We start from the raw sequence: 576,716 nt of genomic DNA, 5'->3' as shown, positions 1-576,716 counted from the left end.
TTAACGCTTCTAAACGCTGATGCAGCAAAATGCGCTAAACGCGACATGTAAATGCGGCAAAACGGACAGTTTAAACGTGGGTTACTATCTGTCAAGTTAAATCGTTCAGGAGAGGTTGTAAAAACATCCTGTGTACATGAAGCCTACTCTTCCAAGGATATAGGGCTATCTAAAAATTCTCTTTCTGCTGGTTCAAATTTAGGTATACAAAGTTCCTCTAAAAATTGTTTAATTTGACTCGTTACTTCCAGCATCTTGGACTCATAGAGCATAGAATAAAAATTAACAAATATACTCTGAATACTGTTTGTGTCATATGCTATCGCCCCCCTTTCATCTTTAACAGCTGCAGTAGTTGCTGGGCCTTCTTGAGCCCGAGCTATTACTGCCAACATATGCCCTACTTGTTCCCCTACTTCGTACTGTTTTTGACTTTAGAAAAAACTACTATTATCCACTTTGGTTAATAATAAGGTACTATATACTGTATTGTCTGAGCCTCTTGCCAAGCTAATTGACTATCTTCAGTGGGGTCCCCAATAAAATCCTGCTCTGCCTGAGTCACCATCTGCATTACTTCCGCCTCCCATTTTTTTGATGAGCTCTTGATTTTAGAGATTTCTTTAATCATCATACCCCATAAATAATCCTTCAAAGCATCCCAAGCCACTAACGGAGAAGCAGTACCCTTTTTTTTTGAAGAATTCTAATAGTAATGATTCCATTAGGTTCCCCCCCCCGGCATTAAAAACAACCACTGAGAGTTAACTTTCCATGGAGGAGGCAATAATTGACCCCCCCCCCAACTCCAAAGTCAATACTAGAGGGGAATGATCCGGAAGGCCTCTAGGGCCATACTGGATTGAATCTAGCCATGGTAAAAAAGTAATCATTTCCCAGGGCCAGATCTATTCTTGATAATGACCCATAAGTGCTTGAGCAGCATGAAAATCTAAGTCTCCATACATCCACTAAACCCATTTCCTGTATTTGTCTAGCAAACCTTGTTTTATTCACTTTCTCTTTAACCTTTGAAGTGTTAAATCTGTCCTCCTCATTTCATATATTATTAAAGTCTCCCATCAAGAAAGTTTTAATAGCTGACCATTGCGTCATATTTTTAAATGCAGTTTTCAACACTTCCTCTCTATAGGAAGAGGGAACATCGACATTCACTAGCAGAAATTTTTTATGATTTAATGTACATAATAACATAATATAACGGCCTTCAGGGTCTCTAAAGTTCGGTTTACATGAGAACCTTACGGAGCGAGCGACCAGAACACTAACTCCCCATGCATATGTGGAGTAAGTGGAATGGAATTGGTAAGGAAATCTAGATGTGTCAACTAGTACTGAATCCTCGTGCTCCAAATGGGTCTCCTGCAAAAATACTATTCCAGGTTTATAAAACTCTAATGTTTCAAAAACCGCTTGTCTTTTCCTCCCATCTTCCAATCCTCTTATGTTCCACGATATCCACATACCTTGATTTTACTACCCAACTCTTTCAACTATCTAATGGCCATAATGAATTCCAAAACAGATATTTCCTCCAGCGCTGATGCAGAGAAATAAATAAAAAAATTAAAATACCAATACCAGAGAGGAAGAAAAAAAAATGGGAACCCCCCAACACCCCCCCGCCCCACCCCATTCCTAACCTGTACATGAGAACACCCAAACTTGTCGGAAACCTCACCCCTGACCTGGAGCGACTCCAACCTTCCATTACCCATGTCCACACGGGACACATACAGGGGAACCGCCTAGTGACTAACTAAACAATTGCGTATATAACACCAGTACCTTATCAAAAATATAACTGCCTTATCTATATTTATAATTAACCAAAAATAATCATCATCTTTTCTTAAAAGGGAAATAAAGGGGGTTAATACATAAAATATTACCTAATATATAAACCTTACCCCTATATGCAACACATTTTTAAAGACTCATTTTCTTTTGTTTTTTTTGTTTTTCTAACCATATATTAAGAGTATATGGGGTTTCAAAAAAATCTAACAGGGTCTCCATCCATAATAAGCAACTTAGCTGGGTACATCATTGAATATGTTATTTGTTGTGACCGTAATCTGCGCTTAACATCTACAAATTTTGCCCGCTGTTTCTGTACTTCAACCGAAAAGTCTGGATAAAATGACACTCTATTGCCATTGTACTCAATGTTACCCCTCTGGCGGGCCTTTGACACAATACGATCTCTATCTCTATTTCAATAATTTTAGGATAACCGTTCTGGGCAAACTTCCCGGTGGAGGTGAGCGACTAGATATGCGTTCAATCGTAAAAAGACTTGAGAACCCTTCCTTCCTCAATATATCTATTAGCCACTTTTGGAAAAAGGCAACAGGAAGTTGACCTTCCTCTTGCTCAGGAAGGCCTAAAATACGAACATTATTGCATCTTTGCCTATTTTCCAAACCTTCCAGCCTCTGTGCTTGATCCTTTATTTAGGTTCTCGTTTGCTGGAGTTCCTTTTTTTTATCAAGGGAAGGGTATCCTCTACCACACTGATTCTCCCCTCCACTGCTGTAGTAGGTTTGCGGATTTTTTGATTCTCCTGCCTCTTAACAGCAATATCCCCTTTTAATTCCAGCATTTGATTTGTTAGAGCTAATAGAGAGTTTTTGCATGCTTGCACAGCGGTAAAAACATCTCCCAGTGTAGGTTCAGGTGGTGATATAAATACTATTTCCGTATTCTGTATATTTGATCTTCCTTGTGATTAATTTCCCCCTACACACTGTCCACCCAACATGGGACCACAGCTCTCCATGCATCCAGCTTGACCTAAAGTTGGAGCTGAAACTCTATCAACTGTACCCATTAGATCTATCTCCCGAGAGTCACTTGGCATCAGTGGTGTATTGAAATTGGAATCCTCGTGAGTGCTCTCATGAGTATCCCTAGCACCCCTGGGATCAGACCTGGGTGTAACCCTGGGTATTTTATCAGATTCTGATCCATGTTTGCCTATGACATCCCTAGAACCCTTCCTGGACTCACACTGGGCCTGTGTTTGAGACACACTGTCTGCATCCTTTTGATGAGAATCCTTATGTTGAAAGCCCCATGCAACACCTTCTCCAGCAATGCCTTCTCCTGCTCCTGCTCCTTCTTTTTTGAACAAGTCATTGTTCCAGACAATATCCCTAATTTTTATGGAGAATCCACTAAATTCAGTGGTATTTTGGTGATGTTACTAGTTCTTCTATTGTTGTCCAGCATTGAAGAAAGGTTAGCCTGTCTTCTGCAGCAGCAATGTAAACCCAGGCCAGCATAATGATGCAATCCAAGGGAGCAAGTCTATACTTGCCTAAACCGAGGTAGGGTTGAATGATGCTGGGTTTCATTCAACTCAGAAAAGGACCTCTGCTTGACCTTGAAGTTTTGAGGCAGCAAATCTGTGGGAGACAGCCCTGGAGAAAAGGTAAGTATTGCAGTGAAATATGCATTTTTAATTTAAGCCAAAGAATATAAAACCAGTTACATCTGTACTGTCTTAGTAGCCTGCAAGTATCGCCATAACATGCACATTTCAATTTGTTGCAGCCTTTCAGTTTTTACTGTGGGTGGTCATACCAGTGGCTTATACTCTGCTTTATGGCAGTCAGGTTTGGAAACAAGGAAGAATTCAGATTCAAATTAATTATCACTTGTAGCATGCTGCTCTACAACAAAGATCCATTCAAATCAAATTAATAATTTTAATTTATAGTGGGGTTAATTAATGTTTTCATTAGTTTTGATTAGACTGGGCAATATCCTTTGTTTTCTTTGTGTTATATCAGGAAAGAAAAGACCCATTTAGTGATGATGGCTATGGTGTTCTAATAGTCTTTTCATAGATACTTCAGATTCTTGCTGGTCAGCTCTAGTTAGCAGCAATACTGGCATGGTTGAATGGTTGTATCCGAGGGCAATAGGGACGTCTTTGTATCTTTACAAAGGCATTTTTCAGTTCATGGATGAATTAAAGAAGTCATTGCAAATACTCTTTCTTCTTTGCTCATTGAGACATTTAAAAGGATGTTTTAGAACATAAACACATCCCCCTGTAACCCCTACGATTGGAGGTCATAACTGAATGACTGAGACATAAACACTCATTTCTGACAATTCACCAAGCGAATGTGATTTTTATATGACTAAATTACAGTCTGCACACAAAGTACACCAGATTCATCCACATCTACTGTTCTATAAAGTGTTTGAAGTATGAAAATAATTTTGCCTTTTACTCAAACATTTGTGAAAAGTAAACTTAGTAATGTGTGCTACAGTTATTATATTTTACAGTTCATCATAAAATTCAGACCTAAACGTTTTTTATTAGTTTTGGGTGGATTGAGAAAATGTTCGATCCCCTGACAGATTTTACTAATGTCTGTGACCCCATTGGGGGAATCTCCCATCTCCTCTACTCTTCTTGTGGAAGTCAGTGATACAGTGTGTTGTCAAACTTCCTAGCTCCTTTCTGAGGAATGCCTTTCCCATATATTCCTAGTGGCCTGGAGTTTCACCAATCCCCTAGTGGTTTCTCCATAAAATTATATCGGCAATGCACTCCAAGGAAAAAGAACATGTCATTTTATTGAGGCTGGGTTCACACTTATTCAATGCCATATTGCATGTGATTTGCACTGCATTGCTGTGCACATCACATGTGATGTCTGTGCGATGCGAATTTAGCCATACAGTTTGTTTGGCTGAAACCGCATTGCATTTGCACCAAAATGGTGCAGGACCCTTTTTTTTGTCCGCACTGGATTCGGATCGCATGGGTGTTCAGACCAATGTGATCTGATTCCATCCAATTTCACACTTAGCACTGCGTTCTGCAAACTGATTTGGGAGTGTCATTAACTTTATATTGCAAACCGCAGGGGTTCACAGAGAGCAGTGTGAAATGTTTGCGATTCAGATGTGATGCAGGAACCCGCACAGGAATTGATGTGGTTCCCGCTTCGCTCCAGTATGAATCTAGCCTCAATGTCAAATATTTAACGTGCTGCTACAGTTGAGATCAGGGCTCCACACTCCACACAATCCCCTAAAAATTGAATAAATATAACATAAATTGATGCGCTCTGATAAAAATCCAATCAATGTGAAACAAAAATTTGTGCTAAAACCAATGTGATCATAAAATTGCTACCAAGTCGCTAAAAAATGTGGAATCGCAAAAAAGTGCAAAAACTGTATCACTCTAGTATCACAAGTCCAACAAAAGTTGTGTTCATGTGCGATATCTCCAGAATGAAATAGGCAACAGATATTAAAATTATGTGTAGAAAATTGTACTTGCAATAAAAAACTTTTAAAAATATTCACTCCAATTAGTGCCAAAAAAATAATATATAACAGTATTCACTCCAAATTAGTGCCAATAAATAAATAAAATATATTCCCTGTGCTAAGTGCTACATACTCCATAAAACTATGGTTAAATAATAAACTGCAATAATATATATAATAAATGAATATAAATAAATAAATAGTGCCGGTAAGGTGCAATTAAATATAGATAATTAAGTTCATGAGATGGAATTAGTAATAGGCAGCAGTTCAATCCTCAGTAGCCTGGGATCTCTGGATTCATGCAGTGCTTATATGTTCACACTATAAGCTATTCTTTCCACAGCCACGATGAGTAGTGATTTTCTCAGAATCAGATGGTTTTATGTAAAATAAACAAAGAGAAAAAACATTGCGCAATATTGTAACAATGAAAGTCCACAGGCAAAACAGCACAGTGATACACTCACGTGTGCCTGACTTGTTTTAGGCATGCAGATAAAGCAGATAGGCAGATGTCAGCTGGCTCGTACGGACGCTGCTGCTGCTTGATACAATGTATTCGGCAGACTACGTCCTAGGCTCCTCCCACGCGTTGCGTAACTGACACATGACTTTCTCAAGGCTAAGCATGAGATGCCAGTGTCTCCGTATTTAAGCATTTCGGTTCCTATGGTGACGGCGCTGTGATCATCGGATTCATCACGCTGCTTACTGCTGATATTTATATGTATATATTTACTTTAAAAACAATATTTATTCATTCCATCAAAAACAAATTGTGATATCCATATCAGCCTGATACAAAATTAGTTCAATTAAGAAGATCACAGAATAAGATTATTAGTATAATATATCCCTATAGCAATGGGCTCCCTCCAGTGGCGTATATCGGTACAGCACACTAATGAATGTATATACATGTCACTTTGTTTAATTATGTATTGGTCTAGGTGTTAAGATCTCATTGAATCACTGATTATGTTCTTGTGACCTAATACTAGGTCTAGATAGTGTATAATATGCATATAAACACTCACATCACATTAAAACATTACAAAAATATAGAGAATAAATAATATAACAAAATACATATAGATACACCAGTCCTGTATAGATGATATTAACAGATTATAGATATTAATCATTATCAATTGATATAAAATTGTTTATGAGCCTGATGCGGTACAGTAATATTTATACCAATAAAAATAAAAATATAAAACTATAAAAAATAAAGAATAAAAATATTATAAAAAATACAGATAAAAAATATTAAAATAATTTTATTTTCATAAAACCGTATTTAATAGTCTGATATAAAACAATTGATATCAAATTTAATATTAAGGCCTTTTGGCGCAAGAGTACCCATCTCATATATCCATTTTGACTCAGCTTGACTTAGTTCTCTGATCTTATTTGAACCTCTCCAGTGAGGTTTATATCTCTGTATTGCTCAAAATTTTAATTCTGTGGGATCTCTATTGTGGTGCGTAGCAAAATGTTTAGAGATACTATGCTTTGGAAAAGCTTTTTTTATGTTTTGAATATGCTCCCTTATTTTTTTCCACATAGGCCTTTTGGTTCTGCCAATATATTGCAATGAGCAAGAACACTGCAGGACATATACTACACCTTCCGTCCTACATGATATAAAGTCCTTAAAGTCAAATTCTTTTTTGGTGCTAGTTGATATGAATTTCTGGCATTTTTGGCCATTTTGTTGGGTGTTTTTACATGCATAACACCTCTTACAGGGGAAGAACCCTTTCCCTTGAAAGAAGGATAATTCTGTAACACGTTTTGGTGGTTCCGGTACATTCTTTGCTATCAGATCTCTTAATGTTGGCCAAAAATGCCAGAAATTCATATCAACTAGCACCAAAAAAGAATTTGACATCAAGGACTTTATATCATGTAGGACGGAAGGTGTAGTATATGTCCTGCAGTGTTCTTGCTCATTGCAATATATACCAAAAGGCCTCACTGGAGAGGTTCAAACACAACTTTTGTTGGACTTGTGATACTAGAGTGATACAGTTTTTGCACTTTTTTGCGATTCCACATTTTTTAGCGACTTGGTAGCAATTTTATGATCACATTGGTGATTCTGAGAAAATCACTACTCATTGTGGCTGTGGAAAGAATAGCTTATAGTGTGAACATATAAGCACTGCATTAATCCAGAGATCCCAGGCTACCGAGGATTGAACTGCTGCCTATTACTAATTCCATCTCATGAACTTAATTATCTATATTTAATTGCACCTTACTGGCACTATTTATTTATTTATATTCATTTATTATATATATTATTGCAGTTTATATTATTTAACCATAGTTTTATGGAGTATGTAGCACTTAGCACAGGGAATATATTTTATTTATTTATTGGCACTAATTTGGAGTGAATACTGTTATATACTATTTTTTTGGCACTAATTGGAGTGAATATTTTTAAAAGTTTTTTATTGCAAGTACAATTTTCTACACATAATTTTAATATCTGTTGCCTATTTCATTCTGGAGATATCGCACATGAACACAACTTTTGTTAGACTTGTGATACTAGAGTGATACAGTTTTTGCACTTTTTTGCGATTCCACATTTTTTAGCGACTTGGTAGCAATTTTATTTTAGCACAAATTTTTGTTTCACATTGATTGGATTTTTATCAGAGCGCATCAATTTATGTTATATTTATTCAATTTTTAGGGGATTCTGATCACTGTATAATTGATAGCAGCTTGATATCTTAAATTTTTCAATCTAACACAGTTTTTATTATTTGCACGTGCGTTCACATATATTTAATTGACACTTAACTGATTTTACATGTTACGATAGAACATTATTGCGCTTGGTGTTTTTTGTTTATTTACTCCACACAATAACATCCTAGGTGCTTGCGCGGTTTGTCTCCAATGAAGCAATTAATTATGCTAGTAACAGTAATGCTGCATACTGACATGCAAAATAATATTCTTCCTTTATTAAAAAGGCCAGCAGGAACAAGTTATATACCAACATGTTTCACACTAGGCGCTGTGTTTTCTCAAAATTAGAGAAGATATGAGAATATTTCTCAAATAATTCTTTAAGAAAGTGATATTTCCAGCAAAAAGCATGTCAAAATAGAATTTGTTACTGCTGGCTATTTTAAACACTTCACCCCCGCAAGAATTTCCCCCTTAATGACCAGGCCATTTTTTGCGATACGGCACTGTGTCATTTTAACTGACAATTGCGCGGTCAGGCAACACTGTACCCAAACAAAATTGACATCCTTTTCTTCCCACAAATAAAGCTTTCTTTTGGTGGTATTTGATCACCTCTGCAGTTTTTATTTTTTGCGCTATAAACAAAAATGAGGAGACATTTTGAAAAAAAAACCCCAATATTTTATACTTTTTGCTATAATAAATATCCAAAAAAAAATTAAAAAAAAAGAAATTTCTTTATTAGTTTAGGCCAATATATATTCTTCAACCTATTTTTGGTAAAAGAAAATTGCAATAACCGTATATTGAATGGTTTGCGAAAAAGTTATAGCGTCTATAAAATAAGGAATAGATTTATGGCATTTTTATTATTATTATTTTTTTTACTAGTAATGGCGTCAATCTGTGATCTTTAGCGGGACTACGACATTGTGGCGGACACTTTTGACACATTTTTGGGACCATTGACATTTATACAATGATCAGTGCTTTAAAAATGCACTGATTACTGTGTAAATGTCACTGGCAGGGAAGGGGTTAACACTGGGGGGCGATCAAGGGGTTAAATGTGTTCCCTTGTGTGTGTTTCTAACGGTGGGGGGATGTGACTGACTAGAGGAAGAGACATATATCTGTCTCTGCCTCTAGACGATCTGTCTCTCCTCTCCTGTCAGAACAGTGATGTGGTGTTTACACCCACATCTCCGTTCCAGCTCTCATGCCGCCGATTGCGTGTGGCTGGCAGTCATCGCCGGCATTGGGTCCCCGGCCATGCAGCGGACGTGCACCTTTTATAGCTGTTTAACCACTTCAATACAGGGCATTTTCACCCCCTTCCTGTCCAGGCCAATTTTCAGCTTTCAGCGCTGTAACCTTTTGAATGACAATTGCGCGGTCATGCAATGCTGTACCCAAATGAAATTTTTATAATTTTTTTCCCCCACAAATAGAGCTTTCTTTTGGTGGTATTTGATCACCACTGCGGTTTTAATTTTTTGCGCTATAAACAAAAAAGGAGTGACAATTTTGAAAAAAACACAATATTTTTTACTTTTTGCTATAATAAATATCCCAATTTAAAAAAAAAAATAAAAATATTTCCTCAATAAATAAATCGCAATAAGCACATATTGATTGGTTTGCGCAAAAGATTTAGCGCCTACAAAATAGGTTATTGATTTATGGCATTGTTATTATTATTTTTTTTTTACTAGTAATGGCTGTAATCTGCCATTTTTACTGTGAATGTGACATTGTGGCAGACAGATCGGACAGTTTTGACACTATTTTGGGTCCATTGACATTTATACAGCGATCGGTGCTAAAAATAGCCATTGATTACAGTATAAATGTCACTGGCAGGGAAGAAGTTAACACAAGGGGTTATATGTGTTACCTAGAGAGTGATTCTAACTGTAGGGGGATGGGACTGACTTGGGAAGGAGACCGATCTGTGTTCCTATATACTAGGAACACATGATCTGTCTCCTCTCCCCTGACAGGACGTGGATCCGTGTGTTTACACACACAGATCCACGTTCCTGCTCTGTCACGAGCGATTGCTGGTGCCTGGTGAACATCGCGGCCCCCGGGCATGCACATCGGCTCCTCAGTGACACGGCGGTGCGCGGGTGCCTCCTATACCGCCAGGAAGCCAAAGGCGTCATATGATGCCCGCCCAGGATGGGAGATCCCATCTGCAGACATCATATGACTATGGGCGTCGGTTATTGAAGTGATTAAAGGGCTGATGTACAGCTACAGAGATTTGCGCAGGGGAGCCAACCTGCCGCAGTATAACGACGGTGGCTGGTTGGCTAGTGGTTAATAATGGTGTATGGCATTCCTCTTGCTAGTACAATTACATGGAATTTTAGTGGATGGCGGAATCTAGGCTGTCTTATCCTAGTATAACAGAGTAAGTGTCATGATAAGCCCAGCAGGTGAATGAACCCTGATTTCAGCCAAAACTTAGGCTATTTGCTTTGGCTAGACTTTAGTCACGTTAAAGGCAAGCGCACAGAATATTTCCCAAAAGTCCATTAATATTAGTATTTACTGTTGTCTATTGCAAAGGTACTCTGAAGACAAACATGAACATTTTACTTTAATGCCGCGTACACACGATCAGATTTTCCGATGGGAAATGTTGGATGTGAGCTTGTTGGCGGTAAGTCCGACCGTGTGTATGCTCCATCGGACATTTGTTGTCGGACTTTCCACCAACAAATGTTGGCTAGCAGGTTCTCAAATTTTCCGCCAACAAATGTTTGTTGTCGGACTTTCCGATCCTGTGTACACAAGTCCGTCGGACAAAAGTCCACGCATGCTCTGAATCAAGTACGAGCCGGAAACGCTCGGTCTTGTAAAACTAGCGTTCGTAATGGAGATATCACATATGTCTAATACGTCACTATGTTCGTAATTGTTGGCCAACATTTATGTGACCGTGTGTATGCAAGACAAGTTGGATCCAACATCCTTCGAACAAAAATCCATGGTTTTGTTGTCGGAAAGTCCGATCGTGTGTACGGGGCATTAGGCTCTGTTCACACTGCACGTAGCATGCAGTTTTGTGTGGGCGATTCTCATGCATTTCTGCGTGTCACGCAACGGGCAGCCTATTAATGAAATCTGTATGTAGTTGCAGCTGCTCTTATTTTCTGAATGGCCCTGAAGCAAAAATGCAGCTATGGTGTACACTAATTAACACATTGCACACTCTGCCAGCCACAAGTTCTTTATAGAACAAAATATCCTTGTGGAAATGATACACCACTATCATAGTGGCTATACAAGTGTGCTTTTCAAATTATCTGTGAAAGTTTAGACACTGGGGCCTACAGAAACGACTGAGGGTCAAATATACCCAATGTTTACCATAGACATCCTAGTTTCAAAATCCCAAATAGGACAATACCTTCATTGGCGTTTGCATGTTATCTGCGTGATTGCGTGAGTTTCCTCCAGGTACTCCGGTTTCCACGTGCTGGTAGATTAGATGGCTCTTGTCTAAATTTACCCTAGCAAATGCATGGGAGGTAGGGATCTTAGATTGTGAACTCCCTGAAGGCATTGTAAAGTGCTGTTTAAATATTCAGTGCTATATATAGTAAATACATGTAATAATTAATGCACTGCCCACCTAAGGATATCAAATGAATAAGCTGGTTTTTGATTGCGCCAAATAAAGCACAAATTTGACATGATTGCTGTGGGTGCAGTTGTACTGTACCATCAGGACCTATAAGCTTGGTTGTAAGGCCCCATTCACACTGAACACACATTCACGCCTGAAGCTACAAAACGCTGGAGGGGAAAAAATCAATTCTTCTCTATGGAGATGGTTCACATCTCCACTCCAAAACACCTGAAGCCAGAAGCTCCAAAACGCCTGAAGCTCAAACAAGTTCTAGAACTTTTTTTTTTAGGCAGATTGGGATGTTTTTCTGCTTTTTACATTGGTGACCTTTTGACCTGTTCTGCCTGAAAACGGTATGCTCAGGTGTGAATGGGGCCTAAGTTGCTGGTAATTTCTGAGGGCTAGCATCATGTGGCTGCTCTCTGTGATAGCAGTGAGTGCCTTACAGAAAATGACATGCCCAATCTGATTGCATGCAGGGCAGTGTCAGTAAAGAGACAGTAAGTGGGTGTTAGCACTAACCCTATAAGTGCCGCTGCCTGGTTTAGTTAACCCTTAAAGTGGTTGCAAACCCTAACACACCACTTTTCCTTACAGGTAAGCCTATAATAAAGCTTACCTGTAGGTACTTGAAATATCTACTAAACCTGCACGGTTTAGGAAATATTTATCATATACGCTTGCGCCAATGTCATTGGCTCATGCATACTGAAGAAAGGGCACGATCGTGCCTTTTCTAAAGGGCCCGTGCTGTAACCGTCAGCACCCGAGCACATGCGCGGGAGTGACGTCACGCGACTCCGGCCGGTCACAGAGCTGGTGTCTACGGCCCTGGAAGGAAGAGGGGTGAAGGTGGACGCGGCCACCAGCGGGGACATCGCGGGCTTCGTTTGCAGGTAAGTGCAACATAATGGGCTAGTATGCGATGCCAGCTGGCTTGAGTACAGAGTGTACTGTTTAAGTGTGTTGTCTATAGTTAAAAACAACAAAAGTGATCAGGCACCTGTTATGGAGACCTACACGGGAGGAAAAGATGAAAAGTGATAGTCCTGTAGATCTTAGCTGCTGGGAATAACTCCTGGGAGGGAGTGTCATAGAAAAGCTGCAACAAAGTTCCATAAAGCACTTAGACCAAGCTATATATCTCAGTGTCGATGTGAGAGAAAACTGACAGTCTCTCAGATTGCGTGATTGATTACAGCCTTTGGAGCTCCATGAATAAAAGATGGTTTATTAAAACATCAATGTGGTAAAACTTACATGGGGTCTGCTAACCCAGTGAGCCAGTCTCTGTCCACGAGTCCCAGTGGCTGTACAAACATGCCTGTCCTCAGATGGAAGGGTCCTGGATGTGTTGCTGTGCCTGCCAATATCAGGCACAGCGACACATCCTCTGATATATACCTGGGTCTAAGCGCTTTATGGAACTATGTTGTCTATAGTTGCATCCTGTGTCTGGATTGGCCAGTGTGCTGGTCAATTTACAAGGGTGTGCAATGGATGGCGATACCTTGAGCATCATCTGACCTCCCTTTACCCTTGGAACCGCAACCTCCTACTGCATGATCAATTTGGTCAAGGCTATTTAGTTGAAGAGAATCACTTTCCAAATACTTTATTAAGCAGCACAATCCCAGACATCATAAAGATATGTAATAAAAATGTGTCTCTTACTCCTTTAGCTGTAGAAATAACTATTACTTAATTGTGGCCATCTCGTTGACTTCTCCTGAAATAAAAGCTGTGTGAATTGAGTTAAATTGTTAAGTATTTTGAATGATAAGAAAAGCCAATTTTTTTGTGTCCTCCCAATAATTTTATGTCATTTTTGTCTTGCACTTTTTATCCTATTGTTTCCCTATTAATAGTTTCTACTTCTTTCCTGTTACTTTACTTAGCTGCATAGAAAGAGAGATTTCCTGACTTCTTTTGATGTTATGTCTACAACAGTTTTCATTTATTCTTATTGGTTGGATTCAGGAAAAGTTTTAGGTTCAATAGATTTTATTGTCTTGTCAACACAAAAAGACAAAAAGGTAACAAAGTGCAAACCAGTAGGCACACTGGCATATTGAGCTTATGTTGCATATTTATCAAAGAGGTATTTTATATAGCATACATGAATATGTAAAGAACAAATCAACGCCATTTAATTTGGGGTAATGAACTTACTGCGTTCTACGTGCGGTGGCCACCAACCCAGACACCCCGATGGGAGCAAACTGTGTCCTATGGGGTGGGAGCACCACATTATGTTCCGTTTATGGTAGAATAAGTTTTGTTATACAATGAGAGGGAAGTACGTAGATACTAATATCCAGAACTTCCAAGTGTAAAAACATTGGTATACAGACATGACAATTTAGAATGGCATTGAGTGGTAATAATGTTCATATACATGAAATACTAGTAGCTCCAAAATAAAATTATATTCAACCGAGGTAAAAGTGTAGATAAAAAAGAGAGAGACAGTAAGAAAAAAGGAAAAACACAAAGAAGAAAAAGAAAATATATGGAAAAGGAGGGGGGGGGGAGAGACAGCGAGCTCTATTCAAGGGGGATTTAAATAGGGAAGGCAAGAGCAAGCACTCTAAATGTTGTTATGGGGGGCTCACAAAGAGTTCGTATCGAAGAGATCCTATGTTTTAATTTCTCGGATGCTGAGTAGTGCCTCCAGATACTCCAGGTAGTAGAGAATTTATCCCATTTATCCAGGACTTTGGCCTGCATCTCCTCCATAAGCATGATATCGTTGATCTCACCCACTCTAATGCCCCGTACACACGATCGGACATTGATCGGACATTCCGACAACAAAATCCATGGATTTTTTCCGACGGATGTTGGCTCTAACTTGTTTTGCATACACACGGTCGCACAAAGTTGTTGGAATTTCCGATCGCCAAGAACGTGGTCACGTACACTACGTACGATGAGACTATAAAAGGGCAGTTCAGAACCAAGCGCGGCACCCTTTGGGCTCCTTTTGCTAATCTCGTGTTAGTAAAAGTTTGGTGAGAGACGATTCGCGCTTTTTCAGACTCGTGGCTTTCAGATCGTTTTCTGCTGTTCAGTTTGTGCTTGTGGGTTTGTATCTGGTCTTCACTGCGTGCAGCAAGTACAATTGACTTGTCATTGTGTTCGTGTTCGTTCGTTACTGATTTACAGGTCGCTCTTCACAGGCCTTGCTGTTCTTCAGTGCGTTCTGTTACTTCGTTCTGAGCAGCCGACCGTTTTCTAGCCATGTTTCGTATACATACTCCTCATAGAGTTCGTGCTGTGCGGGGGGCTTGGTGTTGGGGTCCTTATCTTGACACAAGTCCAGTCCATGAACAGGGTGGGGAGGAGTTCATGGATCAAGAATTGGTTGCTTCAGCGTGACCAGTTCTGTCACATGCCTTTGCTCTTTGAGATCCGTGAGAATAATCCTGATGATTTCAGGAACTTTCTCCGGATGATGGACCCCGTATTTCACCGTTTGTTGGCTTTGCTGACCGCCTATATCAGAAGGCAGGATACCTGCATGAGGCAAGCCATCACTCCAGAGCAGAGGCTAGTTGCCACCCTGCGGGACTTGGCGACGGGGAGAAGCCTGCAAGACCTCTAGTTCTTGACAGGCATCCCCCCCAGGCTCTGGGGATCATTATCCCGGAGACCTGTTCTGCCATCATCCAGGTCCTGCAGAAGGAGTATATTAAGGTAAGATTTTTATCCTTTAATATCACATTTTATTGTATTTAATGTTTGATAATATATTGTATTTCTTTCCTCATTCCCTAATTACCATGATTGTAATATGCTGTGAATTGTCCTCATGCATGCTGGATTTTTAGGTAAATTTTATTTTTGTCCTTCATACATATTTGCCTTCACTAATCTCCCCAGCATGCTCTCCTGGCCCCATATCCACCTCGTCTACTCAATTAACAATGTATTTTGTCAGCTCCATAGTAGTGCTTTACCCTAAATACCCCCTGAAATGTGTAAAATTGTGATTTGTGATTTAAATTCTGGCAGAGTGCCAGAGGTTTTTTTTTTTTGGGGTCACAAAATCATTTGGAACCCTCCCTCCCTCCCTCCCCCCAACTGCTAACTCAGCTGATATCAATCCTCTATCTGCTGACTTTGCCAAACCCATACACACTATACCTACCTCTTTTGTGGTCAGATTTATGGATGAATTCCCCAAAGCATGTAGTGCAAGGGCCTGCCTGAATACTTTTAAATGGTACTGTTTGAAGTTTTTGGATCCTATTATTGTCTTGCTAGGTAATAGCAGAATGTAAAAATGCGCTCAAATGTGTACAGTGTGTATTTATCTCTTTGTATTATGACACTTCTTACCTGTCCAGTGGGCTGCCAATAGTGTAAGTAAGGAGGGGCTGGCCTAAGTAATACACATTATTTAGGCATTCATCTCTCAATGAAGTGTAGAGGGTGACCTGTCCAAAACATCTCCCCCCTCGTAAAAATTCACAAAATGGCCCATGAGAGGGGGGGGAATCTGATAGGTGGACCTTATACCTTTGTCTTTAAATACTCCTTAAAATAAATGTAATACCGATGTTGGCCAAGAATGTTTGTGTCTAATCTGCTTTCCATGTTTATGTGAAAAATTATTCCTTTTTATTTTCTTGTTTGACTCCACAGTTTCCTTCCAACCCACAGGAATGGCAGACTGTGGCCTCCCACTTTGCCCAGCGGTGGGACTTTCCTAACTGCGGAGGGCCAATTGATGGGAAACACATCCACATCATCCCACCACCCAACTCGGGGTCATACTATTACAACTACAAGGGGTTCAATAGTATTGTGATGTTGGCGGTGGTGTCGGCTACTTACGAGTTCCTGTATGTGGACATGGGGAAGAATGGCCGGATGTCAGATGGTGGAGTCATCGCCCAGACGGAGTTCTACAGGCGTCTCCAGAATGGCAGCTTGGACTTGCCACCTCCAGAAGACAATGTGGAAGGACTCCCATTCATCTTCGTTGCGGATGAAGCGTTTGCGCTGGGGGACCATCTTATGCGGCCATTCCCTATGAGGACCCTCACCCCAGACCAGAGGGTTTTTAATTACCGGCTGACCAGAGCCAGAAGAGTGGTGGAGAACACATTTGAAATAATGGCCAGCCGGTTCCGCCTATTTCTTACACCCATACATATGGTGGAGTATAAACTCAATCATATCATCCTGGCGTGCTGTGTTCTCCACAGCTTTTTACGGAGAAATTCTGTAAACTATGCTGGCTCAGTTGGGCCTGAATCCGGAATTCAAGTAAATGAACCAACCCTGACGGCGCTTGAAGCTGGCCGTCCTGGCTTGCCCCCCCGAGTGCCCGCGAGGTCCGTCTAAGATACCTTGAATACTTTGTGGGTAGGGGGGCCATCAATATGCCAGACAATGTCTGAGACATTCTTTAAATAAAAAACAAATTTGAACAACTAAAATATTTGCTGACATTTACTGCTTGTCTTTCTTTTAGCTGACCCTGACATAAATTTGGGGAGTCCTGAAAATACCATGATTGTGTAACATTAGAAAGCATTGCTGGGTGTTATTTACTAAAGGCAAAGACACTTTGCACTACAAGTGCACTTGAGACTGCACTGAAACTGCACTTGTAGTGCAAAGTGGATTTGCCCTTAGGAAATAACCCCCATTGTCACAGAAACCAACAATTTTACCAACTAAAAATTTGGGGAGCATTGAAAGAAGAATCCACACATTCTTGATTATCAATCTTTTTAATACAATCACATGTGCATTTATCAAAGGTTTTTAAAACAAACCAACATGTTTGTTGTATAACAATTTTTGGGGTCACATTAATAAAAGTAGAAATGTCCTTTTAAGGTAAAACAGGCATGTTTAAAATCAACAAGAAATACACAAATCTGGAAGTTCAACTTTGTTAGAAATTGAAGGCAATATCAGACATGAGTATTTATAAACTGTGTTTGATATTGCGTTTAGATGGGGTGAAGTCACCCCTGAAAAAGCCACATTTTGAAGATGCACACAAATCGCCGAATGTCAGCATGTGCTAGCTGCCATCATGGGGGATCAAGGGACGTGTTTTGGGGGTGCAACCCCTTCCTCTTAGCTACTTTATTATTGAGGAAGGGGTTGCACCAAAACGCATACATTGATCTCCCGTGATGGCAGATAGCACATGTTGACACACTGTGTGCATCTTCAAAATTTGGCTTTTCGACAAAAAGGAGCCACAATTTTTTGTGGAAAAGATGCAAACTACATTAGGGATTTCGAGGGGTTTTAAACTCTCCCTAAAACATCAATGATGTTCTTCATTTTGTTTTTAACATCATTGATGTTTTTCTGGATGTTTTCCAAGTCCCTATTACACCCCATGATCTCCCCGATCAGGATCTGGGCACTCTCACTGGTGTCCTTCATCTACAACATCACGATCACCTAAAAATATAGAAAAAAACACACGCCATGTATTATAAATATGCCGCCATCCATCTCTTACCTGAGCCTGTGGTCGCAGACACCTGTTGTGGTGACAATTTCCACCACGTCTCCTTCCTCCTCCTCCTCCTGTTGGCTTTGGGGGATTTCCACTTCCTCATGAGGTGGGGGGTCTGTGGTCTCCTCAGATGAGTGGTGTCCTCCGAGTCTTTTCTCCCCTATGTAAAAAAAAATAGGTATACTTAGCACACAGATATTTGATGGCAGAAATAGGAATATGAAACATTGCTTGGAAGTGGGGTACAATAGTCTGTTTTGGCAGAGTTCCAAGATGAAGAAATATTTTTTTCCTTTGTCAAGCTTGAATAGTTACCTGTTGTGTACAAACTTCACAGATGGAGACACCCCTATAGTATACACTGGAGCATCTGTGTGGGCCCCCTAATAAAAAGGGTGTTCTTGTGTCCCACACTAGTGCTCCAGCGTCCAGATGTGTAAACAGCTGCTGAGTGTCCTTTCCTTACACAGAATCTAGTTTGCATTACATTCTAGTTAACAACCCATCTAGACAACAAAATTATTTGAAGAGAAGTAGGCTAGCAAAAATGTATTCAAATGCATATGTCCAAAACATGGTGTTTTCTATGCCGAACGAACAATGTTTCATACAAAATAATAATGTGCCCATGAACATGAAAGTTGCCATTTTAAACTGTACAACAGTTAAGAAAAGCACATGGAGCAGCACGAACGTTAGAAAAATAAAGAATAGGAACACAGGACAACTACTTACTTTTTTGCAGCACTCTCCTGATCCTTCTGTACTGCTCGTGCTCCCTTATTTTGAGGTCCGACCACCGCTTCCTGAGTTGATCTTTCGATCGTCGTACCCCAAAATTCTTCTGCAGACTCTTCACAACTTTCGCCATGATCTTGGCCTTTCTGACATTGGGGTTTGGGTAAGGTCCATACTTCCCATCATAGTCGGTCCTTTTCAGTATGTCCACCATCTCCAACATCTCCCCAAAGGACATATTTGAGGCCTTAAATCGTCTCCTCCGGGATCGGGACATTTCTGGCTCCGGGCTTTCCTCCTCCTCCTCCTCATTGCTGTAATTAGCACGCACCTGCTGTGTCTCCGCCATGTGCTCTTCCCCCACTGCACCCAACGAGAAGGGGCGGGGAATAGACTAGAAAGAACGTCAGGGATGGGCGGAGTTTCACGCATGCGCAGTGTATATAAAGCGTAACGCGCGTGCGTAGTACTTACGATCTGTGAGCGGAGGAAGGAGTATCGGAGGCGCCGATCGTGATAACGAAGGTAAGATTTAAACTTGGGCCTATACTGCTTCTAGATTGAAGCCTATATTGGGACAAGATTAGGAGAGTTTCGCCTGACATTAGGGTTTGTCTTGTGTATTGCAGATAAAATGGATGGCTTCAATGACCACAACTTCCTCCCCCTGTTCATAGACAAATACAGGGAGCTGCCCTGTCTGTGGCAGGTCAAACACCCCCAATACAATAATAAACAAAAGAGGCAGGCAGCGCTGGAGAAACTGCTGGAGTTGGTGAAGCCGGTGGTCCCCACAGCAACCATCCCCTATTTAAAAGCCAAAATTGGTGGCCTGAGGAGCACTTATCTTAGGGAGCGCAAGAAGGTCACGGATTCCCAGAGATCAGGAGCTGCAGCAGATGACATTTATGTCCCCAGGCTGTACTATAAGAGACTTTGTTTTCTGTCAGACCAGACTGAAGTCAGGGAATCCCTCTCCACTCTTCCATCCACTCTTCCTTCCACCCTATCTTCCACCCCAGCTGAGGCTTCCGATGTCCAACCTGGGCCTTCCAGCCATGAAGAAGTAGAGGAGCCCAGCTGGAGCCAGGTATAGCATTGATCTACAGATTTCTGGTCAATAAATAAATGATGTTTACTAGATGTTATTATTGATCACTAATTGCTGATTTAATAGTGTTTTACATATTAATAGACAGTAGTGGACAAAAATAATTGGGACAAGAATGAAAAATGCTGGGCTCAGAATGATAGTCTTATATTTATTAACATTCAATTTGCTACAGTCATGAGATGAAATTGTGTGTGATTGATGAAGACAAAACTAAAACTATGTCCCTTTTTCATACACAGGAAGACCTCAGCCAGGAGGAGGCTGTGGAATGTGGCACACAGGAGGAGGCTGTGGAATGTGGCAGCCAGGAGGAGGCGGGGGTTAGTGGCAGCCAGGAGGAGGCGGGGGTTAGTGGCAGCCAAGAGGAGGCGGGGCTAAGTGGCAACCAGAAGAAGGCCGGGCCCAGTAGGAGCCTGACAGAATAGCAGGTCCCTCCCCTCCGCCTTCCAAAAAAAAGACCCAGGAAGGGGAATAATGTGCAGGATTCCCACTTGTGTGAGTTGGACCATCCTCCTCCTGCCACAACTCCACCACCACCGACACAGCGTGGAAGGAAGCGTGGAAGGAAGACCAGAGAGTGATGACCTGGGTTCAGTCTGGTCTGAAAAAAGATGCAGGCTCTTGTATGACCAAAGCCTGGGGACATACATGTCATCTACTGATGTTCATGATTCTCTTGGACTTCTGGACCAGATTGAACTCCCTTAGATAAGGACTCCTCAGGCCATCAATTTTGCCTGGAAATAGTTGATGTGTGCCCTGGGGGCCAAAGGCTTCGCCAATTTCTGCTGTTTCTCCAGTGTTGCCTCCCTCTTTCCTTGGTTATGAGCCCTTAATACATTTTTTGTTTGATTTATTATATTCACCTATGTGTGTTTTCCTTCAAAAAGGACAGTTTGTTTGTGAGGAGGCAGATACATTTCAAAAATACAATGTGAAATTAACAAGGGACACCAACACCAAACAATCTCCTTGAGATTAAATAATACAAGATAATAATCGTGTTGTGGTAACTTTATACACACAAAACACATCCAAAAATATTCTGGAGTTAAAAAAAAAAAAAAAAAAAGATCAGGCTTGAAAAAAAAAAAAGCCAAAAAAAAAAAAAATAAAAGTTTGAAATTTTTAAGTCAGATGTGACAAATCAAAATATAGTGATGAAATCACAATAAATAATAAAGAAAGAAGTTTGTGAGAAATCTGTGTGAATATGAGCAGCAAAACAACTTAATTCTTCTAGCATTATAAAGAAGAAGAGAGTGTGCTGCAATAAACAATTTCAAACATTGCACCGTGACGAAAGTGCTATATCCATTGCGAACGCTAATTTTATCAGACCGAGCAGTTCCGTCTCGGAATTTATTCTGAGCATGCGTGGCACTTTGTGCGTCGGAATTGTCCACACACGGTCGGAATTGACGCAATCAGATTTTGTTGTCGGAAAATTTTATAGCCTGCTCTCAAACTTTGTGGGTCGGAAAATCCGATGGAAAAAGTCAGATGGAGCCCACACACGGTCGGAATTTCCGACAACAAGCTCCGATCGCACATTTTCCGTCGGAAAATCCGACCGTGTGTACAGGGCATAAGAGGGTTGGGGGGGTGTTTTTCCAGTATCTAGAGACCAGTTGTCTACCTGCACAGAGAAAGAATTTCAAAAGGCTAGCCTTCTAGGATTTTATTGAGCCTGGGAGTAAGGACAAAAGGGCGATGGAGGGGGAAGGCGTTAGTGGTTCGTCATATATTTAGGTGAATATTTGAAAGATCTGTAACCAGAATGGGTGAATACCTACGCACTCCCACCAAGTATGGAGGTAAGTGCCTCTTTCCGAGTGACATCTCCAGCAGTTGTCCGTGGCAGAGGAAAACATGAGCTTAATATTAGTTGGGACTCGATGCCACCTGGACACCAGCTTGTAGTTTTTTTCCTGAGTATAGCCTGAGATAGATGACTTATGAGTAAATAGAAAGGCTTTGTGCCAGTCCTCTTCTGATATGTCTATCCCCAGCTCCCCAGACCACATCCTGGTAAACTTTGGTAAGGTCCCGTGTGTATGGTCAAGGATCAGTTTATGTATCGCTGATAGAATGTGGCGAGGGACTTCGGCAGTGAGCATAACTGTTCAAATCCCGTCAGGGGTCTATGCAGGAAAAGTTTTATATCAAACACGAATGTATACTAAACAGAACATTCACATACTATGGCTGTAGTATCTTAAAAAAAATAATACAGACTTGACATTTTCTCCAAATTATTTTTTGTATAGTGTATTGATTTAGTATTACTGATATTCTCGAAACCTTCTGATATACAGTGTAATCTAGTTGTTCTGAAACGGTAGCGTTTGACATTATCATTTAGTTCAATAAAAACAAATGAAACAAAAAATAACTGAAACTAATCTAGACACTGCCCTCTACTGAGGACATATTTGGTTTCTTACAAAGAGTGGAAAAAAATTGATGAAAAAGTGTAATTTATTTATAATTATATAAAATGTTTTATGAAAGGATTGGTGGAATAATATTATGTTCCACTGATTCATAATCCTTTTGTATGCAAAAAAATATAGATTTTACTCATTTATTTGTTTGTTCTCTCTGAAATGCATGGTCACTTGTTTTGCAATGAGGCCAGCTATTATGTTTTATAAATTGGTATCTGATCTGATAAAGAGGCGACTGTCTCTTTATAGCCTGCCAAGTGTAGGCAACTGCCATGCCTTTTGTTTTTCTAAACTTTATTTCATGCTGAGAGAAATATGTATATAGCAGTTCCTGATAAAGCTTGTTGCCTGGCTGTTATATGCGTCTTCTAGCTCCAGTGCTTACTGAGTTACTGACCCAGAACAAGTATGCAGGTCAGGAATTCTGACGTTTGTGTGATTTCATCTGAAAATTTGCTTTTACCAGATAAGTGGCTTGGAAAATATTGAAGCCAAAGACAACCCGACAAGTAGTATTTTCAAAAAGTGGTTAACAACGATAGTCTGCATATTTTAGTAAAGGTTAGTAAACTCTCAGCTAAGTATTATTTTTTTTTAAGTTTTTGACAGAGCAAGGGGAAGTGGTAAACCCTGTCAGTTTTTTTTTTAGTTTCTGTGAGCCCACTGAAGAGATTTCTTCCTGTGTGGTGTCCTGAGCTGGAAAAAATTAGAAACATCCCAGAGTCTCAGCAGGGATCAAGAATAGCATTTGTTTTGGAAGCATGTGAAGGGTTAAGGGCCTTACACACGGGCCGAGTATTGGTTCAATAGAAACCAGCCCGTGTGTACGGCAGCTGGTCCAACAGAAGCTGGCTGAACGTCCGGCTTCTGTCGAAGGGGCTTGACCAAAAAAGGTCTGCCGTTCGGCATTTGATCAGTGCTCTCGGCCATTGGCTGACCAATGTGTTCTGTCAGAACACAAGAGCTTAGCGGGGAGATTGCTGTACTAACATCAGATAGTTAGTACACGATCTCCTTCTGAGCTTGTTTTTTTTGTGTTCAGCCCACTGGGTGAACGGAAAAAAAAACCTAAAAGTGTGTACCAGGTGTTAGAGTGATTCTTCTTCTGTCGGGTCAATGAGACAGGAAGTGAAGTACCCAGCAAGGACAGAGCTATATTTTAATTAACTGACTTTCTGTTACAAAAATGTTTTGCTATGGTTAGGCTTTATAATTAGTTTTGTTGCTTTGAAATACACCTTGGAACACACTTTTTAAAGTTTGACTTTTATTATTTTATTAGAATAATTCCAATATGGAATGTGCCACATTGACATTTTGAGAATATTTTCATTGCATTCGGCCTCATCTAAACTATTCACAACTGACCTGGTTGGCATTCAGTAATAATGTCCTTAATAATGTTGCAATCCTTGGGGAAAGTTGACTAATTGCAGATTGCATTATCTCACAAGCTTAAGCTGTCAAATTCGGATTTCAATAATATTGGCAATAGAAATGCACTTCCCTGAAAAATCTGCATCAAGGGGCCCCTAATATTTATTCAATAGACAGAGCTAAACCGTAATAAAAATAGAAAATAATCTTCTGGTCCTACGCACATAACCTTAGCCATTGCATGCACCCCAAATCTGAAGTATGTTTAATTACATTGGGGTTGATTTACTAAAACTGGAGAGTGAATAATCTGGTGCAGCTCTGCATGTAGCCAATCAGCTTCTAACTTCAGCTTGTTCAGTAAGGCCCCTTCCACAACCTCATTGTCTCCTAACAAGACTTTGACAGGCATCCCATCTGCCCCCTAGGGAGTGTATGTTTACCATGCCGTTCATAAGTATATGACTCCCTAAACATTTCTACCATATAATCATAACCATATTAATATAATCATACCATAAGAAAAGTGACAAGCTTCCTTCTGGAATAAAATAAAATAAAATGAATGAAACTATTTGTCATAGATTTCCAAGAGGTGCCAACCACTAGATTAACACTGAACTCTGGGGAAATGAAAAAAAAAAAACTATGCTTGAGTAGAGTCTCCTGCACTGCAGAGGTTAAATGCTAATGTTTGCAAAGAGTAACATTAAAAATTACTTTTACTTACCGAAATAAATATTGGGGTGGTTTTTGGATTCCCCCTATTTATTATAAATATGTATTAACTTGTCTATTCCTATAATTAGCTAGTATATTAAAGCTCTGATAAAGTTAATAGTGATAGTACAATAACAAGGAAGGTTAGCTATAAAAAATAAACACACTGCTTTAACAAAGCAAGGGTCTCATTTATTTCCCAAGAAAGTAGGAATGCTAACATAAAACACTAAAGGAAAATATTACAGCGCATATAACACAAAAGAACATAAATGATACTTTATGTAAGGTCCTCCTCGAGATGCTGTCTCGGCTGAGCTCAATGGAAAGAGAGGAAGTAACTCCAGCCGGTCAGGACTTTTAAAGCCCACTCAGACACCACCCACATAACACCCACTGCCAGCCTATCTTAGCCATCTGTATCCAATAAGAATCTTTAAGAAGTCGTCCTTCCTAATCACCAGGAAGTATATTCTTCTCTTCCCGTCCTCCAGGAAGTATGCTGTAATGTCCACTAGGGTCATCTTTCAGTAACAGCTGGCTTTTGATGTTCAGTAACAGGACATTTGAATTTGCACCTCTCCAGGAGGTCTTATCTGGTGCTTCTCTACCCCGTACCTCACATCAGGAGGCCTGCGAGAACATCCTGTTAGGATATACATTCCCATTTATGACTCCTTGTCTCGAACACCCTGTTGGTTAAACTGTCCGTACTGGCATTTCAAGATGACATTTTTCAACATAGGCCAAATGACTGTATCCACCAGGCATTAAAACTCCAGAAATATGATATTAAACCATTTTGCCTTCCAACAATTACCTAATCACTTGCTACAGCAGGCTCCTCTTTTCCATGTTAATATCACTTTAAGGTTATGTTCAGGATAGTGCTGAGTTAATTTAGCTGTATATTTTTAGGTAAGATGCATTACATTTTAGACTGTGAACATTTTATTTTTTCAGATCTTATTATATAATTTGTAATTAAATAATTTCTAGCAGGCTACGCAAGGCATGCAGTAAGATGTGCTGGTGCTAGCTCCGCTAAAGATCCTGCACAATCCTGCACATAGCACCGTCGTCCTTCTCTGCATGGACCCAGGACATCTTGCATCTGCCGCTGCAGCTGCTCCGCTACACCCGGCTGGGTTCATCATCACACAGCCATGTCCAAATGAGGAGCGGGAGCCAAGATTCTGCCCGACACCCCCAGCCATGATGGCGGCCTCCCGCCCCGTTCGGCAAAGGAGGCAGCGCAATGCATGTTTGGAAGGACGCTGTGAGGTGGATGGGATCATTGGACAGCGTCCCCAGGCTCCTGGATGATAGACAGGCCACATCCCATGTGAGTACTGGGCCTCAGGCCTTTAACCTGGCGGTGCAGTCCCAGCAGGATGGAGCTGACCCCAAGCCTACACTAAGGTACATACTAATGGCTGTAATTACATGCAGCTCCTCTATTGCTGATTTAACAGGGGAGGTGAAGGGCGTGAAAGTTGAAATATCCTTGATCAGGCATGATATGCAGAAATTGCGGGAGCGCACCTCTGCCCTGGAGGGATGCCTTAGTACATTAGAGGATGAATGGCAGCCCCTACAGAGAGATGTCAGACACCTACAGTCAGTGGCCTCTGCTAATGAACCCCGACTGAAGGACATGGAGAATCGTTTACGCCGAAAAAACATCCGTGCGGTGGGTGTCCCTGAAAGTGCAGAGGGTAAAAACCCAGTGGCCTTCATTGAAGCATGGCTCACAGACACCTTTGGCCGTGATGTTTTCTCACCTATGTTTGCAGTGGAAAGGGCGCATCGGGTCCCTGCAAGGCTGCCACCACAGAGGGCCCCACCACGTCCCTTCTTGTTCCGCCTCCTAAATTAAGACCGAGATGCCATACTGAATAAAGCTAGAGCAGCTGGTACCCTTAAAGTTGACACCGCAAAGGTTTACCTGTTTCCGGATTTTTCGGCGGAGGTACAGAGGCAGAGATCCAAATTTATGGACATAAAGAAAAGATTACACACCCTCAACGTCCAATACTTCATACGTCCAATAGTCATTGCCAATGGCAACTCACACTTCTTTGAAAATCCTGCGGCTGCATTTCACTGGCTCGACAGAGAGGAGGGGCATTTGGTGCAGCAACCACCTTAGCATCACTGAGATGTCCTCAGCTCTCTACATTTACCTCAATGGTGCTTTTGATGCTACCAGCGGGGACAGCTCTTGCAGCTTAACTTCCCTACGTTGCACAAAGTTACTGTTTTCTGTTCTACCTGTGTTCTGGATTTACAGCACAAGCTGGTTTCTAGCCCCAAGGCTGCAATTTTGCCCCCACAAGATGTTCCTGAGTGGACCCTTCCCCCTATGTGTTTGGGCATGTTCTTTGGTTTGTCTTAAGGCCCAGTTGGTCACAAAATGTACTAACTCAGACCTCATCAATGTGAAACTTTCTCTCTCCCCTTAGGACCTTTTTCTCTGCAGGTGGGACCTTTGCTGAATCTGACATTGCTGGTCATGCTCCAAGCATCCAATAGGTGGCATAAGAACTCTATCCCTGACTGGTACAGCTGATGTGCTCAGGCACTTTTTGCATATACCGCTACCTAAGGTTTACCGTGTTTTGTGTAGTAATTATGTTGTGTGGAGGAGGGGGGCCTACGGGCTTCTTCTACTTATCTAAACAATACTCAAAATGGCAAATATAGCTGCAAAGGGTTTGTTACTCCTGTCATGGATTGTAAGAGGCTTGGAGGATAAAGTTAAGAGGAACGCAATATTTAAGTATTTTGGCAGACTGCAACCCCATCTGATTTGTCTCCAGGAGACACATCTGCAACCCGACTCCATTTTCGGCGGTCTCCCTTAATAGCCTAGCTCAATTTATGGCAATGTATCCTGACGTACCAGTGCTGGCCTTGGGTGATTTTAATAACACTTTGGACTCACACTTGGACAGGTTGTCCTTGACGCCCAGACCTACTAGGCTTACCACTGGTAGGACTGCTTTTGCCTCTCTGCTTTCTGAATTAGGACTCCATGATGTGTGGTGGGAGAAGCACGCTGCTGATAGATGCTTTTCCTGCTACTCAGTCTCACATGGTTGACTCTCTCGTATTGTTGTAAGAAAGGAAATTTTCCCTGTGGGGTTTTTTATCCCTGTGGGATTCCCAGAGCTCATGTTTTAACTTCTTTTAACTTCTGTGTCCACATTGTCTATTTGCTTTTTTGACAATAAAATAATTTATATATTTTTATAATTTTGTTGACAGTTGCTGCTAAAAAACCCCACGGGGAAATTTTCCTTTCTTACAACATTTTGTCATTCGGGGTGTGCAGCCTCTCAGTCTCTTTACATGTGTCATATTATGCTATAGACTCTCTCGTATTGACCTGGGACTGGGGAATGGGATGCTTATGCAACGGGTACGGGACTCGGCATATGAGCCATGTCTCCTTTCCGATCACTCCCCATTTTGGGTACGGCTGGATGCTACTGCTTCCTCGGGCCAACAATTGTGGAGAGTGAATCCCTTTTGGCTGACAATATTCCTTCTGACGGCATCTTGGGTGCATTGAGGGAGTTCCTAAAATGTATACTCTGCTAGTGCAGCAGTGATATGGGACTTACTCAAGGCATTCCTGAGGGGTTGCCTTATTCGGGAAATTACAGATATCAAGAACCGTTCCAGAGAATGGGAGGATAGAGTGCGAAATGAGATGCAGAGTAGAGAACAGATGCTGGTTACTGACCCCTCCCAGTCTAATCATGAGGCTTGGACTGAGGCTCAATCTCTGTATAACTCTGTTATAATGTCTGCAGCAGAGAAGAGGAGATACTTTCTCCAACAAAGCTATTTCAAGGAGGGGGAAAACACAGGCCATCTTCTGGCCCTGTGGCCAGGGAACAACAGGACTCTTCTATCATTACAGCTATAAGGTCTACAACAGGGGAACTACACACCCTTAATCCTGACATATTAAATGACTTCCATCAGTTTTACAATGATCTATATGCCTCTAAAACTAGATATGCTCCCTCTGAATTAATATTGTTCTTACAAACCTGTCCTGGTTGACAGGGACATGCTGAACTCCCCAACTCACCTTGGTGAGGCCAACGGAAGCATTGTCGGAGGCCCCGCACCATAAATCTCTGGGTTCGGATGGCCTGCCGGCTGAAGTGTACTCGCGCTATGGGGAAGTCCTTCTTCCACCCCTGCTGTGAGCCCTATCTGAGGCTGTAGAGACGGGCTGTCTATCTGACAGTATGCAGGAGGCCATTATAGTGGTGCTCCCCAAGCCGGGTAAGGACAGACTTCTGCCGGATTCATACCGCCCGACTTCTTTGCTGAACTCGGACGTCAAGCTACTGGCTCGAGTCCTGGCCACCAGACTCTCTAGGGTGATGGGTGGACTGGTACATTGAGACCAGTCTGGGTTTATTCCTACCCGATCCACCGCCGATAATATTCTGCGTTTGTTCATAAATCTGCAGGTGCCAGTGGATGATCCTGGAGGGAGGGCCGTTCTGTCGATGGATGCCGCAAAGGCGTTTGACAGCGTGGAGTGGCCCTACCTCCTGGAGATCCTGGCCAAGTTTGGTCCGGTGGATCCATGTTAAACCCAGAGCTAGACTCCGTATCAATAACAATCTTTCCCCTTCTTTTACTCTGCATAGGGGCACTCATCCGGGATGCCTACTGTCCCCATTGCTGTTTGCTCTGGCAGTAGAGCCTCTTGCCATTTTGATGCGCAACACGCCTGAGGTTGTGGGGTTCCGTAGAGGTCCGCTGGAAGACAAGATATCCCTTTATGCGGATGACACACTCATTTTTCTGGGATACACCGCTGCCTCTTTGCGAACAGTGATGGGGATTATAACAGACTTTGGTGGGTTCTCAGGCTTTACCAAATCAATCTTAATGCCCATTGAGCCCTTGAAAGCACCTCTACCCACAGGAGCGAGTAATTTACCATAGCAAATAGCTTCAGATACTTAGGTGTGGTGGTAACCCCAGACCCGGCAGAATATCTTCGGTTGAATCTGGGCCCGCTACTGGACAGACAGAATGTCAAATGTACTAGATGGTGTAGGCTTCCCCTTTCAATGGTGGGAAGAGTGAACCTAATAAAAATGGTATGGGCGCTGCAACTTTTATATGTGTTTCATAATTCACCTATGTGGATTTTGAACAAATGGTTTAAACGCATTGATAATTTAATGCGAGATCTAATATGGAAGAAGAAGAGGGCTAGAATCAGTTTGACCACCCTACAGTATGGGAAGGATCGGGGGGACTGGCCTAAATGTATTTTATAGCCTCACAAATTCAACAACTTGCGGGGTGGGGATGGGACACAGGCGAGGATCCCGTGGCTAAACTGGTGACTATGTCTTACCCCGCATTGAAGGCTGCCTCCCATATGGGGATGGACTTATAGAGCATCCCGCCCTCTGCCCCAATAGGTGACCTCCTTAGGAAGGTATGGAGGGAATTTCAGAAAGCCTTGTCTATCAGGAGCCCACTGCCTTTTACACCTTTGTGGAACAACCGCAGGAGTAACCACTCCATGAATTGCAGCGATTCTTGGAGACAGAGGGGGATTTGGTTCTTCCCGCAGCTCTATGAGGGGACTGTTCTGAAAACATATGAACAGTTATGCACGGAATTCCAGCTCACTTCAAGGGGCTTTTATAAATATCTTCAACTTAGACATGCCCTGCGGGCACAGCAACAAACACACGCCTTAGCTGTATCATCCTCTTCTCTGTTGATGGAAGTCCTCCGGGCAGACGCCTGGAAGGGACTGATATCTAAAATATATGCAGAGTTGTTGTCCTCTGTCAAAGATCACGCCTCTCTCAAATGTAGAACCCGGTGGGTGGAAGACATTGGAGATATAGATGGGGATTAATGGGACATGGCTTTGGAATCAATAAATTAAATAAAGTACAAGAAAAAGAGGCTTGACTCTCACTAACTCTCACTATGAATGCACTTCAACCCCCCAAAAAAGGCTAAACAAAGTATCCCAAACAGAAGGGGACAGAGAAGAGCGGGGCTTACAGAAGGGCAATACACATTAGATTATATCAAAAATAAGAATTTTATTGATGTATACAAAAGATGCAGGTAAAAGGGTAAAAACCCTGTGCTATACTGTTCCTGATACAGATTGCCGACCACCCATGTGGGCTGGTCTGTCGCAACCACAGAAGGGGGAACAAGACAACATAAAACATAAACATGAACAGCGTCCGGACGCAAAGGAAATTGGTATCAGTCTTGACATCCACCGTAGGAAGTATCCAGCACCTTGCTGTGTATGGCCCCAGGGCTGACACCAATACTCCAGGGGGGTGAATTGGAGCTCCAGGAGGGGAGGGAAAGGATGGGAATAGAGCAGAAATGTAACTAGGGGGCTCAAAATGGACAGCGGCTGCTGGGGGTGTCCATCTGACACCTGCAGTCTACATGGACCGGACCACATGAAAGTGTGGGCAAAATAGTAAATAGTTTGATGCTATATGAATGTAGGTCCCAGTCAAACAATGTTGCTGTGATTGACCAGAAGTCCGGATGTCCTGATATGGGTGTATACTCAGCGGGTAGATGGTGGTATGGTTGCTATGACATGCACAGCTGGTATACAAGTGTTCAAAAATAGAGACAGCCACAGTACATTGCCGGAGGGACTCTCCCCTATGACCAAAATGTAAAGTACATCAGGGGGATTTTATACACTTGCTTTGGAGATGCCCAAAACTCCACCGATACTGGGCGGAGGTATCCAAATGTATCTCTAGATTAGTTCAGATACCAGTACCCCTGAAACCCTCTGGTGTGCCTGCTAGGGGCAATTGATGTGGAGATGTACCCAAAGGGAATGTATTACATGATTACCAGACTGCTGTACCTAGCCAGGAAACTTATAGCTCAATACTGGATGGCATCCACAGTTCCCACAGGGAAACAATGGATCACTTATGTTAATTCACTTCTTCTAAGGGAGCGACTAGCCTACAGCCGCAGGAAGGCTGTGAGAAAATTTGACCTCACTTGGCAGTCATGGCTGGATGATCCCAGCCTCGCCCCACCACAGCTGGTGATGAACAGGCTCCTGCAGTAGGGGGCAGCCATTGCTGTCGGGGGGGGGGGGGGGATGTGGGGGAGAAGGAGAGAGAGGGAAAGAGGTAGGATAAACAGGTTAATTCATGTTCAAAGGTAAAGAGGTAAAGCACTAGAATCTGCATAATCCGTTGGCTGAAGAAGTGTCTAATACTGTTATAATACATCGGATCACAAGTGCTAGTTGGTATTTTAGTTTAAAAATCATAATATTTGTATTGCCTTCTGTCATTGCTCATGTTCTATGGATGCCTGATACAACTTGTTCTATATGTGTTTTCTTTTTCTTACCTGCTGCAATCATTGTATGCATCGAAAGAGCAATTTATCAATAAAAAGTTTTAAATAAAAAAAAAAAAAAAAATTCTAGCAAAATTATTATGCATGCAGAAATGCAGTGTGAGTACATACCATTGCTAGAGCATGCCATTTAAAAATGGTACACTGAGTTATGAAACCACAAGGTACAAAATATGGCCTCTGAATTAGACAATGTCTAATTAGCTAGGTCCAGGTTTCTGGAAAAGTCATGTTGGCCGATGCTCCGGGAAACAACATTTAAAATTTCATGACTTTTTGTCAATGTAGAAAACAGCACAGTCAAAATGATGTTGTAAATGATTGTTTAATGTTGTAAAGCACTGCGTAAACTGTTGGTGCTATATAAATCCTGTATAATAATAATAATAATGAATTGAACTGTCACTTTAAAGTGAAACTTCACTCTTTTAATCAACATTGATTATTTGTTTTATTTGTTTTTAAATACTTCAATTTCTTCCTGGTTTCCAGGCTTAGGCAAATTATGTCATATCTCAGGAGTCTTTAGAAGGGGATGAGGGGTTTTCTCAGCTAGGCACAATCTCCTGACTACATACCTGAGCTAAGGGCAGATAGATTCCTGGAAGTAAATTCTACATGAATTGTCTGCACCTAGTCAAGATGGCTACAGCCAAAAATTATAGAGGGGTGTTTTTCAAAGTGATTTCTCAGCAAAATAAAGCATGAAAACATGAGTGGATGAGTGAGTTTGCTTTCTTTCTTTTTTTTTTTTTTAATTTAATATTTTATTATGAATTTTTAAACATACATGATACACAACATAAAATACTACTTAATACTTATTCATTAATATAACAAAAAAAACTCCCTTCCAACCCCTCCCTTCCGTCTTGATCTGTTGTCCTCATGAGCTGTTTCTCTTAGACCGATTCAGTCATTCCCTGTGCATATTTTTCAGATGTTTTAAATGTATTCCAACCTGCCCAGGTTACTCTGTTTTCTGTACTCTTTTTCTTTTCTTCTTGTACTCTTTTTCTTCTCTGTTTACTTTTGTATTCCATATAGCCAATGTGGTGCACTCTCTGTAGCCACTTTTTAATGCTTAGCTTCTTAGTACACAACCAGTTTTTGGGAATAAGCCCTTTTGCTGCGTTGAGCAGGTACGGAACCAGAGTTTTTTTATATTGTTTCCTTATTTTAGTTGTACCATGGAACAGACAGTTCCAGGGATGTTGAGGAATCCTTTCTCCTGTTATCTCCTCCGTATATTCCAATTTACCTTGCCAGTATTCCTTTATCTCTGGACATTCCCACCATATGTGATATGTAATTCCATGTTGATTACAGTTCCGCCAGCAAAGTGGAGACCTGGCTGGCTGAATTTTATTAATTCTACCAGGTGTCAGTTGCCAGCGTACCATGCACTTGTAGTTAGCCTCTATCGAGGTTGTATCCGAAGCATAGTTATGTACTGCGCCTATCATTTGTCTTTCGTCTAGTTTTTTTTTTTTTTTTTTTAAATTCTTTATTTGCAAAGAGGCATGCAAACAGCAATATACAAACATCAATAAAACGGGCACATCAATTTTCCACATTTTACATACAGTTCTACTGGTTAATCCTTACTGACTAGCAATATAACCTGATAACGTGTATACTCCTATACAATTTCACCCTAGTTCACCTGTTCACAATTCAAGGAGGCCTGCTGTGACAGGTTTACTGTTACGTATTACCTCTTGTTGTATTTTCTTTTCTTAATTTTCTATGTTCTCCCTCCTTTTCCCTTATCTGTATACCGTATTATGCGAACAAAGATAAACTAAGAACGGAAAAAGAAGGAGACAAGGAAAGTATAGAGAGCGAGAGGAAGAGGGATGAGAAAGAGAGATGAGAGAGTGAGAGGGAAAGAAAAGAGAAAAAAAAAAAAAAGGGGGGAGAGGGGGAAGTGGGAGAACCCCCCCTCTCCAGCCACACCCGCAGTGTCTCCACATTCAATTTCTCCAACTTACTAGATATCTAGGCCGCTAGCCTTGCATACTCTTCTGAGTAGAAAAATTGGAGCCAATAATACCACTTCTTAGAGAACTGTTCTCTACGTCCCCGGTCAATGGCCACAAGGTCCTCCATTTTGTGAATATCAACTATCTTTTTCAACCATACCGCAATACCTGGGGGCTCCGTCTTTTTCCAGAATAGGGGAATACAGCTTTTCGCTGCCGTAATCAATGAGGGCAGGATTGATTTCCTGTATGCCTTGCTTGGTATTTCATGATGGTGTAATAAAAAGAATTCGGGGGTCCTGGGCAGCTCCCTATCTGTAAACTTCTGTGTGATCCGGTGTACTTCTGACCAGAAAGGTGCAAGAAGCCTACAAGACCAGAATATGTGAAGAAGAGAGCCCTCTTCCTCCCCACACCTCCAGCAAGTATCCGTGCTCTGAGGAAACATCCGATGCACTCTGTCTGGTGTGAAATACCAATGTGATAGGACCTTGAACCCCGCTTCCTGTTGGGCTGCACAGATCGAAGTCTTATAGGTAAAGAGAAATATTCTCTCTGCCTGTCTCTCGTTTAGCTTTATTCCCAAGACACGTTCCCACTTAGCTAGATAAGGAGGTCTAAATCCCTCGGGGGGTGAGATGAGGAGCTGGTAAGTTAATGAAATGGCATGGCGCAACGGCTCCTGCTCCGAACAAAGAAGTTCGAATGCTGTCAATGCTCGCAAGAAAGGTGCCGGTGAGGGCTGTGCTCTAAGAAAATGCGCTAATTGGACCTTTTGCCAGAAAGAAAGACTCGCCAGGAGGGGATCATCCATTAGTTCCTCCCTGGTCATCCATTTCCCATTCCTAATGAGGTGACGGAGCTGCGATCTGTTACACCCCTTAAGAGCTTGGAATCTGGGTTTGTTCACTCCTGGGCTAAAGGCAGGGTTATCCGTTACTGGGGTTAGTGGTGAGGGAGCGGGCACAATCGAGTGTTCTCTAAATATTTTTTGGGCCATTTGCCACGTCTCACCCACTGTAGGATGGTCCGTTATGCGGACTGGTAGATTCTGCTGGCACCACGGCAGTCCCTCTAGCTCCATACCCGTCAAGCACTTCTCTATTTGAATCCATTGTTTTAGTGTCCCATGGCGACACCAGTCAATTATTCTTGTCAAATGGCAAGCTGAATGATAGAGAGCCACATCTGGAAGAGCAATTCCACTGAGCATTTTTGGCAACCGTAGGATTGATTGAGCGAGCCGCGGGGGCTTTCTGGCCCAAATAAACAGGGTCAACTCCCTATTTGCTGCTCTTAGGAAAGCCTTTGGAATCCTAATGGGTAGAGTCTGGAGATAGTATAAGATGCGGGGCATAACATTCATTTTTACTATGCTACATCTACCAAACCAAGAGAACAAACCCGATTGCCACTTCTGCAGGTCTTTTTTAATGTCTCTCAGCAAGGGGGGAAAATTAAAAGTGAATATGTCTTCCACCTTCTTTGGTAGACGGATGCCCAGGTATTTGATACAAGAATCCGCCCACTTAAAGGGAAAGTCTGCTTCCAGCAGTTTAGCCAATGAACTCGGCATGGATATGTTTAGGGCTTCCGATTTTTGGAAGTTAACTTTAAAATTAGATAATTTACCGTATGCCCTGAGCTCTGACATCAAGTTAGGTATGGAGACTAGGGGATTAGATATAAAGAAGAGCAGGTCGTCCGCGAAGGCCGCTATTTTGGGAGACAAGGAGTCCTTCAGGTGTATCCCTGATATGTTGGGATTGTCTCTCACCGTACGGAGAAAGGGCTCCAATGCTAAGATAAATATTAAAGGGGATAAGGGACACCCCTGCCTTGTCCCGTTGGCAATATCAAAAGGGGAGGACAACAGTCCGTTTACTTTCACCTGAGCCGATGGTCTAGAATATATAGCTAACATCCAGTTCATCATCCTCTGTCCCAATCCTATGTGATATAGGGTCTCGGTCAAGAAGGGCCAGTTCACCCTATCGAACGCCTTTTCGGCGTCGGTAGAGAGAAGTAGCATTGGGCTTCCCTTCGTTCGTGCTGCGTGAATAAGGTTGATTGCTTTCGTGGTGTTATCCCTCGCCTCTCTGGAGGGCACAAATCCGACCTGGTCTGAGTGGATAATTGACGGGATCCATTCCGATAATCTCATGGATAGAATTTTGGTAAAGATCTTTAGATCCACATTAAGGAGGGATATAGGCCTATAATTCTGGCAATACAACGGATCTTTCTCCTCCTTTGGAATCACCGAGATGAATGCCCGTAATGAATCCTGAGGGAGATTCGTCCCCTCCCCAGTGTTATTATAGGCCGCAAGAAAGTGTGGTGTCAGGATACTCCCGAATGTCTTATAGTATGTCAGCGAGTATCCGTCTGGGCCCGGGGCTTTACCTTTTTGCATACGGGTGATGGCCAATGCTACCTCCTCCTCCGATATAGGTTCCTCCATAGTTGCTAATGCCTCATCAGGCAGCCGAGGAAGACCCGACTTCTGGATGTATTGTCGTATAGCCTCCCTTTCTCTTATTTTATCACTAACCGACAATTGTTGTGGAAGGCTATATAAAGAGGTATAATATTTGCGGAACTGTTCCACAATGTCCTCTGTAGTATGTACTTTGTGGCCCTGTTCTCCCATGAGCTCAGGTATGAACGTTTGTGCCCTCTGGGCTCTCAAGGCCCTTGCTAGCAATTTACCACATTTGTTGCTGTGCTCGTAGAAAGTGCGTTTGCATTTCGCGATCACTGCCTTAGCTTTGAACATCGCCAGTGATCTCAATTGATTTCTCAGAGTTGTAAGCTGCAAAAAGCGTTTGAGGTGCAAGGGATTGTTTGTGTATGGATTCCAGTACCCTAATTTTATCTAAGAGATCAAGGATTTGCTGAGACCTCGCCCTCTTGAGGCGAGTACCAATTTTTATTAGAATTCCTCTGATGGTGCACTTGTGTGCCCCCCAGATCATCTGAGGTGTACTATCTGGGCCTATATTATCTGAAAAAAAGTTTCTAAGTTCCCTCGCCACCTCCTCCACTACCTCAGGCTCTTGAAGTAATGAGTCATTAAGCTTCCACTGCCATTGTCTAGGCACATGTGGTATGAGGTCTATGTCAACAAAGACTGGAGCGTGGTCTGAGAAAGTGATGGGCCCTATAGTTGCCGATCTTACCCTAGATAGCATGGATTGAGGAAGCATAAAAAGATCGATTCTCGTATAGGAATCATGTGGGTGAGAATAGAAGGTGTAGTCCCTCTGTGTCGGGTTCAGCACCCTCCACACGTCGACCAAGTGAAAGGCATGAAAATTCCTTTTTAAGCGCTTGAGTGCTGCATAAGAGATTTGGGAAGTTTGCCTCGACGCGTCTAGGTATGGGTCCATAGTGAAGTTGAGGTCTCCCCCCAACACCACTGCCCCCTCAGCAAAGTCCTGTAGTTTCGTCAGGATAGACTCAAGGAATCTAATCTGACCAGTGTTGGGGAAGTACAAATTCACTAGAGTTACCAAGGAGCTGCCCAAGGTTCCCTTCACCAGTAATACCCGTCCCTCATTGTCATTCCACTGGTCTTTCAGTGTCCACGGCGTTGCGGCACGTATTAAAATACTAACCCCCTTTGACTTAGATTCGGACGAGCACCCATGGTATGCGGTTGGGAAAAAGCGATCTTGAAGTCTTGGTATTGCATCGGCTCGAAAGTGAGTTTCCTGTAAAAAGCATATATGGGCCTTCGCTTGTTTCAAATTAGCTAAGACCATAGATCTTTTCTCAGGGGTATTAAGTCCCTTGACGTTGATGGACATTAATCGGAGAGTATCCCTGGAGTTCATGATGCGGGCTAGGCTTAGGGAAGGGGTACAAAAAAAAAAAAAAAAAAAGGGGGGGGAAGAGGGGGAGGGGATTGGGAAAGGTAAGTAGAAAAAAGCAAAAAGAGAAGGGAGAAAAGTAGAAAGCGGGTCACTAAAGTATCAGTGCACCCAGAAAAAAAAAAGGTGTGTGGAAGAAGAAACTAAAACGCCTAAAGCGTTTGGGAGACTTAGTCTCAGAACACCCTTAGGACTACTAAACCAAGCCCCAGAGGGGTGTTATCCTAATTGGGGTAGTGGCTGAACACAACCGTGGTCAAGGGCTCCCCAACCAGACCCATATGTAAAAAAGAACAAATATAAGAAAAGTGAACCATCCTGCACTAGCATATATTACTAGAAAAATTGAAACTGGAAGACGAGAAGTTATCATGAACCCGCATATAAGCATCAGTATCTTGAACTTTTATCCTGCTATCTATATGACAAGATACAGATTGAAAATTATGACTTAGGAGGAATGCCTCCGTCACCCGCTACACCCCATTGCTTGCAATCAGTTAATTACATTCCAGTGATGTCACACTGGGAGACCCTTGTATCCGTCTAACTATATGAGTGTACAGCAGGCGAAAGTCAGCACCCCCCAGAGCGCCGATGAGGCATAACAGTGTAATAACCAGCATTACTTAGAGCATATCTGTGCTATCGGGATCATACATTTATAACAGTAACAGTCTCACCCCCCCCCATGCGTCATTCGCTGGTTTCCTTGGTGCAACTGAAATCTGACGTGCAGCCCCGCAACAGCCATCTTTCTGAGCGTGTTCCCTTTCCCGGCGTGACTCTCACCGGGCGGGCGCATCATCTCCGACCATGGCGACACAAGTGACCCCCCATTAACAGAAAGCCCCTGTGCCAATCCGTTATTCACTAAGAGGCGGTGCCACGCTGCACGTCTACAGCAAATGTGCATCCTGTTCCCCACTTCCTGCTATGTTCTAGACCCCTCTCATCCCTCCCCTTCAGTGCCTCCACCTCCAAAACACACAATACCTTCCACATGTTTATTCCTAGCCGTCAAGAGGGGGTTAGAGTCCTCTCAATTTGCTGTGTGAAAAAAAATTTGTTAGTGGTTGTCCTCTTAACCTGTAACGAGCATTTTCAGACTTTTGCAGTAGTTCATGGCCCATGTTGTCCCAGGACAACCAAGCCACCCCATAAGACCGCTACCTCCTCTCCGCTGGAGTCTCCTATCCACTTGGTGATATGGTTGCGTAACGGGTGGAACACTTCGTGGTGTACCCCGGGAGAGGGGGGATGTAATCTTTCATCTAGTTTTATGCCCATGTCCTGCTCCCATTTTCTTATGAAGGGTAGGGTTCCCTGCCCATCTAATTCAGATAGTATATCATAAATTTAAGATGTCCCGTGTCTTAAAGGCTTTTTCATATTACAGAGCTTTTCTATTGGTGTTAACTCATTTTCCTCTCTAATTGGTTGGGGAATAGTGCTTATAAAGTGTTTTAATTGTAAAAACTCCCATTCATTTAGATAAGGCCACCCGTGTGTCAATATTATGTCCTGTTTTGACATAATTTCACCGTGAATTATGATGTCTTTTAGTTGTGCATCACCCATTTGTTTTCCCAACCGTGTCCAATTTCCTGGTGGAAAAAAATTTGTGCCCGTTAGTGGGATTAACGGTGAATTATACTTCCATTTTTCCTTACGATAAAGTGTATCCCAAAATTTAAATACTATTTTAGTTATCTCATGTGTATTTTTACTAAGTGTTCTATATTTCGGTGGAATCCATATAATTTTTTTAAGTTGTGCCCCCGAAAGTGTATCTTCCATCTTGACCCATCTCTTTTTAGTGTTTATGTTCGCCCATTCAACCAATCTTGCTAAAATAATTGCCCTTTGGTACCTACCTACATCCAGGAGTGACATCCCTCCTTTATTTTTTTTTCTTAGTCAACAGATTGTTATTTATCCTAGGCTTTTTATTTTGCCATATATATTTTGAGAATATTGATTTTATTACTTTAAAAAAACCTGATGATATTCCTATCGGGAGCATCTGCAATTTATATGTTATTTTTGGTAAAATCATCATTTTTAACATGTTTATTCTTCCTATCCATGAGACTGATCTTCTTGCCATGTTTTTTTATCTCTGTTTTAAGTTCATTAAGTAAAGGAATAAAATTGGCTTGATATAACTTATCCAACTTGGATGTTATTTTAATTCCTAGGTATGTTATTTCATCTTTTTCCCAAGTAAAGGGTAATTCTTGCTTTAATAGATTTTCCTCATTTTTACGTATTCCTAGATTCAATATTACAGTTTTTATAGGATTTATCTTGAAGTTCGAAAGTGCGCCATATTCTTTTAACGCCTTTATTAAGTTGGGCAAGGACAGCCTTGGTTTAGTCATATATAGGAGTATGTCGTCTGCATACGCTGCAACATTGTGTTCTTCCTCTCCAACTTTTATATCTGTGTAGTTTCGTATTTTTGTTATTAATGGTTCTAAAGCAATTATATATAGGTGTGGCGAGGGCGGGCATCTTTGCCTAGTCCCGTTGAACATCTCAAATGCAGACGACAAACTCCCATTGACCGCCACCATGGCTGAGGGGTATTTGTATAAATTACTAATCCACCTCATAATTCTTGGGCCCAACCCTATATTCCTAAGGGATTCCATCATAAATTCCCAATCGTGGGAGGGCCATGTTCCTTTTCTTTATTCATTAGTAGTAGGGTTCTAATAGTGTTATCTCTACCCTCCCTTCCTGGGACAAAACCGACTTGGTCCGCATTTATAATTTCTGGCAGTAGATCTTTCAATCTCGATGCTTCGTATCAGCATTTAATAGTGGGGCGGTAGTTGGAGCACAAAGTACCATCTTTCCCTATTTTTGGTATAACTGAGATATTTGCCAGAAGGGATTCTTTTCTTATTTCTTCATTCTCCCCAATTTTATTTAAATAATTACAAAGTTCTGGGACTAATTGTTCTTTAAATTTTGTATAATATTTCATTGAAAACCCATCTGGGCCTGGGCTTTTTCCCCCTGGTGTTTCCTTTAATGCGGTATAAATTTCATCCTAAGTGATAGGTTCGTCTAGTAAGCCTGCGCATTCCGCTGTTATTTTTGGTAGATTAACTTCCTTTCTGTATTTTGATTCTTCTAGCCTCTACCTCTCTTTGTGTCTTTTTGCTTCTGATTGCATATAATGCACTGTAATACGTTTTAAAGGCATTGGCTATTTCTGTTGTTTTATGTGTCATCTCTCCTTTCTCATTTTTTATCTTTTCTATGTAGTTTAATGTTTTTTTTCCTTTTGATAGTTTTGCTAAGTGTTTCCCAGGCTTGTTTCCCCACATATACCTTTCTTTCGCCACATTTTTAAATGTCTTTCTGGCTTCCTGTTCCATCAAGTCACTCAGTTGATCCCTCTTTATTGCGATCTTCCGTTGTGTCTCTGTATCTAGTTGTATTTTGTGTTTTTGCTCCAAGTCATATAACTCCTTTATTATGTTTTTCATTTTTATTTCCATTTCTTTTTTTTTCCTGCTCCAAGGGAGATCAATGGCCTTATGTGCCTCCCAAATTGTTGCCTTTGAGACTTCTGATATATTGTTTATACTAAAGTATTATTCTATCTCAGTTTTTATTATTCTTCCTACTTCCTCGTCGTCACTGAGGTCTTCATTCAGTCTCCAGTACCCTTTCCTCTGGTCCATGTTTCTAAACCTCATATTTAAAGTTACCGGAGCATGATCGGAGACAGAGGTAATTTCAATCGCTGCCTCCATAACGTGCTCCAGCATTTCATGATTTACCAAAATATGATCCAGTCTCGCCTATGTGCCGTGCACCGCAGAGTAATATGCATAATCCTTTTTCTGTGGATGTGTTATTCTCCATACGGCCAATAACTGTTGATTATGCATTTTTTTTTTTTAATCCATCTTAATTGTTTATTTTCTCGACACGATGCACGAAACGTAGTGTCTAAGTCATGGTCCATTGAAAAATAAAAGTCTCCTGCTAGTATCAAATGTCCTTGTTTGAAATCTGTTAGAACATTTAAAACCCAGTTTAAATAATTTTTTGGGCATTTGTTGGGGCAATATACATTTGCTAGTGTGTATCTTATTCCCTGAAGGGTCCCTTTGAGAAAAAAAAGCGACCATCAGGGTCAACCTTCCTATCATCCAAGGTGAAACTAATATTCTTTTCTATCCCAATAGCCACTCCTTTTGCCCTCTTATATGGGGAATCTGCATAATATCAAGTTGGAATCGCCCGTGAGTGTATTTTATATTTGAATGAAGCAATATATGCGTCTCCTGTAGGAAGACTATATCTGCAATGTACCGCTCTATCGCAGTCCCCTCCTATCCCCTTCTGGGGGGCCTTCACTTCTCATTTGCAGTCAAGGACATATATATACATATATGTGGTTGGGGGAACTGTCATGAATTTTTACTGTGGATTAATTATGTATTTATTTTCTTAATGCTTTTATCCCTCAACTTTTTTGTCCATTTATGTTGTTTATTTACTGTATCTGTCCAGGTTTGTTTGTGCAAGATTGTAATTTTATCTGATTTTGTATATCATATCCTCTTCTTATGGTGTTTTAAAACTGTGTGATTATTGTTGGGGTGTAATTTCATACACTTTATGAGTTTATTTCACAGTTTAATTCACAGATTAATATATCTGAAAAGAGTTTTTCCTTGTACTCACCACCTCGGTGCTCTTCAGGTGATATGTTTTTTCAGCGCTCTGCGCCTCTCGGTCTTCTGAATTCAGATACACAAAAGAGGAGACAAGGGGGGTGAGGGGTGGAAGAGCCGATGCAAGGGCTCCACTCTCTGCGTGCCAAGACCAAACTCCAGAAAAGTCTCTAGTCGCCTCTACCTATGACGATGCAGTATTACATCCAGAGAGGGATCTACACTTATTCTCCTCCCTCAGTCGCTCAGCAAGTGGTGTCCGGATGGATAGGGGGGATGTCTCGGGGGAGGATGACCCCCCTATAGGCTCCTATCCAACAGGTAACAATTGTGGGTTTCCATAGGAGTGCTGGGAGCGTCTGGAGTTAAAGGCGACGTCCTGTCTCATCCGCTTGGTGTTAGCTGCTAGCCGGCTAGTAATTCAATTCTGTCCTGCTCCGCTCGGACCTAGCTTACTTTCAATGTCCGCGGGATCCAGCGCGGGGGGGAGGGGAGTTGATCGTATCAGGCAGTCGTATCAGGCGGTCATGCTCATTTCATTAGCAAGGCGCAAGGAACAAGACCTGGCTCTCTCCCACAAGTTAGACTCCTCCCTCAGTCTCACCTGTGGAAGGAGTGAGTTTGCTTTTAAGATTAAAAATTAATTAGTGTTTTTTGATTTGTGGTGCTTAGATGCAGTGTAGTTCCACTTTAAGATTTGGGCAAAGCGAAATCTTTTGAGGTCAAATTCTCTAAACTATAAAGCTTGTGTTATTTCCCATAATGATCAATACTGTCAGCCTTTGGATTATTTTTAGCTCCAACTAGTCCTTTTTGTTGAAAATAATGATCGTTTTAGTTTAAGTGACTCGTGCCTTTTGTCTGTAACAAAGTTACTGCATTGTTGTGGTATGCAGGAGCTTGATGGGTCTTTCTCAATCTTATGTACATGCAATTTAATCAGAAGTTTTAGTTTTTTTTTTAGTTTTTTTTTATTAAATGACATGCCATGCTCATTTTCTGCTGACATTTCTTTTGCCTTCCCTTTGGTCGTGCATGTGCCATTTGACTTCTGACATCACTGGCCCTGCAGCAGTTTCTTATGGAGATGACTGATGAATTCCATACATGAAGATTTTTTCTTATGTAAACAGTCAGAGCATTATGTGGCAAATAATTTGTTGATTTATTGCTTATGTGAACGGGAGGGTTTAGTTCTAATTTACCAGGAATCCTGTAGTGGGGGAAAAAGGGAGGTGTGATAGCTGACCTAGAATGCAATTTTTCTGGCTGTCTGTGGTTTCAATAATTTTCAGCTCACTTATCAAGAACAAGCATGGAGATCAGAAAGTACCGTTACTGGGTGGAGTGAGCTGCTGAGGCCCTACAGACCACAGATACCACGTGTGGACCACTAGGAGAGATACCAGGAACCATCCCAGGCTATCTTTACATGCCCATTAGCCCTGCAGGGGTACAGGGAGCTGGTGAGTGGGGACCCATCAGGGGGAGCACAGAAGTCACTCAATTCTCTGAACACAAGAGTCACTTGAGCACTTTGGACTTTTTTTGTTTTTCGCTAGTCATTTTGGAGCTTCACAAATAATTTTTTATATATATTTTATATCTTCATGCTGATTTTTTATTACGGTTTATGACTACACATATGTGTCATTGGATTTTGCTGGTTTTGGGTTTTATACATTTTTGTACATAATGTATATATATTTTTTATCTTTTGGACATTAAGGTTTTTTTGATGGTACATGGATCCCATGAGGTTTATCTCTCAAGGTTATTCTTATGCACACATATATATGTGAGGTTTATTGGGACTCACTTAATATTTATTTTTATCTGTGTATTGCACATTTTTAAATTTTTTTCTTTTTTGCACATTGGTATGGATGCATGGAGCCTGCATTATTGAGGTAACTAACCCTTCCATACATGCATTCACCACTGGCATGCATATTGCCACAATATTCATCCTTATAAGTTAGCCAGTAGGTAGCGCCACCAACCCCACATCTGCACATCCTTACTTTCTTCAGTCCCTTTCCAGGGACTGATTAGGGGAGGCTGCAACCTGCTATAATATTGTTGCTATCCTGAGCGCGGAGTTTCTTTCTATATATTATGGAGATCAGAAAGTCAACATGAATTCTGACCTCCTGAGTTGTATATTTGTTCTGGGCTAGTATCTCAGAAAGTACTGTAGTCATTGGATCACCATTGCAGAGGGATAACACAGATTTCCAGAAAGACAAGTCAGCAATAGGGATGAGCTGAACACCCCCCCCCCCCCCAGTTCGGTTCGCAGCAGAACATGCTAACAGACAAAGAATTTGTGCGAACACCATTAAAAATTATGGGACACGAATGTGAAAAGTCAAAAGTGCTAATTTTAAAGGCTTATATGCAAGTTATTGCCATAAAAAGTGTTTGGGGACCCGGGTTCTGCCCCAGGGGACATGTATCAATTCAAAAAAAGTTTTAAAAACGGCCGTTTTTTCGGGAGAAGTGATTTTTTTAAATGCTTAAAGTGAAACAATAAAAATGAAATATTCCTTTAAATATTGTGCCTGGGGGGTGTCCTTAGTATGCCTGAAAAGTAGCACATCTTTCCCATGTTTATAATAAGGAGGAGGATAAAGGACGTGGATGTCCCCCCCAAAATCCATACCAGGCCCTTCAAGTCTGCTATGGATATTAAGGGTAATCCCGCAACCAAATTAAAAAAAAAATGGCGTGGGGGGTCCCCCAGGCCCTATATTCCCTGAACAACAGTATATATACTATACGGCCTGCCCTATATACTCTGCAGAAATATGGGCCTTAGGTGTTGGTGGTACCAGAACACTGTAAGCCCTCACAGTTACTCTTGTTGGGTGCAGGAATGGGCCCTGCTATGAAATATTATATCAAGAATTGTAATTATATGCCCCTGTTAAACAGGGGCAGAAAAATTGGGCCTTGGGTGGTGGTGGTGCCATAACACTGTAACCCCTCACAGATACTCTTGTTGGGCGCAGGAACAGGCCCTGCTGTGAAACATGACTGCCAGTTTCTTGTCCTTCTGTGGCACCCCCTCTATCTAGGCTCACGTTACTCCTTTCCTCAACCTGGGAACCAACATCGGAGCCTTCAAATCGCTGCGCATCCTCCAGCAGCATATAACCGACACTGTGGTTGAATAATTCCAGGGACTCCTCTGTGCATGATGGTGGGGCTACAGAAGGAGTGACTGTGGACAAGGAGCCGGTGGAACAGGCCGATTTGGCAGCTGCGTTAAAAGGCAAACTACTCTGAGCCTGGGTGAGAGGATGAGAAGGATGAGGACAGCTTCGTTATGCACTCCACCAACTCTTCTGCATGTTGTGGCTTAATAACATGACCAGCAGCAGCAAAAAAGGACAAATGTGCCCCATGGCCACCTGCAGAGGATGCCCTATGTCCACGACCACCACTGTTGACTGTAGACACAGAGGCTGCTTGCCCTCCTTTAGTGGCCTGTGAGTGTCTGCCTCTCCTTGGTGGCCTTCCGGACATGATGTATTTTGTTTTGCAACACCACACTACACTGTATTAGATACTGTGTACACTGCCTGAAGTGTATTAGAAAGTGTACAAAAGTGTACAACAGCTGCACTGTATTGTATACTATGTAAAGAAGAAAGAAATGGTTGCACATCCAGAACTTCCGATTGCCTTTTATTTTGCTTCACAAAGAAACACCCATCAGAGACACCAAACTGTGGTCATGTAGACCACAGTTTGGTGTCTCTGGTGTTATCTTTGTGAAGCAAAATAAAAGGCAATCGGAAGTTCTGGATGTGCAGCCATTTTTCTTATTTCCAAGTTTCCCACGGAGGTGAGCCGGGGCTAGCACTCTGCAAGATACTCCAATCAGCCTTATCTTTATACACCTGGAGCAGCAGTTCTTTTTCTTGTATACTGTGTACACCACCAGAAGTGTATTAGAAACTGTACACACTGTATTAGATAATGTGTACACTGCCTGAAGTGTATTAGCAACTGTACAACGGCTGCACTGTATTATATACTGTGTACACCACCAGAAGTGTAGTAGAAACTGTACACACTGTATTTGATACTGTGTACACTGCCTGCACTGTAATAGCAACTGTACACCACGGAATGCACTGTCGATATAGGCTACACTGAATGCAGAGTGTATATATATATATATATATATATATATATATATATATATATATATATATATATATATATATACACACACAGTGGGGATGGAAAGTATTCAGACCCCTTAAATTTTTTATTCTTTGTTATATTGCAGCCATTTGCTAAAATAATTTAAGTTCTTTTTTTTCCTCAATAATGTACACACAGCACCCCATATTGACAGAAAAACACAGAATTGTTGCCATTTTTGCAGATTTATTAAAAAAGAAAAACTGAATATCACATGGTCCTAAGTATTCAGACCTTTGCTCAGCATTTAGTAGAAGCACCCTTTTGATCTAATACAGCCATGAGTCTTTTTGGGAAAGATGCAAGAAGTTTGTCATACCTGGATTTGGGGATCCTCTGCCATTCCTCCTTGTAGATCCTCTCCAGTTCTGTCAGGTTGGATGGTAAACGTTGGTGGACAGCCATTTTAGGTCTCTCCAGAGATGCTCAATTGGGTTTAAGTCAGGGCTCTGGCTGGGCCATTCAAGAACAGTCAAGGAGTTGTTGTGAAGCCACTCCTTCGTTATTTTAGCTGTGTGCTTAGGGTCATTGTCTTGTTGGAAGGTAAACCTTCGGCCCAGTCTGAGGTCCTGAGCACTGTGGAGAAGGTTTTCGTCCAGGATATCCCTATACTTGGCCGCATTCATCTTTCCATCGATTGCAACCAGTCCTCCTGTCCCTGCAGCTGAAAAACACCCTCACAGCATGATGCTGCCACCACCATGCTTCACTGTTGGGACTGTATTGGACAGGTGATGAGCAGTGCCTGGTTTTCTCCACACATACCGCTTAGAATTAAGGCCAAAAAGTTCTATCCTGGTCTCATCAGACCAAAGAATCTTATTTCTCACCATCTTGGAGTCCGTCAGGTGTTTTTTAGCAAGCTCCATGTGGGCTTTCATGTGTCTTGCACTGAGGAGAGGCTTCCGTCGGGCTACTCTGCCATAAAGCCCCGACTGGTGGAGGTCTGCGTGATGGTTGACTTTCTACAACTTTCTCCCATCTCCCGACTGCATCTCTGGAGCTCAGCCACAGTGATCTTTGGGTTCTTCTTTACCTCTCTCACCAAGGCTCTTCTCCCCCGATAGCTCAGTTTGGCTGGACGGCCAGCTCTAGGAAGGGTTCTGGTCGTCCCAAACGTCTTCCATTTAAGGATTATGGAGGCCACTGTGCTCTTGGGAACCTTAAGTGCAGCAGAAATTTTTTGGTAACCTTGGCCAGATCTGTGCCTTGGGGACGGAAAGTATTCAGACCCCCTTAAATTTTTCACTCTTTGTTATATTGCAGCCATTTGCTAAAATCATTTAAGTTCATTTTTTCCTCATTAATGTACACACAGCACCCCATATTGACAGAAAAACACGCAATTGTTGAAATTTTTGCTGATTTATTAACCTCCCTGGCGGTTTTCCCGAGTGTGGCTCGGGGTTAAAATTCAGTACCATTAGCGGTAACCCCGAGCCACACTCGGGATCGCATTGCAGGATCCTGGGGCGGCGTTACTTACCTTGTCCCCGGGATCCTGCGATGTCCCCCGCAGTGTCCGAGGGCTCCGTCCTCCTCCGAAGCCTCTCCGTGCCAGGCTCCGTTCCCTGCGAGCGGCGCGACGCACGGGGGCGGAGCCTGGCGGCAAATTCAAAAAACTGTCAAAATCATAACACATACAGTACTGTAATCTTACAGATTACAGTACTGTATGAAATGATTTCACATCCCTTTTGTCCCCAGTGCTCTGGCCCATGCCCTGCATGCAGTTTTACATGATATACACTGTTCTTTCTGCCTGGAAACTGGAGATTGTCCATAGCAACCAAAAAGTGTCCCTTTACGTCAAAAGTGGCTTTAGACCAGCTAGAAAACAGCGATAGTAAATTAGAACACTTGCAGAATTGAGCGATAGTGAATTGTGGGGAAATTTATTTTATTACTATTTTTTTAAATTTTTTTTAATTATTTATTTTTATTTATTATATTATAATTTATGTTTTTGTGTTTCAAACTTTATCATACCCGGGATATCTACTAGACTCTGGTTTGGACAGATTTAAGTGTGTTATTGTTAAGATTTACAGACCTACAATATAAAACGCCAAATTTCCATGCAAAATAATTGTACCGCTTTCAGCACCTAAAATCCGAAATAATCATACCGCCAGGGAGGTTAAAAAAGAAAAACTGAAATATCACATGGTCCTAAGTATTCAGACCCTTTGCTCAGTATTTAGTAGAAGCACCCTTTTGATCTAATACAGCCATGAGTCTTTTTGGGAAAGATGCAACACGTTTTTCACACCTGGATTTGGGGATCCTCTGCCATTCCTCTGTCAGGTTGGATGTAAACGTTGGTGGACAGCCATTTTTAGGTCTCTCCAGAGATGCTCAATTGGGTTTAAGTCAGGGCTCTGGCTGGGCCATTCAAGAACAGTCACAGAGTTGTTGTGAAACCACTCCTTCGTTATTTTAGCTGTGTGCTTAGGGTCATTGTCTTGTTGAAAGGTAAACCTTCGGCCCAGTCTGAGGTCCTGAGCACTCTGAAGAAGGTTTTTGTCCAGGATATCCCTGTACTTGGCCACATTTATCTTTCCCTCAATTGCAACCAGTTGTCCTGGTCCAGACAGAAGACATGAATTGCCAGTTCACCCTGTCAAAGGCCTTTTCTGCGTCTGTGCCCAGGAATACGCAGGGAGTACCATTTTTATTGACCACGTGTAAGAGGTTCAGGACTTTGATTGTGTCTCTAGCCTCACGAGTCGGTACAAAGCCAACTCGGTCCAATGTTGTTGGATTCTGATGGCCAGGAGTTTTGTAAAAAATTTTAGGTCAGTGTTGAGCAGCGAAATCGGCCTGTAGCTGCCGCACGAGGTGGGGTCCTTGCCTTCCTTGGGAATCACTGCTATGTGTGCCGAGAGTGTATCACGAGGGAACGCCATATTGAATCCTAGGGAATTAAAGAATTTGTGCATAAATTTACAGAGGGATGGTAGCGAGGTCTTATAGTATGAAAGGGTAAGACCATCCGGACCTGGAGCTTTCCCTAATTTAGTGGTTCCTATCGTGCTTTGAATCTCTTCTAGTGTGATAGGCTCATCCAACAATTTGCTTACCTCAGCGGACAGTTTTGGCATTTGGGAGTTGGCCAAGTAGTCTGTCACTTGGGTCTGTGAGGGAGAGTCTCTCTGAAGGTTATAAAGGGATACATAGAACCCTTGGAATTCCCTATGTGTTTGGGAAGGGAAATTTTCTGGCCTGAAGGTGACATTATATGAGGTATGTAATTTGCATCTGATTTCTCTGGGATTTGGCCAGGAGTTTACCACATTTGTTGCCAGATTCATAGGATATTTTTTGGCAAACCTGTATTGCCACTTTAGCTTTAAAATGCATCAGGTCAGCAATTTTTTTACGTAGTATCAGGAGTTCTGTCAGAGGGTATCGGGGCGTGTTTATGTCGGGCTTCCTTCGTTTCTTTTTACATTTTAGCTTTCCAGAGTCTGCAGTCTGCTTTCAAATGACCTTGTTTATTGCACACAAAATGTTCACGGGTTTTTTGTTGTATGTTACTGTTTTTATTACTACTTTTTGTCTTTAAAGCAGACTCTGCGACAGAAGCACTGTCACTATTAATGCTTTCTATTTTACGCTTATATTCACCCACAAGCTTACCCTTAACATATTCCAATGTCCGTTCACCATCTGGACGTGAATCAAGTCCTGTGACAAGCATTTCCTAACTTTCTGGTAAGCCACTGAGTAATAGTGCTGCTACCTGAAAATCTTTACTTTCTTCTCCTAAGCCTCTCAGGCATTTAACCATTTCCAAGGTGTGCCTTATGTAATCCTGCATATCCTGGCCTTTCGTCAGCCTGGTTTGGTATAGCTTTCTAATCAAATACAGTGTTTTTGCTGAGATTAGCTCTTTCATGCACCTTTTGTAACCCTTCCCACATTTCTTTAGCAGTTTCAAACTTACATATATGTATGAATTGATCATCTTCTATGCTAAGAGAGATTGTGCTCTGAGCTTTTTGGTCACTATCCACTCCTCTGCAGGGTATTCTGTCCTGACTTTATTTATACTGTACATTTCCACATACCTTCTCTTATTAGCAGCATTTTCATCTTGAATTCCAAGATTGGTAGTTCTGGTTTGTCAGATTTGCTGATGGGAGCTTTGTTGCAGCTGTGTTACTGGCCATTTTCTTTTATTCTGTTGCAGTCTCCTTTCTGTTGCTGGATCTTGCACTTATCTGCTGTAGCTGGCTATGACTGGGTTCTCAGCTTTTCTCTACGTGGGTGTCTGGGTCCATAACCTGATAGAAATTCTGTATATAGCCCTACAGAACAGACAGTGCACAGTCCACATGGGCATTGCTGCTTAACTGCAGACAGGAAACTTTTCAGGAAAAAGACCTAGAGTTTAATAATAGATGCAGCTACAAACTTATAAACACACTGCCATCTACTGGCCAAAGAATATACCTTTGGTTCAGGGGTCTCAAAGTACCGGCTCCTGGAGCGGTTACAATTGGCCCGCAGGACTGGTCCACCAGGATACTGATACATACGCAGGTAAAACTTATTTAACGGCCGCCTGCTTACAATGTTTTTTTTTTCTTTCTGGTGGACTCGGAGGAAGTCGGGGCTATCTGACTTCAGCCGCTGTTGCTTCTGGCAGTTGTAGTCCACAGCTTTGCACTCCCCTCACCCAGTGGGTGGAGTCTGGAGAGCAGCGAGCACAGCCAGCCTAGTGAAAGGAAACAAACTACAACTCCCAGTGGGATCTTCTTGGACACCGTCGTGGCTGAGTCTGACTCACCGGCTCGGAGTGCAAGGAGGAGGCCCTGTCCTGCTGAGCCTGAGCTGGCAGCTGCCATCAGCCCATCGCTGAGGTCAGGTTGAGAGATCCTGACACCCCCCCACATGATCATCCCATCTATCCCCCCATACACATCATTTACCCTGCCCCTGTGCCCATCCAGTAACCTCAAAATAGCCCTCAACACTGGTAGCTGCCCATGTGGGATTCTGCTGGCCGCGGATCTGTGGGATCCTGCTGGGCGCTGGCCTTTGCCTGTGGGTCCTGCTGGCCATGGCTAGCAGGACCCACGGGTCAGTGGCCAGCAGGATCCACAAGTCCGCAGCCAGCTCCCAGAAGGATCCACAGGCAGATCCTGCTAGGAGCTGGCTGCGAACATGTGGGTCCTGCTGGCCACTGACCTGTGAGATCCTGCTGACCGCGGACCTGTGCAATCCTGCTGGCCATGGCCTATGGGTCCTGCTGACCTGTGGGTCCTGCTGGCCATGGCCTACAGGACAGCAGGACCCACAGGACAGCAGGACCCACAGGTCAGTGGCCAGCAGGATCCACAAGTCCGCAGCCAGCTTCCAGAAGGATCCACAGGCAGATCCTGCTAGGAGCTGGCTGCGAACATGTGGGTCCTGCTGGCCACTGACCTGTGAGATCCTGCTGGCTATGGCCTGTGGGTCCTACTGGCCATGGCCTACAGGAGAACAGCCAGCAGGACGCACAGGCCATGGCCAGTAGGACCCACAGGCCATGGCTAGCAGGACCCACAGGTCAGTGGCCAGCAGGATCCACAAGTCCGCAGCCAGCTCCCAGTAGGATCCACAGGCAGATCCTGCTAGGAGCTGACTGCGAACCTGTGAGTCCTGCTGGTCGCTGAACTGTTGGGTCCTGCTGGCCATGGCCTACAAGACAGCAGCCAGTAGGACCCACAGGTCAGTGGCCAGCAGGACCAACAGGTCAGTGGCCAGCAGGATCCACAGGCTAATCCTGCTGGAGCTGACTGTGAACCCGTGGGTTCTGCAGGCCGCAGACCTGTGGGGTCCTGCTGGATGCTGGCCGCTGACCTGTGGGGTCCTGCTGGCCACTGATCTGTGGGATCCTGCTGGCTGCTGACTGACCTGTGGGATCCTGCTGGCCCCTACAGGCTAGCAGGACCCATAGCCAGCTTCCAACAGAACCCACAAGCTGTGGGTCCTGCTGGGAGCTGGCTGCGGACCTGTGGGTCTGGATGGCCATTGACCTGTGGGTCCTGGAGGCCGCTGCAGAGCAAACACTGACAAGCATCTGGCAGTAAGCAGGGACTGCTAGCAAGCAGTAACTACCACTGTATATACTAGTTTAATGTTTCTGAAGATTGAAAGTTTGCATGCGGCCCCCCATGGGATATGAAAACTTGTCCTGTGGCCCTCAGGTAATCTGAGTTTGAGACCCCTGCTTTAGTTGTACAAAAATACATAAACAATGTATTCCAACAATGTGTCTTTCTTTAGTGGCAAATCATTGTTACTTAAAGCACATGCACCTGGAAGATTCACCCACAGTGAATGTTTGTCAAACGTCAGATGTTTTATAAATACTGTATGGTCTTTTATGTTTGGAAGGCAACCTGCAATAATCTTACAAAGCACACATTTAATTATTGGGTTGAAATACTAATTTTGGCATTATCATTTTATTTGTTGTTGACAGGTCCCTTAGGATTGAATCAATCAGGACTCATTTATCTATTGCACTGGGGCTGGAAATTCTTCAGACCTGCCATGTATGTACAGCTTCAGTGTATTACAGTGGCTATATTCTCTTCTAGCTAGCTTCAATGGCTTGCTCTATATTAACTCTTCATTCGGTGACCTTTCAAAAATATAATTATCTGCTTGACCCCTTTCATCTATAATTATCTTTATTCTATTCCCATCACCACTATATAAACATTTATTTGACTCATGTTTATTCATGTTGACATGGCAATGTTTAGAAACGAAACCATGGTTATTTCTGCTTGTAAACTGCACTCTTCTAAATATAGGTTTCAAATCTTCTGCAGCACATTACTTTTTTGCTAAACACTTGTTTCATGTATTCATTTATCAAAAGGCATATGGCAAGTAGCTGAAAAAGCATATTATAGTGCAAAGTGTCTTTGGTTTGTGCTCACTCCTCTGATGGTGCTGTGATCCCAGGGAACTGATCTACAGTAAGTAGGTCAGTAAGAGGAGATAAACTATTGAACTCTTTCTTCATGGAACTGAAATTCAGAAGAGGTTAATTTTGACTCTGAAAAAAAAAAAGGACTGAAAATACTATTGTAGACAATTAAACCCTGCATGTTTGCTGTAACTCCCTGTTACTAATTTTACAAATATCAATTTTACATCAACAATCTTAATTAAGGGCAGTGTCCTAAAGTAAATTTAGTTGCCACGCTTTTCATTAGCCTCTATTAACCCTGCACTCCCCTGCTGGACAAAACGCATAAAAACAGAAAGTGCTTATATTGATATATTACATTGATTAATCTCGACTTACCATACTTTTCCTTTCCAATCTAAATGGCATTACACATGGGTTGACTACACCCATATATTCAACCCTCCAAGATGTTGAATATAAATTTGAATTTCACTCTAGCAGAGGAGTTTTATAACTAGTTACTCTTAGAGCCCTTTCACACTGGGGTGGTTTGCAGGCCTTATTGCTCTAAAAATACCGCCTGCAAACCGACCCAAAACAGCCTCTACTGTTTGTTCAGTGTACTGAAGCTGTGCGCTGGCAGAAGAAAAAAACTCCTGCAAGCTGCATCTTTGGTGCGGTGAAGGAGCGGTGTATTCACCGCTCCTAAACCGCTCCTGCCCATTGAAATCAATGGGGCAGCGCGGCTATACCGTTTTTAACCCTTTTTCGTCCGCCAGCGGGGGTTAAAACCGCACCACTAGCGGCTGAATACCGCTGCAAAAACGAAGGTAAAACAGCGCTAAAAATAGCGCTGTTTGAGGGGCGTGGCCTGGACATGGCTGAGTGAAGACGCTTTCTTCCTGAGCTCCCGGCTTTGTCCAGAAAACCTCGGCTTATAACACCATACATAAGGCATGCAATCAGCCAAAAGACATAGAACGAGAGCTTCTACCCGGGGGACACCCACTGGCAAAAGTCCCGGCGAGATACGCCGTTATTTCCTGCATCTACAGGGCTCGTATCCCGGGACCACAGCTACGGCACCACGAGACTCCCCGCGCGGCGAGAAACAGAAGGCCCCAAGACAATCTGAGGCCTGTCCCTCTCAAACACCACAGACCGCACGAGAATACGCCTCGGACACTCCCAAGGGCACTCATCCACCCACGATGGAGTCACCACAACCACCAGACCCGGCCCTGCTGGAACAGGACATCAGGGGCCTGCTCCGGGCTCTCCCCACCAGATCAGACATCGAGGCACTGATCCTCAAACTGGAAGAAACACACCGACGCGACATACAAGAAGTCAGAGGGGAGGTTTCGACTCTTACAGAGCGGATGACCTCGGGAGAGACTTCGGTCACCTTACTAACAGACCGGGTGACGGCTTTGGAACAGACCAGAGACCAACAGAGAGATGCCGTTATTACCCTGCAGCTGCACCTGGAAGACGTGGAAGACCGCAGCCGCCGGAACAACCTGCGGCTGCGAGGGATCCCAGAGACGACCTCTCAGGAGAACCTTGGGGAGACTGTACGAGAGATCTTCCGCACGGTGCTTGGGGAGCCCACACTGGAGATTGAGCTAGACAGGGTTCACAGAGCCCTGGGCCCCAGATCTGAAGACCCGGCCAGGCCGCGGGATGTAGTGTGCAGGCTGCACCGCTACACCCAAAAAGAGAACATCCTCCGACGCGCCTGGGAACACGGCGACGTGGACCAAGATGGCACACGAACGAAGATCTTACCGGACTTATCCAGGGCAACCCTGAAACGAAGAGCCCTCCTTCGCCCGCTTCTGGACTTGGCAAAACAAAAAGGATTCACATACAGATGGGGCTACCCTCTCTCTGTGATGTTCCGCGGTCCGGCAGGATCCTTCTCTCTCCAACGCCCGGATGACCTCCCTACTCTCTTCCGCTTCATGGAAGCGGAACCGATCCAGGTGCCGGACTGGCTTCAGTTCCTCCCTCGCCCGACCGGCAGATCGGGTCTCCTTAGACCACGTGAACCCCTACCTCCGCGACAGCAAAGGAACAGACGCAGGAGCCGGTCGGCCTCGGGGGGAGAGCCACGTGAGTAGGCCTGTGGCCACCTATCCCTTGCCAGACACCATCCCTTGCAGTTTAGGGGGTCACCCCATTCGCTACAGCAGCTAGTCTTTGTTCCCTGAACACTAAGCCCATCATCTTTGATGTCCGTCTGGCGAACAGACGGCCCCCTGGACACGGAGACATCCACCCACCGCAGGTACCAGACATATCTTCTCCGGACCCGTCCAACATCAGTACACCCCCACCTATCCCCCTTGTACGGGACACTCAGGCAGAGGGATCTTTTATTCAGCTCTCTGAGGAAACACACCCAGTTCCGAGTACTCTCACACTACCAACCTGTGACGAGATGGGTAGGGATTTCCCTGCAGAAACTCACCATAAACCCATCTTCCCCCCCCCCCCCGAAGATAGAGCCTCCTCACTCCACAGGATGAGAACAAGGAACGACATCTTAAACATTAACCTCGATCTTTACAAATGACACCTCAATTGGAGAACAATTCCTCTTCATACCACTAGGGGGATATGGGAGCAATTTAGATGCTCAGCCTCACGAGACGGAAGGAGCCTCTCCAACACAATACTGGAAACTGATAAGCCATATTAATCGGAGCTCCTGAGCTACACCCCCCAAGGGACATCTTTTGCACTAGAGACAACTGACCCGCTACCTAGCCTCGGTTGCTTACCACATGTTTTAATATGTTTTAGTTTATTTTAGGTTTAACGCAACCGACCTAGTGGCTCGCCCTTGGTCTACACCCCCGGCGCATACTTCCCTGTGATGTGGCTGGGGATGTGGCCTTGGAAATAGGTGACCCTGGACGAAGATGCGGTGGATGCCCATATCATCGCACTCTTCGACATCACACGGTTAAGCTACCCGTAGCGGTTTCCTACCTATACATGTATTAGTTCACATGTCTGACAACGTTATTTGCTTTTCCAGGTTTTTTCTTAAATGATTGCTAGCCTTATTTACAGTAATTTGTTCATTTTCAATGACAACTTAAGTTTGCTGGGGTTGGAAGGAGAGCCGGAGAGACTCTTCGCCCGGCTCTGTCTATTCCGCACCCCAATTAGGATTGCGCTCCGTACACGGCATTTGACCGAGGAGCGTAACAGCCGTTTGGGCTACATTAGATTTTCTCACTTTAGCGACACTCTCTTGTGTCTGCCTCTAAACCTCTTCAATCCTTTCTGTAATCTACTAGGAACTCGTTCCGTACTTATCCACTAACCTTCCCCCCTCCCCCTTTTTCCTTCTTCTTTTCTCTTTTCCTTTTCTTCTTTCTCTCTCCTCCCCTCACCACTCCCCCCCCCCCTCACCACCTCTTTCCTTCCCCAACCTTTCCTCCCTCCACTCCCTCCAACATCCCACGGAGATGGACACACTGAATATAGTCTCCTTCAATGTCAAGGGCCTAAATACACCAGAGAAAAGACGAATTCTGTTACATGATTTACGCCGTAGAGGCGCTGACATCGTACTCCTCCAAGAAACTCACCTTAGAGAAGGGTCCCTACCGACACTCCAAAATAAATATTACCCGGTTGTTTATCACTCGAAATATAAAGAAGCTAAATCCAGGGGTGTATCGATCTTGATCTCGGCAAAAGTCCCGTGGACACATACAGACGTTAAATTAGACGGAGAGGGGAGATCCCTTTACTTGAAGGGCCATATAGGAGAAGTTAAAATAACTTTGGCCAACCTATATGTCCCCAATACACACCAAGACTCATTTATGAAAAAACAATTAGACCTACTACTACATTTCTCAGAAGGTCAACTGATCATAGGCGGAGACCTGAATATCCCACTCACACCCACTGAAGACACTTCCTCTGGAACGTCTTCGTCCCCACGGGACTTACATAAACGACTTAGCGCGACACTACATTCCCTACAACTAATTGACGTATGGCGTCTTTTTCACACAGGCGAGAGAGACTACACCTTCTTCTCTAAACCACATCAGTCATACTCTAGGATAGACTACTTCCTAATACCTCACAGACAGCTTCAGGCAATTAAAGAGACAACAATAGGCTCAATTACGTGGTCAGACCACGCCCCGATTACCTTACGCTACGCCCTCTCTGATCCCCGGCGGAATCAGAGACCACCATGGAGACTAAATGAAGGTCTACTGAAAGACCCAGATGTCTTAGCGGAAGTCACCAGAGAAATAGGTCATTATTTCACCTCGAATGACACCCCTGATTGTGACACTGGTCTAATTTGGGAGGCCCACAAGGCTGTAGTCAGGGGGATTCTCATTAAACATGGATCACGTATTAAACAGCAGAGGACCTCACAACTGAACGCACTCCTAAAGAAACTGGAAACAATAGAGACACAACACAAACAAACACCCACGAGACAACTAGAAACAGAATTAAACTTAGTTAGAATGCAAGTAACAGATCTCTTACGTTTCAAAGCAAAAGCCACGTTACAGATTTCTCGAAGGAGAATATATGAATCAGGCAACAAATGCGGGAAATTGTTAGCCCAGACCCTCCGAGAACAGAGACTTGCCTCTTACATACCACACATCCAATCTGCCACAGGCCAGAAAATCTCCCTACCCCATCAGATTGCTCAGGAATTTTGCTCCTATTATTCGACCCTGTATAACCTTACGGAGACAAACACCTCCTCAGAAATAACGACAGAATACATTGCGACCTCCCTAATGCCGTCCCTCCCAGAAGAAGCCAAATCACTCTTAGATGATCCCATTACACTACAGGAACTTCAAACTGCATTAAAAAGTTCTAAAACAGGGAAAGCCCCAGGCCCAGACGGCCTCACCACCACTTACTATAAAACTTTCCTACCCTCGTTAGGAAGTCACATGATCAAACTTTATAATGGTCTGGGCAGAGGAAGTGGATTCCACAAAACCACGCTGCAGGCACAGATTTCAGTTATCCCAAAAGAAGGTAAAGACCCGGGCCTTTGCAGCTCCTATCGCCCAATTTCCCTCCTGAACACAGATCTCAAACTATTCACAAAAATCATCGCCATAAGACTCCAACAACATCTCCCCTCGCTTATACATTTAGACCAGGTGGGCTTTGTCCCGACGAGAGAGGCTAGGGACAACACGACCAAAGTCCTTAACTTATTGCATATAGCAAACAGTACTAAAACTCCGTGCGTGTTCCTAGGGACAGACGCTGAAAAGGCATTTGACCGGGTTAGTTGGCAATTCATGTTTTCAACACTGAGACACATAGGACTAGGAGACAGAATGTTAAACTGGATAACTGCAGCCTACTTGAACCCAACAGCAGTAGTCCGGGCAAATGGGGTAATGTCTAAGTCTTTCCCAATTACGAACGGAACACGCCAAGGATGTCCATTGTCGCCCTTACTCTTCGCAATTTCCCTTGAACCCTTCTTATGTCACGTCAGACTTAATCCCGACATCACAGGAGTAGAGACCAGCAAAGAACAGTTTAAAGTTTCCGCATATGCGGATGATTTGATGTTTTCCCTCACAAAACCCATCATTTCACTACCTAGCCTCATGAAAGAATTCCAAATTTATGGGCAACTAGCCAATTTGAAAATTAACTTCAATAAGTCCGAAGCGATGGGTATAGGAATCCCCCAATCTCAAATCCAACACCTCCAATCCAGCTTCCATTTTAAATGGACATCTACAGCCCTTAAGTACCTGGGCACGCAAATACCCCCGAAGCTCTCCCAACTATACAGGCTCAACTACCCACCCCTTTTAGACAAAGTTAAACAACTTCTGGTCAAGTGGGGTAGCGGCTTACATTCTTGGCTCGGGCGATGTAGCATCCTCAAAATGTCGATCCTGCCTAAATTCCTATACATCATGCAGGCCATACCAATACGCATCCCAGCAGACTTTTTTAACCAAGTGAGAACAGCCTTCACTCATTTCCTTTGGGCGGGGAAGAAACCGCGTCTACACCGAAGAGTCCTCACACTGCCTAAGCTCAATGGAGGCCTGGCTATGCCAGACCTTCAAATTTATTACAGAGCGGCCCATCTGAATAGACTCATAGATTGGTGCCGCCACACAAACACCAAATTATGGACAAGAATTGAGCAGGCACAAAGTGAGATACCCTTACACAGGGCTCCGTGGTGTCACGCCTCCCTTCCAACAGAAATCACACGACACCCGCTAATAGGTAACACAACTCGGGTCTGCTCACAATTGATACTCACCACTCCCCACTTCTCACACAACTCACCACTCAGACCCATAATAGGCAATCCCCAGTTCCAACCAGGACTACAAGACAGGGAATTTCTGAAACTGAGAGATGAGGGTTTGCACCAAGCATCACATTTCAGCACCTCAGGGAGATGGAAAACACTATTGGAGCTCACTGACCCAGAAGGACAGTTCCACTTAGATTTTCTTAGAGCTTCACAGTTACACCACTTTCTAAATACCCTTCCACCACCACAGGGGTCCAATCAAAACCTCACAACCATGGAAACGCTTTGCTCAGAGACAGGAGACCTGCCACATGTTCTCTCACTTACATACAAACTACTCATCACACCATTGGGGGATTACAAAGCTCATAGTATCACCAGATGGGAAAAAGAACTAAACTGCACCTTCACGACCAATAAAAGTCAACAAATCTTACTTTTCACTCACAAGTCTTCTATCTGTTCTAAAATACAGGAAACAAACTACAAAATTCTCACACACTGGTACAGAACACCTACAATACTTAAATCAATCTCCCCCTCCACGACAGACGTCTGCTGGAGATGCCAGGAGGAAAGGGGTACGCTCATCCATATTTTCTGGTCCTGCTCTCGGATTCAGATCTTCTGGAGAGAAGTACGCCAAATAATCCAAAAATTCACTGACCGAGTACTACCTGAGGACCCAGCTTACTTCCTCTTACACGCCACTGATATACCCACACGATCCTATAAGAAATCAATTATAAGACACCTACTAGACGCAGCGAAAGCATGTATCCCTTCATTCTGGAAATCCACCCAAACACCACCCATTGCCTTTTGGCTTCAAAAAGTTGAAGAAATAAACCAGATGGAAGACTTAATACTCACCAGCCTAAACAGGCAAGAGAAATACTCCAAAACCTGGCAACTTTGGAATATTTTCAAATACTCGGAAGAAGGTAAAAATCTTTTTGGTGAATGACTCTTTCTAACGTTGTATGGTTAGAGATGGAGATCCATAGATGCCAACCCACCCCCACCTCCGTGGGTTGTCACACCTGAACCCCCCCACCCCCCCCCTCCCCCCCCCCCCCACCCCACCTTCCCTCACCCCACCTTACCCACCCATTTCTACTCTGACTTCTATCAGCTAATATTCCTCTTTTCCTACCTTTCTTTAAAATAAAAAAGACAGAGAATCGTTCACGGAAAGAATACTATCTCTAGAAACATCCTTATTCGTACACAGGGTATACAGCTAGATAGAGAACAAGGATAAACGACCCCCATACCTATGATACCTGAACATAATATATAAGTTATTCATAAGAATATGCTATCTCAGATCATAGGAGATTCACTGTAAGATTGAACAGATGACTTTACCCAACACCTTTGCTTTACGTAACTGTTTGTGAAGAAATGTTATCAATGTTGTTAATGAAGATATGCCATGTTATGCACATCCCGGTGAAACGGTTTTCTGACACAAATAAATAATTTTGAAAAAAAATAGCGCTGTTTTACCGCCTACGCCCCCACCACCCCAGTGTGAAAGGGGCCTTACTATGGGTTGTCTTATGTGATGTCATGTAGATAGGTCAAGAAAGAAAAAGGATTGGCATTGATTTCCAGGTTTTCCTAACATCTCCATGACATCACTTATTTATGATAAATACCTACCACATACATTTTTAACCTTTCTTTGAAGCAACAGATAATATTTTTTTTTTTTCAAAATGCAACAGTGTGTGCAGTCAAATTACCACAATAGTGAGACAGGGATGTGTTGGTGTCCCTGTGGCTGCCTTGCAGATAGCCTCAATGGACACCATTCTTGATATTGACCACATGCAGTCACCCCTTCTGTTGCCAGAAGACAGCACCCTTTTGTAAGTCTGCTGAGTGACCTTGGTTCTTAGGAAAGCCTCCTTGCCCCTGTTCCTCCCTCTAGGAATCACAAACCTTTGTTCTGATTTTTTTTTTCTCTGCAGTAGCCAGGAGATACACTTTTAGGACTCTGTCTATACTGCGTGTATGAACTTGGTCATTTCACTGGTGTGCTGAAAGTCAATAGTTACTGCCATGAGTGACAGCTATCATCAGGGTCACAGGCATGCAAAAAGTACAAACAGGGGTTTCTTTTTTGCCTACTGCCAATAAAATAGATGTCAGAGAAGAAGAAAGTGCACAGCTAACTACATAACCTATGTAATTCTAAAGCATCATTAAAGGAAATGAGTTGGCAGTCCTGGCTGGCACTCTGAATCAGTATCCTTTCGCTCTAGATTGCTTAAGTATCTTGCACACTGGCAATCTGGTAAAAGTATTACTTTTACGGCATTTTAAAATTCAGTATATTCCTGGTGACACCATGTGGCGGTTTTGAAATTATATTATACCTAGTGACTTAAAAGGGTTGTAAACCCTCACCGTTTTTCAACTTAATGCATTCTATGTATTAAGGTGAAAATTTTTTTTTGATGCAGCAGCGCCCCCGAGCCCCCCCTTATACTTACCTGAGCCCCGAAATTTGCATGATGGGAACAAGCACACCAGCTCCGGCTGGTGTCTCGTGTCCTGATTGGATAGATTGATAGCAGTGCAGTCATTGGCTCTCACTGTTGACAATCAAATCCAATGACGCGGGCGCTGGGGGGCGGGGCTGAGTCATACATTCGGTGGCTATGGACGTCGAATGATGGACTCGGGAGCACGCCCGCAAGGTAACCCCCTCGGGAGAGAGCTGTGGGGAGGAGCCGCGAGAGCCGCTGGGGGACCCAAGAAGATGAGGTTCGGGGCCACTCTGTGCAAAACAAGCGTCACAGTGGAGGTAAGTATATGTTTTTTATTAAAAAAAAAAAAAAAACCCTTACAATCACTTTAAATTGCATCTACATGTACATGTCTTTGTAATAACAGTAAACTCTGTTCAACCCACAGCCATGCTTAAGATTTTGGCAAATTATTACACTCCTATAAAGGACAAGAGAACACCTGAGAAAAGAAAATTGCTGCACACCCCAAGTAGGTCAGAGAGAAGGGAATTGTCCCCCAAGAAAAAAGGGGTTTTTCTAGGCAGCAGGCGATATAAAGGGTGACACTCAATTAAAAAAGAATAATTTTAAAAGAATCATTTTATTGGAACATGATGACAATAAAGTAAAAACATGAGCTGTGGTACAGGAGATATTAAAAGCGCAAAGACGCATGTAGAACTACAAACAATTATACAAGTGGTCAAGCGCTTGGATAAGTCTTGATGCGTTTCGACCCCATCGAGTCTTCTTCAGAGGATATGTATGCGCTGTAGAAAAAATTGCATGCATGAAAGGTATATCAATGCAAATGTACATGATTATGTATGATAGATATAAAGATACAGATCAATTTAAAGCATAGTTAGCAATCACATGTGTATAGCCATTTCTCCTGAATCTGAAGTCTTCAAATGATTTCCACCACCTGGTCCCGGCCAAGATCCCCCCAGCCCGCCGACACCCCAAGGGGGGGAAGGCCGAGTGCAACTGCGCAACTTATGATGGATTACAATTGTGGAAAATGCCCTATAGTTGGCAAGGGGCGTGTGGGCCAGCAGCACCTGCAACCTAAACATCAAGCAACAGCACTAATCAGTGCTTGTAAGAATATACAGCTGAGATTTAATTCTAAATATGTGTGCTTTATATTAGGTAAGAAGGTTAATGATAATAATCATGGTTTTAATCAAAATTAGGCTATTTTTGCCTAATTGTCATATCAAGCAACATAAAAATGAATTATGTACTTATAATCAAAAATTATAGCGTATATCCAGGTATAGTGGTAAGACTCGTGAAATAAAAGGGAAAAAAGGGGGAAACAAGAATAGAATAAAAAAGAAGAGGAAAAGAAAGAAAAGAAAGAAAATGAGAAAGAAAGAAAAGTAGGAAGAAAAGAAAAACACACCGACAAGTCAGGAATAAATGGGAAGGACAGAGGAGGGATGGGAAAAAAAAAAAAAAGGAGGGGGGGGGGGGACAGGGAAAGGGAAAAAAGTGAGGGGAAAGGAAAAACAAGAGTGGGAAAAGGGAAGACAAGGGAAGAAAAGAGAAGGAATGAAGAGGAGAGAAGAAAGAAAAAAGAAGAAAGAGAAAAGAAAAAAGAAAAGACTGGACAGAAACAAAAAGAAAAGAAAAAGAAAGAGGATAAAGGAATTGATGTGCAATGTGAGCACTACTGAGAGTGAGAGGTGAGTTCAAAGCAAAAAGGAAGTGCATTGTGAACAAAAACGTGAAGTGAATCAACCAACACTGATAAATGGAGGAAAAATAGGGGCGTGAGTGAAAAAAGGTGAAAAGTGAAATCAACAAAGTGAAGGGTGAAGGCTATGGCAAAAATGAAAGGATAAATAGTGACTAGTGATGACTAAAGTGCAAGGAAAAAAGGAGATGACCAAAAAAAGGTAAATAAAACCCGTAAGTTATTTACCTTGAAAATGCAAAACGTAAGAGCAGTGTACCAATAAGGAAGGAACAATATTTGTGGTTGTTCAGAATGAATTATTGAAAGCAGAAAACTGCCGGATCTAAAATAGAATTATTAAAAGTATTTTTATCACTGTCAATTTTGAAGAAAATATGAACCGTCGGTGCATAAATATGCAGCGTCGGGTCCAGACCTAAGGTGTATAAGAGAATAGCATAGATTACCTGTCACAGAGGTGCTCCTAAATCGATGAACTTCCTGCTGGAGCAGTGGGGATCAAATGAAGGATCCCACAGAATGCTGTCCACATTAAGTATCAACAGTCCCAGCTTCACCGTCATTTCTGCCACAAATGCGTGGCGTCGTGACGTCACGCACGCACCCATGCGCAGGCACGGCGCCCAGAACGCCGCTGGCAGGGGAAGTCACGTCCAAGAAGGTCCAGCCCTCTAGTGGACGCGTGAAAAAGCACAGGGACCTACGCCTGTCTCCCCCCTGCCAGGAAGAAATACAGTGACACGGCCAACCTCCCCAAAAGGGAGGCGGCGAAACAGGGGACCCGGACCTAGGCGGGCGAAGGATGAAAGCCACAGAACAAATATTATAATAACAACAAATATAAGAGGATATACTTAGAATACAATGTGGGAACCAAAGCGTGCTTTTAATTGGCATTTTCTATCCAAAGGACAAAAAATGTCAACACCTACAGCAACCCACACAGTATATTTGTGTAAATAGAAAATTTATTGGAGTTGAGAGCTATTTGGAATGTATCCAGAGAGTCCATAGATTATCTTCACCATGATCTAGTCATAGTACAGGATGAAAAGTATATTAGTGCTGCACATCATCGTAAATAGATACAGTGGAGGGAATGAGTATTTATCCAAAATGGAGACACATTTTTACGAATACATGGGGAAGAAAGACATGATATAGAATACAAACAAATAAATTATAACAGAACAAAAAGCAAATGTATATACCACAAAAAGGACTTGTTCAATGTGTTTTGCCTGAGGAGAAACCTCGCAGAAAAAGGGCAAAAGAAAATGATTGAGTCCAGGGGGTGACGTGGCCTGTAACTGGAAGATCCATTTTTGCTCCCTTTGGAGTAGGACATTGTTCCAGTCGCCTCCCCTGTCTGGTATCTGTGCTTTGTGAAGTGTTGTGAAAGTGACATTGGGCACCCTATAGTTATGTTCGAAAACGACATGTCTCCCGATTGGGAGATATCGATTCCCAATTTCCATGCTGTACACGTGTTTGGATATTCATCGCCAAAACTCTTGCTTGGTTTTGCCGATGTAGTAGGCGCCACATTCGCACTCCATGAAATATACCACCCCACGGGTCTGGCAATTCACGAAGTGCAACGGCTTAAAAAATTCTCCATTTGGGAGACGAAATGTTTTGGCCTTCCTTATAAGTGGGCAAAATGTACAATGACCACAGGGAAATGAGCCAGGGGTATGGCAATGTTTGAATCTTTTTTGTTGGTCTTTGAATTCGCTTTGGACAAGCATATCTTTGAGGGAAGTGGCCCTCCTGAAAGTTATTGATGGTTGTTTTGGAAGGAGAGTTTTTAATTTGGGGTCATCGGTTAGGATGCTCCAATGCTTTTGCAGAATATTTTTGATGGCTACATGTTGACGTGAAAAACGCATAATAATGCAAGTGAGATTCGAAGCAGTGGAGTCGCGAGATTGGGGTTTGTGCAACTGGGTGGACCGAGATTGTATCATTGTTTTATTATATGCCTTCTTTAAACACGATCTACTGTAACCACGTGACAGAAGGCGGCTCTGAAGGAGCCCGGCCTCTTCTTTGAAAAGCGCATCAGTAGAGCAATTGCGATGAAGTCGCAAATATTGCCCGTAGGGAATAGAGTTTTTGAGTGATGAAAGCTCGCAGCATCAAGCACTGTGTTGCCAGCAGTGCTTTCGCGAAACAAGGTGCTAATGAGCTTGTTTTCGGGGGTGGTTTTAACCAAAACATCCAAGAAGGTAACACTAACATGGCTGTGAGTCATGGTAAATTTTAGGCCATAATTGTTTCCATTCATTAAATTAAAAAATTCAATAATTTTGGCCTCTGGTCCCTCCAAGACAACGAAGATGTTGTCGATATACCGTAGCCAATTGGTGATGTGGCTAGTGTACTCGATGAGTCCCTCGTCGTCTAGGAGGGACTTCTCCCACTCCCCCAGGTACAGGTTGGCATAAGAGGGGGCACAGCATGTCCCCATTGCCATGCCCTGCACCTGGAGGTAGTGGGAGTTGTCAAAACTGAAAAAGTTGTGGTACAAAATGTATCGCAAGCCAGTCAGAATAAATCAATTTGTTGCTGGGTCATAATAGAGACCTCGTTGGAAAACTTTTTGCACAGCAGCTAAACCCAGAGTGTGGGGAATGCTGCTATACAGGGCTTCAATGTCAATGGTGACAAGGATGGAATGGTCCGAAATAATGAGATCATCAGGAATCTGCAAGAAGTGTATCGTATCTTTGACATAGGATGGCAACGAGTGGACAAAAGGCTTAGGATGGGCATCAATGACCCGGCTGAGATTTTCGGATATGGCCCCGTTTCCAGAGACAATGGGGCGACCGGGTGGGTCAGCTGGGTTCTTGTGGATTTTGGGTAGGCTATAAGGTAGCTACTTTTGGATGTTTAGTACGGACAAAATTATATATGTCCCTAGTAATCGTGCCGTTGGAAAAAGCTTGATCTACCCATTTGGTAGAAAGCTATGTTGTATTGATTAATGTTCAAGATGGAAATCTGTTTGTACCAATCTTGATTCTTTAGGATATTTAAACACATAGTTATGTAGTTTTGCTTGTCCATAATGACCACGTTGCCATCCTTGCCAGAGGGTTTTATGACGATTGTGGGATTTTTTTTCTCAGCAGTTTGAGGGTCTCATTTTCATTGGGGGAGAAGTTGTGAGGATTGCATTTTGTGCGTGGTATTTTGCATATGTCCCAAATGGCTTGTTGAAGGAAAATTTTAACATTAGGATTCGTATTTGCAGGAGGAAATTTAGTCGAGGCCTTTTTAAACAAAATGAAAGGGTTGCGTAGTGGTGATTCAACATCACGCAGCAGGGTGTCTAAATCGATTTGATCTATGAGATCAACCATATTATTCTCTTGATATAGAAGAGTCAAGTGTTGTAAGGCCTTAAATTCCCACATGCTATACAGTGACCAGTCAGTGGTGTCCTCATGGGGATCGTTTTTCGCATGCAGGTACTTCAAGAGTAATCTGCGTGCAAAAAGCTGTATATCTGTAATGGCTTCAAAGATGACAAAATTCTGTTCCGGACAGAAAGCAAGTCCTCGGGATAGAATTTGTATTTCGGCTGAGGATAGCTTGTAAGAGGATAGCTTGTAAGAGGATAGATTGATCACACTTAGGAGGTTGGTGGTATCTGTACAACAAATGGGTCCATACCCTTGCCTACTCTGTTTATTTGTGGGGAACAGAGTCCCCGTGCAGGGGTGGATCCATATCTGCAGATGGACCAGGACTTGGGGACAGATGTCCACTATACGTTTTTTGTTTTCTTGTTCAGTTGAACCTCTATTGACACAATCTCTTTTTTGTTTACCCCGACCTTGACCACGCTGGGGGGGAAGTTGATTCCACCCAGCATGGAGAGTGGGCTTGGATTTGGAGATTTTGGATCTATTTTGTTGTTCTCTAAGTGGGTAATTTTTCCCCGATGGCGTCGAATGGACATTTCATCGGTAAGCGTGCCCCTCCAGAAATGCCGATTTGTCATGCAAAAATTGTGTTTCCTTAGTTTGTAGGATGCCCTGATTGAACAAGGACAGGGCATTCTTTAACTACTTCCATACTGGGCATTTTCACCCCCTTCCTGCCCAAGCCAATTTTCAGCTTTCAGCGCTTTCGCAATTGAATAACAATTACGCGGTCATACTACACTGTAAGAATATAAATCATGCGTCTCAGTGATTGGACAGCAGTGGCTCCCTGTAGTGTGTGTGTTATGTAGATATAGTGATGATGTTTCATTCTAATATATATTCTGATTTCAGGCTGTTCCTGCTCCCACATAACCTGCAATGAGGGGTCCAGCCATGGTCTGATGGAGTGTTAGAACTACCGATCCCGTATTGTACCTTGGGTTTTGGGAGACCATAATCCCTATGCTGGGCGAGACTGCCATAATAGCAGTCATCGCCGTCTGGTAAGCAGACTCTACTCACACACGTTTTGGTGGACCATATCTAGGCACTTTTTGTCACAAACCTCTCTTGGATGGGTGTTCTTCATTTATTTACTTTATTTGTGGACTTATCAAGAATTTTTGGACTTTTTTCACATACATTTGTGATTTTAGTTTCACTTGTTATTTGTAATATGTTTTTTCACTAATTGTTTTACATGTCACTTGGTGGAACTCAATTTTAATTTTTCACCTATGTTATTAGCGCTGCACTTTGCTGTTTATCATACTACACTGTACCCAAATGAAATTTTTATCATTTTTTCCCCACTAATAGAGCTTTCTTTTGGTGGTATTTGATCACCCCTGCGATGTTTATTTCTTGTGCTATAAACAAAACAAAAGTGATAAGTTTGAAAAAACACAATATTTTTTACTTTTTGGTATAATAAGTATCCAATTTTTTTTTTTTTTAAAACAAATTTTTTCCTCATTTTAGGCCGATATGTATTCTTCTACATATTTTTGGTAAAAAAATATCGCAATAAGCGTATATTTATTGGTTTGCGCAAAAGTTATAGCGTCTACAAAAAAAGGGAATAGATTTATAGTGTTTTTATTATTTTTTTTTTACTAGTAATGGCGGCGATCTGCGATTTTTATCGTGACTGCGATATTGTGGCGGACACATCGGACAATTTTGACACATGCGGCGGGCGCGCCCCCTGGGCTGCCTGGAAGGCTGCACCGTCATATGACGGCGGCCCAGAACAACAGCTGCACCGTCCCGCCATCATGTGACGGCGGGTGGGCAGCAAGTGGTTAAATTGGTCTGTAGTTGCACAAACATAGCATGTTTGGTATATGGAATTAATGTCAATTCCGATCAGCAATAACTTTGTCCAAAATTACAATGTTTGCTGTACTCCCTGGAGAGAATGGCTATCATCTCCATGGAGCAAAGTCTCAAATTGGTTTTTCACTCAGCTTTACATTCACTGCTTACTGAATCTATATTTGGAAATGTCTGAACACGTAGTCCAAAAGGACTAATCTGTGCTTCAGTATATTTTTTGAAGGTTTTAATATGCCAAAAAAAGGGCCGATTTCTTTTCCAGTACCTTGGTAAGTTTCTGAAACAAGGAAGAAACAGATAATTCTATCTGTTACCCTTGTGCGAAAGTTGTTTCATAGTCTTGCATCAAAGCAGCCCATTCATCACCCACAAATTGACTCATTGTGTATATGATGTAATATGCAATTATATGAAAAATGATAGAGACAAAAAAGGGCAACTCTACGGATCAACCAAATTTGGGCTCACAGCTCATGTCTTGACTCAAGGTGGGGGAGGGGGTGTTTAATCACCCAATATACAATAAGGACAAGAGAACACCTGAGAAAAGAAAACTGCTGCACACCCCAAGTAGGTCAAAGAAAAGGGAATTGTCCCCCATGAAAAAATGGGGTTTTCTAGGCAGCAGGCGATATAAAAGGGTGACACTCAATTAAAAAAGAATAATTTTAAACAAATAATTTTATTAGAACATGATGACAATAAAGTAAAAACATGAGCTGTGGAACAGGAGATATTAAAAGCGCAAAAACGCATGTAAAACTACAAACAATTATACAAGTGGTCAAGCGCTTGGATAAGTTCTGACGCATTTCGACCCCATCGGGTCTTCTTCAGAGGATATGTATGTGCTATAGAAAAAAATTGCATGCATGAAAGGTATATCAATGCAAATGTACATGATTATGTATGATAGATATAAAGATACAGAACAATTTAAAGCATAGTTAGCAATCACATGTGTATAGCCATTTCTCCTGAATCTGAAGTCTTCAAATGATTTCCACCACCTTGTCCCGGCCTGGATCCCCCCGGCCCGCTGACACCCCAAGGGGGGGAAGGCCGAGTGCAACTGCGCAACTTACAATGGATTACAATTGTGGAAAATGCCCTATAGTTGGCAAGGGGCGTGTGGGCCAGCAGCACCTGCAACCTAAACATCAAGCAACAGCACTAATCAGTGCTTGTAAGAATAATTCTAAATATGTGTGCTTAAATTGGGTAAGAAGGTTAATGATAATAATCATGGTTTTAATCAAATTTAGGCTATTTTGCCTAATTGTCATATCAAGCAACATAAAAATGAATTATGTACTTATAATCAAAAATTATAGCGTATATCCAGGTATAGTGGTAAGACTCGTGAAATAAAAAGGAAAAAAAAAAAGAACAGAATAAGTAAGAAAGAAGAGGAAAAGAAAAGAAAAAAAAAACCCAAAAAACGATCACCGCTTCCCAGCGAAGCGCCGCCGTTTTTTTTTTAATGCAGAGGCCGGGCCTGACGTCATAACATTGCGCCCGGCCTCTGACGATCATAGAGACCCCGGCGTCTATCTGGTCCGCCAGAAATCTCTATGATCAACATCCGGGGCCGGCGGATCTTCTGTCCGACTCACCGATCATAGCGGTGAGTTGGTAGAAGCACCGGGGACGTCCCCTCTCACCTCCCGTAAGAACGATCAAGCATTGGAAGAGCCGCTATGATCATTCTTATGGTGTAGGGAATCGCCGGCTGAAAACGGCAATATCTGAATGATGTCTGTAGCTACAGGCATCATTTAGATATACCCGCTCAAAGTCCGTCACGTCATATGACGGCGGGTGGGAGTGAGGCGGTTAATCCTCTTAGGCATGGAGTTTACCAGAGCATCACAGGTTGCCACTGGAGTCCTCTTTCACTCCTCCATGACATCACGGAGCTGGTGGATGTTAGAGACCTTGCGCTCCTCCACCTTCCGGTTGAGAATGCCCCACAGATGTTCAATAGGGTTTAGGTCTGGAGACATGCTTGGCCAGTCCATCCCCTTTTACCCTCAGCTTCTTTAGCAAGACAGTGGTTGTGCATCATCTTTAGAAGAAGCTTCCTTATGGGACGAAAGCCAGGGTGCGGCGTATGGTCTGAGCACTGACAGGCTGACCCTCCACCCCTTCATCCTCTGCAGCAATACTGGCAGCACTCATACTTCTATTTCCCAAACACAACCTCTGGATATGACACTGAGCATGTGCACTCAACTTCTTTGGTCAACCATGGCAAGGCCTGTTCTGAGTGGAACCTGTCCTGTTAAACCGCTGTATGGTCTTGGCCACATGGTGCAGCTCAGTTTCAGGGTCTTGGCAATCTTCTTTTAGCCTAGTTCATCTTTATGTAGAGCAACCATTCTTTTTTTCAGATCCTCAGAGTCCTTTGCTATGAGGTGCCATGTTGAACTTCCAGTGACCAGTATGTATGAGAGAGTGAGAGTGATAACATCAAATAGTAACACTAACAAGTCACATGACACCGGGGAGGGAAAATGGCTAATTGGGCCCAATTTGGACATCAGGGTTGTACTCACTTTTGTTGCAGCAGTTTGGACATTATTGACGTGTGTTGAGTTATTTTGAGAGGACAGCAAATTTTCACTGTTATACAAGCTGTACACTCACTACTTTACATTGTAATTTGTTGTCACATGAAAAGATAAGCAATCATCCACAATCATCAGGCACAAGATTGAACCCATCGAGGACTGGTTCTACTTTCAGTGATCCACTCTATGTGGGACTCCCTTTGGAGGGCGATAATTCTCCTCGTTACTGGACTTACATAAAGTATTTGACATTGACAGCTTGACATGGGACTATTTTACAATCTCAAAGTCATGGGATTGGGTTCTGATTTTATTCATTCTTCAGTCCCTCCACTACACTCCAATGGCTCACATTTTTGTTGAGTTATACATTTACCAGCCACTTTATTAGGTATACCTGTTTAATCGCTTGGTAACACAATTGCTAATCAGCCAATCACACGGCAGCAATTCAATGCATTTAGGCATCTAGACGTGGTGAAGATGACTTACTGAAGTTCAAACTGAGCATCAGAATGGGGAAGAAAGGGGATTTAAGTTACTTTGAATGTGACATGGTTGTTGGTGCCAGACGGGCTGATACGACTTTTTCAAAAACTGCCGATCTACTTGGATTTTCATGCACAACCATCTCTCGGGTTTACAGAGAATAGTTAGAAAAAGAGAAAATATCCAATGAGCGGCAATATGTGGAGGAAAATGCCTTGTAGAGGTCAGAGAATGGGCAAACTGGTTCGAGATGATAGAAAGGCAACAGTAACTCGAATAACCACTCATTACAACCAAGGTATGCAGAATACCATCTCTGAACGTACAACACATTGAACCTTGAAGCAGATGGGCTACAACAGCAGAAGACCACTCCTGTCAGCTAAAAACAGGAAACTGAGGCTACAATTCACACAGGCTCACCTAAATAGGACAATAGAGGAGTGGAAAACCATTGCCTAATCTGATGAGTGTCTCTTTCAGCTGTGGCATTCAGATGTGTCAGAATTTAGCATAAACGACATGAAAGCAAGGATCCTGCCTTGTATATCAATGGTTTAGGCTGGTGGTGTTATGGTGCTGGGGATATTTTCTTGGCACACTTTGGGCCCCTTAGTACCAATTGAGCATCGTTTAAATGCTATGGCCTACCTGAGTATTGTTGCTGACCATGTCCATCCCCTTATGACCACAGTGTACCCATTTCTGATGGCTACTTTCAGCAGGAAAATGCACCATGTCACAAATCTCAAATCATCTCACCACTGCTTTCTTGAACATAACAAAGAGTTCGTTCACTGTACTCCAACGGCCTCCACACTCACCAGATCTCAATCCAATAGAGCACCGTTGGGATGTGGTGGAAAGATTCGCATCATGGATGTGCAGCTGACAAATCTGCGGCAACTGTGTGATGTTATGTCAATATGGACCAAAATCTCTGAGGAATGTTTCCAACACCTTGTTGAATCTATGCCACGAAGAATTAAGGCAGTTCTGAAGGCAAAAGGGGGACCAACCCGGTATTAGCAAGGTGTACCTATTAAAGTGGCCGGTGAGTGTATGTCCCTAACAGTAGATATCCAGAGACACCTGACAGGGTTGCCCATTTTCACCCTTGACATTAAGGGCTCATTTACACTTGCTTTGGCTTCAACACACATTAACAGCTAGTTTACACTTGCTTCAAAACAAGGCTTCGGACAGGCTTTGTTAAAGTTCTCTGCAGGCTAGTCAAAGCCTCTGTCACTAAATAAAATGGTTAGCTTACTGTCCTGTTTACATCTTGTTTTTGCTTTGCTTCAAAAATTATACATGTAGCTTTAGTGGTGCTTCAAAGCGTCTTCAAAGCCTCCATAAAAGTCTATGGCAAAACTTAAAGCCCCACAGAAGCCCCACTGAAGCACCAAGCAAAAGCAAGGTATAAACAGGAATGTAAGCTAACCATTTTATTTAGTGACAGAGGCTTTGACTGGCATTCAGAGAGCTTTAACAAAGCGTGTCCGAAGCCATGTTTTGAAGCAAGTGTAAACTAGCCCTAGCTTAGGGTGTCATTTGTGGCCATGAAAAATACAAATGTGTGCTTTTTGTGGATGGCATATAGCCATATACCATTTCTATCCTCCCCATCACAACTATCCCAAATCTTTTTAAATTGCTTCAGTCCTCCTCAGCTATTGCTGGCCTGGGGGTCAAAAAATATATCGCAAGCCTTCAATATGAATCTACCACTGTCCACTGTAACACTACTTTTAACCCTTTTTAATTGAAGCAGTCAATTAAGTCTAAAAAATAAAAAAACTGCGCTTGGAAAAAAGAAAATAGAAATAAAAGCTGCGGTTATAAGTGAGGCACACCAATATAGAAAATAAAAACAAAAAAACGCGCTATAAAGTATTATTATAGGTGTATGGTCCTATACGGAAAAAAGTCCAACAATCATAAATCTTAAATGAGTGACGTGAAATTCCTCAATAGTTCATAAATTGTAGAATGAAAATTCAGATGAACACATCTATAAGGTGAAGTGCTTACCAGAAGTAAGCCAAAAAACGGGCGAGTGGCTTAAAACTCAGCCTGGGCCTTTGGAGAACGATCCCAATGGAGCAGGAAGGTCACACTCATACCGTGTGTTCAGATCCGCCAAGGATTATCCAAAAATATATAGCAAAAACATAGCGTAATACTGATAACATAACAGAATCAAAAAGAAAAAGAAAAAAATTGGTGCAACACTACACAAGACAAAAATCATATGTAATCATAAACAACATCCAGTGTCCTAACACACAACACAGGATTGTTAGGTGAGTGCCATGCAATCATGCAATAAAGTGTAATTTCCCTGGATGGGAAAAATTGTAAACCTTACAAATAATCTGCTTACCAGATATTTAAAGGCAAGTGAGTATATAACTATCACCAAGATGAACAGTATGAAAAGAAATCCCACTGGGTGCAACAAGCCACTTGTAAAACCTGCTTACCAGATGTCAAACTAATGTGAGCAGATTCACACAGCTGAAGTCTAAACACCATAAGGATTGACACAGGGTATGAAGTTCCAGCGAACCTTGTGAAAATCCTGCTTACCAGCTGTCAAATATGAGTGAGCAGATTGGATACGTCCTGGTAATCTTGACCCGAGCTCACAGTGCATACTGTATAAAAAAGTAGCCAATAGTGTGATACTGTATGTAACTGGGGTTTATTAAATTAAAATAACACTTACAATATAAACGAAAGATAAAAACGATGCTGGCCGGCACTAAGACAAGCTCCCGTTCCCAACAGGGCGATGTGGTGACGTCAGCACGTCCTTCCCAGACGCGTTTCGTCATACGTTGACGTTTTCAATGGGGAACGGGCAGCGTGCTGAACCACCACAATTTATGCGCACACCAAGCCTCTCTCTGAGTCCCGCTGTGGGAATCTCAGAGCGCCATCTTGGATGAGGGCACTAACAATATATATCTAAAGGGAAGATAAGGAATGGAGCCAAAATAGTATAAAAAAGTCACCAGACTCGCATCTTTATGATCTATAAAGCCAGGCACAAATATATGAACATCAAGTGACTAGCATATCAAAAAAAATATTATTAAAAATAAACCATTACCATTACATGTTTAACACTGTAATAAGAGGACCTCATTAGATGTCAGTGCACAAATGGTCAGACGCCCCATTGATTATGGGCATAAACACTAACTTATATAATAAATTAGGACCAGAGCAATGTAAGGTACATAAAAACTAAGACTAAAAAATACCACTACAAAATAGGTATAATGTCAGACATATCGAAACAATAAGATACCTCTACACAATATGATACTGGAATAAAAAAATAGGATATAAATTACTCCTTAAGTGCAAGAGTTGTTAGGCCCCATGTAAGCTGTGGGCAAAATCACTGCTCACATACCCCAATTGGACCGGCTTTAACTCATACAAAAAAGGAGAAAAAGGCAGATACAAGATATGAAAGGCAATATAAGGCAAATCCTTTCCATACCACATGCTTGCCCAGAAAGATAACCTCTTGATTAAAAAATAGTGTTTATAAAAGAAATATCCTAAAAAATAGTTTGTATTGTTAAACCTATATCACAAATTAGACTAAGAGGATAACCTCACAAAAAACAAATATCCATAAGAAAATAATATGTGATTGGATTTCAAAATTTGGTATGTTCTATTACACCTTTCTTGGTACACCCAATTAACACCAATATTCAGGAATTGTCAATAAAAGCGTTGACATCCACATCTATGTTTAGTCCATGGGGCGTGTAGCTTTGGCTATGTAGCTATGGATCCAAGACATTTCCAATTTGGAAATCTCTCGCACCATGGAACTCCCTCGCCAGTGAGGTTTGTATCGGTCAATCCCTAAAAAAAAGGGTGTTGGGGGGATCTCTATCATGTGCCAGATGATAGTGTTTGGAAACCGAATGATTCTTAAAGCCTGTGAGAATATTAGTGATGTGCTCATTGAGCCTCACTTGGAGGGGACGTTTGGTCCGCCCCACATATTGCAAACCACAAGGGCATTGCAACATGTAGACTACCCCCAAAGTAGAACAGGTGATGAATGGGGTAATAAGATGAGTTCGGCCAGTCCTAGTAGAAACAAAAGACTGGGTCCTCCTATTTGAGCACGAGTTGAAAGAACAAACCCGACACTTCTTACATTTGTAGAATCCAGTTGGTGGTCCTATTCAGTGGGGGATCCAATATATTAGGGGCCAATCTATTCCTAAATGAAGGAGCCCCTCTAAAAACAATTTGTGGTTTTGACGGTAAAGCTTCCTTCAAAATTCTATCATTGGTAACTATATGCCAATGCTTAGAAACTAATTGCTTTGCTTCCTTATGTTGAAGGGAGTAGGTGGTAATAAAGGGTACTCCTAAATGGTGACCAGAACTCCTTGTCTGTGGTTTATCTCTCAATAGGAGCTCCCTATCCATCTCCTGCACATCCCTTAAAACAGGCAACAAATTCTCACTGGTATATCCTTTTTCAAGGAACCTCTCAGTAAGAATGTTGCTTGTTGCTCTGTAATAAAAATTTATCAGGATCAGAACAATTCCTACATACTTTCATATATTGGCTTTTAGGTATTGAATTTAGCCAAGGTCTATAATGGCAGCTTTCCAATGAGATGTAGGAATTACGATCACTTTCCTTAAAGAAGGTGGATGTGGACAAAATCCCACCCTCTATAGCCAAAGTGAGGTCCAAGAAATGTATCTGGGTTTGACTCATCTCAAAATTAAGTCTATCCCTTATTTGGCAATACAGTTAACCCCTTCCATGCATTCTATATTTTATCAAAACAATCCCACGCTTTTTAAGACAAATTTTGACTCATCTGGAGAAATGGTCAGAGTTTCCCATCTCTCTCTGTTAAAATTAATATGATATCCAGACTCTTACACCTTTTTAGGACTCTCCCAATACTGATTCCTAGAGATTTACTCCACATCTTGATACAATTATTCTATATAATGAAAAAAACAAATGTCCACAAATAATAAACATGGTGTGTAAGAAACTCTTACCAGATATGATGGACTCCCTTGTCAGCGACAGGGAGTCACTCGAGCGGGTTGCCTCTCAGGGCCAGTGAACAGACATCACAGCTCTGCGAACCTTCTGGGTCAAACTCTGCGCGGATCTCCCGGGGTCGCCAGGTGGGTCCTCCCAAAGGATGGCCAAGGTGCGGATCAGAGGGAACAATGTGTCACGTACAAAGGCTGGAGTGAAGGCTGGTTGAATCTCTCAGTAAGTATGTGGAGAAAAAATAAACAAGCTCCACATAGTGTAGATGAGCAAAAATAGGATTTTTATTGCTAAAAACGCCAGATAACAATAAAATGTGATCACAGAGTATAAAATCAAAAATGGGCAACAAGGAGGATGCTGGAAGTCCATCATATCTGGTAAGAGTTTCTTACACACCACCTTTACCAAGTCGCATGTTGTTGAGAGATACAACTTGGGGATGATTGGTTGATTCACCTGCGTTTTTACTTCTGTCTCCCTGCATCCACGCATGGTTTTCAGTGGGACATTCCATGTCATTTGTTTCCCACTCACCGACAGGATTTTATTCACTTATACTGAGAGACTTACAAGTTTTTTCACTGTTATGTTTATTATTTGTGGACATTTGTTTTTTTCAGTTGTTTTTTTTTTTGATTGAAGACTTTTGGCACCATTTATGCGCTACTTTTTATTTCATTTTCACCTTGTAAGTAGCTGCTCCGCACCATATATTTTTTCAATTTAGCGCAGTGTACACTTTTATTATATTCTATATAATGCAACAAAAGACCTTGAATGAATAAATCTACACTGTGCTCCCCCAAGACACTGGGAGGCTTGGGAGTCCCAAACCAGTTTCCCTACTTCAAGTTGCAGAAATATAACTGGCCCAGATTACTTCTAAGGGCCCTCTACCCCAGTGGGTCTACATAGAGTCCCTATCTGGTGTCCCACTGTCCATAGATGCATTAAGGTTTATCCCTAACAAGTTACAACGCCCCATAAGGTGTCTTATATTGTCTGCCTCCTTTGCGATTCAGTACAGAAAGAAGGCAAGTACAACTCTAACTTCATCACATACCCTCCCCAGCACCTACCTTAGGGAATCCAGACCCAGGCTGGATCCACAACTTTTCCAATGGTGGACAAAACAAAAGTCTGAGATGCATAAGAGACTTCCTGACAAGCGAGTGAATACATAACAGATTACTTTTCAAAGGACCTTCATTTACAGAAACCTTTCGAAAATTCCATATAGTTTACCGTTTAAAGGCTAAAAACAGGCAAGGTGGCTTTTGGTTGTGATTATGTTTGAGTCTACCTGCATGGCTAGGGAAGATTTGAAAGGAAGAATTTCCACTATATATATATATATATATATATATATATATATATATATATATATACTCTGCTTATTAAACCTACTTGCAAACTGTGTCACAATGGGAACAGGGTCCTGGGAAAATATTGGATCTTCAGAAATGGCAGGAAATTACATATAATTACAAGTTTCCATTCACACAACTCTAGTAGAATCTAACCAACTACAGTTGTGCTCATAAGTTTACATACCCTGGCAGAATTTATGATTTCTTGGCCATTTTTCAGAGAATATGAATAACACCACAAACTTTCTTTCACTCATGGTTAGTGTTTGGCTGAAGTCGTTTTTTTATCAATCAACTTTGTTTACTCTTTTTAAATCACAATAACAAAAGAAACTACCCAAATGACCCTGAACAAAAATTTACATACCCTGGTGATATTGGCCTGATAACATGCACACAAACTGACACAAAGGGGTTTGAATGGCTATTAACCCCTTCAGATCCGTGCTATAGCCGAATGCCGAACGTCAATAGACGTCCTCCCCTTTGCACGCTCCTTGAGCACTGTGATCACTGAGTCAATGAGACTCGGTGATCTGGTAGGTGACACTGATAGGCAGCACTGCTAGGTGGCACTGATTGGCACCACTGGTGGGCATTGATAGATGGCACTGATGCACTGGTGGGCACTGGGGGAAGGTGTTGGGCTGCAGTGACAGGTGGCCAAAGGGGGAATGAAAAGATTGTCTGTTTACTGGTGAGGGAGAGGAAACTGACAGTGAGTAGGCAGTACAGTTTCTGTATAAGACAAAATAAGACAAAAATAGAAGAAGAAATAATGAAAAAGGAACAAGGGGAAATGGGGAGAAAACAGAGAGGGAAAAAAAAAAAGAAAAGAAAAAAGCACTGAGAAAGAAAAGGAGAGAAGAAAAGGTAATAAAGCACAACAGACAGAAACAGTGGAAAAAAAGAAAGAAAAAAAAAGGAAAAAGGACAAGTGGTAAAGAGGAAAAAAAAGAGGAAAAAAAAGGTGAAAGTGGAAAAAAAGAAGAAAGGAAAAGGAGAAAAGAAAAAAAAAAAAAGAAGGGTGGAGCAGGAAAAAATTGTAATATGAAAAGAAAAACAATTAAGAATAAAACAGGATCACAAGTAACAAAAAAGAATAAATAAAAACAACATAATAAATAAAAATAAAATGGACAAAGGAAAGAGAAACCTAAGTGAACAGCTCCTATGTGAGCCACTCTACACTCGTAACCATGGGGTCAGCTTAAGGCTTCATCCTCACAAGGCGGATCCGCTGCCTCGGAGTCCGCCAACTCAGCGGGAGATCTCTCCATTGATCTCCGCTGAGCCGGCGGATGACAGGCCCCTCTCTGCTCACTGAGCGGGGAGGGGCTGGTCGAGCGCCGCTGCTTACTATTAAGAGATTGGACGAAAACGGACAGCATGTCCGTTTTCATCCAATCTCACCCGATCCGATAGGGACGGATGTGAACGTAGGGGCATCCGTCTGATTTTAGCGTATCGGACAGGGTTGGATGTCGGCGGACATGTCACCACTGACATCCGTCGCTCCATAGACTAGCATGGAGTGCCCGTTCGGGTCCGCCGACAAAACTGATAGGCGGACCTGAGCGGTCTGACAGTGTGAAAGGGGCCCAAGGTTGTAAAAATTCCAAAATAGTTTAATGTGCGAGCCATTGGTAAACAAATTGTCACATTCAGCCCTTAGAATATATTGAAAAAAAAACTTAGGCATTCATGACATGACGGCTACCCTAAGACCCCTTTCACACTGGGGCGGTTTGCAGGCGGTATTGCGCTAAAAATAGCGCCTGCAAACCGCCCCTAAACAGCCTCCGCTGTTTGTTCAGTGTGAAAGCCCGAGTGCTTTCACACTGAAGAGGTGCGCTGGCAGGACGGTGAAAAAAGTCCTGCAAACCGCTTTTTTGGAGCGGTGAAGGAGTGGTGTGTTCACCGCTCCTTCACCGCTCCTGCCCATTGAAATCAATGGGACAGCACGGCTATACCGCGGCAATACCGCGATGGCCAAGGTGCGGATCAGAGGGAACAATGTGTCACGTACAAAGGCTGGAGTGAAGGCTGGTTGAATCTCTCAGTAAGTATGTGGAGAAAAAATAAACAAGCTCCACATAGTGTAGATGAGCAAAAATAGGATTTTTATTGCTAAAAACGCCAGATAACAATAAAATGTGATCACAGAGTATAAAATCAAAAATGGGCAACAAGGAGGATGCTGGAAGTCCATCATATCTGGTAAGAGTTTCTTACACACCACCTTTACCAAGTCGCATGTTGTTGAGAGATACAACTTGGGGATGATTGGTTGATTCACCTGCGTTTTTACTTCTGTCTCCCTGCATCCACGCATGGTTTTCAGTGGGACATTCCATGTCATTTGTTTCCCACTCACCGACAGGATTTTATTCACTTATACTGAGAGACTTACAAGTTTTTTCACTGTTATGTTTATTATTTGTGGACATTTGTTTTTTTCAGTTGTTTTTTTTTTTGATTGAAGACTTTTGGCACCATTTATGCGCTACTTTTTATTTCATTTTCACCTTGTAAGTAGCTGCTCCGCACCATATATTTTTTCAATTTAGCGCAGTGTACACTTTTATTATATTCTATATAATGCAACAAAAGACCTTGAATGAATAAATCTACACTGTGCTCCCCCAAGACACTGGGAGGCTTGGGAGTCCCAAACCAGTTTCCCTACTTCAAGTTGCAGAAATATAACTGGCCCAGATTACTTCTAAGGGCCCTCTACCCCAGTGGGTCTACATAGAGTCCCTATCTGGTGTCCCACTGTCCATAGATGCATTAAGGTTTATCCCTAACAAGTTACAACGCCCCATAAGGTGTCTTATATTGTCTGCCTCCTTTGCGATTCAGTACAGAAAGAAGGCAAGTACAACTCTAACTTCATCACATACCCTCCCCAGCACCTACCTTAGGGAATCCAGACCCAGGCTGGATCCACAACTTTTCCAATGGTGGACAAAACAAAAGTCTGAGATGCATAAGAGACTTCCTGACAAGCGAGTGAATACATAACAGATTACTTTTCAAAGGACCTTCATTTACAGAAACCTTTCGAAAATTCCATATAGTTTACCGTTTAAAGGCTAAAAACAGGCAAGGTGGCTTTTGGTTGTGATTATGTTTGAGTCTACCTGCATGGCTAGGGAAGATTTGAAAGGAAGAATTTCCACTATATATATATATATATATATATATATATATATATATATATATATATATATATATACTCTGCTTATTAAACCTACTTGCAAACTGTGTCACAATGGGAACAGGGTCCTGGGAAAATATTGGATCTTCAGAAATGGCAGGAAATTACATATAATTACAAGTTTCCATTCACACAACTCTAGTAGAATCTAACCAACTACAGTTGTGCTCATAAGTTTACATACCCTGGCAGAATTTATGATTTCTTGGCCATTTTTCAGAGAATATGAATAACACCACAAACTTTCTTTCACTCATGGTTAGTGTTTGGCTGAAGTCGTTTTTTTATCAATCAACTTTGTTTACTCTTTTTAAATCACAATAACAAAAGAAACTACCCAAATGACCCTGAACAAAAATTTACATACCCTGGTGATATTGGCCTGATAACATGCACACAAACTGACACAAAGGGGTTTGAATGGCTATTAACCCCTTCAGATCCGTGCTATAGCCGAATGCCGAACGTCAATAGACGTCCTCCCCTTTGCACGCTCCTTGAGCACTGTGATCACTGAGTCAATGAGACTCGGTGATCTGGTAGGTGACACTGATAGGCAGCACTGCTAGGTGGCACTGATTGGCACCACTGGTGGGCATTGATAGATGGCACTGATGCACTGGTGGGCACTGGGGGAAGGTGTTGGGCTGCAGTGACAGGTGGCCAAAGGGGGAATGAAAAGATTGTCTGTTTACTGGTGAGGGAGAGGAAACTGACAGTGAGTAGGCAGTACAGTTTCTGTATAAGACAAAATAAGACAAAAATAGAAGAAGAAATAATGAAAAAGGAACAAGGGGAAATGGGGAGAAAACAGAGAGGGAAAAAAAAAAAAGAAAAGAAAAAAGCACTGAGAAAGAAAAGGAGAGAAGAAAAGGTAATAAAGCACAACAGACAGAAACAGTGGAAAAAAAGAAAGAAAAAAAAAGGAAAAAGGACAAGTGGTAAAGAGGAAAAAAAAGAGGAAAAAAAAGGCGAAAGTGGAAAAAAAGAAGAAAGGAAAAGGAGAAAAGAAAAAAAAAAAAAGAAGGGTGGAGCAGGAAAAAATTGTAATATGAAAAGAAAAACAATTAAGAATAAAACAGGATCACAAGTAACAAAAAAGAATAAATAAAAACAACATAATAAATAAAAATAAAATGGACAAAGGAAAGAGAAACCTAAGTGAACAGCTCCTATGTGAGCCACTCTACACTCGTAACCATGGGGTCAGCTTAAGGCTTCATCCTCACAAGGCGGATCCGCTGCCTCGGAGTCCGCCAACTCAGCGGGAGATCTCTCCATTGATCTCCGCTGAGCCGGCGGATGACAGGCCCCTCTCTGCTCACTGAGCGGGGAGGGGCTGGTCGAGCGCCGCTGCTTACTATTAAGAGATTGGACGAAAACGGACAGCATGTCCGTTTTCATCCAATCTCACCCGATCCGATAGGGACGGATGTGAACGTAGGGGCATCCATCTGATTTTAGCGTATCGGACAGGGTTGGATGTCGGCGGACATGTCACCACTGACATCCGTCGCTCCATAGACTAGCATGGAGTGCCCGTTCGGGTCCGCCGACAAAACTGATAGGCGGACCTGAGCGGTCTGACAGTGTGAAAGGGGCCCAAGGTTGTAAAAATTCCAAAATAGTTTAATGTGCGAGCCATTGGTAAACAAATTGTCACATTCAGCCCTTAGAATATATTGAAAAAAAAACATAGGCATTCATGACATGACGGCTACCCTAAGACCCCTTTCACACTGGGGCGGTTTGCAGGCGGTATTGCGCTAAAAATAGCGCCTGCAAACCGCCCCTAAACAGCCTCCGCTGTTTGTTCAGTGTGAAAGCCCGAGTGCTTTCACACTGAAGAGGTGCGCTGGCAGGACGGTGAAAAAAGTCCTGCAAACCGCTTTTTTGGAGCGGTGAAGGAGTGGTGTGTTCACCGCTCCTTCACCGCTCCTGCCCATTGAAATCAATGGGACAGCACGGCTATACCGCGGCAATACCGCGGCTATAGCCGCGCTGTATGAGGGATTTTAACCCTTTTTCGGCCGCCAGCCGGGGTTAAAACCGCACCGCTAGCGGCCGAATACCGCTGCAAGAACGACGGTACAGCAGCGCTAAAAATAGCGCTGTTGTACCGCCGACGCCCCCACCGCCCCAGTGTGAAAGGGGCCTAAGTGAATATCACAGGTGAGCATAAGCTGTGAGAAACAGAAGGAAAAGAGTAGTGCTGAAACAACTAATCGATTAATCGACAACTAATCGATTATGAAATTAATCGATTACTATTTTCATAATCGATTAATCGGCCAGTAACATAATGGGGTTAAAAAAAATAATAAAATGAGCTCTTTATAGTACAAAAAGAGCAAATCGCTACTGTAAATATTACTTTCACAGTTCTACGGTAAAAAAATGAACCCCTTACAGTTGTGATTATTTGCTTTTTTTGTACTATAAAGGGCTAATTTTAGTTTTTTTTTAACCCCATTATGTTACTAAACGTCTTAGACCTCGTTCACATCTATGTGTTTTTGGTGCTTTTTGCAGAAACGCACTATGGTTCATTTACATGGTTTCCGATGGGACACGTTCACATCGATGCTTTTTTCAGCCGCTGCATATTTGGAAAGGGTCAAGGACTTTAAAACACAAAACGGTGCTTTTTTGATTCAATATACTTCAATGGAGAAGCTACAGAAAAGCATGTAATGCGTTTTTGCAGCAATTTGTATTTTTTAATCTGCCCGACAACAAATTGGCAAATGTAAAATCACGTGTGCAAAAATCAAAAAGCACTGTAGAAACAGATCAAAAGCAAACTGCATAGATGTGTACCGAGCCTTATGTTGGCCACACGGATCAATTTTCAGACGAGAATATTCATACGAAAAATCTTTGTACATTCGCTGAATGAAAGAATGTTTGAAATTTTCACTTGTTTTTTAACATTCTGTTTTTAAAATGAATGTCATTTCTGAACGAAAACCACATACACCGTCTGAAAATTCCTTTGACCAAGAAGTTTTCTATTATTTTCAAATTTTCCCGTCACGGTGGTTGAAAATTAATGGCAATTTGACCCCACTAACAATTAGAAAATCGATGGAACGTTCTTAAAATGACATTTTTTTTTGAAGGAAGACATTGTTTGTTTTTTAAATAAAACACTTTGATCTCTGAGTCTGATATTTACCAGATTCACCCTTTTAATATACTATTAAAGGATATATACTGTCTTTCCTTTAATAGTATATACACAGTATATCTCTTCTCTAATAGTATGTACAGTATACATCCTCTAATAGTATATACAGTATATCTCTTCTGTCTGTTATTCTCAGAGATTAGATATTTTGCTCCCTAACCATATAGTTGGTTATTTATATTTACCACTGCATAGAGATATTTAAGAATAAATTGCCTTTTTTTTAAACTTAACATATTAACTAAATTATACACCACACTTTTTTTTAACCGATTAATCGAAACAATAATCGGCCAACTAATCGATTATGAAAATAATCGTTAGTTGCAGCCCTAGAAAAGAGTACAAACAGAAAAGAATAAGAGAGATATATTACATGGTATATGCTATACCCAATCAAACACTGCCCAGACTAGACATCAATAATAATTGTACAGGTGTTACATCAGTGGCTGCTTGGCTTTGATCGGGTGCTGATGTGCCCGATCTATTACACATACACGGACACTATAAATGCGGGCTGTATTCCACAACATTAGGAATTTATTGCTTCAGCCTGCTTTAGGTTACTTTGTTGCGTTTTAGTTTTTAACGATTTTTGGCAGTATTCGAACATCATATTGACGTCACAGGGTGGGGGTATCACTATTTTTTTTAATTTTTGCATGTTCTGATTGGTGGCTGATATATTTATATTCTGCTTTGACACTGTTGCACTTTATCACATGCTTGACGAAGGGGCCCTGCGCGGCTCCGAAATGTTTTACTTATCTGTGTGATGTGATCTCAATAAAAGAAACCTTTGGATGGAAGTTGTTCATGGTGTGTTGGCGAATACTTACACTTAGTACACTATGTACATAGATGACCTGTTTACGATATGGCAGGGCACCGAGGCATCTCTGGTGGAATACTCTTAATGGTTAAACAGTAATGCTAATAACATCAAATTAGAATTTAACTGGAGTCAGGAAGAGATACACTATTTGGATGTCACTGTAATGAAAGGAGAGGAGCAGCTGTACACTAAAGCGTTCTTTAAGAGTACAGATCGCAATAGTTATATTCCGGCACAGAGTGGACATCACCCACAATGGTTACATAAAATACCTAAAGGGCAATTCACACATATACGCTGTAATTTCACGTTTGATAGCGATTACGTGACCCAGGCTGAACTAATTAAAAAACGTTTTGTGGAAAAAGGATATAAGGCTCAACCTCTGGAAAGATTGATAGCAGAGGTGGGCTCTGATACACAAGAAGCCTGTTTGGTCCCTAGAACAAAACAGGATTCCAAACAATGAATGGGGCTTTATAAGCAGGTACCATGAACAATATCGTGAAATAGAAACGATTATTAGAAAACATTGGAGTATATTGTGCATGGATCGAGTGCTGAGTAAGCACCTACCAGCTAATCCACCATTCATATATGCTTCTTTTGGCGACCAGGTGGTCAAAAAGGTATTGGACCCTCCGAGCAAAACTATAATGTTCTGGGATCGAGTAGGTTTCTATGCATGTAGAAAATGTAAGTCCTGTCAGCAAGTAACCACACATTTGAGGGGTTTGACTAGTTTCACATCAACAGTTCTACAAAGAATTATTAGTGCATTTATCGTTATCATATCTACCTGATGTATTTAATGCACAGTTACAGGTGATTGTGATTTTTTTAATGTAAATTTTCCAGTATGCTGGAAGATTTATTTTTCTAAATCCTATATGTGGGATTTCATGCTGGCTTTTGAAAAAAGGCACAATATATATCCCTGTAGATAGCGAATCAAGTAGTTACTATAGTCGGATTAAATTATGGGTATTGAAATTTGTGTATTTTGATTGTAACTTTATTACTTAATAGTTACGATTATCTGGGTATTTCAGTAGCATTTGTTGAATCGAGCCTCTTTATATAAGATGGAGTAATGATTGGATGCCATGCTTGATTTTGATTTTAATTTGTTTTGTATCATATTTAACTTCAGCATTAATGATTTTATATAATATATTATGAATTTGATATGCATGGATAAGATTGGCCTAGTAACAGAGTACTAATATAGAGTGAGCTTTTGCGAATGGATGGGACGCTGCACGGCAGTTTATCCTCCGCAAAGGGGCGGGAACGTACCCGATAGTTCCCGTGGTGACGGCGCTAAAGGAGCCTTCCTCCCATGCTATTTAAATGTAGAGTCGTGTTGCGTGGCCACGCCCTCTAAAGATGGAATTAAGAAACGCGTCAAGGCGTGACCACACGACCTACCAGCTAGAGACAGGCAGCGTCATCCCGGTGGACGGGCTGTTCGGAGCTCCGACTAGCGGTGAGCCGACGCTGATTATGTTATGCTGTTTTCTAACTTTTACTGTGTAAGCGCATTTGTATAAGAGGGGTTTTGGGGCTTTTTCTAATAAACGTTTTACACTATGGAGAGCCTCCCCTTCTATTTTCCTACATGTTTTTATCATGACATTGCATGACCCGGAGGACTGAGGTATTCTGGCGGTGGAAGAGCTGATCTAAGGGAGAAAAGATATGAAGGCTTGTCTATTTCTTACCTCTGGTAAGCTTACATCCAAAGGAGGCTGGTCACGCTGTGATGTGGTGAAGGTGTAGTGACCCTTGGATATGTGCACTCCAGAAGGAATAGAATCCCTTTCTTTTAGACTGATGTCCGCTGTTCACAATGAACTGTTCATAAGAAAAAAACGTTTGAGTCTGTGCAGTGATTTAAAGTGATTTTATATGCCACCATTGGTATTTATATGAACCATCGATTTGGGACATTTTTTTGATCTCATATTACTGCACTGATTTCTTTGTTTTTATATATTCTCGTTTTTGCTAACATTCGAGAGTTTAGTGTAATTACATGCTTTGAGTTTGTTTGACTATTTTAGCTTTATATGAGCTAATTTATGTATTCTAATCTATTAAGCACTGTTAATACTAGCTTCTTATAAGAGAGTACATTTTGTTTTTTATTTTGTTTTTCCTTATAACAGCAGCTATAATTTCTTATAAGGTAGATTTATTTCTTTTCTTTCTTTTTTTTTTTTCCATTTTTTGAGCGCTAGGACCAGTTTTGTTTATCAACCCTGGTATTTGTTTTTTCTGAATATGTACACTTGCTTGATGTTTCCAGGGCTGGTAATTGCTGCAGCACCAACCATTTTAAGAGCCATACTTGTCAGGAACGTGTGCGATAGAAATATTGACAAGACATTTATGTAGCAAGTCACCATTGTAGACATGTGTCTCAATACTTGTTGTGTAGATCTAAAGTAGTGGCAACTGCGGTCAAGGGCTGGAGACAGAATGGTGCTGAATATGGTATCCTTCAGGACTCCGGTAGTGCTACTTACAGTAGGTGGATTTCAGTGTAGTGCACGGGTAAAATTGGGGCCCGAGCAGGACAACATCACTGCACACGAGCGTTGTACCACTCCTTTTGTGCTTTTCACTACCATATGTTGCTCCATAGGAAAAAACTTCACAAAACACCCCAGAAACACAAGGAACATTGCCAGGGGAGATTGCTATATGCTCCAATATAACATCAAAAGGCAATCGCCAGTCCAAAGCTGCAGGTTCAATCTTCACCCCTCCTCACAGCCTGTGTACCCCACACTGCCTTTGGGAATTTTATTCCCTTCCAGGGGGATTACCACCCTGGACCTGTATAGCACCCACCCAATGAGGTTACTTAATACACTGTATCCCGAAGATCACGGTCTGCAGGACCCAGCACCAACTGATAGACAATACAGGCTCTGTCTACGCTCTTGTATGTGGGATCTGTGTACACTCCCTCTTGGTCTTTATGCCAAAGTGATCAAGCCCTCCCCTAAGTCATCAGGGGTGCAAGGAAATCAAGACTAAGTACTTACAAGGAAAATCAGAGACATCTGAGGCTTAGCTAAGTTGGAAGGGGTGCCTTTTTTTGGCCAGTGTAAATTCACCTGAATGCGGAAACATAACCCAAGCAGTCATGAATATCAAGCCCACTGTTTCCTTTAATGTATAATTAAGGAATGCTATTTTCAGCACAAAACATGTCACAGGTGACCCCTGCTATTATCTTATAAACAAGAAAAGTTGCTGTAGCCCAAAATGCAGTGATTCACACCCTTTTCTGAAATGGCTGGTAGGTGGAGCCAAAAATGTCATACTCTGGTTGTCCTGTCCGTTGAAGACTATCCACTAACTGACAAAAAAAAAAAGTGGGCATCAATTACTGATGGGCTTATCCAAAATCTGCTCACCAGAAAGCGAGCATAAACGTCTACCTGGTTGTCACATAGAACCACTGGCTTCAATACCTTGGGTTGGAACAAGAACGTAGATCAGCAGATCCTGAGGCTATAGAACAAGGTGACAAACATTTTCAGAAGGAGAGAAGTAATAGCAGTCCCCATCTAATAAATTTTACTCTGAATTCTTCTTATGACAAATGGGGCTAATCATTGGTCTTTTTCTATATACAGTGAGAACATTTTACTACTAGACAGAACATTGAACTGCTCACATCAGGCTGTGCCCCAAAGTCTTGTAGTCTAATACAACTATGCAAGAATAGATTACAGTGAAAGTGAGAACTCATTATGAAACCACAACACAACAATTTTCTCAAAATTGCTGGGATTTTATTTGCCTCAGGCTTATGAATTGCAACCAAAGACATTGTGCAAAGAAAGCAAAGATTAAGTACACTTCAGGGAAAAGCTGATTATCCACATTGGTAACAAAGTTTGAAGAAAAAAGAGAAAGGGAGAAATAAGCATTCCATCATACTATATATAGTTTGCAACAATTAACATGTTAACCAAACTTCTTCATAACAAATAGAAATTGTAATAGAAAAAAAAAAAACATTACTTTAACCATATAGTTTATAAGTTTAGAACTCTGTTTAAAGTGGGGAAAAACAAGAGGCTGGGAGAGGAAACATTAGGAAAAGAACAGCAAATTAACACTTTATGCACTAGCAGAGCCATAGCCAAGCGAGATACTCAAGGCCCTTCTAGCAGCAAAAAGGTTAATCAGTACATGAGAGTTGCATATATGTACCACAATCATAAAAAATGTAAAATTAAAAAAAAAAAAAAAAAAATACTGAACCACAGCAACATAAAACCGATAAAATTGCCTGATGAAAAATAAAATAACCAGTTACTTGTATCAGTTTGCCCCAGTTCAAGTTGCTACAAAAATTGTTTTTCAGCTTTGCACTGATGTAAGCTGCACCATAGCATAGGAAACCAGGTACAGGGGACCCAGCTAAATGTCTACCTACAGAAATGTACTAACAATCCACAGTTTTTTTTTTTAAAAATGTGACACTTGCTTCATATTGCAGGCCCATTTTGGTGACAATGTTACAAAAATCGTTTTTTTTTCATTTTTTTTTGTACACGATGAGATCATGTATGTCTGACACTAGTCTAACATTCCTTCTAGATGATGAGTAGTGATACAACCCCATTGTGTATTTTCTCATTTTTATTAGAAAAAACAAAACAAAACATTGGATGAGTTGAAACTAGAAAATGACAAATTTCATCAAAAAAACAGGTTACTTGTGTATCACTCATCGTCGCTTCCGGTTACATCAGATTGATCCTGTAATAAGAACCATTGAAAACAATTAGAAATCAGAAATCAGCAGGAAAGCAAGAAAAACATTACATGCCAAACAATACAATGCAGAGAGGAGACATGAGAGCAATTTATTGATGACCATTAAAATACTGCATTTCCTGCAAGTCTATCCATGTCAACAATAATATTCAATACAGTTGTGAGAAAAAAAAAATGTAAACATTTGGTGTTATGTGGATTTTGTATGAATGGCTGGAAAAAATGTATTGTGACCATAACTAAAATAAAGAGTTTTTCACTGGTGTATTTAGTGAGCTTTTTTTTTGTTAAAAATGGCTTATACCACTTCTCTTGCAATCCCAACAGTAATTGTGGATATAGGCTGTTGTAAGCCCTGTATTGTCTCTCTCACATCACAGCTCTCTAGCAATCTCACATAGCAGCTGTGAACACTCTGTGCAAAAATCAAACAATTTTTACTTCATTCCTCACTCATTTCCCTATTGGCTGGAATGATTTATTTTTTTCTGGAAAGATTTGATTGATACTGGCCAAAGGAGGGATGATGTCATTGGATTCAAAGAGACTTGGGAACTGGCTTTACCTTTTATAGCGGCTATAAAGGTATTTCTAGACAGTGTGACAGGAGAAGGGAAGCCATTAAAGCCTTCATTTTTTTTATTTTTGTTATTCAGCACAAAGGATAGTACTTAAAGTCAACGAAAAGCGACCCTTGTGCTGCTGGCTGTTCGTCTTATTGAAATCTTAAGTGCACTGCCCCCCAACCCACCTAAACGATAACCTTCCGGTGCTGCAGAGGAAAATGCAGCCGTTGCACCTTTCATATGCATTTGTCAAGACTATGCCTGCTCTCTCCTCTATTCATAGACATTCTCCATCGATGAAAAATTGAGGCGGTGGACCTTTCATTCATCTGTACATCCTCCATTCATAACGTGAAGTGGGGTGAAGTGGGGGCACAGAAAAAGTGGGCATAGTCGGCACTTTTGACGAGTGATTATGACAGGTTACCACTGCAGGGTTAATGTGGGGGGGGGGGGGGAGAGAAGGGGGTGAGGCAGAGGAATGAAGATTTCAACAAGATAAGCTTAACCAGCTCAAGGGACACTTCTCAATGACTATAGTACTGTCCCTTGTGCCAATTGTGACAAAAATGTTAGCTGATATAATTGCTATAATGCTATTTACCCAAGTTTATCATTTTTTTCTGGAATTAAATTATGTCCTTAGAAGAAATAAATATAGCCCCTTGAAAATTTATTTAACTCAGTTAGGACCACTGATTCATTGATGAGTGGTAAGGCCATTGAGCAGTTGTAAAAAGTTCAGCTGTGAGTTATTTTAACCCTTTGATTGAAAAAATGTCTACCCCATATATCACTGACTAGCTAGCAGAAGGCAATTCAGAGTTTTAGGGGATGACAGCATATTACTTGAACCAGAATCTTGAACCTACAGTGGAAGAAGGGGCCATAAGGATGAAAATAGTATAAGGGATCACAGTTGGCTGATGCTCAATTTTTTTATCTTTTTTGGGTGGGGGGGGTGGGGTGGTAACCACTTCCTAGTCAGTAGGTCAGACGCATCGCCCCGAGCCCATCCTTTTTTCAAGCCAATTAGAGCCCTCACGTGCTTCTAAAACAAAAAAAACAACCCAACTGGAATCCATGCATTTGGTGCCCTGCATGTAGATTAGGGGCCGGACGCATGAATTAGGGGGGTGGGGGGGGTTTACACTTACTTATGCAGGACAGCCTTCATGAGTAAATCTAATTTTTATACTTTATCCAACGTTGCTATACAGAATGTACAGTTAAGGCTTATTTGACTGTTACAACTTACATTATCGTCTAGATCTTCATCACTGTCATAATCACTGACAACTGGTTTGGCTTTCCCTCGACTCTGGCGCTTTTTCCCTTTTCCCTTATCTCGATTCTTTTCGTCCTTCTTATTTAACTTGATTTTCACCTTCACAGATTTTGCTATAAAAAAAAAAAGAAAAAAAAAGAAGAAGGAATTAAACTATATGTAAACCCTCTTAAATGCTCTGTTTTGGTTTGTTAAATATACCATCAAAAGCATTTTGTTTTCTCAGTGCAAAAAATATCTGTTGATCTTATCAGATCAACTCCGCATACCTCCTGTGTTATCTTCAGGAACCGTCCTAGTTCTTTGACTACAGAATGATTATCTTTTTTGTTGTAGAGATCTGAGAGCGGGATGGTTTTAGTAGTTTAGCAAAGGGCAATGGGCAGGCTTTCACCACTCAAAACACAAAAAAGCTGCATGTTATCAGCAAAGGATAAAAGAGGAAAGTGCATTTCAGGCAATAAACCGGTATTTTTCCACAGGGATAAAACACAGGGACAATCACTTCAGTCAGAAGGAGCTTTTTGGAAAAAAAGTCACTGATCTTGCAGAAGTACTGGGACCACGGCAATGGCAAGAAGTGTTGACCTACCCCCGTCTCCACAAAGCATCCAATAACTGCACGCCTCTTCCCTCTCCATGGGTAGCAGCAGATAAATCTCCTTCTCTGTGTGCTAGACTGGTAGGTAAAAGTGGCTACAAGGTGGTGCCCAACTACATTGCAGTTTCTAAGCCCCATTGCATCCCCAGGTGACAAAAGGAAACCTCAAGTGGTATGCAAACAGCTGTCTTCAAGAAACTGGCCACCCAGTCCCATGATATTTGTTACACAAAGCAGAAAGGATAGCAAACTATTTTAGACAAGATAGGGGAGTGAAACACTAGATTAGAATAAAAACCAGAAAGGTGGCAATCCTATCAAAAGAACTGCTGCCAGTCAGAAGCTCAGCCACAGTAGTCCCTAGTCCAAACTTGATTCTACACTGTGTCAACCATGTTCTCAGCCCTGACTTCAGCACTAGAATTTGTGTGCATCACACTGCCAGGGTGGACATTCCTGTTTTAACCACTTGCCTACTGGGCACTTAAACCCCCCTCGTGACCAGACCAATTTTCAGCTTTCAGCGCTCTCACACTTTGAATGACAATTACTCAGTCATGTAATACTGTACCCAAATGATTTTTTTGTCCTTTTTTTCATACAAATAGGGCTTTCTTTTGGTGGTATTTGATCACCTCTGGGTTTTTTATTTTTTGCGCTATAAATGAAAAAAAGACCGAAAATTTTGAAAAAAACCCCCACATTTTTCTTCGTTTCTGTGATAAAATTTTGCAAATTATTAATTTTTCTTCATAAATTTTGGCCACAATTTATACTGCTACATATCTTTGGTAAAAACATCCCAAATTAGTGGATATTATTTGGTCTTTGTGAAAGTTAGAGAGTCTACAAGTTATGGTGCAAATCATAAAAAATTGATCACACCTAATGTACTGATGGCCTCATTTCTTGTAACCCGAAGAAGCCAGGAAAGTACAAATACCCACCAAAGGACCCCTTTTTTGAAAGTAGACATTCCAAGGTATTTAGTAAGATGCATGGTGAGGTTTTTGATGTTGTCATTTTTTCCCACAATTCTTTGCAAAATGAAGTCCCCCCCCTCCCACACAAAACTGTCATTGTAATAGGTTATTTCTCTCCCACGGCATGTATATACCACAAATAACACCCCAAAATACATTCTGCTACTTCTCCTGAGTATTACGATACCACGTGTGGGATTTTTTCACAGCACATAGAGAAGCCCAACATGCAGGGAGCACCATCAGGTGTTCTAGGAGCATAAATTACATTAACTTGTTGACTACCTATTACATTTTTGAAGGCCCTGGAGTACCAGAACAATGACACGTGACACTGATGACAGATGGCACTGATGACAGATGGCACTGATACGTGGCACTGATGACAGATGGCACTAATACATGGCACTGGTGACAGATGGCACTAATACATGGCACTGGTGACAGATGGCACTAATACATGGCACTGGTGACAGATGGCACTAATACGTGGCACTGATGACAGATGGCACTAATACGTGGCACTGATGACAGATGGCACTAATACGTGGCACTGACACATGACACCGATGACACTGATACGTGGCACGTGACACTGACAGGTGGCACTGATGACAGATGGCACTAATATGTGGCACTGATGACAGATGGCACTTATACGTGGCACTGGGGACAGATGGCAGTGGGGACACTTTTTTGTATATTTTTTTTGCTTTTTTGACTCACACTGCAGCGGTAAGCTCTCCCTCCTCACACACTGTCTCTGTGTGAGGAGGGAGAGCCGGCGATGAGAGATGATCTCATATGTTTACATATGAGATCATCTCTCATTGGCACCACCGATTGTGCTGTAAACGGCCGCTGTGATTGGCCATTTACAGCGATCTGTGACTGGCTGTGTCCAAGGGACACGGCCAGCAAAGAACTTCCCCGATGTGCGCCTGCGGGAGCGCGCACTGCGGAAGTAAACAGGAGGACGTCCAGGGACGGCCTCCCGGCAAATGGCGTCCGCACTGTAGCCGTCTTTTGAAGGGGTTAAACACTGAGAATTAGGAATAAGAGGTACACAGCTGAGCACAATAGAGACAAAAGAGTCACCAGCGCTAAAATGTGGACAAGTGTGAAAATGAGAAAAGGGGGAGGAGGGAATAATAGTCAGTGGAGAGGGGTCTGAGCCCAGTGCAGCTGGATGATAACCATAGCTGGAGTAGGGCTGGGAAAAAAATCAATTTAAATCTTGAATCGAGTTGAGAGGTCAAATCGATTCAAAATTTAAGCAAATCGATTTTTTTAGATTTTTTTTTTTTCACCGCGCCGGTCCCGAGGCGCTGCGGGCATGAGTTTTTAGGCGAGGCCGCGGCTTTGGCCTAGTCCGCAGCTACGGCTGGACGCCGCAGACTCGCCTAAAAACTTATGCCCGCAGCGCCTCCGGTGTCCGCGCCGGGCCTGAAGAGCTACGGGCAAGGAGTTTTTAGGTGAGGCCGCGGCTTCGGCCTAGTCCGCTAGGCCGGACGCCGCGGACTAGGCCGAAGCCGCTACCTCGCCTAAAAGCTCATGCCCGCAGTGCCTCGGGACCGGCGCGGTTTCCAAAAAAAAAAAAAAAACAAACTCGATTCGAATCGTGAATCGAGTTTTTTTTAAGAGAATCGAAGATTTTTTTTTAAGAAAATCTCCGAGCCCTAAGCTGGAGGATACGGATCTAGACAGTCAAAACACAACAATCCAGCGCTCAATGGGTTGGAGAAGCAGGCAGTCCCACAGCAGATAAAGGATAATAAATAAATGTATTCAATCATTGTAATAATAAAAACCAGTCCTGTGTTAAAACAAGGGAAATGGAAATAAGGAGCTTACGGTGTCACCAAGAATTTGCTGAGCAACGAGGAGCCGATAGTATCCAAATCGGGTCAGTTCTCTTAGAGCAGGGAGAGGGGGGCGGCCGCCAGTACCCCTGCTGTGTTGCAGCCAGAGATGGCGCACGCCCGCTGACGTGTAGATGGTGATCCGACGTGTGGGGAGAGCAGACCGGGGCAGCTGAATCTCCCCGCTGAAGGCTGCCCCCCGTCTCCTCTCCCCACGCGTCGGATCCCCATCTACACTCCAGCGAGCGTGTTCTATCTCTGGCTGCAACACAGAATGGGTACTTCCACTAACTTTGGAAGGACTGTACTGTGTTCTGGAAATTGCTGCTTTTTTTAAACATAAATCTTGTCCTATACTAAATAAAGAACAAAAACACTTCAGCCCTGGAAGATTTTCCCCCTTAATGACCAGGCAATTTTTTGCGATACGGCACTGCGTTGCTTTAACTGACCATTGTGCGGTCATGCACCGCTGTATGTAACAAAATGAACGTCTTTTTTTTCACCACGAATAGAGCTTTCTTTTGGTGGTATTAGATCACCTCTACGGTTTTTATTTTTTGCGCTACAAACAAAAAAAGAGCGACAGTTTTGAAAAAAAAAAAAAAAACAAACAAATATTATATTATTTACTTTTTGCTATAATAAATATCCCAAAAAAAAAATGTCTTCATCAGTTTAGGCATTATTCTATATATTTTTGGTAAAAAAAAAAAAAAAAAAAAAAAAATCGCAATAAGCGTATATTGCTTGGTTTGTGCAATTTATATCGTCTACAAAATGGGGGATATATTTATGGCATTTTTATTATGAATTTTTTTTTTTTTACTAGTAATGGCGGTGATCAGCGATTTTTAGTGGGACTGTGACATTGCGGTGGACAGATCGGACACTTTTGACACTATTTTGGGACCATTGAGATTTAAATAGCGATCAGAGCTAAAAATAGCCACGGATTACTGTATAAATGTCACTGACATGGAAGGGGTTAACACTAGGGGGCGATCAAGGGGTTAAGTATTCCCTAGGGAGGTGTTTCTAACTGTGGGGGGAGTGGACTGACAGGGAGTATAGTGAGATCGCTGTTCTTGATCACAAGGAACAGCAGATCTCTCTCTACTTCCCTGACAGAACGGGGGATCTGTCTGATTACATTGACAGATCCCCGTTCTGGCTCTCTGAGGAGCAATTGCGGGTCGCCGGCTGACATCGCGGTAGCCGGCCACGCGCATCGGCTCCAACGTTGTGTGCGTGCCCACTATAGCCCTTAAAGCGGCCGACATACACCTAAGGAGGTTTGCGCAGGGGAGGCAAACTGCCACAGTATAATGACGGTGGCTGGTCGGCAAGAGCTTAAAGAACTTGTTTTTAAAAGCTCTATTACATTTAACCATTTGCCGACTGCCGAACGGCACTCCTGCGCAAATCGGCGCAGCTGTACGACGGGCGCTTTAAGGAGTATAGGGGGCCGCGTTCCTAAGGAGCTGATGCGCGTCCCAGGCACCTGAGATGTCCGCCGGGCACCCGCGATCGCTCCTGACAGAGCGAGAACGGGGATTTGTCTGTGTAAACAAACAAATCCACGTCCTGCCAGGGGAGAGGAGACAGATCGTGTGTCCCTAGTATATAGGAACAACAATCGGTCTCCACCCCAAGTCAGTCGCCCCCCCCCCCCCGTTAGAACTGAGGGAACACATTTAAGCCCTCGATCTCCCCCTAGTGTAAACCCCTTCCCTACCATTGACATTTATACAGTAATCAGTGCATTTTTATAGCACTGATCGCTGTATAAATGTCAATGGACCCAAAAATGTGTCAAAAGTATCCGATCTGTCTGCCGCAACGTCGCAGTCCCGATAAAAATCACAGATCGCCACCATAACTAGTAAAAAAAAAAAAAAAAAAAAAAAAAAAAAAAAGAAGAATAAAAATGCCATAAATCTATCCCCTATTTTGTAGACGCGATAGCTATCTAAATACGCTTATTGTAATTTTTTTTTTAACCAAAAATATTTAGAAGAATATAAGGAAGAATATATATCTGCCTAAACTGATGAAGAATTTTTAAAATTGTTTTATTTAAATTTGGGATATTTATTATAGCAAAAAGTGAAAAATTTTCATTTTTTCAAAATTGTCACTCTTCTTTTGTTTATAGCGCAAAAAATAAAAACCACATAGGTGATCAAATACCACCAAAAGAAAGCTCTATTTGTGGGAAAAAAAAAGGACATAAATGTTGTTTGGGTACGTCGTTGCACGATCGCGCAATTGTCAGTTAAAGCGACGCAGTGCCGCATTGCAATAAACGGATTGGTCAGGAAGGGGGTAAATCCTTCCGAGGCTGAAGTGGTTAAATACCTTAACAAAAACTGAAATTCTAGTACCACTTTGGTTTGTCCTGGGCATGCATAGCAATGAAAACAAACCCCAGCATTTACTGTAATACTCAAAAGCCAATGTTGTAGTGAGGAAGCATCTCTTACTGCCCAACCCATAATCCCACTTGCAATAATAGTCTGTCATAGTCAATCAGCATTCAACTAAAATCTGCACAGGTACCAGTTTTCGATAAGTGGTGTGACTCTAAGTGGTTTCAATCCTGGCCATTAAGGAGAAAAAAAGTCTCTGATAGTGGCCCTAATAAAAAAAAATACTGGTACCCTTTACACTGTATAGGTATTGAGGCAACAAAAATGTTGCTGCAATTTATATTTCGAGGCAGCAAAAAATGTTGTTGCAAAATTGCTACTGCATTTAAAATAATGGCTTACACTCAGATTCTGATTCATCTTCATCTTCCTCATCGTCATCTTCATTGCTGTCATCTTCACTTTCCTCCTCTTTTGCAATCTTTTGTCTTGCACTCTTGAAGACCGATTGTAGCACAATTGAATCTTCATATATCTAAAAATATGATAAAGCAGATTAGTGTTTTAGTATTGCCGGATTATATAACAGTAATTCCATCACAATTAGTGACCCCTCTTGTTTTACTTTGGTCTGAGATCTTTTCTCACCCCAGTCATATTTAACATTTTTATCTAAACTAACGTGGTCACTGACCAAAATGGGTTTGGCCTATCATAGCAGTGCTAGAGGTTACTGAACAGCTTTAAGGACCTGATAGGTGAATAAATTCAGCCCCAAATCGCTGAAATCAATAAGCTGTGTAAAGCATCAGTGACCCACTAGGGAAGATCTCTCTCATATATCCCAACTTGATTCACAGTCTGTGGTTGCAAGCTCTATTTTTTATTAAGCACAATGATAAACAAACAATAAGCCTGCATTCACACCTGAGCGTTTTCAGCTCGTAAAACGCTCATCTCAAAAGTTCCAAAACGCCCAACAAGCAAAATCCCATTCATTTAAATGGCCCCTGTTCACATATGAGCATTTTGTTGCCTGAAGCTCAAAAAAGTACATGAGCTTTTTTTTTGCCAGACTACAAGTGTTTTTGGCCCCATAGACTTCAATAGAAACGCCTGACTTGAGCAGATAAACGTTTGTAAAACGCAAGTAAAAATGCTCAAATAGCATCTCTCCACCCCTAATTTCCTTTCCCTCTCCTCCCCCTAGTGCTTAAATTGGTTAAACAAAAACACCTAAAGCTGTGAAAACGATTGTAATACAGGCAGTCCCCTAGTTACAAACATCCCACTTACAAATTACTCCTACTTACAAACAAAGGGAAACAACAGGAAGTGAAAGGAAATCTACCCCTAGGAAGGAAAATTCACTCCTGTAAGAGTTATTATGGGAAAAAGGGGTCTCTACTGATGCTTTATCACTAATCCTTGTTTCCAACCCAAAAGTTGCAAAATACAACTGTCATTGGGATAGAAAGTGAGGTAAAATCTTCTGAACAGGGGCACAGACAGCAAAACAAATGTTACAGGGGTGATAACCCTTCCCTATGCTATCCAAAAAGCTTAAAAATATTTTTTTGGGCAGGAACTACACTTAAAAAATGTTCCTGTTCCGACTTACAAACAGATTCCACTTAAGAACAAACCTACAGACCCTAACTTGTTTATAACCTGGGGACTGCCTGTACACTTCAAAAATACTTTGAAAAAGCTTGTATTAAAAGCTTAAAAAAAACACCCGAAAAACGATACGCTCAGGTGTGAATGCAGCGTAACACTTGCTATCAGGCTGAATGATAGCTGATATGAACAGAGTGGGATGGAATAGGAAAACTCTGTTTAGGCTAAATCTCTATTTGGACTAAGGGCCATTTCAAATCAGGAATTGCACAGGAACGTGCTTGGGTTCCTGTGCGACTAGAATGTAAGGCATTTTCAGCCAATTCATTTGAATTTTGCAATGCACCAAAAGTAGTGCATGCTTTTGTGCCATGCGATCCGGTGCAGGCAAACCACTGCGTTCACGACCTGTGTTTGTGGTGTCATTAGCATTGCATTGACATCTGCTGCAGATCACAAAGGCAGCGCATTTTGAACGCGGTGCGGAAAATCCATATTCCATGCATGTTTCCCGCAACATTTTTTTTCTCTAAAACAAACATTTTTTACCTTAATGCATTAAGGTAAAATACAGTATCTCACAAAAGGGAGTACACTCCCCATATTATTGTAAATATTTTATTATATCTTTTCATGTGACAACACTGAAGAAATTATACTTTGCTACAATGTAAAGTAGTGAGTGTACAGCCTGTGTACCAGTGTAAACTTGCTGTCTCCTCAAAATAACTCAAGACACAGCTATAAATGTATAAACCGCTGGCAACAAAAAAGTGAGTACACCCCTAAGTGAAAATGTCCAAATTGGGTCCAATTAGCCATTTTCCCTCCCCGTTGTCATGTGAGTCGTTAGTGTTACAAGGTCTCAGGTGTGAATGGGGAGCAAGTGTGTTAAATTTGGTGTTTTCGCTTTCACTCTCTCATACTGGTCACTGGAAGTTTAACATGGCACCTCATGGCAAAGAACTCTCTGAGGATCTGAAAAAAAAAAGAGTTGTTGCTATACATAAGTATGGCCTAGGCTTTAAGATTGCCAAGACCCCGAAACTGAGCTGCAGCACGGTGGCTAAGACCATACAGCGGATTAACAGGACAGGCTCAGCTCAGAACAGGCCACACCATGGTCGACCAAAGAAGTTGAGTGCATGTGCTTAGCGTCATATCCAGAGGTTGTCTTTGAGAAATAAACATATAAGTGCTGCCAGCATTGCTGCAGAGGTTGAAGGGGTGGGGGGGTCAGCCTGTCAGTGCTCAGACCATACGCTGCACACTGCATCAAATTGGTCTGAATGGCTGCGACCCAGAAGGAAGCCTCTTCTAACTAAGGATGATGCACAAAGCCCGCAAATAGTTTGCTGAAGACAAGCAGACTAAGGACATGGATTACTGGAACCATGTCCTGTGGTCTGATGAGACCAAGAAAAACGTATTTGGTTCAGATGGTGTCAAGCATGTGTGGCGGCAACCAGGTGAGGACTACAAAGACAAGTGTGTCTTGCCTACAGTCAAGCATGGTGGTGGGAGTGTCATGGTCTGGGGCTGCATGAGTGCTGCCGCCACTGGGGAGCTACAGTTCATTGAGGGAATCACGAATGCCAACATGTACTGTGACACATTGAATCCGACCATGATCCCCTCCCTTCAAAGACCGGGCTGCAGGGCAGTATTCCAACATGATAATGACCCCAAACACACCTCCAAGATGACCACTGCCTTGCTAAAGGAGCTGAGGGTAAAGGTGATGGACTGGCGAAGTATGTCTCCAGACCTAAACCCTATTAAGCATCTGTGGGGCATGCTCAAACAGAAGGTGGAGGAGCGCAAGGTCTCTAACATCCACCAGCTCTGTGATATCGTCATGGAGGAGTGGAAGAGGACTCCAGTGGCAACCTGTGAAGCTCTGGTGAACTCCATGCCCAAGAGGGTTAAGGCAGTGCTGGAAAATAATGGTGGCCAAACAAAATATTGACACTTTGGGCTCAATTTGGACATTTTCACTTAGGGGTGTACTCACTTTTGTTGCCAGCAGTTTAGACATTAATGACTGTGTGTTGAGTTATTTTGAGGGGACAGCAAATTTACACTGTTATACAAGCTGTACACTCACTACTTTACATTGTAGCAAACTGTCATTTCTTCAGTCTTGTTACATAGACTTGTCACATGAAAAGATATAATAAAATATTTAACAAAATGTGAGGGGTGTACTCACTTTTGTGAGATTCTGTATGTCTTGCCTGTAGAATCACTTTAGGCCAACCATACACCTAAATGGCCACCCATGGTTTGAATTTCAGCAAAAATGTCATTGAGAGTCAAATCTTGCATGGTCTGCTATAATTTATTACAGAGAATCAGAAGTACTCTTCAGCATCTCAAATACAACAACTTAATAAAGTGAAAAGAAGAAACAATACCAACCTGTGATCCTTCTAGGTTAAATGTCTGTGCATTGTGACAAAGTAACATGATGTCCTTCTCTAAGTCACCTATACTTCTATATTTGTGATTACGAATTCTTTCCTATTTAAAAAACAAAGAAAAATGAGCTGACTGTGCAAATAATTATATTAATAAGAAACTGGGCAACGTTTTAAAAGCAATTCTGTGTTATCAAATAAAACATTATAAAAAAGTTATAGTCATCAATGTCAGCAGCAATAATAACTAGTCCTTTCTTAAATCAGGAAACGTGACTTTTTTTTAACCAATTTAAAATGTACAATAATCTTACTCTATTCCCCCATGCATAGCTAAAAATTAATCTAGATTTTTAAGTCCATAGCAAAGCAAAGTTTGACTAGTATAACTAGTAAACCTTTGTGACAATTAAGGCTTCACTGACATGGGCGTACTACAGCATACACCCCTGCGAAGGTTGAGTTTGCCATTTTTGTTTCATTGTACAATTTCGGTAATGCCAAGGTGAATTAACACCTGCGCATGCACAGGAGTCACAACATCTTGGCCTGGCCAATAAAAGTGGCCGGCGAACGGTACCCAGAAGTTGGCCGCTCGAAGAAGTCAGCAAACGGCTGGGAGCTCTGCAACGCCGCATTGCTGGAGTGAAGAACATGAAGAACATATACAGAACAAACGTAAGTTAAGTTGATGACAAATATAAGGCACGAGTCATACTCATGTAATCTTACTCATTTTCCCTAGAAAAAACAAAAATACAGAAAGACAGGCAGACAAAAGCTTTATTTACTAGTGATTATCAAGACCTTTTTTCCTTCAGTGTATACTACTGTGGAAAACCAAATGTACGCAAAACATAACATTTCTCAAATTACTGTACGCCATACCTTTATTTTTTTGAAGTCAACAGGTTTACGGATTAATTCATAATACTCTGGCAGTTCTTTTCTGGAGGGAAGCTGGATGAAGACTTCACTTAGCTGTCGTCCAGAGCTGTTTATAATTAAAACAGGCAAATATTTCAATTCAAAATTAGACATATAAATTCACTGATAAGAGAGCAAGCAAAAATCCTGCATAACAACTTGGTCACAGCTAGCAGTTAAAGTGATATTAAAGTTTCGTGTTTTTTTTTAGTTAAAAATAACACACATGGTATACTTGCCTGCTCTGTGCAGTGGTTTTGCTCAGAGCAGCCCCAATTCTCGTCTTCTCGGGTCTCTCTGCGGTGCTCTTGGCCCCTCCCTCATGTTGAGTTCTCCCACAGCAAGCAGCTTGCTATGGGGGCACCCAAGCAGAGCCACAGCTCCATTCAGACATGGATCTGCCGCCCAGCCCCGCCCCTTTCTCTTCTCATTGGCTGACTGACTTTGATTGGCAGCAGTGGGAGCCAATGGCGCCGTGCTGCTGTCTTAGCCAAGGAGGGGAGTCCCGGGCAGCTAAGGAACTCCTGCAACATCGCTGGATCTAGATGGGCTCAGGTAAGTATTAGGGGGGCTGCTGCACACAGAAGGCTTTTTATCTTAATGCATAGAATACATTAGGATAAAAAAAAAACTTCTACCATTACAAACCCTTGTATATGTCGTCATTCCTTGATCAAGAAATTAAAAGCGAAAATGTTTAAAAACTGGTTGATCCAGGAGTAAGAAAAAAAAAACACTGGTCCTTTTGGACCCAATATAAAATCCTTCTAATCCTGTAACAAAAATATTTTTACAAACACAAGCAGCCATTAATTTTTGGTTCTTTACCAGCTGTGGACATCACAATAAGGCCATCAATGCTTGGTGGTGAAGCTCCAGGCTGAAGGGAGGGCCCAGATGGCACTTAAGATAGTAGGGATGCCAATGTAAAAAAAAAAAAAACTCATCCAGTGAGCAATGAACATTTAAGCATTTCACTATAGCCAATTCTGGTATGGATGTATGGAAAGCCACAGGTCAATGCCGTGCCTCGCGCCATGCCCCTTGACATGTTTTGCCCGCCCACCAGGGCTTAATCATAGGGGGTCATAGGTATCTATGGACATCAGATACTGCACACCCCCAAAAAATGTAACTGAAGCAGGATATGTGTGGTACATCCTGTCCTCCTGCCCTCTCATATTTGCCATTAAAAAAATAGCCAGGAGTTGCTGCGTAAATACCTGACCCAGAGAAGGTGAGGCTGTCAAAAAATAACCATAGTATAAACACCGTTCCAACTCAAGTCCCTCCCACCTCCTTAACCCCCCCACCTATGGAGGAAAAAGGAGTCCACTGTCCCACTTTTTCAGTCCTCCATATGGAAGGCACTAATGAAGGGAGGGTAATATTTATTCAGGGGTATACTTGGTAATATGACTTACAGGAGCACTAGGGAATAAATAAGTTTAGGCTTCAAAATAGAGATAGTGGGAGGGGAGGTGAGGCCGTAGGCTGGACAATTATCACCATCAATCCCCTAATTTTGTTTTTCAAATATTTACACATTTAATAGGTTTTGGGCTGACACATTTTAAGAGAATATGAGGATGTGGGATGGGAGGAACTTTGGAGTAAGGCTATGGTATCTGTGAAGAAAGGAGTAGAGTAAGAGGGAAAGGAGGGGAATTTCTTATTAAGCGATACATTTCAAGCACAGGGTCATTGGAACCTACTGCCTTTGCCTTTTTTTGGTGCCTTTCCTTATTTTTCATGTTTTTATTGCTGCTCTGATTTCCTTCCATGTATGGGAAGGCTGGCTGTACACAAGCTAATCAATCGACTTGTACAAAACCAGCCTAAGCCATTGTTTAGAAACAGAAGAGTTGGAGGTGGACATTCAGCTTAGACCAGGTTGGTGAGATCAGGAGCAGTTTCTATTCCCATGTTAACCTGTCCTTTAAAACCAATTATTTGCCCATTTACCAATTAAGAATCATGTTTTAAATTCTTATTAAAAGTTTAAAGGTTATGTCTCATGATCTATTTTGGCAAAATGTTGTTATATACAAGTAAATTCACAAGGTATACAAGATGGATTATTGCTCTGTAAATTACTGTTTTGTGGCAGGTATCCACACTAAAGTTCTGTGAGATATCTGTTGGGATAGCAGAATAAGAGCAGTTTCAGATGTTAAACAAATTCATGAGCTAAAATAGAGACTCATGAAAGATAAAGTCCAACAATTCTACACTCAAAAGATACCCTTTCACTATTTTCAACCTACGCCTGCAAAGAAGAGTAAGCATTTACCTCTCATCACCTCCCAGCACTTTCTGGGTCCAGAGCCGTAGCACAGTCCCAGGAGTGTCCCCTAAAGACTCCAGTGAGCAAGGCTGGCTGGGCTGAAACACTGGGAGCTACTTCACTGTGTGCACTGCTGGGAACCTTTTCAACTTGAACTATCCAACCATGGTCAATTTTACGATGGTAAGAATTAAGGTTGAAGGACGAAGCACTGATATTCGCTGGGTAGAGTGTTGCACAAGCTCTGCTCCCATTTTTTCGGCCAGCAGAGCTTTTTTTTTGGCCAGCGATGCATACTAGCCCATTATGCTTTTACTTTGCAGGGAACAAAGAGGAAGTAAAACTCATCAGGCCAGAAATTAGAGAAAACCAAGGGCCAGATGGTCCCCGGCAGTCTCCATGACTCTCAGAGGCCTGGGCGTGATGTTATGACATCAGATCCATGCCGGCTGAAGTAAACAATTCTGGGGACTCGGCTGGAAAGCCTGAGATCTCAGGCTTCCCAGCTTGGAGGAGATATCTTATTGACCCCACATCTCTCCATAAAGAGGACCTGTCATGCACTATTTCTATTACAAGGGATGTTTATATTCCTTGTAACAGGAATAAAAGTGATAAAAAAAAAAATTAAAAAGGGAACGTGTAAAAATATATATTTTTTTTAAATTAAACAATAAAAAAAAAAAAAAAAATCAAAGCGCCCCCATCCCTGCGTGCTCGCATACAGGAGCGAAAGCATACGTAGGTCGCGTCTGCATATGTAAACAACGTTCAAACCACACATGTGAGGTATCACCGCGATCGTTAGAGCAAAAGCAATAATTCTGGCCCAAGACCTCCTCTAACTCGAAACATGTAACCTGTAACATTTTTTAAAGCATCGACCTATGGAGATTTTTGGCGCCATTCCACGAGAAAGCGTGACATGTGAGTATGTATCTACTCGGCGTAAGATCATCTGGCATATAATACAAAAAAATTGGGCTAACTTTACTTTTTTATTATTATTTATGAAAATGTCTGAATAACTGCTGCACAAATACCGTGTGACATAAAAAAGTTGCAAATACCGACATTTTATTCCCTAGGATCTCTGCGGAATGGAAGTGGTTAAAAAAAAGGACTTACTTTTGCCTGCTGTGCTTAAAGTTTAACTGTTTTGTAAGTTTTTCTTTTGCTCAGGAGTTCTACCTCTCTATGATCGTCAGCTCTCCAGCTTACTTGATGTTTTAGCAACCATCACCTGCAGTAATCTACTCTAAGTCTAAGGACTTCCCAGATCTCCTGGACTTCCTCTAGTTCCATCCTAATGGCTACTGCAATTATATACCTGTGGGACATTGCTATCTGCATGCATAGTTTTGCCTTATTCTTTATGGTACCTGCTAATATCTAAACTTTCATGGAATGTTAGGGGCCTATATGAGGTTAATAAGTGAGTGGATATGTTTACTACGTTACAGCATCTATGATAACCCTCTGTGATTTGTCTACAAGAGCAAAACTCCTGAGACTACCCGCCTTTAAAACATACCAAATATCCAACTAAATATCACGTGGTCTATTCCAGCTACTTTAGAGGTGATAGTATCCCGATTTCTGCATATTCAAATGTGTAGACAAATTGGGCAGACGTGTTTCTATTGTGTAAATGGAACATGACATTACGTATTTTTGACCAATGTTTACATGCCCCCACCATTCAAAATCGTGGGTCTGAAAAGCCTGATTCACTTTGTTGCAGACCACCCTTGGATACCCCTGGGTGGGAGATTCTAACACTTATCTTGACCCCACTCTGAAGGCCAACATTTTTAATCCTCACTCTCCCAGAACCATGACTCATTTCCTAGACATAGATCGGAGATGGGGCTCATTAATATATGTAGAGTGGGTCATCCACATGTTGAACAATTATCCTGTTTTTCACGTACTCATCTCTCTCTGTCCCAAATTGACCTGATCTTTGGTTATGATCTATTGCTCCCATTGATGCAGAGGGTTCATTATTTGCCCAGGGGCCTTTGGGATCACTCATCAGTATTACTAACGATTGAACTGCACTCTCCCTCAGGCCCTCTGAAAAATGAAACCCCTTTGGCTTAACCTTTTTAAAAAATACAGATTGAATGGTTACTTAATTGCAAACGTTTTTACGGATTAGCAGGCATTCGGCTACCACCATGGTTGTGTGGGACACACTGAAACCACAACTTAAGAGGCTTTGTTTGAAAGCAATCTCTTATTAAAAGTGATACATGTAGGTGGGAAACATATCACACATGGGGCTTAACAATTATAACTATCTATCCATCAAACCTACTCCTGATACAGGGAGGAAATGTAGTAAAGGTTTTTTAATTATTTATAACTACAGGTAAGCATATAAAAAGGCTTACCTGTAGGTACAGTAAATACCTCCTAAACGTGCACCGCTTAGGAGATATTTATTTTAGCAGCGCCTGTGATGTCACCGGCGCATGCACACTGTGCTCAATAGACAATGTGTCATCGCTCCCGCGGCTCGGCCAGTCAAACTGTAGCAGCCCGTGAACCCAGAAGGAAAACTGGGTGAAGATGGAAGCCCTTGAGGAGTTGTGACAGTGGTCCGCTGGAGGGCTTTGTTTTCAGGCAAGTCTTTCCTAATTTGCTACTATGTGATGCATACTAGAACATTATGCTCTTAACTTACAGGGAGAAGATGTTTTTGATTTATTTTTTGCAGATTACTACCGCTCTGAGCTGGGAAAGGACCTAACACTTTCAGACTCCTATAGGCCCATTTCTCTCTTAATTACAGATATACAAATTGTGGCCAAAGTACTTTCAAATAGATTAACATGCGTGGTGACTAATTTAATACATACCTGCAGATCAATTGGGGTTCATCCCACAAAGGTCCACAGCTGTCAACCTTAAGAGAACTATATTTGAATCTTCAACTCCCACCGCCTAACCCAGGAGATGGAGCTATTCTCTCATTAGATGCCACTATGGCTTCTGATAGTATTGAATGGTCAGATTTGTGGAAAGCATTGGAAACATTTAATTTAGGTGCCGCTTTTATAACCTGGATAAAGCTGCTATATCGAGCACCGACAGCTCGATTACAAGTCAATAATTCTGCGTCAGAGCCATTTTCCTTGTATAGAGGTACTAGGCAAAGATGCCCACTTTCTCCTCTGTTATTTGCCCTGGTCATTGAGCCACTGGCAGCCGCTATATATCTAGGCCCATCCATAGTGGGATTTAGAAGAGGGGACTTAGAAGAGAAAAAAGATCTATATGCAGATGATGTGCTATTTTTAGGGGATACTTGTGCTTCCCTAAAGAGCCTGACAGGACTAGTAGAGAGATTTGTGAAATTTTCAGGTTTTACAATGAATTCTCTTACCTCTCGATCCAATACCCAGGGTGATCCTGAGCTCTGCCTCCCAAATGGGTGGATTTCTTTGTTTACCTTGGTTCAAACTATACACCTGTGTATATTTAAATATATGTCTCTTAATTTCCTCACCCTCATTACCAAATTTCAAAGCAAAATCTGCAAGTTCATGCAAGCTAACGTTGACAGTTGTAGGATGTGTCAATCTTATCAAAATTATATGGGCCACTCAATTATATGTACTACATAATGCCCCCCTTTGGATTCCGTTAAGTGCTTAAAAAATGTATGCAACATTTTTCATGCTCTCATTTAGATAAAACATAGCCCTAGAATCAAAATGGAAATGCTGCAAGACTCCGGAGGATGGAGGTCTAGCGATCCCTAACACATATCCTTACTTTTTAGCTGAACATTGGACCAAACGCAGCCATTTGTCCAGTTGATAGTTTGGAGGCTGGCAGATTTAGAGCTCAAAACTTACCTTGTGTTTAACTGACAACGTGTGGAACAGAGTTGACACCCAGGTTATCTGAGGTTTACTAATTACACCAGGTTTATTCATAATTGTAAATATCCTGAGCTTTTCAAAAGTCTTTGACACCTAGGCTGCACATGGTTTTATTTATATTGCACAACTATATACTGGAAGTGTCCTTAATGATTTTCAATAATTGAAAGAGCTTGGATTGTCCAATAGATGCTTTTTTTCAATATCTGCAGCATGAAGTCTTAGCGTAGTCTAAGTCTAGTGTATGGTCCTTGACGGTTCCATCTCTAATTGACTGCTTCCCTCTCAACAAAGGGTCAGATATTGTCATCGTATAAAGCCTTGTAACAACACACTATGAATCATATGACTCAAGTGTAGGGAACATTGGCAACTCGATATAGGGCCTGTCTTGGAGGAAGAATGGTCGGATAGGTAAATAACGCGCTACAGGTATTGCTATCTACTAAACAGAAACTGACACAATGGTTTATCATTCAATGAAACCTATAACACTCCACAAAAACATTTTAAATGGCATAGGAAAGATTCACCCTTGTGTGAGAGATGTGCATTAGACACAGGTAGGATGACCCACATGCCCTAAAAATGCCCCAAGCTTTTTCGATACTTGACATTTTAAACACCAACAACTCTGCTTTTCCGTTAATTTACAACCCGATCTATTGTTGGGATGATCGGATGAGCAGCAATATACTCCTTGTGTGCATATTGCTGTTACCCGCTTGTTATTAACAGCGCTAAGCTTAGCACGCAAAAAATGGATTTCTCCACCCCCCCAACCCCACCCCACTCGTGACCAGTAGAAACAGCTGGTAAATGCTTCCCTCTTAAGGGAAAAGCTAGCGTATCAACACAGGGGATTGCCTTCCTAAATTCATTAAAATCTTAATCTCGGATCCTGGCTGGAATTCCTGGCCTGTCCCTTACAGAATTGAATAGGCTACTAGGTTGATCCTTATTTCTGTTCAGATGGGATTCGTACAATATAACAATACTGGAACTTTTACTTGTTTTGTTTCATTACACCTAGGAGCATTGAACGTTGAAGTGCTGTGACATTTTAGGAGGTTTTTCTAAGACCTGTCTTATAATCACATGTAACACTTGTTATGATGTTTGATGCTTTACTACCGGCGAGCTAGATGGATGTGTCATAGGAGTGCCACATCTTCTACAAATAATCAAGTCTTATTGTATGTATCAAATGTGATGTGTTTCTCTACTAAACTGTGAGTTTTTTGTCTTTTATATAAGCTTGCTGTTTGGGCTTGTATGTTTGTACTTTTTATATCTTCTAACTAATAAAAAGTATCTGAATTAAAAGAAAAAAAAAAAAAAAAAAGAAGAGACATACAAACTTAGAAATTAGGAAGCAATTATATCTTTAGATCTGACACGATTTCTATATCACGTAATACCATTTTACATGGCTTAAGATTTTTGTTTTAGACTTGTGCAGCATACTGCAAAATAACCACCATTTCTAGAAAAAGTATAGCAGTATAATATTATGTTAGCAGAGTTCTTTGTCTGAAATCAGGGTGCTGAACAAACACATTTGAGCCAATGCAATCTGAGCAATGCCTTTTCTTACATACAATATCATTAGCCATTGCACAATTTTTAAGCGGGTGATGCCATCTTGTGGCAGACAGCGTTCATGAAACTGGACATTCTATAAATTTTAAAACTGGAATCCGTCCAGAAATCCTATTGTTTGAAGCAAACAACGTTACTCAGAAGGGCATGAAGATAGCTAATTAATTGTTACCTAAAAAGCTGAGCTAAGCATAGCTGCACATATGTATGTTTAAGTAATCTCTGGAACTAAAAAAAATGTTTTCTAAATTTCTTTAAGAGGCAAAATGAATTGTGATATAAGCATCACAAGATATGCTAAATAACCTATACAATTTATTGCTAAAGCCAAACACATCTTAGTAGAAGAAACAGTATGGCTGACAATTATTTAAGGCAGAACTAAGCATTTGTGCTTGATGCTTGGACTAACAAAGCATTAAATGGCTGCACATGATAATGTCCATTTTAGCTGGCAAAGAATAAAATCCATGCTGTGCTCCTAGCTTGCCTGAGCAGCGCAGGCGCTTTAGTGTTACTACGGTTTCTAGGCAACAGGGGATGCCTGCTGCAGAGAGAGGAGACTGCAGTAATGGCTTTAGGTGTTTGCGTGGCAGAAGGATGTATAAAGAATACATGTCTGGGCAGGAGGTGCCCACATTTCTTTGTATACAGTATAAAAGACACTTAAATCAAGTATTTTGTGTGTATAGATCAGATTTTGTGGATGTACCTTACAAGGACCTATCACCCATAAAAAGCATTTTAAATACATCTGAAAGGACAGCATACCGCTAGTACATGTAATGCTAGTTCCAGGTTAATGAATGATACTGGATTACTAATTCTTAACTTGGTCCTTAAGCTTATGTTCACACAGAGTGGGATTGAAATTGTGAGAGTTCAGCTGAACGCCACTTCGGGGGCGATTTCAGAGACATCTGTGACATCTCCAACGGCAGAGACGGTCACGGACATCGCTGGACAGAGATGAGGCTCAGGTAAGTGTTAGGGGGGCCTAGGGCAGCTGCTGCACGCAGAAAGCTTTTTAACTTAATGCATAGAATGCAACTCTTGTAATACAAGACTCCTCCATGCAAAATGTATAAACCGAGCTCTGCAAAATAACTTACAAAATTAATTTGTGAAGCATCTGGGCAACAATGGTTGGTCTCTTGGTGGTCTCCCTCACTAGCAGTGTTAATTTAGTCTTGAAATATATTTTAGTCGACTAAAATATGACCAAAACAATTCAGATTACTAAAATACGACTTAAGCTAACATGGCATTTTAGCCAAAATACTAAAACTAAAATCGAAATTTGACGTCAAAATAAACACAAAAGAATAAGGGCATCAAAGCTGCTGAAAGGATTTTTCTTAATATTTAATGTTGGTAATACCGTGTTTTCCTGAAAATAAGACCAGGTCATATATTAATTTTGGCAACAACAGAAAAGTAGGGCTTATTTTTGGGGTAGGTCTTACCATGTAATGTGCGGTCTTCTCTCCCCCTCTCCCTCCCTGTCAGGAATCTCCAGGGTGAACCGAGTAAAAGTGCTAGTAAAATCCTATAATCCACTCTATTACAATAGTATATAATGTACAATGTGTGTGTTTCTGTAATATAATTGTGCTAAATACCTTACAGCACTGCTCAGTGCTTCCGTGACCCGCCAGAGCTCTCTTTCCTGCTCTGAGCACTGCAGAGGGGGAGGGGGCGAGATCCCCCACTGGCAGCTGGAAGAAGAGGAGGAGAGCAGCGTGAGGTCAGCTGAGCGTCGCTGTACCGAAGGTATTTTTCACAATTATATTACAGAAACGCACACACTGTACATTATATAATACTGTAGAGTGGATTATTGGATTTTAAAAGCATTTTAAACTAGGGCTTATTTTCCGGGTAGGGCTTATATTGCAGCCCTCCTGGAAAAGAACAGTAGGTCTTATTTTCAGGATAGGTCTTATTTTCGGGGAACCATGGTATATTCAAGTAATATGGCAATGGCATTACAGCCAAGAGTTTCGTTTTTTTTTTTTTTATATTTTAAAGTTGCACTTCAGTTTGTCAAAAAGCAATATTTTTGTTTATGAAACTTGGTTGGTTTTATTTCTAAAGACGTTATATATCACAGTGACTAAATCTGCGTCTGCAGTGCATGGTCAAACCTTAAAAGGGGTTGTAAACCTTCGTGTTTTTTCACCTTAATGCATCCTATGGAATTTGACCCGACGGGGACACGCTGTCTCTCTGCTCGGGGTTCTCGGCTCTTGATTGGATAGATTGATAGCAGCGGAGCCATTGGCTTCTGCCAATCAAATCCAATTACGCAGGCACCGGGGCCGAGTCATACATTCGGAGGCTATTGCCCGCAAGGTAACTCCCTCAGGAGAGAGCTTCTCCTAGGGGGTTATCTGATGTGGGGAGGAGCCGCAAGAGCCGCCGGGGGACCCCAGAAGACGAGATTCGGGGCCACTCTGTGTAAAACGAGTTGCACAGTGGAGGTGAGTATGATATGTTTGTCATTTAAGTAAAAAAAAAAACGAACCCTTACAATCGCTTTAATACCAGAAATAATAACATAGGCACACTACAGATATCAAACTGCAATATTGTGCAATAAATTGTGAACCAATATTTAAACTACAAAAGGATAATCAAAACCTCCAAAGAGACACTGCAAATATTGTATCAGCAATGTTATACAATAATTATGTGAATGAATATCCCATTAGTGAAAAAATACATAGCAAAATACAAAAATTTAAAGTACCTTCTCAAACTATTTCAACTATTTTACACTTTTTTCAAATTCATCCCATCCACCGTGCTACTTTAGTGAAGTGATAAAACACAGCTCCTGGAAAAAGCGGTGCACCACCACCAGTGATTCTAATAATGCACTCATCAGAGCCCTGAGGTACGGGGTTCGGGCAAGATTCCAGCACATAAAAATCAGGATCCGCCCACATGCCTGGACCGACACCCGGCTAAGCCCTTCCCCACGCTCACTAGAGGGGGTGGTGGCAGAGCAGAGAGTGGTGACTGTCACCAGCTCTCCCCTTACAGAGCTCGGGGAACCGAGCAATCAGAGGTGTTTGAGTTCCTTAGAGCCAGCGAGGGCCGATGCTGTATCCACCTAGGTAGGTACGATTTAAAAAAAAAAAAAAAAAAAAAGCCCAACTTCTCTTTTAAAGCTTTGCCATACTCTTTCCATTTCTTATGATGGATTTAACTGTACTTCTGGACCAAGCCAGCACATGACATGCCATTTCCTTACTTTAGTAATTTGACGGACATAGCTCAATTACAAGTAAAAACAGATGCTCTGTGCTCAACTTGCTGGGGGTAAATTATGAGCAACTAAAAGCCCAATACAGGCCTCTGTTTCCCATATAAGTTCCAATCAACTACTCAATCACGTTCCTAAAACAATGCTAAAAGTATTAAGGAAGAAATATATAGATCATCCAGCAATTATGATAACCATTTAAGATGTCATAAAAATAGGCAATTGAAAGACAATTGATGTTTCAAGCAAAGATTTTCAATGAATCCCAATTACTCATTTTACTAACCCATTTGGTTTCTTTCAAGAGAAGCATAATAAATAAATCATAAAAAAAAAAAAAAAAAGAAATGAAAGAATGTGAAGAAGACAGTAACATAGCAATCTTCAAATCAATCTTATTTACCAATTTCGGCAGTTTAAATATACGGAAAGTATTGTGAATACCACCATATGGGAATGGTTGGTGTGCCAAGTATATTGAAAAAACATTAAAGCAAACTGCTTATTACACACATAATGTTTACTTAAGGTGTAAGCTTAAACTTTTAACCACTTCAATACCAGGCACTTACCCCCCTTCCTGCCCAAGCCATTTATCAGCTTTCTTTGCTGTCGCTGTTTAAATGACAATTGGGCAGTCATGCTACACTGTACCCAAACAGAATTTTTTTCATTTTGTTCCCACAAATAGATTTTTATTTTTGCTATAAATAAAATAAAAAAAAAAAAACCCGAAAATTTGAAAAAAATTAAAGTTTTGTTTCGGTTATAAAATTTTGTAAATAAGTTTTCTCCTTCACTGATGGGCACTGATAAGGCGGCACCAATGAGCGGGCACTGACAGGCACCGATGATGGGCACTGATATGCGGTACTGATGGGCACTGGCAGGCGGCACTGATATGCAGCACTGATGGGCACCCATGGGTGGCACTGGTAGGCTGCAAAGACGAGTACACATGGGTGGCACTGATACGTTGCACTGATACGCTGCACTGATAGGCATCCCTGGTGGCACTGGCAGTGGTAGGCATTGTGAGTGGGCACTGATTGGCAGCTGCCTGGGCACAGATTTGCATTTCCCTGGTGGTCAAGTGTGGATGGCCATCCTGGTGATCCTGGGCGGGATCCGAGGGGGGCTGCACTGATAAACAATCAGCACAGACCCCCCCCCCGTCAGGAGAGCAGCCGATCGCTCTCCTCTACTCGTGTCTGTCAGACGTGAGTGAGGAAAAGCCGATCAACAGCTCTTCCTGATTACATTGTGATCAGCCGTGATTGGACACGGCTGATCACGTGGTAAACAGCCTCCGTCGGAGGCTCTTTACCGAGATCGGTGTAGCGGTGTGTCAGACTGACACACTGCACCACCGGTTGAAACGATGCACGCCCCCACGGACGAGTACGCCCATTTAGGATAACGTAACCGCCGCCCGGCCATCATTTTGCTATAGGCCGGGTGGGAAGTGGTTAATGTCGCCTCTTGGTGGTCATTTAAAGTGGTTTTTAATGAGGCGGGATGGCTTCTGTATCATGTGACGGCAGAATGACTCTCACAGTCGTCACATGATTGAAAGCCTGTCCAGCTCCTGATCAGAAGCTTTCACCAAGAGTTGGGCCAGCATGATGGAAGCACGCAGTGAGCATACTTGGCACAAAACGCCTGAAAAACACCCAAGTGTGAAAGGGGTCTTATGCTTTACGTTGTTGACAACAGGTTGAAGGGACACTGTCACTTTTCACATAGGCACCTTTGCAATTACGGACTTTGCTTACATAGTTACATGTTACATAGCATAGACCTAGGTACAAACAGAGTAAGTGCTCTCATGTGATGGGTGGGGTATAGCTACTCTCCCCACACCCTGGAAGTCTGGAAATTATTTCAAGCTCTCTGACTGCACTACAAGAAAATGATTCTAATAAGGATTCAAACTGGCATATTAGGTTAATTGTTTTTTCTTAGCTGAGCTTCTAGATAAAGGCATTATTCAAATGTATGCCCAAACCTCCCTCTGCCCTTCTGAAGCATGTTCCAGCATTACTGTTTTTAGTTGGACATTGTTCCTGTAGTGGGAAACCGCTTTTATTACTCCCAGTAACATCACCAAGCGTGAAAAAAAATTATTTTAGGGGCAACTGCTGGGAGTTTAAAACCTACTTATAGTAGGCCTGTCCGCCCAAACCAAATTATCTAAGTGCCCTTACATCATATACAGTGCATTGGCAGGCTCTTCTGGGTCAAGACAGCAGCACTGTTGCTCTGGCGGAAAAACAAAAACAAAGTATGCCTGTGGAGTTGGACAGAGAAAACCAGAGAGAAGGGAGGAGTTTTGTAGCTCAGCAAGCAGGGCTGAAAATGCTGGTTGGGAGTTCAGTGCAAGAAGGGCAATGCATTGTCAGCCCCAACAGAAAGGTAGGAGCACATGGGATTTCTGGTACGAGTATTATTCTGTACATGGAAGAAATATACAAAAAAACATGGCTCTCTTCCACCTCTTTCAGGTAATGTGGGTCTCATCTGACTACTGGGCAGCCACTAATGATGTAATACCTGTGCACATACACTTCATACCCAGCTCTATTCTTAGCAGTATAGATAAAACATGAAAAACATGCTGGGACAAATACTGTTAGGAGACGCTGATGTCAATTCCAGCCACCGGTCTGTCTGTTGCCTGCTAGAATGTGTATTGTAAATAAGTCTACTATGGGATCTAAGAGTCATTAGATCCCCATTGTTGTTTGTGTTAATTAACTCTGCTATTGTGTGAAGAAGAGTCTATGTTGGTTGTGTTTTCTCAGCTACAAAGTCATCTAGGCTGTCTAAAGGGATTAGTTAATTAGCCCATGTTAATTAGGTTTCTGGTCACAGGTGTATGTTCAGAGTAATATGAGCTGGAGGTACGCACCTCCACTTTTAGTGTATAAAAGAGCCTGTATTTTTCAATAAAAGAGATTCCTGGTTGAACTTACATACAGCCTGCCTGGTGTTTGTTCTGAGCTACACAACTGGGTTAGAACGGCACATAGCTGTAGTTCTAATCCCGGAGCATCGGATGACCGAACCATCAGATGTTGCGATCTGCAGTCTGATTCTATAGCCGCAGAGGAGTGTCAGGAGAGTGGAATCGAGCGAGTAAGGGGCTCGTTACATGTGTATTCTACAGTTGTATGTGCAGCTTTCCTGTTTAGTAAAGCATTGATACACTACCGAAGTCTAAGCTTCCTTGGTTTTAATCGCAAGAAGTTTAAGAAATAGACGCAAAGTAAAACATTGGGGGCTCGTCCGGGATTTGCGCTAAAAGCTCAACTGAAGCAGACCTGTTTTCTGTGGTGTGTTTTGTTGCTTGTACTGGGGGAAAAACGCTGCATACACTGTTTAGGAAGAGTTATGCCCTGTACACACGGTCGGATTTTCCGACGGAAAATGTGTGATAGGACCTTGTTGTCGGAAATTCAGACCGTGTTTGGGCTCCATCACACATTTTCCATCGGAATTTCCGACACACAAAGTTTGAGAGCTTGCTATAAAATTTTCCGATAACAAAATCCGTTGTCGGAAATTCCGATCGTGTGTACACAAATCCGATGCACAAAGTGCCACGCATGCTCAGAATAAATTAAGAGATGAAAGCTATTGGCTACTGCCCCGTTAATAGTCCTCATGTATGTGTTTTACGTCACCGCGTTTAGAACAATCGGATTTTCCGACAACTTTGTGTGACCGTGTGTATGCAAGACAAGTTTGAGCCAACATCCGTTGGAAAAAATCCATGGATTTTGTTGTCGGAATGTCCGATCAATGTCGGATCGTGTTTACAGGGCATAAGGCTGCAACGGTTTCTGGTGTCCAGGAGGACTTGAAGGCGTCCACCCTAGTCAGTGGATGTCTGTTGTAAAGGTGCTGGCTGGATATGCTTCTTCTTTGAGCAGAGCTTGGGGGGATGGAGTCTTTGATCTTTCCTCGGATTTTAGTCTCTAAAGTTTTGGGTTCAGTAAGGGAGAGATGCGGGCAGTTGCTATGTTTGGTTTGCACTTCCTGCATGCTCTACATATTGAATCTGAAAAGAGGGAAAAGGCCGAATTAGAAAGATTTACTGAAGGAGCAGCCTGCAGTAGCATCCAAGTGTTTGGAAGAAACTGCAAGCAAGGTAAAAGATTTTGAAAGTAGGGTAATTAAAGTTAAACCCGCAGTGGCTTCGAAGTGTGTATAAACCCCTGTAGGCTGAGCTTAAGATTTGAATGAGCGGTGTGCAGCCCTCATGAACAAGTCTAATGATGCCCTAACAGAGGCCCGAAGCCTGTAAGCAGAAGTAGGACATATGCCACTGTTACTTCCCATAAGGGGGAAGCTGAGGATTTGATCAGCTCAAATGGCCGAGTTGAATCAGATACAAGGAAGGCAAGGCCTATGATCTCCAGGAGACACGTGGATTTATTTACTTAAGGTGGGGGTCCCTAGAGAGCAAATAGATGGGATTCCTACACCAGCATTGCTTAAGAAGTGAAAGCAAGTGGTTGGGAATTGTAGATTGTCACATTAAGGGTTTCTGTTGTCATAAAATGGGGCATTTTGCAAAAATGTGCCATGCTGTGAAGACTGGACAACAGCAGGCCTGTGTTCTTCCCAGGAGAGCACGGAGAGACATGCAAGTTTATTCCTTACGTTGGAAGTCAATGCCTTTCTGTGAAAGTGTTTCAAGGCAACAGTGGGCACCCTACAATAGTTTTGCAGTTAGAAAAGGGCAGATAGAGAAATGTGAGCAGTGAGCTTTGTTTTTGGCACAGTTGGAAGGAACATATAATCTGCTTTGTCTCTTACTTTTTTCAGGTACTGAGAATCGAGAGGTGGAGCAGGCAGAGCAGATGACCATGCTAGATGGGAGGAGGCAGACCAGAAGAGAGCCTGAGGAGGATGTGGATAATTTCCTGATGGTGGCTGAATTGGAGTGAACTTTTATCTGAGCATTTCCTTATGACCAATAGGACAAGAGACTTTTATCTGGGACTTTCTTTCCACTAACTGCCAAAGACATTGTTAACCCTGCTCAAAAGTAATGTTGCAGCCTTCCAGGGACAACAAAACAAAAGTCTGACTGCCCAGAAGATACGGGAGTCGAAAGGAATTTTTTTCCTCCCATTTACAATCCGGGGGGGGGGGGGGGGGGTTATTTCGCCCTTTCTTGGACAAAAGGCTTTAAGAGATGTTAAGGTTTCATATATTATGCTATAAAGTCAAGAGGTGGTATGTGTTCTTATAGCCATTTGTATTGTCTTGATAGCAATAATATAGAGTTAGATTTTTAAGAGCATAGGTTTGCAGAGAAGCCAGACTCCCTACCCATTGATATGTAAATAAACCAATTGAATAAGTTTTGGAGCTGAGCAGAGGAAGTTGGTATGCAGGAAGTTGGTAGGAGGGGCTTGGGGTCTTTTGAAAGAAACATATGGTCGGAGAGAGAGTGGTGTTTGGAAGGACAATGAGGAGACATGGCAACCAGAAGCTGGAGAGTTTTGGAGAACTTTTGAGTTGGACTGAGCAAGGAACCATGAAGGACATAACATCTTAAACTCTAAGTTGAGTAATGGTTTAGTTTACTTATTGATTATATATGTAGGTATATTTTTGTAAGCTATGAGTTGTGTTGTATTGTGTATCCTACAGTTGTATGTGCAGCTTTTCTGTTTAGTAAAGCATTGATACACTACAGAGGTCTAAGCTTCCTTGGTTTTACTGCAAGAACCGTAATAGATAAACACAAAGCAAAACATGCAGTCATTGGATTGTGGTGATCTGCTTGACTCATCTTTGAGTTATTTTGCAGAAGACACCTTTGTGAGAAGTTCCAGGATTCATATTTTGTCAGTATCCATTCCATCCACCACTGCCCAACTGGGGATTTATGTTCGGAATGAGGATCATACTTCAAGGTGAGAGAATGCCCAAAAGGGAATAAAAGGTGGTGGCCTTTTCTGAGGACACATATTCCTCCACAAACAGTTTACAGATCGGATTGATTTATGCACTTGCACTGTTTGCTTTAGCATGATTATCTGCGGAGCTTTAGGTTTTGTTATTCACATTTATATTTGGTACTGTACATTTTATTACACTTTTACATTTTGTTATTCGTTCAGTGTTCGTCACATGATTTTTTTCCCGTTTAATTTTTTTTTTTGCATATGGTATTGCATGTTAAGCCATTCATGGGTTGAAATTTAGCCATTAACATTTTCATGCATTCGAATGATCGGAATAAATTAATATTCTGGCCAATAGCAGGCATTAACATGCAAACGCACATAAATGAGTGTGCAATATGCCTTTTTTACTTCATTTTTAAACAGTTTTTTTAGCCAGGAGAAAAGGCGTTTAAAGGAGCTGAGCAAATGTTTAGTGTGCATGAGACCTAAAATGGTGGACAATGTTGCACATTAATTACACAGCTATTTATCAAACTCATATTTTTTAGGAAAAGTGCACCATAATGAATTTTAGTGTAAACACACAATATTGTACCCACTTTTTGGTAAAGTATAAAATATTGATAACTATTTACGTGATAAAACCCAAACAGGTCAAGCCTTAAAGATGTGCACACTCGTGGAATCCCAAAAAACGATGGTATCCTAAATTAGCTTAATTTAACCACTTGTCTATCATGCTGTTTATAAACATACTTTGTTAGACAAGTGGTTAAGGAGAACCTTTAGGAGTGGCTTAAATTTTCTATTCACAGAGTTTTTGAAAGGAACATCTTCAATAGAAACAGTGAGATGTTTGTTTAGGACAGAGATGGCAGGATTAACTACAGGAATAGTCATTTGCAAACCCTTTTCCCACTGGATAGAGTTCAGCAAAGGGTTTTTGGTGTAGTGAAAATTCTCTCAGGAGTGACCCAATCATCATAACCTACACATTCTATCGGTTCATGAACACGAGCACAAAACTGAGGGCTTACAGAGTGGGGTAGGGTTGCCAGTGTCCAATCATCTGAATGCACACACCTCCATGGTGTATGAATACAGTGTCTTATACTGTATGATTAACATATAGTATTTCTGCCATATATTCTTTTCTTGGAGTCCATTGAGAGGCACAAAATCTTTGGGGTTATACTGCCACCTACAGGAGGATGGATACTTGCAAAAAAAAAAAACCTAGACCAGCCCAGGTTATTACCCCTCCTACCACTTGAAAGCCTCAGGTTTGGAGCAAAGCAGTACAGACAGCATGATCATAAACACAGAAGGGTGGGACCCATATTCCTCAATGGACTTGAAGAAATAGATTTTAGGGTGAGTTTAAAATAATTTTTTCTCATCCACTGGAGGGAACAGGAAAATCCTAAACCTTTGAGATGTCTAAGGAGTGGGCAACATGTAAAACCACCACTAACAGGCCAAATGTATACAAAAGGCATTGGGGAAGGGAAATCTGAGGAGTGGGCAACACAGCAAACAATTGTTAACAGGCTCAATGGAAACAGTGGAACTAGGGACTTTCTATAACTCAAAGAGCTACCCGAAAGACCTTTCCCCTGAAAAGTGGAACTAAACCCTCCTTATCCTCTACAGCCAAACTAAGCTGTCATTTTAACCTCAGTTTGATCTATAGTTACCATGGTGCTGCACAACTGATCACATTTGATGACTTGACAGTGACTGAAAATAAAGCAACTGTTGTTGCTTATCATTCCCTTACGGTCTTGGAAGTTACTGTTTTGGGAATCCGTTAAATCAGTTGGTTTAGTTTCACTTGAAGCTGGCATCAGAAGAGGCTGAAACATCGACCTGGTGGAAGCTCCACTTATCTGCTTCCTCCCCCCTCCGGTGCCACATATGGCACCTTTTCAGGGGGAAGAGGGGAGTGGATACCTTTCAAAAACAGGAATCCACTAACGTTTAAGAGCGCCACGACGACATACGTCATTTGTGGCCCCTCCTCCCTCCCGTTGCCTTCTGGGAGACACACACGTCCCAGAAGACAGCGGGACCATCCAGAAAGCGGAGTGCGACTCGCGTATGCGTAGTAGGAAACAGGCTGTGAAGCCTCAAGGCTTCACTTTCCGTTTCCCTTAGTAAGGATGCCAGCGCCTGTACCCAGAGTCGATGGGCGGGTTGGCTTTGGGTGCCGACATCGTGGGTTCCCTGGACAGGTAAGTGTCCTTATATTAAAAGTCAGCAGCTACAGTATTTATAGCTGCTGACTTTTAATTTTTTTTCAACCCCAGGCTGGAACTTCTCTTTAAAGTGGAACAAAACCCACTATTTTGAATGCTTCCCAAAACAGTTACGTTAATTGTATGCCTTGAATAAAAACTGTTACAGTTACTAATGTGCTTATATTCGCTCTCAACTGATCTATCAAGACATCAAATGGCTGGTGCCATAGCTAGGATAGGAGGGTTTGGTTGCACTTTAAAAGTGGATCTTTACCTATAACAACTTGATAAAAAAAATAATGTTCTTTAGCAAGGAACATACATTCCACATTATCAATTATGCTACCAAAATTAGTGTCTGCTGTAAATTGCCTCCAGCTTTGCTCCCGTTTCTTCTTGCTGGAGGCTGCCATTTTGCTGAAGCCCAGAGCCCCTGCAGTTTCAAAAATTGATCTGATTGTTTCCGTAACCAAACTGTCAAATCATCAAATGGCTGGTGTCATAACTGATCACATGTGCAGCCCCATGGCAGTTGGAGTTCAAACAGAAGCAGCTAGGATAGGAGGGTTTTATTCCACTTTAAGGCTGTCAGCAGATCGGCCTCTACAAACTCAGCAGTGCCCAAAATTGCCTAAATATAGAGAGCAACTGAGCATGTGCAGAGAGAGCAGGGTGAGACAGTGTATTACTAGATTTTAAACAGTATAGACACCTATTTTTAATGTTTTACATTGCTATACCTGCAAAAGGGGCTACTGCTAGTGATCTAGCAGGGCTTAATTTTCTGGCTAAAGTTACACTTTAAGACAACATGTCAACAGAAGACCAGATACTAAACATACAGGGGCATGGCCAACAACCGGGATGTGAGGATGTGAGAAGCCTGAGCTCTGTCCGTGCCGCTTCAATCCTGTTACCATCCTGCTAGCCCGGTTGCCAATCCGAAGGCATCTTCAGCCTCAGCAGACCCCTGAGGCTCAGCAGACCCCTCAGACTCCTAAGCGCACCCTGCAATAGTCAAATACGGCCCAGCCATGGATGAAGCCCCGGGATTCGATCTGCCAACGCGTCAGCCGCAGCAAAATGGCGCCGGCCGGCCTCATGCTCTGAAGCACAGCCATCCATCCACCTCCCTGCCAGCCCAGCAACATCATGGGAAGGGTGAATCACAGCGTGCCCCTACCTGCAGCCCTGAAGACCCCCTTCTGTTCTCCCCTCCAGAGGACACTGACCCAGCATCCCATCCCACTGCTGATGTGGCTGTAGGCTCTGCAGAGCCCTCTCTCTCACAAATCATGGGAACGATACAGCACAGCTATGCCTCCCTTACCACTCAGATGGACTCAATTAAAACAGACGAGTACAAAATGCAGAGCAGCGTATAGGGGATTTAGAAGATGAAACACGGCTCGGTCAGGGAGCTGCGCCAGGCCCAAGAGTACATGTCTGACAAGCTCACAGACATGGAAGACGCCTGAGATGCAATAACCTCCGCTTCATAGGCTTTCCGGAAGGTTCAGAGGGCAGGGCCCCAGAAAAGTTTATGGAGCAATGGCTGACATCCACCTTTGACACCACTGCGTTCTCCAATATGTTTGCCATTGAAAGAGCGCACAGAGTCCCACTACCCCCTGGGGCGCTTGCACGGGCTATGCTTATTAAGCTACTACATTTTAGAGATAGGGAGGCCATTATCAGGGCGGCCAGAGAAAAGGGGAACATACTCTTTAATGGTAATGGCATTACCATCTTCCCTGACTTTTCAGTAGCCACGCAAAAGCAACGTGCCACCTTCTTGGCAGTTAAACGGCGCCTACGTGATCTGCAAATACCTTATAGTATGCTATACCCAGCGCGCCTCCGTGTTATCCACCAGGGTAAGGCCCACTTTTTCACCGATCCAAAAGAAGCGGCTCACGGGGCGGAAACACTGGGTCCATTGGAGCAGAGCAACCAGCAAACGGAGATCCCCTCCTCGCTGACCAACACCTTACCCCGACGATCATATGCTAACAGAACTTTCCATTTACTGACGTCCTTGATCTGCTGCCTTATAGCATCGACAGAGAAGATTAGGGGTCAGCACAAAGAATTTGGCATATCCCTATCTGCACTTATTCGACTACAGGAAGGTTGAGAAACTCGATACTGCTTAAATGGAGACAACATTGTCGTTATCTCATATGGCTGACTATCCTTATCGTATTGCTAGCCTAAACTATAAATATCTTCTGGCTACCCGGGAGAACACTTTACTAAGGCAGGGCTACTACTTATTCGGCCCAGGAAGCGATCATGGGTGGTAGCTTATGTTCACAGCCACCCTTGCTATTGTTACCTAGGGTTTGTTGACCACGGGACTGGTTTAGACACCCCCTGCTTTGCAGTTCCAGTTCAGGGATCAAAGCTCTCATGTGTTTGGGCATGGGAGCCGGGGGGGTTAGGGTGGTTCGGGAGGGTTGGGAAATGTTCCATATGTTGCTGCTGTTCTGGTTACATGAGTGTTATTTCCTAATATTTGTTCACAGGTCCATAGGCCCTCCAGGCCGTCGAGATGCTCAGGTATACATGTCTAAAAGCACAATGTTTTTTCGTAGATGTTTATCAGGTTGCGCCCCCACCTCTCGGGAGGCTCGGGATTCCACACTTTGGTGGGCTCTGGGATATCCGGGGAGGTGGTCGCGCAAACTTCTGTCTCACACCCAAGAATGAATACTTTATGTCTGATATCATGGAATGTTGTGGGGCTTAATTCTAAGGTAAAACGCTCAATAATGTTTGATTACTTATCACGACACAAACCACATGTAATCCTTCTCCAGGAAACCCATCTCCAGGGCTCCAGGGTTATGGCCCTTAAAAGAGCCAAAATAGCATATGCTCTACACTCCACTTATTCCTCCTATGCCCGAGGGACGTCTATTCTTATTGCCAAATCGGCACCAATCTCAATTAAACACATCAAACTTGATCCTAATGGCTGTTTTGTGATCCTGGTGATGGAACTTTTGGGCAAACCCTATACTGTGACAAACATTTATGTCCCACCGCCTTTCACCAAAAAATTATTTGAGAAGGTGATGGGAACGATACTCGAAATTGCTGAAGGCCCTTTAATATAGCTGGAGATTACAACACAGTTTTAGACAATTCTATGGATAGATTTCGATGTTCTACATTGCCCCAATGCCTCTAGAATCTTTCCTAGTTCAATTTGATTTGGTGGAGGCCTGGAGATGGAAACATGCAAATGTGCGGGAATACTCGTGTCAGTCTGATTCTCATGATACTTTATCAAGAATTGACCTATGCTTGGTTTCATCCGATATACTTAATTTGGTAACAAGAGTCAAATATCTCCCCAGGGCGATGTCTGACCACTCGCCTTTGATGGTGGACCTCGCTCTGAATACATCTTCCTCATATCGGGTGTGGAGGTTGAGCCCACGGTGGTTAGCGGATCAGGCTGTAATAGATCAGAGTTCGGCAGATATGAAATCTTACTGGGTAATCAACAAACACAGTGCGGATATTCCGATGGTCTGGGATGCCTTTAAGGCCACTGCCCGTGGCTCTTTTGCAGCCTCCATTGGGCGGGCCCGCAAGGCATCGCAGTCCAGACTGATGGACACAGAGGGAGAACTTAGGGTAGCAGAAACTGAGTATTCTTCAAACCCCACTTCCGAAACACACACTGCTTGGAGACACAGGGCTAGAGAATTGGAACTGGTACTTCTAGAACGTACACAGAAAAAACTGCTCTATCAGAATCAACGTATATTTGAATTTGGGGATAAAAATAGCCGCCTATTGGCATATTTGACCAGGCCCGACTATCAACCCTGTAAAATCCCTAGAATAAAAAAATCAAACGGGCATGGTGGTTGAACAGAATGATGACATTATGAGGGCGTTTGTTGCCTTCTACTCCACTCTGTATACCACCAGAGCTCACTATACAATAGTGGAGCTAGATGACCATCTTTCGGAAGTTTCACTTCCAAAACTAACGGAGCGCCAGGCTGCTGGGCTTGACGCTCCGTTAACGACGGAAGAAATAGGGGAGGCGATACAATCTTTTGCCAGACATAAAACCCCAGGCCTTGATGGGTTTCCTATCGAATGGTACATGCAATTTTGGGACTTATTGATCCCACATTTATTGCGGATGTACAATTTTGCCCTTAAAACAGGACAACTATCACCCTCCAAGTCAGAAGCATTGATCGTTTTAATCCCTAAGCCCCATAAGGATCACCTCTTATGTGAATCATATCGGCCAATCTCGCTTATCAACTCAGACGTTAAAATTCTGGCCAATGTACTCGCCAAGCGATTAAATACAGTAATTACAACCATTATAGGGGTGGACCAAACAGGATTTATGCATGGATGATCAACCTCTATTAACTTGCGAAGACTTTATACCAATCTACAAGCATCCCATGACAAAACCGGTTCCTGAGCTGTATTAGCCTTAGATGCCCATAAGGCCTTCGACTCAGTCGAATGGCCATATCTTTTCGAAGTCCTGGCCAAATTTGGATTTGGCACTGTCTTCATAAAGTGGGTACAGCTCTTATACTCCAAACCCATCGCTAGACTAAGGGTTAATATGTCCATATCAGATGCTTTCCAGATAAAGAGGCACAAGACAGGGGTGTCCGTTGTCACCACTCCTGTTTGCGCTGGCAATAGAACCTCTAGCAGCATTGGTGAGATCCAGTGGGTAAATTAGGGGACTGACGACTGGGGGTATAGAAGAAAAAGTATCCCTATATGCGGACAATATGTTGATATATTTGGAGGATCCCCAGTCGTCACTCCCAGCCCTGCTGGAGATTATCCAATGATTTGGCAACTTTTCAGGGTTTCGGGTCAACTGGGATAAATCCCTCTTGTTTCAGATTGACTGAGAGACACAAATAACATTACCCCCAGAATGCCCATTACAAATAGTTAATACCTTTCGATACTTAGGGGTTCTGATAGAACACCCTATCTCCTCATATGCCAGGATTAATCTAGACCCTCTTATTAGTAGATTTAAAACCACCCTGAAAACATGGAATAATCTCCCTCTCACACTATTAGGAAGAATAAATGTTTTGATGCCTGCTAGGCTACATTGATATGAGGGCTTATCCAAAAATGCAGTCTTTTATACGGATAGTGTTGTTTTATGCTAAAAAAAAAAAACAATAACCATGCACTGGAAATCCCACTCTACTCCGACTATAAAGTTCTGGCTCACCATTATCAATCAAGCCATACCACTATATAAGCTGACATATGAAGCTAGAGGATGCCCCAAAAAGTTCTCTAAAATGTGGAACTCATGGGTAAGCTCAGAGAGCACCATACCACCGGCTTAGTAAGCTATAGTAATGTATAGAGATACTACGATATGGCAAATATCTGAAATTGCCCCTGACTACAATAAAGTGTGCTGTAAGACGTTTTATATATACTAATGTGTAAAGTAAACCTATATGCCTGTTCATTGTATTGCACTATGACTAAAGCAACGCTTGTTATGATTGTACACCTGTGTAACCACTATTGATATTTGTATAAAAACAATAAAAAAGTTAACCTTTAGAAAAAAAAGATACTAAACATACAAATCTGGGAAAAATTTGCCTGATGACAAAATGCCTAATGCCCCATACACACGGTCGGATTTTCCGACGGAAAATGTGTGATAGGACCTTGTTGTCGGATATTCCGACCATGTGTGGGCTCCATCACACCTTTTCCATTAGAATTTCCGACACACAAAGTTTGAGAGCAGGATATAAAATTTTCCGACAACAAAATCCGTTGTCGGAAATTCCGATCGTGTGTACACAAATCCGACGCACAAAGTGCCACGCATGCTCAGAATAAATAAAGAGATGAAAGCTATTGGCCACTGCCCCGTTTATAGTCACGACGTACGTGTTTTACGTCACCGCGTTTAGAACGATCGGATTTTCCGACAACTTTGTGTGACCGTGTGTATGCAAGACAAGTTTGAGCCAACATCCGTAGGAAAAAATCCTAGGATTTTGTTGTTGGAATGTCCGAACAAAGTCCGACCGTGTGTACGGGGCATAAGAGGTAATCACAGATCTAGGGATGTAAGCCTTAACAGTAAATGGGGAACATGATCCTTGGGACCATAAGCTTGACTGATGGTCTTTCTAAGCCCCCTAGAGATGATGGCACAAGAAGTTGAGGTGCCCTTCCGAGGCCTATTAGGAATGACAATAAAAAAGGGTATTTCTCTTTCCAAAAGAAGCGATGGCTGAGATATAGACACGCATAGCAATCCAAGCCCAAAAAATGGAGGCAAGTGTCCTTTTAATGAGCCAGAGCTGCACAAAAAGGGACAGAAAACAACGTCCTGGTTAAAATGAAAGCCAAATATACAAAGCATAGTTAGAGCACCATACCAGTAGTGCAGAGAAATACATTATTGGATGATTAGCAATAAAACAAATCACAAATACGTTTCGGGCTCACAAACACCCCCTTCCCCAGAGTCAGATATGACGACCTTTAGTCATGCATGGACTCCAAGACAATTATTTTTAGATCTCTTATGAAGAACCCATGTAAGCACATTGTACAGCTTGAAAACTGAGTGTCAGCACAACGGGCAGCGTGAAGTTTACTCCCCCCCCCCAAAGATTGATGTAAGACAATGTATTGGCGTTGTCTGAATCTGGATCAGCTGGTACAACATTTCAAAGTTTTCAAGATGTTTATTGGTAGATAAGCTTCCCCTGACAACAAGTGCCCCTTCACTGACAAGGTGTTCAAGACTCCCCTCATAGCCCTATAGGCTGTTGTCGGTAGTGAGAAGAAAGGGACTTCTGACTCCAGAGCCAGACTCCTGAGCCACTAATCCAGGGACAGTCTGGTACTTAGTGTCTGCCAGTCCAGAGACCGAGTACATTTGTCCCATGATGACGGAACATTGCATTACATAGGTCTGGAGAGAAATTGGACAAAGGGAATTGCCTCAAAGGTGGCTACCATCAGCCTCAAGACACTCACGCAAAGCCCTACTAGAGGGCATCCATTGTTGGCTGTCCCTCCTCCACACTGAAGCCTGTGCTGGCACACGATTATTTGACCGGACAGGTGCGCTCTACAGTATAGATATCTTTCCTTTCACAGGGTAAATAAAAAAGGCTTAGAATGGGGGTGGGAACAGGTTTAGTTAGTTAATGTTAGGAGTTGACTGGAATGTTACTTTAGGGCTAATATACATATAGAATTTGTGTATGCAAATACACCCCCTGGGAGGGGTAAGAATGTGTGCAGCTTCTCTAGATTTAATGTTCCGCTGTATGTTCTTTGATTGATGTCATGTTTTTTTATAGATAAAAATAATCACTCTCTAGAACTCCTGAAGAAGTTTTTATTTTCTCTGCGAAACATGTCAAGAGAGAAGAATTGGATATATGGTAAGTGTTCGGTTATAAGTACAGCATTGCGCCTTCACTGTACCAAGTAATAGTGATCATTTTGTGTGCCTTATTTTGGCACATTTGCCTGTTTTTATATGTTTTACCCAATCTATTGTAACAAAAATATACTTTTAGAGATAAACCTTTGTGTGATGTCAGTGTACAGTACCATTAAAGTTAATAAATAGCCTCTTATAAATATTTGCACTATAGTAATTTTAGGACGTTGGTAATTTTATGCTTGATATCCTTGGCACACATTGGATACTATGTCCAGAGACCGAGTACATTTGTCCATTGATGACGAAACATTCCATTACATGGGTTTGGAGAGAAAGTGGACAAAGGGAACTGCCTCAAAGGTGGCTACCATCATCCGCAAGACACTCACGCAGAGGCCTACTATAGGGCATCCGTTGTTGGCTGTCCTTTCTCTACACTGAAGCCTGCACTGCCACACGAGTATTTGACTGGAGAGCTCTCAGAATAGGCAAGTATAGACATCTTTCTTTTCACAGGGTAGATAGAAAAGGCTTAGAATGGGGGTGGGAGCAGGTTTAGTTAAAGTTAGGAGTTGTAGATCTCCCTCCGAGCACTCATCCATTTATCCCCTTCATATTTCATTTTACAGGTGGGCTTTTCCACTGGAAGCAATTTTGTTGGTTTTACTATATTTCTTTATTTTTTTCTTCATTTTGGTATAATATGCCATCTCCCACGAGGATTATATATTGTTAACATCTGAATATGGCTACATATATCATTGAATTTGGATATCTATGCTTAAAGCGGGGTTCCACCCAAATTTTGAACAATATCTGTATGTATTCTCTTCCTTGCCTAGATGCTGACATGCCGTTTAAAAAAATTTAAATCGCCGTAATTACCTTTTATTTTTCTATTCTTCTTTGCACTTCCTGGTTCTCCTCCCGTGGGAGTAGGCGTGTTTCTAGCCTCTCCCAGACTCCGCACAGACTCCTGGGAGCTAGTCTCAGGCTTCCCAGGATGCCACTGAGCATGTGCGGGAACGAGCGGTGAATGCTGGGAGCACAGCATTCACCGCATCCAGGAAATAAATGCTAGTGGGCTTCAAATGCCCACAATGAAGATGGAAACCGCCTGCAGTGAATAATATAAGTTATTCTTTCCGACGAAATCTGACACAGGCGGACATATTACACACAATATGTGAGTATGTAATGCTGAGAAGAAAAGTTTGTGAATGAACTAAAAAAAAAAACAAAAAAAAAAAAAACGATAGATAGGTGGACCCCCGCTTTAACTACAATATTCCTGCATATAAGGGAGCAAAAGTCTACCCCCCTTGGGGCATACATTGTACTTTTCTTCTTTTTTTTTTTTGTAAATTGTTAAGTTACAATAAAAAAACATTAAAACAATAAAATAAAGAGTTGACTGGAATGCTCCTTTACGGCTAATATACACATAAAATATACACATGCAATTACCGTATTTATTTAGTCCCTACTAACTACAAAGAATACCAGGGACTTCTAAAATGGCCAGAGACCACTCATCTGTAACCATATTGCTCCTGTAAGGGGCTTAAATTCCCCTTCATCAGCTATTTGTTCTGGCTGAGGATGAAAAAGGCCAGGAAGGCATGATGGTTGGGGATGCAGCAGCTCCCATTTACTAACACAACAAACTAGTCCATTCATCCCCATCTTTGTAGTGGAACAGTCAATTGTTGCAGAAATGGGACTTTCTGTTGTTGCTTTCAATTTAATTTCAACTTTAAACTTCTAAAACTCCCAGGCAACCATTGTTATATTTCAATAGCATTAGAATGCAACACATATATTACAGACTGGTACCTTTTCAACTTTGATATTGTTTAAAAACAAAGTAAATTCACTTTCATAAGTAATTAATGGGGAATTACAAACTTTTCAGGAAGCCCTATACTATAAACCTCTAGTTTTTTTTTTTTTATATATCCCAGCTCCCTCTAATGGATTTGTAGACATCTAAACACAATTTAAATGGAAAGTGATTGCAGAAGGGCTGAACCTGGATCCCATTCCCGCACAGTTGTCCAGTTTGTTAGCATGTCTTTGAAAACAGCACGTCAAAATTGTTAGCATTATGAGCTCCAAAAAGTATTGGGGAGGGGGTTGCCAGTAGTTTACCTATCAATGCTCCCAGCTTGACATTTACATTTCAGCCAACAAAAAGCACTTACCTATCTTTATAGTTTATTACAGTATCAACTATAGCATTCATCTGTTTGGTCAGCTTTGGTGGATTTGGTGACAACTTTTCAGCAGGAGGTCGTCCCCTTCTCTTTTTCTCTTTCTTTTCACCATCTTCTTTCACAACAACAACAACATCTTTATCCACATTTCTTCGCCTCTTGCGCTTTTTTAGCCGGACTTCCTCTTCCATTTCCTCCAAATTCCCGTCCTCGATTGCCTAAAGGATGGAACATTTTGTCTGCATTAATAGCTTGTACCTTATGTATTATGAATGATAATTTGGCAACAACCACTAAAAGTGCAATCTACATTAACATTTATTAATACACACATATGGGAGTGTTCATAAACCTAAGGACTATACCAGAACTGTACAATGATCTCTACCTAATTTTCTTTTGTTTATCTAGTGCACAATCTTGTCACAATTTGCCATAAAAACACTAACAGCTACTGCAGAGTGTGGCGTTAAAGTCTGGCTTCTTTTCTCTCCAGGGGCCCATTTACAAAATGCATGTGTTTCGGTTCCCCCCCCAATAAAAATAGTACCCATTTTCTTCTCTCTGCATAGGAGTGCATTTTGCAAAAAACTGGCAACGGAACAAAAAGCACATACAACATGCATTTTGATGCATTCTGTTTGGTTTCTAACAGCTATTAAAGTGGTTCTAAAGGCAGAAGGTTTTTAGTCATTTTATGCATGAAGGTAAAAATAATATTCTGTGTGCAGCTTCACCCCCCCCACAGACCCCTTATATTTACCTGAACCAAATATCAATTCAGGGCTGTGCAAAAGAGCAACATCACTCTTCTCTCTCTCCTCACTGGTTTAGAAGCAGCAGTGGGAGCCATTGGCTTCTGCTGTGGTCAATCACAGCCAGAGAGGAGGGAGCTGGGGCGGGGCAGAGCCACACTGTGTCAACACGCTGTGTGTGTAAACCTGCATGAATGCCCCCATAGCAAGTGCCATGCTATGGGGGTACTCAGTAAATAAGGGAGCCAGAAGCACCGGCAGGGGTCCTGAGAAGAGGAGGATTGGGGCTACTCTGTGCAAAACCATTGCAGGTAACTATGCCATGTTTGGTATTCAAAAAAAAAAAAAAAGTCGCTTTAACAAGCCTTGACCAATGGATCTAAACTAATCACTCCAAATCCAAAAATGCACTGGAAACACAAGTCAATAATGCAGGTCAAAGCAGAAAGAAACTAGCAATTAATTTGCCTAACACTATAAAAAAAAAATAAATAAAAAAAAAAAGCACCTCTACGCACATGTATAGATCTAAATGGGCCAAAAAAGAATTCAGCAATCCTCAGATTCAAAGCTCTGATTCTGTTTTGAAGTTTCACACTTCATGCTATGCAAACAAGACTTTGACTGTGGTATATGGCGTTTCCCACAATATAAAAATCAGCAGGGAGGGTGGGACTCTCCATACCAATGCAACAGGTGTGCAGACCTGCATGTGCAGTATCTACTAAAACAAAAAATACCAGTTTTGTAGTAACTGACCTCTTCAATTTCTTTACAATGGAGAAGTGATTGATTGCTATGATAAGTGCACTTAACTCAGTTCTCTTTAATTACCATAAGGTGCTAAAAACTTACTAGTACTGCTGAGACTTGGACAGGCCATACATGGTCGGTTTGAATCCCGTCCGGTTCAGCAGGAACTGGCTGAGATTCAAACCGTGTATGGGCAGACTAAATGTACCAAGTTTTGATTGATTAATTAACTTGGGTACAACCAGCATTATGGGTTTTATGTGGCTTCTATAGCCAGCCGCTAGCAATAATCACTGTATTCTCCCGGTGGGGATGGCTCCCCCCGTTTGGAGAAGACAAATGCCCGGCAGGAGGAATTCCTGAATCAACACTGTGTTGATGGGCTAAATCGAGCTAAATTCTTTCCTGCAACCCGTGATTGCAGGAAAGAAAGTTGCTCAGTGTATGGCCGGCCTTACACATCATATCCAAGGCAAAAAGGGAAGTGTAACCCTTGATAACAAACACAGCCAAGGAAAGAGGGTAATCTGTTGTTCAGAGCCTTTTTATATGTGACTATAGTAAAACGAAAGCCTGTTGAGTTACTACGTGATCGTTGCTCTTTTGCACTCTCCTGCTTGATAAGTGAACTTATGTTTCCAATCCCTCAATGTGTGCACATAAACAAGATGGCTGCCACATGACAATCATTTATAATAAGGGAAATGGTTCATTAAGGCTTAATGTACACGGGACATTTTAAAACCTCTTCTGAACGATTTAACTTGACAGATAGTAACCCACGTTTAAAAACGTCTGTTTTGCTAAGTTTGCATGCCGCGTTTGCGTTTAGAAGAGGTTTTTTTTTTCTAATTTTTTTTCAAGAATGTATCTACATTAAAAACCCCTGTGAACGAAACGCGGCTAAAGGTGAGTTTACAAGCTGTTACAGGCATCTGGTGTTTCAAATGCCTCTGAACATCCGTTCTGAAAGCTTTTTTTTGCTTTCCAAAGAATGCTAAACTCAACTCCCTAGAAACGCTGTGTACATGTACTGATAAGATAACAGAGGAGAGTTCAGGGGCAGCTGAAAAAAACACCCAACTGAAGCCTAAATCTGTGTAAAACCATAACAAAAAGTAGGCAAGCAATTGGAAGAGCAATAATACATAATGAATAACCCAAATAACATGCTAAGCACACAATAAAACAGAACCCATGGTTTCTCTCTAGGAATTATAGTTCACTTTGTTACTTTAAAACATAAGAAAGTAAAAAATTATCAAAAAATAAAATGCATTTTTTTCCTGAAAAGAAAAAAAGGTTAAACCAGATGATTGAAAAAAGCATATACAATCACACTGACTGCCATTTTTCCTTCCTATTCCAGATTTTTGAGCTGTCAAAAATTCAACCGTGCAAAAATAAAGGCAAGAAGGAAGCACAAGAACATCTGTTGTAACATTATGTAGATAAACATTAGTTATGCTTTTAAATATTGTAGTCTGCGTACAAATGTTTACCAGTCTTTGACAGCAGCTGAAATGAAGTCTAATCAAATGGCAATTACCTTCACTTTTCCACAGCACCAAACATAACCAATATTTACAATCAGAGAAATAGAACAATCAACAAGGATAAAGGCACTCCATAGCCAAGATATTTTCCTAAATTCCTTTGCAAAAGGAGGAAAGAACAAATCCCAGACATGAAAAAAAATCAAAACACAAAAAGGAGAGGAAATCCTTTAACCTGGCATGTGAGCATGCCAAATAGGACTGGCAGATCGCTTTCCTATGTATCTAAACCCAATGAACAAACAGAAGTAGAAAATCCTGGGGGACAGCTCCAGACTAGGCCTTAATAATCAGAAGTCAATTTCCATCATGCTTGTAGCGTTCAGACACAATCACCAGAAAGGATGGACAAAATCTGCTCATTTATACACACACAAAAAAAAAAAAATAAAAAAATAAAAAAGAGAAAGTGAATCAGATCAAAAAATACTGTGTCATTATTATGTATGTGGCTAAGACAGCATTACCCATCATACTGCTGCTAGCAAACAATTACAGTCCTGAATGTCTAGCGTGCCCTGTCTGACAGCTTTAAATTCCAGTCTAAAACGCAGCACACAAGGCAGTCAACAGTTAAGGGTATTGCTTTCCTTGAGCACTCAGATGAACAGAGAAACACGAAGAACACAAGCTTTTGATGTGCTACACACCTACACATTCCTGTTATATAAGTTCTACCGAATCTTCAAGACGACAAGGAAAAAAAAGGATATTTACCTTACCACTATCAGCAGGCCGGCTATCGGAAATCACTGTTAGTGGGGACAAAATTAACAAGCCAGCAAAGCAGCGAGCTGCTAGTCTCTTCATCAGCTGATCAGGGAAAAAAAAAAAAAAAAAAAAAAAGGGAGCCGGGGAAAGGCTATGTTTTCATATACAAGTAATTTTATTTTTTTCCAGAAAATATAATACTGGGGAGATTGTGATACTCAAATCTGCTGTTTCATTCTCCCTAGAAGAAGGCCTGAAGCCTTCTTCCTATAGTCCTGCTTTAATATTGACAACTGCTTATCATATTTACCCTCATTATTCCAGGCACAAGAATGAGATAATCAAGGGCAATCATTCATCCCAGTCACTAAATTCAGGTGAATATGGAGTGAGAAACTGTACTAAGCTAAGATCATCTGAAAAGAAGATCCAAGGTAAATATACATGTAATGTTAATTATTTATGCAGTAGCCATAATGGCATTGTAATAGGTTTTGCATAATATTCAGCTTTACAGGCAAGAGTCTTCTTGCATACACTCTGATTATACAAAGTAGCATATTTTGCAACATATATTATTTTTTTCCCTAAAATGTACTTGTATTAAGGGAAAATGCAATAACATTCAGAAGTATCGATTATGCATGTATTTTAATACACACACAATTATTAAATCTATTTACGTTTAAAAAAAACTTTTCATATTTGTGAGACAATCTCTGAAACATGACAGCAATTAAAACAGCGTGGAGCATCATAAAATTAAGTTAGCAGGTAAATACTGTATGTGTATTCTGTATACATATCTATAGAAAAAAAAAAGAATGCTCAGAACATTTATATTTATACCTGCATGTTCTGCGGGGAGGGGTCTGGAGGATAAGGGTGGTCACAATTATCTGTCTTGAAGATGACTTGAGTTCAAGAAGCAGATATAGGATTATATTAAATAAAATAAAAAAAAGAAAGATAAATTGAACACAAATGGTGTACATATCCAGCAGTGGCATAGAATTGTTTTTGTTCTATATTGTTATTAGAGGGATGGGCTACAGATGCCTGACAGGAAGAATTCTATTGTGCCTTTAAATTAAAATGCACGCTGCCTCGGCTATGCTTATAAATGACAAAAATGGAAAAAGGCTACCGCCTCGCTACATCCTAGAATGATTTTACAAATAATTTATGCATACAATACAGACGACTGGACTCCAAAAAAAAAAAAATTAAAAAAAAACACATCTTGCTATACAAGACTAGACTTCCAGTGATTAAGGGTGACATGAAACAAAACAGAAATAGAGAACAAAATGACCATCCAAATCTTCAGCACCGTAATTATAAATCACAAAGACAAATCCCACATTTCTGATTGGTGACGCGCCGCAGTGAGACCTTATTCAGTACGGTGACGCCTCTCCTGCTGATCGGCTTCTCAATTTAGTGAGGTGAATGGAAAGGCAGGCACAGGGACTGAGCAGCAAAATGATTAACCCCTGGCAGTCCAGGGGCTGAAGCAAGAGAAGAATTAGGTCTGTTTGTACAATTGTGCAGACTAGTCTGCACAATTAGGCAAGACCACTCATGGATGGTTCAGAAAATATAGGAATACATTTTGAGAACAAGCAATGTATACATTGATTTTCGACAACCACCATTTATTTATGTATGATAATACACTCCCACTTTGTCTTACTAATACGGGCTATACATATGAGGCTCTCAGCATCAGAAACAAAAGATCAGATTTTCACAGATCTCTATATTCCCCTAAAAAAAAAAAAAAAAAAAAAAAACACATCCGTTTTTTTTTTTTAATGGGAATACTAGTTAACTGCCCAGTTGGTGCACATAAGTGGGACTGTTCAGCAATTGCTTCTTTCTTTTCTATGCTGTATCTTCAGAGATAAAAAAAAAAAAAAAGAGAAAATTTTCCAGGTCAAGGAGGTTACCCCAACCCAGAACAATTTTTTCACTGAAGAGAGGTTCAGATTTCTGCATAGCAGCTGTAGACCTCTGACAAGCAGCATACATAGTTTGCAAACATAAATTAATAAAATAAAAGCCACTATTTGCATAAGAAGTCTTCAGCTTATTTGAGCAAGTCTCCTGTGCATACACATAAGTATAAACCAAGTAGCCTTCACATAAGTCTGCTTAACAACTTGACCGCCAGAAGGTGGTTTACCTCCCTTCATGACCAGGCCATTTTTTGCTATACAGCACTGCGTTACTTTAACTTACAATTACACATTCATGTGACGCTGTATCCAAATAAAACTTGTGTCCTTTTTTCCCACAAATAGAGTTTTGGGGATATTTAATCACCATTGCAGTTTTTTTTTTTTGCGCTATAAACATAAAATGACTGCCAATTTTCAAAAAATAAATCCAATAATAAAAAAAATAGAATTTCTTTATCAATTTATGCCAATATGTATTCTGCTACATATATTTGGTAAAAAAAAAAAAATCCCAATAAGCGTATATTGATTGGTTTGCACAAAAGTTCTAGTGCCTACAAACTGTCATTTTTTGTTTTTTTTAACTATAAATGGCAGGACTGCAATATTGCGGCAGACAAATTCGAAACCAACACTTTTTTGGGGACCAGTGACATTATTACACAGATCAGTGCTAAAAATATGCATGGTCACTGTACTAAAGACACTGGCTGGAAAGGGGTGACATCAGGGGCGATCAAAGGGTTAGCTATGTGCCTGACCAGCGTTTTACTGTTGTGCGGGAGGTGCTTTTACTAGAGGAAGGCATAGATCCTTGTCCCTGCTTTGCAGGAACACAGGATCCATGCCATCCTTACTGAAAGAACGGCAATCTGCCTTGTTTACATTTTTTACCTTAAAAGGCTAAGTTCACCTTTGTTCACCTTTTCTTTTTATAAATTCCACCTCCCCTATGTATCAATATAGCATTAATGTACTTCTTTTGCAAAAATAAAACAGCTTTCTATTCATTCTACACCTGCTTACCCAACTCTCTTCGCAGCTGTTTAACCACTTGCCGGCCGTCCACCGTCAAATGACGGAGGGACGGTGCGGCTCTAGTTCTGGGTTGACATCATATGACGGCGCACCCTAACGGCCGCTCCCACACAGCGTTTGCAGCCGCACCGTGTTGCTAGGACACGCCGCGACCCCGATATCTGACGCGGCTTTTTAACCATGTGATTGGCCGTATACAATCACAGCCGGTCACATGTAAATACAGAAAGTGCCGGTAATCTGACAGAGTGCGCGGTAAGGAGAGCCAATCAGCGGCATCTCCTCGCACAGAAGAACAGGGCATTTAATCAGGGCCATGATTAAGGTAAAGCCCCAAGAGTGCCACCAATCAGTGCCCAAAAATGACACAAATCAGTGCCCAATCAGTGACACAAATCAGTACCCATTACTGAGCCAGTGCCTGCTCACCAGTGATGCCCATCAATTCCCATCAGTGCGGCCAATCCGTGCCCACCAGTGCTGTCCATTAGTGCCACATAATAGTGCTACCTAATCAGTGCCCATCAGTGAAGGCGAAAAATTCCTTTTTTTTTTTACAAAATTTACTGACAGAAACTAAGAAAAACTTTTTTTTTTTTTCAACATTTTCAGTCTTTTTTTTAGTAAACCATAAAAAAGCCCAGCAGTGATTAAATACCACCAAAAGAAAGCTCTGTTTGTGTGAAGAAAATAATAAAAAATATTTATTTTCAAAGTCTGCTGCCTAAGTTTTTATGATGGCAATTTACATATACTCCAGAATGTTATGCAGAGTAATCAAATGAATTGCAATTAATTGCCAAGTCCCTCTTTGCCATGAAAATGAACTTAATCCCATAAAGATTTCCACTGCATTTGTGAAGAAGGCTTCAGGGTGTCCAAGAAAGCGCCAGGACCATCTCTTACAGTTGATTCAGCTGCGGGATCGGCACCACCAGTGAGAGCTTGCTCAGGAATGGCAATAGGCAGGTGTGAGTGCATCTGCACACACAGTCAGGCGAAGGAGGATGGACAGACTGATATTCTGCAAAAGGTACAGGGACTGGACTGCTGAGGACTGGGGTAAAGTAATTTTCTCAGATGAATCCCCTTTCTGATTGTTTGGGCATTCAGAAAAAACCTTGTCTGGAGAAGAAAAGTTGAGTGCTAAAGTCAGTCCCCTGTGTCATGTCAACAGTAAAGCATCTTGAGACCATTCATGTGTGGGGTTGCTTCTCAGCTAAGGGAGTGGGCTCACTCACAATTTTACCTAAGAACACAGCCGTGAATAAAGAATGGTACAAAAACATCCTCTGCTAGCAACTTCTCCCAACCATCCAAGAACAGTTTGGTGATGAACACTGCCTTTTCCAGCATGATGGAGCACATTGCCATACAGCAAAAGGTGATAACTAAGTGGCTTGGGGAACAAAACATCGACATTTTGGGTCCATAGCCAGAATACTCATCAGACCTTAATCCCATTGAGAATTTGTGGTCAAATCCTCAAGAGCGGGTGAAAAAAAAAAACACAAATTCTGACAAACTCCAAGCATTGATTATGCAAGAATGGGCCGCCATCAGTCAGGATGTGGCCCAGAAGTTAATTGACAGCATGCCAAGGTGAATTGCAGAGGTCTTGAAAAAGAAGGGTCAACACTGTAAATATTGACTCTTTGCATAAACTTAATGTAATTGTCAATAAATGCCTTTGACACCTATGAAATGCTTGTAATTTTACTTCAGTATACAATAGTAACATCCGACAAAAAGATCTTAAAGCAATGAAGCAGCAGACATTGTAACAATTAATATTTGTGTCGTTCGCAAAACTTTTGGCCACGGCTGAATAGAGATGTTTGTTATTTCTCTTTTTCCTTTACAATCGCTGTAACCTCTTGCAGACCAGCCGCCGCAGTTATACTGTGGCAGGTTGGCTCGGCTGTGCGAATCGCCGTAGGTGTACGTCAGTTCGTGCACGAGGTTCTGTGGGCACGCGCACGCACCAATTGGCCAGCGGGGGAGCCAATCAGTGGGTCCGGTGGACTCGACGTTCCCCGCAAAGACAGAACGGGGATCTCCATTCTGACAGGAGATGACACAGGATCTTGTCTTCCAGCTATACAGGCAGATGGATCTGTGTGTTGTCCCAGGCAGCCCATCCCCACACACAGTCAGAAATACACAAGGGAACACATTTAAACCTTTGATCGCCCCTGTTAACCCCCTTCCCTGTCAGTGTCATTAGTACAAGGTCAGTGCATATTTTTAGCACTGATCACCGTAATAATGTCACTGGTTCACAAAAAAGTGTCAAAAATGTCAGCTAGGTGTCTAATCTGTCAGTCACAATGTTGCAGTCCCACTAAAAATCACTGATCACCGCCATTACTAGTAAAAAAATAAAAATGCCATAAATCTTTCCCCTATTTTGTAGATGCTATAACTTTTGTGCAAACCAATCAATATAAGCTTACTGGGATTTACCAAAAATATGTAGAAGAATACACATTGGTCTAAATTTATGAAGAAATTAGATTTTTTGCATTTTTGTATTGGGTGTGTTTTATAGCAGAAAATAAAAATTTTTTTTTTTTTTTTTTCAAAATTGTCGGCCTTTTTTGTTTATAGCGAAAAAAAATAAAAACCGCAGGAGGTGATCAAATACCACCAAAAGAAAGCTCCATTTGTGGGAAAGAAAGAACATACATTTTATTTGGGTATAGCGTCACATGACCGCACAATTATCAGTTCAAGTAATGCAGTGCCGTATCACAAAAAATGGCCAGGTCAGGAAGGGTTAAATCCTTCGAGGCTGACGTGGTTGAAGTAGTAGTACACCCCAAAGCAAACATTTATTATATCACAGCTTACCAATTCTTAAATGTGATGGCTATATTAGTTTTCTTTTTTTAGTCTCCTTTTCCTTTATTTTCATCTGGTGATCCAGCAAGTAAGTCAGTTTAACAAAAAACGCTCTCCTTAAAATGTAGCAATTTCAGCGTTCATGATCACCTTTTACGTAAAACCTTTATCCCAGAAAAAAAAAAAAAGGTTGCTGTAACTGCATGCGAGCTAGGGTTTGGCTTTAATTTGGTTAGTGTATCTAAATCTGCTAGTGCATCTAACACTACCCTCCTACCAGACTGACAATGCTGCTCTCCAAAGGTGCCCCTGTGCTCCTTCATTTACAGTGGGGGCACTGGGGAGTGGGGTGGGGGAGCCTAAACAAAAGAAAACAAATGTAGCCACCACATCGAATGATTGTTACACGCTGCATTATATTGTATTGTTTGGGGTTCGATACCAACGTAATGAATTATTGCTATATGTCACACTTGTGCTACATTACAGGAAAGAGTAGGACTATAAAAAAAAATAAAATAAATGGTTATATTTGAAATTAGAAACTGGTACTGTATTATGCCTGACTAAGCAGCTGATCATTTTCAAATATATATAATTTTTTTTTTAACCAATTGCTGCCGCACAATACATTTACTGCGTGCAGGTGACAGCTATAGGATAGGCAACGTACCTGTATGTTGCTGACCTGTGCTGTGATTGGACATGCGGTTTGTCAGCAGGTTCAGCCGATTTTGGCTCTATACCCGCTGATCGGCTGTGGACAATCACAGCACAGAGTTTCAAACACACTGAACTCTGTACACAGACAGCAATCTGGCTGTTTCTTCTCCCTGAAATCAACTCTGAGTTCAGGGGAAAAAAGCAGCCAGATCTGTGAGTAAGGCCCCTTTCACACGATCGGTCCGTTCAGGTCCGCCTGCCAGTTTTGACGGCGGACCTGAACAGGCACTCCATGCTAGTCTATGGAGCGACGGATGTCAGCGGTGACATGTCCACTGACATCCGACCCGGTCCGATCCGCTAAAAGCAGACTGATGCCTCTATGTTCAGATCCGTCGCTGGCAGATCGGATCGGGTGAGATCTGATGAAAACGGACATGCTGTCCGTTTTCGTCCGATCTCTCCATAGAAACCAGCAGCGCTCGACAAGCCCCTCCCCGCTCAGTGAGCAGAGAGGGACATGTCATCCGCCGGCTCAGCGGAGATCAATGGAGAGATCTCCTGCTGAGCTGGCAGACCGAGGCGGACTCCGTGGAAGCGGATCCGCCTCGTAAGAATGGGGCCTTAAAGTATCACAAATTACACTTTTTAGGCACACAGTTAACCCCTTCCCCAGGCAGTGTGATTAATACAGGAACCGTATACAGTATTAGCATTGATCGCTGTATTACTGTCACTAGTGGCATCAGTGTCAGGTAGGATTCTGTTAGCATCAGATTGCCAACCACACAATAAGATGCCTGCCACCATTACTAGTGTAGTGACTGTACATCATGATCAGAATTATCCATAATAGTATACATAAACTATGGGAGTAAACATACACTATAAAACAGCGCTAATGTTGAGCAAAGCTATATAAGAAATCATGCGGCCAACTACGCATAAAAAACATCAAACAGAGAAGTAGAGAGTCCGTGAAGTGGTCAGAGGAATGTCCATAAGTGACAATACAGCCGTATCCCAGTGTGCGCCTTCCACCGGTCAGTGAAATTTCACCATGTGTTAACACTCTCCCCCTAGGGGGTCAGACTCACCAGATCTGCAAATCATAAAAGCCTCCAAGAGCAAAAAGATCTCCTCAACACCTCTCTCTCAATACCACTCCGGGGGGTTTTCAGGGGGGTCACAACTCCTCTGCTGTTACTTCCAGTAGTAACAGCAGAGGAGTTGTGACCCCCCCTGAAAACCCCCCGGAGTGGTATTGAGAGAGAGGTGTTGAGGAGATCTTTTTGCTCTTGGAGGCTTTTATGATTTGCAGATCTGGTGAGTCTGACCCCCTAGGGGGAGAGTGTTAACACATGGTGAAATTTCACTGACCGGTGGAAGGCGCACACTGGGATACGGCTGTATTGTCACTTATGGACATTCCTCTGACCACTTCACGGACTCTCTACTTCTCTGTTTGATGTTTTTTATGCGTAGTTGGCCGCATGATTTCTTATATAGCTTTGCTCAACATTAGCGCTGTTTTATAGTGTATGTTTACTCCCATAGTTTATGTATACTATTATGGATATTTTCATTTTATAATTTTAAAACGGCTGCTGTCTTTTTAAGTACTCGGTTTAGATACTGTAAGTCTTTTTATTCTTTATATTTTCCAGTTTGTAGTTCTATCTCTGTTTAAAACATTAACTTATCCATTTGGCGCTGAGTGGTGTGCTGCAGGCCTGAGCAAACCTATCCCATGATCAGAATTATACTAGTGTCCCCAATAGTATAGAGTCCACAAAAGCGCAGTTTGTTTTTTTACCAAAGACATGTAGCAGAATACATTTATGAAAAAATTTGTAAGTAGAACATATTGGGGTTTTTTTTTTTCTAATTTTTTAAATTCTTTTTTCATTTACAGAATAAAAAAATTAAAACCCAATGGTGATCAACTACCACCAAAAAAAAGTTCTATTTGTGTGAAAAAAAAAATATAAAATTAAATTTGTGTATTGCATGACCACGCAATTGCCAGTTGCTCCTTATAAGCATGGCAAAGACAGTCAATGGCAGACCTACACACAGGGTATCTCCCACTGAAGCAGGACACAGACAAAACATTATTTAGGGTGTCTGCTTTACAAAACCTGCTAAATTTCACACTAGTGGTGCTATCCACTTCAGAATTTTGAATAGTTTATGTTGCCATAAAACCAGAGAACACCTGGGATGTACAATGAAAGAAATATACTGTGTTGAAATTAGAGGTCGACCGATATGGGTTTTTCTCTGGCTGATGCCGATATTTAGAAATCGCGGTGGCCGATGGCCGATATGTGATGCCGATTTTTTTGGGCCGATATATTTGGCCGATTTTTTTTTTTTCCTTTCTTTTTTCCCTTCATCTCATAAAATCTAACAGTTAGACCCCTTTCACACTGGGGCGTTTTTCAGGCGCTTTTGGGCTAAAAATAGCGCCTGTAAAGTGCCTGTAAAACGGCTCCCCTGCAGTCTCAGTGTGATATCCCGAGTGCTTTCACACTGAGGCGATGCGCTGGCAGGATGTAAAAAAAAGTCCTGCAAACGGCATCTTTGGAGCAGTGTATACCGCTGCTCCACCACTCCTGCCCACTGAAATGAATGCGCACCGCTGCCGAAGCGCCTGCAAAGCGTTTTGGCAGCGGCGCTTCAGGGGCGCATTTAACCCCTTCCTTGGCCGCTAGCTGGGTTATAAGCGCCCCGCTAGCAGCCGAATAGCGCCTCTAAAATGACGGTAAAGCGCCGCTAAAACTAGCAGCGTTTTACCATCAACGCATGCCCGCTCCAGTGTGAAAGCAGCCTTAAGTAATACAGAAATTTTTTTTCATTTAAACATTAAACAAAACAAACCTTCAATCAGTTCACTTGTATGTATAATTTAGAAAAAAAAAAAAAAAAAATATCTTAAATATTAAATACACAAAAACAGGTAATCAAAACTTTTGGACGAAAAAAATGGGCTAACTTTACTGCTTAGGTTTTTTTTTTTTAATTCATTACTGTATTTTTTTTTTTTAAATTGCGTTTGAAAGACCGCTGCGCAAATACCGTGTGACATAAAATATTGCAACAATCACCATTTTATTCCCTAGGGTCTCTGCTAAAAAAATATATATAATGTTTGGGGGTTCTAAGTGATTTTCTAGCAGAAAATACAGGATTTTTACTTGTAAGCAACAAGTGTCAGAAAAGATTTAGTCTTTAAATGGTTAAACTGAGAGCTTCTACACAGGAGTTCAGTCTATTGATAAAAAGAACCTGAAAGATACAATGTATCTTCTTATCAGACTTGGCAGGCTGCCCAGAGGAGGAGAGAATCCTCTCCACAGATATTAACTTGCATTAACTTCTATTACAGAAGTCATTTGCAAGTCACGGCTGAAGTTATAATCGGCCTTTTTTATCAGCACAATCGGCCGATGCCGATTAAGTAAAAAACGCCAAATATCGGCCGATATATCGGCCGGCCGATATATCGGTCGACCTCTAGTTGAAATCTGTTACCTTTCAATATTTCCAATTAAAGAGGTTTGTAATTGTGCATTTACCTTTGCCAAAAAAAATATACTTAATGAATTAAGTAATGGATTACCTCACAGATCTGATCTATTTAATAGTGGGCTAGTTTCACCTTTGTGCTTGCAGGAATGCACACAAAATCATGCACTTTCCTGCAGCGCACAAAAATGAGCAGCCCTCTTGCAGATGCGCTCCCACGCATCTAGCTAATGTGTGCACGTGTGTGTGCCCCAAAATGCATAGGCATAAACTAGAGTGGACATGGTAAAGGCTTGCACCCCCACCTCCTTTCTCCCCTAAGGAACCTCTGATGATAAAAACCCTGTAACAATAGTAGTCTCAGGTTCCAGATTATGGACATCAATTCCATTTGGGGTAACTGGGTAAATGCCCCCAGAATCACAAAGTTGGGTAGAGGCTATGGTCACCCATGAATGTCATACTGTGTGTGTCTTTGGAAAAGGCATGTTGGACCATGTAGCAGTAAGCAACTGTTCCAATGAGGAGCAAAGTCTCAATAGTCAAAAATACAGGCATCTGGTGCCGATGAGGGTTTTAGGTGGCAAGCAGTGATACTGGACCAGAGATTTATGTGGCAATTCAGAAGCAGGAGCAGCAACGGGAGGATGCTTCCTCCAGGCAGAATGGCGAGAGTGCAAATCCACCCTGCAGGTTGATGTCAGTGTTCGATCCCTTAGTCAAAACCCTTAACTGCAGTTGTGAGCAATTTTATAAAGGCACCTAAGGGTGCAAATAGGAGAGGTAGCTCCTGGTGCTTTAGCCAGGCTAGTCTAACTCAGTAAATGTTCAGAAACAGGGTCACCATTGGGACTGTGCCACTGTTGTGGACCTGGAAAACATTCCACAGCTAAAAGTACATCAAGGCAAAAAAAGCACCACAATGCGGAGCCAAGTGCCTAAAGGTCAAATTTTGGGATAGCTCCATATGTCCAGTCGGGTCTGGGTATGAACTCCAAAACTAGTGCTGAGGAGCTGCCTAGCTGGATAGGTGCTATGTAGAGACCAACTCAAACAGCAGTGTAGCAAAGAATCAGGTACATGTCACCGAGGAAAAAATACCAGTGGTGTAGCAAGATTCTTAATCGAAATCACTAAAATGAAAAATTCCACAAAGAAGGAATTTTTCAGCAGAGCTGAAGAAAAGGCATTCAACCTCCTAGGACACCAGCAAAAAACTGAGGTAATGTTGGATAGAAGAGGGGTTACACAAGGGCTTGGCTTATGATTTTTTTTTTCTGTTTGCCAGTGCGGCAAACTAGTGTAGGTGGCAATATAACCGGTTTCTGAGTTCCTGTGTCCTTTAATGGAGGGTAAAGAAACACAATTTTTTAAACTAACCATCCACTTAACAAATGTGTGACTGCAACTGGCAGGGAGTGTTGAGGTGGATTCAAGCACATCTAGTGATATGGTAGGCAGTACACAATGTGGTGTCAGTTAAACTGATTCTCAAACTTGCTGAAAAAAAGAGAATGGTTATTTCATTGTGGATACACTTAAAGGGGTTGTAAACCCTCGTGGTTTTTCACCTTAATGTATTCTATGCATTAAGGTGAAAAACCATCTATAGTGCAGCACCGCGCCAGACCCCCCCCCCCCCCCCTTTTACTCACCTGAGCCCGGTCTTTCCAGCACCGAGAACGAGCACACCAGCTCCAGCCGGTGTCTCAGATCCTGATTGGATAGATTTATAGCAGCGCAGCCATTGGCTCCTGCTGCTGTCAATCAAATCCAATGACGCAGGAGCCGTGGACGAGTCCTGCTGTCTGTGTCAATAGACACAGCTGCAAGACACGGGAGTGCGCCCGCACGAATGCCCCGAGGGAGAGCGCTTCTCCACCTGAGCACTCGAGAAGAGAAGGAGCCAGGAGCGTGCTGAGGGACCCCAGAAAAGGAGGATCGGGGCCACGCTGTGCAAAACCAACTGCACAGAGGAGGTAGGTAAGACAGGTTTTTTATTTTTATTTAAACAAAGGTTTAGTTATCCTTTAACACACTGCAATGAGTGTACAGTCTGTGTTGCTGTGGGTGTTGGCAAAGAATGAGCAGGATCTAGTCTACCATAGCTTTCTGGTGGAGATTGGCCTTCGTACATGTATTATTTTAAGTGCACGTCCAGCCAAAATTTTGTTTTGCTAGATTTTAACTGCTACTTGAGGCATTGTTAGAGAGAGATGTTCCCCTACTTCTCATCACAGCGACATTGAACTCACCAGATCAGAAGTGAAGGAAAATCTGAAAAAGGAACACAGAAATAAAAAGCTGATAAGGATTCTAGCCTTCCCCCATCTCTACTAAAAAGACTATTTTGTTTCTGTGTGTGTAGTTTGTTACCGCGACAGTAAGCAGGGGGGAAACCTTCTCTAATGGAGCCTTAGATAGCAGTAAAACCCAAATATTTTCCCATTCAATCATAAACTAAAACAAAGTTTTGGATGGAGATAGGGCTGAAACAACTAATCGATTAATCGACAACTAATCGATTATGAAATTAATCGATTACTATTTTCATAATCGATTAATCGGCCAGTAACATAATGGGGTTAAAAAAAGAACTAAAATGAGCTCTTTATAGTACAAATAGAGCAAATAATCTCTACTGTAAATAAATTAAATAAATAAATACATTTAGTTGGTCTACCTGACTGTGGTTTGGTTTCAACAGAACCCCTCATTTTCCACTTCTTGATTAGAGTTTGAACACTGCTGATTGGCATTCTCAATTCCTTGGATATCTTTTTATATCCCTTTCCTGTTTTTTTTACAGTTCAACTACCTTTTCCCGCAGATCCTTTGACAATTCGATTTTGACCCTACTAACAATTAGAAAATCGATCGAACGTTCTTAAAATGACATTTTTTGTCATTTGTCGGGGAAGACATTGTTTGTTTTTTTAAATAAAAAATAGATCTCTGAGTCTGATGATATTTACCAGATTCACCCTTTAATAGTATATACAGTACATCTCTCCTCTAATAGTATATACAGTATATCTCTCCTCTAATAGTATATACAGAATATCTCTTCTGTCTGTTATTCTCAGAGTGGATTAGATATTTTGCTCCCTAACCATATAGTTGGTTACTTATATTCACCACTGCATAGAGATATTTAAGAATAAATTGCCTTTTTTTAAAACTTTACATATTAACTAAATTATGCACCACACTTTTTTTTAAGGTTATTAACCGATTAATCGAAACAATAATCGGCCAACTAATCGATTATGACAATAATCGTTAGTTGCAGCCCTAGATGGAGATACACTTTAAAAATGTATTTTTTAATGATGTCCTAAATCCAGAAACAGCAGGTCAATAGAACTTACTTTGAAATTCTTCTATTTATAATCCTACCCAAATCATGGAAACTACATAAAAATACGATGGGATCAATAAAAATCCATCTTTCAAATAACAGTTATTTTTAAAAAAAAATGCAATTTTTCAAAGTCTTCTCCTTTTCATTCTTATTTGCTGCTAAGTCTACAGCCAATGTTTCTTTCCTATCTACCAGATTTGTCTGGGCTCCTCTCCCATTCTTTGAAAAATTGTCAAACAAGCCGCAAATACCAAATGTGAAATAAACAAACAATATTTGTACACAGCATAATTCATTCAGCAATTTTAGAATAATAACTTTTTTTACTCATAATGTCGATTTCTTCTAGGACATTGAGCGACACAGGAATTCTGAAATATTTAGGTTACATTTTCGCCTACAGGAAGTTGGAAAAGCAAACAGAAAAAGGTTACTCTACCCAACTTGCCTCAGTTTTGGGAGCAAACATCACATAGGGCCACAAAAAAACAAACAAAAAAAAACCCAAAAAGGGTGGGAACTGTAATCCTGTGTCCTTTAATGTACACTGTCAATTGAGGGACACAGGAATTCAGGAACAGCTGGTCAACAGCCACCGACAGAGCTATAAGGAACTAGGAATAGTCCTTAAAGTGGTTGTAAACCCACTTTGGGGAAAAAAAAAAAACACCTGCAAGACAAAGGCATAATGAGCTAGTATGCATAGCATACTAGCTCATTATGTAATACTTACCCTTAGATCGAAGCCCTCATTGCGATGCCTGTACACAGCACCAACCGGCGACATCACTCCCGGGGTTACTTCTGGGTGTCGCGGCCCCGGTACTGGGATTGGCCGGAGCCGTGATGACGTCACTCCTGCGCATGCATGCGAGAGCTGCCGGTAACGGCACACTGACTGCAGCAAGGGCACATATGTGCCCTTGCTTCAGTGCGCATGTGCTGATGACATCGGCGCATGCAGGTTTAGGAGATATCCTGGGTAGCTACAGGTAAGCCTTATTATAGGCTTAACTGTAGCAAAAAGTGGTCTGTAAGGGTTAAGCTCTTTTTTTAAATTAAAACAAAAAACATGTTATACTTTCATGCCCCATGCAATGGTATTGGACAGAACAGCCCTGAACCTCCTCTTCTCGGGTCCTCCACCAACACCGTCCGCTTCTCCTCTTCAAGCACTTGCTATGGGGACAAAAGAGTGGGTTTGCTCCTGTGCCAGGCTCTATAGAACAAAGTGCCCCCACCCCCCCACCTTTCATCCTCACTGGATTTGACTGACAGCAACAAAAGCCAATGGCTCCCACTGTTGCCTCCCATGTCAAGTGTGGACAGAGACAGCAGCAATGCTGCTCTGGGGCACAGCACTGGATCAGGATAATACTTAGGTAAGTATTTGGGGGGAGGGGGCTCTAATTCTGAAAGATTATTTTACCCTAATGCAGAGAATGCGTTAAGGTAAAAAAAACAGGAAGTCTGCCTACAACTATGGGAGGCTACAGATGATTAAACTGCTGCTCATACCTGGACAGAAAAATTCACCAAGGGCAATGGCTCCATCTGAATGGACAATGAGCGCATGCCACATTGATTTCCATTTTGAGAGAAATAAGTATTTGATTCCCCATCAGTCAGCAAGACTTCTGGCTCCCAGGTGTCTTCCATAAAGGTAACAAGCTGAGATTATGAACACTCTTAAAGGGAGTGCTCCTAATCTCAGCTTGTTACCTGTATAAAATACACCTGTCCACAGAAGCAATCAGATTCCAATCTCTCCACCATGGCCAAGACCAAAGAGCTGTCCAAGGATGTCAGGCACAAGATTTTAGACCTACACAAGGCTGGAATAGGCTACAAGACAATTGGGTGACAACAGCTTGTGCGATTATTTGCAAATGAAAGAAACACAAAATAACTGTCAATCTCCCTCGGTCTGGGGCTCCACGCAAGATCTCACCTCGTGGAGTTTCTATGACCAAGAGAACGGTGAGGAATCAGCCCAGAACTACACAGGATAATCTTGTCAATGATCTCAAGGTAGCTGGGACCATAGTCACCAAGAAAACAATTGGTAACACACTACGCCGTGAAGGACTGAAATAATGCAGCGCCCTCAAGGTCCCCTTGCTCAAGAAAGCACATGTACAGGCCCATCTGAAGTTTGCTAATGAACATCTGAAGGATTCAGAGGAGAACTGGGTGAAAGTGTTGTGGTCAGATGAGACCAAAATCGAGCTCTTTGGCATCAACTCAACTTGCAGTGTTTGGAGGAGGAGGAATGCTGCCTATGACCCTGAAAACACCATCCCCACCATCAAACATGGAGGTGGAAACATTATGCTTTGGTGGTGTTTTTCTGCAAAGGGGACAGAACAACTTCACCGCATCAAAAGGACGATGGATGGGGCCACGTACTGTCGAAGCTTGTGTGAGAACCTCCTTCCCTCAGCCAGGACATTGAAAATGGGTCGTGGATGGGAATTCCAGCATGACAATGACCCAAAACACACAGTCAAGGCAACAAAGGAGTGGCTCAAGAAGAAGCACAATAAGGCCCTGGAGTGGCCTAGCCAGTCTGCAGATCTTAATCCCATAGAAAATATGTGGAGGGAGCTGTAGGTTCGAGTTACCAAACGTCAGCCTCGAAACCTTAATGACTTGGGGAGGATCTGCAAAGAGCAGAGGGACAAAATCACTCCTGAGATGTGTGCAAGCCTGGTGGCCAACTACAAGAAACGTCTGACCTCTGATTGCCAACAAGGGTACTTAGTCATGTTTTGCGATGGGGTCAAATACTTATTTCACTCATTAAAATGCAAATTAATTTATAACTTTTTTGAAATGCGTTTTTTTTTTGGATATTTTTGTTGTTATTTTGTCTCTAAGTGTTAAAATAAACTAAAATTATAGACTGATCATTTCTTTGTTAGTGGGCAAACATACAAAATCAGCAGGGCATCAAATACTTTTTTCTCCTCACTGTACACTTTCATTCCTTGGAACCTAGGAGGGATGATACTAGGATAAGAACGAGGTTTCCGGACCAGACTACCCATCTCACACAGGATATCTAGGGAGACAGTTAAACCTCAGAGTGTAATATTATAAAAGATGAACAAAAATACCCTTGAGACTGGAAACAGCCCAGGGGTACCAACCCTAAAGTCAGCCTGACTAAGGGAGGGGGATGCTCGGAGGCACCATTGCTAGGATATGCAAGTGTAAAGGCATACTATGCAAGACTGGTGCACCTTAACACCAGAAGAATATGAAGATGAGCAGGATCCCCATCCACTTAAACAGCCATTAGTGTCTCAGGGGCCCGATAGAAAGCTCTGCATTACTTGCTTAACCTAAAATCGAACATGGTTCTAAGTGTCATTGGACATGCCTCGGGTTCAGTGGTGCATCCACAGCTTTGTAGCAAGAGGCAGAAACCTTAGTCGAACAGCTAAAAACATTTACCTGGGTAGCGTCTGAACCAAGAAAAAGGGGTCAGGAGAAACCTTAAATCATCCATAGCGCATAGACCTAACTTGAGAAGGTTCAGGTCCCAAATAGGCTGAAGGAAAGTACTCTATTCCCAAAAGGAGATACCTACACTGCAGGCAAACACATCCAGTGATGGCATCTTCCTGCAGGAGTGAGGTGCACCTCTCTCTCAATGCAACATATTTAAGGTAGACCATGCAGTTGAGCATTCCTAAAATGGGCCAGGTAGGGTTTATTGAACTGTGCTTTGGTAATCTGTCAGAATTTGTAGAGGGCATGTAGCTGGTTGGAGACATGTCGTCTGGGATGCTTTGTTGGATATATCTCTGTGAACCCGGACACAGGTAACTTATTCACACACTATGGGACATCCCACAGCAATATATGGGTGGGTAACAACTAGGCAACAGAACTGTGCCAACAGGTCTAGCAACTGGGGCAAAAATTACCCAGGCTCAAAGTGCCTCTGCAAGAACTTTGTAGTCGAATGGTGCATCAGCAGAATGTAGAACATACACTTGGCTTGATGCCTAAAAGCCCAGGTTGCTCCAACTTTTGTGGTGGGGTATGCTCATACCAGCTTGTGAGGTGGTGTTTGGTTTTCAGCATAGGCTCTAGTGATTAAAGGAGAAGTCCAGCCTGAGCTTTTTAGGCTGGGCATCTCCTCTGGGTCACGGGAGTGCAATTTGTTTTGCACTCCTGTGAGCCATTTTCAGCGGAGAGCGGTCTGAAGTCAGCTCTTTCCACTGACGTCACTGCCATTAGTGGAGGCAGCGCGTTATCCCAACTTCCCAAGTCTGGAACCGCCAGCTGCCTTGATTGATTGCAGTCTCAGCGAGCCGCTGAGCCACCGAGATGGCTGCTCCCTGCCCCTCCACAGCTCAGAGCTCCAATGAGCGTGGAGAAGCAGAGAGGAGAGACGCTGATCCCCTCTTGAGGATCTGTGAAAACCGAGACATCAGCCACCCCAGTGCAGAGATAGCGGGGGGCAGATACAGCATCGGTCCGATGCTGCATCCACATAGGTAAGTATGAACCAAACAAAAAAAACAAAAACAAAAAACATATTTCTCTTTTAAACACCTTATCCAACTAACAATGGTGGGTTTGCGGTTGGGTGCTCTTTGTCAGGGTGTGAGGAAAGAACAAACAGGGACTATGTTTAAAAGAGGAAATAGATTTTAGGTTCCAGGTCCACATCTAGACCATGTAGAGAGACTTCCTACAGGTGATTAGGAGCAGGGCACAAGAAGAGCAGAACAATGTTGTCAGAGATGGAATGCTAAAACCACCTCCTGAAGGAAGGATGGTTTTGGGTGTACCACAACCTATTAGTTTTTAAATATGAAGAAGGGCTCTCTGCAGGAAAGATCTACCAGATATGAGATGTTCTGGTTACCAGAAAAAGGTTACTATATTGGTAAGGGATTCTAAGGGAATATACCTGATGGGTAAATGGGTGGTTTCTGCCAGGCAGAAAGAACGAAGTTAAAGAAAAATACTTGAATAAATGTTTTTGTGAGAGAAGGCAAAGCTAGAGGCCTTTTAAAGTAATAGATAAGGACAAAACCTACCCTATTAGGGTGATGAGAGCTAGATTCTGGTCAGACTTGTTTGAAGGAGGGCCAGTATGCAAGATTCTTCTGGACTAGTTTGGTACCAAAAAAAAATCCTTGCCTCCTTCCCCCACTATATTTAGTGGTATAGATGAGATATAATGCTCAGTGACAGGAAGACTTAAGTAAGCTTAACTAAGCCCAGGTGATAACTAAAATATCTTATGCCAGATCTAAGGGATTTGTGGGTCTGGAAACAGGGAAGGGTAGCGTAGACTTAGTTTCTGTCCATGATAAAAAATGGGATTTGTGCCATTCAATGTAGCAAAGCTCTGTATGCTCTTCTTGATGGTTGGTATATGCCACTGTGGTAGCAATGTAGAAATGAACCCTATTTGGGAGTCTCTTTAGAAAGGAAGGGTCCAGTGCAGTAGAGATATCCTGACAGCTCAGAGCTCCAAGGTGTTGTTGGGGAGTTTAGCCTCCTCCGTTGACCATGTTCCTTGGACCGTCAAGGACTGAGAGACTACTCCCCAGCCTGACCAACCTGCTGTTGGTTGTGAGAATTTTCCAATTGTGGTGATCTGTCTGGACAAGGAATTTCTTGTAAGTAGATAGGCATGGGTAAATTCAGAGAAAGAATCTGCTTTTAACTTGATATAAGGTTTAGTTTGAAATGTTTTTCGGCCTCGTTCACATCATGGTGCAGAGGTCAGTGTTTCTGCGCGCATTCTGCAAGGGCACAAAAACCCCCCAAAACAACTGTTCTCTATGTGCCCTGTTCAGACCACAACACTGGTATCACGTGCATATTTTTTTCTACGCAGGAATCTGCAACATGTATGCAGTTTTCTGCATGGGAAAAGAATGGACATGACATCAACATTGGTGTGAACAGGGCACATAACTGATGCGCATGAAAACTGATATAAACTCATGTCTCTGCAAGTCAAATCTGTGCAGTTTTCCCATCAGTTTTCATGCACTTGAAGGACACTGTTACTAGGTCCTAGAACTCTCATGGTGAATCTCAATGCAAGATTTCTGTTGAATCACAGTGGAGGAGTACTACTTTTGAAAGAAAGATCTTTTCTTGAGATGTATCTAGAATTAAATCCAGATATATGAGGCAAATGGAAGGCTGTAGAACAGATTTTTGAAGCTGACCGCCCAGTTAAAGGTCTTAGGAAGGTGAATAGTCATTGCACATTTGCTTCAAGATACAAAGGGGGATGCTTCATTCAGGAGAAGGTTGTCTAGACAATTAGTCGCCTGAGCTCTAAGAAGGATCTGGAAGATAGTGCTAGTTTCCTCAACATCCTAGGTAAAGGAATTTGCTGAGGGAGTTGAAGTCCAGGATAGGATGGATACCTTAGTTGGACTTTGATATCATGGACAAGTTTTAGTAGAACCCCTTGAATCTGCACTGTGGTGGTATTGGTGGAACTACCCTGGACCTTTTGCAAATCTGACTGTCTTTAAGTCAGTTATTTAGGCACTTTGACAGAATGAAGCGAGGAGGTCGAGTTCTGGACTAATTTGTAACTCTTTGAAACCACCTATTGAATCCATATGTCTGGGATGTCTGCAATCCACTGAGATGCACACTGCAGCAGGCATCCCCCCACTCTTAAGTGTGCGCCTCTTCAAGTGCCCTTTTTGGGCCAGGCCTTGTGCTGGATTGAGGGGCAAACTTATATTTTTGAACTTGAAGCCTGGGAGGAGTGTAAAGGTACTCCACATTTACAGGAGGTAGAAAAACCTGAAAAGGAGGGTTTTATTACTTTTCTCTGAGGAAGCAAATCTTTTCCACTTGCAAATTCTTTAATGAGAATGTCAAGTGTCTCTCCAAACGGGCATCTTTCTTGAAAAGGCGTGTGCCTGAGGTACCATTTGCAGGCAGGTTCAGCTGTCCAAGCTTTTAGCCTGAGAATCATGTGCACATGAACTGACATAAGAGCCATTATGGATATCTGTCTTATTAGTTGTTCTGCGTACGCAAAAAAGAAGAGCCAATAGAAGAAATTGTAATTACTCTGCAACTGCACGATCCTGAAAAACAGGGTCATGTTGGTTTGTTCATTATCTTGGTCCGAGTCGCTTAAAATACTGAAATAGCAAAATCTGGTTGCAGGACTGGGCCTGCCAGGGTGAAGATAGAATTTAGCATTGTCTCAAATTATCTGTTTGCAGAGTCTTTAAAAGATGAACATTTTCAATGGGTACAGTGAGATGTTTGTTTAGGACAGAGACTGCAAAGTCAACCACAGGAATAGCCCATTTCTTTGTAAACTTTCAACTTAATAGAGTTCAGCAAAGATTTTTGAGAGTAAGGAGTTTCCCAATCATCATAGACAGCCCATTATATCGTGCTGTGAACAGGGAATACTTTTCAAGGCTTAATGGGTTTCTTTGTGCTCAAAGAGGCATGGCGCAACGGAGGAGAGTATACTTCTAAAATGTCAAGACTTTGACAAAGGCTGCAAGCTTTTCAACATTAGCTAGTATATTTTGGGATGTTCCCTCTTAAGTATAGTGATAGTGTAGGTTAGAGAAATCTTCTGCAGCTTCAGCTTCCTCCAGGACTAATTCAATGTCCTTTCTTTTATGCTCAGAGTCTAAATCAGCTAAAGCAAGCATATCAGTTTTAAACAGTATTAGTCAAATATACAGGGTGACCTTGTCTTACCAGTTCATGGAGTAGTTGGACTGTATATAATGTCCACGCTTTGCCCATCACGGAAAGCATACTCCCGAAGGGGTCTTCAGGGACTGGCTTCCATTAGGATGGACCACGGCCCTGGACCCATATAGCACCCTGCTGCTAACTTGACAACCCGTGCAGGATCCATTGCCGAGGTAACATGACAAGACATCCCCACAGCATGGGTTCCGGGTACGGTTCCCAGTATTTTACAGAGGTTGCACCAATCCAGATACACTACTTCGGTATGTTTATAGAGGAAGCGCACGCTGGGGGTTGGGTTGTGTCCTCAAAATCTTGCCAGTGTCCAATCACCTGAATGTATGAGACTAAAACACATAGGGGTTAATTTACTAAAGACAAATAGTCTGTGCACTTTGTAAGTGCAGTTGTACTCTGCAAGTGCAGTTACTCCAGAGCTTAGTAAATGGGATGAAACTCTGCGGACCTCTGTCATCCAATCTTGTGCAAGCAAAAATTATATTTTGTTTTTTTTTTCCCCTTGCAAAGTAAAGGTTTACTTAATTTCCTAAGTTCTGGAGCAGCTGCACTATAAAGTGCAAACACTATTTGCCTTTAGTAAATCAACCAGAATATCAAGGCGATACCACATAATGTATGATCTGCGGTTTGTACCTGTAGTAGGGCCAAGAAACAATTTGTTTTTCTGTCCTACCTAAACACACTGACGCTAACCTCAACAATCGCAATGACCCTAAATATAAAACCTTGTACAGGAAACTAGGCTGAGATTTTATTTAATGATCTTTTTGTTTTTTGGGCTCCCTGAGCCTTGATGTCTTATTTTTAGTTTTCTTTTGTATGGGTAAATTTCAATAAAAATTCCTGTGGCTCTTTCCATGACACGTCACTTTCGGTATTTGGAATGCAGATGGAGTGTAAACCAGCGTTTTTAATTTAATTTCAATGCCTGAGTATTTCTCTTGAAAGTGCAATTTTAACCATTTAATGAATGGAAAATACTACACTATGAGAGGCTGCTTTATCTCCCTCTTCGTGTTACTGAGCTAATTATAGAGTCTCTTCAAGGCGCAGGAGCACCAATGTATGTATGCTGGTATCCATTTATCCATATGTATGGGATTCTCTACTGGATGGAATAAAGAGTTCAAATCAAAGTCTTGGTTGTGAGGGACTGCCAGTTGGGGACCTATAAAGAGTTTTGTGACTTTCTTTGAAAAAAAGGGGTCACAGATCGCTAGTGAGCGTGCTCAATTTCTTTTTGGCTTCACCTTTTAACTACTTTTGGAGTTTCTTTGCACTGAGCACTTTAGTTGGTTTATTTAGGTTTATTTATGCTTTGATGACACTAATTTTTCTGGGGGTTATGAGAGCATGGTTTGTTTTGTTTCTTCTGGTTGACAGATTGAATGATCACTGTGGCCAATCAGAGGCTATCAAAGTGACCATATGATCAGAATACAATTCCACTGGGTTCCAATTGTTAGTAGAGACCTGGAAGCTGTCACTGACAGCCCAGTCTCTGTGCTACGAGAGTGCTCACAGCACAAACACAAGAACACATATACAGTATCTCACAAGAGTGAGTATACCCCCTCACATGTTTGTAAATATTTTATTATACCTTTTCATGTGACAACACTGAAGAAATTACACTTTGCTACAATGCAAAGTAGTGAGTATAGAGCTTTTATAACAGTGTAAATTTGCTGTCCCCTCAAAATAACTCAACACACAGCCATTAATGTCTACACTGCTGGCAACAAAAGTGAGTACACCCCTAAGTGAAAATTTCCAAATTGGGCCCAATTAGCCATATTCTCTCCCTGATGTCATGTGACTCGTTAGTGTTACAAGGTCTCAGGTGTAAATGGGGAGCAGGTGTGATAAATTTGGTGTTATCGCTCTCACTCTCTCATACTGGACACTGAAAGTTCAACCTGCCACCTCGTGGCAAAGAACTAAGGACAAAGGATCTAAAAAAACAAATTGTTGCTCTACATAAAGATGGCCTAGGCTAGAAGAAGTTTGCCAAGATCCTGAAACGGAGCTGCAGCACGGTGGCCAAGATCATAGAGCAGTTTAACGGGACATGTTCCACTCAGAACAGGCCTCGCCATGGTTAGCCCAAAAAATTGAGTACACGCGCTTAGCGTCATATCCAGAAGTTGTCTTTAGGGAAATAGATGTACGAGTGCTGCCAGCATTGCTGCAGAGGTTGAGGGAGTGGGGGGCCAGCCTGTCAGTGCTCAGACCATACGCCGCACACTGCACCAAATTGGTCTGCATGGCTGTCGTCCCAGAAGGAAGCCTCTTCTATAGATGATGCACAAGAAAGCCCGCAAACAGTTTGCTGAAGACAAGCAGACTAAGGACATGGATTAATTTCCTGTGTGTCCTGTGGTCAGATGAAACCAAGATAAACGTATTTGGTTCAGATGGTGTCAAGCGTGTGTGGCGGCCAGACGAGGAGTACAAAGACAAGTGCGTCTTGCCTACAGTCGAGCATGGTGGTGGAAGTGTCATGGTCTGGGGCTGCATGAGTGCTGCCGGCACTGGGGAGCTACTGTTCATTGAGGGAACCATGAATGCCAACATGTACTGTGACATATTGAAGCAGAGCATGATCCCCTCCCTTCGGAGACTGGGCCGCAGGGCAGTATTTTGACATGATAAACGACCCCAAACACACCTCCAAGACGACCACTGCCTTGCTAAAGAAGCTGAGGGTAAAGGTGATGGACTGGCCAAGCATGTCTCCAGACCTAAACCCTATTAAGCATCTGTGGGGCATCCTCAAACGGAGGGTGGAGGAGCGCAAGGTCTCTAACATCCACCAGCTCCGTGATGTCATCATGGAGGAGTGGAAGAGGACTCCAGTGGCAACCTTTGAAGCTCTGGTGAACATCATGCCCAAGAGGGTTAAAGTGGATGTAACCCCCCCCACCCCCAAATTTTTTTTTTTTAAATTAAGACTCATATTTGTTACAGCAGGGGTGCCCAGTCTTGCCACGAAGCATTAATCCAGCTCTGAGCAATCCTCTTATCTTTCTTCAGTAAGAAAAAAAACAGACACAGAGAAGTAGGTGTCTGTTCTTCCCCCTTGCTGTGATTGACAGGCGATTTCCTTATCTCATGCACAAGTGTGAGAGAGGCAGTCTGTGTATTTCACATCTCCCCTCCGTTCTTCTCCAGCTCTCCCAGGATTGGCTGCTCCTCACCTCAGCATGCTGAAGTCATGTGATGACTTTTCTGGGTTTTGACGGAATGTTAGTGATTATGGGGCATAATACACGAGAGCAGCAGAAGTTCCCACCGAGCCCTTTACAACAGACCTGCCCACAGAATCCGGAGTATTGCAGGGCTCCAAACAGCTAAAGGGGAGATATTTGACAGGTAAGGATACATGCAGGAGGCATGTATATCCTTATAGATCAGCACTATGGAAGTAATTTAGAAATGATGAGAGTGGGTTTACATCCACTTAAAGGCAGTGCTGGAAAATAATGGTGGCCACACAAAATATTGACACTCTGGACCCATTTGGACATTTTCACTTAGGGGTGTACTTACTTTTGTTGCCAACGGTTTAGACCTGTGTGTTGAGTTATTTTGAGGGGACAGCAAATTTACACTGTTATACAAGCTGTACACTCACTACTTTACATTGTAGTAAAGTGTAATTTCTTCAGTGTTGTCACATGAAAAGATATAATAAAATATTTTAAAAAAATGTGAGGGGTGTACTCACTTTTGTGAGATACTGTATGTGGCTATTACAAAAATATAACAACAGCACTTAGGGTCGGTTCACACATGGGCAACACGACTTTAGCGCGACTTTGTACCGCGACTTCAACGCGGCTTCAGCGCGACTTTAGCGCGACTTCGGCAAATTACGAGGCGACTTGAAGTCGCCTCCATGACAGGCGACTTTGCCTGTGGCCAATCACCTCTCTGGGAGGGAGGGGGGGAGGGAGGGGTTTTCTCTGCAAAGTCGCTTGACTTTACAGAGAGATCCGACTTGCAGGCGACTTACATTGAGTTGAATGGGTACAAGTCGCCTACAAGTCGGATAGAAGTAGTACAGGAACCTTTTCTGAAGTCGGAGCGACTTCAGTAGTGTCAATTAAGACGCTCCCATTGCCTACCATGTTAATCTAAATACAAAGCGACTTGGGGCGACTTGGGGCGACTTGAGGGCGTACAAGTCGGATCCCAAGTCGCCCCAGTGTGAACCGACCCTTAATGGTTGTATATGAACAACAAGGATGTAGTAACTGGCCAGGAGTCCAGTACAAACAAAATCAAAAAGTTGTTTTTTTTAAATAAAGAACTCCTCCAGCTTTTCCTCCCCAAAACAGATGTATTGTGCATGTAGATTAATCATAACCCCACTGTCAGTTTGTGTGCAACTTACCTCCTTAGGTGTATATAGTAGGTTTCTGATGAAACTCCTCCCTGTGACTAAGCTTCGGGGGGCAGAGCTTAGTCATGGGGAAATGGCACGAATGATAAAACAGCAACGACTGACTGATATACACATGAGGTCTAGACCTGTAGTCGACCCAAATGTGATAACACATTTGGGTCGACTACAGGTCTAGACCTCAAGTGTATATCAATTGTTGGTGTTTATCATTCGTGTCATTTCTTTATTTTTGTATAAATATTTGCACATTTCTGAATATCTTATGTCTTTTTCAATACGTTTTGTACTTTTTTATACTGCTGTATGTCTGGCTTTACCTCCCATGCCCATAGAATCCCTGGGGCTACTTCCATTTGCAAATTTTCACATGTGGGATGTGGCTTGGACTTCCCAGACCCAATTTTCATCAGAAGTTTCTCTTAAACAATTTTCCCTGTTCACATTGGTCAGCATATTTAACTGGGCAGGATTGAATTCTAATTGTGATCCATTCAATCCTGCCCAGCAGCAGCCCAGTTAGCTTTCAGAACAGGCTGTGGATGTGTGTTTATGAAGCGGTTTCCTTCTTAAATAATGCTGTAATCTGTGGGGCGGGGCTTGGGAGGTTTGGACACTTCCTGTAGGTGTGACTGGGAGTGATTGAATGCTAATTAGGATATATCCAATCCCACCCACCATCAGAGCTGTGAAGAAAGTTACATCATTTGCAGAGTCTTGAAAGACTACAAAGGGGAGTGTTATAGACTCTAGCTGCTGCAGGAATTAGCTGTGGAAGGGACAGTGGCAGGTCACCGTGACATGATGCATATGGGTGGCAGGTCACCGTGACATGCTGCATATGGGTGGCAGGTCACCGTGACATGCTGCATATGGGTGGCAGGTCACCGTGACATGCTGCATATGGGTGGCAGGTCACCGTGACATGCTGCATATGGGTGGCAGGTCACCGTGACATGCTGCATATGGGTGGCAGGTCACCGTGACATGCTGCATATGGGTGGCAGGTCACCGTGACATGCTGCATATGGGTGGCAGGTCACCGTGACATGCTGCATATGGGTGGCAGGTCACCGTGACATGCTGCATATGGGTGGCAGGTCACCGTGACATGCTGCATATGGGTGGCAGGTCACCGTGACATGCTGCATATGGGTGGCAGGTCACCGTGACATGCTGCATATGGGTGGCAGGTCACCGTGACATGCTGCATATGGGTGGCAGGTCACCGTGACATGCTGCATATGGGTGGCAGGTCACCGTGACATGCTGCATATGAGTGGCAGGTAACCGTGACATGCTGCAAATGAGTGGCAGGTAACCGTGACATGCTGCAAATGAGTGGCAGGTAACCCTGACATGCTGCATATGGGTGGCAGGTGACCGTGACATGCTGCATATGGGCTAACTTTATTGGTTAGATTTTTTTTTTTTAATTCATTAAAGTAATTTTTTCCAAAAAATTGCATTTGAAAGACCGCTGCGCAAATACAGTGTGACATAAAATATTGCAACAACCACCGTTTTATTCTCTAGGGTGTCTACTAAAAAAATATATATGTTTGGGGGTTGTAAGTAATTTTCTAGCAAAAAAAAATAAAATTATTTAAACTTGAAACCCACAAATGTCAGAAAAAGGTTTAGTGTTTAAGTGGTTAAACTTTTTTCACTTACACACAAAGTCTATTCCATTGACAAATTGTTACAATGTTTATACTTAAGTTCAACTGATAAAGAATGTTTTGTTTCTTGGAAGACCTCCAGGTTTTTCTCTTCCTTTCTTTTGAGGGCTGTGGCTTCAGAAGAGCAGAGAGAATTCTTTGCATAGAGAGAATTGTGAAACACTTTAGTCAAGATCGCAATAACGATTCTTGACGATTAAATGTGCAGCTCTAGTGGCAGGTCACCGTGACATGCTGCATAAGGGTGGCAGGTCACCGTGACATGCTGCATATGGTTGGCAGGTGACCGTGACATGCTGCATATGGGTGGCAGGTGACCGTGACATGCTGCATATATACAAGCTGCATATGGGTGGCAGGTGACCGTGACATGATGCATCTGGGTGGCAGGTGACCGTGACATGATGCATATATACAAGCTGCATATGGGTGGCAGGGGACCGTGACATGATGCATCTGGGTGGCAGGGGACCGTGACATGCTGCATATATACAAGCTGCATATGGGTGGCAGGTCAACGCGACAAGCTGCACATGGGTGGCAGGTCACCGCGACATGCTGCACATGGGTGGCAGGTCACCGTGACATGCTGCACATGGGTGGCAGGTCACCGTGACATGCTGCACATGGGTGGCAGGTCACCGTGACATGCTGCACATGGGTGGCAGGTCACCGTGACATGCTGCACATGGGTGGCAGGTCACCGTGACATGCTGCACATGGGTGGCAGGTCACCGTGACATGCTGCACATGGGTGGCAGGTCACCGTGACATGCTGCACATGGGTGGCAGGTCACCGTGACATGCTGCACATGGGTGGCAGGTCACCGTGACATGCTGCACATGGGTGGCAGGTCACCGTGACATGCTGCACATGGGTGGCAGGTCACCGTGACATGCTGCACATGGGTGGCAGGTCACCGTGACATGCTGCACATGGGTGGCAGGTCACCGTGACATGCTGCACATGGGTGGCAGGTCACCGTGACATGCTGCACATGGGTGGCAGGTCACCGTGACATGCTGCACATGGGTGGCAGGTCACCGTGACATGCTGCACATGGGTGGCAGGTCACCGTGACATGCTGCACATGGGTGGCAGGTCACCGTGACATGATGCACATGGGTGGCAGGTCACCGTGACATGATGCACATGGGTGGCAGGTCACCGTGACATGATGCACATGGGTGGCAGGTCACCGTGACATGATGCACATGGGTGGCAGGTCACCGTGACATGATGCACATGGGTGGCAGGTGATCGTGACAAGCTGCATATGGGTGGCAGGTGACGGTGGCAAGTGACACGCTGCATCTGGTGGCAAGTGACATACTGCATCTGGGTGGCAGGCGACAGTGGTAAGTGACATGCTGCATCTGGATGGCAGGCGACAGTGGCAAGTGAAACGCTGCATCTGGGTGGGAGGTGACAGTGATGTACAGAATATCAGCACCGGATATTGGCGTGAAAGGTGGATGAAAAATCGGTATCGGCCCTGAAAAAACAAGATCAGTCGACCCCTAATCTGCAGACAACAGAGCAACATGGTACACAGGTATGTTCTATGCTGGGATTGATTATTTCATTTAGTTCTATTGAAAAGAAAGTTGGAGTTCAGCTTTAAAAATACTTTGCAACATTGTATCTTCCTCTCTGCACAGCTGAATTTTCTTTGAGAATAGTGAGAGGGGTACAGCTACATCGTCCAGTGAGAGCAAAAATTGCAGAGATACTAGAAGAAAATCCCAGGTTTTGGGGAATTGAACAATTATCCAAAGTAGCAAAACTGTTGTGCTGAATTTGGACAGGATTCCAATAAGCAGTTTTTTGGTCATCAACAAAACCATTTAAAGAACACATTCGGGTAAGATTTCAATAACCACTCCTTAAGTTATCAGCAAAACCATTTATAAAGGAATACAGGTGTATTTTAAAAAATGGAAGGCAAGTGCATTTCCTGACCAAAATCTGATAGAGTAGCTATAAGACAAAAGGTATTCCTTGCAGTTATTATCCATTAGTAGTTAAACCTATACTGAAATAGAACTGGAAATATCCTTGTGCAAGCAGTCCCCTTCGTATCAATTGTGACACAGCGCCTGCACAGACATGGCCGCTGCTCCTAGTATGACTTCTGTGTGTCCTCGAACTCACTCAGGTGCATTCAGGCTGTGCACCCACATAAATGACACATTTGGAGCAGTGGCTGTGTCTGTGCAGCCTCTGTGTCCCAATAGACAGTGTGCATCTCCGTGCCAGGATGGGAATGCGTGTAACACCTGTGCATCACCATGCTGGTAAAACACGGCTCTGCACGGGCACAGTTCAAACATCCCGTGTGAACAAGGCCTAAGGCAAAAACATCTCAAACGAAGACTAAACAGTTGGGACGTCGGAACTCATTTACAAATCTACTGATCTTTAAAGAAAACATGGACAGCAGTAAGAGAATATCTACACCAGCAATATTTTTTATAACAGCATACTTAAACAGTAAGTTTCGTTTAAACGGTCTATTTCCTGTGCGAAAGTTTCAAACATTTGCCAAACAGTTATACGACAAAATTAACTGTAAAGGTTTAAGACAACGAGGAACCTTATCTAGCCATTTACCATCAATTCCACAATAACCAAATTTCAAAGATTAGATAAACTTGTTAATGCAAATTTAGAAACCCTTGAAATGCGGGTGGCTACATTAATTCTTCATGATCCCATTGGATGTAGGAAGGTAGCCATCACTTGCTCGCTCCTAAGATAGATTATGGGGGTTGTAGCACATAAAGAGCACTGCACATGACAGCAACCAACGTGCACTGCTCATGCCTAAAAAAAGGAAGTGAGGTAGAAAAAAAGGGGTTTGTGAGCTCATGGAGGATGTTACAAGGAGGCAGAAAAACACAGTAAAAAACTATTTCAAGAAAAATAGATTACAGGGCCATTTAGCGGATGTGTTTGGATGATTTTTGGAAAATAAGGATATCGTTTAAAACCACACAAACAGAAATTCTTTCAGACAATTAAATCATGATGGGGTCTGTATTTCAGCTCAACATCTGCAAAAACCACTATCAAGGCTCAAGGCATCATAGCTGTGGAAGCATATTCTCTATGTGCAATTGCGGCAGCTTCTATTTAACCAGCAGCTTATCTATTGTTTGTATAAATATGGAACATCCTCCAAATTTTCACCTCTGTTTTAAAGTAAAGTCTAGATTTTTCCCAGAAGGTACCCACTATCAAATTTTTAAAGGAGTTACAAAGCTAACACGCGGGGTAATTCGCTACCACATCAGATCACTAGAAATGAGCAGGCATAACAAAAACACTCAAACTTACTCTGAGCCACTGTTTGTCTGTAAGGGCGTCACTATAATCTACATCCCTCCGTTGGCGTGATCCTCTGCCAAATATTTTCTCCTCCTCTTCTTCACAAGTGAGACGTTCAACTTCAGCATCATCCTTGATGATCCAAGAGGGAAGATCATCTTCTTCCATCAAACGTGGCTTGCGGTTTGGATTTCGGGCATCTTCCCTGCGGCGATCTAGATCCATACGCTGCATGAGAAAGAAAATACAAGTAAGGTTACGCATAAGACGATTTCCAGATTGTTCAAAACTAAAAAGTAATTTAACATACAACACCACCATTGGTAATAAAAAAAACAAACAGACCTAGTGCGGTCAGTGGGTTTTGCTATGCAATGGCAGGTGGATGGCCATAAGAAGAAAAAACAAAAAACAAATAAAGAACAAACAGCTGGCTGGCTGTACCAAAATGATTCACCAGCTTAACTTCAACTAGGTTATTGTTCTATAAAAATCCTTTTATGTAGAAGTTTTTTCATCAAACTGTAGTCTGGTGCTGTGAGAGGAAGGTGTTTACATTTTTCTGGGATTTAAAACTCAGGGGAAAGGCAGTATGTGCACTACTGGATAAAACTAGGATTTTGTACCCCTGGAGTTAAGAAGCAAGGGAGAAAATGTTCTTTCTAAAGCCAATGTCGGCCTAATTAAGCTGATCCTTTATACAGGGTACTGTCTTCACAGTGCCTTGGCTTGGAGAGAAAACCACACTGTGCTGAGAGACTGATGTACAAGTATGTGATGTAACACAAATAAAAAGCTTTTGCTTTGGTGGAGCTTGACACAAGATCCATTTCCCTGTCAGAGGGCTGAAAAGACAATTTTTTGGGGAAGGAGAAATTGCTGAAGTGCAAAAAAAAAAAAATAAAGTCAGCAGCTATAAATACTGCAGCTGCTGACTTTAAATATAAGGATACTAACCTGTCCAGGGATCCAGCGCTGTCCTCACCCAAGCCAATTCTGCAAATGCGCTTTGGGTCCAGGTGCTGGGATCTTAACTAAAAAAAACCTGGCAATGATGCTGGAGAGAGAAGGGGGGAGGCAAACAAGTGGAACTTCCCCTTTTGGGTGAAGGTCCCCTTTAAGAAGCACTCACTGCTCCAGTAGAGTGAACTTTGGCAGGAAAAGGGTGGAATCCAATCCTAAAGGCTATAAGCCACCTAGAGACAGTGAATTGAGAAGCTGGTGTACCATTACGGGGACCATCCGGAATGACAAGAAAAGGAAACCTATGTTTCTGAAGAAAGCAGTGGCTGAGAAATGAATAGCCCAAACCACATTCAGGTAGCAGAGGGGTATTTTTTTTGGTGACCTGGTGCCGGACAATGAGACAGAAGTACATTGTCCTGGTGAGGTAAAAGGCAAAAACTACCTAGGTTAGGAAGGAAGTTCAGGGCCCTCAAGATAACCTTGTCCTTTTGCAAAACCAGATATGGTTGCCAGTTCAGACACTTGCCTTGCAGAAGTGATGGCTATAACAACCCCCACTTTGTCAGAGCAGAGAGGAATTTTTCTAATGGGTTCAAATAGAGGTTTCTTAACAACAAAGAACCAGATTTAGATGCTACAGAGTCATAGTGGAACAAGGGGGGCTACATGGGAGACACCCTGTTTAAAGGTCCTAAACAAAAAATGAGAACCAATTGTTGATCCAGATCCAGATGCGGGATGGAGAGTATTTGTCCCATAGCGAATCTCCTAAGATGGAGGCCCAGAGATCCGCATCGGGTGACATACTGTATGCATTCCACATGTAATGATAGACTTTGGGCTTCAACAACCATACTGTTATAAGCAGTGACTGAAGAAAGATGAAAAGTTGGTCCTGGAGACAGAACATGTGAACAATCTGGAAGAGCACACAATGCATCCTCTAGGAGTTTTACCAGGTCATAATACCACGTACGCCTGGACCAATCTGCAGCAATGAGGAACACCAGAATGCCCTCTATCTCAATCCTGTGAAGCAGACAAATGAGAAATTTCAGAAGAAAAAAGGCAAAGATCAGGGTGTACCGATGGAGCCACCAGAGCATCCACTAGGAAAAACCCTGTACCTGGAGACAAACCTGTTCAGTGTGTTGAACCTGAAGGCCAGGAGGTTCATAGCTGGCATTCTCCACCTTTGACACAGATCCTAGAACAGCTCTGGGTATAGGGACAACTCCCCTAGAGTCAAACACTTGCTGGTTCATGAAGTCTACTTGCCACTTGTCCGAGTCATGGAAGTATATGACAGAAAAAGCTGAAACATGAAGTTCTAGCCAGGACAGGATTCGTTCTACCCCTCTTGCCATAGGCAGTTGAATAATGAATGCCTTTGCTGTGGCACTGTCCAATTGTTTTCAGATCAGGTGAACCCTAAAGCAGTAAGGTCCAATAATGCAGAGACACCTAAATCACCCGAAGCTCCAGGATGTTAATCAGGAGACAAAATTCCTCTGCACAGAACCTTTTCCCAGTCAAACAGGCTAGCACATATGTCATAAGGAACTTCCAAATATGTGTGAAATAAGAACTCACCAAGCCGAGAATGTGAAGCAGGGGTAGTACTTAGGCCAACACCTTTGTGAACAACTGGGCACATATGACAGCTCATATGGCAGGGCCATGAACTATGACAGCCCATATGCAAGGGAAGTAAAGCAAAAAGTGTAGAAAACCCTGGTGCACTGGAAAGATGCAGGTATGAGTCATTTACGTACACAAGAGCCAGGACGTGAAGAAAGGTGATGACAGACGTGGTGGATGCCATGCAGATTTTCTGAAATCAAATGAAAATATTCAGTGATTTAAGATCCAAGATGGGGTGGCTGACCCCTTTGGAATTGGAAACTAAACATTTTGGGGTAAAGCCCCTGAAACCCCTCTGACACAGGAACTGGGACAATGACACCTTGATTCAGAAGCTCCAAAACTGCAACATGGATGTCTACATGAACAGAATGCTCAATTGGGTCCTAAAAGGTACATTCGCCACTAAAACAGTGTTGTGCATGACTGCGAAGAAGGAAGAAAGCAATGAGCCAGCCACACCCAACAGAGCCAGGAAAGACTCCAAAAATGGGATCAATTCAAGGAACAAAGGGACACATGATTCCAGCCTGCAGATGTCAGCCGCATCAATGGGCCCGCTGCAAGCAGCGCCTGAAGCATTAGTAGAGTGTGAGCTACCTCACCAGAGTAAAACCAAGAAAAAACTGCACGCTCCGGTCAAAGCCACTGTACGAAGGATCCAACGCTAGTACAGCTATTTTCCCATGGGGCTATTGTGATCTGACAGGGGGACAGCACGCTTCTGCAGAACCGGCTGTCATACACACGTGCCGAATGCCGGCGGGTTTTTATTGAACCGGCCAATGTCACCCTGTGAATTTTAAGCAACCATTGTCTTTTGATGGTATAAGGCAGCCAGAGACTTAAAAGTCATGCTGAGACCTCACAATGGAAGGATAAAGTTATTGATGCCAAGTCCTAATCCACAGAAGGCTCTAAGACTAAGGCTTCCAGGATTGGTGTATTAGAGTTTGATTCCACAAGGTGATGGGTGAAAGTATACAGAGCCCTATCCACCAAACTACATGAGCTAGGAATACTGCAATATAAATCCCTCCATAGTAGAGTAAAAGTTTTCTGTCATAATGTAATTAGCAATAGCCAACATAGAGAGGCTTGAGAGAGGTCACGGTTTCCACCACAGACAATGGGTAATAGGAGTCACAATGACCGTGTACACTTCAAACCGAGCACAGGCCATTCTCCAGGTTTACTGAAGGTTAAAAGATGACCCGTTTTCATATAGTACCAGACATTACCAAGTGGGAACAGGGGTGTCAGGCCATCATACATGCCACAGGGTACTAACACAACTTTAAATGGGTGTTCGTCTAGCCCCACAATGCAAGAACGTGGGGAGCTTTGACTGTAAATAATCGTCGTTACAGGCTTAAAATTGTGACTCCAACCGATGTGCACATGATACCTGAAGCAGAGTCCTGCTCTTATAAATAAAGTGCATCCAAGTACGGCTCTGCTGAGACATGGCAGTTGCAAGGCTGTCATAGTGAGATTACCAATTTTATGCGAATTAAGAAAATTTGCTCCTAATATCTGACTGCAGAGACTCTCTGGATTTTGCCTGCTTATGAGTAGGTGAAAATAGACAAGATGGATAGAGAAGGAGTTATGGCCCCAAGTTTTTTTTTTTTTTGTGTCTAAGGTCCTCTTCTTCAGGTGGCAGCATGACTTACAGTTCATGAACACTAAACACTGGTTCACTCAATTGGTTACATTTTACACTCACAGTACTTATAACTTACAGTAAATTAGAAAAATCACAGCTAATAAAAAGTAAGTATATGGAAGTTTGTTTCATAAATGATGCCATGATAAAGTGACCCTGTGCAGTCTAAGTCATAAATATGGAAACAATCTCTGTTCTGAAGAAAAGCTGGTGTACTTGGTTCCATGTAGAGTGCAATCTAATGGATCATTCTTGCTTCCCTAATAAATAGACTATATAGACTAAGGTATACAATTAGTAATTCCCCTTTACAAAAGGCTATATTATGCCTGTGTGAAAGTAGCAAATTAAATAAATCAAACGGCTGTCTTTGTGATTGATTCTTTATATCTCATTTCATCAGCAGCACATGGCCACTCCTTCCATAGCGGTCATGGCCAGGGCAGCACAAGCTTGGCATATACTGACTCCCAATGACTGAAATGCAAGGTTGGGTTAAAAAGTCAAGGCAATATTAAGTGTTCTTGCATAGAAACATATTTTATAAAAGGTTATTTACCAAGAGAACTAAACTGCTCTACCATCGAAAAACTGAGACCTCTCCAAAATGGTATGGTAAGAGCAAGAACTACCATATGATAATTGAATTTACTCTTATCTTACCAGTCTAGGCTAAAGCAGACATACCGATAAAATGTAATTTTGACCCATGATGTTGTAAAAAATGTTTTAATCATGAAAGATTTGGCAATAATTACTAATGAATAGCTAGCTGCATAGCAGACAGTAACGTTATCTCATAATTTCATATATTGCAGAGGCCACAATAAATGCAATTTCCAATCTGTTTACCATAAAAAGGTCAAACTCCTCTTCATGCCGTGCAATCATCTGGTTTAGAGTTTCATCATCAGGAACCTCATCTTCCTCCTAAAGAAGCATATATAAACAGTGATGTGAGAAATGTCAGTGCAGAGGCATCTGCACCAAAATGTAAACACATAAAACACCTGTATTGTGGTGAATACAGTAATACAAAAAGAAATGAATAAGTTAGGAAAAAGTCAATTTTATAGCCGGGCCCTCTTTATTGGGTATGCACGTGCGTGTATATATATATATATATATATATATATATATATATATATATATATATATATATATATATATATACACACACACACACACACATACATATATACACACACTAAGATTTTCATGGCTGTCCAAAAATCATGTGAATGTGCTACACAAACCCACAAATAAAAACCATGAAACCAATTAAAAAATACATACATATATAAATTAATCTCTAAAAATAAAAAAGTCAAAAGTTAAAAAAAATTGTGGAATAGTTTATTTATTTATTTTTTTTAATAATCAAGCCAACAACACACAGCTTGAAAAGATCAAAGGATGGAGGGTCTTATATCAACTAAAAAAAAAATATAAAAAAAAACAAAAAAAAAAACCTAGAAAGCTGGGACTTCAAAATTGTGAATTTGGCATGTCCTCAGCACATGCAGAACACAGTAAGGTTATGTGCTGAGATTGTAAACTGGCCAATACAAAGGCACATGGGTAAATATTGATAACAGGTCTACTTTAATGCCAGTGCCCCACTCTTTTGCATTCCCCACTACTTTTCCTTGAAGTTTAGCTCTTAGGCATGACCTGGCGATTACACAGGACCAAAGACTCTCTCCCGAACCCCACATAACAAACAAGGGGTGTCTATAAGGATATTTGCCAAGCACCACTGCCATCATGTGGAAAGGAAAGTGTTGCAACATACTCTCCCATATGTAGAAGTGTCAGATATGTCACTTTATTACTTGGGGAGAACTGCGCAGCTGTGGAGCAAAAAGAAAGTATGTTTAAGTGGCTATAAGGACCAGCATTAAAGTGAACCTGTTGTTTTGTCCTACATGGGTAAGGAACAGGTTCACTTTAGAGCACCCTTTTACATGATTATTGCCATGTCTGATCAGTTTCCTAGAGTCGGGCAATAGGTTCTCCTTTTAAGTATGCATTTAGGAAAAGATAGAGAAATGACCAGCTGCTTTAGCAGTGACCAAATCCCACTGTTGCCCAGAGTTAGGAGGGGGCTATAAAAGCATGCATCTTCACTCCGCTGTTAAAAAAATTGCCTTTTACAATGTGTGCGAATGATATCTTATGTCTATGGACAACTTTTGCTTTTACGTGACAAACTAATGCCAGCGTTAACTAGCTGTATTGTTTGCCGATAAATGACCAAAAACACAAATAAATGGCCACCTTTAGGTCTTAAACGTACACACAAAATGCATTTTAACCAATTCAAGGGACATAACATACTTGCAAATGGGCTGTCATTTTCAAACTGGCACTTATCTTTTGCAGCCAGCTGCCCCACTAGCATATTCTACATGGCCTAAAGTCTAAACGTGTGAACAGTTGGGACAAAATATTTGTCAGGTCTCTAAGCTTACAAAACTAAGCATGAAAGGGAGGTTTTGCAAAATATAGGGGAATGAAGCTATGCCTACAATCACGTGCATAGACTGCTGGATCTCATCTATGTAACCTTAGTACAGATGTAAAAGTAACCAGTAAGAAAAAAAATAAATACCGTATTTATCGGCATATAACACGCACTTTTCCCCTCTGAAAACAGAGGGAAAATCATGTGTGCATGTTATACGCCGATATTTTACCTGGGCTGCCTCGGAGGGTGTGTGTGTGTGCGTTTGTGTGGCCGCCGGATTACAGAGTCGGGATCTCCTGTTTACTCAGCGCTCACAGTCACACATAGACCCACCGCCTGGCCCGGCTCCTAGGACAGATGTCACATGCCTCGGCATTGGACCAGTGTGCTGTCTATCATAGGATCCAGGAGACAGGGCTGTCTGACTGCGAGTGCCGAGGAAAAAGGAGATCCTTCTGTGTAATCCGGCACTGATCAGGCTGCATTGATGGGCACCGACAAGGCTGCATTGATGGGCACCGACAAGGCTGCACTGATGGGCACCAACAAGGCTGCATTGATGGGCACCAACAAGGCTGAATTGATGGGCACCGACAAGGCTGCATTGATGGGCACCGACAAGGCTGCATTGATGGGCACTGACACTTATTTTGCTTGAAAATTTCTTTTTTTAAAAATGTAAGTTTTTTTTTCCTGAAACTTCCTTCTTAAAATGAAGGTGTGTGTGATATATGCCAATAAATACGGTATGTGCTCTACCTAAATATACCCCCTACATATAGAACAGACAGCTGCTGAATCAATACAAGAGATATTAGATGCAGTTGTTCTAGTTTCTTTGGAAGCACAATTTAAGTAGTTTGATTTTAAAGATTTTTAATAAGGAATACGATTTAAGCTATATAATCACTTTCTTTCTGTGCTTTCCATGATTGGGCTTCTTCGAAGTGTATTGTCCGTTGGATGTTGCAATACAACTCTGTTTGTCCTCTTTATATATCAGAGGTCAAATCCAGTGAGAGATTTCTGCTATCGGGGTGTATCTTGGAAACAGTGGAAGCATTAGCACTGGATTTCACTGAGATTGGAGGTTTATTCACTTACTACACAAGTGGGATGTTAAAGGACACTACATAGTGGATGGACCTATAATAATTTTGATCAGTGAATTCTATCATGTTACATTTGCACTATTCACGTACAATTATATATTTATCTCATTTTATAATGGAAGTACAGTATGTATATTGTTTAAGGGAATTGGGGAGTACAGTTCAGAACTTAAGGCCTCGTTCACACCATGGTGCAGAGACGTCAGTTTTTCTGCACACATTCTGCAAGGGCACAACAAAAACAATTGTTCTATATGTGCCCTGTTTACGCCACAACGTGAAGATTTTTTTCTGCACAGGAATCTGCAATGTGTATACAGTTTTCTGCAAGGAAAAAAACTGACATGAAATCAAAATTTTTGTGATTAGGGCACACAAGTTACGCGCATGAGAACTGATGGCAATGTGCATAAAAACTGAGGTAAACTGATGTCTCTGCAAGTGAAATCTGCACGGTTTTCCCCATCAGTTTTCATGCACGTATGACGAAAACGAGCCCTAAAAGCACAACTAAACCCTTCTATAGTTTAGAGCCAAGGAAGCTGCCATCTTGGCCTCTGTTTGATCTTCAGCTGTCATAATGCTGCACTTGAGATCAGTTATGACACCAGCCATTTGATGGTTTGAGTTTGGTTTGAGAGCACAACCAATGTGACAGTTCCGTTCCCGACACGTGCCAGGAATGTAATGGTTTTGTGAAACTGGTAAATCGATGGATTTAGTTCCACTTTAACTTATCTTCCTGAGTAAGGACTAAGGAACACACAGGAGGATTAGAGGGTTCTAGTGGATATCTACTATCTATGAACCAACTCTAATGTATTCAGTCTTTTACTATCATCAAAAAACAGTGCTATAAATTTACTTACCTTGCAGTTATAGTCTAAAATAAGCTATTTTCTATAGCTGTTTATTTTGAAAATAACATTTTCAACATAGACAAAAGGGTTTAGAAACCAAACTTGTCTTTTCAAATTACAAAAGTATCCTGTAACCTAAAAAAAAAAATCTATACTAGCATTCAAGACTATAACAGCTTTAAAAATATTGTTCCATTAATAAATTATGAATTACCATGTTAGCTCCAACCGGAGTTTTATTGTTTTCATACTAAGAAATCAGCTGTACTCCTGTTTATGCAAACAGAATGATTGCATTTCAACAACAAAAAGTAAGCAGACAATTTTAGCAAAAATGATTTTGGAAAAAAAAAATCATGTTATAAATAAAAACTGGTAGAGAAACAGTGTAATGAAAATGTAAAAAAATGGGAAAGAAACGTAAGCTGTTGCTGCTGTTAGAGCCAATTACATCAGCACATTTTGCAATATGACTTGTACATCACCTTGACTGCCCCAGCCAATAACGCAATATGCAAATAAAAGGACAACATATGTATGGATGACAAGTGCTACATGCAAAAGACTGAGCACTGCAGAAGCCATTGAAACCACCAACCTGGCTGGCACCTTCTTGGCAATTATCTCCTGAAAGTTCATCTTTCTTTTGGCTCTAGGTCAATCAGTACAACACTATATTAGACAGGAGCACAGTCTTAGCAATGTAAAAACCTCACTACTAAACATCCATACAGACAGTAGCAGTTACCTTTCAATAATTCAGAAAGTTTATTTTTTTCCCTAAACACCCCAGCTTAATAATTACACTGGTTTCCTAATGATGCTGCATTGAAAGAAAATGCCAGAAAAAAAACAAAAAACAAAAAAAACGAAAACGTTCTTGCCGTGTATCCTGCCACCATACTGCAGGCAGCACTTGTCATACCATCTGACTAGGGTGTCCCTAGTCTCTAGTCATTAAGTGTTCCATGGTGAAGAAAACAGAGCAGTGATGTCAAAACAGGCTGGCTCCTCACAGACTTCACCATTATACTTTACTTTGTGCCTTAACTGAAGATGTATAAGGTCCCTCTCTGCAAACACTGCTTTTTATGTTACGTATAATTAATTTTGAACTATGCAAAAAGCAATTTTGACTTACCTGTATATTTCCTATCTAGGAGTACAGTACAAGACACAGGCAGATTATTCATACACTATGGGTTATAAAACGTGTACCTTCAGGTGATGAGTTACCGGCTTAAGCCCCGTACACACGGGCCGAATGCCGGCCACCATCGGCCAGTTCAATAAAACCGACATTCGGCCCATGTGTATGCCAGCTGGTCTGACAAAAGCCGGCTTCTGTCAGACAAGCATGCTGGAAAACCAGCAGCCGACTGGCTGCCGAACAGCGCTCTCAGCCAATGGTTGAGAGCCCTGATCAGAGTGTTCTGGCGGAAGGGCTGTCCCCCAGTCAGTACACAACAGCTCAGCAGGGGAGATCCCTGTACTAAGACTTAGGCTTTTGAGAACATACCCCCTGGGCACCTCCCCTATAACTCTACCCAGCTCTGCAAAGTAAACCAAGGAATTGAAGGAAGGGAGGTCTCTGTCCTGTACTTTAAGATATGAAATTTACAGGCAATTTAAAACTTCTCTAATCCTAAATCGTACAGTAAAGGACACAGAAACATTGTTTAATACACCAAGGAACCCCAAGCAATGAATAAGAAGGGTGGCAACAATGAGGTAAACATAACTGTGCCAACAGGCCCATACAACAAGGTTGGAAATAACCAGCTCAAAGTGCCATTGCAAGAAACTTGCAGCCATAAGCTGCACCAGGAGAAGGTTGGACATCATACTTTTTCAAAAATTTACCAAGTGGAACAGAAGACCAGGTCTTACACAACTTAAGGCCTTACGCAACTGAGCTACAGAGGCTTGGTGCTGAAATACCCAGGAAAAAAGCAGGAGGAGATTTGAGAATGCAACTTTTTGCAACCAGATTCCATATCCATCGTGTGGTGGTGGACTTTGAAGCAGGGTATCTCTCTTGCAAGGAGAGGACAAAAATAATCCGTCCATCTGATTTAATCAGTAGCGTCAAGGTAGACTCTAATGTAATTTCTCTAATCTAGATAGATTTCCTTTGGAAGCTTAGGAGCAGGGCATAAGCATCGTAGGAGAACATCCTCACTGAGGTGGAATACTGAAACTACCTTCGAAAGAAAAGATGGCCTTGTGTGTAAGACACTTTGTGAAGTATGAGAAAAGAAACCTTTACAGGAAAGGACCACCAGATCAGAAAGATGTCTTACAGACGCGACGGTGAGCAAAAAGGCTACTTTGCAATAGATATCCTCTAGGGGACAATTGCTGATAGGTTCAAAGGTGGTTTCTGCCCTGTTGAGAACCCAAGGAAGCACAGGGTGCTACAAGGGGTGCTTAATATGAAATACACATGGCCAGTAGAATAAAAAGAATATTTGCGCAAATGTTTAATCGAAATAATATTTTTGCTAAAAATACACTAAAATCATTAATAGTGCACATAAAACACAACATAACTTACAAAATGCCTGCTAAATTGCTACTAAAGCATCATTCACATATGGCATACTAAAGTGTATGCCCATGGAGGGCCATGTTTACCCGCACAGGGATGCACAGATTTTACATGCATCCCCGTACAGGCAGTCCCATTTATGTCAATTGAAATGCAACGGCTGCACAGGCATAGGGGAATATTAGGCGAATATTTGCTATTGTCTTCCAGCTTTTCCTCTTGGTCAATCAGGACGGGTAGGGTTGGCTGGGAGGAGAAGCTGAGGAAGCAGTGGAGGGGTCAGTGCGGTGGGGTGGGGACCGTCACCATGGAGGAATCACAGTGCGGGCGGACCTGGGGAGTCTTACGTTTGTGTTTAAAAAAAAAGGTTTTTACTTTTTACACTTTTTTTTTACAGTTATTTTTTACTTTGAGATATCAGAGGTCTAAAGAGGGGGGGTTCAGATGGGGAGCGGCAGGAGGTGGAGTGGCAGGGGACAGGGAAGCAGCGGCATGGGTGGGGGTGCAGTCACATTTAGGGTTAAAAACTCTGGTCAGCGTGTTGTTACCCGCTAATCAGAGTTATAGAATGGTTCAGCAGAGTCTGCTGAACAATTCTGATATAAGCTTATGGTCATTGAAGTGACGCCGTACGGACTTGGCAGTGAAAGGGTTAAGACCTGGGCTTGAATAGCCATGTCATTAAAGTCAGAGAAGCAGGATGGAATAGGAGGGCCTTGAAATAGCAGATCTGCTCTGTTGGGAAGAGGCCAGGGATTGTTTGCTAGAAGTCAGCGTATGTCTGTGTATCAGGTTCATCTGGGGCAGTTTGGTGCAATTAGGATCACCATTTTTCTCTCTTGCTTTATTTTCATCGAGGTAGGCTTCAAACTGGAAGGAAGATGTAAATTAGCCTGAATGGAGACTAGAGGATAATCATGGCATCTGAAGCTGGAGCTAGAGGATCCCTGGTTCCAGCAACAAACACTGGTGGTGGTGTTAAATCTGAAGGCCAGTATGTCCACACCTGGAGTCCCCCATTTTTGACATATCAGGTTGAAGATCTCTGGATGAAGGGCCCATTCCCTTTGATCCAGGTGATGGCAGCAAGGTAATCAGCTTTCAAGTCATCCACTATTGCAGCCAGACTTCGGGTGCCCCCTTGATGGTAGATGTAGGCCACATCTAAGGGATTGTCTGACTGCAGCCTAAATGGGTGTCCATTTAGAAGGTGGGTCCAGTGCTGCAGGGTCAGCAGAACTGCTCTGAGCTCCAAGATGTTGATGTGGAGCTTAATTTCCTCCACTGACCATGTTCCTTGGACTGTCAGGGATTGGAACACCACTCCACAGCCTAAGGCCCCATACACACTATTAGATTTTCTGCAGATTTTTGTCTTCAGATTTACCAAAACCATGTAGTGCAGGGGCCTTTTTTTTTTTTTGGTAAATCTGAAGACAAAAATCTGCAGAAAATCTAATAGTGTGTATGGGGTCTGTAGCATCTGTTTTAATAACCTTCCAGTGATAGGGAAGAAAGCACTTCTCTCCACTGGGACGAGTCTTTTTTGGAGTGATTCACTTATCATTCACTCTAGATTCTATCTTTTAATGAACAGGGAATTTTTTGCAATGTTCAGCAGTCGAAATTAGGATTGCACCGATGCTGGGTTTTTATCAGCGAGTACTGGTTTTCGGTCAAGTACTCACCGATACCAAGTACTGATCATTTGCATCAGCGATTTGCGTCAATACAAAAAAATTGTTGCAAATTGCACTGCAAAGAATTGCATGTGATTTGAACATGAATGTGGTGCAATTCCTGTCGGAATTGCATGAGATTTCCCCCACTGCTCCTGTGTGTGTGCGCGTGTATATAGAAAGGGAAAAGCGCCATCTAGTGGCTGTTTAAAAAATGTTAGCACGCACAGTACATATCTGGCCACATGCAAAATAATCCACATAGGTGTCCGGGTCCGCCGATGATAGCAAATCAGAGCCGCTAGAAGTACTCACAGGGCTAGAGAAGTTCCAGGACCCCGTGGGTATAGGGCGGACCGGGACACCTATGTAGATTATTTTGCATGTGGCCAAATATGTACTGCAAGTTCTAACATTTTTTTTAAACTGCCCACTAGTTGGTGCTATACATATATACACACATACACACACAGGAGCAGTGGGGGATATTGCATGCAATCTGGAGAGGAATCGCACGGCATTCCTGCCTATTAGTTTTACATTGACGCAAATCGCACCACAAAGTATCTGTTTTGGTATCGGGAGCATTTGGGCGAGTACCAATGCTTGGTATCGGTGCATGCCTAATAGAAATCATGCAGCGTGAAGCTCTATCTTCAATATAAAGACAATCTTCCACAGCTTCCGCCAACACAGCCTGAATACCGTCTTCATTACCTCTTCATTACCTTCTGTGTCTGCATCCTTTAGGATCAGCATATCGGGATCCAACTCAGAATCTGAAGTGGGAGTAGAAGGGGTGTGGCGTTTTTGGGCCCTGGATGAAGATGGCTCTATTAAGGTCATAATCTGAGGAAATGTGACAGATGCAGAGAATACAGTTTTAGTCAAATAGGCAACATGCTGCATGGCTGCCATACCAAGGTAATTGAAGAAATTAACCACCATTTAGGATTTACCCCCTTTATGACCAAGCCTTTTTTTTGTGATACGGCACTGTGTTGCTTTAACCGACAATTGTGTAGACCTGCGATGTTGTACCCAAACAAAATGCATGTCTTTTTTTCCCCCACAAATACAGCTTTCTTTTGGTGGTATTTGATCACCTCTGCAGTTTTTATTTTTTGCGCTATAAACAAAACAACGATTTGAAAAAAAAAAAGAAAAAAACAAAAATTTTTTAGTTTTTGCTATAATAAATATCCTAAAATTAAAAAAAAAAATGTCTTCATTTAGGCCGATATATATTATTCTACATATTTTTGGTAAAATCGCAATAAGCGTATTGATTGGTTTGCGCAAAAGTTATAGCGTCTACAAAATAGGGGCTAGATTTATGGCATTTTTATTATTATAATTTTTTTTTTTTTTACTACTAATGGCAGCGATCTATGATTTTTATTGGGACTGCGACATTGCTGCAGACAGTTCGGACACATTTTTGGGACGATTGACATTTATACAGTGATCAGTGCTATAAAAATGCACTGATTACTGTATAAATGTCACTGGCAGGGAAGGGGTTAACACTAGGGGGCGATTAAGGAGTTAAATGCGTTCCCTTACTGTGTTCTAACTGTGGGGGGATGGGACTGACTTGGGGAGGAGACCGATCGCTGTTTCTATATACTAGGAACACACTATCTTTCTCCTCTCCCCTGATAGGACGCGCCCACCGTACAGCTACATCGATTTGCGGAGGAGTGCCATTTTGCCACCATCAATCGACGAAGGGCAGTCGTCAAGTGGTTAAAGAAAAAATAAAGAAAGTAAATACATTTGTGAAGGAGAAAAAGTCCATCACCTTCAGACACTTATGCCTCGTACACATGGTCGGACTTACCAACAACAAAACCGTGGATTTTTGTTTGAAGGTTGTTGGCTCAAACGTGTCTTGCATACACACGGTCACACAAATGTTGGCCAACAATCACGAATGTAGTGACGTACTAGACATACTACGTGGTTTTTCAGCACTTTAGCGCCACCCTTTGGGCTCCTTCTGCTAATTTTGTGTTAGTAGAAGTTTGGCGAGTGTTGATTCGCGCTTTTCTTTTCACGTTTTCATTTCGTGCTTTTCAGTTCGTTTCTGAACGGCCGTTCGTAAACCAGACATGTTGCGGAATCGGAGGAAATAACGTGTTATTTATTATTGGCCCTGGAGTTATTGCTTTGACATAATTTTTTTGGTTGAATTATGATTTGATTTGGTATATTTTCTATATTTTTGGATGCATAAAATGCACTTTTTGTATAAGTTCTATTGGCAGATCGCATGTCTAATTTTTTTTTTTTAATGCACAATAAAAAAAAATGTGTAGAATAATACTTGGCTATGTGTTTTACTTCAAATGACAGTTTGGGAGTAGGCAGTTACATTTTAAAAAATACAATGTAAAATTGACAAGGGACACCAACATAGTTGTATCTTTGATCTTATAAACTATGGGATAATGGTGTTGTGGTAACTTGCACAAATAAAAAAAAAACCCATAATATTAATCTTGATATCGTTAGAAAAAAAAAGCCTTTGAAAATTCGTTTGCAATAACTCCATCAGTATCACCAGCAAAGCAGCTTCATTATTTTCCCATTAAAGAATTAGAGAATTGTGCACTGCATTTGGAGATTTCATAATTTGCCACGTCAAGAATGTTAATTCTCCATTACGAACGCTAATTTACAAGACCGACCACTTCTGCTTCCGAGCATGCATTTTTGTACTTTGGACTTTTGTCCGACGGACACGATCTTGTGACACGATCGGAAAATCCGACAACACACATTTGTTGGCAGAAAATTTGAAGACATGCTAGCCAACATTTGTTGGCGGAAAGTCCGCCAACAAATGTCTGATGGAGCACACATGGTCGGATTTTCCGCCAACAGCCTGACATCCAACATTTCCCGTCGGAAAATCTGATCGTGTGTACGAATGATCGTGTGTACGACGCTTAACACAAAGCTGAGGACTCACGGACTGGAGCAGGTTATATTGGAAGAACCCAGGGTGCGTGACTTCAAACGCTATGCCAGTGCCTAACCACCTAAAAGGTACACCCCTATAACCCATGGTGTATGAATCTACCTGTGTCTTGTAATATACGAAATAGGATCATTTATTTTTCTTTTTTACTTATGATGGAAAGAGGGAGGGAATTTCTCTACCGAATCCGAGAAGGGTCCCTGGCAGTTCTACTGCTAATGCTAACTAGTTAGTTCCCCTTTTATTGTGTCATGTACAGAAAGACAATAGCACAATATGTACACATTCCTTCAAGATTTCCTGGCTGTAACAGAGAAAGCATGGGGAATATTTAAAAATATATGGAGGCCTATGACATTTGCAATTAAAGTGAACCTGTGGGGAGAACAAATAGTTCATACAGACAGTGACAATAAATAACAGGCACCCATGATACAGGAAAAAGGGAGTGCTTTCCTACAAATTATTAACCATCTTTGACCAACTGTCTGCTGTGTGGTGCAGCAGACAGCGGGCAAATATAAGTGAACATAAAAGCTGGTTAATATTTGTGGAGCAGGTTGAGGGTTTTTTTTGGTAGTGTTCTTGGGCGCTCTCTAGGACATAAGGACCAGCTCGCCAACACCTGGAATTGCTCAATATGTAATGTCAAGTAGCAGTTTGAGCCATCTATCCAAATCAATGGTTTTGTAACTACAGCAAAGAAAAAGTGAAATTAGTAGAACAAAATTAGTTCTCCATGAAAATTTCCATAAATAGTTGAACCATGCATGCAGCATGTTATACTTCTATAGACACTAAATGTAATTCTATAATGTTTTTCCAAAGGCTATGTTCATTCACCTGTAGTAACATGTTACACCTGTATTTACACCTTACTATACAAAGCACCTGCCAGTAAGGATAAGCCTCAGGCATGTTCACAACTAGCACGTGCAGAGCCTGCCTGTGATTAGCACTGTGCAGTGCTGACTTCCTGGCGAGCTCTGCACGTGCTAGTTGTGAACACGCCTGAGCTCATCCTTCCCTGCCAGCCATGGGTGGGGGTTGGCGGTCACAATTTAAAAACAGCGCGGCTATGCGAGGCTCTTCCCACATAACCACGTCATTCATTTACAGGAATGTGTGAATGAACTACAAGTCCCATCGCCACTTTGGCAGATGGCCTGTAGTTCTTTATAAACTGCAAGACTGCTGGTGGGCGCTCTCATAGTTAGCTGACACTTTCTACAGAATTCTAACAGAAAGCCCGTATAGAGGGATGGGCAGAAAGTTGTAGGCGGTATCTGCAGGAGCCTGACACTGCACGTGCGATCCACTGATCACAGGTGCAATGCTCTGCAGGCACCTGAGGGAAAAAAAAAATGCAAGTTTTTTTTTAACCTCTTCTTTTTTTTTTTCTTAAAAGGTAAACTTAGGAAGTTTGCAGGAAAGAAATTGTCTGCTCTTGACATGGACAGTGACTACTGCTAGTGACTATATCAGTCACTAGCGATAATCGCAAGTGAATCCTGCAGACTGGTTGTACCCAAGATGATCGATCATCTTGGTATATTCAGCCTGCCCACAAACGGTTCAAATCTCAGTTGATTCCTGCTGATTCAGCCAAGATTTGAACAGTCTATGGCCGGCTTAGGTTTTAAGCAAATACAAAAGTTTCAATATTCCTATATTAACCATTCAGACATATTACTTTTGCATCTTGTTTCCGGTCATAAAGTGTAATCAGAAATCTGCTCAGCTGAGTGATTATGCAAATCTCATTTTATTTGTTCTGCTGGGAGCCAAGCTTGCCTATTTAACAAGTGTAGACAAAGCCATTACTATCGCTTCAGACAGTTGCCAATCACTGTGTGAAGTAGAGCTATACAGCTTCAATGTCAGTGAAATCACTGTACTAGATCTACTATGCGGACAGGAAAGGCAATTTCCTTGAGAGTATTCAGAGACATAGTCCTAAAAGAATACACAAAATAATGCAAGCATAGCTAGCATAACAATCACTTGCCTATTATTTCAGCATTATTTCAAGTTTTTAAAGATGGAAATTGATCTCAGTAATAAGCAAATATTTTTAGATTTTAGCTTTGGTCCTCAGAATTATTAGTTTATAAAAATATGGCTTTGACTGCAAAAAAGTAGCAAAACCCCTATATTTATTTTCTGATTCTTTTAGGTTTATTATGATAAAATGATGATTACTTTTGCAATATCCCTAGAATAAGTGTGGCCAATAAAGGCAAACAATTGATTGCATGGCCATTTGTCTATATTTAAACACAAAGTACAAGCTCATGACAATACTACATGAGTAATTTTAAAAACGTATTCTTAACCCTACTATTCTAATCCTGCAACAGCAGCAATATGCATTTGTTGTTTGTTGCCTGTGAGCACAACAGTGCAGTAGAGTATTTGTGTCTAAATGGCGCCATCTTGAGGAAGCTTATCAGAACTAAAATTTTAGTAATATTAGAGAAAAAAAAAAACAAGAAAAAACACATAAACCATACAAATATTGATCAGCAGCTCTATACCTTTTTTTGTGATGATACCTGCTTGCCCAACACTCTTCACTGAAAGTACTATGGTCCCAGCAGTGAAAAGGCATAGACGGGTCCTTACTTATGATACCCAGGTTGATACCTGCACACCTATGGCCAACTCTTACCCAAGTTCATGTTAACCAGGAAGCAAAGGTGAGCACTTGGCTCATGCCAACAGATACGGAGTGCTCCACACTGGCAACCAATGTATAACAATTTCAACACAACATGTCATACTTAAACTTTTGGTTTGTTGGTAGGCATCAAAGGGTTTTCTATTAACAATGGTAAGACAGCTTTTGTTGGATGTCTGGATTGCCAGGAGTTCATAGTGGATTTATAGGATTTAATTTTTCATGCATTGATGCGAGCATTGGTTTATCCTTACAACTGGTGAAGTGTAGCAGTATATTAAACAGGTCAGGCCGCCAGATGCTCATGATATACAAAAGAAGAATTTGTTTTTTTTTTTTTCCATATGCACTGCATTGGGTAAGCTGGTTTCTCTGGAAGCGCAGCTGCTTACTTAAATCTTACATGTTCCATTCATAAGACATTTCTTCTTTACACGTTGTGAACATATTTTGTTACTTGTGTTTGTAAGTCCCCAGTCACACCGGTGCAACTTGTCATGCAATTTGATAGTTTCATAGTTGATGGCAATGGAAGCGGTCAAATAGGTGCGACTCCGACTTCATCGGAGTCGCACCAATTAATTTTTTTTCTACAAGTTCAGGTGCGACTTGCATAAACATCTGTGCATGAAGTCTCACTGACATGCACTTTGAAATCGTGCAGCCTCAAGTGAAGTCGCACAATTTCAAATTTGGATTCAGTGTGACCGAAGACTAAAACATCCCTGAGGTTTGAACCCGCTTGTGAAAATTTTGAATTTGATAAGGGGGTATACACTGATCAAGTATGGATGAAAGAATTTTCATCCATTTATTTAGTTGCTTATATTTAAAGGTTAAGTTCACCTTTGTGAAAAAAAATTATAAATGCACACATTTGTAATTATAAATGCACATTTTTGCAAGAAAAAATAATATATGTTTATTCTTTTTCACAGGAGCCTGCACCCGCGATGCCAGGCTCTTGCTCACACTGCCTGCACCACGAAGATGCCCATCAGTGCCCTCAGCGTCCACTGAGAACTATAAGCCATCTGTTGCTGCGGCAGCAGGTGGGATTTGAAGTCATTCATTCAAGCAACGTTTTTAAATCTGCAGATTCACACTAATTCAAGACAGCTGGATAATGGTCTGGAGACTAAAAATACTTTTAAACAACTCAAAGTAATGATGAGAAAAGAATTGTGTGTAACTGCTAGTATATTAACCTTATAACTAGGAAACCAGACACTTAGACAATTTTCTATGTAAGGTCCAAGTGCTGTAGAAACATCAATATCCGTGCATCACTTAGAGAATAAATGTAGTATGCAAAATGATGCCACTGCAGGTCAGGTGGCTGCATTGCCCCCCCCCCATTAGCGTGTAGAAAAACAAATTGGCATGCAGACATATGCTCTAGGCAGCAACATATTCTGTTAATTTGCAGTGGAGAATGACAGGATTCAGAGAAAAGCAGAAAGGCTACAGAGCCATGCCTTCTTTAAATATGTGGGCTGTGCATGGCTAAACAAGAAAAGAAAAAATGATTAAAAGTGTTTTTTAAACAAAAACAGGTGGCATTTTACATTATAAAGATGGGGGCAGTAAGCAGCATCATTTTGACTCGAGAGTTTAGTGCGTCTTTAATATATATTTTACAATGTAAACTGCAAAACTGCAGTACTTCACGAGCCAGCGACCAAAAACTAACATGCCGATTAGAAAATTCTGGCTACTCTGCCTGCATGCTTGTTCTGAGTCTGTGACTAATGCAGCGTACACCTGACAGTTTTTTCCGTCGGAATGAACTCTGAAGGTTTTTCTGACGGAGTTCCGCTGAAACTGTCTTGCATACACACGATCACACCAAAGTCCAACCGTCTAGAACGCGGTGACGTACAACACGTACGACGGGACTCGAAAAAGGAAGTTCAATAGCGAGTAGCCAATAGCTGCCATCTCGTACTTACTTCAGAGCATACAGCGTTTTTGGTCCGTCAGAATAGCATACAGACGAGCGGTTTTCCCGATCGGAACCCATTCCGTTGGAAAGATTTGAAACATGTTCTATTTCTAGGTCCATCCGAATTTTCGAAAAAGAGAGTCTGATGAGGCCCACACACGATCGGAATGTCCACTGAAAAGATTCAGTTGGACTTTTCCTGACGGAAAGACCGACCGTGTGTACGCGGGCATTAAAGTTATAAAAAATACTCTGGCACATGTAATCAATTTGTCTCATCTCTTGTTTAACAGTTGGACTTATTAGCTAAAGGATAACATTTTGTTCTTTCTGCACATTTACAGTATCTCACAAAAGTAAATACACCCCTCACATTTTTGAAAATTCTACATGCACAATACATCTGTTGTTTTGGGGAGGAAAAGCTGGAGGAGTCCTTTATTAAAAAAAAAAACAACTTGCTGATTCTGTTTGTACTGGACTCCTGGCCAGTTACTACATCCTTGTTGTTCATATACAAGCATTAAGTGCTGCTGTTATATTTTTGTAATAACCACATACAATATCTCACAAAAGTGAGCACACCTCTCACATTTTTTAAAATATTTTACTATGTCTTTTCATGTGACGACACTGAAGAAATTACACTTTGCTACAATGTAAAGTAGTGAGTGTACAGCTTGTATAACAGTGTAAATTTGCAGTCCCCTCAAAATAACTCACACAACCGCTGGCAAAAAAAGTAAGTACACCCCTAAGTGAAAAATGTCCAAATTGGGCCCAATTAGCCATTTTCCCTCCCTGGTGTCATGTGACTCATTAGTGTTACAAGGTCTCAGGTATGAATGGGGAGCAGGTGTGTTAAATTTGGTGTTATCACTCTCACTCTCTCATACTGGTCACTGGAAGTTGAACATGGCACCTCATGTCAAAGAACTCTGAGAATCTGAAAAAAAGAATTGTTGCTCTACATAAAGATGGCCTAGGCTATACGAAGATTGCCAAGACCCTGAAACTGAGCTGCAGCACGGTGGCCAAGACCATACAGCTGTTTAACAGGACAGATTGTACTCAGAACAGGCCTTGTCATGGTCAACCAAAGAAGTTGAGTGCACATACTCAGCATCATATCCAGAGGTTGTCTTTGTGAAATAGACGTATGAGTGCTGCCAGCATTGCTGCAGAGGTTGAAGGGGTGGGGGGTCAGCCTGTCAGTGCTTAGACCATACGCCGCACACTGCATCAATTTGGTCTGCATGACTGTCATCCCAGAAGGAAGCCTCTTCTAAAGATGATGCACAAGACAGCCCGAAAACAGTTTGCTGAAGACGAGCAGACTAAGGACATGGATTATTGTAACCATGTCCTGTGGTCTGATGAGACCAAGATAAAATTATTTGGTTCAGATGGTATCAAGCATTTGTGGCGGCAACCAGGTGAGGAGTACAAAGACAAGTGTGTCTTGCATAAAGTCAAGCATGGTGGTGGGAGTGTCGTGGTCTGGGGCTGCATGAGTCCTGCCAGCACTGGGGAGCTAAAGTTCACTGAGGGAACCATGAATGCCAACATGTACTGTGACATGCTGAAGCAGAGCATGATCCCCTCCCTTCGGAGACTGGGCCGCAGGGCAGTATTCCAACATGATAAAGACCCCAAGAACACACTTCCAAGATGACCACTGCCTTGCTAAAGAAGCTGAGAGTAAAGGTGATGGACTGGCCAAGCATGTCTCCAGACCTAAACCCTATTGACCATCTGTGGGGCATCCTCAAACGGAAGGTGGAGGAGCGCAAGGTCTCCAACATCCACCAGCTCTGTGATGTCATCATGGAGGAGTGGAAGAGGACTCCAGTGGCAACCTGTGAAGCTCTGGTGAACTCCATGTCCAAGAGGGTTAAGGCAGTGCTGGGAAATAATGGTGCCATTATTATTTTCACTTAGGGGTGTACTTACTTTTGTGGCCAGCGGTTTAGACATTAATGACTGTGTGTTAACTTATTTTGAGGAGATGGCAAATTTACACTGTTATACAAGCTGTACACTCACTACTTTACATTGTAGCAAAGTGTCATTTCTTCAGTGTTGTCACATGAAAAGATATAATAAAATATTTACACAAATGTGACATCTTAATTGGCTTAAATAAGTTTATTCACAAGCTGACTTTCTAAAACCACCATTAGCTTGTTGAATTGCGAGGCCACGTGGAAAGGGAAACCATACCGGTTTTGAATCTGTTTTTGATTTTAGCAAAATCAGGGGCAGCTCTGTTCAAAAACCAATAAGCTTTCAGCATTTATTGTCCAAGCTCAATTGAGCAAACTGAAGTTAGAAGCCGATTGGCTACCATGCCCAGTTGCACCAGATTTTGCATTCTCCAGTTTTAGTAAATCAGCCCCACTGTCTCTGACTGAAACCAATGGCTAAGCCATATATGAAGCCCAGAATAGGGTTGGTGGGAAGACAAATATCAAGAATCAAACAGACTGTTTGAAGTTCTAACTTTTTGTAAACCTCATTGCTGGAATACAATGACCAGGTGCACAACTAACGGTCAGGGAGCACACGATAGAGATGAAGGAGGAACTGCAGTTCTACGATTATTTCTATGATCTATGAAACAGGAAGCAATGAGGATTTTATCACTTCTGGTTTGTTTACAAGCCATTACCAGCTTATAAAGCATTTGGAGGGCAGAGAATAGATTTAGGGCAGCGATGGAGAACCTTGGCACCCCAGATGTTTTGGAACTACATTTCCCATAATGCTCATGCACTCTGCAGTGTAGTTGATCATCATGGGAAATGTAGTTCCAAAACATCTGGGCTGCCAAGGAAGGGTCTAACACCCCAGATCTTGCAGTAAAGAGTACATGTCACTGCCTTAGCTATTACAAGGTTGATGTTCATCGCTTGTGATAGCAGTAAAGCCGATAAAAAAAAAAAAAAAAAAAGTCTGTAAAAGAAAAAAAAAAAAGTTTAAATACAATAAAAAAAAATGTTTTTATAGCAACGCTGCCCCTCCGTGCTCATACGCAAATGCAAACACACAACGGTCGTGCATGCATATGCAAATCGCGATCGCACCACATTGCGCAAATGTCAGAGTGAGCGCAGTAATTCTAGCACCAGACTTCCTGTGTAACTGAAAACTGGTGACCTGTAAAGGCTTTTAAAGAGTCGCCTATGGAGATTTTTAACCGGGCATTTTTTAACTCCTTCCTGTCCAGGCCAATTTTCAGCTTTTAGCGCTGTCACACTTTGAATTACAATTGCACAGTCATGCAGCATTGTACCCATATAAAAAAATTTTATCATTTTTTTCACACAAATAGATCTTTCTTTTGGTGGTATTTAATCATCACTGTTTTTTTTATTATTATTTGAAAAAAAAAAAAAGCACAATTTTCTTTGTTTTGGTTAGAATAATCTTTAATCATAAATTTAGCCCAAAATGTATTCTGCTACATTTCCTTGATGAAAATAAACCCAAATCAGTGTATGTCATTTAGTCTGTAGGAAAGTTAGAGTCCACAAAAATGAAGACATGAAACAAAAAAAAAAAATGTAACTTTTTTTTTTTTTACATACTGTCACAAGTACAGCGTTATCATAAAACAACTGGTGTGGCAGTAATCAGAGATTTTTCTTTTTCACTACTTATTTTTTTTTAACACACTGTGACCAGAGGAATACACTGCTCCCACAGTTTTTTTTTTCAACACATTAGGAATGCTTATACCAATGAATTTCATTGGTATAAGCAACCATTTTTAATTGAATTAAACTGATTCATTCAGTGTCTCTTGTTGTGATTAGATGTGATTGGCCAAAGCTATTCACATGGTACAGATGGGCTGTGATTAGCCGTCTGTACCATATGATCATGGTGACCAATCAGAGCTAGCAACACAATAGTATACAATGGATGGCATGAAAGGAAGGCTTCCATTGTTTACAATTGTCATGAGATCTGCTGTGATTGATCACAGCAATCACACGATACTGGCAGCAGGCCGGTATAGTGATCAGTCATCAGCTGTGTACGATGGACACAGACAGTGACAGATCGCACCGCTGCACGGCCCACGAGCGGCACCTTCTGAGAGGACGGTCTATCTGTTATAGGCCAGACAAAAAGGTGTTAAAAACTGGGGTGTGTCGCCATGCCAGGCGTGCGCATATTTAAAGCGTGACATGTTGAGTATCTATTTACTTGGCGAAACATCTTTTCTATTTTACCAAACAATAGCATATAATATTGTATTTGTGTGCAATAAAATCAATGTTTAACGTTTCCAAAAAATCGGCGCTTAAAAAAAACGCTGCACAAATGTCGTGTAACATAAAAAATTGCAACAAGCAACATTTTTTTCTCTCAGGACATTTGTTTTTAAAAAATCTATAATGTTTGAGGGTGCTAAGTAATTATCTAGTAAAAAAAAAAACCCTTAATTTCATTACTCTTCTGATATGTCAAGTCAGGTAAAAGCAGAAGAATAAGGCAGAAAATACTGTCAGATACTAAATACTGTCTATTTGAACAGATTATTGCTGCAAGAGGCCATGTCCCTTTTTAAAAGGATGCTGGATGACAGCTATTCCTGCTGTTTATTTTCTTAACCTCTTCTAGTTCAGACACTTTCAAACCCTTCCTGCCCAGGCCATTTTTATAGCTCTCTGCACTGTCACACTTTGAATAACAATTAGTCATGCAACATTGTACCCAAATGAAATGATCATCTTTTTTGAGACAGAATTTTCTTTTGGTGGTGTTTAAACCCCACTGTTTTCTTTTTTTTCTGCCATTTAAATAAAAAAAAATACCAAAATTAAAAAAACAAAAAACAAAAAAAACACTAATTATTTCTTAGTTTCCGTTACAAAATTTTGCAAATTCAGCTCTCATGATTGGCTGGCAAACATTCAAGGGTATACCCTATACCGCAAGGATAGAGAGGGTAAAAAAGGGGGAGGGGTATGCCTATATATCAAGAATAATGTACAAGTGAATGTGAGAGATGACATCACTGAGGGAGCTAGGGAGGAGGTGGAATCCTTATGGGTAGAGCTCCAAAGGGATGAAGCTAAGGGGAAAATAATACTGGGAGTATGCTATAGGCCCCCTAACCTGAGGGAGGAAGTGGAGATGGATCTCCTATCACAAATTGGATTAGCAGCAAGGATGGGAAGTATTATCATAATGGGGGATTTTAATTATCCAGACATAGACTGGGCGGAGGGAACCGCGCATTCATTTAAGGCTCGCCAGTTCCTTAATGTCTTGCAGGACAATTTTATGGGTCAGATGGTAGACGCACCAACTAGAAATAAAACATTACTGGATCTACTGATTTCCAACAATACAGACCTGATCACAGATGTGGAAATACGGGCAATTTAGGTAACAGCGATCACAGGTCAATTAGTTTCAGTATAAATCACACAAATAGGAAACATGAAGAGAACACAAAGACACTGAATTTCAAGAGCCAACTTCCCTAAACTACAAACCTTGCTAAAAGGCATAAATTGGGATAAAATATTAGGAACAAAGAATACGGAGGAGAGATTGGTTTGCTTTAAGAGCATATTAAATAAGGGCATTAGCCAATGTATCCCATTGGGTAATAAATTTAAAAGAGCGAACAAAAATCCTGGATGGCTTAACTCCAATGTAAAAATGCATATAAAAGCAAAGGAGAAGGCCTTCAAAAAATACAAGGTTGAGGGATCATCCTCAGCATTCAGACTTTATAAAGAATGCAATAAGAAATGTAAGGGTGCAATTAGGACGGCTAAGATAGAACATGAAAGACACATAGCGGAGGAGAGCAAAAAAAATCCCAAGAAATTCTTTAAGTATGTAAACAGTAAAAAAGGGAGGACAGACCATATTGGCCCCATAAAGAATGAGGAAGGACATCTGGTTACAAAGGATGGGGAGATGGCAAAAGTATTGAATTTATTCTTCTCCTCAGACTTCACGAGTGAATCGGGGGGCTTCAGTAACCAAAACTGCAGTGTTTATCCTCATGACACAACACAGGAAGCACCTACATGGTTAACAGAGGACGGAATTAAAATTAGACTTGAGAAACTTAACATTAATAAATCACCGGGACCAGATGGCTTGCATCCGAGGGTACTTAGGGAACTCAGTCAGGTGATTGCCAGACCGTTGTTCCTAATTTTTACAGACAGTCTATTGACTGGAATGGTACCAGCTAATTGGAGAAAAGCCAATGTAGCACCAATATTTAAAAAGGGCCCAAAAAACATCGCTGGGAATTACAGACCAGATAGCCTAACATCAATAGTATGTAAACTCTTGGAGGGGATGCTAAGGGACTATATACAAGATTTTAGTAATAAGAATGATATCATTAGCAGTAATCAGCATGGATTCATGAAGACTCGTTCTTGCCAAACCAATCTATTAACCTTCTATGAGGAGGTGAGTTGCCATCTAGATAAAGGAAGGCCTGTAGACGTGGTGTATCTGGATTTTGCAAAAGCATTTGACACAGTTCCCCATAATCGTTTACTGTACAAAATAAGGTGCGTTGGCATGGACCACAGGGTGAGTACATGGATTGAAAACTGGCTACAAGGGCGTGTTCAGAGGGTGGTGATAAATGGGGAGTACTCAGAATGGTCAGGGGTGGGTAGTGGGGTTCCCCAGGGTTCTGTGCTGGGACCAATCCTATTTAATTTGTTCATAAACGATCTGGAGGATGGGATAAACAGTTCAATCTCTGTATTTGCAGACGATACTAAGCTAAGCAGGGCAATAACTTCTCCGCAGGATGTGGAAATCTTGCAAAAAGACCTGAACAAATTAATGGGGTGGGCGACTACATGGCAAATGAGGTTCAATGTAGAAAAATGTAAAATAATGCATTTGGGTGGCAAAAATATGAATGCAATTTATACACTGGGGGGAGAACCTCTGGGGGAATCTAGGATGGAAAAGGACCTGGGGGTCCTAGTAGATGATAGGCTCAGCAATGGCATGCAATGCCAAGCTGCTGCTAATAAAGCAAACAGAATATTGGCATGCATTAAAAGGGGGATCAACTCCAGAGATAAAACGATAATTCTCCCGCTCTACAAGACTCTGGTCTGGCCGCACCTGGAGTATGCTGTCCAGTTCTGGGCACCAGTCCTCAGGAGGGATGTACTGGAAATGGAGCGAGTACAAAGAAGGGCAACAAAGCTAATAAAGGGTCTGGAGGATCTTAGTTATGAGGAAAGGTTGCGAGCTCTGAACTTATTCTCTCTGGAGAAGAGACGCTTGAGAGGGGATATGATTTCAATTTACAAATACTGTACTGGTGACCCCATAATAGGGATAAAACTTTTTCGCAGAAGAGAGTTTATTAAGACTCGTGGCCACTCATTACAATTAGAAGAAAAGAGGTTTAACCTTAAACTACGTAGAGGGTTCTTTACTGTAAGAGCGGCAAGGATGTGGAATTCCCTTCCACAGGCGGTGGTCTCAGCGGGGAGCATTGATAGCTTCAAGAAACTATTAGATAATCACCTGAATGACCGCAACATACAGGGATATGTAATGAAATACTGACACATAATCACACACATGGGTTGGACTTGATGGACTTGTGTCTTTTTTCAACCTCACCTACTATGTAACTATGTAAATATACCTTCTTTGTAAATTTATGTCAAAATGTATTCTGCTACATTTTTTTGGTAAAAAAACAAAAAACAAATCAGTGTATATTAATCTGTGTGAAAGTTATAGCATCTACAATGGTATATAATAAATATATATATATTTTTTTGAAAATTGATCAATTATGTACGGATTCTCATTTCTTGAGGCCCTAAAATTCCAGGACAGTACAGATACCCTTCAAGTGACCCCTTTTGGAAAGTAGACAATCCAAGGTATTTAGTTAAGAGGCATGGTAAGTTTTTGAAGTTTATCTTTTATCACGACTTTTTGGAAAATGAAGACCTCAAATAAAATTTGTTCTTTTGGTCACAAAGTTGCTATTTTTACAAGCAGCTTCTCCACACAGTATAAGCATAGATCCCAAGAAGACATTCTGCTACGCCTCCAAGGTATAGGGATACCACATGAGACTTTTTGACCACATGCATATAGGGGCCCAAAATCCAAGGAGCACCTTTCAAGGGTCATAAATGATGCATCTAATTTCCAGACTACCTATCACATGTCAGACCGGCGGCAGCACACATGGGCTGAATGTTGGCCAGTTTCTACTGAATTGGTTGATGTCGCCTGACATTCGACCCATGTGTACGTTTTTACCCAGGTGGGCTCCTAATGTGCATTTTAAAATATCTTGCTTGCTGCAATTTACATGCATTGCCAAGGAATTGCACCTTCCATATCGAACAATACTATTACATATGCTAGAATATGCTAGGGGTTTTGCTGCCGAAATCTGCACAGAAAGTCCCTTTTCATATGAAAATTGCATAGAGAAAATGCATGTTAAAACACACAAAAACACACTGTAAAGCATATAAAAAAGTGCTTTAAAAATGTCTAATTTTTAAGGGCAGAAGTGTGAACAGACCCTTCGATAATCTTCATCTACTATAAGAGAAATGCTCTTTGGAGCATTATCCTTAAAGTGATTGTAAAAGGAAAAAAGGTTCTAAAAAACAAAAAACAAACGTTATACCTGCTCTGTGCAGTGGTTTTGCACAGAGCAGCCCGATCCTCCTTCTCTGGCCCCCCGCCGGTGCTCTAGCCCCCCCTTGCCAAGTGACCCATAGCAAGCTGTGGGGGCACTCTTGCGTACTCGCTCCCGAGCTGGCTCGCTGCATCCATAAGACAAAAAGAGCGCCGCTCAGCCCCGCCTCACTGGCTGTGTTTGACAGCAGCGGGAGCCATTGGCTCCCGCTGCTGTCTCGCTGCTGGGCATCTCAGCCCATTAGGAGGGAGAGCCTTGGGTCTTGTGCACATCGCCGGATCGAGATCGGGCTTAGGTAAGTATTGAGGGGGGAGCTGCACACTGAAGATTTTTTACCTTCATGCATAGAATGCATGAAGGTAAAAACCCTTAGCCTTTACAACCACTTCTGAATAGTGCATTCAAAGCAAAAACAAGACAGAAGTAAAATAACAAGTCCACTTACATACTTAGATTGAGTAACATTGCCTGGGACCCTGTTTTTAAGATGGTTCTAGGCCAAATTTATCTGTACAGAAATAAATGTACCTATGCAAGCTAAGAAATGGAGTATAAAATTGTCCTGGATGGCTCATGCAGGATATTCAAGCAATCACCTACTGTACATCTGCAAAACAGTTCCTGGTTCATGGAAATAAAATAAGTCCACAGAAAAAAAAATGATAAAAGGGACCCAAGGGTGCCAATATAAATGATAAACCTATTATACAGTAAAAATTAACATTCTACGGATGCAATCTAAAGCATGTAGCAGCTTGAGAAATACCTTCGTAAGCATTTGATCATATAGCAAGAAACCTACATGAGAACAGTTGGAAATGTTTTTTGACCAAATATCATTTTAGTATTTGATCCAATATTTGTATGATAATTGCTGTTATGATTGTGTACAACTTCAAAAACAGAACTTGAATCTGTAAGCTGAGCCTTTGATACTTGCTGTATGACCCTTAAACCAGCTAGGTTAACCGATTTGTAAATGGGCTTAAAATGGCAGTGAGCTCTTGCAATGTTTTTATTATGTCTCTGACTATCACTTGCAGCATATCCCCAGTGTCCAACCACACTTGTAGCATATCCATAGTCTCTGTTCAATTGCTGTACGATGTCCACAGTTTCCTACAGTCTAGAAAGGTGAACAAAGGTGAACTTTGCCTTTAAGGATATGACTTAACAAGGGTATTTACTCAAAAGAAAAAATATATAATTCTACCAGATTACAAAGGTCTGGAATGGCCACATCCTGAGTATACTGTCCAGTTCTGGTCAACAAGTCTCAGGAATGAGGTGCGTGAGCTGGAGAGAGTCCAGGACAGGACAACAAAGCCAATATGGAGGCTGAAGGACCTCAGTTATCAGGAATGACTACTGACGTTAAACTCCCTGGAGTAGAAGCACCCAAGAGGTCATATCATCGCAATTTACAAATCCTTAACCGTTTTCACTGCCAGGTCCGTACGTATATCAGACGAGCCAATTTTGGATATCAGATGGAAGCAATCTGGAGTCCCTGCAGCCGCCAGATTGCTTCCAAACCCCACCACCCACCATGTATCCCGAGCTGTGCGTGCCCATCAGCACACCCAGGACCAGAATGGTGGGTGCCACCGGGTAGAGAGGAAGGAGCTAAGTGGCCCCGGGTCCACCCTCCTCACCTTCGTCTCGCTGACCCAGAAGAGACATTTAAAACATCACTTCTGGGTCCCACTTTCACTTTCCCTGGCCAGCCTGGCAGGGAAAGAATGTAATGCAGTGCGATCTGCAATACATTTGGATTCACTGGAGCACAGGGGAGACATCCAGGGTGCAAAAAAAAAAATCATCATAGAAGGGACTTTTTGTCCCCTATGTGATGAGGAGAAAAATACTTTTTTTTTTTATGTAAAAAATACTTACACCCAAGGACATAAAATCCACCCCCCCCCCACACAATTTTTTTTGGAGCCCATTCCCACGTACATGCACGTGTTCGGGGCACCTACGGCTCCATTCACTCCAGTGTGAAAGCCCGAGGGCTTTCTCACTAGAGAGGTGCGCTGGCAGGGCGTCAGAAAAAGTCCTGCCAGCAGCTTCTTTGGAGCGCATTAGGAGCGGTGAACTCACCGCTCCTAAAGCGCCCCTGCCCATTGAAATCAATGGGCAGCGCTTTGCGGGCGGTTTTAACCCTTTTTCGGCCGCTAGCGGGGGTTAAAAGCTTCCCGCTAGCAGCCAAATAGCGCCGCACAAACGATGGTAAAGCACCACTAAAAATAGTGGCGTTATACCGCTGACGCCCGAGCGGCTCAGTGTGAAAGGGCTCTAAATAAAAAAAAAAACACAAAACAAAAAAAACCACCATGTATAAATATATTGAAAAGGATTGTAGGGGGCGTGGCCTGGCAGCCAGAGCTAATGGCTGTGGGAAGAGAGCTCAGAGAGAACCATATCGCTGTGCATCCAGCCTAATCCAGCGATGTGGGCTAGCATCAGAGGCACCCTTCTGGCTCTCTGTACTGAGGGGAGTACATTGGACGCCATGGGGAAAATAAAAGGGAGAAGAAGCTGCGGAAACTCACTCATTTCTACCAAGCGGCGAGCACACCTAGGCCTCCGGTTCGTTGCGCTGCCTGCATCAAGGTAGCAGTGGTGCTCCTAGTGTTGCCACTCATACGGGTTTCTCCCGGACGGTCTGGTTTTTGAATGTGTTCAAGTTTTCATCTGCACCAGACCCGGACACATCATTCAGATCGGACTGCATTGAGAGTGACAAGTCTGCTTGGTGGATACTTGATACTTGATGTGTGTCCCTACTACTGCTGTCTCACTATGAGCTGCGCAGTGTGAGCCAATCCCGCACTAATCCTAAGTGCATGGGGATCCAGACTTCGGCCAGGGACTCAGCCTGGCTACTCAGTACAGTACGCCCACGCTTCCTGCCACTGACTGCATGCAGGAGGGAGCCGTGGGTGGCAGCTGAATTATCTGTGTACAGAGAATGCAACATCACGCTATGCCTCAGTCTCTGTTGATAAAGCCTGCCCAAAAGCAACGAGGAGGATGCGCCCTTATCTATTGCCGGACGTCTTATTTTCTATGGCAGCAGCACACCCCTTTCCATACAGGAGAAACGCACTTTCTCCTGGGCACAGGCTCCTCTCAGGCTGGATCAGGAATGTAACAGAGCGCCTCTACAGGTGGGCGGAGCAAGCGAGACAACCCTACATTGCAGCCCCGATCACTACTTCCTGCCCAGCAGACATCAGGACTCACCCCAGGGCAGAATGAAGATAACAGAGGAAGGATGCCAGACTGCATATTCTCCTCCCATGAGTCCCAACCTGTTCTGCCTTCCAAACTGTATAATTCTGTGCTGTAAATCTGTTCTGCACCTTGCAGTGCAGGTTTACTGAAAGAGAAAGTAAAAATCTTGACTATGCCAGGAATATACTGGGACTTTTCAGGCTCCACATACACACTATATTTTATTAAAAAATATTATTTTTGATAACGTGGAATACTTCTACGTAGAACCTGAAAAGTCCCATCATATTCCTGACATTGTCAAACATTTCAGCATAAACAACAAGGGACATGGTGCCAGAATACAGCCCAACCAGGAAAGTGAAAAAGTCCACCATTGCAGTGCTGGAAGGAAATTACCACTTTCTCCTTCCATGCTCCAGCCAGCTGCACTGCTCTCCTCCTCCACCCAAAGCCTCAACATCATTGCATACCATACAGGAACATTAACCCTGTATGGTACACTGAAGATGCTGGCGTGATACCACAGCCTGTCACAACTTTCACAGAAACTGCAGGGGTCCAGTCACAGAGACTGAGAGAATCAGGTAAAGTTGGGTACACACAGTAAATTGCTTCAAAGAAAGCTGCAGAGAAAGGAACTGGAGAAACTGCCCTCAGTCCCTTTCTCGGTCTCAAAAGTGAGCCATCAGGGGTCTGTTTAGACCCTTGTTATTTGTTATCAAAGCCCACCCAACAAGACTGTAATAAAATGTAAAAATACATTTGAAAAAAAATTAATAAAAACTACTGACACCGTCCACTGCCCTACTGACACCGTCCACTGCCCTACTGACACCGTCCTCTGCTATACTGACACTGTCCACTACCCTACTGGCTAACACGGTCCGCTTTTAAGGTAGGCTAATTCATCATTTTACAGTGACATTTGTTTTATTAACTTAATCATATTTTATGGGTACAAGAATGCTTTTGTTTTATTTAACAATGCCCCTTTCAGCCCCTCCCAATGCATATTGGCAAACACGCACCGTGGCGCACTTAGAGCGCTGCATTACTACTCTCCTTGAGGCACTCAAAAGGTGTCCTAGGTCTTTTACAATCCTATAGCGTATACTCCACAAGAAAAAAAAATCGTGCCACTAAAAGTGTTCGGGTTTGGCTTGAAGAAAAGGTGGAAACCCTAGTCGCTCCTACACCATCCAGATCATCTCGAGGCAGCAGCGGAGGATCTATGCCAGGGGACCCCTCCATTAACAGCCCACAGAAATAGGCCCAGAAAAGGTCCTCTGAGCACAAATATGCAGGTGAGCCTGTGGAACAAGGACAGCACTAGAGAATTTATGGAGCAGATTAATGAATTCCCCACCACAGGGCAACCACTGAGTGATACTGTGATGAGGGACATGTTAATCACCCTCAGGGGATCCCTGCACAGGGACATGATGAACTGTATTACACAACTGAAAGCTGAAGTCTCATACATGGAAGACAGGGTCAGTCATATTGAGAATAAAATGGGGGAGTTTACGGTCGACCACAATGACGCAGAAGGGGACATGCGAGCTGTGAAAGAAAAAAATTGCAGACTTAAAGCGGGGGTCCACCTACAGTACTTCTTCCACGTCAAGGATGAGGTCATGAGTTTTGCTAGGAAAAAAACAATCACTTCCAAGTCCCTACTCTGGCAATTCTGTATTCGCAGACCCGTCTCAACACACCATGATGGCACGTAGCAAACTGGCTACACTTACCAAACTGCTCCAAAACCACAAAATCCCATATTCATGGGGCTTCCCCACAAAAATCCTCATTACAAGAGAAAACCGCACTCTTGTCATAACGACAATCGAGGATAGACTAGCTCTTGCAAGGAGATGGGATTTATTACCGGAAGATACCGACAATCTCCCCTCTAAATCCCCACTGCACAGGTAATCTCCAGAATGGCAATCTGCATAAACCCAATGATAAAACTGCCTTCCAGACGCTTATATACAAACTGCCTCGGTTCTCACTTATATAAGGATGTCTGTTCTTGGTCAATGGGAAAGTTTTCGCACGTTGTGAATATATTCACCTTTTTTATGTTTTCGTTTTTGTTCCTAATTTTGTTCATTTTTCATGTTCAAACTGTACCTGAGGATCACTATGACGATACCATCCTAAACTGGCCATCTATGATTGAGAAATTCACCATCGTAAATCTGAACTTGCTGTCCATATCTGATCCTACAGCACCACCTACAGGTAAAACCATATCATTGCACTTGTTACCAAAGGAACTTCCAGCAATCATTAACATCTCATTAATGCAGTACCCATGACATTGTCAATTGTCTCAATAAATGTTCATGGCTTAAATAGCCTGTTTAAAAGGAGCTCTATGTGGAGAGAAATGGACAAACTAAAAAGGAGATGTGTTCTGCGCTCAAGAGACACATTTCATGACCAACAACCTAAATGCTCCCATAGAGCTTTCCAACATATTTTCACTGCTACTGCTCCAGTTAAAAAAGGGGGTGTGTTAATAGCGATCAAATATTTAATCGCCTTTCAACTGCATGAGGTCTTCTGCGATCCAAATGGAAGATACATAATTCTGACTTGTGACATGAACAACACTACATATACTTTAGTGAACCTCTACGCACCCAACGGACAGGCAGCATTCATGAGATCTATGAGAAAGCGTATATAGACAAAGTCCATAGAGGCTCACTACTCATATGTGGGGACTTTAATATAGTGTGGTCAATAAAAACAGACTGTTCCAGCCCACGTCCCACTCATAGATATGAGCTACAACCTTTCTTGAATGATGCTGACCTATATGACACATGGATGTGTGTATATTTTTCTGAAAGAGACTATACCTACTATTCTTCTCCACATCGGCCTATTTCAAGGATTGACCTTATTTTATCAGATTTCAACTTGTTACAGAGAACATTATCGGTTACAATACACTCGATAACGTGATCAGATCATGCTCCAGTTTCTATAATCTTAAAAGAACAACATTCTGTTACTCCTGCTTACCTTAGGAGGAATAACACTGAACTGCTTTCTAACCCTAAGCACACTACTAAACTAAATCAGCAACTTAATTTTTTGCAATTAATAATACTGTGGATACTACTATAGCTTTTTATGGTGTGCCCATAAGGCATATAGCAGGGGCCTACCTATTTTGGCGGCTGCAAGGGAGAAAAAGCAGAAGGCTAAGCTGTTGAATACATTATTAACAAATCTTAAGGCTTTAGAACTACAACAAAAATAACCCATCCCCTCAAATTGGTTCTGACTTCAATTGCAGACAAAAAAGTTGTACATCTCTTATTTCAGCTCATCAGATATTTGAAACGAACAAAAGCAATGCATTATGTACAGGGTTATAAATCAGGCAAATTACTGGCTAGTTATATAAAGAAGTGACAACGTACAAAACTGAATAGCCTTAGAGACCCCCACAAGAAAATACAGAACACCACCCATCGATAGCTAATGCTTTTATGAAATATTACAGAGACTTATACAATCTTAATTTGATTAACGAAACACCCCAACCATTGGCTCAGAATATGAACGCCTTTCTCAACTCGGTGACCTTGCCTACACTGACTGAAGAAAAAATTACCTCACTTAATGCCCCAATTTCAGACAAATACATTTTAGATACCATCCATGTCCTACCAGCAAACAAGTCTCCAGGCACAGGCGGTTTCTCGTCAGAATACTATAAAAGCCTTTTCCCAAACCTTAGCCCCTCATTTGAGCATACTGTTGCCTCGTCTGCCCTGAAGAAATGTTACAAGTCACTATTATTACCCTGCCCAAGCCAGGGAAGATGTCTGACACTCCACAATATTTTAGACCTCTCTCTCTGTTGAACACACACCTAAAAATACACCCCCAAATTTTGGCCAACAGATTAGCTAAAATAACCCCCTCATTAGTGAAAGTGGACCAAGTGGGATTTGTCAAGGGTAGACAGGCCCCTGATGGAACAAAGAGACTATTCAATCTCCTGAAAATAGTAGAAACAAGAAAAACGCCCACAGTAATTTTGGCATTGGATGCTGAAAAAGATTTTGATAGGGTCCACTGGGGGCATCTTATTGCAACCCTACAAAATTTGGTCTTCAGCAATTTCTGCATTATACACTAAACCCTCAGCCAGAGTTTTTTAGTCCAATGCCATCTCTGAGAAATCTTCTATTATGGCACCCGCCAGGGCTGTCCCTCATCTCCTTTCATATTTACTCTGATGATGGAGCCCCTGGCGGAGGCCATTAGATACGACAGAAGTATATCTGGGATCAATGTCGCAGGTCACAACCATAAGATAGGCCTTTTAGCAGATGATGTGCTTTTTACACTTACCAACCCGGCTTCTTCCCTGACTAGAGTGTACTCATTGATGCAGGAACATGGAGCGGTGTCATACTATAAACTTAACATCACTAAATCTTGTATACTGCCTGTAAATGTTCCTAAAAAACTAATAGCCCAACTAAAACAATTCCCTTTTCAATGGATGTCTCAATCCATCTCATATCTGGGACTTAAATTAGCATTCCCAACATCCTTCACATATGAAGCTAACTTTCCAGCCTTATTAGAAACTATAAAAAGCAACCTAAACCATATCTCTTCCTTAATTTCCTGGTTAGGTAGAATAGCAGCCGTAAAGATGCTTCTCTTGCCTAAACTAATTTATTACTTTAGAACACCCCCCATATGTCTACCGGAGTCCTTTTTTAACTTAACAAATACATTTTTCAGACAGTTTATATGGAAAGGAGGAATGGCTAAAATATCATACTCAATAATCCAGAGACATAGAGATAAAGGAGGAGCTAGCTTCCCAGTCATCCGTAACTATTATCTTGCAGCAATACTAGACCAAATGAAAGCACGATTTGAATCAGAATCAGAGAAACTTTGGGTGCAAATTGAAAAGGCCACATTGAACAACAGGGACTTACCCTCCCTACTAATAGCTAAATTGACGAATAGACAACGACACTGCCCAAATTTTCCTTCTTTAGCAGCAACTTTATCAGCTTGGGAAAAAAATAAACATTCAGAAAAACCCTAAATCTAAAACACGAAGAAGAGGAACTACCTCTTGGGGTTTATGAATATTTGATTCCAAACCTCAGAATTCACCCATGGTTACAAGACAACAAATAGACATACAAAGAATTACTCTCGAAATAACCGGTACCTTCCTCTCATGTCTTGATCCAAATGCAGCATTTTCATGCCACCCACTCAGATTTACATTATGAAATGCATAAAGACTTATGGCAGTATCTGATGACCAACTATGATAAACCTAAAGGGTTATCTTGGCTCTACTCCCTTATTCAAAACAAAAATAATTTCGTCAAAACATCTAATATGACTAACTGGGAAAAAGAACTTGGGTTAGTATACTCCCCTAAAGATTGGCAAGATGGTATTCAATGCTGCTACCGGTATTCCCATTGCACTAATCAATGGGACTTAATGCTAAAAATCCTTCATAGATCATATCTTACCCCAGCAAGATTATCTTTAATCTTCCCTTCGGAAACCATCTCCTGTTGGAGACAACGTGGTGCAAAAGGTAGCATTACACATATATTATGGGAATGTAAAAATATACGCAGCTTTTGGTACGCAGTCTTTAAGCTAATTTCCTCAGCAACGGGCCTTGTTATTAAACCTACCCCTCATTTAGCTCTACTCAACCTCTCTATTAGCAATCTACCAACCCAGTTTAGAAGCATAATAATCCATATACTCATCACTGCTCGCTTAACAATAACTGCGAAATGGAAATCTACTTTAACCCCTAATACTGACGAATACAAAGGGTTAAAACTCAACACGCCTATGAAAAATACTTTGCAACTCAATCTAATAACTTAAAAGCCTTTAATGCACAATGGTCATCATGGAATTCAAGATTACCAGAGAGTGATTAACTCTAGAAATCTTATAAACCTTTACTTAATGTCTTTTCTATTTTTTTTTTACTTTATACTTTTTCACTGTTACTTTCATAGTAGCTTGCTAGGCGATATATATATTTTTTGATAACATTTTACAGCTAACCTGTGCCTATCCTATGCAAGGGTACGTGGCATCCACATTGTGTAGTAGGACGTGCGTGCCCTGCAAACAAAAGAACTACACAAAGAACTACACACAGGTGTTTTATTAGTAAATGATCTATACTACTATTGCTAATATTCCAGGCAATGCTACTGTTGTAATTTACAATGTTAAACTTTAATAAAAAAACAATTGAAAAGAAAAGGATCGTGGCACACATGCACACACACCCGCACGTTGAACTGGATAGAATGCCGTCCTTTAGCCTTGCCAACTAAGTAAAAATTGGATGAAGTAGCTTCTCTGTGTTTATGCATTTTCCTAATTGTGTGCTCAGGTTGAATTCTTTGTGACAGATTAACTTTGATTGTGTTTTCATATTCATTTAACACCCCCACCCCCCAAAAGCCAAAAATAAGACTTTAAAGCAAAAAAAAGATCAATATGTTAATTTACTTGCCTTTGACTTGTGATAGGACATAGAAAAAACATACCTCATTCTGCTCTTCATGTTCTAGAATGGCCTGAAGAAATGCTCTTCTTTCGTGGCTTGAAGATTTCTGATCAAACATCCCGGCCTGAATAACCTTTTGATCAACATTCAGCTTGTACTTGGCAGCTGCAAGAATTTTCTCCTCCACACTATTTACAGTGCACAGACGCAACACGCGCACTTCGTTCTGCTGACCAATCCTATGCGCTCTGTCCTGTGCTTGCAAGTCCTAGGTATATAAAATTAAAAGCAATGTGAACATCATCCACAAATATCACAATCATTCACTATGACTGAGCAATGATAGGTTTACAGTGAATTGTAGATAGTCTTAACGACTTGATTAAACCCTTACCTTTCGGAATAGTCTACTATCCCTAAAATCCCATGAAATCCAGTATATACACCAATTATTTACCCAGAGAATTTTTAAACCTTTCCAGCAAATTCAGGAGTATAGGGCTTCCCTAATTGCATTTCAATCATGCTACTAAAGCCCAGCTTGGCCTAACCAATATCAAATTTCTCCATACTGAGCAGAAAAGGAAAACACCACCAATGGGGTCTCTACGCAGCAATACTTTGTACCAAACACCTCAGACATCCCAATTTCCAGAAAAGGTGACAAAGTAAGATTCCGCACATTGAATCAAATGACTTGCCTGATTTCAAGGACATGTACATTAAATTATATCAGCGATTTTCTCAAAGAACAGGGTATTTCATCTGAAGCGGTTTTATTACACCCCTGTATATAAATTAGGATTATGCCTCTATGCCTTATTTTTTTAAAGACTAAGTCCACCTTTTGAAAAAATGTATTAAACGCATTATTAATATAATAAAAAAAGAGAGCATTTTCTATAAATTTTGCAACAAAAACTACAGAGAAATGCACTCGTGATCATTGCTTTGTGGGTGCTAGGCACAGGCTCTCTCAGTGTTTTCCCCCAGCCTCAGATCCATACAGAGGTACGAACCTAGCTGCAGAAAGTGCACCTGAACTACATAGCCATGAGTGAGGAGGAATCTTCTGTGCACTCTGCACATGTCCCAGCTATCATGGTGGCGGAGGGAAATGTAGTACTGAAATGTTAAAAAAAAAATATGGGTTTAATATGAAACATAGTAAAAGACATGGACTTACAGTGGGGAAAATAGTTATTTGATCCTCTGCAGATATTATCAGTTTGCCCGCTTACATAGAAATGAAGAGTCTAGCATTTTTATCGTGTATTTAAATGATAGAGACAGAATATAAACCAAAAATCCACAAAAAAAACATGATACAATGTTATAAATTGAGTTGCAGTTCAGGGAGTAAAATAAGTATTTGATCCCAAAGCAAAACATGACTTGGTGGAAAAACGCTTGTTGGCAAGCACGGATGTAAAATGTTTCTTGTAGTTTGTTACCAGTTTTACACACATCTCAGGAGGGATTTTGGTCCACTCTTCTTTACTGATCTTCTCTAAAGCCTGAAGGTTTCTTGGCTGTCACATGATAACTCGAAGTTTCAGCTCCCTCACTAATTTCTTGAGATCATTCACAAGCTCCTCCCGTGTAGTTCTGGGCTGATCCCTCACTTTTCTCATTATCATCCTTACCCCATGAGGCAAAATCTTGCATGGAGCTCCAGACCGAGGGCAATTGATGGTTATTTTGTATTTCTTCAATTTACGAATAATCGGATCAACAGTTATCTCCTTCTCACCAAGCTTCTTGTTGATGGTCTTGTTAGCCCATTCCAGCCTTGTGCAGGTCTACAATCTTGTCCCTGATGTCCTCTGACAGCTCTTTTGTCTTGCCCATGATGGTGAGGTTTGAATGAAGGAACGATTCTGTGGATAGGTGTCTTTTATACACATAACGAGTTGTCGTTGGGAGTCTTAAATTGATTGTGTACCACATGAGCACATACTGTAGCCAGTCTGTGGGAGCCAGAATTGTTGATTGGTAGGGGATCAAATACTTATTTTACTCACTGAACTGCAGCTCAATTTATAATATCTGTATCGTGTTTTTTCTGGATTTTTGGTTGATATGTCTCTATCATTTAAAAATACACCTATAATAACAAATATAGACCCTTCCTTTCTTTGTTAAGTGGGCAAACCTACAAAATCTGAAGGGGATAAAATAATTAATTTCGTCACTGTAGCCTGTCAGGGTTGGTGATAAAGCCAACTTTTCCATGCAGTTCTGGATGACCTCCAACTTACTCTACATTAAAAAAAATGGATCCAATTTTCCTTTACACTAGGAATATTATTCTTCTCACATGGAGGGCATGCTTCAAAAAACAGCAACCTACCGCTCTATAAGGTGACATATGACCTATGAGAACATAAAAGCCAGTTTGCCAAAGTCTTGAAAACATGGTCATCCCCTATGAAAACCCTCCCAACTTTGGAAACTGGTGATCCATACCATAAAAGAAAGAAACACACAAACTTATATTCTTTTCAGCGTTCTGTTCTATTCATACAGTAATATGGGCCCACTGAAAAGAGTAGAAAGGGACATGCTGGAAGAAACTTGAAAAGTAAAGAAGTGCAAGACAATGAACATAAAAAAAAATAGATAAAAACCTGATGAGGATTCCAGTCACTGTCAAAAATGACAACTGTATCTGCAGCCTGAAGGTTTAGTCCCAAACCTCCAGCCCTAGTGCTCAGCAAGAAGATGAAGTACTTTGAACCTTCTTCATTAAATTTTTTCAGTAATGCAGCTCTGTCTTCTGACTTGGTAGTACCTTAGGAAACAGAAAAGTACCTATTAGCTAGAAATATATTATCTACTGTACACGAAGGTTAACAAAAAAAATAAAAAACATTTTTAAAAAACAATTGTTTTTTAAAATTCTGTTTGAGAGCAATAACAAAAAATAAAAAAGGCCACAATCAGCACCACAGTAGGCCACGCAGGGCCAGCGTAAAAATAACAAACCCCCCACCCAGCCCTACTACTCCACCGCCTCTCTCCGTAAATTACCACATAATAATTTGGACAAGCGATTATAGGAAGACCATAGAGCGTGTCCTGCAGACCGAGATATTAACCTATTCAACCATAATAGAGTCCATCCTCATAATGTCAAACATCTTAGAATAGTTAGGTATAAACCTTAATAAAGCATCTCAGTTTCAAGAAAAGTAGTATTTGCACAACCTCTTGAGACAGAGATTCAGATGGATTAAACAAACTTGATTAGTACACAATAATGAATAGAGAACTATCCATTAGTATCAGCCATAGATGTCCAACTACCCCAGACCTTTTCAAAAAATGTTTGACAGCCCCAATTCAAATACATAGCCTAATGGTGACGCTGAGTTCAAAAATCCTTTCCAGAACTGAAGCGTTGGGGCATAGTTCTTTTTTTCTATTTATTTTTTTTAAGCTTTTTGGCTACCATGCACAGCTGAACCAAATTTTGAGTGCTCCAGTTTTAGTAAATCTCCCCCACGGAGTCACATGCGATGCCTAGTATTTCTAGCACAGCTAACTTATTTTCACGTTCTAGAAAGTATCAGGCTCAGCACATTCAGTCAGATATTTATTGTGAGCCAAAAAATATTTAGATTGTTGGAAAATATCTCTGCAATTGGGTCCGATACTTCATTCTTCTATTAATGTGGAGCTTCATTCTCTCAATCAACATTGACCATTTTTAATCCTTATGCTGCTAGCATTAGTACACAAATAGGAAATTATATCGTATTTACTTTGTTTAGACTTTTTTTTTTCTTTTACATTTCCAATTACTTCCTGGTTTCTGGGCCTAGGAAAATTATGTCATACATCTCAGGAGTCTTCAGGAGGGGTTTTCTCAGCTAAGCACACTCCCGTCTGCATGCCTGAGCTAGAGGTAGATGGATTCCAGAAAGTAAATGCTACATGAATCATCTGCCCTTACTCAAGATCTAGAGGGTGTTTTTCAAAGTGATTTATCAGCAAAATAAAGCATTGGGACATGGATGAATATGGTAAGTATGCTTTGAACATTAGAAATGAATTAATTAGCGTTTTTGGTGCAGTGTAGTTCCACTTTAAGAGGAGTCAGGGACCATATTGTGCATGGCCTACTGTTAGCATCAGCTAAGGCTCATGGCAGGTCGCAATGCTAAATAGACCCATGCAAGACCAAGGATGTGAAAATCATTAAGTATGTTTAAACATTAAGATGACTTAAAATTGTGTTCAGCAAAAAGGGTAAACAGTTCTATTAAGACCTAAACCACATGTTTTGATATATATATAGAATACCAATATAAATAACATCAGAAAAAAAAGAAGAAAACACAGACATGGTAAAACTTCAAAGACTATAATGGCACAGATCTCAGGTTGAATTTTCGGTGGCACCACCAATTGTGGAAGAGAGTTCTACATCCTTATCGCATGGAGAGTAAAAAACACCCTACGCAGCTTAAGGTTTCTCCTTCAGTGTCATTTTGTGGCCCTGTGTCCTCTTACGCTCCCTGAGACTGAATAGTTTCCTACCTACGCTGGGATAACTATTGAGATATTTGTGTATCTCAATGGTGATCCCACCATTTAGATTAACTACAAATGTATTAAAATGGTCTTATACACTGCAGTATTGTTCTAGGTAAAGAATCAAACAAAATACAAACCATCAAGGCGAAGGTAAAGAAAGCCCCGAAAAGCAAAGTAATCTTCCATTATAGTCATGAGAGATGTCATCTGACAGAAAAGCAGAACACGGTGATTTGTGGCTCTGAGCTTTGGTAAAATTCGATCAAGCAACTCAAACTTTCCTGAGGTTCTGTACAAGTCAGGCCTGTGTGACATAAAAAGAAGATAATGGACAATAATCCAAAAACAAATAATCTGAAGACAGATTATTGACAAAGGAAAATCCACACATGTTTACTGTAAATCTTCCATATCTCATATTAAAAATTTTAACTAAAATTAAAGCAGTCAAAAATTCAAGATTTACATATTTCCTAGAACTACACTCCTTGAATAAAAAACATGAATTAAAAAAAAAAAAAATGAATCAAAAAAGTTAACTTTAGATGAAAAAAAATGGATTTTTGGATTAGCTGGAAAAATCATTTTTTTGAATACATCACAGAACACAGAGGACTTCATAAACATTACTACTTGAATTTTGCGGCCACCTTCAGGTGAATAGACACTTGACCAAAAAAAAAAAAAAAAACAGGAATCCAAACCCTGTCATAACCTCTCCCAGCTTAGCTAAGCCTCAGTTTTATAGCAAGAAATTAATAGGAAAAAAAAAAAAAAAGCAAAAAAGTGGGAAACTCTGGGGTTTATTTACTAAAGGCAAAGCCACTGTGCACTACAAGTGCAGTCGCTGTAGATCTGATCATCCAATCATGTACAAGCAAAAATTCAGTTTATTTTCCTTACATGTCCTCCTCAGATCTACAGTGACTGCACTTCCAAGTGCACTTGCAGTGCACAGTGGATTTGCCTTTAGTAAATAAACCCCTTCGTGTCCTGGGTTGTACTCAAAAAAGGATTTTTAATCTACCTGGAAAATGCCATAACTTAGTGTACAGTACAGGACACAGGCTAACATGCAGGGGTGTATAGATGTAGGAAAAAAAAAAAAAAAAAAGAGCCCCAATGAGCAGCGGAAAAAAAAAAAAAAAAAAACATTCAGTGTGCATGAGGTTGATATATGAAGGGCGGTACAGCAGTGTGTGTGTACGTGCACTGACAATGGCCAGTCTCCTCCAGCAGCTTCTTTGTCCTGGCCAGGGAGAGAAGATACTCCAACTCCTGGGTGTGTCTGGAGAGGTTTGGTCGAAAGCTTGATCTTGGCTCACACAACCATCACACAGGATCCAATGTAAGCCACCAACTGGTGTGATATCACTCATGGAGCATGGGTAGCAACACTTATGGAAATCAATCCCCTTCCTCAGCCTGCTTGAGGATTACCCACGCTGGTTTAAAAAAGCCACATCCCTATAGGCAGACCAGCGGTAAATGGTTTTTAAAAAACGTGGGATCTGATGACATTCTAACCATAACAATAAATGATACTATTGTGCACCTCATATTACCAAGTTTATATAAGTTTTCAAGAGAGAAAATCCTGGGCAATATACTAAGGTACCCAAGACTAAACAGAATGAGATCCTTATTAATGAAACCAAATATATAAGTATAGAGTACTGCGCAAAAGTTTTTCGGCAGGAGTAAAGAAATGCTATAAAGTAAGAATGCATTCAATAATATATATTTTAATGGTTTACTATTATCAATTTACAAAATGCAAAGCGAACGAATTGAAGAAAAATCTAAAAATCAATATTTGTTGTGGATTTCAAACCAGCATAAATTCTTCTAGGCACACAGTTTTTGAAGGAACTCAGCAGGTAGGTTGTTCCAACCATGTTGGAGAAATAACCACAGATTTTCTGTGGATGTAGACTGCCGCAGATTCTCTGAGAGAAACCTTCTGGCTGCAACACTTCTGGTGCCCCTTGATGTTTGATGTATAACACAGCCATGACATTGTCTAACTGCACCCTGTTTGGGTGTCTCTTTCACAGACTGCGTACAGTTTTGAGCTCCAGTACATTGATGTGAAGCTTGCCTTCTACAGGTAACCAGGTTTCCTTAACCGTGAGGGAATGGAACACACTTAAACAGACTGAAAGACTGGCATGTTATAACTTTCCAGTGATAAGGAAGGAAAGGCTTCCCTTTGTTAAGAACTCGAGATCCAGCACGTAAGGGAATTTCTTGTTTGGCTAGACAGGAGCATGGCGAGGTCAAAAGGAGCATCCAAGTTCCAGGTCAAAAAAATGTGTTGGAGAGGTCCTAAATGAAATTGGGCAAATGGTACATAAGAAAGAAAGAAGCTACCATAAGACCCAGAACTCTCATGAAGAATCCTATTGTGGGATGTCTCTTCGGCATTAAATCTCGAGTGAGCTCTTATGCCCCGTACACACGGTTGGACTTTGTTCGGACATTCCAACAACAAAATCCATGGATTTTTTCCGACGGATGTTGGCTCAAACTTGTCTTGCATACACACGGTCACACAAAATTGTCGGAAAATCCAATTGTTCTAAACGCGGTGACGTAAAACACGTACGTCTGGACTATAAACGGGGCAGTGGCCAATAGCTTTTATCTCTTTATTTATTCTGAGCATGCGTGGCACTTTGTGCGTCGGATTTGTGTACACACGATTGGAATTTCCGACAACGGATTTTGTTGTCGGAAAATTTTATATCCTGCTCTCAAACTTTGTGTGTCGGAAATTCCGATGGAAAATGTGTGATGGAGCCCACACACGGGCGGAATTTCTGATAACAAGGTCCTATCACACATTTTCCGTCGGAAAATCCGACCGTGTGTATGGGGCATTAGAGTGAAAGAAGTTTCTGCACTGGAAGGAAAAAATTTGCTTGCGTGTGTCCAGGACCAAACAAAAGTATTCCAGGCAAAAAAGATGGAGAGCAAATTTTTGGAGATTGATCACCCAACTGAAGGTCTGGAGCATCAGAATTTCTTGGACATTGGCAGATAGCTGTAAAAAAGCGAGTTCTTCAGGAGAAGTTAGTCTAGATCGGGGGTTGGCAACCCGTCGACCGCGGGCTACCTGTCAACCGACCCCGTGACAGGTAGATCAGGAACAGGTCTGCGCTGCCAACCCACGCCTCCTACTGCTAGCGGGCGGTTTTTGCAATTAGCCTCCATCGCCGAGCCTTTGGTTCTCCTTCCTCCCTCCCCTCCTGTCTCCCCCGTCGCTGTCAGTGACCAGCAGAGAGCGAGAGGCAGCACAGGGGCAGCGCAACGCACTCCTGAGCCCTGCATTCTGAGCGCAACGCGCTCCTGAGCCCTGCATTCTGAGCGCAACGCGCTCCTGAGCCCTGCATTCTGAGCGCAACGCGCTCCCGATGCCTGCATTCTAAGCGTAACGCACTCCCGATCCCTGCATTCTGAGCGTAACGCACTCTCGATCCCTGCATTCTGAGCGTAACGCACTCTCGATCCCTGCATTCTGAGCGTAACGCACTCCCGATCCCTGCATTCTGAGCGTAACGCACTCCCGAACCCTGCACTTTTTTGTAATACTTTTTTTTATGTCCACTGAGTTTGCAATCTACATTTGGGGTTAACAATGCTTCATCACCTGCAGTAGAGCACAAAGCCAGTGCGTTTTGAACACGGTGCAGAAAACACACATGGAACATGCCTTTCTGGCATCGCAGCCCCAAGAACAGGACACTGTGCCTGGTGAGCTTTGACTTCATCAGGGTTGTTCAAGTAGATCTCCATCTCTCTAAGGTTGCCTACCCCTGGTCTAGATTACCGGTTACCTGCATGCCCTGAGTCATGAGAAAGGCAAAAAGAGGTGCTAGGAACTTTGTAAATACTCTGAGCAGAGGATGTGCTGAAGGGAAGTGCAAACTGGAAATGGCAGTTTGCCACTGCAAAGGACAAAAAGTGTTGATGAGGTGAATACATGGGAATATGTACATAGGCATCTTGGATATTTACAGATGCCAAGTATTCCCCTTGTCTCAGCAAGGCAAATACCGACCTTGCGGATTCCATATGACATTTTGGAATGTGAAGGTATTTGTTGAGGGATTTTAAAGGGGTTGTAAAGGTAATATTTTTTTCACCTTAATGCATTCTATGCATTAAGGTGAAAAAACTTCTGACAGAACCGCCGCCCCCAGCCCCCCCGTTTTACTTACCTGACGCCTCGAAAGTCAGCTTCGCGTTCCCGACATCTGTTCCTCCGCTCACCCTGGCCGCTGATTGGCTGCAGTGGATGGATTGAAAGCAGCGCAGCCATTGGCTCGTGCTGCTGTCAATCACATCCGATGACGCGGCGCGCCGGGGGGCGGGGCCGAGTGATACAGCGAGCGGCTATAGCCGCCGGCTGTATCACGGGAGCGCGCCCGCAAGCACTCACCACCGTGCGAGGGAGCTCGCATTAAGGTGGTGAATGCTTGCGGGGAGGAGCTGAAACAGCCGCCGAGGGACCCCAGAAGACGAGGTTCGGGGCCACTCTGTGCAGAACGAGCTGCACAGTGAAGGTAAGTATGATATGTTTGTTATTTTAAAAAAAAAAAAAAAAACACCTTTACAAACGCTTTAAGTTCAGAATAGGACAAATATCCCTAAATATCATGAATTTTTAAAGGCAAACTGTACTCATAGGAGCACTCTTAGGAGTGGGAAGAAGGCTTTTGGGAAGACTGCATTATTTAAATAAGAATTTAGTGATTATTTCATAAATTTATTTGATAAAAAGAAATGAATAAAAATATAGTCATTCACAGATGAAATTTTGACTGTCATATCAGAGAAAAGAAAAAAAAAATGTACATTTAGTTATTCATGAAGCTTCATGCTTAGAATTACCGTATATACTCGAGTATAAGCCGACCAGAATATAAGCCGAGGCACTTAATTTTACCAAAAAAAACTGGGAAAACTTACTGACTCGAGTATAAGCCTAGGGTGAGAAATGCGCAGCTACTGTAAGTGGAAAAGAGGGTCAACAATGCCCATTTGCATGCCTCACTGTGCCCATTTGCAGCCATAGGTCCCCCGAATTTCAAACTCGGTAGTTAAGGGTTCCCAGATGCCCCCTAGCTGCAGCCAAAATTTGGGGTCTCTGGACTCAAAGGCTCCCGAAATGACATTGCTGCAGATGGACACAGTTGACAGACTTTGGGGCCCCGTATCTCGGGGTCACTTGGTGCTAAGAACCCCAAAAGTGGAACTAGCACTACAATATATCCAAAGCTGGGGGTCCTAGCACCAAGTGGCCCCGAAATACGGGGCCCCAAAGTCGGTTCGGAAAATGTCAAGTACTTTCCTGCAGCAGAGAATGACATTTTCCAAACCGAATTTGGGGCCCCTTATCTAGGACCACTTGGTGCTAGGAACCCCAGCTTTAGATATGTTGTAGTGCTAGTTCCACTGGGTTTGCACACCAAATTTGGGATTCCTAGCACCAAGTTGCCCTTAGATACGGGGCCCCAAAGTCAGTTCAGAAAATGTCATTCATTTCACCAGAAAAGTGCTTGACTCGAGTATAGGCCGAGGGGGGCACTTGCAGCACAAAAAAATGTGCTGAAAAACTTGGCTTATACTCGAGTATATACGGTATGTAGATCTACCAGTAAATGCAAAATATTAAAAATGATTTACCCGTTGATGATACCATTAGCATATCCCAGATGTTCGGCAAAGGATTCCTACAAAAAATAGAATTGGTGTATTCACAAATTGAAACAATTACACGCAAAATAAGAAAGAAACCATTCAACTAGATTTAAAAAAATGGAGAGGGAATTACAATCCAAGATCATAATATAAGATACAAATAATCATAGGAATAAAAAACATAAATCATCCTTTAAAAAAAAAAAAAAAAAGGGCAGAAAACTGACTTCTTTGATTTCTTCTGCTCTAGCAATTTAGTGCTCATTGTATAGCGCTTATTTCATATTTAACCGCTTGCCGACTACCCACCGGCAGAATGGCTCCCCTGCACGAATAGCTGTACAGCGGCTGCTTTAAGGGGAATAGGGGGGTGCGCGCAGGACTGAGGAGCCGATGCACTTGCCCGGCGGTTGCAATGTCCACCGGGCACCCGCAATCGCTCGTGACAGAGCCAGAACGAGGATCTGTGTGTGTAAACACACAAATCCACGTTCGGGCAGAGGAGGAGAGACAGATCGCGTGTTCCTAGTATATAGGCACACCAACCGGTCTCCTCCCCCAGGCAGACCTATACCCCTCACAGTTAGAACACATTTAACCCCTTGATCGCCCGCTGGTGTTAACCTCTTCCCTGCCAGTGACACTTATACAGTAATCAGTGGCTATTTTTAGCTCTGATCGCTGTATAAATGTCAGTGGTCGCAAAAAAGTGTCAAAAGTTTCCAATCTATGCGCCGCAATGTCTCAGTCCCAATAAAAATCACAGATAGCAGCCATTACTATTAAAAAAAAAAAAATAATAATAATAATAATAATAATAATAATAATAATAATAATAAAAAATGCCATAAATCTATCCCCTATTTTGTAGACGCTATAACTTTTGCGCAAACCAATCAATATACGCTTACTGCGATTTTTTTACCAAAAATATGTAGAAGAATATTTATCGGCCTAAACTGAGGAAAATTTTTTTTTTTAAATTTGGGGATATTTATTATAGCAAAAAAGTAAAAAAAAAATATTTAGTTTTTTTCAAAATTGTCACTTTTTTTGTTTACAGGGCTAAAAAAAACAAAAAAAACGCAGAGGTGATCAAATACCACTAAAAGAAAGCTCTATTTCTGGAGAAAAGAGGACATCTATTTTGTTTGGGTACAGTGTCGCACGACCATGCAATTGTCAGTTAAAGCAACGCAGTGCCATGTCTCAAAAAATGGGCCGGTCAGGAAGGGGGTAAATCTTTCTGGTGCCGAAGTGGTTAATCTACGGGTTTATTGATTCACCTAAAAAACGTTATCCTTTTTTACAGTACCAAAATAATATTTATATTCTTGTTTTGGGATGTGTAAGAGGGGTGTAAAGCATTTCCTTCGATCTGAGGTCCTCGCGAGAGATTTTGGATAGTCATTTTATTTGATATACAGTACTGTGCAAACGTTTTGGGCAGCCTTGAAGAAATCCTCTAAAGTAAGAATGCTTTCAAAATATTTTAATTGTTTATTTTCCTCAATTTACAAAACACAAAGTGAGCAGGCAGATGAAAAATCTAAATCAAACCAATATTTGGTGCGACGACCCTTTGGCTTCAAACCAGCACCAATTCTTCTAGGTACACTTGCACGTAGTTTCTGAAGGACCTCGGCAGTTAAGCTGAACCAAACATCTTGGAGAACTAACCACAGATCTTCTGTGGATGTAGGCTGCCTCATATTCTTATATCTCTTCATGTAATCCCAGACACTCAATGATGTGGACATCAGGGCTCTGTGGGGGCCAAACCTTCACTTCCAAGACTCCTTGTTCTTCTTTACGATGAAGATAGTTCTTAAAGACATTTGACTGTATATTTGGGGTCGTTGCTCTGCTGAAGAATACATTTGGGGCCAAACACATGCATCCCTGATGGTATGGCATGATGGATAAGTATCTGCCAGTATTTCTCAGCATTAAGGATACCATTGAAACTGACCAAATCTCCAAATCTATTTACAGAAATGCAGCCCCAAACTTGCAATGAACCTCAACCATGCTTCACTGTTGCCTGCAGACACTCAATGTACCTTTTGCGAACAAACTACCCCCTGCTACAGCCAAATATTTAACATTTTGACTGATTGGTTTCTATGCAGAGTTGCACCAGATTTTGCATTCTCCAGTTTTAGCAAATTAACCCCACTGGGTGGAGTGCAATCGTTACAAAGTGATGTTTTGATTGATTTTGGAGAGGGCACAGGGGATACACTGTTTCTGGAAGTGTATTTTCACAACAGTGGAATATAAGAAAGAAAAGTTACAACTACTAATCACTTATGTTACAGATTTACACTATTTGCGCTTTATGTGTGATTTCTACTATTGTTTTTAAAGCAGAACTTTACCCATGCCAGTTTGATAACAATTAACAAAAGAACATACAGTACATTCCGCATTAATACAGTGCATTCGGAAAGTATTCACAGGACTTCACTTTTTCCACATTTTGTTCTGTTACAGCCTTATTCTAAAATTGATTAAATTCATTATTTTCCTACAAACAATAACCCCATGACAATGTGAAGGAAGTTTGTTTGAAATCTTTGCAAATTTATAAAAATTACATGTACATAAGTATTCACAGCCTTTGCTCAATAATTTGTTGAAGCACCTTTGGCACCAATTACAGTCTCAAGTCTTTTTGAGTATGATGCTACAGTTTGGTACACCTATTTTTGGGCAGTTTCTCCAATTCTTCTTTGCAGGACCTCTTAAGCTCCATTGCTATCTTGGCTGTGTGCTTAGGGTCGTTGCCCTGTTGGAAGATGAACCTTCGCCCCAGTCTGAAGCCCAGAGCACTCTGGAGCAGGTTTTCATCAAGGATGTCTGTACATTGCTGCATTCATCTTTTCCTCGATTCTGACTAGTCTCCCAGTTCCTGCTGCTGAAAAACATCCCCACAGCATGATGCTGCCACCACCATGATTCACTGTAGGGATGGTATTGGCCAGGTGATGAGTGGTGCCTGGTTTCCTCCAGACACGACGATTATCATTCAGGCCAAAGAGTTCAATCTTTGTTTCATCAGACCAGAGAACTTTGTTTTTCATGATCTGAGAATCCTTCAGGTGCCTTTTGGCAAACTCCAGGAAGGCTGTCATGTGCATTTTACTGAAGTGTGGCTTCCGTCCGACACCTCTACCATACAGGCCTGATTGATGGAGTGCTGCAGAGATGCTTGGTCTTCTGAGAGGTTCTCCTCTCTTCATATAAAAACTGGAGCTCTGTCAGAGGGACCATCGGATTCTTGGTCACCTCCCCAAATAAGGCCCTTCTCCCCCAATCGCTCAGTTTGGCTAGGCGGCCCGCTCTAGGAAGAGTCCTAGTGGTTCCAAACTTCTTCCATTTATGGATGATGGAGACCACTGTGCTCATTTGGACCTTTAATGCTGCACATTTTTTTGTACCCTTCCCCAGATCTGTGCCTTGATACAATCCTGTTTCAGATGTCTACAGACAATTTCTTGGACTTCACGGCTTGGTTTTTGCTCGGACATGCACTGTTAACTGTGGGACCTTATATATACAGGTGTGTGCCTTTGCAAATCATGTCCAATCAACTGAATTTAGCACAGGTGGACTCCAATCAAGTTGTAGAAACATCTTAACTGGTTCCCGACCGGCGCACGCCGATGTACGTCGGCAGAATGGCACGGCTGGGCAAATGGACGTACCTGTACGTCCATTTGAATTCCCCGCCATGCCATTGCGTGCGCGCCGCCGGGTCGGGTCGCGGGTCCCGCGGACTCGATCGCAGCGGGGATAGCCGCGATCGCCTCACGGAGCGGACGAATGGGGAGATGCTGATGTAAACAGCATCTCCCCGTTCTGCCTAGTGACAAGTGTCACTCTATCTCTGCTCCCTGTCATTGGGAGCAGAGATCAGTGACGTCACACACCAGCCCATCCCCCTGAAAGTTAGAAATCACTCCCCTAGGACACACTTAACCCCTCCCCGCCCCCTAGTGGTTAACCCCTTCACTGCCAGTGTCATTTACACAGTAATCAATGCATTTTTAATCGCATTGATCGCTATATAAATGACAATGGTCCCAAAAATGTGTCAAAAATGTCCGACATGTCCGCCATAATGTCGCAGTCCCAATAAAAATCGCTGATCGCCGCCATTTCTAGTAAAAAAACATTTTTTAATAAAAATGCTATAAAACTATCCCCTATTTAGTAAACGCTATAACTTTTGCGCAAACCAATCAATCAACGCTTATTGCGATTTTTTTTTTTTTTACCAAAAATATGTAGAAGAATACGATCGGCCTAAACTGAGGAAAAAAAAATGTTTTTTTTATATATTTTTGGGGGATATTTATTATAGCAAAATGTAAAAAATATGCGTTTTTTTTTTCTAAATTGTCGCTCTTATATTGTTTATAGCGCAAAAAATAAAAATCGCAGAGGCGATCAAATACCACCAAAAGAAAGCTCTATTTGTGGGAAAAAAAGGACGTCAATTTTGTTTGGGAGCCACGTCGCACGACCGCGCAATTGTCAGTTAAAGCAACGCAGTGCCGAATTGCAAAAAACGCTCTGGTCAGGAAGGGGGTAAAATCTTCCGGGGCTGAAGCGGTTAAGGATGATCAGTGGAAACAGGATCTACCTGAGCTCAATTTTGAGTGTCATGGCAAAGGCTGTGAATACTTATGTACATATGATTTTTTTCATTTTTTATTTTTAATAAATTTGCAAAGATTTCAAACAAACTTCTTTCACGTTCTCATTATGTGGTGTTTGTAGAATTTTGAGGAAAATAATAAATGTAATCCATTTTGGAATAAGGCTGTAACATAACAAAATGTGGAAAAAGTAAAGCACTCTGAATACTTTCCGGATGCACTGTATTTAAGCTACCAAAATAAGTGTGTGCTGTGAATTGCCTTGAGCATTGCTCCTGTTTCTTCTGGCTGGATGTCACCATTTTGTTGAAGCCCAGAGCAGTCACTTTCTCATTGGACACTTTCCCCCTCTTCTTGATCTCAAAAACTGTGTAAAATTCTTCTATTTAAATATGTACATTTCCAGAACAGTTTGCCCTGTCAGCTCTCCTGCTATTCTTTTATGTGCTCCTTACACACAGTGTCGCTCATGTTGCTTTGTTCCCCCTTCGGCAGCAGTAAACACTAAAGCTGTCAGGCCTCTAGTGGCTCCAAATTTAGGCACAGTGCTGAGAATAGAGAACAACTGATCATGTGCAGAGCAGGGTGAAACAGTGCATTACTAGACTTTTAACCATATAGGCACTTATTTTTAATGTTTTATATAACTAAACCTGCAAAAGGGGCCTGCCTGAAGTGATCTATCAGTACTGAATTTTCTGACTAAAGTTCCACTTTATGAGTGTTTGTGCACATTTTCAGAAAGCTGCATTTAGTTTTTTTTTTTTTTTTTTTTTTTTTTAAGGGTGATAGCGCAAAAATACATATTTATAAATAATCTGTTAGAACGACTGCTGACGCAGAAGCTTTCTACACACTGGGACCTTGACTGTTACACTGACCTCCTGTTCCATTAGCAGCACACTCAACAGTATTGTAGGATGCAGCATCACATGCTTTTTTTCAACTTAACTTATGAGGCTACTTTCACATTGCTCTGTTGCAAAAACACTGTAAAAGACACAGGTGTTTTTGCTGGGTTTTTAACACTTTCTTGTTGTATTGCTGGTGAGTTTTGCACCTGTGAAAACGGGATCTGTCATGCAAAAGACGCATTAAAAATGCAACGACAGGTGCATTTTTGATGCTTTTTTCCATTCATTTCAATAGGGAGGTGCATTTTTTTTACCGCACCAAACACACAGCAGGCCGGACTTTAAAAAATGTAATGGCCCTGCAACTGACCAGTGTGAAGAGTTCCATAGTGTTTAATGGTTATGAGTTTTCCTTCTTTTTTTTAACACAAAAATGGAAGAAAAGCTGATCAGTGTGAAAGCAGTCTAAAACTTGGTGTTTTACTTTGCAGAATCAAACTGAATAAAATACTTTCTAGAACAGCAGCAGCATAAATTCCATTCTCTAACAAGAATCAATAAAAGTGTCTCTATGTTAGTAGAAATGGCATAAGATTGGCTTTCCATTCATGATTTAGGCATATTCCAAATGTACAAGTGTTGTTGCATTGCATTCTATTGCAATGCCTAGTGACAATATACAAGTCATTTAACTCACCTCGATGTGCTGGAATATAAAGGGGTGATTGCAGATCTTTCTTAACTGCATGATGGTATTCATAAGTGTTTTTGCTCCACCTTTACCCTAGAACACAAATTGATCACACTGTCATAACCACAGATGTTTCTCACTTATAGTTGGTTATAAATCTAATGCAACAGTGACACCCAAGATCAGTGTTGGGAGGGGGCAACCATAAGAGTGCTACACAGTGGTTGCTGGGGATCAGTTTAGACCAGGGACATGCAATTAGTGGATCTCCAGCTGTTGCAAAACTACAAGTCCCATAAGGCATAGCAAGACAAGCATGACACCCAAAGGCAGAGGCATGATGGGACTTGTAGTTTTGCAACAGCTGGAGGTCCGCTAATTGCATATCCCTGGTTTAGATGAACCTCTTATCCCAACTACTGGAACTGAATTTCAGAGGATGAAGATAACAGATGAAACAAAGGCCCTTTAAATGCACATTTTCTATAGAAAGCAGTTACAGCCTCTTCATAAAATCGTTCATTTTATCATTTCCTTGTGATAACAGTACAGAGTTACTTGAAACATTTACATTCCTGACTGATTTATGCATTATAACTGAATTTTACTATCCAAATGCAGGTGTATTTTTTGTAGGAAAATTGTGTTCATCTTTGATGCCACTGGTCAAGAAATGTCAATGCTAACATCATACTCTAAATATATTGTATGCACATAAACCAATGCTATGTCACACATCTACAAATGGTAGAATATCTGGTAGAAACATCAGTTCATTTATTGAACATCAATCAATATACCTTCTTATCTTTTTCAGATCCATCGGTGAGCAGAATACCTTTTCCTTGCATGTGGCGGTAAAGGATCTTTTGGAGAGCTGACATGTCACATTTAATTACATATTCAACCTAAGAGAGATTGAGGATCTGGGTAAGATATGATGACATTCTTTAACAAATAGAAATAATGGGAATTATTTCAAGTGGCACAATAAAAGGAATGGGGTCTTACAGACACAGCAAAATAAAAATAAAAAAGTGAAGTGAACCTGTGCAAATTAAAAGGAAACCTGTACAGAATATAAAAGCGGTCATCCCTTCAGGAAATGGTAGTTCCCTGGCCAACATGCTGATTTGATGCCATCAACACCTAAGGTAAAGATAATTCAAACGCATTTATTGAATGTTAAAATCAATAAAAAGTGGGTACTCAAGATGGCAACTCTCAATGAGCCTTACAACCACACAATGATGAATGGTGCGGACACAACAAGGGGTAAGAGCCGTGTTTCGGGGGTGCCCCCCAAAACATGTCAGCTCTTACCCCTTGATGTGTCCGCACCATTCATCGTTGTACGGCTCATTGAGAGTGGCCATCTTGTGAGTACCCACTTTTTATTGATTTTAACATTCAATAAATGTTTTTGGTAATGCACTAGGTGTGCGCGCCTTCCATTTTGTTTTAGTAGTAGTTTCTATCGGATTACCCCATCTAAGGAGGGGAGCATCCGTCTAGTCTTGGAATATTGATGTCCTTGTTGCTTTTTACCACAGAAGACCTTTTAGCGTTGGAAGTGATTGTTTTTCTTGTAAAGATAAATCAAATACAGAAAACCTCTAGAGGGTACAAGACCCTACTAAGAAAGGGTACTTAACCTCCCTTCTAAGAATTACTAAATGAATACTATACAAAACGTGGGATTTTTTAGGTAGCAAAGAAACAAAACTAGTTTAAAAATGCTATTTGTCCGTCCTTAAAGAGATTTCTTATACAAGAAAATTTGGAGACTGGTGCAACAATTTAAGGACCCTTTCACACCAAACGCAGTTGGCTGCAGTTGGATGCATTTTGAACTGCATTCCAACTGCATAGACAGCCCAAAATCCTATGGGCATAGTTCACATCATTGCAGTGCAGTTTAGCGCAGTTAAAAAAAAAAAAAAAAAAATAGAGCATGCTTCATTTTTCTGTACTGCAAATGCAGGGAATGTGCTACAAATGCGATTCAAATGCCCCCTTCACCGCACCCCTTTAAGCCAAGAAAGTCATGCCCAAAAACGAATAGAAAAATGTAGTGCTAAACACAGCACAAAGCACATACAAACGCACATAAAATGCATGTAAACATGCTGTCAAAAACACGCAGTTATGTGCACTTTCTGGTGTGAATAGGCCCTAAGGCACATAACCAAAGTTATTGTTACATCCTCTCTATCCTTTCTCCATTTTGCACATTTTCATGTACTTTAAAGGATAAGAACATATTTTTGAATAAATGCACATCTTTTTGCAGGTAAAAAAAGTTTTTGTTTTTTACTAGGAGCCTGAAAAGCAGTTCACTTGCAGACTTGACAGTGTATCTGTCTGCTTGTACCTTGTACGGGCAGGCAGTTACACACTGACAGGTAGAGACAATGAAATACCTAGAGCGCTCAACTTCATTGAGAATTACAATTCGACAGCTGCAAAAGCTGTGGGTACGGGCAGGTCTTTTTAACACTGACAATACTATGTTTAACTCCTACATTAGCGTGTAGATCCAAAAGGTGGATGCATTTGTTATGTATAAGCAGGAATACACCAATGAATAGCAACAGGGTGAAGAAAAAGAATGGACAATGCAGACAGTTGACCATGATGGTGCTAATGAGTTTGGCCCTGACCACTGAGGTCTGGCATATCGCCATAGAGAACATCATCAGTTGTATGGCCAAGATTATCAGAGCAAAGTAGTAAGAGGGCATCCAACCTCTTGGCCATTGGGTCTTTGAAGACAGGGATATCTGCAACCGAAACAGTCAGGGATTTGTTGAGGCAAGAAATAGCCAGATACACTTCTGGAACTTTCTAATTTTGTGGTAAGCCTCCTCAAGGGGGTACTGAGTAAACAAATTGCATCAAGGGCATCAAGAACACCACACATGGGATAGTGGTGCAACGCGTAGAGCCGAGCCACGTAATGTTACTTCTGGCTCGGAAGTCTTTGTTCTCTATGCTGGTAATGAGTCTTTGACTCAAATATGGAATGTGAGGCCATTTTTACTGTGGTTTGAGTATTTTAAACCATTAAAAACTACACTATTGGAGGCCTTCTCTTTTTACCGTTGCAGGTTGCTTAGAAAATAAGTGGGGAGTCTGATGCTGTGTATTTAAAGGGGACCTGCCACAATTTAACAGTATTGCTCATACCATTGTTCTGGGGGAACCTGGTAGATGGATGGAGTAATCAATGTCCAGTGAAAGCGCTTTGTTACCTGTATATTCATTTATATAGTTTCAGGATCCAGGTGAGCAGGCATCCCTATTGGTGGTGGAGCATTGTGATTTATGGTGGGGCACGTAATTAAAGATTGAATTGCACGTGATGAATGGATATGAAATCAGGGGACTCTTTTTGATTCTTTAGAAAATATCTACTTTGGAACGGATTGTTGTGTTTGATTCAACATCTGTTTCTGTCAACATAAGATACTAGGGATTTTTTTATCTTTATTCTGTAGTTATGTGCTGTAGGTATTATTATTGAGTAACGAAACACAGTTTATCACCGTTTTTTGCTATTAGTGTGGGAACACATTGTGTAATTGCTGCAACTCACTAAGAGGTTCATATCACTATTTTATTTAATAATTGCTACACTTTGCATTTTAGATTTTTGTGGTAGCGCACAGAGGTCTAGGATTTCTTTAAGGACAAAAAGGTATTAGGCCCCACCTCCAAATCGGGCCAGACCAGACTTGCAGGGTTCATGCCAGGCAGCCTGCACCAACACCATTATTATGAGCATGATAGTAATTAGACCCATACAGCCTCAGCACATACTGACAATACAGTCAGTATCAGAGTGGAATACCGCATCAGGGCCACAGTATTTATTAAAACAAAATATAGGTAGCCAGGGCTAACTCCAGCCAGGATCTTAACCCTCTATAGGTCCCCCTAAGGCAGTGGTTCTCAGGGCCCCCTCGGGGGTCGAATGACGATTTGCCAGGGGTCACCAAATCCTGGACTGTTCCTGAAGCCCGCACCGCTCTCCCAGCCTTTTCGCAGCCGCTCATTCAGTTCACGGCATGGCTGGGGAGCAGAGACTAGAGGTCAGCTGACTGGTGAGGAATGTGAAGAGGGAGGGGCAGGAGGAGACCCTATCTCCTGATTTCGGCATAGGTGTCACTGCTGCGAGACATCACAAAGTCGGAGACACGGTGAGTAAAACTACCTGTGATTATAGTTGCCATTAAAAGTCTGCACTACATTTCTCGGATCAGCAGAAGACCTTGATCAAGAGCACTTAAGTTGGCTGATCAGAACTCCCCCCAGCACACCACTGATCCCACCCCCCCACCAGCACTGCCAATCATCCTAACTTCCCGCCAGCACTGTCATTCATCCCATTCCCCCCACCAAGGAGTAAGAGAAGGAATAAAAATGAAAAATACATGGAAGGGAGAGGAAAAGAGGGGGAGGAACAAAGAAAAGGGGAGAGAAAGAAGAAGAAAGACGGCTAGAAAGAGGGATGGGGGGAAAAAAAAAACAGGAAATTACGATATAGAGAGATAAAAGACAAAGAAAGGAGAACAAAGAGTGGTACATCCTAAAATGTACCATAAGGGGTTTGAATACTGTACGAGTGGAAGGGACTCGGGGAGCGCTAAATGTCCCTGAGTTAAGGGTGCAAATTACTTGTTTTGCTTTGGGCGCTGATAACCCACGCTACGAAAAATATTTTTCCGTTAGGGGTCCCCACAACGTGGGAAATTTTATCAAGGGGTCACAGCACTGGAGTGGTGGAGAACCACTGCCTTAAGGGAAGGGCAGAACGAGGAAGCACTTCAAATGCAGGCAGCATAAACATGATAGACATGTAAAGGTACCATAAGCTAATCAGGGACTCAACATTCTCTCCGCAGGATCCCCCTTTAAAAGGAATGGAACCAACCTTTACCCATTATGGCAGACAACGTCAAAGCAGACCCTCAGGGACTCTACAACCCTTTCTCAGGGTCTACTACCCTGGACCTGTATAGCCCCCTACTGGAAGTAACTTCATGAAGTATTACTGCGAGGATCCCATGTATGCAGGGTCCAGCGCCGAAAAGACACATTACAAGCAATCCCCTCGTGTTCATCCACCTTCATTAAAGCGGGGCCTGGGTTCCATCTATCTTAGTGTCCTAGCTGAAGGAATGGATCCAGATAATACCAATCTCCAGATCCCTACTGGTTTGAAAAACTAGCACTAATATGCAGAGTGCTGCACATCAATGACCATCACCTTCAGACACTGGTGAAAAAAAAATGGAGGCACTTGATGTATGAAAGGGGTTATATAGGGGATGACTTCCTGTCTGTTTGGTTCTGTGTCCATTCACCTGTAGTTGGTGCATAACCTAGGTAGTCATGATTTATAGCCTGCTCTGCGACCTGTGATGTACGAAAAATAAATACTAGTTGCCTTGCTGCCTCTAGCTTTATTACTTAGATACTAACCTAGAATGGAGCATGCACATCAGGAATGTCAAAGCTCATATTTGGCATATCCAAGTTTGTGACTTCTAGTACTGGAGCCCCTGAATCAGCATGACTGCCAGATAACTAGTATTTTCAGAAGGGTATGAAGGGCAGCTCAACAATGGCAGCCTCCATACTTCCTCAGTATAGGCTTTCATTACGAGTATAGGTTTTCATTATGGGTTTACTTTAGTAGTTTGTGATTAAGAGCAAGGGTTAGCTTTCAGAATGTGGTCATTTTTAAGAGTTAGATAAAGGGTTAAGTACTGAGGAGGTGGTCAAGATCCCAAGTTGGCTCCTTACTGGATAAACACTTTAAGTTGGTGACAGATAAAAAAAAAAAAAAAAAAAACTTTTCTGAACTTGTCTTCAATGCTGAAAGCCCTGTGCTGTGCCAAAAACTACACATGGTGTACTGATCACAAAATGTCATGTGTGATGGATGAACCCATTATTTTTTGCCCACAACTACAGTTCTTTTTTCTCCTGGTCAGTTCAGTAACTAGCAGCACAATTGTTGCTGCTCATACGAGATGCACTAGCATATTACATAACTATTTTTTAACTGTGTTTATTAAGTAAATGTAAAGTACAAAAAAAAAACCCCAAAAAATACCTAAATGGCTTTCCAATTAGTTCAGCACTAGCATCACAAACCTTTTCTGGCAGCTGTGACTCAACTTCTTTCTTCAATCGTCTCAGCAAAAATGGCCGCAACACTTTATGCAGACGGCGGATGATCAATATCGTTTCTTCTTCATTTAAATCCACCTTTTAACAGTATAAAGACTATTTAGTGAATTCTATATGATAGACACAGAAAATACACAACACAAATTCTTTTAACATAATCTATTAAAAGATAAAATTTGTAAACCTCTTCACACCAGGCTAGCAAGGCAAATATTTGTCATTAGGTGAGTTTGCCATCTTCCTGCTCCCCTATATTGTGAATATTAGCCGTAGGAATAAAATTCATAACTATAAATCAGTGACAGCATACCAAGGTCTCTTTTGTTGTCTGCTAGCACAAATCTGCTTGGTCTGGTTTAAGGAGCTAAAAAGGGCAAATGTTACAATTTTCTCTCTGGGATTAATTCTTCCGTCTAATAGGAAGTCCCGTATCCTGGGCTGCCATTGGATGACTGTTCTGTCTATCATAGGAGGTGGGACTGTATTAAAGAGACTGCCGAGTAAACAGTAGATTCTCCTGTATGTATCTGTTGGCACTCGTCCCGCACCCTCCGAGGCTGCATTCACGGCAATGGCGAGGCTGCATTCACGGCAATGGCGAGGCTGCATTCACGGCAATGGCGAGGCTGCATTCACGGCAATGGCGAGGCTGCATTCACGGCAATGGCGAGGCTGCATTCACGGCAATGGCGAGGCTGCATTCACGGCAATGGCGAGGCTGCATTCACGGCACTAGTAAGGCTTTGTATTAAAGAGGCCGTCGAGTAAACAGGAGATTGTCCCGTATGTAATCTGTTGGCGCTCGTCCCGCCCCCTCTGAGGCTGCAGATGGGCATCGATCAGGCTATATTCATGGCAACGGTAAGGCTGCATTCATGGCAACGGTAAGGCTGCATTCATGGCAACGGTAAGGCTGCATTCATGGCAACAGTAAGGCTGCATTCATGGCAACAGTAAGGCTGCATTCATGGCAACAGTAAGGCTGCATTCATGGCAACAGTAAGGCTGCATTCATGGCAACAGTAAGGCTGCATTCATGGCAACAGTAAGGCTGCATTCATGGCAACAGTAAGGCTGCATTCATGGCAACAGTAAGGCTGCATTCATGGCAACAGTAAGGCTGCATTCATGGCAAAAATAAGGCTGCAGATGGGCACTGATTAGGCTGCATTGATGGACACTGACCAGGCTGCATTGATGGACACTGACCAGGCTGCATTGATGGACACTGACCAGGCTGCATTGATGGACACTGACCAGGCTGCATTGATGGACACTGACCAGGCTGCATTGATGGACACTGACCAGGCTGCATTGATGGACACTGACCAGGCTGCATTGATGGACACTGACCAGGCTGCATTGATGGACACTGACCAGGCTGCATTGATGGACACTGACCAGGCTGCATTGATGGACACTGACCAGGCTGCATTGATGGACACTGACCAGGCTGCATTGATGGACACTGACCAGGCTGCATTGATGGACACTGACCAGGCTGCATTGATGGACACTGACCAGGCTGCATTGATGGACACTGACCAGGCTGCATTGATGGACACTGACCAGGCTGCATTGATGGACACTGACCAGGCTGCATTGATGGACACTGACCAGGCTGCATTGATGGACACTGAACAGGCTGCATTGATGGACACTGACCCTTACTTTGCTTCACAGTTCTTTATTTAAAATTAAAAAAAAATTCCTGAAACTTCCTTCTTAAAGTGAAGGTGCATGTTATATGCCAGTGCGTGTTATACGCTGATAATTATGGTATATCTAAACAACATGCCCGAGCTCATCCTTAGTCCTGAGCGGCGCTCTGGGCCACAAAAAATATATATCCAAATAACAAGCTCATCTCTTCACCACACACAGCCACAAAGGGAAGAGAATTCCTGTTTGGCAGTGTATTAGTGCTCGGACAAACACACTTAGACCGAATTTAAATGGTTCAAAGAATGTTAGGGAAAATGGTCGGCCCTCAAGCATGTTGACTTCATCAAATCTGGCCCTCTTTGAAAAACCCTCTTTGAAAAAAGTTTGGACACCCCTGATATAAACAAAACCTTATGCATTTTTTGCCACCACAATAAAAAGAAAAGTTCTGTCATTAAAACAGCTCACAAATTCGAGGTAACACCACATTCAAACAGCATACCCTAACAGATTCAAGTAATTATTATGTTACACTTCTTGCCCCTTCAGGTAGAAACACCCATGACAGTCCATAGGGTCTACATGTATTTAGTGTTAAATTATAACCGAAGGCAAAACTTTTTTTGGTTTTGGATAGAGTGCAGGGGGATTAGAACAACTGTGAGGTTTTATTGCGGACTGTGCCCCTGTTAGGTATTCACCCTCTATTTGTCCGGTTTACCATCATCATTGAAAGTAAAAGCAAAACCCAATTTGGGTTGTCCCCAGAAAAGGAATAGAGGGAAAATATTCCAATGGGTACACTAGTTCTGGTGACCTAGGGTTCCCCAAAGAATTCCCTTCATTTTCAGGGATTTTCTCACTTCCTGTTTGGCTATGGGACAGAAAGAGAAGGGAAAGCTCTGCAATGGGACACAGATGGCGAAAAAAAAAAAAAAAAAAAAAAAAAAGTGACAGGTGTTATAACCTTTCATTGTTTTATCCTAAATGAAAGAAAAAAAGTTTTGCCTATAGTTTCACTTTAAAGATTAAAGAATGAAGCGGACCATGCACTAGTAGATTTACGAATGAACGTTTGTATGAACATTAACTTGAAAATTTTCATCGGTCTATCTGATGTCTTGACAAATGAGGTTTGAAAGAACTTTAAAAAATATGTTGTTTTCTTTTAGCATTTGATTTGGGAATGAAATTTCCTGAACAAAACATCACATTTACTGTTAGATATTAGAGAAATATTTTCCATCCCGTTCTTTCAAATCTTCCCATTACTGCAGTCGCAAATAAAAAAAAAAAAAAAAAAAAAAAAAAAAAAGGTCACACCACCACCTTATCCTAATGAAGAACCCAGAAGGGTTTCTTGCAGGGGACTAGGGGAGCGACACCGCCGCCTCTCCTCTTTACCTCTCTCTTCACCTCTCCCTCTCCTATCCCCCTCCTACTCCCCCTCTCCTATCCCCCTCCTACTCCCCCTCTCCTCTTTTTTTCCCTTCGTCTCTTCCTCCCTATTGATTTTCTAGTCTATACCCCCCCCCTTCCCCACTCCCCCCTACTCCTCCTGTGTTTACTCACAACCCCCCATATGCTTCCGGCTAAGGGAAGATCTGATCAGATATACTGTATATCATGGATTACATTACACTATGGTAGTTACCCTTTGCCGAACTCTACTGATCAGTAAGGAATATCTCCACCCCTGGTTAGTGGAGAACTTCTTTCTTTGTTATTTTGGTTTACCTAACTATTTGTCGATAAAGGATAATTACAAGTGCCATCAGTTTATACAAGGCATATTTCAGGGAACTGCTTGTAAATGGGTACTAAGACAGTCATTACATTGGACCCTCCCGTCCAAACAGGCACTGCCTTGACCTTACAGATTGTTTAATTAAAGAGGAATGTATATGTGTTACATCTTTGTCTACGACAGTTTCTGTTAACGGCTTACCCCTACTTCTGTTTTACATTATACATAAAATGTTATAGATCTTGATAACATGTACATCAATCTGTAACTTGCACTATTGAAAATAAAGGAATTAAAAAAACAAAAACAAAAAAAAGTCCCTGTAAACCGAGGCAACGGCCACCAAGAAGACATGCAAGGAGTGAACAGGGAATTGCTTGAAGAGGGTCAAAAGAAAAAGACTGCAAAAACAGACAAGACCAAATTAAGGTCCCAGTCCCACACAGACAAAGGGGGCTACACAGGTGTAAGAGTCTGTGTGACATCCTACACCAGGAGTAGGCAACCTGGGGCCCTCCAGCTGTTGCAGAACTACAAGTCCCATCATGCCTCTGACAGTAATTGTAACTGCCATCCTTGCAATGCCTCATGGGAAATGTAGTTCCACAACAGCTGGAGGGCCTACCCCTGCCCAAAGGCTTTAACCAAAGAATAAGAAGCAATAAATCCCTGAAAGCCAAGGCCCAGAGTTGTCCCTTTATGGTACCCAAGCCAGAATATCTGCAAAAACCTTTGGGTGAAGAGCCCATTCTCCTGGATTCAGCTGTTGATGGCTGAGAAAAGCTGCTTGCCAATTTTTCACACCAGGAATACGCAGTGAAGAGCGCCAGAACGTGAAGTTCTGCTGAAACCAGATCAGGTATGCTTCCTTCTGAGCAGTGCGGCTTCTTGTCCCTCCCTGCTGGTTGATGTATGCCACAGCTCTGGCATTGTACAACTGTACTCCAACTAGTCAGCTCTAAAGGCAGGCAGTCAGACAGAACAGTGTAGGAGAGCCAGCCGAATCATCTGAAATTCTGGGATGTTGATCAGCAACCTCCGCTCCACTGACTACCACATTCATCTAATCGGGAGGTTTTACAGAATATCTCCCCAGCTTGCAGGCTGGAATTCATAGTAAAGACCTTCCAGTTTATCAGAAGGGAGGATTTGCCTGTATCCAGCATCTGAATGGATATCCACCATTCCACAGCAGACCTGGTCTTGGGAGTATACTGGCAGATGAAGAGACTCCTGGTGTTTGTCCCATACAGACACCGGAAGTGCCCCTGATGAAGAAGTGAAGCATCACTGTCTGGGTGGACTCCATCCTGAATTTTTGTATTTTCAGACCCTCGAGGTCCAGAACTGGTCCCACATCTACTAAAACAGGTATGATGACTTCTTGGAACAGCAGTCTTTCCAGGACTGCAAAGAAAACCATTCTGTTTGGTTTGGGAACCATTTGGAATAGAAGCCGTGAGAGCTCTCCACTGCTAGCAGAGGTACAATGACCCCTTGAGAAAGCAGTCTGTCCAGGGCCACAAACAAAAACTTTTTTTTGTAGATCTGAAGATACTTTTGATCACATAAAGTGGAGGGGAAAAACTCCAGTCTGTAGCCTCTGGACACTAAGATGCAGACCCAGTCATCTAAGACTTCCTGAGTCCAGGTGGCTGCGAAAGTCAACATACTTCCACCCAACTGCATAAGTTGGGGCACCCCTCCACTGTGAGGAGGATTTGCCTTCACAACCAGATGACTTCGGGGTCGACAGGAACTCTTCTTGGGTTCTGAAGGTGTCACTGGTTTCTAACCTATCACCTTCTTAAGTGGTAACAGCATTCTCTTTCCCACAGTCACCATCTGGAGGAAAGCAATCAAGGATGGTCCAAAATAGCATTCGCCCTCAAAGGGCAGCCTCTTAATTTTCCCTTTTGCAGAGACGTTCTGTTGACCAACACTTATGCCATACGATTCTTCTCATGTGGATAGACATAATGCCCACTCCATAAAAAATTGCCTTCTAGAGTCTTCCAATGCATCCACATAGAAACTCAAGGCTCTCAGAAAATCTTCAGGCCACTGAAATTCAAAAACAGTGAGTTTTAAAGGAAGAGGATTCTGGCACCAGTAACTTAAAAGATGTATGGGATTTTTTTTAAGAATCATACTTACCTAGGTGGATGCAGCAACGGCAAGATGCTGCATCTGTCCCACAGCACCTCTAACACAGACAACTAAGCAACCGAACACAGTGAGCACAGCCATGTTGACCGTCACTCACCGACTCTCTCCTCTGACCCCCCCCGCGCTCACCAGAGAGCTGGGCTATGGAGGGGGCGGAAGCGGCCGGCTCAGGCTCTCAGCAGCTCACCAAGATGCTGAGCTGGATGCTGGTCCAGGCATGTGGGTGGATCCGGACTTCATTGTCGCAATCTTGCCCGGGCCTGGACTGGCTCTGTGACTTCAGCTCGCTGTCCGCTGAAAATGGGTCACAGGAGTGCAGAATGAACTTTACTCCTGTGATCCATAGGAGAAGTACAGCCAAACGAGCTTTGGTTGTACTTCTCTTGAGGGTGGACCCCACAGTCTTTTGTGTGAGACAACAGATTCCTCGGAGGAGGACTTATCACATACGATTCCTGATCCTTAACAGATTCATCTTGTTTTCATCCGGGGGAATTTTTATGACACCTGCATCCTCCCTGAAAAATTCCTACCTTGACAAAAATGAAATGGAGGACTTTGACCCTTAAAGTAGAAATACCATGGAATTGCCACAGCAGCAAGAACCTTGTATGGGGTTCTCCCTGACTGAGGATGTGGGAGCCCACACCATGGGAGTCACTATTGGCTGACAGTGTGCCATCACTTGGTGTGCCTGGGTTGTGAAACCAGAGTGCTTTGTGCAGGGCTTTTAGGGAGAATGGCACCAAGCGGTATGTGGTGTGGTGCAACAGAATTTCCATGCTGTGCAACTCCGGAAGCAGTGATGCATGTAATACTGTGCCAAGGGCCGATTGAAAATGGCGCCTTCACACGAGCAGATGCGTGCAAACATGTTACCGCCCTGGACCGCCCCTTTTGCTCTTGGTCACTGTATTATATTCCTCCTACAGCAAAAACTGTCTGTAAAAATCCCATACAGGGGAAACACTGCCCAGGGGACTGCCACATTGATTCACTATAAGCAGAGGCATTTAACATGTCCATAACTGCAGGGCCAGCAAGCCCAGTCTTCACCCATACTTTCAAATGATAAATTGGACTCCGAGGTCTGGGATGTCTTAAATCAAGACTGGTGCAAATGCCAAAAAATGTCCCCCCTAGGAGTGGGGGCATTCCTTCATTGTGAGGAGGACTTTTGGGGAAGTTTGGTGGACATATGAGTCCAGGGCATGTGAGGAAAGGAGGCATTAAGCCATGATTTGGAAGTTGACACCTAAAGGTACGGAGTATTCATATGAGTAACAGATTTAGGCATTTGCTTTTAGGTAGGGGTACTTTTCCCCCCAGTGACTTCATTGGTAAATTTATCAAGGCATTCCCCAAATAGGCTTCTTGTTCTCTGTTCCTAAGTCCTATCAAGTTGGTAATAGGCTGCAAAAACAAGCCGTGCGCGCTTTCGACCAAAAAAACAAGTGGGAATGCATCATCTGGGAGGCTTGATGCAGTTATCTCAGCTTTCTAAGCCGAAGTCCAGATAGGAGAAAAAACACCAAATTTAAATTGCTTGTGGCAACAATAGACATAAAATGTCAGGAATTATTGCAATAGTAAACTCCTCCTAAATGCTTTGACTATTAGCACAATCCACAGTGCGTAGCACACTATGATGTTTATGTAAAGCCAGGAACTGGGTCAACATCCAAGGACACCCTCTCTTACTTTATCCATGATGCTGGGCCTACTAAAAGTCCAGATTTCACCAGTCATGGCAGAGGGCATACCCCAGAAGGGGTCTGCAGGGTCCCAGGAACTATAGAAATAAAACATTGGCCCCGGACCTGTACGGCACCCTGTAGATAACTACATACAGTATATGTTGCACTACGTGCCAAAGTTGAGCGTCTAATATAAGATCTAATGCCTGTTAAAAAATAAAAAATACTACTCCAGAGGGGAACAGGTCCATCACTTAAGAACACTAGCAAATCACTGGAGTTTCACTGAGCGGGAAGGGTTATTAAGAGTATGCTCTAGGGGACCGTAGCAAGCTTTTTGCCAATGTCCAATCACCTTAGGATAGTCTGACTAGAACCCATGGTCTATGAAAACAAGTCACATGCCCTGTACTGTAAGATTAAGATAATAAAAAAAAAAATTGCCTGCAGTTATGCTTTTGACCTGTAACATGTTCACCAAAGATAGAGCTCGAACACCAACAAAAGCTTTTTTGCAATTACAAATATTCTACCATAATTAGATCAAAAATCAAGAAACTTTTTTTCCTGTGTTTTGTAAGTTTGTTGAACTGTATCCAACTTCTAGATATATTTAAAAAGTCATTACCCTCTCTCCAGTCATGGCAAAAGGGGCATTAAACCACTGCTCAAAGGTGCTGCAGCTTTTGAAGATGGTAGGCAACAAGAAATTCAGAAGGGCCCAAAGCTCTGGTAATTTGTTCTGCAGTGGGGTGCCTGTTAGCAAGATTCGCCTTGGAGCCACATAATGCGTGTTTAACACCTGCGTTAACTTGCAGTGATGATTTTTCATCCGATGTCCTTCATCGACAATCATGTACTTCCATCGGATCTAAGAAAGAAAAAAAAGAAAAAGAAAAAAAAAAAGACATAACTTAAAAGCTGGACAGCAAGGTACTATCCTTGAACAGGTCTACTGCTAAGTACAGTTTGTTCCTAAAATTATTACACAACTCAAATTGTATGTTACCAACATTTCATATTTCTGATATAGGTCTGTGCTACCATGTACTTGTATTAAAAAAGTATCCTGTATACTTGTAAGCAAAACCTGCCTGTACTCTTATGGTAAGACTTCTGTTGACATGCCCGCCTATACAGCTAATCACCAGGATGTGTGTACAGCCGCTTCTCTGGCTCCTACTCACACCTCCCTGCAGTCTCCACCCTCACCTCTATAAGCTCATTATGCAGCTGAAAACAAATCATTTGATCACAAAAAAAAAAAAAAAAAAATTATATTATAATTATATATATATATATATATATATATATATATATATATATATATATATATATATAATCAGGCCCTGCCACAGGCCACATATAAAAAGTAAAGTCTGGGATTGCCGCACTCAAGTTTATTGAAAAATAGAAAAAAAATATATACAAAAACAAGTGTAAATGGAATAAGGTAGCTGTGGCTCTGTTCTGGGGTGCAATATTGCATACCACTGTGTAACAATCTGTGTGTCCCTATATTATACTCCCAATACAATAAATGAAATAATAAGCGTCAAAATTAATAAATGTGTTTAAAGTGTCAGGTGCCTAATGCATACACTGGTGTGTATTGGTGCTGGCAATACACATATGCAAAATGGGTAGATTTGCTGTGATCATATATAATCCATTCATCAATCCAAAAAGTTAAAAATGAAGTGCTCTTCAAAACTGTGCCTTAGTGGTCCTTACAAAAAAAGATTTTGTGTGAAAAATTAATAAATATGCTGTGATCATACACAGTCCATTCATTATTCCAAATAGTAAAAAATAAAAACTTAATAATTAAAAAAATAAAAATAAAGTGACAGGTGCTCTTCAAATCCGCGCTTCGTAAATTTATAGGCCCTCTATAGCTATTGCACTCACCTAAACCACTCACCCTACACAGGGGTATCTGGCTTTCACAGTATCTGCCATTGTGCAGTAATCTCCAGATCTGTGCCTGCGGTATCAGCTATGTCTTTCCATGCTTGCGGTGTCAGGTGTACCTTTCTCCTTTATATATCAGTCCGCATCACATGGTTTTGATAGGGCACAACCAGTATTTTTTTTTTTTTCTTTCGAGGTTGCATACCAGCCAGGAGCTGAAATGATTTGGTCCACCCTTATCTGAAGGGCGTGGGCAGGATTGATAAATGGATTATATATGATGACAATAAATCTACCCATTTTGCATATGTGTACTGCCATCACCCGTACACACCAATGTATGTATTAGCCACCTGACACTGTAAACACGTTTAATAATTTTGATGCTTATTATTTCATTTATTATATTGGGAGTATAATATAGGGACACACAGATTGTTACACAGTGGTATGCAATATTGCACCCCAGAACAGCGCCACACCTACCTCTTTCCATTAACAGTTGCAGTTTACATTCCACCTAGATGGTTGTACCAGTAGGGCCAGCAGTTAATTTTTAACTATATTTTTTGCTACAAGCGCAGGACAACCCATATTTTTTACATATACAAAAAACAAGATGGTTCCATGACCAACAGTTTCGGGCTTAAAATTGTTTGCGCCCTTCTTGAGGTAGGAACACACACATATTATACATATATACACATACATACATACACATAAGTTTGCCTTGCATTTCTATTTTACACTGAATGGGTTGTTTTACAAAATAAGGGTTCACATACACTTTGATCCCACTGGATTTGTAAAAAGTACATGTGCAGATAAAAAAAGCTTTGAACATGTGTGTGACCATTGCTAGCTCGTGTGAACAAGCTTTCTGTGTGAAAGTCAAAACTAAATACTATTACAGACATAATTTGTCATATACAGATTTTGCATATTTGCTGAATCCCAACCACACAGAAAAATATCAATACTGTATATATTTAGTGATTTCATGAGATTCCAAACAAAGCAATTTCTGGATTTTGCAAGAATTCTCCTTTAAATCTACATGTAGGTCACGACACACATTTTTCAAAACAAAAGCCTCATTCAAATATATGCATGTGTTAGAGATTGATGGGGAGGTTTTTTTTTTCTTTTTTTTTTGCAATTAAGCTGCAAAGCCTGTGATTGAAGTGTGAAACATTTCGAATGTGTCACAGAGGCACATCTACCCAAGGGGCAATGTGTTGCATCACACAGAGGCACATCTACCCAAGGGGCAAAGTGTTGCATCACATGAGCATAAATATTTAGAGACAAATGTACCAACTGAAGTGGGAGAATTAGCTTATTCAAATAATAAATCCATTTTATCTGCAACTTCCATGAAGCATTAGCATAAAATTTATTTGGTCAGCTATCCACTCCACCTTCCCGGGATACAGTTGCTTTGCCAGACTTCCTGAGCCCTTGCCAACAACTTCAAATAAAATCATTTTAATGCACCAGTAAATCCTCCTGAACAAGGATTCATGCATTAATAGGATTATAACCCAGAGCAGAAGTCTATCCAAAAAAGAAAAAGGTGGTACTGGCCAAACTGTACACAGCATCAGGAGAGAGCAATCAAGAGTTGCACAATGATGTTGTCTTTTGCTACCCATTGTGGATCAGGGCAGTACAATGCTCCCCTGATTGCACATTAGAAGAAGCTAAGCTACAAATTACCCATACACGATGTATCACATCTGGCTACGTGAAAGCAAATTGCTGGCTGGAAAAAAAAAATGTATACTTTGGGATGTTTAAACTTTTTATGGTACGGATTCATTTCTTGGCTTAGAAAATGACTATGCATTGCAGTCTGCATTCTACTGTAAGTCCTAGTGTTTTTATAGTTCTTCTCCCAAAGTTGAAACAAAGAGGACGTGTTTTTATTGGTGGTGTATCGACCAGGCATAGCATTGTGTGGGAGGTGACATGGTGCTGAGATTTTAGTAACATAGTTATATAACATAATAACATGTACTCCTCGCATATGCTTCTAAGTCAATGATCCAAGGTTCGTTTTGGATAATAAGTGGACTGAGTAGGGTACACTATAGCCATGTTGTCAGAGGACATTAACTAATGGAAAGGTGTGTTGGCAGGATTGGAATTTCCTGCCTAAAAGCCCATTGTTTTGTCTCAGCACATAAGAGGAACAGTTTACAGTTCATGCAGGTTCATGGAATATAAACCTGCATAAAACTCACCTGGGTGGATGCTGCATCAGTCCCCTGACAGCCCTGCAGTGATAACTGAGCGATCAAACACTGCTGATTGCTCAATTCTCCCCCTCCGCTCTGAGCAGAGAGCTGTAACTGTCAGTCACCAGCTCTCTGCTCTGCCCCTCCAGCGCTCACTGGAGCGCTGGGCTGTAAAGAGGGTGGGAGGGGCTGGCTGGCAGATCACTGAGCGGCTGAGCTAGGTACCGGTCCAGGGTGACTATACATTCGGGATCTTTCTCAAGCCTGTACCTGCTGAGTGGCGTCGGCTGAAAACGGGTCACAGGAGTGCAGAGCTAACTGCACTTATGTCACCTACAAAAGAAGTGTAGCCAAAATAGCTTTGGGCACTTCTCCTTTAAGCAAAATATAAAAAAAAAAAAAAAAAAAAAAAAAAAAAAAGATGCCAACTAGCATCAGAGGAGTAACGATTTTCTAGGAATTATTTAAATCTACAGCAATCTAACAAAAATGTTTTACAAATATTTTTTGGTTACATAACAGGTTTTGATTAAACATGGAGAAAAGCAAAGTACTTTAGCAAGGATGTGCTTGTCTTTTATGATGTATTCATAGGTGGTCAAAAGGACATTAAATTTTCCACTTCTAAGCTGTGGCACCAGACCCCGTCTCATAGCTGGCGTTCCCTGAAATAAAACACAAAATATTGAAATTTACAACACCATTCATTAGCAGTTGACAGAATAATGTATAATAAAGCAATAGCTTATCCTCAACATTTTACAAACATACAGTGGGGATGGAAAGTATTCAGACCCCCTTACATTTTTCACTCTTTGTTATATTGCAGCCATTTCCTAAAATCATTTAAGTTCATTTTTTTCCTCATTAATGTACACACAGCACCCCATATTGACAAAAAAACACAGAGTTGTTGACATTTTTGCAGATTTATTAAAAAAGAAAACTGAAATATCACATGGTCCTAAGTATTCAGACCCTTTGCTCAGTATTTAGTAGAAGCACCCTTTTGATCTAATACAGCCATGAGGCTTTTTGGGAAAGATGCAACAAGTTTTTCACACCTGGATTTAGGGATCCTCTGCCATTCCTCCTTGCAGATCCTCTTCAGCTCTGTCAGGTTGGAAGGTAAACGTTGGTGGACAGCCATTTTTAGGTCTCTCCAGAGATGCTCAATTGGGTTTAAGTCAGGGCTCTGGCTGGGCCATGCAAAAACAGTCACGGAGTTGTTATGAACACACTCCTTCGTTATTTTAGCTGTGTGCTTAGGGTCATTGTCTTGTTGGAAGGTAAACCTTTGGCCCAGTCTGAGGTCCTGAGCACTCTGGAGAAGGTTTTCCTCCAGGATATCCCTGTACTTGGCCGCATTCATCTTTCCCTCGATTGCAAACAATCGTCCTGTCCCTGCAGCTGAAAAATACTCCCACAGCATGATGCTGCCACCACCATGCTTCACTGTTGGGACTGTATTGGACAGGTGATGAGCAGTGCATGGTTTTCTCCACACATACCGCTTAGAATTAAGGCCAAAGAGTTCTATCTTGGTCTCATCAGACCAAAGAATCTTATTTCTCACCATCTTGGAGTCCTTCAGATTTTTTTTAGCAAACTCCATGCGGGCTTTCATGTGTCTTGCACTGAGGAGAGGCTTCCGTCGGGCCACTCTGCCATAAAGCCCCGACTGGTGGAGGGCTGCAGTGATGGTTGACTTTCTACAACTTTCTCCCATCTCCCGACTGCATCTCTAAAGCTCAGCCACAGTGATCTTTGGGTTCTTCTTTACCTCCCTCACCAAGGCTCTTCTCCCCCGATACCTCAGTTTGGCCGGACGGCCAGCTCTAGGAAGGGTTCTGGTCGTCTCAAACGTCTTCCATTTAAGGATTATGGAGGCCACTGTGCTCTTAGGAATCTTAAGTGCAGCAGAATTTTTTTTGTAACCTTGGCCAGATCTGTGCCTTGCCACAATTCTCTCTGAGCTCTTCAGGCAGTTCTTTTGACCTCATGATTCTCATTTGCTCTGACATGCACTGTGAGCTGTAAGGTCTTATATAGACAGGTGTGTGGCTTTCCTAATCAAGTGGAATCAGTATAATCAAACACAGCTGGACTCAAATGAAGGTGTAGAACCATCTCAAGGATGATCAGAAGAAATGGACAGCACCTGAGTTAAATATATGAGTGTTGAGGCGCATGCGCGGCAGCTTCTAAGATGGCCACCGGCTTCTAGAGCTCCGCTACACCGCTACCCACAGATCGCCACCAGAGCAGACCCCTGCGCACCTCGCAGGGATAGTCAAGCGGGGGAGACCCCCGGGAACAAACTCAGAACAACGGCGCACGTCCGGAGGAGCCTCTCAGGCCAGATGACCGCGGCGGCCATCCCGGCCAGCTATGCCAAGATGGCGGCGGCCCCACGAGGCTCCCTCACTACAGGAGACTCAGAGGAATCCATTGCGGATCAGGACTCACAGCGCTCACCCTCGCCAGGTACAGACTTTCCCCGCCTGCCTCTGGTCACTTCACCCACATCCACTGAATCCCTGCTGGGCCGTTTGGGACCCTGCTATCCCTCCACCCCCATGATGGACCCTCATACAGGCTTGCTGTTATCTGTGACAGAAGCATCTGCAAACGCCCCTGCACCCACAGACTTCCCTTCCATGATGGAGGCTTTCTCCCATTTACTCTCCAAAAGCCTGGCCCTGAACGCGGCACAAATAACTTCCTCCATCCATGCTGATCTGCAGCAACTGGGGCAGAGGACTGATTCCATTGAGAAGAAAGCTGACCAAGCAGTCTCTCGTATCAACCAAAACTTGGCCAGAATACAGGACATGCAGAATCAACTTGAAACGGCTTTTTCTAAAATCGACGATCTCGAAAATAGATCGAGACGGTACAATTTCCGCATCAGAGGCCTCCCGGAGGCTGAAAAGGACACTCATGGTGCAGTCAAAAGCCTGCTGAGAGACCTCATTCCTGACATATCAGAACACTGGATCTGGAGATCGACAGAGCACATAGAGCCCTGCAACCCCCCCGTTCAGATGGGCTCCCCCACAATATAATCGTGAAACCTCACTTTTATTCGATTAAGGAGGTGATGAGAAGGTCTAGGGATACTGACAACCTCAAGCTGCTCGGCCACAGGATTCACATATTCGCTGACTTATCGCCATACACGGTACAGAAGAGGCGCTCCCTCAAACCGCTGATCCAACACTTGATCGAAAAGGAAATTACCTATCACTGGTCGTTTCCCCTGCGTCTAAATTTTGCTTACAAAAATAAAATCTATGGCTTCTCAACCCTCGCTGAAGGCGAATGCCTGTTATTGCATCTAGGCCTGATCTCACAAGACCATCATACCCTCAGCAGGGCAGGAATACTCCCGCCTCCACGAAATGTCAACCACCAGCGAGCCCACTGCAACCTTCCTGGCTGAAGCAGAGTTCCAAATGCACCAAAGAAAACCTCCCTACTTGATGTTTTGGCCCCATTAGGATCTGGGCTCTGATCCGGAACTTCCCTCTTGTCTACCACGGTCCCGAATTACCCTTTTGATCCTTCCTTTCACTTAATCTTCTCGAGGGTCCCTGGGCTTTGGGGACATACTACAACGGGGACCTTGACTGTGGTCATCCCCTCTGAAGAAACACCCCTGGAGAACGGCCTTTTCTGCACGCCTTTCGGGAATGTGGGAAGGTCGAGAAATTTGTGACCCCTGCAGGACACTGGTTCTCACGAGCTGCTCAGGATTCTATTTGGGGATTTATGCATGGCTTAATATACCCATTGGCGAGCAATTTTGTGGAGCTTACCAGCAGGGAGGGGGGATACTGTCTTATATGATTTACCCTATCTGGATTAATCTCCCCCCAATTTAAACAATAGATACGCCGGCTTTGGCCCTCAGGACAATGGGGAGAGTCCAGCTCCCTGCGGCCCTGGGGGTCGGGGCTCTAGCCGTCTTGATATGTCTTCCCCCTGGGCTCTAGGGCGGAGGAGTGGGCCGGGGTGGGTGTATTGGTGCGGTTGAGATTACAAATTCTCTGTTGACTTTCCTTTTGCATTCAAGTTACACATGTTTTTGGTTCGCTCTAACAGTTATATCAAGAAGGATTTCCTTTTGACATTCTCCTTTCTTATAGATATGTTCTACTGGTGGCAGGGTAGAGGTGGTTCCAGTGCACCACCACTAGGAACCAAGTGTGCAGTTAATGCCATTGGTTCTTCTACCGGCGGCTCCAGAAATAGGACACCGGTCCTCTCAGGTAATAGGGTCAAGGAGGGGATCCCATATCCTACCTTGGGATACGGAGGGAGCCTAGGAGCCCCCCAATTTTTATGCAATGTTACTTGTGTTTACAAATATGTTTGTTACTGAATGTTGACATAATACTTGTGCTTTCTCTCCTGCTCTCTTTCATCTCTTCTCCCCCCCTTCCCTACCTTTTGCACTTATACGCTCACAGGTTCCGGGTCCGGCTTCGATCTCTCCTCCCAGGTCTTGACAAGATTTCTTCAACCACAATTGGGCTCATGGAAGCCCCGACCGTCTTCCGGCACGGTAAGATCTTTAACGCAATCCTGACCTCACCTCCCATATTTAATGGCTAATCCTCCCACTGGGAAGCATACTCTTAAAATCATATCTCACAACGCTCAGGGACTCAACTCCCCCCTTAAACGTAGAAAACGTTTTCAGCTATACAAGTCCATGCACACAGATGTCCTCCTTCTTCAAGAGACTCACTTCCCCACATCTTACCAACCCACGTTTCTTCACAAACACTTCCCACAGTTTTTCCTCGCCTCTGCAAATAACAAAACAAAGGGCGTTGCCATTTGTTTCGCCAAACACATTAACATTGCTCATTCGGAAACTGTGTCTGAAACTGAGATTGAGACCTTTGTCTCTTATTACGCCCCAAACAAGGGTCAGAAAGTTTTTTTGACTCCCTGTTGCATAAGCTCCAACCACATCTTAAAAGGCACAATCTTTATTGGTGGGGACTCCAACACAGCTTTTGATTTCTCTTTGGACAAGATGGGTGCTGGTAACCCTAAGCCTAAATGCCCCTCCAGACAAAGTGCTAAAATAGCGAAACTTCATGAATTGGGATTAATAGACATTTGGAGGGAGACTCACCCACACTCTAAAGACTACACATTACTCAGCTCCCCATGGTTCCTATGCCAGGATAGACCACATCTTCACTAGACCCTCTACGATCCCTTTGGTTTTGAATTCCAAGATAGTGGACACCTCTCTTTCCGACCACTCGATGATCACACTAGTCACCCAAAGAGCCTCGGAACGTTCTAACGCCCCACGATGGCGGCTACAGGAATCTTTATTAAGTGACCCTATACAGTGTTCCATCATAGAAGGAGCCATCAAGGAATACTTTGATATAAATTCCACAAGTGATGTTTCCCCCTGAGACGGTTTGGGCTGCACACAAGTCAGTAATCAGGGGGAAATTAATCCAAATTACAGCCCAGCTTAGGTTAGAACACAGAGCGGACATGATTAAACTTACAGCAGACTTCAAATCCCTCTCAAAAGCCCACAAGCTAAACCCTTCCCCAGAATTGCTAGACAAATTGGATAAAGTGTGGGCACTGTTAAACCTGAACCTCACTACAACAGCTGAGAAACAACTCAGATGGTTGGGGGCTAAATTCTACTCCCAAAAGGACAAGATTGGTTCGAAACTCGCGGTTAAGCTTAGCCCCAAACCCAGATCTTTAGCCTTTCCAAAAGCGAAGCTACAATCCAGGGAACTGTCTTAGAACCCCGCTAAAATAATGGAAGCTTTCCTCCAATACTACGCAGAACTTTATAAACCGCGACCCCCTCACTTAGCGAAACCACAGTAGGAATTCTTGAGCTCCATTGTATTGCCCTCCCTCTCCAAGGACCACAGCGATTTACTAGAGAGCCCTTTCTCCCAGTCAGAAGTTCTAGATACGATTAATTCTCTAAAACTTGGTTCAGCTCCAGGTCCGGATGGATTCTCCACGGGGTATTATAAAAAATTTGCACCTACATTAACCCCACACCTTTCCAAATGTTTTAACTCCCTTAGAGAGGCTTCTCCATTAGGATCAGACCTAAATGCAGCTTATATCTCCATGATCCCTAAACCAGAGAAAGAACCCAGTGAGGTGGGAAATTATTGCCCAATATCTTTAATCAATAATGATATTAAGAACCTAACAAAAATTTTGGCGAACAGAGTGTCAAGCTTCATTCCCTCATATATCCATAGAGATCAGGTAGGTTTTATCCCTGGACAGCAAGGTACAGACCAGATTAGAAGGACCATTGATATTATTTCCCTTTTACAATCTCATTGGGACGGAGGCCCCCCTCAAAAAGGATTTCTTTTATCAACTGACCTACATAAGGCCTTTGATTCCATAGATTGGACATACTTGTTTGACATCCTACAAAAATGGGGTTTTGGTCCGTACTGCCTAAACCTGATTCGCTCCTTGTACTCCAACCCGACAGCACAGGTACGTCTGCTGGGTAGACACTCAACTTCGTACCCTATAGGCAGGGACACCAGACAGGGGTGTCCACTATCCCCCCTCCTATTTGCAATAGCTATAGAAACCCTGGCCATAGCTATTAGATCAAACCCAGACATTAAAGGGGTACAGTGCGGGGATCAGGAGCATAAATGCGCTCTCTACATAGATGATCTCAAACTGTATATTACCTCCCCTCTTATCTCCATTCCGGGTATATACAAAGTTCTATCCGCATTCAGTGCAGTCTCAGGTTTGACGGTTAATATGAATAAATCTAGCGTGCTAAATGTCACTGTACCTGCCGGACTCCTTTCTTAACTCGCTAGCAATTTTGATTTCCCCTGGGCCCAGAGTACCATCCGATATCTTGGAATTAACCTTACAGCGGACATCAGTAGCCTCTTTAAAGCCAATTACCCCCCCATGATATGTAAATACAAGGGGGAACTTGATAAATGGTCTAGGTGTGGTCTATCCTGGCTGGGAAGGGTACACGCTGTGAAAATTACACTTCACCCACGCCTCCTGTATTTATTCAGCTCCCTTCCAATCCCACTCAAGAAAAGTTTCCTCCGCAAATTCCAGTCGGAAATTACACGCTTTGTCTGGGGAAAGAAGGGATATAGATGCCCGTCCAGCATCCTTCTTCGCCTAAAATCTCAGGGTGGACTGGGACTACTGGATTTTTGGGGCTATTACCAAGCCGCCCAATTGTCCCAAATATCAATGATCTTCTCTAAGGGTCCTAAACCAGACTGGCTCTCTACAGAAAGAAGAGCAACGCCCTTGACTATCTTCTATGGTGTGACCCAAAAATCAGACCAGCCATAATGGCCCCCACACTGTCGCACTCCATATCACTCAGTACCAAGCTATTCAAACAAACTATCCTGACCTCTCCTCTAAAACCTCTCTCACATATTTTTCATAATGCTGACTTCCCCCCAGGAGTAAACATACAAGCATTTAGATGGTGGACTGATAAAAGGTCTCTATCGAATTGGCCACTTCCTTACCCCAACAGGCCCACTAACCTTATCTTACTGTCAGAAAAAACTCGAAATGCCAGACTAGGAAAAATTCAGATTCACCAGAATTTCACATTTTCGACACACCATTTGGCGTAACAATTTGAAATCTCCATTCATAACCCCCTACGAACACTGGTGCTCGAATATCCAGGACCAAAAAGGGGGCATCTCCTTGATCTACACGGTGCTTATGACAAAGTCCAACAAGCCAGTATACGCGAAGACCTGGGAGGAGGATACAGGCCAAACTTGGACATCAGCAGAATGGCACAGATAATGGAATCGCTCCTTCAAAAGGTATCTGCAATATCTCTCTTATAGAAGCCAGCCTAAAGGTTATTTCAAGGTGGTACTATGTTCCTGCCAGATTAGCAATGATTTTTCCTGGAACATCCCCCCTATGCTTCAGAGGTTGTTCGCTCGAGGGCTCAATGATTCACATTTGGTGGACATGCCCTCGTATCAGAACCTTTTGGCAGAAAATTTTCTGAATTATTAGTAACATATTTAAAATGTCCGTAGCCCCAACATACATTTAGCTCTCCTTAATCAGAATGTTCCTGGTTTGCCTAAACACTCACAAGTACTATCCTATTTTATTCTATTAGGGGCTAAAATCACCATTGCCAAAATGTTGGAAAAAGCCCACTGTATCCCTCAAGAGTTGTGTTAGGAAAATTTTGTGGATTATGTCTCAGGAGCATTTAGTAGCAAAACTCAATGATAAAGTGGGGAGGTTCATGACCACCTGGGAACCCTGGGCCTCACTTCAGAACATTAACCTCTTGCCGGGAATGACAACAGGAGCAGATATTAACACCCCCCCGACCCAACCTCATCCCTCTCCCTCCTCCCCCTCTTCTTTTCCTATTGGGGAGGGGTGTGCGGGGCGTCCTGGTTAGTCCATAGCTGGAATGGCGGGGGTGGTGGCGGGCCCCTAGGGCGGCTCATTAATTGACATAGCTCTTTTGGTCAAAGAGCTCATATGGAAATGTAGTTTTATAGTGTACCGTAACCTGAAGCTATATATCAACATTCAACATTATATTATATATCAACATTCTTTCTCAATGTCTCTTAATAATACTGTTTAAGTACTCGACATGTATAAATCCAATGTCTATGTATTTATGTTCATATACTGTACATCATATAAAAATCAATAAAAATATTTGAAATAATATATGAGTGTCACAGCAAAGGGTCTGAATACTTAGGACCATGTGATATTTCAGTTTTCCTTTTTTAATAAATATGCAAAAATGGCAACAATTCTGTGTTTTTTTGTCAATATGGGGTGCTGTGTGTACATTAATGAAAATGAATTTAAATGATTTTAGCAAATGGCAGCAATATAACAAAGAGTGAAAAATTTAAGGGGGTCGGAATACTTTCCGTCCCCACTGTATATAGCACAATAGTTTCATCTAAATTCCGCTGCACTTTTCTGCTGGTATACAGGTTCTATGCAAAGAGAACACTAGGGTAACAGTTGGCAAAAGCAGGAGTTTAAAAACCTGCAGTAATTTCCACTGTTTTTGTTACAGACTTTTAATGAAACACTTTAATAGTAAATTTCAGACCAACTCTGAAACTGACAGCTAAAATGATACCATTCACATTAAATATACTGTAGTTGTGAAAAACCAACATTTTCTAGTAATGCAATTATGCAGCACAGCTGTCCTAACTCCACCCGAAGGCTGAGTTTTGGACTCTCAGAGATGGCAACATCCAATACATCACTGTTTATTTTAGATGCGGTCAGTCAATCCAGCAGCAAGACGATATACTTCATTTGAAAAAAGCCACACCCACCCTTTATCCCACCTATCTCATATCTTTCATTGCTGTTTTTAGCCATCAGTAAGGAAAATAATAAAAGGGTCAGTTAGACTAAGGCCGGCCATAGACAGTTCGAGTCTCGGCCGGTTTAGTAGGAACTTGCCAAAATTCGAACCATGTATGGGCAGACTGAATGTACCCAAGTTGATTGACAACCAGCCACTAGCAATAATTACTGAGTTCTCCAGGCGGGGAGAACACAATTACTCGGCTGGAGGGATTCCCCTGTCAATATGGTTGCAGGAAAGAAATTTGCTCCATGTATGGCATGCATAGGACAATGCCCCATGCATTTAGTGGCTGCACCTATACAGATAACAGATACAGATACAGATACAGATATCATTTAATTTGAAGTCTACAAATAAGGTAATTAGGGATTCCTTGATTAAGTCTCAATTTTGATTTTAACTTCAGTGTTGCAGTTGGCCTTAAAAGCAGCTTTTTTTCATTCAGAAACATAAAAGAACTACATTTTTTTTAAAAATAAATTGTGTTTGGCAGGCTCAAAGACTCCTGTCCGTGCAGGGTGGATATACAGTAAACACACTATAATACTTTTTAGTGCATTTGTATTTTACATAAAATGAGACAGAAAGAGTGCCACTCTAGAAATGTCACAAAAGCTTCTAATCAGGCAAAAAGGTGGAAATCACAGCAGATAGCTATAACTGTCATCACCAAAGCCGAGTGTGACAAGTGAGAGATGTGCGACATTTCTGAGAAGCAGGTGGGCATCCTCAAGCATACATCCAATCAAGCAAACATGCAAAATGACACGCAGCAGATATAATATTGCACTCATCAAAGTATATTGGATATGATGATGAACAATTTTGTGCAGCTTCTTTCCATCTGAAAGTAATTAGTCTTTATTGCAGCACTCGCTTTAGAATGATTAGCTTGAGTTGCAGTTATTGTGGTAATGTTCTGCTGCATCTTGGGAAGGAGTTACACAGACAAGATTTCTAATCTTTGATGTTCTAAGCAAATATTTCATACCTTGTATGCGATTTTCACCACAGAAGGAGCCCATTTATCAAACTCATATTGCCAGTTGGATAATGTCCTATGGAAGAATGACAGACAAAAAATGAAGATTACAACTTTCTATAAGGCTCCATTTAAACTAACATTGTGAACTGCATCCTGAAACATCATACGACAATCCTGAGGATATGTGACATTGCATGGAAATGCATCCTAACTGTTCCAGTTCTTTTCTGCGATATGAAAAGTTGCACAGAAAAGAAAGTAGCAGCTTTCTAGAAGTTCCTAAGTGGTTAACCAGAGACTAAAAGGAGATAAAATAAAAGGAGGGGTGATGAGGTGCCATGTAAAAACACCATTACTCTCCGCTTCCACTCCACTATGCCTGGTCAGCACCCTCAGCAAGTCTACAGGAAAGTAAACGACCAGCAGAGGGAGCTAGAGAATGAAGAGGTTTGATACGTAACCTAGTACACCCAGTGACGCACGTAGGCTAAACACATTCGATACTCTTTGGGAAAAGTTAGATATTCCTATACGTACGTTCTCTTTTTATTTGAAAATCAGGCATTACTTCCAATCTTTGTCCCTGCCCCTGACCTAGGATAAACCTACCCTCTTTGAATACCTTTGCGCTCAAGGCCCACACCAACTACATCTGGTGTCCTCTACATACTGCATCCTCCATGAGCCTACCCCCCCCCCGAAGACACCCACCTATACATGCGTAGATGGGCACAACTGCTATGTAGACCTATAAACTCCCAGATGTGGGATAGGATCTGGTCCTCCACCTTTAAGTCCTCCAAATGTGTAGTGCAGAGGGAGACTTCCATTAAAAAATTCTCATGCTCTGGTACAAGACCCCTGAGGTCATTCATAAATACAATCCCTCAAGCTCAGCGCTCTGCTGGCGCTGTGGATTCGATATAGGCTCATTGTTCAACGTCTTTTGGCAATGCTCTCTGATAAAACCCTTTTGGCATGAGGTGATGCTATTAATAAATAAATTGGTGTAGATGCTCTTCCTCTTGACCCAGTCCACTACTTATTAGGTCTCCCCTTTATTGATATTGCTAAACATGTTAAACGGTTGATTTCCTACATTCTTCTAGCTGCTAAGAGAATTATCCTACTGTGGTGGTTATCCAATATACCTCCTCCATGGTCCAGATTCCTCCAACTCATAGCTGATATTCGAAGAATGGAAATATGGGAACCGTGGGATCATTCAGAATTTGGGACACCTCTTCCAGACTCTATGTCTTAAGGTATGCAATTAATTATCCCAAAGCCTTTCTATAGGCCCTGTAATGGCCCATGCTATATGGTGTCCCTTAAGAGCTCCCTGATTTTACACGTTTAATACATTGGCGATTTGTATGTATGACCTCTGTAATGCAACATGATTTGTTTATATGTTGACTACACCTCTATATAACCTACAGTTAACTTCAGCTTTTTGTTAATCTGGACATCTCATTTGTACATCCTATCTCTTGTTATACATGTCATTCATGAGTATTGTGTAAACTTTCCTTTTTTCAAAAACGAATAAAAAATACAATTATAAAAAAAGAAAAAAAAAAAAAAAAAAGTCAGGTTTGAACAGCCTGAGACTTTAGAATAGTGAATGGTCAGCTAAAGGTCATGCGTAAATTATACACACCAAGTTTACCCTATTCTCATCTTATGCTATAAAGTTTAAAGACTACACAGCAGAGTTGCTATTTAATTGGAAAAGAACCTGGTCTCTATAACCTTAATTTTCATTGATATAAAAGTGCTCCTTGTCTGGGAACAAGAGTGAGTGACAGGTAGGCAAACATAAAGAGGGAAAAAGTAATGAGCTAGAATACCCACAGGGTCATATATTCAGTTCTTCTGGACAATATGTACATGAAGCCCAGCTTTAAAATCGACATTTCGGCTTTAAAGCAGTATTAAACCCAAAAGCAAACATTATATTGCAGCTTATCCTCCCCCACTGCGCCTTTGAATTCTGATAGCAGGGAGATTTCCTCACCGCCAGAATACATTGATCGGCGCTGCTGGCTCTAGCTGGTGGCACTGATTAGGCGGAAAATTCAGATTCATGTACGCACAGCTTAAGATTGTGGTTTTTCAAAAGCGCAAGCTCTCCAGCAGAATCAGTTACAGAGATGAGACAAGCCATTTAACACTTAAGCTTAAAATGAGCTTTTATTTATGCAAAACCTGTATCCCAAAAGGAAAACATTTGCTGCAACTGCAGCTGGAATTTGGCTTCAATTTCTTAGTGTATTTACATCTGCTAGTACATGTAACACTCCTCTCCCCCAGACTGACAATGCTGCTTTCTGACACTACCCCGTGTACCCATTCATCCACATATGGGGCACTCTAATATACAGGTGGTGTGTTACTGGCCAGATCACCAGGTGAAAACAGAGCGAAAAAGCCTAAAAAAAAGAAAACTGATGCAGCCACATCATCTAATGACTAGTACGCTGCAATAGGTTACATATTGCATTTTTGGTTTTGGGAGCATACTGGTTTAACCACTTCAGCCCTGGAAGGTTTTACCCCCTTAATGACCAGGCTATTTTTTGCGATACGGCAGTTTTACTTTAACTGACATTTGCGTGGTCTTGCATTGTTGGATCCAAATAAAATTGATGTCCTTTTTTTCCTACAAATACTCACTTTTGTTTCCAGCGGTTTAGACATTAATGGCTGTGTGTTGAGTTATTTTGAGGGGACAGCAAATTTACACTGTTATACAAGCTGTACACTCACTACTTTACATTGTAGCAAAGTGTCATTTCTTCAGTGTTGTCACATAAAACATATAAAAAAATATTTACAAAAATGTGAGGGGTGTACTCACATTTGTGAGATACTGTATATATTAATATACAGCCTGTTTGGTTACTATGGGAATAGCAGCTACACATGGAATGCACAGTTCTCAGAGTTGGTGGACTTAGTATTGCACAACCATGGTGAAGTAATGCAAGGCAAGACGTAAATCCTGTGTGTTTAATAAGCATATATGTCCACCACCATGCCCATATATTATTACAAAATAGACCGTAAATACTAGGCTTTTAAAACATAATATTTTATACATCAAGCAGATCCAATTTATCTATTTATCTAAAATGTGTTAAACAAAACAGCAACTCTGCAGTGAAAAACTTATTGAATACCTACATAATTGTACATCTGTGTGTGCTAGCATCAGAACAGCAAACCGTATTATATAAAACCTCATAAAACCTACATAAAAAGCCAGCTATTTTCATTATGGTTTTATTTTTGTTTTTCATAGCATGAAATCTAAACACATGTCTTTCAAGAAAATTATCATTTAAATGTAATAAAAAAAGATTCTACTTAACATTCCCCCACCCCCCTCTTCCCAAAGACTTTTACTATGGAGTAGAACTGACTTAAGGGCATTTCAAAACTAAAACTATGCAGCAACGAGAAATCTACCAAAGGAAACAAATGTTCTACTTACGAGAGTGGAACAATAATGAGATAGGGACCATTAAGCCTCTTGTGCTCCATCAGATATGTTATGAGCGCAATAGTCTGAATTGTCTTTCCAAGCCCCATTTCATCAGCTAGAATTCCATTTAAATTGTTGTTATATAGAGAAACCATCCATTCCAAACCCTGAACCTGAAATTGCAGAGCAAAAAAATGGACAACTCTGTAAAAGCACATCTGACAGAAATGACTTACAGCTGAACGTGGACTCAAGTCCACTCAAGGAAAAGTTACGATTTAGAGTTTTGATAGTATACAATATTACCTTTTGTGATACAGGGTAGGATCCTAAAACTAACAGTATGCACAAGGATAGTAAGCATTATGTTTAGGGTTTTTATTAGACTATCTTTTTAAAGTCAGGAGGGATTTTCTTTCTCCCTCAAAAATTGGCCACAGTTGTACAGCCTTCTTCTGAACCACTTTTTTTGCTAGTTCAATATGCAGCTAGGTTTTAAATTCACACAGCACAGTGGAACATATATTTTATTTTGGCCCCTTAATTATTGTAGTAAGGAAACACACTATAAACTAGATCTACATCGTACCAAACTGAGGCTTATGTTTTGCCATTAATATTTTGACTCATGGTGGATTAGGATAGGGTTATAGGAGGAGAACCAGGAGCATGTCCTCAAAAACTTTGCCAGTGTCCAATCACCTGAAGGTATAAGCCTATAAACCGGGGTCTATGAATATCCAGCCTGTATCCTGTACTGTATAATTAAGATAATTGTGTTAAAGTAGAACTACATGCAAAACTTTTTTTTTTTTTCATTTTGGATAAAGCAAGCGAGAGTTATAAACCGTCAGATTTTTTTTTTGCCATCTGTCTCTCATTTCAGAGATTTCCCTTCACTTCCTGTACCATAGCCAAACAGGAAGTGAGAGGAAATCCCTGCATATTAGGGGAATTCCTTGGAGGACCCCCATGTCACCAGAACTAGTGCCCCCATTGGAAGATTTCACTTTCAATAATAATGGTAAACAGGACAAATAGAGAGGGTGACAGACCGCAATAAAAAAAAAAAAAAAAAAAACTGACAGGTATTTTAATCCCTTCCCACTCCATCCAAAACTTAAAAAAAAAAAAAAGTTTTACCTTTAGTTATACTTTAAGGTTTAATTGAAAGTTATTTTTAACACGATTTTCCATTTATTTCATGTTATTGATTATATACCAGTGACAACTTTACAGAAGCCTACACAGTAAGCTCAACCATCCACATAAGTGCCTGCCTGAAGCTTGCAGTCTAAGGCACACACTAAAACTGAGCCTGGCGCAACACTAATGGCACCTACTGCTGACTTGTCTTTAAATTCAAATATACAAGCCACAGGGCTGTCATCGAGAGGTAAACGAGAAATCCTGGACAGCCGCACTCAAAAGTAATCTTCGATCTTTATTAAAGTATAATCATAAAAATACATGCCACAGCATCACAAAGCAGGAATCTGACACGTTTCACACTGTAGTCAGTGCTTATGCTTAAGCACTGACTACAGTGTGAAACGCGTCAGCTTTCCTGCTTTGTGATGCTGTGGCATGTATTTTTATGATTATACTTTAATAAAGATCGAAGATTACTTTTGAGTGCGGCTGTCCAGGATTTCTCGTTTACCTCTCAATCACCAGCATTGCGTGCACCTGTTACTTTCAGCATGGAGAAAATGTTTGTTCCTCACAGACCTCCTTCAGAGCGGTGATATTTTTCTCTCTCTACAGGGCTGTCATCTTCATGCCTGCTACTTTGTTACAGTCCTTGAACAAGGATGTAAATCAAACTTTCTGACTTCACTGGCTGAATACTGGTACCAGCAAGTATGAAGTTGGCAGCTATGGAAATAAACAGTAACTGGTGCAAATACAGCAGAGCATACAAACTATGCATGTGACATCTTTGCGGGAATAAAATCCATGACTTTGGCGCTGCAAAGCAAGAGTGCTATCCACTCAGCCAAGCCATTAACTTTTCCATAATCATGTTTCATCAATGGCTTTGTAGGCTCCCTCTAATGGGTACCTGAATGTAAATAATGAAATCAGCATCATAAACCACCTAGAAAGTATTTTAATTTTACTTCTACTGCAGTCTCTCTTGAATCAGAACCCTGTTCTGCTTTACAGGCAGAAACTGTTTTTTTTTAACTACTTTATTTTTACACCTGTGACTTTCCAAAGAGACCGGAAAAAAAAATTAAATAGAAGTGGAGTTAATGCCAATTAGATTTCTGGCTTCATACTACTAAGGAATGAAAAAAATAAATCCTTTACTGCTGGCAGTCATTTAAGACTAGAGCTGAGTAGCAGACTGCCAGGCCTGTAGCTATCATCTTGTAGTGGGAAACAAGGAGCACTAAAGTGCAATCCATACACTGTACAACTACATAAAAAAAATTAAACAAATCTGAAAAATGGTGAAATATGGACAAAATGTAGTTCCTATCAACAAATATAATACAAAAACATGTTTAGTCTTTTAAACAGCAAAAACAAGGAGGTATGGAAAATTAAAATTTAAGTACCTGGTAATGCTTAAGAGAACCATTGATAAGAAGGGAGGATTGTTTTTCCACCCTCTCTATAACAGCATGAGCCACTCCATAGTAAGATTGAGACTGTTGTTCATCTGTCTGCATGCTATATTCATCGTCCACATCCTGCTTTGCAGTCCTAGGGCATAAACAGAACAAATCATTACCATTTCACTTTAGTAGTAGGAATTAGATTAAAGAATTCATATCCAACACAGAGTTCAGTAAATTTACCTTCCCTTACTTTTCAGTGGGTGGAATTCAGGGCCGTTTCCCACTGCTTCGTTGTCAGACATCGCATGTGATTCGCACCGTACTGCTGTACAAATCACACGCGATGTCTGTGAGATGCAAATTCAGCCATACAGATTGTATGGCTGAATACCCATCGCATTCAGACCAAACCCGTGCAGGAACCTTTTTTTGGTCCGCACTAGAACCAGTTCACACCCATGTGGTCCGATTTCTGTCCGAATTGACAGTTCGCACTGCGCTATGCGAACCGATCTGGGGGGTGTTTTTAACTATGTATTTACACTCCCGGGGATTCACATGGAGCAGTGTGAACTGCCTGCGAGACAGGTGAGATGCGGGGACCCACAGTGGATTCACAGGGTTCCCGTATTGCACCAATGTGACCCGATCCTCAAGGACAAACATATTTGTCCGTGCCCACCTTCACATCATATTGATTTTCAACAGTGTACACGTACAGTACATAATAAACCGTACAAGCTTGCAGTTAGTCAGTAGAGCTGATTCTCTCTCCCCTCCCTCAATCTTATGCAGTTAGCATAGGCATGCTCAGGAGGACTGGTTTGGAAACAGTGAAAGGTCTCCATGTTTTTAAAAAAACCTTAATTTGAAGCTGAACTTCACCCTAAACAGCTAAATATCAGATAAACAGCATACAACTGGGCACTTTTACCTGCCAAATTATTTTAATTTCTGTTCATCCAATTCTAAAATGTACAAGTCCCTGCCAGACAGCACATCCAGGAGGATGACATACCGTTCAGTTATAGACTATAGTATGAATATAATGGTGTCCGCTCTTTACCCGCAGCTTGCTCACTGGACAATGAAAGAAGAGCTATGTAGTAAAATGAGGTAATTTCTCTGTTCACTCTTCAAAAGCCTGGTACACACTTAGTAGTTTTTTTCCGTTCAACTAAGTGGACTGAACGAAAACAAAAACCTGACAGCTAAAGTCGGAGCTACTGTACTAACAATCCAATGTTAGTACAGCGATCTCCCCTGCTGTTCTATTGTGTTCCGACAGGGTGACCCCCACCAAAATATTCCGGTCAGCGATCTCTTCCCTTTGACAGAAGCCGGTAAGATCAGCTGCAGTACACACGGCTGAATGTTGGCCAGTACTACTTGAACCAGCCGATGCTGCCTAACATTCGGCAAGTGTGTACGGGCTTAACTATTTACACTAGCTGATTTAAAAATAAACTGAATGCTTTAAAAACGAATACAGAGCTTCATTAACGTGTCTCTTTTATAACTGCCTGGATTTCAGCTTTAATTTATTTCAGAAAGCCACTACACACTATTATCACTATATAAACAAAATAAAATTATTAAACAGTTTTAATAGTCAAATATTTGTTATGCCGTGTACACACGGGCGGACTTTCGACGGACTTCCGACGGATTTCCGAATGAACGGACTTGCCTGCACACAATCACACCAAAGTCCGACTGATTCATACGTGATGACATACGACCGGACTTAAATAAGGAAGTTGATAGCCAGTAGCCAATAGCTGCCCTAGCGTCGGTTTTCGTCCATCGGACTAGCATACAGACGAGCTGATTTTTTGACCAAACTCGAGTCCGTCGGAAATATTTGAGATTTCAAATCTAAAGTCGGTCAGATTTTCGCCCGAAAAAGTCCGCTGTAGGTCCGATGAAGCCCACACACGTTCGGATTGTCCAACGGATTCGTCCCGTTGGACCAGTCTGGTCGAAAAGTCCAGCATGAGCCCTGGTTCACACTGGCGTGTTTTGACATGCGATTTGACATATCAAATTGGCGGCAATTGCCGTTAATGGCACCGTCCTAGCTTCTGTACTACTTTTTGCGATTTCAGGCTGCGATTTACATTGACATCTGTGCAGAAACCTGCACAGATGTCTCTGAAATCGAGGCCAAAATCGGGACTGACATGCGGGAATGAAATCGTGCGAGTTCAGCTGAACTCAAACGGCTTCATTCCCGCAGCTCAGTGTGAACCTGGGCTTAAAGAGAGCATGAAAATTTGGACTGTAAGAATTAATCTATCTGGAGCAAGCTTATTTTGCAATAATTTTTAGATTTTAGTTAGTACACTGCAGGAAGGAACAGCTGGCATAGACAGCATGAAAAAGGACTCCCAAAGGATAATCCGGGACATACTCAATGATGTGCTTAGCGCTGTGTTCTGCAAGGCTCTGGATCAGTTCAGCACTCCTCTTTTCATCCAATTCCAATCTGCTAGACTCTTCATCTTCATCCTATGAGTTAACAAAAAATGCTAATAATAGAGACATACTTAGGCCATATACAAGCACAGCATCACTTGCACACTTATTGCGTTCAATGATGTATGATTAGTCATCCCCATACACAGTTTCTATATGTTCTGATTAGCTGCAGCTGCACTTGTGTATCTGACATGAAAACTGGTTAACAGGGCATGTGGTTTCAAAAAGCACACAGCAGCTGTTAGAAGATACAGCATTTCATAATAATGACACAAGTCATGTGCAAATGAATAGATTAAAAACAATGTGTCTGCAATGAATAAAACAAAAACACAAGTCAGCATGCATAACGTCTAAAGTTTTGGCATCTTCTCAGTGCCCAACAGTGTTGCTCAGTCCACTCATGAGCAGATTGCATGTTCCTTTCTGCCAACTGGATGATCTCATTGCCCAAAAGACTGTGGCAACAACGTAACATGGTGATGCTTTTACACCGATTGTGGGGTAGAGGTGGGGAGGTATCAGAAAAAGATTAACAGCACACATTTTATTAGATAGCGAAAGAGAACACCCTGTATTCACTGCAAATATTTTTTTAAAATTACATTCATGGCCAAAAATATTGTCACCCCTGCATTTGTCAGATAATGCACCACTTTGCCGAGCAAATTGTTGCACTTACAAATGTTTAGGCATTCTCATGTGTATTTCTTTTGTTTGTATTGGTATGACAAAAAAAGTGAAACAAAAATCCAAATCTGACACATTCCACGCAAAACTCTAAAAATGGACTAGACAAAATTATTGGCACCCTCAATTTAATAATTGGTAGCACACCCCTTGGAAAAATAACTGAAATCAATCGGTACCTTCTCAAAATTGTAAGAAATAATTGCATTCCAAGTTTGTGATGCTCCTGTAATTTGTAATTAAACTCACCTGTATCAATTAACAGGTGCTGACAATATAGAAATCACACCAGCAACCAGATAAAATGGTGAAAATGTGACTCAAACTTTCTGTTGTGTGTCTGCATGGACAATCTCAAGGTTACAAGTTCATCTCCAGAAATCTTAATGTTCCTGTGTCCACTGTGCGCAACATTATCAAGAAGTTTACAGCCCATGGCACTGTAGCTAATCTCACTGGACATGGACGAAAGAGAAAAATTGATCAAAGATTGCAACAAAGGATTATTCGAATGGTGAAGAGCCTCGATCAACTTCTACACAAATTCAAGCTGACCTTCAGGCACAGGGTACAACTGTGTCAGCTCGCACTATACGTCGCCATCTGAATGAAAAGGGACGCTATGGTAGGAGACCCAGGACGACCGCACAGCTGACACAGAGACATAAAAAAGCCAGATTGGAGTTTGCCAAAAAAAATGTACCTGAGGAAGCCAAAATCCTTTTGGAAAAAATATGAGGTAGACAGACAAATCAAAATTACAACATTTTGGTAAAGCTCATCATTCCACATTCCACTGTTTTCAGAAAAAGGAATGAAGCCTTTAAAAAATATAAATAAATACAGTCCCTACAGTAAAATATGGTAGAGGTTCACTGAGGTTTTGGGGCTGCTTTGCTGCTTCAGGCACTAGATGTCTTGACTATGTGCATGGCATTATGAAATCTGCAGACATTCCAAAGAATTCTGGGGTGCAATGTAGGGCCCAGTGTCAGAAAGTTGGGTCTCTGTCAGAGGTCATGGGTCTTACAGCAGGACAAAGACCCAAAGCACACATCAATTAGCACCCCGAAATGGTTTAAGATAAAGTGCTGGAGAATACTGAACTATCCAGATCTAAATCCCATAGAGCACCTGTGGAGAGATTTCAAAACAGTAGTTGGGAAAAGGGAACCCCTCCAATCTGAGAGACCTGGAGCAGTTGGCGAAAGAGTGGTCCAAAATTCCAGTAGAGAGATGTAAATCTCAAGCAAGCGATTGATTTCAGTTATTTTTTCCAAGGGGTGTGCTACCAATTATTAAATTGAGGGTGCCAATAATTTTGTCTAGTCCATTTTTAGAGTTTTGCGTGGAATGTGTAAGATTTGGCTATTTTTTTCTCCACTTTTTTTTGTCATACCAATACAAACAAAAAGAAATAAACATGAGAATGCCTAAACATTTGTAATTGCAACAATTTTCTGGGCGAAGAGGTGCATCATCTGACAGAAATGCAGGGGTGCCGAATTTTTGGCCATGACTGTACATCTATCATGGGAGAAATATGGGGTTGCCATTGCTGACTTCCTATTGAAAAATCCCAGTTGCCAGGATGTTATACTAACACACTGCCTTTTATACTTTGAATCACTGAACCAAAATAACTATGTAACTCAGGAAAAACTTAAAGTAAAGTCAGTAGTCCTCACCTGCAACCTTGTTTTGCAAAAGTGATGCAAAACACTAACAAATGGATCGGCATGAGAGCCAGAAAACAAGGATAGTATGACTGTGTTCAGCGATGGAAGCCTTCAGGTTTAGTTTAAGGTCTTGTTCACATCAGAACATAGCAGGAAATCTGTGTTCCATTTGCATTTCCAGCACCGTATTTAAAAAGCATCTGGTGGCCGAGGGCCCCTATATCCATACAGTGGGGGAAATTATTATTTGATCCCCTGCAGATTTTGTAAGTTTGCCCGCTTACAAAAAAATGAAGGGTCTAATTTTTATCATAGGTGTATTTTAAATGATAGAGAGAGAACATCAACCAAAAATCCAGAAAAAACACATAAAACAAATGTTATAACTTAAATTGCAGTTCAGTGAATAAAATAAGTATTTAATCCCAAAGCAAAATATGACTTAGTACTTGGTGGAGAAACCCTTGCCGGCAAGCACAGAGGTAAGACGTTTCTTGTAGCTGGCGACCAGGTTTGCACACATCTCATTGTGGGATTTTGGTCCACTCTTTTTTGACCGATCTTCTCTAAATCCTTAAGGTTTCTTGGCTGTTGCTTGGCAACTCGACGTTTTAGCTCCCTTCATAAATTTCCTAAAGGATTAAGTTATGGAGACTGGCTAGGCCATTCCATGACATTAACGTGCTTCTTCTTGAGCCACTCCTTTGTTGCCTTGGCAGTATGTTTTGGGTTTTTGTCATGCTGAAAGACCCATCCATGACCCATCTTCAGTGTTCTGGCTGGGGGAGGAAGGTTCTCATCCAAGATTTTACAATACATGGCCCTGGCCATTGTCCCCTCAATGCGGCAAACTGAGCCTGTAATATTTGCAGAAAAACAGCCCTAAAGCATCAGGTTTCCACCTCCGTGCTTGACTGTAGGGATGATGTTCTTGGGGTCAAGTTAATGCCAAAGAGCTCAATTTTGGACTCATCTGACCACAGCACTTTCTCCCAATCCTTGGAGTCGTTCTCCTGCTAAACGTACAGGCTGACTTTGCAGCATTGAGGGGACAATGGACGGTGCCATGTATTGTAAAATCTTGGATGAGAACCTTCCTCCGCCAGCCATAACACTGAAGATGAGTCTTTCAGCATGACAAAAACCCAAAACATACTGCCAAGGCAACAAAGTAGTGGCTCAAGAAGAAGCACATTAAAGCGGGGGTCCACCTATCTATCGTTTTTTTTTTTTTTGTTTTTTTTTTTACCGATCTTCTCCAAATCCTTAAGGTTTCTTGGCTGTTGCTTGGCAACTCGATGTTTCAACTCCCTTTATAAATTTTCTATAGGAATAAGTTCTGCAGACTGGCTAGGCCACTTCATGACCTTAAAGCAGAGTTCCACCCAAATTTTGAACAATATCTGTATGTATTCTCTTCCTTGCCTAGATGCTGACATGCCCCCTCTCTGCTTTAAGCCTTCAGTTTAGTAACAAGCAGTGTCAAAAGTATTAAAACTCCTTAGAGGGGTGGGTGCTGTGTCTGTCAACGAACTCAGAGAAATGGATTTTACGGCAAGTCAAAAATCCCATTTTCTCTTTAGTTCATTGACAGACACATCGCTCCATTATTCAGAACCATAGGGACGTCCTAAAGCAGTGCCAAACATGAGGGGTGGGACAACGAAAAATCCCAAGGTTAACACAAGAGCCAACCAGGTAACAGGAGCTCAACACAGAACAAACTGGTGCCCAACCTGAACAATACCCCTTCAAGAGGGAAAAGGCCATCTAAAAAGCAGCCTGCAAAACCTTGCGGCCCAAAGAGGCACCCGCAGATGCCAACATGTCCATTTCGTAGAACGTTGTGAAAGTGTACACGGATGACCAAGTGGCCGCCTTGCAAATTTGCGCAACGGACGCCTGATGACAGAAGGGTCAAGAAGCACTAAGCGCCTGAGAAGAATGTGCCGTAATAGGGAAAGGAGGAACCCAATCCTTGACAGAATAGGCCAGAGTCATCATCTGTCTGATTCATTCAGAAATGGTCGCAGAAGAAGCAGACAGCCTCTTTCTTGGCCCGTTGGTGATCACAGCAAGTCTGACCTCCAAAAAGACTTAGTGCCTGCCAAATACACGCGAATCCCCCAAACTACATCCAGGGCAGATAAGGCAAATTACTTAGGATCTGTTGACCAGGGACACAAAGAAGACAACACAATGTCCTTATTCAAAGGGAAATCAGATGAACGATGGACAAGGACAAAGAACCACCTTAACCATGTGTAACACTGGGTAAGGTGTATGACAAGAGAACACCACCATTTCCGACACCTTGCGAGCAGAGGCGATGGCCACCTTCCGAGACAGAGTAAGCAGGGGGAATCTCCTGAATACTTTGAAAGAGAGGCTTCTGTAGAACCAAAATCATCAAGTTCAGATCCCACGGCGGTAGAAAAGACTGCACCGGTGGAAACAGACGTCGAACCCCTTGAATAAAAAAGGTACGTACCAGGGAGTGTGACACCAGGGGATGCTGAAGAAGACCACCCAGGCTGATACCTGGCCCTTGATGGTACTCGAGGCCCATTCCTGCTCAACCCCTCGGGAAGGGAGGTCTGAATCAGAGCAGAAAGAACGAGGATGAATGCCGGTGACTCACACCAGGATATATGCACTTCCCACATCCGGAGGTAGATCCTTCTAGGAGGTAGACTCCCTAGCCATCTGCAGTGTCGGAACTGCAGCACCTGGTTCATCACAGCCAGGCCATTAAAACCAGCGACTCTAAAGCAGGATGGAAGGACAGCCCTTGGGACAGTAAATCCTTTCTAAAAGGCAGTTGCCAAGAAACGTCGGCAACCAGGCGCACCCGGTCGGTGTACCCAGACCGTCTGGACCCATCCAGAGCCAATAGAATGACTGGAATCTCCGCAGCCATGATCCAGTGCAAAAGCCACAGCAGAAGCTGGAGAGGAGGAAAGGCGTAGAGCAAACGTTACCGGCCCCATGGTCCACGAGAGCGATTGAGGTGCCCACCAGAGGATTCTGTGACCTTTCGAGAAACCTTGGTACCATTCTGTTGAGCCAGGACGCAAACAGATCTACCTTAGGAGTGCCCCATGGGAGACATATCCCATGAAACACGGCCGGCCCAGTGAAGGGCCTACCCCGTGGTCCAACCCTAGCCCACTGAGGCATCCGCCAGTATTCCACTCCTGGAATGCGTACTTCGGAGAGGGCCGGAATGAGATGTTCTGCCCACCAGAGGATACTAGCAAGTGCCAGGGCTGCCAACACCCTATTTGGCTCACTCTGGTTACTGACATAAGACACCCTTGTTGCATTGTCCGACTGGATCTGTACCGGAAGCCCCCAAAGTCAATCCGTCCATGATCCAGACAGTCTGATCGCCCGAAGTTCCAGGATATTGCTCGGTAGTCTGGATTCCACCAGCGTCCATCGACCCTGAGCAAAGCCCAGTCCCAGGACACCTCCCCACCCGGACAGACAGGCTTTGGGGGTCACCCTGTTCAATACAAGGGGAGAAAGGATTTACCCCGCTGAAGAACCAGAGAGAACCAGACCAGGCAACCTCTGGTTTCCTGGCTCAGTCGAATCCAATTGTTCAGAGACCTCTGGCACTTGTCCCATTATGCCAGGATCTCCCTGAAGGGAGCTTGTATGGAACTGTGCAAATGGAATCGTCTCAGAAGGTAGATACCATCAGGTCCAACACCCACATGCAGGTCCACAGGGAGGCCCACCTGCCACACAACAGTAAATGAAAACGCAGCATGCAACTTCTGAAGTATGTCCAGAGGAAGAAACACTCTAGCCAGAGCTGAAGCCCGGGTTATGCTCAGATAATCCAATGTTCTGGAAGGGGTAAAAGCAGACTTCAGACTTCAGTATAGAAGCCAACAGAAATCTGTCAAGGTCTAGGAGCTATGTTGCCCCTCGGGTAGTCAAGGACTCGCAGAAGAAGATCGCTGACGTAACCATGCTGGATCCAGGGCCAACACCTCGTGAACACCAGAGGAGTGGTGGCAAGACCAAAGGGCAACACCCCAAGCTGATACTGCTCAGCACCCACAGCAAAACATAGGAAGTGCTGGGGTCGGGCACATAGCGGAATGCATAACTAAGCTTCCGTGATGACGATAGAAGCCAGAAAGTCCCCATCATGAAGGGGTGCCACCGCTGTGGGGACGGACTCCATCCTGAACTTCTGTACCCACACAAAGTAGGTCAGGGCCTTGAGGTCCAGAATTGGACGTGCCATGCTCTCCATCTTTCGGACTGTGCACAGGTTTGAATAAAACCCCTGAAACTGTTCCCGACACGGGAACTGGGACAATCACACTCCGAAGCAACAGGACTTGCACAGCCCCACAAGGAGAACTGCAAACGGTACGGCGACAGATGCACATTGGAAGCAAAAATCTCTTTTTGAGGAAAAATGTGCAGTACATCGCTACAATATATGTACATTTTAGTTGAATCCATTTAATCCATGGATTTTGTGAATGCATTTAAAGGTCCTGCAAAAAGAGATAAATACCTGTTGATCTGCCAGAAACGAACTTCTAAGTATTGTTGAAGACTGGCAACACACAGACCGAATAGTATCAGATCTGCCCAGTTTTCTTTTGCTAAACTGCTAAATTACTTCCACTCTCCTCGCTTCTACAACACAGACACTAATTATTCTGCAGTACAAGAAAAGAACTAGGAGGGCCAATTAGACATTGTGGGATAACACAGTCCTTGAAATTTACAAAGGCGGGTGCAGACAGATTCTGCAAACATAACTCTCATGCATTCCTTAAAGTGGTGCAGAATGTGCCAAATTCCTGTCTAGAACTTGTAGCTGAATTTGATGCATGCTGCACCACTTTCAGGCCTCATGCACACTGGACGTTTTTACAGCTGCTGTTTTTGGCTTCAGACGTTTTTTTTTCTACAGTCAATAAACTCCCCATAATGTTATCCTATGTGTCCATGTACACATAGGCTGTTATCAACTGTTTTTTTTGGCTGGGGCGTTTTTTAGCTGTAAAAAAAAACCCCAAAACTAGCGGGTTCTGAGGGGAGTTTTTCAGCTGTAAAAACACTCTAACGTCAAAAAGCGCTTAAAAACGAGGTACACCAGCGGTTAACGTTTTGATCCATTGAATAAAAATTATTTTTTTTTCTTTAAAAAAAAAAAAAAAAAATTATATATATATATATATATATATATATACACACACACACACACACACATACATATATATATATACACACACACATATACACACTAAAAAACGATAAACGCAGGAAAACACAAACGCTAATAAACGCTAAAAAACGCAATTGCAAAAATCTCACTGCAAAGCTACTGCCGTTCTTAATTTTTATTACGTTATTTTAACTTCCGGTGTGCATGAGGCCTTAGAATCCACACGAGACACATTTGCATAATCTGTATGCGTCAGTTTCTCTCTGTACGCCAAGAGAGTTGGTTTTAATTAGTTCCACTTTAATAAAAAACTGTCTATTTTAATTTTGAATTTGGCGCATTCACCACACCACAATGTAAAAGTTGCACATTTTAGAACTACCTGAACTGAGTCGCTATCAGAATAAAAAGTGACAAAAATGCTTCATGAACTTGGTGAAATACATTAAGAGGGATTAATGTGGGGCTGCAACTAACGATTATTTTCATAATCGAATAGTTGGCTGATTGTTTTTTCGATTAATCAGTTAATAACCTTAAAAAGTGCAGTGTATAATTTAGTTATTGTGTAAAGTTTTTAAAAAAGGCAATTTATTCTTAAATATTTCTATGCAGTGGTAAATATAAATAACCAACTATATGGTTAAGGAGCAAAATATCTAATCCACTCTGAGAATAACAGACAGAAGAGATATACTGTATATACTATTAGAGGAGATATACTGTATATACTATTAAATGGTGAATCTGGTAAATATCATCAGACTCAATTATCAATTTTTTTTTATTTAAAAAACAATGTCTTCCTTAAAAAAAAAGTCATTTTAAGAACGTTCGTTCGATTTTCTAATCTTTAGTGGGGTCAAATCAACGTTCATTTTCAACCACAGTGACGGGAAAATTTGGAAATAGAAAACTTTTTGGCCAAAGGAATTTTCAGACAGTGTATGTGGTTTTCATTCAGAAATTACATTAATTTTAAAAACAGAATGTTAAAAACAAGTGAAAATTCCAAACAACATTCTTTCATTCAGCGAATGTACAAAGATTTTTCATCTGAATATTATTTTCTGAAAATTTATCTGTGTGGCCAGCATAAGGCTCAAGTCACACCGAGCCTTTTGATCTGTTTCTGCAGTGCTTTTTGCTGTGCGTTTTGATTTTTGCGCACGTGATTTGGCTGCAATTTGCATTTTTGCAATTGTTTTTTGGCCAATTTGTTGTTGGGCAGATTAAAAAACACAAATTGCTGCAAAAACACATTACATGCTTTTCTGCAGCTTCTCCATGGAAGTATATTGAACCAAAAAAAGCACCGTTTTGCGTTTAAAAAAAAAAAAAAAGTCCCTGAACTTTTCAAAATATGCAGCAGCTGAAAAAAAAGCATAGATGTGAACATGTCCCATAGGAAACCATGTAAATGAACTGTAGTGCGTTTCTGCAAAAAGCACCAAAAAAAACACATAGATGTGAACCAGGTCTAAGACATTTAGTAACATAATGGAGTTAAAAAAAACTAAAATTAGCCCTTTATAGTACAAAAAAAAAAGCAGATAATCACTACTATAAGGTGGTACAGGAACCTTTTCTAAGTAGCATAGATTGGAATGGGTGCCATAAAATCAATGGGCTGAGACTTGTCATGCAACTTTGTGTGTGTCCAAAGTCGCAATAGTCAGAACGGAGCCTTACGAATATTTATAGTCAAGGTCACCAGAAAGGCATACATTTAGTTAATCCTTCCCTAATGATTGCATGTCTATTGGATGTGTACTCATAAAATATATGTAGAGAATAAAATTAGACCCAACATAGGCTGACATTGTTGAAAGGGAAGCTTTAACACTGCAGAGCGAAGTCTGAACTTACACAATAAGAAATGTCTTGCAATACTGACACCCACTGGTTTCCTTGTTACAGGGCCTAGAAGACGAGAGGTTAATATACATGACAAACTTACCTCTTCTTCATATTCTGAGCTGCTTCCTTCACTATCAGATCTAGGAGCAACTTCATAACTGTATCACATAGAGAGAGGGAGAAAAAAAACAAAAACTACTAAGTTTTTATTATGCCAATAAGACTGAAGGTGAAAAATAAATAGATTAAGGCCCCTTTTACACAGGCAGACCAATCAGGTCCGTCTGTCAGTTTTTTGTAAACTAGACCCGACAGCAACATCCAATGCCCTCTATGGAGTGGTAGGTGTCAACAGACATGCGTTACCACCAGCCGACATCCAATCCGATCTGCCAAAAAAATACGGAGGGGGGCTCTATTTCCTTCCGCCTGGTGGATCAGATTGTTGTTGGGTGTAAAAACGAACAGGCAGTCCATTTACATCCAGCTGCTCATAGAGGACAGCGAGCGGTGTCTTTGTCCGCTCTGCATAAGCATAGCAGACACTGACAAGCCATCCGCCTGCTTAGCAGGAATCAGCAGACAGATTCCCTGCTGAACAGCGAAGTGAACCTGCTGCTTTCTAATTTACCAATAAAATAGTAAAATAATATGCCTTAGAAAAAAAACGTATGATGGAAGGGAAGAGGAGAGATAAAGATTTTCAAAGTAAGAAAGGAGGAAATGATCATTAGAAAAGAATGGGCATTCATCTACTCACCCTGGGTTCATCTCCAACCATGTCTCAAGCTGACTGGCTTTAGGTGCATCAGGAGCATGAAGCACTTTCCCTGTCTCTGTGTGAATAACCTTTACAGGTAGGTCACTCATCTGACTGCTTTCATCTATAAGCTAAATGAAGGAAACACAAATTAAAATTAATTAAAATTATTTTTTTTTCCCAATACATACAACATGCAGAGTATACCCAGTGGAACAAATCCTTCAGGCTACTCCCTATGCAATAAATGTATATGCTCAAACATCTAATTTATTATTCTTCAGCGTGTCCGTAGAAAAAAAGTTTGATTTATAAAATAAATCTTTGCAATTAAAAGCAAAAACTATTTTAATGCTCAATTCAATCTGCAGTCTTGAATAAGCAAAAGGTTGTTTTAAAGAGATGCGCTTGTATGCAATATAATATTTTAGTATAATGTACACTTAGTTTGGCTATATTAATGCAGGGAAAGGTGGTTACTGATTATAGCATGGCAGACTAGTGGACCCTGGAGTGTTTAGAGATAGGGGCATGCACATCTAAAAAAATTCTGGGTATGCTTTCTATTGCTGGGTTTAGACACTGTAGGTGTATTCACTACCCAGGGAGGAAGCCTGAACTGACAGTTGATGTCACTACAGATATAAGAGGTATGAAAGAGAATGGAAGAAAATTTAATTTGGAGACCTGCTAATTTGCTTGGTAATATTCATTCAGTTAATGAGTCTTGCTGCTCCCTGGTTGTCCAACTAGAAAGCTGGAGGGGGGGGGGGGGTATTTTCACTCAGCGTTCCTGGCCAAGCTGTGCTACTTGTTGCAGTGGAGATCAAGGATCTAGCATGAATCTGTCTTTTCAGAGGTGTCTTGGGCTGATTGGCTAAACAGAATTACAAATCCTTGGGCAGGTAAAACAAAGTCCATATATATATTTCAATGGTGCATTAGTGGCTTGCCTGAAAAGCAATCAAAAGATACCCTCAGTATGCAAATACTAACGTTTCTACAGTTCTGAGCTTAGGAATATCCCAAATACATTCTTGTGAAAACAATGAACACTTCCCACTCACATTTTTATTGCCAAGGTCATCTGAAGTAGATAATGTTAGCATACTTCAGAGTGCTGGGTTGACATGGTGTGTTGCGTTTGTTAAAATATGATTTTTTTTTTTATTTTAATCAGACATTACATTACATGGGACAATATTACAATAGTAGTTGGTCATAAAAATCAGATTACTGTCAGGTTTTGGCTTGAGTAGATACAGTATCTCACAAAAGTGAGTACACCCCTCACATTTTGAAAATATTTTATTATACCTTTTCATGTGACAACACTGAAGAAAGTACACTTTGCTACAATGTAAAGTAGGGAGTGTACAGCTTGTATAACAGTGTAAATTTGCTGTCACCTCAAAATAACTCAACACACAGCCATTAATGTCTAAACTCCTGGCAACAGAAGTGAGTACACCCTAAAGTGAAAATGTCCAAATTGGGAACAAAGTGTCAATGTTTTGTGTGGCCACCACTATTTTCAAGCACTGCCTTAACCCTCTTGGGAATGGAGTTCACCAGAGCTTCACAGGTTGCCACTGGAGTCCTCTTCCACTCCTCCATGTTGCCATCATGGAGCTGGTGGATGTTAGAGACCTTGGGCTCCTCCACCTTCCGTTTGAGGATGCCCCACACAGATGCTTAATAGGGTTTAGGTCTGGAGACATGCTTGGCCAGTCCATCACCTTTGCCCTCAGCTTCTTTAGCAAGGCAGTGGTCATCTTAAAGGTGTGTTTGGGGTCTGTATCATTTTGGAATACTGCCCTATGGCCCAGTCTCTGATGGGAGGGGATCGTGCTCTGCTTCAATATGTCACAGTACATGTTGGCATTCATGGTTCCCTCAATGAACTGTAGCTCCCCAGTGCCAGCAGCACTCATGCAGTCCCAGATCATGACACTCCCACCACCATGCTTGACTGTAGACAAGACACACTTGTCTTTGTACTCTTCACCTGGTTGCTGCCACACATGCTTGACACCATCTGAACCAAATAGGTTTATCTTGGTCTTATCAGACCACAGGACACGGTTCCAGTAATCCATGTCGTTAGTCTGCTTGTCTTCAGCAAACGGTTTGCAGGCTTACTTGTGCATCATCTTTAGAAGAGGCTTCCTTCTGGGACGACAGCCATGCAGACCAATTTTATGCAGTGTATGGTCTGAGCACTGACAGGCTGACCCTCACCCCTTCAACCTCTGCAGCAACACTGGCAGCACTCATGCGTCTATTTCCCAAAGACAACCTCTGGATGTGACGCTGAGCATGTGTACTCAACTTGTTTGGTCGACCATGGCGAGGCCTGTTCTGAGTGGAACCTGGTCCTGTTAATCCACTGTATGGTCTTGGCCACCATGCTGCAGCTCAGTTTCAGGGTCTTGGCAATCTTCTTATAGCCTAGGCCATCTTTATGTGGAGCAACAATTCTTTTTTTTCAGATTCTCAGAGAGTTCTTTGCCATGTTGAACTTCCAGTGACCAGTATGAGAGAGTGAGAGTAACAACACCAAATTTAACACACCTGCTCCCCATTAACACCTGAGACCTAGTAACACTAACGAGTCACATGACACCAGGGAGGAAAAATGGCTAATTGGGCCCAATTTGGACATTTTCACTTAGGGGTGTACTCACTTTTGTTGCCAGCAGTTTAGACATTAATGGCTGTGTGTGAGTTATTTTGAGGGGACAGCAAATTTACACTGTTATACAACCTGTACACTCACTACTTTACATTGTAGCAAAGTGTACTTTCTTCAGTGTTGTCACATGAAAAGATAGAATAAAATATATACAAAAATGAAAGGGGTGTACTCCCTTTTGTGAGATACTGTATTTCTCATACAAATGCTTTTGGATACAATGGGAACGTAGCTACCATTGTTGTATTCAATTGACAGTTTGAATAGGCTATTGTCTCTATAGCTACAGTAAACAGGTAAGAGAGGGTCTCTCAAACTGAAAGAATGACTGTTAGTCGGTTGTTATGGAAAACAAGTTTGTAACCATGGTAAACAAAAGCCCAAATAAAAGGAGCAGTAGAGATTGATAGTGGAGCCACTCCACATGGATTAACACCGAAGCACACGCAAATCTGTAATTAGCGAACAAGAAGGTGCCTGATCTCCAGGAGCAACGAAGATCATGAACACAGTAACTGGAGCTAAGTAACTTTTAAGTGTATTTCTACTGTTACAGACCATAGGCTGTTTATTTGATAGGCATTTTGCTTGTTAGATATATGTCAGTCTTGTATTGTATTACTAATATTGTAAGTTTTGTATGTACAGCATTTTTGTATAGTAAAAGCACATTTACACACGGCAGAGGTCTTAGCTTCCTTGCTTATACCACAAAGTAACCTTGCTAGATAGACATAAGCAAAACAATTTGGGGGCTCATGCTGCGATCTGTGTTATAATTCAACTGAAGCAGACCTGTTTTTCTGTGGTGTGTTGTGTAGCTTGTTACGTAGTTACATAGTAGGTGAGGTTGAAAAAAAGACACGAGTCCAACCTATGTGTGTGATTATGTGTCAGTATTACATTGTATATCCCTTTAAGTTGTGGTCATTCAGGTGCTTATCTAATAGTTTCTTGAAACTATCAATGCCCCCCCCGATGAGACCACCGCCTGTGGAAGGGAATTGCACATCCTTGCCGCTCTTACAGTAAAGAACCCTCTACGTAGTTTAATGTTAAACCTCTTTTCTTCTAATTTTAATGAGTGGCCATGAGTCTTGTTAAACTCCCTTCTGCGAAAAAGTTTTATCCCTATTGTGGGGTCACCAGTATGGTATTTGTATATTGAAATCATATCCCCTCTCAAGCGTCTCTTCTCCAGAGAGAATAAGTTCAGCGTTCGCAACCTTTCCCCATAACTAATATCCTCCAGACCCTTTATTAACTTTGTTGCCCTTCTCTGGACTCCCTCCAGTTGTAAAGTATGCGTCTCCCTTGAAGCTGACTTGGGGTGATAAAGTCTCGGATCATTTTGTAGATTTTAGCCTTAAGGGGTTGGATTTAAGTAAAAAAGAGAAAAAGACAGTGTCCACAGTGAGTTGGTACTTCCTTCATGCTATTTATACGGAATCACATAGAAGGGAGAAGGCAGAGGCAGAAGTTAAGGTATTAAAAGACCAGCTAGCAGTTGCTTCAGAGTGTGTACGTTCAACCGCTAGTCGGACTGATGATTTGCAAGAGCGGTGAGAACTGGGATTGTGAGGATGTGCTCTCCTCAAATGATAGTGAGGATGAGGAGATAGAGTTTGATGTTTCTGAAGATGATTATCCAATGGGAAAGAACCATCCCATTACTAAGCATAGGAAAAGGCAACATGACAAAGAAGATATGGCAGATGGGGAGGTGCATTATTGCAACCCCAGAGATGTGGCAGAAGAATTTAAAGAAGTATGGGAGTTTACACAAACTGAACTCCACGAGATGGCAAAACAATACAAACAAAGGTTCGGCAAGCTCCTATTGAGTTGGCTCCTACGCTTGTGGGATGACGGGGCAGGACAGTATTGTTTTGTCAGGTAAGGAAGCAGTGGTTACGGGAGTGTTAACCCATGAGCCACAATTGCGTCAGACAATGCAAAAAGCCTGAGCGTTTAGTGTGATTTTTTCACTGCTAGACCTTGTGAGAGATGGAATAGTCCGAGTTTACGCTAGTCCTTCTGACCTGGAAAATGCCCACTCCTGGAGATCAATAGGAGAGGATATTTCCAAGTTACGCGAGATGGGTTGTATAACTGGATTAAATACATTTCTAGAATGGATGGGTCCAGATATGGAACCCTTTACGTCTGCTCTGCGCTCTAAGCTGATGAAGTCTGCGCCATTTAATCTCAGGGCTCCTTTATTGTCCTTGCTGGGAGGCCTGGGATTAAACAGCAAGATTCATGAAGCCACTACCCTTTTAAGCCAGTTGGGGGAGCTAGAGGAGACTAAAACAAAACCTGTCAGGGCAGCAGATGAAAGGTTAAGGCCAGACAGGAAGAATACAAGCAGAAAAGAACAGAGAAGAAAGGGAATTTGGGAGAGAAGACAGAAACCAGGCTATTTATCTCTAGGAAACAAATGTGGGTGGACCTTTTAAAGGCAGGAGTACCTAAAGATGAGATAGATGGGATTTCTACTGCAGAAATGCTGAAGAGGTGGAAACATTTAGTGGGGAAACTGTCAGGGTTAGAAACACTACTCCTAGTGAAAATAACATCAGTCTAGATTTAGAGAAAACAGAACAGACCCCTCCTATAAGCCCCAAAAGCAATTCCCAAAACTGAACATGAACCCAAACCCAAATCCCTTTATCCTGGTGGGGGGGGGGGGAGTTAGAGAGAATCAGAAAAGGGGATTGGGAGGTTCCTTATCGTTTATGAAAGGAAGGTGAGTCTCCTGTAATAGCAGTGAGGGCAATGACAGCGGGAGATCGACTCCCATATGCACCTGTCACTGTATGGTGGGGGAAGTCGTCTTCTCCTAAACATCTGATAGCTTTAGTTGATACTAGAGCTGAAGTTACACTTTTGCAGGGAAATCCTTCTCATCGCAAAGGAGAATTGATTTATGTAGAAGGTTTGGAAGGGCAAACCACACCAGCAGTTAGGATATAGGTGAAATTGGCTATTGGCAAGTAAGGATGAGCTCAGGCGTGTTCACAAACAGCATGTGCAGAGCCCGCCAGGAATTCAGCACTGCACAGGGCTAATCACAGGCAGTGAGACATTTCCCGATCTCTGCAGCCGCGCATCGGGACAATGTCTCACTGTTGGTGATTAGCGCTCCGCAGCGCCAATTTCCTGACGGGTTCTGCACGTGCTGTTTGCGAACACGCCTGAACTCATCCTTATTGGCAAGGTATCAGGATTTATGACAAATGTTTTGGTTTCACAGTTACACGAAAATATTCTTGGGATGGATGTACTTCAAAGTCAGTCAATTCAGACTGAAAGGGGTACATTCACATTTGGGTATCCTGATAAAGCGTATCTGGTTAGTGCAGTGAAGGCTGCGGTAAGAGGTCATGCGAAATGGACCCGTCTACATTCCTTCACCAGAGAAGCCAGTCTATCTCAAGCAGTACAGAATTCCTGAAGGCCACAAAGAAATTGGGGAGACTATTCGAGAACTGTTGAGAGTAGGGATCCTTAGACTTGCTGTAAGTCCTTTCTCGTCTCCGGTGTTCGCAGTAAAGAAACCTGATGGGACATATAGAATGACTGTGGATTACAGAGGTCTAAACAAAGTGGCTCCTCCATTGAAGTCAGCTTGTACCCGATATGATCTCAATTGTTGAGAAAATTGTTAAAGATGCAGGAGAATATCATGCTGTGATAGACCTGGCTAATGTGTTCTTTTCTATTTTGATAGACCCAAAGTGTCAAGACAAGTTTGCTATGGTGTGGGACGGCCGCCAGTACACTTTCACCGTGCTTCCTGAAGACTATGTTCATACTCCAACAATTTGTCATGAACCGATTGCCGGAGCAGCGGCGCTTTTTACCCCTTTTTCGGCCGCTAGCGGGGGTTAAAAGCGCCCCGCTAGTGGCCGAAAAGCGCAGCTCCTCTTTCTTGTTTGATGGTGCAGAGATCCCAGGACAACCTTTTTTCCTTTTATGCTAGAAAGGAAATGCTCCTGCTCCCACCCCTTTTGGTGAACTAGATCTGGACAGAGGGAGAAAAAAAAAAAAGTGTCCTGGTTAAGGTAAAAGGCAGAACAGTGCATCCGGAAAGTATTCACAGCGCTTCACTTTTTCCGCATTTTGTTATGTTACAGCCTTGTTCCAAAATGGATTAAATTCATTATTTTCCTCAAAATTCTACAAACAATACCCCATAATGACAACGTGAAAGAAATTTGTTTGAAATCTTTGCAAATTAATAAAAAAAAAAAGAAAAAGAAGAAGAAGAAAAAAAAATAATATCACATGTACATAAGTATTCACAGCCTTTGCTCAATACTGGATTGAAGCACCTTTGGCACCAGTTACAGCCTCAAGTCTTTGAGTATGATGCTACAAGCTTGGCACATCTATTTTTGGGCAGTTACTCCTATTCTTCTTTGCAGGACCTCTCAAGCTCCATCAGGTTGGATGGGGAGAGTTGGTGTACAGCCATTTTCAGATCTCTCCAGAGATGTTCAATTGGGGTTAAGTCTGGGCTCTGGCTAGACCATTCAAGGACATTCACAGAGTTGTCCCATAGCCACTCCTTTGTTATCTTGGCTGTGTGCTTAGGGTTGTTGTCCTGTTGGAAGAACCTTTGCCCCAGTCTGAGGTCCATAGCGCTCTGGAGCAGGTTTTCATCAAGGATGTCTCTGACTTTCTGTACATTGCTGCATTCATCTTTCCCTTGATCCTGACTAGTCCCTCAGTTCCTGCCGCTAAAAAACATCTCCACAGCATGATGCTGCTACCACCACGCTTCACTGTAGGGGTGGTATTGGCCAGGTGATGAGCAATGCCTGGTTTACTCCAGACATGACGCTTGCCATTCAGGCCAATAAGAGTTCAATCTTTGTTTCATCAAAGCAGAGAATTTTGTTTTTCGTGTCAGAGTCCTTCAGGTGCCTTTTGGCAAACTCCAGGCAGGCTGTCATGTGCCGTTTACTAAGGAGTGGCTTCTGTCTGGCCACTCTACCATACAGGCCTGATTGGCGAAGTGCTGCAGAGATGGTTGTTGTTCTGGAATGTTCTCCTCTCTCCACAGAGAAGGGCTGGAGCTCTGCCAGAGTGACTATTGGGTTTTTGGTCACCTCCCTAAGGCCCTTTTCCCCCAATCGCTCAGTTTGTCCAGATGGCCATCTCTAGGAAGAGTCCTGGTGGTTCCAAACTTTTTCCATTTATGGATGATGGAGGTCATTGTGCTCAATGGGAGAATGCTGCAGAAATGTTTCTGTACCCCTCCCTAGATCTGTGCCTCTATACAATCCAGTCTCCAAGGTCTACAGACAATTCCTTGGACTTCCTGGCTGGGGTTGTGCTCTGACATGCACGGTTAACTGTGGGACCTTATATAGACAGGCGTGTGGCTTTCCAAATCATGTCCAATCAACAATTTACCACAGATGGACTCAAATCAAGTTGTAGAAACATCTCAAGGATGATCAGTGAAAACAGGATGCACCTGAGCTCAATTTTGAGTGTCATGGCAAAGGTTGTAAATACTTATGGGCATTTTTTTTGTTTTTAATAAATTTGCAAAGATTTAAAACAAACTTCTTTCACATTGTCATTATGGGGTATAGTTTGTAAAATTTTGAGGAAAATAATGAATTTAATTCATTTTGGAATAAGGTTGTAACATAACAAAATGTGGAAAAAGTGAAGCGCTGTGAATACTTTCCAAATGCACTGTAACATGGGCAATAATTATGTCCTAAGCCTCAACAGTCCCTTGTTCCTATGCATAGGTGAATGGATGAGGGAAGTCACTGGTGAATTGACGAGGGGGGCTACATAGGAGATCCCTTGTATAAGGGACAAGGAATAAGAGGCCAGTGGCCTCTGAAACTGAACAGAAGGGGGAGAAACCTGTCGCTCGATGGTGTTGAGAATTAAACGCTGGTCCAAATCTAGCAGCAGGAAAGAGGATCTGTCCCATGGAAAAACTGTTTAACGGGAGCTGAGACGCATCCAACAACTAAGTCCCCTGAAGATGCCCAGGATTCCTCCCCAGTCCAAAAGGCAGCCCTGTGATAATTTCCAAAAGACCTTAAGAAAGGACTTAAAACGCTAAAGCTGGATTCTTCAAGCCAGGACAAGAGACCAGACCGATTTGTCCCACGATGACAGAATGTTGCTCTGCAGATGTTACTGAACTTCTGGACTGAACAATTCAAACTCTAGACTGGAGTCTGAAGTTTCCCATTGGGAGGAACACCCTGGGTTAAACAGACACAGAGCTCTAGAGAGGACCTCCAGCTGTTTATTGCTTGGCTTTTTAAAGACGGATGCATGCTCTCCTGAAATTGTAAGTGCCTTGTTAATGCAGGACAAATCAAGATCCACAATGGGAATAAACTACCTCTGCAGAAAATTCACACAGAATAGATACAAGGCTAATAGGCACTCCTTGGAAGAAAACAACTTATCAGGATACTTCCAATCTTCATGTGAAATAGTTGCTGAGGGAAAGTCTTTGCATCTTTAGGAGTGTTAAATCATCCACAGCTGGAAACAGCACTGGTAGAAGCAAAAGGCTGAACCTATCATTTTAGAGTTGTGCGCACTGCATTAATAAGAGTTGGAACAGTCTCCTTTATTTTGGAACACACAGCAATAAACTACAACTCCTCAGGGGTAAGCTCATCAGTCAGGAATAATATTGACCCAGATTCAAGGAGTTTCTGCAGCTGATGACTCTAAAGCGGCTAGGGCCACAGGGAAATTTGATAAAGAATCTGCTGGAGAGGGTGTACATGCAGCGCCTCTGATCAAAATCAGCAAATAACTGTACGATTTGGGCCATAAAGTCTTGCAAAGAACATCAGCCGAAACTGCAGAGGATGCTTCTACAACCAATTAGAACGAAAGAGAATTTCAAGGACAGAATAGACTCCAAGAGCAGAGAACATCATAATTTCAGGCTGCAGACATTGGGACACTTAGTAGGGGTGCTGCAAGCAGCCCTAGAGATGTTGGTAGAAAGTGAGCTGGTAGTACCAGGTACAGTTGGACTGTCCCCTCTGTGTCTAGAATCACACGGATTGCGTCTGAAGGCAACCTATAGGCTCAGGATAAGAGGTAAGGCCTAAACTAAAGGGACAAGTTCACCTTTTGTAACATGTTGCACCGGTATTCAGGGTGAAATGTAACAGGTTACTGTAGCAGCAGCCCCCACTCTGCCCACCCGGCCCACCCTTTTACGGCTGACAGCTTGTAGTTCTCAATGAACTACCAGGATGCTGTTGAGCGCTCTAGGTAGTTCACTGAGAATTCCCGTCATTATGTCCATGTCTGCCGTATTAGGTAGGAGCAGACGGATAAAATTACTCTGCAAGAGCCTGAGATTATTGCTTATCGTTGGTGCAATGCTTTGCAGGCTCCTAGTAAAAAAAAAAAAAAATGCATATTTCTTTACCATAAAAGTATTTTTGCGCTGAGTGAACCCCTGGATGCTGCACACTGACAGTTGGAATACATAGCCATAAAGCAATACCGATATACACACACACGGTATTATGGTTGGAATATTTTTCATGTTTCACATTTTTGGACATACAGTATTTATTTAATATTCACATTAAAGCGTTTGTAAAGGTGTTTTTTTTTTTTTTTTTAAAATAACAAACATGTTATACTTACCTTCACTGTGCAGCTCGTTCTGCACAGAGTGGCCCCGAACCTCGTCTTCTGGGGTCCCTCGGCGGCTGTTTCAGCTCCTCCCCGCAAGCATTCACCACCTTAATGCGAGCTCCCTCGCACGGTGGTGAGTGCTTGCGGGCGCGCTCCCGTGATACAGCCGGCGGCTATAGCCGCTCGCTGTATCACTCGGCCCCGCCCCCCGGCGCGCCGCGTCATCGGATGTGATTGACAGCAGCGCGAGCCAATGGCTGCGCTGCTTTCAATCCATCCACTGCAGCCAATCAGCGGCCAGGGTGAGCGGAGGAACAGATGTCGGGAACGCGAAGCTGACTTTCGAGGCGTCAGGTAAGTAAAACGGGGGGGCTGGGGGCAGCGGTTCTGTCAGAAGTTTTTTCACCTTAATGCATAGAATGCATTAAGGTGAAAAAATTTTTACCTTTACAACCCCTTTAAGTGTATTGTGGTCACTGACATGCATCTTTTTCATGCATTGTGTGCATGCATTTGTTTGCAGACATATTTTATATATATATATATATATATATATATATATATATATATATATATATATATATATATATATATATATATATATAATGGTTTTAGTATTTTAATTGCTTCACATTTTTGTACATTTCTTTTTAATGTTTATTCACAATTGGTTATTGTGATCATTATTCACAGTTATTTATATGACATTTGAAGGAAGTGCACCTGTATGTATATAGGTACATTTTTTCACCTGCAAAAAGGTGTGCATTTTTTATTTTATTTTTTACAAAGTCGCCTCTAGTCGTTTTTTTTTTTTTCTTTTTTTTTTTACAAAGGTGAATTTATCCTTTAATCATGAAACTTTGTTGGTAGTGGGTGTGGGTCAAATGGCCAAAGGTCACCAAAGTAACTGTAAGCAAGCAGCAGGAACAGATCGAAAGTCAATATGGCTCTCTGCAAGCAGAAGCAGCAACAGGGAGGATGCTTTCTCAGTGCTGTATAGTAGAAAATGGATATCAACATCCAGTCCCAGAGTATTAACCCCCTTTTATGGCAATAACCATCAGGAATAAAGGCATGTGAGCAGCCTATGTAAACAAGGTAGCTCCTGGTGCCTGACCCAATCGGCTTAAGTGAGTCTTTGGGCACAGGGAAAATGCTGAGGTAATGTCAGCAGCTCTGGACTTGGAAAGCATGCTATAGCCAATTTTTACCAGAACAGAGTATGGAAAGTGTCCCACACAGAACACCCGGAGGTCAAGTCAAGGCTACTCTTGCAAGTTCCAGTCCAGTCCGGCTGCAGTACTCCAAAAGCTAGGATGAGGACGACCACAACGGACAGCTGCATTTAGAGAGTAAAAATGCCAACATTCATGTAGAGCAGTCTTAATTGAAGTAAAAAAAAATTAGCAAAAAAAAAAAAAAAATGGGATAGTCTTTAACACTGCAGAGGCGAGTTACAAATGCCCATCTTCCTAGGCCAGTAGCAAAAATCTGAGGCATGCTCACAGAAGGAGGGGCTATTATGGCTGGCTTACAGATCTTTTGTTTGCCAGTGTCCAATCCTCTCTAGCAAGACTTCCTGAGTCTCTCAATGGACAAGAAAGAAAGTGACCTACTGTTTGCTGTTACCAGTCAAGAATATATAAGTACTGTACTGGAGGAAAGCTGGGTCAAGTTGTTTTTTGCTATAGCCTCCTTTAGGATGGCTGCCAGACCTCTGCAAAAACATCAAGTAATGTCGGGTTTACTCTTGAAACATTCAGCGATTTTCAAGGACAGGAATTAATAATTTACTGTGGGTCTATCCAATAAATGTAATGTTTTAGGTTACATTTTGCTCCCTTCAACTAGAGATGTGTGTTCAGATCTGTATTGGGTAACCTACAAAATTAAAAAAGGGACCTTTCTCAAAGCTGACAACTTTTACACAGAACCATACAATGTAATTTATGCCGGAACAAAAAATGGTAAATATTTAAATTATATGCAATGTATTTTGTATAGTTTTAGCGATGTTGATTGGCAACATGCCAGCAGGGTACGCTAATAATCAGGTACAAAAAAAGTGTAATGCCCAATAGAAAAATACCCACATACCCTTAAAAGACTGGAGAAAAACATTGCTAAGAGGCACCAGGTGCTTCTAAATCAGTAGTCTTTTTTTTTCTATAATACAAGATATAACAGCAAACAGAATTGCAATTTAGGTTATTTTAATGGAATAAATGTTTACAATTGCAATAGTAAAGCATACCTCTCCATCAGGGCCAAGGCCAGATACAATCCCTTCAGCGATCTCTTCAATCTTCTGTAACAAACATTACAATGAATTCAATTTATGTGAAATCAACGTGTGTGTGCGCGTTCAGATATACATGCAAAATACGAATTTAGTAAATCCCACCACTAGAAGGCAGGACACTAACAAGTGAGTAGAGGTCGACCGATATATCGGCCGGCCGATATATCGGCCGATATTTGGCTTTTTTTACTTAATCGGCATCGGCCGATTGTGCTGATAAAAAAAGCCGATTATAACTTCAGCGGGACTTGCAAATGACTTCTGTAATAGAAGTCAATTGCAAGCTGTTTGAAGTTTGTTTTCTCTCCTCCTCTGGGCAGCCTGCCAAGTCTGATAAGAAGATACATTTGTATCTCTTCGGGTTCTTTTTATCAATAGACTGAACTCCGTGGAGAATTTCTCAGTTTAACCATTTAAAGACTAAATCTTTTCTGACACTTGTTGCTTACAAGTAAAAATCCTGTATTTTCTGCTAGAAAATCACTTAGAACCCCCAAACATTATATATATTTTTTTTAGCAGAGACCCTAGGGAATAAAATAGCGGTTGTTGCAATATTTTATGTCACACGGTATTTGCGCAGCGGTCTTTCAAACGCAATTTTTTTTTAAAAAATACACTAATTAAAAAAAATAAAAAATAAACAGTAAAGTTAGCCCATTTTTTTTTTCGTCCAAAAGTTTTGATTACTTGTTTTTGTGTATTTAATATTTAAGATATAGTTATTTTTTTTAAATCTAAATTCTACATACAAGTGAACTGATTGGAGGTTTGTTTTGTTTAATAAATGTTTAAATGTTAAAAAATTTTCTGTATCACTTATTACTTAAGGCTGCTTTCACACTGGAGCGGGCATGCGTTGACGGTAAAACGCTGTTAGTTTTAGCGGCGCTTTACCGTCATTTTAGCGGCGCTATTCGGCTGCTAGCGGGGCGCTTATAACCCAGCTAGCGGCCGAGGAAGGGGTTAAATGCGCCCATGAAGCGCTGCTGCCAAAACGTTATGCAGGTGCTTCGGCAGCGGTGCGCATTCATTTTAATGGGCAGGAGTGGTGGAGCAGCAGTATACACCGCTCCAAAGATGCCGCTTGCAGGACTTTTTTTTTTACATCCTGCCAGCGCATCGCCTCAGTGTGAAAGCACTGGGGATATCACACTGAGACTGCAGGGGAGCCGTTTTACTGGCACTTTACAGGCGCTATTTTTATCCCTAAAAAAATGCCCCAGTGTGAAAGGGGTCTAACTGTTAGATTTTATGAGATGAAGGGGGAAAAAAAAAGAAAAAAAAAAAAAAAAATCGGCCTAATATATCGGCCCAAAAAAATCGGCATCATATATCGGCCATCGGCCACCGCGATTTCTAAATATCGGCATCGGCATCGGCCAGAGAAAAACCCATATCGGTCGACCTCTACAAGTGAGTATTAACAATTCTACTATAACACTTTACGGCTCACATTTATCACACAGTTTAGCACCATGCAAGCCAAAAATACTTGGTGTAACAAAAATAATTCCATCTTGGAGGGGGGCCTGTCTTATCTGCCTCAATAAAGCTGATTCATTTCACTTTCTTAGAACACAGGATGACAGACAGTGGACACATAACAAACTCAGGAAAATGGAAGGTGAAGTCTACTCCACCTTGGCAGACTTTGGTGAGAGGACCATCACTAGGATTGGACACAATTCTATGATTTCTGATATGTCAGATGACAGCTTGAACACCACCTACTGCTCCTCTGATTGTTTTTAAAGTCACTACGGTGACTTCTTAACACGATAACCTATACTAAATACTTACCCTAAGCTCCTGAAGAAGCGCTTTGGCGTGAAACATGTAGAGCTCCAATTTGCTACATCAACATACCCCAAGCCCATCCAGACACTGACAGCCGCAATTCATTGGCGCATTGATTTTGGTTATGGATAGGGCTAGGTTGGTGGTGTGGTTGATGGTTATGTCTTACTTTGGGTAGTATGTTTTTGTGCAAATTATAATCTACACCACTACGTTTTAATTAATTTCTAATAAAATTTATACTTTAAGATTTTTGTGCACTTTGGTGCCTATAAAGTCCATAAGGATTCACTAACAAAAATTTGCTACATACAGTTTATACTGCACATCCAGCAGCCTCACATGATATTGAGGGACAAAACATACTATGTAAAGTATATCAAAAGATGGAGGCCAGCTTTAACACAAACTGCAGTGTCTTGCGAACCACCACCAGAAACTGCTACATTCTGCAGGAAAGCCAAGGTGTACCAATATTCAAGACATATTGCTGTGGATTTGTGAAATGCAAGAGATAAAGATATCTCAAAACACCATATATGCTGGATTATCCGTTGAACTGCATCATCTACCGGCAATTCTGCAGTCATCCAAACAAATGTTCCCATTGAAACAGTTCATATTTATTCTGGTTACATTGGCTAAAATTTAGATTGCTCCAACTGACTACAATTCACGAGGGCAAATAGAGAGGGTTAATCTCCAACAGGGACACAGTCAGTAACACAAGCTGGAAAGAGGTTCTAATGATTCCCCATTTTATCAAATAAAAAAAATACCTTTTAAAACACACTAAGGATGACAAAAAGAAAATGGCAGAGTCTCTTTAAAGGAGCAGCAAAAATCTAAAGACATACATATATCTAAAGTTTGTTCTGGACAATTATTTGGCAACCTGTGGGGCGTCTGTTTTTTGGAGATAATCCTGGGGATTTGCAATAACTTTCTTACAAGGCCACAGGGCAGTAGTAGCAGAATATGCAGTGTCTTCTTGACAATCCTGTAAATCTGCTATAGCATCAAGTCAACAGGGCCCCAAATAATTAGGCGATACAGATAAAGCTCTGATATACAGTGAATATAAAAAGTCCACATGTCCCTGTTAAAATGTCAGGTTTTTGTGATGTAAAAAACTGAGATAAATCATTTCAGAACTTTTTCCACCTTTAATGAGACCTATAAACTGTACAACTCAGTTGAACAACAAACTGAAATCTTTTAGGTGGGGGGGGGGGGGGGTGTGGTGCGCATGCACGAAGCTGTCTGAGCAAGACATGCATGCTTAGAGCTCCGCACCTACCAAGACCTGACAGCCATGCATCAGCGAGTCTTGCAACTATACAACCCCGCCTGGGGACTCAGATCATAGCCGTGACACACTGGAGCAACCCATGATGGTGTACGGCAGCTCAAAGCTTAAACTGAAGCCGAAATCAATATGTGCTTGTGAGGACCTCGACCAAGATGGCGGTGCCGCCATCTTCCCAACTTGAAACACCGCTCACACCACACACATCAAAGCTGCATTGGCATCCAGCAGCCACAATGCCAGACTGTGAATTTGGAGTGACCCCCATAGCTCTGCAAGGTGACGCCTTTAAGTCTGCGTCAATTAGAGCTGATGCTCAACAAGGCCCTGAAGAGCACCTCAGACGCCATTACAGACTAACACGGGAGATCTGAGATGTGGTTCGCCACACCTCTGTCTTAGAATAGCGGGTAGATGAGCAAGATGCCCTCTCATGTAACCAGGATGAAGAAATAGAAACCCTCAGTGAAGCAATCTCCAACTTATACGCTCAGCTTTTATCTTGCTCAACATCTTTCCCGCCGACCTACGCAAACAAATGGTAGAAAGATCTTCATCTTACGCTCAATCCAGCTGACAGGACAAAAATCTGGCAGGCAACTAAATCCGCATCAATAAATATGATGGCCCTTGAAACCAACTGTAAAAAAGTGCTCACCAGGTGGTACCTGGTCCCCGCAAGGATCTCTAAATTCCCCCTCCCAATACCCCTCACACTGCTTTCGAGGCTGTGACACACCAGGCACACATGCTCATATTTGGTGGGAGTGCCCCACAGTCCATACCTTTTGGTCAGATGTGTTCGAAATTCTACCAACTCTCTAACACATCCTTGACACCTGACCCAACAGTGGCGCTTCTGAATAACAAACCATTGGCTCTAACGCACCGTTTACACTCTTATAGGGCGTACACACGGTCGGACTTTGTTCGGACATTCCGACAACAAAATCCTAGGATTTCTTCTGACGGATGTTGGCTCAAACTTGTCTTGCATACACACGGTCACACAAAGTTGTCGGAAAATCCGATCGCTCTAAACGCGGTGACGTAAAACATGTACGTCGGGACTATAAACGGGGCAGTGGCCAATAGCTTTCATCTCTTTATTTATTCTGAGCATGCGTGGCACTTTGTCCGTCGGATTTGTGTACACACGATCGGAATTTCCGACAACGGATTTTGTTGTCGGAAAATTTTATCTCCTGCTGTCCAACTTTGTGTGTCGGAAAATCCGATGGAAAATGTCCGATGGAGCCCACACACGGTCGGAATTTCCGACAACACGCTCCGATCAGACATTTTCCATCGGAAAATCCGACCGTGTGTACGGGGCATTACTCTTTATTACCACAGCAGCTAAACAAACCATCACAAAAGCATGGAAATTCTCCTATGTATCCTAGCAGTGAAACAAAGTGTCACTCGAGCAATGATCTATGCCAAAACTGAAGCAGTCATACTCAATAGTGTGTCCCCATATGAAAAGCTCTGGAGGCCCCGAATCACTCACTACCTACCTCCAGGCTTTGATGACTCTTACTACCTTGAGGGTGGAACCATACCTCTTGCACCCTAAACAACCTATCCCTACTTACAAAAATCCTTTTATTGAAGCTTGATATGACAAGTGGTTGACAGATGGAGCAGGGGACAAAAAGGTAGACGCGTTTCACACAAATGGTAATGACTAAGAGCTAACATTTTAACATTTGCCCCAAACGTGTCTACCTTTTTGTCCCCTGCTCCATCTGTCAACCACTTGTCATATGAAGCCTCAATAAAAGGATTTTTGGAAGTGCAGCCGTCCGGAATAATTTCCTTATGTTACATAGAATGTGAGCTGGGCTAGCACCTGACTAGTGTGTGTGGGGATTAACCAAAGACTCACTCACCTGGAGTGGCTTTTCTTGTTTCAACCTATCACTACTGGTTAAACTGGCAATGATCCTCTCTAGGGACCCTCCCCTTCTGACACTTCCACACCCTCCACATCTTCTTTCTTCACCTCCTCTCTAAACTACCTTGCTCACTTTTGTCTTTTGCTTCCTACTTCCTCTGGGTTCTGATAGGTCCTCTGTTTTTTTTAGCCTGAGAATGCAGAGACCACAGACCTTCCTCTTCTTTGTTTATCTCTCCATTTTTAGGGATGTTACCTGTGTATAGTACTGTGGAAAAGACCAAAATATATCCCTAATGTCCCAAGTTGAGCTCCTTCTCTAAGCCGTTTATCGAGAACGTCTCTTTTGACTAGTCTAATTGATGTTGCTTTATATTTTCGTCCTATAATGTTTTGGATAGCAACCTTCTCTACCTGAGGCTCACCTCTTATGGTACATGTCCTATTGCTATACATGTCTGAAGGTTGTAATATGCTAGTTGTTTTACACAATATGCCATTTGTTGACTGATATTGTACCCATCTCTTTTTTTAAATTGAATTTAAGCTGTAATTTACATATTTTAATAAATCATTTGAACAAGAAATCTTTTAGGTGGAGGGAAGTAAAAATTAAAAAACTAAAATAACATGGTTGCATAAGTGTGCACACCCTTAAACTAATACTTTGTTGAAGCACCCTTTTGATTTGATTACAGCACTGTTTTTATTGGTATAAGCCCATCAGCATGGCCCATCTTCACTTGGCAATATTTGCCCACTCTGCTTTGCAAAAACACTTCAAATCTGTCAGATTGCGAGGGCATCTCGTGTGCACAGCCCTCTTCAGATCACCCCACAGATTTTCAAATCGGATTCAGGTCTGGGCTCTGGCTGGGCCATTCCAAAACTTTAAACTTCTTCTGGTGAAATCATTTCTTTGTTGATTTGGATATATGCTTTGGGTCGTTGTCATGCTGAAAGATGAAGCTCCTCTTTATGTTCAGCGTTCTAGCAGAAGCCTGAAGAAAGTTGTGCACCAATATTGACTGGTATTTGTAACAGTTCATAATTCGCTCTATCTTGACTAACGCCCCTGTCCCAGCTGATGAAAAACAGCCCCAAAGCATGATGCTGCCACCACCATGCTTTACTGTGGGTATGGTGTTCTTTTGTTGATGTGCAGTGTTTATGCACCAATCATCTTTTGGAATTATGGCCAAAAAGTTCATCCTTGTTTTCATCAAACACATATTCCCACATGCTTTTGGAAAACTTCAGATGTGTTTTTGCAAAATTTAGCCGGGCTTGGATGTTTTTCTTCGTAAGCAAAGGCTTCCATCTTGCCACTCCACCCCATAACCCAGACATATGAACAATACGGAAGATTGTTGTCACATGTACCACACAGCCAGTACTTGTCAGATATTCCTGCAGCTCCTTTAATGTTGCTGTAGGCCTCTTGGTAGCCTCCCTGACCAGTTTTCTTCTTGACTTTTCATCAATGTTGGAGGGACATCCAGTCCTCCGTAATGTCACTGTTGTGCCATATTTTCTCCACTTCATGATAACTGTCTTCACTGTGTTCCATGGTATATCTAATGCCTTGGAATTTATTTTGTACCCTTTTGTACCCTCCTGACTGATACCTTTTAACAATGCGATCCCTCAGATGCTTTGGAAGCTCTCTGCAGACCATGGCTTTTACTGCAGGATGCGACTAAGAAAATGTCAGGAAAGACCGACTAGTACCGACTCCTATCTACCATGAGTTTGAATGTTTTTTATTTTTACTTCCCCCCTCCCCCCCTAAAAGATTTCATTTTTTTTTTTTTCAATTGAGTTATACAGTTTATAGGTCACATTAAAAGGTGGAAAAAGTTCTGAAATGATTTATCTTGGTCTCATTTTTTTTACATCACAGAAACCTGACATTTTAACAGGGTTGTGTAGACTTTTTATATCCCTTGTATGTGGTAGTTCAAAAATAGATGACCCGTTCAGCTTCATTTGGGTTGATTTACTAAAGGAGTAAAGAATCTTCACCCAATACATGCATTATATGAATATCCACATGAATTATCCAATCATGTGAAAAGCATCTGCATGATTGTGCTTTCAAAGTGAAAAGGAATTTTCTTTTTACATGACTGAATAACTAAAAGTTACTATTTGCAAAATTTGGAGCAAAGAATATTAAAAAGTAACTGCAGTCTGCTCACATAATTTGTAATAAAAACATCTTTGCCATTCTGAAGCTTCCCTCCAATCACTTTGCATATTATTTTATATAAACTGATTCTGTGCTGCAGAAATCTCTCTCCACTGAGTCTGGCTGCAACCATCTTAACTGTGGGCAGCTTCAGCTGCTGCCTGTTCATTTCCGGGATTTACACAGAGCCACACCTCCAGCTCTGCAGCTTTCATTGTCCCTCTTATGACTCTTTATCCCCCCTCCCATCCTGGGAAATCTCAGGAGAGTGAGAGAGCGCACTGTGCATGTCATAAGCCTAGGCTTTTTACCAGACAAGAAACAGGAAGTGGGCTGTATAAGGTATTTACTGGCAGAAAAAAATAGGACTTTTACAACATACTTGTAAAATCCTTTTCTTTGAGTACATCATGGGACAGAGTCGGGCTAAAATTCATTACCGGCTGGGTTATATTTCATCATTAGGTGAATGGACACTAGTAAACCAAAGGTCTTCAGACAGGAAGTGATCCCCTTCAGTTTTGCAGCAAGCACTGAATCTTCAAAAAAAGAGGGGAGGGATCTCTGGGTCCCAAGATGTACTCAAAGAAAAGGATTTTACAGGCAAGTATGACGTAAAAATCCTATTTTCTTTTTCATACATCGTGGGACACAGAGTCAGGCTAATATTCATTACCTGCTGGGATGTCCCAGAGCAATAGCCTTGAGGGGAGGGAGACCCTGCCAAACAAAAGCCATCAGAACTTATACGGCAGCCCGCAGCACACTGCAGCCGAAAGGCAAATCCTCAGCTGCTCGAACATCCACTTGATAAAATTTTGTGAACATATGCACTGAAGACCAGGTAGCAGCTTTACAAATCTGAGCCACAGATACCTAATGGCGAAAAGTCCAGGAGGTTCCTACACCCCTGGTAGAATGAGCGCTCATCCTAAAGGGAGGAGCTTTGTGTTTCAGACCGTAGGCCTGAATGATCAATTGACGGACCCAATTGGCAATGGAAGCTTTGGAAGCTGCCTGCCCCTTCTTGGGTCCTTTTGGTAAAACAAAAAAAAAAACAAAAAAAAAAAATGACCTGATCCTCAGATCTAGACAAATAAACTTTGACTGCCCGGACAACGTCCAAAGAAAACATGGCTGAGAGAAAAAAGAAGGCAAAATAATGTCCTGATTTAAATTAAAGGCCGACACCACTTTTGGCAAAAAGAATGGAACAGGTCGTAACACAACTGTCATGGTGAAGGATCAAGTACGGTTCCTTGCACGAAAGGGCCGCCAACTCCGATACCCTTCTAGCCGAGGTGATAGCCATCACGAAGGCTAGCTTGCGTGACAGCAAGTCTAATGGAATTTCCTAAATAGGTTCAAATGGTTGTTTCTGTAACACAGACAGCACCAAGTTCAAGACCTAAGGACACACAGGTGACCTAATGGGGGGAAGCAAGCGAGTTGCCCCCTGCATAAAAGGTTCCGATCAGTGAATGGGAGGCTAAAGGCCTTTGGAAGAACACTGATAGGGCCAAAAATCTTGACCTCGGATTGTACTCAAAGCCAATTTGATTTCCACAGCTGACTGTAGAAAAGAGAGAATTCTCCCAATCACCATTTTCTGGCTTCACACTAAGCAATACAAGTCTTCCAGCCCTTATGATAAATCTTTCTAGTGATAGCTTTTCTAGCATTCACTAGAGTAGACACCACTGGTCCAGAGATGCCATGGTCCTTTAACACCCTGGCTTTAAAAACCATGCCGTCAAATTTAGAGACTGTAAATTGGGGTGGAATATAGGACCTTGAGACAGTAGATCGGGGCGACATGGAAGCGTCCATGGCCGTCTATTGTCAGTCTCACAATCTCCGGGAACCAGGGCCTTCTGGGCCAGGCTGGTGCCACCAGAATGACTGGAATCCCCTCTGTCCGAATCCTGCACAACAAATGTGGAAGGAGAGGGATCGGAGGGAAAGCATAAACCAGGGAGTAGTGGCTCCATGGAACTATCAGAGCATCTGCTCCAATTGCCAGAGGGTCTCTTGTTCAATACACAAACTGCTGTAGCTTGTTGTTTAACCTGGATGCCAGTAGGTCGACCTCTGGCCATCCCCAACGTTGGTAAATTTCCTGGAACACCTCTGGGTGTAGGGACCATTCCTCTGGGCAGATCTGCTAGCGGCTGAGATAATCTGCCTTCCAGTTCTCTACTCCCGGGATATGGACTGCCAATATTCACCGTCCAGGATCGTAGGGCCAGACGTACTGCCCGTAATTCTAGGACGTTGATGGGCAGGGTCTGCTCCGACGCTGACCATTTCCCCTGGGCTTTGAGCCTGTCTAGGGTCGCTCCCTAGACTGAGAGACTTGCATCTGTAGTCAGTACTCTCCAAGTTACCAGGAGAAAGGATTTTCCCTTTCACAGATTCTGATCCTGCAACCACCAGTTTAGGCTTAAGCATGCCTGAGGAGATAAACACATTGGATAATCTAGGGCTTTTCTTCCTCTGTTCCAAGCCAACAAGATGTCTTGTTGTAAAGGCCTGGAATGGAACTGGGCATAGGGCACTGCCTCGGAGGATACCATCCTCCCTAGAAGACTCATACAGAGCCAAACGGGTTGTCTGGTGCCCCTTATATGACACACCTGATCCTTCAGGGCACAGATCCTTACGAATGGCAAGAATACTCTTGCTTGGACCTTGTTTACAATCAGACCTAAATATTTTAGACTTTGAGCTGGTATCAAGGCTGACTTTTCTGTATTTATGATCCAACCTAAGCTTTTCAAATACTTCACTGTGTATATTATGCTCTGTTCTAGAGCCTGTACTGAGTGATCTCTGAGCAGGAGGTCGTCCAGATACCCGAGCACCAGGATCCCTTGGGCCCTTAAAAGACCCAGTACTGGTGCTACGTAGGAGCCTCTGATGAGGCTGAAAGATAGGTACGTGTAAGTATGCGTCATTTATATCGATGGAGGCTAAAAAGTCTCCCCTCTGGAGTGAGGTTACTACTGAGCGGACAGACTTCATCCGAAAGAATTGTATCAATAGATACTTGTTTAGGGACCTTAGGTCCAGAATGGGCCTTGTGTCCCTGTTTGGTTTCTGAAACCTTAACAGGAGTAACAGGAGTAAAACCCTGTGCCCCTTTCGGGTACCGGAACCTCTACAATCACTTCTTGATGCACTAGATGATGTAGTGCCTGAAGCAATAAGTTTCTTTTTGGAGGATCCGAGGGAACGCTGGATCTTAGAAACCTCTGAGGGGGCACCTCCCGTAATTCCAGCTTGTAACCGCAAGATATAATTGAGGTGACCCACTCGTCCTGAATTGTTGTTTTCCAAATGTCCGCAAAGTGCAGCAGCCTTCCCCCCACCCGATGGAGTGGGAGCGTCCCCTCAAAAGGGGGCTTGGTGCTGGGTTTAGAAATTTGGACCCAGGGCTTTTTCTGGCCCTGGTCTTGCGGCTTTGCCCCTGGCCCTAGCGCCCAGTTGGCGGCGGAACCACCCTGACACCAAGACATTTGAGGAAGAAGTACCTGGGTTTTTAAACGAGGGACTTTTGGTGCTTTTCTTCCCTCCGGAAATCTTTTAGATATATTTGTCCAAGTGATCACCGAATAAACGTTCCCCCTGAAACGGGAAACCTGCCAATAACTTTTTACAAGGAGGCTCGGCTGACCAGTTTTTAAGCCATAAAAGTCTGCGCATATGTATAGACAAGAGAGCCAGACGAGAAACCTGCTGTATTGAATCCTTTAAAGCATCAACAGCAAAACACAGCGCTCGAGGAATAACTGTCTTACTTTCAGGCAGATCATCCTCCTGGTTAGGCCTATCAGGCCGTTTGACTTGATCCTTTACGGACTGGCAAATACCAATTGCTGCAACGGCTGGCTGAATAGCTGAACTGGCCAAGGAAAAAGGAAGTTTTTAACCTCCCTGATGGTATTCCCGAGTGTGGCTCGGGGTGGATTTTCAGCACCAAAAGCAGTAACCCCAAGCCACACTCGGGATTGCATCGCAGGATCCAGATACAGCTTACTTACCTTGTCCCCAGGATCCTGCGATGTCTCCCCGCACTGTGTGCGAGCCGTCCTGCGCTCGATCTATCACGGAGCCGAGCTCCTTTCCCTGTGATCGTTTCGACGCACGGGGATAGAGAACGGCGCCAAATTCAAAAAGTAAAACACACAATACATATACAGTACACTGTAATCTTACAGATTACATTACTGTATCAATTTATTTCACATCCTTTTTGTCCCTAGTGGTCTGTCCAGTGCATGCAGTTTTATATTATAAATACTGTTCTTTCTGCCTGGAAACTGGAGATTGTCCATAGCAACCAAAAGCGTCCCTTTACATCAAAAGTGGTTTTAGACCAGCTAGAAAACAGTGATAATAAATTAGAATCACTCGCAGACTTAAGCGATAGTGATTTGTGGGGGAATCCGCCATCAAACACTGAAAGTAATGACAGTGACAATTCTGCAACTGAGCAAATTTCAGTGTTTTTGATTTGATTACATTATTGAATAATTTTTATTATATTATTATTTGTTATAATTATATTATAATTTATGATTTCGTTTTTCAAACTTGATTATACCCGGGATGTCTACTAGACTCTTGTTTGGACAGATTTAAGTGAGTTATTCCTAAGAATTACAGGCCTACATTATAAAACGCCAAACTTCCATGCAAAATAATTGTACCACTTGTCTTTCAAGTCCTGTGCGTTATCTACTGGACAAGTTAAGTTCTTGTTTAAGGCCCCTTTCACACGGACGGACCGTCTATCCGTTTTTCTTCCATCCGTCGACGGACGACAATGCATTCCTATGGGCAAACGGATGACCATCCGTTACCATCAGTTAACCTCCGCTTCCGTTTTTATCCGTTTTTTTTAACGTACAAAGCTACGTCCAGATCCGTCAAAATGGATATTAACTGACGTTAACTGACAATGTCCGTCAACGTCCGATCAGTTAAGATCCGTTTTGAAGAAATAATTCAAAGTTCATACTTTGACAAATAAAAAAACAAAGTGAAAAAATCTTTATTTTAAAAGGGTTATGCAGAATAATAAAACTAAAACTGTTTTGAACATATCATGTGCTTTTGTGTCTTTTTATGCTATCAAAACACAATGAAATACCCAAATTAATAAATTAAAATTTGCACTGCATTATATATATATATATATATATATATATATATATATATATATATATATATATATATATATATATATATATATATATATATATATATATATAGGTACTGCCATGAAACTTCTCCTGATGGAGATAGAAAGTAGTCGGCAAATTGTTCACGCATGGCAGTGTAGGATAGGTGGAGCAAGGCTTTCTAGGTAATTTCTTTAAATGCAAAGAAACTGCTGTAAATGGATGAAAACGGATACAAAAACGAATGAAAAAACGGATGTAAACGTGTACATTAACGGATGAAGACGGATATTAACGGAACGGAAGACGGATGAAAACGGAGATTAACGGAACAGATGACGGATGAAGATGGATGAAGCAACGGATAAGAACTGATACGTTTTTAACGTGGCTAAACTGATGGTGCCCGTGTGAAAGGGGCCTAAGGAAGAGACTGCTGCATCTACGGCTGGCCTGCTCCATTTTTTAACAAACTTTTCATCCATGGGAAATAAAAGGGAAAACCTTTCAGGAGGTAAAAAAGTCCTGCCAGGATGTTAAGAATACACTGCCTGTTCCAACAGGGGGTGTAGCAGGAAAGTCTGTGCGACCTGAAAAGGTGTCAGATCAAAAGAGGACCAGGGGGCTCAGTCACCTCAGCAAAAGGCAACTTAAAGGCATAACGAACCAATTCGGTCACAGTCAGGATCAAAAGCCTCTGCGACTGAGAGGCAGACATCGACTGGATATCTCCTTGTCCAGATTGCTCGGAAGCAGACGCATCTGCTGGACACTCCACCGAATCCTGAGCTTTCAGCTCTTCCCCATCCTCAACCCATTCCTGCTCCAGATGAGGAGACTCCAGGGAGGGGGATCTGTCACGCTTCCTGCCACCCTGAGGGATGGAGGCAATCATGCCGGCAATCCTGTGGTCTAACCTGGCTAGGGCTGAGGACAGTTCATCCTTAGTGATAAAGGGTGAAGCAGCAGCGTTAACTGTAGGCAAAATATCAGATAGGCGCTGCGGCTCAGATTGCCTGGGAGCTTTTTCAGGGGATACAACACTAGGGATGTCAGGAACTACTGATGACATAGATGTGCCCTTCCCTATGTTGTTAGTCCCACTCCTCTTTTTGGAAGACATTCAATGCCTGCAAACAAAGAGTACTTGGGTGTAGTTAAAACACCTCAGAAGGGAAACCCTTTAATAGGGCTCACCACGCCCCTATGCAACAATCCTGCTAAGCACCTTTAGCCTGCCAAGCAACACCTGGTGACTCACGTGACCCGAGTAAGGAAAAATGAACCACTACAAGTGTCTGTTCAGAGCCTGCTCTGTGTCCCACAGCTGCCTTCTGGAAGCACCACATGCTTGGCCTGCACAGCTTAAATAAGCTGGGTGTGCGCCGGAACGTTCTATGCAGTCCCAGCGAGCAGGCATGACTGTATTTGCGTACAACGCAAATCTTTGTGTGCCCAGATAAAGGCTTCGGAGCATGTGCAGGCAAAGCCGTGTGCGCCATGGCCGCCAAACAAACTGCTGAGCCCAGCAGCGCTCTTGCCAACACACGTGCACCATGGCGAACCAAGACAAAATGGCGCACTGTGGTGCGCCATCATACAGGTAAAAAAGCGCCAGACACATGCAAAAAAAGGATCCGTTTGGTCAAAGACATCATATGATGTCCTTGGGCTGGAAGTGTTTAAAAGGGACTAAACCTTCCTATCCTTTACAGCCAAAGAAGCTGCCATCTTAACCTCATTGATCTGCAGTTGCCATGGTTCTCCATGTGTGATCAGCTTGGACACCAGTTACCAGTTGATGACTTGACAGTTCAGTTGAGCGCTAACATAGGGAACACTTATAACTAACAGTTATTCAAAGAATTCCTTGAATGCAACTATTTTGGAAAACTGTTAAAGCAGTTGCAATCCTCAGGCATGAAATATGAACAAAGCACATGCTTCTATATTGTTTACTTGTTTGTTTCCTCTCTACTGCCTCCTTCCTCTGGTTTTTGCACGAGTCACTTCTGACAGCTTTTCCAGACTCCAAGAGATAATTGGTGACTTGGGAGGAGAGCTCCAGTACACAGCCTGTGATTGACAGCCACAGCTGTGCCTGTTAGGGGGGTGTGTCTCTTCCCTCCAATGGGGGGGTGAGAGCTCTCTTCACTGAGCTCAGCAAAGATCCCTGCCCCCTGCTTTTCAGAGCTGAGAGATGCTGTGTAAAATGCATTTTGGAAGATTGTAGAGAAGGGAGGGCTGCAGACAAACAGGTATAACTTCCATAGGATGATTCCCTGTGTATTACCTGATGCTAGTCACTTCACTGAGTATGTGCAACGGTTTACCACCACTCTAAGATAGGCCATAGATGTTGCAATTCAAAAGAAATTTGCTCTATTCCCTCATCAACACAATCCATGTTGATGGGGGAATCCCTCCTGCTGTGTTCCTGCCGGGAGTTGGAGGGGGGGGGTCGCAGGGAATCATCCCTGCGAAAAAAGTTTCATTAATTAAAAAAACAACAAATCAGTAAAGTTAGCCCAATTTTTTTGTATAATGTGAAAGAGGATGTTACACTGAATAAATAGTTACCCAACATGTCAGGTTTTAAAATTGCGCACACTTGTGGAATGGTGCCAAACTTTGCTACTTAAAAATCTACATAGTCAACGCTTTAAATTTTTTTACAGGTTACCAGTTTAGAGTTACAGAGGAGGTCTTGGGCTAGAATTGTTGCTCCCGCTCTAACGCATGCGGTGATTCATCACATGTGCAATTTGAACGCAGTTTACATATGTTGGTATGACTTTCGTATGCGTTCGCCTCTGTGAACATCCCTTGTAATAGGAATGGTGCGTGACAGGTCCTCTTTATGGAGAGATCTGTGGTCTATAAGACCCCTGAACTCTCCTCCAGGCTGGAAAGACTGATTCCAAAAAAACAAAAAAAAAACAAACGATCTCTCTTTCTAGCCGAGTCCTCTGCATTTTTTACTTCCGCCGGCCTCCAAAGGTCAGAGATGACTGGGGACCATCTGGTCACAGGAAATCTCTATGATCAATGTCGGCCGGTGGCGGATTCCTTCTCCAGCTCACCGATTGCACAGACGAGCCGATAAAAGCAGCGAAGGGCGGAGGGATGTGCCCTCCCGCCACCTGTAAGAACGATCAAGTGGCTGAACTGCGGCTACGATGGTTCTTACGGTGCACAGAATCGCCAGCTGTAAAAGATGATATCTGAATGATGCCTGCAGCTGCAGGCATCATTCAGCTATCCCCACTCAAAGTCAAAGACGTCATATGATGTCCTTGGGCTGGAAGTGTTTAAAGGGGACTAAATCTTCCTATCCTTTACAGCCAAAGAAGCTGCCATCTTAAACTCTTTGATCTGCAGTTGCCATGGTTCTCCATGTGTGATCAGCTTGGACACCAGTTACCTGATGGCTTGACAGTTCAGTTGAGAGCTAACATACGCACACTTATAACTAACATTTATTCAAAGCAATCCTTGAATGCAACTATTTGGAAAACTGTTAAAGCAGTTGCAATCCTCAGATATGAAATATGAACAAAGCACATGCTTTTATATTGTTTACTTGTTTGTTTCCTCTCTGCTGCCTCCTTCCTCTGGTTTTTGCATGAGTCACTTCTGACAGCTTTTCCAAACTCCAAGAAATAATTGGTGACTTGGGAGGAGAGCTCCAGTACACAGCCTGTGATTGACAGCCACAGCTGTGCCTGTTCCCCTGTACTGTTAGGGGGGTGTGTGTCTCTTCCCTCCAATCGGGGGTCAGAGCTCTCTTCACTGAGCTCAGCAAAGATCCTTGCCCCCTGCTTTTCAGAGCTGAGAGATGCTGTGTAAAATGCATTTTGGAAGACTGTAGAGAAGGAAGGGCTGCAGACAAACAGGTATAACTTCCATAGGAGGATTCCCTGTGTATTACCTGATGCTAGTCACTTCACTGAGTATGTGTAACGGTTTACCACCACTCTAACGTAGGCCATGGATGATGCAATTCAAAAGAAATGTGCTCTATTCCCTCAGCACAATTCGTGTTGATAGGGGAATCCCTCCTGCTGTGTTCCTGGTGGAAGTTGGGGGGGTCGCAGGGAGCACAGAACACAGTGATTATTGCTGGCGGCTAGAGCTGCTGGTAATAATCGCATACTAGAAATCCGATATGCTGGTTGTACCAAGCCGATCGATGGATCAGCTGGGTACAATCGGCCTGCCCATAGATGGTTCGAATCTCAGCCGGTCCCTGCTGAACCAGCCGAGAATTTAACCATCTAATGCCAGCTTAAATCAGTGGGTTTAGTTCCACTTTAACATCCATAACACCAGAGGGACATAAGGGAGGGTGTACTATAAAATGAAACTGCCATTGTATACTAGCTTTTATTGTAAGTAATATATGTTTTATTGTAATGTCCAGTTGGCATCTGTGCTTACCTTCTTTCTTCTCCTCTTCTTTTTCTCCTTGGCAGCTTGTGCTTTTTTGTGCTCCCACACCAAGCTGGTGAGGTTTGCTACATACTCATCAGTTTGTTGGAGCAGATAGGCCAGACGGCGATCTTTTTTCTGATCAATCAGTTTTCGGTATCCTTCTTCATCTTCAGCCTGTTAAAGAAAAAAAAATATGACACTCATCTTGTATATGAATAACTAAAAAGAATGCATTATTCTGAAACATTTCAGACAACATCCATAAACACCGGTACATTACTACATGTCAGAGATAAGAGCATCTTCAAAAGCTTTAAAGATGCGAGAGAGAGTAATTTTCAACAGTGTTTATGACTACAGAAAGAAAGCATTTTAACTTTTTTGTAAAATGGTTCTGTGTAAGATCAAACACTGAATATATCTGGAAAGTGTCTATATGAAGCTCTAACCCAGTATATAATACAGCAGTCTGCATAAGCCCCCCACCTCCCCCTCACTTAGCATTCCATTTCTGTTAAAATGTTTGCACTTAACTATCAAGAACAACACTATCCAGACTGGCAATCCTGGCAGGTGTCAGCACTCTTAAACCTCCTGCACAAAAAAATGCTGCATTTAATTCTGTGCGGCTTCTCGTTTTTTCTTTTTTTTTTTTTAACTAAATTTGAGCGCAGCTCTATTATAGCCAATAAATCCATGTGCACAGTAGCATTTAGATCCCCATTCTAAAGCAGTGTTCAGAAGAGCCATAAAATGCATAAATGCCATGTTCAATGCAAATGCACTCTACTGGCACCACCTGCCTCCTAGCACAGAAAGACTATAGGTGGCAGGAGCTAGGAGGCAAGCAGCTATAGCTGCCTATTGTCCTTTGTTGCTAGGATGCAGATGGCACTATTGGTAGCAGTTGCTGCTCAGGGTTGACACGTCAATAACAGGATGCAATCAGTGGGTGGCGACTGCTGGTTACTTAATATTGATGTTAACATGTCACCCCTTAATGAAGGAGTCACTGTGTGAAGAATGACAAGCCTTTAGTCATTTATGAATTCTTAAATAGCTGAAGTCCAGTCATTCTCTACATGTACGGCCAGTGGTTGCTAAGATGCAGGTGGCTCAAGCCACTTAGCATCCTAGCAACCAATAGTGTGCTGTACACTTGCACTTACATGCACACAGCATAAGGACAGTAGTCGATGCAGGATCTTGTCGTCAGCATTGAATGGTGTGTTTTAATTACACCCATGTGCATGAGCCTATATCAACAGACACGATTTTATTGACCAAAAGCCGAAGTAAAGTCTACAAAATACTCAACTTTGTCCCAGTGACGCAACTGTTAGATCCCTCGCCATCTGACATCTCCCTGGGCTCCTACCAGGTGCCAGGTTTTCAGCCTCTTGATTGGCTAGCAGACATGATATGACTCCTGCACATGCGAGTCATTTATTCCGGCATACAAGTACTGTGCCAATAATGTATGTTGAGCTACGCATGTACTAGTAGGCAGAATGTAACAAAAAAAAAAAAACACTGCAGAAAACAACAGTGGTAGGTTTCATTAAGGCTTCATTCACATGGGCGCTTAGCCCTGTGCAGCAGTCAGTCATTTGTTTCCTGCACACAGTTCAGCAGTAGTATTAAAAAGTAAACAAATTTCTCTGGCCACTGCATGGGGCTGAGTGCCCTTGTGAATGAGCCCTAAGGATATACTTTACAACATTTATTGAGCACTTCTAACTTGAGCTTTCTTTTGGGAAACCATTAAATTGGCCAGTTTATCTCTGTTAGGAGCAATTAATAGATCATTTTATTAGATGACTTTGCTCCATAGTTCCATGTGGTAGTCATTATTTCAAGTAGCACTTAAAACTAAAAGCTGCATAGTAGATCTGCATAATAATAGTTTTCAGTTAAAAAAAAGACATGCACTTACCATAAGTCTTCTCATTCTTTCCTTCTCAATTCGCTCAGTCTCCTTCTTCTGTTCTCTTTCAGTATTTGCATGCCATGTAGCAACAGCTTTAGAAAGTTTTTGGATTTTGCCAGTGACGGACCTGTGGTACTCTTTAAAATCTTTTGCATGTTGCAATATACTGTTGAGATATTCCTACAATAAAAATATATATATATTTCTTGACAAAGAAGATATATTAAAGGCTACTTACTTTGTATAATAACATTTCACAACACACATGCACATCCTACAGCTACTAAAATGATTCAAAAGAAGTTCTAGATATGGATATTTTATACATAGCCACATTGGTCCAGCTTGGCTAAATGTAACTATACATATACCATACCTGGCAGATGCGCCTGGAAGCTGGAAATCACTGAAGTGGACACCACTACCCCAAAGATCTCCACGTTCTTCGAGGTCCTGCTGCATTTTAAACACAGGTCAGCCGGCTGCTTGGCAAGAGTGCCATTCAGAGAATTCTTTGCATCTTCTTAATGAATGCAAAGTGTTTTCTGTTTGGACAAGGTGGGAGAGTGCAATATCGGTGTCCAGCCTTTCCACTTTGTCCAATCAGAGAACACTATGCATTCATTACAAAAATGCAAAGCATTCTTGTGCCAAGTGGACAAACTCCTGTGTTTAGAATGCAGCAGGGCAGCCACTCAATGAAGGACCCAGAAGCTAGTGTAGATCACTGGGAGTAGATCACTGGAGTAGTGGTGTCTACTTCAGTGATTTCCAGCTTTCAGGGCGAACAGCCAGGTATGGCAAATGCATAGTTACATTGGTTCAAGCTGGATCAATGTAACCATGTATAATATCTGTACCTGGAATTCTTATTAAAAGTACTAATACTTGGGGGGTATCTTTATCAAAGTTTTTACCGAAGAGTCACACACTTTTCCAATTGAATCATGAGTGAAAGCGGTTTATATCGTAGGTGAAAATATTGATAAACAGACACCTAGAAGTTCCTTGCACATACCTGCAGAAAATTTCAGTGTCTGTGTTCTGACTGCCGGGCAAAGTTTCAAAACTACTTGATAGCAACTTAGCTTTCCCACTTCCTCCCAGACCCCGTACATTCCTATTAGTTCTTCACAATGATGGGTTCACTCTATCAGGGGAAGCAACAGAAATTGGACAGACAGCACGGTCCAAATGTTGCAAAGAATGTGCAGCTTTCCACAAAGGAAAGCCAGCCACATTCCCCATCCGTTCACTAAATCTGATCATTCTAAACGCCTGTCTAGCAAGAGTTAGACCAAGTTCTCACTTGCTTAAATTACCAACGTTGACAGTAATGTGAACCAATGCCCCTATAGTGCGTTTTTGACACATGTTAAAAAATGCACCCAGATGCCCTCTGGTGATATTTTGTTTCCACCCCACTGATATTTGATTAACGCTTGTCAAATGTGTTCTAAGTGTGCCACAGGCATGTATACAGCACATCACCATAGATTTGAATAGAAGGAGTCGACTTGTTTCAACTCCTCCCAGACCCGCCATGTAGCTTCATTTTTGCCACACAGTGGTGTGACGTGATGCCAAGACTACATGTTTTTCAAATGTGAACAGTTCTGCCGCTGCCCATTTCATCCGTTGCAGACTACTTCACTAGGAGTTCAAGGAATGGCAAAAACATGCCTCAAATTTATGTTTTTAATGCCAGTATGAGCAGGGTCTTACAAATTTCTATGGAAGTTTTTAGCTGGCTACAGACTACTGCAGCTGGATACAATACAATCTTTCTGCAGCTGGAAACCATTGATGTACCATGACAATCAGCAGCTGCATTGTCTTGAAAGCTTGTGATTTTGCAGATAGCTCCAACTGCCTCAAAAAAGTCAGTTGCTCGGTGGCTGAGGTACAAATCACTGGAATCCCATCACCACAGATTTTTCATTGGCTGCAAATCATTTCATAATGCACAAAATAAATCACACAAAAACAAAAAAGCGAAATAGAGCACATCTCATTCTGCAACAGAATTGCTAATGTGACATGGCACCTACAATAAATAATGATCGGATATAAGTCTTGGCGCTAAATACTCAAAGTAGCGACTATGTGGATAGTTCAGCTCTGGCTCAGTGATTAAACTTACCATATAAATTGTTTCTCATATTTAAAGTACACTTTACATAAGAGATAAACATCAGCATAAGGCGGTGGGGCTTGATGAACCAGGGAATCGATTTTTATACAATATGTGATGCTGTGTGCTCAGACTCAGAGATTATGGTCACTGATGGATAAATAGGTGCTTGCACAATTGCAAACATCTAGCAAAAGTGAAAAAAAAAAAAAATTACCTGGTGCTTTTGTCTGCGCTTCCTTTCTTGTTCGATCTTTTGCTGCTTCTCTAACTTTTCAGTCATTCGAGCCTCACGTAGTGTCTGTCGCTTGCTTCTCTTGTAAGCTTTAGAGTTCAGAGCAGTCTCAAGAGTGGTATCCCGTCGCATGCATGCCACAACTTCCTGTCTCAACTGGACAACAGAAACATGGAAGCAAGGTGGTGTTTAAAAGGAAGAAAAACACAAATTTAAACTATAAATAATTAAATAAGGAACTTTTAGGAGTGGGGATTTTTTGTCACGTTCAAAACTGTTTAAAAATCTTCCTTTACAATGTGTATAAATTGGGTACAACAAATAAAATGATCCTATTAATGCTAATTCTGAACCAAGAGCAGTAAACCCAGAGTGTCAAGATATACCTTAAATCCAGTTTATGTTTGGAACACAATCTCTGTGTGTTTCACTCACTGCTGCCCTTTCAAGTTTTACATTTTTGTGGAGCACCCCACTGAGCAGAAAGTATAATGGCTTTTGCTCAATTTAGTCTTAAAGATTATAAACTGATGTTAAACATAAATAAAAACATTCAACAGCGCAAATCTTTATTATCTTTTATCAACAAAATTTTATTACACCATGCATCCATTAAACTTAAAGCTTGTAACTGCATGGTTGTTGGTACTCTAAATGCCAAGTTCTCCTTTCAGGAAAAAAATAAACACATTTTTGCAGAAAAAAAAAACGTGAATTATTTTTCTGCAAGGATCCTGCAAACATTGCAGAAGCAAATCAGTGGATTGCGGATGTAATGTCAGAAGCCTGCAAAAAAGTCCTACAGCTTTCTGCTTGTACCTTTGTACAAACTGTCATTTTGAAAGTTGCAGGGCTTATGAATGAACTATGAAGGAGTAATTTCTTCATTCACAGACTGCGGTGAATGAATGACAGAGCTGAATGACACATCAGTGCAGCTGTGCACCAGCACAGCTGCACCGATTTTGAAATGTGACAGCGGGTGCCACCCGCTGTCACAGTGAGGGGGTGGAAGGGGGAAATTGGCGCACAGCCATGTTACAAATAAAGTTTCCCCTTTCTCTGAGTGATGCCACTGTGTGTAATATGATCTCTACTGCTCTTCAGGCTTATTTTACAGAAGCAGTCTTCTGCTAGTGTTTTCTTAACATTCACCAGCTGCTGGCTGTAAATGGTAAGTATAAAATATTTAAATGACCACAATTAAAATATTTCCTGATCCCGAACACAAAAAAAAAACAAAAAACTTGCAATATTCCTATTAGGACCAATTAATATTAATATCTCGAATAAAATGAATATCTCAAAATAACAAAACAATGACATCATTTAAAATTCATATCCTTATCCATATTCTCTATCTGCCAGTTGTTTAAACATGGTTGTATTACTTGTACCTGGCGCTGGAAGTTTAAAAGTCTAAGGGCCTTTAACTCCACTGTGGCCTTGGTTCGCAGATCAGGCGGTAGTGAGCCAGGTAAATTTTCCAGTTCCTGGATCCTATGGGCAATACGAGCCTGAAGTCTGAAACACAGACAGATACTCAAGTTATTGTAGTATAAAACATTTACAAATAAAAATATATATTATTTTTAATTTTTTTTTTGCCCTCCTGATAAAAAAACAAAAATGAACCTCTGTATAACTGACTAAGCCAGACAGCCCACTCTCTGCTAGAAGAGATGGAAGGGGTGTGTGACTCACTTCAATCTGTGCCATCTCCCCGTTATCAGGTCTATAGGGGGCCAAAAGAAGTGAATATTAAGTATTCATATGTATTATTTTATATTTACCTTAACCTAATAAAGAAAATATAAATACTTTGAAATTTAGGTTCCTACCACAATTCTCATACTTTACTAATTTTATTGCTGACCACATAGCTATTGTATTCCATTCTACCTTGCTATACAGTCGCTTTTTTCCTTGTACTGTTGCCAGGTGTATTTGGTAAACCTTCTGTACAAAAGTAAATGTTACTATGCAAGGCATTGTATTTTTTTAAAACATTCCATAAAAATTGTTAGAAGAAAATATAAACAACATTTAAACAAAATTTAAGAGAACACAAGATCAAACCACAAATATTATTATTACATGTACTTCTATGGCTCCATCAGTTTACACATTGCTTTACATATATATACTGTAGATTCACATCAGTCCCTGCCCTCAACGAGCTTACAATCTAAGGTATATACCTATGGAACACTTACCTATTCCACTAAATAAGAACTGATCAGACAATGCCAGCCAATGACTCTTTGGCAATTTTCTTTGAATATTGCCCATTTAATCACATTAGTAAAAAATAAATGGCGAGGTTACTGTTCTTGCAGGAGAGGAAGCCATACCTGAGGATCTGCAGTACACTGATCTTCCTGCATCTGCTTCATTCACTGATTTGGTAGATCTGTAGTTCTGTGCTTCCTTCACCTCTCCTATTGCTTTTTGATTACTATCCCACCAGTCATTAGACTATCAGTCTTTATTGAGGCAGTTGTGACATAAGTTAAAGTGGAGCTCCAGGCTACACCAAATACTGTAGCTGCTGACTTTTTAGGACACTTACCTGTCCACGAATCCAGCGGTGTCTTCACCCCAGCCGATTTTCAATCGGCTCTCAGGTGCTGCCAGCGCCATTTCTTGTAAGAGAGATTGGATTGAGGCCCTGCGGCTTCACAGCCAGTTCCCCATCGTGCATGCAGAAAGCACACTACGCTTTGTGAATGGCTCGTTAGCAGGGGAAGGAGGAGGGGGCCGAACATCCGGGTAACTTTGTGCGGCGAAAGCAGACGAAAGTGGGAGCAGGTACCTGTGAAAACCAGGTACCCACTCGCGAAAGATGCCAAATGTGGAAGGGGGGGGGGGGGGAGAGCAAACAAGCGGAGCTTCCTTTTTTGGGTGGAGCTCCGCTTTAAGCTTACCATAGATGGGTAGTTTTGAATGAAAATTCTTAAGAAAAGAAGGTTCTAAGAAAGTCCACTTAATCATTAGTGGGGTCAAATTGATATTCATTTCGACCACAGCCACGAGGGGATTGGAAGGAGTGGGTTGCAGAATTTTTCTCGAACTAATGAATTTCCAATATTGTATGTGGTTTTTGTTTAGTAAAGTCCATTCATTCCAAAATCAAATGTTAAAAGCAAAATAAATCTTACCAATGACAAACGAATATTCTGGAAATGTTTGTATGAATTATCCTAAGACTTTTCTTTTGAACTTCTATCCATCTATGGCCAGCTTTAGTTAAGTCCTAAACCTCTACCAAGACAGCAGCCTCCACACAGTGCTGAACAAGGCATGATAAAAAAAAAAAAAAAAAATTAAATCCGTTATGGCAGCCCAGCCCACAGTTACAGGCAGCCCACAACCATTAAATGGTGACTAGTCCTTTGCTCTCCACTCGTGTTTTAAGACCAGACCCCCATTTTAAATTCTCATTCAAAACATGAGAACTAAAAATTCTGGGGGGGGGGGGGGGTTAAAAAAATAAATAAAGTGTCTAAAGCTGGCCACAGATGGATCGAACAATTGGCAGGTTAAGCAAGGACTGCCCAAATTGCAATCCATCTAGTCCTACTTTACAGAAGTTGATCTAATGACTGCCTTCTCTCAAAATGGGAATGTTGGAAAACTTTCAGCCAGTTGGCAGCGCTGATCAGCGTATTCTGACAGAGGTGTCCCTGCTGTCAGAATATATTAGCACAGCAAGTAGGATTTCTCCATTCACATCACTTGTGTGAATGGGGGAATCCATTTTTTTTTTTTTTTATTATTATTATCAGCCTGCTGGCAGATTGAGGGGAAAAAAACTAGCCCTGATAGTAAGGACCAAATTACACAGCACAAGCACTGTGCTGTTATTCATACTTTAAAGAAACAGGATCCATTTTATTTTTTATTTTTTTAGGGTAACAAACACTTTAAAAGAAGCAGCTATCAAGACAAATAACGGTTCTTACGCAAGTTACATTTAAGGATAAAAAATTCACTTTATTCTTCATCCCCAACCAATTAATGTACACTGCAATATCTGAGCCAAAAGACAAAAATTCCAAACCAGCAAGTATAAAAAAAATAAAATTGTGAATTCAGCACTTTGTAGTTGGTGATTACAGCCATATTTACAGCTAAAGAGTCTTGGCACACTGTATGAATAATTAAAAAAATACTTGTTTACAGAATGTATACAAAGCAACACAGCAAATTCATTGCATATTAATACCGCATGTTACAATGCGCCAGCTTCTTCTGCCTACAGATTCACTTCTCCTGTAGGATTCATAAACCTCTTCCAAGGACCTGAACAAATATCTCCTGGCTGTAATATAAGTCTGTTTCTTGCCAGAATAGTAACCTGTCTTGATTTACAGTTCAATCTCTATGAAAAACCTGACTGACCTAATTCTAATTCAATTTTTTGTACTCCAGAGGAGAGGAAATGAGTCTCCTGCAGTGATGCAGAATTACATCCTTGTGGTTTGGGGTGTTTTAAAGCCTCAAATCTCCTTAGGAGACAATCTGTCGATCTTATTTTTGTTATGTATTTATAGAGCAAAAAGGTAAAGAAAGGTGATCACAGAAGACAGGCTGCAAAGTCAAGGCCCCTACTCAGCAGTGCATATACCTAAAAACAATGCAGCTTTATGTAATGCAAAAACCAGACTCACTAAGGTCCATACAGTTGTTTCATCCAAAATACAAACATGAAGCATACAGAAATTAGAAAATATTATTTGACCACCACAAACCAATAAATATGCCAAAATACACCTGACACGTAAAAACACGCTTCTGCCTTAAATTATTTTGGGGGAAATTATTACATTTTCATTTCCCATCATTTTTCACCCGTCTGGCTTACCATTTTGCTAAATGTTCTCTTACATATATAAACAGGTTCTTCAGGGGTACCCTTTTCTGCATTTTGAGATAAGGAGATGAATTCCAGATTTACCTCCACACCAATTCAGATTTTGTCACCTCCATGCAGCTTTAAAGTGACACTGGAATTCACTTTATATAAAATAAATGCAATATGTTTAAATACAAGCCTTTTTTCTGATATTTTCAGACTTCCTGTTCTTGAGTGGATATATTTGTTCTCCATGTCCCCCTTGTGTATGTGAAGGTAGACACTCTCTCCTGTATGACCCCAACATGGACTACACAGACGGTAATAGCAGTCCGCATAGAGGGGAGCATGTGACCAGAAATAATGGCACTGCTTGCTCTACACCGGCAGCTCTGAGTATGGGGAGCGTGCACAGGACAAAAAAGAAGCCTGAAAACAATGGTAATAGCCATAGCAAGAAAGCGCTGATTAACCAGCATGTTTCATTCTCTTAATCATCAGCCCATTTTTCTGTTTTCAGCATTTGACATTTAGTCGGTCATGCAACACTGTACCCAAATGGTTTTTATATTCTTTGTTTGAGACAGACAGAAGCTCTCTTTTGGTGGTATTAAACACATTCAATTTTCCATCTTTCATTTTTTACTATATAAAGATTAAAAAAAGATTAACTACATATTTATATTCTAGACCCACCAGAGGCAGTGACCCTTAAACCCTACCCTACTTTTTTTTTGCAAGCAATGCAGAACAACACAGGAGCAGAAGAGAAGGGTGGCCTGTGTCCTGTGCTCCAATATATGAAATTTACAGACAAATGAAAATGATCTTTTAACTTAAAAGGCCAAGTTTACTGTACCTCTTCCAGAAAATAGCCAATGCAGTCAAGGGACCCCAGTAGATATTAAAAGTCTGTGCAGCTCTGTAAAATGTTTTCCACTGCATATAGTGCAAGATGCAAAGCAACATTACAGGCCTTCCCAAGGCATGGGGTCCGCATACAGTCTTCAAAGTACTGCTGAGGTTGCAATGATCCAAATACACTGCTTCTACTGTTATAGGAGAAGGCGGTGAAGTGCTGATTCATGAATTGATAGAAGAATTCAAAGTAAATAAGAACTGGTTAAGCACAGAAACATCCTCAACACCTCTAAGAGGTCCAACACCTACAGGACACCAGTAAAAACTAAGTGGGGTATGCTTATAAGGGTATGCCCAAGGAAGGATTGTCTGATCACCTGAATGTAGCAGTCTATAGTCCAGGGTCTATGAATAACCAGTCAACATCGTGTACCGTTTCCCTTAAATGGCCCATTTTTTGTAAAGTAGAAACCTCAAGGTGATCAGAATTTTGGTCACAAATTTTTGCAAATGAAGGAACATGCTGGTATTGAGGAGGTTAAAACATGGAGCTTGGCAATGGTGCATTAGATGCGATATACTGTATGAATGTACAATGATTCAGTGAGCGATGAAGGGGCAAGGCAGAGAACGAGGATTTACAGCCATTGCTCTCTGCTCAGATCTAGCACTTCTCCTGTAATATACAGGTCACATACAGTAGGGGAAGTGAGATAAAGGGGTTAATGCGCAGGAAAAGAGGGGAGGAGTAAATTTACAAGTCAGATCAGAGAGAAGATAGGACAGACATGTTGTATAGGGGGGGGGGTGAATGACAGTGGAGGGGATGATTTTAATAATGTTAGCACTGATAAAGGTCTCCTTGATCAGCGTGCAAGAGAATGCAGGGTTTCCTAATCAGCAGTAAGACACAGCTGCGAATGACAGCCTTTGTGATGATCAACACAACAGTACACAATGAATGGCTATGAATGAAAGGCATTAATTGTGTACAACTGGCATGCGATAGCTGTGATTAGTCACAGCGATCACATGGTATTGGCAGCAACCCAGTACAATGATTTGTCATCCACAACACACTTGTGTTGATCATTGTGATTGGTTACAGTTATCATATTCTACAGAGAGGTCAATCACAACTTCACAATGGTACACAATGAATGAAATGGATGCAATTTGTAAAAATGATTGCTTAGAACACTTATCACTTACAAGCTCTATACTGCTTCAGCCACGACAGTATGTAAAAAAAAAAAAAAAAAAAAAAAAAAAAAAAAAAAAAAAAAATCACCATGCCTCTTACCAAATACCTTGGAATGCCTACTTTCCAAAAAGGTGTCATTTGGAGTATTTGTACTGTCCTGGCATTTTAGGGCCTCAAGAAATGATAGGCAGTCAATACATCAGGACTAAAAACAGTCTTGACCAATCACGATACCAGCTCTATATTGATACTTATTTGGCTCGTTATACCCCCAACAGATGTGCTACACATGCATCTACTCCTGATGAAACGAGCATGGTCTTGCGAAATGCGTTGGGATACTTTTAATGCCTGTGTCCTGTGCAATTTACATTTTATACCAGGATACATGTAATGACATTTTTTACTGTATGTATCATTTCAGTGGCTTGACTATGATTCATGTTGTTTATGCTTGCATGACAATTTTAATATATTTTGAGACTGCATTTACTCTGTTAATTGTTGGCTAACCGCATTCACCTCATTTAAAGTCCCAGGGCGATTTCCTGTTTTTTGTTGCAAATACATATACCATAGATTATTAGGTTTGAACTTTCCTACAGACGAAATATATTTGGTCGAATATATGTAGCAGAATACATTTTGGTATAAATTTATGAAGCAATATTTATTTGCAAGATTTTATAACAGAAATGAAGAAAACAAATTGCAAAAGGTTTAGGGCTCTTTCACACGGGCGGATCAGTGATGATCCGCCCCGTGAACACCCACTTGCTCAGAGGGGATCGCTCCGCCGATCCCCGCTGAGCAGATAGAGGACAGGTCCATCGCTGCACACTGTGCAGCGACGGACCTGTCAGAGCGCCGCTCTCCCCTATGGGGGATCGGATGATGACGGACCGTAGAGTCCGTCGTCACCCGATCCGATAACGGATGGAAAAGTAGGGTTTTCCTCCGTTACACTTTTCGGATCGGAGCGGGTCGGATGTCAGCGGACATGTCACCGCTGACATCCGACGCTCCATAGGAATACATGTATGTCTGTTTTTCATCCGAAAGCGGAAGGATGAAAAACGGACATATGGATCGTCAGTGTGAAAGAGCTCTTAGTCTTTTTTTTGTTTGTTTAGCAAAAAAATAAAAACCCCAGTGGTGATTAAATACCACCAAAAGAAAGATTTGTCTCAAAAAAATGATAAAAATGTAATTTGGGTACAGTGTTACATGAGTAATTGTCAAAGTGTGACAGCACTAAAAGCTAGACATTTGCCTTGGTATGAAGGGGGTGAAAGTGTCCAGTATTGAACTGGTTAAATATTTTTAATTAGTGATTTATTTATTCCATATCTGTGCAGTAATCCAGTGTGCAACCTCTCCTTTGTGCAGGAGCTTCCTGTAATAGACTGGTCACTGATGCTCTATGGCTCAGGGTGACTACCCTCGTCTCTGCTCCCTCATGCAGTTTTCTGCAGCAAGCCTGTAGTGGGTGGGCCTGTGGGGTCCCTCCTACAGTTCTGCTACCTGAACATGCTATGTATAGCACAGCGATATCACCACTACCGGCAATATTTGGGTCTTCAAACGCATTCGGTGCACACAAAGTGGATTTATATCCTTTGTGGCTTTAGAGCAGATTTCCAAACTGCGGCCTGCGGGACAGATGTGGCCCTTTGCTTGCCTTTACCCAGCCCTTGGGGCACTATTCCTTCCACTGACACCAGAGATGTGGAACCAATTCTCCAACAGACACCAATTATGGGGCACTATTCCTCTCACCGACAGCAATGATGCAATTGTTTTACTTTACTGACTACCAAACCTATGACATTGTCTGCTCTCACTGATGTTGGGGCATTTTCTACTCCTACTGGCCACAGTGCAGCCCACCTAATGTTTGAAGGGCAGTAAGCTGGTCCTTTGTTGAAAAAGTTTTGAGACACCTGCTTTAGAGGGATGTATTTAAATGAAAGTTTGTAAGTCTGGAGTTCAGGCTTAAAAGAAAAAATTTCAGGTATGGCATTTTTTTTTTTTTACGTAGTTACATTGGCCCAGATTCAAACAATGCAACTATGCATATACCATACCTGTGGAGGAAGCAGGAAATTACTGTAGTAGATATCACTACGCCAGTGATCTCCAATAGCTTCCAGATCTCATAATGCTCGGCACAGGCAATGCGCTCAATTAATGCAAAGCATTCTGACTGGACAAGGTGCTGAGTGCAACGTTACTGCCTAGCCTTTCCACACCTCCAATCAGAGAATGCTTTGAGAAAATGCAAAGTGATCTCTGGTTGGCACCTGTGCGGCTGAACTCCTGTGTTCATTATATAGCAGGGCAGCTGCTTGGCATGAGACTCAGATCCTAGTGGAGAATGCTGGAGTAGTGGTGCTACTATAGTGATTTCCAGCTTTTAGAGGAATACTAAAGGTATGGTATATGCATAGTTACATTGGTCTAACCTGTAGTAGGACTATGTAAAAAATGCTATGCCTGGAATAGTTCTTTAAGATTTAAAAAATATTTTTTTCAGAATGTCTCAATATTTGGCCAACACTTTTCTATCTTCAGTGTAGTCACATGTCCTATTTTGTCTAACACCTAACAAAACATACAGTGCCTTGAAGTATTCATACCCCTTGGCATTTTCCACATTTTGTCATGTTACAATCAAAAATGTAAAATGTAATTTTATTGGGATTTTATGTGATAGACCAACACAAAGTGGCGCATAATTGTGAAGTGAAAGGAAAATGATAAATGGTTTTCAAAATCTTTTACAAATAAACATCTGAAAAGTGTGACGTGCATTTGTATTCAGCCCCCTTTACGCTGATCCCCCTAACTAAAATCTAGTGGAACCAATTGCCTTCAGAAGTCACCTAATTAGTAAATAGAGTCCACCTGTGTGTGATTTCATCTCAGTATAAGTACAACTGTTCTGTGAAGCCCTCACAGGTTTGTTAGAGAACCTTAGTGAACAAACAGAATCATGAAGGCCAAGGAACACACGAGACAGGTCAGGGATAAAGTTGTGGAGAAATTTAAAGCAGGGTTAGGTTATAAAAAAAAATTCCAAGCTTTGAACATCTCACAGTCCACTGTTCAACCCATCATCCAAAAATGGAAAGAGCATGGCACAACTGCAAACCTACCAAGACACGGCTGTCCACCTATACTGACAGGCCAGGCAAGGACAGCATTTATCAGAGAAGTAGCCAAGAGGCCCATAGTAACTCTGGTGGGAGAATCTGTCTACAGGACATCTATTAGTCGTGCACTCCACAAATCTGGCCTTTAAGGAAGAGTGGCAAGAAGAAAGCCATTGTTGAAAGAAAGCCATAAGAAGTCCCGTTTACAGTTGGCAAGAAGCCATGTGGGGGACACAGCAAACATGTGGAAGAAGCTGCTCTGGTCAGATGAAACAAAAACTGAATTTTTTGGCCTAAAAGCCAAATGCTATATGTGGCGGAAAACTAACATTGCACATCACCCTGAAAATACCATCCCCACCGTGATACATGGTGGTGGCAGCATCATGTTGTGGGGATGCTTTTCTTCAGCAGGGACAGGGAAGCTGGTCAGAGTTTATGTGAGGATGGATGGAGCCAAATACAGGGTAATCTTAGAAGAAAGCCTGTTAGAATCTGCAAAAGACTTGAGACTGGGGCGGAGGTTCATGTTCCAGCAGGACAACAACCCTAAGTAAACAGCCAGAGCTACAATGGAATGGTTTAGATCAAAGCATATTCATGTGATAGAATGGCCCAGTCAAAGTCCAAACCTAAATTGAGAATCTGTGGCAAGACTTGAAAATTTCTGTTCCCATATGCTCTCCATCCAATCTGACAGAACTGGAGCTATTTTGCAAAGAAGAATGGGGAAAAATGTCACTCTAGGTGATGATCCCCAAAAAGACTTGCAGCTTTAATTGCAGCGAAAGGTGGTTCTACAAAGTATTGACTCGGGTGGGGGGCTGAATACAAATGCACACCACACTTTTCCGATATTTGTAAAAAAAAAAAAATTGCAAACTATATACCTTTTTTTGTTTTTGGTTGCAACACAACAAAATGTGGAACATTTCAGGGGGTATGAATACTTTTTCAAGGCACTGTAAGAGGAAAGGTGCAAGACTACAAGCCATATATCATGTATAACATCTACTTTATTGCCCACACACGTTTTGGGCCATCCGACCATTAGTTGACAGTGTGGTTATCAGCGTTGTCACTGATGATTCACAAGCCTGTAGCTTGTGCTGCGTTTCTGTTATTCTATTTTTTAAAGTGTGTCACTGGATGTTACAGGTTGCAGCTCTTTTATTATCCAGTTTTTAATACAACAGTCACATTATTGGTTAAATCAGAAGAAAATAGCATAAGCCCCTACAGCTCATTATATCTATCACATTGGTCAAGATGACACCACCACACCAGAACACATCTTTGAATAAATGGCAATGACATTTACCAAAAGGTCAAAATAGATGTACTGACATCTAAATAGCTGAGTGAAATTCAGGTTTTTGCTCTTTTTCTCTATGCAGGGAAATAGAATATATAAAAAGTACAGACTAATTAGCATTGCATTTGGCCCTGTGAACTGCAGCAGTGTGAAAGCTCATCATTACTGCTAGCCTAATGAACGCTGTACACATATACATTCTGGGGTATGTAGACTGCAGACTCGCCATCTGCTGACACAAATGCTAGAAAGAGGTGCCAGGAAACCATAGCAAAACTAGCATAAAGTGGGGAATCAAAAGCATTCACCCCACGTGGAGTCAGCAGTTCTGCAATATTACCATTTTTTGAAGCATGACAATAGCAATTCAGAAGCTGGCATGTAGATACAAGGATACGTCCTATTTTGTTTTGTATTTGCAGAGTCCAATTTTATTCAGACAACAACCTCTACAAAAGATAATCCTCTAGTGACTTCATTCACTTTGCTTGCATTAATAGTAGTTAGCATTTTTCAGTGCATACAAATATTACAGCATCAGTGTAAACGACTCAGCAGGAGCTGTTCATTGTAATCTTTTTAAACGAGGCAAGCTTCTTTTCCTTTTTTTTTTTTCCCTTTCTCTAAGGAAGGCAGGAGGAGGGGGTATTCTTTCTCCAAGATTAAATGCAAATATAGTAAAAGATCGAAGAACTATCCCCTTGGGTGCTGGTGAGATTGGTGAAGAACATCAAGGGAAAGATCACTTTGTACAAATAGGCAAAGTAAATGGATGCCTGTGTTCTGTGCAGGGGAGCTGGTCAAAGCAATTATTTGCATGTTGATGGTATGTGGGCTTGTGCCCCTTAAGATCATTACACATAATTACTCCCTGGGAGGTCGCTACTGTGTCCAGACCTACTGCCAATACAAAAGACAGTGATACACGTCTCACACAGCAGGGAAGAAATCACTGGTTATTATTCAACTTTCCTATTGTCCACTCCCACATATTTGAGTCAGCTCCTACTTCTCTGCCTGTCAGATGCTTGATGCAAAGTCTGCTAACAATGACTACTCCTCTGATGTGTCGCTAATGCAACTACCGCACATTACACACATACAGACAGAAATACATATATTTCAATCAACAGAACCTCAGGCTACATCATAAGCAGGTTAAAGTGGAACTTCACACTCTCAATCAAAATTGACTATTTGTAATCCTTATGCTGCTAGCATTAGTAAATAGAAGTAAATAGATGGGAAAGTATATCATATTTACTTGTTTAAACTGTTTTTTTTTTTTTACATTTTATTAGTTACTTCCTAGTTTCCATGCCTAGGCAAATGATGTCACACATGAGTCTTCAGGAGAGCAGGAGGGGTTTCCCCTGAGATAACAGGTGAATTGCAGGAAGTAAATGCTACATTAATCATTTGCCCTTACAAATGATGGCCACGGCCAGAAAAGCTAGGGGGTGTTTTTTTTAAGTTATTTCTCAGACAAATAAAGCATGTAGACAAAGATGGATGGAGGAGTTTGCTTTGAATATTAAAAATGAATTAAATAGTGTTTTTGGTTTGTGCTGCTCAGATGCAGTGTAGTTCCACTTTAATTCCTATTTCCCCTGGAAAGAAATACACAGATCTTATGAAAAGATAACAGACACACACGATATTGCACACATGCACACACCTCTCAACGGTGATATAGATTAGATTTGGAGTTTGGACTTGAGGTACCTAGATACTTAGAAGAAAGTTTGCTGGTCACTGCTACACTGGGATGTACTTTTATGCCTTGTACACACAATAAGAATAATCGGACGAAAGATTGTCTGTTTTTTTGCATGCCAGTCTCATAGAAAGCCAATAGGTTACTCAAGCTCCAAAAATTCTCGTATGACAGAATACAACTTCGGAAGTGATGTAATGTATTCTTTCATTTCCAAGCATGCGTGGTCTTGATCAGTTTTTTTGCACAAACACTGTACTAATTACATGAAAATCATTCGTTCTGTTAAAATACCAGGAACATTTTTGTGCTCGTCTCTGGTTATTTTCGCATGAACTGTTGTGATCGGCTCTCGAAATCGGTGTACTAACAAATAGATAATCGGATTTCCTCGTCCGATTTCATCATTGTGTGTACTAGGCATTAAAGCGGAGCTTCAGTAATAAAAAAAATTTTTCTGCCAGTAAATACACTATACAGCCACTTGATAATTAGCCTAGGCTTATGACATCATGTACAGCTCTCTCTCTGAGAGTTTGCCAGGAAGGGAGGGGGGGGGGGGGGGGTGAGTCATATGAGGGCCAATGAAACCTGCAGGGCTGCAGAGTTGGAGGTGTGTTTCTATGTAAATCCAGGAAGTGAACAGGCAGCAGCTTCAGCTGCCCACAGTTAAAATAGTTGCAGCCAGACTCAGTGGAGGGAGATTTCTGCAGCATATTTGGCAAGTACAGAATCACAGTATATATAAAATATGCAAAGTGTTTGGAGGGAAGCTTCAGAATGGCAAAGATGTTTTTATTACAAATTATGTGGGCAGACTGCAGTTCCTCTTTAAAGTCAGCAGAGCAGTATACATTTGTCTACTTATCTAGCTACCAAGCCTGCATAAAGCAGTATCTGTGCCAGTTTATCTCAAGGGGAATATGCTCAGATTTTTTCCTCTTTAAACGCAGAAGGACAATATGCAAGTTTCAATAATGACTGGTCGATGGACCATGGGCAGCCAGCAACTTGCCATCAAATGTCTGCAGGTAGGGTTTATTATTTTATGCTCCTGTAACTTGAAGTACTATTCTTACAGTGGATTTCCAGGCAGATTAAAAAAATAATCTATTAAATAATCTTATTATATAGAACTTGCATAAGTACTTGAATCTGTCCTTATATAGTCCTTCTGTAATCCTCCGATTAAATTACAGACTGGGAAAGGGTGGGTCTGCACACAAAGGCTGGCCGTATATTATACAATTTGGATTTACCATAAGCATATAATATGAGGTCAAACACTTTCAATTTGTATGCAATCAGGGAAGCCCCTTGCACTACATAATTGAATAAGAAAATTGTATAAAGCATGGCCAGCTTAAGGCTTCATTTACACAGGGGGTCTGATTTGCATCTCTGAAGACTGAAACTCCTGGCATGAGAAAAGCTAGTTAAAAATACATGCCTAAAGCCATGTATTGCAGACGCGCTTGGGTGCATCAAGTGTTTGAGCATTAATGGATTCCATTGGGCAGAACATTAACTTGTTCTGGCTATTGGAATGCATCAACATTCAAAACTTGCCTAGCGTTTAGAAGCGTTTTTTTTTTTTTACTGCTCTTCATCTCTCCTGAACGCTCATTTGATGTTTTTTCAGCTTGTGAACGGCCCTCTTCTAATAAAACGCCCATAACGAGCAGGGCCCTCGGATTCCTCCGATTGTAATGTGACTAATGTCTGCCTTAAATTTGTTAAAAGCTGCACAAACTGTTGGCGCTATATAAATCCTATGTTATAATAACAATAATAATAATGGGTGCATGAACACATAGGCGAACACAGAGGTGCTTTTGCAGACTTAAAAAAAAAAAAGTTTTTTTTTTCTTTTTACGCCCAATGTACATGAGGCCATGTAGAGATTTGATAACCAATCAAATCTCTCTCATTTTGTACAGTTCTGTCAATATGAATAATGGACATGCTTACAAGAGTGGAAAACACAAATAGTACATCAATGCTCTCCTGCTCCATCTAGACATAGGCTGGGGTGGGTCCTGAACCAGGCTGTATTTGTTCAACTTCAGTATAGCCTGCAGAGAGGGGTTTCTAGATCACAAGACTGGCAAAGTGTGAGTTTTCATAACCTTTTGAAAGCAAAGAAGCTCACATACTGTACTTAAATAGTGTAATTAGTGGATTGCCTTGAATACAACTAATATTAAAATTTTGCATTTGATAGAACCCCAATTACTCACATAATGTAAAATGTGACTACCTCTAGTCTGTTTGCTTCTCAAATCTTTATTGCTAAATCATGGCAGTAACAAATCTATGCTTAAATCAATGTTTTCGGGTTCCATATTCAAGGTAAAAAGTAAGGCTAGCCATACAACTTAATAATTTTCTTGTTCAGCCTCGCAAGCTGAACAAAATAAACCAACAGATTTCCCCATTCATGCTAAAGAACATGCATTGGGGAAGCTCCCTGATTGATTGCAGTCACTGTTCGGCCAAGAGTTTTCCACCCAGCCACTTCAATTTTCAGATCGAAGGGTGTCAGACTTTTCGACTGACTTGCCTACACACGATCAACCAAAGTCCGACGGATTCGTACGTGATGACGTACGACCGGACTAAAACAAGGAAGTTCATAACCAGTAGCCAATAGCTGCCCTAGCGTCAGTTTTTGCTTATCGGACTAGCATACAGACAAGCGGACTTTTCGACCGGACTCGAGTCCGTCGGATAGATTTGAAACATGTTTCAAATCTAAGTCCGTCAAACTTTTGAGAAAACAAAGTCAGCTGGAGCCCACACATGATCGAATTGTCTGACGAAATCCGGTACGCCAGACCAAGTATGCCGTAAAGTCCGATCATGTGTACGCGGCATTAGTCTGTGTGGGGCCAGAACCACCACGAGACTCTCCAGAAATACCCAGAATCAGCCTTTCCTTAGAAACATTTAAATTAAAAAAATAAATAAATAACTTTTTTGGGGGGTTGCGCTTTTTTCTGCAGTATACGGTGTGAATGGGGGCACAAACATATAGTGTGTTTTTCTCAAAATTTGATTGCAAAAGTGGTAGGGGTGCGCATCTTCACTGGCCTCACGATTCGATTACGATTATCAAGTCAACGATTCGATTCCGCGATGCATCACGATTACAGCGCAAGTCCGCAAGTGCTCATGGTTTTCATCAAAAAAAATTCAAGTAGTCAGGAGAACTCCATTTTTTTATTCTATCTGTTCTTAAGAAAAAAAGAGACAGCAGAGGAGCTCCAGGCTCTCTTCCACAATACTAAAGGAGATGGTCAGAGCCTGCAGACATACTACAGGAGACGATCAGAGCCTGCGGACATGCTACAGGAGATGATCAGAGACTGCAGACATGCTACAGGAGATGGTCAAGAGACTGCGGACATGCTACAGGAGATGGTCAAGAGACTGCGGACATGCTACAGGAGATGGTCACAGACTGCGGACATGCTACAGGAGATGGTCACAGACTGCGGACATGCTACAGGAGATGGTCACAGACTGCGGACATGCTACAGGAGATGGTCACAGACTGCGGACATGCTACAGGAGATGGTCACAGACTGCGGACATGCTACAGGAGATGGTCACAGACTGCGGACATGCTACAGGAGATGGTCACAGACTGCGGACATGCTACAGGAGATGGTCACAGACTGCGGACATGGCACAGGAGATGGTCACAGACTGCGGACATGGCACAGGAGATGGTCAGAGATTGCGGACATGGCACAGGAGATGGTCAGAGACTGCGGACATGGCACAGGAGATGGTCAGAGACTGCGGACATGGCACAGGAGATGGGCAGAGACTGGGGACATGGCACAGGAGATGGGCAGAGACTGGGGACATGGCACAAGAGATGGTCAAAGACTGGGGACATGGCACAGGAGATGGTCACAGACTGAGGACATGGCACAGGAGATGGTCACAGACTGAGGACATGGCACAGGAGATGGTCACAGACTGAGGACATGGCACAGGAGATGGTCACAGACTGAGGACATGGCACAGGAGATGGTCACAGACTGCGGACATGGCACAGGAGATGGTCACAGACTGCGGACATGGCACAGGAGATGGTCACAGACTGCGGACATGGCACAGGAGATGGTCACAGATTGCGGACATGGCACAGGAGATGGTCACAGATTGCGGACATGGCACAGGAGATGGTCTCAGACTGAGGACATGGCACAGGAGATGGTCACAGACTGAGGACATGGCACAGGAGACGGTCACAGACTGAGGACATGGCACAGGAGATGGTCAAAGACTGCGGACAATAATGCAGAGTTGTGGTGTGATGAAGGCACATAGAAGACAATTCTATGATATGGACGTGTGTCACAGCGCCCCCCCTCCCCCTCTGTACTTACATGCTGCTCTGCCAGTGCTGGTGGCAGCCTGTAATGAGCAGGGCGATCTGCCTGCTCACCATTTCCCCCCGATCTCCATTCCAGACGCCTGTGTTCCGCCGGTTGCCACATCTCTCCTGAGGTCAGCAGGGAATTCTCCCGGGAGAATCTGTTATTAGTGTGTGTATATCCCGCTCATGTTACTCTCGGTCGCGCCTCCCTCCTCTCAGTCTCTTCTGATGTCAGCCCCGCCCACCTCTCTTCTGACCTGATAGCTCCAGTCAGTGGGCGGGGCTGACATCAGGAGAGACTGAGAGGAGGGAGGCGCGGCCGAGAGTAACAGGAGCGGGATATACACACACTAATAACAGCTTTACGCACGGAGCGCTCTCCCGGGAGGGGGAGGGGCAAGAAATCGATTTTTCGGGTCGCATGCATCGATGCTGCATCGGGGACACCCGAATCGCGATGCATCGATGCTGCGATTAATTTCAGCAGCCCTTAAAAAGTGGAAATATGTTTTAAAATTCCATATACAAACACTAAATAGCCATTTAGATGTAGAATGGAAATGCATATATATATATATATATATATATATATATATATATATATATATATATATATATATATATATACACACATATACATATATATATATACACATATACATATACATACACACACAGTATATAGCTTAGATTTTACATGTTGTCAGGAGTTGCTCTTTAGTAAGAAATTATGTTTTTTCTTACTTATTTCAGACCTCTACTGTAAGTATGACAAGGCAACTGGCAACTCTATACACGATGGAGCAACATCTATACTCTAAGACACTACCACTGAACTGACATACTCTTCACTCTACCACAAGGGGTAAGCCACAACCATTATGCACAGAAAACACTATTCCACCTCATCTGATCCAGATGTTTTTAATCACCATTCATTGACAAGTTTAGAGATGCAGAAAGATCAATTAAAAGGGATTCTTGTCTAAAAACTTATCTTGCACATCATATAGGCCAGTACAGGGTGCATTTAGCTGCAGTTGTTGCTCCACTTCCCACCTACACAACCTTGCCAAATAAGATTCTCTTCAGAGAAAGTCAGTCATGAGATTCAGAGATACAGTACCTGTATTCTCGTTCTTGCAGTATTTCAACAGGATCCAGTCCCTGGGGCTTCTGGATGGGGCTGATGCGATTCTGTTTCTGCTGGAGCTGTACAATTGGAGCTGGCTGCCCAGGAGTCGGCTGGGGAACTGATGGACCTGGCAGAGCAACAGTGGGAGCAGCTGTAGGTGGTGCTGGTGATGGCCTTCCACTTGGGGGTGGCACAGCAAGTTTCTGAGGAGTGCTTGCTACACCAAGATCAGTAGTTTGCCCTGAGGAAAAAAAAAAATTCACACTAAATATTAAAGCTCAGAAGGTCACTAGACAATCACACTAAAATATTTAAAGTAATTTTAATATCTATGTACAGTTTGCGTCTGTTGGATGTAAAAAGACAAAGGATCCAATTAAATAAAAATTATATAAAAAACAATGTTTGATATAATGACAATGAACACAGGAGATATTCTTTTAGACATAGGATACAAATATAAAATTTCACATAAAAAGCAATGTTAGTCTTTCTTGTGACAACACTACTTATTCTAAGCACTGTTTGTCATACAAGGTGTGAACCATATCTTGGATTTACCTTCTGCCCATGGTTTAGGAGCCATGCTAGCTGCATGCCCAGCCATTCCTGGAGCTGGTCCTGTCCCGGTAGGGGGAACTCCCATTGTATGCATTCCCATACCTTCATTAAAAAAAAAAAAGGTAAGAAAGGTATGACTAAACACATGCTGTACTTAGCAAGCACATAATAAAGAAACCCATCACTGGAGCAGTGTGAAGTCCCCTCCGGTTTCAAGCATTTCACAATCATTCCTGTTCTTCAGCAGACGTTCATCCTCATTAACATTCAGCTGCCCTGCCTCCTTCCCTACTCCCTCTCTTAGTAATGGGCATTTTGTTCTTTACAACATACTTTGTGCAGCAAAGATGCACTCTTGCTTTCCTCGCCTAGGGGAGACATTCTTCCCGCCCCCTGCAGGTGCGTAGATGTGCCCCTTGCTGAACCCCCTGCAGTTTGCCTTTAAAGCAAACCGGTCAGTGGAGGGTGACATCAACATGGGTCTGCACTACATCTTGCAACATTTTGACTCCCCATGAATGTACGCACCAATCCGGTTTGTGGATTTGAGCTTGGCATTCCACAATATTACTCGAGAAATCCTCCACTCCAAACTCACCCACTTCACTGTGCCCACATCTACCTGCCAGTGAATTACCAAACTTCTTGACAGACAGGAAACAGCAGGTGAGACCAGGGAAAAATCTCATCCAACCATTGGATAGTCAGTACTGCTGCTCCCCAAGGATGTGATGTGGAAGGCACAACAGTCATCCATCTAATTCGAGATGGCAACAAGTCAGCATGCAGGCATGAAGCAGAACTGCTGTCCTTGTGGTGCAGTCATAACAACCTGGAGTTTAAACACACTCAAGAAGTTAATAGTGGATTGCAGGAGAAGAAGACCCCCTCACACCATATTTAACAGTACTGTGTCAACTGCAGAGACTTTCAGATTTATAGATCTATATATTTCTCAGGACCTGAAGTGGACATCCAATATCAGCACAATCCTCAAAACACCCCAGCAAGAGATGCATTTCCTGTGCATTCTTAGAAGTTCAACCTTGCCTCAAGATCTGCTGATAAAATTGTATACTGAGGTAATCAAGTCTTTTCCATGCATGTCCATCACTGTTTGGTTCAGCCTCCAAAACAGGATAAGAACAGACTACAGCAGTCAGGTTGGCAAAAAAATAAATAAATTGGTGTTGATCTGCCTACAATCCAGGATTTCTATAACTCCCAAGTCAGGAAACAGGCAGAGAAGCTCACAGCAGACCTTACACATCCTGGACATCATCTGAGTTAACTGCTCCCCCCTCTGGTAAGAGTGTACACCCGCACAATCTGACTTGACAGTTTCTTCTCCTAAGCCACTAAACCAGTGATACAAGAAACTATTCCTCCCACTGACACCAATATTCCGGCTACTGACAATGGGGCAATACTTCTCCCATTACCGCCAACGATGGGGCATTATTCCTCAAACTGACACCAACAATGGGGCACTATTCCTCCCACTGACACCAATGATGGGGTACTATTCCTCCCACTGACACCAATGATGGGGCACTATTCCTCCCACTGACACCAATGATGGGGCACTATTCCTCCCACTGACACCAATGATGGGGCACTATTCCTCCCACTGACACCAATGATGGGGCACTATTCCTCCCACTGACACCAATGATGGGGCACTATTCCTCCCACTGACACCAATGATGGGGCACTATTCCTCCCACTGACACCAATGATGGGGCACTATTCCTCCCACTGACACCAATGATGGGGCACTAGTCCTCCCACTGACAACAGTGATATGGCAATATTCCTTCCCCTTTTTCTCCCACTGACACCAGTGATATGGCAATATTCCTTACCCTAATACCAAAGATGCATTGTTTACTCCCACTGAAGCCAGGATAATTTCTACTCCCAATGGCTACTGTCTGGCCCCTGTAAAGTTTGGAGGACAGTAAACTGGACCTTTGTTTAGAAAGTTTGGAGACCTCTGCACTAAACGATCGAAGATCTGAATTCCCATTTGCACTCTCTACTACTTCAGCTTTTAGATGTTTACAGGTTTCGTAGTGAGACACTTTTTTTTGTATATTAGAATGTATATCTAGCAACTGTAAACATGACTAGACTTGTATATGTACTGTTTCAATTATGGTGTCTGTGTGTAAATTTTTTGTATATTGTACATACTTGGCCAATAAAGCAGATTCTGATTTGGACTTCCTATTATAAAATAAGTTAAAGCGGAGTTCCGCCGAATTTTTTTTTTTTTTTTTTAAAGTTGACAGCTACAAATACTTCAGCTGCTGACTTTTAAAATATGGACACTTACCTGTCCAGGATGCCTGCGATGTCCTCACCCGAAGCGAATCTGTCCCTCGGCTCTCGGGTGGAGGCGCCAACATCTTCGGTAAGGGAATCAGGAAGTGAAGCTTTGTGGCTTCACATCCTGGTTCCCTACTGCGCATGTGCGAGTCACGCTACGTGTCCTAAACAGCGTGGGGGGGTGGGGGGGGGGGGGGGGGAATAGAGGGAGGGGCCGGACATGGCATAGATCACCGCAGAGCCTGCAGTTATCTATGCCCAGAAGTGGGAGCAAATACGTGGATTATACAGGTATCTGCTCCCCCTCCCCCCTGAAAGGTGCCAAATGTGAGGAATCCGATCAGCAGCAGAACAACGGTCTATCAGAGAGGAAAATGGAGATCTTGCGTTACTGCTAAGTAGAAACGCGGATCTGTTTTCCCCCAGTAAAGTCATCCATCACACAATTAGAAATCACTCCCTAGGAGCACACTTTACTCTTTGATCGCCTTCCCTGCCAGTGTCACTGGTCCCCAAAAAGTTTCACTTAGTGTCCGATTTGTTCGCCGCAATGTTGCAGTCCTGTTAAAAATCACTGATCGCCACCATTACTAGTAAAAATAGATGAAAAAAATAAAAATGCCATGAAAATATCCCACAGTTTGTAGACGTGGTAACTTTTGCGCAAAGCAATCAATAGACACTTATTGGGATTTTCTTTTTTAACCAAAAACATGTAGCAGAATACATATTGGCCTAAATTGATGAAGAAATTGGAGGTTTTACATTTTTTATTGGGTAAGTTTTATAGCAGAAAGTAAAAAAAAAAAAAAAAAAAAAAAATATATATTTTCAAAATGGTCAGCTTTTTTGTTTATAGCGAAAAAAAAAAAAACCCGCAGAGGTGATCAAATACCACCAAAAGAAAGCTCTATTAGTGGGGAGAAGAGGACATAAATTTTGTTTGGGTAGAGAATTGCAAGAACGCGCAATTGTCAGTTAACGCAACGCAGTGCTGTGTCGCGAAAAATGGCCTGGTCAAGGGGGTGAAACCTTCCAGGGCTGAAGTGGTTAAGCTTAGAGCCTGAAATTCCAATGTGAGCAAAAAGACCTTTTCCCAATGAGAGAAAAGGAGACATGGGATAAAATAGCCCTTATTCTTTGTTTTAAGGAAAGGGTAAACTTGAAACAAGCGTGATCACTTACCTGGAGGTTTGTAATTGCCAAGGGGTTGCTGTGGTGGTGGCTGCTGTTGTGCTTGAGGCGGTTGCTGTGGTGGTGGTTGTTGCTGAATTCCGGGCAGTGTCCTCTTTCCCTGTACAGCTAGTTGCAGATTTTCAGACAATGGCTGTCCTCTGGCTAACATCTTATACGCCAATATTTGTGCACGAAGCTGGTGAAGTTGCACCTGGCTAAATGCTGAGGGACCACGACTTGGCTGGCTTATAACTTGCTGCTCCCCTTGTATCATGAGTCCCGGCTGAGATGGTGGTATTTGTGGGGGTGTTGGGCCGCCACCTGACATTGGACTTGACACATGTTCTGGAGCCCCCAGGGGGGATGGATGAGGAGACATGTACCCTAAAAAGGAAAAAATAAAAAAAAATAAATAAAAAAATATAATGCAAGACACTCTATTAACTGTTAAATGATACCAAGCACTTGCCTATGAATGCATGTCAGCCTGTATCAACCTGTTAAAATTACCAATATGTATAATTTTTAAGTGAGTTTTAACCAGGTACCTTGTGGTTTATGCCATACGCCCAATTCTTCTTCCTCTGCTGCCGCTTCTCTTGGAAATTCCACACTATGAAAACACCTAGGACTGAGAAGTAGCTGCAAAAATGGGATTTTTGACTTACCGTAAAATCCATTTCTCTGAGTTCATTGACACAGCGCTTCCTTATTCAGAACCATAGGGTTATACCGCCACCTACAGGAGTAGGACACTAGGCAAAAAAAAAAGACTTGGCTATGCCTATGGGCAGTCCTAGGTGGTATACACCCCTCTCTCTGGTATAAGCCTTCAGTTTTGTAACAAGCAGTGTCAGAAGCATTAAAACTCCAGAGAGGGGTGGGTGCTGTGTCCGTCAATGAACTCAGAGAAATGGATTTTATGGTAAGTCAAAAATCCCATTTTCTCTTTCGTTCATTGACAGACGCAGCGCTTCCTTATTCAGAACCATAAGGACGTCCCAAAGCAGTGCCAAAAATGAGGGGTGGGGCAGCCAACAAATAATATGCCAACCAGATCTCAACGAGAACTAGTGGAGCCCAACCTGAACAGCAAGAAACCCCCTCAAGAGGGATAGACCCCCTAGACCAGTGTTTCTCAACTCCAGTCCTCAAGGCGCCCCAACAGGTCATGTTTTCAGGATTTCCCTCAGATGAAACGGCTGTGGTAATTACTACGGAAGTGAAGCTGATGAAATCACCTGTGCAAAATAATGGTAAGCCTGAAAACATGACCTATTGGGGCGCCTTGAGGACTGGAGTTGAGAAACACTGCCCTAGACCATAGCCTGCAGAAGCTTGCGGCCAAATGAGGCATCCGCAGATGCCAGCACATCCACTTTGTGAAAGTGTGCACTGACGACCAGGTGGCCGCCTTGCAAACTTGCGTCACTGACGCCTGATGACGGAAGGCCCAAGATGAACTCCGCGCCCAAGTAGAGTGCGCCTTCACCCGGGAAGGGAGGAACCCGACCCCTGATAGAATAAGCCTGAGTCATTGTCTGTCTGATCCATCTAGAAATGGTCCCAGAGGAAGCAGACAGCCCCTTCTTTGGCCCGTCCATGATCATGAACAGGGAGTCTGACCTCCGAAAGGACTCAGTGGCAGCCAAATACACCCTGATTGCCCAAACCACATTCAGGGCATGCAAGGCAAATTCCCTTGGATGTTGCGGCCTGGGACACAGGGAAGCCAACACAAGGTCCTCATTCAAATGGAAATCAGAAACAACCTTTGGAAGGAACGTAGGACAAGGACGAAGAACCACCTTGTCTTTGTGAATCACCAGGTAGGGCATACGACAGGATAACGCCGCCAGTTTCGATACCCTGCGAGCAGAAGTGATGGCCCCAAGAAGGACACCTTCTGTGACAGAGCGAGCAGGGGAATTTCTCGAGTATTCTCAAAAGGAGGCTTCTGTAGAACCGAAAGCACCAGATTCAAAATTAGAAATCACTTTAAAAATGACAGGATTTATATGTTAATGGAGTGAATTTTTATATTTATGTATATCATATTTAGCACATGAATTAGTTACATTGGCTTTGGTGTAATGTTGGTATTCACTAGCACCCCCTACATTATATTTATTTTCTGTGTTTTTTTTGCACTTATTCAATATTTATTTTTGATTACTGGTATACATTGGTAGTTTTTAGATTTAGTATTGTTGTCACATGGCGCACAAGTCTATTGTACAATATGAAAATCAAAGTGCCTTGCCAAAAATCATTCCGCTTGATTCAGCTATTTGTTTGACCAATATTAAACCTTGTATGGTGATTTGATATTAAGCTCTGGACAGACTTATTTGCAAAGTAATTCTTTAAAGAACTTTTTAGAAAAATTTTGCATTTCTTTAAATTTCCTTACTTTTCTGATATTTCTTTAACTCCTGTTTTTTCTGTTTTTTTAATGTGCTAGTATGTGACTCATACTAGCACATTACATTTTTACTTCGCAGGGTAAAAGAAAGCCATTAGGGTTTACTTCCTCTTAAAGTTTCCTTAGCCAACCACTGCATCTACGAAGCTCAACATTGCGATCAATAGTGTCCTCAATGCTGAGAAATATAGGCAGGTCCTTATCCATCATACATACTGTAAAGGGAGGTGTCTGATTGGCTCCAAATGTATTTTGCAGCTGAACAACGACCCCAAACTTACAGCCAATGTCATTAGGAACTATCTTCAGTGTACAGAAGAACAAGAAGTCATGAAAGTGATTGTTTGGGCCCCACAGAGCCCTGATCTTAATATCGAGTCTTTCTGGGAGTACATGAAGAGACAGAAGGATTTGAGGCAGCCTACATCTACAGAAGATCTGTGGTTAATTATCAGAGATGTTTGGAACAACCTACGCGCCAAGTTCTGTCAAAAACTGTGTGCAAGTGTACCGAGAAGAATTTATGCTGTTTTGAAGGCAAAGGGTGGTCAGACCACATATTGATTTGGATTTCTCTTCTGGTCATTTACTTTCCATTTTGTTAATTGATAAAAATAAACTATCAACACTTTTTTTTTTCTTAAAAAGCAGCTTTTATTTACACCTGCCTAAAAACTTTTGCACACTACGGTACATACACATACTATATGTCATTGGATTTGCAGCGGTAACACAAGCTTCTGGCTGCAGCCAAGAATGTGGTACTGTTTTACCTACTGTTCTTAGGAGAGGTCGTTTAAACTGTAGATATTCATGTAATATTGTCCAGGATGACAAATGCCACATGTATAAAAAGGAAATTGAGGAAAATGAATAAAGAAGAAAAGGAAATGGGAGTGGTGGGGAGATGACGCAAGGAAGGATTGTGCAGCATTCTGGGCATCCAATTCTGCAGTGGGTAGATGGTGATGTAATCTGTAACTATCAGGCCTAGGCTTTAGATAGAATTTTAAGCTATCCAAGTCCCTATACAGAAGCCAGGGCTCCAGATTTCAAAAAGTGAGATTTGTGTTTACCATGCAATTCACCAGTCACATTTTCCATTCTCATGGCAGGACCCATTCCCCTAATCCACTCAGCAACTGTTGGGCTTATTGGAAATTTACAAAGGGGAGGTATCAAAGCACAGACTGATATTAAAAAGAAGCAGAGGCCTTTAAAGGGCAAATTCACCTTTTGAAAAAAACACATTTATATTTTTTGCCGGTAAGTCTGCAGAGCATTGCAACTGCGATCAGCAGATCATGGGTGCAATGTCTGGCACCTGCAGACTCTCAGGATTGCTGTCTGCCAGCTATCAAAGAACATACTCTGGAAAAATGCCCGAGGCGATCGGCTTCTGTCCAGGAGCGATCAGACGTGAGGGGGAGGCCATCCATTCGTGGCCCCCCCCCCCCTCGCGATCGCTCCCAGCCAATGAGAATCTTCCTCTGCCTCTGTATAGTAAACAAAGGCAGAGGAAGTGATGTCATCGCTCCTTGGCTCGGTATTTTCTGTTCCGGCGCCGAGGAGAGAAGACATCCGAGTGAGTGTAAAACACACACACATACAGTAGAACACGCCAGGCACACATTACACCCCCCTTTACCCCCCAATCACCACCACCCCCCCCCCCCCCGTCACAGTGACACCAAGCAGTTTTTTTTCTCTGATTACTGCATTGGTGTCAATTTGTGACAGTTAGTGTGGTAGGGCAGTTAGTATTAGCCCCCTTTAGGTCTAGGGTACCCCTCTAACCCCCCATAATAAAGTTTTAACCCCTTGATCACCCCCCGTCGCCAGTGTCACTAAGCGATTGTTTTTCTGATCGCTGTATTAGTGTCACTGGTGACGCCAGTTAGGGAGGTAACTATATAGGTTTGCCGTCAGTGTTTTATAGCGACAGGGCCCCCCATATACTACCTAATAAATGTTTTAACCCCTTGATTGCCCCCTAGTTAACCCTTTCACCAGTGATCACCGTATAAGTGTTACGGGTGACGCTGGTTAGTTTGTTTATTTTTTATAGTGTCAGGGCACCCGCCGTTTATTACCGAATAAAGGTTTAGCCCCCCGATCACCCGACGGTGATATAAGTTAGGTTTTAGGGTCAGATAGGGTCTGTGTCACCCCAGGCAGCGTCAGGTTAGCGCCAGTACCGCCAACACCCACGCCCGCAGCATACACCTCCCTTAGTGGTATTGTATCTGAACGGATCAATATCTGATCCGATCAGATCTATACTAGCGTCCCCAGCAGTTTAGGGTTCCCAAAAACGCAGTGTTAGCGGGATCAGCCCAGATACCTGCTAGCACCTGCGTTTTGCCCCTCCGCCCGGCCCGGCCCAGCCCAGCCCACCCAAGTGCAGTATCGATCGATCACTGTCACTTACAAAACACTAAACGCATAACTGCAGCGTTCGCAGAGTCAGGCCTAATCCCTGCGATCGCTAACAGTTTTTTTGGTAGCGTTTTGGTGAACTGGCAAGCATCAGTGGCATAGTACACCCCGGTCGTAGTCAAACCAGCACTGCAGTAACACTTGGTGACGTGGTGAGTCCCATAAGTGCAGTTCAAGCTGGTGAGGTGGCAAGCACAAGTAGTGTCCCGCTGCCACCAAGAAGAAGACAAACACAGGCCCGACGTGCCCATAATGCCCTTCCTGCTGCATTCGCCAATCCTAATTGGGAACCCACCACTTCTGCAGCACCCGTACTTCCCCCATTCACATCCCCAACCAAATGCAGTCGGCTGCATGAGAGGCATTTTCTTTATGTCCTCCCGAGTACCCCTACCCAACGAACCCCCCCAAAAAAGAGGTCGTGTCTGCAGCAAGCGCAGATATAGGCGTGACACCCGCTATTATTGTCCCTCCTGTCCTGACAATCCTGGTCTTTGCATTGGTGAATGTTTTGAACGCTACCATACACTAGTTGAGTATTAGCATAGGGTACAGCATTGCACAGACTAGGCACACTTTCACAGGGTCTCCCAAGATGCCATCGCATTTTGAGAGACCTGAACCTGGAACCGGTTACAGTTACAAAAGTTACAGGTGATATATGCCGAAGCATGGGGGCAGCAGGGGCGGAGGAGCGATTTGCTCCTAACTTTTGGGGCAGATGCCCCCCTGTTTCGGCATATATAAATGGTGCATGTATGCCCATCATTAGAAGTGGGTGGATGAAGGGAGGTATTCTAATGGTGGGCATACCCACCGATCAATCTCTTTTTCATTCAGCCCACAGGCTGCATGAAAAAAAAAAAAAAAATAGATTATAATACATGCCTAACAAGGACCAGCAACGTACTGGTATGTTGCTGGACTGAGTGGTTATACCAGAATGATGCCTGCAGGTTTAGGTATCATCTTGGTATCATTCTTTTCAGCCAGCGGTCGGCTTTCATGTAAAAGCAATCGTAGCAGCTAATTAGCCTCTAGACTGCTTTTACAAGCAGTGGGAGGGAATGCCCCCCCCCCCCCCCACCGTTTTCCATGTCCCGTACGCGTCTAGGCTCCCAAAAAGTCTCACACATGTGGTATCCCCATACTCAGGAGAAGCAGCTAAATGTATTTTGGGGTGTAATTCCACATATGCCCATGGCCTGTGCGAGCAATATATAATTTAGTGACAACTTTGTGCAAAAAAAAAAAAAAAATTGTCACTTTCCCGCAACTTGTGTCAAAATATAAAATATTCCATGGACTCAACATGCCTCTCAGCAAATAGCTTGGGGTGTCTACTTTCCAAAATGGGGTCATTTGGGGGAGGGGGGTTTGTGCCATCTGGGCATTTTATGGCCTTCAAAACTGTGATAGGTAGTGAGGAGTGAAATAAAAAATTTACGCCCTTAGAAATCCTGAAGGCGGTGATTGGTTTTCGGGGCCCCGTACACGGCTAGGCTCCCAAAAAGTCCCACACATGTGGTATCCCCTTACTCAGGAGAAGCAGCTGAATGTATTTTGGGGTGCAATTCCACATATGCCCATGGCCTGTGTGAGCAATATATCATTTAGTGACAACTGTTATCACTTGGGACAAAAGAAAAATTAATATTCAATGGGCTCAACATGCCTCTCAGCAATTTCCTTGGGGTGTCTACTTTCCAAAATGGGGTCATTTGTGGGGGTTTTGTACTGCCCTGACATTTTAGCACCTCAAGAAATGACATAGGCAGTCATAAATTAAAGGCTGTGTAAATGCCAGAAAATGTACCCTAGTTTGTAGACGCTATAACTTTTGCGCAAACCCATAAATATACACTTATTGACATTTTTTTTTTACCAAAGACATGTGGCTGAATACATTTTGGCCTAAATGTATGACTAAAATTGAGTTTATTGGATTTTTTTTATAACAAAAAGTAGAAAATATCATTTTTTTTCAAAATTTTCGGTCTTTTTCCGTTTATAGCGCAAAAAATTAAAACGGCAGAGGTGAACAAATACCATCAAAAGAAAGCTCTCTTTGTGGGAAGAAAAGGACACAAATTTTGTTTGGGTACAGCATTGCATGACCGCGCAATTAGCAGTTAAAGTGACGCAGTGCCGAATTGTAAAAAGTGCTCTGGTCAGGAAGGGCGTAAATCCTTCTGGGGCTGAAGTGGTTAATAGCAGGAGTTTCTACAAAATAGAGAAGCGACAAGACTTTTGTCAGGGACTGTAGGTTGAAGGTCATTGTAGACTGTGGCTTGAGGTATACCACAAAGCCGTATGTTATTGTGATGGTTGCAGTCCTCAATGCCAACTACAGAATGTGTGTCCAAAAAGGATGTATAAATTGCTGTTTAGCGGAGGTAGTCTTCCAGAAACTGAATGATCGTATTAGATGCGACCGTGTACTAGATGTGAACATTAGTACAGCATCAAAACATTGGTGAATGCTTGGCAGGTCAGTGCAAAGTTCCGATATGCATACGTTGGGCATGTTTCTCCATATAAAAAGGAACATACTTTTAGGGAGGATAGCAAAGTATTTCTTGAATTCACCTTTAAAATCCTGTGAGTCCATGTCATTGTCAGATGCAGTTAAGTCACAATCTACCAGTTCAAGAGCTTGAGCAGGGAAGGGAAGATGGTGCCATCATCCCAAGCACCAACACCATCTTGAAGTCATGGCCTGCTGAATCAGCTGCTATAGGTCACTGAAAAAAAAAAAAAAATAATCTATTGTCTCCCTCCTGGTCCATGCAGTGGATGAACAGGACCGCTGTGCTTTAGGCTTGCCATTTCAAATCACTGCAGAGATATCAGGTTGTGATATGGGTGCACTAGCGTCTTAGGACAGCTCCTACATAGGCACGTCTGCTCTGTTCTATTGTCAGGATCTCAAATTAACTGACCTTTATGACATTTTAAATATTAATAACTTTCCCCTCTATTTAGATCCTTTTGGACCAATTCTAGAAACTTTATTGAATATAAAATCTCTGGCTTGCTTACTCTCAAACTATTTCCAATAACGCTTGACAGATTTCGATCAAGGCCCAAAACTACTGTTTTCCTAGCAACAGCTGATGGCTTCATTCGACTATTTTCATTGAAATTAACTAGCCAAATGCAGGAAAATGTACTGTTGGCTTAGCATCAAAAAGTTTTATCATTCAAGAAACAATCAGATCATATGATTGATTGGAAAAATCTGTGCATGTATAGTCTGCGTAACCATAATCCTGACGATAGTTCATTTGTGCACCACAAATTTGCAACTACCTGTACTAGCTTTAGATCATAGTCCCATGCTATATTTTCAGCCTTGACTTCTGCCCAAATTGAGATTAACACACCATAAAAGAAATATGGCCAAACTTCTCTTCTGGATTACAGGAGTGCACTTACTTTTGCTCTCATGTGATCCAGAGAGTCAGCTGACAGTGGGCTAAAGCCAATTGCCTTCACCTAATTAAATAGAGTCCACCTGTGTGTAATTTAGTCTCAGTATAACTACAGCTGTTCTGTGAAGCCCTCAGAGGTTTGTTAGAGAACCTTAGTGAACAAACAGCATCGTGAAGGCCAAGGAACACACCAGACAGGTCAGCGATAAAGTTGTGGAGAAGTTTTAAACAGGATTAGGTTATCAAAAAATGTCCCAATCTTTGAACATCTCACGGAGCACTGTTCAATCCATCATCCAAAAATGGAAAGAGTATGGCACAACTGCAAACCTATCAGGACATGGCCGTCCACCTAAACTGACAGGCCAGACAAAGAGAGCATTAATCAGAGGAGCAGCCAAGAGGCCCATGTTAACTCTGGAGGAGCTGCAGAGATCCACAACTCAAGTAGGAGAATCTGTCCACAGGACAACTATTAGTCGTATCCTCCACAAATCTGCCCTTTATGGAAGAGTGGCAAGAAGAAAGCCATTCAAAGTCCCATTTGCAGTTTGTGAGTTTGTCCATGTGGGGGACACAGCAAATATGTGGAAGAAGGTGCTCTGGTCAGATGAAACCATAATTGAACTTTTTGGCCTAAAAGCAAAACATTATTTGTGGCGGAAAATTAACACTGCACATGACCCTGAACACACGATCCATGGTGGTGGCATCATCATGTTGTGGGGACGCTTTTCTTCAGCAGGGACAGGGAAGCTGGTCAGAGTTGATGGGAAGATAGATGGAGCCAAATACAGGGCAATCTTAGAAGAAAACCTGTTAGTCTGCAAAAGACTTGAGACTAGAGCGGAGGTTCACCTTCCTGCAGGACAACGACCCTGAACATACAGCCAGACCTACAATGGAATGGTTTAGGTAAAGGCATATTCATGTGTTAGAATGGCACAGCCAAAGTCCAGACCTAAATCCAATTGAAAATCTGTGGCAAGACTTGAAAATTGCTGTTCACAGACACTCTCTATCCAATCTGACAGAGCTTGCGCTAATTTGCAAAGAAGAATGAGCAAAAATGTCACTCTCTAGATGTACAAAACTGGTAGAGACATCCCCAAGAAGACTTGCAGCTGTAAATGCAGTGAAAGGTAGTTCTACAAAGTATTGACTCAGGGAGGTTGAATACAAATGTACACCACACTTTTCAGATATGTGTAAAAAAAAACATAAAACCATTTATCATTTTACTTCCACTTCACAATTATGCGTCACTTTGTGTTGGTCCATCACATAATACATTTATGTTTTTTGTTGTAATATGACAAAATATGGAAAATTTCAAGGGGTATGAATACTTTCAAGGCACTATAGGTATAGTTTACTATACAGCCTGGGCATAAAATACTTTACAAACATTGATTGCAAACGCTAACAAAGGTACTTGCAGATTATATGACAAACATCGGCAAAACAGAAATCAAGCAGGACATCCTTCATGGTAATGTTTGCCAGAGGGCCTCTATTTTTGGGCGGGAATGGGGGGGGGGGGGGGGGGGTGGATTGAGAATCAAGTTTGCTGTGAACATAGTTTTTATTTAGTTCCATTGCAAAACATGAGATTTACAGTCCCATATTCAGTATACAAATACTATAATATGACCTTATTCCTTGAGGTGAGAGCGATTGCATGAATGTCACAAGTGAGATAGATAGTATGTTACCACTACCTTGACTGTGCTGATCCATTGGGCTCTGGGGAGGACCCATACCAGCATGTGGAGGCCTCATGTTTGAGCTTTTCATAGTAGCACAGTGAATTTCATCAGACATTCCTTTGTCATGTATGCTCTCCATGGGGGGCTGGGAAAAAAAAAAAGTTATGTCATAAAGCCATCTGTAAAGCATCAGATCACAAGTAACTGCCTTTTCTTAAGACCCTTAAACCTTTTTTTTCCCTTTTTAAATTAACCTGCATTGTTCAAATGTAGAGCAGGAAACAAAGCACCATCTAACACTGATTTCCACACTGCATCTGAGCACCACAAACCAAAAACGCCATTTAATTCATTTTAATATTCAGAGCACCTCCCCCATCCATGCTTTATTTTGCTGAGAAATTAATTTGAAAAACAACCCCCTAGCATTTTTGTCCGACCATCTCGAGTAAGGGCAGATGATTCATGTAGCATTTTTTCCTTGGAATCCATCTGCCCTTAGCTCAGGCATGCAGGCAGGAGAGTGTGATTAGCCAAGAAAACCCCTCATGAGATATTTGGCTTCATTTGTGTCGGCCTGGAAACCAAGAAGTAACTGAAGAAGGATACAAAAAAGATTAAAACTCGTAAGTATAATATACCTTCCCATCTATTTACTAATGCTGGTAAACAGAGAGTTTAAAGCCTCATACACACAGTACGATTGTTGGCAAGGGATTGTCTGTTAACAGACTTATCCTAAAATCTTACCGTTAGTACGCTCCTTTTGACAATTGTTGTCCAACTTTCGGCCAACATATGTTGGATGGCAGGCTAGTAAATTTTCGGTGGACAACGATTTGGTGCCAGATTTTCATATGGTCAGTACACAAATCTGCCACATAAAAGTCGAAAGTACAAGACACATGCTCCGAATCAATGCTCACCAAACACGAAATTAGCAGAAGGGGCCCAAAGGGTGGCGCTCAAGAGCTGAAATTCCTCGTGGTACGTCACTACGTTCATGTTTGTTGCATGACAATTGTGTATGCAAGACAAGATCCTGGCACACGCCCTTTTGATAAAAATCAGACGCTCGGTTGGCCAACAATCGTACCGAGTGTACGAGGCTTAAGGCTTCATGTACACGGGACGTTTTTATAACCTCTCCTGAACAATTTAAAAAGAGAGCTTTCTTTTGGTGGTATTTAATCACCACTGGGTATTTTTTTTTTGCTAAAAAAAAAAAAAACAAACAAACAAAAGAAGACTGAAAAGTTTTGAAAAAAATAAAAAAAAAAAGTTTCTTGGTTTCCGTTAGAACATTTTGTAAATAAGTAATTTTTCTCCTTCCTTGATGAGGTTGCACTGATGGGCACTGAATATGCAGCACTGATTGGCATTGCTGCTGGGCACTAACTGGCATCGTTGCACTGATAATCATTGCCCTGATTAGCTGTGCAGGTCTCCCCTGTGAGGAAATGCCACAGATAGGCTCTCCTCCTCACACTGTCAGTTTGAGGAGAGGAAAGCTGGTAACCGGCATTTCCTTGCTTACATGTGATCAGCTGTGATTGGACATAGCTAATCACATTGGTAAAGAGCCTCGTCATCGGCTCTTTATCAAGATTGGGGATGGGCCGTGTCCCAGGGACACAGTGTGTCACCGATCGCCCCACAGCACACAAGCTTGGCGAGAGTGGGATAAGGTCATAAGATGTCGTCCCAGAATGAGAGAGCTATCTTGTGCCCGTCGTTTTACTATATGGCGGGCGGGAGATGGTTAAAAAAAGATAGATAGTGTATGGAGTGTAAAGGATCATTAACTATGTTCTGGTTTCATCTGGTGGTCCCTGCTATATGCCAAAAAAAGAGTCAATGTCGTGAAGGAATATGGCAGATTTTAGATTAAAATAGCAGGTTACGTCAATAAGGCGATCGCCTACAATACTAAAATTATATATTAAAAAAAAAAAAAATCTGTAAAAAAAGGATTTCTGAAACAAGACTCTTACCACCATATTAGAAGCAGGATGTTGCAATACAACATTTTTACGATTGCTAAAAAACTAAATTTCTGCTGATAAAGTAATTTCACTGTACGCTTACAGCATATATACACTTATTTCAATATTATTAACTTTGGTACCAATTCATCTTACCTTGTGCATTTGATGCATGCCCTCTGGTGGATAATCTGTACCCATGCTTGAGAGTGGGTGAGAAACACCAGGAGGTCCGGGGCTAGGACCCATCATACTGTGTACAGATCCTGGAGAAGGCCCTGGTCCTGGACTAGGTCCTAGGATGGGGCCCGGTGAAGGTCCAGGCCCAGGAGAAGGCCCCGGGTGAGGCATGGCACCCGGGTCTGTTGGTGTAGACATTGGATGTTATGTGCCTGAGAAAGAGAAAAAGGATAATTAAGAAATGAGGGGCACATCTTTAAAATGTACACATTCGTAAAATAAATACAGTGGTACCTTGGATTACGAGCATAAATTTGTTCCAGAAGAATGCTTGCAATCCAAAGCACTCGTATATCAAAGCGAGTTTCCCCATAGAAGTCAATGGAAACTCAGATAATTCGTTCCAGAGTGACTTCTATTGTATGCAGTACAGCATGAGCCGCTCGGATGCACTCGGAGAGGTTTAGAAACACTTGGAAACGGAGCGTTTGAGTATTTCCGAGTGGCTCTGAGCTCCAAGTGTCACCTGCGCCCCCACACCTCTGGCCAAATGCGATAATGCACACCGCAGAGGCTTGAATCCTGCTCGTTTTGCGAGACAACGCTCGCAAACAGAGTCAGGATTTTTTTAAAATAATAGCTCGTTAACCGCGTTACTCGCAATCCGAGGTATTACTGTACACCGTTTTTGAACAAACATGTCACTAAAACTAAGCTCTGGCACACACAACACCTAGTGCTCTATAAATTCACTATGCATTCTGAAGTCTCTTCCCATTTCTGTCCAAGGACAGGATCCAAAACAACGGACAGCAACATCACTGCCCCAATACCAGTCTCCCTCTTAAACTGGCCACAAAATAAAGCTCACAAAAGTTCCCTGCTTAAATAAAAAAATAAAAGACACAAACACACACACACTAAAGTAAACCCAAGTATACCACAACCAGTCCCAAGCTCTCCACATTACAAATATCATAAGTAGCAATACTATACCCTAGATCAGGGATATGCAATTAGCGGACCTCCAGCTGTTGCAGAACCACAAGTCCCATGAGGCATAGCAAGACCCTGACAGCCACAAGCATGACACCCAGAGGCAGAGGCATGATGGGACTTGTAGTTTTGCAACAGCTGGAGGTCCGCTAATTGCATATCCCTGCCCTAGATACTTCTAAATGCATTTATTGTATGGTTGATTTAATTGAATACTACTGAAGCAGGGACTACTATTAAAAAGTATTTTACTAAAGAATAGTCTATGAATTAATTTTGTCACATGTAACAAAAAAAAAGTCAGATTATTTCAGGGAATTGTTACAATGCTGTTTTTGACCCAAGCCATGGATGCCCATAAAAAGAAAATCTTGTACTTGGCACAAGTCTTTAGCACTTGCCAACCAGCCTATAGTAAAAATTAGAAATGCACCGGAATTTCGGCAATGGTGTCATCTGTCTTTTGCCGATAAGAGAAAGGTGCCGATAATGGCATTGAAAATGCACGCGATTTTACTGTGCTTATGGTGTGTTTTTCATAGGTCATGTGACTCAAAAGCTGCATCAAAAATGTAACACGGGTGCATAATTGATGTGTTCTTACTGCGTTTTCAATGCATTTCAAAAGGGGAGGTCCATTTATTTTAAAGGGGTTGTAAAGGTAATTTTTTTTTTTTTTTTTAAATAACAAACATATCATACTAACCTTCACTGTGCAGCTCGTTCTGCACAGAGTGGCCCCGAACCTGGTCTTCTGGGGTCCCTCGGCGGCTGTTTCAGCTCCTCCCCGCAAGCATTTACCACCTTAATGCGAGCTCCCTCGCATGGTGGTGAGTGCTTGCGGGCGCGCTCCCGTGATACAGCCGGCGGCTATAGCCGCTCGCTGTATCACTCGGCCCCGCCCCCCGGCGCGCCGCGTCATCGGATGTGATTGACAGCAGCGCGAGCCAATGGCTGCGCTGCTTTCAATCCATCCACTGCAGCCAATCAGCGACCAGGCTGAGCTGCAATGAGGACGAGCAGCGAAGATTCGAGGCGTCAGGTAAGTAAAACGGGGGGGCTGGGGGCGGCGGTACTGTCAAAAGTTTTTTCACCTTAATGCATGGAATGCATTAAGGTGAAAAAATTTTTATCTTTACAACCCCTTTGACTAAAAATGCAGCAAGCAGGATTTTTAACACCACAATGGAAGCGCAACGGTCTAGTGTGAAGACTTACATAGAACTTAAAAGGGATGCATTTTTCTTGAACTTTTCTTGCGCTAAAGGTGCCAAAAATGGCGGACAATAAATACATATTTATTATATTAATTTAAAAATTTGAATATAATACAATTACAGGCAGTCCCCGGGTTACAAACAAGATAGGGTCTGTAGGTTTGTGCTTAAAGTGGAACTAGATTTCTTTCTATCTATTAAATCCTCTGCACCTTGTTCTAACTTTGGATAGGAAAACATTTTTTTTTCTGACAGTAATTGACTTATACAGCCCACTTCCTGTTTCGTGGCTGGTAAAAAGCCTAGGCTTATGACATCATACACAGCTCTCTCTCACTCTCATGAGAGTTTCCCAGGAAGGGAGGGGGATGAGTAATAAGAGGGCCAATGAAAGCTGCAGAGCTGTGAGGTGTGTGTCTGTGTAAATCCAGGAAGTGAACAGGCAGCAGCTTCAGCTGCCCACAGTTGAAATGGCTGCAGCCATACTTATTGGAGGGAGCTTTCTGCAGCATATCTGGCGAGTACAGAATCACAGAATATATAAAATAATATGCAAAGTGGTTGGAGGGAAGCTTCAGAATGGCAAAGATGTTTTTATTACAAATTATGTGAGCAGACTGCAGTTCCTCTTTAAGTTGCATTTTTATGCAAGTTGGAACAGGTAAGATTTTTTAAGTGTAGCTCCAGCCAAAAAAATATTTAAGCTTTTTGGATAATATAGGGAAGGGTTATCATCACCCCTGTAAGATTTGTTTTGATGTCTGTGCCCCTGGTCAGAAGATTTCACCTCACTTTCTGTCCCTGTGACAGTTGGATTTTGAACATTTTGGTGATAAAGCATCAGTGGAGGTACCTTTTTCAAATAATAACTCTTACAGGAGAGAATTTCCTCTCCTAGGGGTAGATTTCATCTCACTTCCTGTTGTCTCCCTCCGTTTTTAAGAAGAAGTCATTTGTTTGTAGCCCATTTAACATAACATTTGTTTGTGGGTGAACAGACTGTCCAATCAGGTCCGCCAAAAAAAAAAAAAAAAAAAAAAAGGACCTAAATCGGATTGGTCATGTGACAGGGGCCTTCGATGAAGGTCAGACCAAATTTTAGAAGCCATTCATGCATAAATCTATGTAATACATGCTTTATAGACATCAATAAGTCAGGCATATATAAAAAACACATGTACATGGTTTGTATTGTTTTGTCAGCATCTTCAACAAAATACAGAAGCCGTAAACATATTGCGTATGAGACTGCTTCTGCAATTGACGTGAAAACTCAGACACGGGCTGGAAGAACTCTTGGAATGAATCCTAATGTAAGCACAGAGGTCCTTCTCACTTACGTCAACCTGCTAATGTTAACTCCACAATGAATTGAAGCAGCACATTGTGTTAGGCTGCTGTATAAAAGCTTTCCTTCCTATATTATGAAGAGGTCTTCTAAAAAATAAAAACAAATGCAATATATAAAAATAGGTTTACGTTTTCAAAAGTCTGTCAGACAGCATTTAGTGATGTTTTCCTACCCATAGCCAGACTACTACGCAGTAACCTTATAACATAAATAATCCCCTCCACAATCATTAACCGAAAATATGTAGAATACATATCGGCCTAAACTGAGGAAAAAAAAATTTTTTTATATATTTTTAAATATTTATATATTTTTGGGGGATATTTATTATAGCTATTTATTATAGCAAAAAGTAATAAAATATTGCGTTTTTTTCAATATTTTTTTCAAAATTGTTGCTCTTTTTTTTGTTTATAGCACAAACAATAAAAAACCGCAGAGGTGATCAAATACCACTAAAAGAAAGCTCTATTTGTGGGGAAGAAAAAAAAAAAAAAAAGGACATCAATTTTGTTTGGGTGCAACGCCACACAACCGCGCAATTGTCAGTTAAAGCAACACAGCGCCTAATCGCAAAAAGTGCTCTGGTCAGGAAGGGAGTAAAATCTTCCAGGGCTGAAGCGGCTAATATACCAACAAGTCAGCCATATGCTCCAAAATGTAAAAATCACCGTCCTAACTTTTATTTGTGCAGTTCACTGTTATCGTAATCCTCTTTCTGATTCTAAAGTCTAGTACACCCAATCAGGAAATCGGAGGAAAAGAATACCGCCTTCAAAGTGATCGTACAATAATGTGATCGTTAGTACACAGCTTTCGAGAGCCAGTCATGACAGTTCATGTGAAATTATCTGAAGGGACAAACTGGAACATTTTTCTCATACGAGAACTAAGGATTTTCGTTTAATCAGTGCAGTATACATCCGAAAAAAAAAAAAATCAGAAGGCCAAGATTATTTATTATATATTTTTTTTAGTAAAAAAAAAAAAGACCACAAAAGTCTTATTTACTGTACAAGCTTTTCTGACAGAAACTAAGTATTTTTTTTTCTCCTTCACTAATGGGCACTGATGAGACTGCATTGAAGGGCACTGATGAGGAGGCACTATATGCAGCACTGATGTGCACCGTTGGTTAAAAGAATGTAGAGCAAGGAGATTGAATGGTAGGACCCTGAGGTGTGCAGACACAGTAGTTCAAAAGCTGTGCAGAATCTATGGAGGGAACCCTGCTTTTGCAGTGAATAATAATAATCTCTCATTTGGAAACAGTGGAGCCAGGACTCACCAGGAGGGTTCAGGGCCAACAGGAGATCAGAAGTTTTGAAGTATTCTGGGAGTAGTGCTTAAGGGCCCTTTCACACTGAGGCGATTTGCAGGCGCTACTGCGCTAATAATAGCGCCTGCAAACCGACCAGAAAGTGCCGCTGCTTTGCCTCCAGTGTGAAAGCCCCGAGGGCTTTCACACTGGAGTGGTGCGCTAGCAGGACGGGAAAAAAAGTCCTGCTAGCAGCATCTTCGGAGCGGTGAAGAAGCGGAGTGTATACCGCTCCTTCACCACTCCTGCCCATTGAAATCAATGGGACAGCGCGGTTATACCGCCGGCAAAGCACCTCTGCAGAGGCACTTTGCGGTGGTATTTAACCCTTTCTCAGCCGCTAGCTGGGGGTAAAACCGCCCCGCTAGCGGCCGAATACCGGCGGTAAAGCGCTACTTATAATAGCGGCGCTTTACCGCCGCCGCCGCCCCAGTGTGAAAGGGCCCTTAAGTGGTTGTAAACCCTGTTACAGCACTTTTACCTACAGGTAAGCCTATAACAAGGCTTAGCTGTAGGTACCTTGAATATCTCCTAAGTTTGCACAGTTTAGGAGATATTCAGTATATGCGCTACTCCCGACGTCATCGGCACATGCGCACAGAAGAAACGGGCCGCTGGTGCTGTGACCGGCGGCTCCCGCACGCATGCGCGGGAGTGACGTCATCACAGCACAGGAGCCACAAACCCAGTAGTAACTCCGGTGGAAGATATCCGCACTGTACTTGGAGGGCCGATGCGTATGAAGGTCCTATATTTTCAATAATGCGGTCAAACAGAATGGCATTAAATGTAAGCGTGGTATTTCCATTGATAGACATATGGAAGAGAAAAGTAGCATACTGTAGTGAGATGCAACCTTCAATTGCAACACAACCTCTATAAAAAAAATTCTCAAAACATGCATGTGTTGTGTTACCAGCCCTAAATTTCAATTAAAAACAGTTATGTTGAAGCAGCTGAATAACTCAATATTTATTATCAGTTACAGAAAGTACAAATCACCATAAACAGCTAAATTTTCTCTTGTGCTGTCCGCAGGCGCTGAACAAGAGAAAAACAACTGATTTTCCCATCCACGCATGGATGGCAGAATCTCTACTGCCTGCTATTTTGACTAAAATACCATTTTAGTTTTAATCTTATCTTAGTCGACTAAAATCTCCAGTGTTATTAACAAAAACGTAAGTGCAACTTTAAAAAAACAAAAAAAACAAACTGTCATCTCTATTGGCTGTAATGCCATTGCACATATTACCTGAATATAAAAACTTTTAACAGTTCTCTGTTAATAATGAAAACAAGTATCAAGTAAAATCTTCATAACCACTAGACAATATTTTTTTTTTTTTTTTTCAGAAAGTAAAAAACACTTTAAAAAGAAAAAATAAATTCATAAATTTAGGCCAAATGTGTATTCTGCTACATAGTTTTGGTAAAAAAACAAAAACAAAATCCCAATAAGCGTATATTGATTGGTTTGCACAAACCTTACAGCATCTACAATCTATGGGATATGTACTGGAATTTTTATTTTTTTTTTTATACTAGTAATGTTCTCGATCAGAGACTTATAGAGGGACTCTGATACTATGGCGGGCAAACTGACACTGAAACTTTTGACACTTTGTGGGAACCATTGACACCAATACTAAAAATATGCACCGTCACTGTACTAATGACACTGGCTAGGAAGGGGTTAGACATCTAGGGCAATCAAAGAGTTAACTGTGTACCTAACCAGTGTTTACTGTGAGGTGCCTTTACTAAGCTCTATATTGTTTACAAAGCTTTGTCCTGTCTTTTTCCTTGCTGATCAGCGGATGCTGGCAGTCATCCATTGGCGGGCACCCGCTGTTCGTCTTGCGCTGTGAACAATCATAGCACAGCCTAGTCGTGGGTGTGCGCCCCAACCGGAAGAGCAGAATCACATATATATATATATATATATACACATATATACACATACACACACACACACACACACACACACACGTGATTCTGCACAGCCGGTCTGCACTTTAGCTGTAAAGCTACAGTGTGCGGTTGGCAAATGGTTAAATAAAAGTGTTTCGTAAACAAACAAGAGTATTGCTTTTTTGACCACTTTTAATTTTGATGTCAAATTTTTAATTTGTTTTAGTAAAAAAAATTACATTTTAATTTCAGTCGTATTTTTGTCATTTGATTTGAAAAAGTTTTAATCTTTGGTTTTTGTCACCGAAAACATGCAGCTGACAAAAACCATGAAGAAAACTTTTTTGGCGATTAAATTAACACAGATTCAGGTAGCAGCAGAAAATGCAGTTGCCTAAACACAAGGGTGCTGCCGAAAATGAGCAGCACCTAGTAAAATGCAATCGCTGCTCAGCTAATCTGTTTTCCACCCGGCTCAGTGCATTTTTAAATCATGTTTTGTTGAGCCGAGTGGGGTTTGCAAAATTGCTCACAGCTCACATTTCAGCCAATTTAGCAGAACTTGGCCAAAATTCGAGCCACCTGTAGGGGCTTGTATAGGCCAACAAACATTACTTAATTCCCCCATCTAGATTTATTATTATAATACAGGATTTATATAGTTTACGCATCGCTTTACAATAAAAAGGGAGACAATACAATTAAAATACAATAAAATACAAGAGGATTAAGAGGGCCCTGCTCAGAAGAGCTTACAATCTTAATAGGGTGGGGCAGGTGGTACAAAAGGTTGTAAATGTGGCATGAGCTGATGGGAGTGGTAAAAGATTAACTGGAGGCGTGATAGGCTGCCCCGAAGAGAGGAGTTTTCCGGGATTGCCTGAAGACAGCTAGAGTAGGGGATAGCCGGACAGGTGGAGGTAGCGAGTTCCAGAGGATGGGAGAGGCTGTGGAGAAATCCTGGAGACGAGCATGAGAGGAGGAGATGAGAGGGCTTGAGAGTAGGAGGTCTTGAGAAGAGCGGAGAGGACGATTTGGGAGATATTTGGAGATAAGATTGGTGATGTAGCTCGGGGCAGAGTTGTGAATGGCTTTGTATGTTGTGGTTAGTATTTTGAATTTAATTCGCTGGGAGATTGGGAGCCAGTGTAGGGATTGGAGGAGAGGGTTGGCAGACACTGAGCGGTTGGTAAGGTGGATAAGTCTGGCAGCAGCATTCATGATAGACCGAAGAGGGGATAGCCTATGGAGAGACAGGCCAATGAGAAGGTTTATGCTATATAATTTACAGTCCCAGGATATCTGTATTACAGGCAGTCCCAGGAGGTCTTTGCTAGAATTATTGCTCTAACGATCACGATACCTCACAAACGTGGTTTGAACACCGTTTTCGTATGCGGGCGCGACTTACGTATGGGTTCGCTTCTGCGCGTGAGCTCAGCAGGACGAGGCACTTTACATTTTTTTTTTTTTTCTTATTTATATTTTACTTTTTATTTTTACACTGTCCTTTTAAAAAAAAATTGGGATCCCTTTTATTCCTATTACAAGGAATGTAAACATCCGTTGTAACAGAAAAAAAGCATGACAGAACCTTAAGGGCCTATTCACACCTGAGAGTTTTCAGCTCGTAAAATGCTCATCTCAAAAGCTCCAAAACAGCAAACAAGCAAAATCCCTATAATTTAAATGGCCCCTGTTCACATCTGAGCGTTCTGTCGCCTGACGCTCAAAAAAGTGTTTCTTTTTGGGCGGATTACAGGCGTTTTTCTGCTTTTTACATTGGTACCTTTTGACCTGTACAATAACGCTGCAAAAAACTGTGGCAAAAACACACGACTTTCCACCTGAATCCGATACCCTCAGGTTTGAATGCAGCCTTAAATGTGAGATCAGAGACCTCACATTTACACTTAAAGCTGAGATGCACCCAAAGATGGAACTTCCGCCTTAAGTGAAGGTGACCCCCTGACATGCCATTTGGCATGTCACTTTTTTTGGGGGGGGGGGATACATTCTATTTAGGGGCATCTAGCTCCCATTTCCTCCCAGGGCGGAAGGAAGTTCACCTTTCCCCCTCCGTGCAATCTTCTGGGACACGTCATAGGTCCCAGAAGATTGCCCAGCCCGCGCATGCGCAGTGTGTCACAATGCCGGGCGACCACAGTCACAATGCCGACGCCGAGGAGAGGAGTGGGGCTTTGTTCGCCCGCATCTCTGGACCATGAGACAGGTGAGAGTGTCCGATTATTAAAAGTCAACAGCTACACCTTTTTGTAGCTGCTGACTTTTATATGGAGAAAAAAGTGGGAGAGGGAGGAAGGGGAATGTGCAAGCAATTCACTTGTGGATGGTCAAATACATTAAATGACCAATCTCTGATCATTCACCTTGGGTGGTGTTGTTGCTGTAACCACTAGGCATACTATAGAAAAAAGGAGGGGATTACCCGGGTGTGGAGAATGCCGATTAAAAAAAAGGGGGTTACTAAATTTATTAAATTAAATATCTCTTCTTTTATTTAAGTCAAACTACTAAATCAAACACATTGATGTATTCCATGAAAACAGTTTATCGCAATATGGTAATGTAAAAGTAACCATATGTATAAAATTATCAAGAGACAAGACAACACACACAAAATACAAAACACTGAACAGTGTCCGGACACTTTGTAGTGGTCAGTGACCCAGCACCTAATCAATTGGTTTATTAGAAGTACTGTCCTTAAAGAGATCGCAATGGATCACCTGGACTACTAAGTTTTAGTGATAACTGATCAGCACAAATATGATAGGCGGCACGGAGCAGTACAGATGGACAGCAGTGATGGGCATTGATGGGAGGCACTGATTGCCAGCACTGACTGGCATGGCTAATGGGCAGTGGTGGGCACCAATTGCTGTCACTGTGAGGAGATGCCCTGATCGGCTCACCTCGCCACACACACTGTCAGTGTGAGATGAGGAGAGCCAATTACCGGCATCTCCATGTTTACATGTGACTGGCTGTGATTGGACACGGCTCTTTACACAGAACAGGGTCACTCCTAGCAACGCGGCGTGGCCGCCGCGCTGGGTACACGAGAGCAGCCGTTCTGGGACAGTCATATGACAGCGTCCCAGAACAAGAGCCGCACCGCCCCGCCGTCATTTGACCATGGGCAGGCGGCAACCAGTTAATCTGCTCAACAACAAATTGGCCAAAATAAAGCATAAAAAAATGCAACCCACAGCAAAAAAAAAAAAAAACGCACAGCAAAAAGCGCTGCAGAAACAGATCAAAACGCAAACTGCATTGTGTGACCTGAGCCTTATGCTGGCCATACACATATCGATTTTCGGACAAGAATATTCATTACGAAAAATCTTTGTACAGTCGCTGAATGAAAGAATGTCGCTTAAAAATTTCTCTCGCTTTTAATTACTTGCCGACCAGCGCATGCCGATGTACGTCGGCAGATTGGCGCTGGTAAGCAAAAGGGCGTACAGGTACGTCCCCTTCAAGAAGCGGTGTCGCGGGCCCGCCGTGGTCTCCGTGACCGTGGGTCCCGCAGACTCGATGTCCGCTGGGTGCCCGCGATCTTGTCACTGAGAGGAAGAACAGGGAGATGCTTTTGTAGACAAAGCATTTCCCCGTTCTGCCTAGTGACAGGACAGAGATCACTGCCATCGGGAGCTGTGATCACTGTCCTGTGTGTTAAAGTAAAAAAAAAGTCTGATGTGTCCGCCATAATGTCGCAGTCCCGATAAAAATCACAGATCGCCGCCATTACTAATTTAAAAAAAAAAAAAATTACAAAACTAAAAATGCCATAAAACTATCCCCTATTTTGTAGACGCTATAAATTTAGCGCAAACCAATCAATATACGCTTACTTTATTTTACCAAAAATATGTAGCAGAATACATATCAGCCCAAACTGAGGGGAAAAAAATCGTTTTTTTATATATTTTTGGGGGATATTTATTATAGCAAAAAGTTGAAAATATTGCGTTTTTTTCAAAATTGACGCTCTTTTTTTTGTTTATAGCGCAAAAAATAAAAAAAATGTAGAGGCGATCAAATACCACCAAAAGAAAGCTCTATTTGTGGGAAAAAAAAAAAAAGACGTCAATTTTGTTTGGGTACAACGTCGCATGACCGCGCAATGGTCAGTTAAAGCGACGCAGTGCCGAATCGCAAAAAGTGCTCTGGTCAGGAAGGGGGTAAAATCCGCCAGGGCTGAAGTGGTTAACATTCAGTTTTAAAATGAATGTAATTTCTGAACAAAAACCACAAACACTGTCTGAAAATTCCTTTCACCAAGAAGTTTTTTATTCTGCTTCTTCTAATTTTCCCATCACTGTGGTCGAAAACGAACGTTGACCTGACCCCACTAATGATTACAAAATCGAACTAAGCTTCTTAAAATGAAATTTCTTTTTGAAGGAAAACATGGTTTTCATATGGCCAGCATAAGTGACAGCAGGCGCAGGTAGGGTTTATCAAGCTACCTGCCTATGACAAGGTAGTCTGTCATACATAATATATTACAATTCTGTGTGAAAATCCGCAAAACAGTCTTTGATCTCTGAGTCTGATGATATTTACCAGATTCAACCTCTAATAGTATATACAGTATATCTCTTCTGTCTTATTCTCAGCAGGGATTAGAGATTTTACTCCCTAACCATATAGTTGGTTATTTATATTTACCACTGCATAGAGATATTTAAGAATAAATTGCCTTTTAATTTTAAACTTTACATATTAACTAAATTATACAACACACTTTTGTTAAGGTTATTATTCAATTAATCAAAACAATAATTGCCCAACTAATTCATTATAAAAATAATCGTTAGTTGCAGCCCTACACTCTAGGCAGGTCAGTGATAAAAAATTTGAAAACCGCGCTAGACTTAATAAAAATGAAGACAAAATTGAGACAAAAGCAGCAACTCAGTTGTGGAATACACACAAATATTAGATAAAATGGAAAAGAGCTGTGCTCAAACACATAAATCATAAATGGTGAAATCAGTCCATAAATAGATAAATCAATAGTCCATAGGATCAATCAGGTAACCACCACAGTGACTTTACACAAAATAGAAGAAGTGCCTGACCACCATATAAATTGCCTGCTTACCAGATAGCAGGCAACAACAAACGATCGGCTGTAACCCAGCCACGGCCTTTAGCTTCCAAAGACGGCTGCTGGACTCACACAGGAATGCCCCTGGTTTTGGACCTGGTAATAACAACCCCCTAGGCGTCCCGCTGGATCATGGCTATACTGTATTCCGGGGCAGCTCAAAGAAGAGAGAAACTGACCATAGTGTGATACTCTGCTGTGGTCAGTGATAAAGTTGTGGAGAAGTTTAAAAACAGGGTTAATTTATAAAAAAAAAAAAAAAATATCCCAAGCTTTAAACATCTCATGGAGCGCTGTTCAATGCATCATCCAAAAATGGAAAGAGTATGGCACAACTGCAAACCTACCAAGACATGGTCGTCCAGCTAAACTGAAAGGATGGGCAAGGAGAGCATTCAGAGAACCAGCCAAGAGGCCCATGGTAACTCTGGGAGAGCTGCAGAGATCCACAGCTCAGGTGGGAGAATCTGTCCACAGGACAACTATTAGTCGTGCACTCCACAAATCTGGCCTTTATGGAAGAGTGGCAAGAAGAAAGCCATTGTTGAAAAAAAGTCATAAGTCGTCCCATTTGCAGTTTGCGAGAAGCCATGTGGGGGACACAGCAAACATGTGGAAGAAGGTGATCTGGTCAGATGAGACCAAAATTGAACTTTTTGGCCTAAAAACAAACGATGTGTGGCGGAAAACTAACACTGCACATCACCCTGAACACACCATCCCCACTGTGAAACATGGTGGTGGCAGCATGATGTTGTGAGGATGCTTTTCTTCAGCAGGGACAGGGAAACTGATCACGGTGTGCATCTGTCAACTGGACTCAGGTGACCTGACAAAAGACAAGTGTGTCTTGCCTACAGTCAAGCATGGTGGTGGGAGTGTCATAGTCTGGGGCTGCATGAGTGCTGCCAGCACTGGGGAGCTACAGTTCATTTATGCCTCGTTTCCACTGAGCGGATCGGTTCGGGTCGGTACAGTTTGGAAGGTCTAGAATGGTCCGGCCTATTCAGGTGAGCATTTCCACTGCAAGTCGGACCGCCAGGGGCCATACGTGGGTTTAGAAAAAATACCTAGCATGGCGTCACACGTCCGCCAATCAGTGGAATGTATCGTAGCTCCACCCTAACCAAACCATTTTCTATGGCCCCACATCTGAAGCAGGACCCTGAATGGTGCGGTTCGGTTGTATGGACTGCTTTTATAATGGAAACACTCAAAATAGCGTACCGTACTGAACCAAACCAAACTGATCCACTCAGTGGAAACAAGGCATAAGAGAACCATTAATGCCAACGTATACTGTGACATACTGAAGCAAAGCATGATCCCCTCCCTTCGGAGACTGGGCCGCAGGGCAGTATTTCAACATAACGACCCCAAACACACCTCCAAGATGACCACTGCCTTGCTAAAGAAACTGAGGGTAAAAGGTGATGGACTGGCCAAGCATATCCCCAGACCTAAACCCTATTGAGCATCTGTTCCTCTCCATTAGGCACATAGAGAGGAAACCTGTATACACTGGAGCAGTGTCCAAGGGGGTATATATATTCTCCCTCGTTTACGCGGCACTATCTGTTTGGGCCTCAATAATAGGCCTCCCCATTTGGGATAAGTATGATACTTATACTCTGAGATATGCTCAGATATAACGGAGGGAGCCCTATATTTATTAATTTAATATATTGGTACTGTGTCTTTGGGCCATACTTGGTACTACTGATACTTTGTTGGAAACGTTTATAGTGAGAACCTTTGACAACCTACCTCTGTGTGGCCTACACTCTAATATTTTTACATCTCTAATCTATGACTGTTATGCATCAGTGGTATCTACTATAGACCACGAGATATGCGTGTACTTTGTTGCTGCATACATATACATGAAACTTGAAACTTCATCTTTTTGGATGTCTGTCTAGTTTTGTGAGGTGTCCCCATACTCTGAGCCACAGATTTACCAGCACCTACCCAGTATTAGTCCTGAGGAAGCTAATAATTTAGTGAAACGCGTCGACGAGCAAGTTCTTGGAGGCGTTACTGGATCAATTATTTTCCACTTTGATATATTACCAAGTCAATCCCTGTACTCTTGATCCAGCCCTCTGTAACTGCACTATTGGGTAACTGGTAACTGTGTCCATACAGGGTGTTTTTTTCATGTCGTTTATAGGTTTTTTAACTATGCTGCAATAAAATTTATACTTTTTTAATGATTTTTCCTCTCATTATGTGCCCACAAAGTCCACCAATTTTTTGAGTTTCTCAATCCTTATATAAATATATGTACAAGTGGAATCTTATAATTTACTTTTTTTTTCGTTATGGCCAAAAATATTGGCACACCTGCATCGCTGTGCTAAGAAAATTGTTGCAATTACAAATGTTTAGGTATTTTCATGTTTATTTCTTTTGTTTGTATTGGTATATATGACACAAAAAAGTGGAGAAACAAGAAGCCAAATCTGACACATTCCACGCAAAACTCGAAAAATAGACTGGACAAAATGATTGGAACCTTTTCAAAATTGCATTCCAAGTTTGTGATGCTCCTGTAATTTGTAGTTAAACTCGCCTGTATCAATTAACAGGTGCTGACAATATAGAAATCACACCAGCAACCAGTTAAAAATGGTGAAAAATTGATTCAACCTTTCTGTTGCGTGTCTCTGTGTGCCGCATGGAGAAGAGAAAGAGCATCAAAGTTGTACGAGGATTTGAGAAAAAACATGGACAATCTCAAGGTTACAAATCCATCTCCAGAGATCTTAAAGTGAAAGTCCAGCCTAAAACTAAAATCTCTAATTCTAATTGCAGGCACAATCTAAGACTAGCTAACCCTGTAAAGCAAAACTCACTATACATACCTTTTTGCTGAAGCTGATCCAGTCTGGTCTCCAGAGGCAGAAGCTCTGTGCAGGACACAGCTGACAACAGCTGTGAAATGTCGGGGAAGTGACGTCACCCATAGACGTTGTCGCTGCCTCTTCTGCACGCGCCTACAAAGAGAAGCTGCCGCCGACAGATCAATGTGGGATCGGATCAGCTTTAGAGAAGGTATGTATAGTTTTACTTTACAGGGCTAGATAGGTTAGTCTTACATTGTGCCTGCAAGTAGATTTAGAGATTTTAGTTTTAGACTGAACATCCACTTTAAATGTTCCTGTATCCACTGTGCGCAACATTGTCAAGAAGTTTACAGCCCATGGCACTGTAGCCAATCTCACTGGATATGGACGAAAGAGAAAAATTGATCACAGATTGCAACAAAGGATTGTTCAAATGGTGGATAAAGAACCCCAATCACCTTCCAGACAAATTCCTGCTGACCTTCAGACACAGGGTACAACTGTCAGCTCGCACTATACGTCGCCATTTGAATGAAAATGGATGCTATGGTAGAAGACCTAGGAGGACCCCACTGCTGACACAGAACCATAAAAAAGCCAAATCCTTTTGGGAGAATGTGCTGTGGACAGGCGAATCAAAATTACAGCTTTTTGGTAAAGCCCATCATTCTACTGTTTTCAGAACAAGAAATGAGGCCTTTAAACAAAATAATCGTCTCTACAGTCAAACATGGTGGAGGTTCACTGATGTTTTGGGGTTGCTTTGGTGCTTCAGGCACTGAATGTCTTGACCGTGTGCATGGAATTATGAAATTTGAAGACTACCAAAGAATTCTGGGGTGCAATGTAGGGCCCAGTGTCAGAAAGTTGGGTCTCCGTCAAAGGTAATGGGTCTTACAGCGGGACAGTAACCCAAAGCACACATCAAAAAGCACCCAGAAATGGTTTAAGACAAAGTGCTGGAGAGTACTGAACTGGCCAGCCATGAGTCCAGATCTAAATCCCATAGAGCACCTGTGGAGAGATTTCAAAACAGCAGTTGGCAAATGGAACCCTTCCAATCTGAGAGACCTGAAGCAGTTGGCGAAAGAAGAGTGGTCCAAAATGCCAGTAGAGCGGTTTAAGAAACTCACTGATGGTTACAGGAAGGGAAAGATTTAAGTTATTTTTTTCCAAGGGGCGTGCCAATACAAACAAGAGAAATAAACATGGGAATGCCTAAACATTTGTAATTGCAACAATTTCCGGGGAGAGAAGTGGTGCATTATCTGACAGAAATGCAGGGGCGGCAACATTTTTGGCCATGAGATAGAGATGGATACACACATACATATATACACACACACACACACTTGTGTGAAAAAGTATTTGCCCCCTTCCTGATTTTTTATTTTTTTGCATATTTCTCACACTTAAATGATTCAGATAATCAAACAAATTTCAATATTACACAAAGATAACCCGAGTAAATCCAAGATGCAGTTTTTAAATTTTGTCATTTATTAAAAAGGGAAAAAAGCTGTTCAAACCTGCCTGGCCCTATGGGAAAAAGTAATTGCCCCCTCCCATGCTGAATCATGAATGAACTGTGATTAACCACAATTTTTTGGAAAGTGGAGTTAAATTTCACTTGCCATGCCCAGACCTGATTACTGCCAGACCTGTCGAATCAAGAAACCACATACATAGAAGCTGTCTGACAAAGTGAAGCACGTTATCACAAAAAGCCACACATCATGCCACAATCTAAAAAAGTTCAAGAACAGATTAGAAACAAAGTAATGTACATGTATCAGTCTAGGAAGGGTTTCAAAGCAATTTCAAAGGCTTTGGAACTCCAGTGAACCACAGGGAGAGCCATTACCCACAAATGGAGATAACTTGGAACAGTGGTGAACCTTCCCAGGAGTGCCTGGCCTACAAAAATTACTCCAAGAGCATGACGACAACTCATCCAGGAGGTCATAAAAGATTCCAGAACAACATCTAAAGAACTGCAGGCCTCAATTGCCTCAGGTAAGATCAGTGTTCATGATTCAACAATAAGAAAGACACTGGGAAAAATGGCATCCATGGGAGAGTTTCAAGGCCAAAGCCACTGCTGACCAAAAAGAACACTAATGCCGTGTACACACGAGAGGAATGTCCGACAGAAAAAGTCTGACGGGAGCTTTTCATCGTATATTCCGATCAGGTGTATGCCCCATCGGATTTTACGTTGAAAATTCTGACGGACCTAGAAAGAGAACATGTTCTAAATTTTTCCGACGGAACCAATTCCTATTGAGAAAACCGATCGTCTGTATGCTGTTCCGACGTACCAAAAACGACGCATGCTCTGAAGCAAGTACGAGACAGAAGCTATTGCCTACTGGCTATTGAACTTCCGTTTTCTAGTCCCGTCGTATGTGTTGTACGTCACCGCGTTCTGGACTGTCGGAATTTGGTGTGACCGTGTGTATGCAAGACAGCTTGAGCGGAATTCCATCGGAAAAACCTTCAGAGTTTATTCCGACAGGAAAAACGGTCGTGTGTACAGGGTAAAAGGCTTTTCTCATATTTACCAAAAAGCATCTTGATTATCCCCGAGACTGAAATATTCTGTGGACTGATGAGACAAAAAAAAAAAAATGTACTTTTGGAAGGTGTGCATCTCATTACATCTGGCATAAAACTAATACAGCATTTCATAACAAGATCATCATACCAACAGTCAAACATGGTGGTGGTAGTGTGATTGTCTGGGGCTGCTTTGCAGCTTCAGGACCTGGACAACTTAACATACCGTATTAATCGGCGTATAACACGCACCCCAAGTTTAGGAGGGAATTTTAAGGAAAAAAAACTTTTAGGAGTAAAGTTTAGGGAAGAAAAACTTACATTGAAATGCCCATCAATGCAGCATTATCGGTGTCCATCTGCAGCCTTGTCAGTGTCAGTGCAGCCTTGCTCCAGTGTCTATTGCAGCCTTGTCAATGCAGCTTTGCCCCAGTGCAGAATTGTCAGTGCAGCCTTGTCAGTGCAGCTTTGCCCCAGTGTCCATTGCAGCCTTGTAAGTGCAGCTTTGCCCCAGTGCAGCCATGTCAGTGCAGCTTTGCCCTAGTGCAGCCTTGTGTGATTGCGGCGAATCGATCCCTGCCAACATACACAGCCATGTGTAAATTCAAATATGGCGCCGAGACTGCAGGGACTCAGTGGAGCCGAGATACACATACCCGAGTGTCCTCGGCTTTTCTCTGCGCCGCTTACAGTCCCGCCCTATGATGGATATAACACAGGTCCAATGGCGGGACTGGGCGGGACTGTAAGCGGCACCGAGAAAAGCCGAGGACTCTCGGGTATGTGTATCTCGGCTCCGCCAAATCCCTGCAGTCTGGGCGCCATATTTGAATTTACACACGGCTGTGTATGTCAGCGGCGATGGCGGCAATTGCTCCGATCACACAAAATTGGCGGGGATCGGCCTATAACACGCACCCACGATTTTCCCCTGATTTTCAGGGGAAAAAAGTGCACGTTATATGCCAATAAATACGGTAATTAATGGAACCATGACTATCAGAAAATCCTAAAGGAAAATGTCTGGCCATCAGTTCATGACCTCAAGCTCAAGTGCACTTGGATTATGCAGTAGGACAATGATACGAAACACAACAGGAAGTCCACCCCCAAATAGTTGAAACAAAGCAAAATTTGGGTTTTGGAGTGGCCTAAGTCAAAGCCCGGACTTAAAACCAATTGAGTTGCTGTATCATGACCTAATGCCTCGAACACACGTCCTGAATATCGTACGACTGATCGTACGACCGTTCTAGCTTAATAGTCGCAAGTAGAAATTGAATAGCTAAATAAAAACAAAAATTCTCGTACGACAGACAAAAAAAAAAAATCAGAAGTGATGTTATGTGTTGTAATGTATTTGTATTGTATTTTCGGACAACAACTATACTGGCTATAAGAAAATCGTATGATCTGGAATCGTACGAGGAAAATTTTCGTGCATGTCCGGTCGAATAATATCGGATGACCGGTCGTAATCGGCTGTCGAAAGTAGTGTACACACGATCCGAATATCGTACGATCCTTCCTCGGACGACATTCGGATTGTGTGTACGGGCCATTACAGAGGCCGTTCATGCTTGAAAACCCTCCAATGTGGCTGAATTTAAAAAAAATTGCAATAATAAATAATTGTAATAATACAATTGGTTTGAAGATCTGAGTCATTTAAGTTTGACAAATATGCAAAAAAAGTTTAAAAATCAGAAAGGGGGCAAATACTTTTTTAAAAAACTATGTGTATTTGCCCCCTTTCTGAAAAAAAAAAAAAAATATATATATATATATATATATATATATATATATATATATATATATATATATATATATATATATATATATATATATATATATATATATATATTTTTTTTTACTCATGGACTGTTAAGGAGACATGAAAACAAAGGAAAGTATGAATATATGTACAAGTGGGAACGTATTAGTTACTTTTTTGGGGGGGGGGGCACATGGGTTAGTTTTGCGTTATGTGGCATATCATAGATATTATAAGATGATGTATACGTAGTTTTGCATGTGGTCTTTATTGTCTTTTTATGTATTGTGTCTGAGTAAAACTAATAAAGAGAGAATAAACAAAGTTTGCCATCATGCACAATACATACAGTATATCAATATTCATATATAAGTTGGTCTGTGAGAGAACACAATGGTTTGAGAATCACAACTTATTGCAAACAACGTAGAAGTGCCTAGGTAAAGCCATTGCACCTGATAAGCTTACACAAGCACACAGTTTACTTATCCAAGTGGGGCATGTTAGTAATCATGTCTAAATCTGCCCTACCTGACCTGGAAGCATAGAAACAGAACTGACCAATCAAAGCCCTGCTGCATGTCACACGCCACTGAGCCTCATGGTCTTACACGTGCTAGCATCAACACAGCCTCTTCCTAACCGACTGCAAGCTCCTGTGATAAAGCACTTCTGTCACCCAGCACCATATGCCTGGAGACTGAAGTGCCTTATAAGCAGCAAGACCATGAATAGAAAACGGCTTATTCACCTGCATTAGTTACACTTCTTCCCAACAAAAACAAGTATTATGAAAAATTAATAAAACACAAAGATTCTACAATGCTTAGTTTAAAGTAACATATTCCAAACAGGGCAGCTGTGACAATGCAGTGAAAGGTCTAAATACACTAGCTGCAGTGCCACAACGAGAGCCAGACCTGTACTGACAGACACGCAGGGGCTGTCATTGCTCTAATCCCCCTCAGAATATTTACTGCCAGCTCCCAGGCCACATGACTTCCATGGGTACCAACATGGAAGAAGCATGCAGATTAGAAAGTCATAGCAAAGTCCACATTCCTGATCTGTTCCATACTTGTTCCAGGTCAGTACCTCAAAATGTATTGAAGCTAATGAATGAGCAGCTAACATTTTATGAAGCCAGGGATGGCAGGCCCCCGTATTTTCTCGATGTCAGAGTGCAAGCTCTTCTATGTAACAGTGAAGAACAAACTGTTGTGGAAGTACAGGGTAATCATACTGGGACCTGCAGTGCCACAGTGAGAACACGGTGGCTATACATAGAGTGCAAGCTAAAGAACAATGCTCTGTCATAGAAAAACCCTCCCAAAATGACAATTATCATTTCTTGTAACATTAAAATACAGCAGACCTGGCCAGCCTGGGACGTATACAGTGCCACAACGAGTCATTCAGAGTAATGCTATGTCATATACTGGAAAAACAGGCACTCTCTAAAGCTCAAATAGCTTTTCTGAGGTGAAATACAGCCCACCTAGACCCCCATGGCAGCCAGACATTGTGAAGTACAGGGTACACACGCTGGGAACCTTTAGTGTCACAAAAAGAACCACTGGTTGCTAAACCTCACAGAGTGTGTGCCAGGTCACACAGAAAAACACAATTATAGCTAAGAATGTTTTTTCTCTGTGTGACATGGCATTTTTCTAAGGAGCTTGTACTCTGAGGTTTAGCAAGCAGTGGTTCCCATTGTGACACTACAAGTTCCCAGCATGTGTACCCTGTACTTCACATCTGTGGGTTGGTACGGCTTTATTCCTTTATTACCTGGAGGAGTCATTTTAGGTCTTATGCCCTGTACACACGATCGTTTTTGCCGTCGGAATAAACTTTGAAGGTTTCTCTGACGGAATTCCGCTCAAGCTGTCTTGCACACACACGGTCACACCAAAATTCCGACCGTTCAGAACACGGTGACATACAACACGTACGACGGGACTAGAAAACAGTTCAATAGCCAGTAGCCAATAGCTTCCGTCTCGTACTTGCTTCAGAGCATGCGTCGTTTTTGGTGTGTCGGAACAGCATACAGACGAGCGTTTTTTCCGATAGTAAGCTCTCAGCGCTAATCGGGAGCCAATTAGCACACCTTTTTCAGTCATGCCCCTTCAACAGAAGCCGAGTTCTGTCAGACTGAATGCCGAATGTTGGCTGGTGTCTATTGAACCGGCTGATGCCACCCGAAATTTGGCCTGTGTGTTCTAGGCTTTAGTATACCAGAATGTGTGCATGTAATGTTAGAATACAGCCCATCTAGCCCCCGTGATAGGCAGAATTTGTGAAGTACAAGGTACACACGCTGGGACCTGTAGTGCCACAATGGGAACCACTGCTTGCTATATCTCAAAGAGTGCAAGCTTCTCAAGCTTATGCCACATCACACAGAAAACCAGCATTCTGGTATACTAAATGTACTACATTGTCCAAATACCAGGGAATAAAATCATATCTACCAACACGTGACTTACAAATATACACGCTGGTTTCTGTAATGCCACAACGTCACCTCTGGCTGAACCTCACATTCATTGTCATCACCTTGAGACCCATTGGTAGTGGGCCATGTTCTCCATCACTGCAGGATTCCTATATAATGCCAAATACATACAGCTAGATTGTTGTGCATTCTCCACAGAATGGATTCGGGATCATCTACACTGAAAACAACAAATACCGAGGCTACCTAAATCATGATGATCCATAGATCTCTTCAACTGACCCCATAGAGGAGCCAATAGTGTCCTAGCAATGCATTCCCACATGTGACTTTACTAGGGCTGCCAAGTGTGATCAGCTCTCACACAGTGTACAGCCAGGCCTCTGAGAACCAGTGCTTCTGGATGAGCAGCTGCTGTCAATTACAATCTTCTAGAAAGCACAGGAAAGTAGATGAATGCCATGCCAGCACTGGATGAGTTAAACAGCCCCTTTTTCCTAATCTTGTACAGAACCCATTACAGGAGGATCACACAGATCTCCCCCACTAATGTACACAACACAGGAGGATCACACAGATCTCCCCCACTAATGTACACAACACAGGAGGATCACACAGATCTCCCCCACTAATGTACACAACACAGGAGGATCACACAGATCTCCCCCACTAATGTACACAACACAGGAGGATCACACAGATCTCCCCCACTAATGTACACAACACAGGAGGATCACACAGATCTCCCCCACTAATGTACACAACACAGGAGGATCACACAGATCTCTCCCACTAATGTACACAACACAGGAGGATCACACAGATCTCCCCCACTAATGTACACAACACAGGAGGATCACACAGATCTCCCCCACTAATGTACACAACACAGGAGGATCACACAGATCTCCCCCACTAATGTACACAACACAGGAGGATCACACAGATCTCCCCCACTAATGAACACAACACAGGAGGATCACACAGATCTCCCCCACTAATGTACACAACACAGGAGGCTCACACAGATACCCCTAGTAGTATATACAACACAGGAGGATCACAGATACCCCTAGTAGTGTATAAAACACAGGAGGATCACTCAGATACCCCTAGTAGTGTATACAACAAAAGGTGAATCACACAGATGTCCCTAGTAGTATACACAACACAGGAGGATCACACAGATGCTCCTAGTAGTGTACACAACACAGGAGGATCACACAGATGCCCCTAGTAGTGTACACAACACAGGAGGATCACACAGATGCCCCTAGTAGTGTACACAACACAGGAGGATCACACAGATGTCCCTAGTAGTGTATACAACAAAAGGTGAATCACACAGATGTCCCTAGTAGTATACACAACACAAGAGGATCACACAGATGCTCCTAGTAGTGTACACAACACAGGAGGATCACACAGATGCTCCTAGTAGTGTACACAACAGAGGAGGATCACACAGATGCCCCTAGTAGTGTACACAACAGAGGAGGATCACACAGATGCCCCTAGTAGTGTACACAACACAAGGATCACACAGATGCCCCTAGTAGTGTACACAACACAGGAGGATCACACAGATGCCCCTAGTAGTGTACACAACACAGGAGGATCACACAGATGTCCCTAGTAGTGTACACAACACAGGAGGATCACACAGATGTCCCTAGTAGTGTACACAACACAGGAGGATCACACAGATGTCCCTAGTAGTGTACACAACACAGGAGGATCACACAGATGTCCCTAGTAGTGTACACAACACAGGAGGATCACACAGATGTCCCTAGTAGTGTACACAACACAGGAGGATCACACAGATGTCCCTAGTAGTGTACACAACACAGGAGGATCACACAGATGTCCCTAGTAGTGTACTCAACACAGGAGGATCACACAGATACCCCTAGTAGTGTACACAACACAGGAGGATCACACAGATACCCCTAGTAGTGTACACAACACAGGAGGATCACACAGATACCCCTAGTAGTGTACACAACACAGGAGGATCACACAGATGTCCCTAGTAGTGTACACAACACAGGAAGATCACACAGATGTCCCTAGTAGTGTACACAACACAGGAGGATCACACAGATGTCCCTAGTAGTGTACACAACACAGGAGGATCACACAGATGTCCCTAGTAGTGTACACAACACAGGAGGATCACACAGATGTCCCTAGTAGTGTACACAACACAGGAGGATCACACAGATGTCCCTAGTAGTGTATACAACAAAAGGTGAATCACACAGATGTCCCTAGTAGTGTACACAACACAGGAGGATCACACAGATGCCCCTAGTAGTGTACACAACACAAGGATCACACAGATGCCCCTAGTAGTGTACACAACACAGGAGGATCACACAGATGCCCCTAGTAGTGTACACAACACAGGAGGATCACACAGATGTCCCTAGTAGTGTACACAACACAGGAGGATCACACAGATGTCCCTAGTAGTGTACACAACACAGGAGGATCACACAGATGTCCCTAGTAGTGTACACAACACAGGAGGATCACACAGATGTCCCTAGTAGTGTACACAACACAGGAGGATCACACAGATGTCCCTAGTAGTGTACACAACACAGGAGGATCACACAGATACCCCTAGTAGTGTACACAACACAGGAGGATCACACAGATGTCCCTAGTAGTGTACACAACACAGGAGGATCACACAGATGCCCCCTATATTGTACACAACACAGGAGGATCACACATATACCCCTAGTAGTGTATACAACACAGGAGGATCACACAGATGCCCCCAGTAATGTACACAACACAGGAGGATCACACAGATGTCCCCTATATTGTACACAACACAGGAGGATCACACAGATGTCCCCTATATTGTACACAACACAGGAGGATCACACAGATGTCCCCTATATTGTACACAACACAGGAGGATCACACAGATGTCCCTAGTAGTGTACACAACACAGGAGGATCACACAGATGCCCCCTATATTGTACACAACACAGGAGGATCACACATATACCCCTAGTAGTGTATACAACACAGGAGGATCACACAGATGCCCCCAGTAATGTACACAACACAGGAGGATCACACAGATGTCCCCTATATTGTACACAACACAGGAGGATCACACAGATGTCCCCTATATTGTACACAACACAGGAGGATCACACAGATGTCCCCTATATTGTACACAACACAGGAGGATCACACAGATGCCCCCAGTAATGTATACAACACAGGAGGATCACACAGATGTCCCCTATATTGTACACAACACAGGAGGATCACACAGATGTCCCCTATATTGTACACAACACAGGAGGATCATACAGATGTCCCCTATATTGTACACAATAGGATCACACAGATCTCCCTAGTAGTATATAGCACACATGAGGCTCCCCCAGTAGTGTAGATAACACAGGCTCTCACAAAGCTCTCCCTAGAAGGCTGAGCCATCTATCTCCATTAGTGTATAGAGAAGGATCAGGCAGCTCTGTCCCCGGCCTCCCCTAATCCACACCATGGTAGTCTGGAGCTGTGATGAGCCCCATCTGTACAGCGTGCTGAGCGGCCCCTCTCCAGGCTCCACACACACACGGAGACGGCAAGATTTGGGGAAAGCAATCACAGGAGCCATGTTTATTCCCTCCCCTTCTCTCTGGAAAGTTTGTCCAGCCGATCGATGGCTGCTCTGCCTGGGACTCGACCCCTGACTCTGCAAGGCTGGGCCGGCAAGACCGATCACAACACACCGCTTACCTGATCAGCAGCGCCAGCCGGGTGTAGCGGAGGGGGGAGGGGAGGAATCGGTGGTGTGGGTGTATGTAGTGCGAGGTAAAAGATTCAGGCCCTGTTCCTGTTCCTCCTCCTCCCCTCCGTCATGTCATCGTGATCAAACATGTCTGTGTGTTTTCCCTCTGACTTCCTGATTCTGCTCCGCTTCACAAACTCAGCCTGTGTGTGAGATACAGAGCACGGCCTCCCCCCACTCTACACACAATCCATACAGCGGCCTGTCTACAGCCTGTACTGTGGAGGAAGGGACAAGACTTTCTAACTAGTCTACACTTCCCTCACAAGCCCTGGAACTTTCTGTCTGCTTCCATGGGCTCACACATGTCTTCTTTCCTGCATTCAATAGCCGCTGCGCCACTTTTTTGATCTTCACCCCTCCTCTTATTAAGGTATTGCGTCAAATTCATAGGACGCTGAATGCTAAAATCATTTGTTTTGCATTCAGTGCGACAAATTCAAAATAAAATACAGACCATTTGTATCATACGAAAATGGAGCCAATTAGGACCAACTCACTTTTGGCACACAGAAATAAACTGGCACACACAGATTTTGCCAAAGTGTCTTGTGTGTCCTAAAAAGGGGCAGCATGAGCCAAATACAAGTTTTCAGACAGATATATGGCGCACGCTGCACCACTTTTACAACACTAGAGAGACACTTTCGCAAAATCTGTCTGCGCCAGTCTTTATGAATTCCAAAGATTCTGTTCATTAACATTCTGCAGCTGTAGGCTCCATTCACGCTGGTGTGTGTGGTAACACATGGTGGCGTCAGTAGGCTGGTGTCATCTGGTGCGGAAAAAATGGTGTCACCCCCCCTCCACCAAGTATAGTTCCCCCCTCAGTACAGACCCCCCTCTTTCAGTATAGACCCCCCCCCCACACTAAGTAAAGATCCCCCTCCCTCAGTACAGATCCCCTTTCTTCAGTATAGACCCTCCACTAAGTACAGACCCCCCCATCAGTATATACACCCCCCTCAGTGCAGACCCCCCTCAGTGTAGACCCCCTCAGTGCAGACACCCACCTCAATGCAGACTCCCCCATCAGTGCAGACCCCCCATTAGTATAGACACCAACCTCAGTGCAGACCCCCCCATCAGTATAGACCCCCCTCAGTACAGACACCACCTCAGTGTTGACCCCCCTCCCTCAGTACAGACCCCCCATCAGTATAGACACCCCCTCAGTGCAGACCCCCATCAGTATAGATCCCCCCCAGTGTAGACCTCCCCCCATCAGTATAGGCCCCCCCTCAGTGTAGATCCCCCATCAGTATAGACACCCCCCTCAGTGCAGACCCCCCCATCAGTATAGACACCCCCTCAATGCAGACCCCCATCAGTATAGATCCCCCTCAGTGTAGACCTCCCCCCATCAGTATAGACACCCCCTCTCAGTGCAGACCCCCCATCAGTATAGACACCCCCTCAGTGCAGACCCCCCATCAGTATAGACGCCCCCCTCAGTGCAGACCCCCCATCAGTATAGACACACCCTCTGTGTAGACCCCCCTCCCTCAGTACAGACCCCCCATCAGTATAGACACCCCCTCAGTGCAGACCCAGCATCAGTATAGACCCCCCTCAGTGTAGACCTCCCCCCCATCAGTATAGACACCCCCCCATCAGTATAGACCCCCCTCAGTGCAGACCTCCCTCAGTGCAGAGTGCAGACCCCCCATCAGTATAGACCCCCCCTCAGTGCAGACCTCCCTCAGTGCAGAGTGCAGACCCCCCATCAGTATAGACCCCCCTCAGTGAAGAGTGCAGACCCCCCCCATCAGTATAGACCCCCCTCAGTGCAGACCCCCCATCAGTATAGACACCCCCTCAGTGTTGACCCCCCTCCCTCAGTACAGACCCCCCATCAGTATAGACACCCCCTCAGTGCAGACCCCCATCAGTATAGATCCCCCCCAGTGTAGACCTCCCCCCATCAGTATAGGCCCCCCTCAGTGTAGACCCCCCCATCAGTATAGACACCCCCCTCAGTGCAGACCCCCCCATCAGTATAGACACCCCCTCAATGCAGACCCCCATCAGTATAGATCCCCCTCAGTGTAGACCTCCCCCCATCAGTATAGACACCCCCTCTCAGTGCAGACCCCCCATCAGTATAGACACCCCCTCAGTGCAGACCCCCCATCAGTATAGATGCCCCCTCAGTGCAGACCCCCCATCAGTATAGACACCCCCTCAGTGTAGACCCCCCTCCCTCAGTACAGACCCCCCATCAGTATAGACACCCCCTCAGTGCAGACCCACCATCAGTGCAGAGTGCAGACCCCCCATCAGTATAGACCCCCCTCAGTACAGACCTCCCTCAGTGCAGAGTGCAGACCCCCCATCAGTATAGACCCCCCCTCAGTGCAGACCTCCCTCAGTGCAGAGTGCAGACCCCCCATCAGTATAGACCCCCCTCAGTACAGACCTCCCTTAGTGCAGAGTGCAGACCCCCCCATCAGTATAAAACCCCCCCAGTGCAGACCTCCCCTAGTGCAGAGTGCAGACCCCCCCATCGGTATACACACCCCCCTCAGTGCAAACCTCCCTCAGTGCAGACCCCCCATCAGTATAGACATCCCCCTCAGTGCAGACCCCCCATCAGAATAGACACCCCCCTCAGTGCAGACCCCCCATCAGTATAGACACCCCCCCTCAGTGCGGACCCCCTCCATCAGTATAGACCCCCCCTCACCCCTCCCATAGTGCCCCCCCCCGCACATGTCCATCTACATATAGTAAAGTGTACAGACCTCAAAACAGTGCGGACGGATATGCATAGTGGTGTGTGTCCCTCAGGCTCCTCCTTCTCCAGTGCAGATGTAAACAGAGAGGAGGGAGAGGCAGCTTCAGTCCGCTCTGCTAAGGGACACAGCCGCGAGACCCAAGAGGCACAGATCAGTGTAGGGCAGCGGGCAGTGTTAGTAATGCCGCTACCCACAGGTATTATCCCTCTGGTGTGTGTCACCCGGCTGCGGCCCGCAACGCCACTGGTAACGCGCACTAAAGCCCGGTACAGCAGGTTGAACTAAAAAAACTGTCAGCTCTAGTCAGAGCTGCTGTACTAACAATCCCACATTAGTACAGTGATCTCCCAGTGGCCAAATAATGGCTTTTATTGAACCAGCTGATGTCGCCCGGCATTTGGCCCGGGTGTATGGGGCTTAAATCACACACATTAAAGTGATTGTAAGGGTTTTTTTTTTTTTTTAAATAACAAACATATCATACTTACCTCCACTGTGCAGCTCGTTTTGCACAGAGTGGCCCCGAACCTGCTCTTCTGGGGTAAAAAAATCAAAAACAGAATCAGTGAGTTGGAAAAAGGATCATCCCCCTTATGTCAGTATTTTGTTGGACCATCTTTTACTTTAATTACAGCCTTTAGTCTGTTGGGTTATGTCTCTACTAACTTTGCACATCTAGACTTCTGCCCTCTGCCAGAAAGTAGAAGGAGAAAAAGGTGAATGTCCTTGAATGGCCTAGTCAGAGCCCAGACTTAAACCCCATTGAAAATCTGTGGAATGACTTGAAGACGGCAGTCCACAAATGGTCACCATTGAACTTAACTGAACTTGAGCAGTTCTACAAAGAAGAGTGGCCAAATATTGCAAATTCTACATGTAAAAAGTTAGTGGAGACATATCCCAACAGACTAAAGGCTGTAATTAACACAAAAGGCGGTCCAACAAAATACTGACATACAGTGCCTTGACGCTATTTCCGGTATCAATGACGTCACTTCCGGTCCCGTGGAACGCACGCCAGGAACTGTGTTTTTACACCCACAGCTCCATGTTTGAGGCTTGTTTTATCTTACTTTTTGTAAGTACCCACTCCCTTTTACAATAAAACCTTTTGTAATGGTACTTCACTATCAGTTCCATTCTTTTTTTTACTTCTGGGTACCTGTTTTTTCTGGCTGAGAAACTTCATGAAGGAATTCTGGACCTGATGACCTATCACCATATCTGCCATCCCAGGATATCTTTACCAGGCTTTAAATGATTCACCAGACTGAAAAGCTGGGGGTCGTTCTGATCTGGTGAGTGGGGATACATGAGGGGGTGTTGCACACCTGAATTTTTCTGAAGCACCTTATATTTCCTTCACTTTGGATTGGAGCACCTTTAGTCACTTTATTTGGACTTTGTTTCTTTTTAGTCAACATATTTTCACTCATTGTGTTTGTGAGCGCTATATTTATATTTATATATTGAATAAATATTCACACCCTTTGAAATTTTCCACAAAATGTATTTAGCCCCCTTTACTCTGATACCCCTAACTAAAATCTAGTGAAACCAATTGTCTTCTGAAGTCACCTAATTAGTAAATAGAGTCAACCTGTGTGTAATTTAATTTCACTATAAATACGGCTGTTCTGTGAAGCCTTCAGAGCTTTGTTAGAGAACCTTAGTGAACAAACGGCATCCAGAAAGCCAAGGAACACACCAGACAGGTCAGGCATAAAGTTGTAAAGAAGTTTAAAGCAGGATTAGGTTATAAAAATATATCCCAAGCTTTGAACATCTCACGGAGCGCTGTTCAATACATCATCTGAAAATGGAAAGAGTATGGCACAACTGCAAACCTACCAAGACATGGCCGTCCACCTAAACTGACAGGCCGGGCAAGGTGAGCATTAATCAGAGAAGTAGCCAAGACGCCCATGGTAACTCTGGAGGAGCTGCAGAGATCCACAACTCAGGTGGGAGAATCTGCCCACAGGACAACTATTAGTCATGCATAGGGATGGGCCAAATGGACCCTGTTTGGTTTGCACCAGAACCTTCGAACACCGCGAAAGTTCGTAACCGAATAACGAACCCTATTAAAGTCAATGGGACCCGAAAAGTGCCCACTGTGAAGGCTTATATTCAAGTAATTGGACATACAATGGTTATAAGGGTCCGGGTCCTGCCCTGGGGGACATGTATCAATAAAAGAAAAGTTTGTGAAAAAGTCATTTTTAAATGAGCAGTGATTTTTTGATTTTTAAAGTGAAAGCATAAAAATTAAAAATTCCTTCCAACATAGTGCCCGAGGGTCCCCTTAGTCTACCTGTAAAGTGGCAGATCTGTACCATGTCTAGAATCTGCTGCAGCAATAATTGCATTTATAAAGCCAAAAAAAAGACATTTGCCCTGCAAGCTGCCTTTATTTTGCTCAGCAACAGCTGGGGAGCCAGTGTGTATGATGAGGCCATAATGTAGTGCACTGTACATATCAAGGGAAATTGGGACTTTAAATGAAGCAGTTGGAATGCAGAGGTGTGGGTAAAAGACTTTTATTCGTAGCATAATTGTAACAGAAGGTCATTTCATATATATACATAAATGGGATATGCACAAAATGTGACATATGGATAGAAAATACATATCGATATACACAAATCATAGGTGGTAAGGTATTGCACATAACATAATGGCATGGCCTACAATTGCCAAGAGTGGCATGTCTGAGAACTGCATCCGTGACCACATGATAAATAGGTTAAATAGGTTAAAACATGCACCCATGCACTTCCCTATACCACCTGATAGCTGCAACCTGTGTACATGCCGCCTCAGACCCCGCTGCGAGGTCTGTACTTCCTGCGCACCCTGTGCCAAGTTGCCACATGCCGCTGTCACTGTCCGCCTTGGTAAGTGTGTTTGGCTAATCATTTATATTGAAACATCCTCCATTTATATCCTTCTCTTACTAGAGTTAGTTCACTAATCTGTATATTCTACAGGTAATTATCGCATCTGCTCCTGATGAGTGAACGTATTCACGAAACGCGTCGAGCTATAAGCCAATCTTGATGCCATACTCTTATGATTAATCATGTTTTAACCTATTTAACCTATTTATCATGTGGTCACGGATGCAGTAGTTTCTATCCATATGTCACATTTTGTTCATATCCCATTTATGTATATATATGAAATTACCTTCTGTTACAATTATGCTACGAATAAAAGTCTTTTACCCACACCTCCACATTCCAACTGCTTAATTTAAAGTCCCAATTTCCCTTGATATGTACTCTAATAGGGATGGAGGCACTAACCCGTGCCTCATATAAAGTCCCAAACCTCCCCCTCTTTTACAGAATTTACAGGGATGGAAGCAGTTGGAAAATTGGATTTGCAGTGTTCCCCTGCCATCCATATGTGAGGTTTGCTCATAGATGCTTATGCCCTGATGGCATTTGCGCATTTGAGACAGCCAATTATTTGTTTATTTATTTATATATGTATGTGATTATTAGTTTTACCTTCATATAATATGAATAGATGGCAATCCCAGTACTGATCCTGTTTCCACTTATATATATCATTTTATATTCCTTGCACGCCTTTCCTTTGCCCAGTGTCATGTGCCTCTGTTGGCATACCAAGCATCTCGGTGCTGCGGGGAGGTTTTTCCTTAAAGCGGGGGCTGCGATGCGCCCTGTGGGTCCTCCCCTCTTCGCTTTACACCTTTGTGTTCAGGAGGTTCGGGTGGACGCCCCTCAGCACATCGGCGCCACGATACCTACGTCGGGCATGTGACGTCACTTGTTGGCGCCACCGCACTGACGCAGTGATTACCTTCTACGTGCTTCCAGTGAGGGAATCCGGTGCCAATCGCTGAGCAATTAGTCAGCTCAGGTGCGGACGCTGTCCCTCCCAGTACGCACGCACGTGGCGTTGGCGGCATGTACACGTACACCCCAGCCGGAGCAGACTGTCCTAGCGGCCGGTCTCCTCCTGGGGTCCCTTGCGTATCAGCTGATTTTTCGCTGGTATCGCATGAATACATCCTATGGGTAAGTGTTCCCCAGTTTTATTCCAGCTCTACTCGGTTCACATGTCACATTTTTTACACACAATATATTTTTTTGTTTTCGGTTTTGTTTTGTTTTTTAACATGAGTATGCACATATCTAGGTAATTGATAATCACGCCCCACACACAGATTGTTTTTTTTTATTTAAATTCCCCTTTCATTGTAACCTCTTATGGTACCACATTGGGGTTAATATTCCATATTAGCCCATTTTCATCACACACATACACCATTATCACTCACATGGAACCCCACAAGGTTCACTTTTCACATATCACGTTTAATTTATCCAATTGTGTAATCCAGTCACTCGTACTTACCATTATTTGTTTCTAGATAATTTTGTGCGATGAGCCACACATCATCACCTTTTGTCACATGGACACTATCCACGTACCCATGCACTTCCTTATACCACCTGATAGCTGCAACCTGTGTACATGCCGCCTCAGCCCCCGTGGCAAGGTCTGTACTTCCTGCGCACCCTGTGCCAAGTTGCCACGTGCCACTGTCACTGTCCGTCTTGGTAAGTGCGTTTGGCTAATCATTTAAATTGAAACATCCTCCATTTATATCCTTCTCTTACTAGAGTTGGCTTAGTAATCTGTATATTCTACAGGTAATTATCGCATCTGCTCCTGATGAGTGAACATATTCACGAAACGCGTCGAGCTATAATCCAATCTTGATGCCATACTCTTATGATTAATCATGTTTTAACCTATTTAACCTATTTATCATGTGGTCACGGATGCAGTTCTCAGGCATGCCACTCTTGGCAATTATAGGCCATGCCATTATGTTATGTGCAATACCTTACCACCTATGATTTGTGTATATAGATATGTATTTTCTATCCATATGTCACATTTTGTGCATATCCCATTTATGTATATATATGAAATTACCTTCTGTTACAGTTATGCTACGAATAAATGTCTTTTACCCACACCTCCGCATTCCAACTGCTTCAGTTAAAGTCCCAATTTCTCTTGATATGTACTCGAATAGGGATGGAGGCATTAACCCATGCCTCATATAAAGTCCCATACAATGTAGTACACTGGGAACAAGATTAGAGATTTTTTGGATACATTCTGGTGTCACTTTGACTTTGGATAGAAGTAACGGGTGTGTAAAAATTGGTCTTTGGGTGTCGGAGGCGCCTTCCCACCGTGGAAGTAACTCCGGGAAACATGCTATTATAAGCACGCGCGCGCGTAGCATGTCCACGGGGCCAATGTGCTTGCTCGGCGGGTGCAATGTCCACCGGGCACCCGCGATCACTCGTGACAGAACGAGAACGGGGATGTGTGTGAGTGTAAACACACAAATCCTAGTTCTGTCAGAGGAGAGGAGACAGAGCGTGTGTTCCTACTAAGTAGGAACACACGCTCTGTCTCCTCCTCTAGTCACACCCATCCCCCCACAGTCAGAACACATAGGGAACACAGTTAACCCCTTGATTGCCCCCCTAGTGTTAACCCCTTCCCTGCCAGTGACATTTATACAGTAATCAGTGGCTATTTTTAGTTCTGATCGCTGTATAAATGTAAATGGTCCCAAAAAAGTGTCAAAATTGTCAGATCTGTGCGCCGCAATGTCACAGTCCCAATAAAAATTGCAGCTCGCCGCCATTACTAGTAAAAAAAAAATTATAATAAAAATGACATAAATCTATCCTCTATTTTGTAGATGCTATAACTTCTACGCAAATCAGTCAATATACGCTTATTGCAATTTTTTTTACTAAAACTATGTAGAAGAATACATAAAAACGCAGAGGTGATCAAATACCACCAAAAGAAAGCTCTATTTATGGGGAAAAAAGGACATAAATTTTGTTTGGGTACAGCGTCACACGACCGCGCAATTGTCAGTTAAAGCGACACAGTGCCATATCGCAAAAAATGGCCTAGTCAGGAAGGGGGCAAATCCTTCCGGGGCTGAAATTGTTAAGTAATGATGAGCTCCGGCGTGTTCGCATGCTGAACGTGCCGAGTCCGCCAGGAAGTCGGCACGGCACAGCACTAATCACAGGTAGGGAGACATTTCCCAATGTCTGCAGCTGCACATCGGGAAATGTCTCACTGATTGTGATTAGCATTGCGCCGTGCCGACTTCCTGGCGGGCTCGGCACGTTCAGCATGCGAACAAGCCGGAGCTCATCCTTATTGTTAAGCACCACTAGGTTTTTTCTGTTTTGCTAAATAAACAAAAAAAAAAAACAACATTTTGAGAAAAAACACAGTTCCCTTCCTTTCTGTTATAAAATTTTTAAAATAAATAATCTTTCTTCATAAATTTAGGCCAAACTGTATTCTGCTTCATTTCTTTGGTGGAAAAAAACCCAAATCAGTGTTTATTATCAGTATGTAGGAAAGGTATCAAGTTCACAAACTATAGTATATACAGAAGTGGCGGCGTGTTTTTTTTTTTTTTTTTGGGAGGGAGGGATGGCAAACAACCACCCCCCAGGTGGGGCGGTCATCCAGCCCCACACTTACCCCATCTAGGTCGCAGGCGGGCATCCAATAGGATCGCCTGTCCTTTCAGCCAATCGGCTAACAGGCCTCTGGCTCTAATCACGTACTTCAAAAAAAAAAAAAAAAAACCCCATTGCAATCAATGCGTCCGGCAGCCCACATAGATTGGGGGGCGGCTCCCTATGTTCCTTATACACGGGCCACCGCTGATATACAGTAATCGAATATTGATTAATCCTGATGTGATCTCATTAGGAAAAACGCCTGAGCTCTAAAAACACATGAAAACACTTACAAAACAAGAAAAAAATGCAACACTCAGGTGTGAATGCAGCCTAACACAATACTCTATGTGCGGTACATATTCATTGTGAAGCGCAACACACATAGCATGCATTGTAGTTCACTGCATTTTGAAAAAAGGTTAATGCATGTTTTTTCATTTATTGAAGTGCGCTGGCAGCCCATTCGAAATAGTACTAAGGGCCTTCAAGTTAGATGCAAGCTACAGGAGCATTTTTTTTTCTCCTTGGAAGCGTATGTAATTGATCACAATCGCTAAGGGACCATTCACACTATGTGCAGTTATCAGCGTTTTTCCTCATGAATAACCAGTTCTATGTGTGTCATGTTCACACCATGCTTCTCTGTGTTCCAGAGCTGTGCGATATTATGCAACATGTTTGCATAAAATCGCAGCTCCCTGGACGTTCCTGAAGTGTCACCCCCTTTGTGCACTTCAAATAGAGCTCAAACAAAAAACTTTGGTTACCTCCCACACTCCAAAGACATGCTGGGAGATTAATTGGCTCCTGTTTAAACTGGCCCTAGTATGTGTTTTCGGGTGACATCGCCCGTTTTAATAAAAACTGGCCAACAATCAGCCTGTGTGTAAGGCACTCAGTCTGACAGAAGTCGGTCAAACAAGCATGCTGGAAAAACAGCAGCCGACTGGCTCCTGATCAGCACTCTTAGCCAGTGGCGGCGAGCACTGATCGGAGTGTTCTGGCGGGGGAGCTGTCCTCCTATCAGAACACAACAGCTCAGCAGGGGAGATTGCTGTACTGACATCAGATCGTTAGTACAGCAGCTCCGACCAGAGCTGTCAGTTTTTTTGGCTTGAACTAAATAAAACTAGTAGTGTGTACCAGGCGTTAGATTGTATGATCCATGAGGGCAGGGACTGATGTGAATGTACAATGTACATGTAAAGCACTGCGTAAAATTGGCGGCGCTATACAAGCACCTGTAATAAACAAATAAATAAAAAAAGGGGGAGGGAGTTATGTTATGAGATAAAAACATATCTCACTGCCTCTTGCTCCAAGGATCTGCAGCCCAAAATGGCTGAATCCGCACAATAAACCGCAGTGGCAGTGTGAACAGGCCCTAAAATCTACACCAAAACTGGTCTTCTTTAGGACCATGTCACACTGGCAATTTTGTAGCTAATGCCAGTGACTTGCAGCAATTTGTTGCTAGAAATGTAATCACTGTAATCACTAGTAATATGTTACTAAGAAGTTATTTGTCCTTGCTACAGGTCTGTGGGAGTGTCTGTGCCCAGGGTCAGTGGAATTAAACAGGATACCCCAGGAAAAAAAAATGTCCCAGGGTCTGTGGGAGTAAGAAAAATGTCCCAGGGTCTGTGGATTTAAGGAAAATGCCCCAGGGTCCATGGAAGTAAAAAAAACTCCCGGGGTCTATGGGAGTAAGGAAAATGCTCCGGGGGCCTATACAGGTAAAAAAAAAACAAAATGGCCCAGAGTCTGTGGATGTGATGAAAATGTTCCAGGGTCCATGGAAGTTAGAAAAATGTCCAAGGCTCAATGGGAGTAAAGAAAATGCCCCAGGGTCTGTGAAAGTGAAAATGCCCGGAGGAATGTGAAAGTAAAAAGAATACCCCAGGGTTTTTGGAAGTAAAAAAAATGACCCAGGGTTTTTGGAAGTAAAAAGAATACCCCAACGTCTATGGAAGTAATGAAAATGCCCAAGGGTTCTTGGACGTAAAAAAAAAAAAAAAAACTTTACATTGTCTTGGAAATTAAAGAAAATGTTGCAGAGTCCATGGAAGTAAAAATTATGCCCCAGGGTCCATGGAAGACGAAAAAATGTCCTAGGATCTGTGAAAGTAAAAAAAAAAATGCCCCAGGGTCTGTGAAAGTAAAGAAAAAAGAAAATGCCCAAGGCTTTGTAAAAGGAAAGCGAATGCCCCAGGGTTTGTGGAAGTAAAGAAAATGCCCCAATGTCTATGGAAGTAAATAAAATGTCCCAGGGTTCTTGGAAGTAAAATAAAATATCTCAGGGTCTGGGAGAGTAAAGGAAATGTTGCAGGGGCAGTGGAAGTAAAAATTATGCCCCAGAGTCAATAGAAGAAAAAAATGCCCCAGGGTCTATGGAAGTAAAATAAAATGTCCCAGGGTCTGTGAAAGTAAAGAAAATGCCCCAGGGTCTGTGAACGTAAGGAGAATGCCCTGGGGTCTGTGAAAGTAAAGAAAATCCCATAGGGTCTGTGAAAGTAAAGAAAATAGAACATGCCCAAGGGTCTGTGAAAGTAACAAGAATGCCCCAGGGTTTTTGGAAGTAAAAAAAAATGCTCCGTCTATGGAAGTAAAGAAAATGCCCCAGGGTTCATGGAAGTAAAAATATGTTACAGGGTCTTGGAAAGTAAGAAAATGTTGCAGGGTCCATGGAAGTAAAGAAATTGACCCAGGGTCTGTGGAAGTGAAAAAAAAATGTCCCATGGCCGGTGAAAGTAAAATAAATGCACCAGGGTCTGTATGTTAGTAAAAAAAAGGGTGTTGTCAATTTTTCAAGCAGAAGATGGCAGCGTGCACAGGCAGCGAAAAAGGTAGGTGTTCAGTCTCATTATGCTGGTCCACGTGAGAAATGGCTCCTTTCATCTGTAGAAAACACAAGTCTGAGAGAGTTTAAAATGGCTCCCTGGAGCCAATAGCTTCAGTTCTTGTGCTTCCTGCTCCTGCAAATGCAATTATAACCTCTTGGTTTATTTTTTTCTCTCCCAGAGGTCAGCAGCAGATTTCAGTGGCCTCTCCCTTGGCAGCTAAAGAAAAGCAAGCAGGCCATTAGGTCTAGCAGGTCAATGGCAGAGGGGCTCAAAGGAAGGGTATCTGGCACTGGGTCCTGTTTGGCTTTCCTCTTCCCTTCCTTACAATGACCTGCGTTGTGCCCTCCATTCTCCCTGATGCTACAGTATTTGCATTGGGGTTCTGGTTCCCAACCTGCCTGCACTTACCCTTGCTCTGTCTCCCACCATCTGTGCATATTGTGTTGCATGGGTCCTTTGGACCCTACCCATCTTGGCATTTTCCTGCCTTGGTGCTATATTTTCAGTGTGGGCTGAGGATGGTGTCAGCTACCCAGGTGTAGAATGGCATGCTGGCAGTGAATGATCTCGCACCAATGTGTCTCCAGTGAAGCCCACACCCAGGAAGATCCCATGTTGTTGTAATGTGTTGCAAAACTAGTGCATCGGAGTTCATGAAATGCACAGACGAGGAGCCCAGAAGTGAGGTTTTCTGAGACCTTCTAGGTGGCCTTTCCTAAAAGGCCATGGTTTCTTTAATCTCCCAAGTGCAGCTTGACTGTATGGTTTGGAGGCTTACTCTATTCCCCTCCAAGTCTATCTTTAGCTGCCCATTGTAGACGACAAGGGCAGCATCTGTTTAGCTGGGAACCAATATGGCCGGCATCAAAGAGGAAGCAGAAGTCTCGCCGAGGCAAGAGACATAGATTTTATCCTGCCCTGGGCAGAACTTTATCTTCCAGTCTTGTCTGTGGTATTTTCCAGGTGTAGACAACTGGTAAACAGACTTCCTCAATGAGCAGGGCCTAGACCCTGGGTGTGTTCCCTACACCTAAAGGTGTCCCAGGGCCTGCGTGTCAGATGGAAAACACTGTATCTGGACCTCCTGGCCTCTAGGTTCAACAATCTAGGCAGGTTCGTTCTCAGGTACAGGGATCCTCTATTGGAAGCAGTGGATTAGTGCCAGGCTATGCACGGTGAAAAGGTCAAAGTGTAGCCAAACTGACACTCACACATAACCCTACTCAGCCCATCCCATGAGCTTTGAACTACTTCTGTAGCATAGATTGTGGGGCCTATTTTATGCTCCCGCTCTCATGCAGAAGCACCCAAGACATCCACATCCAAGAGTGGATGCTCTAGAGGCTCTATGGGACCACCCTGACCTATGGTATGTCCTGATCTATGCAATTCTTGCCCAGAAACATCTTTGTCATGTGCTTTGCAGGATCAAGTTGAAGAACTAGTGATGCTCGCTGTTCCAGATTGGATGTTGTTTTATTGCCATGTGTCACGTTTACCCCTAGCGCAGGTGGTCAGGTACTATAGCTGGCTTCTGTCTTCCTCGCCTATAGCAGCCCCCTTTCCCATAAGGCAAGCAGGCCGACTGGTACTTGGTTGCCCTCAGATCTTGTACACAATGCTATAGTGCCTGGCTACCACACCAGGGGCAGGCATGAACTGAGCACAGCAAACAGGTACTTGCGGTTGGCAGACAGGCAGAGTGGTTCAATGACAGTCCAGGTACAAGGCAGGTCGGGTTCAAAATAGTCAGGGTCAAATGTGTTGTCAAACGGCAGGCAGAGTTCAAATAATAGTCCAAGTTCCAATCCAAGGTTAAAAACAGGGGGATCCAAACAGCAGAGCAGGGCAGACAAACAGGGAACTTGGAGCATGTGTTGCAGATGCTACCACAAGCATGAGACTGTAGTCTTGGCTAGCTTTAATCAGACACCCAGACACTGGCTACATCAATCACCTTGCAGGTATACAGGCAGACAGAGAGAGTGCATCACAACCAAAACCAGGATGCTGGAATGAGACCAGCAGCTGTCATGGAACAAGAGCATGTACACGCTCCTAATACAATGGCTATTTTTAGTGATTTTTATAGCATTAAAATGGAGTAACATGTTAATTACATGTGTTGTTTTTAGAAGCTAGGCCTATTGATATGCTAAAAAACTAGTTGGGCTAGTTTGTGAAGCTCAGGACAGGAAATTGTGTACAGGAAGTGGAGGGAGGGAAAAGGATTTGAACTGTGTGCTAAGAAACAAAGGAACAGTTGTTTGCAGGTGGTTTATAGTTCATGAATACTGTATGTATATACTGGTACTATTCACACATATTGGTCCAATATAATTTACTTTACAGACATATTTGAATTTTTTCACCCTTGCCTATTACGTTTGGAGGGTGCTCCTGGGGTGTGTCGGTGCACTCGCTTCTTCCTTGGGTTCATTCCCTCAGCTCCCGGGATAGACATGCCTCGCATGTCTACATTTGTATCCTATAACCCATTTGTATCCATTACTCAATAAGCATTTGGCTTTTTTATACTCATTACTTCCATGGGATACTATGCAATTTCAGATGTGTGCATCTCTTTTTTTGTATGACATCGCCTTGTAAATAAATAAAAATATTCATGTTCAACCATGTAGCACATGTTTATGAGGTATGCTTTGTTTATAAGCCAATGAAACTATTTTACAATTTCTCCTACAACGTGTCTTGTGCCTCACTCAAAGTCCCAAAAACCCCTTTCTTATTTGCAGGAGAAAAAAGGAGCCATAGGAAGACTCCATCAAAGGAACAACCCAAGTTAGGTAACTTCTAGTGTATACTTATTGCATACATTATAATAATAAAAATGGCACGCTAATTCAAGAAGCTGTACAGCTAAAATAGACAAATATGCATGAATGCCTATCCATAATTAAAAAAAAACACAAAACAAAATTTGCAGTAATATGTGATAATATGTGAAACAGTGATAAAGTGCACTAATTAAAGAAGCTATCCAGCTAAAATAGACAAATACGCATAAATATTGGTGGGGGGGGCGCACTCACCCCCCTATGTTGAGGGCATGCGGCCTTGTACGGTTCAGGAGGGGGGGCACTCGCTTGCCCCCACCCCCTTTCCTGACCGGCCGGGCTGCGTGCTCGGATAAGGGTCTGGTATGGATTTTGGGGGGACCCCTACGCCGTTTTTTTGGCGTAGGGAGTTCCCCTTAAAATCCATACCAGACGACATTGTTGCCTCTTTCTCGCGCTCACTACAATAGGAAAATGTGTTTTTCCTATTGCAGCAAGCGCGAGATTATACCCTGTGCCGAGAACCAGCGCAATAGGATCGCGCTGGAAACATTCTCGCGGACAGGTGCTGTAGCTGCCCTTGCGTCGTATTTGGTCCATCAAACCAGCATACAGACGAACGGGCTTCCCGATAGGAACTGGGTCCGGCGGAGTTCCAGCGAAAAGATTTGAAGCATGTTTCAAATCTAAAGTCCAGCAGATTTTCAACCGAAAACATCTGTCGGAAGTCCACACACGGTCGGATTGTCCGGATTGTTCAGTCCGTCGGACCAGTCCGGTGGAAAAGTCCGCTCGAAAAGACCGTTCGTGTGTATTAGAGTGTTGAGGTCACATGCTACTGGTTGCAGCTTTTTCATGTCTATTTATAGGGTGATTTATTATTCTTTGGTATTTATTGTGTACATTAGACGTGCAAGAAGATGTGTACTTGCTAATAGGAATTCTCAAGTGACAACTAGACATTCCTGACTCGCTAACGTATTCCGCGCATGCGCATTAGCGTGAACGTGCGTTAGTACTTGACGCCCTCTTGCCTATTTAAAACTAGCTCCATAGACCAGAAGATTGCTGAGTGGTCGTCAGTTTCAACCATCTGTGACCTGATCCTGTGCTTGTTCCTGTATATACCCGGCCTGTTTGACTCTGCTCGTTCCTGGTTCCTGATAGCTGATTGCTGACTCGGCTCATGACCCGACTCTGCCTTCTGCCTACTGTTCTGGTACCTTCTCTGCTCACTTGATACCTACCCTGGCCTCCCCTGACTCCTCTCTGGATACGATTCTGTACCTCTGCTGCTTGGTCGTTACCAACTTCTGCCTGCCTGACCACCCAAGACCCTGCATTCGCCTGCTCTCCAGCTTGGCTGCTGTCTGCTGTCTTGACCCTGCCGCTGTGTACCTGCATCTGCCAGTCCACCAGTCTGCCTGCTGTTCTGCACCTGTTGGTGTGTAGCCGCATGGGCCAGACAACCAACCTGCCCGCTGCTTGGCACCTGCTGCAAATATTTTCTCTCCAGGATCTCCTACCAGGCACACGTGCCACTCCGTGCCCTGTTATATCCTGTCACCACCTTCAGGAGAAACAAGACAGGAGGTGTAAGGGAAAGCCCTCTCGTCAGCTCGGCCTCAAACAGGTACATGACAGGTTGGTTGTGAGGTCCATAGCCATGCACAAGTACTTCATATTTAATTTATTGCACACATTGTCCATGCTTATTTGCTGTGAAAGTTAGCTTGTGTATATTGTATGCATAGTTTATAATATCTGTCTTGTACTATATTCCTATAATTGTAGTAGTTTGTATGTGCAGCAGTTTGTTTAGTAAAAGCATGTTAATACACTACAGAGGTCTAAGCTTCCTTGCTTTATTGCAAAGTAAACTTGAAGACAAAAAGAAAAACAGTGGTATATTGACCAGCTAAGACTTTTGCCAAGCACTCCATGGACTCTACCGAATCATCACAACCTTCTGTCTCAAAGACCAATCTAGCATTTTGCTTCAGTTGCTGCCTTTTTCATTCAGTATGGGAAAGATGCTGTGTTTGGTTTGCACTTCCTACATGCACTACATATCAAATCTGGAAACAGGAAAAAGGCAGAGGTGGAAGGAGACTCGTTGAAAGAGCAGCTTGCAGTGGCTACCAAGTGTTTGCAAGACACTGTAAGCAAGAGAAGAGATTTAGAAAATAGGGCATTCAAAGTCAAACCTGCAGTGGCTTCAAAGTGTGTTAAAACCCCTGTAGGCAGAGCTGAAGATTGAAATGAGCAGTGTGCAGCCCTCATAAACAAGTCTGATGCCCTAACAAAGGATACAGGGCCTAAGCCTGCAGGGGGGACATGTGTCACTCTTATTTCCCATAAGCGGGAAACTGTGAATTTGATCAACTCAAACAGTGATGGCCAAGTTCAGTGGCGGCTGGTGCTCAATATTTGGGGGGGCGGTAAACAAACCTGTCCCCCTCACTCGCACTACTGCCCCTCCCCACAGGAGACAGACAGGAAGACAGCGATCAGTGGCCGTACCTTAGGAGGCCTATGACGAGGTGGTGCTGGATCCAGGGGAGGGCTCCTGGAAGCTTAAAGAGGCTGTTGCTGCCTCTCCACCTGCTGCTCCTCGCTCCAGCTAGCAGAGGGAAGAGCCAGGGTCGTTGCGTCTCCTCCCGCCTGAACAGGAAGTGGGTCCTGAGACCCGATTGGCCAGGAGTCCTAAGACTCCCTGGCCAATCAGGTCTCAGGACCCGCTTCCTGATTGGCCAGGAGGAGAATCAGGAAGACATTAGCGAATATTAATTTGCTAATGTCACACAACTGAGTGGGCTCAGGGCGCAGTGCTCTGTGCCCCGAGCCCACCCTTTTTGAAACCAATTAAAGCCTCAGGTTCTAATGATGCGCTTAAAAAAAACCCATTGAAATCCATGAGTCCGGCGCCCTGCATGTAGATTAGGAGGTGAACTCATGGATTAGGGGGGCGGGCGCCCCTGTGTTCCTAATGGAGCGGGAGTGACGTCATCGCAGCTCTGGCCACTCACATCGCCAGAGCCTGCGATACTCGGAAGTAACTCCGGGAGCGATGTGGGCCGCTGGAGAGGTGAACGAAGACCGCTGCGGGGGCTTTGATCTCAGGTAAGTAATTCATAAAGAGCTACTATGCTATGCATACTAGCTCGTTAAGCCTTTGTCTTGCAGGGTTTTTTTTTTCTAGGGTTTACAACCACTTTAAGAGGTGGAAGCAAGTGGCTGACAATGGTAGATTCAATCACATTAGGTGTTTTTGCTGTCATAGACTGGGGCACATTACTAGAGAGCTCTATGATGTGAAGACTGGACAACAGCAGGCCAGTGTTCCCAGGACAGCACAGAGAGAGATGCAGGTTTATTCAGTGGCGTTGCTAGGGGGGGCGGGGTGAGTGGCCAAGCGCGCTGCCTGGAGAGTAACAGTCTGAGCATGCAACTCTCCATGCGGCTGCACACTCCTCCACCCGCCGCCCAGGGGCATGAGGGGAGGGGGGTCTGTACTGATGGAGGGGGGTTTATCCTAAGGGGGAGGGGTCTGTACTGATGGAGGGGGGGTTATCCTGAGGGGAGGTCTGTACTGATGGAGGGGGGTTATCCTTAGGGGGGTCTGTACTGATGGAGGGGGGGTTTATCCTGAGGGGGGTCTGTACTGATGTAAGGAGGTTTATCCTGAGGGGGGGTCTGTACTGATGGAGGGGGGGTTTATCCTGAAGGGGGGTCAGTACTGATGGAGGGGGGTGGTTTATCCTGAGGACGGGTCTGTACTGATGGGGGGGTTATCCTGAGGGGGTCTGTACTGATGGAGGGGGGTTGGTTTGTCCTGAGGGGGGGTCTGTACTGATGGAGGAGGGGTCTATACTTAGTGGAGGGGGGTCTGTACAGAGGAGCGACTATAGTTGGTGGGGGGGTGAAACCATGTTTTACCACACCGGGTATGAGTGAGAATAATACAAGGCAAAAGTGGGCACTCTACAATAGTTTTGCTGTGAGAAATGGGCAGATTGCCAGTTGCATCTTCATTTAAATACCTGGGCATACAGATTACACCCCATCCAGTGGTCTTCTGCCGTTTGAATATAAATCCCCTGCTAAACCGCTTTCAAAATTTGGACCTGACTCAGGTAAGTAATTCATAAAGAGCTACTATGCTACAATAGTTTTGCTGTTAGAAATGGGCAGATTGCCAGTTGCATCTTCATTTAAATACCTGGGCATACAGATTACACCCCAGCCAGTGGTCTTCTGCCGTTTGAATATAAATCCCCTGCTAAACCGCTTTCAAAATTTGGACCTGACTCAGGTAAGTAATTCATAAAGAGCTACTATGCTATGCATACTAGCTCGTTAAGCCTTTGTCTTGCAGGGTTTTTTTTTTCTAGGGTTTACAACCACTTTAAGAGGTGGAAGCAAGTGGCTGACAATCGTAGATTCAATCACATTAGGTGTTTTTGCTGTCATAGACTGGGGCACATTACTAGAGAGCTCTATGATGTGAAGACTGGACAACAGCAGGCCAGTGTTCCCAGGACAGCACAGAGAGAGATGCAGGTTTATTCAGTGGCGTTGCTAGGGGGGGCGGGGTGAGTGGCCAAGCGCGCTGCCTGGAGAGTAACAGTCTGAGCATGCAACTCTCCATGCGGCTGCACACTCCTCCACCCGCCACCCAGGGGCATGAGGGGAGGGGGGTCTGTACTGATGGAGGGGGGTTTATCCTAAGGGGGAGGGGTCTGTACTGATGGAGGGGGGGTTATCCTGAGGGGGGGTCTGTACTGATGGAGGGGGGTTATCCTTAGGGGGGTCTGTACTGATGGAGGGGGGGTTTATTCTGAGGGGGGTCTGTACTGATGTAAGGGGGTTTATCCTGAGAGGGGTCTGTACTGATGGAGGGGGGGTTTATCCTGAGGGGGGGGTCAGTACTGATGGAGGGGGGTGGTTTATCCTGAGGACGGGTCTGTACTGATGGGGGGGGTTATCCTGAGGGGGTCTGTACTGATGGAGGGGGGGTGGTTTGTCCTGAGGGGGGGTCTGTACTGATGGAGGAGGGGTCTATACTTAGTGGAGGGGGGTCTGTACAGAGGAGCGACTATAGTTGGTGAAAGGTGAAACCATGTTTTACCACACCGGGTGTGAGTGAGAATAATACAAGGCAAAAGTGGGCACTCTACAATAGTTTTGTAGAAATGGGCAGATTGCCAGTTGCATCTTCATTTAAATACCTGGGCATACAGATTACACCCGAGCCAGTGGTCTTCTGCCGTTTGAATATAAATCCCCTGCTAAACCGCTTTCAAAATTTGGACCTGACTCTGGCTATCATTGGACAGCAAAGTAAGCTCTGCATTTATCAGGAAGTACATTCTATCTTTAGACAGCTGTTGTGGCATAATAAGGTACCTAAAGTGCAGTTGGAACATCTACAAAGTCTCAAGGATGCTGGCAGCTTAGTTATGCCCATCCCTTTGCCCTACTACTTGGCCACATAGTTACAACACTTTTGCAAAGGGCTGACTCCCTCCTCTTGCCCAGTCCAGTCACTCCCTGATTTATCTATGCATATTCTACTATATACAATTAAAGTGGCTAATATACCGACAGGGTTGGAGGCTGCGGTCTTTGCCAAGTCTAATCGCCTACTGCCTACATATACCCTTATCCAGAAAATCTGAACAGCTTCAGGGGGTTACTTTACCTGCTACAGCCCCATATAGAATAATGACAATTACCCTGAGTTGGCAAAAGTGCATCAAGTCCTGAGGTGGCACAAGTTGGGGATAACCCATCTCTACCATATCTTTAAAGATGGTTCTCTATGTTCCTTTGAGAAATAATGTGTACAATTTTATTTGCCAACATCCATGGTATTCTACAATATTCAGCTTAAACAAGCCATAGCTGATCAGGGCTTGTCGGTGGAGTGGCAACAATCTCCAACCCTGGAATTTAACATGTTGGCTAATACAGTCTCCACTAGGGGCTTTATCTCTCATTGGTATGCCATGCTAGGAAATTACTTTTTGACATAATTTTCCCTGTGAGGTGGGGGAGAGACCTTGATCCTTTTCTGGAATATCAGTGGGAGGAAGCTCTTCAGGCAGTACCTCAATGTTCCCTTAACATGACACAAAGACTCACGCAATTATAATTACTCCTAAGGGTTAATTTTACACCAGTCAGGTTACACAAAATGGGCATTCTAGTCACTCCCATTCACAGTAAGTGTTCAAATGATCAGGGGGACCTGATATAGTGTATAGGTGAAACTCTTATGCCGCATACACGCGATCGGGTTTTCCGACAACAAATGTTCGATGGGAGCTTGTTGTCGGAAATTCCGACCGTGTGTAGGCTACATCGGACATTTCCCGTCGGAATTTCCGACAAACAAAACTTGAGATCTGGATCTCAAATTTTCCGACAACAAAATCCGTTCTCGTAAATTTTGATCGTGTGTACACAATTCCGATGCACAAAGTTCCACGCATGCTCTGAATCAATTACGGAAGCGATCGTTCTGGTAAAACTAGCGTTCGTAATGGAGATAGCACATTCGTCACGCTGCAAATTTTAAAATCTTTTAAATGCAGCGCATTCTCTTCTTCTTTGTAATGCTAGAATAATGACCTTTTGCTGCTGATATTCACACAGAGTTCTGACAACCTGATTTCTTTATTATTTCTTGTGATCTCATGAATATTTTTTTTCGTCTCCATAATAATATTTAGAATTTTTGTTTATAGGTTTTTTTTGTTTTTTTTCAGATCTCCTTTTTTTTTCTAGTGATCTCCATAATTTTTTCTTTCCTTTTCTGTCAAGTTACCACAACAAAATTATTATCTTGTATTTTTTAACCTCAAGAAGATTGATGTTGGTGTCCCTTGTTAATTTGACATTGTATTTTTGAAATGTACCTGCCTACTTACAAACCAACTGTCCTTTTTGAAGTAAAACACATAGGCAAGTATTTGTGAAAAATAAATAGCCATTTATTATGGGTCATAACAAAAGAAAGAGGAAGGCAACGCTGGAGAAACTGGTGAAATTTGCGAAGCCTTTGTACACCAGGGCAGACATCAATTATTTTACAGTAAAAATTGGTGGCCTGAAGAGTCCTTATAATGGTGAGCAGTGGTCCAGTACTACAAGAGATCAGGAACAGCAGCAGATGACGTATCTGTCCCCAGGATGTGGTCATACAACAGCCTGCGTCTTTTGTCAGACCAGACTGAACCCAGGCCATCACTCTCTTCCTTCCAGGCTGTGGCTCTGGTGTTGGAGTTGTGGCAGGAGGTGGAGGAGGAGGACCATGGTTGAACTCACAAAGTGGCTTTTGCTTGTGAGTTCGCCCCTCAACCCCTTATTTAGGGCTTGTAACATAACTTTTTCACATAAGAGGCGTTGGCCCTCCTCCATTTCCTGCATTTTGCAGGCTGCCATGTAGGCATAATCCTCTTGATTATTGGGGGGGGGGGGTTCTGAGGGCCGCAGTAGCCTTCTGAAATGGGCAAGGTGCTGCCTCCTCCAGGTTACTCCTCTTCCTGGGACTTTTTTTTGGAAGGCGGAGGGGAGGGTCCTGGGATTTGGGCAGGCTACTAGGCCCGGCCACCTCCTGGCTGCCACTTACCCTCGCCACCTCCTGGCTGCCACTTTTCATGGCCTCCTCCTGGCTGAGACTTTCCTGTATATGAAAAAGGGACATCGTTTTCGTTTTTGGTTCATCAATCACACACAATTTTCAGCTCATGACTGTTGCAAATTGAATGTTAATAAACAGAAAAGACTATCATTCTGACCCCAGCATTTTTCAGTCTTGTCCCAATCATTTGTGGCCACTACTGTCTATTGATATGTAAAACACTTTGTAAAATCAGAAATTACTAATTAATAATGACATCTAGTTAACATCATTAATTATTTGATTAGAAATATTTTGAACAATGCTATACCTGGCTCAAGCTGGGCTCCTCCATTTCTTCCTGGGTGGAAAGCCCAGGTTGGACGTTGGAAGCCTCAGTGAGGTGGAAGGAAGCCTTGAAGGAAGATTGGAGAGTGCTGGCCTGGGTTCAGTCTAGCCTGCCAGAAAATGCAGTCTGTCATAGTACCACAGCCTGGGTACATCTGCTGCAACTCCAGATCTCTGGGAATCCTGGACCTTCTTGCGCTCCCTATTATAAGTGCTTCTCATGCCACCAATTAGGGCCTTCAAATAGGGGATGTCTGCCGTGGGAAACTGCGGCTTCACTAATTTCAACAACTGATCCAGCGCTGCCTGCCTCTTTGTTTTATTGTTATAAAAGGGGTGTTTTACCTGGCACAGACATGGCAGCTCCCTCTACATATCAAGGAATATGGGGATAAAGTCCTCATCATTGAATAGATCCATTTTCTCTGCAAGATAAAACACAAGACAAACCCTAATGTCAGGCTAAACTCTCCTAATTGTGTCCCAATATAGGCCTCAATCTATAACCAGTAGACCACTGATGCACCAAGTCAAAATTGTACCTTCGTTCTAACGATCGGCGGTTCCGATGCTCCTTCCTCCGCTCACAGATCGTACGTACGACGCACGCTTTATATACACTGCGCAGGCCAACTAGGACGGGAAGCATGGACCTTGCCCAAACCCAAATGTGAGAAAGGCCAAGATCATGACTAAAGTTGTGAAAAGTCTGCAGAAGAATTTTGGGGTACGGCGATCCAAGGATCAACTGAGGAAACAATGGTCAGACCTCAAATTGAGGGAGCAGGATCAGTACAGAAGAATCAAGAGAGTGCTGCAAAAAAGTAAGTAATTTGTCATGTGTTCCTATTATTATTATTACGTTCGTGCTGCTCCATGTGCTTTTCTTTACTGTTGTACAGTTTAAAATGCCAAGTTCAGGTTCGTGGGCACAGTAATCGTTCGTAGTAAACATCATTTGTTCGCCCACTAAAATACAATGTTTTTGGCAGATCCAGGAAAACTACATTTGTTCAGGCCTATTTGTATTAAAATAAGTTTGTTGTCTAGATGGGTTTGTAACTAGAATGAAATGCAAACTTGATTCAGTGTAAGGAAAGGACATCTGGACGCAGGAGCACTTGTGTGGGACACCAGAACACCCTTTTTAGGATGTCCTACACAGGTGCTCCAGTGGATACTAGGGGTGTCTCCATGGGGGGAAAATGTACAAAAAAGGTAAGTATTCCAGCTTTATAAAGGAAAAAAAATAATGTCTTCAGCTTGGATCTGTGTGCTAAGTATACCTTTTTTTTATTCAGATAGGGAGAAAAGACTTGGGACATCTAAAGTCACCAGGGACCCCGAACCTCCTAAAGAAAAGGAAATCCCCACACCACAACCAGAAGATGTGGAGGAAGGAGAGGTTTATGAAGTGGGCGAAATAGTGACCACAACAGGTGAGTGTCTGAGACCACAGCTTCAGGTAATAGATGGATGCCTACATATTTCTAATACATGGTGTGTTTTTTCATTTTAGGTGATGTGGATGTTGTGGAAGAAGAATTTCATTTCACAAGTGCAAGTGCACACGTCCTCATCGGGGAGATCATGGTGTGCAATCATGATTTACAGAAGATCAAGGAAGACATCAACGATGTGGAAAAAAGACTCAAAAACATCACTGATGTTTTAGGCAGAATCTAAAACACCCCAAAATTCTTCTAGTTTGTTTGTATTTTTTGTATTTTCACACATTTTAAATATTTTTTAGAAAGCCAAATTTTGGAGATGCACACAGTGTGTCAACATGTGCTATCTGCCATCAAGGGATATCAATATACGCGTTTTGGGGGTGCAACCCCTTCCTCTTTTTTTTTTTTTTTTTTTTTTTTTTTTTCCACTCAGCAAGATTGTTTATCTGGGAATCGTTTTTCAGTTATCAGTACATCCAACTTCTTCCCATTCCTGCTTCTCATCATCGTGGTAATGCTGATTGTATTTTTTTTTTTTTTTTTTTTTTCCCCCTCCTCCTTGCAAAACTTATTTATGTTGTGTTTAGATGTTATATCTTTATACATTTCTCTCCCTCCCCCCCTACTCCCCCCTGACCCCCCCCATGACCGTGCGTCTCCTCCTGCCTCCCTCTTCTCTCTCTATCTTCCTCTAGACCGTCTTAGTTTCAGCTTCCAGGGTTATTTTAGATGTTAATCTCTGGGTCTCTTTGTCTCTTTATCTTCCAACCTAGGCTATCCATATTTCGGCCGCTCTCAGGGAGGTTTTAAACTCTTCCCATCTTTTCCATTTTTCCTCAAAGACGCCCATTTTCGTACCCTCACTGTATCTTAAATATTCTAGGTTATGTATTTCATTAACTTTCTCTAACCATTCCTTCATAGCTGGTCTTTCTGCCTTTCTCCAGTATTTGGGTATCAGGCTTTTGGCCGCATCAAGAAGGTGCGGTAGTAGCGTTCTTAGATAGGCTTTATTAGGCATTTCGCTCAGGTGGAATAGGCAAACCCAGGGGTCATCTGGGGTATTGATCCCTGTTATGTCTTTAATAAAACCCCTGACCTCTGTCCAGAATATTTTTATTATCGGGCATTGCCACCAGATATGGGTCATTGATCCCGGCTCCTTACATCCCCTCCAGCAATATTGTGGGGGTCCGTTTGAAAATTTGCTCAAGCGATCTGGAGTCAAGTACATCCTGGTTAGACATCTATAGTTTAGCTCCAGGATTTTACTATTAACTGACGTGGCTGTTACTCTGCTTAGGATCAATGACCCTTCTGGAGGAGTGAGCTCCCTCCCCAGCTCCTTCTCCCACTTCTTTATAAAAGAGGGGGTATCCGTATTCCCTAATTCTATCAGTATTCTGTATGTCTGAGAGAACCCCCCCTTCCTGTCTTTATCCAGGCACATTTTCTCTAGTGGGCGAAGATTTTCCTTTGATCTAATTGGTTTTGGGAGGGATCTGATAAACTGACTCAATTGGCTGTATCGCCAGGTGTTTATTACCAGCAAGTTTTTTTTTTCTGTTAGTTCCTGATATGTGCATATTTTATTCTGTTGCATAACATCCTTTAACTGGATGTTTTCATCTAATAGCCATCTCCCGAACCACTCCCCTCTCCCTGGTGCAAAGTATGCTGAGTCCTTAAGTGACATTAAGGGGGAATTGTATCCCCAGTGCTCCCTCTTGTGGACCTTGTCCCAAATCTTTAGTGCGTGTTTGGTGATCTCGTGTGTTTTAGAGCTAAGTTCTCTTAAGTGTGGGGGTATCCAAATTATTTTATTCAACCCAGCATTACTAATCTCCCTCTCCATTTTCACCCAGTGTTTGTCTACCTTATTTTTTGCCCAATCAATTACTCTAGCTAAAGATATAGCTTCATAGTATTTGCATACGTCTGGTGCTCCTCATCCCCCTTGGCCCTTCGCTTTTGTCAATTGTGTAAATTTTAAACGTGGTGCTTTTCCTCTCCATATGAACCTAAGAAAAATTGATTGCAGTTTTCTTAAATATGCCTGTGGAAGTGCGACTGGCAGCATTTGCATTACGTAGGTGATTTTTGGCAATACAACCATCTTATATATATTTATTCTCCCTCCCCAAGATAATTGTCCTATGTGAATTCTGCTGAGTTCTTGCTTGATCTTGTTAAGAAGTGGTATGAAGTTGGCGTGGAAAAGCGTCTCGTATGAGGTTGTAATCTTAATCCCTAGGTAGTTTAGCTCCTTTTGCCCCCATTGAAAGGGGAAGTGCTTCTGATATGAATGATCTCTGGGTTTGCTGGTGTTAAAGGTTAGTGTCTCCGATTTGTTTGGGTTTATTTTAAAGTTAGAAAGCTTGCCATATTCAAGCAGTATTGACATTATATTCGGGAGGGAAATTTTTGGGCGTGATATGTATAAGAGGATGTCATCCGCAAATGCGGCTAGTTTGTATTGATCTTTTCCTATCGTTACTCCACTAATATCCGGGCACCTCCTGATCTTTTCTAGTAGGGGCTCTAGGGCTAATACGAACAAGACAGGGGAGAGCGGACACCCCTGTCTAGTCCCATTATGCATATCGAATGGCTCTGAAAGGACTCCGTTTGTTCTTACTCTGGCAGTAGGTCCCGAGTATAGTGCCCCTATTCTTCTACGTATCTTGATCCCGAAACCCATCTCCTCTAGTGTGCCCATCATGAAGTCCCAGTCTACCCTGTCAAACGCTTTTTCAGCGTCTATTGACAGGAGTAGACTTGGGACTCCGCTTTTCTTCAACTGCTGCACCGCCAGGAGGGTCTTGATGCTATTATCTCTACCTTGACGGCCTGACACGAACCCGACCTGATCTGGATGCACTATCCTTTCTATTATGGGTTTTAGTCTATCCGCGATTACTTTAGCGTAAATTTTCGTGTCTACGTTTAGGAGAGAGATCGGCCTATAGCTTGAGCATACTGTATTGTCTTTACCTTCCTTTGGGATGACTGCTATTATGGCTTCTAAGGCTTCCTTTCTCATTTCTCCTTTTTCCCCAGCTTCATTCATATAGGAGCACATTTTTGGTATTAGTAGATCCTGGTATTTTTTGTAGTAAAGCACCGTCAGTCCATCCGGACCTGGGCTTTTTCCCATTTGCAACCCTTTGAGCGCTTTCCTCACTTCAAGTTCCGTGTATGGGGCCTCCAGAGTTACTTGTTCATTTTCTGAGAGGTTAGACAGGCCACTATCTTCTAGGTATTTTTTAATTTTCCCTTGCTTTTCTGCCCTTTCTTCAGTGCTAATTTTTTTATTTATGGCATACAGTCCCCCGTAGAACTCCTGGAAAGTCCTAGCGATGTCTTTATCTTTATAGGCAATCTCGCCTAATTTAGTTCTTATTTTATCGATATAGTTATTGTTTTTCTTTTTGCTTAGGACCCTAGCCAGGGGCCTCCCGGGTCTGTTGCCACCTATATATCTTTCTTTCTTTACCCGGTTATAGACCTTACGGTTGTCTATTTCTATGAGTTCTCGCATGGCCTCTCTTTTTTTGTGTAATTCTACCAATATCTCCTTTTCTCCCGTTTGCTTATGTCGTTGTTCCAGCTCCTGAATACTTTTCTGTATGGCTGATCTTTCCCTAGCCTCCTTTTTCTTCCTTTCTGAGCCTGCTTTTATTAAGATGCCTCTAATGAATACTTTATGGGCCTCCCATACTACAGCTTTTGAAGTTTCCTCAACCGAATTAGTTTTAAAGTAGAATTCTAGTCCCTCCTTAATGCGCTGGTCTATTTCTCTGTCATGCAGTAACTCCTCATTTAGTCTCCAGTTATTGGGAGACTGACTTCCCCTAACTGATTTCCACAGAAGACTCACTGGCGCGTGATCGGAAAATGTGATCGATCCTATTCTTGTGGCTTCTACCTCGTCTACATACCTGTGTTCCACCAGGAAAAAATCTAACCTAGAGTACATCGAGTGTACGTGGGAGTAGTAGGAGTAATCTCTATTATTCGGGTGCTGCAGCCTCCAAATGTCTAACAGTTGGTATTGGTGCAGCTTCCTTTTGAGTTTGTTCATCCAAATCCCTCCGGTCCCACGGACACACGACGTACTGTCTTTCGCTGGGTCAAGACATATATTAAAATCTCCCGCAATGATGGTCCTCCCCCTTTTAAAGCTTTCCAATTTAGCAAGAATGCCCATTAGGTACCCCCCGGGGTTGGTGTTCGGGCAATAGATGTTTGCCAACGTGCATTCTACCCCATTAAGTTTGTCCCTGAGGAATAGATACCGTCCCTCCGGGTCGATCATTCTTTCATCTGGACTAAACCTGATGTTTTTGGCAAAGCCTATCGCTACACCTTTTGAACTCTTAACTGGGGTATCCCCATATTCCCAGTTTGGGAAGTCCCTCGAGCGTATTCTTTGATTCCTGCCCACGAGGAAGTGCGTCTCCTGCAGGAAGACTACCTCTGCCTTGAGGAGCCTCAACTCCCCTACTATGTTTACACGCTTCACCGGAGAGTTGATACCCCTCACGTTATATGAAATTACGTTTATCCCAGCCATCCTGTTGACGCACCCCCTTGTAGGCTGAACCTCTTTTTTTTTAAATCTGGATAGCGGGGAGCAGTGTCACGCTTGTCGGTCATACCTTCACCCCCTCCCCCTCCCGCCCTTGTCCCTCCCTCACCCCCACCCTATCCTCCCCCCCACCTCCCCCCTCCCTCCCTCCCTCCCTTGGGGTAACAGACCTTATCCTGGCCCTTTTAACCGTGGCCCCACTAACTCCTCCTGGCCCCCCGGTTTTCCCCCTAGAGGTTGAGCTCGGGGGTGCCATTCCTGGATCTACCCACTCTCGTCGGAGTACCCGACTCCCCCCCTCCTCCCCGCTCCCTCTCACCACCCCCCCCGGGGCCCACCCCCGCCCACCCCCCCGTCTTTCTCACACCCCCTCTTTTTTTTTTTTTTTTTTTTCTTCTTTGCTTTTTTCTTTCCTCCTCCTTTCCTTCTTCATCTCTTCTTTTTCTTTGTTCTTTCCTTTTTTTTTTTTTTTTTTTTTTTTTTTTTTTTCCTTCTATCTATGTGCATATACAATCTTGTGTCGCCTGTTTACGGTCGCCTCATATCGGTAACTGGCTTCCAGGCAGGTATCCCCACCCTATACTCTTGAGTTTCGGATTTTTCCCACCACCCCGGTATTTCAACCAGTGGCACTTCCAAGCGTTGGCAAAATTTTTGTGTCTCTTCTGGGAATCTAAGTGTCGCAGAGCGGCCCTCCTTGTGTCCAATCAGACATGCTGGGAAGCCCCAGGAATATTGGACATCATTTGCTTTGAGATGGGCTAGGAGTGGCTTGAGAGTTCTTCTCCTGGCTAGAGTCTCTGCCGATAGATCTGGGAAGATCTGGAGGTTTTCCTCTCCGTATTTCACTTGTTGATTTGCTCTTAAGCTTGACTTGATCTTTTCTTTATCTTGGAAATTGTGAAATCGGACAATTACATCTCGTGGGGCATCTCCCCTGATCTCCACTGGCTTCCTTACCCTGTGGGCCCGGTCTAACTTGATCTTCGGTCTATTTTCAGTTGGATCCAGGCGATCACCAAAAATTTGATCTATTATTTCTTGGAGATTTTCTTTCCCCCCTTCCTTCTCAGGTAGGCCTCTTATCCGCAGGTTCTTCCTCCTATTACGGTTCTCCTGGTCTTCCAATCTGTACCGGAGGTTCCTTTGTTCTCTTTGGATTTCTTCGATTTGCTGTTTAAGAACGTTTATCTCCGTTCCCTGGGTATCTGTTGTTGTTTCCAACTCTTCCACTCTTTTTAGTGTATGGCCCAAGTCCTGTCGGATTGCTCCGATCTCACTTTTAATAATTGCTTCTAGTCTTGCGAACATTTCTACCATCTCCCTTTTTGTTGCTATTTGATTGTCTTCCTGGGGGGTCACAGCAGTCTCTTCCCTTGTCTCCATACTTGAAGAATTGGTATCTGTCTCCGCCAGCTGTCTTCGTGTACTGACTTTGGATAAGGGCTCAGGAGTTTTACATTTAGGACCGCCAGCCTTCCCTGGGCTCCCTTTATTCCCCTCTTGGACCATATATTTCCTTATGGCGCCCGGGCTCAGCTTGTTCTATTACTGCTGGCCGTATTGGCCGCTGCCGCTTTCCCTCCCTTTCCCTTCATTATGCTGTAGACCCTGGGGGTCCTGTGGGGTGAGTGTAGGTATCCTGCTGACGTAATCCCCTGCAAGCTAATGTAATATATATTCTACCCTTCCCCAGTACACCTTGCAGTCCCCAAGGGGTTGCTTTCTTCTGGGGTCCCTGCCCCCTTAGATCAGGTGCTTTCCGTATACCCTTACTATGATTTTACGCCTAGAGAAAAGAGAGCAGCTGACCCCTGGAAACCTCAGAAGAGGTAGATAAGGGAGGCGGGAGTGGTCAAGTGGAGTGATCAAGTGGAAAGGGGGGCGACCCCCCGGCCTGGTGGCCCCTCCAGTAAGCAATTCTAGAAGTCTTCCCAGTCAGCTGCCTTCGTCTACTGCAATCTTAACAAGTCCCGTTCTCAGTTATCTTCAGGGGTATGATTTATATAAAGGCTAACCACCTTAAACTGACACAAGCTTGCAGGACGTATTCACTTTTGAGCTGCCTGGGGCTGATTAGATTACAGCTTATGAAAGCCCGTTCTATCAAACATATCCGTCGTATCTTACATATGGCTGTAAAGCTAACTACACATGTTTTTTTTGCTGGTTGCAAACAATGTAAGTCATAAAAAAGTATTAGCCTTCAACAGTAGATGTAGTTTGCATTTGCATATTAACACCGATATAGGATTACCTTACAGAGTTTTGATCCTTAGTTCCCAGTCCCCTGCAGAGAAGGGGGGGTCTCACGAGTTGTTTGAGATAAGAAGGAAAGCACTTACCCCCTCCGTCGTATACAAACGGTTTTACCAAACTCCTCTCATTTTTTTTTTTTTTTTCCCTTGTGTCAGCTGTTTCTACGGACGGAGCAGCCTTCAGTTCGGATCCCTCCCAGCTTGGCTGCCGTCCACTTCCTTTGCCTCCCGGCGTGTCAGCGCTTGCCTGAGGTTTTTGATACAGCTGGGGGGTTCGTGTCCAGTGTCCTACGGGGGGTTAGCGGAGCTTCTGCGGGACAACGAGACAACGTCGGCCCCGGATCTCCCGGCTCCGGCACGGGGGGGGGGGCGCCGCGGGCGGGCGGCGATCGAATCTATCGAGGGGACAGGGTTGCTCTCAGCCGCAAGCCGGAGCTGGAGGAGGAGACGTCCGGCATCCCGGGATCAGCAGCCGATCCAGTAAGCCACCCACATCCGGCTCCTCCCTCGCAACCCCTTCCTCACAACCAAAGTAGATGAGAGGAAGGGGTTGCACCCCCAAAACACGTCCATTGATCCCCCATGATGGGAGCTAGCACATGTTGACCTTAGGCATGGGATCAGGAGGGAAATCCCCATTTTGACTCTCAATTTGTGTGCATCTTCACAATTTGGCTTTCACAGGGGTGACATCACCCCATCTGATTAAGGCAGTCAACACAGTTTGGACATACTAATGTCTGATATTGCCTTCACTTTGTCAAAGTTGAACTTTGTAAGTTCCTGAGTTGTGTATTGTTTTATGGTTTTAAATATGCCTGTTTTAACACAAAAAAGACTGTACTGTCACTGTTATTACTAAAATATGTTGGTTTGTTCAAAAACCCTTTTCTAACGCACATGCGAATGTGCACAGAGTAAAAAGTTTTCTACTCAACAATGTGTGGCTTCTTCTTTCAATGCTCAATATCATTTTTTGGACTAAGTTGGTGTTTACACTGAAATGGGGGTTATTTACTAAAGGCAAATCCACTTTGCTCTACAAGTGCACTTTCAGTGCAGTTTCATGTGCACTTTTGCAGTGCACTTGGAGTGCAAAGTGGATTTTCCCTTAGCAAATAACTCCCACAGTGCTTTATAAATTGCCACAATCAGGCCATTTTCGTGACTCACCAAAATTCATCCATGGTGCTGAAAATGATGAATATTTTTATCAGTAATGCATTACATACATTAACAACAAAAACAAGGTGTGTGTGTAGCAGACCCACAACATAATAATAGTTTGCTGAAGAAGAGATTGTCACCTAATGTATCAAATAAATTACATTTGCACTACTGAAGAAAATGGCCAAAAAGAAAAGCCCATTGGAGAACCTAGAAGACAGCTAAAAGAAACACAAGCAGTAAATCAAAGGAAATCTTATTTCAGTTTAACTAAAATATTTATTTTTAAAATGTTTCTTAAACATTTTCTGGCCCCCCTACCCACAAAGTACTCAGCATACTTCTGTCTTACTTCGCGGGCACTTTGGGGGGGCAAGCCAGGACGGCCAGCTTCAAGCGCCGTCAGGGTTTCTTGTTGAATCCGACCTCAGGCCCAACTGAGACCACATAGTTCATTGAATTTCTCCTTAAATAGTTGTGGAGAATGCAGCATGCAAGAATTATATGGTTAAGTTTATATTCCGCCATGTTGATTGCCGTAAGCAATAGGCAAAACCGTCTGGCCATTATCCTGAAAGCGTTCTTCACCACTCTTCTGGCTCTGGCCAGCCGGTAGTTAAAAACCCTCTGGTCCGTGGTGAGGGTCCTCATGGCTTCAAAACGATCGGCTGGTCAGAACGAACTAACAGAAAGCACTGAAAAACAGAAAGGCCTGAGAAGAGCGAGCTGAAAATCAGAAACGAGCGGACAAGAATGCACTGAAAATCAAATACGTAATATAAAATACGCACTGAAAAACAAATGCGAACTGACTACACGCACTGAAAACCAGATACGAACCCACAAGCACAAACTGAAGAGCAGTAACTATTGGAAAAGCACGAGGCTGAAAAGCGCAAATCGTCTCTCACCAAACTTCTACTAACACGAGATTAGCAGAAGGAGCCCAAAGGGTGGCACACTTGGTATTGAACTTCCCTTTTCTAGTGCCATCGTACGTGTTGTATGTCACTGCGTTCTTGACGTTCAGAATTTCCGACAAGATTTGTGTGACCGTGTGTATGCAAGACAAGTTTGAACCAACATCCGTGGAAAAAAAACATGGATTTTGTTGTCGGAATATGCGATCGTGTGTACGCGGCATTAGATTGCAGAAGTACATCTACCAGCATAGGGGATGTTCCCATAAATCTCAAAATCTCTGGGGCCCTTGGCTAAATACGCTGGGTCTGAGTCCACTTGACCTGGCTATGGACAGGCTACTCCTTGGTTAAGCTACATCCCTTTGATCAGGGAATTTAGCTGTATATTCCAAAGCAAGAGTCAGAGCCTTTGGATATCATTTATACATGGCAAAATTGCATTGCACTTGTACAGAAGGGGCGAGTCATGCTTACATCAAGGAATATATTAAACGATATATGTGATGCTTTTCAGGGATGTTCGATGTACTTGAGAAGCTATCTTGGAATTGCTATGCTCTTATAGTTTATTTTCCTGTTGTTCTTTTCAACAAAACTTTATTTGATTTAAAAAAAGAAATGGGCCGACTCTTTTGGTCTGCAGTGACATCCACACTGAGCAATGTCATAGGATCAAACTTACAGGTGGACCCCCAAATACTATTGCTCAGTCATCTGGAGGATGTTGAGGGTGATAGGTATAGCAAATTGTGTCTAACCTTCGCATTGTACTATGCTAGGCGGGAAATTCTACTGCGATGGAAAATGGTAGATCCACCTACCCTGGCCTCGTGGATAAGGTCGGTGAATAAGGTACTCCCTCTGTATAGATTGACGTATGAAAGTAGGCAATGCCCGGGGAAGTTTGACAAAATCTGGTCGTCCTGGGTCGACGCCTCCGGAGACCCTGAACCCCCTACCCCATAAGCAGGACGTGAAACATAATGGATGACATCCTACATCTCACGTCTATTCTTCTTATGCCCGTTTCCCTTCATCCCATTCCTTCTCCTCCTTCCCTCCCCCCCTCCCCTTCCTCCTTTCTTCCCCTCCCCTCCTCCCTCCTTCCCTCTTCCTCTCTTCCCTCTTCCTCTCCTCTCAATGTATGATGATTTGAGCCTTGAGAGGTATGGTTAAGTGAAACTTCTGACGTTTGCACATCTGGAATACCTGATAAATAATGGCTATTGTTTAAAGGTAAATCTAACTGTCTTTATTCTCACCGCAATGACTGTACTAAATTCTTGTATTGTAATGCTGATTTGTTAAATAAAATTTTTTGTTAAAAAAAAAGAAATGGGCAGATAGAGAAATGTGAGCAGTGAGCAATGTTTTTTGCCACAGTTGGAAGGAACATATATCCTGCTTTTGTCTATTATTCTTTTAAAGGTAATGAGCATCAAGAGGTGGAGCAGGCAGAGCAGATGACCAGGCCAGATAAGATGAGGCAGACAAAAAAAGGAGATGAAAGCCTGAGAAAAATGCAGATGATTTCCTGATAATGGCTGAACTGGAGTGGTCTGACCATTTCCTTATGGTCTGGAGCAGGGGCGTATCATGAAATCAGTGGGACCCATGTGCAAGATAAAAAATAATAAAAATGCAGCGGTTTAATAGAGTCTGAGATTACATAGTGCATAATGTGGTAATGTTAAAAAGGGAATGTACAGTGCAGAGTGTGCGGCGGTGGGTAGTATATGCAGTAAAGAGGTGTGGAGTGTATGGAGGTGGGTAGTATGTGCAGAAGAGGAGTATGGAGTGTATGGTGATGGGTAGTATGTGCAGGAGAGGAGTACAGAGTATATGGAGGTGGGTAGTATGTGCAGAAGAGGAGTATGGAGTGTATGGTGGTGGGTAGTATGTGCAGAAGAAGAGTATGGAGTGTATGGTGATGGGTAGTATGTGCAGGAGAGGAGTATAGAGTATATGGAGGTGGGTAGTATGTGCAGGAGTATGGAGTGTATGGTGATGGGTAGTATGTGCAGGAGAGGAGTACGGAGTATATGGAGGTGGGTAGTATGTGCAGAAGAGGAGTATGGAGTGTATGGTGGTGGGTAGTATGTGCAAAAGAGCAGTATGGAGTTTATGGTGGTGGGTTTTTTTTCTTATTATTTTTTTATAATTTAATTCTTAGTTATTTTTTTCTTCTCCAAAATACTTTTTGGGGGCCAGTGGATGGTGTCAGTAGGGCAGTGGACAGTGTCAGTAGAGCAATTGACAGTGTCAGAATTTTTAAATTTTTATTTATTTATTTATTATTTTTTACTGCTGCTGAGGACTTGTCCGTGCCCCAACCCAATGTCTCTAGGAGTGAAAAACCGCCCGAAGGATCCGGTAAGACTGTTCCAGGGTTAAAGGGCGTGGGGAAAAATACAAGACTGTTGCCACAGATAATGAGACTATGGGCTTAGGACCTGGAGACTGGCCAAATAGGTCAGGAAGGTCTCTAATGCTGCGTACACATGACCGTTTTTTCCGTCAGAATAAACTCTGTTTTTTCGACAGAGTTCTGATGGAGTCCTGCTGAAACGGACTTGCCTACACACGATCACACCAAAGTCCGATCGTTTAGAACGCGATGACGTACGACGGGACTAGGAAAAGGAAGTTCAATAGCCAGTAGCCAATAGCTGCCCTTGCGTAGTTTTTGGTCCGTCGGAATAGCATACAGACAAACGGTTTTCCCGATAGGAATTGATTCCGTCGGAAAGATTTAAAACATGTTCTATTTCTAGGTCCGTCAGAATTTTCGAAAGAAAAAGTCAGATGAAGCCCTCACACGATCGGAATATCCGATGGAATGATTCCATCGGACCTTTTCTGCCGGAAAGTCTGGTCGTGTGTACTCGGCATGAGGCTGTTTAGAGAATTGGGTACAGAACACATAAAATGTTATTGCTGCCATGCGTTAGGTCATATTGCTGCTAACTTTTCCCTAAATAATGAACCAATGCAATGTGATCATGCTTATTTGAAATAAACGCATGTCTCTTTTTTGCACAGGTGGCATGTACTGGATCATGTCAGGGACACATGGAAAAACAAATGTGTATGATTTCAGTTGATGGAAAGCCAGTCACTGCTCTGCTAAATTCTGGTAGTGTTGTGACATTAGTTAAAGGTGATTTTGTAAATCCTGCAAAGTTACACCCTAGCACTATTGTGGTGATTTGTATACATGGTGACACACGTGACTACCAGACTGCTGTGGTTGAGTTTGATACCCCTTGGGGCACTGTGACACATTAAGTGGGGTTAGTACCCTCACTACTTCATGAAGCCCTAGTGGGGAGAGAATTTCCACCCTTTTGGAGTTTATGGGAAAACAAAAGGAGTCAGGAGGACAGAGCTCCCCCTGCTGAGGAAACACTGGAACTCACTCCGAACCCTTTTGATTGCAAAATTGAAAGGGATACTGTTGGTGTGTCCAACAAGGGGTAGATCCTTTTCCCTTTTCTGTAATGGCTGGGGAGCAGGAGGAGCTGGAATCCAGCCCCCAGCTTGAGGTTAATGAACAAGAAATTATCTCTCACTCTAATGCCACGTACACACGGTCGGATTTTCCGACAGGAAATGTTCGATGTGAGCTTGTTGTTGGAAATTCCGAACGTGTGTATGCTCCATCAGACATTTGCTATTGGAATTTCCCACAACAAATGTTTGAGCGCAGGTTCTCAAATTTTCCTTTGTTGTCGGAAATTCCGAGCGTGTGTACACAATTCCGACGCATATAAGTCCAAGCATGCTCGGAATCAAGCAGAAGCCACATTGGCTACTGAACTTCATTTTTTTTTTCTCGGCTCGTCGTACATGTTGTACATCACCGCGTTCTTGCCAATCAGAATTTCCGACAACATTTGTGTGATCGTGTGTATGCAAGACAAGTTTGAGCCAACATCCGTCGAAAAAAAATCCACGGTTTTGTCGTCGAAATGTCCGATCGTGTGCACTAGGCATTATAGGGAGAGTGGACAGAATGTGGTGCCTGACTTAGAAGTCATGAAAGATGATTTTTGTACAGAGACTCCACACTCAATATAGCCAGAGAAAATGTTAAAATGATTGATGGCGAATCTGTTGAACCTAATGTAGGGGTGTCGTTTCCCTACATGGCTCTTAAAAATAACTTGCTGTATCAAGTGGGTAAAGCAAGGGGAGGAGGAGGTAGAGCAACTAGTGGTTCCCAAACCCTATCATCGGATGATATTAGATTTAGCCCATGGTCATATAATGAGTGGACACCTGGGTATAGAGAAAAGAAAACTAAGGAAAAAATAACCCAGAGATTCTTTTGGCCTGGGTTACATGCAGATGTCAAAGAATATTGACCAGTCATGCACAGAGTGTCAGTATTCTGCTCCAATATGCCATTTTCGCAGTCCGCTGGTACCGTTACCGATAATTAAAGTACCTTTTAAAAGAATTGGCATGGATCTGATGGGACCAGTAGTAAAGTCTGCCTGGGGCCATCAGCACATACTGGTAAAACTGGACTATGCCACACGGTATCCTGAAGCCATTCTCTTGCGTAATAGCTCAGCTAAGACTATTGCCAAAGATCTTGGCCAGGTATTTAGTGGTGTGGGTATTCCAAAAGAGGTATTAACAGATCAAGGCACACCATTTATGTCCAGAGTCACTAAAGAATTGTGCAATTTAAATTTAAATGTATCACCACAAGAGGCATTGTGGATACAGATAGCTATAAAAATAAAAATGATAAATCAGCGCGAAATGGTACAGATACGTACTTAAGCTGCTGAACACTAGGGTCAAAAAACAAATCCCTAAAAACAATAGAATATCAGAAAGTGCAGCGCTAAAATCCAAAATAAAACATAAAGAAACATAAATTCAGTCCATAAAGGAGATTAATATCTTCAAGTGCGAGCGGACACCCGTAGGAAGAGAAGTGGTTCAGGCAGCCCTCCACCTAAGGATAAGATGGCCTCTCACCTGGGGGAATGGACCCTTTAAATTACAGAGGGTCAAAAATCGCCTTTAAATTGTGGTCACACAAGGTGCAGCATCCGTCAGAGTACAGGTAACAAACACTCCAATGGGACCATAGGGCTCCGGAACCAAACACTCCAATAGGATCGGGACTTGAAACAGAATGGCAAAGAAATAGTGCTCTCTGTTTGCAAACTCTTTATTTATAAAAAGCTAAAATATTGAACTCATATAAGAAGCACTCAATAAGTGCATGTCAGCAGTCAGAAAGAGGAGATCCTCCGTATAGCTGTGTGGACGAGCGGCGGCCGCGGGTGACGTCACGGCGTATCCTCGTTCTGGACGCGTTGCGTCCCAGTGGGCGGGGACTTCATCAGCAGATGAGGATACGTCGTGGGCACCCGCACTATATACAAGGTAAGTAACCATGACAATGGAAGGACATGGTAAAATCAACCTCTCGCTACACCCGGAAGTCAATCCGGACGTGACCCCTTATAATGATTGCAGAGAACGGAATTAAATAATCCCACACATATAACTACAAAAAAGGGGGTAAATAAAACTACAGTAAAATATGCATCAATCCTAAAAGGAGAAGTGCACTAAACTGGATATAAAACATCTATAGATTCGAAATGCTAAAATAGTCATTTTGGAACCGATTATAAAATATATGACGGTCATCCGCAGCCACCATCATCCACACAGAAATAATGCAATATGCCTTCAAATAATACATACAATCAAATGTAAACAGTAATCAATCTAAAACATTCTAATGTTAAAACATTTAACCATCCGATATAAAGCAGTTTGTGTCAAAATCCACGTTTAACCCTTCAGGGCAAAGAACCCTGGTTTCAAAGATCCAGTATGATTCTCTTTTACTCAATTGTCTTATAAAATTGCCACCCCTCCAATGCCTAGTAACCCTTTCTATGCCCCAAAATTTTAGACTTTTTGGGTTCTGATGGTGATGTAGTTTGAAATGTCGAGATACATTGTGGGTTTTGAGGCCTTTTTTAATATTGTTGACATGCTCAGCAAGCCTCACGTGTAGGGGTCTCGATGTTCTACCAATATACTGGAGCCCGCACCCGCACTCCAGCATATACACAACCCCTACAGTATCACAGGTTATTAACTGTTTTATCTCATATTCCTTATTCGTAGCAGATGCCAAAAACTTCTTTCTTTTCTTTATGTTTCCCTTAGCATGTTTGCAAGGGACGCATTTACCACACGCATAGAAACCTCCCAGAAAAGAAAAAAGCCTGTCAGAACGAGGAACAGGAGGGTTGAGTACACTGGGGGCCAAACGGTCCCTCAATGATGGAGCTTTTTTGTAAATAAATTGGGGGCCGTCCGGTAAGACAGGGCCTAAGATTTTATCCTATTTTAAGATGGGCCAGTTTTTTAAAACTACTTTTTCAAAGGATACAGATAGGTATGAGTGTGCCAACGTCCTAAATATATTGCAAAATGTATTCAAAAGAAGAAAACATGGACTTTAGAGGCACATCTGTAGCGCTGAAATACAAAATGAACTTGTATTAATCTTTAAACTTCACATTAATGACATGACATGTTAAAAACAAAACATGGTGTTTGGTCTAAACGATGCTCACACCACCTAACACAACCAACTATTACTACAGTGGAACAGATCAATCAATAGTGATTCAAAATGAGGTGATGTCAAAATAGAAGGAGCAGCTGGTTGGTAGTAGAGACGTAGTGAAGAAAACTCTACATGTTACGCGCCCTTAAGCGCTTCTTCAGGAGCTTATAGTCTAATATATACATAAAAACAATAGAAATAATTAAAAAACAAAGACAGCCAAATAATGTATCAGAACTGAGAATATAACAATCATTTAATAATAGTGTAAACAAAAACTAACATATCAAGGAGTCTGCCCCCCCCCCCCCCCCCAAAAAAAAACCTCTGGGAAGCAACCAACCCAGAAAGCACGTGATCATAGGTAGACACAGCCCAATTGCAGGGGCGTATAAAACTGTATAAATGTGATCTCCTAAGGCAAGTAACAGCTAGTATATAACAGGGAAGAAGCATACTTACGGTGCATAGTTGTCAGGGCTGGGCTCCTTCTCTGAGCTGGTCGCTCAGTTGTCAGCTAATTGCCAGCTCACATCTCTCTCCACAGTTACTCAGCTGTTGTTGATTTCCTGCTCGTCTGTCCTGCATACTTAAGCCATCCAGTCCAGAGGAGCTCTGCCTTCGCCTTGGTCGACATCACGAGAGACATCTCCTGTGTTCCTGTTTAAAGACTGGCTTTGCTGACATCCCTTCTGGCTCCGGATCCTGCTTGCTGTTCCACTACTTTGATCCCTGACTTCTGGCTTGGCTGACTATACGTTCCGGTTACTGAACTTTGGCTATGTTTTCACTACATTTGTTCTTTTTACTTTTATTATTAAACAAGTGTGATTTAACTGTACTTCTGTCTCGGTCTGATTTCATGGTTTCTGACAGTAGACGAAGGCCATGAATTCAGAAGATGCAGTCAATCCACTTGTTGGTAATATTTTTTCCAGATTGGATGAACTGGATCACCGCATGGATCAGTTGGCCATGGCATTACAAGCGCTCCTGAGTCGCACGGCTCACCTATGTTGCAGGCCAACCCTGCTGCTGCTCCAGTCTCTGTGCAGGTACCCGCCTCAAGTATTACCTCTTTAAGAGGTATGTTTGGTTCCGCTCCGCTTCCCCAGCGATTTGGGGGTGATCCAGTCCAATGCAGAGGGTTTCCCAACCAGGTTGAGATATACTTTGAGATGCTGCCGCAGGAGTTTCCCACGGACAGAAGCAAAGTAGGTTTTGTGATATCTTTGCTTAATGAGAGAGGCAAACCCTCTATGGGAGATGGAAAAAACTGTTGTCTTGAGTTACCCTGTGTTTGTGGCTTCGTTTAAAAGGGTATTTGGCGTTCCCGCACGCTCCACTTCTGCTGTCAAGTGCCTCATGTCCATAGAACAGAGTACGAGAACTGTTGCAGACTCGTCCGTCGAGATACAGGCTCTAATCGACTCTGGGGCTGCAGGCCTGTTCATTGATGCTGCTTTTGTATCGAAGCACTCGATTCCACTGCAACTGCGTGACACTCCACTTGCCATTGAGGCTCTTGACGGGAGACTTTTACAGCCTGCCCATGTGACTCATGAGACGGTTCCATTGTCCATGGCCGTAGGGGCTCTTCACCATGAAATAATCCAATTCCAAGTTATTTCTCACCTAAGTTTCCGCTGGTTATTGGTTATGCTTGGTTACAGAGGCACAACCCCTCTTTTGATTGGCTCCTTGCTGAGGTTCTCTCCTGGTCAACGCAATGCAGTGAGACATACTTCCAGAAGGTAGCCGAGGTCCTGTGCACCTCTTCACTCTCCACCCTGCCGGAAGAGTACCACGGCGATTTTAGCGATGTCTTTGACAAAGGTCAAGCCGGTAGTTTGCCTCCACACTGGCCGTATGATTGCGCAACTGACCTTCAACTTGGTGCCATACCCCCTTGTGGCCGGGTTTACCCTTTGTTGGTCTTGGAGGATAAGGCCATGGAGGAGTATGTTGCAGACGCACATTTTCAAGGTTTCATCCGCAAATCCTTGTCTCCTGCTGGTGCTGGTTTCTTCTTTGTGAAGAAGAAGAGTGGTGAATTGAGTCAGTCCCTTCATGATTAAGAATGCCTATTCGATTCCATTGATTACGGAGTTATTTGACCACCTCAAGAGAGCAACGGTTTTCACAAAGCTTGATTTGAGAGGGGCATACAATCTTGTGAGGATTAAGGAGGGCGACGAGTGGAAAACTGCGTTTAATACTAGAACAGGCCATTATGAGTACCTCGTAATGCCTTTTGGCCTTTGTAACACCCCGGCAGTTTTTCAGGAATTTATTAACGATGTCTTCTGAGATTTGTTGCAGGTATGTGTGATGGTCTATCTCGATGATATCCTCATATTTTCGAAGTCCCTGGAGAGCCACCACACAGATGTCTGTTGTGTGCTTCAGAAACTAAGAGAGAACAATCTCTACTCTAAACTGGAGAAGTGCGAGTTCCATCGTGAACAGGTTATATTCCTGGGCTATGTCATTTCCACTGCTGGTTTTTCGATGGACCCAGAGAAACTTTCGGCAGTCCTACAGTGGCCCCAACCCGTGGGTTTACGTCCTCTGCATCGTTTCCTGGACGTTGACAACTATTATCGGAAGTTTATTCGTAACTTCTCGTCTCTGGTCAAGCCCCTGACTGATATGACCAGAAAGGACGGTAACCCACAGAGTTGGTCTCTGGAGTCCATTAAGGCCTTTGAGAGCCTCTAGGCTGCCTTTGTTTCTGCTCCTGTGTTGGCACATCCTGATCCTACGTTACCGTTTATCCTTGAGGTTGATGCTTCTGAGACTTGTGTTGGCGTCCTTCTGTCTCAACGTCCTACCTCTGAGAGCGCTATGCATCCTTGTGGCTACTTTTCCAAGCAATTGTCACCTGTGGAGTGCAATTACGAGATTGGTGACAGAGAGCTGTTGGTTATCATTTTAGCCCTGAAAGAATGGAGACATCTCCTCGAAGGTACCACTGTGCTGGTTCTCATTCTTACTAACCATAAGAATCTCACATTTTTGTCTGAGGCTAAACGCCTTTCTCCCAGAAGGGCGCAATGGGCTCTTTTCTTGTCAAGTTTCAATTACATTGTCTCATTCTTACCCGGTACTAAGAATGTAAGGGCTGACGCCTTGTCACGACAATTTTCCTCCACTTCCAAGTTGGAGTCGGTTCCGGTTCCTGTGATTCCTCCTGATCGTATTCTGGCTACAGTTCGCACCAGTCTCACTTCTCCTTTGGGAGACAAAATTCTTGCTGCTCTGGTCCATGCTCCTCCTGAGAAACCTTGTGACCGCTGTTTTGTCCCAGAGAGTCTCTGTACTGCCGTGCTCCAGACTTACCATTCTCCCAAGGCAGCTGGCCACACTAGGAAAAATCAACTCGTTTGGGCCATTTCACAACAATTCTGGTGGCCTAGTCTACGTGCTGATGTAACTGCCTATATAGCTGCCTGTTCCGTGTGTGCTCAGAGTAATGCCCTGTACACACGATAGGATTTTCTGACAACAAAATCCATGTTTTTTCGACGGATGTTGGCTCAAACTTGTCTTGCATACACACAGTTACACAAATCTTGTCGGAAACTCCGAACGCCAAGAACGCGGTGACGTACAACACGTACGACGAGCCGAGAAAATTTAAGTTCAATAGCCAGTGTGGCTCTTCTGCTTGATTCCGAGCATGCGTGGAACTTTGTGCATTGGAATTGTGTACACACGATCAGAATTTACGAGAACAGATTTTGTTGTCGGAAAATTTGAGATCCAGATCTCAAATTTTGTGTGTCGGAAATTCCGATGGAAAATGTCCGATGGAGCCTACATGCGATCGGAATTTCCGACAACAAGCTCCCATCGAACATTTTCCGTCAGAAAATCCTATCGTGTGTACAAGGCATAAGACTCCACGACACCTTCCAGTGGGCCTCCTACAACCCATACCCATTGGAGAGAGGCCTGGACCCACCTGTCTATGGATTTCATTGTGGAGTGCCCCGACTCCCAAGGCAACACAGTTATCCTTTATGGTGGTTGACCGGTTCTCAAAGATGTGCCATTGTATTCCACTTAAGAAGTTGCCCACTTCTAAGGAACTGGCTTCCATTTTTGCTCAGGAGATCTTTCGCTTACATGGGCTGCCCATGGTGATTATCTCGGACAGGGGTAGTCAGTTTGTGTCCCGGTTCTGGCGCGCTTTTTGTGCACAGTTGGGAATTCAGCTTGCTTTTTCCTCTGCGTATCAACCTCAGTCTAATGGGGCCGCAGAACGAGTCAATCAGCCCTTGGAGCAATTCCTACGTTGCTATATTTCTGACCATCATAACAACTGGTCAGACCTATTACCGTGGGCAGAGTTTGCTCACAACAGTGCCTTGAATTCTGCTTCCCGATTGTCCTTGTTTATGGCGAATTATGGTTTCCAACCTTCCATGTTGCCTGACTCTTTTGTTCCGCAGAGTATTCCTGCATTAGAGGAGCATCTCCGTGGTCTTCGTTCCACTTGGGCACAAGTCCAGGAGGCTTTGCGTCATGCTAATGATAGGTACAGACTCCATGCTGACCGCAGACGCCTGCCTTCCTACCAGATTGGGGACAGGGTCTGGCTGTCATCTCGCAATCTCCGACTTCGTGTTCCCACACTGAAGTTCGCACCTCGGTTTATTGGGCCTTTCCGTATTCTTCGCAGGATTAACCCAGTGGCTTACGTATTAGACCTTCCTTCTAATATTTCAAATGTATTTCATGTCTCCTTATTAAAACCTTTGGTCTGCAACCGCTTTACCACCTCAGTGCCAAGTCCTCACCCTGTACAGGTTGAGAACCATGAGCAGTATGAAGTACAGTCCACTGTTGACTCCCGTAGGTTCCGTGGGCGCATACTGTACCTGGTGTATTGGAAAGGGTACGGTCCGGAGGAATGCTCTTGGGTCTCATCCTCGGACGTACATGCCCCTGTCCTCCTCTGTGATTTCCATAGACGTTTTCCCCTCAAGCCTGGTGGTCCTCCGAGTGGGAGGGGTCGTTGAGGAGGGGGTACTGTCAGGGCTGGGCTTAGCTGTCGGCTAATTTCCAGCTCCCATCTCTCTCCACAGTTACTCAGCTGTTGTTGATATCCTGCTCGTCTGTCCTGCCTACTTAAGCTGTCCAGTCCAGAGGAGCTCTGCCTTTCGCCTTCGGTCAACATCACCAGAAACATCTCCTGCGTTCCAGTTTAAAGACTGGCTTTGCTGACATCCCTTCTGGCTCCGGATACTGCTTGCTGTTCCACTACCTTGATCCCAGACTTCTGGTTTGGCTGACTATCCTTTCCGGTTACTGAACTTTGGCTATGTTTTGACTACGTTTGTTCTTTTTACTTTTATTATTAAACAAGTGTGATTTAACTGTACTTCTGTCTCGGTCTCATTTCATGGTTTCTGACGATAGTACACAAAACAATATACGCAGGCAAACATGGCGGGACCATCCACCAATCAGTGGTTTCTCATGCCTTAAGCAATATAAAGCTCTAGAAGGAAGTGCACAAATATGTATGTGTCTATACATACAGAAAAACAAGGCACAAGAGAAACAGCCTATCTGTAAGAAACAGCCAAGGATGGTGTATAGAGTTCAAAAGGTGCTTACCGAAAGGTCCTTATAACTTGTGTGGGAGGGGGTTGATAACCTTATCCTCAACAGCCAAAATAGGGAACTTTGAACCAGGCACTAGTACCATACACATGGAAAGGGGAAGCCCAATATGGCTATTCCTATGTAAAGTCCACTTTACAGTACATGTAGGGGGCCAGTAGAGCTCCAACAGTGTTAAGGCTAAAAGGAAACAGGAGTTTCATCAGTAACCTAATGAGCACTATCAAGACAGAGTAACAAAGTCTTGTTTTAGAATAAGGAACAAATCTTGTATCCAAAAGCGTAGACAGGGCATAAGCAGTGCATAACTTAGCCAGAGCTGGTAATTGTAACGAAGACCCACCGTCCGTACCTCTCCAGACAGAGTGAACCTGTCTCTGTCTGAGAGGTACTGTGGCCACGTGTATATACGCCCCGACTGGAAGTGCGTCACCCCCGGAACCGGAAGTGACGTCAACCAGAAGTGCGCTATCCCGAAACCGGAAGTGACGTCAACCGGACCGACCGCGCGCTGATGTGCATGTGCCAGACTCTGCGCTAAAGCAGAGGGGGCGGGAAACTGCAACAAAAGCAGAGAGGGACCAATTAAACCAAAACGAGTCCCTCAGGCGCCGCAGTCAGGCAGCAACCTGTGCAGCCGTACATACGGCGCTGGGTGGTCGTGCAATTGGGAGATGACATCCGTCACACCAACCACAGACAGCCAGGTGGGGGGGGGCTGAGCAGACTGATCAACATGCCAGAAATAATGAATGTAAAAATAACACAAATATTACGTTAGTAGTAAAGATACATAAATGTTTGATTGAGACAGCAAAAATCCAGCATTAAAAATGGACAGCCCAAACCATAGTTATTTAGGTCATTATAAAGCAAATATTTGAGAACTTTACATCTTAATACAGGACAGCAATGCAGATAACCAATTGAGAACAAACATTGTATAACATCATACCAGGGTCAATCTATAAGTTGTCATACAGTATAAGAGCCCTTTCACACTGGGGCTGGGGCATTGTCGGCGGTAAAGCGCCGCTATTGTAAGCGGCGCTTTACCGTCGATATGCGGATGCTAGCGGGGCAGTTTTACCCCCCTGCTAGCGGCCGAGAAAGGGTTAAAACCACCGCAAAGCGCCTCTGCAGAGGCGCTTTGCCGGCGGTATAGCCGCGCCGTCCCATTGATTTCAATGGGCAGGAGCGGTAAAGGAGCAGTATACACTCCGCTCCTTCACCGCTCCGAAGATGCTGCTGGCAGGACTTTTTTTACCGTCCTGCCAGCGCATCGCTCCAGTGTGAAAGCCCTCGGGGCTTTCACACTGGAATTAAAGCAGCGGCTGTTTCGGGTCAGTTCGCAGGCACTATTATTAGCGCAATAGCGCCTGCAAACCGCCCCAGTGTGAAAGAGCCCTAACTCAACAGGGACCAGACAACTAAATCAACTATAGCAACAAGTATAGCTTAATGATTTTATTATTTATATTTATTATAGATTTATTAACATGTCAATAATGTGAATTTTAAAGATTAATAAAAGTTAATTTTGTATTTCAACGCTACAGATGTGCCTCTAAAGTCCATGTTTCCTTCTTTTGAATACATTTTGCAAAGAATTGTGGAAGTTGTTCAAAATCTCCCATCTCCGTACCTCTGTCTACCACCCCCAAACTGATGGTCTTGTTGAGAGATTTAACAAGATGCTCAAAAGCATGTTAGCCACTTAAGGACCGGGCCTATTTTTCAAACTCGGTGTTTACAAGTTAAAATCAGATTTTTTTGCTAGAAAATTACTTAGAACCCCCGAACATTATATATATATTTTTCTAACACCCTAGAGAATAAAATGGCGGTCATTGCAATACTTTATGTCACACCGTATTTGCGCAGCGGTCTTAAAAGCACATTTTTTTTGGAAAGAATACACTTATTTTACTTAAAAAATAAGACAACAGTAAACTTAGCTGAATTTTTTATATTGTCAAATATAATGTTATACCGAGTAAATTGATACCCAACATGTCACATTTCAAAATTGCGCCCGCTCGTGGAATGGCGACAAACTTTTATCCTTAAAAATCTCCACAGGCGACGTTTAAAAATTTCTACAGGTTACATGTTTTGAGCGTAAGCTCGGCGGGACGGGGGCTTTACATTTTTTTTTTTGTTTTTCTTATTTATTTTACTTTTTATTTTTACACTGTCAGTTTAAAAAAAAAAATATTTGGGTCACTTTTATTCTTATTACAAGGAATTTAAACATCCCTTGTCATAGAAAAAAAGCATGAAAGGACCTCTTAAATATGAAATATGTGGTCAAAAAGACCTCAGATCTCATATTTACACAAAAGTGCAAAAAAAAAAAAAAAAAAAAAAAAAAGGGAAAAAAATAACATTTCTCCTTTAAGAGCATTGGGCGGAAGGGACGTTTGACGTCACTTTCGCCCTTCAATGCTATGCATCCGAGTGTGGGCCATCTTCCCCTCACTTGGCTCCAGGCAGTGGACATGAGAGGACACTTTTGTCTCCGCCACTACCAGCGGCTCTGGTAAGTGGCGGAGACCACCGGAGCGAGGTGGGAGGGGGGCCCTCTCCCGCCCCCCCAAATAAAAATGTTCTTGCGGCGAATCTGCTGCAGAGACCACTTTTATCTGAAAGCAGACCGCCCGCTGAAGAAGAGGATACCAGGGTTATGGCAGCTATCTGCTGCCATTAAAATGGTATTCCTGTTCAAACAGCCGACGTATAACGACAGTGTGCGCTCCGTAAGTGGTTAAAAGAGGTGATGGACAAAGATGGGAGAAATTGGTATTTTTTGCTGCCGTACCTCATGTTTGCTATACGAGAGGTACTTCAGGCCTCTACAGGTTATTCCCCGTTTTAACTACTGTATGGTAGACATCCCAGGGGATTGCTAGATGTCGCAAAAGAAACGTGGGAGGGAGAGACCACGCCTTACAGAAGCATCATCGAGCATATCTCACTGATGCAATATAGGATTGCCACTGTCATGCTGCTTGTACGGGAACATATGGAGCAAGCCCAGGAGGCCTAGAGAAGGGTTTATTATCGGGTAAGGACAAGTGAGAAAAATTAGCTGCACACCAACATCCGTCCAACAGGTTAATTGAAAGACTGCCACACAACTAAAACAACGGACCAACGTACCCCTTGGTCCGTTGTTTTAGTTCTGGTGGCAGTCTTTCAATTAACCTGTTGGATGGATGTTGGTGTGCAGCTAATTTTTCTGCTTTACTGCATATATAGACTGATTTTACTGTTGTGGGTTTAGTAACACTTTAAATTTATATTTTTCCCAGACATAATCTACATGACTTTCACTGAACCGTTTACCTTTTGTCTCATCTGCTCATTGATTTTTTTTTATTCAGCAGTGGTTTCCTCTGTCGTAACTTCATATATATATATATTGCAGGTACACAAATAGGGGAGTCAAGTATACAAATGGGGGAGTCAAGTATGCAAATAGGGGACAAATAAGTCTGTGATCATATGGGCAGACACAATAAGGCTTCATGTACACTGCTGCTGGTAAACGGACGTTCAGAGGCAGTTGGCTGCTTTTTTCAACTGCCCCTGAATTCATCCAATGTTATCTTATGTGTACATGTACACAGGTTTGTTTAATGTTGTTTTTAGGCAGTTGCGTCTATAGGCTTTTCTTTGAGTTCAGACGCCGAAGTTTCCGACGTTTCATACGCCAAACGCTGCAATTCACATTTAGCCGCGTTTCGTTAACAGGAGTTTTTAATTTTTGGCTATTTTGAAAAAAATAAATAATTTTTTTTTTCAAACGCTTCTAAACCCAAACGCGGCTAAATGCGGCATGTAAATACGGCAAAACGGAAGTTTTAATTGTGGGTTACTATCTGTCAAGTTAAATCGTTCAGGAGAGGTTGTAAAAACGTCCCATTTACATTAAGCCTAAAAGTGACCTAGTTTTGCATATACATTAAATTTGGCCTTGACAATACTGTTGCAGAGCCGTTGATAATATACATTTGTACAAAAAGGATTGTACTCCATTGGGAATGTTAAGAACTTGTGCATGCATAGCAGCGTTTTACCTTGCCGCACTTTTACTGCACAAACAGTATGAACAGCCAAGGTCACTGCTGGAAAAAACTATGTGAATATCAAGGATAATGACATCTTGAAAAAAGGGTAATTGCAGCCATGTGTTCTGGTGATTTCAAGCACCTGGATGATCCGCAGCTCTGCTGGTGGTATAATCTATTTTTTGATGATCCTTTTTCCCTTGAATTCCTACATAAAAAGTTGATAAGATATTTTACGAGACAGTCTGACCGTCTTTTGAATTTGACCTCTGTTGACTTCAGGCTATTTAACTTGTCCACAAATCCAATTAATGTGCATGACAAAAAAAAAATAATACATTTATTTTTTCCAAAGCCCTTTCTAACTCACCTTAGTTTGCCATCAGAAACACGACCCATTCAAGTGAATGGGGAAGCAATGCAACCGCCCTGCAACTGAGTGCAATGCAGATTGTTGAGGCATATTGGTGCTGCAATTACAGGTTTAAAACAGGCAGTGAGGAGGCGTCACCTATCTTCCTCAATTGTCTGTCAGAGGCCTCTGAAAAGTAATCCAAATGCCAATCACTTAGGCTGGCCATATGTTCAAGCCTCTTGTACAATTTTCCTTTAGATTTACCAAAAACCATATAATATGAGGTCAAAACCGAACAACATTCAAATGTATCCAATTAGGCATGTAAATTGCACTACATAGTTTAAGGTAAATCTAAAGGAAAATTTTAAAAGAAAATTGAACATGTATGGCCAGACTAAATCACTTTTCAGAGGCGCAGTGGTTTAGACATAAGTCTAAAATCTAGTAGACACTGCTAGTTTTTTTCGTTCAACCCAGCGGGCTGAATGAAAAAAAAAACTAACAGCTCAGGAGGAGCCACTGTACTAACAACCTGATGTTAGTACCTCAATCTCCCCTGCTGTGTTATTGTGTTCTGACAGGGGGGCAAGCTCTAATCGGAAGCCAGTCGGCAAACCTTTTCCGGTCATGTCCAGCTTCTGTCGGACCAGGTGCAGTACACATGAGCCGAATGCTGGACGGTTTCTATTGAACCGGCTGATGCCGCCCGACATTCAGCCCGTGTGTACGGGGCTTTAACTTAAGGCCCATACACATGTTACGGAAATCGGAAGTCAAATTTCATCCGACGAACGATCTGCTGATTTTTGGATCGTTAGTATGGTGACTTTGACAGCCGATTACGATTTTTCGTACAACAAAAACCGACTATATGTGCAGACTATAACATTTTTGTCGGATGTGAACTCAACGTCCGATTTACGTTTAATAAGTATGGTTTTCGTCCGAAAGAAACCATAAGAGCACGACTACGCATGCTCAGAAACGAACAAATACATACAAAACTATTCAACACATTAAGTCACTTCTGAAGTTGCATTCTATCGTACAAGTATTTTCGTATGGAGAGTAACCTCTTCACTGTGACATGAGACTAGCATGCAACAAAAAACGGACGAATGGTCGTCTGAAAATCTGATCGTGTGTACGAGGCTTAAGCCCCACAAACAAAAACACTAGGCTCTTCCACTTCTCACAGGGATAAAGTCCTGGGTGAGGGCAAGTTGTTATCTCTTGCCTGGTGATGGAATAACAGAGTCCATAAGACCCTTTACTTGTTCACTGCAGTGCAAGTAGTCTAAGGCTCCATTCACACTAGCGCGTTTTTTGATGCATTTTGCATTTTGCAGAAATGCATGGGAATTTTTTAACATGGGTTCCTATGGAACATGTTCACATCAATGCTTTTTTGTATCTCTGCGTTTTTGGAAAGGGTCGGGGACTTTTTTTCATGCAAAAAGCAGCGTTTTGCATGTAATGGATTTCAATGGACAAGCATCAAAAACGCAAGTGCACCGTTTTTGCAGCGTTTTTGCAGCGTTTTTGCAGCGTTTTTGGTGCGTTGTTGCCGTTTTTTTTTTTTTTTTTTTTTATTTATTTTTTTTTGTAATTTTTTTTTTAAGACTGTAAAAAAAAAAAAAAAAAAAACGCAAAACGCAAATCGCGGCAAAAACGCCGCAAAAACGCCGCAAAAACGCTACAAAAACGCTGCTCAAAAACGTGGCAAGCATGAAAAAAAAACCTCCAAAAACGCTCAAAAGCAACATGCATAGGTGTGAATCGAGCCTTAAGCCTCGTACACACGATCAGACTATTGGCCAACAGAGCGTCAGACTTTTGTCCGAAGGACGTGTGCCTGGATCTTGTCTTGTATACTAACGGCACACAATTGTTCTATTATTAATTAATTATTCTATTCATCTAGGGAGGTGCGTTTTTTTTACAGCACCAAACATGCACCAAAAATGCAGCAAACGGAACTTTGAGGACCCATTCACACCAGAGCATTTTGGAATTGTGGAAGGAATTATGGGATTGTGCCTGCGATTCCAGAATCACAGCAGAATGCAGTTGAGATGCCATTTTTTCTTAATGGCTTCCCAAACACGGTGTGATTTTGTCACAAATTGTAATGCGAAAAAAAGCTTAAGAATCGCGTCAAAAAATGCAACGCCAAATGAGCCTGGCTCAGAGCCAAAGTCTGGTACATGAGCTTCTTTGCCGTGTTTTTGTAGCAGAGAGAGGCCCATTCAAAATGAATGGTGCCTCTCCAAAAATGCACCACAAAATCATGCAAAAAAAATGTCACTCCATCTCGCTCAGGTGTGAATGGGGCCTGGAAAACACAACGGACCTGCAACTGACCAGTGTGAAAAGTGCCACATGATTTAATGTTCATGCATTTTTCTTTCGCTTTTTTAAAGCAAAAACGTAAGAAAAACTGATCAGTGTGAAGGCAGCCTAATGCCTCGTACACACGAGCGGAATTTCCGACAGAAAGAGTCTGATGGGAGCTTTTCATCATATATTTCCAACCGTGTGTATGCCCCATCGGACTATTTCTGTCGAAAATTCAGATAGATTTAGATAGAGAAGATGTTCTATATTTTTCCGACTGAACAAATTACTATAGGAAAAACCGCTCTTCTGTATGCTGTTCCGACGCACCAAAAACGACGCATGCTCTGAAGCAAGTAGGAGACAGAAGCTATTGGCTACTGGCTATTGAACTTCCGTTTTCTAGTCCCATCGTACGTGTTGTACGTCACAGCGTTCTGGACGGTCGGAATTTGGTGTGACTGTGTGTGTGCAAGACAGCTTGAGCGGAATTCCCTCGGAACTCCGTCGGAAAAACCTTCAGAGTTTATTCCGACGGCAAAACCAGTCATGTGTACAGGACATTAGGCCCCTTTCACATATACGAACCTGAACGGACGCTCCATACAGTTCTATGGAGAGACGGATGGCAGTTGTGACATGTCCGTTGACATCTGCTCCGCTCCGATTCGCTAAATTCAGATGGATGGAAACCCTATTTTCCATCCGTCTGGCGGATCGGATCAGATGAAAACGGACAGGCGGATCCATTTTCATCCAATCCCTCATCCGTGTGCAGAGACAGACCTGTCATCCGCCGGCTCAGCGGGGATCAACGGAGCAATCCCCGCTGAGCAAACAGAGTCTGTCAAAAACTGACATTATGTGTGAAAGGGGCCTTATGCCGCGTACACATGGTCAGACTTTTCGTCTACAAAAGTCCGACGGACGCTGACGGACAAAATACGTCTGACAATCTGATCGTGTGTGGGCTTCCCCGGACTTTCAGCGGACTTTTCCACCCTCAAATCTGACGGACTTTAGATTTGAAACATGCTTCAAATCTTTACGTGGTAACTACGCCGGACCCAGAAATCCGCTAGTCTGTATGCTAGTCCGACGGACAAAAACCCACGCTAGGGCATCTATTGGCTACTGGCTATCAACTTCCTTATTTTAGTCCGGTGTACGTCATCACGTACGAATCCGTCTGACTTTTGTGTGATCGTATGTAGGCAAGTCCGTTCATTAGAAAGTCTGCCGCAAGTCCGCCAAAAGTCCGTCGAAAGTCTGTCGGACAGGTTGTCGGACTTTTGTAGAGGAAAAGTCCGACCGTGTGTACGCAGCATTAGGCTTATTAGGAGGATGCAGAGACACGTACAGCCTGCAGAAGGGCCATGTTTATGTGCTCGGAGTGACAAATGTTCTGTACATCAGCCTGTTGAAAATCAATGACAGGCTGACGTTGCTGTGTGGAGTGTTTGCATCTGTACATCCATACAGTAACAAATGCATGGCCCTAAACACAAAAAAAGAAAGCAGGACCTGTTTAAAAAACTAAAATAAAAAAAAGTAAAAAGTAAAAGTCTTATCTGTCCTGCACTAAAGACACTCCATCTAGTGTTGAAGTACTAGTACAAAGCACCCAGGTGTCTTTCCTCCCATAGCAATGTTTTCTGCTAATCAATAAATCGCCCAATCGCAGCATGAAAACCTCTGGTGTCCCAAAATACCATGCTCCAAGTACAACAGAGAATTTCTGACCAACAAAGCAAAGTAAAGACACATGGGGAATTTCATCTCCAAATTTCACAGCAGATGTTTTTTTTTTCTATACTGCAGAATAGGATAAAGTGCAGAAAAGAAAAAAATAAGAGACCAAAAAGATTTTTTTCCTTTTATCTTTCCTTAAAGTGTAAGTTCACCTTTTCATTTTTTGTCACCGTACAACCTCCCCACCCACCCAGGTCCCTGCTGCACCTACCTCCATAGATGATTAGCTTTCACTGCCCACCATAGGCATGCACGCAGGGGGGGGGGGGGGCGTGGTGCACCCTAATCACTGCATGCGGTGGTGATTCCCCCTATTGCTTGAGCTTCCCCGCATGTTGCACTCCCAGAATGGAGATTGGGGGGAGGGGTTAGTAAATATATAATTTACTGGCCCCTCCCTTTTCTAAATGAACACAGTGAACTCACTCACTCACTGTGTTCATTCATAACTGAAGCATAGTAAACTGTGCTTCACTATGCTTCAGTTTGTGAATGAACAGGAAGCCACTCAGCACAGAGCACTTGCTATTCATTCACTGTCCAGTGCAGCTGAGGCTGCAGAGAAAGGCATGTGTGTTTGAGCTTTGGGATGCACACCCTAATGCAATAGGCTGTGCACACCTATGCTGCCCACACAGCAGGGGTCCAGTAATTTGAAAGCCACAGTCTTCTTCCAGGAGGGATTCTGCTGGCACATGACCGATTTGACCAATCAGAATCACTTTGATCTGTCCCTAAGGAAAGAAGGGAAAGAAGACCACAGCTATCAAATCTATGGACCACTGCACCTGCAGCATGGGCAGTAAAAGCTAATCATCCACGGAGGTAAGTGCTGTGAGGATTAGGGGAAATAGGAGTTTGAGGGTGTACAGCAATTAGTTCACCTTTTTATTTTTTATGAAAAGGTGAACTTACACATTAAGGGCCTATTCACACTAGGGACTGCATGTGAATTGCAAAGGAATGTGGTGCGGGCAACTGCACTGCATTTGCGTCCTGCTTTTGGGGTGTCCTTTACTTTGAACTGACCCCATACGGGACTGCGGCTCTCCTGCACTGCATTCTACTGTGAACGGGCACTTAACCACTTGCTTACTGGGCACTTAAACCCCCCTCCTGTCCAGACCAATTTTCAGCTTTCAGCGCTGTCACACTTTGAATGACAATTGCGCGGTCATACAACACAGTACCCAAATGAAATTTTTATCATTTTTTTCCCACAAATAGAGCTTTCTTTTGGTGGTATTTGATCACCTCTACGGTTTTTATTTTTTGTTAAAAAAATTTTAAAAGACAGAATTTTTGAAAAAAAATTATATATTTTTTTATATTTTGTTATCAATTTTTGCAAACAGTTAATTTTTCTCCTTCGTTGATGTACGCTGATGGGGCGGCACTGATGGGCACCGATAGGTGGCAGTGATGGGCACTGATGGGTGGCGGTTATGGGCACTGATGGGTGGCAGTGTTGGGCACTGATTGGGCACTGACTGATGGCAGCACTGCTAGGTGGCACTAATAGGTGGCACTTGTGGGCATTGATAGGTGGCACTTGTGGGCTTTAATAGGTGGCACTTGTGGGTTTTAATAGGTGGCACTTGTGGGCACTGTGGGCACTGGCAGATGGCACTTGGAGGCACAGATGAGGCATCTGTGCCTCCTTCCTCTTCGGGACCGATGTCCCTTTGACATGAGCCGGTGATCGGCTTTTTTTTCCTCCTCACGCTGTCAGCGTGAGGAGAAAACGAAACCGATCACCAAGCTTTTGTTTACATCATGTGACCAGCTGTCATTGGCTGACAGCTGATCACATGGTAAGGGGCCGGGACCGATCACAGCGCGCACACCGCGTGCCCTGCAGGGTGCGCGCGGTGCGCGTGCATAGGGGAGGACGTCATATGACGTCCTCCCGGAGATTGAGGTCCGCGCTGTAGCCGTCATTCGGCTATGGCCCGGACCTCAAGTGGTTAATCTAGATTCATACCTATTGGGCATGCTTTGGACACACACGTTGTGCATCTGTTTTGGGGGTGCACCTATTCATTTCTAATGGGCAGTAAAAAAAAAAAAACATAAAGTGCAGCGCCTAAAAATAAGTAGGATCTCAAAGCGATATATCATAAATAAATTACAACTAGTGATTGCGATAGTGAAAGAACATTTAAGTGAGCAGTAGAGCAATAGATAAACAGTAGATATGCATGATTCTGGCTAAAATGAGAATCACGATTTTTTTGCGTAGAATAAAGATCACCATTCTCTAACTATTCTCGCGGCATAGCATCATCTTCCACATTATACAAAAAATTGGGCTAACTTTACTGTTTCATTTTTTTTTTTTAATTTATTAAAGTGTATTTTTTTCTTTAAATATTGCGTTTGAAAGACTGCTGTGCAAATACAGTGTGACATAAAATATTGCAGTAACCGCCATTTTATTATCTAGGTTTTCTGCTAAAAAATATATATATATAATGTTTGAGGGTTCTAAGTAATTTTCCAGCAAAAAACAGATTTTAACGTGTAAGCAACAAGTGTCAGAAAAAGGTTTAGTCTTTAAGTAGTTAAACTGCCCTCTTCTATAGACAGAAGTTCTCTTCAAAACCACTTTATCAAACAAAATACCATTGTTAAACTCAAACTTCTCAACGGAACAAACACTCAACTTCCTAAACAAGGCACTACTACAAACAGCAGACTTAGTGGCGCCAAAACGCACAACACTCATCCGCAAAAAAAACTCCAGATGGTTTAATGACACCCTCACACTACTGAAACAAAAATGTAGAAGAGCTGAAAGGGCATGGAGAAGAAATCCTACCAAGGAAAACCATACAAAATACAAAGTACTCACTGTGAAATACCACAAAGCAATCTTCCATGCCAAAAAAGAACATTTTCCAAACACCATCTCAACTGCTGTAAACCAACCGCGGGAACTCTTCAAAATAGTCGCCCAATCAATGAACCCTACCTGCTTAGAGCCCCCAACAAACGATACTCAAGAATTCTGCAATGAGCTATCACATTTCTTCATCGACAAAATCGACAATATTCGGAAATCAATTCACCAAAAAAAACCAACTCACCCAAAGCAAGAAGAGGATATCGACACGAACATCACAAAACCACCAGATCTCTCTTTAACACCAATCTCCACTGACACGACTAGAAACATCATGAGAAGTCTTCGAGACAGCACATCCCCAAACGACATAATTCCCACAAAACTCCTGAAAGAGTGTTCCGACATTCTGGCCCCTACTATAACACACCTCATAAATCAGTCATTCAAAGAGGGGATTGTGCCAACCACTCTCAAGCAAGGTATCATCAAACCCCTACTAAAGAAACCCAATCTCGACCCTAAGGACCCCAACTACCGCAGACCAATAACAAGCCTCAACACCATCTCCAAGATTATGGAGAAAGCGGTAGTACAACAGCTACAGCGCCACCTGGACACACACCAACTCCTGGATCCTCTGCAATCAGGCTTTCGCCCAGGGCATGGCACAGAAACAGCACTTCTGAAAATATGGGATGATGCCCTCGAAGCAGCAGATGACGGAGAATCATGTCTCCTGGTACTATTAGACCTCAGTGCAGCATTTGACACAGTGGACCACAACACTCTACTCGCCAGCCTCACAGAAGTAGCAGGAGTCACAGACTCTGGTCTAAAATGGTTTGCATCCTTCTTAGAGAATCGCTCTCAGATAGTGAAACTTGGAGCCTTCACCTCTCAAACCCGCACAATCTCCTGTGGAGTCCCGCAGGGTTCACCCTTATCACCAATCCTATTCAACATCTACATCCGCCCACTCCTCAAAATCATCAGAAAATCGGACCTCTTCTTCCACTCATATGCTGATGACACCCAACTGTACCTTCGCATCACCAGACAAAAAGACCACCATCAACAACTAGAAAAATGCCTCACTATGATAGATGACTGGATGACCATTAGCTCCCTCAAACTCAACTGTTCAAAAACAGAACTTCTTCTCCTACACGCTAACCAAAATGCCAAAAACAAGACTCTGTGGACACCTCCCACCATCTTAGGACAGACCATCTCTCCGAGCACCAAAGTCAAGAGTCTCGGAGTTATCTTTGACTCAGAAATGACAATGGATGCACAAATAGGATCGGTAGTCAGTGGATCCCACCATCTCCTCTGCCTGTTACGTAGACATATCCCCTTCATCCCAGAGGAGGACAAAGCAGCAGTAGTTGGAACAATCATCAATTCCCGACTCGATTACACTAACTCGCTCTATATAGGATTACCCCAATATCAGCTTGCGCGCTTACAACTCATCCAAAACACGGCGGCAAGACTGTTAACAGGAAAAAAACCCTGGGAGTCAATCTCCCCATCCCTGAGGAGCCTACACTGGCTAACCTTAAAGAATCGGATCACATTCAAGACCCTCTGCCTCACCCACAAATGCATACAAAGAAACGCGCCTCAATACCTTCGAGAGAAAATAAAACACTACACACCCAATCGCAATCTTTGATCATCTAACCAAAACCTCCTTCCCAAATACCGCTACAAAGCAAAGGGAGAACGAAGGTTCGCAGTCCAAGGTCCTCGACTATGGAACGCACTTCCGCCCCACATCCGCATGGAAGAAAACCATCTGGCTTTCAGGAAAAAACTCAAGACCTTCCTCTTCTAGAAGCTGACAACACCAACGCATTAGCGCCTTGAGGCGATTCAGTTCGCATTTGCAGCGCTCTATAAATTTTTCATTCATTCATGTCTTTGATCTAAGAATTAAAAGTTACAATGTTTCTCTTTATCTCTGCCTGAGATGTTATGATAAACTTGGCAGACTGCCTGGTTTATTTTTTTAATTATTTTTTGACAGCTGTCGGTTTGAGCAGAGAACTCAGCACTGAATAGAGGAAATGCTGTGTTAAGATCGTGAGGGGTGTTGAATCGAGATCGTGATTCTTTAACGATTAATCGTGCAGCTCTACTATACAGTATATAAAACAAATAAATAAATAAATAAAAACAGTCCATGCAGAAAAGTCCAATGAACCAATCCATGAGTAGTATCACCGTCTGCTATTTCCACCACCACTTGTGAATGATAACAATAGCACACTCACCAGATTCCTAGCTGCTAATGCAACAATCAGTCACAGCCTTTCCTGTATGGACCTCCAGCTCCATCCACATTTATGAGGTATCTTGATGGTAACACCACACTTCCCTTTAGGATGCTGAACCACATGCACCGCCACTAAGTAGGAAAGAGCGCTCACCAAAAGGAGCCAGAGATCAAAGGGGCCATATATAGTGTAGTATTTTTAATTTAAAATTATATTGGCAGTGCACGTACAGAAATGGCTGCCAGCTCCAGGGTGGTGGCGGCGTGATATCAGTGCGGAGCTCCGTCCTGATGCGCTACCTTATTGTCACCTTATCCCTTTAAAACCAAACACACAATAATTACACAGGTTCTGGGGTCAATTTAATGCAGGTAAGGTACGAAATAAATTTAATAACCAAATTAAAAAGCCACGGAACCTGTGTAACTAATTTGTGTTCGGTTTTAAGGGGATGAGGTGGCAACCCTAGCAAACACACGTCTTCAGGGGACCAGTGTTAACTTTGGCAGCAAATTTCGATTTAGTTTTAGTCTAATGCCCCGTACACATGGCCGGACTTTGTTCGGACATTCCGACAACGAAATCCTAGGATTTTTTCCGACAGATGTTGGCTCAAACTTGTCTTGCATACACACCGTCACAAAAGTTGTTGGAAAATCCGATCGTTCTAAACGCGGTGACGTAAAACACGTACGTCGGGACTATAAACGGGGCAGTGGCCAATAGCTTTCATCTCATTATTTATTCTGAGCATGCGTGGCACTTTGTCCGTCGGATTTGTGTACACACGATCGGAATTTCCGACAACGGATTTTGTTGTCGGAAAATTTTATATCCTGCTCTCAAACTTTGTGTGTCGGAAAATCCGATGAAAAATGTTTGATGGAGCCTACACACGGTCAGAATTTCCGACAACAAGGTCCTATCACACATTTTCCATCGGAAAATCCGACCGTGTGTACAGGGCATTAGTCTTAGGACTAAAATGGCATTTTAGTTTTAGTCTCATTTTAGTCTTCTGTAAGTCTTTTAGTTTTAGTTATAGTCTTTGACTAAAATGCCATTTTAGTTTTAGTCCCATTTAAGTCATCGTATTTTAGTGGACTAAAATCTCCAGTACATTTTAGTCGAATAAACTCATTTTAGTCAACTAAAATCAAATGTGCACAGTACACAGCCCCCTACCCTCTGCACAATACACAGCCCTCCACAGTACACAGCACCCCCCCACCCCCACCCTCTGTGCAATATACAGCCCCCACAGTGCACAGCACACAGCCCCCCATCCTCTGCACAATACACAGCCCCCTCAGTACACAGCACACAGCCCCCCACAGTACACCCCCCCACCCTCTGCACAATACACAGCCCCCCACAGTACACAGCACACAGCCCCCCCACAGTACACCGTACCCCCCCCCCCTCTGCACAATACACAGCCCCCCACAATACACAGCACACAGCGGGAGGAGCGGGAGGAGGAGAGCGGCCAGCGAGAACGAAGCTATTGAGGTATTTAGAAGCTTCAGCTTAAAATGAGAGTGACACAGAAGGAGGAGCAATATAGGAGAAGGGTCTGGCAGTGATTTTTTCCTAAGTTTAGACTTTTCTGGCAGTGCAATTTTGTCATAGTTTTCGTCAGTTGACGAAAATGTGCTGTACTTTTAGTTTAATTTTCGTTACTGTAAAAAAGCCACTGACGAAAATTATGACGAAAACGTTTTTGTTGACAAAATTAACACTGCAGGGGACACTAGTACTGATGCCTGTAGTACTTGTTACATGTAAATATTTCTATTGGCCTCCCAACCTGCATCCCTGCAGTATACAAATCTGACCTTCAACAGAATGCATGCATCAGAAAACACGTGTGTGGTGCGCTGGGGTAAGATGTGTGAACACAAATAGACCCATAGGAAAGGAAGTGAAACAGATACTGCAAGTGAATTAACACAAAAATCCAAAAATGCCATACATATCTGACTTTTTTTTTACTGATTGTGTGTTTTATGGCTAATTCCATTGTAGTTCCACTTGTTAGGTGTCAGGTGCATTGTTCACTGTGTGGATGTGCATTGAGAGCACATTAATAATTAATGAAAACATCCCAAAAACACATGAAAGATGAACACATCCAGTTCAAATTACAGCCAAACCTTTTTGTTTTTTCATTTTGGATAGCATAAAGGAGGGTTATACTGCATGTTACAGCATATGTTAAGGTTTTTTTGTCATCTGTATCTCATTGGGGAGATTTTGCTTAATTTCCTATCCAAAACAGGAAGTGAGAAGAAATCCTTCTAGAGCAGCCATCATTAACCCCTTCCCGATCAGCCGCCGCAGTTGTACTGCGGCAGGGTGGCTCCCCTGGGTGAACCAACGTAACTGTATGTCTTCGCCTTTTGACCACTAGGGAGCGCGTGCGCGCCGCCAGAGCTGATGCGCGTGCCCAGTGGTCGCGATGACCGGCGGGCACCCGCGATCGCTCCGCACAGAGACAGAACAGAGATCTGTCAATTTAAACAGACAGATCTCTGTGCTGTCAGGGGTGAGGATAGCGATCTGTTGTTCATACTAAATATGAACAACGATTGGTCTCTTCACCCAGTCAGTCCCCTCCCCCCACAGTTAGAATCACTCCCTAGGGAACACAGTTAACCCCTTGATCGGCCCCTAGTGTTAACCCCTTCCCTGCCAGTGACATTTACACAGTAATCAGTGCATTTTTATAGCACTGATCGCTGTATAAATGCCAATGGTCCCAAAAATGTGTCAAAAGTGTCTGATCTGTCCGTTATAATGTCGCAGTCCAGATAAAAATCTCTGATCACTTGTAAAAAAAAAAAAAAAATAATATAAATGCCATAAATCTTTCCCCTATTTTGTCGATGCTATAACTTTTGCGCAAACCAATCAATATACGCTTACTGCCATTTTTATTACCAAAAATATGTAAAAGAATACATATCGGCCTGAACTGAGGAAAAAATTAGCTTTTTTTTAAAAAAAAGTACAAAATATTGAGGTTTTTTTTTTAAAATTGTGGCTCTTTTTTTGTTTATAGCGCAAAAAATAAAAATATCGTTGATCAAATATCACCAAAAGAAAGCTCTGTATTCAACAATATATATTGTTGAAATGCTATAAAAATTGTACACTTCTCATTTTTCTGAGAGACATACAGTGACTATATCTTTCGGAGTCCTTGAACAAACTTGAGATTCGGACCTCGGCAGGAAGAAAAATTTAGCGACCGGACCTCCTTAAAGCGGGGGTCCACCTATCTATCTTTTTTTTTTTTTTTAGTTCATTCACAAACTTTTCTTCTCAGCATTACATACTCACATATTGTGTGTAATATGTCCGCCTGTGTCAGATTTTGTCGGAAAGAATAACTTATATTATTCACTGCAGGCGGTTTCCATCTTCATTGTGGGCATTTGAAGCCAACAAGCATTTATTTCCTGGATGTGGTGAATGCTGTGCTCCCAGCATTCACTGCTCGTTCCCGCACATGCTCAGTGGCATACTGGGAAGCCTGAGACTAGCTCCCAGGAGTCTGGGAGAGGCTAGAAACATTCCTACTCCCACGGGAGGAGAACCAGGAAGTGCAAAGAAGAATAGAAAAACAAAAGGTAATTACGGCGATTTAAATTTTTTTAAACGGCATGTCAGCATCTAGGCAAGGAAGAGAATACATACAGATATTGTTCAAAATTTGGGTGGAACCCCGCTTTAAATTTAAATTCAATACCCCTGCTCTAAAGGGAAGTTATCACCAGGGTCACCAGAGCTAGTGTCGCAATTGGAAGATTTCCCTTCTATTACTATTCTGGAACAACCCAAAAATTTGGGATTTTCTTTCACTATTTATTTTCGGTGATAACCATAAACAGAGGAAATAGAGAGTAAAATCCCTACCAGGGGCACAGACAGCAATAAAAACTCACGTGTTTAATCCTCTACATTCTATCTAAAAATAAAAAAAAGTTTTGCCTTTAGTTATACTAAGTGGTACACAATGAAGGGGAACATTGTTCGATTGTGAAAAAATTAAATTGTTAATGATATTTGTTTTTTACTTTATAGTAGTGAGTAATCAGAGGTGCTTTTTACTACAGCAGAAAGGAAATAGCAAAAAAAAACAAAAAAACTCATATCCCACATCTCCTTGATGCAGAAGGGTCCAGTGTCATGATCAGGGCTGGGCTCGTGTTTTGAGAGGAGGACCATTTCATTTAAAGCTCAAAGGAATACTGTGTGGTGTCAACATACCAGCTAACAGACTTACAGGTCTCTTGTTACAAGAATAGCAGGTCATGTGCCAGATGTGATGGGCTAGTATCTTTTTTTGGTGGTGGTGGTGTCTTACAGTGGATATAAAAAGTCTACACACCCCTGTTAAAATGTCAAGTTTCTGTGATGTAATAAAATGAGACAAAGATAAATCATTTCAGAACTTTTTTCACCTTTAATGTGGCCTATAAACTAAACTCAGTTGAACAACAAACTGAAATCTTTTAGGTGAAGGGAAGTAAAAATAAAAAAATAAAATAATATGGTTACATAAGTGTGCACACCTTTAAACTAATACTTTGTTGAAGCACCTTTTGATTTTATTACATCACTCAGTCTTTTTGGGTATGAGTCTATCAGCGTGGCACATCTTGACTTGGCAATATTTGCCCACTCTTCTTTGCAAAAACACTCCAAATCTGTCAGATTGCGAGGGCATCTCCTGTGCACAGCCCTCTTCAGATCACCCCACAGATTTCCAATGAGATTCAGGTTTGGGCTCTGGCTGGGCCATTCCAAAACTTTAATCTTCTTCTGGTGAAGCCATTCCTTTGTTGATTTGGATGTATGCTTTGGGTCGTTATCATGCTGAAAAACGAAGTTCTTCTTCATATTCAGCTTTCTAGCAGAAGCCCGAAGGTTTTGTGCCAATATTGACTGGTATTTGGAACTGTTCATAATTCCCTCTACTTTGACTAAGGCCCCTGTTCCAGCTGAAGAAAAACAGCCCCAAAGCATGATGCTGCCACCTCCATGCTTCACTGTGGGTATGGTGTTCTTTTTGTGATGTGCAGTGGTGCAATAATGGCCAAATGGCCATATCTTTTGGAATAATGGCCAAAAAGTTCAACCTTGGTTTCATCAGACCATAACACATTTTCACATGCTTTTGGGAGACTTCAGATGTGTTTTTGCAAAATTTAGCCGGGCTTGGATGTTTTTCTTCATAAGAAAAGGCTTCCGTCTTGCCACTCTACCCCATAGTCCAGACATATGAAGAATACGGGAGATTGTTGTCACATGTACCACACAGCCAGTACTTGCCAGATATTCCTGCAGCTCCTTTAATGTTGCTGTAGGCCTCTTGGAAGCCTCCCTGACAAGTTTTCTTCTCGTCTTTTCATCAATTTTGGAGGGACGTCCAGTTCTTGGTAACGTCACTCTTGTGCCATATTTTATCCACTTGATGATGACTGTGTTTACTGTGTTCCATAGTATATATAATGCCTTGGAAATTCTTTTGTACCATTCTCCTGACTGATACCTTTTAATAATGAGATCTCTTTGATGCTTTGGAAGCTCTCTGCGGACCATGGCTTTTGCTGTAGGATGCAAAGAAAATGTCAGGAAAGACCTACTAGAACAGCTGAGCTTTATTTGGGGTTAATCGGAGGAACTTTAAATGATGGCAGGTATGTATTGACTCCTGAACACAGTGAGAGGGTGTGCACACTTATGCAACCACATTATTTTAGTTTTTTTAGTTTTTCTCCCCTCCTAAAAGATTTCAGTTTGTTTTTCAATTGAGTTGTACAGTTTATAGGTCACATTTAAGGTGGAAAAAGTTCTGAAATGATTTATCTTCGTCTCATTTTATTACATCACAGAAACGTGACATTTTTACGGGGGGGGTGTAGACTTTTTATATCCAATGTAACTTTTTCTTGATTTTGTAAGCCACCTTCTTTTTTGTACTTTTTAAAAAAATTCTATTGTAAATTATTTTGAGATGGTGGCAACTGTGATGTTAATACCTTTCATACATGTAGAATATCATGACCTGAATATAGTCTGGGTACATTGATTTATTAATGTGCATATTTAATAACAAAATGTCAAATTGACATTCTGTCCCAACTTGACATTTTAATGATATAGCAGCAATAAGGATCATGAATACAGGCTTATAAATACATGGTGGACATGCAGACCTATAATTTATAGGTATAATCCTTTTTATATCATCATTTTTACCTAAAACAAAGTACTAGAATCAATTTTACCACTAAATAAAGCTCATGACACCAATCAGTGCAAAAAGTGTAACCAATTAAAGCGGGGTTCCACCCAAATTTTGAACATTATCTCTATGCATTCTCTTCCTTGCCTAGATGCTGACATGCTGTGTAAAAAAATTTAAATAGCCGTAATTACCTTTTTTTTCTAATCTTCTTAGCACTTCCTGGTTTTCCTCCCATGGGAGTAGGCGTGTTTCTAGCCTCTCCCAGACCTCCCACAGTCCCCTGGGAGCTAGTCTCAGCCTTCCCAGCATGCATTGTGCAACAGCGTCATCACAACATCTCGGTGAATGCTGGGAGAACAGCATTCACCGCATCCAGGAAATACATGCTTGTGGGCTTCAAATGCCCACAATGAAGATGGAAACCGCCTTCAGTGAATTTTCTAAGTTATTCTTTACAACGAAATCGGACACAGGCGGACTTATTACACAGAACATGTGAGTAGATAATCATGAGAAGAAAAGTTTGTGAATGAACTCCAAAAAAAAGAAACGATAGATAGGTGGACCCCCGCTTTAAATGTATTTCAACTTCCATAATAAGCTTTAGAAAAGTCCTTCCTGTGCATTAGTATTAAAGAATATGTAAACCCAACATTTCATATTCCTGAATATGTGCCTGCTGTACCATGTACAGTGCCTTGAAAAAAGTATTCATACCCCTTGCCATTTTCCACATTTTGTCATGTTACAACCAAAAACATAAATGTATTTTATTGGGATTTTATGTGATAGACCAACACAAAGTGGCACATAATTGTGAAGTGGAATGGAAATGAAAATGGTTTTCAAAATTTTTTACAAATAAATATCTGAAAAGTGTGGAGTGCATTTGTATTCAAGCCCCTTTTACTCTGATACCCCTAACTAAAATATAATGGAACCAATTGCCTTCAGAAGTCACCTAATTAGTAAATAGAGTTCACCTGTGTGTGATTTAATCTCAGTATAAATGCAGCTTTTCTGTGAAGCCCTCAGAGGTGTGTTAGAAAACTTAGTGAACAAACAGCATCATGAAGGCCAAGAAACACACCAGACAGGTCAAGAATAAAGTTGTGGAGAAGTTTAAAGCAGGGTTAGGTTCTAAAAAAATATCCCAAGCTTTGAACATCTCACAGAGCACTGTTCAATCCATCATGCGAAAATGGAAAGAGTATGGCACAACTGCAAACCTACCAAGACATGGCTGTCCACCTTAACTGACAAGGAGAGCATTAAACAGAGAAGCAGCCAAGAGGCCCATGGTAACTCCAGGGGAGCTGCAGAGATCCACAGCTCAGGTGGGAGAATCTGTTCAGAGGACAACTATCAGCCGTACACTCCACAAATCTGGCCTTTATGGAAGAGTGGCAAGAAGAAAGCCATTGCTGAAGTAAAGCCATAAGAAGTCCTGTTTGCAGTTTGTGAGAAGCCATGTGGGGGACACAGCAAACATCTGGGCAGATGAGACCAAAATTGAACTTTTTGGCCTAAAAGTAAAACTCTATGTGTGGCCGAAAACTAACACTGCACATCACCCTGAACACACCATCCCCACCGGGAAACCTGGTGGTGGCAGCACCGTGTTGTGGGGATGCTTTTCTTCAGCAGGAACAGGGAAGCTGTTCAGCGTTGATGGGAAGATGGATGGAGCCAAATACAGGGCAATCTTAGAAAGAAAACCTGTTAGAGTCTGCAAAAGACTTGAGACTGGGGTGGAGGTTCACCTTCCAGCAGGACACAGACCCTAAACATACAGCCAGAGCTACAATGGAATGGTTTAGATCAAAGCATATTCATGTGTCAGAATGGCCCAGTCACAGTCCAGACCTAAATCCAATTGAGAATCTGTGGCAAGACTTGAAAATTGCTGTTCACAGATGCTCTCCATCCAATCGGACAGAGCTTGAGCTATTTTGCAAAGAAGAATGGGCAAAAATGTCACTCTCTAGATGTGCAAAGCTGGTATTAATATTATTTATTTTTTTTACTAGTAAGTGATTTTTAGCCGGACTGCGACATTGTGGCAGACAGATCGGACACCTAACTGACATTTTTTATACTTTTTTGGGAACCAGTGACATTATTACAGTAATCAGTGCTAAAAATATGCACTGACATTGTACTAATGACACTGGGAGGGAAGGGGTTAACATCAGGTGTAATCAAGGGGTTAACTGTGTTCCCTGTTTGTGATTACTAACTGTATGAGGACTGTGTTACTGGGGAAACACACAGATCCGTCTTCCTGCTTAGCAGGAAGACGGATGTCGGTGTCATCCCCTGACAGAACAGGGATCTGCCTTGTTTACTTCAGCAGATCCCCGTTCTGTCTCTGCGGGGAATGATTGTGGGCAAAAAACAAATACTGCGCTTACACTGATTAACATGAGCTGCGACTAAAAAGTAGTAAACCGTAAATCTAATAAAAATCAAAAAGTCGCGCTAAGAACTGAGGGTGGCAACAGACAAGTGCCTAGAAAGCCTCATAAAAATATGAGGATGGGTAGTGGTCACTGAGTGAATTAATTTTTAAAAAGTACTAGTCGGTGTATAAATGCACTATGAAAATAAACAAAACAAAAAATAGCAATTGGTTGATGGGACACAGATATTGCTTACTATGTCCGTGAGGAATAATTAATATTGCGTGACTATATAAATGACAGGTGAATATCTCAAATACCAAAGAGAATATAATAATGTGACAGATCTGTGGCTATGGAAGCTATACCATAGCATGTATGAATAAACAGTGTAAAAATAAAGGAAATTAAACCCAAAAAATGTCCATGGCTAAACAAAAACGATATTAATCGACGACACCGCGATTCGCATACCCGGAAGACACGGGTTACCTTGGAGCCGGCCGGCTTTTCCTATATGCTTTTTAATGACAACGATTCTGTAAGTGCAATCTTTACTTTTATACTCAATAAAACGCTGGATTTTATGCTATGTGGAGCACTTTATTTTTTCCATGGGGATACATCCTATCTATGCTGATGTGAGTGTTGGAGAGAGTTCCTGGATTCGGACGCTCAGTGCCTGTTTTACAGATCCCTGGCTGGGGTTGTAGCCACCCGCCCTTCAGGTCTCCTATAATTAAGAGACCAATTTTATCTGGTAAGAGGCAGCATTTTTCCGAGAGGTGGAGGTCTGTCTACGCACCCTATTTCACTACAGCAAGTTTTTGTTCCAGTATTCACTGAGCACTTGGAGACATTTTTTATTGCGTTTTGCATGCATGTTACTTAGCATGGATGGACTTTAACTAATATCGTTTTTGTTTAGCCATGGACATTTTTTGGGTTTAATTTCCTTTATTTTTACACTGTTTATTCATACATGCTATGGTATAGCTTCCATAGCCACAGATCTGTCACATTATTATATTCTCTTTGGTATTTGAGATATTCACCTGTCATTTATATAGTCATGCAATATTGATTATTCCTCACGGACATAGTAAGCAATATCTGTGTCCCATCAACCAATTGCTATTTTTTGTTTTGTTTATTTTCATAGTGCATTTATACACCGACTAGTACTTTTTAAAAATTAATTCACTCAGTGACCACTACCCATCCTCATATTTTTATGAGGCTTTCTAGGCACTTGTCTGTTGCCACCCTCAGTTCTTAGCGCGACTTTTTGATTTTTATTAAATGATTGTGGGCAGCCAGCAGACATCGAGTTTGCCGGACCCGCTGATTGGCTCTCCCGCTGGGCAATCACGCGCACGCCGCCCATGAAGGCTAGTGCATAAATCGCCGTACCAGTACGGCGATTGGCACAGCTGAGCCACCTTGCCACAGTACATCTGTGGCAGGTGGTCGGCAAGTGGTTAATGCCACATTTTAAAGCTGGCCATATATTATACATTTTTCTTGTTTATTTTCCTTTAGATTTACCTTCAACTATCTACTGCATGTAAAAAAAACAACAAGTGCACTCAAGCGGTCACAATTGGCTGCTGAAGTTTAATATCCATATACTGTGGGTGACTCTTGAAGTAGCTGTTAAGAGGTGGCAGGAAATACACAACTGTCACTTATGGAATAGGTATTTTATCCCGGTATCAAGTATATTGCATGTTCTCCCTGTGCCTGCGTGGGTTTCCTTCGGGTTCCTCCCACACTCCAAAGACATGCTGGTAGGTTAATTGGATCCTGTCTAAATTGTCCCTAGTATGTATGAATGTGAGTTAGGGACCTTAGATTGTAAGCTCCTTGAGGGTAGGGACTGATGTGAATGTACAATGTATACGTAAAGCGCTGCGTAAATTGACGGCGCAATAAAAGTACCTGAAATAAATAAATAAAATATGCAAAAGGAAGTTGGGACTTTAAAAGAAGCAGTTGAAATGCGGAGGGTGAAGTAAAAATATGTTTATTGGTCATAATAGGTATAGTAGAAAGGATTTCATATATATACATACACATATAATTGACACAGTGTCACCCATCACCCGATGCTGTCAAGACATATCATGCCGCCTCAGCTCCCGCGGTGGGGTTTGTGCCTCTGGCCCACTCCGTGCCATCTAGCGCATGCCGCACTCAATGCCAGGGTTGGAATCAGTCGCATCTGCTCCTGATGAGTGGAGAAAACCATCCACGAAACTATACTTGATGCTACAGCTTTATCCATTACACCTTGATGATGTTTTAATTATTTTAATATTATATCTACATATATCATGCGATTATAGACACAGTTACCGGGCATGCCACCTTTGGCACCTGTAGGCCATATGATGTTGTATTCATTTGTATATACTCTTTTATCCATCATGCCTACACTTTGTGCCAATTATATGTGTATATATATATATATATATATATATATATATATATATATATATATATATATATATATATATATATATATATGAAATCCTTTCTATTATACCTATTATGACCAATAAATATATTTTTACTTCACCCTCCGCGTTTCAACTGCTTCATTTAAAGTCCCAACTTCCTTTTGCATATACTTATGGAATAGGTAAAGCACAAGTTCCAATGGAAAGGGGAGGGGTACATATTTGAATGTAGATGATGATCCGCAGCTCTCAGTAATTAAGATCAGAGGGAGATCCACAGTACAACTGCAAACGAGCAACCAAGGCGCTGGATCGTAATTCAACAAAGTTTAACCACTTAAGCCCTGGACCATTTGGTAGGCCAAAGACCAGAGCACTTTTTGCGATTCGGCACTGCATCGCTTTAACTGACAATTGCGCGGTCGTGCGACGTTGCTCCCAAACAAAATTGCCGTCCTTTTTTTCCCACAAATAGAGCTTTCTTTTGGTGGTATTTGATCACCTCTGCAGTTTTTATTTTTTGCTCTATAAACAAAAAACAAAAAAATATCGTCAATTTTGAAAAAAAAAGCATTATTTTTTACTCTTTGCTATAATAAATATCCCCGAAAAAATATATAAAAAAACATTTTTTTTCCTCAATTTAGGTCGATACGTATTCTTCTACATATTTTTGGTAAAAATCGCAATAAGCGTTTATTGATTGGTTTGCGCAAAAGTTATAGTGTCTATAAAATAGGGGATAGTTTTATGGCATTTTTATTGATAACTTTATTTTTACTAGTAATGGCGGCAATCAGCGATTTTTATCATGACTGCAACATTATGGCGGACACATCGGACACTTTTGGCGCGATTTTGGGACCATTCACATTTGTACAGCGATCAGTGCGATTAAAAATGCATTGATTACTGTGTAAATGTGACTGTCAGTGAAGGGGTTAACCACTAGGTGGCGCTGTAGGGGTTAAGTGTGTCCTAGGGAGTGATTCTAACTGTGGGGGGGGAATCTGTGTGACACTACACTGATTACCGCTCTCGATCACAGGGAGCTGTGATCAGTGAGAGTGTCATTAGGCAGAACAGGGAGATGCTTGTTTACATTAGCATCTCCCTGTTCTTCCTCACCATGAGACGATCGTGGGTATCCCCGCAGACAACGAGTTCGCGGGACCCGCGATCACGGTCACGGAGCTCCCAGGGGGCGTGCGCGCCCGCAAACCACCTCTTAAAGGGCCATGTACAGGTACGTTAATCTGTCTGTACATGCCCTTCTGCCGCAGTATATCTGCGTGAGGCGGTCGGGAAGCGGTTAATAAAAGTAGCAATTTCTCAACTTAAACTTGAGGTGTTTGAACACAGCTGGAGAGGTGAGGACAAATACACAGGGAGCAACAGCACAAACAGGAGTAAAGTGGGATACACACTATAAGAAAATCGGGTGAACAAATGTCCAATTTTCCTCGTTGTTTCACAGCAAATCGGAACTGATGAACGAAAATTCGTATTAAAATTCTCATATGACAAAGGCTTTTTTTGTTGTTTATTGTTTTTGATCATGCACAGTCTTTGTTTTCTGATTTTTCTTGTGCAAAAATCGTACGAAAACGGTACACATTAAACAAAAATCGATCACTCTGTTCCCATACGAGAACATTTTTGGAGTTTGCCCCTTCAGGAATTTTCGTACGAAAAGTAGGAATCAGCTGTCAAAAGTTGTCTACAAACTGCACGAAAATTGTACAAAAATTCTTTGGATAAAAATGTTCACCCGATTTTCTTATAGTGTAAACGAGCCTTAAGCAAAGAGCTGGATGATGGTGAGCCGGGCCGTGATGAGAAATGAAAGCGGCTTGTCAGCCTGTTTGGGTTGGTGTCTGCCTCCCGAGATGAAACCTGAGCCGCAACAGTGGTAGAATGCATTCACCGGCACGGTGATAACAGGGAGCTTGAGACATCAAAGAACAGTACAGGACTTGCTGAGCAGCAACAAGATGACAGGAAGCCGTCCAACCGGGAGACAGATTGTCAAACAGCAAAAAGACCAATCCTCAAACCGCATCTGCGGTAATTCCTCAAGCACATCATGTGGACCCTGTTTAGGGAATTGTAGTGGGTTGGCGCACCGCCCCTTTTTCAATATCATCCCACTACAAGTAATAAGCAACTTTATAAGAAGTCTGGAAGGGGAAAATGTGAAAAAAATAAATACATAAAAAATGACAATGACAGCTGCATAGGGCTTGTAAAAGATAAAGCAAAAGACTACTAATACCAGCATAAAAAGAAAACTGGGCAAAAAGTAAATAAAAATATAAAAGAGGCCCAAAAAACTAAATCTGTGCAGAGAAAGATTGGGTTAAAAACAAATGGGAAAAAAGGGCCACCACCAATCAGCTCACAATAGGAGGTCATACAAGAATGGTATACAATGGTCATACAAGAAAAAGTATATTACTACAAGGATGTCTATGTTTGTTAAAAAGTCACACAGTAACAATATAAGAAAACTACCAGTATAAGACTATGATTTAGACACTTGCTAGATATCAGAGAATGTCAGATGAAACAAAAATCCAGAAATAGAAAATGGAACAGGTTTTAAAGAGAAAGGAAGAGAAAAAAAGGTCTGTCTCTCATAAATATCTTATCACTAATAGAATAACAGACTAATACAATAAATGGTGTAATAAGGCTATATCTGCAAGTGATGGTAAATGAGACTAAAGGAAGGGGAACTTATTATAAAATGGTGTGAATTTCGAGCTCTTCATTTAGCCCTTTAGGTGCCAAAGTACTGAGTGTGAAAATCCAGAATGTTTCACGTAGACAAAGTCTCTGTAACCTCTCAGCAAACTGGAGCCAACGTGAAATTTGTTTGATAAACCAGTCTCGGAGGCCTTCAGTGAACCGACCATGGTGGAGAGTGAAGTGTCTGGGGACCCTGTGGTCCACATCTCCGTACTCAATCAGTCTCCGGTGGTCCCCCGAATCGGGCCCTCACTGTGCGAATCATGCGACCCATGTAAAAGACCATAAGACCATAAACAACAAATTTGGTGCTATATATACAGTAGCTCACAAAAGTGAGTACACCCCTCACATTTTTATAAATATTTTATTATATCTTTTCATGTGACAACACTGAAGAAATTACACGTTGCTACAATGTAAAGTAGTGAGTGTACAGCTTGTATAACAGTGTAAATTTGCCGTCCCCTCAAAATAACTCAACACACAGCCATTAATGTCTAAACCGTTGGCAACAAAAATGAGTACACCCCTAAGTGAAAATGTCCAAATTGGGCCCAAAGTGTCAATATTTTGTGTGGCCACCATTTTTTTCCAGCACTGCGTTAACCCTCTTGGTCATGGAGTTCATCAGAGCGTCACAGGTTGCCACTGGATTCCTCTTCCACTCCTCCTACTTGACAATATCACAAAGCTGGTGGATGTTAGAGACCTTGCGCTCGTCCACCTTCCGTTTGAGGATGCCCCAGAGATGCTCAATAGGGTTTAAGTCTGGAGACCTGCTTGGCCAGTCCATCACCTTTAACCTCAGCTTTTTTAGCAAGGCAGTGGTCATCTTGGAGGTGTGTTTGGGGTCGTTATCATGTTGGAGTAATGCCCTGCGGCCCAGTCTATGAAGGGAGGAGATCATGCTTTGCTTCAGTATGTCACAGTACATGTTGGCATTCATGGTTCCCTCAATGAACTGTAGCTCCCCAGTGCCGGCAGCACTCATGCTGCCCCAGACCATGACACTCCCACCACCATGCTTGACCTAAGGCAAGACACACTTGTCTTTGTACTCCTCACCTGGTTGCTGCCACACACGATTGATACCATCTGAACCAAATAAGGTTATCTTGGTCTCATCAGACCACAGGGCATGGTTCCAGTAGCCCATGTCCTTAGTCTGCTTGTCTTCAGCAAACTGTTTGTAGGCTCTCTTGTGCATCATCTTTAGAAGAGGCTTCCTTCTGGGACGACAGCCATGCAGACCAATTTGATGCAGTGTGCAGCATATGGCCTGAGCCTGACCCCCCACCCCTTCAACCTCTGCAGCAATGCTGGCAGCACTCATACGTCTATTTCCCAAAGACAACCTCTGGATATGATCCTGAACACGTGCACTCAACTTCTTTGGTTGACCATGGTGAGGCCTGTTCTGAATGGAACCTGTCCTGTTAAACCGCTGTCTTGACCACCGAACTGCAGCTCAGTTTCAGGGTCTTTGCAATCTTCTTATAGCCTAGGCCATCTTTATGTAGAGCAACAATTCTTTTTTTCATATCCTCAGAGAGTTCTTTGCCATGAGGTACCATGTTGAACTTCCAGTGACCAGTATGAGAGAGAGTGAGAGCGATAACACCAAATTTAACACACCTGCTCCCCAGTCACACCTGAGACCTTGAACACTAATGAGTTACATGACATCGGGGAGGGAAAATGGCTAATTGGGCCCAATTTGGACATCTTCACTTAGGGGTGTACTCACTTTTGTTTAGACATTAATGGCTTAGACATTAATGGCTGTGTGTTGAGTTATTTTGAGGGAACAGCAAATTTACACTGTTATACAAGCTGTACACTCACTACTTTACATTGTAGCATTTCTTCAGTGTTGTCACATGAAAAGATATAATAAAATATTTACAAAAATGTGTGGGGTGTACTCACTTTTGTGAGATACTGTGTATTGAGGTTGGATGACGGGGTGGGCGGGACCCGGGGTGGGCGAGAATCGGGGTGGGCGGGACCCAGCTATCCAACACCAGCCAATGGGATGGGATCTGGGCGGGCCGCTATGTTTGTGGCCCCACCCCTTTCTTAAACAGCCCAATCATTGGCTGGATATCTGCTGGGTCCCGCCCAACCCAGGTCCCGCCCAACTCCGACATCCAACCTCAATTTTGACAGCTCCTCTCTCTCTCTCTCTCTCCATACAGTTTCACACAGTTACATTATCGGCTGTGAAACCTGCCATTGCCATCCAGTGCCACCTGCCAGTGCCATCTGCCAATGCCAACCAGTGCCTGCCAGTGCCAACCAGTAACACCTGCCAACCAGTGCCACCTACCAGTGCCAATCAATGCCACCTGCCAGTGCCAATCAGTGCCTGCCAGTGCCACCTGCCAGTGCCAATCAGTGCCATCCAGTGCCAATTAGTGCCACCTGCCAGTTCCAATTAGTGCCATCTGCCAGTGCCAATTAGTGCCACCTGCCAATCAGTTCCAACTAGTGCCACCTGTCAGTGCCACTTGCCAGTGTCACCTGTCAGTGCCACCTGCCAGTGCCAACCAGTGGCACCTGTCAGTGCCTGCCAGTGCCACCTGCCAAAAAAAAATGGTCTAAAATATCGGCCGCAAAAATCGGCATCATATATCGGCCATCGGCCGCCCCAATTTCTAAATATCGGCATCGGCCAGAGAAAAACCCATATCTGTCGACCTCTATAAGAAGGTGTTGAGGAGTGAAGACAGTTGCCCTGTGTAACGCAATGGACTCCGCGGAAGCCGTGGACTTTTTTTTCTACGTCTGCTGGCCTGGGGCTGCTCTCAGTCTGTTCCGACTTATCACAGATTGATACAGACATTCGTACCTCCCTCCCTCACCCCGGCCCGATCATCGGATTGGCTCTGACTGCTGCTCGGGCCTCTGCTCGACATCTCGGCTGTTCCGGAACGTGATTGGCTGCCTCAGCCTGCCTGTGTAACGTCACTATGCCAATCAGGCCTGCGCGGCACCGGCTCCTCCCACAGGTGCGTGCAGTGGCCGAGAGAGAATACGCTGCCAGTGCTATCACATCACTGAAGAACCACAGGTAACAGCACTGCAGTGCCACGGTGCCAGTTAGGAGGAGAATATATATAGATATAGATATAGATGTATATCTATATATCTATATATATATATATTGCTTGAAAAGTTGGACTATCTTCTTCACTTTGTATGGAAGTTACTCAGTCTCTCAGGCATACCAGTCCATGATGCCCATATAAATATAGCCTAGAGAATGTACATCTTTTTGTATTGCAATACATCTGTTGTGGCCATATTTTGATCTTGATGAAAACAACCTATACAGTATAGGCTGTTTTCATAAAGATCAAAATATGGCCACAACAGATGTATTGCAATACATTGCAAATAGAAAGATGTACATTCTCTAGGCTATATTTATATGGGCATGGAGTAAAGCTGAATTATCTCAAGAGCTATTTCACACTGCCATCTAGCCGCGTTATCAGTAAAGTGCCACTAGTTTTATCTGCGATTTACCATCGTTTTAGCAGGGCTATTCGGCCGCTAGCGTGGCGCTTTTAACCCCCGCTAGTGGTCAAAGAAAGGGTTAAATGCGACTGTGTCGCTGCCGAACCCCCCCCTGAAAAAAGTTCTGCGGACGCCCATGGTCACATGTTCTCTGCTGAAGAAAAGTATTAGCATTCAGGCAGAGCTTCTGATTATCCAGCCTAGTCATATTAACATACAGCATAAACATAAAGCATACATTTCTGCACTGAAGATGTTCCACTGCTTAGACCATTTACGGAAGCAGAAACTTAGGGAAGGGAAGGGTAGTGAGGGTCTTTATTTCAGTATAGGTCAGCTGTAAATCACCATTTTCAATTGTCTGTTGCCACCTAGCTGCAGACAATTTATATACTGAATTCCCTTAAATAATCTCGGACTATCCCCATTCATCTTTCCTGTTATTTCTTACAGTACAAAAAAAAAACCTCTAACTTACATAAAAAGCCTACGCTTGAACTTGGATGTCTATAACACATTTTTGTATTTGAGTCACCCACAAGCTTCTTATTTCTTTTGGAGACTTCAGTGGATTTCCCAAAAGTCCTTTGTGTCTCTGTACCCTTCTAAAAGGCCATCACTCCTTTGCAGCAGAACTATCCAATTATTTCTTCTTTCTGCAATATGCAGAACCCTTCAGGTGAGAAAAAATACCAGCATTCACCTTAGTAATAGCCACAGCAGATGGGTGGAACTGGGAATATGTCACTGCTGGTGTCCCTAAGAGATGTAACACAGCATGCAATTAAACTTTATAGCAACCACAGAATTGAGGTGAAAGTACGTGTAAGATGGCCTTTAATAACTCAGAGCATTACATGTCTGATAACACTGAATATCTTACATTAGTTAATTCTGATCTGCTTAGTCTTATTCACTACAGCCCACACTTGAATATTGATGATGTATGACAACACAGTTTCTGCTTTCGTGCAGTAGTAAGTAAAATGCATGCTAATCCTAAAATCTAAGCTGGCATAGGTCAAGAATCAATATATACAGTAAATGTGTATTGGTAGTAGTTTTTGTACACTAAGCAAACCTCCCAACAGTCCCGGATTGTGTGGGATTGTCCTGCATTTTCACCCTACTTTTGCTGTCCTGTGTATAAGGAGCACGTCCCTCAAATACTCTGTCCCTGTAAATTGTTCCCGCAGCTCATCTATATGCAAATTTGAATTTAATTTGCATATGTATATGCATATGCTTCATAGCTCATTCATATGCAAAGCCAAAATAAGCTCTTACTGGGAGGAGGGAGTAATTTTTGGTTGTACTTTGTACACTGCCCTCTATGTTATATACTTTTTAATTCTCTACTCTCTGCGTTACGTACACCTGACCCTGAACTCTGTGGGTTATGCACTCTTGACCCCTGTGTGATAACCACTTCTGACCTCTGCACTATGTGCATTATACACTCCTGACCTCAGCACTCTGTACATTTTGCCCAACCCTTGCACTCTATGCATTACACATTCCTGACCCCTACACTCTGTACGATCCCCACTCCTAACCCCTGCATTATGCACTACTGACCCCTGCACTCTGTATGTACACCTGGACGCTATGCTTTACATACTCTTGACCCCTGTACAATAACCACTCCTGACCCCTGCACTATGTGCATTACACATTCCTGTACCCTGCACTCTATACGTTATGCCCAACACCTGCACTCTAAGCATTACACACTCCTGACTCCTACACTCTCTGCGATACCCAGTCCTGACACTTGTATTCTCTGCATTATGCACTACTGACCCCTGCATTCTGTGTGATACACACTCCTACACGCTATGCTTTATTCACTCTTGACCCCGGTACATTAACCACTCGTGACCCCTGCACTATGTGCATTTCGCATTCCTGACCCCTGCACTATATATGTTATGCCCAATCCCTGCACTCTAAGCATTACCCACTCCTGACACCTGTATTCTGTGCAATATGCAATCCTGAACCTTGCAGTCTGTGTGATGCACACTCCTACACCATGTGCATTATGCACTCCTAAGGCCTACACTAAAGACACTGTGCCGTTAATTTCATACTCTGACCACTGTACTCTTTAAATGACATGTTGCAGACCATTGCACTCTATGTACATTTTAAACTCTTGAAGTCCTTCTTAAAGTGATTGTAAAGTCTTATTTTTTTAAAATAACAAACATGTTATACCAACCTGTTTTGTGCAGTCGATTTGCACAGAGCAGCCTGGATCCTCCTCTTCTATGGTGCCTCTACTGTGCTCCTGGCCTCTTCCTCCTGTTGAGTGCCCCCACAGCAAGCAGCTTGCTAGGTTGCTAGGGGGGCACTCAAGCTGAGCTGCAGCTCCATGTGTCCATTCAGACCACCCTCTCTCTCCTGATTGGCTAACTGACTTTGATTGGCTCCCGCTACTGTGTCTCAGCCAATCAGGAGGGAGAGTCCCGGACGGCTGAGGGACTTGTGAACATCGCTGGATAGAGATGGTGCTCAGGTACGTATTAGGGGGTGCTGGGGCAGCTGCTACACACAGAAGGCTTTTTATCTTAATGCACAGAATGCATTAAGAATAAAAACATTCTGACTTTACAACTCCTTTAAGGTAGCCTGTGTGAAAAAAACCATATGCAATGGAACAGTTTGAGTACATTCATTTTGCTTTTCAGACAGGGATTTTTTGGGGGTTTTTTGTATACAGACTTGTGTTCTGCGGTGGCTCCTATCATTAGCTGGGTTATGATGCCACCACAGTGTGCAGGCTCAAGCCCAGGACTACACACTGTGTGCTGTCACGCCTATTAGATGAATAAAATATGTGAAATGCCTACCTCCTGACCATTTGCCTTTGATGGCCAGTTTAGCCTGTGATTTCTTCATTCATGCGCATTAGCATAGTGGTCTTTATTACACATGCACTTTGGCATAGTGGATGCAATGAATCATGGGACATATAGTCCAGCTGTGGGGAATGGAGGAGAGATTGTGTGCGCTTTTACCAACCATGGGGCACTATTCCTCCCACTAAAACTAATGATGGGGCACTATTCCTACAATTCATACCAAGATGAGGCACTATTCCTCCCAATGACACCAAGAATGGGGCACTAGTACTCCCACTGACATCAAGGATGGGACACTAGTCCTCCTACTGACACCAAGGATGGGACATTGGTCTTCCCACTAAAACCAACAAGGAGGCCCCATTTACTTTCATTGATGCCAAGGTGTTTTCCAATCCAACTGGCCACAGTCTGGTCCCCTTAAAGCCTGAAGGACAGTAACTGGCCCTTTGTTCAGAAAGTCTGGAAAGCCTTGATATAGAGCAAAGAGCAAGGGTGCATGCAAAATGCCAATGCAAATTTACACAGAGTGATATATGAGCACAAAACAGTGTTTTGAATAATGTGTGCAACAAACTCACTATTCACAAGCTATCAGTAATTAAAATAGAGTACTTTAGAGACTTGATATCCTCAGGTTAGAGGTTTTTCCTCTGATTCTTCGTAGGCTGATACACAAGAGAGTATCTGGCAATGTACAGCAACTCTAGGGATTACTGTAAGGAACTGCCCAAAATACAATGAATCAAACAATGAAAGTGCATTTCAGGTGAAGGAAGAATATCTCAGGAGTCTCATCAATCTATTCATCTTGTGTTTAGCTGAATTTGAGTGCAACAAAGTGTTAGGCCAGCCATGGACTTATCGACATTGAACTGGCTGAATTTTGATCCATCTATGGCCAGGCTAGTTGTACTGATGTCGATATATTGATCAACTTCAGTACAACCCGCCTGCTGTTTTTTTTTACACACGATCATTGCCAGCGACTGTAGCTGCCGGCAGTGGTCATTGTATTCTGAGAGCTAGGAAACCTCCCTCTCTGTCAGAATACAATAGAGCAGCAGGAGGAATTCCCCCATCAACACTGACCGTGTTGATGGGGCAAATCTAGCAATATTCCTTCCTTCAACCACAGAAAATTGTATAACGTATGGCTTGCTTTAGTCCTAAATGTCTTATCCTAAAACTTTTGCATACGAAAATATCACAACTTGGTCCACCAGATAGTATCCTGTTCATTGAGAATTCTTTTAACAAATGCCTGTTGAAAGAAAACACTTTAAAACCAGATTGCGTTCCTCACTATGATTCAAGAAGGTTCAATTATATACTTTACATTTTTGAGAGGCAGCATTACAAAAAAGAGGTAAAAATAATAGAGCGATTTGTCAATTAGAGGAAGACATGACACAGAAATGGGCAAATGTCACAATCAACTGTACAGCACTGCAAAGAAACTCCTAGTGTGTCAGTGCCAATGCTGAACTTAAGCTATTCGTGAGTGAATCAAGAAAGTCAGTGTGTTCTCCTGCCATTAGGAAGCAGCATGTTCTAATCCATCCATTAGAAACAGTGTAATGTCAAATGTTCATTAACAACCTTCACACACAACACATGCACTTACATTTTTGCTTCGAGCACTAAACTATAGTTTATCACTTTTTATAACTGCTTTACAGAATAACCAAAAATTCAAAAAAGAAAAAAATATAAGATATCTGCACAAGGCCATAATTAAATTACTGATCACCTACGCAGGATTTTGCTGGCAGAAAAATCCTACATAAAAACACATAAAATGGTCCGTAAAGTAAAATATTTAGATGCATAAATTAAAATTTCCATTAAATTTAGCGCATGGGTCCAAAAAAATAAAAAAATAAAGCTGTGTTCAGATAATTAAAAAACAAAACAAGAAAACAGTACTGATAAAAACCTTGCTTTTTTGCGGCTGTGTGCACGAGTCCCAAAATTAGAATTCCTGGCAAAACCTAACTACCCCTAAAAATCCTCCCTCCCTTCTCCTAACACCTATTCTAACTGACCAATATAAAAAGGGTCTCTATACTTACCTTTTTTCAAGTTGCCCTGGTCCGGTCACATGATCCAGCTCTCCTCTGTCAGCCAGCAGCACTGCTGGGGAGAAGAGGGAGCGCCGACAACAGATGGGCCATAGCAGCCTATGGGTGACGTCACAGCTCCCAGGCATTAAAAGCCATTGCCAATAACTCTCCCCTCTCCCCTGAAGTCGGCGCTGGCTGACACAGGGAATCACGTGACGGACACTGAAGCAGGCTGAAAATAGATAAATATATACATCTTTCCTACAAGGTTAGTCAGAAGAGAAGAAATGAGGGAGCGTTTAAAGAGTAGTAAGGTTTTGCCATGAATTCTACTTTAATTTAGCAAAATGTAACAAAAATAGGGAGAAGGCGCTTCTCCTTTTTGTTTTTTTTTTTGTTTTTTGCTGAAACTTGTTTGTTTATTTTACCAAAAAGATATATTTGTCAACTTAGTTCTGTAGTCCCATAATTCCCAACACTATTTCAAAACATTATGATATAATACTGTATAAGACTCACATTTGATTTTTTCATAAATGTATTTTATTTGTACACTTTCTATGACATGAATCCAATCTGGTTATTCATATATTTCCTATATTTATGCACAGCTTATGGTTTTCACATAATAAAATAGGTAGCCCATATTTCACCTAATACTTTCCCATTGTACAATAGAGGCAACTATCCAATCTTGTGCCCATTGTAAAATCCACTGTTCAGGTGCCAGCTTTGAATAAAGGGAACTATGCAATGTTCATGTGCCTATTGTAGAGTACAAGGAAGTATGCAATGCTCATGTGACCACCGTATAAGACAGGGAACTATCCAATGCTTATCTGCTCATTGCGGAATACAGGGAACTATGCAAAACTCATTTGTCCATTGTAAAATGCAGCGAACTATCCAATACTCATCTGCCTATTTTAGAATACAAGGAAGAAAAATACCTCAGTCTGAGTAAGTACATAAAGGTAGGGGCGGGTACCATCATCCTTGAGCTTAAAGTGTATATAAATATATTTTTAATACTTTTTTTCAGTTACCGCGTCCTTGCAATGCCCCCTGTGTTTGCCGCGGGGGGATTACCCATTTTGGGTGCCTCAAATTGTGCCGCCCGTGACCCTGATTTGGGTTCCCATTAGTAACTTACTCCAAAGTATCAGTGTATCTATTTTGTGATGTTTAGCATAACCTCCCCTTCCCCCTTCCCCTCTTCTATTGTGTGTGACAATGTAATTGCAAGACTGTATCTCTTTATAGATGTATAAGGTCAACTCCTCCTGAAGAAGCGAATAATTTCGCAAAACATGTAGAGTATCACGTTTTGGACCTACATCTCCGGAGGCTCCACTATGCTGTGGGGTTACCACTGTTTAGTCTGTATCATCTTGTTATAGCTTATAACCAGTTTTTATACTTGTATTAATGTGTATCAATTTTGTTCTTTACAATAAAATATATTTTTTATACTTAATTGTTTATTCCCTGGGTACCGAGATAGTCCATCAATAATTCCTCTTTGTCATGGGGCATTATTTGGCAGTAGCTCCTGACATCCCCACACCTTCAACACTTTTAGAATACAAGGAATTATCCAATACTTATTAGTTCATAGTAGAATATAAGGGAATATTCAAAACGTACAGTATGCACCTATTGTAGGATACAGGGAACTATCCACTACTTATTTCCACATTGTAGAATACAGGGTAATATTTATTGCTCATGTGACCCCTGCAGAATTCAGGGCACTATCCAATATCCATGTGCCAATTGCAGAATACTGGGAACAATTCAATGCTCGTGTGTTCATTGTACAATACAGGAAACTGTCCAATTCTCATGTGCCTTTTGCAGAATACAGGGAACTATCTAATCCTCATGTGTCCATTGTGGCATACAAGGAACTATCCAATGCTCATGTGACCATTGCAGAATTTGGGGCACTATCCAATACTGATGAGCCCATTATAGAATACAGGGAACTACCCAATTCTCATGTGCCCATTGTATGTTTTAGAATACAGGGAACTATTCAACACTCATATTCCAATTGTAGAATGCAAGGAACTACTAAATACTGATGTGCCCATTGTACTATTCAACACTGATGTTCCCATTATAGAATGCAGGGAACTATCCAATACTGATGTGCCCATTGTAGAGTACAGGGAACTATCCAATACTGATGTGCCCATTGTAGAGTACAGGGAACTATCCAATACTGATGTGCCCATTGTACTATTCAACACTGATGTGCCCATTATAGAATGCAGGGAACGATCCAATACTGATGTGCCCATTGTAGAGTACAGGGAACTATCCAATACTGATGTGCCCATTGTAGAATGCAGAGATCTATCCAATATGGATGTGCCCATTGTAGAATGCAGGGAACTATCCAATACGGATGTGCCCATTGTAGAATACAGGGAACTATCCAATACTGATGTGCCCATTGTAGAATACAGGGAACTATCCAACACTGATGTGCCCATTGCAGAATGCAGGGATCTATCCAACACTGATGTGCCCATTGTAGAATGCAGGCTCTATCCAATAAGGATGTGCCCATTGTAGAATACAGGGAACTATCCAACACTGATGTGCACATTGTAGAATGCAGGGATCTATCCAATACTGATGTGCCCATTTTAGACTGCTGGGATCTATCAAATACTGATGTGCCCATTGTAGAATGCAGGGCTCTATCCAATACTGATGTGCCCATTGTAGAATGAAGGGATCTATCAAATACTGATGTGCCCATTGTAGAATGCAGGGAACGATCTAAGCACACAGCTAAACGTGCCATCTATCATGCATGTAACTCTTGTCGCTCACCATAAAGCAGCCATACCTTAAATAGCTATTGCTAGAATGAAATGGGAGAATAATGAGCTGAAACAATCTGCCAAGTTCACTGTCCCCTCCCTGAAAACTTCACTGGCAGCAAAATGCGTAGCTTGATCTTCAGATGGCATTAACCTCGGGAGTGCAGGAGGCAATCTGCTGCCTGTGTAGTGCCGCCTGGCACAGTCTGCCCATGCCCCCCGCCCCCGATAATCACACAACATACAACAAATGGCACAGCTGCTGAAATAAGCAAAGTTCACAACAACGCACGATAAATCTTCCTTCTGCCACCCACACCCCCACCCAAATGCATGTAAAGCCAAGCTAGAAATAAATGAGTTAAGTTCAAAGCAATGCATCTTGCAGCTCCAGTCCCAACACCTAATGGAGAAAGATAACAGCGACATGCTAGTCAATGGAAGGGTGCGGAGAAAAGGAGGAGGATGTTGCAAAGAAATAAAAAAAAGCAGAATGGTGGGAGAAGGAGGGTGATAGGTAAGGGACAATGCAACAAAAGGTGATGCAAGTCATGCCCCCGGGCACGCAGCATCCTTCTCCTTACCGGTGTGCACAGCCTGCAGCAGCCGCTCTCTCTCTCCTGTGTCCTTCCTCCCCTGGGCTCTGTCACCCTGACAGGAGGATGAGGAGGAGTGATGATCGGAGGAGTGATGATCGGAGGATGATCGGATGCCGCTCTTCTTACTGGTCAGCACCACCTTTCCATGAGCCGGTGTGAGCTGTCAGTGCTGCAGACACGCCGTCACTCACAGGGGCTGCAACTCTCGCCATGAGATCATTATCCGGATCATGGCCTCTTCCCCTCCCGTTCAATCCCTCTGACAACTCCTCCTCCTCCTCCCAATTCTTTCTTGTTTTTATTTTGATTACTGCTGTCTTTAGTTTCCCTCTGCTCTGCCACTTCCCCCGTACACCGGGTGCCAATACCACACCTCCTCCATAGTTCAGAAAACAACTCAACACAGACTACAGGTAACTCCTGACACCCCAGGTCACTTTACTCGCTAATAACATCATTTCTACTGGTCAATGCCACCAACTTACCCACCTCAATACCGGGCACTTTCACCCACTTCCTGCCCAGGCCATTTTTCAGCATTCACTTTGAATGACAATCGCGCGGTCACGCAACGCTGTACCCATATGATTTTTTTAATATTTTTATTCACACAAATAGAGCTTTCTTTTGGTGGTATTTAATCACTGCTGGGATTTTTATTTTTTACAAAAAAAAAAAGAAAGAGAAAAGACAAAAAAATTAGAGAAAAAACAAGTTTTGTGTAGTTTCTCTCAGTAAATTTTGTAAATAAGTAATTTTTCTCCTTCACTGATGGGCACTGATGAGGTGGCACTTATAGGAAACTGATTAGGTGGCGCTGATGAGGAGGCACTAATATGCCGCACTGATGGGCACTGATACGCGGCACTGGTGGGCACTGATAAGTGCACTGGTGGGCAATGATAGGCAGCACTGGTGGGCAATGATAGGCGGCACTGGTGGGCAATGATAGGCGGCATGGATAGACAGCACTGATGGGCGGCGCTGATAGGCAGCACTGATGAGCGGCACTGATGGGCACTGAAAGGCTGCACTGACTGGCATCACTTAAGGGCACTGATTGGGGGCACTTCTGGGGCTTTCCTGTAATCCAAATCCCCCTCCCAGCACAAATTCCCATACCCCAATCCCCCATCCCAGCAATAATCCCCCCCGAACTTCCTCTCCCAGCACAAAGGCCCCACAATCATCCTTACTAACACAAATCCCCCCCCCCCAAAAAAAATGTCCCCTCTTGCCACAAATATCCTCCACCAACCCCCCTTCCCCTCACCATATTACCCTTTCCAACACAAATTCCCTGTCCTAGCACAAATCCTTTTCCCCCATCTCCCCTCTCAACACAAATCCCCACTCCTAGCACACCTCCCCAAATTTCCCCTCCTAGAACAATTCTTACCTCCTGCTGCCCCCCCTTCCAAATTTCCCCTCCCAACACAAATCCCCTCCCCCCAATCTATTCGTGTTGCCCCCCAAACCTCACATGATACCACAGTGCCCTGATTACATTGCTCAGGTCTCCCCTGCGAGGAGATGCTGCTGATCGGCACTCCTCGCCACACACTCTGTCAATGTGAGGCGAGGAGAGCCGATTCACAGCACTTCCGTATTTACATGTGACCGGCTGTGATTGGACACAACCGATCACATGGTTAAAGAGCCGCAAGTCTTTACGGAAATCAGGGTCGCACCATATACTAAGAACACATCACGACCACGATCGCCGCGCTGCACGCCCCCACGAGCGCCCGTTCTGGTGCGCTGTCATATGACGTCCACCCAGAACGAGAGCCGCATTGTCCCTCCGTCATTTGACGGTGGGCGAACGGCAAGTGGTTAAAGCAGTAATTAACAAAAAGCAATCAATGACTATATTGCAGCTTACCAGTTCTTAGATGTGCTGGCTGCATTCACTTTTCTTTTTTAGTCTAGGTTCACATCTGCGCGCCTCTTCGAGCTGCGTTTGCATGGGCACGACAGCCCATTCATTTGAATGGGCTGCTGTGCCTGCATTTCCTGCAGTAAAAAGGACCCCGCACCTTTTTTTAATAACCGCTTCAATACCAGGCACTTTCACCCTCTTCCTGCCCCCTTCCACCCCCGTCGCACCTTGAATGACAATTGCGCGGTCATGCTACACTGTACCCAAATTTTATTTTTAGCTTTTGTTTTAGACAGATAGAGCTTTCTTTTCAAGCTATTTAAAAAGGAGTTCCAGGCTCCGTCAGAAAAAAAATTAAAAGTCAGCAGCTACAAATACTGTAGCTGCTGATGTTTAATATTAGGACACTTACCTGTTCACAAATCCAGCGGTATCTTCATCCGAGCCGATTTTTCAATCTGCTATCGGGTGCTGCCGCCACCATCTCCACTAAGGAAAACCTTTCACCCTCTTCCTGCCCCCTTCCACCCCCATCGCACCTTGAATGTCATTTGCGCGATCATGCTACACTGTACCCAAATGAAAATTTCAGCATTTGTTTTAGACAGATAGAGTTTTCTTTTGGTGGTATTTAAAGAGGAGCACCAGGCTCCATCAGAAAAAAAAAATGAAAGTCAGCAGCTGCAAATACTGTAGTTGCTGACTTTTAATATTAGGACACTCATCTCTCCACGAATCCAGTGGTATCTTTACCCGAGCCAATTTTCAATTGGCTATCTGTGCTGCCGCCACCATCTCCGCTAAGGGAAACCGGCAGTGAAGCCGCAAGGCTTCCCTTCTGCGTATTCGTAAAGTGTGCTGCACTTTGTCCTGCGATGGACACTGATGAGGCTGCACTGATGGGCACTGGTGAGGCTGCACTGATGGGCACTGTTGAGGATGCACTGATGAGGCAGTACTGATAGCCAGAAGGGGAATCTGCCCTGGGCACTGTGGTATCATGTGAGGTTCGGGGGCAACACAAGGAGATTGGGGGGAGGAGATTTGTGTTGGGAGGGGGAATTTGGAAGGGGGGGGCAGCAGGAGGTAAGAATTGTTCTAGGAGGGGAAATTTGGGGAGGTGTGCTAGGAGTGGGGATTTGTGTTGAGAGGGGAGATGGGGGAAGAGGGTTTGTGCTAGGATAGGGAATTTGTGCTGGAAAAAGTAATATGGTGAGGAGGAGGGGGGTTGGTGGAGGGGATTTGTGGCAAGAGGGGAGATTTTTTTTTAGGAGGTGAATTTGTGTTAGTAGGGATGATTGTGGGCCCTTTGTGCTAGGAGGGGAAGTTCGGGGGGGGGGGGGGGGATTAGTGCTGGGATGGGGGATTGTGGTATGGGAATTTGTGCTGGGATGGGGGGTTTAGAGTAGGGGGGGGAGGATTTGTGCTCGGTGGGGATATTTGAGGAGCAGAGGATCTGTGCTACGGAGGGGAATTTTTTTTTTGGGGGGGGTGGGAATTGTGCTGGCAATGATCTGCTAATACTGGATCAAGTAACTTTATGCTTCAAACTCCTGCTACCTACAGTAATGTGTGCCTGGAGATATTTACTGTAAGACCCCATTCACACAGTGGCAACACGACTTGCAGGTCGCCTCAGCCACCTGCTCCCAGTTGTATGCAAACAAGTTCTGCAAGTGTCAGTGTGTGCATTACTATCCTCATTGAACCTGAAAACTTCAGTACAGCTAACAAGGAGACCCAGCATTCCCTGTTAGCAGAGAGAGAAAGTAGCAAAATAGTGGAGTGTGCTCATGTGTATTCGCCGCTTACCTGGTTGCCTGACCTGCAGGAGTGGACATCGGTGTCCGGTCACTGGGGATTCGCCCTTGGGATGATTGAGGGGAGAGTGACTATGCCGGCTGTGTCCTGAATGCTGGATATGGACCACTGTGGTCAGTGCCTGGATCCGATGCGGGCATTGCGACAAGCCGCTTACCCGGCTAGCATCCAGCGAGCAGGGGCCACAATACTACCGAGTGGAGCTGCAATCAGGACTGTGCCTATTACAGCCACGGGAGTCCTAGAAGACTGGTGAGGGCCTTGGATCATCCAAGCAAGGTGGGGTTGAGTCGGAGCCTGGTGACTGTCCTGCGAAAACCAGCAACATGGGGGAAGTGAGTTGGAGATCTGTCGTGGCCTGCAGCTCAGTCGAGGACCTAGTAACTATAAGTACTGCCCAGCAGTAACCAGACACTGTCCCTGAAAAGACGGCTGTGCCTACCCCACCTGGAAGGAGCCAGTGCAGGAGGGAGATGTGCCCTCAGGTGAGCCAGAAGGGGAAGGCGGAGACAGGGCCATAGAATGGGGTTCTCCCAGACTGCAGGCAGAATTCGGGTCCCTGGATGAAGAGTGGGCGGATTGGTCCTTACACTGTAGCTCGGAGTTAGAGTGGGAGTTGGAAGGCATCCCGGTTCAGGGAGAAGTCCATTCTGAGGTGTTAGACCGGAGAAGCTGCAGGGACCCTACTCAGCGTCAGACAAATCTTCTTTAACCGCTTCAGCACCAGAAGAATTTACCCCCTTCCTGACCAGGCCATTTTTCGCGATACATCACTGCGTCACTTTGACTGACAATTGCGCGGTCGTGTGACGATGTACCCAAACAAAATTTTTTCCCACAAATATAGCTTTCTTTTGGTGGTATTTGATCACCTCTTTGGTTTTTATTTTTTTGCGCTATAAACAAAAAAAAGACAGGCAATTTTGAAAAAAACACAGTATTTTTTACTTTTTGCTACAATAAATATCCCAAATTTAAAAAAAAAAAAAAAAAAAATTTCTTCCTCAGTTTAGGCCGATATATATTCTTCTACATATCTTTGGTAAAAAAAATCGCAATAAGTGTATATTGATTGGTTTGCGCAAAAGTTATAGCGTCTACAAAAATAGCCAGTGATTACTGTATAAATGCCACTGGCAGGGAAGGGGTTAACACTAGGGGACAATCAAGGGGTTAAATGTGTTCCCTCATCGTTTTCTAACTGTAGGGGGGATGGGACTGCCTGGGGGAGGAGACCGATTGTTGTTCCTATATGCTAGGAACACACAATCTGTCTCCACTCCCCTGCCAGAACATGGATTTGTGTTGTCAGGAGCGATTGCGGGTGCATGCATTGGCTCCTCAGTGACGCGGCAGGCGCGTGCCTGCCCCATATACCACTTAGAGCAGCCGCCGTACAGCTACAACGATTCGCGTAGGGGAGCCATTCTGCCACTATCAAACGATGGGGAGCGGTCGGCAAGTGGTTAACAGACCCTCCACCACCCAGATCAGAGGGAAGTTCAGCGCAAATCAGTGGAGGGGGGTCTGGACTACCCCTATGTCCCTCCCAACATCATGGACATCATTAAGGACTCCCGGGGCTCCTGAGAAGGTAATGCTGCATGTGGTTATGCTCTTCCAATTTTTTTCAGACAAATACTGTACTGATTAAACGAAAATCGGATAATCTTATATCTTACAAGAAAAATGTTCGTGTTTGTCCCTTCGGATAATTTCGGATGAACAGTTGTGATCGGCTCTCAAAAGCTTTGTACTAACGATCAGATTATCACACGGTCGATTCAAAAGCGCTATTTTTCGTCCTATTTTCTGATCATGTGTACTAGGCATTAGGCTTTCTTTCTTTTATTTTCATTCAGTCATCTGGCCAGTAAGTGTTATTTTTCAACAGACCAAATGGCTCTGTAGATGTAGCAGTTATGCCCCGTACACGCGGTCGGATTTTCCGATGGAAAATGTCCGATCGGAGCGTGTTGTCGGAAATTCCGACCGTGTGTGGGCTCCATCGGACATTTTCCATCGGATTTTCCGACACACAAAGTTGGAGAGCAGGAGATAAAATTTTCCGACAACAAAATCCGTTGTCGGAAATTCCGATCGTGTGTACACAAATCCGACGGACAAAGTGCCACGCATGCTCAGAATAAATAAAGAGATGAAAGCTATTGGCCACTGCCCCGTTTATAGTCCCGACGTACGTGTTTTACGTCACCGCGTTCAGAACGATCGGATTTTCCGACAACTTTGTGTGACTGTGTGTATGCAAGACAAGTTTGAGCCAACATCCGTCGGAAAAAATCCATGGATTTTGTTGTCGGAATGTCCGAACAAAGTCCGACCGTGTGTACGCCCTATTAGAGTGTTGCGACAAACAATTTAACACCGACAGGGGTGCTTGCAATGATCAGCTTTTATTTATTCAAAAGGAACAAAACTGTTGCTGTAACTGCTTATAAAGTGTGAGCTGAAATTTGACTTCAATTTGTTAGTGTATCTAAATCTGTTTGCAATATCTGCATCCAACACATCCCTCCCCCCAGACTGGCAAAGCTGCTGTCCAAAGGCGTCTCTGTTGCTCCTTCATCCAGAGTGAAGGCACCCTAACAGAAGGTGTGTTACTTGCCAGATCACTAGGTGAAAACAGAAGGGGAAAAAAGCAGAAAAGCACATCAATGTAGCCACCATGCAAATTTTGTACTATCAGCCACAAAGATCTTGCTTAACCCTAGCTAAAAACATTTCATGGGAGGTCAGTGTAAAAATCCCCTCTTACATTGGTGGCCCGTGGGAAGAATGCCCTCTTTACAGTGGTGTTCAGAATGCCATCCACAAGCCCCTTTCACCTGGGCACTGTCAGGCAGCAACACCAGTCGGTTGAGGTGCATTTTTAACTGGTCAAAACCTGTCAATGGCTGTCAGACAGCCCCAAAAACATTGTCAATGAATGTACCACAAAACAAAAAGAGGCCAAGCCACCTTTGGCAAGCAATACCACCTACAACCGTGTCTCATACAGGTGAATGGGGCTGCGCTGCAACCGCGTCCAGATGACATGATTGCAGTGCGACGAAAAAGGATTTCATTGTGAAACCACCCTTCAATTAGGCATGATGGTGGTGACATATCCCATTCTGATTGCCGGCTAATCAGCCGCTTCTGAAACACAATCCACTGCGACTCTTCCAATGGTGTTGGCCCCAGAACTACGAGGGCACCATCAAATGGAAGGTCATTCAGCCACAGCTGGAATCCCCATTCCGGGCAAACAATTTTGTTTTCCCACCACTCTTTTTTTTTTTACCCCTTAACTAATGAAGCCAGTTATACTCACCTAAGGTTGCTTTCACACTGAAAGCGCTGGCCGTTAGTGGTAAAGCGCCGCTCGTTTTAGCAGCGCTTTACAGCTGTTTAAGCGGCACTTTTGTGCCACTTTTTGGGCTGCTTGCGGGGCGCTTTTAACCCCAAAGCAGGGGTTAAAACTCCATGTTGCACCGCTTTGGAAGTGCTATTCAGATGCTTCTGAAGTGATGCCCATTCATTGCATTGCATTCATTCATTGTATACAGCACTCCCAAACTGCCCCAAAGATGCTGCTTGCAGGACTTTTTCTAACATCCCGCAAAAGCGCACCGCCCCAGTGTGAAAGCACCTATTGCAGAGAATGGGAGGCAGTTTTCAGGTGCTTTACAGGTGCTATTTCTAGCCCTAAAAAAGCCTGAAAACGGCCTCAGTGTGAAAGGGGTCTAAGTCCCCCTTCCAGGTCCCATGCTGTCACCAGCGCTGATGCAGGGTACTGCTAATCCAGAGCTGGCTCCTGCACTTTCTGCATTACACACTCGTGGCCCCTGTACTCTCTGTGCATTATGCATTTCTGAGCTCTGCACTCTGTATATTACGTACTTCTGACCCCTACACGATAGACACTATTTTGAACATTTCATACACATAACGTCTCCATTATGTATGCTGGACTTTATATGACATACTCCTGACCACTGCACTCTATGTACAATATAATTCTGACTCCTAAACCGTGTGTACTGTTGTACATTATACTCCTGACCCCTGCACTGCTTTCACTATGTTACACATTATACTCTTGTCCCTTGCACTGTATAAGCTATGTTGTATGTTATACTCCTGATGCCTGCACTGCACTATGTTGTACACTGTATTCGCTATGTTGTATATTACACTCCTGACCCCTGTGCTGTATACATTGTCTTGTAGATTATAATCATATTAAATTGTGTGATAGTATACTTGCCAACTGTCACAAATTTCCCGGGACATAACGTTCCCCGGAAAATTCCTGGGAAATCAGCGTTTTCCCTATTTTTCCCCACCACCGCTAGAGGTCCGCGGCCGGCACTGGTGAATTCTGTCTCTGTCGCCTTTTTACAGAAGACCAGCTTGTAAGGAAAAAACAAGAGCCCGGGGGGCAATGAAAGTGGCTTCCAATAGAAAACTCCATTTCTATTGGCAGCCACATTCACTGACACCCAAGCTCAGCCCCTGGGGCCGAGGGAGATGGAGAGTCCCGGGTCCCGGCTCCGCGATATCCCTGAGTGAGACTCTGCTCTGTCTCACTCTCACTGCAGCTGTCACAAGTGCGCTGCCTGGAGACTGCCCGTCTGAGCAAGCAACTCTCCGGGCGGCTGCACGCTGAATCCCCCTCTGCTCGCCGCCCAGGTGTGTGAGGGGAGGGGGGTGGGTTGTCCTGGGGGGGGGGTCTCTACAGATGGAGGGAGGTGGGTTGTCCTGGGGGTCTGTACTGATGAAGGGGGTGGTTTGTCCTGGGGGGTCTGTATTGATGGAGGGGGGTGGGTTGTCCCGGGGGTCTGTACTGATGGAGGGGGGTAGGTTGTTCTGGGGGGTCTGTATTGATGGCGGGGTGGTTTGTCCTGGGGGCATCTGTACTGATGGGGGGGTGGTTTGGGTCTGTACTGATGGAGGGGGTGGGTTTTCTTGGGGGGCACCTGTACTGATGGGGGGTGGTTTGTCCTGGGGGGTTTGTACTGATGGGGGTGGTTTGTCCTGGGGGGTCCTGTAATGATGGGGGGTGGTTCACTTTTATTTTTTCTTCTTTTTTACAATTTTTTCTTTTTTTTTTTTTGTGTCTTGCCCAGAGGGATAGCACTGATGGGCCTTATCTTGGTCTAGTACAATATACAATGTCAGTATGCTATAATATTGGGGTGTGTGGTTCTCTGCATCTGGGCTCCCACCCTAGGCCTCATGCTAAACAACACCTTACTTTATGAGTGACCTCAAACTTAATGTCTGTGAATTCCAAATTCAAGAGAGCACTGGCCCTTCGATATTTATTTATTTATTTATTTATTTTATTTATTTCAGGTACTTATATAGCGCCGTCAATTTACGCAGCTCTTTACATATACTTTGTACATTCACATCAGTCCCTACCCTCAAGGAGCTTACAATCTAGGGTCCCTAACTCACATTCATACATACTAGGGACAATTTAGACAGGATCTAATTAACCTATCAGCATGTCTTTGGAGTGAGGGAGGAAACCGGAGTACCCGGAGGAAACCCCCGCAGGCACAGGGAGAACATGCAAACTCCAAGCAGGTAGTGTCGTGGTTGGGATTCGAACCAGTGACCCTTCTTACTGCTAGGCGAGAGTGCTACCACTACACACGTCCCTCATATTGTCCTCTTGCAAGAGGCACATTTGATGGGTAGTAAAGTGCTCTCCTAGAACAGGGCCTGGATGCAGAGAGGCATTGTATGCTAGGGGGGTAGCTATCTTAATCCACAAGAAGTTGACCTGTTCCATAGAACATGTTGTAACAGATCCTCACGGGCAGTATGAGGATGACAGTATGCCATAGTGGTGTTAACAGTTGAATCCCAACTACTGGCGATAGTAAACCTGTATGTTCCGCCCCATTTCAAACACAAGGTACTATATAAAATGTTAGAGAAGGTGGTCACCTTTGACCCATTGAAGTTGTTGGTGCCGGGCAAATTGAACAACATAATGGATTATGCCCTGGATACCTCTAACCTGACCCGGGTGCGTAATCTGGACCTTGGACTGACTCAGCGGCTCTGGAGGAGGTATGTCGGTGGAAACACCCTGGGGAGAGAAGTTACTCCTACCTTTCCCATGTTAGTGCCTCCTCCTCCCATATCGATTTGGCCTTTGTCAACTCAGCTCTGTTGCCCCAGGTTACGGAGGCCTGCTATCTGGCTGGGGGATCTGTTACAAGGGATCATGCTCCCTTACAGGTTACATTGAGCCTTACCGCTCATAGACAGGCCAAAGTGGAAAAGAATTCTATTTCTGAGGAACTCCCGGCTCATGAAATACAATGCACCCAGACCCATGCTGATACACCTTCCTCCTCCTCCTTGGCTGAGCTGCAGATGGCTAGGAGGGCACTACTGGTTCACTTCCAAAATCTCACCCAGTGTATTTTAAGAACCCAGAATTGTTCGAGAAGGGTGACAAAAATGGGAAACTACTGGCTTACCTGACAGCAGATGCTCAGGTGCACACTGCGATCCCTTGCATTTCCTCATCAGAGGGTACATTTGTGAGAGATAGAGAGGATATCATGCAAGCATTTGTCTCTTACTGCTCAGAATTATACTCTGCCATCCCGCCCTATGAACACCAGGTTCTTGAGGATCTGCTGGGTTCCTGTCAGGTCACCTTGAGGCTAGGTGACAGATGCACACTGTTGGGATCAGGAGTGCACCGCAAGGTAGCAGACCCTACGGCTGACTGCTGTGGATGGGAGTCAGGGTGGTAAGGAAGGATGGGCCGTTGGAACACCAACACGGATCCCATCGGGGTTAGAGCGTAAGATTCCCTAGGGCGCAGAGTCTAAGAGCCAGCAGGTGTTCATCAGAGCCTCTAGTGGTGAGGATGGACTGGGCTGCAACTGGCTCCAGGTCGCGACCCCCAGGGTCCCCCAGCTCACACCCACAGTAGGCAACAGGAGGATAGGGATAGTCAGGGAATAAGCCAAGGTCGGGGCCACAAGCAGACAAGGATAACAGAGTTCACGCCAAAGGTTCAGGGTCACAGGCAAACAAGGATAGTCAGGGACACGCCATAGGTCAGGGTCACGAGCAGACAGGAATAGTTGAGAACACACTAAGGTCGGTAATAGAAACAAACGTAGAGCACACGGCAGGCAGGAAACAGGAAGCCAAACACACAAAGGTTGATCAGCAGGGCTGGCCTGCAGTGCAGAGGTTAATATAGAGTTCTCTGATAGGAGCTGGGGTGGAGCCATGCTAGAGGACAGATTATAAAAGCAGTCAGGTGAGAGTCAGCTGGTCTCTAGAGATGAACACATGGAGACAGGTAAGCTGACAGACAAAACTCTATTGCATAACCATGACAGTTCCCTTTCGATCCTGTGCTGCCAGATGAGGTGGCAACCAGGTTGGATGCAACCTTCACTGACAAGGAACTGGCGACCGCTAACGCTTCTTTTCCTAATGGTAAGTTGCTGGGCCCGGATGGGATACCAGCAGAATGGTATAAGCAATATTTAGATATTTTATCTCCCAGACTCTTAAAACTGTATGGGGACTGTTTTGAACTTGAGACGTTACCACCTTCCTTCTATGAGGCCCATGTAGTGTTACTGCCTAAACCTGACAAGGACCCGCTTCTCTGTTCTTTGTACAGGCCCATAGCTATGCTTAATATGGATCTCAAGATCCTCACCAAAATTATCGCCAATAGGTTGATCACCTAGATCTTGCCAGATCACCTAATCTTGCCAGATCAGACTGGATTTATGCCTAAAAAGGCTACAGACATTCACCTTCAGAGCGTATACACCCATACTCAATTAGATACGGAGAGATCGTCTGGGGGGGCTCTGGTGTTTTTTTGACATGGAAAAAGCATTCCACTCCATTGACTGGGGGTACCTGACTGATGTATTACAATGTACGGGGTTCGGCCCCACGTTTCTCAAGTGGATATCACTGCTGTATGATCATCCGGTAGCGGCCATCCGTCTCAATGGTGGGGTGTCGGATGCCTTTCCAGTGTCCAGAGGCACTAGAAAGGGGTGCCCACATTCTCCAGAGTTATTCCCCTTAGTAATGGAACCCCTTGCGATTGCCTTACTCTCCTCCTCTCAAATACATGGGATCTCTGTAGGTACGTTAACAGAAACAACAGCCCTATATGCAGATGACCTAGTTATTTTCCCTACAGGCTGCGCTGTCACTTATGGGTAGGTTTACGGTAGTCTCTGGCCTCAAGGTAAACTGGACTAAGTCCAAGATACTTCCTCTGCGTTCCTATCCCGTACCGAGTCAACTCAATCAAAATGACCCTCTACAATGGGTTACGCAAATTAGGTATTTGGGGCTTTTCATCACAAACTCTGTGACTGACTTTATTAACCTTAATGTCCCTCAGCTGCTTCTCATTCTAACTAAAATATTCCACGCTTGGCAAAACCTTCCCTTGCCTCTACTGTTATATATATTAATAAATTCTCCAGTGTGGATACCAAAAACAGTCTTTAAATCAATAGACAGTATGATCTTCTCCTTTTTGTGGCAGGGGGAAACTCCTTGCCTTAAATTGGCCATACTGCAGCAGCCATGGGGGGAGGGGGGCCTTGCGGTACCAAGTTTCTATAAATACTTTCTCGTGGGCCAACTGACAATAGCCCACCGTTGGCTGACTACTCCTCAAGATGACTCCTCTGTGTCCCTGGAGGCTGCCTCTGTGGGCTCTTATGAAGCACTCTCACATCTGGTCTATAGAGGCTTGAGATCTCCCTATTTACTTACTGCTTCTATGCGGTCAGTGATTAGGGCATAGTCTGTGACCCAGGGGATGTGGCAGTCAGGCCCCAATCAGTTTGCCCCCAATCTACCGCTCTGGAGAAACCCCAATTTCCCTTGTTTCTTTAATTACCCGGACCCGGTGGTGTGGACCAAACACGGTATAAAGACTGTACACCATATCTAATGTCATTCAGTGAATTAAAAATACGCTATGACTTACCCAACTCACATTTTTTTAGATATACAGTATCCAACTGAGACATGCCTTTTACTCTCAGTTTGGCAAGGAATCTCTTGTTCTTGAACCCAGTGACCTGGAGCTACTGACACGCAGCGACTCCTTGACTAGACCACTCTCGAGTCTATATAAAGAACTCTTTCAGGAGACAACTGTACTGATGCTGACCTGTAGACTGGCCTGGGAGACAGTGGCCCCGGGGCTAGACAGAGATGACTGGGATGATATGTGGGGGACTGCATTTCAGTGCCTAGTCTCCACTGGGGATCATCTGATCCATTATAAATTCATGCATAGATCATACCTTACCCCAGCAAGGTTGGCCAGGATGTTTGGGAATCAACACACTCTCTGTTGGAGATGCTTGGCACCCTTTGCAAATTCTATACATAGATTTTGGGATTGTCCCCAGATTAGGCCCTACTGGCAAGCTGTAGCTCAATGTATTCAATCGGTCACCTGCATCTCGATTCCCTTATCAGTTGAAATGTGTTTATTGCATTTGGTGGAACCTCTGGCCACTACGAGGGCTATACGAACTGTTCTTACCCTCCTATTGTTTTATGCCAGAAAGGGTATTATCCTGTCATGGAAGAGCTCTTCCTCCCCAACTCTGGCATCCTGGAAATCACTAATCAATAAAGCAGTACCTTTCTACAAAGCAAAATACTTGAATTGGGAAGGCCATGGCCAAGTTTGACAAGGTTTGGGGAGGCTGGATGGCATCGGTGGATACGGTCTTGGATATACTCATGGGCTGGGCAGTTACAATTGAATTCAGGTGGTAGTAAGGATTTGGCCTTTTGATTCTCTAGACCTTAAACTCTCATGGGGGGGGGGGCAGGGGGGTGGCTGGGGAGCCACAATGTAGGTATTGTTGGAGTACAAAAGGAGACCACGCCTTAAATCACAATGCACTTCATTCGGTGAGAGGTTCGGATTGTGTATATCTGTCTGGGCGGGTGTTGTATTATTTTTGTTTCTATTTACCCCCTTTTTTTTCTATCTTTTTTCCTGTGTTTATGTCACTGTTACATAACGGAATTTTACTGCAACCGGTGACTGTTGCCCGCAACTGCGGCTGAAGTTGTATGTATATTATAAAACTCAATAAAAAGTATTTACAAAAAAAACCCGAAAAACTGTTTCTCTTCAAATTTCAGTGAATGGCCGCGTATCTTTTTAAAAACCCTTTCACTGAAAAGTTTTTTCCCTATGCTAGGGTCATCAGTATGATATTTGTACATTGCTATCATATCCCCTCTCAAGCGTCTTTTCTCCAGAGAGAATAAGTTCAATGCTTGTAGTCTTTCCCTATAGCTGAGATCCTCTAGTCCAGGGGTCTCAAACTGGTGGCTCTCCAGCTGTTGCGAAACTACAAGTCCCATCATGTGATAGATGGTTAATCCCGCGCTGTCATGTATGGGTGTCTGCAAGTGTGGAAAAGCTGCTTGCACCGTACAGGGTCCCACTTGACCATATATAACAGAAAAATGAATGGAAGGTATGGTGCTGCGCTAATCCAATAGTAGACTGACACTACTGCTAAAGGTAGCGGTATAATAACAAATCCTAATGGGAAACTGCATACACTATTTCAATGTCAAACTGAAAGGTATAAACAAAGTGCCAAGTGACTAAATAATAAAAATTATCAAAATTAACTTACTGATACATAACGGAAAAAATAGTGTATATACTGTTCAAAAAAGTGACAAAGTGTCATGCGATTCAGTGCAGAAAAATACAGTCCTCTGGGTATAATGCCCTAATCAGGACATGATGTAAACTTATATACTCATAAATATAAATATAAATAAAATATTCAGTAGTAGAACATTAATAAATCAATAAAAGTGCACATAAATTCAGCTAGTGACGAAAAGTGCAATACAATGCATGTGCAAAATAATGCGGCCGTGTATGTCATACACACATAGGGACACACTGTGATCCCAGCATGTCCAAGGTGAAAAAACACAGTGACAAATCTTATAATAAAATGCCAAGTAAATAGATGAACAATAAAGTGCCTAGTGAAAAATAGATCAGGTGACAGAGGTAATTAGTCCATAGTATGCTGATAGAACATCCAGTCACTTCACACCAAACAAGATGCTTCTTCAAAGGGTATATAATAGGTGTATGCCTTAGGTTGTATAGACCAGGGAAAACCCCACAGTGACTCTTCTTTGTGACAAGAATCCTGTACTAGTAAGTAGTGGCCCCTTACCTCATAATACTGAGGTAACAGCATAAACAGCAAGGCTGATACTGGCTCCTTTTCAAAAACCTGGATCCGACTCTGTTCTCCAAACATTTAAGTCCCTCCAAGGGTGTAGTAACCATAAATGGAAAGAAGGGGATGCCACATAGTGTAGTATTTACTTTTGGAAAAGCCAAAGCTTATTAAGACAAGGGTACTCACATAAACAACACAGCAATCTCACAAATAACTAACGAGCAGCGGGCTCGTACGTGTCCGTCAATGGGATGTGCCTCTCCTGTCCCTACGCGTGATGTCACGTACCTCGTGACTTCATCAGGGGATACTAGGGGGCACAGAATCTTGTCCTTAAATAGTAATGGTCTAATAGGTATACGGCAGCCATTTTCTTGTAGCTCAATGGGAAAACGCCATAGCGGCCATTTTCCGGGAGAGTAATGGGGGTGGCCATTTTGTTGGTTATCTAAAGCAATAGCACGAATGCAGATGAGATTGCAGACAGTGCTTATTGCCGTAGATCAACGCAGGATGATAAAAGTGTATGACTCAAGCAAAGGTGGCCTGATAGGTTAAAAGCAAAAAGATCAATATGGGGTGAATCACTGACTGGAATATATAAAAAAAACATTCCTTTGCAATAAATAAGGACGCAGAGAAAAGGCACAAAAATTTTTTAAAATATACTAAAAAATTCTAAGATTAAAAAATATATAGAAAATATTTAATAAAAGAATAATCGCAGATAATAAAAATATTTATAAAAATAATATATCTTTTACAAACTGAGATCCTGGAGCACCTGGATTGAAAACTGGCTACAAGGGCGGGTCCAAAGGGTGGTGAGTACTCTGAATGGTCCGGAGTGGTAAGTGGGGTCCCCCAAGGATCTGTCCTGGGACCAATTCTGTTTAATCTATTCATAAACGATATAGAGGATGGGATATACAGCTCAATCACAATATTTTCAGATGATACAACGTTAAGCGGGCAATAACTTCTGTGCAGGATGTGGAAAGCTTACAAGAAGAGCTAAATAAAATAATGGGGTGGGCAACAAAATGGCAAATGAGGTTTAAAGGGGTTGCAGATGAGAGCATGGATGTCTGTACAGCCCCGGCCAATATCTGTTACCTCTCATCAGTGCAGGCTGCCATGCGGCCTCAGGTGGTCGAACTGAGGGCCTGAAATATTGAAGTTGCAACCCATAGTTCTAGTTAGAGCTGACTGAGGGAGGATGTCCGCGGATCCTCACTGTTACTGCTAAAGAAGGCTGCCTTGTGTGCTTCAGGAGCCTTGTGAGTACCGCCCCCCCCCACAGGGGATCCCAGGGACTTGTGCTGTTAAATCCCCCTCTGGGTGCTAGAAGTCAGCTACTGGGTGCAAGCTAAAGGGGACACTGGCTAGGGTCTTGAAGAGACAAAGTTCACTGAGTTCCTTCTGCTACCAAGGGACTTGCTCATTCCACACAGGCACTATATGGACCTACAGATAATCTGCTACAAAGTTCTATTGAGAAAGTTGCCCTCACCTGTGAATAGTTAATTTGGAGTATCCTACTAAATTCCTTCTCCTATTCAAGTTATCCACATAAAATACAAAAACAAATCCCCTCGACTGGTCATTGAAGAGAATGAGAGGAAGAGTATGTGCACCTGGCTGTGTGAAAATACAATGTTACTGGCTGTGGCTTAATCACACGTGGGGGCTCGTCTGGGATTATCCCCTGAATTATTGCAGTGATTGCTACTGTCAATGGCCGATTAAAGTGCTCAAGAGACTGTCATGTCCCAAGAAAGTGTTATGTCTTGCTGTGTGGATTGCAAGACCGCAATCGAAGAGAAACAGTATTGTGTCATGGAGGGGAATGTCTGCTGTACAGATGTCAGTGCAAGTGCATTCACAAGTGATGGCTGGGAGAGAGTTAGAAGCTGCCTGGGAAGAGTCAGGGTTGTTGCCAGAGAGCATGTTACTATCTGCATTTCAGCAGAGTTTTCAAATGGCAGAAAATGTATTATAGCATGGCTCGCTAATACCGAAGTAACTCATGGCCATGAAAGAGTTAACCTGGGGCGCGAGAGTCTGAGTGCCAGGGGTTGCACCAGTGTATATGCTACAGAGGAAAATGTCTGCTACACAGTCATTAGTAATGGAACATTTTCAAGCAGGAGTGAAGGAGTTCAGTCAGCGCACCAGAGAAGGAGTGCGTCTGACATGTGAAGCTGCTGTCCGTGTGTTTGCTGTGATGGATACTGTCTGCTTTACAGTAAAGTTAATTGATGCTGAGCAGGGTTTGAGTGACAGCAATGAAGGAGTTAACGTGCAGCGCAGGAAAGGGCGAGCTGGAAAGGTCTGGCCAGCAGGAGGAGCCACCGCCAAAGAGTCAGCTAGTCTGGGGACGCGGGCAGAGCCGAGCTGCGACGTCACTTCCACCGCCGGGTGTAGCTGGTCGAAAAACACTTGTGAGGAGTAGCAAGATGGTGGACGCCGGAGAGAGCCGGAGTGCCGGGACTGTTGCACAAGGTGGCAGAGAGCCTGGAGAGCGGACTAATACAGAGCACATCGATCTGGTATGTGGCAGATGCCAGCATGTGACTGTGAGGCTGCACGCCTGGGATCAGTGTGAGCATTGTGGAGAGATGCTGCTGAAGCTAGAGCCCAGTGATTGTCAGCCCAGGATTCTCTATGGGAATTGTTAGACAGGCTTTACTTCCGAGATGCTGACGCCTACTGTTGCTACCCCTCCTGGGGGAGGCAGACATGCATTAGGAGCACCACTGGGGAGAGGACCAGTGGTTTACACCCACACCACTGTCTATCAGACTAGGGAGACACGCATCTCAGAGGTAAAGGGCACCCAGCTGCTCAGGGCTGGGCATAGGCAGCAGTATACATCGGCTGTAGTCACTGCAAGTCGAGGTCCGGCTCTTAAAGGGGAGCAGAGGGGACCCAGAAGATCCAGAGGTCAGAGTCTGCAAGTTCCTCAGGTGAGGAAGGGCCAGGGATCATTGATGTGGGGTTGCCAGTTTTGAATGCCACTTTGGGTCTCTAGAGGAAGGGATCGCAAAGTGGGGGTCAGAAGTTGACACAGAGTGGGAATGTGAGGCTGAAGAGGGAGAGGATTTTCCTTGCTCTAACCTGCACAATGAGGATGGTGAGCAAGGTGCCATCCTCATACGGTGTGCCAAGAATTAAGGTTTCTGAAAGGCCTATGCCAACAGTGCTCCTGATCCTGATCTTTCCCCTCCCTGCAATTATGCTCAGGCTTGAGCTTAGAACAAAGCCTTTACCTTGCTAATTAAGAAAGCAGAGACCTTGTATGCCCCACCTTGGAGAGGTGACAGACAGAAGCTACCAAAACTCTCTAATTTTCAAAGGCTTGTTCAGCAGAAGGTGGCCAAGGAGTATGGGTATGACTACCCCTACGCTCCTATGGAGATCATGGAGGAGATAGAGGCCAAGAGGGTTTCCTGGTGTGAGGAAGCAGTTTGGGACTTTATGTACATCCCGAAACCCATTCGGAGGCATTCTATAGTGATATGCTGTAAATATGCGACTGTACTATATTGTGTAGAATAGCTAGTCAGGTTGTGCTTGGCTATCTTACCCTACCAATCATTCTTTGTTTGGTGGGGGGTGCACAAACAAAAGTGCACTTGGTAGAGTTCTACCTTAAATGTGTATATATTGTACAGCAGATGCTCTATATTTTTTCACTATAACGTATTTGTATGCACTGGCCACATACTGTATGGGAAATGCCCCATGGCTCTGTTCCATTTGTTATTTTCCTTTCCCCCTTTCCAAGTTAATGGGATACTCCGCTGGATTTTTGGACAGAATTTTTGTAGGGGCGGCTGCTCAAGCCACTGAGGACATGGCTTATTTGACCTCCTAGGTAGGTGCTAGATATAAAGTTTTTGGTTTCTCTGCTTAACAGAGAGACAGCTAGGCAAGTTCACACTGATCGAATAGCTATGGAGTATATTGGACAGTGGGTGTAAAACAGGCAGATGAGAGCATGGATGTCTGTATATCCCTTGCCAATTAGAAGGGGATGTGCACCAAGGCATGCTGGGTAATTGTATTTATAGCTGAAGAGCACATGGACTTGAGGTCTTCCTCTACACAGAGAGGTCCAGGTGGGGAGGGGGCTGCTGCCTCTCCTCAGCGCAAGCTGTCTTGCGGCCTCAGGTGGTCAACCTGAGGGCCTGAAACATTGAAGTTGCAACCCATGACTTGTGCTGTTGGATCCCACTCTGGATGCTAGAAGTCAGCTACTGGGTGCAAGCTAAAGTAGACATTGGCTAGTGTCTTGAAGAGACAAAGTTTACTGAGTTCCCTCTGCTACAAAGGGACTTGCTCATTCCATACATGTGCTGTATGGTCAAACAGATAATCTGCTACACAGTTCTATTGAGAGAGTTGTCCTCACCTGTAAATAGTTAATTTAAAGTATCCTACTATATCTCTTCTCCTATCCAAGTTCTCCAAATAAAATACAAAACAAATCCCCTAGACTGGTCATTAAAGATAAGAAGAGTGTGTGCATCTGGCTGTGTAAAAATACACTGTAACTGGCTGTGGATTAATCAGTGGGAGGCCTTGGCAAACCAATATCCAAGCGGCTCTTGCAGAGGTACCGCTACACACTGTATTCTCTGTAAGGGTTTTTGGGTTGTCACACTTTAAATGCACTATACAGACTAAAAGATGTAGCTGGCTAAACAAATACATACATTATTTATCGAATGAACAATACATTCTTGGCTGTGTTTCTGTCCTGATTCTGATAAATCTTCCCATGCCAGGTGGGATTCTTATCCCATCCCAATGTTTCACTGACCATACCCACTTTTCGCCACATGAACTTGTTCCTGATACAGGCAAAGCTGGCATTTGCAGCACATCACTGCATACTTGTGTATTACAGTTTGTGGCACCAAATCACTACATTGTTCAGTGCACCAAATCATCAAAACCTCAATCTCCCTTTTAATGTAGCTTAGAACGTTGGGCAATCCCCGTGTTTATAATGTCCGGCAGGCCTAAACAGAGAGGCAGAAGTTCTGCACATGCAGCTAGTAAGCGATGAGCAGGTGCTGCATCTCCACATTAAAAAAAAAGCTCATAAAATATACGATTCACTCTTATGCGGTGTACACGCGGTTGGACTTTTCGGCTACAAAAGTCCGACAGCCTGTCTGACAGACTTTCGACTGACTTTTGGCGGACTTCCTAAAGAACGGACTTGACTACATACGATCACACAAAAGTCCAGCAGCCTACCAAGTGCGACGAGACTATAAAATGGAAGTTCAATAGCTCGTACGACACCCTTTGGGCTCCTTCTGCTAATCTCGTGTTTATCTCGTGTTAGTAGAAGTTTGGTGGGAGACGATTCGCGCTTGTGAGACTCGTATTTTTCAGATAATTTTAACTGTTGTTCAGTTTGTGCTTGTGAGGTTTGTATCTGCTTTTCAGTGCGTGTGGTCAGTTCGCATTGAGTTATTCAGTGTCTTATTGTCTGCTCGTTGCTGATTTTCGGTTCGCTCTTCACAGGCCTTGCTGTTCTTCAGTGCGTTCTGTTAAGTGCGTTCTGACCAGCCGACTGTTTTGAAGTCATGTTACGTGTACGTACTCGTCGTCGAGCTTGTGCATTGTATGTGCTTGGTGCTGTAGTTCATTCTTCAGCCCAAGCCCAGTCCATGAACAGGGCGAGGAGGAGTTCATGGACGAAGAATTGATTGGTCCAGCGTGACCAATTCTGTCACATGCCATTGCTCCGTGAGATCCGTGAGAATAATCCTGAGGATTTCAGGAATTTTCTCCGGATGACGGACCCCGTTTTTGACCATTTGTTGGCTTTGCTGACTCCTTATATCAGCAGGCAGGATACCTGCATGAGGCAAGCCATCCCTCCGGAGCAGAGGCTAGTCGCCACGTTGCGGTACTTGACGACAGGGAGAAGCCTGCAGGACCTTAAGTTCTCGACAGGCATCTCCCCCCAGGCTCTGGGGATCATTATCCCAGAGACCTGTTCTGCCATAATTCAGGTCCTGCAGAAGGACTATATTAAGCTAAGAATTTTTATCCTTTAACATCACATTTTATTGTATTTAATGTTTGCTAATGTAATGTATTTCTTTACTCAAACACTAATTACCATCATTGCAATATAGTGTGAATGTCCCCTTTGTCCTCACGCATGCTGTAATCTTTTAATGCTCTTTTTTGTCCTGCATGCATATTTGCCTTCACTAACCTCCCCAGCATGCAATGCTGGGCCCATATCCACCTAGTCTACTCACTTAATGTATTTTGTCAGCTGCATTGTAGTTCTTTTACCCTCAAATTAATCAAAATAGTCTGTGTGTCATTAAGTTGATTTAGAATCCCCCCCTAAAATTCATCCAAATAGTCTGTGTGTCATTAAATTGATTTAGAATCCCCCCCCCCTTAAATTCATCCAAATAGTCTGTGTGTCATTAAGTTGATTTTGAATCCCCCCCTAAAATTCATCCAAATAGTCTGTGTGTCATTAAGTTGATTTAGAACCCCCCCTAAAATTCATCCAAATAGTCTGTGTGTCATTAAGTTGATTTTGAATCCCCTCCCCCCCTAAAATTCATCCAAATAGTCTGTGTGTCATTAAGTTGATTTAGAATCCCCCCCCTAAAATTCATCCAAATAGTCTGTGTGATTTAGAATCCCCCCCCTAAAATTTTTAAAAATGTTCTGTGGGGTTGATTTACTAAAAGCAAATATATGTTGCACTTTGCAAAATGCATTTGCACTTTGCAAATGCATTTGCTCCAGGGCTTTAGTAAATGAGCAGAAGCTGTGCTGATTTCCATCATCCAATCATGTGCAAGCAAAAATGTTGTTTTATTAATTTCCCTTGCATGTGATTGGGTACTCTTTGCAACATGAAGCCTTACCTCATTTACTAAGTTCTGGAGCAACTGCACTTGCAGAGTGCAACAACTGCACTTTTCAAAGTGCAGTCTTGTAGCCTTTAGTAAATCAACCCCTGTGTGTCCTTAAACTTGATTTATATTCCCCCCCCCCTAAAATTTAACAATGTGCCATCGGAGGGGGTGAGCAATCTGATAAGTGGGCCTTTATATATTATTTTTAAAATAAGATTTCAATTAATGTTATACTGATGCTGGGCAATAATGTTTTTAGTGTAATGTGCTTGCAATGTTATGTTCAAAATTACTTTTTTTTTGTTTGATTCCCCAGTTTCCTTCAACGCCACAGGAATGGCAGACTGTGGCATCCCATTTTGCCACCCGTTGGGACTTTCCCAACTGTGGAGGGGCTATAGATGGGAAACACGTCCACATCGTGCCACCACCCCATTCGGGGTCATACTATTTTAGTTATAAGGGGTTCCATAGTATTGTCTTAATGGCGGTTGTGTTGGCACAATATGAGTTCCTCTATGTGGACGTGGGGAAGAATGGCCGGATGTCGGATAGAGGAGTCTTCGCCCAGACGGAGTTCTACCAGCGTCTCCAGAGTGGTGGCCTAGGATTGCCACCTGATGCCGATAACGTGGAAGGACTCCCCTTTGTCTTCATAGCAGATGAAGCCTTCGGTCTGAGCAAGCACCTCATGAGGCCATTCCCCCAAAGGACCCTCACCCAGGAGAGGAGGGTTTTTAACTTCCGGCTGGCCAGAGCGAGAAGAGTTGTGGAGAATGCTTTTGGGATTCTGGCCAGCCGGTTCCTCCTGTTTCAGACAGCTATCCACATGGCGGAATACAAACTCAATCACATTGTTCTAGCGTGCTGCATCCTGCATAATTATTTAAACAAACATTTAACCAATTATATGGTATCAGAATGCTAATTTGTAGTCCTGTAGCCTCCAGGTAATTGACCAAATCTTGTCTCCAAAATAGTGTATCTTTGCAAATGATCAGCTGCTAACTTTATGCATGTCTCATAACCATGCAAAATAGTTAAACCAAATTGTACACATGCTGCGCTTATCAAAATAAAAATGTAAGAAATTTCCACTAAAATATTAATAAAGTGATATTGTGCTTAACATACAAAATATACAAAATCTATTAATACTATACATTAATTTGCAATAAACTTCAATGAATGAATAAATAAGTAAAAGTGCTCCAATCAGCCTGTGTATTGTAAATATTCCACAAAGCTTGTGCAATTTTCAAACATTAATAGATAATTCAAAACAAACATCCATGCGATTTAGTGTTGCATCCATGCATTTCAGTGCTGCATCTATGCAATATGGTGTTAGTGCAATGTTCAAACAATAAAAAGTTAAAAAATACAAAAACCGCATCCATGCGATTTGGTGCTGCATCCATGTGATTCTATGCAATTCAGTGTTGTGTTGCAATGATCAAATTAACAGTCCGATTTAATGTTGCATCCATGCATTTCAGTGCTTCATCTATGCAATATGGTGTTAGTGCAATGTTCAAACAATAAAAAGTTAAAAAATACAAAGAAACGCATCCATGCGATTTGGTGTTGCATCCATGTGATTCTATGCAATTCAGTGCTGTGTTGCTGTGCAATGATCAAATTAACAGTCCACAGATCTTCCACAATCCATTCATGTGTTATTGTGAACACAAACTAAAGTGCTGTGTGCTCATACAAGTGCTCCCCCCCAGGTGATAGCCCCTCACCTTAGGACGTGTGACCTTGCAATTAAGCTTGGTCAGAATGCGCCTTAGAACCTCTATGGGTTCGATGTTATATGCAGGGTCCTGGATAGATTTGCACTGGTGCCTCTGTTCCTCACAGCAGTCAGTTTGTACCTCAATATATCAACACAAAAAGGACTTCATGGTGCAGTATGTACTAAATTTATTAAAATCATAAACAAATCTCGCAATGGGTACTCACAGTAACAAGGCGCTTAAGGGCGCCACACAGAAACAGCAGAAAGGAACGGGCAACAGCGGCCGGTATGGGGTGGCGTGCTAATCTTTCCCAACAGGTTGTATGTATAACGTTCCGTCCTGTCCCCTTCCCCTACGCGTGTTCAATACAAGGGGTATTTCGTATCTTCATCAGGGGGTGATTTGATTGGACGGTGAACCTGCCAATTAATATATCCTCTCCGCGGCCATTTTGTTGTGGCCTGCTGACACTCTAGTAAGCAATCAATGTGATTCTATGGGAGAAATGTCTATATGCAAAAATAGATGGATACAAATGGCAAAAGATAATAGCCATGGATTCCCCATTTTGCCTGATATATATATAGTAAAAACTACTCAGGACGGACGTGGGACGATTAGATCGGCACCCCCTATGTAAACCAGTTGCTGTGAGAGATACTGTATAACATAATAAATCTACAAAACGACAGTATATTATAGGATTACATGTAAGAGGTTAAAAATTAAAGATAAAAATAAAAATCCAAAGCTCATACGAAAAATAACTCGTCTATATGAGCATATATAATCAAAATTTAATACATATACTTAAAACCACAATAGAAAAATAAAAAAATAAAAAATAAAATATAAAAACAGTATATTGCTAGCAAACACTGGTTAAATATTATATAGTACAAAAAGGTATACCTAACCCATAAGATAGTATTATCAATATGGATATTAACAGGCTATGCTCATAAGCGGTTTTATATAGCCAATAAGGGGCAGTATATACTCCTTGGCTCCACCATTCCTATGTGTGTAGTCATACTGGTGTAACATGATGTTGAGATATATAAAGAATATATAAAATATGTATATGTGCTCAATGGTTACTTAAAAAACATCTAAGATCAAAATCTTTATTTAACCCTCCAGGGGCCAAAGAGCCCAACTGGTTTATCCATCATGATTCTCTTCTGCTGATTTCCCTAACATAATTGGACCCCCTCCAGTGACGTTTGGGTGCCTCAATGCCCCAAAATTACATCCCTACTGTACTCTTGTTGTGTACATCTCTAAAATGTACAGATAAAAAATGCTTATCAAACCCCTTTTTTACATTCCTCACGTGTTCTTCAATACGCTCTTTTAATGCCCTAACCGTTCTACCAACATAAATTAAATTACATGGGCATTTAACCGCGTAAACTACACCAACTGTATCACAAGAGATGAAGTCCCTGATGGTATATGTGTGGTTGTTGAGTGGATTGACAAAATCTTTTACTTTCCTAACATTAGTAGGAACTTTGGTGCAACTGTAGCAGCAACCACAACTGTGGAAACCTATCATATCCCAAAACAACTTTGGTTTAGGAGGGAGAGGCTCTACTACATTGTGCACCAGTAGGTCACGTAGACTAGGTGCTCTCTTGTATACTATCCTAGGTTTTTCTGAGAGACTCCCTTTTAAATGGACGTCTTGTTTTAAGACGTTCCAATATTTATGGATAATTCGCTCAACGTCTTTATTCTGTAGATTGTAGTCCAGAATAATACAAGTACCCATATCATTGCTGGTGCTAGTTTGTCTGACGCTATCCTTGAGTAAATCCTCCCTATTGAGATTTTTAATTTTATTTTTCTCCTTTTCCAGGACATTCTCACCGTATCCTTTCTGTTTGAACATAGTGGTTAACATATTAGATTGTGTTTCAAAATCTTCTACCTGTGTGCAATTCTTCTTAATTCTCATGTATTGGCCTCGAGGAATGTTATTTTGCCAAGGTCTGAAATGACAACTCGTAACAGGGATATATAAATTGCGATCTGTCGCCTAAAGTAGGTTTTTGTTTCAATTCCTTGAGATGTATTGCTAATTTCCAGATCCAGGAAGCGTACCATACTTGTACTAATGTTCCATGTCAGATTGATATTCTGATCATTGTTGTTCATTATTTCAAGCTTTTATGCCAGGTGATCCTCATTTCCCTTCCATATGATCAGAAAATCGTCTATGAAACCTCTATAGAGCAAAATATTGGGATCTCTATTGTACAAAATACCTTCAGACTCCCATCTGGCCATATACCAATTGGCGACGCTTGGGGCGAATTTAGCGCCCATGGTGACGCCTTTAATTTGTAAATAAAAAGTATTCTGGTACCAGAAAAAGTTATGTTCCAAACAGAAACTTAAACATCTCAATATGAATTTCCGTAGCTTCTTTTCCATCCCGTTATTGTTTTTTAGGGCCCATTTCACTGCTCTCATGGCCCCTTGGTGGTCGATACTGGTATAGAGAGATGCCACATCACCAGTTGCCATCACCAAATTTTCATTAGAGGTACATTCATTCAATAACTGTAATGTGTGTTTGTTGTCCTTAAGATACGCGTGAGTTTCCTTAACAAGAGGTTGGAGATGTATGTCTATATATTCTCCTAAGCAGGAGGTTAGAGAATCAATCCTGAAAATATATAACGGGAATCCTATTAGCTGTAGGGACCAAATATTCTTCCTCATGCTTATTAAGAAGACTTTTCTCCACCCCATAGAGTATAACCGATTTCAATTCCTGTTTATAAATTTTCGAAGGATCTGATTTCAATATTTGGTAGGTACTTCTATCTTCTAGAATCCTTTCCATCTCCTTCTCATATTGTTCCAGGGATAACACCACTATACCACCTCCCTTATGCGCTGGGCGGATGACGCTATCTTTTCTTTTTTCTAAGCATCTAAGGCCTTTCTTTATATCCTTCTGTTCGTGAATCTTCTTAACCGGGAGTTGTTCCAAGTCGGTAGTGACCAATTTCTTAAAAAGATCAATGTATTTATTGTTTGCTATATGCGAGTTAAAAACAGAGTTGTTCCTTAATGGTGTGAAGTGATTATCCATTGCCATTTTCTCCACTGGATTTTGGGCATAGTACTTCTTTATATTTAACTTTCGAACGCGAACGGATGCGTTTTTTTTGTATTTTTTTACTTTTTATAGTTTGAACATTGCATTAACACCATTATTGCATAGATGCAGCACTGAAATGCATGGATGCAACACTAAATCGCATGGATGTTTGTTTTGAATTATCTATTAATGTTTGAAAATTGCACAAGCTTTGTGGAATATTTGCAATACACAGGCTGATTGGAGCACTTTTACCTATTTATTCATTCATTGAAGTTTATTGCACATTAATGTATAGTATTAATAGATTTTGTATATTTTGTATGTTAAGCACAATATCACTTTATTAATATTTTAGTGGAAATTTCTTACATTTTTATTTTGATAAGCGCAGCGTGTATACAATTTGGTTCAACTATTTTGCATGGTTATGAGACATGTGTAATGTTAGCAGCTGATCATTTGCAAAGATACACTATTTTGGAGACCAGATTTGGTCAATTACCTGGAGGCTCACAGGACTAAAAATTAGCATTCTGAGTAAATCGTTTCCCATTAACCTGTTAGTAGCCCCATGGATCCTTTTGCATTTTTTGAAAATAGGGAGCTGGATTTGGAAGATATATTCTCAGCTACAACCACTAAGGATACTGATATTGTGCATTTATTTAGGAGATTGGGGCACTGTATGGATAAAAAGAGCAATATATGGTGGGACTTGTCCACCATGGAACAGTATCTTAAAGTCAACATGGTGCCTAGGAAATTGAGATGGGATGTTCCCATAAATGACGGTCTATTAAGCACAGACGATATTGAGGAGTGGTACACCTTTTTTAATGATAAAGGCAGGGAAGTCATTGAATATTTAATCAAAAGGAAGCAACGTAAAAAGAGAATAATAGAAGAGCAAATAAAGGAGATTCCGGAGAAGATTGCTCCTTTTAAGGATAGTAATGATTATAATAAACAAATGGAGAAATTACAGAAATGCATGCAGAGAAAGGACATAGAAAATAAAAACAACAAAAAGAAGAAATATTTACACGACCTTGAAGATTATCAGAAAAACAAGTTTTTAGATGGCAGACCACAATAGAGGCTATGAACAATGGTGGCACCCAGGGGTCTGGGACTACCAATGGTACAAATACCAATGAGGGGGCAGGGAGACCCAAGACACCTCAAACCCATAGAATACAAGATTTACCACCACCACAAACTGTATATCAGAATAAAGAACACCCCAGGAATTACCCTATTGATAGGGATCAGTTGGACCCACCCGAGCAATCTTACTACAGTAAGACACCATATCAGGATCATGGTGACAATAGGCGGTATGCTCAATATAACAATAGGGGACGCAACCCACAGGGGAGAAAACCCAAGCAATACGGATATCCACCTAATCGAGGCAATTGGAATAGGGTACAGCAAGGGAATGATCCCAATTGGAGATATAATCAACCAGGTAATGACCCTTATTTTAGGGGACCACAACAATATGGTCAGAACCCACACAATTAACAATATCCCCAATACCAGCACCAACAATCCAATCAACAGTATAGAACACCTCAAAGGGGGGGGGGGGCACCCTATAGGGGTCCACCACAACAATTAAATTATCAACCTAGAACACCTCAGAGAGGGGGCTCACAATATAGGGGCCCAACATACCATAGGGACCCACCACAAGGAGATTTTTATTCCCAAGGACATTCTCAAGCTTATAGAGATCCCAACTATGGTGAAGGACAGTATAATTCACCTAAACCCCAGAGAGTGAGGTATGACAGAACCACCGTAAATCAATATCAAATACCAGTTCATAATGGCTATCAACCCCTTTATGAAGATGCAAATGCAACCCCAGTTGACTCTTCTTTTTTAGAGAAGGGCCGGACAGATCACCATCCCCCCAAAGATGGAAGAAATATAGGAAAAGGGGAGGACGGGCCGGAGGAAGGAAGCAAGAAAAGAAGGCGCAAAGATCAAGAATAGGGGAGGGTATCTATAATTTAAGTGGCACAAGTCTCACCAGAGAAGAAACATTAACCCTGGATCAGGGCATTAAATTTGCCCCAAAAAAAGGTTTGAATAAATTTGAAACTTACATTGATATCCAAAAGTTTGTCCGAAAGTTAAATATAAAGAAGTACGATGCCCAAAATCCGCTGGAGAAAATGGCAATGGATAATCGCTTCACACCATTAAGGAACAACTCTGTTTTTAACCCGCATATAGCAAACAATAAATACATTGTTCTTTTTAAGAAATTGGTCACTACCGACTTGGAACAACTCCCGGTTAAGAAGATTCACGAACAGAAGGATATAAAGAAAGGCCTTAGAAGCTTAGAAAAAAGAAAAGATAGCGTCATCCGCCCAGCGGATAAGGGAGGTGGTATAGTGGTATTATCCCTGGAACAATATAAGAAAGAGATGGAAAGGATTCTAGAAGATAGAAGTACCTACCAAATATTGAAATCAGATCCTTTCAAACTTTATAAACAGGAATTGAAATCGGTTATACTCTATGGGGTGGAGAAAGGTCTTCTTAATAAGCACGAGGAAGAATATTTGGTCCCTACAGCTAATAGGATTCCCGTTATATATTTTATTCCAAAAATTCATAAGGATAGACATAACCCCCCGGGTAGACCTATTGTAAGCGGGATTGATTCCCTAACCTCCCGATTAGGAGAATATATAGACATAAATCTCCAACCTCTTGTTAAGGAAACTCACGCGTATCTTAAGGACACCAAACACACATTACAGTTATTGAATGAATGTACCTCTAATGAAAATTTGGTGATGGCAACAGTATTGACCACCAAGGGGCCATGAGAGCAATGAAATGGGCCCTAAAAAATAATAACGGGATGGAAAAGAAGCTACGGAAATTCATATTGAGAAGTTTAAGTTTCTGTTTGGAACATAACTTTTTCTGGTACCAGAATACTTTTTATTTACAAATTAAAGGCGTCGCGATGAGCGCTAAATTCGCCCCAAGCATCGCCAATTTGTATATGGCCAGATGGGAGTCTGAAGGTATTTTGTACAATAGAGATCCCAATATTTTGCTCTATAGACGTTTCATAGACGATCTTCTGATCATATGGAAGGGAAATGAGGATCACCTGGCAGAAAAGCTTGAAATAATGAACAACAATGATCAGAATATCAATCTGACATGGAACATTAGTAAAAGTGTGGTACACTTCCTGGATCTGGAAATTAGCAATACATCTCAAGGAAATGAAACAAAAACCTACTTTAAGGCGACAGATCGCAATTCATATATCACTGTTACGAGTTGTCATTTCAGACCTTGGCTAGATAACATTCCTCGAGGCCAATACATGAGAATTAAGAAGAATTGCACACAGGTAGAAGATTTTGAAACACAATCTAATATGTTAACCACTATGTTCAAACAGAAAGGATACGGTGAGAATGTCCTGGAAAAGGAGAAAAATAAAATTAAGAATCTCAATAGGGAGGATTTACTCAAGGATAGCGTCAGACAAACTAGCACCAGCAATGATATGGGTACTTGTATTGTTCTGGACTACAATCTACAGAATAAAGACGTTGAGCGAATTATCCATAAATATTGGAACGTCTTAAAACAGGACGTCCATTTAAAAGGGAGTCTCTCAGAAAAACCTAGGATAGTATACAAGAGAGCACCTAGTCTACGTGACCTACTAGTGCACAATGTAGTAGAGCCTCCCCCTCCTAAACCCAAGTTGTTTTGGGATATTATAGGTTTCCACAGTTGTGGTCGCTGCTACAGTTCCTACTAATGTTAGAAAAGTAAAAGATTTTGTCAATCCACTCAACAACCACACATATACCATCAGGGACTTCATCTCTTGTGATACAGTTGGTGTAGTTTACGCGGTTAAATGCCCATGTAATTTAATTTATGTTGGTAGAACGGTTAGGGCATTAAAAGAGCGTATTGAAGAACACGTGAGGAATATAAAAAAGAGGTTTGATAAGCATTTTTTATCTGTACATTTTAGAGATGTACACAACAAGAGTACAGTAGGGATGCAATTTTGGGGCATTGAGGCACCCATACGTCACTGGAGGGGGTCCAGTTATGTTAGGGAAATCAGCAGAAGAGAATCATGGTGGATACACCAGTTGGGCTCTTTGGCCCCTGGAGGGTTAAATAAAGATTTTGATCTTAGATGTTTTTTAAGTAACCATTGAGCACATATATATATTTTGTATATTCTTTATATATCCCAACATCATGTTACACCAGTATGACTACACACATAGGAATGGTGGAGCCAAGGAGTATATACTGCCCCTTATTGGCTATATACAACCGCTTATGAGCATGTTAATATCCATATTGATAATACTATCTTATAGGTTAGGTATACCTTTTTGTACTATATAATATTTAACCAGTGTTTGCTAGCAATATACTGTTTTTATATTTTATTCTTTTATTTTTTATTTTTTTATTGTGGTTTTAAGTATATGTATTAAACTTTGATTATATATGCTCATATAGACAAGTTATTTTTCGTATGAGCTTTGGATTTTTATTTGTATCTTTAATTTTTAACCTCTTACATGTAATCCTATAATATACTGTCGTTTTGTAGATTTATTATGTTATATCTTTCACAGCAACTGGTTTACATAGGGGGTGCCGATCTAATTGTCCCACGTCCGTCCTGAGTAGTTTAACGTAGTGATATCATCGTTAAATGTTTTTACTATATATATCAGGCAAAATGGGGAATCCATGGCTATTATCTTTTGCCATTTGTATCCATCTATTTTTGCATATAGACGTTTCTCCCATAGAATCACACCGATTGCTTACTAGAGTGTCAGCAGGCCACAACAAAATGGCCGCAGAGAGGATATATTAATTGACAGGTTCACCGTCCAATCAAATCACCCCCTGATGAAGATACGAAATACCCCTTGTATCGAACACGCGTAGGGGAAGGGGACAGGGCGGAACGTTATACATACAACCTGTTGGGAAAGATTAGCACGCCACCCCATACCAGCCGCTGTTGCCCGTTCCTTTCTGCTGTTTCTGTGTGGCACCCTTAAGCGCCTTGTTAATGTGAGTACCCATTGCGGGATTTGTTTATGATTTCAATAAATTTAGTACATACTGCACCATGAAGTCCTTTTTATGTTGATATATTGAGGTACAAACGGGACTGCTGTGAGGAACAGAGGCACCAGTGCAAATCTATCCAGGACCCTGCATATAGCATTGAACCCATAGAGGGTCTAAGGCGCATTCTGACCAAGCTTAATTGCAAGGTCACACGCCCTAAGGTGAGGGGCTATCACCTGGGGGGGAGCACTTGTATGAGCACACAGCACTTTAGTTTGTGTTCACAATAACACATGAATGGATTGTGGAAGATCTGTGGACTGTTAATTTGATCATTGCACAGCAACACAGCACTGAATTGCATAGAATCACATGGATGCAACACCAAATCGCATGGATGTGGTTTTTTGTATTTTTTAACTTTTTATTGTTTGAACATTGCACTAACACCATATTGCATAGATGCAGCACTGAAATGCATGGATGCAACACTAAATTGGACTGTTAATTTGATCGTTGCACAGCAACACAGCACTGAATTGCATAGAATCACATGGATGCAGCACCAAATCGCATGGATGCGTTTTTTTTGTATTTTTTAACTTTTTATTGTTTGAACATTGCACTAACACCATATTGCATAGATGCAGCACTGAAATGCATGGATGCAACACTAAATCGCATGGATGTTTGTTTTGAATTATCCATTAATGTTTGAAAACAAGCTTTGTGGAATATTTGCAATACACAGGCTGATTGGAGCACTTTTACCTATTTATTCATTCATTGAAGTTTATTGCACATTAATGTATAGTATTAATAGATTTTGTATATTTTTTATGTTAAGCACAATATCACTTTATTAATATTTTTGTGAAAATTTCTTACATTTTTATTTTGATAAGCGCAGCGTGTCTACAATTTGTTTTAATTATATGGACTTATCGACAATCCTCTGACGGGCCTGAATACTGGCCGTACTGGCTTGGCCCCCCAAAGTGCTCGTCAAGTTCGGGATCAATATGTTGATTTTTTTACGGGTAGGGGGGCCATTGCAATGCCACAGAATCTCTATTTTTTTTATTAAAAAATCAGGATCAGATAAAATCTCGAATTATATTTATTGCTTGCCTTTCTTTTTCTCCTAGGTTATCCTAGAGCACTTGTAGTGCCAAGTGTATTTTCCTTTAGTAAATAAGCACCATTGTCACTGTAAACAACAAATAAAGTCCAAAACTGGTATTGAGCATTGAAAGAAGAAGCCGCACATCTTGTTGATTAACCTCTTCAGATCCGGGCTATTGCCAAATGACGGCAACAGCGCGGATCTACATTACCGGACGACGTCTATTGACGTCGTCCCCTTTCCTCGTTCCCAGCGCGCTCTCATGAGCGCACCTCTGGGAAAATCTGTGTTGGCCGTGTCCCTTGGACACGGCCAATCACAGATCGCTGTAAACGGCCAATCACAGCGGCCGTTTACAGCGCGATCGCCATGGCCAATGAGAGATGATCTCAAATGTAAACAATTGAGATCATCTCTCATTGCCGGCTCTCTCTCCTCACACAGAGACAGCGTGTGAGGAGAGAGAGATTCTGTGAGTAAATTATAACAGTATAAAAGTGAAAGTGTGCCCAAAAAGTGCCCAACAGTGCCCACAGTGACATCTATCTAGTGCCATCTATGCCCACCTGTGCGCATCAGTGCCCACTTGTGCCATCAGTGCATCATCTGTGCCATCAGTGCCCATCTATGCCATCAGTGCCCGTCTGTGCCCATCAGTGCCCATCTGTGCCAATCAGTGCCCGTCTGTGCCCATCTGTACCCATATGTGCCCATCTGCAATCAGTGCGCATCTGTGCAATCAATGCGCATCTGTGCCACCTCATCAGTGCCCATCTGTGCCACCTCATCAGTGCCCATCTGTGCCATCTCATCAGTGCCCATCTGTGCCACCTCATCAGTGCCCATATGTACCAATCAGTGCCCATCTGTGCCACCTCAGTGCACATCTGTGCAATCAGTGCACATCTGTGCCGCCTCATCAGTGTCCATTTGTGCCACTTCAACAGTGCCCATCTGTGCCACCTCAACAGTGCACATCTGTACCAATCAGTGCCCATCTGTGCCGCCTCATCAGTTCAGATCTGTGCAATCAATCAGTGCACATCTGTGCCGCCTCATCAGTGCCGCCTCATCAGTGCCCATCTGTGCTGCCTCATCAGTGCCCATCTGTGCCGCCTCATCAGTGCCCATCTGTGCCGCCTCACCAGTGCCACATCAGTGCATATCTGTGCCCACCTGTGCCGCCTCATTAGTGCACATCTGTGCAATCAATCAGTGCACATCTGTGCTGCTTCCTCAGTGCCCATCTGTGCTGCCTCAGTGCCCATCTGTGCCACCTCATCAGTGCCCATCTGTGTCGCCTCATCAGTGCCCATCTGTGCGATCAGTGCCCATCTGTGCCGCCTCATCAGTGCACATCTGTGCCATCAATCAGTGCACATCAGTGCCACCTCATCAGTGCAGGCTTAGCACACACCTGTGCAATCTCATAACCACCAGCAGCCATGTCCAAAAAAAGCTTTTCCACCGAGGAGGCATACCAAATTCTTTCCACGGCCGACGACAGCAACGGGGAGCTCTCTTTTTCGGATTCCCTTTCCAATTCGGATTCTGAGTCTGACATAAATTACGAGCCAGTCCTCAGTAGTGGAACACTAACAGACTCAGAGGAGGAAGAAACTCGGCCCGCCAAACAAAGGCGTCCTGGTGAGGAGGCAGTGGCATCCACCAGCACCGCAGTGCCATCCACCAGCACTGCAGTACCTCGGCAAGAAAGGCCAAGTACCAGTGGGGTGTCACCTCAGCCCCAAAGGGTTAGGTCCCATGCCAGCCTTCCCTATGCCCTTCAGAACCCCTTGTGGCTTCCTCCTAATTCAGGAGAAGCTAGCGTTCCCCCTTTCACTGCCCAGCCAGGAGTCCAGGTGGACACAGAGAATTTTACCCCAATTCATTTTTTTTATTTAATTTTTACGGAGGACATGTTGGCGTCAATTGTGGCCCAGTGCAACCTGTATGCACAGCAATCTATTTAGCAAAATCCCACATCATATTATGCCCGTCCCTACGAGTGGAGAGACCTGACAGTGGAGGAGTTCAAGGTTTTTTGGGCCTCACATTTAATATGGGACTCACCAAAAAAATGAATTCCGTTCCTATTGGTCAACCCACCCCATCCTCCACATGCCGCTCTTCTCCGCGGTAATGCCCAGAACCAGGTATCTGATGAAAATGAGGTTCCTACATTTCAGTGACAATACCCAGTGCCCTCCCCGAAATGATCCAAATTATGACAGGCTTTACAAAATTCGGCCAATATTAAATTATTTTTCTGCAGTATTCCCCCAGCTGTTCACCCCGGACCAACACATAGGTGTGGATGAGTCCCTTGTTAAATTTAGCGGCAGGCTTAAAATTAAGCAATTTATCCCCAGCAAAAGGGCTCGCTATGGGGTGAAGGTGTACAAATTATGTGACCGAGCCACAGGGTACACATATTCCTTCATAGTGTACAAAGGGAAGGACACCCAGCTGCAGCCCCCTAATTGCCCGGACTACTTGGGATCCAGCGGGAAAGTTGTTTGGGACCTCATATACCCCCTACTGGAGAAAGGCTACCACCTGTATGTAGACAACTTCTACACATCTCTGCCCCTGTTCCACAACCTTCACCGGAAGAAGACGCCAGCATGTGGCACCGTAAAAAAGAATTGGAAGGGCTTTCCTCAAAGTCTTGTTAATAAGAAGTTGAGAAAAAGAGAAACGGCAAGTCTGCGTAACAAAGAGATTCTGGCAGTGAAGTGGAGGGACAGAAGGGATGTGTACATGTTGTCTTCCATCCACAATAACACCTATGTGGAAATCCCCAGAAGGAATGGCCCCATCCAAAAACCAACATGCATCCATGAATACAATTTGTTTATGGGAGGAGTCGACTTCAACGATCAAATGTTGGAACCATACCTTGCCACAAAATGGACATACCATTGGTACAAAAAAGTAGCAATTTATTTTTTTCAATTGGCCATATTCAATTCCTATATCATTTACCGCAACTCCACCCAAAACCCCCAACCCTTCCTTGGCTACCAGGAGGAAATTTACACTGCCCTTATATTCCCAAACGGCCTATCAGAAAACATCCGATCAGATGTTGTTAGTTGACTCTTCGACCGCCACTTTCCAGATAAACTCCCTCCCAAACCAACAGGCCAAAGACGTCAAAAAAGATGTAAGGTGTGTACCAGAGCAGGAGTCAGAAGAGACACATCTTATTATTGTGCACAATGTCCTTCCCAACCAGGCCTCTGCATAGGTGAATGTTTCCGCCGTTACCATACTTCACTAAATTATTAGTGAAGTATGGTAAACGTAATCCTCAGTTCCTGCCTTCACACCCCTTATGCCACTGCCTGCTCTGTAACTGACCCTGGCTTGTTATTCAACCACACTTCTGCCTGCCGATTTTGTACATACCGCTGCCTGATCTGGAACTGACCCTGGACTGTTATTCGACCATGCTTCTGCCTAACGATTCTGTACATACCTCTGCCTGATCTGGAACTGACCCTGAACTGTTATTCGACCATGCTTCTGCCTAACGATTTTGTACATACCACTGCCTAATCTGGAACTGACCTTGGACTGTTTGACCATGCCTTTTGCCTGCCTCTTGGACTGATCTTGTACCCTGCAACTGGACTAGTGGGATTCAACACAGGGGTCTCACATATGTGAGGGGCTCCAGAATAGTTTTTCTGGATGAAGAAAACAATTTTCTTTGTTTACTCATTCCTAGATTAGGGTCTGGAGAATCGGAGGCTTCAAAGAGATTTGGGTGGGAGAAGCCTCTGCTCCTGTCCCCATTCTGTCCTGAACAAGGCCCTACTTCTGCCTGCTGCCTGTAGGACTTACTGCCGTCATGCCTCTGTTTGTCGCACTGACCACAGCACATGGACCTTGTTCCTGCCTACTACCAAGATCAATATTTTGGCACTGCTGACAATCTCTGCCTGCACTGACCCTGGACTGTATATGGACAGTATCCCTGCCTACTGCCTGTACTGACTATGGACAGTATTCCTGCCTGCTGCCTGAAAAATTGTGTTCGCTGTTGCTGACCAAGTCCCTGCCTGCTGCCTGGACCGGTGCTATCCTTCTGTGGACAACTGTACTACTAAAACCACAGGTAATTTTTTGTTTACCCTTTGCTCAGCATAATGTATTTTGGGGTGTAATTCTTGGTATGTGCATGCTATGTGTCCCTGGAACACCTGACGGTGTTCCTTGCATGTTGGATCTCTGTATGTGGCCAGGCTGTGTAAAGGTCTCACACATGCGGTATTGCCATACTCAGAAGGAGTGGCAGAATGTATTTTGGGGTGTCATTTTTGCTATGTAAATGCTATGTGTTGTAAATATCTTATAAACGGAAAACTTTGTGTAAAAGAAAAATGCGTTTTCATTTTTTTCCACATTTTCCAAAAACTTCTGGAAAAAAATGAACCGTTTAAAAGACTCATTATGCCTCATAGATTATACGTTGGGGTGTGAGCGTTCCAAAATGGGGTCATTTTGTGGGCGTTTCCATTGTCCTGGTGCTCCAGGGCCTTCAAAATTGTAATAGGTGGGTGAGAAATGAGATGTGTAATTTATGGTCGTAGAACACCTGAAGGTGCTACTTCAATATTAGGCCTCTGTATGTGGTCAGGCTGTGTAAAAGTCTCACACATGTGGTATCGTTATACTCAGGAGGAGTAGAAGAATGTATTTCGGGGTGTTATTTTTGCTATGTAAATGCTATGTGTTGGAATAATCTTCTAAACGGACAACTTTGTGTAAAAAAAAAATGCGTTTTCATTTTTTTCCACATTTTCCAAAAACTTCTGGAAAAAAATGAACCATTTAAAAGACTCATTGTGCCTCATAGATTATACGTTGGGGTGTTAGCTTTCCAAAATGGGGTCATTTTGTGGGCGTTTCCATTGTGCTGGTGCTCTAAGGCCTTCAAAACTGTAATAGGTAGTCAACAAGTTAGATTTAGTTAGGTAATTTATGCTCCTTGAACACCTGATGATGCTCCCTGCATGTTGGGCCTCTGTATGTGGGCAGTTAGTGAAAAAGTCCCACACATGTGGTATTGTAATACTCAGGAGGAGTAGCCGAATGTATTTTGGCATGTCATTTGTGGTATGCACATTCCATGTGAGAGAAATAAGCTATTACAATGACAATTTTGTGAAAAAAATATAAAAAAAAAAATAAAATCTTAATTTGCAAAGAATTGTGGGAAAAAATGACAACTTCAAATAACTCACCATGCCTCTTACTAAATACCCTGGAATGTCTTCTTTCCAAAAAGGGGTCATTTGGGGGGCATTTGTACTTTCCTGGCTTATTAGGGTCTCAAGAAATGAGATGAGCCTCAGTACATCAGATGTGATAATTTTTTTATGATTTGCACCATAGCTTGTAGACTCTATAAATTTCACACAGACCACATAATATCCACTAATTTGGGTTATTTTTACCAAAGATATGTAGCAATATAAATTGTGGCCAACATTTATGAAGAAAAATTGCTAATTTGCAAAATTTTATCACAGAACGGAAGCAAAAAGCATTTTTTTCCATAATTTTCGGTCTTTTTTCATTTATAGCGCAAAAAATAAAAAACCCAGAGGTGATCAAATACCACCAAATGAAAGCTCTATTTATATGAAAAAAGGACAAAAAAATCATTTGGGTAAAAATTTTTATCTAAAAAAAAAAAAAAATAATAATATATATATATATTATATATATAATTTTTAAACAATATAATTATGTTTTTTATTTTTACATTATTTTAGATTTTTAGATTTTTTTTTTTAACCACTTGCCGACCGGGCCATAGCCAAAGATGGCTACAGCACAGTCGGCTTATTCTGGGTGGACGTCCGTGGGACGTCATTCCTGAATGTTGCTCCCGCGCGCCCCCGGGAACATCCGTGACCGCTGATCGCGGCCGTTTATCACGTGATCGTTCCGTCAAATGACGGAGCGATCACTTGTAAACAAGCCGGTTCCTCCCTCCTCTCTGTGTACCGATCGGTACAGTGCGAGGGGAGAGGGGGTGAGATGGCAGCAATGCTGTGGGCTGGATGTTTAGTGCCCACAGCGCTGGTCAATGTCAATACTCTGCAACACTCTGCAAAACTGCAATACTCTGCAACATTGCAATACTCTGCAAAACTGCAATACTCTGCAACACTGTGCAATACTCTGCAACATTGTGCAATACTCTGCAACACTGTGCAACACTCTGCCAATACTCTGCAACACTGCAAAACTCTGCCAATACTCGCCAATACTCTGCCAATACTCGCCAATACTCTGCCAATACTCTGCAATAAATTTGAACAGAAATAAAGAATTTAAAAAATTTTTTTAATTAAATTTTCAGTCTTTTTGATTTATAGCGCAAAAAATAAAAAACCCAGCGGTGATTAAATATCACCAAAAGAAAGCTCTATTTGTGTGAAAAAAGGACAAAAATTTCATATGGGTACAGTCTCTCTCTCTCTCTCTCTCTCTCTCTCTCTCTCTGTATATATATATATATATATATATATATATACACATTTTTTTTTATTTTTTTTTACAAACAGGCCTCTATATATATATATTTTTTTTTTTTACTTTTTTTTTTTAACAAACAGGCCTCTATATATTTTTTTTTTTACATTTTTTTTAAACAAACGGGCCTCTCTCTCTCTCTCTCTCTCTCTATATATATATTTTTTTTTTAACAAACAGGCCTCTATATATCTTTTTTATTTTATTTTATTTTTTTTTTTTAACCACTTCAGCCCCGGAAGGATTTACCCCCTTCCTGACTAGAGCACTTTTTCCAATTTGGCACTGTGTCGCTTTAACTGCTAATTGCGTGGTCATGCAATGCTGTACCCAAACGAAATTTGCGTCCTTTTCTTCCCACAAATAGAGCTTTCTTTTGATGGTATTTGATCACCTCTGCCGTTTTTATTTTTTGCGCTATACACCGAAAAAGACCGAAAATTTTGAAAAAAAATGATATTTTCTACTTTTTGTTCTAAAAAAAATCCAATAAACTCAATTTTAGTCATACATTTAGGCCAAAATGTATTTGGCCACATGTCTTTGGTAAAAAAAATGTCAATAAGTGTATATTTATTGGTTTGCGCAAAAGTTATAGCGCCTACAAACTAGGGTACATTTTCTGGAATTTACACAGCCTTTAATTTATGACTGCCTATGTCGTTTCTTGAGGTGCTAAAATGGCAGGGCAGTACAAAACCCCCACAAATGACCCCATTTTGGAAAGTAGACACCCCAAGGAAATTGCTGAGAGGCATGTTGAGCCCATTGAATATTCATTTTTTTTGTCCCAAGTGATTGAATAATGACAAAAAAAAAAAAAAAAATTACAAAAAGTTGTCACTAAATGATATATTGCTCACACAGGCCATGGGCATATGTGGAATTGCACCCCAAAACACATTTAGCTGCTTCTCCTGAGTATGGGGATACCACATGTGTGGGACTTTTTGGGAGCCTAGCCGCATACGGGGCCCCGAAAACCAATCACTGCCTTCAGGATTTCTAAGGGCGTACATTTTTTATTTTACTCCTCACTACCTATCACAGTTTTGAAGGCCATAAAATGCCCAGATGGCACAACCCCCCCCCCAAATGACCCCATTTTGGAAAGTAGACACCCCATGCCATTTGCTGAGAGGCATGTTGAGTCCATGGAATATTTTATATTTTGACACAAGTTGCGGGAAAGTGACTATTTATTTATTTATTTTTTTTGCACAAAGTTGTCACTAAATGATATATTGCTCACACAGGTCATGGGCATATGTGGAATTGCACCCCAAAATACATTCTGCTGCTTCTCTTGAGTACGGGGATACCACATGTGTGGGACTTTTTGGGAGCCTAGCCACGTACGGGACCCCGAAAACCAATCACCGCCTTCAGGATTTCTAAGGGTGTACATTTTTGATTTCACTCTTCACTGCCTATCACAGTTTCGGAGGTCATGGAATGCCCAGGTGGCACAAACCCCCCCCCAAATGACCCCATTTTGGAAAGTAGACACCCCAAGCTATTTGCTGAGAGGCATGGTGAGTATTTTGCAGCTCTCATTTGTTTTTGAAAATGAAGAAAGACAAAAAAAAAAATTTTTTTTTTTTTTTTAATTTTCAAAACTTTGTGACAAAAAGTGAGGTCTGCAAAATACTCACTATACCGCTCAGCAAATAGCTTTGGGTGTCTACTTTCCAAAATGGGGTCATTTGGGGGGGTTTTGTGCCACCTGGGCATTCCATGGCCTCCGAGACTGTGATAGGCAGTGAAGAGTGAAATCAAAAATTTACGCCCTTAGAAAGCCTGAAGGCGGTGCTTGGTTTTCGGGGTCCCATACGCGGCTAGGCTCCCAAAAAGTCTCACACATGTGGTATCCCCGTACTCAGGAGAAGCAATAGAATGTATTTTGGGGTGTAATTTCACATATTCCCATGGCATGTTTGAGCAATATATCATTTAGTGACAACTTTGTGCAAAAAAAAAAAAAAAAAAATTTGTCTCTTTCCCGCAACTTGTGTCACAATATAAAATATTCCATTATTATTATTATTATTATACAGGATTTATATAGCGCCGACAGTTTACGCAGCGCTTTACAACAACATTAGGGCAGACAGTACAAGTACAATACAATTCAATACAGGAGGAATCAGAGGGCCCTGCTCGTTAGAGCTTACAATCTAGGATTCCATGGACTCGACATGCCTCTCAGCAAATAGCTTGGAGTGTCTACTTTCCAAAATGGGGTCATTTGGGGGGGGTTTGAACTGTCCTGGCATTTTATGCACAACATTTAGAAGCTTATGTCACACATCACCCACTCTTCTAACCACTTGAAGACAAAGCCCTTTCTGACACTTTTTGATTACATGAAAAAATTATTTTTTTTTGGAAGAAAATTACTTTGAACCCCCACACATTATATATTTTTTTAAAGCAAATGCCCTACAGATTAAAATGGTGGGTGTTTCATTTTTTTTTCACACAGTATTTGCGCAGCGATTTTTCAAACGCATTTTTGGGGGAAAAAACACACTTTTTTACATTTTAATGCACTAAAACACACTATATTGCCCAAATGTTTGATGAAATAAAAAAGATGATCTTAGGCCGAGCACATGGATACCAGACATGACATGCTTTACAATTGTGCACAAACGTGCAGTGGCAACAAAATAAATACATTTTTAAAAGCCTTTAAAAGCCTTTACAGGTTACCACTTTAGATTTACAGAGGAGGTCTACTGCTAAAATTACTGCCCTCGATCTGACCGTCGCGGTGATACCTCACATGCATGGTGCAATTGCTGTTTATATTTGACGCCAGACCGACGCTTGCGTTCGCCTTAGCGCGAGAGCAGGGGGGACAGGGGTGTTTTTTGTTTTTTTTTTTCTTTATTATTTTTTTGCTTTTTTATCTTATTTTAAAACTGTTCCTTTCATTTTTTTTTTTTTTAATCATTTTTATTGTTATCTCAGGGAATGTAAATATCCCCTATGATAGCAATAGGTAGTGACAGGTACTCTTTTTTGAAAAAATTGGGGTCTATTAGACCCTAGATTTCTCCTCTGCCCTCAAAGCATCTGACCACACCAAGATCGGTGTGATAAAATGCTTCCCCAATTTCCCAATGGCTTTACATCCGGCGAAATCTAAGTCATAAAATGCTCGTAGCTTCCGGTTTCTTAGGCCATAGAGATGTTTGGAGCCACTCTGGTCTCTGATCAGCTCTATGGTCAGCTGGCTGAATCACCGGCTGCATTCTCAGGTTTCCTGTTGAGACAGGAGAGCCAGAGAAAAACACGGAAGACGGTGGGGGGGGCATTCTCTCCCACTGCTTGTAAAAGCAGTCTAGAGGCTAATTAGCCGCTAGGATTGCTTTTACATGAAAGCCGACCGCTGGCTGAAAAGAATGATACCAAGATGATACCTAAACCTGCAAGCATCATTCTGGTATAACCACTCAAAGTCGTGAATGGTGTACCTGAAGACAAAAAAATGGTTAACAATAAAGCACAGTAAACGGTAAAGTATAAAAAATTGCATACCTGAAAAGCAAACATGATAAAACATAATAACAATAAAACATTGCAGAATAGAATACAGTAAAAAAGAGCAGAACAATAGAGAGAATAGAGAGAGAGAGAATAGAGAGAGAACAATAAAACGACAACTATTATTTTTTATTTTATATTTTTGTTTGTGTTTTTTTTTTTTTTTTTACACTTTTTTTGTAACTGTAACTTTTATAACTGTAACCGGTTCCAGGTTCGGGTCTCTCAAAATGCGATGGCATCTTGGGAGACCCTGTGAAAGTGTGCCTAGTCTGTGTAATGCTGTACCCTACGCTAATACTCAACTAGTGAATGGTAGCGTTCAAAACATTCACCAATGCAAAGACCAGGTTTGTCAGGACAGGAGGGACAATAATAGCGGGTGTCACGCCTATATCCGCGCTTGCTGCAGACACAACATCTTTTTTGGGGGAGTTCGTTGGGTAGGGGTACTCGGGAGGACATAAAAATGCCTCTCATGCAGCTGACTGCGTTTGGTTGGGGATGTGAATGGGGGAAGTACGGGCGCTGCAGAAGTGGTGGGTTCCCAATTAGGATTGGCGAATGCAGCAGGAAGGGCATTATGGGCACGACGGGCCTGTGTTTGTCTTTTTTGGTGGCAGCGGGACACTATTTGTGCTTGCCACCTCACCAGCTTGAACTGCACTTATGGGACTCGCCACGTCACCAAGTGTTACTGCAGTGCTGGTTTGACTACGACCGGGGTGTACTAGGCCGCTGGCGCTTGCCAGTTCACCAAAACGCTACCAAAAAAACTGTTAACGATCGCAGGGATCAGGCCTGACTCTGCGAATGCTGCAGTTATGCGTTTAGTGTTTTGTAAATGACAGTGATCGATCGATACTGCACTTGGGTGGGCTGGGCTGGGCCGGGCGGAGGGGCAAAACGCAGGTGCTAGCAGGTATCTGGGCTGATCCCACTAACACTGCGTTTTTGGGAACCCTAAACTGCTGGGGACGCTAGTATAGATCTGATCGGATCAGATCAGATATTGATCAGTTCAGATACTATACCACTAAGGGAGGTGTACAGTGCGTGCGTGGGTGTTAGCGCTACTGGCACTAACCTGACGCTGCCTGGGGCTGGTGCTTGCCAGTTCACCAAAATGCTACCAAAAAAACTGTTAGCGATCGCAGGGATCAGGCCTGACTCTGCGAACGCTGCAGTTATGCGTTTAGTGTTTTGTAAGTGACAGTGATCGATCGATACTGCACTTGGGTGGGCTGGGCTGGGCCGGGCGGAGGGGCAAAACGCAGGTGCTAGCAGGTATCTGGGCTGATCCCGCTAACACTGCGTTTTTGGGAACCCTAAACTGCTGGGGACGCTAGTATAGATCTGAACGGATCAGATATTGATCCGATCAGATACTATACCACTAAGGGAGGCGTATGCTGCGTGCGTGGGTGTTAGCGGTACTGGTGCTAATCTGACGCTGCCTGGGGCGACGCATATCACCGCCGGGCGATCAAGGGGTTAAACCTTTATTCGGTAATAAACGGCGGGTGCCCTGACACTATAAAAAATAAACGAACTAACCAGTGTCACCCGTAACGGTTATACGGTGATCACTGGTGAAAGGGTTAACTAGGGGGCAATCAAGGGGTTAAAACATATATTAGATAGTATATGGGGGTCCCTGTCGCTATAAAACGCTGACGGCGAACCTAAATATTTACGTCCCTAACTAGCGTCACCAGCGACACTAATACAGCGATCAGAAAAATGATCGCTTAGCGACACTGGTGACAGGGGGTGATCAAGGGGTTAAAACTTTATTAGGGGGGGTTAGGGGGGTATCCTAGACCTAAAGGGGGCCTAACACTCACTGCCCTACCACTGTAACTGTCACAAACTGACACCAATACAGTAATCAGAGAAAAAAAAAAAAAAAAACCTGCTTGGTGTCAGGTTGTGACAGGGGGGGGGGGGGTGATTGGGGGGGGATCGGGGGGCGATCGGGGGGGGGGATCGGGGTGTTTTGTGTGCCTGGCATGTTCTACTGTGTGTGTAGTGTGTTGGTGCACTCACATTAGTCTTCTCTCCTCGGCCCGGAACGGAAAATACCGAGCCGAGGAGAGATGACATCATTTCCTCTGCGTACAATACAGAGGCAGGGAAATGATCCCATTGGCTGAGAGCGATCGCGAGGGGGGGGCCACGAATGGATGGCCTCCCCCTCACCACCGATCGCCGGGGGAGATTTGCCGACCGCCGCAGGCACCGGGGGGGGTCCCCCACCCGCGGGCAGGCAAGGACGTACAGGTAAGCCCTTTTGCCTGCCCGTGCCGCTCTGTCGACGTACATCGTCGTGCGGCGGTCGGCAACTGGTTAAACAAACAGGCCTCTATATATTTTTTTAGTTTTTTTTAGTTTTTTAAAACAAACAGGCCTCATTCTTTTTATTAGATTTTTTAAAAATATTTTTTTAAAACAGGCATACAATTTAAATCCTAAAATAAAAGGCCCAGAATGGGGTCAGCAAACAAGGAAATGAAGAACATGACCGATGTTTTTTTTTGTGAAAAGGGGAATTTAGATTCTCCCCAAACCATCGATCATGTTCTTCATTTCCTGCTGCATACTATCCAGCTGATTACGCATAGCATCAATATCCCCATTCCAGGCCATTATCTGTCCAATTAAGCGTTGTGCACTGTCTGTGCTAAAAGGTTCCACATGACCTAAAATTAAAGGAAAAAAAGATGTATTTAGAAACATGCAGCCATACATAGATTACCTTACCATAAGCTGGTGTGTCAGACACTCACGTGGTGGGGTGCCCATGTCGCCTACTTCCTCCACCTCTACTTCATACACATCCTTGGGGGTGGCGCTGGTGCTTGCTTCTTCCACAACCAGATCACCTAAAATAGATGATAAAAAATGTATTTCAAAATATGCAGCCATACATAGATTACCGTAAGCTGGTGTGTCAGACACTCACGTGGTGGGGTGCACATGTCGCCTACTTCCTCCAACTCTACTTCATTCACATCCTCGGGGGTGGCGCTGGTCCTTGTTTCTTGCCCTTCCACAACCAGATCACCTAAAATAGATGATAAAAAATGTATCTCGAAATATGCAGCCATACATAGATTCCCGTAAGCTGGTGTGTCAGTCACTCACCTGGGGGGGGTGCCCATGTCGCCCACCTCTCCTTCCTCAACATGTGGGGCTTAGGCTGATTTCCCAAATCGGGTGTTGCGGTGGGGGGTCGCTGGGTTCAGCTTGTCTAAGTCTTTTCTCCCCTATGTGAATGAAACAAAAGCTATACCTAGCACACAGATATTTGAGTCCAGGAATAGTAATATGAAACATTGTAGTGAAGTGGTGTACAAATTGTCTGGGCAGAGTTCCTAGTTGAAGACATAATAAAAATTCCCTTTGAAATATATATATATATATATATATATATATATATATATATATATATATGTGTGTGTATATATATATATATATATATATAGTGAGAGTGAGAGCCCCCGTCTTAGTGAAAATGTGTGTAAAATGGACACAGGACTCTCAAAGAAGCAATTTGAGAAGTTCCAGCAAAAGATCAGTGAGCAGAGAAAACTATGCTTTAAGTTTTCTCTGGATTTTGTAAGTCTGGATTGGGGCTGGAAACTTGAAGACTTCCAAGAGCATTGGGAGGGATGGAGTCTTCAGTCATGTGTCCATTTCCAGAAGCTCTGCAGGTTGTGTGTGTGTGTGTCCAGGTGCTCACACTCGTTACAAGGCAGAGCTGAGCATAGCTCAGGGTGTGTGGGAAAAAAATTGGTGTTGGAGGAGTTGCTGCAGACAGGAAGGAGGTGTGCTACCATTTAAGAACCCAGGCAACATCCTTGAGACGGTACTCCATGTGGGAGAGGTTCCAGGTCAGTGGACTAAGATAGTTGGGCCAGCTCAGAGAGTTGGGGAGACCGTAGCTGAGATGACTGGAAGAGAGAGTCTTGGGGACCAGAGTGAGTCTTGGAGGAGTGTGGACGCCTGGAGTGTCAGAAGAGCCCCTTCCTAAAGGCCAGGAGTGGGCCTGTGCAGCAAGGAACTGCGCCCAAGGCTGAGCGTGCCTTACAAGTCAGGTGGATTGGCATTTTTCAGTTATTTTTGGGAGAAGAACCCCTGTGTGGAAAACCAAACGCGTGTGTGAACTTTTAACTTTTTGTTACTTTCAATAAAAGTGGGCTACCACGCCCTTAAACCTTAGTTCCTGTTGGCTGTGAACTCACTTAAAAATCACTGAGCTAGACATCCCCCAATATCACAAGATATATATATATCTATATATATATATATATATATAGATATATATATATCTATCTATATATATATATAGATAGATATATATATATATATCTATCTATATATATATATATATATATATATATATATATATATATATATATATATATATGTGGGTGTGGGTGTGGGAGTGTGTCTATATGTGTGTGTGTGTATATATATATATATATATATATATATATATATATATATATATATATATATATAAAACGATGTTTACTATGAATGTTTAAAACGGTCTAAACTTGTACGTTAAAGAAAAGCACATGGAGCAGTATTCAAGGTAATAAACAGAGTATGAACACACGACAAATACTTACTTTTTTTAAGCACTTTATGGATCCGTCTATACTGATCCGGCTCCCGGAGTTTGAGGTCGGACCATCTTTTCCTAAGCTGATCTTTCGAGCGCCGTAAACCAAACGAAGATGCAAGGTCTTCACCACCTTCGCCATTATATTGGCTTTTCGGAAATTAGGCCGGACGTACGGTCCATACTTCCCATCATAGTCATTTTTTCGCAAAATTGCCACAATCTCCATCATCTCTTGAAAGGCCATATTGGAGGCCTTAAATCTCTGCTTCCCGGATCGGGACGCTCTGGGCTCCGGGCTTTCGTCACTACCTGAGGTAGTACACACCTGATGTGTCTCCGCCATTGTTTCTCCCACTACGCACCGTAGAGAGAAGGGGCGGAGAATGTTCATTAAAAAAGAACGTCAGGGGCGGGCGACGCAGGCAGAGTTTCACACATGCGCAGTGTATAAAAAGTTATTACGCATGTGTCGTACGTAAGTTCTGTGCGTAGAGACCAGGGGGCGGAGGATATTCATTAAAAAAGAATGTCAGGGGCGGGCGACACAGGTGAAGTTTCACGCATGCGCAGTGTATAAGAAGTTATTACGCATTGTGTCGTACGTACATTCTGTGCGTAGAGGATAGAGGACCAGAACGCCAGAAATGAAGGTACTTTTTTGGTAAACTTTGTAGCAAGCAGCCTATACTGCTTAAAGATTGATGAGGCCTATGTTGGGATAAGATGATGAGAGTTTAGCTGAAACATTAGTGTTTTTGTCTTGTGTCTTATCTTTTACAGAAAACATGAATGCCAAATTTAAGGACCCAGAATTTATGTCAGCATTTATTGATAAGTACAGGGAGATGAGGAATCTGTGGGAGGTCAAACACCCTCAATACCCCGTGGAGATTTTGGAAAAGAAAATTGGGATCTTGCGAAATATGTATAGGAGGGAGCATAACAAGATCCAGCTTATCCTGAGATAAGGAGCATCAGCAGATGATGTATATGTACCCAGGCTGTGGTACTACAAGAAACTACGTTTTCTTGATGACCAGACTGAAGCCAGGGCATCACTTTCAACCCTTCCCTCCACCCTTCCATGCACCCTTCCTTCCACCCCAGCAGAGGCTGATGAGGACCAAACTGGGTCTTCCATCCTTGAAGAACCGGATGTGACCATATGGAGTCAGGTAAATTATTTGAGACATATTTAGTGTCTTAATATTAATGGTGTTAACTAGATGTTATAATTGATTAAGGATTTTATCCTAAAAATTATGTATACATATCAGTTGACAGTAGTGGCCAAAAATTTTTGTCACCTGCTTTAAAAAATGCTGATGTCAGATTTCTATACTCTTAATATATGTATTAACATTGAATTTGCAAGTCATGAGAAGAAAATTGTGTGTCATTGATGAACCAAAAACTAAAACTATGTCCCTTATGTCCCTTTTTTATACACAGGATGTGGTCAGCCAGGAGGAAGGTGTGGAAAATGGCAGGCAGGAGGAGGCCGGGCCCAGTGTCATCCAGGAGGAGGCTGGGCCCAGTGTCATCCAGGAGGAGGCTGGGCACAGTGTCATCCAGGAGGAGGCTGGGCCCAGTGTCATCCAGGAGGAGGCTGGGCACAGTGTCACTCAGGAGGAGGCTGGGCACAGTGTCATCCAGGAGTAGGCTGGGCACAGTGTCATCCAGGAGGAGGCTGGGCACAGTGTCAGCCAGGAGGTGACCGGGCCCAGTAGGAGCCTGACAGAATTCCAAGTGCCTCCCCTCCGCCTTCGTACAAAAAGGGCCAGGAAGGGGACGGTGACAGAGGAGGCATCTCTGTGCCTCATGAGAGAAGCCACTAATTTTCTGAAGAGCCCCCCCGAAGCTGAAGAGGCCTATGGATGTTGTTTAGCCAGCAGGTTGCTGCAAATGGAGTGGGGCCAACGCCTCCTGTGTGAAAAAATATTTTGAGATGCTATTCACTCGACGTAAAGATTTGAAGCATGTTCCAAATCTAAAGTCCATCAGATTTGCGACCGGAAAAGTCCGGTGAAGCCCACACACGATTGGATTGTCCGCCGGATTTGGTCTGTCGGCGTCTGTCGGACAAGTCCGGTCGAAAAGTCCGACTGTGTGTACTCTGCATTAGATGTGAGGGGTGGACTTCATGGACCATTGGTTGTCCAGGCTGGATCACTGCCCAAAACTATGGAAAATGTGGCCTACTAAAGCTGCCTAATTAGTAATTCATATGGAGCCTGTTCTGAACATGACAAATTACTGGAACTTCAGTGCGCTTCCACCAACAGGATAAAACATACTGCCAAAAAGGGTACATTGAATTAACCTTTGCTTTTACTGGCTGTGTGAAAACTCACCATATGTGAAACTCTCCCTACTTTGGTACAATAAAGTAACCTCTGTTTTACTGACTCTTTGTGTAAAAACTCACCCTATGTGATACTTTCCTTGCTTTGGTATACTGAATTAACCTCTGCTTTACTCACCATATGCTTATGGGCGGCACAGTGGTCTAGTGGGTAGCACTCTCACCTAGCAGTAAGAAGGGTCGCTGGTTCGAATCCCAACCACGACACTACCTGCCTGGAGTTTGCATGTTCTCCCTGTGCCTGCATGGGTTTCCTCCCACACTCCAAAGACATGCTGGTAGGTTAATTGGATCCTGTCTAAATTGTCCCTAGTATTTATGAATGTGAGTTAGGGACCTTAGATTGTAAGCTCCTTGAGGGTAGGGACTGATGTGAATGTACAATGAATATGTAAAGCGCTGCGTAAATTGACAGCGCTATATAAGTACCTGAAATAAATAAAAAAAAATAAAATATTATATCTATATGATCTATGTTATAGAAATAGATTGACCTCCCTGTTTGATCAGAGAGAACTGATGTTATTTTTACAGCCTGGCTTGTCTTGTGTGAAAAGTTTGCTCTTGCACCCATCTGTCCTTTATCATTTTCTGATTCTTGATTAATTGAAAAAACTCCCCATCTCACATTCCTATAAATTTAGCCTTTGGAGGTAGATACTTTTTCTGATTCCAGACCCAGTAGATTGTCAGACAGTGACTCAATCCAAATAACATCTTGCAAATCATTGATCAATTGCTTTAACCCAAAAACTTGTGCAGACCATAACAGATGAACACGTCAAAAAATCATAGTGAGTCTAGTTCCAGCAGAATACAGTAAAAGTAGTGAATGGGGAGCTAAAGAATGAAAAAGAAGGGTAGAACTACCTACACAGAGCATCCCCTAGCTACAGAGTGAAGCCAAAATTAGTAAAGGCAAACAAGCAGACAATGCATGTGTAACACTCCCCGTCAAAATCTATGATTTCAAATATTAAACAACTGAGAGTCAAGTCCAAACATTGCAAGTGAAAACGCTATTCCAGAAACACCCGAAAGAGAAGAAAGGGGGAACAAGAAGAGAAATGCAAAGATTAACATACTGTAAAACTTGGAAACGGATTTGTACATTGGATGTATATACTATTACTCTTTTCCTATATAAAACTTGTATTTCCATATTGGCATTTATCTATATACTTAGAGCCCTTTCAAACTCGCAGCGCCCAGGCATCGGCAGTAAAGCGCTGCTATTTTTAGCGGCGCTTTACCTCCATTTTCGCTGCGCATTTCTGCCGCTAGCGGGGAGCTTATAACTCCCGCTAGCGGCCGAAAAAGGGTTAAAAGCACCGGCAAAGCACCGCTGCCCATTGATTTCAATAGGCAGGGGCGCTTTAGGAGCGGTGTATACTCCACTCCTAAAACGCCTCAAAGAAGCTGATTGCAGGACTTTTTTTGACGTCCTGCCAGCACACCGCTCCTAGTCCTAGTAGAAGACAGACTGAGCAATAGCATGCAATGTCAAGCTTCAGTAAGCAAAGCCAGCAGAATATTAGCATTCATTAAAAAGGGAATTTACTCCAGAGATAAAACAATAATCCTGCAAATTTAATAAAACTCTGGTTCGGCCGCATTTGGAGTATTTCGTCCAGTTATGGTCACCAATCGTCAGAAAGGATGTGCTAGAACTGGAGAGAGATCAGAGAAGGGCAACTAAATTAAAGGGGTTGTAAAGGTAAAAATTTTTTCACCTTAATGCATTCTATGCATTAAGGTGAAAAAACTTCTGACAGAACCGCCGCCCCCAGGCCCCCCGTTTTACTTACCTGACGCCTCGAAAGTCAGCTTCGCGTTCCCGACATCTGTTCCTCCGCTCACCCTGGCCGCTGATTGGCTGCAGTGGATGGATTGAAAGCAGCGCAGCCATTGGCTCGCGCTGCTGTCAATCACATCCGATGACGCGACGCGCCGGGGGGCGGGGCCGAGTGATACAGCGAGCGGCTATAGCCGCCGGCTGTATCACGGGAGCGCGCCCGCAAGCACTCACCACCGTGCGAGGGAGCTCGCATTAAGGTGGTGAATGCTTGCGGGGAGGAGCTGAAACAGCCGCCGAGGGACCCCAGAAGACGAGGTTCGGGGCCACTCTGTGCAGAACGAGCTGCACAGTGAAGGTAAGTATAACATGTTTGTTATTTTTAAAAAAAAAAAAAAACACCTTTACAACCGCTTTAATGTTGACTGGAGGACCTCAATTATGAGGAACGACTACAAGTGCTAAATTTATTCTCCCTGGAGAAGAGACGCTTGAGAGGAGATATGATAGTAATATACAAATATCTCAAAGGGGATCCCAGCGTAAGTATGAAACTTTTCAGTCCCATGGAGTGTAAGAAGACTTTAGGAACAAAAGAGAGTTGTTCTGGAGACAAACGGCTGTGTTGGAGGACTCGGAGAAGCAAGGAGCCATGACTCCATTACCAAAAAGAACTAAATTAAGTAACTTTTAGGCTGGGTTCACACTATTGATTACGTTGATTATTTAGACATGCTCAGTGTCTCACAGGCTGCTGCTCTGATTACTTCTCTCTGTATTAGGATTCTAGAATTATAGAGGGAGCAAGAACAGAGTGGGCAATCTGAATATTTATGGAATTCCAGTCAGTCCCTGGGGTGAGAGAGCCCATAAATAGTCTAAAGTAGAGATCTGTACTACTGAAAAATTTGTTTTGTTTCGGATTTGTACGTTAATAATTTGTGATTCATCGTATTCGTTATGTTAGAATGATTCATTTTTGGAATTTGTTTTGTATATTCAGATTCCTTTCGTATATGAATGAATTTGAATTTGAAAATGAATTTGAATTTGAAATGGAAACATATTGCAATAAATACAGTAAGTTATAAAGATGATCATTCCTACTTAGGCTGCTTTATAGAATAGAATATGTAGCACCTTTGTCCCTAGAACAGGGCTACAGGTAAATTTAGTGTGCCAGGTGGTAGTCAGCCTGGCCAATTTGTAGTTTTCAGTGATTACATAACTTCTGGTAATTCCATTCTAAGTTGTGGCTTCTCCCTTCTGTCAGTAGGTGGTGCTGTTGCCTTTGACATTAGAGTGATGAGCTACAGTGAAGTTCAGGCTATGATAAACATTCTGTTCTCAGCCAATCATATTTGTGGCTATGCATGCTGGGAAAGGTTATTTCATGCAATGAAGTCAGGTGATCAGGCTGAGAGTTCCCACCCAGGGCTACGGCCTGGGTGGCTGGTGTATATAGAGTTCCTGGCTCCTAGGCCCAAAGCTTGGGGCCTATCCAGGTGGCTTACGGCTGCTAGGCCTAACCGAGGCCTATCCGGGTGTTCAAATTTATGCAGAGGAAAGCCTGCCAAAGATCCGGAAATGATTCTAGAGGGATGGAGTTCTAAGGAAGCACCAGAGGGGACTTTTCATGAGCTTGAGGCTATGAATTGGCTGGGAGGACTTCAGAGAGAACTCATCCAAGGGAATCAGTGCATGAAGCAGTGAGTAAAGTTTAGTTACTAGAGGAGACAGCTTGGCCTACAAAGTACAGATGTGCTGGTTCAGCTTAAAGGCTCTTATTCCTGTACTGCTGTCTGCCTCATCCCACCTATTTTTGTCTAAGGAGTCTGCCTGTTGCTGATCGCTACTAAGGGTGTCCTGTGCCCTATTCCCCCTTCCCGCATTTTTCGTGTTTGAGAAATAAACTTCTCTATTGTTTAAAGCACAAAAGTGACTGGTGCCCAACTTCTTTCTTGTTCATCACCCACCATGCCCACCAAACTTCACTCTTGAAGGAGCAGTGGCTCCGAGCGCGTAGCCTTCTCTCAACCTCCCTGCTAGCCCTCCTCCCTGGATGATCCCTCCCCTGGATACCGAACCCAGAAGCAGACGGACGACCTGTGACGTCATGCACGCTCCACGTGTGCTCCACGCCGGCCCCTAGTCTCTTCCTGATGGCCACAGAAGGAGCTCCCGGCTGGTAATCCACCTTCTGCAGCCCAGCACCCCTGCAGCGTCACCACCACAGGATCAGAGGGAACACCGAGGACCACATACCTATACAAATGAGCCTTTTATATGTTTTTATCCTGTAAGTGTGTTTTTACCTGGTGTCATTAAACATCATTTGTTAATACTACACTCAGGTGGCGCTTCCTTCTCTACCCCTCTCTCATCCATCACAGAGCCAGCTCTCTGAGGACAGCAGCCGCCTAGCCTACCAGCCTACTTTAACCATTAGATTACCAGTTACCACTTAACCCTTGAACTTCCAGCCTGTCCCCTATGGACTAAGTTGCTCAGCCCTTTATATCTCCTGTTATATATGGACTTGTGTGTTTGCGCTTACAGTTACCAATACTCTGTATGTCTTCAGTGAGGTCTCCCAGGAAGGGAAATCCTTGCAGCAAGACTCACAGGGGTTGATTTACTAAAGGCAAATAGGCTGTGCACTTTGCAAAGTACAGTTGCTCTCTGTAAGTGCAGTCGCTCCAGAGCTTAGTAAAAGAGGTAAGGCTTCACTTTGCAAAGAATACTCAATCACGTTTATTTATTAAAATGCTTAACCTACGCAGTCTTACCTGAAGGCCTTGATGCACAAAACAAGGCAAGGAAAATATAAAAACAGCATTTTTGCTTGCACACATGGGTGTAACTATTGGGGGCAAGAGTCGTGATTGTGACCCAGGCTGCAGGGGGCCTGTGCGGTTCCCCTGTCAGGTTTGTCTACACTTGTGTAGGCCAGAGTCGGAGTCAGGGGGCGGTGCCCAAGGTCCTAGGTACGGAGGGCTGCTTGCCTTTTGACTCTACACATTGGATGCAGCTAGTGCCCAGCCTGGATAGGAGGGCTGGCGGAGTGGCATATAGGAGAACTGATCTCCTCTATTCTACTCCTGGCTCCTGCAGGGCTTTCAGCGGCTGCAGGAGCAGGATCGATTCTCCTATATGCCACCCTTCCTATCCAGCCTGGCGCTAGCTGCATCCACATTGTAGAGTCAAAAGGCAAGCAGTCTTCCGTACCTAGGCTCGCCAACTCCGACCCCCAGCTCTGGCTACCGCTTCTTGCCTCAAGGCTGTTTCTGCCGTCGGAACAGAGAAGAAATGCTCCCTGCCTGAGGCCTCTAACGGTAAGCCACAAACTCTGTCACAGCAGAGTGTAGTGTTCCACTGCCCTACTGACACCATCCACTGCCCTACTGACACCGTCCACTGCCCTACTGACACACCGTCCACTGCCCTACTAACCCCGTCCACTACCCTACTGACCCCGTCCACTGCCCTACTGACACTATCCACTGCGCTGCTGACCCTGTCCACTGCCCTACTGACCATGTCCTCTACCCTATTGACCCTGTCCACTGCCCTACTGACCATGTTCACTGCCCTACTGACCATGTCCACTGCCCTACTGACCATGCCCACTGCCCTACTGACCATGCCCACTGCCCTACTGACCATGTCCACTGCCCTACTGACCATGTCTAATGCTCTACTGACACCGCCCACTGCCCTACTGACACCACCCACTGCCCTACTGACACCATCCACTGCGCTACTGACACCGTCCACTGCCCTACTGACCCCATCCACTGTGCTGCTGACCATGTTCTCTGCCCTACTGACCATGTCCACTGCTCTACTGTCCATATCCACTGCTCTACTGACCATGTCCACTGCTCTACTGACCCCATCCGCTGCTCTACTGACCCCATCCGCTGCCCTACTGACAACGACTGCTGACCATGTCCTCTGCCCTACTGACCATGTCCACTGCTCTACTGACCAATGTGCACTGTTCTACTGACCATGTCCACTGCTCTACTGACCATGTCCACTGCTCTACTGACCATGTCCACTGCTCTACTGACCATGTCCACTGCTCTTCTGACCATGTCCACTGCTCTACTAACCCCATCCGCTGCCCTACTGACCATGTCCTCTGCCCTACTGACCATGTCCTCTGCCCTACTGACCAATGTCCACTGTTCTACTGACCATGTCCACTGCTTTTCTGACCATATCAACTGCCCTACTGACCATGTCAACTGCCCTACTGACCATGTCAACTGCCCTACTGACCACATCCACTGCTCTACTGACCATATACACTACCCTACTGACCATGTCCATTGTCCTACTGACTGACACCATTCACAGTCTACACTGACACCACTGGCGGAACTACCAGGGTTGCAAAGGTCGCAATTGTGACTGGGCCCTGGCCTTCCAAGACTGCAGGACCGTAAAGGGTCGTAGGATCAGTGGGAAGGGCTCGGAGGGAATGGCCCAGGCCGGAGGTCAGGGGGGGCCTTCATGGTTTCTTGCACCAGGGCCTTATAGGTTCTATCTACGCCTCTGCTTGCAAATGATTCGATGATGATAGTCAGCAGAGTTTGTGCTCATTTACTAAGCTCTGAAGCAACTGCTCTTGCAGAGTGCAACTGCACTTTGCAACGTGAACAGTCTTTTTCCCGTTAGTAAATCTACCGATATACAGTAAGTTGAAAATAAATAGGTAATCAAAGTGCAACACTAAGTGTATACATGTACTATTATGCAAAGATATTCAAAAATGTGAAAAAAAAAATCATACATATACAGGCAATAATAGATAGTAGACTATACGGTGTCAAATCAGTGAAGTCCAAATATAATAATCCTAAATAAAGTGGCAAGTGAATAGTTGTGAGAATGAGGCCCCTTCAGGTACAACAAAGCTGCATCAGCGTGAGCCTGTGCCAGAGAGGTAAAATGAATAAGGACAACGCTTCAGTGCAACTTTACCATCCATTCCAAACTAAGCTTACCAGATCGATTTGACCTCCTAAACGAAAAGTCAAAATGCGCTTGTGTCACAGAAAAACATGCTGTTTCGCAGATAGATGGCATTTTTAAGCAATAACTCCCACCATTCCAAGGCTACAAACTTGACCATAATAATGGAGAGAACCAGGAGACCACATAATGTACATAGTGTAAATACATAAAAGCCAATGGTTTCTAAAAACAAAATAATAATACTCACAAACATTATCAGCATATGCACATATGTATAAGGAATTCGGGCCCGGACGGGGATTCAAGTGCATGATGATGCCAGAATTGTCGGCTCCGCCCTACACGTCTGTCTAAATATGCTGCGTGATGGTCTCACGTATTTTCCATTCCTAGGATGATGTCAGTTGTGATGAAATGTGTAGGGAGGAGCTGATGTTCATGACCTCATCACGCAAATAGCTAGCGCCAGCCCCGGGCCCAAATTTCTTATACATATGTGCATATGCTGATAACGTTTGTGAGTATTATTATACGTCCACAATGAACTGCGCCACCGCACAGTGCATTCGAAACCCTGATTGGCTGAAGCAATGAAAGCTTTGCCCAATCAGGGCACATAGCACTGTCAGAGCCATGATTGGACACTGTGATGATGACTCTATTCAATCATGGCTCATTGCTCTTAGTTCCACCCCACACTATAAAGATATTCTTCCCATTGTGGCCATTTGCAGTGTGATATTAGCATGGAGAGAGAGAGAGAACAGGGCTCTGTTCAGTGTTACTTGCGAGTTAGTGTGCTATAGTGTACTACTGTGATTCTATTGTGAGTGTAGAGTGTCAGTTTAATGTTAATCTAGTCATAGTGCATTGTGAGTGTAGTGGGATCGTTCATTTTTACTTTAGTGTCAGTTTAGTGTGAATCTAGTGATAGTGCAGTGTGAGTGTAGTGGTACCGTTCATTTTTACTTTAGTGTCACATTAGTGTGAATCTAGTGATAGTACAGTGTGAGAGTAGTGTGAACGTTCATTTTTACTTTAGTGTCATTTTGTTTTGTCAGGGCAGGTTTCCTGCAGTATATTTCAGTGTGTTACCGCAAGTTTACCGCAGTATATTGCAGTGTGTTATTGAACGTTTACCACAGTATTTTGCAGTGCATTACTGCACATTTAATGCAGTATATTTCAGTGCGTTATTGCAGGTTTACTGCAGTATATTGCAGTGCGTTAGCGCACGTTTAATGCAGTATATTGCAATGCATTACTGAAGGTTTACCACAGTATATTGCAGTGCGTTAGTGCACTTTTATCCCCACATATTGCAGTGCATTACTGCACATTTAATGCAGTATATTTCAGTGCGTTACTGCATGTTTAACGCAGTATATTTCAGTGCGTTTTTGCATAATTACCGCAGTGTATTGCAGTGCGTTACTGCATGTTTAACGCAGTATATTTCAGTGCATTGGTGCACGTTTACTGCAGAATATTGCAGTGCATTATTGCATGTTTAATGCAGTATATTTCAGTGCGTTATTGCAGGTTTACTGCAGTATATTGCAGTGCATTAGTGCATGCTTAAAATACAGTATATTTGAGTACTTTATTGTAGGTTTACCGCAGTATATTTCAGTGCGTTATTGCACGTTTACCACAGTATATTGCAGTGCGTTACTTCAAATTTAACACAGTATATTTCAGTGCGCTATTGCAGGTTTACCGCACTATATTGCATTGCATTAGTGCACATTTAACGCAGTATATTGCAGTGCATTACTGCACATTTAATGCAGTATATTTCAGTGCGTTACTGCATGTTTAACGCAGTATATTTCAGTGCGTTTGTGCACGTTTACTGCATAATATTGCAGTGCCTTATTGCATGTTTAATGCAGTATATTTCAGTGCATTATTGCAGGTTTACAACAGTATATTGCAGTGCGTTACTGCAAATTTAACACAGTATATTTCAGTGTGCTATTGCAGGTTTACCGCACTATATTGCATTGCATTAGTGCACATTTAACGCAGTATATTGCAGTGCATTACTGCACATTTAATGCAGTATATTTCAGTGCGTTACTGCATGTTTAACGCAGTATATTTCAGTGCGTTTGTGCACGTTTACTGCATAATATTGCAGTGCCTTATTGCATGTTTAATGCAGTATATTTCAGTGCATTATTGCAGGTTCACCACAGTATATTGCAGTGCGTTAGTGCACATTTAAAACACAGTAAATTTGAGTATGTTATTGTAGGTTTACTACAGTATATCTCAGTGCGTTACTGCACATTTAACACAGTATATTACAGTGCGTTAGTGCATGTTTAACGCAGTATATTGCAGTGTGTTAGTGCATGTTTAACCACTTCCCGCCCGCCCTATAGCGGATTGACGTTCGGGAAGTGGTTCTGTTATCCTGACTGGACGTCATATGACGTCCAGCAGGATAACATGCCGCAGTGCGCCCCCGGGGGCGCGCATCGCGGCGATCGGTGGAGCGGTGTGTCAGTCTGACACACCGCTCCACCGATCTTGGTAAAGAGCCTCCGGCGGAGGCTCTTTACCACGTGATCAGCCGTGTCCAATCACGGCTGATCACGCTGTCAATAGGAAGAGCCGTTGATCGGCTCTTCCTCACTCGCGTCTGACAGACGCGAGTAGAGGAGAGCCGATCGACGGCTCTCCTGGCAGGGGGGGTCTGTGCTGATTGTTTATCAGCGCAGCCCCCCGCAGATCACCACACTGGACCACCAGGGATCGCCACTAGGACCACCAGGGAAGGGGCAACATGTGGATGGCCAGGTATGTACCCCATGGCCATCCACATGTGCCCAGTGTGCCAAATCTGTGCCAATCAGTGCCCACAAATGGGCACTGATTGGCACCATTATGTTGCAGTGATGCCCAGCAATGCCACCCTTAGGGGCATCACTGCAAACAAGCAGTGCCATCAGTGCCACCCATCAGTGTCCATTCATGCCACCTGTCAGTGCCCATCCGTGCCCATCTATCAGTGCCCATCCGTGCCCATCTGTGCCAACTATCAGTGCCACCCATAAGTATTCATCAATGCCACCTATGAGTGCCCATCAATGCCACCTATGAGTGCCCATCAGTGCCGCCTATAAGTGCCCATCTGTGCCACCTATGAGTGCCCATCAGTGCCGCATACCAGTGCCACCTATCAGTGCCCATCAGTGCCACCTATCAGTGCCCATCAGTGGCGCCTATCAGTGCCCATCATCAGTGCCCGTCAGTGCCACCTCATCAGTGCCACCTCATTGGTGCCACCTCATCGGTGCCCATCAGTGCCATCGTATCAGTGCCCGTCAGTGCCCATCAGTGCAGCCATATCAGTGCCCATCATTGAAGAAGAAAACGTACTTATTTACAAAAAAGTTTTAACAGAAACAAAGAAAAACTTGTTTTTTTTCAAAATTTTCGGTCTTTTTTTATTTGTTGCGCAAAAAAAAAACAACGCAGAGGTGATCAAATACCACCAAAAGAAAGCTCTATTTGTGGGAACAAAATGATAAAAAATTTGTTTGGGTACAGTGTAGCATGACCGCGCAATCGTCATTCAAATTGCGACAGCGCTGAAAGCTGAAAATTGGTCTGGGCGGGAAGGTGTCTAAGTGCCTGGTATTGAAGTGGTTAAGGCAGTCCATTTCAGTGCATTCCTGCACATTTAACACAGTATATTTCAGTGTGTTATTGCAGGTTTACCACAGTATATTGCAGTGTGTTAGTGCACGTTTAACACAGTATATTTCAGTGCATTATTGCAGGTTTACCGCAGTATATTGCAGTGTGTTAGTGCACATTTAACGTAGTATATTTCAGTGCATTATTGCAGGTTTACCGCAGTATAATGCAGTGTGTTAGTGCACGTTTAACGCAGTATATTTGAGTGTGTTGGCGCATGTTTACCGCAGTATATTACATCATGTTACTACATGTTTAACACAGTATATTTCAGTGCATTATTGCAGGTTTACTGCAGTATATTTCAGTGTGTCACTGCACATTTAACCTCCCTGGCGGTATGATTGATTATTTCAGATTTTTGATGCTGAAAGCGGTACAATTATTTTGCATGAAAATTTGGCGTTTTATATTGTAGGCCTGTAATTCTTAGGAATAACTCACTTAAATCTGTCCAAACAAGAGTCTAGTAGACTTCCCCGGTATGATAAAGTTTGAAACACGAAATCATAAATTATAATTATCACAAATAATAATATAGTAATAATAAAAAATATTCAATAATGTAATCAAATCAAAAACACTGAAATTTGCTCAGTTGCAGAATTGTCACTGTCATTACTTTCAGTGTTTGTTGACGGATTTCCCTACAAATCACTATCGCTCAATTCTCCTAGTGATTCTAATTTATTATCACTGTTTTCTAGCTGGTCTAAAACCACTTTTGATATAAAGGGACGGTTTTGGTTGCTATGGACAATCTCCAGTTTCCAGGCAGAAAGAACAGTATTTATAATATAAAACTGCATGCAGGGCACTGGACAAACCACTAGGGACAAAAGGGATGTGAAATAAATTGATACAGTAATGTAATCTGTAAGATTACAGTGTACTATATATGTATTGTTTTTTTACTTTTTGAATTTGGCGCCGTTCTACATCCCTGTGCGTCCCAGCGCTTGCAGTTAATGGAGCCCAGCTCTGTGATAGATCGAGCGGAGGACGGCTCACACACAGAGCGGGGAGGACATCGCAGGATCCTGGGGACAAGTTTGCTGTACCTGGATCCTGCGATGCAATCCTGAGTGTGACCCTGGGTTACCGCTTTTGGTGCTGAAATCCACCCGGAACCACACTCAGGAATACCGTCAGGGAGGTTAAAGCAGTATATTTCAGTGCGTTGGTGCATGTTTAACGCAGTATATTTCAATGCAGCGTATTTTAATGTGTTGGTGCATGTTTACCGCAGTATATTGCAGTGTGTCAGTGCAGTTTTACTGCAGTATTTTGTAGTGTGTCAGCGGAGTGTGTCTGTGTAGTGAGTACTTAAGTTTAAATGCACCAAACACCAATTTCCATAGTGCAGTGTGTCAGTGTACGTTTAACGCAGTACATTTCAGTGGGTCGGTGCACGTTTACCGCAGTATATTGCAGTACGTTACTGCACGTTTAACACAGTATATTTTAGTGTGTTACTGCACATTTAACGCAATGTATTTCAGTGTGTTGGTGCACGTTTACCACAGTACAGTATATTGCAATGCGTTACTGCAAGATTAATGCAGTATATTTCAGTGCGTTTTTGCAGGTTTACTGCAGTATATTTTAGTGCATTACTGCACAATTAATGCAGTATATTTCAGTGCGTTATTGCAGGTTTACCTCAGTATATTGCAGTGCAGCATAATTCAGTGCATTAGTGCATGTTTACCACAGTATATTGCAGTGCGTCAGTGCAGTTTTACTGCAGTATATTGTAGTGTGCCAGTGGAGTGTGTCTGTATAGTGAGTACTCAAGTTAAAGTGCACCAAACACCGCTTTCCATACTACAGTGTATTAGGGCACATTTAACATGGTATATTTCAGTGTGTTGGTGCATGTTTACTGCAGTATATTGCAGTGCATTACTGCACGCGTAATGCAGTATATTTTAGCGTGTTGGTGCATGTTTACTGCACGTTTAACGCAGTATAATTCAGTGCGTTATTGCAGGTTTACCGCAGTATATTGCAGTGCGTTAGTGCACGTTTAACACAGTATATTTCATTGCATTAGTGCACATTTACCACAGTATATTGCAGTGCATCAGTTTTACTGCAGTATATTGTAGTATTTCAGTAGAGTGTGTCTGTGTAGTGAGTACTAAAGTTAAAGTGCACCAAACACCACTTTCCATTGATTAAGCACATCCACGTACACATTTCCCCATCTTTATTATATTTTGTTAATAAGCCCCCTGCATCATGTCTGGGAGACCAACAAGGAGAGGCAGACATTCCTATGGCACTGTGAGGTGGCCAGCAGCATCAGGCAAAGGTGGACGTCAAGACATTGAAGCAGGGGAAGACATACATCAACCCTTAACAGATGGTTTTACATACCCAGAACCCTTAAGAGTAGTACGTGGCTGGGAGGAGGCAGTTCCAGATACTGTAAGCCTCACTGACCCCAAGGAGTCTTCTTCTTATTTCTCCGCAAACTTGCGATGCATGGGCTCCCTCATTCTTCAAAGCCTGCAAAAGGACCAGAGAATATGTGGCATCGAGGAGAAGGATCACTATTTGTTGGCAACCCTCCCTGACCACTGTTACAAGGGGAAAGTCTCGGAACTCATCCTGTCACCACATAGGGAGCAGAAAATGAAATCTCTTGAGGACACCTTAAAAAGGAGTATATGTAAAGCCTTTCCAGACTCGGGTGCTGGCTGTTGCATTTTCCCTGCAAGGTGACTGATGATCAGTTACCTGTTAAAGCAAACCGAACACTCTATCCCTTGCTTGTGATAGAGACAGAGTTACCTGCATTGTTCCTGATCAAGCCACCCGTTTGTCTGCCCTGCTTTGCTGTTGGATTTCCTGTGTATGACCTGGATGGGATATTGGACTATTCCCTGAACCTAGCCTGCCTTTTACCTGGACTGTCATTGGATCAGATATTGGACTATTCCCTGAACTCAGCCTGCCTTTACCTGGACTGTCATAGAACCACACTATGTGTCTGCTAAACTGCAAGTAGTCTGTTGTTTGCTCTGTTTGCATCTGCCCTGGTGTGGTGGCCAAGCATTATAGCATTGTGTAAAAAACCTGGGGGCAACCAAGTACCGCTAGGCCTACTTGCCTTAGGGGAAAGGGGGCTGCTATAGGTGAAGCACAACGTAGCTAGCTATAGTGTCTGACCACCTGCATTGGGGTAGATATGACATTCGTGACATTATATTTAACAAAATTTTCTGTCAAGATGGACTCTGCACAGGCCCATTTATTTGCTGAGGTAATGTGCAAACTGACACGCCAAGTCCAGGAATTGTCCTTGCGCGTAAACACACCTCCAGCAGTAACGCAGGAGCCAGAGCCCAAAGTTAACACGCCTGATTGTTTTTCTGGTGGCCCCCATGTGTTTTCCAACTTTAAAAATAGTTGTATGCTATATTTTAAGCTTAAGCCACACTCCTCTGGTTCTGAAGCACAGCGGGTCAGCCTGATTAATACATAGTTGCACGGGGATCCCCAGTCTTGGGCGTTTAGTATCCCCGCGGATGACCCAGTCAGAGGGTCAGTTGAAGCCTTTTTCAAAGCCTTAGGTTTACTGTATGATGATCCTGACTGTGCCCATGCAGCTGAAGCTAACCTTAAGTTATTACATCAGGATAAACGCATCGCTGAACAATACTGTTCTGATTTCCGCCACTAGGAACCTGACTCTGGATGGAATGACCCAGCTCTAAGAAGTCAGTTCAGGTTAGGCTTATCAGACTCCATCAAAGACTCCTTAGTACACTACCCTGAAGCAAAGTCTTTGAATGAAGCCATGCAAGTAGCCATCCGTATAGACAGGCGTTTACGGGAAAGGCGTACAGAGAGGTTTGTTTCTTTGCCCCCTAGTACGCTACCCAAATTTTCTTCATTTCCTGAGCCCTCTTAGCCTCTCCAGGAGGATGAGCCCATGCAAATTGGCGCTACCCATTTATCCCCTGGGGAAAAGGCTAGAAGGAGATCTCAGGGACTCTGCTTATGTTGTGGCAACCACTGTAACTTTGTCGCTAGCTGTCATACTAAATCGAGAAGCGCCAAGAGTCTAGTGCGGGTGGGGGTCTGCTTCTATAGACCATACTGTGTCTGTTTCCCTCAGAGATGGCTTATTGGTTCCTGCACAACTTAGTTCTGCCAAGTTTTCTCACCACCTCTCTGCTTTCATTGATTCTGGTGCTGCTAGCAATTTCATTGATAGGGACCCAGCTCACAGTCTACAGATTCCAGTGACAAAGGTGCATAGACCCTTCTCAGTCTTAGCCATTGATAATTCTCCCTTGTCCATGGGTCTGGGGACCTTGTGTATGGTGCCTATTACCCTGACCTTTGGGGAATTTCACAGGGAGACAATCAGCTTCTACTTGATCTCTTCTCCTGCTTATCCCCTTATCTTGGGGTATCCCTGGCTTAAACTTCAGAATCCATAGATAGACTGAGCTGCAGAGGAGATTGGGTCCTGGTCCCAGAATTGCATTAAAACCGCTGACCAGTTGCCCATGTATATCTCTTGTGTGGCCAGTACCAGTCACGTGCCTTTATTACAGTCCTATTCAGATCCTGATCTTGACAACGTTTCCAAATGTGACTACAGTTTATATAACCATGTGCATTTTTATGACTCTGTTATAACAAAGACACTAACAAGTCTATTGAATTCTCTACAGGTCACCTCTCCAGCCAATTGCCACAGCCTGAACCCTCTTCTAGAAACCGATCTTATCCGTTGTCTTGTAGGTAGCCTTGAGCCCTGTTTGGAAACTTCCTCTAAGTCCTCAGAAGGCAGTCCCCGGATTACCCCTACCTTTGCCTGTTGCTAAACTCCCTTGGACGCACAGCCAGACTAACTTGTCCGCAAGTTCCACAGTCGCTACACCTGGTGATGCAATTCAGATAGTCGCTACACCTGGTATGCGATTCAGACAGTTGTTACACCTGGCAATGCGATTCAGACAGTTGCTACACCTGGCGATGTGGCCCAGTCAGGCCACTGCATCAGTTATGCCAGTCCAGCCCATGCCCATTGAACTTCCTGCATTTTCTTATTCTGGACTCTCTGGTGATGCGATTCAGATAGTTGCTACACCTGGCGAATGCGGCCCAGTCGGCCACTGCATCAGTTATGCCAGTCCAGCCCATGCCCATTGAACTTCCTGCTTTTTCTTATTCTGGACTCTCTGGTGATGCGATTCAGACAGTTGCTATACCTGGTGATTCGGCCCAGTCGGCCACTGCATCAGTTATGCCAGTCCAGCCCATGCCCATTGAACTTTCTATTTTTTCTTATTCAGGACCTTCTGGTGATGCCATTTAGACAGTTGCTGCACTTGGCGATGTGGCTCGGTCGGCCACTGCATCAATTGTGCTGGTCCAGGCCCATGCCCATTGAGCCTTCTGCTTTTTCTTATTCAGGGATTTCTGTAACCTGGCCTCACACTACTTCTACTACACCCATTCTGACCGGTCTAAGAGGTTCAATCCACCCTTTGGATAAACTGCCTCATTCGGCCAGGTGGGGCTTTCAACCTTTTTTTCAGGGCTCTCTGTATTTTGCTCGTGTTTCAGCTGTCTGGCTTGACCCCGTGACACGTCCCCTGCTAACTAGCCTGATCTCATGGCTCCACAGACCTCTACCCAGTCTGATGGTCCTGTGCTGGATGTCCAGCTTGTCTTTGAGGGTCCGGAAGCCCCTCCTCAGAGGGGGGAATGTCAGGATCACTTAGTGCTCCTGATCCTCATTCCAGCATTCGGTGTTGGCTGTTGCATTCTCCTTGTCTGTGTTCACCTGCAAGGTGATTGATGGTCAGTCACCTGTTATAAGCAAACCAAACACTATCCCTTGCTTGTGATAGAGACAGAGTTAGCTGCATTGTTCCTGATCAAGCCTCCCGTTTGCCTGCCCTGCTTTGTTGTTGGATTTCCCTGTGTATGACCTGGGTCGGATATTGGACTATTCCTTGAACTCAGCCTGCCTTTTACCTGGACTGTCATTGGATTGGATATTGGACTATTCCCTGAACTCAGCCTGCAGCATCTGCAACATATGGCGGAAGATTATCAAGGGACGAAAACAGACATGGAGAGCTTTCCAGTTGACGATCCACTGGGTTAAAGGGTAATGAATGTTGAAAAAAGGAGGGGTGTGGAGGCGCCAACTGTGGTAGCTTGTTTATGCAAAAATAAAAGTTAGTGTAACAATTACACTTACTGGTTCGCAGGGTGGAGGTGTTTCTTTGAGATGGAAAGTGTCCTGGGATGTGCTGTTATCTTGTTTCCAGTTCTGATTTCATTCCTTCAGGCGTCTGGGTGTGGAGTCTGTACACAGGCTGAACCGCTGCATCCAGTGCATGGAAAGCTCCACGCTGACCACTCTGGAGCGGGGAAGAGGAAATGACGTCACTGATGCACGGCAAACGTCCAGGCTGGTGTTGGGGATAATGCAGGGATAGTACAGGCTACGCGCTCGGGGCTCACAGCTCCTTCTACTGGCCTTTTTGCTCCCTGGAGGAGAGCAGCTTGAATATATAGTGGAGGCAATTAGGTTAATTAGGTTAATTAGGTTAAGGTGTATGGGCTGGAGGGCTGTGGCTGTGGAACCACAACAGCCAGCAGACCCACAATCTTCCAAAAAGCACAAAAAAGTTGAAAGTAAAGTATGAAGAATTAAAAATATGATGAATTGGGGGTAAGTTTAATAAATATAAGGATAATAATAGTAAGTGGAATTGGAGTTAAAACATTTATTTAGAAGATGAAAAAAAAAATCAAGATAAAAAAATATCAAGTCCCTGATGCCGATGCCGTTGATTAAGAGCTTTCTGGATCTGGAATCTCAGAAAGACTGTCTAAGCTGCCTAGCTTTGTGGGTGTTGATTTCATCTGGAAGAAATTTTATGGTGCAGGTTTCATAGGCACGATTAACACCCAAGGACCAATTTTTCCACACCTTTTTGACAGGTGCATATATCATTCCAATTTTTGACAGCAAGGGGAATTCTTGCTTTCATCAAGAGTACCTCTATAGGGTTATGGTGAGAAGACACCACCGACACCCAAAGACCAATTTTATCACCACTGTTTGGCCGGGGCATATCATTTCAATTTTTGACAGTAAGGCCAATTCTTGCTTTTATCAAGAGTACCTCTATAGGGTTACGGTGTGAAGGTGCCATCGACACCCAAAGACCAATTTTTCTGCACCTGTATGACAGGTGCCTATCATTTAAATTTTTGACAGCAAGGCCAATTCTTGCTTTCATCAAGAGTACCTCTGTAGGGTTACGGTGTACAGCCACCACCAACACCCAAAGCCCAATTTTTTCACACCTGTTACTTCTATTAAAGGCTGTGAAAGAGACACCAGAATTTATTAATTTATTCCAAAAATCTCTAAGCTAAGTTGTGGCCTCATCATACAGACTGGCTCCCCAAGGCATTGTTTAGAAAATAAAGAAAGCTTGCAGGGAAAATTTCAATTTTTTGGCTTTATAAACGTCATTATTGTATTGTACAGATGTGCTACTTTACAGGCACACTAAGGGGACCCCCCGGGCACTATATTTAAAGGAATTTTTCATTTGTATGGTTATTTCTCATTTTTATGGTTTCACTTTAAGCATCAGTAATCACTGCTCATTTAAAAATTATGTTTTTTATAAACTTTGTGTTCATTGATACATGTCCCATACGACAGTACCCAGACCCCCATACACTATGTATGCCCAATTACTTACATATAAGCCTTAAAAATGGGCACTTTTGATTTTTCTCATAGACTTCAATAGGGTCCGTTATTCGGTTCCGAACTTTTGCGATGTTCAAAAGTTCTGTCGCAAACCGAACTGAGGGTCGTTCGGACTATGTCTAACAATCAGCAATAAAACCTAGAAAAGGTTTATGATCTTTTACCTTGCTATCCAAACCTAAGCTTACTATAGTTTGTAAAATAATTTTCCTTACTTGAAACTTTATTTTAAATTGCAAGTTGTCAAACAAGAAAGTGCAAAACATTGTTTTTTTTTTTTATTTGCAAACTACTTATAGCTTCAGTGCAATGTGCTTCTACTTAAAATATAGATTGTATACAGCATACTTTTTTCAATGTCAAGTTGATTAAGATATTTAATGGATGTCCTATGAATAAGATGTGTTGAATGATGCTAAATAGTAGGTCTTTGACCCTGTTTCTCCTTGTTCAATATTTAATCACTGTTCTGATAGAAAATAGCCTGGCTAAAGCACAGTGAATACCCATGAGTTCAACACAATGCTATACTTGTCCAGACATACCTAGCAGTAAAATGTCCTATGACAAGTCTCTGGAGCATTTGCATGGTAATTAGGTGAAAAAAATTGCTAAAGAAGTTCTATTCAGTATAAAGGTATTTTAATAAGTACCAAAGGAATCACTGACTTCAAATAATTCCTTTAAATTACACCATCTTCGGGTAATACATAATTATTAAGCTACAATTTAATTTAACTTTCAGAAAACGTAGCTAGCATAAATGTATGACACTGCCATAGATATAGGAAAAAGGAACTGAAATCCAAGCCAAGTCATAACCAGGTTTGGACCACATAATGGAAATCTATCCAAGGTATGATTGAAGTAGCAAATCAAGGACTTATATCAGAAGACAAGACAAGTCTAGAACAGAGAGACAGATCTGGATATTTGAAGAATAACTTCCCTAAGTGATGTAGCAACACCTTAAATACCACTATATGTTCGTTATGTGTTTCCATTCACACAGCATACCTAAAATAATAATACAAAAATATTCTTACCTTTTGGATGTTTCTTATAAGTCATGACAGACTGTAATCATTTCTGAACAAGTTCAGTGAGAGTCTGTACCACTAGAAAGGCTAAGAACTGTCTGAGTTTCTTATAATGTTGAAGCTCAGCTTCTAAGACTATGTTCACATCTATACATTCCCTTCATACCGCTTTTATGAAGGCACCTCAGCCCATTAATTTGAATGGGGTGCTGTACCAATTAAAAACGAAGGGAAAAGGTCCCAGCACCTTTTCAAAACCATAGCTGCAGGGAAACCGCATAGTGCTTTTGTACAATGCGGTTTCATGCAAAAGAAAACATGCTGTATTTTCAGATGTGTGATGGTGCCATTAGGAATTAAAGGAGAAGTACAGCCAGTTCGTTCTCCACTCCTGTGATCCATTTTCAGCTGACAGCGGGCTGAAGCTCGCTGTCGGCTGATGTCACAGAGTCGATTCAGGCTCAGGAAAGATCGCGACCATGTGTTTGGAATCCACCCAGGAGAGTGGACCGACACCTGGCTCAGCCTCTCAGCGAGCTGCTGACAGCCTGAGCCAGCCCCTCCAACCCAGTGACTGCAGGGGGGGGGGGAGCAGACAGCGGTGACTGATAGTCTCCAGCTCTCTGCTCAGAGCGACAGGGAGAAATGAGCGATCATCGGTCTTTGATTGCTCAGCTCTCACCCTTAGAGGCACTAGAGGACAGATGCAGCATTACATCGATGCTGAATCCACCTAGGTAAGTATGATTTAAAAAAAAATTGAAATTCCTCTTTTAATGGCAAGCCCCCCCAATCTATTAAAGAACAGCGTGTTTTGTCTGCCAATGCTTTAGTGTGCGATTTACATGCATTCCCACACCAACATGCCTAGCCTAAATCTTTATCCCTTTGTTAGAACAGGTTGTTTTCAAATCTAGTTTACAACTGATAATGAGATCTGCCAGCACATTACAGACAGAGCTGATTGTGACAAACAGCTAACCAGCCCCTTCATAAACAAAGAGAACTAAGTAGTTTTTTTCAGTGCTGGGGTTATCTAAAGAGCATCTAAAATGGTTAGCAGCAACTTATTAATACTTTGTTACAGTATGCTATAAGAATTAGAACATGTAGCAAAGACTCGCGGCCACTCATTAAAATTAGAAGAAAAGAGGTTTAACCTTAAACTACGTAGAGGGTTCTTTACTGTAAGAGCGGCAAGGATGTGGAATTCCCTTCCACAGGCGGTGGTCTCAGCGGGGAGCATTGATAGCTTCAAGAAACTATTAGATATGCACCTGAATGACCGCAATATACAGGGATATACAATGTAATACTGACACATAATCGCACACATAGGTTGGACTTGATGGACTTGTGTCTTTTTTCAACCTCACCTACTATGTAACTACTATGTAACTAAATATAATGTAGGTACTATCCAAATTTGGCTGCAAAACTTGATATACATGTTAAGGCAGCCTTTTTCAAACTTTTTTTTTATTTCTAGAGAAAGCCTTGAAATCATTTTCAGGTTGTAGGCAACCCCTGGTAATGACCACAAAGAAAATGAGATTCCCCAACAAACTTCTGACAGTGGATCTCACCCTTCACTGCTTTACTTTAAAAAAATGTTTATTCTTTTTTGTACCTCCATTGGAGGGATCTTCCTGTCTCAGTAACCAAATAGTTAATGAAAAAAATCCCCCCAATAGCTACAGAAACAGCAATAAAATTCCTGCCCCCCCCCCCAAAAAAAAAGAACACATCAGCTGGAATGGGACATTAGAGCGGTATTAAGCCCAAAACCAGAAATGTAATACATTGCGGCTTACTAATCATTAGATGTGGTGGCTGCATCTGTTTTCTTTACTTAGGCTTTTTCCCTTTGTTTTCACCTGGTGATTTGGCCAGTAACACTTGCTTTATTAGGGTGCCTACATTCTGGATGAAGGAGCAACAGAGACACCTTTGGACAGCAGAACTGTTATTCTGGGGAGAGTTGTTAGGTACACTAGCAGATTTACATACACTAAGCCAAACGTCAGCTAGCACTTTTTAAGCATTTACAGCAACAGTTTTTTTAGCTTTTTGGATAAAGTTGTACATAAACTAATAAGAGCTGATCATTGTAAACACCCCTGTCAGTGGTAAATGGTTTGTCTCAACCCTCTAATTTGTACATCTGCAGAATAGCTTGTTCGTTTGAAAAATAACAGACTTACTGGCAAGTTCATCAGGTGAAAATAAAAGAAAGAAAGCTTTTAAAGAAAACAAATGCAGCCATCACATCTAAAAATTTGTAAGCTGCAATAAAATAAATGTTTGCTTTTGGGTTTAATACCGCTTTAAATGCTGATATTATTGTGGCTAAAGATAAAGAGGTTTCATCATTTATTGAATCTTGTTTGGGCTACCATGTTTTCTAAAGTGTGGGATATGATTGTGTTGACAGATGCTTTAAATATAAGTGATGCTTAATCGGTTTAGCATCTAAAAGAGGGACCAAGTCCATTTAATAAAAACATTTCTTTTAGACTGTTTAAGCAACATTTCTCTGGTTCCTGGCAGTTACAACTAGAATGAGCATATACTGTAGGAGAAAAAGCTAACTGTAGTCACTGGAAAGCCCAGGCTATTTAAACTTTGAAACGTATCCTCCTCTTTAAACACTGGTGACCAATTTGGAGAAGCAATGCCTTTATTAGATGTTGGCTTTTTCAGAGGAAGGGTATCCATGACTCACTAGGGGGATCTGCATTAGACACTTTGAGGGGAGAAAGGAGGGATATGGTTTGAAGACTGAATTTCTAAATTGAACAGGAACAACGAAATGATATAAAGATGTCCATAGACAGTTTGAATGAGATCTGAACCATGTATGGGACGCTGGTCAACTTGGGTACAACCAGCATGTCAGATTTTACATTTTACACTAACTGTGTTGAAGAGGGAATTTAGTAATTTTCTTTCCTGCAACCATGAAAATTGCGCCGTCTATGGCCGGCCTAAAGGTACTGGAAATCATGAGATGACAGTCCCCTGATTTGGCTGTTTCCAGCTGTATCAAGTGAAGATCTTATATTTGTTAGCCCTCATTCACACGAGGCAGACTCCGTTTCCACGGAGCCCGCCTCGGTCCGCCGGCTCAGCGGGACATCAGTCCGTTGATTTCCGCTGAGCCAGCGGATGACAGGTCCCTCTCTGCTCACTGAGCAGGGAGGGGCTTGTCAGGCACCGCTGCCGCCTATGGAGGGATCGGATGAAAACGGACAGCATGTTCATTTTCATCAGATCTCACCCGATCCGATTTGCCAGCGACGGATTTTTTTTTGCGGATCGGGTCGGATGTCAGCGGACATGTCTCCGCTGTCATCCGTCGCTCCATAGGCTAACATGAAGCGCCCGTGCAGGTCCGCCGTCAAAACTGACAGGTGGACCTGAACGGTCCGATCGTGTGAAAGGGGCCTTAGTGGTCCCCAAGTCTGGAGCTCAACAGTTGTCTGGGGTACTAGCCATCAGATTAGAATACTCTGTATATTGTTGTTAATTCCCACTGATAAACTGGGACTGTCCTCATCTGCACTTCACCCCTCCTGTTGAAATCAGTTGTAAACTCAGTTTATAGATTAATGTGGTACATTTATGTGTAAAGGCTTGACTCCAAATTTTAAACATCGTGATTACAAGTGGTTCATAGCTTAGACATGGCAAAGGTTAAAGCTAGTACATTTTTGAAAAACAATATAAAATGTGATATATAGTATATACTTTGCTGATTATATAAATTATTGTTTGAACTGGGTGGACGTCTGTCTTTTTTTTTCAACCTAAGCATGTAACTATGTAGTTATTCAGGTTGTGTACCTTTGAGATGAGAATAGCATTTATCATGTAATTTTAAGCAAAGCTTCTATTTCCAGTCTATTACTTTCTCTGTGCACATAATGTCACCCTGGGTAAATAGAAGAACCATTTCTTTTTAATAAAAGTATGTATACATAAAAAATGTTTGGTAATAGGTTGTGTATGACTCTGCACTGCCTTTCCCACTTCCAGTGCCTCACTATTGGCCCAACAATGTGGTGTGCCAAAGGCAAAAGGGGTCTTTTAAAAATAACTGAAGCTATTTAGAGACACATTTGAGTGCCAGCCCTAAATTATATTTTTGGTCATCATTACAGATGCACTTTAAATATATACTCCAGGAGATGCGCATGCATGACATTGCTGATGGCAGAAGCGTCTTGGAGATTCTCCGGACCTCTTGCATGCAGACATTATGCTAAGTAGCCTAGTATACACCTGTTTAAATGGCTCAACTTTATTCTGCAAGGATAGCAATATCTGGTTCTCCAACCAAGATGGTTCATTGTGGGATTAAAACAAAAAATGACCTTGAACATCAGAGGAGCTCTCACACAGACCAGATTCCCCCTGCTGCCTGGGCCCCTATGTCATTTCCCAGCCCCTTCCTTTTTTGAATGAACATAGCGAGTGATCGGTACTGATCACTCATTGTGTTCATTCATTACTGAAGCATACTAAATTGTGTTATATACACACACACAGGGATGTGTGTTTGGGCTTTGGGGTGCACACCCTAATGCAATAGGATGCACACACCTATGTCATCTGCTATTAACTCACAATGGCAACTGCCCTTTAACATCATTGCAATGCTCCAGAAAGCCCTTCATTTCACTTCCCTCCAAATTACAAAGTAGTCGAATAAGGAGATCCAAGAGATACACCAGTGCACAGTAATCCTGGAGGACAAGATGGGCACATTCTGTTCCACAGTGGAATCTCATGATCTTGGGGTCCTAGCACTCTGTCTTCTCTTAGAATGTAAGCTTTCCTGAGCAGGGCCCTTCTATACTTCTAGTCTTGAATTGTATTGTAACTGTACTGCCTCCCTTTATTTTGTAAAGTACTGTGCAAACAGAGTCAGAGGATTATAAATCTCTACCTGCTGGTTTACTGCACCACAACATCAGATACAAATTAGGTTTCCCCTTTTGGCTACAGCTGTGCTACCCCTGAGGAAACACAACAGCAGCTAGTGGTCCTCTAACTTCATGCACTGACAGACAGCATGAGATCAGTACAATGTAAAGCCCTGCAAAGCTCCCTTGATCTGAGGGTCTCCACTATGTGCTGTCTTGTGGCAAAAGGCAGCCCATCATTACAGTTGCCCTGATAGTCACTCCTCACAGACTTTCACTCAGGACTGCTTAGGTTGATTCAGTGCCTTTGTAGGTGGGGCTTAAGGCGCCCTAAAGGGGAGCTCTAGATTCTTTGCTTGTTAATGCCCAACAGTGCAGGCAGAGCCTGGGCTCATGAGAAATCTGCATTAAGACAGCACTCCAAACTTGGAAGTGAGCACACTTTGTGGCACAATTAACACTTTGTGTCTCATTCACTTTACAGCAATGTTACACTGGACTAACTGTACACAGACTTCCTTCCATGGTGAAACACTTTTGAGGGCATACTGCAGATCCTGTATCTCATTCTCCAGCCCAGCTTTGATACCTTCTCACTCCCAGTGACATGCTACTAGAATTAAGCCAATGCTTACTGAAACTCTATACTCTTGAGGATCCTCTCGCATGTTCTTCCCTGTGACATGCAGCTAGATACATAGGGGCTCCATGACACAGGTCTGGTCCCGGGTCCTGGGCTAGCTACCAGAGCACACCATCATCCTTACTTAGTCACACTGTACACACACCGGCTGGCAGCTTAAGCACCAAACACTCCACTGATTACTCATGGCAATGGCAATCAGCTTTTTCACTTGTGGCATTTTCCACTTGTAAACCTTTAGAAGTGCTCATCCCCTGATGTAAGCCCTGTTATTTTGATATGCCCTCCTTACATGCACCTTTGTTTGTAGGAACTTCAGACCAGGCTTTTTAGAACTTTAAGTACAAAGTTAAGGAACACTGTCTTTCACAGTTCATTGCCAACACAGTCCCAGTTCATTCTAACTTAGGCTGTCCATTTCATACCTCCTAAGCAAGGGACAGTCGCTTCTATAATGTCCAAATTCTGGTTCTGGCACCCTGACTGGGAACCCCAAAATAGGGAGACCACGTGTTTCTAGCTGAGTCACATTCTGCAGCACGGCTTCCTACCAGTTCCCATCAGGGAGACCAAGCCCAATAAAGGTTACATCACCTTGTAATTATGGGCTACCAAAAAGGGGCAGAACCATGAATACCCGGGAGTAGGTAACCTTAACCCTTTCCTAGCCCTTCCAGGGCAGCTTGTTACACAGAACTTACTAATACATACACAGTGCAATACAATAACAAGATGCAGTGTGCACCCCAAAAGTAGGCACCTGCCTACACACTAGCAGGGAACAAGCTTCTCCTCCTCTTGATGCCTGAGGGCTATTATTCCTGAACTCAAGTAAGTATCTTGTGTACTCAATGCAAATTGTTTCTCTTTATCTTTCTGTTGTAAAGGATGAGGACACTGTTTGACCCATGGTCTGCTTCCCCAGGGCATGCTTAGGACACAGATTTCACTTTGCTTGTCTATGAACAATTTCTTGTTCCGAGCGGCACCAACCCCCCTGCTGTTTGCCGGGCGGTCCGGCACTTACCCCATTGTGGTGGATGGCAGGCAGCGTGATGCAGCGGCTCGACTCCAAATCCTCTCCTCCATGGCGGCTTCCAGCTCCTCCCCTCCTCCCCCTAGGCATCCAATAGGATCGCCTGTCCTTTCAGCCAATCAGGTAACCGGTGTCAAAACCCACTTCCTGATTGCCCGGGAGGAGGAGCAGTGTTACAACAGCTAATTTTATTTTGCTGTTGTAACACACCTGGGTGGGCTAAGAGCGCAATCTCTGCAACCTGAGCCCAACCTATATTGAAACCTTTTAGAGCCTCTGGCTCTAATTGGTGTTTCAAAAAGACAGCCCCTCCCCACTGTAATTCATGCGCCGATGTCTTGAAAGGGGCCGGGCGCATGGATAGGGGAGGCGGCGATGGATGGGATGGATGGGGAGGGGGCAGCACCCAAGTGCCCTTAATGGATGGGCTGCCCCTGTCAATCGCATATCTTTACAGATCCCTTGTAGTGTAACCTTAGCATCCCCCTTTTCTCAAAAAAGTGATCTGCTCCTTCTTTCTCCCTAAATCTTGACTCTTAAGGTGGCCATAAATACAGTATGTGTGGCCACTGCAGTTGAACAGAAGTCGATCTACCAATCAACTTCTATTCAATCGCCCAGTTGGATAAATGCCACTCGTTCAGCCATTGGCTGCAGGGCTGATATGTGTATTCTGACAGCAGGGGAGTATTCTGCATGTTCAGGTTGATTGTAGTGTGCAGAAAATGCCACTTACTGCCATTAAAAAGGACTCAAAACCCCTCTTCTCCACTTTCAGCCCATGAATAGAATAGGGCCTTAGTAGGTGCTCACCAAGAGCAAAGGCCAACAAAACAAAAGATAGAGCAGGACTTCTTGTTCCCAGCAGTGGAGAGTTCTCAGGCACGTCAAGTTCATTTTCCTGCAGCAACTATCCAAAGGTCGAATGACCACATTAAGCTGGAGTCCAGGAGTCCACATTAAGCTGCTCCCATATGACCCTACTGTATGTCAATATAGTGAAAATAATACTTTGCATCTGTCACCACCAATAGGACAAAAGAAAAATATTTTTTATAATTAAAGTACTTGCTGCCACTCAATATTGGCTTGATTATACTTAAGTGTTTCCCATCAATTACTCCAACACGATTGGGGAAATTGCAGCGCCCCCAGAAAAGATATTCTATAGATGACGACTCCTCGCTTGTTGACTTTGCCATAACCACATTGTGCAGCACATCTCGCTTTTGGTAAAGCAAGTGTTTCCAATAATGTAGCTCGCTGTACATTTGCCAGCTATGAATGCAATATGCTGACTAGGCAAGGATTAACCGGTTGCTAGGTATCTAAGTAAAAATAAAAATGTTATTAACTATATGTTTTTTCAGTAAAACTTATTAAACTCAAATGGAAGAATCTGAAAGATGCATTTACCCAGTACTAGAGGCAATTGCGGGAGTTCAGAAGTGGACAAGCAGCAACAGCTGCTGTTAGATACGTCTATGCAAAAGACTTGGATTTCCTGTCTTGGAAATTATGTAGTACTTCATAATCAGAAAGTCTGAATAATGCTTTAAAGAATATACATGTTCTAAAGCGGAAGAGCAGAGGAGGAGGCAGGGAGGATGAGCCCAGGCAGGACCATTCACCTTTGTCCAGCATTCCTTCATGCACTCTACCTGTGCATTAAGAGTAGGGATGAGCTTCGAGTTCGAGTCGAACTCATGCTGTTTGCCGAACAGCGAACAATTTGGGGTGTTCGTGGCAAATTTGAAAGCCGCGAAACACCCTTTATGTCTATGGGAGAAATCAAAAGTGCTAATTGTAAAAGCTTATATGCATGGTATTGTCATAAAAAGTGTTTGGGGACCCAAGTCCTGCCCCAGGGGACATGTATCAATGCAAAAAAAAGTTTTAAAAATGTCCGTTTTTTCGGGAGCAGTGATTTTAATAATGCTTAAAGTGAAACAATAAAAGTGAAATATTCCTTTAAATTTCGTACCTGGGGGGTGTCTATAGTATGCCTGTAAAGGGGCGCATGTTTTCCCTGTTTAGAACAGTCTGACAGCAAAATGACATTTCAAAGGAAAAAAAGTCATTTAAAACTACTCGCGGCTATAATGAATTGTCGGTCCGACAATACACATAAAAGTTCATTGATAAAAATGGCATGGGATTTCCCCACAGGGAAACCCCGAACCAAAATTAAAAAAAAAATGGCGTGGGGTCCCCCCAAAAATCCATACCAGACCCTTATCCGAGCACGCAACCTGGCAGGCCGCAGGAAAAGAGGGGGGACGAGAGAGCGGCCCTCCTATGAACCGTACCAGGCCACATGCCCTCAACACTGGGAGGGTGCTTTGGGGTAGCGGCCCCCCAAAACACCTTGTCCCCATGTTGATGAGGACAAAGGCCTCATCCCCACAACCCTTGGCCGGTGGTTGTGGGGGTCTGCGGGCGGGGGGCTTATCGGAATCTGGAAGCCCCCTTTAACAAGGGGACCCCCAGATCCCGCCCCCCCGTGTGAAATGGTAAGGGGGTACAAAAGTACCTCTACCATTTCACAAAAAAAGTGTCAAAAATGTTAAAAATGACAAGAGACAGTTTTTGACAATTCCTTTATTTAAAGTCTTCTTCTTTCCATCTTCTTCGGATCTTCTTCCTTCCGTCTTCCTTCGGTTTCTTCCTCCATCTTCTTCTTCCTCTGGTTCTTCCTCCGATCCTCTGCTTCATGCTCCGGTGTTCTCGTCCGGCATCTTCTTCCGCGGCGTCTTCTTCTCCGCTTCGTTCTTGGGCCGCTCCACATTCATGGGTGGCTCCCGCTGTGTGATGCCTCTCTACTTCTGACACTTCTTAAATAATGGAGGAAGGAGCCACCCGGTGACCCCCCCCTCTGACACACAGGGACTTGACAGGGACTTCCCTATGGGTTTCCCCATGACGTCAGAGGGGGTCGGGGTCACCTGTTACGTAACCGGGTGACCCCGCCCCCTCTGACATCAAGAGCCTTGAGGGACTGGTCAAAGAGGCACCAAAGCACCACCAGGGGGAGATGAGAGCCATGAGGGGTCATGAGCTACATTACCTAATTTATTCCCTGGTCTGCTCCATTCACATTCCCACCAGCACCATCAACAATGTCCTTCCCCCATTTTCCTCAAAGTCACCCACCTACCTCTCATCCCACTGCTCAGTCCAGATTCCCCCCAGCACCACCACCAACTTCCGCTCCCAATCTGCCAAATTTCCTCCGCCACCCTCAGGATGGTGCATACTACACGTGCTCATCATTACGCCCTCTACCTGTAGGTAGTGGGAGCCCTGGAACAAAAACACATTATGATGTAAGATGAAATCCAACATCTGTAAGATAAACTTGTTATACCTCCACTATGAGGTATTCTGCTGTAGTACTACATGTCTGACTGCTGAGATACCCTTACTATATGGGATACTATTATACAAGTATTCTACATCTATTGTTACCAGCAGTGCATTGTCTGGAATTTCCAGACTCTCAATAACCTGCAGAAATGTATGGTGTCCTTACCATACAAAGCCAAGCTGATTAACCACTAAGGCCCCTTTCACACTGGGGCGGTTTGCAGGCGTTATTGCGCTAAAAATAGCGCCTGCAAACCGACCTAAAACTGCCGCTGCTTTTTCTCCTGGCAGGAGAGAAAAAAACTCCTGCAAACAGCATCTTTGGAGCGGTGAAGGAGCGGTGTATTCACCGCTCCTTCACTGCTCCTGTCCATTGAAATCAATGGGGCAGCGCGGCCATACCGCGGCTATACCGCCGCTGTAGCGGTGCTATGCGAGCGGTTTTAACCCTTTTTTCGGCCACCAGCGGAGGTTAAAACCGCACCGCTAGCGGCCAAATACCGCCGTTAAAACGACGGTAAAGAGGCGCTAATAATAGCGCAGTTTTACCGCCGACGCCCCCCACCGCCCCAGTGTGAAAGGGGCCTTAAGGATCAGAAGGATTTACCTCCTTAATGACCAGGCCATTTTTTGCGATAGGGCACAGCGTTGTGCGGTCGTGCAACGTTGTACCCAAACAAAATTTATGCCCCTCAAATAGAGCTTTCTTTTGTTAGTATTTGATCTCCTCTGCGGTTTTTATTTTTTGCGCTATAAACATAAAAATAGCGATAATTTTGAAAAAAAAAAAAGAAGCAATATTTTTTACTTTTTGCTATAATAACTATCTCCCCCGAAAAATCTAAAACACATTTCTTCCTCAGTTTAGGCCAATATCTATTCTTCTATATATTTTTGGTAAATAAAAACTCAATAAGCGTATATTGATTGGTTTTGCGCAAAAGGTATAGTGTCTACAAAATAGGGCATATATTTATGGAATTTTTATTATTATTTTTTTTTTTTTACTAGTAATGGTGGTGATCAGCATTTTTTAGCGAGACTGCAACGTTGTAGTAGACAGATCAGACACTTTTGACACTTGTTTGGGACCAGTGACATTTATACAGCGATCAGTGCTGGCAGAGAAGGGGTTAACACTAGTGGTGATCAAGGGGTTAAATGTGTCCCCTGCAGGTGTTTTCTAACTGTATGGGGGAGTGTGTGACTGGGGATACACACAGATCCATCTTCCTGCTTAGCAGAAAGACAGGATCTGTGTGATCTCCCCTGTCAGAACGGAGATCTGCCTTGTTTACACAGGCAGAACCCTGTTCTGTCACTGCAGGGAACGATTGTAGATGGTTGACTGATTGGCTCCCCCGCTGGCCAATGGGAGCGCCCACAAAAGCGAGTTCCCGAGCTGACGTACAGCTATGGCGATTTGCGGTATCGTGCCATCTTGCCGTCGTATGACAGCAGCTGTTCGGCAAGTGGTTAATTGGCTCATTACTTGTAAAATTGAGCCCCTGCCCTTAGAAATTGAATGTAAAATGACCAAATCACCATCAAGTCTTCTGATAAAGGAGGAAATGTTGTCCTGATGGACAACACTTCTTATGAAAAAATGTGTTTGAAAATCTTATAAAATAAAGAATGCTATGGAGTGATTTCAGCTTCCATAGTGATAAAGTTCAATCAAGAATTTTATACACTATGTAATGAAGCATTAAGGGAAGGCGTGATCTCCAAAGATGTCTGGGAAGCTATATGGGTTCTAATGTTTTACGACTTCCCAAAAATTCATAAGGATGCAGCAAATCCACCAAGGATACCCATTATGTTGGGCAGGAGTTCAATTTCGGAAGTAATGAGCCAATTAATTGACATGCATCTTAGGCCACATAGTTCTTGTTACATTGTTTTGTATATTATTTTGGGATTTCTTTACCTTACAGGGTGGTATGACACATCCCTGACAAAGAAATTGGTTCTAAAAGTTCGAAAAACGCGTTGTATGTCCCACTCCATTTCTTGCAAGCTATAATGAAGAATTTTGTGGCTAGGGATGTGCCCGATGTTCGAGCCGAACATAAGTTTGACTCATACATTGGGTGTTCGTTTGTTCGTAGAACAAAATGAACATATGGGGCGCTCGCAGGACGTTCACCCGCCGTGGAGTGCCCCATAATGCACTGCGAGATTGCAGTGCATTTAAGGCTGCTGATTGGTCAAAGCATGCACCTGATCTGTATGCTTTGGCCAGTCACAGCCCGATGTACAGAGAGAGCCATGATTGGCCAAAGGTAGGGTGCCTTTGGCCAATCATAGCTCAGGGGATACACTATATAAGATTGCTTACACGGCGGCCGTGTATAGTGTGCATTAATGAAGAGAGTTTAGGCAGGTTAGTTAGTGGATTGAGCGTGCAGTCAGTGTAGTGTATGTAACCCAGTGCAGAGTATATAGTGCAGTCAGCGTAGTGTATATAAGGCAGTGCAGAGTATATAGTGCCATCAGTGTAGTGTATATAACGCAGTGCAGAGTATATATTTCAGTCAGTGCAGTGTATATAACGAAGTGCAGAGTATATAGTGCAGTCAGTGTATTGTATATAACGCAGTGCAGAGTATATAGTGCAGTAAGTGTAGTGTATATAGTGCACTGCAGAGTATAAAGTGCTGTCAGTATAGTGTATATAATGCAGTGCAGAGTATATAGTGCAGTCGGTGTAGTGTATATAATGCAGAATCGCATTCGTGAAAACTGTCTCCTATGTCTCTTAATTCTGGTATGCTCCTACTGCTGCAACTCCAGCTAGAATCGCATTAGTGAAAACTGTCTCCTATGTCTCTTAATTCTGGTATGCTCTTACTGCTGCAACTCCAGCTAGAATCGCATTAGTGAAAACTGTCTCCTATGTCTCTTAATTCTGGTATGCTCCTACTGCTGCAACTCCAGCTAGAATCGCATTAGTGAAAACTGTCTCCTATGTTTCTTAATTCTGGTATGCTCCTACTGCTGCAACTCCAGCTAGAATTGCATTAGTGAAAACTGTCTCCTATGTCTCTTAATTCTGGTATGCTCCTACTGCTGCAACTCCACCCAAAAACTGAAACACTGCTATCATTTTTTTCTTATGTGTCTCTAATAATGCTGGTATGCTCCTACTGCTGCAACTCCAGCTAGAATCGCATTAGTGAAACCTGTTTCCTATGTCTCTTAATTCTGGTATGCTCCTACTGCTGCAACTCCAGCTAGAATCGCATTCGTGAAAACTGTCTCCTATGTCTCTTAATTCTGGTATGCGCCTACTGCTGCAACACCACCTAAAAACTGAAACACTGCTATCTTTTTTTCTTATGTGTCTCTAATAATGCTGGTATGTTATTGTTACTTAACTGTCTGTAGACCTGTCCACATTACAATGCTTTATTATCTCCCTTGTCTTACCCAAAATTATGGCCCGTTTAACTTTAGTCAAAGCCACAAAATCTCTGCGCTTAGGACAGAGGACAAAGAAGAGGGAAAGAAGAAGGAAGAGGAGGGGGATGTAAGATGCAGGGGGGTGTGTACCCCAATAAAGGGAGAGGAAGGATGAGGGAAAAGGGATCAGTGAGGGGAGATAGCCAGAGAAGAGAGAAGCTAAGGTGTGCTGCCTCCCCTAGTTAAGCCCTCAAAGGGAGCTAACGTGTATGAGAGAATGTAAATGGGGGTATGGCGCTCCCTAGTGGGGGGTATATAAGTGATACAATATATTGTGATGCAGTAAATGCTTAGTATGTACCATACACAAAGGGTGAAGAGTGCAATAACTCATACATGGATTAAAACCCTAAAACATTGTTTAAATTGGTGAGACCAAAAAAAATAATAATAATATAAAATATGGTGAGAACACCCCTATATTACATTCACATGTATTGATAACTGTAAGATAGTGGCAAATAGTGACCACTAGGTGCTACTACTATATAAACTGTGCAGCTTATGTGATGAGTTCAACGTGTTTCAAAGGTAAGTGACAAATGCAATCCAATCGAAAAAATTATAAACAAAAAAAAAAAAAAATTATTTATATAAAATAATATAAAATAATAAAAGAAAATGCAAAAAGTCTGTTCAAAGGTGGTGCGTTTCCAAAATGTAAATATCAAGACAAAAGTTCCAAGAGCTTTAGTGACTGTAGTGCTCACAAAGGAGAGTATCCGTGACTTCTGTGCTCCCCCTTTTGGCTCCCCACTCACCAGCTCCCAATACCCCTGCAGGGGTGACAGACACTTTAAGATCCCAATGCCATCCTCCTGGTAGGTATCCCGTGGTTGCTGAGATATGGTATTCTCTCTCCCAGGAATTCCAAGTCACTTCTCCATACCACGTCCAAGAAGGGGATCGCCAGAGAACTCCTCATAAGAAAAGATGCCACCTCATAGTGTAGTATGATTAAAAACTTTATTAAAATAATACTCCCCAAACGGGAGAAGAAAAAATCCACAAAACACTACACTATGGGTGAAGCCGAAAACCAGGAAGTGCTTTCCCGCGGTCCCGCACGCTGCGGGAAAGCACTTCCTGGTTTTCGGCTTCACCCATAGTGTAGTGTTTTGTGGATTTTTTCTTCTCCCGTTTGGGGAGTATTATTTTAATAAAGTTTTTAATCATACTACACTATGAGGTGGCATCTTTTCTTATGAGGAGTTCTCTGGCGATCCCCTTCTTGGACGTGGTATGGAGAAGTGACTTGGAATTCCTGGGAGAGAAAATACCATATCTCAGCAACCACGGGATACCTACCAAGAGGACGGCATTGGGATCTTAAAGTGTCTGTCACCCCTGCAGGGGTATTGGGAGCTGGTGAGTGGGGAGCCAAAAGGGGAGCACAGAAGTCACGGATACTCTCCTTTGTGAGCACTACAGTCACTAAAGCTCTTGGAACTTTTGTCCTGATATTTACATTTTGGAAACGCACCACCTTTGAACAGACTTTTTGCATTTTCTTTTATTATTTTATATTATTTTATATAAATAATTTTTTTTTTTTTTGTTTATAATTTTTTCAATTGGATTGCATTTGTCACTTACCTTTGAAACACGTTGAACTCATCACATAAGCTGCACAGTTTATATAGTAGTAGCACCTAGTGGTCACTATTTGCCACTATCTTACAGTTATCAATACATGTGAATGTAATATAGGGGTGTTCTCACCATATTTTATATTATTATTATTTTTTTTGGTCTCACCAATTTAAACAATGTTTTAGGGTTTTAATCCATGTATGAGTTATTGCACTCTTCACCCTTTGTGTATGGTACATACTAAGCATTTACTGCATCACAATATATTGTATCACTTATATACCCCCCACTAGGGAGCGCCATACCCCCATTTACATTCTCTCGTTTAACTTTAGTGCCCTCTTGATAGTCTGTTTCTGACTTAAAGCGGGGGTCCACCTATCTATCGTTTTTTTTTTTTTTTTGAGTTAATTCACAAACTTTTCTTCTCAGCATTACATACTCACATATTGTGTGTAATATGTCCGCCTGTGTCAGATTTTGTCAAAAAGAATAACTTATATTATTCACTACAGGCGGTTTCCATCTTCATTGTGGGCATTTGAAGCCCACAAGCATTTATTTCCTGGATGTGGTGAATGCTGTGCTCCTAGCATTCACCGCTCATTCCCGCACATGCTCAGTGGCATCCTGGGAAGCCTGAGACTAGCTCCCAGGAGTCTGGGAGAGGCTAGAAACACGCCTACTCCCACAGGAGGAGAACCAGGAAGTGCAAAGAAGAATAGAAAAATAAAAGGTAATTACGGTGATTTAAATTTTTTTAAACGGCATGTCAGCATCTAGGCAAGGAAGAGAATACATACAGATATTGTTCAAAATTTGGGTGGAACCCCGCTTTAAGAATCTTACCCTGTTAACCAGCCAAGCTTTATAACCTCTTGATTGCTAATTGAAATCCACCCACACCCTACCCCTATCAGTATATATATAAGCTTCTCCTGGAGGAAGTATTTGCAGGGGGTACACATTTGCAACTTGGCTCTTTCTCAAAGTGGCAATTTCTATAAGTGGAATGCACTTCTGACTCTGCACTTCAGCGAATGCACAAAGCGAAGGGACACAAGATAAATACTTTGAAAACCACCACACAGACATCAGGTGAACTTGTTTACTGCTTTAGCTCTTTTTCCTTGTAACATGCATTCTCTACCACTGCTTTTGACAACTCTGTCCTCCATCCTAAAACTATCTCTCCTTCACCCCTCTTCTCCCCCCCACAGCATACTGTATATATATCATCCTCACTTCTGTCCTGTCCTCATTACTGCACCCACCAACTCCTGCTAATTCTAAATCCACACACACTAAAAATCTCCAAGACCCTGGGGCATGTCCCTTCATATAAATCCCACTCCCATATCACCTCCCTCACCCTCTTGCTTCTCCTAACCTCTGGAGATATATCCCCAAACCCTGGGCCTCCATCATTTAACTGTACCCCATGCACCCATCACCCTGCACCCTCTGTCAGCAGCCGCAATCAACACAATTTAGTTCCCATTTCTATTCTTCCCAAGACCAGACTCCCTTTCTCTTGTGCCCTTTGGAACTCCCGCTCTGTCTGCAACAAACTCACCTCTCTCCATGACCTCTTTATTGCCAACTCATTTAACCTACTCGCCATTACTGAAACCTGGCTCCACGAATCCGACACTGCATCTTCTGCTGCCCTATCCCATGGTGGTCTTCTCTGGACTCACTCCCCCAGATCCAGCGGACATAAGGGAGGAGGTGTCGGAATCCTTCTAGCCCCACATAGCACCTTTCAGGTACTTCAGCCACCTCCCTCTCTGTCACTCTCCTCTTTCGAAGCACACTGCATTCGTCTTTTCACTCCAATTTCTCTAAGGATAGCTGTGATCTACAGGCCCCCTGGACCAGTATCAACCTTTCTTGAAGACTTCTCTGCCTGGCTACCCTACTTTCTTTCTTCTGAAATCCCCACAATCATTCTCGGGGACTTCAACATCCCTATTAATACTAACACTCCTTCCACTTCCAAACTTCTTAGCCTAACATCCTCCTTTGACCTGAAGCAGTGGATACATGCTCCAACTCACTCAGAAGGCAATATCCTTGACCTCGTGTTCTCTCACCTTTGCACTCCATGCAACCTATCCATTGCCTCTCTCTGATCACCACCTTATTAGTTTCACTCTCTCCCTTTCCTTCACTTCCTCTCCCTCCAACCACCTTAAAGTTACCTGCAGAAACCTACGTCATCTCAACCCTTCTCTTCTCTACTCTGCTATCCACAACCTCTACGACAAAATCTCACCCCTATCCTGCACCAACCTAACCACTTCTGTGTACAACGCTTCACTTCTAGCCTCACTGAATTCACTGACCCCCCTCACTACACACAGAATCAAGCCCAGACCCCTTCAATCTTGGCAAACAGATGATACTAGAAGTCTGAAAAAACGTAGTCGTGCTCTTGAACGCCTGTGGCGTAAGACTAAGTCCCAGAGAGATTTCAACCAATATAAATCTGCCCTCCAAAAATACAATTCTAGCCTCCTCTCTGCCAAGCAGACCTATTTTACCACTCTAATTAGCAACTTATCATCCTGTCCCCGTCAACTCTTCTCCACCTTCAACTCTCTAGTTCGTCCTCCACCGCCTCCACCCGCCAACTCAATCACTGCCCAGGAGATCGCCAATCACTTCAAACAGAAGATTGATACTATTCGCATGGAGATCTCTACTGTGCCGACACCCTCCACGCTTTACACTTCATACCCACAGGCACAATCATTATTTCCCTCTTTCAACCCCACCACTACAGACGAAGTTGCTAAACTACTTGCTAATGTCCACCTTACCACCTGCCCTCTGGATCCTGTTCCCTCACAAATGCTACGTTCACCCTCTGGCCCTATGCTACACTCTCTAACCCACATCTTCAATCTCTCCCTCTCTTCTGGCATCTTCCCTAACTCTCTAAAACATGCACTTGTCAGACCCATACTTAAAAAGCCCTCACTGGACCCATCCAATCTTAACAAACTACACCCCATCTCCTTGCTCCCCTTCTTATCCAAACTCCTCGATCGTCTGGTCTACAACCTACTGAGCGTCCACCTTGCTGATAATGGCCTTCTTGATCCCCTTCAGTCTAGATTTCGTCCTCAACACTCCACAGAATCTGCTCTCCTAAAACTAACAAACGATCTACTAACGGCCAAAACCAATCGACACTATTCTGTACTCCTACTCCTGGACCTCTCTGCTGCCTTTGACACGGTTGACCACCCCCTCCTCCTCAAAAAACTACATGCCTTTGGTCTCCGTGACTCTACACTTCGCTGGTTCTCTTCCTACTTATCCAACCGCACCTTTAGCGTTTCTTATAACTCTACTTCCTCCTCTCCTCTTCCTTTCTCTGTTGGGATCCCTCAGGCTTCTGTTCTTGGACCTCTACTATTTTCAATCTACACCGCCTCCCTGGGTCAACTGATAGCCTCCCATGGCTTCCAATACCACCTCTACGCTGACGACACCCAAATCTATTTCTCTACCCCTCAGCTCACTCCCTCTGTCTCCTCACGTATCACTAATTTACTCTCGGATATATCAGTCTGGATGTCACACCACTTCCTCAAACTCAATCTAGCCAAAGCCGAACTTATAATTTTTCCTCCCCCATATGCCTCTTCCCCTGATCTCTCTGTCAAAATCAATGGCACAACTATAAGCCTATCCCCACATGCCAAGGTTCTAGGTGTAGTCCTAGACTCTGAACTCTCCTTCAAGCAACACATTCAATCACTGTCCAAATCCTGCCGCCTCAACCTCCGCAACATCTCCGAAATACGCCCCTTTCTAACCAATGACACAGCAAAGCTCGTAATTCACTCGCTGGTCATCTCTCGCCTCGACTACCGCAACTCCCTTCTCATTGGCTTATCTCTACATAGTCTATCACCTCTTCAATCCATTATGAATGCCGCTGCCAGACTCGTCAACCTTACCAATCGCTCTGTGTCTGCCACTCCTCTCTGTCAATCCCTCCACTGGCTTCCGCTTGGCCAAATAATTAAATTCAAAATTCTAACAACTACTTACAAAGCCATCCACAATTTCGCCCTCAGCTACATCACTAGCTTAGTCTCTAAATACCAACCTACTCGCTCTCTTCATTCCTCTCAAGACCTCCTGCTCTCTAGCTCCCTTGTTACCTCCTCCCATGCTCGCCTCCAGGCCTTTTCCAAAGCCTCTCCAATCCTATGGAATGCCCTACCCCAATCTGTCCGCTTATCTCCTACTTTATTAGATTTCAGACGATCCCTGAAAACCCCTCTCTTCAGAGAAGCCTATCCTACCCACACCTAACAACTGTATTTTCATTTTTTCCATCAGCTCATCCCCCACAGTTATTACCTTTTGTTTCCACTTGACCCTCCCTTCTAGATTGTAAGCTCTAACGAGCAGGGCCCTCTGATCCCTCCTGTATTGATTTGTATTGTAAGTGTACTGTCTCCCCCATGTTATAAAGCGCTGCGCAAACTGTTGGCGCTATATAAATCCTGTATAATAATAATAATAATATATAGTGCAGTCAGTGTTGTGTATATAACGCACTGTATATATATATATATATATATATATATATATATATATATACACACAGTACCTTGAAAAAGTATTCATACTCCTTGAAATTTTCCACATGTTACAACCAAAAACGTAAATATATTTTATTGGGATTTTATATGATAGACCAAAACAAAATGGCACATAATTAAACTAAACTAAAAGCTAGTGGAACCAGTTGCCTTCATAAATCACCTAATTAGTAAATAGAATCCACCTGTGTGTAATTTAATCTCAGTATAAATAAAACTGTTCTGTGAAGCCCACAGAGGTTTGTTAAAGAACCTTAGTGAACAAACAGCATCATGGAGGCCAAGGAACACACCAGACAGGTCAGGGACAAAGTTGTGGAGAAGTTTAAAGCAGGGTTAGGTTCTAAAAAAAATATGCCAAGCTCTGAACATCTCATGGAGCACTGTTCAATCCATCATCTGAAAATGGAAAGAGTATGGCACAGCTGCAAACCTACCGAGACATGACCGTCCACCTAAACTGAAAGGCCGGGCAAGGAGAGCATTAACTTCTTGCCGACCAGCCGCAGCAGTTTTACTATGGCAGAATGGCACGGCTGGGCAAAACGACGTTACCTTACCTCGCTTCACCATGTGGCCACTGGGGGCGCGTGCGCCCGCAGCGTGTGCCCAGAGCCGATGCAAGTGCCCAGCGGGCGCGATGACTGCCTGGCACCCGCAATCACTCGTGACAGAGTGAGAACTGGGATCTGTGTGTGTAAATACACACATCCCGTTTTTTTTCTGGCGGAGTAGAGACAGATCTTGTGTTCATACTAAGTAATCTCTCTCCTCCTAGACAGTCCCATCCCCCCTACAGTTAGAACACACCTAGGGAACACAGTTAACCCCCGTGATTGCCCCCTAGTGTTAACCCCTTCCCTGCCAGTGACATTTATACAGTAATCAGTGCATTTTTATAGCAATGATCGCTGTATAATTGTCAATGGTCCCAAAAATGTGTCAAAGTGTCCAATTTGTCCGCCGCAATATCGCAGTCCCGATAAAAATCACAGATCGCCGTCATTGCTAGTAAAAGAAAAAAAAATGCCATAAATCTATCCCCTATTTTGTAGACGCTATAAATTTTGCGCAAAACAATCAATATACGCTTATTGCGATTTTTTTACCAAAAATATGTAGAAGAATACATATCGGCCTAAATTGAGGAAAAAATTAGTTTTTTTGATACAAAATGTGGGATATTTATTATAGCAAAAAGTAAAAGATATTGTGTTTTTTTCAAAATTGACGCTTTTCTTTTGTTTATAGCGCAAAAAATAAAAACCACAGAGGCAATCAAATACCACCAAAAGAAAGCTCTATTTGTGGTAAAAAAAGCACGTCAATTTTGTTTGGCTACAGTGTTGCAGGACCACGCAATTGTCAGTTAAAATGACGCAGTGCCGTATCGCAAAAAATGGTCTGGTCATTGAGCAGCCAAATCTTCCGGGGCTAAAGTGGTTAATCAGAGAAGCAGCCAAGAGGCCCATGGTAACTCTGTAGGAGCTGCAGAGATCCACAGCTCAGGAGGGAGAATCTGTCCACAGGACAACTATTAGTCGTGCATTCAACAAATATGGCCTTTATGGAAGAGTGGTAAGAAGAAGGCCTATGTTGAAAGAAAGCCATAAGAAGGCCTGTTTGCAGTTTGGGAGAAGCCATGTGGGGGATACAGCAAATGTGGAAGATGGTGCTCTGGTCAGATGAGACCAAAATTGAACTTTTCGGCCTAAAAGCAAAACGCTATGTGTGGCAGAAAACTAACAATGCACATCACCTTAAACATACCATCCCCACTGTAAAACATGGTGTGGGGATGCTTTTCCTCAGCAGAGACAGGGAAGCTGGTCAGAGTTGATGGGAAGATGGATGGATCCAAATACAGGGCAATCTTAGAAGAAACATAAAAACTGAATTTTAACTGCTGGTCAATATACAATTAGATAGTGACACTAAGTCAAAATAGCGGCGCTGAGTGTATGCTCAAAAAAAAAATTTAAAAATTGTTAAGTCACCCCAAAATAACAAGTGACTGAAGAATCCTTAAATGGAAATATATATATATATAATAATACTAATGCCGCGTACACACGGTCGGACTTTTCGTCTACAAAAGTCCGACAGCCTGTCCGACAGACTTCCGACGTACCTTCGGCGGACTTGCGGCAGACTTTCTTACGAACGGACTTGCCTACACACGACCACACAAAAGTCCGACGGATTCGTACGTGATGACGTACACCGGACTAAAATAAGGAAGTTCATAGCCAGTAGCCAATAGCTGCCCTAGCATGGGTTTTTGTCCGTCGGACTAGCACACAGACGAGCGGATTTCGGGGTCCGTCGTACTTACGACGTAAAGATTTGAAGCATGTTTCAAATCTAAAGTCCGTCGGATTTGAGGCTAAAAAAGTCCGTTGAAAGTCCGGAGAAGCCCACACACGATCGGATTACCAGCCAGCTTTAGTCCGTCAGCGTCCGTTGGACTTTTGTAGACGAAAAGTCCGACCGTGTGTACGCGGCATAAGAGAGTAAATAAATAATTAATTAATTGACACCCTGTGACAAGTGAAATAATAAAGTGAAACTGTAAAAAAAGTCCATATAGTATTGAAAGAAGATCCAAAAACGATGTGAAGTTTTCTTAATCTATTCACCACACCAGTGTGTCTGTGATTCCACTCCCTTGAAAGAAACGCACTCACTGAACTGCAATGCCTACATTCACATGTTAGGCACAAACGCATTTGAACCACATGGATAGGGTTTCAAAGCAAGCATCCAAATTACAGCCGTGTGTCTCTCATAATCTCCACATGTAAATGAAAAAAATTGATTTTTAAAACAGCTTACCTATAAAATCCTTTTCTTGGAGTACATCACAGGACACAGAGCACCATAGTAATGACTATCTGGGTTATATGCTACCTTTAGGTGATTGGACACTGGCAACCAATAGTAAGAAGGTTCCTCCCATATAACCCCTCCCATACAGGAAGTACCTTTAGTTTTGTAGCAAGCAATGAAGATCCCAGAAAAGAAGTGAGGGACCTCTGTGTCCCGTGATGTACTCCAAGAAAAGGATTGTACAGGTAAGCTGTTTTAAAAATCCATTTTTCTTTATCATACATCACGAGACACAGAGCACCATATTAATGACTATCTGGGATGTCCTAAAGCAATGCATTTGAGGGGAGGGAACACAGTATTCCAAGATCCCCTTCAGACCCAGGACTTATAAGGCCGCTTGCAGCACAATGTGGCCAAAAACAGTCTCCTTTGAGATCTAATGTCCAGCTGGTAAAACCTGGTGAACGTATGAACTGAAGACCAATCTACCACTTTGCAAACCTGAGCCATAGACACCTGTTGGCGCATTGCCCATGATGTACTAACCCCTCTAGTAGAGTGAGCTTTGAAATACCGAGGTGGAACCCTGCGTTTCAACTCATAAGCTTGGATAATGAGCTGGCAAATCCACCCAGAGATAGTTGAACTAGTTGCTGCCTGTCCCCTCTTAGGACCTTCTGGCAGGACAAAAAGGGAGTCAGTCTTCCGAACAGGAGCTGACATGTTTAAGTAAACCTTGACCGCTCTCACCACATCCAGTGAGTAAGGTGACTTTTCCTCTTTAGTCTTAGGATTGGGAAAAAAGGAAGGTAAAATGATATCCTGATTCAAATGAAAATTGGAAACCACCTTAGGTAAAAAATCTGGACGGGGGCGCATCACCACCTTGTCCTGATGTAAAAATAGAAACGGTTCCTTACATGAAAGGGCGGCCAATTCAGACATCCTTCTAGCCGAAGTTATGGCTACCAGAAAAAACAATTTTCTGGTCAACAGGATTAAAGGGATATGCCTAATTGGTTCAAAGGGTTGAACCTGTAGGGCTGATAACATCAAGTTCAAGTCCCAAAAGCTTAAGGGAGGCTTAACCGGAGGTTTTAAGTGCAGTACCCCCTTCACAAAGGTTCGCACTAAGGAATGAGAAGCAATTGACCTCTGGGAAAAAAAATGATAAGGCCAAAATTTGCCCTTTAATGGTTCCCAAAGATAAGTTTAAATCAATTCCTGATTGAAGAAAGGCAAGGATCCTCCCAATCGCATACTTGCGAGGATGCCATCTCTTTTTCTCGCACCAGGAAATATACAATTTCCAGACCCTATGGTAGATACTTCTAGAAACTGGCTTTCTGGGATTAATCAGAGTAGATAAGACTGAACCTCTGATACCACGGTCCTTCAGTACCCTGGTCTTAATAGCCATGCCATCAAATTCAGCGACCGTAAAGAAGGATGGTATATGGGACCTTGAGATAACAGATCTGGATGGTCTGGGAGACATAGCGGGTCCTCTACTGCCATTCTCACAATCTCTGAATATCAGGATCTCCTGGGCCACTTCGGGGCCACCAGAATCACTGTACTCTGTTCCTCCTGTATCCTGCGCAACAGGTGCGGCAGCATCTGGATCGGAGGGAAAGCATAAATCAGGGAATACCTGTCCCAGGTAACTACCAATGCATTTGTTCCGATAGCGAGAGGATCTCTGGTCCTGGATACAAACCTGTCCACCTTGGCATTGAATCTGGATGCCAGAAGATCCACATCTGGCACCCCCCAATGCTGGTCGATCTGAAGGAAAACTTTGGGGTGAAGAGAACCCTCTCACGGCAGTAACTGCTGGCGACTTAGGTAGTTTGCCCGCCAATTGTCCACCCCTGGAATAAAGACTGCTGACCGAAAGGGCACATGTCTCTCTGCCCAAGTTAATATGTGATTTACTTCTCTTTGGGCCGCCCAACTCCGGGTGCCCCCTTGGTGGTTGATGTATGCCACCACCGTGGAGTTGTCGGACTGAATCCGGACAGGAAATCTCTGCAGTCTGGACGTTCAAAATAGGAGAGCCAAGCGAGCTGCCCGAATCTCTAGCAGATTGATGGGTAAGGACTTCTCTGCCTGACACCATATTCCCTGAATGGAAGCCTCTTCCAGGACTGCACCCCAGCCTAGACGATTGGCGTCCGTAGTTACTACCTTCCAGGTTACTGGTGGAAAGGATTTTCCGCCATTCAAGTTGCTGGTCTTTGACCTCCAAGAGTTCCTTATCTTTAGAGATAGAGACATGGGATGATCCAAGGTTTGAATCGACTTGTCCCAGGCTTTCTGGAACATCCTGGAGTGAAACTGCGCATAGGGAACTGTGATGAAGGATGACACCATCTTGCCCAACAGGCTCATGCATAGACGAATCGAAAGGACCTTCTACCCCCTTGACTCTCGGAATCAGCTCCACTACAGAGCTGACTCTCAAGGGAGGTAGAATTACCTTTTCTTGGGTTGTGTCCAAGATCAGACTCAGATATGTTAAGGACTGAGCTGGAGGAAGGGCCGATTTGTCAATATTTAGAATCCAGCCTAAAAACCTTAGGAAATAGACCGTAGTCGTAATGTTTTCTACCAAGGTGGAGTAAGCTTGATCCCTTAACAAGAGGTCATCCAGATATCCTACCACCGAGATATTTTGGGACCTTAGGCAAGCCAACACTGGGGCCAGTACCTTTGTGAAGACCCGAGGGGCTGTGGCTAGACCGAATGGAAGTGCCACAAACTGGAAATGACACTCTTCTACTGCAAATCGCAGGAATCTTTGATGTGGACCAAAAATCGGTACATGCAGGTATGCCTCCTTTATGTCTATGGACGCTAAAAAATCTCCTTTTCTCAAAGATGTGATTACTGAACGAACCGACTCCATCCGGAAAATGCGGACGTTTAGAAAGGAATTGAGGGATTTGAGGTCCAAGATGGGCCTTACCTCTCCGTTTGGCTTCGGCACTGTAAATAGGTTCGAGTAGAACCCCTTGAATCTTTCTTTTTGAGGAACCTTGATGATTACCTTTTGCCTTTCCAGCTGTTCTAAAGCCAGGAATAGGCCCCTCTTTTTCTTTGGGTCTGATGGAACCCTGGATACCAAATATCGAGTTGGGGGAAAATCCCGAAACTCTATTTTGTAACCTTGAGATATGGTGGAAATAACCCAGCTGTCCTGAACCAATTTTCCCCAAGCATCTGTGAACCACCGCAGTCTGCCCCCCACCCGCAAGAGTGGGGGCGCCCCTTCACAAGGAAGACTTGGAATTGGTTTTGGCTGGTTATTGGGTCCAAGGTCTTTTTTGACCTTGAGGCTTCTTAAAGGTAGGTGGCAGAGGCCGTCGATACTTCTTAGGGGAAGAGGCACTTGGTCCAGGAGCGTTGGGATTCTTAAAGGAAGGCTGCTTACCCCCTCTTTTTCCCTCCTGAGATTTTTTGGATGTATTTGTCCAAATTCTCTCCAAATAGACGCTCACCGTGAAAAGGAAAGGCCGCCAGTAGCCTTTTGCATGGCGTCTCGGCCGACCAATTCTTTAACCACAGTACCCTGTGCATATGGATTGAGAGTAGTGCAAACCGGGACATCTGCTGAATTGAGTCCTTTAATGCATCTACCGCAAAACATAAAGCGCGAGGAGTTCTGATGGTTCGTCAGAAACTTCCTCATGAACAGGCAGGTTCCTGACCAATTTTTTAAAACGGTCCTTCACCACCTGACATATACCGATAGCTGCCACTGCCGGTTGTACTGCTTTCCCAGCTACTGAAAAAGAAGCTTTTAGTAAGGATTCCAGCTTTTTATCTGCCGGATCCTTAAATCCCTGGGCATTATCCACTGGGCAGGTCAGACTTTATTCACTGAAGAAATGGCAGCATCAACCAAAGGTGTATCCCACTTCTTCCTGAATTTTCCTCCATAGGATATAAAAAAGAAAACCTTTTTGGAGGCAAGTATGTCCTGTCTGGGTGGTTCCAGTCAGCGTAAATTACCTGCTCCAATAAAGGATGTAAAGGAAACGCCTGGGAACCTGGTTGAGGACGCAAGGACCCTAATGTAGAACAGGAGGGTCCTGGTCCCTGCACCGGAGCTAATTTAAATCCAGCTCTCACCATCTCGGCCAAGGACTGGATAAATAATTTTTGAGATTGAGAGGCTGAAATTAGTTCTTCAGAACCTGAATCCCCAGCCGGGGACTCTTCAGCCTCCCCTTCCTCTTTGTCTTTATTGACCTCCTCCTCCAAATCCTCTACCCATTCTGGATCCAAATCACAGGGACCCATGCCAAAAGAATCCTGGTGCTCAAGTGTTTCACCACTGGGACCAGGCTCAGGGGACTGAGATCTATGACGTTTTTTCCCTCCCTGTGTTACTGTAGCAATCATTCCTGCTATCTTGCCTTCAAGGCCAGCTAGGGCTGATGCTAAATCATCTTTAGTAACATAGGCTGATGCAGGGATATTGGTAGTGGCCACTACACCTGACAACTGTAATGGCTCAGCTAGGCCAAATGCCGCAGGTCTTTCAGGGGAGACTGATGCTGCAGTAACCTGAGGTTGATCTCCTGTTTTTGAAGGAGTCCCTTTAACCCCTGGACTTGCCCTGCTCCCCGAACCTCGTTTCCTGGAAGAAATTGCTTACAAGTTTGAGGAAAAAAAGGCACTTCCTCTGAGTTATCTAGCTGGGTCCAGCGTACAGCCGCCACCACAGCCTTACCAGCCTTCAACCTGTTGCAAATGTCCAAATTTACGCCCAGACCTCTGTGTCCCACTGCACACTAGGCTCTGTTGAGTTTAACTGACTAGCAGCAATGAACATGCAGATGCGTAACCTCCCCTTATACCCGTGCACCGCCCAGTGACGTATGCGTGGCCGTGTTTCTACTGCGCACCCTGCAGGACGCACACACAGGCACACCACGACACGCGCGGCGACCTCGTGCACGCCCGCGCTCCCAACGCATGCCCCTGCGCGCGTGGCACACACTGCCACGTGCGGGAGACACACATAAGTTGTGCTTGTCAGCTTGCTCTGTAACATCAGTAACCGCTTGCAATGAGACACAGGGCCTACTAAGACAATTTATATTAGTAACAACAGAAATATTGATAGGCCTCCCAGAGGGAGTACTCACCAGTCCTCGCTGCAGGGCCTGACACAGGCATAATCTTCCCCCATCACCGTGGGTATCGCCATTGAGGGCCTTCAGGGACCGGGTCCACACCCCTGGACCTGTAAAGCACCCTTTTGGTTCCCTTGGGCAAGTAAAGACCAGGGATACCATATAACAAGGGTCCAGCGCCTAAAAGGACACATTACAAGCAAAGCCTTGTTCTTGAACCAAGGCTCGGGTACCTTCCACTTTAGCTTTTTATACCATCCGAATGGATCCGATATAACATCCTCACTGGGACATTTTATTTGAAAAAATTTGAAGAGCTTCCACAGCCGTGACCATCACCTTCAAGACACTGGCAAAAAACTAAAGGTACTTCCTGTATGGGAGGGGTTATATGGGAGGAACCTTCTTACTATTGGTTGCCCGTGTCCAATCACCTAAAGGTAGCATATAACCCAGATAGTCATTACTATGGTGCTCTGTGTCCCGTGATGTACGATAAAGAAAAGTGTACCAATAGTGTAATACCGTAATAAATATTTTAATGAATCCACTAAAAACCTCCAATATTTACACTCACATTGTGAAAGTTAAAAATCAGCAAAAATGACTAAGGCAAGATTTTGAATCCTTCCAGAGCAATGGATCTTACGGTCACGGTGGACCCAAGGTGTACAGGCGTATGGTTAAATCTCACCCCTCCTTGGTCATAGATCTTAATACGCCCCCGACATGTTTCGTCACAAGGACCTACTCATGGAACGTCCTGTTTTTGTTTTTCATGTGATAGCCCTTTCATGTGCTCCTTGCTGTGAAGGCCAGTTATATGTGGGGGCAGGGGCCATTTGTTTGTTATTGATGTATTTTGGTCCAGGGACACACTGTACATCTTTGCTGCCATTGTGCTCTTGCTGGGTGTCCAGTGTGCTGCTGTTCCTTTAAGGGGGATTGGGCTGCCTCCAGGCCCACCTGCTCTCATCTATCCATTTAATGCATGTGCTTCCATTGTGGAGACGCTTATAAATTCAGTAGTGTTAGGACTGCAAGCATACACAGGGTGCCGTGAAGAGGCCTTGCAGCTTATGCATATGTTTGCAAATGCGTGCTAACTAAACCTCTGTTTTTAACGCTAACTGTTGGACAGATTCATTTGGTCGGTTGGCAGACTGGTTGGTGAGTTGAGCTATGGAACGTCCTGTTTTTGTTTTTCATATGATAGCCCTTCCATGTGCTCCTTGCTGTGAAGGCCAGTTATAGGTGGGGGCAGGGGCCATTTGTTTGTTTCAAATGCGTTTGTGCCTAACATGTGAATGTAGGCATTGCAATTCGGTGAGTGTGTTTCTTTCAGGGGAGTGGAATCACAGACACACTGGTGTGGTGAATAGATTAAGAAAACTTCACATCGTTTTTGGATCTTCTTTCAATAGTATATGGACTTTTTTTACAGTTTCACTTTATTATTTCACTTGTCGCAATTAATTATTTATTTACTCTCTTAGTATTATTATATATATATTTCCATTTAAGGATTCTTCAGTCACTTATTTTGGGGTGACTTAACAATTTTTTTTTTTGAGCATACACTCAGCGCCGCTATTTTGACTTAGTGTCACTATCTAATTGTTTATTGACCAGCAGTTAAAATTCAGTTTTTATGTTTGATCTTTTTTAAGTGGCAGCTTCCCAGTGGTGGTATTTTTGAGTAGTGGTGGTTTTTCTCAGTTATACCAACAGGAATAAATCTTAGAAGAAAACCTGTTAGAGTCTGCAAAAGACTTGAGATTGGGGCGGAGGCGCACCTTTTAGCAGGACATCGACCCTAAACATACAGCCAGAGCTACAATGGAATGGTTTGGATCAAAGCATATTCATGTGTTAGAATGGCCCAGTCAAAGTCTATACCTAAATCCAATTGAGAATCTGTGGCAAGACTTGAAAACTGCTGTTCACCGGCGCTCTCCATACAATCTGACAGAGCTTCAACTATTTTGCAAAGAAGAATAGGCAAAAGGGCAAAAATGTCACTCTCTAGATGTGCAAAGCTGGTAGAGACATACCCAAAAAGACTTGCAGCTGTAATTGCAGTGAAAGGTGGTTCTACAAAGTATTGAATACAAATGCACACCACACTTTTCACATATTTATTTGTAAAAAAATTGGAAAACCATTTATCATTTTCCTTCCACTTCACAATTATGTGCAACTTCCTGTTGGTCTATCACATAAAATCCCAATAAAATACATTTACTTTTTTTGTTGTAACATGACAAATTGTGGAACATCACAAAGGGTATGAATACTTTTTCAAGGCACTCTATGTAAACAGTGTTTGCAACACACATATGAGTTATGGCCACAAACATTATAGCAAGAGCAATAATTCTAGTGCTAGCCCTCCTCTATAACTCTAAACTGGTAACCTGTAAACATTTTTAAAGTGTCGCGGCCGTCGCCTATTGGAGATTTTTAAGTACTGAAGTTTGGCGCCATTCCATGAGCATGCGCAATTTAGAAGCGTGACATGTCAGGTATCTATTTACTCAGAGTAACACCATCTTTTATATTAAAAAAAAAATTGGGTTATATATTGTGTTTTTTGCATTAAAATTCATTAAAGTGTATTTTTTCCAAAAAAATTGTGTTTGAAAAATTGCTGCGAAAATACTGTGTGACACAACAAATTGCAACGACCACCATTTTATTCTCTAGGGTCTCTGATAAAAAACATATATGTTTGGGGGTTCTGAGTACTTTTCTAGCCAACAAATACAGATTTTTACATGTAGGAGTGAAATATCAGCATTGGCCTGGGTGGGAAATGGTTAACAGGGAAGAGACTGTCTATATGTGAGAGTGACAGGAGGCAAACAAGGATAGAGAGTGGATACACAGACCTTGTAGGGATGCACTTGTAGCTGTCGCTGCCTGAAGCCCTGTCCACTTGCCACAGATTCCAGTCAGAGAGTAGGAGGAGGCTTCTTTACATACTTCTCAGTGATAATAGGCCACTGGTCACAACCTCCCCAATCTCCTCTCAAAAACAACAACCCCACCCTAACTTTGGACATACTGTATACATCTATTTGTATCTCACGGTAAAGGGCATTGATCGCCAAAGGAATGCCCTTAACTGTGGGATACAAATAGATCTGAGTGCTTCGACATAGCACTCTGGGCCCCAATGTTTAATATTATACTAGCCAGTAGGTAGGGTTTTGGAAATACCTTTAAGCTTCTAGTACCACATTTAGTAAGAACTCCCTAGGTTTAGGGGTCAGGTAGAGATATACTTAAGACGACCATAGATTAATTGAAATTCGTCCGGTTCATCAGGGCCCGGCTGAATTTCGATCCATCTACAGACAAGCTGGTTGTACGGAAGTTGATCTCTCCATCGACATCTGTACAACCAGCCTGTTGGAAATGTTTTGCTCGATTGGGGAACACGCATCCAATTCGCAATGGTGGGAACCCAGCCTCTCAGCCATGGTGGATCAGAGGGTGTGGCATTGCTGGAAGGATCGTTGTCACCTGGAATCCAGGGACCCCTAAATTAGCAGCTCCTTTGGGGGTAAGCACTACAAAAACACATGGCAATATAAGTTCCAATATAGCTACCAGTAACGTGCTGGAAATACAAAATCTTTAGGTATAGTTAATATCAAAGAGAACCAAAGAAAACAGTTGAATCCACCTATTGTGGATGTACTGCAGTGTCTCATCCACTTGGAGCCGTTTCTGATTTCTTTATTGACAGGAGTAATGCAGAGATCTAAATTGGCAGCAACGGAGAAATAAGGCAGAGATCTAAATTGTCAGGAATGGAGAAAAAAATCTCTGGGCTGTTTTTAGCTTGAAATGTCAAATTCCTCATATAATTGACCTGTACTCTTTCTCCTAACAATCCCCTCTGTCACTCTGTAAAACTTCTATTTCTATTGCACACGGTGCACTTGTCAAAGGTGTTTGAGCAGTGAAAACCTTCCTGAAAGTAAAAAGGCAGATTCCTGTTCTGCATTGGTAATTTATGGAAACACACAGACTCTACTCTTATGAAGTACAGTATAATACTGAATCTGTATTTTTATTACTACAGTATACAGAATGCATGTTTGTAAAATCCTGCATTCTTCTAGCTTGAAATTCACATACAGCCCAATAGACTCTTGCCATTACTTTTGTGCACACATACAGTAATAACAAAAAAAAAAAATAGATGCACAGATCATCTGTTGTCAGGTGTCAGAAAAATCACTATTTATTTATACTGTATAACTCTCATACACCTTGCACTGTGCAACCAAGCCTCCTTTTATCACAGTGAACCATAGGGTAGCCACATCACATTAAACAGTGGTCAAAGCCTAAAGCTCCAACTTTTTTTAAATAAAGCAAAAGCTTACACACTTTACACAATACTGCAAACCTTGTAACTACAAAATATGCTTAGGCCTCAGAAAACCTTTTCGATCTGTCACAATAAGTTTGAAAAAATAGAAAAGAACACATACATTTTCCATGTTTTTTTCTTTCAGACCTAGACAGACTTGGAGGCAATTGGATGTAAATGGACGCACGTCCGTCTGCAACCACCTGCCAATAGATTAACATTGAGCTTCTGATCAGGTCTGCCTTAAAAACTGTCAGGCAGATCTGATTGTTTGTGCAAAAGAACCTTTTCTGTGCCACAAGAGTCTCACGGACACACATATACTTCCATAGGGAGAGAGTCCAACATCCCCTTAGGGGCTTGATAAAATCTAAGAAAACATTCAGGCAAAAGTTTTCTAGTTTCTTACTCTACTTTGTCCGCTACATTGTAGACAGTAGGGGGTGTAAAGACAAAACCTGAAAACTTCTAGTAAGGACTCTCCTATAAAAATGATTTCCTCTGTTACTCTCTGTACTTTGTGCACTCTATATTTACAAACGACTTGTGATAACACTTTTTACTGTGGCCTTTGCAGTAGCATTTGCCACTGGACATCCAAAAAACATGTCCATACAGACAAAACGCATACTTGTGAGATCCTAACTTGGGCATCTGGATATATCTTTTTGTAATCTCTGGAAGGGATATTCAGCTTTTGGTAACACCTTTGGTAACAGGTAAAACAAGAAGTGGTATGTTATAAAAATAACTGTAGAGAACCCTGGCTCTATCCCATGCTCATTTACTAAGGCAGCCATAACTGCTTGTGACTGATGACACGGTCCATGTGTCAAGCTGGAGGGAAAAAAGTGGCTGGCAGACATAAATGATCACCTTTTCCAAAGTCTCGTTTCATAAGAAGTTGCCCCCTGTGGACCACTTGTTCTTCTCGTTCTGGGGTCCTTAAAGTTGAATTATTAATCGCAGCTATACTGGGCCAGAACTAGGGTGGAATCTGTGAGTTGCACAGACCCATCAAGTGTCCGGGGCTGTAAATGCAGCATCCTTAGTCACCTGGTCTGCTTCCATGTGTGAAAGTTAATATGGCTACCTCAGCAAGAACCTGGAAGGCTGAAAACAGCCAATCAAATTAACTTGGTATGCTTGATTGATTTACCTGCCGAAGTAAAAACAAACTTCTGGCCCTTCAAATGGAACCAAAAGCTCTCGATATCTCGACTATCTATATAAATATACACTCTTTTTATAGCTCACAGGCTTTGCTAAAACATGGAGCTCTGCTTCTTGAGCTGGGGAAAAAAGGATCCAATGACTTCGAATACAGAGTATCCTTCTGGGTGATAAACTGCATCCTCAAATCTACAAAAAATGTAATATCTGGGTCTTCAGGGAGTGTGTCCTGCACTGGGCTCACAGCAGCTGCTTCCTACACCATCAATTTAACACATGTGGTTTTTCCTTTCTTTTGAATAAATGTAAGCGTTTTTCATTGTTAGATTTGTACAAAAACAAACTCATATTTTAAACCTTTCATTAGACAAACATTTAGTTAGCTGTATATTTGCTGCGCAGAATGTCGGACCATTCAAAATTAAATGTTTGACCAAAACAATACCTAACTTTGTCTAATAACACCTTTGCATAAAGCTACAGCTCTGATATATTGGGGTGAACCCTTCATTACTGGGTCCAGCTTGCATAAATATATTACAATGGCTTGTTTTCTATCACGCTGTTTGTGTAAGAACTCCAGTTTCATGTTTCAAAAGACAACTTTTTCCTGGCAATATTATAACAATACCCTGCGGTCATGGAGAGATGCCCATAAATCCAAAATATCCTTCTGCTTATACCACTGCACTTACAAGGAAAAGGGGCACATCATTTCACAATCCACACATTCTGCTTTAGACTTCAAAAATAAAAATAAATAAAAACAAAAGGATCAACAATCTGTATGGTGGACCAGAAAGCATCAAAAGCTATAAAACAGGCTGCAGGTGGCATCTATCCTAACAGGGTGTGTGGACTTGATGTGATGGGTCTGTTTATTTAAATTTTATTTATTATTACTCTCACATCATGGACCGCACATCAAGTTATTATCAAGAACCTTAAAATTTCATTTTTGTAGAAAAACTTTTTATGTTTCCCATCCATCTTGTCTTTGTTAAATATTATGGCAGCTGTATTCCAAATAACAACCTCATCTTAATCTTTTTTCCTCTCAATAAGGGCTTATTGTATAAATGTAAAATTACAAAATTATCTTAATCTAAACTAATCCCATTTTTACAAATTTCCCCAATAACCTGGATTTCATTTCCAACCAAAGGTTGTCTAAACCAGTTTCAATATATCTATATTATTAATAAAATTGTTAAACTCATATTAGAAATTAATACTCATTATTACTTAGTTTAACTTAACTTCCCTTTTTTAAATGCACTGTTTCCACTATCAAAGGATATTCAATTTGTGTAATACACGGTTAAATGTAACCTTCATTTTACCATGTCTGGAAAACAGATTCAAAAATTAATTGTGATTACATTGTTTACCATTAGATTCGTTAACCCGGCACATTTTGTTATAAATGTTATAAATGTTTTGTCTAAAAAACTGGAATTGGCATGGTGTCCTTCCAGATTATCACTGACCTCTCATCCCAGCCACATTTCTTTCACGAGAGCACAAAGTAGGAGGTCACATCACGTACATGACACACACAAGCAATAGAACTAAAGGTCCCAGCATTCGCACACACATACACCAATATCTCTCTAAAATCGCTTATATTTTTCCCATTTGTACACAACACATGCATATCATTCTCTCACTTTCTTTTAACTCTTTAATATTTCCCTGCCTAAATTCTGCTTTCCTTATTTTGTTCAGATATTCTTTATATCTAGCTTCTATGCTCATCCCATCTTCCCTCTCTGACAACATATAAGGTATTCTGTTTTACCTCTCATTTCTCTGTTTTGACTTTAATAGTTATAGTGCCTGACCCCAAATTCATCCCACAAAATGTCCCTTTCTGACTAGTGTTATTGTCACCCTTGATCCATCCTTCTCACACAGATAACTGTTTCTCTAGCTGTTTACTCTGCATGATTCTAATGCCCCATACACACGGTCGGATTTTCCGATGGAAAATGTCCGATCGGAGCGTGTTGTCGGAAATTCCGACCGTGTGTGGGCGCCATCGGACATTTTCCATCGGATTTTCCGACACACAAAGTTGGACAGCAGGAGATAAAATTTTCCGACAACAAAATCCGATCGCGTCAATTCCGACCGTGTGTGGCCTGTTCCGACGCACAAAGTGCCACGCATGCTCAGAAGAATTTCCGACACGGGACAGCTCGTTCTGGTAAACTTAGCGTTCATAATGGATAAAGCACTTTCGTCACGCTGCAATGTAAAAAATGGTTTAATACAGCGCACTCTCTTCTTCTTTATAATGTGACAAGAATTAAGTCGTTTTGATGCTCATATTCACACACACTTCTCACAAACTTTTTTCGTTACTATTTATCGGGATTCCCTCAATATATTTTGATTTCTCACATCTGACAACATTTTTTTTTTTTTTTTTTACTTTAATGTAGAATCTTTTTTTGTGTTTCTCTTTTTATTTTTTTTTGGTGATTTTGATTAGTACTCCCGAAAATGTTTGTGTGTTTTTTGTGACAAGTTCCCACAACACCATTGATATGTTGTTCTATTTAATCTGTAGGAGGAGATTGTTTGGTGTTGTTGTCCCTTGTTAATTTCACATTGTACTTTAGAAATGTACCTGAATCGTCACCAACAAACTGTCCTTTTTGGATGAAAACACACACAGGAGAGTAGAATTTCCCTAAAAATATTTTATTAAGGGGTCACAACTATAAACAAAGAGGGATGCAACGCTGGAGAAACTGCAGAAGTGGGTGAAGCCTTGGACCCCCAGGGCAGACATCAATTATTTAAAAGCAAAATTGGTGGCCTGAGGAGTCCTTATCTAAGGGAGGGCAGTCTGGTCCAGAAGTCCCAGAGATCCGGAAAGCAGCAGATGACATCTGTGTCCCCAGGCTGTGGTCATACGAGAGACTGCAGCTTTTGTCAGACCAGACTGAACCCAGGGTCATCACTCTTTGGTCTTCCTTCCACGCTTCCTTACAGGCTTTGGCTGTGGTGGTGGAGTTGTGGCAGCAGGAGGAGGAGGAGGAGGAGGAGGATGATGGTCCCTCTCCATGACATCCGTCTTGTGTGTCAGTTCCCCACTCTCCCCCTTACGAAGGACTTTATAAATCAGGTCCTCAGAGATCTTGCGTTGGCCCTCCTGCATGCCCAGCAATTTGGTGGCAGCCATGCAGGCAAAGGCCTCTTCAGGACTGGGGAAGGCTCTGAGGGACGCCGAAGCCTCCTGGATCAGCCTGTACACTGAATCCTGCACAGGACTGGGAGTGGCCTTCCTGGCCCTTTTATATGGCAGGCGGAGGGGAGGAACCTGAGACTCAGTCAGGCTGCGACTTGTCCCAGGCTTCTCTTGGCTGACACTTAGCCCCGCCTCCTCCTGGCTGCCACTAATCCCCGCCTCCTCCTGGCTGCCACTAATCCCCGCCTCCTCCTGGCTGCCACTAATCCCCGCCTCCTCCTGACTGCCACATTCCACAGCCTCCTCCTGGCTGAGGTCTTCCTGTGTATGAAAAAGGGACATAGTTTTAGTATTGTTTTCATCAATCACACACAATTTTCACCTCCTGACTGCTGCAAATTGAATGTTAACAAATATAACAGACTATCCTTCTGAGCCCAGCGGTTTTCATTCTTGTCCCAATTTTGGGTGCCCACTACTGTCTATTGATATGTAAAACACTTTATGAAATCAGCAATTAGTGATCAATAATAACATCTAGTAAACATCATTTATTTATTGCTCAGAAATCAGTAGAACAATGCTATACCTGACTCCAGCTGGGCTCCTCCACTTCTTCCTGGCTGGAAGGCCCAGGTTGGACATCGGAAGCCTCAGCTGCTGTGGAAGGAAGAGAGGAAGGAAGAGTAGAGAGGGATTCCCTGACTTCAGTGTGGTCTGACAGAAATCGCAGTCTCTCGTAGTACCACAGCCTGGGGACATAAACGTCATCTGCTGCAGCTCCGGACCTCTGGGAATCTGTGACCTTCTTGCGCTCCCTAAGATAAGTGCTCCTCAGCCCACCAATTTTAGCTTTTAAATAAGGGATGGTTGCTGTGGGGACCACCGGCTTCACCAACTCCAGCAGTTTCTCCAGCGCTGCCTGCCTCTTCTGTTTGTGATTATAGTGGGGGTGTCTCACTTGCCACAGACAGGGCAGCTCCCTGTACTTGTCTATGAACAGGGGCAGGAAATTTTGGTCGTTGAACCCATCCATTTTCTCTGCAAGACACAACACAAGACAAACCCTAATGTCAGGCCAAACTCCCCTAATCTTGTTACAATATAGGCTTCAATTTCGAAGCAGTATAGGCCCAAGTTTAGATCCTACCTTCGTTAGCACGATCGGCGTCTCCGATGCTCCTTCCTCCGCTCACAGATCGTACGTAAGACGCGCGCGTGTTACGATTTATACACACTGCGCATGCGTATAACTCCGCCCGCCCCTGACGTTCTTTCTATTCTATTCCCCGCCCCTTTTCGTTTGGCGCAGTGGAGGAAGAGCACATGGCGGAGAGACAGCAGGATAGTGCTAAGTACAGCAACGAGGAGGAGGGGGAGGAAAGGCCGGAGCCTGAAACGTCCCAATCCAGAAGGAGATTAAAGGACTCAAATATGTCCTTTGGGGAGATGTTGGAGATGGTGGACATCCTGAAGAAGGCCGACTATGATGGAAAGTATGGGCCTTACCCCAACCCCAATGTCCGAAAGGCCAAGATCATGGCGAAAGTGGTCAGGAGTCTGCACCGGAAATTCAGGGTACGACGATCGAAAGATCAGCTCAGGAAGCGGTGGTCGGAGAACATGAGCAGTACAGAAAGATCCGGAGAGTGCTGCAAAAAAGTAAGTAGTTGTGCTGTGTTCCTATTGTTCTTGTGTTTATTACGTTCGTGCTGCTCCATGTGCTTTTAGGAACTGTTGTACAGTTTAAAATGGCAACTTTCATGTTCATGGGCACATTATTCGTTCGGATCACACATTTTTATTTCGGACGATAAAATACCATTGTTTAGGCCATATGCATTTGGCCACCATTTTGACGCCCTATACTTGTCTTCAAAGAATTGGGTTGTGTAGATGGGTTTGTTACTAGAATGAAATGCAAACTAGATTGTGTGTAAGGAGAGGACACTGAGCAGCTGTTTTCACATCTGGACACTGGAGCACTAGTGTGGGACCCCAGAACACCCTTTTTATTAGGGGGGGCACACAGGTGCTCCAGTGTATACTATAGGGGGGTCTACATCTGTGAAGCTTGTACCAAACAGGTAAAGTATTGCAGCTTGACAAAGGACACTAAAAAAGCTACATCTTGGAACTCTGCTAAAATAGATCATTGTACCCCACTTCCAAGCAATGTTTCCTATTTCTATAGTTCTGCCATCAAATATCTGTGTGCTAAGTATACAATTTTTGTTTTACATAGGGGAGAAAAGACTCGGAGGACACCCCTCATCCGAGGAGACCAGAGCCCCCCCCCCCTGGAAGAAGGGGAAATCCCCCCAACACAAGCTGAGCAGGAGGAAGAAGACGTGGTGGAAGTAGTCACCACAACAGGTGAGTGTCTGCGACCACAGGCTCAGATAAGAGATGGATGGCGGCATTTTTTGGCAAACCTAATTTATTTTGGGTTTCCTTTCTTTTTAGGTGATCGTGATGTTGTGGATGAAGATCCTTTCACATCAGAAAGTGCCCAGATTGTGATCGGGGAGATCATGGGGTGCAATTTACAATTGGAAAACATCAAGCAAAACATCAATGATGTTATTCCAAAATATAAAAACATCATTGATGTTTTGGGGCGAGTTTAAAGCCCCTCCAAATCACTTTCTTCTTTTGTGTGCTACAATGTGCGAAATGTTTTTGTGATTTTGCACAAAGCCAAATTTGGAGGATGCACACAGTGTGTCAACATGTGCTATCTGCCATCACGGGAGATCAATGGACGCGTTTTGGGGGTGCAACCCCTTCCTCAATAATAAAGTAGCGGTGAGGAAGGGCTTTCTCCCCCAAAACACGTCCCTTGATCCCCCGTGATGGCAGGTAGCACATGTTGACATTGGGCAATTTGTGTGCATTTTCCAAATTTGGCTTTTCCAGGGGTGATTTCCCCCCATCTGAACGCAATATCAAACACAGTTCCTAAATACTCATGTCTGATATTGCCTTCAAGTTCTACCAAATGTGACATTTGTAAGATCAAGATTTGTGTCTTTCTTGTGGGTTTTACACAGGCCTGTTTTCTATAAAATGCACATTTTGATTTTGCATAATGGCACCACAAAAATTGTTATACAACAAACATGTCGGTTTGTCAGAAAAACCTTTGGTAAATGCACATGTGATTGTGCAGGTATTAAAAAGATTGTTCATCAAGAATGTGTGGATTATTGTCTCAACACTACAACACTTTTGGGGTGATGTAATTGTTGTTTGATGAGAAAATGGGGGTAATTTCCTAAGGGGAAATCCACTTTGCACTACAAGTGCAGTTTCAGTGCAGTTGCAAGTGCACTTGTAGTGAAAAGTGTCTTTGCATTTAGTAAATAACAGCCAACAGTGCTTTGCATAAGGTTACACAATCACGACATTTTCTGGACTCCACACATTTCTGTCAGGGTCAGCTAAAACAAACACAAGCAGTAAATGTCCACAAAGAAGAGCCTGGGGGGAGATGCCTGTCGAGAACTTGAGGTCCTGCAGACTTCTCCCTGTGGCCAAATACCGCAAGGTAGCGACCAACCTCTGCTCCGGAGTGATGGCTTGCCTCATGCAGGTATCCTGCCTGCTGATATAGGGGGTCAGCGAAGCCAACAAACGGTGAAACACGGGGTCCGTCATCCTGAGAAAGTTCCTGAAATCATCAGGATTATTCTCACGGATCTCACGGAGCAAAGGCATATGAGAGAACTGGTCACGCTGAAGCAACAAATTCTTGGTCCATGAACTCCTCCCCACCCTGTTCATGGACTGGACTTGTGTCAAGGTCAGGACCCCAACACCAAGCCCCCACACAGCACGAACTCTACGAGGAGTACGCATACGAAACATGGCTAGAAAACGGTCGGCTGCTCAGAACGAAGTAACAGAACGCACTGAAGAACAGCAAGGCCTGTGAAGAGCGACCTGAAAAACAGCAACGAGCGGACAAGATCGCACAGAAAACTCCGATACGAACTGACTGCACGCACTGAAGAGCAGATACAAACCCACAAGCACAAACTGAACGTCAGAAAACGATCTGAAAGCCACGAGTCTGAAAAAGCGCGAATCGTCTCTCACCAAACTTTTACTAACACGAGATTAGCAAAAGGAGCCCAAAGGGTGCCGCGCTTGGTTCTGAACCGGCCTTTTCTAGTCTCGTCGTACGTGCTTGACGTCACCGCGTTCTTGGCGATCGGAAATTCCGACAACTTTGTGCGACCGTGTGTAGGCAAAACAAGTTTGAGCCAACATCCGTAGGAAAAAATCCTAGGATTTTGTTGTCAGAATGTCCGATCAATGTCCGACCGTGTGTACGGGGCATTAGTCCCTGTGGACTTTGGTAACCCAGTTACCCATTGTGGATCCCTGTCCACTCTAACCATTAATCTAGGGGCTCAGTATAGGCAGAACTGCACCTTCGGTTCATATATAGCGCTCCTCCTGCGCTGGGCATTTTTGAGGGTCTCTTACCCTTAATTCCCTTACTTATTTATAGCCAATAATGACTGGCCAGTCTTCTCTACATGTGCCTATACCCTCTTGCCTCTAAACTACTTTATCTACTAGATGTGCTATATATACCCGTGAACAGCACTATTCTTCCCTTTCTTATCTATAACACTCCGATGGACAATAGACAACATAACATATAACCACCAATCAATACAGTTCGATTAAGGGGAGTAAAATAGGTACCTTTTGTCCCGAAAATGCCTTACCAATCAAGGAAGTCTGATAACTCAAATGTAAGCAAAAGGCTTACCTCAGCCGGCTGATTATCAGAAATTCCCGGATCGTCTCAAGCTCCTCGTTTCGGATACTCAGGGTCACCTGGAATCCCCTCCTAAGGCAAAGCTCGCCATGCTGACTCGGTTAAATTGATGATAGGCAACTCCTATCCTCATATTGATTAGTGGTTCCAAATTAATAATAACTACTGCAGTAGGGAACAGACACAAAAGATGCGCTCAGCATCTTTCCAAATAACTGTCCTGTTTTATTATGACGCATTTAAAGGTTTTTATACACATGATTACGTAGGTATCGCATTAATATTACAATTGTACATTTATGGTAACAAGGGGCGTTACATAGGCAGGCTAATTCTAATCAGGACTCGAAAGAATGTAAACATGTACTGAAAACATTATTAGTGCTCTGTGCACAGTGAGGACAGTGTGCAATACATACAAAATAGAATATAATTATATACAGAACTTACAAATTTCTATTACAATGATGTAGCACCCTGGGGCTTAGTCAGGAAGCTCCTCACAAATTTACTTGCCAAGAGCAGTTATCTTGGTCGATTGATAGAGATCTATTGTTTTCTCCCCAAGTTTGGCCTTGTTGCACTTTTCTCTTCTACCACTAGGTGGCCGGGTGCTTGGTGGTACTAGATACGAGAAGGGCAACCCAAGGTCAGGTTATGAGTATATGGTGCATCTCAGCCAAAGGGCAGGGGTTTTCTTGAATCCCTTGGCCTGCTGGGAGAACCTATATATTCGGGTGAGGTCAGGTGATCTATGTCACGTGCCACCTGGATGGATGTCTGGGTGGATGTGTGTCATACGCCCCGGGCTGCTAGGCCGGAGATTTGGCCTATCCCGGGGGCATCTGGCTGCTAGGCTGTGTGAGGCCCTGTCCAGAAGTAAAGAGAGCAGCGCAGGGTTGGGATTGCAGCTTGCAATCCAACCAAAAGTGACGGCTCTACCTCCGACCACCTGTCAGTGGTCAGAGGTAGAAGGGAAGCTGTCGCCACAAAGGCACCAACCACCTTTACCAGGGACCACAGTGAGTAACTGAAGAAAGTACCGTAACCATATTCTCACCGAACGGACACAGTGAGGAATCTGGAAAATTCAGGCGGGGATCAAGTCAGGGACCCAGAGGAGATGCTTGCAGAGCAGCCTTGTAAATCAAATCAGGTTCCTTGTCAGTTAGCTGGGGTGAAGCTTGAAAAGCATCTGGAGTGCCAAGCTAGGGACCCAGCAAGGAAGCGTGGCTGATGCTTGAGGGGATACCACCGCAAACCTTGGAGGAGCTCAAGGGATTCAGAGTCAGTGAATCAGTGGGTCTAGTGAGAGACCGGGAGCTCAGCGTTGAAGAACTGCAAGAGGCAGTTTTAGTGAAGCTGAAAGGACTGCTATGTTTCAGTTAGGAACTGTTAAAGACTGTTGCCATAGGAAACAGCATTCCTGCATGTGCAGATGTGGCTTCTTGCTGGGGCCTTTCCCTGCATGGCTGTTCTCCTATTGAAGTCTCAGAGCCTGTCAATTGAATTTGCAACTACCTAATCCTCTTTCCCGCAAAAATGCAAAAGGATTGTCAAAAGAAATAAAACCTCTTTTACATTCAGGAAGTATCTGGCGCACAATGACTTTCAACATCTTTGCACCCACTTTACCTCACTACCTACCACATATTGAAGGATGTCAGCTAGGTTTGGCCTGGAGGTCCTCATTACACTGGACAAGGCCGGAGACCTTGCTACAATAGGTTTTAAGGTATTTGAATACCAGGGATCTTATGATTTTAACATTTAGCCCCTGGAAATTCCAGGAAATCAGCGCCACTGGGGCCATCAGGAAAGTAAGCAAAAATAATTACCAATACATGTACATTCAGACCCAGATAGGAAAAAAAGCATCCCTCCCTCGTACCATAGTGCATAAAACTAAGAAGCAACTTCCCTTCCCCATGCCACCCTGCATCACCAACAGAACCTTGGTGTGCTTGATTCCCCAAACCAAACATGGAATATTACCAGTGGAGGGCTATAAACCAAATAGGTAGCTCAAATATACTGTATGTAAGATCAAAGGCACTTCAAATCTAGGAGTTAGCACTTCATGCCGATTCATGCTACATGTTACAAATCGTGTTGTGTAGCATGCCTGTTTGGCTCACTGAGGGGTTAATGAGCTCAACTGCAGCAGGTTGAGTACTCTGGGCTCTATAAAACTCAGACTGCTCCACCCTGGATCCAGATTTCTGTTTAGGACAGACTGGGGAGCAGCCACTTGCTTGTATAGCAGCAGTAGGCCGTTCCAGGACAAGTAGTTAGGTTCCTGTGTTTGTAGTATGACGCTGTTTATGGGGAGGTGGCGTAATGACCAGCAGCAAACGTCTGTGGGTAGATTACAAATCATATAAGATTTATTTGACACACGCTGTACACATGTGTGGAGGGATCTGCTCACAAACAAAGACTGCCAAAATTGTTTATAGTAGTACAGCCTTTTATAATCTTTACACAACATTAACAGCATTAGCAAATAAAAAGTTACGCAAGTCAGATCTGTTCTCCTTGGGATAAGTCCAAGGGCGTGGGGTTCCTTAAGTGTGCCCCCCGTAGTTGCTTGTAGGTTGTCACGCAGTGCTGAGTTGTAATGACTATGCAGTATTATATATATGAAAACATTGCTTTTTGAGAAATAATAAGATGAGACTTAAAATGGCTGCAATTCATACAAATAATAGACAGGTGATTAAAATTACCATTAAAATTGTTCTCTGTTTTGTTCTATTTTGCTGTTTTTGTACATGCGCTTTGTGAACACAGACTTTGTAAATAAACCACACTTGTGTTTCTCCAAGATCCTGCTGCTTGCTGTGCCTCTTCACAGTGCTGCGATTCATCCGGGGAGTCAAGCACAATCCGCTAGTGCGCTAATTCCTCATATCCCATAGAGGTAGGTATCGGAAGATGTACCCCATATCAAAGACAGGGTTGGAGTGAGACATAGAATAAAATAGTGGGGCCTATCCCCTACTTCTGTAGCAGGGACAAGCCCTCGGCAATACACCCTGTTCCAAATTATTATGCAAATTCTATTTCAGTGTCACAAAGATTAAATATTTTGTTTTTCATTTTAACTCATGGATGGCATTGTGTCTCAGGGCTCTTTTGATCACTGAAAACAATCTCGGACACCTGTGATAATTAGATTGCCAGGTGAGCCCAATTTAAAGAAAAACTACTAAAGGAGGGTGTTCCACATTATTAAGCAGAGCACCATTTTCAAGCAATATGGGGAAGAAAAAGGATCTCTCTGCTGCCGAAAAGAGTGAAATAACTCAATGCCTTGGACGAGGTATGAAAACCTTAGATATTTCACAAAAAATTAAGTGTGATCATCGCACTATTAAGAGATTTGTGGCTGATTCAGAGTTTGACGAGTTTCGTGCGGATAAAGACACATTGAGGAAGATTTCTGCCAGATCCATGCATCGGATCAAGAGAGCAGCTGCTAAAACACCATTACCTAGCAGCAAACAGATATTTGAAGCTGCTGGTGCCTCCGTAGTCCCATGGACACCAAGGTGTAGAATCCTCCAGAGTCTTGCAACTGTGCATAAACCTTCCATTCAGCCACCACTAACCAATGCTCACAAGCAGAAATGGCTGCATTGGGCAGAAAAATACATGAAGACTAATTTTCAAACAGTCCTATTCACTGATAAGTGCCGTGCAACCCTGGATGGTCCAGATTGATGGAGTAGCGGATGGTTGGTGGATGGCCACCCTGTTCCAACAAGGCTGCGATGTCAGCAAGGTGGTGGTGGAGTCATGTTTTGGGCTGGAATCATGGGAAGAGAGCAGGTCAGCCCCTTTAGGGTCCCAGAAGGTGTAAAGATGACCTCTGCAAAGTATGTGGAGCTCCTGACTGACCACTTCCTTCCCTTGTACAGAAGGAAGAACTATGCTTTCCGTAGTAAAATCATCTTCATGCATGCACCATCTCATGCTGCAAAGAATAACTCTGCATCAATGGCTGCTATGGGGATAAAAGGAGAGAAAGTCATGGTGTGGCCTATATCCTCCCCTGACCTCAATCCTATTGAGAACCTTTGGAGCATCCTCAAGCAAAAGATCTATGAGGGTGGGAGGCAGTTTACATCCAAACAGCAGCTCTAGGAGGCTTTTCTGACATCTTGCAAACAAATTCAAGCAGAAACTGTCCAAAAATTCACAAATTCAATGGATGCAAGACTGCTATCAAATAAGGGGTCCTTTGTTAAAATGTAACGCAACCTTTTAAAATGTTTATAAAAGTTAAAATGTTGTTCAAAGTTTGATTGAAATAGCTTTTGATTTCAGTAAATATGCTGCAAACACAACAAATTACAATTTTAAGTTCTTTACAACCTATAAAGTGTTTTGAAACTTACTGTGCGTAATAATTTGGAACAGTGCATTGTAAGTTTTTTATTTTGAAAAAAAAAAAAAAACTGTTATCAATAGGAGGTTTGTTCAATAAAATTTGAATTGTACTCTTAATAGTTGATAACTATTGAGAATGATGCTGACTGTTGTTTACATCAATTATTTAGGTAAATGAGGAAAATATAATTGGCATAATAATTTGGAACAGGGTGTATAAGGCAGTAGAAGCAGATGGATAAGGGCCTAGAAGATCCGGGGGACCCTCGGAGCCCCATACTGTCAGAAAGAGAAGCACTAACTGTAAAGAAAATTGGGATCCATGTAGAAGTAGTCACCAACTGCAGAGAAATCATGAGTATAGGCGGCATCCACTACTGGAAATAAACCTATAAGTATAATAGCACACTCACAATCTCGGAAGCATCTCAATCCACTGGGATGAATCCTTAGGGTTAGTGAAAAAACAAGTAGAGTTGCTGCTTTGAACTCATAAATGAGCAGGAAAAAGCATACTGTATTTATTTTCCTTCTGGCATAGGGCAAGCTTCACCCGGTCAGGCAGATGTCAGATGTATTTCCACGGAGTAGTCCAGGAAGATCATTAATTTGGCGGCCTCATAGCGAAGCTCATCTTGCTTTTTTTCTTCCTGATGTATCGTGTCTCGCTCTCAGAAACCATGAATCATACCGAGACAGAAGTACAGTTAAATCACACTTGTTTAATAATAATAAAAGTAAATAGAACAAACGTAGTCAAGACATAACCAAAGTTCGGTAACTGGAACGGAAGGTCAGACAAGCCAAGAAGTCAGGAAGCCAGGGATCAGCATAGTGGAACAGCAAGCAGGATCTGGAACCAGAAGGGACGTCAGCCAAGCAAGTCTTTAACAGGCACGCAGGAGAGAGTCTCTGTGATGTTGACCAGGCGAAGGCAGAGAAGATCTGGGCTGGACGGCTTAAGTAAGCAGGACTGAGGAGCAGGATATCATCAACAGGTTAGTCACTGTGGAGAGATAGGAGCTGGCTATTAACCGACAGCTGAGCGGCCAGCTCAGAGAAGGAAGAGCTGAGCCCAGCCCTGACACTCAATCACAGAAGTTAAGTAGTTGAAGGATGAAAATACTGGTGGGCCTTTGGCCGTCGGCATCTTATGTTCATGCTCCACTGTGAAGAAGGGAAAAATGGCACCTGAGGCAGAAAGGTGCGGAAGAGGCGTTCAGAGAATGAGGCAGGATCCTGGCCTTCCTCTCTCTTAGGCAGGGCAATTATGCGCAGGTTGTTTCTGTAGTTTCAATTCTCTGCATTCTCTGCTTTGAATTCCAGGGAGCGTACCTTGGTGTACAGGGTATGCAGCTGGGCCGAATGCTCTCTGACTGTGTCCTCCAAGTGGAGTACCGCATCTGTCAGCTGGTTGCGGAACTTCTCCATATCCCTACAGATCAGCCCAGTATCGATCTGGAGAGAGTCTATTTTTGCTGTAAATGTCACTTGGCAGCCTGCAATTGCTTTCATCAGGGCTGTGAATTGATTTGGACTGATCACATTGATGACTGAGGAAGTCTCCATGCTAATAATCCATGCCTGGGATGTGCACAGCAGTTAAGACAGGGACCTAAAGTCCTGCCTAAGCCAGAATCTTATCAGCATCTCTACAGCCAAAAGGATTTTGGTCCCTCTCTGATGGGTGATGTAAGCTAGTGCCGTGTCATTGTCTGACAGAATTCTAACTGGATGACCCTGCAGTTGAGAGGTCCAGTGTTGAAGGATGACCGAATAGCTTCAGAATATTTATTGCTGGACAAGCTTCCTCTGGTGACCAATTCCCTAGCACCCAGGGAGTATCAACGATTCCTTACCAGCCTGATATGCTGGTATTCATCACAAGGACCTTTCAAACCAGTGAGAGGAAGAATTTCCCCTGACTCTAGTACGCCCAAGTTTAACCACTTTCTTACTGGGCACTTAAACCCCTCTCCTGTCCAGACCAATTTTCAGCTTTTAGCGGTGTCGCACTTTGAATGACAATTGCGCGGTCATACAACACTGTGCTCAAATGAAATTTTCAGTTATTTCCCACAAATAGAGCTTTCTTTTGGTGGTATTTGATCACCTCTGCGGTTTTTAGTTTTTGTTAAAAAAAATTGAAAAAGAATTTAAAAAAAAAAATTATATTTTTTTAATATTTTGTTATAAAATTTTGCAAACAGGTAATTTTTCTCCTTCGTTGATGTACGCTGATGAGGCGGCACTGATGGGCACCGATAGGTGGCAATGATGGGCACTGATGGGTGGCAGTGATGGGCACTGATTGCTTACACTGAAGGCAGCACTGCTAGGTGGCACTGATTGGCACCACTGGTGGGCATTGATAGGTGGCACTTGTGGGCATTGATAGGTGGCACTGCTGGGCACTGTGGGCACTGGCAGGTGGCAATGGCAGGTGGCACTGGCTGGCACAGATGAGGCATATGTGCCTCCTTCCTCTTCGGGACCGATGTTCCTTTAACATAAGCCAGTGATCGGCTTTTGACAGCATGAGGAGAAAGAAAAAAACGATTACCGAGCTTTTGTTTACATCATGTGCTCAGCTGTCATTGGCTGACAGCTGATCACATGCTAAGGGGCCCGGGATTGGCCCCTTACTCGGATCTGTGATCATCCGAGTCTCCGTGACGCGGTGATCACAGCGCACGCACCGCACGCCTTGCAGGGTGCGCGTGCACAGGGGAGGACGTCCCATGATGGCCTCCGGGAAATTGAGGTCCGCGCTGTGGCCGTTATTCGGCTATGGCCCGGACCTCAAGTGGTTAAACAAGCTTTTAATAATAAGAAAAGATCATTTATAAAAACTAAGGAACGCTATCATCATTTAAAGGTTCCAAAAAATGTAACAGTATATGTAGAAAGGAAATCAAGGCTGTAAAAATTCAAAACAAACAGGTTGCAAAAGATAGTAGGACAACTCCTCCTCCCCCAAATTCTTCAAATGTGATAATCATAAAAAGATCAGGTCCAAGCATGTAGGTCTTTTACAAGATAGTATAGATTTGGTGACTAGAGACAAAGAGAAGGCACATTTATTAAATACATTCTTCAGCTCTTTGTATTTAAAGGAAATGGGGGAAATCAAATCCATGAAGAGGATAGTATTGACAAAACCCCAAACAGAGTTGAGCTCTGTTATTTCTAATCCATTATTTCCAATTTTTAGAGACCGTTTAATGACTGGCAGAGGACCATTGGATTAGTGCAAGGCCAATGTGGTTCCCATATTTAACCTCTTCAGCCCCGGAAGATTTTACCCCCTTCCTGACCAGAGCACTTTTTGCGATTTGGCATTGCATTGTTTTAACTGACAATTGCGCGGTCGTGCGACGTTGCACCCAAACAAAATTGACGTCCTTTTTTTCCCACAAATAGAGCTTTCTTTTGGTGGTATTTGATCACCTCTGCGTTTTTAATTTTTTGCTCTATAAACAAAAAAAGAGCGACAATTTTGAAAAAAAAAACATTATTTTTTACTTTTTGCTATAATAAATATCCCCAAAAATATATAAAAAAACCCAATTTTTTGCCTCAGTTTAGGGACCACTATTTTGGGACCATTGTCATTTATACAGCAATCAGTGCTATAAAAATGCACTGATTACTGTGTAAATGACACTGGCAGGGAAGGGGTTAACCACTAGGGTAACTAGGTTAACCACTAGGGGGCGATGAAGGGGTTAAATGTGTCCTAGGGAGTGATTCTAACTGTGTGGGGGGATGGGCTTGAACTCACATGACAGCGATCACTGCTCCCGATGACAGGGCAGAACGGAAAATGCCTTGGTTACATAGGCAGTTTCCCGTTCTGCGGCTCCGGTGACACGATCGCCGGGAGACCGGTGGACATCGAGTCACGATGTACACGGTGGGCGGGCTCGCGCGCGACTGCAAGCCCCGCCATTTAAGGGGACCGTACAGGTACGCCCATTTTGCCCACCGCTGCCATTGTGCCGATGTATATCGGCATGCAGCGGTCGGCAAGTGGTTAAAAAGGGATCCAGGTCTTTACCAAGTAACTACAGACCACTCAGTTTAACTTCTATAGTCGGGAAGATACTTGAGATTTTAATAAGACCATATAAAAGTTTTTGCTTTAATATAATATTTTAAAGCTGATCTCCATGTTTTAGTAAAGTACTAAAGTACTATTTTTTAAATAGTTCTTTGGATATTTTCTTCACTAAAACATGCAGTAGCTGTCAGTGCAGTATGAACTGCATGTAGCTGGGATTGCAATGCAGGGACAAGGATTTTGAAAGAGTTTTCCAAAATGTTTATCATTGTGGTCTTTAAACAATGGTGCACACTTAGCAGGAATGATCAGTGCATTGAGGCAGGACACTGCCGAATCAAAAGTGGGAATGAACCATTTATGAAAAAAATTCTAATAGATATTGGTCTAAAATATGTTTCAGAGGTGTATGTAACTTAGCAGGAAATTTATCCTTTCCATAAAGAACGCCTTCAAGTAAGACGTGTACCGAAAAGCTAATTATATTTATGGAGTCTCTCTTGGATCCTAGTCTAGCAACAGCATTAGAACAAGCTAAATTCTGCTCTTCCTTTTTCAAGGTGATACATGCTGTGTCAACAAAAACTGTTATGTTTTTATTTTTTAAGTCTGCTTCCACAGATACTCAGAGTATCATGTGAGGCTCTTCACCAGATAGTCTACACAGCAGAAGGCTTGGAGTCTGCTACAATTGTGGGTATGTCAGACAATGATTCTGGAGGTGAAGACTTTGAAGTACACATTAGACATGTGCAATTTGTTTAGTTCCAAATTCGTTTTTTTAACGAATTTTGACAAATTCGTTAATTCTGACATTTCTAAATTTCCGAATTTTTCATATTCCGAAATTTTGAATTTCCGAATTTCAAATTTTCAAATTTCCAAATTTCCGAAAAATCTAAATTTTGGAAATTTCTTAAATTCTGAATTTTCGGAATTCAGAATTTTGGAAATTCGAAATTTTGGAAATTCGAGAATTCTGAATTTCCGAAATTTCGGAAATTCGGAAATTCTAAATTTCGGAACTCTAAATTTGGAAATTGGAAAATGACAGATATGTGAAAATTTTGGAAATTGGAAAGTTCGAAAATTAGAATTTGGAAATTGGAAATTTTGGAAATTCGGAATTTTGGAAATTCAGAATTTTGGAAATTCAGAATTTTGGAAATTTGAAATTTTGGAAATTGGAAATTTTGGAAATTTGAAATTAGGGAATATGAAAATTTAGAAATTTGAAAATCTGAACATTCAAAAAGAATGAAAATACCAAAAATTCAAAAACCTGAAATAATAACTAACTAATAATAACTATTAAATTATAGGTATTGGAATTTCCTTTCAAATTTGGCTGTTAATAATTAACAAAACCTTTTTATTATTATTTATTATTATGTTCCATTCCATTTGTTTAGTTGCGGCATTTGTTATTTCTGATAATTTGTAACTTCAGATAAATTCGTCTTCGTTATGTTCACAAACAGCCAAGTTTGAAAGGAAATTCCAATACCTATAATTTAATAGTTAGTTATTATTAGTTAGTTATTATTTCGAATTTTACTGATTTTCTTTCTTTTTTCCAGATTTTCGAATTTTTGAATTTCCGAATTTTCGAATTCCGAAAATTTGGAAATTTCAAAATTCAGAAATTCGAAAATTTGAAAATTCTGAAATTTTGAAAATTCAGAAATTTGAAAATTCAGAAATGTAAAACTTCGGAAATGTGAAAATTCGGAAATTCGGAATTTGGAAGTTCGAAAATTCGTAAAATTCGGAAATTTGAAAATTCAGAAATTTGAAAATTCGTAAATGTGAAATTCGAAAATTCGAAATTCAGAAATGTGAAAATCTGAATTTCCAAATTGTTGAATTTCCGAATTTTCGAATTTCCGAAAAAAGCAAAAAAAGAATGAAACAAAAACGAACATATTTTTTGTAAGTGCACATGTCTAGTACACATACAACCTCTGTGTTCAAAGTCAGCAATCAACATTGCAATAAATGCATACCTGCTGAAAACATTTCGCTAGATAAGGCTGAGAAGTTGGCCACACCTAACAGAGCTAAGGAAGGCTCCAAGTAGTGTAAAGACTCAAGCAGGGGACAATAGTACAGTTCATCAGATCCATGAGGAGGATGATTGCAGGCTGCCCCATAACTGTTAGTGGATCATTAGCTGGAGAGGCCCTATACAGAGGAACTGCTCATCTTGCGCTTGAGATCCGACATGTTGCACTGCTTAACAGAGACCACTTAATTGAGAACACCAGTACCTTGAGTACTCACACACCAGCTGCTGAGAGCAGAGGAAGTTTAAGGTGAAGTCTATTGTGAATAGGAGCAATGGTGGGAAGATGCTACCCCAAAATGAAAGGCAGGAACAGAGCAAGGAGTGCACAAAGCTCCAACTACTGATGCAGAATTTAATTGCTCAGGGTATTAACCTTTTCCAGAGACCAAAAGAAAAAAGGTATAAAAAAAAGTCACCCAAAATAAATTTAGTAGCTCCTGATGCTCGACCCATATGGTCTGCTTATAAATGAGACTTCAGAGACTGGGTTACACCAGAGGCTTTGCCATGGCTCTGGACTTGGTTGGAAGATTCTGTGTGGCTTATTAACACAGAACACATATGTCTGGAATGCACCCCAATTAAAGCCCAATGCCCAAGGTTCACATTCCAGACAGGGTCCCGCAATTGTCCAATCCAGTGGGGTTTTGGTATAGTCTCCAAAGCTATTGCTGAGAATATGCTTATCCAGATAGCTGCATAAAGACACTGGCTTTAGCACCATGTACATGATGTCTTTGTTAAAGAATTGAAACAAATCTTGAGAAATGAAATGGCTAGTAAAACACATACGATTTTCTCAGTATAGAAAAGACATCCATAAAGAAGCAATGTTTGTCACAATACAGTCATTGCTCTGGGTCAGACTGATCCAGGAATTGAGCTGAGATTTAAAAAATGTGAAGCACTGCCAGTGAGAGCACCAGCATATTGTTGTTGTAATAAGTGGCCTGGTACCTGTACTACCTGTGTCCCACAACTTAAGAGTTAAGTGAGTGTGACACATACAATTCAGTCGAGAGAGATGCAGACTTATGCATATACAGTATATCCAGGAGAGATTGCTTTAACTGAAAACACAATTTTATCAGTCTGAGCTTGAAGGCGGACAAGAAGATGTAATGATTGTGACTGGTATCAGATTAGTATTAGTGACACAGCATTACAAGGTGATGTGTTAGCAAATGTAATGGAAATGGTTTCTTTACTGTGCAGGGCCAAGAGTGCCTGTACATTGTCACAATTTACTGTTTGTTGACCTCATATTGGCACAACTGTGCATTTGTTGTCCTTATATTTTCATGATCACCTATTGTATGCCTCCTATTCTCTGCATTCCAGCACTCAAAACTGAAATACTGTACTTATCTCTGTAAGGTCCTGATCTCAGGGTAGAGGGCAGCGCATGAACGCATACGTATGTAATCACCAATGCTGGGGAGGGTTAGATTTCACTGCCACTACCCACAGTGAGGGGGAATGGTAAATAAACACTGCCACTGACCTCCATTGAGGGGGTAAACTTCACTGCCACTAATCATCAGTAGGGGTTTAAACTTCTCTGTGACTAACCACCAGTGAGGAGGTTAAACCTCACTGCTACTAACTACCAGTAAAGGGGGGTTTAAAAGACCAACCATCAATTGGGAGGGGTGTTAAAGGGGAAGTCCAGCCAAAGCTTGTTTGGCTGGGCTACTCCTCTGGATCACAGGAGTGAAATTCGTTTTGCACTCCTGTGACCCGTTTCCAGCAGAGAGCAGGTTGAAGTCCGCTCTCTGCTGACATCATGGATATCAGTCCAGGCACCGCGTCATCACGTCAATAAAGCCTGGATCCACCAGGTGCCTGGACTGACACTCGTCTCAGCGAGCCACTGAGAGGCCAAGATGACCCCTCCGCCCCCGCCACAGCCCAGCACTCCAGTGAGCGAGGAGGTAGATGAGCAGAGAGCTGTGACTGACAGTCTGCAGTGCAGAGGCATTGGACTGATGCTGCATCCACCTAGGTAAGTATGAATAGAGAAAAAAGCCACAGATGTACTGCGGCAAGGTGGCTCGGCTGAACAAATCGCTGTACCAGTATGGTGATTCGTGCACTATCTTTCGTGGGCGTGCGGGCGCACTCCGATTGGCCAGCGGGTTCAGCAGGCTCGATGTCCGCTGGCCGCCGCAATAATTTCTCACAAGGCAGATTCCCGTTCTGTCAGGAGATGACAATGAGATCCGTCTTTCGGCTAAGCCGGAAGACGGATTTGTGCGTTTCCCCAGTCACACAGTCCTCATACAGTTAGTAATCACAAACAGGGAACACATTTAACCCCTTGATCGCCCCGATGTTAACCCCTTCCCTGTCAGTGCCATTAGTACAATAACAGTGCCTATTTTTAGCACTGATCACTGTAATAATGTCACTGGTTCCCAAAAAAGTGTCAAAAATGTCAGGCTGCAATGTCGCAAAAAAAAAAAAATTAAATAAAAAATAAAAATGCCATTAATCTATCCCCTATTTTGTAGATGGTATAACTTTTGCATACAAAAAAAGAACAGAAACAAAAAGAAATTCCCAAAAGAATTCTTCAGAGAGGAAATGGTCGATATTAAAGGTAAAAAATGATTTTATTAGAAAACTTCACATAACACTAATAATTATTGAATATAGTAATAATACTAAACCTCCACCATGTACATCTAAAAATTAGACAATTGTCTCAAGGACACAGGTGGCCACCACAGACAGACATACACACCTCACAGACATAACACCCCCTTAGTCTCTCTGTATAGGATCCTAATTAGGTAGCATTAGTAAAAAAGGGGAGTAATGGCAACACGGCAGTTCCACTAGACCAGGGGTCTCCAAACTTTCTAATCAAAGGGCCAGTTTACTATCCTTCAGAGTTTAGGGGGGCCGGACTGTGGCTAGTGGAAGTAGAAAATACCCCAGTGTCAGTGGAAGTAATAGTGCCCCATTGTTGGTATCAGTGGAAGTAATAGTGCCCCATTGTTAATATCAGTGGAAGGAATAGTGCCCCTTGTTGGCATCAGTGGAAGGAATAGTGCCCTACTGTTGATATCAGTGGAAGGAATAGTGCCCTATTGTTGGTATCAGAGGAAGGAATCGTGCCCTACTGATGATATCAGTGGGCAGACTAGCACCCCATCGTTGGTATCTGTGGAAGGAATAGTGCTCCACCACTGGTGTCATTGGGAAGAATGGTGCCCCATAATTAGGGTCAGTTGTGGATGGAATAGTGCTCCAAGGGCCGGATAGAGGTAAGCAAGGGGCCACATCTGGCCCCAGGGCCGCAGTTTGGAGACCACTGCACTAGACGGTAAATAACAGGATGCACAGAGTCCAGAGTCTATATATATATATATATATATATATATATATATATATACTCCAATCCCGGGATTTGTAGGGTTAATAGTATCCATTTAGCATCAAGGAAGTACATGAATCTCCAAGGATTAAATTCATATGAGCTACACAATCAGTAGGAGCAGAATAGTTCCCTCTAGGAGAAGGCAAGTCATGCATACAGTTCCAAGAGTGCATAAATCTCTCCTGGGTTTTAATTTCATATAGACCAGGCACTCAGTTAGTATATATACACAGCCTATTTATTAATATCAGCTGAAGATGGGCTAATGGATGGATGGTGAGGTGGATCAGATACATCTCACCGCTTCCCCAGTCATCCTAGATCAGCCTCGTCCAGGTCCTGGGTCAGAAAATGGATGATACGGTCATCTCAGGGCTAGGTCCAGGCCACAGGACACCAGTTCTGTGGGTTATTATTGCATCCACTAAAACTAATGTTGAGGGTTATAATAGTATCCGCTGGCTCCAGGTGGCCATTTTGGGGAGACTAGCATCTGCTTAAATAGGTTCGCACCAGAACTTCGGACGAACACATGAACACTGTTAAAGTCTATGAGACACGAACATGAAAAATCAAAAGTGCTCATTTTAAAGGCTTATATGCAAGTTATTGTCATAAAAAGTGTTTGGGGACCCGGGTCCTGCCCCAGGGGACATGTATCAATGCAAAAAAAGTTTTAAAAACTAACGTTTTTTTGGGAGCAGTGATTTTAATAATGATAAAAATGAAATATTCCTTTAAATATCATGCCTGGGGGGTGTCTATAGTATGCCTGTAAAGTGGCGCAGTTTTTCCGTGTTTAGAACAGTACCACAGCAAAATTAAATTTCTAAAGGAAAAAAGTCAAAACTGATCGCGGCTGTAATGAATTGTTGGGTCTCAGCAATATAGATAAAAACTCATTGAAAAAAACGGCATGGGTTCCCCCCAGTCCATTACCAGGCCCTTTGGGTCTGGTATGAATACTAAGAGGAACCCCGAACCAAATAAAAAAAAAAAAAATTGTGTGGGGGTCCCCCCAAAATCCGTAACAGGGCCCTTCAGGTCTGGTATGGATTTTAAGGGGAACCATGCGCCAAAATAAAAAAGAATTGGCATAGGGGTTCCCCAAAATCCATACCAGACCCTTACTTGAGCACGCAATCTGGCAGGCTGCAGGAAAAGACCGTACCAGGCCACATGCCCTCAACATGGGGAGGGTGCTTTGAAGTAGCCCCCAAAGCATCTTGTCCCCATGTTGATGGGGACAAGGGCATCATCCCCACAACCCTTGCCTGGTGGTTGTGGGGGTCTGTGGGCGGGGGGCTTATCGGAATCTGGAAGCCCCCTTTAACAAGGGGACCCCCAGATCCCGGTCTCCCCCCTATGTGAATTGGTAAAGGTACATTGTACCCCTACCAATTCACAAAAAAAGTGTCAAAAATAGTAAAAAAGACAGGAGACACTTTGCGATAAGTCTTTTATAAAAAATAAAAATGTCTCACTTCAGAACGGGCAACCTTCCATGCCTTAGCAATAGATTCTATCCTGTGTCATACCATGCTACTAACTAAATCCAAGGGTGTTTCCATACTCATTTTGAGCAGAGTACCCTGGACATGTCACAATGCTTTGCTAGATGCTGAGGGCCATTACGGGTTTATTAAGGGATACATTGGTGACACGCGAGTGACCTTGGCCACTATATATGTCCCCAACGCTCTTCAGGATATCTTTCTAAAACAGGAACTGAATGTGCTCTTGGATTTTGCAGAGGGTCAGTTGATTGTAGGAGGTGATTTCAACATACCCCTGTCCCCTGCGGTAGACAGCAAAAGAGAGTAAAGCAGAAAAAAGGGGACAATATATTACTGTCGCTTCAGCTAAGTATTGCAAGGAAATCTTGCAGAAAAGCACACCTCAACTAGTATTGAGGGTGGTGCTTCAACCTATGGGGGGAAGTGGTAGACTGACCCGAGAGGGGGACTCCCGACCCCTCCCAGCTAACCCAGCCCAGAAAACATAAACCAAACCAAGATACCACAAAAGGAAAAACCCAAAGGAAAGGACTATGTAGAGAAAAGTTAACCTCCAACATTATTAGTATACTTGTAAGAAATAAGACCTACAATTATACCCAAATAAAATGCCGTGCAATCATCACTGCACATAATACTTTGTGCCACCTATCTAACCTAAGCCAGCTTACCAACCTGGCAACTTTAATGAATAACGCCTCCTTTCAGTCAACCAGGACTATGGTGTGTGCATCAATCCCCTCTTTAAAATCCTTTGTGACAGGGAAAATATCACTGCCCCCACACTTCAGAGGGTCGTGTCCCCATCCTGGGGGCCTTAGGTACCTCTCTGTCTCCGTGTGCAGGCTATGCACCTGAGGATAACCTCCCCCCTCAGCTGGGCATAATTCCCACCCCCCGGCTACATATGAGGTATGGGGAGAGGGGCCAAAGGCTCCCGCTGTCTCATCCTATGCTTAGGAGAAAAACCTATATATAGAGAGCGATATGCCAGAGAGGAGCCAGCCGGCGGCCCCAAAAGATGTCAAAGTGCATCTGTCAGCATAGAATGCCGTCAGGTATCAGAGTTCATAAATAAAAATTAAGGCATTAAAACCTTTACAAGCTTAGTTTAAGTGTACCGTCTGACCCCCACCAGAACACCGCCCCCCCCCCCGCAACAAATTAAGACATATTATAAATGCAGTTACAGCTTAGAGCTCATAGTGTAGACACTGCTTAGGGTGTCTCAAAACATTGCACAGTAAAGAAAAAATTGAACAGCAGACAGATACAGTAAATGCACGGCAGATGTGCATTAGCAGCACATCCCTAAAATATGAAGGCTCAAAGACCTTGAGTGTATCAGTGAAGGGGCACCCACTCCGTAGTCTGCAATAATATACCTAGAGTTCAGCAGGGACGAGAGATCAGTTCCACATTTCACAGAGCTGGTCCCAGCGGTTGTTCATCTTAGAAAGAACAAGGAACATCATCCTTACATACTGAGTGGCCATTTATGGCAGCATACTGCAAACTGTGGGGGCCAAATTGGAGAGTGAGGAAGCAACATGGGGCATAGGAGGTAACATAGGAGATGGTGTAGCAAAGGGCAGCAAAAGAAAGAAGCAGAGAATACAGAAGCTCACCATTCCTCCAGCATTCATTAGATCTTCTGTGTATGAGGTGATACGTGAGTGCTGCCGACTCCGCTGTGGTCTAGGTGATCGGGATCTCCTCAGCCCCGACAAGCCGGGTGAACAGGGAAATGCTACATTAACTGAAGCAAGTCAGGCACCTCGATCGGGTCGGTCTCCATGAATGAGAACAATGCAGGGAGTTCCACAGGTGTGCAGAGAGTAAAGAACCGCTGAGCCTTCCTGAAGATCACAGAAAGGGGAAAACCCCAATGGTAAGTAAGCCCCATCTGTTGGGCCATCTCCAGCACCAGTTTCAACATAGCTGGCCGTAGCAGAATTACCCTGGAGAGATCAGGTAGGATCCGGAGCGGAGTGCCATCAAATTAAATTTCTCCCCTCTCCCATGCTTTCCATAAGATGATCTCCTAATGGGGGTAATGGTGCACCCGGCAGGTCACGTCCCTTGGCTTGTTCACATCAGAGGAGCGGGGGCCCAGGGCCCTATGGATCCGGTCGAAGGTCAGATTAGCCGGGAATGCATCCCCTGCTATATCATGGAATATGGCTCGGGTGGACTCCGCTAGATCCTCTGTTTCTGTGGCTTCCGGGAGGCCCCTGAGCCGCAGATTGTTTCTCCGACTCCGATCTTCCATCTCTTTCATATGGAGCTGTTGGGTGAGTAAGGCAGCCGCTTGAAATGTCTGTTGTGTCTCCAATGCTAGCATCCGTTTCTC

The 576,716-nt window shown here is 42.7% G+C and overlaps 1 protein-coding gene across 4 annotated transcripts; it reads right to left on the bottom strand.

Moving 5' to 3' along the window:
* Positions 1 to 90,084: 90,084 nt before the first annotated feature.
* Positions 90,085 to 363,463, bottom strand: SMARCA2 (SWI/SNF related BAF chromatin remodeling complex subunit ATPase 2). 4 transcript variants are annotated; one of them, XM_073634901.1, is made up of 35 exons: positions 363,300 to 363,463; positions 337,922 to 338,157; positions 335,793 to 335,925; positions 325,783 to 326,157; positions 322,267 to 322,368; positions 321,697 to 321,946; positions 304,465 to 304,591; positions 303,050 to 303,223; positions 300,705 to 300,878; positions 298,775 to 298,942; positions 281,901 to 281,954; positions 269,290 to 269,420; positions 268,630 to 268,687; positions 259,030 to 259,127; positions 256,614 to 256,761; positions 254,056 to 254,219; positions 250,563 to 250,629; positions 240,693 to 240,803; positions 236,613 to 236,855; positions 228,671 to 228,784; positions 223,306 to 223,413; positions 222,512 to 222,598; positions 216,279 to 216,325; positions 210,725 to 210,891; positions 208,676 to 208,839; positions 206,086 to 206,313; positions 205,033 to 205,074; positions 172,121 to 172,198; positions 166,999 to 167,217; positions 132,629 to 132,858; positions 103,701 to 103,806; positions 102,814 to 102,915; positions 99,175 to 99,307; positions 92,925 to 93,067; positions 90,085 to 91,082 (listed from the first exon to the last, which is right to left on the bottom strand). In XM_073634901.1, the coding sequence occupies exons 2-35, from the start codon at positions 338,141 to 338,143 to the stop codon at positions 91,047 to 91,049; spliced, it is 4,803 nt and encodes a 1,600-aa protein (XP_073491002.1). In that variant the 5' UTR covers positions 338,144 to 338,157; positions 363,300 to 363,463; the 3' UTR covers positions 90,085 to 91,046. The 4 variants fall into 4 exon arrangements, with proteins under 4 accessions (XP_073491002.1, XP_073491000.1, XP_073491007.1 ...); XM_073634899.1 differs by lacking the exon at positions 205,033 to 205,074 and adding an exon at positions 176,309 to 176,362; XM_073634906.1 differs by lacking the exon at positions 205,033 to 205,074 and having other exon boundaries at positions 363,300 to 363,458.
* Between the last annotated feature and the right edge of the window lie 213,253 nt (positions 363,464 to 576,716).

This window comes from Aquarana catesbeiana, linkage group LG01 (assembly GCF_042186555.1).
Source record: "Aquarana catesbeiana isolate 2022-GZ linkage group LG01, ASM4218655v1, whole genome shotgun sequence".
In the NCBI taxonomy this organism is placed as follows: domain Eukaryota; kingdom Metazoa; phylum Chordata; class Amphibia; order Anura; family Ranidae; genus Aquarana; species Aquarana catesbeiana.
The sequence above is the reverse complement of the archived record's forward strand: the minus strand, read 5'-3'. Positions and strand labels throughout refer to the sequence as shown.

Coding starts and splice junctions, on each gene's coding strand:
- SMARCA2 (XM_073634899.1), bottom strand. CDS start 338,143: ATGTCTACACCAACAGACCCGGGTGCCATGCCTCACCCGGGGCCTTCT. Junction 326,158..335,792: donor AATGGATCAGCACAGTCAAG/GTAGTGGTAACA, acceptor TTTCCTTTTTAG/GGTACATGTCTCCTCATCCA. Junction 223,414..228,670: donor AGTCACAGCTGCCAGAAAAG/GTTTGTGATGCT, acceptor AATCTCTCTTAG/GTTGAATATGTAATTAAATG.